This window comes from Sporothrix schenckii, assembly GCF_000961545.1.
Source record: "Sporothrix schenckii 1099-18 chromosome Unknown Cont49, whole genome shotgun sequence".
Lineage (NCBI taxonomy): Eukaryota > Fungi > Ascomycota > Sordariomycetes > Ophiostomatales > Ophiostomataceae > Sporothrix > Sporothrix schenckii.
The window spans coordinates 1-477,205 of NW_015971150.1; the positions used below are offsets into that span (position 1 = coordinate 1).

The following is a 477,205-nucleotide window of genomic DNA, read 5'->3' on the forward strand; positions in this document are numbered from 1 at the left end:
AGTATACTAAAATTAGTATTAAGTAAAAAAAATTAATTTTAGTATACTAAAATTAGTATAGTCTTATATTAAAATTAATTTTAGTATACTAAAATTAATTTTAGTATAAAGAAATCGAAATTAATTTTAGTATACTAAAATTAGTACGTACTAATACTAAAAACTACATACTAAAATTACAACCCTGCTACGTACTTAAAAAGGTTATATTTAATTCGAAAGGTTATTTTTTATTCGTTACTAAAGGTTATACGAATACGGTAGTATATTTACTTACGTCGATCTTAAATAAATAACGAACTCTTTAAAGAGTACTTAAAACTTTATTAATTAAAAGGAGTAAATACCGATTTTTAATCGTAATTTTATTTAACGATTAATAATCGACGTATAAACGAAGACTTTCGTTAGTTTTTAAAACGAATAAAATAAGTAAACTTATTAAGTTAAAGTTTAACTTAATACGTTTATTTATTAGTTTTTTTTTTAATATATTTTTAAGAAACTTTAGTTTAAACTAATAAAAGGTAATAAATCGGTCTTAAAGGAGACTAAACTCCGTTCTTTAATTTAATTAAATATTAAACTTTTAATAGAATAAAAACCTTTTTAACTACTTTTTTATTAAAAACGTCGACGAAGTTACGTAAGACTTTTAATAACTTATCGATTACCGGTATAAACTTAAACTTTAATTAATCGACCTAGTCGATAATAAGTTCTTACTCCTTTAATTAAACGTTATTAATATATATAATTTTTATAAGTTCGTCGTTAAGTAATCGACGATAAAACGTTAATAATACTTTATAAATAACTAGTAATATATATTAAAAAAGATCTTAAGTATCGAGGACGATATTAAAGTGTTTTATTCCTTTTAATTTTATAAGAAGCCCTGAATTTTCTCTATAAAACGGTACTATTTATAATATTATAACATTATTTATAGTACCGTTAAGTGTTTTTTACCCTTTTTCACTTATTAAACGCGGCGTACCTCGACCTTCGTGGTGTACCTTCGACCCCGTTTAACGTATAAACGTTGTAAGCGGGTATTATAGTTTATAACGTACGATGACTAAACCTTTCACCTACTATAGAATATAATAATCCTCTTTTCGTTCTCTCTTCGAAGAACGAAGATTGGAATCTAATCTTTGTAACATACAACCAATTCCGTATACAATTCATCAATTCATCGATTCCTTTTCGTGTTTTAATCACCAAGTTCATCGAGATTTATCCAATTAACCTCCGAAACTTACAAATTTAAAAAGTATAAACGACTCGTTTACGTTCTTATTTATTATAACGAAGACCTTTTAACTTTTCTTAATAAATCCGAATAAGTCTTAAAGTTTTACTTTAATAAAATAAAAACCGTAATTTTTAACCGGTCGTTAATCGACCGTTATAAGGTTAACTTTAAATAGTAATTTTTTAAAACGATAACACTTTATAAAATCTTTATAAATAACGTTAGTATCGGTTATCGTGTCTAGTTATATATTTATAACCGAAGATCGACGATTAATCGTCGTATAAGTAACGTTAATAATATACCGTAAAAACGTAACACTTTAACTTTATTTAAGTGAAAGAAATTTAACCGAAAGAATTAAAGTCTCGTTTTTCGGTCGGATTAGTTTTTCGTTTTATCGTCGGTAACGGATTAATTATCGGGTTTTTATAAAAAGGTAGTTATAATAACTTATACTTGTATTTTTAAATTTTTTTAATTTTTTTTCGTAAAATAATCTTTTTCGAAATATAATTCTTTTTTATAAAAAGAGTAAAGAGAAAGTAAAGAGTTAAACTTAGTTCGATTTATAATCGGTCGTTATTTTAACGATACTACGGTTAATAGTCTTTTTTTATTCTTTTTATCCTTTTTTATAAATTAAGTCTTTTTATTCTTATATTAATCGTTATTCGGTCGGTTATTATTCGGTTCGTACGATCTTTTAAGTTTCTTTTAATCGTAACGTTATTAATAAACTATTAAGATATCGTATACCGATCCGAACGAATTCTCGATTTATTACTATTAATATTAGTCTTTAATATCGTCGTTTAATCGACGTTAGTATTATTATATAAAGTAGTCTTTATACGTTTTATTATTAAGATTATGTTATAAGTAGTTGTGGGATAGGTCTTTACGATAGATTAATTGATGAAAGTGTTAGTTTCGAGGGTGAAGGTAAGTATGTATTATAATAAAGACTAATTCTTACCCCTTCTTCCTTTTAGGAAGAAAGGAGTCTTATTATTTAAGAAGAATAGTCTTTCGTAAACGTGGTGTTAACGTGTGGTTAAGGACTAGTCACACCTCGTTTTATTATATAAGCCTAGTCACCTGATTCGTAGCCTTCGGCCTCGAATCGATTATAACAGATTATAACTTATATACGAATATAAATTATTAAAATACGATTAATATTACTATAATATATTTATACTTTATTATAACGAATAAAGTTCTTCGAATAAACAATACTTTTATACTATAACGTTATAATATTCACGTTTATAAAAGGTAAAAAGGGTCTTTTATTCCGGGATAAAATCGTCCTTTTACCGTTAAAGAGTAGTAACGTGTTTTCGTTACTTTACGGTATAAACAAAGTGTAAGTAACTAATCGTTTAATATATACGTATAACTTTTAAAACGTCCTTTTTAACCGTACTCGTATAAACTTATTCGATAACCGAGATCTAGTCTTCGACTTTAATTACCGACGATTCGACTTTTAATTTAATTATATTATACGTCGAAGGTTTATTATTTTATTAACCAAGTCTTTATAAAGAGTTTTTTTTATAATCGAACACTAATCGAAGAATAGTCTTCGAATAATTAAAGTAATCCTATATAACTTAAAAAAAGACTTCGACTTTTTTTTCTTACTACTTTTATAAATTAAAAAAAGACTCTTATAAAAAAAATAGTCGTCGTAACCGTAATCTCTTTTAATTCGTTTTAAAAGGTCTATCGAAGAAACGTACGATTAATAATTAATCGGTTACTAATTACTACCGGGGTTATTTCTTTAAATCCTCCTTTTATTATCTTTTCCCGGACTAAGATTCCGTTATAAATTAAAAACGAAAGAATATAAAGGAATAAGTACTTAGGGTGAAAATAAAGTAACCGTAAGTATAACTCAGTAAAGGAAAAAAATATAAAAGATAAGAATTTAAGTATACTTAAGTTCTTAAGACTTTCACTTACACGACTATTCTACGATACGTAGTCGTGTACGAAAGGATTCTTATATATTCCTTTTAAGTGGAGAAGTTTATAGAGTTTTTACAGAGTTTTCTTAGTTCCGTCGTTCGTCGTTTTAAGGCGCGTTAACGATAATAAAACTTACTAGAATCTTCCTTTTCGTCTTATGTACGATCGGAACTTTGATTGAGCTTTTAACCTTCCTCGGTTACTTGGGTAAGTTTGATAGGCGATTACTTACTGAATCTTTTTCTCCTTACACATATTAGGCTCCTAATAAGTGTACGGGCCCGTATAAATAAGAAAAATATTATATAATTTCAACACGGTTTCTGATTAGTTAATCCACCCGTATAAATGGCTCCTAATAGGTACACCGGTCCGGTATAAATAAAATTTATTACTTAATATGAATTACGGCTTCTAATTAGCCAAAGACCGGTGTAAATAAAAAAGTTTATATAATTATAAAACATCACCGAAATCATCACTAAAAACATCGGTAAAAGTTATAAAAAGTAGTATAAATCACCGTATAAATTATATACACTTAGAATACCCTAATCCATTAACTGAAACCTTTCACGAATACTTTATAGTATTACATCTACTCGTTTTACGCTTACTATTATAACCTGTACCTCCGTTTAAACCTTTACGGCGGCCGCCCGTGAAGCTCGTTTAAAGCGAGACCTTCGAGTACGTGGTGTACGGGCCGTCGATGTACGGGAGTTCCGTGTACGGGAGGTCCGTGTACGCCGTCGATACCGTAGTGCACCGCCCTCCGCCTCCACCGCGCTCTCTTCCTCCTTATCCTACTCCTACTATACCACCTGTGTTAAATACTGCTCCGTTATTTCATCCTGGGTTTCCGTCGATATATCGGGGAAAGGCTCTACCGTTATATGTACCGTTGCCTCCGCCCTTAATGTTCGTGATGTTTTAAAAAGGCTTTAAAATAATTCAAGTGATGTTTTACGATTATATAAACTTTTTTATTTGTACCGGTCTCTGGTTAATTAAAAGCCGTAATTTATATTAAATAATAAATTTTATTTGTACCGGACCGGTACACTTATTAAAAGTCGTACAAATAAAATAATAACGTAAACATCGTTAAACTTTTTAAATAACATCACTAAAAACATCGTTAAAAGCATCGTTAAAAACATCGTCAAAAGCTATAACCTCCAACCCTCCTCCCGAGCTCCTAATCGGAGAGCGTTGTAACACGGCGCCGGCGGTGTACACGAACCTCCCGTATATCGACAGTCCGTACACGGAGGCTCCGCACCAGGCAAGGGCGGGCCGCGGAGGCCATCGCAGCTGAAGCTCGCGTAGAGTATCAGACGGTAATGGCACATATAAAGCGTGTAGATGCAGGGCTACAGAATATACAGGAGAGGTGGCAGCCGTTGTAGTAGGGTATTACGTGGGCACATACTTTATATAAAGTCTTTTTTTTTCTATCGTGATGCAAAAGTTCAACAATGCTTACGTTATTATTTTATTTGTACGTGTGGATTGGCCAATCAGAAGCCGTGCTGAAATTATGTAATATTTTTCTTATTTGTACGGGCCCGTACACCTATGGGGAGCCGTCACATTACACTTCGTTATGTAAGCCTAGCCACCTGATTCCGAGGAGACAGCGAGAGTGGGTATTTACACCGGATGAGTAATTGGTCGGGATTGACCCTAGTGGTCCGCCCCAGGCACCAAGGCGCCAACAAAACAAATTATTATTCTTCACACCCAAAGCCGAAATCAAGTGGGAATAGAAAGCGCCAAACTGCCACGATCACCACACGACCCTGACGACGTGCACCCACGACACAGGTATTATAAACTGCCTGTGAAGCGCTCTACGTTACTTACCCTGCCAGGCGCGAAATACCAGAGACGAAGTCTGTAACATGTCTACACGACAGGCGACACTGTTAGCAACACCCTTCACAGGCGAGAGGCAACACCATTCGTCATATGCCGCGATGGGCTAACGAATTTGATATAAACCAGATCACTTTATCGTCGAGCACTGAAGTTGTCACTTGACTGGGCAGTTCATAGACACCTATGGCGCGGGCAGGCTTTGTACATTCGATCGCTCTTTGAAGCAAACAAGAACATCGCAAGCCCAAGACAACAAAGGGTAAGTCATCCGCCACAGCGTGGAAAATACGGGAATGTATACAACGTGGACAATAAATCTAATGCTACTAAACAGGCGCTGCTTAAGGAAACCGAGGACTTATTGGAAAAGTGGAAGCACCCAGAACCATTCGCTTTCCCGACAGCTCCAGGCGGTCTGTTCAACCCCATATGGCAACTGCATGCCACGAAAGCATCGTTCAGTCGGCTGACCTCCCCACAGGTTCGAAATACGAAAGAAATCTGCCGGCGCCCATTATTGACCGTACGTTTAATTCAACAACACAGGCTCGTTGAGACATTTACAATGTCAACGTTTTGCTAACCGAAGTGACGAACAGCGCCTCCAACTCTAAAGTTTTAGGCGGTGCATATCGGTCTTTATTACGCATCAAGCCCTAAAACCGGAGACAGTAGGGATTTAGTTGGACATCCTCAACGACATGATACACCGCTGAGACTACAGTACCCCGCTCACACACCCTACGAGCGGTGATGATTATGGACTGTCCAACTCATACAGTATTTGACAAAGTGCAATCAGACAAGCGCCCTGACCATTTTTCTTGCATGTTGTAGAGATAGCAGCGCCGGGTAGACACGAGGCTGTATATAACGCAAAACAACCGTCATTGACATACTGTTCCTACGAGACCAAGAAGATATCTAAGTCCAAAAGAAACTACCTTTTTGACAACGACGAATATAATTCGCTTTCTTGAAGATCACTTGTAACAAAATATTCTTGTGGACGCAACACAACCACATCATAAACAACGCGCCAGAGTGCGGAAGAGACAAGAAATCAAGAATATTATCTCCTCATTCATAACCCGTGTGCCGTAAAATAATAAAATGGGGCTTTAATGTACAACCCGAACATAAAAAGACAAAACCATTGTGAATCCGTGACCCCATTGCGATGACACCCAAACGATCCCGAAGAGGATGAAGAAACCATAAAAACCACTAAACCATCTACAGCTCCTGGCTGGCGTTCTTGCCAGCTTTGCCCGTCTTCTTGGGCAAAAGGTCTAAAAGAAAATTGTCAGCCATATACAATCAACATTGGGTAAGGAGTACGACACATAACATACTCTGGTGAATGTTGGGCAGGACACCGCCTTGCGCGATAGTAACGTGGCCCAGAAGCTTGTTCAATTCCTCATCGTTCCGGATAGCAAGCTGAAGATGTCTGGGAATGATACGAGTCTTCTTGTTGTCACGAGCAGCGTTTCCTGCCAGCTCAAGAATCTCGGCAGCGAGGTACTCTAGGACAGCAGCCAGGTACACGGGAGCACCAGCACCGACGCGCTGAGCATAGTTTCCCTTCCGCAGAAGACGGTGAACACGACCAACAGGGAAAGCCAGTCCGGCCTTAGAAGAACGACTGAAGATCCGGTTAGGAATCATGTAATGACAGGTTCACAAGGGAGACGAATAGTGAACGACCAGAAAGCGTAGAAAGGATGACTTACGTCTGCGAGTTCTTGGAACCGCTGGCCTTGCCGCCGGACTTGCCGCCTCCAGTCATTTTGATGCTGAAATTGTCGGTACTGGGAGAAGTTGAGTAAAAAAGAATTGTAGAGTGCGAAGCAGAGCGATGCTGTTTGTTGAATGATGAAGCAACTGTAGCTGAATGTAAAGAAATTTCGAATATAGATGGCGGAAGTTTAATGGTGGTGGGGGGAAGGACGGTTTTTAAGTAGTTTTCGTGTAGGAAGGCGCGCGAACACGGATCAGCTTTCGAAGATTTGGCACTAGTCCAAAAAAGGATACAGACTCTAAAACGTCAACAAACACAATAAAAAGTAGCAGTAAAATAATTTGGGAGGACTCTGTACTCATCTGTGGGTGGAAATTGCAAAACAGACCTGGGCGCACCCAGCTGGTGATTATGGAAAGCAACCCTATTCCTATTATGTGCGCGAAATCTAATGGTGTATACCGGATGGGCCGTGGCAGTCGCGAAGACGTAACTTTCTTTGCTGCTTTGGTTCCCTGGCCCATGAAAGGTCCACGTCGATCGAGGACCATCCCTGGGTTCTTTTGTTGTGCCTTGGTAGGCCATGCGTGCACTATCGGCTGAGGGCCAACGTCATGTATCGTGTATTTGCGTTGCGATTTTTTTTTGTTGGCCGGCTCTATTTTGGCGCCACGGCTTGTAACACAATATTGCCTGTTTAAATTCTGTATGCGAATGATAGGGGGTCACCTCGTATTTTCAACAGTCAATCGCAGCTAACCGACACGGTAGGTACCCTGGTGTAGCGGAAGTATATAGCGGTGGTTGTCTCGAGCTGGTTTGTTTACAATCATAAGAACACACTTAGAACACTGTATTGAGATTTGTTGGAAGACCTATTCCTACGACACCTACTCGAAGTCACGGCACAATTATACTTACGTGAGTCTGCCCTTGTTCAAGACATCTAGCATGGCCACATTTTTGTACGGAAACATTGTGCTCTCTGCTCAAAGTCGTGGTACGCGACAGTCACGCGTCTTGCTACCTCGATTCTTGTCCCGTTATAGTTTCTACTCTTGAAATTGACACATCCTATTGGCTGAATCTATCTATGATGAAAACAGTTGGCCTTGTACTGGCTAGTGGCTCCTGTTTCTTTTTGTGGCCAATTAAAGTCACTGTCTTGGTGGGTCTTTCACAACATTCCTAAGGACAGCACTTTTCCCCACCTTTGCTGTCCCACAGTTCGACGCGCCCGCCAACCCCAAAACAGCCCAGCACAGACCGACCTAGTTAATGGCTGCTGCGCGAAATCAGCAGACCTCCGCGTATGGCAATCAGCAACAACAGCACCGCCGTCACATCCAGATACAAAAAGGCTGGTGCCCCCCAAATTTGTGGAAGTGTCTTTTCCCTATCAAATATTTTCCCAACATCGACTCTCTGCGACACCCAGTGTTATCAGCCATCATCACCTCATTTTCATATTTCGCACTCCCCATCATTTTCAACCACCACCGCTACGTACTTCAAAATGCCTCCCAAGGCCGCTGACAAGAAGCCCGCTTCCAAGGCACCTGCCACTGCCTCTAAGGCGCCGGAGAAGAAGGATGCTGGCAAGAAGACCGCCGCTTCTGGTGACAAGAAGAAGCGGACCAAGGCCCGCAAGGAGACCTACTCTTCCTATATCTACAGAGGTTTGTTTCATTTCAGACGGCACATTGCACTCTCGAAGCGGGCTCTTTCGACGTGTGACTTGTTTCAGACGTGCTAATAAGAACAGTCCTCAAGCAGGTGCACCCAGACACCGGTATTTCAAACCGTGCGATGTCGATTTTGAACTCTTTCGTCAACGACATTTTCGAGCGCGTCGCCACGGAGGCCTCGAAGCTGGCGGCTTACAACAAGAAGTCGACCATTTCCTCCCGAGAGATTCAGACCTCGTAAGTCTTCACCGAAGAGTACATGTGTGTGTGTTGCGATCGAGGGCTATTTATTGACATGACAGTGTTCGCCTGATCTTGCCTGGTGAGCTTGCGAAGCACGCCGTGTCGGAAGGCACGAAGGCTGTCACCAAGTACTCCACGTCTACGAAATAAGCGCTTGGTTTCTGTCTTTTTGTCTTTTGTGTTCTCGGATTTTTCTTTTGCGTCGACGATGTGGGTTTGTTTGGCACCTAGGTGTCATGACAAGACTGACCGAGGCGACCATTTTCGGAGTCCTCTAATGTGTTACGGAAGGGTTATGTGCTTTTGTTTTGTTTTATCTTAAAGGGGGCAATGCTTCCACGGGTTATGGGGTTTGCGTCTGTACATTTACCTACAATATTAGGATTTCGGAATGGGTTCGTTTGTGCGACGACAACAATGGAAATCTTTCGATTAAATCAAAGTATTGTTCCGAACATGAAGAGTGCGCACATGCTAGTATTCGTGCAGGATGTAGGTATTAAGTCCACCAAAATGGAAAGATTATATCGAATTTATCCGAGGCCAGCTTTGGAACGTTTCACGACGTGCTCAATAATTTGAGTCACGCCCTTATTGTCTACCGCCCCAAGTGCCATGCCTGTGCTCCAGCCCATTTTTTCGAGCATTGTGCGCCCTTTATTGGCGATGCTGATTTCTGGGGCAGATCCGCCTACCACTTCTCCATTTCGAACGGTTGCGGCGGCCGTATTTCCTCCTTTGCGTGCCATGGTCTTCTTTTCTAATTCGGTGGCTCTACTGACAAATCTGGTAAAAATGCGGCGCCTGTATTTTTCAAAGACACTTTGAAAAAACTCGTCGTCAAAACGTACGGTGGCCTTTGTACGAACGAGAGAAGGGCGACGCTGGTCGCCTGAGCCGGTGGATTTGGAGGTTATGTTGAAGCGATAGGCTATCTCGTGAATAATCTTGCGTGCGTGTGCATCCATAGGAGCCAATGTTATACTGGCCATCATATGTTAGTCATGAACAATTGTGAGCTGAGAATGCTACATACACGTACTTGTGCTCAGACCCGAGTAAGAAGTACCGAAATTCAGTCTTTATGTCGTCGAGGTTCATGCCATTTGGATATTTGACACGGGGGTCATTCGGGTTTGAAAATTTTCCCAGGAGCCCTTGAGCCCTCAGCTCCTCTCGAGCTATTTTTCGATCCCTTTTCCGTTGCCGGTCTTTTTGCCATGATGCTTGCATGCTATTTTTCAATTCCAAGTCAGATAATTCTAGCTCCAATCTGCCACGATTGCCAGCCCAACCAGTAACCTCGAGCTGCTCAAACGCATCCGCGACAGCTTCGGCACTAGGATAAGATCCATGAGATGCTGGAAACCTTTTCGTGAGATCGTACTTCGCCAGGGCTGACGGGTTTAAAATAGGTGATCCTTTTGGGGGTTTGGGTCGCTTGCTGACTCGTCGACATTTCGTCGAGTCAACAGCGGCTGGGGTAGCGTCTAGGAGTATCGAGTCCTCTTCACCTAGGCCCATTCCCTCTTGCTTTGCTAACAGCCTGGAAAGGTGCTCGTCGTCCGAGTCTGTTGTAAGCTGCCACGCATCATCAGAGGCACTATTATCGACGTTGTTGTTGGTGTTATCTCGTGCGCCTCCACGTTTCGGAGTTCGCCGGCTGTACTTTCCGACCGCATCTTGCGCTACTCCACTCGAAGTAATACCGCCGCCACTGTCGCTGTCAGTGCCGTTACCGCTATTGTCCCCGCCGTTGCTGTTACTCGCAATATCAACGACGATGTCGTTGTCATACCCTCCTAGTTCTCGGTGATTTGCTGTGAGTTGCCGGACCATGTCCGCCATGTCCTCGGTAGACATATTTTGAATATAGTCGTCGACAGCAGCATCGGTACCGCATTCATCACCCGAACCAGAGATAAGCAGATCCAAGTCACTGGGTGGGGAGACGCTAGGATGGGTTGTTGGCAGCGTTGCGAAAGTACTATGCTCTGAGGCTGGTAGAGATTCGGGGAACTCTTTTTGAAAGTTCGGCTGGATACCATTTCGGGAACCTCTTCCCTTGAAAAGGATTACTTCATCGCTAGAGTCTGACCTACAATCTTCTTCTGCTTGTAATGTCGTCGACGGGGCCCCGAAAGTGTCTCCTTCTCGCAACATCTGGGGTGAACACGTGGCTTGCGCTGAAATTTCGCAGACTTTACCGGAGGGTTTTATCTCGTCCGGAAGGATTGCGTTGGTTGGCGCTTTGGTCATGGTTGGGTCGCCAGGTACGTCAATTTCGGTTAATGGTTCGACGAATCCACCGCTGATGAATGTGACAGGTCGACCCCGTAGGCTCGAGTTCTCATCCCAATGTGATGTCTTGTTTCTTGTATTCAAGGCTAACTGTTGCATAGAAGTGCCTGTTGATATTTGTTATTACTTTCTGAAACTATTATACGACTATGAATGAGAGTCAACTTACCTGAAGGTGACGGGTCGCCGAACGTAGAGGCGACGTCCCATTTTCGGGCTGGCTGCTGCTCACCGCGGTCGTGGCTGGGAGGTTTTTTCAAAAAAGCGCTACCAGTGCCAGCAGTAGCACCGGCAGCGCGGAAATGAGGTTGTTTCTTTCCAAGTGCGCCCCTTTTATGTCTTGCCATCGTCGATAATTTGAACTTAACAGAGCGCCGGTTCCTTCTTTTTTTCCGTATTCAAGCATCGATGTTTGTCGTCCGTACGGGGATAATGGCATATACACACACGAAGAAATGTTACAGCGACCATATATTTGGCAGATAATCTTCTACACTAGCGAGAACTGACTACAAATTACATAAATAGCGGGGATAAACTTTCGTACCATACAGTACGTATTTTGGCCTGGCGTTTTTGCACGGTGTGGGGGATATATTTAGGCGTCAGAGCAACGAGTCACACGTCATTATTTCTAAGTCTGTGGACAGGGCTCTGATCATCTGCCTGGCTCCGTTTCAACCAAGGCTTGACTTTTAACGCGACGAAATGACAACAAGCTTTATTTTGACTATTTTTCATTTTCATCCATAGCTACGCTTGATCTTTTGACTTACGGACAACGTTCTATAGCCACTTTCCTCCATCCACTTCCTCTCCAACATCTCATCCATCACATTACTATCCGACTACCGACAGTAGTGTTTTATACTGGATAAGATCTGACGATCCCACGTCTTCCATGATATGATTTGAAGCCGGATTAGCTAACGTTAAATTGTTTCTGCTTCGGCGTCTCTTGCTTTCTTTGCTTATTTCTTTCTTTCTTGGAAAGCATGGATGTCGCCGTCACCGCAGGAGCAGACCTTGGCCGCTATGGCCGCCGCATCATGAAATTGCTGTGGGACCCGGAGCCGACGAATGATATTATAGCGAACCAGCCAGTTTGGTGCCTTGGGCGCTCCTACTCACTGGAAACAAATAGAGGCGGAGATAAAGGTCCTTTCCAGATCGATGGGCCATCTAAGCTACCGACGACTAAATCTGCAAACGCGGAACCAGTAGCATCTCAACTACTCATCTCGAACTCAGATACCTCTATCGATTGCGCCTTGGACAGGTCTGGTTCATCGCTAGCGTATGAAGAGGAGGGGCCGGAACTTGGAGGCTGGCCAGCCGCGTTCCTGGAAGACTTTGAATCGCGATTTTGGATGACATATCGCTCTGGTTTTGAGAATATTCCACGTTCAACCGATCCAAAATCTACGGCAGCCTGGTCGTTCACTATGCGGTTAAAAAGTCTCGGTGACCAAAGCGGATTCTCTTCGGACAGTGGGTGGGGTTGCATGATCCGATCGGGCCAGAGCCTACTAGCGAACTCTCTGTCCATGTGGAAGCTGGGACGGGGTGAGTTGTTCAAGTGATTCCACGAAGTTTTCCGTATGTCAGCCATTCCACCTTTCTCCTCAAACTAACATATATCATTAGACTGGCGGTCGAGTGACGGGGGCCCCGGAGAGCGCGAAATCATCTCCATGTTTGCAGATGACCCTCGAGCTCCCTTTTCTATTCACAGATTCGTGGACCACGGCGCTTCTGCGTGTGGCAAGTACCCCGGGGAATGGTTTGGTCCGTCTGCTACAGCGCGGTGCATCCAGTACGCAATCTGCGTCTTTCTCGTCCCTTTTATGCACTTGATGATCTCGTTTGTATGCTGATTTTCACGTGCCGCTCAGGGCATTAGCAAATTCGTACCCTGGATCCCTCCGGGTCTACACAACCGGCGACTTCCCAGACGTCTACGAAGATGGCTTCTTGAAGGTTGCAAGGACTGGACCTGACGGTGCCTTCCATCCGACTTTGATCCTGGTGGGCACAAGATTAGGGGTGGATAAAACGAACACGGTTTATTGGGAGGCACTTACATCTGCCCTGCAGATGCCACAGTCTGTGGGAATTGCAGGGTGAGTAGAGTCCCCCCAGCTCAAGATGTCAGATGGTTTTGATCAAGCTAACGTTTCTTATGATAGGGGCCGTCCCTCTTCTTCGCACTATTTTGTCGGTTCTCAGAGGTCGGCTGATGACCAGGGATCATATTTATTTTACCTTGACCCCCATCATACACGAGATGCCCTTGCGTACCATGCGGATCCGACGGACTACACTCAAGAAGAGCTGAGCTCCTGTCATACAAAACGACTTCGGCGACTACACATCCGCGAGATGGATCCCAGCATGCTGATTGGTTTCCTTATCAAGGATGAGGATGACTGGGACAGTTGGAAAAGCTCAATCAAGCATGTGCAAGGAAGAGCCATTGTTACCGTGTCTAACTATGATTCAGGTGGCGATCTAGCATTTGGCAGGGAAGGCGCAATCGATGAAGTTGAAACACTCAGCGACGATGATATGGATACTGCGTTGGCGTTATAGGATATATTTTGAGCGCCACTGGGATTGTTTTACTTTGGTATTTGCTTTGGCTTTGCCCATGGGATATTGGTATATTGTGGGAGTTGTGGGTTAATTTCGACAAGTTTGTATATCACTCATCCGAATTGAGGCCTATGGTATGTTCTTTGCTACTGTCTGAAGAGGTTCGACAGGATGACCGCTTGACATCAATATAATGTTTGCGCGCGAAGATTGTCTGCGAACTTCGATGGCAAAGCCTGTACTAGTTGCAGAGGTGGGTTTGGTTGGCAAATCTGGTCCCAAAACGTTACAAAATCATCGCGTACATATACTACCTAATTATGTAAGTGACATCTTACCTTAGAGCGAAGGTCATCCATCTCATTCTTCGTAAATTTTAACCTTGGCGGCATACTGTCGTATCCTACTCACAACCCGCTCCTTAATAGTGTCGCCGTGCCCGGCCGCGACTTTCAAAATCAGTTCATTGAGCATTTGTCTGCCTAAAATGTCAACGTGGTCGGCCGTGTTAGGTCCCCCTCGGGGATTAAACCTTTCTGGTTCGTGTGGCATCTCGACAACCGTGATTTTGGCACCCGCTGGGTTATATCGTTGGAGCTTCCAGCCCTGGTTGCACATATACCCCGTGCTCAAAAGGTTAACAGTACCATCACCTTCACCCATGACAACACCATGATCAATCATTTCTCCTTGCGTCAAGGTGGTATCAATGGTGATGTTTAGCTTGGTTGTAGGGAGAGGATCTGGTGAGCGATAGTAGTATGAGCGTTCAGTAGGCTTTCCAACGCCGTAAAAACAGTAAATTTTGAGGCTCGGCGCACGTGGAAGCCGCGTTTCCAATGGGTTGATCCATTTTCGCGGATCTCTTTCATTCCTTTCGACCTCTTCAGAAGTTTGGGCAACCCCATGGGAGTAACTAGACCGAATTTGCTCTCGGTACCAGTCCTGTGAGGTGTTGAAGAGGTAGTCTAAGGCGCCACTGACGGTCAAATTGTGTAGCGGAATGGTCCAGTTATCGCTCCCTCGAAAATTTAGCAGCGCTGCAAAGCTCTGTTCTTGGCCGGGCAGGTCGTCTGGAGCACCATCTTCGATGCTACCCCATATGGCATCACCGCCCATCGGAAGCATCGAAGAAATGCCAGGCATAGCACGGAAGATGTCAGCCCGCTCCTCCTTGCTAAGAAATTTTTCCAGGCCATAGACCGCAAAGGAATTTAGCTGCGCAGTGTCACGCATCTCTCCGGACAGCACTGCAGTCAGGTCCTTCACAGCACCCAACATGCAACCGCTCACGTTGATCCAAGAGTCCACATACTTTTCAACCCAGTCGTCACCACCTCGGCCCCCAAGACGCGATTCAACCCAGTGGAAAAAATAGAAGAGAACTTGGCTACCCATGCTGTGAGACACGAGAACCACCTTTCGATCTGACGTGGCGGCAGCCATTTCGATGTGCATCTTTAGTCGTGTGAAGTACTGGTCTCTCACTTCAAGATTTGCGTATGAGAGTCGCCAGTCGTAAGCTGCTGTGAACGAGTTTGTTGGGTCGTAACCCAGAGACGCAAGGTTCTCAAAAATCTTGTTCCAAATCCAGTATCCCGTAATGAAGAAGTCCGTGGCATCAAAGCCCTGTGCCGCACGCATTCTGTAGCCTGCCGGATCCAGACCAGTTTTTTTGTCGAGCATAATGTGCCTCTTCCAGTTCTCTTTGTCCAATACAAGAGCGCGCATCATGCTCCAACTGCCCCAGAGCCTTTTTCTGAAATACTGCCGAGAGGCATTGGCTGTCCCCCAGGATTCTAAGCCGGTGGAGATAACACCAGGTATCATGATGACCGAGTGGTTGACACCTAGGCCTTCTGCTTTGACCTTTAAGCCTACGGAAAATGCATCCGAACTGTCAAGAAAGTCGCGCTCGCCATTCTAGAGCGTTGCGTTCAAAAATAAAAAATTAGCGAGTTGCCATGGATATTTCCGAGAAAAGAAATTATAGGGCAAAGCGGAAACCTTGTGGCAGGGCTGTGAGGCCACTACTAATGACCTGCTAACAACTTACCACCAAGTCCCGCATGTCCGTCACCAGGCCTGCAGGAAGTACGTCAAAGAGGCTGTCCATCGTAAGCTCCCCGATTTCGGGAAAGTCGATAAGGTCGTTGCTTTTGGCAAAGAATCCAGCGGCAATAAGTCCGAATAGACTTCCAAGAAGGAATACAAGCGTATGACGTCGTTTCTTCCCAGTTCTGGACCTGTGAGACGCAGGGTGTGTGCGTGCTTTGTCCGACATATCGGGTGACCAACCATGCTCACTTATATCAGACGGGGTGCCAGCCGAAAAAGTTGTGTCGTGGTTGACTTCATCCCTGTTTGCCTGGTTCGACTGCGCAGGCTGGCGGCCCCTTCTCCGAACGGCATTGGCCATGGCTTGGGGCACAGTTATAGGGGACAATCTTCCGAATGTGTGATTTAGGAAGCGCAATAGCGTGCGTCGCCGTGTAAATGGGAAAGGCGAGGTATCAGAAGAAGTCTCGAGATGAGGAGCCGAATTGCGAATGGGCGTCGCAGCTCCGAGCAGGAAGGCCTTGCAAGAACGTCAAATGTGGTGGATTATACGCGACCTATCCCATTGGTGTATGCCAGAATAACGGCCCTTTCGAGGTGAGTGGACAAATCGGCAAGGGTTACCGGGAGGGAGGCGGGTTGTTAAAAATATTACTCCATTTCTGTTCTCATTATGTGCTTGGTGATTCGGAGGTTGGCTCGTTGGTCCAGCAGCCGCGCGGAAGCAAGCTATGACGAAGGCTGCACTGAACGAGTTATTAGTCTAGTGGGGCAGGCAACAACAACGGCCGGGGTGGGCGTGTAAACAAAAAATAATCTATCAGTGCGCGTTGGTATTACGACGTAATACCGCCTGTAATGCCCCACCATTTCCAAAGTGTTTTTCCACAAGCACGTGAATATACACCAGGCATGCCGTACATTTTATGTATGTCAAGGTGAAGGAACCAAGCAACCATTACATTATCAACACAACAACGCTCAAGGAATTGAAGTCAGATAGCGAGGTCGGCCAGTTCTGGTGAAACCCATTCGGCGTCAACCACGCAGCACCGACAACATTCTTGATGAGGTCCCTCTTGTATGTTTGAGCGCCCGCCAGCCCCATACACATGCTCTTGATCATAGATGGCAATCTTATCTATAGCTTCGAGCATGGCAGCACCCGCACTCCAATACATCCGCTACGAACACAGCCTCGAGGAGCAGTATCTCCCCTCTATCCGGGCTCTTATATCGAGAGACCTTAGTGAGCCGTACAGTATCTATGTTTACCGCTACTTTTTACGCCAATGGAGCCACCTGTGTTTTATGGTAGTTCAAAGCCCCCTTCCCGTTCCAAACTTGTTCCGAAATGTGTGCCCTGTTGTCATCGTCACTGACTGTCCGCGCCACTGATGCAGGCCCTGAACCCGGCCGATTCTTCTCTCGTCGGTGTCGTCATCTGCAAACTGGAACCGCATGACTCAAATGGCCCATCAACATGCCGGGGCTACATCGCGATGTTGGCCGTTTCTGCAGCCAGTAGAGGCTATGGCGTGGCGACATCTCTTGTTAGACGGGCCATTGACGCTATGGCGGAACATAATGCGGATGAGGTGGTGTTAGAAACCGAAGAGTCAAATGCCTCTGCCATCCGCTTATACGAGAGGCTCGGCTTTTTCCGCTCGAAAAAACTCCATCGATACTATCTCAATGGAAACAGCGCTTACCGCCTCGTGCTCCCTTTGGTTGCTGTCCATACCGATTCCGCTCTGGATCTAGCTCTGGAAAACGATGGCTGATGCAGTGCCAATTCATATCCTACCCGAGGTCCACGAAACCCGGTAACATCCACCATCAGGCATGGGCGAACTTTTCGAACGGCCTTTAGCTGTGCCGCTTTCAGTCTTGTATAGCCTCGTGTCCCGATCTGTTTGGTGTCACTTCGTGGCTGTACGGGAGCTTTCTGGGAGCAATCATGCGGCCCAACAACAATGGCTTCCATAATAGAGTCATTGAGAAGTACCTTCCAACATAGGTATCCTGCACGTGCATGGCGCTTGTCGTTGCATATGGTGTTCATTTCCTTTGGAACTCCTGTATGTCGTTATTGGACAAAGTGGAATGGGTGGGCATGGGTCTTTGCGCCGACTGCGCGCTAGGGAACTGTTTCATAGTTGCATCTATGGCAAATAATCCTCAAGGTTGGCCGAATAACAGTCGCTACTATTCAAATTTCCATGCCAACGTTGTTTGACTTCCCACAGGCAGAGAAGTTTGTCGTAGAAGCTAGTGGAGATACACAGCAGTGACTGACGTTGTTGGAAGTCGCTACCGTAATTCATGCTCTTGTGTTCCTTGAATCGGGCCCGGACCATGACTTGGCATTTGCCAGGCGCATTGCCGGATATGTCAATCACAAGTGCACCTGCGTACATGCATGACGCTAGCACACGCAATCCCCAGCATCCAGTTCCATCATCTGTTGTGTGGGAAACCAGTTTCAATCTCCAGACACCCCCACCTAGGCATTGCTCAGCAAGGCATGACACGCGACGAATTCCGCCGGTGGTTGCAGGGTCGAGGATCGAGTACACCCGTACGTGGTCGTCGTAACTTCCCGTCACCACGACGCGCCCACCGTCGGGACTCATAATGGGCGTAGGTAAAATTGCCGTCACGCCGGCGTTGTGCCCCGTTAGCTTGCATATACCGGTGGGAAAGCCGGGTGAGACCTCACTGCCGTTTACTGGTTGTGGGCTTACAACGCATGTGTATTTCAGTAGGGAATCGTCGCTCCCTGAGTAAAGGGTGCTAATAAAACCACCATGCCCATTATATGTTTCAGTATTGCTGCCATCCAGCGCTTGGAGGGGTACGAATACAGGCGGGGAGAACGCAACCGCCCAAGTTTCCAGGTCGTGTGTTATGGCGGGAATTTTGGAGACAACAGTTGATTGCTTGGTCGTGTTGATGGCTATGATGTAAACCTCCCCGGATGACGTGGAGACGGCAATAATATTGGGTGTCGAGGGGTGCCAGGCGCATGCCAGGAATAAGGTGTCCTCTCCGACGCCATCAACCCTAGCTACACTGATAAGTTCCACGGTGCGTCCGCCAGGTGCCGAGGGCGTCAGTCGAAATATTGACAGGGACGCTGTGCTGGAAACCACGGCGAACACGTCTTGTTTGCCTGTCAGTTGTTGGAAATGGAGGTCTAAGATTGCCGATGGCTGTGCAACTGTTTCTATGCGGTGGCTATTTGACGTTCGTCGTTCCGGCAGTTTCTCTTGTGGTTAGGTACATAGGAGCAAAATATGTTCTGAGGCACTCGTCCGTGGCCAGGACGCTCGTGCATAGGTGCCTGGGGGGAGGGGGGGGATCCTTACATGGTCGTGTCTTCCAATCTAAATACCACGATGCTGCCATTGCGGTTCTGGGGCCGGGATACGTCGCCCTGCGCCCGTGCCTCGTCCTGTACGAGGTTATACGTGCCAACGCAGAAGTAGTCCGGATACCCTGGGCAGAATTCTATGCAGCTCGGGGGGAGGTCCAGCGTGTGAGACTCGATAGAGATCGAGGATTCCGTCATGTTTGCTGTTCACTTTGTCTGCCCTGCTTTTGTTCAGTTCCGCCGGGTGTGGTAATTGGGTAATGTTAGTGACTCGGCTTGGCGGCTTTTATTTTTGGCGGAGGTAATTACAACATGTTGTGGGTGTGTTTTGATAACGTTCTTTAGTACGAAGAGTCTCTCTAATCGCACTGTAAATTTCCCTATCTACACCGTGTTCATTTGGTGAGTTTACGTAAGTTTTCCAACCAACGTTTAAGATGGCTCCCAATAGGCGTACACATGTGTGCAAATAAAACTTCTGACGTAATCGTTTTAGTGCCTCTTTTCATCTATTCTCAAAACCATCGCCAACAGAAAACATCGCGAACATTACTTGGGCGGAAACGGAGAACGGTGCAGCACGGCGCCGGCGGCGTGCATGGACCTCCCTTACTTCGGCGGCCTGCACACCGCGTGCTTAGACGTCTCATTTTGTACGAGCTTCGCAGGTCTCCGAAGTAACGGCTCGCGCGGAGCTGTTGGCTGTAACAGCAAGCGTAGAGCGAATAAGTGTAAGGTTATAAAGTATATAGGGGATGTGGTAGCCGTTGTAGTATGGCATTACGTGTGCATATAATTATACAGTGTGGTTTATAGAGCGATTTTGTAGTGTTTTCTTGTCCATCTGGCGATGTTGGTTATGAAAACGATTATGTTAAATGTTTTATTTGCACACATGTGCGGCGGCCAATCAGAAGCCATAGTTCATAACATGTAAGACTTTCTTCATTATACACATACGTGCACCTATTGGGAGCCCTTTGAGATATCTTTCCCAGCGAGATCGATAGTAGGTTATAAATTCACGCTGTATATATATATAATAATACTAAAATCATAAAATGGTCTCTTTGTAGTTACGAAATTCGTTACATAGGTAGGGTACGGGTTGATATCAGACTAACAAAAGTGCGGTAAGATGTAGTTCCTCAGGTATACTTATTGAACAGTTTTTTTTTTCTTCTTCTCGCGGGAGCCACGTAAAAGTTACGTTGTTACGATGTGAATAGGGTGACCTCTCTTATTTTATGTTCTACCATCACCGACTCTTACTGAATTCAATGCTTTATTCTCGTCACCTAGTCGCCTTCGTCTTAGTTGCCTGGCAGCCGGAGATGCCAACTAAACAGTGCTTACAGTTCAAGGGAAGCGGAAATTGATAAATTTTATTTCGTCGCCGTGGTAGGAGGGAGATGGAGACAAAAGATAAACGAAGTGATTAAAATTAAAGGGACATAAAAAGAAACAAAGAAAGAAAAAAAGAAAATAAAAAGAAGGTTCCATAAAAGAGTGTAATAGTTTCATAAATATTTCAAGTAAGAGAAGCGGTAAAATGTTCGCGTGGGTAATGACGTACAAACGATACCCACCAAGAAAAAATACGATGTAGGCACTATCAAAACCAACACAACACGTCCCCCCAATACTGCCCGCTAATACACTGCCGCGGTAGAGCCATACACACAGCGTGCTCATCCATCATCCAGCGTACTGCGAATAACGGATTCCACGGAGACCGATAAATACCTAGCCGTGAAACTAAAGTGTTAGCCACCAGCATGGGCGGCCCCAGGAAGTCGGACTCTGGGTCTGATTCCGACCCCAACGGCAAACCCACAGATGTATTGTCAAAGTTACCAGGGAGATACAGCTCAGTTTTCCAGGAGAGACCTTACTGACACCCAACTAAAGGGAAGCCGAAGACTGTCACGAGACCGAAGCAGCGAGCTCGGCTGCCTCGTGTAAGATAACCGCAAGACGAAAGAAGTCGCACCCACACCACCCGCCAGCTGTGATGCAAAACATACCATCCCAACAGCAACTCAACAATCCATTTACAGGCGTCCCGTACGCATGACAGATCGACGAGAGCGTAGACGAGTTTATGGGCCGCCTGCCGTCCACCCGGATTGAAGCGACTGGGCATATACCTTGTATTTGCTTACGCAACCCGCATGCCGGGAGAAAGGCAAAATTAGAGTGCGAATTCGACTCATTCCCGAATGCGGCGATGAGGGACCGGAGGCGGATACTGGCGTGCACATAGCGTTATTCGCCGTGGGGCCCAAAGAGAGACTGAGTATTCTCACTGCTTTCCTAGACGGCCCAAAGAAGATGAACCTGCCCAGGCAGCCGCGCCATGAGATGCCCAGACAGTCCACAGCCAGGGATATACTGGAATTTGCCGGAAACCTTGGTGTGACATGTGAGAAGGTGAGGGAACCCAAACAATCAACGGCCATCGGCAGCCGAGAAACTGACGCATATCCAGTGCATGCCCTTCGTCGACACAGACAAGGTGGAGGGCGCTTGGAAGGCCGTGGCCTTAGCAACATACTAGGGCAGGCTTGGTATAGCTGCCAATATTGTTACCCGGCACCCGGCAGCTGAAGGTTAGGGTCGTCCATTGTATGGCCGTCTAATATATATCTACACATCGGATTTTCGGGACCCAGTTGATACGAGCCGCGTCCTGTTCCAACTCGAAACGTTAGGACTTGTTAAACGACACGGGGGACCAACTACATACTACACGTGTGGTGAATATCAGCCCCCAACGTCGCCCAAGAGGCAATGGCTTGATAGTTTAATGGCCGATCGGCTACTGACTATGGACACAATATCTGGCCGGGAAGACGCTTATACCTATCTAGGTATTGGTGCGATCAGTCCACGGGGGCTGCGAGCATCGCTTTTTAGCTCGGGGGATATCTTTGTTCGTCTGTACCATGCAAAGAACACCTGGCCACTCGAATTGCAACAACCCGGGAAAAGTCCTTTGGGAGGTATATATTGTATAGACACGCAAGCAGGCTCATATGATTGTTAACTTTAAGATCACATTACCAACCGACTGCGGCCGAAGTTCAATGTAAAGCCATTAGAGTACCAACCAGTAACACGACGTATTTTATGCTTACAGTGACCTTCACCACTACACATGCACCTCGCTGGTCGTTCTGGCGATGCATTTACGCTGTTGCCAATCGTACATAGCTTGTTTTAGGGGGCGACACTTCTAACTTACAGCTTCACAGTGAAGCAGAATATTACAAACGAAGGCCGGCTCCCCTCCAGATTAGATATTCCAGGTCGCGCCACGGAGGACTGTGAATGACTGGCAGCTATATAAACTTCCTCCGTATAAGACGTAAATATGTCATGTAAAGTTTGGATTCTTATCCTGTCAGAGTACTGAGTCGGGGTAGGTTGACCGGACCTTCCGTCAGAAGTTCGGTCGACAGCCGCTGAGTTCTCTGCCGACTGTGAGGCCATCCTGCAAAATGGCTGAGGATATGCTCAACTGACACGCTTCGCCATCCTTCTGGGGCTTGGAGTGTCGGAGCGGAATAGAGGAACGGGGTCCGCTAGAGTAGGAGAGGCGGAGTAGAGCATTACGCTGTGGGCCCAGAGAGCATAATGCCGTAAACCAACAGATCGGGCAACCGAAGCTCGACGGTTTTAGCATATGTTTCGATCGAGGCACCCTATTTACACTAAAGGGTGATTCTATCTGTTCGACACATAGCTCCATTAAATAATGGGGTTAATCACCGCCTTCACCTGCAACAACCGGCACCCATGTTTATTTATGGACAGGATCCGTGGAGTTTGTAAACCAGCGGATGTTGTTGCTGTACTCTCTTTGAGCTTGGCGTTAACGTTGTCTGGCGTGACCTTGTAGGCGGAGTCACTTCTCGGCTTTTAAGGCGAGAGGTAAAGATTCGACTGTGTTGACTCTTGAATTTATTTAAATGTATTAGTAGTGTAAGATGCGTTGTTCTCACTGACTTCTACCGTACTGCGTTTAGTGTTGGTCTGCCCCACACCGCAGGTATTTTACAGTGTGTTGGCCCACATAACAAGGGAAAACTCGCCTTGTACGAATTATGTTTTCTCTGTTTGTGTTTGCTCCATAATCAAAGTCGTAATTCCGATTTATTTCGCGTATGAGCCCACCCCCTTTCGCCGAAAACACGAACAAAGCTCGACACTCTTCTTCTCAACCGCCCGTCAACAACACGGACTTGTGGTGAATATGACCAACATCAGTGTTCGCGCCACTACTTACACGATACCCATTGTGAAACCTTGCATTCCAACAAACGCTTCGGACAGGCCAAAGCTGGCTCATTGCTAACTGCACACGAACGACCACTCCCTCGCTCACATTTTCTGCACCGTCCTCACTCGTAGGCTGCGGCGTTTCCTTCGGTGCCTGAGTCGCCTGCTGTATCACGGCTCTTTCAAACGACACCGCAATCTCCGACAATGGCTTCCCAAAAACCACGTGGTCGTACTGGTCGCTCTGCTTGCCCCGAGAGAGAATACCCGCTCATGTCTCGCGAGGAGATTGAGAGAATGATTGCACAGGGCCGAAGCCTTATTATAGTCAACCAGCATGTTCTGAGAGTGGATGCTTGGCTGCCGTACCACCCGGGTGGATCGAAGGCCATCATGCATATGGTCGGAAGGGATGCGACAGATGAAGTGAACTGGTTTGTTTCCTGTCAAATCACTAACGTCTTTTTGTCAAATATACGTCTGCTTTTAACAGGTACCTGCTAACCAGTTTATGTCGGGACAGTCTCCACTCCGAAGAAACTCGCCAGAACATGGATAGATACAGGATTGGGAGAATAGAAGGCGTCTGGGAGAATTTTATACCACCTATACAAGGTGGCGGTTTCCAAGAACACGTCGGGATGGCAGCCACGACAGCATCGATCGCTTCGACAGCATCCACAGTATTGACGGCCAGATATTCCAGCAGTGGACCAAGCTCTCGGTCCACATCCCCACTTCCCATGTTTGACGACGAGGCCAACGGTGCTCCTTCGGACGACTGCGCGTACCCATGCAAAGAAATACGAAGACGGGCTGGGCACCTGTCATTATCGCCCTGTACTGCGACGCCATCGTCTGCCTCACAGATTGAGGACTGCAACGACACCACAGGAGAAGTGAAAAAAAGCACGTGTAGGACGGCAACTGCATTTTTGGATGCGAAGACGAGGGATGAAATCCAGCTTGATCTCGAGAAATACCCGTCCCTTGACATGCGGACACAGCAAAACGTGGTACTCAAATATCGCGAACTACACGACAAACTACGCGCAGCAGGTCTTTTTGACTGCAACTATACAGCGTATGCATGGGAAGTTCTACGTTACGTCACCCTTTTTGTATTGATGCTTGCGTTTTTGCGTTTGCGGTGGTATGCGACCAGCGCGGCCTGCCTGGGGGCTTTTTGGCACCAGCTGGTGTTCACAGCCCACGACGCTGGCCATATGGGGATCACGCACAATTTCCATGGAGACACGGTGATAGGCATTATCATTGCCGATTTCCTCGGCGGCCTCTCAATCTGCTGGTGGAAAGACAACCACAACGTGCACCACATTGTGACCAATTCGCCCGAACATGACCCCGACATTGAGCACATGCCTTTTTTGGCAGTGTCGCATCGATTGTTGCAGTCCCTGCGATCGACATATTATGACAGAGTCATGGAGTACGACGCGGCTGCTCGATTTTTCCTGTCGATCCAAGCGTATTCCTATTATTTGATACTGTGCTTTGGTCGCTTCAACCTCTATCGTCTGTCTTGGCAGTACATTATACTCGGTCTTGGGCCGCAAAAGGGCCCGGCATGGTGGCATAGGTGGCTGGAAGCTGCCGGGCAGGTCTTCTTTTGGGCTTGGTTTGGGTATGGTATTGTGTACAAGAGCATCGATTCCAATTGGGGCCGCTTCGTTTTTGTCATGGTCAGTCACATTATGACGATGCCTCTGCATCTACAGATAACCCTGTCACACTTTGCTATGAGTACAGCAGACCTTGGACCGCACGAGTCGTTTCCGCAGCGAATGCTACGAACGACGATGGACGTCGACTGTCCTCAGTGGCTCGATTTTTTTCACGGCGGGCTACAATTTCAGGCCATTCACCACCTGTACCCGCGCATGCCTCGGCACAACTTAAGGACGGCACAAAAAATGGTGTTAGACTTTTGCAACGAGGTCGGAATCCCTTACGCGCTATACGGGTTTATTGACGGCAACAAGGAGGTGATTGGGCGATTGGCGGACGTGTCAAAACAGGCTGCCATTCTAGCACAATGCCAGAAAGCTATTGCTGCTGGCACGGCCTAGGTTTAACACGGTCGAAGCATGCTGCACACGGAGGGATGAGCCAGGGTCTGGGACGGTAAAACACGAAGAGCGGTGTCGGTAAATAGAGGCTTGGTCGTCACTCGACAACGGCTGAGTTGGCCCGTGGGAATCTGCTCTTAGGAAGACATATTAGACGGATGAAGTAGGGTAGATACAAAGACTATCAAACTGTCTGTAATAATATGTTTTGCAAGTATTTATACCTTAAAAGTAATACCCTCACTTATACCTATATACGCAGTAGTTGAAAAACAAATCCATGGCCTTTCTACTGCGTAGAGACGTCCTATAATCGTACAATAAAAAAATCGGATCGCGTGATAGGAACTGACTAAAATAGGTTATGTGATCGTTTCAGGAACAATCGCGCGTCAAAAAGTAAGACAACAACAATACACCACGGAGAATATCGTTAAAATAACCACGTTTTACATCAAAGAAAAGAAAATTATTCTTTGTTTTCTAGTACTCTTTTTTATTTAAGTGTTTAATTTAAAAGTAAGGCGTTTTTTTTATACTTTATATAAGTCCTTTCTTATTTATTATTCAATAAATAGGACCTATGAAACATGGGCAGATCATATAACGATGCACAAGTGAACGATAAAAGCTGAAGAGAGTCTAGGAATAAGAAAAAAAGAAAAAAAAGAAAAAAAAATAGGCCAAATGTAAATGTACAGTTAGATTACAGGTGAGACGCCCCGGTCTCAACACTTTGCGTACACCTTCTTAGCACAACATCCAACCTACGACTGAGAAACCATGCCTCACAGCAGCATGCGTCTCGGGTCCTCAATGTACTCTTTCACCTTCACGAGGAACTGCACAGCCTCGCGTCCGTCCAGCAGACGGTGGTCGTAGGTCAAAGCCAGGTACATCATGGGGCGGATCTCGATCTTGCCGTTGACGGCCACGGGCCGCTCCTTGATGGCGTGGAGGCCCAGCACGGCGGACTGCGGCAGGTTGATGATGGGGGTGCCCATCATCGAACCGAACACACCGCCGTTGCTGATCGTGAAGGTACCACCAGCCATGTCCTCAATGGTCAACTTGCCGTCGCGAGCCTAAATGTAGAAAATTTGTTAGCGCATTCGCATTGCGTCTGTTGACAAGCTAGGAGGCAATGTAGGAAGCCACAAACCTTGTGGCCCAGGTCAGCAATTGACTTCTCAATGGTGACCAAATCCATGCCCTCGGCGTTGCGAACGACAGGAGTTACGAGACCCTTCTCCGTCGCCACGGCCACGCTGACGTCAACGTAGTCACGGTAGACAATGGTGTCGCCGCCGTTGGGGCCCTCAATGGACGCGTTGACGGCAGGCAGGTCTTTCATGGCCAGCACACAGGCGCGCGTGAAGGCGCTCATGAAGCCCAGCTTGACTCCCGTCTTCTTGAGCACCTCATCCTTGTACAGCTTGCGGAACTCGACGAGCGAGGACATGTCGACCTCGTTGAACGTGGTTAGGGAGGCGGCAGTGTTCTGCGACTGCTTGAGACGCTCGGCGATTCGAAGACGCATACGGTTCATCTTGACCTGTGGCAGAGGGCACGTGGTATTAGTAGACTGCATCATCTGAGAGAAGAAAAAAAAACAGTAAAACCTGAGCGGTTCGCAGTTGACTTACTCTGCGTTCCTCACGGTTGCCAAGCGGCGAAGGAGAGGCGGGCTCGGAGCTGGACTGTTTTGGTGGCGCGGGTGAGCTCTTCTTCTCCGGGACAGGCGCAGGTTTTGATGGTTCAGCAGGTTTGGGGGCTTCTGGTTTTGACTCGGACTCGGTGGCAGTAGAATTTGCCGCCTCCTCCTTGGGTGCTTCGGACGCCGCAGGCTTCTCAGCCGGGGCCTCGCCCTCGGCGCCGACCTCTATGCGAACGAGATCCTGGCCAACAACGACAGTGTCCTCCTCGTTGGCGAAGAACTCGCGCACCACGCCGGCTTCCGTTGCGTTGACGGCCACATCGATCTGGAGCAGGTGTTATGCATCGTTTCGTTAGTCACCAAATTCGCGCGTCAATCGCTTCGCAATGGCAAACATGCGCACCAGCTCTTCAGAAACGCACCTTGTCGGTCTCAATGGTTGCAATCTCCTCATCCTGCTCGACGCGCTCGCCAATCTGCTTGGAGAACTGCTTGAGCGTGCCCTCTGAGATGGACTCGGCCATCACGGGCACCTTGACTACCAGATCCGCGTAAGTGCGCACATGCTGGAACATCAGCGGCAGCTGCGCATGGCGCAGCGACGGCTGTGGCCGGCACAGAGCGGCCGACCGGGCGGCGAGGAGGAATCGTCTCGACAGCATGGTGAACGGGCTGAAAAGGGGGTGTGTCGGACAACAAAACGAGCGAGCAAAACGTGAAACACGAGGAACAAAAAGAGAAAAGGCCGAAATAGAATTAGCAGCTGAAGTAAGAGTAGAAGACAAGACTGTCAAAACGACTGTTGAGGGTGGTAAGGGTGAAGAATTGAGTGACTACGGCGCTTCGTTTGGTAAACAGGAAATACGTGGATGAGAAAATAAAGTCCAGTAACCGAGCAAAGCCGGGGGGCATAAAAATAAGGTTGTCGAGCATCCATGAACGTAAATCGTTCAGCAAAAAAACCGGATCATGTGACCAAAGTATCGTCCTATTAGGGACTAGCTGACCCGCTTTTCTCGTGACCACGTCGAAAACGTGGCGCGCCTCGTTTTTGTTTACTTTTTGTGAGGGGGTCTGGGGATAGTGGTCATTAATCTGAGAGGATCATAGGCAAGCCATTTCGAACATAGGTGGTAGGAGGAGTAAACTCTAATCCTTGCCCCTCTTCTGTCAGAAGTAAGGCGCGGATAGCCTTTTTATTTTTATCTGGTAAAACACCGTAGAATCCCCGTTGAATCCTTTGATGCCTCAGGCACCAGGATCTGCGAGGCATTTTCGTAATCGTAGCTCCATAGTCACGTGTGGTGTTAGTAAGCCGGGCGGTAACGGGGTATCCCGTCCGCTGACGGCGCCTGCTAGTTTGGTTTGGCGGCTCACGGGGACTGACCCCCTGAATCGACCCCGTGTAAGCCTCGTTGAATCACCGTAGACTCGCCAGCTTCAAGAGTAGGAGAGGAGGTCTATGGCACTTTTACCCGTATTTATTACTATAATCCTTTAACTTATATAATTTATGCGTTCTTATACCTTTATCGTTTTTTAGTAATCAAACTATTATAAAAGACGGTACATGAATTTTTTTAATATTATTTTTTCGACCGTCTTTTTATATAACGTGGTGTAAAGGAATAGGTGCCTAGGGCCAAAATGGGGTGACCGTAGGTATGGCTCAGTGAAGGAAAAGAATATAGAAGATAAGAATTTAGGTATGCTTAAGTTCTCAAGACTTTCGCTTAGGCGACCATTCTACGATACGTGGCCGCCTACGAAAGGATTCTTATATATTCCTTTTAAGTGAAGTTTGCAGAGTTTTTGCAGAGTTTTCTTAGTTCCGTCGCTCGTCGCTCTAAGGCGCGTTGGCGACAATGGAACTTGCCAGAATCTTCCTTTTCGCCTTATGTACGATCGGAACTCTGATTGAGCTTTTGACCTTCCTCGGCTACTTGGGTAAGTTTGATAGGCGATTACTTGCCGAATCTCTTTCTCCTTACAGATGGCGTGTCATACCCATCTTGGGTATCCGACCCTTATCGACAATCAACCTGGCTCGACTCATTAGGCCACATCCTTGAGTGCAACCCTGCGAGGTGTCACAAGAAATTACGTACTAACGTGGTCGCCGTACGAAATACTATGTTTTAAAACCTCTTCTGTCCACCCCCTCCCCCTCCCCAACCCCAAGCATACGAAACGTTGTCTACGGAAGTATGCTCTGTATAAATTTATAGTACGAAATACAAGTTACATGTCTTGAAAAACTGTTTGGTCCTTAGTAGCTTATCGGCGCATTTTTTTCCTACAACGACGTACTCCGTAATTAGTCGATGGCCGTCTTCAACCTAGCCGCTCTGTCGCTTTTTAATTCAGGGTTGTGTTGGGGTACTAGTCGGTTAGTACAACGTTAATATTTTACGGTAATCAAGTACATGCCAATGCCTTCTTCCTGAGTATCGTGCACCGTTTACGACGTATGCTTTAAATGTTAGATGTGTCGCGGGTTGTCGAAGTGTGCTACTTTACTCTGTATTGCAATTATAATCACGTGAAATACTGGTTTTAAGTGCAAGTTCGTCTACAGAAAGACAGAACGCCGGCGGATAATATGGGATTTTGTTTCAGAAGTTTGTGGTAATTTTCTCACAAGTGGTGAGCTCTACTCCCACTGGTTATGGGTGGTCGTCTGATAAGACACACGTACTCTGTCTTACACGCAAACCCTTGCTGCGGCAACCTATCAGGATGCATGCTCAACGCTTTACCATAGCCTGCACCAGAGACAGGGTTTAAGTGGGGCTAGGTCTGCGTGTCGTATCTTACATATAATTTGCATGCGGTACGACGGATAATTGGCCCACGCAGCATTCTTGCCACCCTCGGTCACCATCTTCGTGGAAACCCATCGCCCGTGTGGCCTGGCCTGTGCCTCTCTTTTGGCGTGCTCGGCTCCCTTCCCTCGGGTCCAGGCTCGTGGCTCGCTAGAAATATTCCGTAGAGTAGAAGGTATATAAGTTCTAAGACGTGCGGTATTACGTTGTATTACCATTCTGGATACCTTACCTCGGAGGGTGCCGTCTAGACCTTGCACAAGCGTGAAGGAGCGGGCCCAGCGAGGCGGTTACTGGAAAAAAGCATGAAGCAAGTGTGCCAATCGACGATTACTAAGTAATATGGCACAGTTGGTTTTACGAGGTAAAGTATTATCTGCATGTTTTGTTATTTCCAGTCGTTCAGGACCCCCTCCCCGCCCCTTCCTCTCTCTCTCTCTCTCTCACTCCTCCTGAAGAACTCAGAGGTAGCTTGCCTTTGCACGCCCCCTTGCTTCTTTGCTATTGGTATGCCTCGTCCGAAAACACACTCCGAAAGTCTCTCGAAGGACCCCATCCACGAAATGGATGCGAAAAACAGCTCTTACCTTGGGGCCTATGGCGGAGCACCTCCCCTTCCGCTCGTCACACGCATCGACAGGGACCGTGGATTATCCGGCATGCTTGAACAGGAAAGGACTGCGTCCAACCTGGTCATCTGCCTTTTCTACAACATAGTTGTTTAACAGGTTGACATCCATTCCCAATCCTTCCACCCTGTCCTTGCTCTATTTTCTTCCTCTTCGACCTCCACCCAACTCCCTGGTCTGCAGTGTGCATGTACATATACGACATAATCTGGGATGGTCCTTCTCGTCGTAGTACGTAAGACGCGTGGGACAAAATGGGACAATGCGTAAGGTGTTGGAGACACAGCCGCTGGACACCCTTAAGCCAGACCAGGAAACGGACAGCTTTATACTTTATAGAGCAGGGCCTGCTTGATCTGTAATTTGCACAAAACAAACTTCGTGGACACCATCGACATCGTGGGTAGCCCACGTACGTCGTGAGTTTGTAATCCGATGCTGTTCTCTTGCCGTAGATTGGCCACCGACCACAAGAATAAGTGAAGGCTGTGTTTATATAAAGCCACGGACGGCCCATGTAGAGTACCTCCTTCCGTGAACTGCATTAATCTGTCTTTATTCCTGCGTTTGTACAAGAATGAGGCCGCTTGACTGTCAGTCTGGTCTTATCGTTCCCCTGCTCCGCAAACACACATCTGTAGCCGGTCACTGACACCTGAGCAGTGCATAACGCGGCACATTGTTTTTGGTGGCCTGCTCCAAATAGCTGTCTCCGGATAGTCCGAGTTTGTGCACGCTCCAACATCCACAACGGTTCAAGAAGCTTGTGTGTCTCCTATCCTAGGCAGGATGGGGAGAGCCAAAATGGACGAGGAGGCGGCTGCGAGAATACGAAAGGCTAGAGGTGATAAGGTATCGTGGAACTAGGAGACCCCTTGCCCCCCTTAGATGTGTTGGAACAAAGGGTTGCCTTTATTCTTCTCGAGACTCATAGTAATTTCGCTGACGTTGGCAAGGATGAGTTTGCACGCCGAGCCCAAATCGCAGCGTTGGCAAACAAGGACGCAGGATCCAGCAAGGGAAGCCAACAGATTACCAAATACGCTGGACAAGCAAGCCAGCAAGGGTGCAGCAGCCGAAAGTGAGAATCAATGTGAATTGCAATCCTTCACCTGAGCATGGCATATTTCGAAGGAGGGCTGAAGTGTGCGAACGCCGATCTGTCGGCTGTACTTCCAAGTAGTATGTGTACTACTTGCCATAAAGGCGGAAGTGGGGGGTTATGGGTGTGTTTGTCTTGCGCGCCTTGTTGTCGGTTTATTATGTAAATTCCGTCGCGTGGTCGTTCGAGTTTTTATTTTCTGTCGATATCCCAAGGTTTGTTTCTCTACCCACCAAATACGAATATAGATACACAGGCCGGGCACCCAGATACCTGCTTTTACTTAGACTTTGAAATCGTTTGTGGGACAAAAGGCGATGCTTGTACTTTGAAGCGTGAGATAAGCGAGCTGCGGCGCAGGACAACATGTGTGCTAGGTGAGTAGCCTCAAATCAGGCACCGCGGGGGTTGGGAAGCTCATGTTTGGCATTGCACAGTGGGGTTAACTGCTCCGTTCCCGGCCCAGAAGAAATTTCACTGGAAAAAGAGAGCGCGAGAAAAGGCTTCAATCGACATACCCTCGCCAAGGCGACAGGTACAGTCACAACGGTCATATACAATGGTTAAGTAAACCACCGGGAAATTATTATCGCCAATCAGATTGCCTTTTTCTAAAGCGTCGGCATCGATATCCTATGTACCGACGTACGATATATGTGCGTTGTTGTTATCGAAGTATTAAATCATACCTGCTGGATAAATACATATAATATCGCCGCCATGCCTGTAATTCATCTTTTCAGGGCTGGTATAATGGTGTTGAAGAGCCATTCCGATCTCTATTATAGATGTTGCACCACTTGCTAAATTTATTACACGTGACATCACGTCGCAAGTGCAAATGGCTACCACTTTTCTCCACACTATCATTTCCTGCTTCTAGTCTTACTCTGTTCTGTGTCGCCCTGTGTCCGCCAGCGATTGGACCACCCGATTACGAACCGCATACACCGCGCCGGCCTTCTTGTTGACACGATCTTATCATGCGTGGCCCCTAATGCAAGCAACGTTGTTGATGCCGACAAAGGTTTTAGGCCCGTATCGACTTCCTACGCGCCCCTCCTTCTCTTGAACACGACTATCGAAGTGATCGTATCCTATGGTGTGGTTGATGTGTTGTACGTCAATACAACGAATCCACCAAGCAGACACTTTGCCATAGCCGTTTCGGTCGCCGTCAAAGTCGTCGCTGCCATGGACCCGAGCATACAGCGCGCTCTCAACGAGAAGCTGTACGAGAAACGCAAGATTGGCGCGCTCGAGTATGTACAATACATAAGCGTACCTTACAATGCCGTCGTCTTCCCCGAGAGCCACATTGCATTGCATTGCTCTGCGCCACCTGTAGCTAACCATATACCATTCTGCTAGGCTCGAACGCTCCATTCGCGAGCTTGTTGCTCACAAAGATACTGCAACTGTCGAAGCAATCCTCGACCAACTATGCAACGAATATGCGTATACTGTCCACCAGCACTCCCGTAACGGCGGCCTAATCGGACTGGCGGCTGCCGCCATAGCCCTTGGCTCAGTGCGTATTTGTCCTGACCCCTTGCCCCTTTCTCTCTTCAGCTCCCCGTAGCACGTTGCGCGTTCTCGCCCCAAACTCTGCGGCTAACCACTTTCATAGGAACTGCCACGATACTTGGAAACCATCGTCCCGCCCGTGCTGGCCTGTTTTGTCGACCAAGATGCTCGCGTGCGCTATTACGCTTGCGAAGCCATGTACAACATCGCAAAGGTTGCCAAGGGCGAGATTTTGATTTATTTTAACCACATCTTCGATGCCCTGTGCAAGGTGCGTTGCTTCATATTGTTCTCACTGGCTCTACCTCCCTACTGATAGGTCTCCCAATAAATACAGCTTGGTGCCGACTCCGAATTATCGGTTAAAAATGGTGCCGAGTTGCTTGACCGCTTGGTCAAGGATATTGTTTCCGAGTCGGCTGCCACGTATGTCTCAGTTCTTGTCACATCCGATTTCGAGAGCGGGGACAAGGGATTCGACCAGGACGATGTCGACCTTCCCACCGCTTTCTCGTTGAAACGATTCATACCGCTCCTGAGGGATCGCATCTTCGTTCTCAACCCCTTCACTCGGACATTCCTCGTCGGCTGGATCGTGCTTCTAGACTCCATCCCTGACTTGGAACTGGTGGCATACTTGCCAGATTTTCTTAGCGGCCTGCTGACTTTTTTGAGCGACGCGAATCGTGACGTGCATATTGCTACACAAACCTGCCTCGACAAATTTCTGGGCGAAATCCGAAGGATTTCTCGCGTTAAGAGAGGCATCGCTGACAGTAGGAAATCCAAGACGAGGGGTGATAATAAGCACAAGTTTGTTCAAACTGAGACTCCTGGAAGTGTCCTAGCACATGTGGAGGATCCAGCCAAAGGCTTTCATAACAGCCCCGACTCATCCACCATTGCCACAAACGCCCCAGCATCGGTTCTTTGGAACGGTAGCGTCGGCAGTAAAGGTAACGATGGCTCTGGAGCCGATGGTGACGATGCTGATGATGGAGAGGAGGCCGAAGATGACGACTACCACAACAACGATGCCGACGAACCTGATGTTGACAGCGAGGACGACTGGGTGCCTGGCCAGGATGTCCATATTCATTACGGCGCTATCTTGGAAATTTTGACGGATACGTTGGACTCACCCCAGGGTATGCTATACGGTTCTTCCATGGATTTTGTCAAGCAGCTTCCTCACCTTCCCTTAACCCTGATTGTATTAACGTTCTTCGTCTTTGAAACGTAGGAGAAGATGGCCTCTTAGAGTCACTGCGCTGGATTGTCGAGTTTTTGGACATTTGCCCCGAAGAAGTCTTACCTTTTACCCCCAAGATTCTTGCTCATTTGCTTCCAGCATTGGCAAGCGGAATCGAAACCATTCGGCAGGCTGCCGTTCGTGTCAACAACTCTCTTATAGACTACGTTGTATCTCTCCCTGCCGACCAGGAGGCCGGATTAAGTTCGACGCTGCCGCTCAGAGCTGCTAATGTTACACCCGCCCAAGCTGTTGACCGCCCGGATACGAGCAGCAACCGAGCTTCCTTGTCCATCTCCAGAGATTTCGATGGGACGAACCCAGCATCATCATCTCTTCTACCCACAAGAGCCGCGTCGGCTACAACAACGGCTGCATTTAATGCTAGAAGATCACCAACACCGGCAACTGACCAAAAAATTCTAACGGGACCGTCTCCTCAACCGGAACTGGATTATGCCGCTGCTGTGAACTCTCTAACCCTGCTATTTTTAAACGATTACGAGGCGACGCGTGTTGCGGCTCTCACGTGGTTGATCATGCTGCATCGCAAGGCGCCCAGAAAAGTCCTGGCTTTCAATGACGGGACGTTTCCGGCCTTACTCAAAACTCTTTCAGATCCTGCGGAGGCCGTTGTGACGAAAGACTTGCAGCTGCTGTCACAAATATCTCGCAATAGCGAAGATGACTACTTTTCGAACTTTATGGTGAATCTTCTACAGCTGTTTTCTACGGATCGGAAGTTGCTAGAGACGAGAGGTAACCTCATCATACGCCAGCTTTGCGTCAGTCTCAGCCCAGAACGGATCTACCGGACCCTTGCCAATTGCATAGAGAGAGAGGAGGATGTTGAGTTTGCCAGCATCATGGTCCAAAATCTCAATAACAACCTGTTAACAGCACCGGAATTGGCTGATCTCCGCAAGCGCTTGCGAAACTTGGAAACGAAAGATGGGCAGACCTTTTTTGTCGCTCTTTTCCGCTCCTGGTGCTACAATGCCGTGGCCACGTTTTCGTTGTGTTTGCTTGCTCAAGCCTACGAGCAAGCTTACAACCTTCTTCAAATCTTGTATGAACCTCCGTGACAAGCCCCCTGTGCTTCATACTGCACATGATTGATGGCATATATGTCAATGCAACAAGAAATAAACTAATATGCTGCCATAGTGCTGAATTAGAGATGACTGTGAACATTCTCATTCAGATCGACAAATTAGTGCAGCTGCTGGAGTCACCGGTTTTTACATGTAAGTACGATCTAGTAGTTGGAATGTAACAAAACAATTATATTTTGTTCCTGGTTTAGTTGTTCGTTCGCCATTTTGACCTTTTTATACAGATTTGAGGCTGCAACTACTTGAGCCGGACAGGTTTCCCCATTTGTATAAGTGCCTGTATGGTTTATTAATGCTGCTTCCCCAGTCGTCTGCGTTTGCAGCCCTTCGAAATCGACTGAACAGTGTTAGCTCTATAGGCTATTTGCACACTGCTCCGAGAGTGTAGGTATCCCTGTGTTTTTATTGACATCCCGTGAGTCGACCACAGAAGTAGACGAAAGAAACATAAACTAACATACGGTTCGCCGTGTAGAACTAGCACACCTGCAAGTGGGCCAAACTTTGATCGGCCGAATAGACTCAAAGGAAGAGAAGATGGCATCATCCGATGGGGAGAGCTATTGGAAAAGTTTCGGACCGTCCAAGAACGTGCACGCCGGTCGCAGAGAGCGTTGAGTGGCCACACGACAGAACCCGTCGACGATAGCTTGCCTTTCGGGCTGGGACCCGATTTTCGAATCAGCGATGGCGTTGGCGCTCTGGAGCACAAAAATTCTCGGGATATAGGCCCGGCGGCCAGGACTGTTGCTGGAGGGCCTCCGGTTCCGGTCAAGGATACCTCTGTGCAACCAGGGCCCCCAACCAAGGCAAAATCAACCCTTGGGAAGCAGCTCGGGAGGTTTGGCGGTGCCGTGTCTGGTAGAGTGAAACGTGGTCACTGAGTGAACCGGCAACACATAGGCGTGGTTTGCCCTGGGAGCAATAGGAATTACACAAAGTGATCAAGGAGAAAAGCAACGTGTGTCGCAGAGAGGCCACACGGTGACCGTGGCAAACAAATCCAAATCGCTGCACACAAGACATGTGAGCGGTGGTTCATCTTGAACGTTTAGGCGTGGCTTTCTCGACCAAGCCTTCAAACATATTGTCACGTATTTGCGTAGCAGCTTGCAGCTCTGACTGGAGTATCTCGAGTTGCTGCTTGGCAAGCTCCGTATCAGGAGGGAGATTTCTAAAGGCGTTGATTTGCTTGCAAAGAGCTTCGTCGTATTCCGAGAGTTTCAAAAATATCGTCTCGTCGTCTTCGAGCTGTAGAGTCGTGGGTTTTGAAAGCTGGGCTTGGACACTGGGCGCGTCTTTTATGTCTTGGAGACGCGAGGTTTCTGTTTTTATTTTGCGTTGCAGCTCTAGGTTTTGTCTCGCCAGGGGTGCCGACGGCCTGTATCCATCGCGCTCGTGGTCATCAAAACGGCTCCGTAACCTTGAGGAATGGTCACCAACGTGCGCATGAAGGACCTCCGTTCGCGAAAGAGCCTGCTCGAGCTGGAATAGGTACATGTCCAGGTGAGCAAATTCACGGCCTGTTCCTGTCGGTACTGGGATAGCAACTCCAAGCTCGACGGATGTGGCAGCTAGTGCATCAAACGCCAAGTGCCCTTCACGCGACAGTTCGCTCTCAATAGCCGCAACAATTCTACCTGCCGCATACACCGGAGACATATGTACGGCCTTTGGTTCGCTGTTGCCATATTCTTCGGCTTTGGAAAGCGTCCGCAGCGCCAACGTTTCAAGGCTCGAAACGTGGCCGAAGTCTTCATCGACGCTTTCATTCAAAGTTGAGAGTGTGACGAGGGCCCTCAGCGTCTCTGAATTGCGCTCAAAGGGTGGAGGTGAACGGTTGGGAAATATGGATGACAGCCAGCTGTCTACATAATTCCAGTCTTTGGCTGCAGAGGAGGCGAGACGGGCGACAGATGGAGAAAAAATGGCAGCGGATGTTGGTATGTGTGCCATGCTGCTCGGCCTCCAATTTGTTGGTATAGCAGTTTGTTTGGAAGGCACGAATTGTACCAGTCGGGTTCTAGAGTCTCTCGGAGTCCTATATGTCAAGGAACGCAAATCATGCTGATATATTTGGAGATATTAGCACGCCTATATGGCTTATTTTAATAGCATTCAAAAATCTCATCTCGATAAATGCATTTCCAAGGCATTGTTTAATGCTAAGTAAGTCCGCCAGTTACGCAGAGACTCCTTATTGGCCAGTTACCGAGTACGTGTATTGTACTCCCACAACTTATTAGGGGCCTCCGTGCTGACTATTCGACCTGGCCCTCGAAAAGGCCAGGTTGCCTACTGTAACATGCCAACCAGTAAGGCTACATAATTGGCTTCAACGACAGATGGAAATGTGAGGCAAGTAAGAAATTTGTGCCGCGCTCGCTTCAGTCCTGAGCCAGTCTTCTACCCTCAAAATTGTCCTGAGGGAAACTGACAAAGAAAGAAGCCATTGTCAAATGCCCGGGCAATTCCTGGATAACTACTTAGCCAACTGCTACTTCAAACCGATATCCCTCCACCACTAAATACGGTCGCCTGCCGCCTGTGCTTGACCCAGAGCAGCTGGCTATTCTCTCCCACAACCCCAGATATGCTTCACACAGCTCGCATTACCTAGCTGCCGACACGACACGTCACAATGATTATCAAGATTTCGGCAATAGCACTCGCGGTGTGTGCTGTATCAGCCCTGACAGCAGATGACATCCCGGCAGATACGCCTGTGACCTCTCTTCTTGCATCCGCTCAGAACCATCTTTCCCGGGGCGAGACGGGCGACGCACTCGTTTACTACGATGCCGCCATTGCGCGCGATCCAACAAACTACCTTACGTACTTTAAGCGAGCAACCACTTACCTTAGCCTTGGCCGCGCACCTCAGGCCACCGATGACTTCAACACCGTCTTGTCTATACGACCTGGGTTTGAGGCTGCTCATGTTCAATTGGGGAAGATCAAGCAACGTGTGGCTGACTGGAACGGGGCCCGCGACCAATTGAGGCGAGCCAAAGATGCACCAGATGCTGCGGAACTTTTGGCTGCTGTGGACGACGCCGAAAATGCTGCTTGGGCGGCGGAGGCGGCGGAAGCGAAGAGCGACTGGGAGGAGTGTGTTAACCAAGCCAGCATGGCGATCATGGTGGCGACGAGGGCTGCTTCTTTACGACGCATTCGCGCCCACTGCCGGTTTGCCCGGGGTGAGGTTGAGGAGGGCGTTGGCGATCTACAGCATGTGCTTCATTTGAAGCCGGGCGATGTCTCGCCATTCCTTGTTATCTCAGCCATTAACTTTTACGCCCTCGGTGACCTTGAGAAAGGCATGTCGCATGTGCGCAAGTGCTTGCAGTCTGACCCGGATTCCAAACCTTGCAGGGCTTTACTGCGGCAGGAGAAAGCAGTCGAAAAGACTTTAGCGAAAATTGAAAAGGCTTTCTTGAAGGATCAGCCCTCGACGGGGACCATGCAGCTTATCCCAAATGGCGACAACCCAGGCCTTCTCCAAGAAGTCAAGGATCAGATTTCCATCCTGCGCAAGCAAGACATTCTTCCTGCAGCAGGGCCTAACGATCTTATTTCTAGGCTGACGGGTATGGCTTGCGAAGGTTACTACAAGGCACGCTCTCCCTTCTCCGTCTTGAGTATCCCGGGTGCCATTTCATGTTATGACAGAGACTAATGCAAGACAGATGAAAAGCAAAAAGGCCCCCTCCTGGTGTGAGGATGCGCTTCGTTATGACGGGCACTCCCTATATGGCCTATTGCACCAATATAAGGTGCAGCTGGACGCTGAACAATATGAAGCGGCTATAGAGACACTGAAGAAGGCCAAGGAGGCTCATGTCGACGAGTCCGATTATATCAACACGCTGGTCAACGAGGCCGACGTCCTGCTGAGGCGGAGCAAGATCAAGGACTATTATAAAGTTATAGGTGTGGCACGTGATGCCGATGACAGACAGATCAAAGCAGCCTACCGCAGGCTTTCTAAGCTTCACCACCCCGATAAGGCAGCTAAGCAGGGCTTGACGAAAGAAGCCGCAGAGAAGAAAATGGCCGAAATTAACGAGGCTTACGAAGTCCTGAGTGACCCTGAGCTTCGTGCGCGTTTCGACCGAGGCGACGACCCGAATTCTAAGGGGCAGCAGAACCCGTTCCAGGGCAGTCCCTTTGGTGGACAGCAGTTTATGTTCCAACAGGGTGGTGGGCAGCAATTTAAATTCCAATTCGGATCTGGCGGCGGCGGCGGCGGGTTTCCGTTTGGGAAATAAGCCGACTGAAATTTTACACCACACATCTTGTGTTTTATTTGATGTTTTTTTTTTAACAAAAAGAAATTTGGAGGAGGGGCGGACGTGTATGAGCCTCTTTAACTGAATATTCCTTCGTATTCTACCCCGATATGTGGTCCTTTTTAGTTAATCCTTCTTTTTTAAAATTTCCTTTTAATGAAGTAAAATAAACAACTGTGGCTTTCTGCTTATTTGACAACGTTGTTTATTTCATCGCCGTTTCAAGTTGCATATTTACATGACCTCGAATCGGAGTCGAGGTGCGAAGGACGGATCTGAGGCTGTGCTCGTATGTATAATTTTATATTTATGTTTTCTGTAAAAAGCGAGATCACACAAGGTGATGGGTGCAAAGAACTATTTCAAATACTAAAGTGTGGCAGTCGCAAATCTACTACCGAGATTATATGATACAAAGATTAAATCCAGTCGTCGCTTCCACCCCTCGCCGAGGAACCAAAGCTGTGAGACTTTGATATGGCCCATATGGTTGTAGACAAACACATGCATATAAAATATAACAAGATGCTGTCACAACTCCCCACTATGTATGTAAACACACCGTGGACTTGCTTGCCGCTTTACTGCCACTCTTGAAGTTTTTTTCAGCTTCCTTCACACGAAGTATCAGTCCTGGCACAAGACGACCTACTTATTTGGACAGATTAAAAAAACCTACAAGGTAGACTGAATCCGTAAATGTATAAATGTGTAGATATCGTCCAAAGATTTCTATGCCTTTCCCCTGTGGCGACAGTAACAAATAGCCATAGGCCTGGGGCTGGATCCTGTGACCTGGATTCCTGGAGCCTTTATCGGTTTTACTGCCCCGAACTATTTCTGCGAATAAAATACGCCCTACGTATGGATTAGCAAGTCATGTATTTGAATTGCCGAGCAGGTGGCACCCTGCTCCCTGGGCTCGCACGGGAATACGAGCATATGACAAGAAGACGCAGCTAAAGGGCGAATATAGACATACTTGGAAGCTTCGTACGCAGACCAGCAGATGGCGGTGCTCGGCATTGTGGTCACAACCCTGGGTCGAACACCTTTAAAAAACCCACGGAGTCCCTCCCGCGCGTGGAGAAGTCGGCAACCGGCCATAAAGCTGTTTACGCTGCGTAGCTCGGGGTCACCGGCGCTACCGCGGGTCTGCAGCATAGTCTTGATTACGTCCATCGGTGTCGTGAGGCCGGCTGCAACCCCGCCGGCAATAGCGCCTGCAAAGCAGTGCGTCACAGGGTCGTACTTCTTGCTAGGGTTCATAGCGGTGGAGATAGACTCGTAGGCAAGAAATTGGAGCGCGGTAAACGGAACGGTCATGGAGAGTGTTGTGGGGTAAGAGACGTAAAAGGCGGCAATACCCTCGTTCCGATAGACGTATTTTGCACAGTCCAGCATTGAGCGATACATTTTGCCCGACCCCTCTATTTGCATACGCTGTTTGATGACTGCAGCAACGTACATTAGCAACTTATGAGCGCCTCTTGGAGTGCTTCCCCATAGCTGGCCAAAGAAGGCAGCGGCTTACGCCTGAAGAGTCTTACCGTCGAATGGGTTCATCAGGGCATCGCTGGCAATAGTAGCACACGCTCCGCTCGTTGCTATCCAAGTCAGCTTTTGGGCCCTTATCCAATGGTAAGAACATGGCTCAGTTCGCACAGGCAAATGACTGCTCTGGCATGTATACCGAAAAAAAGGGTGGACGTGCATTAAAGGGACAGCACTAACCGGCAGCTAGAGGGTGGTGTGTGCCGACTTTATTGCCACCCATGACATGCTTGACAGCCTCGTACGTCGCAAAGTAAACGGCATGAGCTGGGCCGGCCCCGACGACTACGCTGGACATGCCCCGCCATAGGCTCGAGATACCTTCGCCAACGGCCATGCGGTAAGTGCTCTGTATCAGGCTGGTATAGGCGGGGCCACCGCTGGGGCTTATAACCTGCATGCGTGTCTGGAGAAGGGGGACAAAACGATTAGTCTGAGAAATGCGTCGTGATGGGAAACTATGAAGGGGGGTGTGCCGCAGGGTAGCGGGCACTGTCTATTTACCTTGATCGCATCAATTGGGTACATGACTGTGTGTTCCTGTGGCTCCTGGTCAGTATCCAGAGGCTGGATTGAGTGCCAGGATGCAGTCAAGCTCGGCAATCTGGCGCAGTTGTTCTGCTCGACTTCTACTCACGGCAATACCAGCAAACGCTCCTGCCGCCATGTTCTGGACAAGGGAGAAGTTAGGTGGCAGGGATTCATAGCTGCAGAGTTTGAAGGAAGGACGTTAGCAAGCATTGCAGCAACAAGTGAGGGAGTGTGCATGACTCTCAAGCAAACGCACTCGTAATCATCGACATCCTCGACAGGCTCGGCACCTGGCTGAGTCATCTGGGCCACAGCAGCAGACGTGCCGCCCAGGGTCTTGTCTTGAAGAGCCAGTGTGGCGATCGTCCTGGGCGGGCCGGGGCGGAGGGGAGAGGCAGAGAGCAAAGAAACGACGAGCTTGGCGAGTCGTCTCTTCTAGCGTCTGCGTCCTTGCCTCAGTCCACCAGTTTTATTCTGCGAGCGCTGGGCGGCGTTTATTAGGGCCGTGTGCGGATATGCAGCGCGTCAGTATCGAAGCACGCTTGTTGGTGATGTCGGCCGACAGAGGCTGTCTGATCAGATAAGAGGGGGAGAAGGTTGCGACGGCAGAAATATAAAGGTTTTGGGGTTTTGCGGAGGTTGGTTGAAAACTGCAGGCGACGATGGTGGGTCGTGATGTTCTGCCTCGTGGTCGGCTCTTGAGGCTCTGGTAATCGTGGCCGTGGTGTCGCGCCCCGGTAATGCGTCGTGTTGGCCTAGCGGATCGGATCGTGGAAGCAATGCTCTGGGCGCTGCGAAATGTTGCCGCAAGATTGGGGAGTCGGTTGCACGGAGGAGCGGATATCGGATCAGCTCCAGGATCGGGCAGTCCTACTATTTGCAGGGTGCAGCTATTCTCACGGACGGCAGTGGAACAAAGGTAGGCTCAAGATAGTATGGAAAAATTGAAGACAGTTCAGACCGGGGGTTGGATGCGTACTCCGTTTGCGATTCAAGGAAATAAGGCGCGAGAGACGGGGGTAGGGGGATGCCAGCAATTGGTTGTAATTGCCAAAGAGAATCGAATTTTCACCAAAAATGGACTTGGGCGCTGGAAAGGACTTTTGAGGAAGGAGGGGGGGGGGTTGGTTTCTTCCTTTTTTTTNTTTTTTTTTTTTTTTTTTTTTCGTCGGAAGTTTCACAGAATGTTTTGAGCTGAAAGTTCCAGGCAGTAATTACTACTCTGAGTACTACTGCATTAGGGTCTAACAAACAGGCCGAGGGTAAGTTGTCGCCTTCTCTTGTCTTTTCGTGTCTGTTCTTCTTCCTTTCTGAATGTTGCCAGTCTTAGGCTTTTGATATCGCATCAGATCTTGCTGTTTGGTTTTGTTTTGGTTTCTTCTTTCGTCTTTTCTCGTTTTGTCCTCATACTTCTTCATAGCGGGAAGATGGGACCTACGTAATCGGCATAAGATACTCTGTACCTGGAAGACGGCTTGGGACGAACAGGAGCTAAATGCGATACAATTGAAAACTACACAAGTGCGGATGAGTTTTCTGACCACGAGAAAGATGGCTGAAAATAGAGCGCTAGCCTCAGTGGCTCGGCCCAGACAGGCACCCACCACAGTGTGTCCGATTGGCGGCGTGAGGCCATGCCACCGAGCGACAGTGGAGTGGACCTGCCCGTGAAAGAGTATTGCCCCGTTTCTTTATCGTAGGACGAGGGCAAACTACAGCTCGTCTCTGTGACCAGCAGGCCAACGTTTGTTGTTCACTAGACCCTTGGGCGGCCGATGGCGTCTCGGGCGAGATAGACCAAAAAAAGCCGCTTCTCAGTGTGCTGCCAGTGATGTCGGAGCCATTTCGGAGACACGCGAGTGCCGGATTGATTTAAAGCGCATGCACGCCGTTAATACCGTCACTACTATGAACTTGTTGACAAACGTATTTTTCGGGAAGGTGATGCACATCTGGTCGTCTCTACAACAACGCCACGGCGGCTGGTCGTATCTGCACTGTCACGATCACAGGTGCAGCGCTCGCCGTAGCCGTAACACGCCGTATATTACAGGCGCTATAGGTGAGTATGACACTTGTTAGATGCTCTCTTGCCGCCTGCATTATTACGTAAACGCCGCGTCCCCGGTTTCGCGACTGAAGTTCCCTCCTGCTCCGTGTCTCGTCAACGCCACCGCATGCTCCGGTGTCCCAATTTCTCGCCTTTTTTCACCTCTTGGCATGGGGAGTACTCCGTAGACCGCTCGGTCCACTCCAGCGCCACCCGCTGCTCCCCTGTTTGGGCAAAATCAGATGCCTCTTTTTGTGCTTTTCTACTATTTAGTTTGCATATGAACCTTTTCTTGTTCGTTGTTCAATTGCATTCCCCGCGCTTATACGCGAAACCTCCGTTCGTATATCCGACAGAGTGCCACGGCATTGCGGTGGCATGACCATTGATGTTACGCAGCAGTATCCCTGCATTCTCACTCTACGAACGAGATGTTTCGTCCATGACCAACGAATAAATGCCAATGAGTGATTAAACCGATCTCGACACAACCCCCGATTAGCCGACGGGATTTTACAACGTTCAAAAAACACAGACAAAATCATAAGTCGTAGGCTGCGACAACGTGATTGGCTAGCCTGGCAAAAGGAGAATCTGCAGATGGTTGCGAAGTCTGCGCAAAAGTTCAGCGCCGCAGTTGTCCGAGCGCTTCGATCCCGCAAGGCCCGACATTAGAGTAGGATGGTAGAGAGCTGTCGCCGAGGTCGTAACGTTGCCATAGAGAAATACAGAGTCGTCAAATCTTGGAACAAGTGGAAAGCAAGCACAAGAAGCCAGCCGGTGCCACAGACGAAAGGCGACACAAGTGGACTTGCTGCCTCAAGACAGCTTTAATAGTAAACTGACTTATAGCTACCAGGTAGTAACAAGTTCGAAGCAATTCAGCTCTATCGCGTTCCCCGATAAGTCCAGCGCAGCGTTCATAATCGCCTCAATGCGTTGGAGGTGGACCCTCAACAAATGGACCCTTGTCACCAAATATCCCGACGGAGATCCGCGAGTTGGCAGCGTTAGAAACATTGATATACGCCAAGTAGGCTGTCTGGAGCTATTGACAACGAATCAAGCAAAACTAAAACAAAACCAAAGCCAAAATATACACGAGGCTCCAATCCCACGACTGCTGCGACTATTTCCCTTTATCGCCTCACCGTTGATGTTTTTGCTATCGCAGCGCTTGGTATAGCTGAAGTTTCTCAGAGCTGCACCTTGATTGTTCGCCCCGAAACAGCCCTATTTTTCCTAGCCCCTATATAGCGCGCCATTTCTATACCAGCACGACTTGCTATAGCTTCGACTCACTTCCAGACTCGCACACAACACACGGCCCACGGCCGGTGGCCCGATGCTCCATAATCATCTAGAAGTGAATGGCGCGGTTGTAGGTCGCCATGGCCGCCTCCTTGAGCGCCTCTGCAAGCGTGGGGTGCGCATGCGTCGTACGCGCAATATCCTCACTCGACGCACCATACTCTAAAGCCAGCGTGCCCTCGGCAATCATCTCACCAGCGCCAGGGCCCACGATGTGCACACCTAGCAGCCTGTCCGTCTCCGCATCGGCAATGACCTTCACGATACCCTCGGAATCGGCGTTGGTCTTGGCGCGGGAGTTGGCAGAGAACGGGAACGTGCCGACTTTGTACGCGACGTTCTGTGCCTTCAGGTCTTGCTCCGTCTGACCCACCCAAGCCACCTCAGGGTGCGTGAACATCACTGAAGGGATACAGCCGTAGTTGACGTGGCCGTAGCCCTTCTTCAGATATTCCACGACAGCAAGGCCCTCGTCCTCAGCCTTGTGCGCAAGCATAGGACCGAAAGTCACGTCACCCACGCACCGAATGTGCGAATGTTTTGTGCGGTATTCCGAGTCAATGACAACACGTCCGCGCTCATCAACATCCAGGCCAATGTTCTCCAGCCCCAGGCCCTCGGTGTAGGGACGACGTCCGATGGCCACCAGGACAACCTCGCCTTCCAGCTAAATAAGCAAGAGTGTCAGCACATCTGATGAGAGACAGTGAAAGGAGAGAGTGGGAGACAAAACAAGTGGCTAACACAACACAACGTACCGTCTCGGGCTTGCCGCCTTTGGCAGCATCAACCTCCAGCTTGATCTTGTCGCCACTCGTATCGCCACTGACAACCTTCGTGTTGAGCTTGAAATCGATGCCCTGTTTCTTCAGGATCTTCTGTGCAGTCTTCGAAATCTCTGTGTCCATACCAGGCCCACCAATCTGACCGAGGAATTCAACCACTGTCACCTTGGCGCCCAGGCGAGACCACACCGAGGCCATCTCCAGGCCGATAATGCCACCACCAATCACGACCAGAGACTCTGGCACCTTTTCAAGCGACAACGCGCCAGTGCTAGTGACGACGCGCTTCTCATCAATATCCAGACTGGGGAACGGTGTGGCTTCACTGCCAGTGGCAATGATAATGTTCTTGCCCTTCAATGTCGTCTCCCCGCCGTCGTTAAGATCAACCTTGACTGTATGCTCGTCAACAAACGAGCCGCTTCCTTTGACGTATTCAACGCCATTTTTCTTGAAGAGAAACTCAATGCCTTTGGTGAGTCCTGACACGGACTGCTCTTTGGCCTTCATCAGCTGGGGCAAGTTCAGCTTGACGTCGCCGACCTCAATGCCGCGGCTCTTGCTGTCGTGAAGGATCTGGTGGTAGAGGTGGGAATTGTTGAGCAATGATTTCGACGGGATGCAGCCGACGTTCAAACAGGTACCGCCAAGGGATCCGCGCTTTTCGATGCAAGCCACCTTGAATCCTTCCTGGCCGGCCTTGATAGCAGCAACGTAGCCAGCCACGCCACCGCCGATGACGACAAGATCCTTCTCCTCGCCGGCCTCAGACGCGAAGCCACGGCTCCATCGGGAAATCGGCGATGTCGATGCAACAATGGTTAAGAAACTGCGAAGTAGGAGAAGTTAAAAAAATAGAGAGAGACGCCATTAGTATGAGATCAATATAATGTAGGGAGCCCAACGAGGGTGGGCACTGTGCCAGATAACTCACGGTGACTGTTTTCGGACAGCTGACCGGACAACAGTCCGCGATATTAAACAAGACGACATCATCTTCGGCTGTAGGTGTGGACAGAGTAGGATGAAGTGAATTAGTGCCAAATGAATAATAGGCGCGGATATTCGTATGATTGACACAATTTATGTCGATGGGGGATAGAGCGAGTTTGGTGGTGGTGATGAAGACGGGTTACGGGAGCTTTCGGATAACGGGCAACAAAACAAGAAGCTGCTTGCCCAAGGCTTCGGAAAACAAATTTGGGTTTTTGGTCTTCTGGTTCGCTTTTTGTTGACCCGGCGCTACTGGGAGGTGCGTCTTTAGTGACACAATTAAGTGCTAGGTGCCTGAAATGTGAGGCGTGCAGGACCCGCCTTTTCTGACACTTAAGGCGACGGTAACCGTCACGGCTTCTTTTCTGACGACGTGTTACACCGGAGGCGCCCATGTTATCTCACGCATTTAAGTTCCATTTTGCGGCTCAGGAACCTTTCTATACAATGTCTGATTGTCTACTGTGCGTGTAGCACAGCTGCAAACGAAGTCGCGTAATTATGACAGATGCTGATTTGGATTGTTCGTTATGAGCTCTTGCATATTTGCAATTACTTTTGTTCTCGTTGTCTCTGTGTATAAGGGTCTACGCCCCGGCCTGTTTTTCGGGGCAGCTTTTTGACCACGAACAAAAGGGCGACATACAAGCTCATGAGCCTCGAGGATCTCGCAACGCCTTCTGCGCCCGGTCACACAACTTGGCGATGCGATCCTCCTGGTGCTTTTCAACTAGTTTTGATCGTCGGACCACCATGTCGATAAAGTACTGTAGCCCGCGGCGAAGGTCGTCCGTGACGCTGGCGGCCTGGAACCGCTTGCGGATGACGGCACCACTGTTGCCTCCAGCCTTCCCAACCCTGCTCGTGCTGTGTGCCTCTTCAAAAAAAGTCAGCAGCATCACCTCAACAAACGCCCGTGTCTTCGCCTGCAACCGGACCAGGCTGAGGCATTTCAAGATATCTAGGCCGAGGTTTCCACTTGCTACCAGAAAACCGCACAATTTTGCCGTGTTGACGATTCGACGCATGTCTGTTGCCTCGTCATCCTCGTCCGCCTCGTCGTCTTCCGCTTCTTCGCCAAACATGGGCTCGCCCATCCGCCGAAACAGCTTCCAGACGCTTGCTTGAAATACCCATGCCATTCTCCTATCGGCGCCGCATACCTGCCGTGCCACAAGTGCGTAGTAGCGATTAAAGTGCTTTTCGGACCCGACACACCGGAGAAGCACATTGGGCACCTCTCGCTTCTCGAACTTATTCAACCCGAGTCTTAGGAGCCGGGCTTGCGCATCTTTACTGTCGGTCGCTGAGAGAAGGGTGATGAAGATGGATCGTCTTGCATCGGTATTCATACCCTGCTCTCTCGCCAGCAAATCGAGCTCTTCTACATCGGCGATATCATCACCCCAGGAGCCCAAAATGTCATCTTCGCCCGGCTCTATGGAAGCAAGTCGGCCGGTGCCTTGCCGTGTCAGCGGCTTGTCGTTAGCGTCAGGTACTTTGGTGATCCCAGAGTGTTGACCTTCTGGTTGTTCGTCACGGCCGGCCCAGCTTGCTCCAACTAACCACCACTTGCCGCGCCTGCCCACCTGCTCAATGTCGGACAAGCTGACGCGCAACGGTCCGGTCGCCTCTAGTTTTCTCGACGTGGGTAGACCACCCAACACCTTTCGTATCCTTTCTGCATGGCCAAAGCCACTGCCTTCTTTATCACGTTGCTTCTTCTTGTCGCCCTTCTTGATATCGCTTATTCTATCAATCATATGCCATGTGCGAACGGAAAGGGCGTCTTCGCCCCCAGAACGCACAACTGCAGGCTGGATGAGAGCCACAATGTCTTTGAGTGCTCTAGGGTCGTCTTGATGAAGACGGTGACCGCTTATTTCAAACACCTTTAGTAGCATCTCGGCGCTTGTTTCGTTGAGGTTCGCAAGCAACATGCGAATGTAGTCGTAGATAAGGTTTGGTCCGATCATGCGGAAATTGTAGAGCTCGGCCATAAGAGAAAATAGATTAAGGGCTGCCTTGGACGGTGGAGACCACGAATGTTGCAGGCGGCCTGCTGCGTTCCCCGAGTCATTTTTGACCAGAGCATCGTAGTGTTGCTTGAAAAGCGTCGCATTTTGCTGGATGAAGTTCGCTCCGAAATCAGGCCCCTTGACCATATAGACCGCTGATGCAAATCCAGCTATCAAGACTGTAACATTGTTTGACAGGGCGCTTTCAATATAGATTTGCTCGAGAAGCTTGTCAGTTACCGCTTCCGTTACAAATTGTCGTGGGCTCTCGAGATAGAGTTTCTCGACTTCTCCAAGAATGGCTAACAAGTTGGCATCTGACAGGCGAGCAATCAAGTGGTGCGCTTGTCGCCGCACCCGAGTAACGCGTTCGGATTCGGAGTTCGTCGCTCGTTCAGTTCTTCGGAGGGCCGGAGGGATGTATTTCTGCGACGACGGCAATGATATGGCGGGCGCGACATAAGGATTTTCTCTGACCCGTTTCGATGTTCGCGTTGTTTGATCGCCCCCACTCCCTGAATCAACAACGATAGAGCACCTTGTTTCTTCGTCCGAGACTCCAAAAATACCGTCATCGTCGTCATCGTCGTTGCTGTCGTTGTCGTCCCCGTCGCTACTATGATGAGCGTCGGCGTTTTGTCCCATCGCCTTTTGTCGTTTCGCTTGAAGCCATTCTTCTGCTTCGTTCTTCCGTTTATTTTTCAGGGTTGCCTCAACGTTCTTGTCTTCGGATTCTCCAAGAGACTTTAGCAAGTCCCCAAGGCCATCGTCTTTGAATGTCTGAGGAAGGGTTTTCCGCCCCTTCAAGCCTAGCTTGCGCTCAAGCTCTGCAATATCAGCGTCGTCCTTCTCCAGTTGCTCACGCATGCGCCTAGAGGCTCTTGCCGGGGTGGCAGTGCCCAGGTTAGGAGAACTGGCGCCGCCATCATTCCCCTCCTCGGAAGTCTCATTGTTCAGAGCATCACCCTTTTCAGCAATATCGAAACCATCAAAGTTGTTTTCGTCGATTGAATCATCATTTAATTCTTGGTTGACAAATTCCGACTGGTTTTGGCTATTCCCCGTTTCATTGGGCAGTGTCTTGTCGATACCAGTGGCCTGCTGTCGGTTGGGGGTTCGGGAATTCCGAGACGTGTGTGTTGTCTGGTTCGACTCACGCCGTTGCGGGCAATCTGTCGCAATACCCTTCCGTTGTCTTGTGCGCATGGCATTTCGCCGGCCGCGACTGAGTGGATCTTGCGTATGCACACCAAGCTGTCTGAGGAGTCCACTGGACAAAGATGGCCCGGTGTTTCTGAAAGGTGCCATATGCGAACTTTGTCTGCGTAAAGCCTTTAGAAGGCCTATTTCGAACTCGGATGTTGTCGTGTGCTTGGAAAGCAGTGTCCAGTATCACCAATGTTGGTTTATCAAGGAGTGGAAACAGGTGGGACCAGACTGCCGTTGTGTATATTCTCTTCCTTCTTCGATGGCCGGTGTTGCTTAGTGTGTTTGCAGAATGAAAATTTGTTTTTTTTTTTTTTTTTTTTTTTTTGAATTTGAATTTGAATTTGAATTTGAACGGAAGCAAGATTCTAGTTCGGTCGTAGGTCACGGGCGGACCCACAAAATGAATAGCCTTGAAATTTCAGCCTTGCCTGAATGACTAATAACGCCGTTTTCATTTTCTCGTGGCGTCTTTGAACCTCGGGCACACCAAAACCTCAAATTATCAGAATCACCTACAACAGCCAAGTTTTATTCCGTATCGCCGCCTTTTAGCCATGCATCATCTTACCAACGACGAAGTATGTCTCCCTGGAACGGTACTCCAACAGATCTTATGTTTATGCAGGCACTAAGTAAAGTGACACAGTTTTTTTCTCGGCTCGCCGAACTTTTTCACACACAAAAGGGCAAAGATCATGGCGCAATATACCTGAGCCAGAGACGACGTACGTGGACGCTCACTCTTTAAATTCTCTCCTTTTTGGCTTATGTACTATGTGCAAGGCATTTCAACTGCTAACGGCTTTCTAACCCAGTGGTGCGCGGTGAAAAGGACGCTTTGGGAACCGATGCGGATGACAACTCAGACAACTGGATTTTGGAGCCACAAGCACTTATTATTCGCGCAACCAACGGCAAGTCCAAGAAGCACCGCAAGGAAAAGATTCGGTTAACGACAACAGTAGCACCGGATGCACTGACAGGCTTCTACGCGCGCTACGCGGAGACGTGCAAGGCTGGGATGACGCTTTTAAAACCGCGCGATAAAAGCAAGAAAAAGGCCAAGGCGAAGAAGAAGAAGTCTACCACAACGACACCGGGCCCATGATCGAATACAAGCACATCTTTTGATATGTACGGAGGATACACGGTGGTACGCTTATCTGACTGACGGTTATCAACTGTGTCGCCAACTCGAACAAAAAGTTTCTCTGTCAACATTTTCATTTTAAAGGCACTGCGGACGATTTGACGGCAGTCTGGCCTTTTACTATTGCAGGCAATGAGCCATATGTCCAATGTCGCTGACACCGCCATACTTGGCCATGTAAAAGCGGATCTTAAATGAATTTTGTACAGCTTTATAAAAGTCAGAACATGAATATGAATATGAATATGAATGAGTACTATTCACGACCCTGCGCAAGGTACGCATCCCTTTTCGATCAAGACAGTCTTGCCGGAAAGGCCCTCATAACTATTCTTGGAGCCGTAGTCCGGGAAAGCGTTTGCACTTCCCAAGCTTCCCTACCTTGAAACCTGAGGCCACAATGGTACATCTAGTAATAAGACTGGACGAGACGTAGAAGGCATCCTTTTGACCTTTGATAACCATACTCCTCGATGTGCAGACCATAAATATATCCTAGTTTAGTCATGCACTTTTGGCAACAAATAGCCAATCACTTTTTGGCCAGACTCGAAAGTGTATAAAGATAGGTGTTACAAATTGAGCAATAAATAGTTGAGACAGACAACAGACGACCGGAAAGACTCGGTACGATTCAGTCCCAATATAAGCCACACGCTCGTTAATTGTTATGGCGACAAAACGAAAAACGAAAAACGAAAACGAGAGAAGAAAATATAAGGTGGGCATGTACAATGCCAGTGCGATGGAAGTGAGTAAGAAAGGTAAAAGAATAAACTGAAATAGAGAGAGATAAAAGCAAACTGGACGACTGATGTCGAACGGACGAATGGTACAAAAAAAACAATACTGCATGGCTTTGTGGCAAAGGACCACACAAACAGGATTTCATGATAAGCTAGGCAAATGGCATCAATGTGACAACGGTGAGCGTCACATAATCTGATCCTGAGTCAATCCACCATGGGCGTCCGTATCCATGTTATCGGTGGGTGCTCCAGGAGTTAGGTATTTGACAAAACCCAGGCCAAGAGGACGACCGCCGTACTGATATCCCTGGAACTTCGCAATAGCCGTCTCTGCTGTATCAGCAGTGTCAAAGCGGACAACGCCAGAGCCACGTGAACGACCACTGGGCTCGTACTGGATCTCTGCCTGCTCGACTTTACCAATCGTGGTGAATAACTCGACCAGGTCTTCGTTGCTTGTAGACCAAGGAAGCTGCAAATAACGAGTTAGACATTAGTGCTGCGATGAATAGAAAGTAGACGCCTTCAAGAAGTGAAGTTAGTGGCTTACATTTCTGACGAAAATGATCTGGCTGCGTTCAGTGCCGGAGGTGGCATAGTCGGTGAAAGGGTTAGGGGTAAGAGCAGGGCCACTGCCATGCCCACCGCCTCCGGAATTGCCAGCGCCGGAATCGAAGCCGCCCCCGGCACCACCATAACCGCCACGGCCACCGAAGCTGCTAAAGCCGCCGCGGCCACCCATGCCACCACGGCCGCCGAAGCCTCCACCGAATCCACCGCGGCCGAATCCACCGCGGCCGGGGAAGCCACCAGCGTGAGCAAACCGATCTTCGCGGACTTCCAGAATGCGGCCTTGCCAATCGAATCCGTTGAACTGCTGGATAGCATTGCGGGCATCGTCGGGGCTTTCAAAAACGACAATACCCGATCCCTTGGATCTGCCATCGGGGCCAATATTGATATCGGCTCGAGCAACTCCCGCGATTCGAGCTATGACAAGTAATGAAGTTAGTTGGAGGATAATTATCACACCCTGGCGCATATTCAGAAGGATTTTTCGCGTACCGGCCTGGCGAAAGAGATCTTTCAAGTCTTGCCATCCGACGGTGAATGGGAGCTATAAATTATGTGGTTAGAAAGGGATAGATGAAACCCAGAGAATCATATAAGAGTGTCGGTCAATGCAGATGATGCAAGGGGCTTCAACTCACGTTCGCGACGTAAATCTGTCTGCTACCGCCGCCACCAGCATTGAAATTCATCTGACTGCCGCCATATCCTACATGGCCCATTGGGCCACCATAGCCTCCTCGGGGACCGGAAGATTGGTTGAATCGTGGTTCAGCCTCGCGGTCCTACGCGTGTTAGCAGTCATGATTGCTTTTATCGCCCGGAACACGGGTCAGGTCCTATTGCTACCATACCTCGCGGACGTAAACGAGACGGCCCATCAAGTTCTGGTTGCTAAGTGTCGCAACGGCGTTCTGCGCCTGCTCCCTGGTCGCATATTCCACAATTCTAGTGCCATGGTCAGTGGGAAGATTAACAAATACAGAGGACATCAAAAATGCAACGGGTGAATTTTGTGTCGACGTACCCGCATCCCTACAATAACCCAAGGAACAACGTTCCAACCCGTCAATCCAACAAGTTCCCATCATAAACAATCGGTATAGCTCAGGGGAGAAGGGGGGGAGGGGGGGGGGAGAAGAAAAGTAGCCCAGCCAAGACTACTCGTTGTAGTCGCCCACCTTCGACATTCCGTTTGGCAGCAAGAGAACATCCGCAAAAAGGACCTCACCAGCTGTTCATGTTGACAGGCAGTTAGCAGCAGAAGACAACATACCACCTTAAAAGGAAGGGTGCAGAGGAAGGGGGGGTATAAAAAGACCAACCCTGCCGCATAAAATCCTTCAAATGGTGCCATTTGACATCATAAGAGAGGTTTCCAACGTAGACACGGCGGTCTTGTTGCGAGCTATCGCGAACATTGGATAACATTTGGTCCCTGGCTGCGGTGCGGTCATCTTGTGAACGGTGAGGAGCGCTTCCGCCACTGTAGTTTGCGGCAGGCGGTGTTCCAGAAGGCGGTGCCTGTCCGGCCATCGGAGAGCGGGACCGTCTCGATGTTCGACGATAATTTGGGCTACGAGAGCGGTTGTTACGTGGTGAGAAAGATCGACGGTGGCCACCTGTAGAACGGCCGGGGCTCCGGGATCGACCACGATGGGGTGAACGAGAGCGTTCGCGCTGCCATGCACAGTTAGCCATACTCAGGAGGCTTATGCGTCCGTGGCAAGTCTCGTAGAAGGCAAGCCTGAGCGGGAACGTAATAGTATGCCAAAATCCAACCACAGCGTGACGTCGGACACAGCCCTCGTCTATTTCCACATTCTTACCGTTCTATGTGTGTTTCCCGAGTCGGCTGTGTTTTGGGGAATGGAAGTTAGCAACCTTGTAGTTAAAATGGGTCACCAGCAGATCAGTGATCGTGGTAGGCAAGAAGCCGCAATTGATGGAAAATAAAGAACAAAGCGATGACGATGAGACAGATGGCAACTCTGCAGAAAGAGGGGGAAACACAAGTGGAAGCAGGCAGGTGCTTATATAGGAAGACTGTGCAAAGGGGAAATCTGGACGTGGGATGCGAGGTACGAAGTGAGGTGGGAAAAACGAAGTACACTGAGGGGGGTAAGAGGTGGCTGCTACGGGCGGAAGTAGTGGACACTCGCGCTTTCGTAAGAGGGAGTTAGTGGTAAGGAAAGAGGGAGAGGTTTGTCTACATGCGTGCGCATGCAGCCCAGTCTTGGGTGTTTGGGTATGTTATGTGTATGCATCGAAAGGAGCGGTTTTGAACTGGTGGGCGGCAGTTGTGTCCTATTGATGCTTTGTGCTGTGGCCCAGCGTCTTCGTTCAGGGAGCCATGTGCCTCGATCATTGTGAGCAAGACTAGCCGTCTAGGTGGTCACCTATATATGAGGGGAATGAGGTGATAATGAGGTGCGGTAGCAGGTGTCGGGAATTGACCAATGTACCAAAGCTGTTATCCGCTGTGTGAAGACGGCAGTATGCTATGCAGAGGCGGCTGGAAGGAAGGACGGGGACACAGCTGCAAGGTGTTGGTGCATGGGGGCGCAAAGGGGGAGAGATGAGCGGCTAGCACAAAGGCGCAGACTGTGGTACAGCGTGAATCACCGTATTCGTTGTTTTTTGTCCTTCTGTACCATCGAGACCAGGAACGAGGTACAGGCGCCAAGCGAACGTGTCAAGGTTTGCTCGGTGGACGGTTAGGGTGGTCAGTATGCAAGCGAGAAAGGGCTGACAGAGAAGAGGAGAGAAGAGAAGAAAAGGGAAAACGTGATACAGGCAAGCGAAGAGTCACAAAACCATTGCCGGACGTACAAGACCGAGGGAGTTGATAGGAGGATAATGGGGACGAAGATGATGCCGTGCGGTTGCCAATGAGCATGGGACATCAAGAGCATCAGACAACGACGAAGGAAGTCGACGATGGAGACGGCGCGAGCTGGGCAGGAAGCCAAAAGGACAGATCCACGGCAACGAGGATGGACCGGACTCGGAAAGGGAGGCAGTCCTGACGGACACACAGGGCAGCCAGAGGGTGAGAAGACAAGGGAGTTGAAGCAGGCACGTATGCACGAGAGGGCCTGCAACCGTTTGAAAAGGGCGACGACGGATTGAAAAGGCGGGAGACAGAAGGCACGAGAAAGACGAAGAACACGAAGAACTCAAAACTTACCCATGATGATATACTTTGTGCAGACAGGAGCCGAGTGCAGCAACGAGGAGGGGCAAACCTAGCCGTGTACGAACGTCCCACGGTCTGCTCTGGTAGGTGGATGGGGAGTTTAGGAAAGAGTGCTGCAAGTACAACCGAGCTGGCAAAGGAGACAAGGGATGGCGTTGCTGTTGTACTTGTTGCGACGGGAGGGGGAGGTGATGAGGAGCACGCAGTAGCAGCAGGGTGATGAGGAGCGTGAGGGGGCAGGGGGGACCACAGCACTTACAGGCTGGAAAAGAGTACGTCGTATGGCGGCGTGGGCGATGTGAATGGCGTAGGCAGGCGTTTCAGGGGCGTTGCGGTGGTTGGATTGGATGGGCGATGGTGTGCGGCGAGTGGTGCGGTGCGTGGTATGTGAGAGCGGGAAAGGAAGAGAGGGAGAGGGAATGTCGGAGATGCAGAAAGCTCTGCAGGAAGAGGGAGTGGAGGAAGGTCCTTTGGTTGGCTAGATGGGAAGGAGGTGGGGGGGTGTGATGGAGTACCGAGAAGGGCCTGGCCAGACAGGTATTGAAAAGCTCAACAGTCCTTTGGTCGAGACGCGACTAGCTCAAGGCACGGCTGTGGACGGAGTAATTACATAGTAATACAAAGTCGCCAGTGGTCCTCCGCACCGAGACAAACGGTTGACGTGCGAGTATGTGATATTTCGCGTTGCGAATGCGAGCAACATTTGCAAAACAGAATAACAGAATTTTGCAAGGTTTTGCTGTTGCCTTTGCTTCCCTGCGCCGCCAGAGGGAGGGCGACAAAATTGGTAGAGCGGACGTGGGCGCCCGTGTCAGAAACGGGGACTTGCTAAAGGAAAAGGAAGGGTGGCAGGAATGGTTTAATGCCGGATTTCAGTCACAAAGGGCGAGAACACACGAAAAGACGTAACATGCAAAAAAGCGTACGTCGTATTTGTACACGAAGGCTGAGAGGGTACATGTTTGTATGGTGTGTGTGGTGTGTGGTGTGTGTGGGGAGAGAAACGACAATTGCTTTTGTGAGGCGCGAGGTGAGAGACACGCGGCTGCCACATTGGGCGAGGTGGGCAGAGTGCGAGGGCTTTGTGTCCAAGCCATGCCCAAGCTGAGCCCAAGGAATGGATGCTACAGGAGGAGGGTTTGTTACGGGCTTGGGAGGCACAATTTGAGGCTCGTCGTCGATGCTTCCTGCTCGGTCTGGTGCAAGCAATGCCCTGCGCACCTGCCTCGTTCTGCAGTTAACGAAACACGTCGACAGCTAAGGAAGCAAGCCAGTCGGCTCGCAAGCATGGCAGCTACGAAGCAAGTGCTGCACTCCAGCAATCTAGCAATCTAGGAAGTCAGCAAGCCAGGTCCGGTCAAGGCACCAGAGGCGTTTTGTTGATGGGCGAATCACAGACTGCGCTGATGGACGCGGGTAAGGCATGGGCGCGTATGTGGGTCGCTGCGGAGTTGTGCAGCTCGTTGCACTTCAGCGACTACTTCAGTTCCATACCACGTTCGAAGTACAGAGTACTTTATGATGTAAGACATGAATGTGTCTTGTAGGTGCAAACGCATTTCAGATTATTGCAAAGTAATACTCTATACCTTTATCCGTATACAATCTCGGCAGCTCGTGTCTCGTAGGGCCCTTGTTCATCGCCGACTTCGGGCTGCGGCAGGGCTGCCCAGCCCAACCCTGGTAGGTCGTATTCCATGTATGCTTTGGTCGCGGTATGTCGTACTCTGTATGTTGTAACTACCATGTCCCGAAGTGTTTTGTGTAAGGTTCTAGGGGAAACAGGAGATCTTGGCGGGCGGGAGTGTTCTGTACGGCTACAAGCAACCTAGCGGGCCCTGACATGGTAAATCCCCATTTGTCGTGAAAGGTTGAGTTAATCGGGCGATAGCCTTGCACTGTTTAAAGCACTTAGGAACCCATTCCCGAGACCCTTCCACCATTTTACGCTCTCTTTTAAAATTCTTTCCAAAGCCATTCACCCAACCACCACATCCTTTGCCCCTTCACCCCCGTTCTCTACATAGCGCGCAGCCATGCCACTTTATGTAGTCTGTCTCCCGCCCAGGCTCCGTCCCAAACCTGGCGCTCACAACGATATGCCGCTGTAGGCTGTAGTCCCAAGGACCTGGCGCTGCGACTTGTATGCTTCTGGGCAAGCCCTGATTTGCCCGACAAGATAAAACGTGTGTTAGCAACGGCCTTGTCGAATTGCCCAACATGCAAACAAAAGCGACTGTGCATTGCGCCGTGCTGCGAGTGGGAGTGCCCTCTGCGAGCAGTTGTAGCCTTTTTTCTGCCAAGCCTGCTGCAGGAGAAACCAAAACGCCGACGTGCAGAGCAAAGCACCGGAAGATGATGCGGCATGACAACCTCTGCACATATGCAACTTTGTGAAGCTCTCTCCGTCCCCTCCCCATGGCATACTTTGACCCATTTCTCTCGTATGCCGTCCTTCCACCACACAGCGGCCGCTGGACGTCTACCACCTAGGTTCCGAACTGTCCCTGCGGCAAAGCATCTATTTCCATAGGTCGTATATGCATCTTTAATTAGGTGCATTACGTCGTGCGATGTATTTTGTACGTACGACTAAAATTGTAAGTGTATTTCTACGAGCCTCAAAAACGAACTCAGTAATAGAGCATCAAACCGCACTAATTTTTCTCCGACAGAGTCTCGGGCGGTTTGCCCCGCTGAATCAATGGCCTATGGGCTGGGCGACGTAATTACTACTACGTTATTACGACGTGGTAATAATTACAGGCCTAAGCGGAGTCACTGTTGTCTGGAATGGCTCAAGTCCACAGGCCTGGCTAGACTCTGGCCAGCAAGAAACCAGGCTTTTTTTTTTGGAGGTGCATCGAACTCAGCGTACGTCGTGGATCACAACAATTTACGACGAGCACAAACAACATTCCCCGACACGATCTCCTCGACTGCTTTACACCATCCACGACATAAGCCGCCGCCATTCCACTATGTTGCCATCACTTCTTAGACATACTGCGGAAGCCACCGCCGCCCGGAGTTTTGTCCGGCTTCGCTCTCCCGCTCACGGCCAGCACCGTGCATTGTCTTTCACGACGCCGGCGACTATACGTCACTGCTCCCGGCAACCCTGCTATGCGCGCCCCGACACCGCTACCTTCTCTGATGCCGGCCGTGGCTTTCACTCCTTCGACCACCCTAACGAAACGCCCTCACAGGACCGTTTCAGTGACGCCGAGAATGCCATTCTGACAGCTGCGGCCCGCCATATACCGACGCACGGGTTCACCGAGCACACCGTTGCTCTCGGTGTCTACGATGCCGGCTACCCGGCCATCAGCATAAATATCCTGCCCGATGGTGTCTTCAGCCTAGTGCGTTGGCACCTGATGAACCAGCGTACCAACCTAGCCACCCGCTGCCGCGAGATTCTGGGAGAAGCACCTCCGGATGACGTGGTGCTAGCCCCAGCAGAAGTGGCTAGCAGAGCCGAACGTATCATTTGGGGGCGGCTGCTGGGAAATAAAGACGTCGTAGGACGCTGGCAAGAGGTGAGATCAACTAGGTTGAACAATGTGTGCAATGTGTGCCTCTGAATCGGGCGACATGGCGTGTCTATCCATTTGAGTGCCTCGGTGCCAGTTCGAGCGTTTTATTTTTTTATTTTTTATTTTTTTATTCTTTTTTTGGTTGGGGGGAAAGGTCCTTGCTAACATTTCCATCTTGTCCAGGCCCTCGCTATTATGGCCCAGCCAAGCTACGTTCCTGCTTCACTGCGGGAGTTGTCCCTCCTGGCCGATGAGATCTGGGCGCTTGCTGGCGATAAGGCCGTTGATCCATCATGGTACACAAAGCGAGCTGCTGTCTCGGCCATCTATGTTTCAAGCGAACTTTTCATGACCACAGACAGTTCCGGCCCTGAATTCCCGGCTACTCGCGAATTCCTTGAGCGCCGCTTCCGCGAGTCGCAAGAGCTCGGTGGCTACGTTCGGTCTGTAGGGGAGTGGGTGAGCTTCGCTGCGAGTGCTGGCGTAAACGTGCTACGGAGCAAGAGTGTGAATGTATGAGCCCAACAGCATGACCACATGATATGGTAATGGTACGGACAATATTTTCCTGTGCCGTACCTGTTTTCTGACCTAATTGTAATATGATGCATGCTCTGTATATATATATATATATATATGTACACGACCATACGACTTATCAGCCGGTGACAATTCAAGTAGCTCGGAGCCCCTGTACGAATAGCGAATCGCCTTGTTCATTATAAGATATGTACACCCGGATGGCAAGCAATATTCATTATTATCAGTGTATTTTGTCAAACTACGTTCGTTGTTTTGCTCTTACGCCATCGAGTAGAAAGAAAAGGCCTGGAATCATTCACCACACCTCAGAGAAAGAGATATATAAACACAAATAAACAAATAAACCCTCTCCAGCGCTATCCGCCAAAGTTCAGAACATTTGACAAGAACATCGCCTGTCAGTTAGTTTACCCAAGAGGCACTCTGCTTGGAGTATAAACACCAGCATGTTTATATGCGCCTTTAAAACAAAAACAAATACAAAAACAAGACTCGCCGAGGGCACACGGTCAACGTCCAGTGCTCCATTTTTACTACATTTCGTCCAGTGTTCTCTGTCTCGGATCGGTTAACCGGATGATCCTGACATCTGGTGCATGCCGCGCATTGCCCTGGATGGCATTCGGTGTGATAAAGATATACTGCCGACCCACGGACCGACGTGCAGCATCCACCTGAAATATTAGTATGTTAGCAAGCGACCCAAATAAACAAAAGAAGAAAAGCAGAAGCAGAAGAAGTGATGGAAATGATCAACCGCCGGATTTGTAGGGCTTAACATACCAGCATGTTTGTGCTCACATCGCGGTTGACGTTGTCCATGAACACATCAAACTCATCCAGGCACCGCAGCGGAGAGCCCATCGCCTCCCATATGGCCAGTAGCAGGCAGATGGATGAGAACGACTTTTCGCCGCCCGAGAGCGTTCGCGTGTCGCGGCCTGAAACCTTCCGCCGTGTCTCGTCAGGCTCCACTTGTACGCGCAGCTTCTTACGTTTGTGGTCGAGAAGCAGCTTGCCACGGTAACCACGCTCCGACAGCAAATAAATGAAGTTGGTGCGGGAGTTGGCCGAAATGCGCCGTTGGAACAATCGCCACTTGGAAAGTCGCTCGCATAGCGCTACCTCGATGGCCTCGATGTGTTTCTTGCTGACTTCGCACACGGTCTTCATTTTCTCGAGCGCCGCTTTTGCGTCAACCAAGCGGTTATTGGCCTCCTCATCCGTCATGCCCAGATTCTTGCGGCGCTTTTCCAATTGTGCCACAAGAGACTCCATTTTCTTCTCGATACTGGCGTGCGTTTCGCCCTCTGGAATATCTACACGCCGCGGGCACACAGCCGCAGCATGGTTTGTAAACTCTTCCACAACTGAAGCCTGTTCGTCACGCTGGCGGTCGACCATTGCCTTGATTTCTTGTTGTTCGGTGAGGTTATCAAAAGCGTCATTTTTGGCCACCAAGGCCAAGCTGCGCAAGTCCTCGCGTTTCTCCTTGGTGCGGTTCGCCTTGTCAAGCCTGGCTGCAAAGTCCAGCTTCGTGGTTTTTGCCGCATCCAAGAGCCTTTTGGTCTCCTCCACCTTTGCATTTTGAAGGGTTTTTCGAATGTTCACGTCGCCGTATTGCCCACCAAACTGCTCCTTTTTCTCCTTTGCAACAGCTAGCTCTTGTTCAAATATATTCAAGCGCCCATCGGCACCGTCGAAGACGTCGAGCTCCTCTTCGATTTCGCGGATTGTCGCCCCCATGCTTCGCGCTGTCTTGCGTAGCACATCCAAGCGTCGCATGTGTGTGTTGATTTCCTTCCCGCGGTGCTGCTCTTCTCGTCTCACGCAATCGAGTTCTGTTCTTAACGCGTCCAGTTCGTGCTGATTCTGTGCCAAGATCTCCTTTTGGACATCGATTTGACTGCTGACATCTGTCTTCATCCGCGGTTTTTGCGTCAGGTTGGGAACTACTGGAGTTGTGCTCACGTTGTTGCCACCACGAGTTGCCAAGCGAAGACCTTCCCCTCGTTTTTTGTCGTGCAGTGCAAGACAGGCATTGACGTTTTGGGGTGCTGGTCCATTGAACATAATTTGCTCAGCATGTTTCCGGTTCTCGATAATGATGGTTTGCTCGATGAAGCTGTTGATGATGAGTTGGTCACGAATAAGAGGATCGTCGAATTCTAGAATGCGGAGAATCGTGTCAAACTGAGAGTCGGGCTCTTTTCCTTCGGTGTTGATAGAGCGAGTATTGGCAATCAAGACGGGGACATTGCTCATTCCCAGACGCTTGATGAGCGCACTCAAGTGCTGCTGGTCGGCGTGCGTCGTCACAATAAATCCGTTGAGCGACGCACCAAACGTTTTTTCAAGAATAGGCGCCCATACGGGTTTCGTAACTCGGATTTTGGTGCCCAGAGGGCCAATCGGCTTTCTGGAGAAACGGACATCTCTGTCGATGAGCGCCAGCAGTTGAGGCATGCGATTGTCGTAAGCGTCGTATGGCGATGAGGACCCGCGACTTTGTTGAAGGCTCCGGATTCGCGCCTCGCGAGACTTGACGTCACCCATTTTGCGTTCAACTTCTTGGCCTATTCTTTCTGTCTCCGCACGTGCCGCGGCAGCCTGTTCGTCGAGAGAGGGACGCCGTTCAATTTCACGACTGATGTCTTGGTTCACTTCCTGCAGTCTCGCTTTAGCAGCATCGAGGCGGGCTTGAGTCTCGCGGCGCGAATCGCCACTTGTATCCTCTAGTCGCTGCCTTTCGTCCCGGATCTTGCCCTCAAGCTCCCTAACCCGATCTGCGAATCCCTTCAAACGACTATGAATGTCGCGCTCGTCTGCATGCAGAGACCGCAATTCAGCGCTTGCGGCATTGTAATCTTCTGTGGCCTTATCCACAGCTTCCTTATAGCCGTCTTCTTCAGACCTGAGCGCAGCCAAATTCTCTTTTGCGCGGCGGAGGTTTTCGTCCTCAATCTCTAGCTTCTGAGTTGCAGCATCCCGCAGCTGCTCTGCATCTGCAATGTTCCTCAAGGCCTCAGACACAGATCTGTCGTAGTTTTGCAGAACGAGCTCTTGCTCTGCAACTTGCGACCATGCTAGCTGGTTCATATACTCGCGTTTTTTGGCACGCATTTCTTTGTTTCCTTCAATGACCTTTTGCACTCTGTCAGCTTCCTCGTGAATTTCCGTGAGTTGCGCAACACGTGCTTCGAGTTGTGGAATTCGTTCTGTGTGGGCGTCAAGGAATTGCTTTATCAGTTCATAGTCTTTATCGAGCTGTTCGAGTTGGACGCCCTGAACAAAGAACTTGTACTTGAGAGCAGGGGAGGAGCTGTTCAGAAACTGGCGCGCATTGTCCTGAGACAGTACGTTTAGTGGGTTATCCACCTGCAGGTAAAAGTACTCGACGATGTCGTCCACGTCAGCCCGTTTTGTCGAAATGAGTCGCTGGGTACCGGATTTGAGCTTGAAGCTGCTGGTGCCGGATTTCGAAAAGTGTCGCTCAACGATGATGGAGTCGCCGTAAACATCATGCTCGTAGGCATCGTCTCCGCAGTTCTTGATCCACACGGCCAAGAAGCCACGTTCTTCGCCCTGCTTGATAAAGTTTTTCAAGCTACCTCCACGGTTTGTCGTGCTTGCTTTGGCGCCCAGACACAAAGTGATTGCCGTCAGGATCGCGCTTTTGCCACTGCCATTCTCACCGACAATGAAGTTGAGCAATGGGCCGAGTTCACATTCAAGTCTGCTGTGGCACATGAAATTCACACAAGTGACGCGCTCGATGATGCCATTCATTGCTCTTCTATTCTCGCCACTGATGTCGTCGGCCATAGCAGCGCTGCGAAGAGCTCGCTGCTCCAACCGTTGTGTGGCAATCATGTCGTCTCCTTCCTCGTATTGCAGATGCTCGAAGCCCATGTCTCGCATCAGCTCGTATTGCGAGGGGCCTTCGCCCTCTTCATTGGCGTCGCTTTGTACGGACTGGGCATCGTCGTCATCATCCTGTTCGATGTCGTGGTTGTCGGGCGCAAGACAGTCTCCTGAGGCAGTGTCTTCCGAAGACGGTTGGTGGCGAGGTAGACGGGATTCCTTAATTTCGGAGATCCGTACACGCTTTGTTCTCTGCTTGTGTAGTAGTTGTGTTAAAATATTGTATTCTTCAGAGGGCAATGGTTAAAAGGGATTTAAACTTGCCGCTGCATGCTGCAAAGTTGAGCTTGACTTGGCCACATCAACAACCTCGAGCTCGGTTTCGGTCACCGGTCCATCATCTTCCAAAGCGAGGTGTGATCGTTTCCTCTGTGAACGTTCAGGTCCATGCTTTGAGGCGCTCATTAGACCAGGCATCCTGAGGTAGTGTGAATCATGCAGGGAAGATCGTCAATGTGTGGGACGGCGCTTGGGATGTTGGCTCGATGAGCTGCTTCCGGTGACAAGCAGCTGGTGCGATTCTTTTCGCATGGATTGTGTCGTTGGGTTTGTTGGGTTTGTTGCGCTGGTTGGCTTTACTTTTTTTGTCTCACTACTACGGTCTCAGCTCTGAAATTGTAGTGGGATAGATGAGGTGAGCCTGACGCGATGATGTTCACAAACACGCGTTTATTAATTGCGCGCTAAGGGCTCTATGTCATGGATGAAGCGCTGCCTGTCGACCCACAGGACAAGATGACTAACAGTTGGCCACATACAACAGATGAGTGGCTGGCGGAAAGCTAGCGACTCGTAATTTACGCGCGGGTTTAGTGACCAAACTCTTTTTCAGATGTAATTATGTCGTACGCCCGTAGTTGCTTCTTGATTACTCCGTACTTCCCTTCTAATTGATTGTGAGATCTAGTCCGAAGCCGTGAAGAGTGCGCCAATGACCTTTTTATCTCCCTCTACGACGGTGTTTTGGATCTTGTTATAATACTCAGTTCATAATCCCAGCTCCTTGCTCATATCTTTTTACCCAGGCAATTCCTGCCATCGAAACTGTGTCACCCGGATATCCTTACATCCGAGCCAAAATCCTGCCTGTGGCTCGATGCTCCCTCTTTTGTTAACGCTTCAACGAGGATTCTTGCTTGCCTGGATGTAGCATGGACACAGTCGAGAAATGCGGCGCCGGTGAAGCTTTGTCATCTTCATGCGAAATGACTTTAGAAAGTGACACCGCAGAATACATGCTTTTCGTGTGCGATGATGGTCAGGACGGGGTTGCGGCCGCCTCAAAGCCTTTGGAAAGACTGGATAAGCTTCGCAAAGCAGCTCTCCGGCTGTCCGAGCCCTTGACAGAGGACTACATCTGGCAACGAGACGGATTTGACCTTCGGGTAGTTAGTCGAAAGGGTACGCATATGCTTTAATTGCTCAGATTTCCTGTGGAGCTGGATGGCGCACGCTGATCTGTTCTTAATATCTCATTTACTGACTTGTTTAAAAGGCCTACTGTACCTCAATGGACGGACAAGCTTCGGCGATTGTGTCGAGGATGAGTGGTTCATCGTATATATGCTGCGCGAGCTGACTAAGTCGTTCCCTGGTGCCTGGGCCCGGATATGTGACAGCGATGGCGAGTTTTTACTCGTTGAGGGTGCCAGAGCTGTTCCATCCTGGCTCAACCCAGAGATCGATGCGAACCGGATATGGATCCATAATGGTATGCTCAAGATCATCCCCTGTGGCGCTGGCCGGACCACAGAAAAGGTCTCTGTAGCCGCTTCCGATCAAACGATCCTTTCACTGGAGAGTGCGGTTTCAATTATCAGAAACGCGCCCGATACTTTGAAACATTTACCTGCTCTTGATGACGAGGTCTTTCACCGACTGCGAAAATATCCCGACTACCTTACTACCTCAGTTCACTATGCGCGGCTTGTTCTTCCCCGCAAAATTGCTTACATCTTGCATGACCGACCGCGAGCTGTTGCTCCAGCTGTAGAGGCTTTCGTCTCTCGTGACCCGCTTACAACTAAGCGCATGCTCGACCTGGCCTGTTCAGAAACCCATTTGCAGTTTCCCCCGTCTGACCTGGTTTTTACCAGCGTCAGATTTACGAGAGTGATGTACGCTCAGTTGAGAGGTCAGCGATTTACACCACCAAATGGCTGGCCGGCATTGTTCGGCCCCGTCGCCGAAGCAGTATATTTTCCGAAATGCAACATAACCATCGGCGAAGAGGATATAGCGTTGCGAGAAAAGTCGGATGTCACCAAAGAGCTGAGCATGAAGCTCACGTTTGGGTTCGAAATAATGGTTGCAGCGTTGGAGACAAGTAACAGCCGCGTTGTGCGCGAAGTTGGGTTAGTTCTTGAGGATCTTGCCGAGGAAGGAGATTACAGACCAGTTCTGCCAAGTAACGAGGAGATTCGTGCTTGGAAGAATGTCGACCGCGAAAGTGACGAAGCCTGGCTCAATATCAAATTTGAGGACTTTGAGCGAGAGCTGGGTGGAGGTGGCCAGGAGCAACCAACATCACCTCCTACGACAAAACATATGACAGAGAGGGGCCCGGAACGTGACGGTGCCTTTGGATTTGGGGATGCTCAGTTGCAGACTGATCTCCGAAGAGTCGTCTCGCAATTTCATTCCTTTGTGAATGATGATGCTGCTGGCATTGACGGCGCAGTTGTTGATAACATGGACAGAGACGACGAGGACGATACTGTCAACGACATGAGCGGAGAGAGTAGCGATGAGGAGGACGACGGAGTCGCCTTCGACGAAATGGACTTTTCACGTCTTATGAGGCAAATGATGGGATTTCCACCATCCAACACTGCGACAAGAACGGATACAACGATACAAGAAAATGCAAAAACAGAACGCATAGATGGCACTGACGAGGTAATTCTGACACCCCGCAGGCCAGCTGCGGATATAGGGCATGGTGTCGATGGAGGTGAAGACGTCCCAAGACTCGCTGCCCAGTTTGAAGCCGAACTAAAAGGCCACGGCGCTTTAAGACTTAATCCACCTAAAAGCGGAATGGCTGCCAAAGGGCATGGGACCAAGGATCCTGCTCTTGGTGGTGCGTCCAACAGTCCCATTTTATATGTCGACTCAGAAAGCGACGACGAAGGGAATGTGGACGTGGATTTCAACCTGGCCAAGAATCTCCTAGAGAGCTTCAGAGGCCAAGAAGGCATGTCTGGACCAACCGGCAACATACTGAGTATGTTGGGATTAGCTCTCCCTCGAGACAAGGATAACGACACAGATGGCAGTTAAAACATACTACAGCTTTAACAATTATAGTTCTCAACCCCACGGCCTTATTATAATTATGATTATCCGCCTTTCTCAGCCATTCCTGGCCATTGGTGTGTAGCTAGGCAGAACCCCCTTGGGGAAAAAACCTACCGTACTAAGTAGGTAAATATTCTAAGTTGCAAATAAGCAGAGTAGGCCACTAATAGGCAACGAGTGGGTAAATACAACAGAAAAGAGAGGAGCATAAAACAAGCTACGCATAACACGTAGGCGAGGCAAAATGTAAAAAATAAGTGCTGCGTGTGCCTGCCAAGGGGACCTTTCCCTGGGGCCAAGGACCACCTCTAACTCCCCGTTAAGTCCCTACTCCGGGAGCCTGCCGCTCCGAATAACCCACTGTATGTGTGGCCGAGCACGACAGTAGCACGTGGGCGGGGGCCTCCTCCTCCTCCGCTCCGCAGCGGCAAGCCTGCGAGTCAACGGAATGCCCCTGGAAGAGGTAGGCGTTCAGGTCTACGTACCCGGTGCGGATCTGTGTGAGAAGGCTGCATTCGGCCATGATTAAATAACAGTGGTGATGTAGGACGGCTTATGCCGTCCTGTACGGCGATCGAGCTACAGGTGAGCTGACGCAGTGGCCCTTCCCGGCTTCTCACCGCCAACGTACCTTTCACTGGCCAGCAATGTCGGCCAGACAACTTCCCAGGATCTCTGCGTGCCTGGGAGGCCGTATTCGCTGGGTGCGGCATCTCGCCCCCCGAGTCGACCGCGCTTTAGCCTAATAGTCTGGGCGAGATACGAATATGGCGCCGCGGTGTTGCAGGCAAAGGGTGAGCTGTACAACACCGGCCTCGGAGTGGGAGGAGGCGGATAGGTGTGGACCGGTAAGCCCGAGTGACTCTCCGTAGGTAGCTATGGAATATCGTGTCTAGCGAGTTGTCGGTCGGCGGTTGTTGGGGTCAGGGAGGAAGACGCTCTCGCCGTATTCCGACGTGCTCCGGAGCACTGCCGCGTAGATTATACGGGCCCATGGTAGCGTACAGCTCCGACCTCATGACCTTCTTTCGGGCTCCAACCTCCTGACGACAAACCGCAGACATCTCAGCCCCGGGGGCCCTCTTCAGCGCATTCGGATTTGGACCTCTTGGAAGGCGATATCTCTCCACTTGACCGCCGGTGTCGAAACTGACGTTTTGTGTCTATATCTATAGTATCAAGCTTGGCCAAAATTTCCGTCAACCGTTTCCTGGCAGCAAGCTCTCTCGCGGTCTGATCTCTTGTGGGGCGGTAAAAACCTCTCACAATCTGTACGATGGCATGGTAGCACTGGTAGAGCAGAACCCGAATTGCACTGCTCTCACTTTCCTCTTGGCTGGTGAAAGAGTCATGAAGAGCTGAGTCGCCGCCGCTGCTTGCACCGTTGAAGCCATCAAGGAAAGGAGGGCTGGGGTGGTCGCAGAAGACCGACGCAAACAGGGGGTCGCCGAATATACAGTGGCTCCAGTCCCGCAGACCTGTTACAAATATATCCGCAGGCGGCTCAGAAGACTCGGGAGAGGACAACTGTGGAACGTCTTGCAAACACGAATTTTGCCCAATCTGGACATCGGCTCTCGAAGATGGCTCTTGATCCGTCGGTGAAGCGGGGAACGTGTTTCTCTGCTTAGGCTCCTTTAGTCCTGTCTTGTTTGGATCGCTGTCTGTTACCGGACATAAATATGAACTGGAAGAGTGTCGCCGAACGGCTGGTGAACGTTTAACGAGAAGGTTTGTATCGTCCATAGCGTCAACAATGACAAGAGAGGGTGTAGTAACGGAATCAAGGAGGTGGCCCAGTCGACAAAAGTGTTTTCTGACGGTCGAATACGCCAGAGACACGGCAACATCCTCCCCATCCCTTAAGATGCTTTCGAGTATAGAATGGAAAGCCACTGACCAGGAGCTCATACCCGTGACAAGATCGCCGACTTGCGGAATTCCAGGCTTGGAGTGTGGTGTTAAGACTGCTAGGGCAGGCCCGAAACTGCCTGATTTGGACGTGACTTGAGACAGGCGGCGGAGAAATTTACCTGCCTGGTAATCGACGGATGCGCGCTCCTCTGTTGTCAACGGTGACGAAAGGGCCGCGACGGGTGTTCCTGGAGGTGGTCGGAACACATTGAACTCCAGGAGAGATGGCGAGGACGAGGAGAACGAGGAAAGATACGAGGATAATGATGATGGCGGTGAAACAAAGCTTGATGAATCCACAGACGTAGCTGAATGTGGTTGCGGAGCCAGAGAGAGCGGACACGGGATATATTGAATTAGATCGGCTTTTACCATCTTGGGGAAGCCGGCTGGGTTGGAACGAACTGCCGTGAGACTCTTCTGGGCCGCTGGTCTGGGCTCTCTCGGTGCTCTCGACTCTGCGGCACACTGCTCTGGGTAGCATGGGCCCCTGGAAGAGATATATTCTGGAGATTGTGTCACAACCAGCTCGTCTTGGAGCCACCGGACAATGGCAGCTTCAGATCTTGCCATGTTTAGCTCGGAACGCAGCAGTCGTACTATAGGACGTGGTGGAAGGACCACGAGCAGAGTCGTCAGGTCGGACAGCTTGACTTCATATACTTGTTGCAGCCTATGGTGTGGTAGCAGATGTACCGAAGTTATAGCTGCATGTGGTGGGACAATGTTCGAGACGATGGACATTATGTCCTGAACGGACCCATCTATTGGCGGAGATACTCGCTGCATGGATGGCAGTGCCGTCCACGGTAAACCACGGGGTCCCAGTTTACAGCGTTGTCCCCCCACCCGGGGGTTCGCGTTTGCAATTGTGTGGTAGGTACGTTGTAATGAAAGAAGATCTGATGCAGCAGTTCTGCGAGATATATGTCCGAGACGCGAGAGCAGTGTAATTTGTTCGAGATGTGAAGACCATCAGGGAAGGGAAAGGGTTGCGCCTGACCGATGTGCCTGTTTTGGTGACGAGCCTGGTTGGTAACCTGGCGATGCGTCGATGTGGATGAGACTGGAAGAAGGAACCATACGTCGAGTGTAACCGGCAGTAGAAGTGCTTCCGCAAGTAATGAAATTCGTGGGGTGGCTGCATAGGGCAGTGTTGGGAAGCCGTCACGGTAGGAAGGTTGGGTTAGTCGTGGTGACCTCCGTTGGTGGTGGCCAATTCCTCCAGAAACCTCCAGTCAAGAAGGATCGCTTTCTGGTGCACGATCTATTTGTCCCTAGTAGTAGAAAATAGAAAATATATGTGAATGAAAGAAAAGGAAGAGAGAAAGAAAGAACGAGAACAAAAATAGAGACCGAGGCCCGATTGCATTAGAAAAAATATGGCGGAGCAAGGAGGCAGATAACACGTAGGGCGGGTATGTCCAGGAAGACGGCCTGAGGTGGAGAAGTCTCAAATTCACCCATTCAGGGATTAAGTCGATAATCGGTACTCCAGAACGCCTGTAGTGGCCAATATTTTGTGGTTGATGGTTTCCTTTTCACACATTTGCTCCGTTCAAATGCATAGACGTAGTGCCTCCCGCTGTCCCCTGGTTTGATTTCCGGGCCTTGCTGAGGTCTATGTTGCGGAACGCTAGAGATGCTTTCTCGCAGCAGTGTCGGATATTGGCATGTATCATCGTCCCATTAGATAGAGGGGGAACACACTGCCTTGTCGACTGTCTCTGTTGCTGCGTGGCAATGTACGGCAAGTTCGATAATGAAGACACACATTACGATATAGCCTTAGCAACACGCTGGAATAAATGGCGGGTGTAAGGGGTCTAGTAAATTCGTTGTCGAGAGAAACGCATGGGAATGAGCCATCCGTGTTCAAATCGGAAAAAGAAGGTAAAGAAAACGCGTGTGAGGTTGAGAGGCAGAGGCAGTGCCGAAATCAGCGGGGGAGTCAGAAGGATGTGCATAAATCTCCCTTGAACAAGTTTCTGCCAACTAGCCACGGGGATACCTTGGTGATAGATTGCCTTGTTTATTCCGCAGAGTCGTTGGATGTAGCAAAATAAGAAGAGACCAGCGAGAGAGTAGAAATCAACAAGGATCAAAGTCTTGATGAGGTAGAACGAGTTTATGGGACGGCGGTATCGAAAGACGCGGGTGCTTGTTTGTTGGCGAACTGGGATCAAACTCGACCTGTGGCTGATGATGACCTTGGGGACTTTGCAGATGTGTATAGATCAATTCTGTTTGACATAATCTGGCTGCAGAGTTGTGTGGTGTCCTTATGGTGGCCATGTATCTTTTGAAGTGCCTTTAAATGAGGTCTTCTGCCGGGGACACACGAAACAAGCTCGCTGGTGGTCGTGTGATCCGAGAAAGGCATGTACCAAAAGTTGAGACTGGGAATACCTAGAGTGATCTACCAGACGCTGGAAAATAGAATAGAAAAGGGGGTAAGAGAGATAAGAAAATAGACCAAGAAGGTGGTGAAGACGGTAGCAGTATATTGACAGTGCTGCCATCACGGATGCAAGACTGATGTTCAGAGGCATTAAATTGCCTAGTAATTGTGTCTCTGGCCGTTTGTGATACTCTGTACATATACTCCATTTCTCTGTCTCCTATAGCCTCTGTCTAGCCTGGAGATGGAGTGCTGTATGTGATTCGACATTGTGTCTGCGTGTCGCAATCTCATTGCCATAACGGCGTGGTTTGCGTGCCGTCTCGTGCCTGGTCACTATTGGTTTATTCGTGGACAACGTGCCTCCAGCTTGCGACTAAGCCACGTTTGAGGAGACGTTTTTTCTTGCGTAATTGAGATGTTATAGTCGAAGAAGGTGGGAGGCGGCTTGGGACGCGACCACACAAGTGAGGCACTGGTTGGCGAGCCGTCGGTGGAGCAGGGTCCAAGGAGAGAAATACGGGGCATGTGGAGGCTAGCATGAGAAGAAGCTTGACAAAGATGCCAAAGCAAAAGTATGCCCGTGCCCTGCGTCGTATTCTGCGTGATACTGTTGCTGGCTGGTGGCACCTGGCCGTCACGAAGAGAACATGTCTGGAGCATGGATGTGTGAGGCCGCGTGAGGGTTTGTGACCATGTTCAAGTGTCTGGCGTGAGGAGAGCTCGCCAATTGTGAGATTGTCGCTTGGGTGGAGACCTGGTCGGCCTTGCCCAGGCGAATAGGGTGTTGCATGTAGCGAGAAACGGGTGAGGCTTCGTCCAGGATGGTCTAGTCTTCCGCTTAGCGTAGCATGGCCGATGCCCGACCAACATCTGTTTTAAAGCGGCAACGTGGACCGGGCCTGTACAATAAAGGCAGGACGAGAGGCAGAGGTAATAGAGCAGCCATGGGAGACAAAAGCAAAGAGGCATGACAAACATAATTTTTCAAGAGGCAGGAGCAAAGCATCGGACATGCTCGGCACGTATGCCTATGATAGCATCCGTCGTCGAGAAAGGAAGTTGGGTGGAAGCAACGGTTCAAGCCGTATCGAATTCTTTGGCACCAAACCTGAAAAAGGAAATGAAAGGCAAGAACAGGTCCTTTGACAGGAGACGTGTAGCCCGAGGCATTGGTAAGGCCTGAGGCGAGCGGAAAACTGAGAGCAGAGGCCAAAGAGGACGAGCACGACGGCAGACACAAGATGTCTTATTCCACGATGGGGCTGCGCCGGCAAGAGGCGACATAATAATTAATTCGAGAGGATTTTTGGAGTCATATGCAGTGAGCAGGACAAGAATGATATGGGAGCGTTTACATGCGTTGGCGCAACAGGGGAAACAAACATCAGGAACAAAATGAATAAAAATTGGGGAACGACGACGAGACCAGTAAGCCTATTGGATTAAAATGGTGTGTTACCAAAATAGGAAATGGCACATATTAAGAGCCCATGTACATTTATTCACCAAGCAGTGAAATAGAAGACGGACAATCCGGAGAGGAAGGAGGTGAAGAAAACACAAGAGTCCCGAAGGAGCATAATAAAGTTAAACTGCAAGTCGAAATAGGTTGGGAAACGGAAGAAGCAACGAGAAGGAAGCCAGAGAAACCCCGAATGTCATAAGTGACATAGAGAGCATGAGGACCAAGTAGGCCAATAATTTTGGGCCGGTGCGGAGGGCGGGATTTGCAGGGGCAAGCGAGACGGGTTATCTGTGATTGGCTGGCCGTTAGCGAGACAATGTCAGACCAAAGACAGCTCTGACCATTGACGTGATGACGAGTGGATGTTTGGTGGGAGTCTTGAAAACTTTCGAGATATTGGAATCTCAGGTTGTCCTGCCCGAGAATACAAAGTGCTAGGGATGAGTTTAGTCATCTCAGTGTCCTCCGTTCTCGGGGAGACAGTGTCGTCCGAGACAGCGTTCCAAGCACTGGAATGTGCCCGCCAGTGAAAGAAAAAAAGATATTTGTCTGCATACAAATGTGTGCATGCATAATATAACGTCCCTTTCTATCACCGATCCGACCAGGCCACTCCTTGATCACAGCAATTCTGCATTGCGAGAAGGACGTTGTAAACAACACGCACTCGACTTAATCCTACACCGTTACGTCGTGGCACGTTGCAAGGTATTTTGCAGATTGTTTTGTAGCCCGACTCGCCCGAGTCTCCACGCCCAGGGCCTGGAGACATTTGCCAGCTGCCCTGGCCAGGTTGGGTCACAGCGACCGTGGCTCGTCAAATTTATCGCAATAGGGCCTAGCGCGAGAAGCCCCCAACAAGAAAAGCGACTCGCGTGCTTCTCTTGCGGCGACGACTTGAACATGAGTTTTGCCGGCAAAAATACTCTGTTCATCGGGGCGGTACTTCAGGCGGCGGAGACGGAGGAGCTGTATCGGTGAACGGCAAAAGGAAAGCATAGTAAGGATAGCCGGACACTTTCCTTGTTGATTTGCGACGTAAAACAAAGGTAAAATGCGTGACAGATGTAGGCGAAACAGTATGCGTTGGGCAGATTGCTGCATCGGTTGCAGCAGCCGCGTTACTTTTAATCGGACGGGGCCCCATTGATTACAAGTTTGCAGCCAGGCAATAATTGCATGCGATCAAGGTAACATGCTCCGCACATATCGCCCGAATCTGACCTCCCCACACGGGGCTGATCCGCTACCAACCTGCCCATTGACATTCGATGGCAGCAGACGCGGTGCACATTATATGAACAGTGGGAATGGGACAGGTGTACAAGAGCCAAAAACGGAACAATGTGAGTCGATTCGCCCACCCGGTTTTCATAAAATGCGTGACACAGACTGCCCTTGGAAGCGGTGCCGCAAGGAAATTTGTAAAACAAGTTCCGACCAGCCTGGTCGCAGGACGCACAAGCACGGAGTGTCAATTAACGATGCCAGCACCTTGCAATCAAGCAGCTCGCTTCCACGCTGTGCGACTCACGCTTAGCGGAATCAGCAAGACTCCTCCTTGTAACATGTGCCAAATCACAAGCGGCTTCTTCTTCTGCGTCTGAGATTCTCGAGTGCAGGTAGTGATCTCACCCCTGAATGAAGGGCCATAAGACACTCATTTCTCGCCCTCTGTCGGACCAATAGTCACTGTATCCCCGCCCTCCCTGGTCGTGGTAATCGTCCCAGTCACCTTGGCCAGGTCCTGCGGCTCTTTATTCTTGAGCTGGAGGTTGCTAAGTTCTGAGAGGTTGTATTTCCGAAGGCTATTCCAGTCCCCGTCAACAACACTCATACCGCAGGTATACTTGTCACTATTAGTACGGGAAGTGACAGTATATGGGGCCCAAAAACAAGTGGAGAAACGAGGACAAATATTACCCGAAATATTTCAATCAATATGATCTTATCCGGATTCACCAGGTCGACTTTGTGGTGGTTTTGGTCAATCAATGCTGCAACAAGATCAATCACACTGCGGCGCTCGAGTTCGTGGTGGTGTCGGAAAGACGGACGTATAGCAAACTATCAATAGAAACAGAGAGTGCAAAGTTTGTATTAGCATCACAAACCGTTCCCATAATACCGTGCTGTGGGATGACCGAGTCATAAAAGGTAGACATAATGCGTCCAGTGCAATCAAAAGCAGGCCCTCCCCCAGCAAAACCCAAAAAAAAACTAAAAAAAAAAAAAACTAAACCAGCTTACTGTGTAATCGGGCTTGTTCTCGGCCGTGCCTTGCATTTTCTTGAGGGCCGCATAGATGGGAGAAGTGCTGTCGTCATCGTCTTTCTCGCCTAGGGAATTCGCTGGTTGTAGTGACAGCTTAAACCATGGCCACAGAACCTCGAGTGCAACATGCCGGACGCCTTTCTCGGTGGCCCGTCCGCTGGCTGTGATTGGCGTTAACCGGTTCAGATAACGGAACGAGCGCGTCATTGGCACAGCTCTCCCCTTCTCAATTGCCTCGTCCGTGGCCACCGCGGCTATTTCTGCGTCACGCTTCATGTCGACGCTGATCTGGTGGGCCATGGCAACCGGGTCAATGGGTGGTACCGTTTTCGAGAATAGAAGGCATTCGACATTGAGGCGAATCTGAGTAAAGTAGTGACTTTTGTTCCTGGACGGAGTCCTCAACGAAGCGATCTCCCTCTGAACAAGGTCTTCGATTTCGTCACCGCCACCGGGTTTTGCCTCGTTGCTGCCATTGGAAACATCCTCCCCTAAAACTGTACCAGTCTCGGCACCTTCTTCACCCGGGATTGGAATACCATACATATTTTTGGCATACTGCTGTCAAAGAACCCGCAAAGGGTGAGGCGGAGAAATACCGGTCAGCTTGCGTACGAGAAGCTCTAGACAGAGGGAGGGTCTTGTCAATCCTAGACCGTCTCTGGGCCAAGGAGGCAGTTCCCGTACCTTGTCAAACAAATCCATCATTTCACGGGCTGCCCGGCTTTCCATGTTACGAGCACAGGTTACCCAGATGCCGACATCGCCAGGCTCGACAGAGCCACGCTCGACGTGGAGGCTCTTGACCTTTTGGTGCGACGTTGTCCACTTTCCATGGTTGCCCGCCTAGTAGAACTATCAGCAGAGGCTCACTCGATCGCATTTGCTGTAGTTTGTATTGACAACCAACCTTTTTTCTCTTGGCACTGGGGCCCGCGTTTGGCGGGCTTTTTCTCTTCGTTGAGTTTGACATAGGAGGTCAGGTTACAAAACCCAGATAATTATGAAGCTAATATACGAAATCAACGCAAGCGCGAACAATGGGAGGGTACGAGGTGAAGCAGCAAGGGGACGTGGGATAAGAAAGTGCCTTGAACTTTGAGTTTAAGGTGACGTGAGAAAAAGAAGAAAACAGGAGATTTTAGCTTCACGGCTTATGTTAACGACTGAAAGCATGGGTCACGTGCGGCACCACTTTCCAATTAGCTCCGCATAATATGCAAATAAATAAGAAAAACGAGGATCTTCTTTGCCCTCTTGCCATATAAATATATGTAAAAAAACCAAAAAGAGCAGAATTACATATATCCAACGAAAAGAATTACATCTAATGATATCTCGACCTTATATGCCTTATTGATCTACTCCGTCTTGGAATTTGTCTTCGCACTAGCTTCTGCCGTCAACACAAGAGACTTCGGTGCGTCCTCCTTAGGCATATATAGCTCCACGAACTGAAGACGTTTTGCGGCAATGAAATCCTCATCAGCTAGGAGGTGGTCAAGCTCGGCAACTGACTTGACCTGGAATTTAGCTGTGTTCTTCTCTGTGCCACCGAAGACGGTGACTAGGTCCTTGAACTTCCACGCCGAAATGTCGTTGTAGTCGGCATCCATGCCGTGGATATACCTCTCAATGGTGAATCCATCATTGCAAATCAGGAAACTGGAGGCAAAGGCAAACGTTAGTCCTGGTCAATGAGAAGAGAGAACAGGGAACAAAAACATCACGGAACGGGCGGGAACTCGTCTCACATGATGGGGTTGAGCTTGTTGCGAATCATTGTGCTCAATTCTTGGGCGCTTAGCTGGAAGGACCCATCTCCGACAAAAAGGATCGTACGGCGTTTGGCGCCCATATCCTTCACGGCGAGAGCTGCACCTTGGGTGGCACCGACCGACCACCCAATGCTTCCCCAAAGGACCTCTGGGAGACATGTTAGTAAATTCAGTTGTGTACTCTTGGCCTTCACCCTAGCATAATACGTACGGCTCAGGGCAGTGACGCCTTTAGGATACACGGTATCCCAAATGCCAAAATTGGCTGTGCCCGTCTCAGTGACGATGACATCGTCCTCTTGAAGAAAGCTACTGATTCTTGGCCAGAACCAAGACTGTGTAATGGTACCGGACGCCTCTGGTTTCTCCAAGACGGGTTGCTTGTGCTCAATGGACTGGACATTGAGCCTGCTGAGGTCAACGCGGTCAATCACCTTCCGGAGCACGCCGCGCATACCAACACCGGGATAGTGAGAATAACGCACGGCAGTGTAGGTGCTGTGGAAGTCAATTGTCCGAAGCTGTGATGTGCGGTACGAGAACCCCGAGGTGTTGAAGTCACTCTTGAGGGATCCGATGGAGAGAATCAGGTCGGATCCCTCGACATGCTTGATGACGTCGGCGTGGGAGCTAACGCCAGCATATACACCGCCATACGTCGAGTGTTCCTCGTTGACAGCACCCTTGCCCATGGGAGTGACGAATACCGGCAGCCTGGTCTTTTCGATGAGTCTGTGAACCTCGTCGATAACACGGTGGCGAATGGCACACGCGTCGACCAAAATAACGGGGTTTCTGGCGGCGTGCAAGTATTTGAGAACGACATCCACGACATAGTCCTCGCTCTCTGGCTCGTTCTCGTGGTCCTCGAGATGAATCGGTGTACGTAGCCGGTCGCCCTCAACCTTCTTCTGGACCATGTCGGTGGGCAGCATAATGTAGACGGGTCGGCTGTGGAGCCAACACTGGTGTAGGGTGTGGTCGATCTGGTCGGCGATTTCGCTAGGGTTCACCAGTTTGGAAAGCTCGCAGCTGACGTGCTTGCTCATGTCGGAAAACACATTGAAGTCGCCGTTGCCCAATGTGTGGTGCAGCAGCATGCCATGGCGTTGGGCAATGGTAGAGGGACAGCCGACAATGTGGACAACAGGGACCTGCTCGGCATAGGCACCGGCAACACCGTTCAGGGCCGACAGCTCGCCGACGCCGAAAGTCGTGACCAAGGCAGCCGCGCCCTTGACGCGGGCATAGCCATCGGCAGCGTAGGCGGCATTGAGCTCATTGACGCTGCCGACCCAGCTGAGGTCGCACTTGGGGATGTAGTCGAGGGCCACGAGGTTGTAGTCGCCGGGCACACCGTGAACGGAGCGGATACCAAACTGGCGCAGGCGGGTGAAAAGATATTCGGCCACATCCACCGGCGTCGAAAGCGTCTGGGTGCGGATGTCGGGGGCTTGTGCGCCAGACATACTTGTAGTGGAAGTGGAGCGTAAAGTGCCAAGAAGCGTGTAAGAGGGTCTGTAGTCAAAGAACAGCAATTGGAAAACCCAATGTGTTCTAATGGCAAAGGGGCCCGGTTGAAGATAATAGAAAGATAAAATAGGGTACCAGCGTTTGCAGTCTTCAATGGAGAAAATATGAACGATGAAATGCGCAGGGAATCAGGACAGACCAGAGCTTTTGTCGGTGGAAGGAGATGGACTAAATATTGGAGGGGAGCTACGGGAGCTCGGGGAGCTTGAGCTAGAGCTGATGACGTTGATGAGTGCTGCCACAGATCACGCCAGCCAGTCCCACTTGGAGGGGCGAGCCCGGAACCGTTGCATTCTTTGTCTCCTGTTGATTGTGGTGAGGGGCCCGCGGGCGCCATTTGTCTTGTCCAAGGGTGGGCAGCTGCGGTTACTAACGTCAGGCCACTCATGTGAGCAGCAGCTTGAGCTTTTTTTTGTAAAAAAAAATACTGCCTGCTTGTACCTCAACAAGCAGCTTTTGGCTGCTCGCTGCCCCGTTGGACGAGTTGGATTCAACGGCTCGTACCATCACGACACGATACCGGCCGATGCGAGAGATGCGATGTACAGTCGCCACGTACGTTACCATATTTGTGGGCTATGGAAGTTTGGATGGCGAGCCACGGTGCACTTTCTCATTGGCATCATTAACTGCGTGCCTTGTAAATCGCCATTTCACGCCGTTATCATAGAACAGACGCCAAAAAGGGCCATGAGAGATAAGATTTGTTATTGGCAAGTGTCTCCGTTACCAATTCGTATGGCCGTCTAACTATCGTACATGCCGCCCTTTTTTTGCTTCTTTTAGAAAAGACCGTGATCCTCGAGACCCTTGACCGTAGTCGTTTGCATATGTTTCATGTTAATGTACATCATATTCCCCCCGACTCGCCTCTCAATCGCAGCGCCCGTCTTTCCACCCTGTCCGCCACCGTTCCTCCCAGAGGTTGCAGTCGAACTGCGGCTTCCCCAGCTTGTCGTTGACTTCGTTGTGCGCCGCGCAAAGCCAGCGGCCAAAGTCATCGCGCGATGCTGTGCGCACGGGCGACTTGGATAGGAATAATTGAAAGTCCTCGGCGCACACCCAGCATGGGTACAGCCGCGATAATGTACCTATGAAGCCCTTGACGTCGGCTTGCTGGCTGGGGCTGGGCTGTGTGGGATACTGTGCTGCGATTGTGTGCAGCAGTGTCCACGTGCTACGTCCGAGTGTCTCGACATCGGCTGGGCAGTCGACCGGCGGGCCCGCCACGGCTGCCGCTGTGACCGCTGTTGATGCCGCCATGGCCGCCGCCGCGGCTGTTCCCGCTGAACCGGATGACGAAGGTGTATTTAGGGACGTCTTCGTTTGGCTGGCCCATGATGCAAACGACGTGCAAGACCGGCATGGTTTGCCATCCTTGCCGAGCACTACGCCTTTGGGAATTCGCTTGGGCACTTCTGCCCTGGATACCGGCGGCTCCGGCTGCTGCTGTGTTCCCGCAGACATTTTGCTGGTGTTGTCGGAAAGTCGTCGCGCCACATCAAATTGTCTTTGCGACAGCTCGCACGTTGAGTCTCGCCTTTCACTCCTGCCGTCACGGGTTTTGCTGTTGTAAGGTGGTGCTATTCTCACATATCCAAAGAGCATTCGATACCGTCGAATTTGTAAGCTGATAGGGACCAAGACGCAAATCTGAACCTGAGTTAAGTCTCCATAATGCCGTATTACGCTGTAATTACTGGTCAGGGAGGAAAAATGCTAATGGACGAAGGAGTCACGGAGCCTGGAAGGCCTAGTCAGCGGCCCACTTATTTTGAGTGAGCTTTCCCATAACCCTACTTCGTAGGCTCCAGCTCGCCGAAGATGGGCCCACCCGTGGTCCGCTAATCGTGACTGCCGACAGCACTATCAAGATTCGATCTTCGACAAGGGGACAAAATAAAAACGTTTTGACAATGAAAATTACCCGTTCGTCTTGCCGCCGATGGCCCCAACAACGTCACCGCCACCCATACCGGTGTTTCTGCTGAAGACTAGGTCCTCGCCCACCGACGCCTACGAAGACCTCTTCACGGCATCGACGGCGACGACAGATACTAATGAGCTTGTCGGCTTTGAGCCCACTTTTGTGCCGGTGCTTGAGCATCGCTTCGACGACGAAGGCGTCGCGCGGCTGGCAGACCTGCTGAAGCGCCGTCAAATCACAAATGTCCTTCCGCAGTCGGACGGCGCCGACACCGCAAGTCGTCATTATGGAGGTCTAATCTTTACGTCGCAACGCGCAGTAGAGGCATTCAGTAAGGTGGTTTCGGGCGGCGATGGCGCATCCGGGCATGAAAACGGCTGGCCGCATCTCCAAGATGTACCCATCTACAGTGTTGGGCCCGCAACGACACGTGCATTAGGTGCCGTGGTCCAACAGCTGCCCTTGCAAGTGTTCGGCGAGCACACGGGCAACGGCGAAGACCTAGCCTACTACATTCGGGGGCATTATGCACACTGGAAACGGTCGCAAATACATGGCATGCAGGAAGATTCGATGGCACCGCCGCCGTATTTGCCCGCCCTGCTGTTTGTGGTCGGCGAAAAACGGCGCGACATCATACCCAGGGTGTTAATGGGCGGTGACAAGGCAGACAGCGCTGTCCCCCGCATCCAGGTCGACGAGATCGTGGTTTATGGCACGGGCGTCATGCCGACCTTTGCAGCCGATTTTCAACGCGTGCTCGACACGACGCAGGACCGCTCAGTGCGCTGGGTTGTTGTCTTCTCACCCACAGGCTGTGACAGCATGTTGGCCGCCTTGGGCCTCCTTGACTCGGAAACGGGCAGAGCAAGAAAACCGGCGAACGGGACCCGCTCCGTGTTTGTGGCCACGATCGGCCCGACCACGCGTAGCTACCTTCAAGGTACGTTTGGTTTCGATGCGGATGTTTGCGCGGACGAGCCTAGCCCCCAGGGTATCCTGTATGGCATTCTGCAGTTTATGGCTGCTCGGGCCGCCAAGTGACGCAGCCTTGATTCAGTCGACATGTTGTACGACGGTCTACTTGGAGTTCATGGCACGGCTGGAAAGCCGGATGTGTTTAATACAGACATCGCATCTATGCCGTATGCATACGTGTATACCTTGTGAGAATATATATATGTATATATTTAGTCGCCCGGTCGTTTTGGTTCTTCGTCTTTTTTCTTTTGAACATTTGCAGGATCACTGGTTCTAAATCAGGCTTTGTATCAACATGGTAATCCCATTCCTGCTGTATATCATTAGTAGTAAAATTATACTAATAAATCCATCGCTGCAACCAAAGCAAGAGATCAAAATGGCAACCAGGTGGGGGGTGGCGATTCAGTCAGCCTTGCAAAACCACTACGTCGCCTGGCCCACGTTTTTTTTGCCTTGTTGCCAACAGCCTTGCCCCCCAGTCGCTACGCCTCTTGTCATCCTTCCAGCGCTTCGCCCCTAAAACTGCCCCTAGCCCCAAAACAGATTGCGCTTGTTGGAGGAGCATCGCATGCCCAGGCAGGCACCACAATATGGTTATTTATTTCCTTGTCTTACCACTCCGGGATAAGCATTGTTCCCCACCTAGACTGCTTCGTGAACCTCACCTTAGGCAACTCAACTCCTACCTCGACTTGGTCCCCTGACTCTCCCTTAGCTGTCTTGTCGCTTCTTATATCAAGACATCGGCTCCACTAATTTGTGTCGTCTCATACTCGACTTTGGCTGTTGCCACATTGTCTTCGACAGCTTTCCTGTATCCTCTTCAACCTGCGACGCATCCAGGCCTCTTTGGCCGGCCATATCCCGTCCGACCGACATCACTACGCAGGGTAGCTGCCATGAGCCACCATAGCGGTGGGCGTCCGTCCTCGGATCATGCACAGACTCTAGATTACCCCTCATCCCACTCGCCGCCGGGCTCGTCCGGAGCAGCCACGCCGACATCGACATCAGGTGGCTCTTCGTCTTTCCTCTCTAATTCCTTCTACAACGCCTTTGGCGGTATCATCCGCCGTTTGTCATCTGATCCGGCCGGCCATCTGCAAACACACGCGGCGGATGGTAGCCGGTCCATCGACCATGCGGCCACCTTCCCCGCACCCAGCCCACATCATGACCACGGCCGTGGTGGCAGCCAATTCCCGCACTCACCAACATCCATTTCCTTCGGTTCTAGCAATAATGGAATTGACGGGGTCTATACACCTCCTATCGCCCGTTCTGCGTCGCCCCTTCGGCCGCCGCCTCTTGAGCCGTTGGTCCTGAAAGGCTTCTCGTCAGATACGCCAGAGTCCGCTCGCTTGTTGACGCCCTCCATTGCCGAGGAAATTCGCATGATGGTGCCCGAGCGCCTACGCATAGAGGCAGACTGGAAACTTGTTTACAGCTTAGACCAGGATGGTGCCAGCCTCGCAACTCTATACGACAAGACCTACAGACACGATGAACATCGTATTGGCTTCGTGCTGGTCGTCAAAGACCAAGAAGGAGGTGTACGCCCCCCTCCCCTGCCCCCGTATATTTTCCGGCATTCTGATAATTGACTCTTTCTTTGCCACCTACATATAGATATTTGGAGCCTATCTCACGGAGCGCCCGCATCCTTCACCCCACTACTTCGGCACCGGCGAATGTTTCCTGTGGAGGGCGTCACTTCTGAGCCCGTTACCGCCTCCGCCGTCCGACGACACTTCGAACCTCACAACACGAAGCACGACTATTGCGGCCTCACCACCACAGTCCACGGTTGGAATTGCAGGCCAGTTATCCAGCCTAGACCTCCTCGCACCGGAAATATCGACACAGCCACCGCCATCACCGTCATCCATGCACCCACCTCCCAGCCCTTCCATCCGCTTCAGTGCATTTCCCTACAGTGGCGTCAATGAGTATTTCATCTATTGCGAGTCACATAGTTTGAGCGTTGGTGGCGGAGATGGAAAATATGGACTGTGGCTCAACGACAGTCTAGATAAGGGCATAAGTGCCACCTGTCTGACCTTTGGAAACCAGCCGCTGAGCGACGAAGGTGAAAAGTTCGGCGTCCTGGGCGTTGAAGTGTGGGTGATAGGATCTCGGAGGTGAGGGGTTAGCAAAACGGCACTGTTTTGTGGCCCTGGCCGTCTTTATTCTTTCCCCATGGTTGGATCTGAGCGGCCTGCAAATTGTATCACCTTATACGGAGTATATAGACTTTCGTCTCCTCTTTCTACCCCCCTCCTTTACCGTTTCTTGTCTGCCCGTTCATGTCCAGCGCATAAAATAGGTTGAGCATATAGTGCTGGAGCTAAGGATTGAACCGAATAAACATTCAAACCAGGGAGAGCGGAATATAAAGTCATAATGAATTTGAGACGGAAAAGATATTTGCCAATGAAATGATTCAGTAAAGGTTATTTTTGAAAAAAAAAAAGAGAGAGAAGTAGTGAATAAAACAGAATATGGAAAGTAAGGGCAAAGAAGATCATGAAATTTATCATCCGCCATCTCAAACAGCCTTGCATCCTAGAAATCGCGAGCGTCCTCCAATCTCACATTCATATATCCTGCCCTGTACCAGCCAGCTGTAGTCACCGCACCCCAAACCCACGTCAAAATCAAAATCAAAGTCAAAACTTGAAACCAAAATCAAAAAAAAAAAAAGACAAAAACAAGACTAGCCATCCTGGGCAGGAGGCTCCTATCTCACCCTCTTGACTTCAATTTGCACATGGGCTACATTCTGTACTTGGTCGATGTAGGACAAGATAATGCGACCAATAAAATCACCGCATGATCTCTTGGTAGATCAGCTGCTTCAGCTGCTCTTTGCTCAGGTTGTCTTTGTGCTTGTCAAAGTCAAAGAACTCTTCCGGAATTGGTGGTGCCGTCGGCTCATCGTCGGGGTCGTGGTAGGGCTCCAGGTATGGGTGCTTAAGGGCCTCTTCGACCGTGATGCGCTTCACCGGATTGAAGGCAAGGAGCTTTTCGAGAAGGTCCAGAGCGAGGTCTGATGTTTTAGGGAAGAGTGTCCGGAACTGCACCTTCTTCTTGAACGGAAGAGAGCGGATGTACTCTCTTGCGCGCCGTGATTTGATGCCGTAGTAGTCCTCCATCGTCGGTGTGCCAAGCACGTCCAAAATGAGCGTCAACTGGTGGTGATCTGTAATAAGTGTCAGACAAATGGCAGAAACACAACGGACGCTTTTGTTTGAAGAAGGTATTAAGGCGTAACTCACAGTCCTTTCCAGGAAAGAGGGGCTTTCCACTAAGCATCTCGGCCAAAATGCACCCCACGGACCACACGTCAATGGCCTTAGTATACTCTTTGAAAGTCAACATAATTTCGGGTGCACGGTACCAACGTGTGGCAACGTATTCCGTCATGAAGCCTGAGTTGTCTTCCTGTGACGCCGCCGATCGTGCCAAGCCGAAATCGCAGACCTTGAGATCGCAGTTGGCGTTCAAAAGCAAGTTCGACGGCTTAAGATCACGGTGGAGGACGTTTGCAGAGTGCATTGCCTTGAGGGCACGAAGAGTCTGGTAGATGAAGTATTGGCAATGGTCGTCCGAGAGGTCCTGCGTGCGAATCACGCGATGCATATCGGTCTCCATGAGTTCCTAGAGAGCGGGAGAGAAGCCACTTTTTTAGTCACTACTCCGTGGTGAGGATTGCCAAACTGGGTGTGTTCGAAAATCAGCACGAGCAGGGACATACCTGGATCAGGTACACCTCGTTAAACGTTTCGTAGCTGCGAGGCTTTTGGATGTCGAGGATGGAAATAATGTTCTCGTGGTTGAAGTACCGCAATAGCTTCATCTCACGGAGTGTCCGTAGGCAGAACATGGAGTGATCGAAAGGTGTAATCTTCTTGATAGCAACTTTCTGGCCAGAGGGTTTGTGTATGGCGGAGCTGTATGAGGCAGACAATAGCGCGATGTCAGTCCTGGTGCTCATGTAATCCTGCTTGCTTTGCTGATCGACTAGACGAACGTACCAAACAACGCCATATGCTCCTTCACCAACAACATCTTGAATGTCGTACTGCTCGCTGACATTAAAGGAAATTTTGCGCGAACCCGCCGGGTTTGGGGGATTGGCTCGCGACATGGCGGACTTCGTGGCTGGCTGGAATTGGATTCACTAAAAAGATAATCTGTTAAAAAGGTCGCCCTAGGTTGGTGGGTAACTGGGGCAGCGATAAAAAGGGCGAGGCGAGTGCGACTTCTCGGTGGTGAAAATGTGCAATGCGTGTGCGTGCGCGCATGCGTGTGTGGGCGTGGGCGGACAATATATATGAATGCTAATATATGGCAAGAAACATTATGGAGGGGGAGGGGTTCGGAGGGGAACAGGGGCGCTCGATATTGCCTTGCAGCAGTACCAGCTGACGGCACAATGCGGGGAGCAAGAACAGCAAGAAACAGTCTTTAAAAAAAAGCAACAACAGCTGTGCATAAGGAGGTGGAAGGCAAGGCAGCAAAATTGGGTGTAAAAATCAAAGTTTGTATTAAACAAGACAAACAGGAGGACGGCAAAAGGAACGGGACGATTGGTTCTCAATCGTGAAGAATCTCCAGTCGTGAAGATATGTGTGTTGAGGGAGAGAGAGGGAGAGAGGGAGACAGAAAACAGGCTTCGTGCACACAGGGGGATTTTGCATCGCTGCACCAAGAACCCTGAATACAGTAGCTGGGGGTAGGAAAGACAGGAAACGGATCCACTTGACTAACCGGTGTCTCCAGGAGGTCGCAATCCGAAATGTCCAAGCACCCACGTTGAACTGCGGCCCTGCTTCGATACGAAACGAAGGACAAAGGTGAGGGCAGCAGGCGGACTGGCGCGAACGAGTAAAAAGTTGAGAATGGAAAGACGAGTGACACGATATTGGCAATATCGGGCACTGTACCGTGCCGTGAAGATTCTCGAAAACAGATGTTGTCTTTGGACTTGCAATACGGCGCAAAAAACGGGCGCTGTTGAGCAATTAGACAAAAGGAATTAGCAACGTGGAGCCAGACACAAACAGCCTGGCTTGCCGATGGTACGAAGGAGAGAACAGGTATGGAGTGGAGGGTACGTCTTGTGCTGTGGTGAAAACAGGGTGATTTGCGGGTTGTGCGAATAGAAAAGAGATGAGATGAAAGGAACGTTGACGCGATAGGGAGATGGGACGAGCGAAGACGGCATCGACGGACAAAGAGAATCGCGCAAGGCCGGCAAGGGGTTGGGGTGACCAAGGAGAGGCGAGATGTAAACACAAAGACATAGGCCGGGGAAGACAAGGAAACGCGAGGTCCGAGGAGCTATCCCGGAATCGTTCGACGGCGGATTGGTTTTGTCAAGGCGGGAGAAGGCTTCCAGAAGACATGGGGCAGCGCAGATCAAGTCTTCTCCTGCGAACCAGCCGGTATGCGAAACCCGCTGGAACAGGATGTCAGACATCGTTCTGGAATATCGCGAGCTGACCTCCTAGAGAACAAATTCGAGTTGCGAGCTGCGAGGTCCCAGGTGAGGGCAGGGGCATCCGTTGTAATACCCAGGGGGTTGGCAGGCTGGGGGTCGTGGAGTACGTGTCGCAGGTGCCATTCAGAAACTCAAAGGTTTAAAATGTGCCAGAACACGAATTGTACCGACAAGGGAGGGCCAAACTGGAGAAAAGCAGTTCACGTATTGTCTCTGAGGCAGGACCATGTACCAGTATGATCTTCAACGGTGACTGTGGCAGTTTCGGGACCTATGGATGTGGGCAAAGGGAGAGACGGGGATGCAAAACAAAACAAGATACCACAGGGGACAAAATGAAGGCCCGCTGAAGCTGCGTCCGTTACTCACCGCACTTGGTCGAACTTGTTGCCGTATTCGTGCTGGCTGGCCTTGGTGTGTCGCTCGAGGCAAAGAGAGATGCAGATGAGAAGACGTAGAAGAGAGGAACCGAAGGAACAGGAGAGAGTAGATGGAGAATCTACTTCGTAGAGAGCGGAGAATGGCGGGTGGAACAGATGCCACGGTGGGAACAGGAGCTTCTATAGATGGTGGAGAAGTGACGAAAGGCAGAGGTGAAGGGGTAATGTGAGCGGTGCTCTTGACTTTGCGACAGGAGTTGCCCCGCGCTGCTGTTTTGAATCTTGGGCTGTGCGCCGAAGGGGGGGTGGAGGGCAGAGCGCCGCCGTTTCGTGCTTTGTGGCGGGCTGTCGGCTTGGTCTAAGTTTAGATTTAGCTAGAGCAAAAAGGTGTTGGGTGTTTGGTCAAAAACGATGCCTGCAGGCGTGCTAACAGGCGTGCCTGAACGTGCTTTTTGGGAGCCAAGCAACGAAAGGGCACGACGGGAATTAAGGGGCCGATCGGGTTGAATGCAAAGTCAGGAGACTGTGGGGGACGACGGGAAGACCTAAATAGGATGAGAAGGGACTGTCAAGATCAAGATCAAGAGCGAGAGAGTGTGTGTGAGAAAGAGAGAGAGTCAAGGAGGGAACCGTAAAATACAAGTTGCGAGCACTCAAGTGGGAAGGGACGAATGCAGAGAAAGCGCAAAATCAATACAGAAAATGATTAAAACAGGTTCGGCCAATGGCACAATGGTGACGACGGAGCAAGAGCGATACAAGGGCGCCCAAACCATTCCCGATGCTCGAACCAAGTATGGAGTATCACGTCGCACTCCGTAACAATAAATGCTTTTCAATATGTGGTGTGATTCGGCCAAGTTGTGACGAGACAACCGCATGGCCTTGCACGGCGGGCGGAACAAGCGAAAAGAAAAGCAGTCCGGACTTGTGTCCTGTGAAATCCTTGAACCATTGTTTGCTAAGATTACCTTCGCATTCAAGAACAGGCAGCTCCGTTACAAAGATGAGTGGCTCTGGGGGTAAGGTTGAAGTGCGAATGTTCCTGGCAAGGAAATGGAATGATTGAACAGTACGCAGACCATGGTTGCCAGCCTGTCAGGGCCCTTCTTTGGCAGGACTTCACGTTGATGTAGAAGGGCTCTATCAACCTCCCCCTGAAAGACGACGCACTAAGTCATACTAGCGAACAACAACCTTCGGCAGCCAACAGTTGCTAACTGGGAAAGGCCCCAAACCAGCCAATCGCAGATCATCTTGAGGCGCCCGCCGCGTGTGTTTCAATCACATCCCAAGCAACGCTCCGTTTCATGACTGGCTCCGGCGCTTGGAGCGCAGACTGAGAAAAACGGGAGGAAGGACGAATGAAGTACGGAGTACGTCGAAGCTAACAAGGACCCAGGCGAAGAGGCTGCCATCCTGTACGGGAGAACACGCATACGCATTGAACGGGATGGCAAAGCTGGGGGCTCTGTTTAGCTCGTTGCACATTTACAAGTCGATTGAATTCTAAATATGGAAATCTTTGCTTGTCCAAGGCGTCTATTTGGCAGGACGCAACCTTTCGCGGATCCAGAAAGCCCCCGCCATCCGGTAGACGACGACAAGGGCCAGGTCGACTGGCACAATCCTACAGTAATAAAATGTATCAAGTGTACTCCTATCATGTGGGCCTTGACAGAGAGTACTGAACACCCGGCCGTGATAAGGGTGACATAGATCGTGGACCTGGAGACGCCCTTTGGGGTTATCAAACGGTGATTGCTTTTGTAACTCTTTCAAGAAAATCTATGTGCTTCTACCACAACTCCCGCAACAACACGTACAGCCCTGAAATACTCTCCAATATCTGTGTTTTTTTTTTTTTTCATTTCGTTATTGCTCACGTCCGCACTGCTCGTCGCGGTTCTTTGTTATGTGTTCTGCATACAAATTCGCTCCAAATTCAACTTGTTTTCTAAAGTACACGCGCAGAGAAAGACAAGCGAGCAAGAGAGTGTGAGAGATGAAAAAAAAGAGAAAAGAAAAAGAGGCAGAAGCGCAGGAAATAAATAAAACTGCATAAACAAAATATAACAGCAACAGCAGCTACCAATATGTTCCCAACAGCCTGTTCTCCTGTCTGCCTCGTAATTACTGGACGACCTATACGAGAGATGTTAGCTGCCGTGCGAGTGAAGGGAAACGTATCAAAACAAAATACACAAGTGCAGACTCGTGCCTGCTAGGTACTCACCTTCTCCCGCAAGTTGCCCATCCACTGCTGGAAGCTCATGCTGTGGTCCGCCCGGTCCTCCACCAGCAGTGTCTGCGCCCAAAGCTTCAGGCTCGGCTCGCCGTCTTCGCGGACCACGTACAGGTGCGGCACTGTAATGCTGCCGACGCCCCGCGACTTGAGATCCCGGCTCTTTTGCACCACTGCCCGCACCCGTTCGTTAAAGTCGTTGTCCAGCTCTGGTAGAGAGGTCTTGCCCACATGCAGCTGTGTCCGGTCCGTCACGCCAAACACGTCAACAAGAAGCTGCGGCACGGTGTCGCGGCCAACCCACAGGAACTGCGTCTGCCCATCGTCGATCAAGTACAGGCCATACGGAACAAAGCGCTCCGAGGACAAGTTGAGCGGCGGCGGCAACACGATCTGGCTAGTCTCGGGGTCCGGCACCCCGGCATTGTCTGGCATATCGTGCAGCGAATACAGGCGGGGGTAGATAAACTGCAGCAGCAGCGGTACGGGGAGCGTCGAAAGCTGGCACAGCGCTGCAGATCGCAGATCCGAAGGGATCTGAGCCGACTTGCGCAGGCCGACGTTCTTGATTAGGCCCAGGAACAGTGCTGGCAGGCCCCGCAGGTTGGCCGGGAACTGCAGGCCGCCACCCATGCTGCCGCCTGCCAGTTCCTTGCGGAACGTCTGCAGCAGCTCCGTCAGCTTGTTCTGCAGGCTGTCGCGGGCCGCGTCTAGGCCGCCGTCCAGTGCACGCTCGACGGCCTTGTGGCTGAAGTATGCCGTCACGGCTGCCTGGTCGGCCGATCCATACACGTCGGCCAGGCTGAGTGTCGTAGGAAGGGCCAATGTCAGGACACGGATGCGGCGCTCGCCGTTGCAGGTCGTGTGCAAAACTGCTGTCTGGAGACACACGACATTCTTCTGGAGTGTTTCATCAATAGCGACCTCAACCACGTAGCACTGGTCACGCGGGAAGGCGGGGAAGGCGCACAAATCGGAACTGCGGTTGAAGAAATTGCCGTAAAAGGAGCTCATGCGGAGGCCCGTGGTCGCGCGAACGCGCAGCACGGCCTCAAGACCAATCTCCGACGATAAGTAGTCACTAAACTCCGTGGCAAACTTGATGGCATCCTCGGGCCGACCGGCATTCCAGCCAGGGTAGAACCATGTCTGGCCGCCAGTGTACCGCGGCAAATTGCTGAGCGACGCCACGTCCTGGTACTGTGACGAGAAGAGGAACATATCGACGGAGACCTGGTTCTTGGAGCACTCTACGGCAAAGCTCTTGTAGAAGCTATTGGCTGTTTGTAGGAGCGCGCCCTCCTTGGACGTGCCCAGCATTTTCTTGTCCTCGCGCATCTCCAGCTTGCCGGTGCCCATGTTTGGCAGCGACGAGCTGAGGACAACCATCTTGCCGCCCAGAGGGGAGATGAGCTTGTGGCCCGCACGCAGGGCGGATCCCATGCTGGACCCGTTGTTCTGGTTGTTGGCAAACATGCCCGGCAGCTTCGTGAGGAACAGTTCGATGCTCTGGCGCGAGCTGGTCAGCGGCACCAGTAGTTCTTGGGGCACGGGCATGAACGGCTCATCCAGGTCGCTGACTACGAGCATGCTTGTTTCGCCAGCACCATTGTTCTCGTCATCGTCCCCATTGGCACCGTCATCCTCCTCGCCCTCTTCCTTGGCGGCGGGCTTCGAATCGCGCGGGATGGCAAAGTAGTGCAGGGAGGAGTCGACAGCGATAAAGCCTAGGCGCGTACGACCATCGGCATTTGGTATTCTGTTGAGGCTGTCGAGAATGGTACGGGCGCTGGTGGCAAGGAGACCTGTTGATACGGCGGCGTAGCTGACATCAAAGAGAAACAGGTAGACCAGTGGCTGCGGCGGGCGTACCATGTACTCCTGCGGCGCAACAAACTCGACGACGGCATGGTTCAGCTCGTGGCGCTGCCAGCGGTCGACGCTCTTCTGCGAAGCCGCATCCCAGTCGAAGGCCTGGGGGACGTCGTTGGTCAGGTTGCACATGTTGCAGCGCCAGCGGTGGCCATGGTCAACAAAGGTCACAAAGGGATTGATGTACGAGCGGCATCTCCGGCAGCGCGAAATAACCTGGTCCTGCACAACAGGGACGTCGTCGTCGAGGTCGTGCAAGGACGCATAAGGCTGAATAATGAGGGCAAAAGGTAGTTTGGACTTTTTCAGGAGCGAATGGTTCGTGGGGACGGCATTGATTGTGGACCGGACGTATTTAGACGGGCAGTTGGCGTCCGGCGAGGGAGTGACGCTGCTCTAGCGAAAGGGGAAGACAAATTTGTTAGCATCAACCTGCAAAGCCCGCCACCATCCCGAAGGTGCTCTACAAGGTGGGATCAACGGATGGAAGGGGGGTAAACAAAAAGAGTTCTTACGTTAGGGGGCAACATGATGGGCGGCGGTGGGAGGTCCAGCTCAGACACATTGAAGGGTTGGCTCATGAGGTCGGTCGGATACAGCTGATTGAGGGGACCAGTACGCGGCGGCTGGCCCTGGTGCGCTGGTACTTGCTGATGCGGCGGCTGGTGCGGGGTGGGTGGCTGACCGGCGCCTGTGATGCCCATGTTGGCAACACCAGCCGTCACTGCATCAACACCACCAGCACCAGGCATGCCTGCGTTTGCACCTGAGTAGCCATAATCGGGATATCCGTAGCCGCCAGCCGCGGGGGCACCCGCGGCTCCGCCGGACGCACCGATGCCAACCTGCTGAGGGTGGCCATACTGCACATCCTGGACATCAGGGGTTGCCTGGGCGCCGTAGCTGCCGTATGCAGGAGCGCCAGCAGGCTGGACGGGAGCGCCGTACTGACTGGGTGGTGGCGCCTGACCGCCAGCGGAGGTATTGCCGGCGGTGCCAACACTGAAGGCATCGGCAGCATAAGCTCTCTTCTTCTTCTTGCCCGTCTCGTGAATGGGCGCACCAGCCGGTGGCGGAGCATGACCCTCGGGAAGCAGCTGCTGCTGGTCTTGAAAGCTCTGTTGGTCGCCATACGGTGATGGCTGACCGCCATACTGCTGACCGTAAGGGGCAGACATGGCTGGTGTCAGTGTGGGGATGGACGGTGTCGAGGCGTCAATTGAGGCGTGATATCGAAGGCAAGAGACAGACACGGCGAGAAACGTCTATGAGACGAAACGGATAGGCCAGCGCGGGAAAGGTAGGAGCTTGCTGAAATTCGATATTGCTGTGAGAAAAGGGAGGCGAGAGGAACGCAGAAAATGCTGCCAAACAGATGACGGCAAGAGAGATAGGAAAGGAAGCTCAGGCAGCAGCGAACGCACCTCAAAATACAAAAGGTGGCCTTTCGAGCGAACTAAGGGTCGGCACCGGAAAGCGGCGATGAGAAGATGCTGTCGCCAGGCGAAGGAGGTGACTGCTTCGTGGCGTGCGGAAAATGTGGAGGGGAATACACAGGAGAGGAGGCAAAGGTGGGAGGGCGACACCGACACCTTTCCATTGATTCGCATCATTGGCGGCTGGCAAGCGGGCCACCACCTGTCCTCTCAAGAGCTCTGCACTAAATTATATACCCACTTGTTGCTTTGTAGCTATGCTACGGACGTCCCATAATCGTACAACAAAAAACTCGGATCACGTGACTGAAACTGACTAAAATAGGTCATGTGATCATTTCAGGAATGTTGATGCCACAACAAGTGGGGCGAGACCTAGCCCTCTGTGATTGGCCAGACCCGCGAATATAAATGGGGACCCTGATAAATAATAATATGTTAGGCAACGCGTAACGAAGATTATACGAAATACAGATAGCTAAGAATAACAACAATTACCTGACGGCCAATATCATCACCACATTTTGAAACTATCCTTAGTATCGCCACGAGTGGTAGTAGTAGTTAAAGAATACAAGACTCTTACCATCCAGATCATGACCCCCTACAATTATAGGTCCACAAGCGACTGGAGCTGGCCCAAGCCGAAGCTCGATTCACCGAAATCCAATGCCCTGGCGTGCCTGACCAGCCTAATTTGGGCTGCGGGCACTCTGCGCTAACACTGCACGCCACAGGGTCTTTTCCTGTCGTCTCTAGGCCAGACCCACTTTGATTTGAGTGTTGTATAGAGGAAAATGTACTCAGGAGCTGACAACTAGAAAAGGGCCTCCGATACTGTTTCGTGACCAATGAGTTCGACAGCGATCGCCGATAGGTTATTTCTTTCGTCTTACCCTTTCGTGCTTCGTCTTGTGCCCGCTTTCCTTTCTTCTTAAGGCGCACGCCGTTTGCGCCACTGCAACCTCTTCTTCCTTTGCGCAAAGGTTTATCGACAGGGCCCATTTATTTTTCTTCCTGTGCATTTTCTGTGTTCCATCGCTTTTCGTTCTTCTTCAATCTTGTCAAGACCAAGCACGATCCCTATCTCGCCTTAACCCCCCACGGTAACCCCCTACCACGCGACAACAGACAAGAGACCATGTCTGGCCGCTCATTGATCGGGTAAGACACGTCGATTCGCTTGCACATGCAAGGTCTTGTTGCAGCCAATGCAAGCCACTGATTGCAAATGCAGCCGTTGGCTTTCCATTTTGCTTTGTTGTTGCTTTGTGATGATCGCACAATTGACCCTCTTTCTAGGCAGCTCGTGCCCCTGGTTGTCCTCTTCATGGTTATCGGCGGCCTCGCCTTTGTCGGCTACCAGATCTACCTAAGCGTGAACAAGATCCAGGCGCAAGCGACCAAGAACATTGGCAACAAGAACATCACCTTCACCAAGGATGGCATGCGTGTTAACGTCAAGGAGGTGAAGAACGAGAAGTATGTGGATGCGACTCAGAAGGTGTTCGTGGACGTGTGGAACCAACACGCGAACAACATCGGCTTGGACGAGCAGCGCAAGAGGTATGTGCTTTGGCAACTGTCGTTTTCGCAGTTTATGGGAGCACCATCTAACCGGACAGGCACAACTCAAAATCAAAATAGGTTGCGCGATGATGTCAGCAGTAGCACGGCTCGGCCATGGGGATACCACCCAGCATGCGACCTGCCGCCATTGACGCGACACATCTCGAGATGCACCGACACTTGCAAGCGAGCGACGACAGCGAGTTGCGCCATTTGAGACTTGAGATTACCTTAGTACGAGGTCCTGGGATTTCTGGCCAAGGTCAGAGGGGCGTCTGTCATGAATTTCTAGCCGGGTTCGGATCCGCCTTTGTGCGTGAATGTGTAGATGTTTTGGTTCTTGCTTTCAATTTCATTGCTATACATCTCTTTCTTGCGACAAGCTTCAGGTAATCAACAACGGCTGTGGTTTTGCATAATCTTGTGCATTTTCAACCTACCCTTTTGGGTTGATTTGCATTTAATTATATTAAAATGCTATGATACTGCATTTTGCAATCTCCCGTACTTCTGCATGCTCAAAGCGTATTTTGTACAAGTATACATCCCCACCCAGGTCCTATCTGTTCCTAAATAGGATGCTATTTTACATGATGCCCATCTCCAATGAGGCCCCTTTATAAAGCAACCTTGTCATTCGCGTTTGCTCCTACACATGTAAAATGTTATGAGCGACATACGTACCGTACGGCCCCGAACCTCCAGATGCCTTTTCGACGAGTTCTTTTCGATCCGCGTCTAGTGATTGCTTCTGAAGAGCTTCCCATTGTTGGAGTGGATTCAATGCTTGCTTGGTGGTGGAGGGTGTCGGTGTCGAAGGACCTGCATTCGAGACCACCCCTGGGATCGTTACTGAACTTGTGTCAGAGTTAGGGCTAGATAATGATCCCGGGCCTACTGTAGACGCCATCGATACACCGGGTGGCGATACGCCCGACGTCGCCGATAGGAAGGCCTGCATGTTGTGCAGTGATTCGAGATGTTGATGTTGCGACATGACCCGGTCACGGCGGATCAACATTGACGGGACACGGAATCTGAGCTTCAAACAAGGAAACATGTTAGCATCTGGTATTCATCACTACATATCATGGTTTTCCACTTGTAACGAAACACGCCTGCACAGCTTACCTCGGCTAGGAAACCTGCGTATCGCACGCCAAGCTCATTGCTAATGTGCTTCAGCCGTCCAATGACCCAGGCGCGCTGGTTGTCCGTCGTGTAGTCCTGGCTGTTAATGTTGGTCAGCGGCCAGGCCAGAAAGTAGCCAGCGAGGCCTTTGAGACTGGAATCGTCACCGCAGACAAAGCCCAGGGAGGGGGTGTACTCGTTATCAGAATCCCCTTCCGTACTGCCATCGGTCGACTGGGTAGCACTGGGGGGTCCTTTGGAGTGGTGCCTGTGATCCGGTGAAGCTGACGACGAATGAAAGTCCTGACTTTTATGCCAGCCTAGATAAAACGGCACAGATGCAATTATATCCGTGATGATGTCACTGCACATGCGTGCTGCAGTGGCGTATTGAGACGTTGTGCGATAATCTGCTGGGGCGCAGGCCCAAGCAGCACAGCGCACGCCGATCGAAGCCAGGCAAAGGCGGGTGGCACGAACCATATTCCATACACTGGCAATATAAATATCACGGTAGACGTCAATCTTCCCTGGAAACACCTCGGCCCGCCCGTAGTCGCCGCCTTCGGGGAGCTTGTCTTGCCAGGCAACGGTGTGGTACCGCCACTCGACGGGGACATTGGCTTGCCAAGCAACGCAGTCACGATCGAGGCTGTATGCTTCTTGCGCGAGGGCCATAATGCGGGCAACATTTTCGGGAGAGCGGTCGGAGGACGTAGCCATGAGATCAGCAGCCCGAGACCGCAGAGCGGCGGTTCGAATACTGAGCCGCTGGCAGGCGCCAGCGGCGGAGTCGGCGACAGCATCAGCCATCCACCAATCAACATCCATGTCAGGCGCCTTGCCGGAGGCAAGACAATGAATAATCTGCAATATGTGTTAAAATGCGGTCTTCAAGCCAGTATATGAGGCACGTGCTTGTCTTGCAGTCTCTTACCATTTGCGTACGCACAGCTATGAACAGGGATAGACCCGACCGAGTCTTACGCTGACCCAAGTTCCGGGCTTTCACAATTTCAACAGCACCTTCAATATGGGAGCCCCATGCGAACAAGCCCATGTGCTTTGCGGTGATGCTCTGAGGCACGTCAACATATAAAATCGACAATGATTAGGAGCGAATGACTGGTGGAGGGCGCCTACGTACCTCAAATAAGCTGAGCAATAAGACTGCACCAAGAGTGTTATCTGCGCGTGAGAGCGCCGGATCACGCAGTGCGAGGTGAGTGGCAGCCAACGCTCGCGTATAGGCTGACAGTGCTTTGTCGGCAAATGCGAAGCCGTTGGAGGCGACGCGTGTGCCCATGGAAGCAAGGGCACAAGCGCGAAATGCAATTGAGAGGGCGGCGCGGGCTTCTTTGCTTGAAAAAGATACAGGTGCTGCGGTCCCCGAGATTGAGGGGCTGGCCTCATCGGAGGCACCACTGAGGGCTGCCGCTTCCTTTGTGCCAATGGATGCATACAACGATGTCGGGCTCTCGGCATCCTTCATCATAGGAACGAGGAAGTCCATGTAGCCTCGACCGGTACCCTGGAATGGGACGAGCACAAAATTGGAGTAGAAGTGGCAGACGGCCAGCTGATCGGGTGGTACTGGCAGAGCCGGTACGATGGACCCATAATAATAACGGCTGCTCCCGGACGAGTAGCTGCTCGTGCTGTCTGCACTGTTACCATTCTGGCTTGCTCCGAAGCCGCTGCCGTAGCTAGCCATGTTGCCTCTGCGGCCATGTGCTGCGACGAACCGAAGTGAGACCTTGGCGAGGCTGTCATCCGGGCTGTCACTATCTGTGCTCCTGGCGCGACCGGAGCCGGTATGCGCGGGCAGGGTGACGGAGCCGCTGAAGCTGGCCGTTTCCAGAGTCTGATGCGCGACACGCCCAGCCTGGCGACTGCGTAGGGTGGCAGCTGCCTTTTTCCGGGCAGTGGTGCGTGCTCGTTTCTCGGCCGCACTAGCCTCGGTCTCGTTCCGGAAGAGCAAGTCAATCTTGCTCTTATAGCCTGGACAAGTGCGGTTGGTGCGGATGCATTGGTTACATGCAGGCTTTGCCTCGTCACACTGTAGTTGTACACAGGGTTAGAGAGTGTTCTCTTGATAGCGGACAGGTACCGCGTGGCCGCAAGATAGAATGCAGGCGGCAGCACGTAGACGAATCAAAGGGACGGCAGGCAGGACGGTAGGTAGGACAGTAGGACACAGGTGACGTGCAGCACGGTATCGAGGGACCAAGTGCCGAGCCGTACAGCATGGCACGCCAAAGTGGAAGAGGAGAAACAAGCCACGACGGGCCCGCCACCCACAGTATGCAGGTACGAGCATGAGCCTTACCTTGATCCGTCGTGTTCGGCACATCTGGCAGCCCGTCGACGGTTTCCCCGAGAAGACCATCTTGGACAGATCCGATGGAGTATCGAGATGGGGTCAATGGCAGGCTGGTGGTGGAGTGGCGGAGCAACTAAAGCCGCGCGGTGAGGATTTTGAGTTGCGATTGGATGAGTGGGCAGGCCGATAAGTTGACAGAAAAAAAGGGTTGAAAGTTTAAGTATGCGAAGAACAAAGCCGTTGACGATTTGAGGTTTTGGCTAGCTGCAGCGGAAATAGATCGCAGATCCTCCCTGCGCAATACCATGTCTAGAACGGATCTGGTAATTAGCGGGTGAGGGGGAGGACGCCAAAGTGGCTCGCTCAGATGGCTGCAATCACAGGGCAGATGCTGGCTGCGAGGCGCGTGGCCTTGTCGTCGCAGGCCTTGTCGTCGCAGGCAGGGAGGGCCACCAAGTCAAGCATTGCCGGGACGTAAGATATTGGGCCATAAAAGCGTTGCATTGGTGGTGGGAGGAGCAAACGAGACGCTGGGGTGGAGACTCTCGCGAGACGTGTAACTAGCTCGCCGTCGACCGGGCCAACAGATTGGGGCCCGGACAGTTGGTGGATTTAAGGTTTCAAGGTCTCTTGGCCTGGCTGCTGTGGGGTGGGATGTAGGATCAGTTGGCCATCAATTGCATCGAGAAGAAGATGGAGGCCATGTGCGACGGCGATCTGGGGATGGATATTGGTAGCAGAGGAAAGAGCAGGTTGAAGCGAGATGGACGGACTAAGGTACTCGAGGGAGCTTGCTCAGGAATAAAGGCGACAGGGGAAGGAGCGACGCAAGAAGCGCCCTCCTATCTCCATTCACTCAAAATTACTCGGTACATACACAGCACACCGCCACTCCCTGACTTTCGGCCGAGCACTATCAATGGAAAGGCACAAACCCGGATCACAACGAAAGAAGGTGACGATCGTCTGAAACGCGATGGACAGCACTGCCACGGCATCTACGACGCACCACGCTCGAGGTATCGACAAGGGACCGCCGCTGACTGGCTGTGAAAGTTGGCACGCCTTTGTATCTTGAAGACAAAGCACTCGGTGCGTCCACAGGCGGAGAATGCATTTAGCTTAATGCATCAAGCATCTTTACGTCTAGTAAGTTTGTTGATGTGATGTGTTAATGTGGAAGCGAGACGCAGATCGGCTGTGGTATTTGCTGGAGATTGGACATGGGCATTAGGGAGGCATGCATTGGGGAATAACGGGCAAAAGGAAAATATTGATTGGCAACAATACTCTGACCTACTCCGTACGTCGCACGAAGTACACGGAATGAACCAAACTGTAAAGTCGTGTTTCGTATCAAGCCGAGAAACACACCAAAGGAAGGGCAAAGCACCAATCTGCAACACTGGCGTTCCGGACGCTACATAAAAGAAACGACGCGCACACTTTTCCTGCTGCTGGGGGGTTGGAAATTTATTTTACCTCTCCGGCGGCGAGATTGGCCTTTAACTTGTGGCCATGGCCATGGCCAGGTTCGTTGGAGTCGAAGGCGGTTGCGTCGGACATCGCACGACCATGACGACATGAGTGCTGTTTGGCGAGCAACGTTCCTGGGAAAACGGCGCAAATCTCGTATGGATTCGGGACCGCGACCTTGCCAGGCCATGTATTGCCGACCACGGTTTGTTTGAGAAATTATCACGGGGAGTTGTTAAATGTCGGACATTTCCTTCTTTTATTGCCCTGTTTTCGTCGTATTTCAACTCGCACTCTGTAGTTTTCAATTGCCCCTTTGTGTGATTTGTTTCGGTGCGTTGCAGTTTCAAGCTCTTTTTAATACGTCGCACACCGACGACCACAGAAGCACAGTACACATCGCAGGAGAGGACATTTGCAGTCACAACGTAATATTTATCAGATCGAGAGTCGTTTTGGTGCGATCCAAGAACACATGACGCGCGAGGTGATGTAAACAACTATGAAAGTAGCCGCATAGAATTTGGTTAAAACAAGCCCGGCTCGTGGTCGTACAAATGGCACAAAAACACGACATTTTACTACCGTCTTTGGCATCTGTACGACATGTGATGTTTGTCCGACTTTGTTATCGTTGCCCAATATATGTGTGCAAACGCGCACAGTAAAATAATGTCCACCGTTGTAAAGGTGAAGAACAGCATTTGCTTTGCGCTGCCCTCCTTTTTCGAAATCGTTTTCTCGCTCCCCGCCTTTTGCCTTTTCTACTCCGTCGAACCCCCCAGAGAGTCATATATGTAGGTATATGCAGTCACATCATGAAAACAGACAAAAAAAGAAAAGAAAAGTAGGGCTACAAATCAACCAAGAATCAAATCCATCGCGAGATAGCAAGAAACGGGAATGAAAACAGAGCAAAACATAAAATAGAGAAAAATTGCAACAGCATATGGCTAAAACGGCAGTCCCTGTACAACCCGGAAAAAGTCGTGGTGACTATTTATTCCGCCACATTAAAGAGGCCTGCAACCCCTTCTAGGTCAGGACTGCCACGGCCGCCATCACCCATTCGTGAGCCGGCTTCGTTGTTGGAAGCCGTGCCACCGCCGGTTGTCGACGGAGCCGTCATGAACTCCTGCGCCATCTTGCTGCGCTGGGTTGACTTTCTTGTTGCAGGCCGGAACGAGTCGCGTTTGAGCCCGCCTGTCTTGCTGAGCTTACCCATCTCAGCGACGCTGACGCCTTTCAGGTCCTTGAGCAGATCCAAAACCAGTGCACGTTGTTGACGCGCTTGCATGCCTGCCCGGCAAATCTGTTCAATGGCAAAGTCCACATCGCCCGCCTTCATGTTCGGTAGTGATAACAGCACCTGCCGTGGTGTTGCTGTAATTGGGCAGTAGTGGCACAATATGGACGCAATCAGAGAGCCAAGTTCTCGGTGTTGGTCCACAAAGTATGGTTCATGCAGCGACAAAATGCAGCTCTTTAAAACCTCAGACGAAAGGTACTCGCGGACTGCTGCCGATGTCTCTGCTGGTACAGGGAATGGGTCCGGTGCACGCGCTCCTGTTGTCGACCCTGTCCGGTTTCGGCTGCCGTTTGCGTTGTCATCCCCAGATGTAGGTGGCACTGGGAGCGCAGGCGGAGGCAAAGATTCTGGCGACCCAGGGTCTACCACTACAAATTCGCTGATGATGGTCCGTAGGACGCGAAGCACGATGCTGCAGCAACGGCCATCGTGGATGCGAATAGCGTGATTGCAGAACACCAACAGGGGCTCAACCAGACTTGTATTCATAAGGCAAAACCGCCGCAGAGTCGGATATTTGGCCTCTGCGTTGGCGGGCTCCGGAGACGAATCTTGCTGCAACAAGACTGTACATAAAATGTTAGCGCCTCTGACTCCTGTTCATCTTGGAAGAGGTACTACCTTGCTTACCGTTCACTCTCGTAGGATCCAAGAAATCGGCCATCATGATCACCGCACAGTAGCCGAACTGCCGCAAAATACTCTCGGCTTTCATCTCCTCGGTAAGCCCGTCGCCATCTGTCTTGATCTCTTGCTGCTGGTCAATCCGGCCCCATTCTTGTACCAGCTTGGATGATGTCTGCTGGAAACACAAAGAAATCAAAGGCGGTAGAAACTGCCCGCGGAACTCCACAGGGCAGTTGTCCACTAGGAATCGAACTAGGTTCAGCAGCCCGATAATCTGATGAGGAGGCAAGAACAGTGCGTTGCCAAATAATGCTCGCGCAAGCGGTTCTGGGAGGCCGTCGAAACTGTAGAACTGGACACTGAACCGACTGAGATTGCAGAGGATAGAGTAGGCCGTTTCTCGCACGTAGCGGACAGTGGAGCGAATGGAGGATGCAAGGCCTTCCATTGTACCTTTCCTCTTCATGACTCGTGCGTAGAAGTCGTCTTTGCTTCCCTCAGAGATGCCGGATTGCCAAAATCTATCCGTAAGGAGACGACCAACTGACGATCGCATCTCCTCTGGAAGCAGCGTCCAGCTACTTTGGTTATGTGAAGCATGGCCATAGTCCAAAAACTCTAGAAGCCTCGTCAGAATTAGCGGCACCGCGTCTTGCCACAAGACAATAGACGCTTGAAATGCCTCAGAGTGACGGTCAATGCGCTCTACAGAAGCGTTCAGAAACGTCTTGGTCGACCGCAGTGGCAAAAGCGTTTGGCGCAGCTCAAGATCTGCCTGTAGTGCCAACCCCTCTCCATCTAGTTCAATTAAACCCCAATCAGCCACTTGGTCGACGCGGTTGCGTGCGATATATAGTTGCGCCTTATCGAGCCCGACCAGTTCCGCAAAATTGCTAAACGACGATAAGGCACGCTCTAGCTCTGGTGTTTGCCACTGTGCTTTCACAGGCTCTAGAAAGGGCCGGAGTCTTTGCACACGCGTGGTATGGTCAATTTGGCTGGTGCGGTGAAGGATAAGGAACAAAAAGCTTTGGTACGCAACCTGCCGTTTCTCATCAAGAGTTCCGGAGGCGATCAGCTCTTTGACCTTGCTTTCAAGTTGGTAGTACACGCTCAATAGATGGTCAGGCTGCTTCGTGGCTAGGCGTTGTAGCTCTACCATGCTTTCGGACTGGAGCTCCTTGATTGCATCGTTGAAAGCGCGGTGTTCTGGCTCCTTTGGGCTGGGCCATGTCAAGAGGATGTGCTCTAGAACTTTGAGCATAAAACTCGGGTAGCTGTCAAGAGCGGTGATAGAGAAGGCGACCAGCAGCTGCAAAATGCGTTTTCGGATGCAAGGGTCCTCGATCGTCAGGTCCGCTATGCGGTTGCACCAGGCCTCAAACTCGGCCTCGAGAACCTCACGCTGCCGTTGTTTCTGTGAGAACCAATTAGCTACAAGCCAGAAAATCGGTAGGTTTTGCCTTCAATATCATGTCTTACCTCGGCCGGGTCGTCCTTCGAATGTGTTGAAGACCTCCACTTCATATAGCCTTTTAAAGCGGCTTCGACTACAGTAAAATGTGCATCAACGCGTAGAACTGGCATCGAGTTCTTGTTATAATTGGCGACTGCAGGTGTGATTAGAAATTGGCCATGTCTGGAAGTAATGGAGTCCATTTTGCAAGCACAATGGCAGGAAACATTGCATACCTTTGAACTCCTGGCCATCTTCATACAGATGATGGAGGACATTCTCAGCCTGTGCGAATATGTGGTGGAAAGCGTCAAGTAGTTTCAGTTGCACAATAGCCTCGATGATCTGTGAGCTGTATCGCCGGTAGTTACCGAGAAAAGCATGGCGCTCAGGAATGGTGTCCGTGTCTTCGAGGAGAAAGAGGTACGAGGGATCTTGAGTGTCTTCCGGTAGACTCTCGTAGCGGATAAGTCTTGAGCTGCAGACCTCAAGAAGAGGGCCGATGAGAGACGTGTTTGCAATAAGAGGTCCAACATTCCGATGGGCAAGTAGGCGCGTCCATGTCACCAGCACGGGGATGGAGACCACGAGGCTCTGACTCTGGACAACTTCAAGAAGAAATTCGACAAATCGTTGAACATCCACGCCCGCTGGCAGGTTGTGGAAACGTCGATCCAGGTAGTTTCCGAGACACGAAAGCATCTAGAAACAGCACATTAGCATGACACACCATGGGTGCAAATGCACGCTGAAAACAAGAATTTGTTTACCTCAGAGAACTTTTTGGCAAACTGGTATTTGTCATCGTCGATATCCTCGACGTCGACCTTGGACCATTCGAATAGGCGGTGGTACAGGTCGACATATTTACTGTCGTACATTGGTACCACCAACGCGACGAATTCCTCTTCGGTGAAGTGATTCCGTGAGTAAAGCGCATGAAACACCTCAAGTGCGGCCTTCTGGACAGAGACGTGCGGTGCGGCTAAGCTCTCACACAGTGTTGGCACACACTGGCAGGCGATGACGGCCTTGGGGATTGCCCAGGGCAGGAGAGATGTAAGGACGGCAAGGGCGCGGACGGCACACGAGCGGGCATCGTCGTTGGACTGGACATCAGCAGAGTTGCAGACACTCAACAATTCTGTAACGCGCAGCAGCCAACCCTCTTCACCGGCTCGGACATTCGGCGTAGTGGCGCGGTTCGGGAAACAGTCGTTGAGAATGGCAGCAGGCGTGAAAATATCCACACAGGATTTGCTCAGCACACCCTCGCGCAGCGCTACGACGGCATCGTCGCCGTTGAATACCTCATCGGACAGCGTCTCCAAAATATAGAGGACGAGCTCCCTGTGGACATTGTCGCCTCCCTGTTTGGCTTGCCAAAGGCTCAGCATCTGGGTGTCCATATCCATCCATTCTCCTGCCCAGGACCGTTTGGCCACTTCGACCCACAGCAGACCGATTTTGTTGCGCAAGTACGACGCATCGGTTCGGGACACATTCTCTGCGAGCTGCAGCACCCATCGGCGAATCCAGGCTGCCTGGTCGGCTGAAAAGAGGGCCCACTTGTGCTTAATGGAGTGTTCAAGCATCGACAAGCCGAAATGCCGGACCACCGACGAGTTCGACGGGTTGGCGGCAAGGGTGAAGCCCACGGACGGCGCCTGTACAGCGTCCTTGACAACTTCGAGGTGCTTTTGAGCCTCCTGGCGAGCCTGGTTCGTGGACTGGGGGTTGTAGATCAGCTCGAGAGCGCTGGTGATCTTGGGCAGCAGCACCTCTTCGGGTTCGCTGAGAGTATTGGTGGCGGTGGCGGGCTCCGCGCTTCCGTTGCCAAAGTGGTCCGCCATTGCTGCTTCAGGACGTTGAGACAACAGCCGGACCACTGTTTGCGTCGCCAGGTTTTTCGTTCAGCCGGAGAAGTCACACCAGCCAGGCTAGGTAAGATCGGTCGGTCGCACGCAGTCAGCGGCACCCGTAAAGCCCAGCGGGCACAGCAGGAGAACCGGCTGGGAGGAAGGGCTGTCGATGTAGGAGGAGTAGGTCACGGAGGTCGAATGTTGAGAGTTTATGAAGGAAGGCCTTGCTAGACTTTGTCGGAGGCAAAATAGAAACGGCGTTGAATGCAAGGGGACTGGATCTGTCAGATGGCTCTTCGCGTGCTTGGGACAAACGGAATTTCGAGAGCGCGAAACAATAAACGCAAGAGGGAAAACAGTTAGCAGAAACGAATGTGGATCGGGTTACAAACAAACGCAGCCTAGAAAAACTGTGCGAGGGAGAATGTCATAGCAAAAAAAGAAAAAGAGCGTTAAGAGGAGCAATTTTCTGTGTTGGGGAGACGAGAAGGATCAGAGACATCGGTGAAAACGAGAGACATCACGCTTGCATGCAGCAAAAACCTATTACCAAAGCAGAAGGCTTGAAGAAAAGGGCGGGCTTCGTTTCAACAGGGAAAAGGCAGGCTCAGGCACGGCGGAGAAAAAGTCAAAGAGCGGCCATTGGAGGGGCAAGCTGGGGCCGTAGAACGCTCGCTGGGACTGCGCGTTGCGCAAGCTGTTCAGCGCGTTCTTAGGGGACATCACGCAGCTTACATGATTGGCTGGCAATAGGCTGTAGTTTAGGGACCTGTGTTTGCTTCAGCGCCTAGCATAAGCCGCGGGGACCACCATGCCGAGACCACCCTGACCCTGGGACAGGCAAGGTATTAATTCGCCACACTAGCACACTTAGGGGCTGTGGCTGTCCTTATTACTCTCCCGGGACAGGACGGAGCACGATGTGCATAATTACTTCATATCTTTACATCGGACAAGGCCCGGTCCGGAGACGGAGCTTCCTCTTTCGTCATGCGGTGACAGTACCGCCAGTTACACGGTTCTTTCTGTCTTGCAGCACGACCTTGGCGTATGCCTGGCCAGCAGCTTTTACTAGTTCGGCCACTTAGGGTCCTAGTCCAAGCACAAGGCTGCCCGTCCGAATCCGGCCGTCACAGCCTCGCATTACACCCCAAAACGCGAAACGCGAAACCACGAAAACACGGTGTAGTCAGTCCAAGTTGTGGTATGTCACGGGGTAAAATCGTGGTAAAAATAAATAAGCAATTAGGTGCAACTCATGTTTTAACTGAGGCAACACCAGCCAGCAAGGGCATGTACCATGCCAGAGCTGAAAATGCAATGGATAAAGCCAAAAGGACCAGGTGGCTACCAATTAATTCAATACAAGTTGAAAGGCGCAAGTCCAGCTTTGATTAATTATCGGATCCGATGGTTCTGATGTGCTTGTTGGAACTGATACATGAGACCCAAAACGCCCACGTCGGCGTCATCGTCTACCCCGCTGTTCTCCCGCGAGAGCCCGGTAGGTGGCGATGTTTGCCAAGTCGACTCATCCAGCATTCCGGGTCCGCTTTGAAGTTCTCCGCTGCTGGATTGTGCTTGTGGAGGTGGCTGGAATGGCTCATTGTCGCGGAATGCGCCGTCCCGGTGGCCCGCACCACCACCGCCACCGATCACGCTGCCTGGCGCTACGCGGCTGTCTTCCATTGCCGGCTCCTCCACAATGTAGCTCTCGCCGGTTCCACCTGCGCTGTAACGGCCAACACCACCGCCAGGTATTCTCGGCCGATGCATGCTGCGATTTGCATACGGAATCGTCGATGGCTGGTGGTGCGGATCCAACAATATGGATGCCATCGGGGACGGCTGGGCCATAGATGAGGGGCCAAAGCGAGGCGTGCGTGTGAGTGACGCATGCGTAGCGCTAGGCAAGGCACCACCGGCTCCCGTGGTTCCCGAGCCCCTGTGTCGGATACGGGAATTTTGCATATCGGCTGCAAGTGTTGGCGAGTTCAGACCAGGGAAAGCGGGGGGTGGGTAAAATTGAGTGTGATAATGGCGCCCTCCTCCAGGAGGGTGATGACCTGGGATACCCGTTTTCGGATTGATCACGTAGTTGTCCAAGAACCCGTAGTACGAAGCTGCCATCTTGCCGTGTTTAGTGGAGTAGTAATCATCTCGGACATCACCGCCTCCTGTACCCAGAGGGTCCGGCTGCAGCGATTGCTGCTCCTGGCGTTTGGGGTTGCTAGCCCCCATGCCCTTGTTAAAATCAAACACAGCAAACGAGCAGACGTAGCCTAGTCCATCGACATGAATTGTAAACTCGCGGAAAAAGTCAATGATCTGGTCGCTGGATCGAGGAAGACTGGTGAACAGAATAAGTGGTGTAAAGAAGATACTCAGGATCTCCTCAAAGAAAATCTTGATCTTGATCTGGTATAATTCGGAGAATTCGACCTTCACATCGAAACTGTGCAGCCGCCCCTTCCAGTGGTCAGGTTCATAGTGTGTATATTCGATAACGTTGCGCAGCGCATATTCAGGGTCGAACACGCTATTGTCTTCGGTAATCATACCACGGGCAGTTGCCCATACCGTGGCAAAAATACCCACATAAAAGAGGACAGTGCGATCGTGCGTGATCTCGAACCCCAGAAACAACTCCGGGTCAACCAGCGAGGCAATGGCCAGAACGGTCATAACGGCTCCTGCAATAAAGGCCACAGTCTTGGCCACTTGTTCTGTCTTTCTCTTGGGGAACTGGTCTAGATACCGTGTCGCAAAAGGATACGACATGTTTAGCCTTTCCTCGAAAAGATGTTCGAGTTCGTTGAACTCGCGGAATTTCCATTCCGCCAGCGGTGTATACGCTCGTGCACCGAGTGCCGAAGGGTTCTTTTGATATTCCTACAGAAAATTCTAGTTACTGCATGTCCAGGTTCAAGTTCAAGTTTTAAAAAAGAAAACGGCATAGAGAAGAAGAAGAAGGGGGGGGGGGGGGTTAAGGCGTACATTATAGTAAGTCAGAAAGTAAACGACAACCAGGTAGCAAGCGACGAATGGTGCTAAAAGAAGGTTCATGAAGCCGGCAAAGAGAAATCGGGACTTTAGCATGGTGCTTAGCTGGCTGCGGCGATTGGACTTGAGGAACTCTTGGTTGACCTGGCCCCGCTCGTCGAATACGAAGTCGAGAACTCCAAACCACAACGTCCACTCGAGCGTTCGTGTCAAAAATTGCTTGTTTCGCAGAAACGGGAGTGGAACGGACAGGTCGAGGATATCTTTGTTGAAGAGGGCAATTAGGTAGTTCTCTCGCCGCATCAGCCGGTTCGCGATGTCGTGAGCGTCGAGGCGCTCCTTGGACTGGCTACCGATCCATTCGCGCTGCAATCGCGTCATATTCGTCGCTGTCTTTGGGTTTTGGTCTCGCAGCGCCATGACTTTGACCACAACGTCTTGCCATGACACAGTCTGCATGTCGTGCTCGGGGATTTGAAGCAGGTGCTCAAAGAAGTCGCGTAGGTTTAACAATCGCCGGACATCAAAGATAAAAAACTGCACTGTTTTCCAAATGAAATAGAAGGCGAACAGCCACAGACCAAAATTCCAAATCCAGGACATATTTTTCGTGCAATGCGGTATCAAAATCTGGTCCATCCGTGTGCTGCCACGAATCTTTGAATAGTCCACGCACTGCGTCAAAAACGTAAGGAAAACAGCCACAAAAGCAACATTACTAGCAGCGAGTTAGCAATTGTACGTGTTGGATAAGAAAGTGTAGACAACGTAGCAGGATGTAGATGTGCTGGGACACATACACAAGATGCAGCAATCGTGCAAGGAGAATACAACGAATACCACTGTCGCGGTAATAATCGTACACATCGCGTATAAAGTTGTCAAGATTCGAAACGTTGACCCATCTCCACATGGCTCGATCGTAGGCTGTGCTTTTTTGGTGCCCGCGGCCACCTGACGAGAAGAAATACGACAACAACGCATTCCCTGGTTGACTGCCGGCAGCCTGTGCCATCCTCCCACTCACGGGACCGGGCAGCTCGCCGTACATTCCTCCCGAACTGCCACCAACACCGTTTGTGTCGTTTCCATATGGTTGCTGATGTTTCTTTGTGGCTTCCCACTGCGCGCGAATCTTCTTCGTGGCAGGCCCTGGGATGGGTCTGCCTGGCCCACGAGAACGGCGGTCGGACGGATGCAATCGTAGAGGCGTTGCTTTAAGCATTGGCGGGAACGGATCGGCGCCGGGACCTTGTGGTTCGACGAGTAGAGAATCGGGAACGTCGTCGTCGTCTGCGTCATCGTCACCCCAGCGAGAGTGCGAGGTGTTTCCGTGGCCGCGCCGCCCTCTATTCGCCGCAGACCATTTCCCTGTACCCGCCTCCGAATAAGCTGCCGCCGCCGCTGCCGCTGATGTAGCTGCGCCACCAGCAATCGTTCCGACTGCGGCACTCTCGATTGTTGCCCGGCTAGCATCGGCCCCGAGGCCGTCGGCGTGTTCTAGGTCGTAGTCCTGAAACTGCTCGTTCAAGTTCTCTTCATCAAGCGCTAGCTCCGCACGCTCTTCAACGTCATGGCCTTCTGTTTCGGCCTCGTTCTGGCCACCGTCATCGCCAGATCGGAGGCTTTCATAAAACGAGCGCCGGGCTCGGCCCGTAGTCGAGTTAAGCCGAGAGAAAATATTGGAGGCCATCGTTGTGCAATGCTTCCTGTGGGAAATAGGTGTCGTTGGAGGGCACGTGGATACCAGTTATCGCGGGCAGCTGCCACAGGGACAAGCTCATCCGATGCTCGATGGAGTCTTTGCCTGCATGCTCGAAAGGCTCTGGCTAGGGACAGAAGCAAATGGGATAGCTTTGGTAGACGTGTATTGTGGATTATATAGTTCGCCGATGAGATACCACCTCGATAATTTGGAAGATTAAACCTCGAAAATTAGCTCTCGATAAAGCTGGTCATGTGTATAGTGAGTGTGCTGCCTTGAGCAGACGACGAGGCTGGTTTGCGATGTGGCAAGTGACCCTCTACATCAGCCTAGCTACCTCCACAGCTGGGAGGTGGCACAGGACTGATAGCAGGTATGACCCAGCAATGGCAGATTATGTAACGCCGGGCTGTCGCGTTCGACAGTGAATTTAGTGAATGACCAAAAAATGGATGCATTATTGTGTAGGTATTTGGAATCTAAGCCTAAGTCCACTTGGTTTTATCCTCGTAGCTCGTAAATATCGTGTCACGTGAATTGGTCACATGTATTCCCGTGACTCCCCTTCTTTCTGACTCAGCTGAGGAAATGACGTCGGTTTGCTTGCAAGACTAGTTGCGGCAGGCGGTGAGGAGTTGGTTCCACAGGAGAGCTATCCGTCAGGTACTTACGCGCCACCTGGACTCTTTGAACCACTCCAATTGCTGGAGAAGTTGTAAAATAAACCCAACCGGCAGTGCATCAGGGGTCGTCAGCGTCGTACAAATAACGCGGCAAATTATCACGACATTCCTAAGAGCTGGCTGGAGAGCCAGCCTCGGGACGAAACCAAACGAGAAGCAGAGGAACTCACAAAGGACCTCCTTACTCTTCTTCTGATCTGCGCCATCGGAGTCGTCTGCACCTCCTGAGCATATCCATCTAGAAATGTGCCTACCATACGTTACTCTCGATTGAACATGGCATCGGGACCACCTCGTCCGCTGGAACTGGGCTTGCCAGACAGCCTGAACATTCCGACTGTGGGAGGCTCAGCCTCCACGGACCTTCTGTCACTGCGCATACCGTCAGCCTCCCTTGCGAAAGGGCTCAACAACCCTCTTACATCAAAAGTCACCAGCGTCTTGTCGGCGTCATATACAAATGCAGACTTCCGAGATTCATTAGCGCTGCTCGACGACCGGGGGGTGCACAACACTGCTGAAACGCGGCGGCGTATGCGACTTGATATCCAGAAAGAAGTCATCGACAGCAATGGCGAGGTGATTGCCGAGTTTGGCCGCGTGGCTGAGGTGAGTGCCATGAATTTATTATTTTGTATTTTTATAGCCTCTTCGGCGTCCTCTATTTACATCATGCGACGAAGCAAAGTCAGAACCAGCTAATAAGCAATAGCAACTTCGCCGGATAGGAGGCACCATTGACAAACTCAACAAGACTTACGATGCAATGAAAACAGAAATTAGTTCTGCTCACAGTGTAACGGATCCCGTCTTAGAAGAGGCGTCTGCACTGATCGGTCAGCGCCGCAATATTGAGACTCAGCGCCGGCTACTCACTGCTTTTGTCAGCCACTTCGTGCTCAGTGAAGACGAAATTGCCGTTTTGACACAGACTGTAGAGCCTGTCGATGACCCCTTTTTTGCCGTTTTGAAGAAAGCCAAAAAGATTCTCAAGGACTGTGAGGTGCTGCTTGGTTTCGAGGGCAACCAGTCTCTCGGCTCCGAGATCATGGGACAGACTTCCAAGAACATCAATAACGGCTACCAAAAGCTTTACAAGTGGGTGCAGCGCGAATTCAAAAACCTCAATCTTGAGAACCACCAGATTGGCGCAACAATGAGCCGGGCGTTGCGTGTCCTCGCCGAGCGACCGTCACTGTTCCAGAGCTGCCTTGACTTGTTTTCCGAGGCCCGTGAGAGTATCTTGTCGGATGCATTTTTTGTTGCACTTACAGGCAGCGACGAGTCCAGTAAAAAGAACAGCGACAGCAGTGGCCGTCACGGCGTGAAGCCGATTGAGATGGCCGCCCACGATCCTTTACGCTACGCTGGTGACATGCTGGCCTGGACTCATTCGGCCACGGTTAGTGAACGCGAGGCGCTTGAGTCATTGTTTGTGGCCGATGGTGAGCTCGCCCGTGGCCTCAAGGAAGGGCATGAAAACGAAGTGTGGCATCTTGCGGATGACGAGGGCGATGAGGGTACGGACGTTTTCGATCCGGTCAAAGCCCTCAACGAGCTAGTTGACCGTGACATGGCCGGTGTCGCTCGTCTCCTGCGGCAGCGTACGCAACAAGTTATCCAGACAAACGAAGATACTATCTTGGCTTTCAAACTGGCCAATCTCTTGAACTTTTACTACCTCACCTTTGCGAAGCTCCTTAGCAGAGGCGACGGGGGCGGCGCCAATGGCAGTGTCAGCGGACAAGGCAGGAGGGAAGGTGACAGTGGCGATTCAAGTCTTGTCGAAACGCTGGGCGGCCTCGAAACCGAAGCTTTGCGCCACTTCCGTTCGCTCGTCCGTGATCGCGTGGCCACGCTGCACGGCGAGTTCGCACACGCCCCGTCCGACTCGGCACAGCCCGAGTTCCTTCAAGACAGCCTTGAACAGCTTGTCGCAATTATGAAAACCTACGATACGTCCCTGGCGTCCCCCGACAGCCGCGAGTCGGGCTTCGCACCCATTTTAACTGAGGCCCTTGACCCTTTCCTCAGCGGCTGTGAAGAGATGGCTGCGAAGGCTGCGTCGCCTGTAGACAGCCTGATATTCATGATCAATTGCCTATCAGCTGCCCGCGAGACGTTGTCGACATACGATTTCACCAGCACCCGCGTTTCACAGCTGCAGTCGGCCATTGACAACAAAGCGGCAGCGCTTGCCGACAACCAGTACGGATTCTTCTGTGAACAATCAGGCGTGGAAGCTCTCTTCGGCGCCCTTGGACCACTCGCGCCCGACAGCAAGACCGATTTACAAAAAGCAGTCAAACTCGACTTGCTGCAACCACAGGCTCTTACATTGGCGAGCCAACGCCTTGACGACTTCCTGCCGTCTGCCTTGATGGACGCAGTCGAGAACCTGAAGCCACTTCAAGACCCTCGACTGGCTCGACAGCTGACCGAAGAAGCTGCCGAAAAGTTCTGCGTCAATTTTGAACACGTGGAGGCGATTCTCGACGCTGCGGATGAGATGGTGTTGGATGGGAACGCAGAAAAAAATCCTGAAACAACGCTGCGTGACCTGTTTCCACGGACGACACTCGAGATACGCGTGTTACTATCATGATGTAGACGAATTGGGGGAATCGACGTTCCAAGGGCATGCTGGCATGTCCTCTGATGGTTTGGGTAGATAAGTTAAAAAAAGAGACGTGCCCTCAATATGGCAGCATACAGAGCGCAAATCGCGGAACATAAGCAAATAAACAAAGTCCGCTGGTCAATTACCAGCGTGGCAAAATTTTGGTCGCAATCGGAATCGCCCAATCGAACCAAAACCGGCGCCAGTACACAAGTTCGCCGACTCTCGTCTGCCTAGAGGCCGGCCACCACGCGAAAATACCGCTCATGTACATTATTATGCTAGTAACCGAGTTGCTTACCGATGCTAATGTCGAAACATCAGAAACAATACGTCACTGATGCCCCGCCTTCCCTAGAGACTGAGAAGGCGCCCGCCCCACAAAACAGAATTACTACACTCAGCCAGCCTTGCCAAATGCCTTCTTCTGGGCATTAGCGCTCTTCAGCGGCCACAGTGGTGTCGTAGCAGCGGGAGTGCCCTCATTTCCAGCGGTAGGTCACATCCACACACTCCTGAACAGGGACAAATGTGACCCAACTCAGTACATTTCAGTACTCACTGACCTCACATGGAGAAGCCCATCTACATGCAATCTTTCTCCAACCTTTGCTTCTCTCCATTATCGCCTTCCTCGACTCTCAGCCGCATCCAAACGGCTCGGCCACATTCTGCTTGCCATTGCATCTGCGAATTTTCAATTGCCGTCAGTGTTGTTTCGCTGGCATTCTATCGCTCCACTTCGTCACGTTTTTTTCCCTCGAAAAATCAGCGGCCCTCACCAAAATCGAATTTTGAACCATTAACTTGTACGGCACGCGATACATCACGGCACTTGTCCGCCGTCGCCTGTGATTCCATTCTCACCTTGGCTGCATTATTTTGGCTTTCTGGCGACATCACATGCTTTTAGGAGCAGCCAGGGCAGCAAGATGCTGCAAAGCGGGACCGCGGCGTCCAGCCTGCAGAAGATCTATGAAGAGGGCTACTTGACATGCTCGACCGCGGTCTACTATGAAGGACAGGTACGTGATGGTTTCCTTCGAGCACGATATGTCGGCTTTAGTACTCCCTGCTGACTCTTCTAGGGAAACGAAGAGGAGGCTATGCGGTGCTGGAAAGCTGCCGTCCAACAGATCCAGCACCAGCAAGCCAACGGCAATATCCCTGAATATGCGGCGTTGACTGAAACAGAAAAGGCTCTGTCAGCCAGCTTGCGAGAGCTGGAATACCAGGCCCAGGAACGGATCGACTTGTTGGAAGCACTCAAGCAATCGCGACGTGCCGACCCTTTTCAGGATCCGCCCAGGTCTTACTCTAACAACTCTGTCAACGGCCAAAACGGCCACAACAGCTCCAGCAGCTACAACAATTACAACAGCGGCTACAACGGGAACAGTGGCACGAGTAACAACATTGGCTACGATAGCTACGGCGGTTACAGTTCTTACGGCGAGGGTCCAAGCCAGACATCCCCATCAACCAACAGCGGCTATATCGGCGGCGGCACGATTCCCGCTATCACCTACAGCGAGCTGTCCCGGCCAGAGCTGTCCCGTCCTGCTCCTCCGGTGCCACCCCGGATATCGCCGTCTGGTTCTCGAACAACAGCATATGATTCGGGAAGAGCAGTGACGGGAACACCTATCCCATCCTTGCAGGACGCCGGCGGCAGCAGCAGCAGCAGCAACGGCACACAGCCGCCAATTGACTCACTTACAACTACGAACGCCAATCACGACGTGGAGTCCTCTAATACTAGCAGACAACCGCTATCAAAACGCTCATCCCGGTCACCAAACAAAGACAGACAACATACCTTGCGGCCGACCCTTCGGTCTACGCCGAGTGACACGCCGGTGAAGAGCTCTCGTACGTCACGAATGGGCAGGTCAGCACCAAAACAAACGGCGGAGAGGCAGGGTGCTAGCAAGGCTGCTACCCTAGCCTGGAGTGCACTGGGACTTTCGTCGTACGGAAAATCCGAAAGCCCCCGAAAATCGTCTTCATCCACTGCCGACATTTCGACATCTAAGGCACAATCCATGCCGTCCTCATCCTTGCAAATGCCTAGCCGCAAACCCGTACGCGAATCCTCACCTAGCTTGAAGCCGGCACTACAGTGGGACAGCAATTCCAGACGCCTTGTTCCTCAACGTTCTATCCCCGAGCCCGCAGATGCGTCGCCTAACCACAGCAGCGCCGACCTTATTTCATTATCCGGCGACAACCGCCGGTCCGGAGAGTACGCCGGCTCGGCTAAACCACAGTCCCTCTCCTTGAACGCCGCGGCTAGTGCCTTGGGCCGGTCAATGCAGGTAACTGCCGACAGCGGTCGACCTGGCCGGCTGAACCGGTCTACGTCCAACCAACGTCCTTCTGTTGCAAGTGCGGCGTCCTCCAGCTTGGAGCGAGAAAACGATCTGTCTGCAAGACCCAGGTCGACAGGCCACACGCGCCTTCCAGGTTCCACTGGCACGACGAACCACTCAGCATTAGGGAACAGAATCGAAATCAGACGAAACGTACACTCGAGCTACGCTGCAAGTACGGCTGCATCTTCATCATCGCCGTCATTAGACAGAAGCGCGGCAGCAACCTCTGCACCGTCAATTTCGTCTCGAATGCCCGCAACAAGGAAGGATAAGGCGCCCGCAAGACAAGCGCAGGAAGTCTCCCACCTCCTGGCCGATGTACAGCTTGAACCATCGTCAAGCGATGATTCGGATAAGCTGGACGGGAACGACAGCAAGGGCAGTGAAGAGGACTGGGCAAAATTGCCATGGAAGAAGCGCAAACTGGCCATCCTGAAGAGTCTCCCGTCTGGTGTCGATGACGAAGCCGCCAAGCAAATTCTCAATGAAATCGTTGTGCAAGGAGACGTTGTCCATTGGAGCGACATTGCGGGACTAGAGCCAGCGAAAAAGGCACTGCGAGAAGTCGTCGTGTACCCCTTCCTGCGTCCAGATCTGTTCATGGGGCTTCGCGAACCAGCCACTGGCATGCTTCTTTTTGGACCCCCTGGTACTGGTAAAACTATGCTGGCACGTGCTGTAGCTACCGAATCGCGCTCCACGTTTTTCTCTATCTCGGCAAGCAGTCTTACGAGCAAGTACCTAGGCGAGTCGGAGAAGTTAGTTCGCGCTCTATTTTCCTTGGCCAAGATGTTAGCACCGAGTATCATCTTTGTCGACGAGATTGACAGCATTCTCTCTCAACGATCTGGCTCCGGGGAGCACGAGGCTACACGGCGCATTAAGACCGAGTTCTTAATCCAATGGAGCGACCTCCAGCGTGCCGCGGCCGGACGTGAAGACAAGGATGCATCTGACAAAGATAGCCGCAAGGGAGACGCCAGCCGCGTCCTCGTTCTGGCGGCCACCAACTTACCGTGGGCCATTGACGAAGCAGCCCGGCGGCGCTTTGTGCGGCGCCAGTACATTCCGCTCCCCGAGACCGAGACAAGAGCGGTCCAGCTTCGTACACTTCTGGGTCAACAAAAGCACAGCTTGACGGAACCGGACATCCAACGACTTGTGGAGCTGACAGACGGTAAGTTTCTCGGCATGGCAAGCCTGTGCACGCTGTCTAATGACAAGCATTGCTAACTACCTTGTTTAGGTTTCTCGGGTTCGGATATCACGGCGTTGGCCAAGGATGCCGCCATGGGTCCCCTACGCTCTCTTGGTGATGCGCTTTTGATGACAAAAATGGATGAGATTCGGGGTATGGAAATATCCGACTTTGAATCAAGCCTGGTGACCATCCGTCCAAGTGTGAGCAAGTCGGGCCTCAAGGAATACGAGGACTGGGCGCGTGAGTACGGTGAGCGTGGTGGCTGAGTCGGCGCATTTATTTACAGACACTCTGCAATTTCATACAATACGCACATGCATACCTGCGCTGGCTTGACGTATTTGCCTCTTTGCTACCGAAACTATTTCTTTGCTTCTTGTTTTTGTTATTATCTGTTTTGTTGCTTTTCACCTTGTCTATTTGGCTTTCTTCCGTTTGTTGTCATCAACCCACTGCTATGGGGTTTTGTTCGCGGGTGTTATTGCGGTTGCGCGTATTATCTCACGGCAAACCTGGTGGTGACTGTTTTTTTCTCCTGGTTTTTTCGATAAGTTGCAAGTTTGGTAACATTGAGAAGTATAGGCCTCGGCAGTAAATAGAAATGTGAAATATGTGTACATAAAAATCAAGGTCGTGGTATCGTCCCTCCTGGCCAGACGTTTAATGTTCAAGTATGGCCGGATTTCCAAGCCCTTTCAATACCCGCCCTTATGCAATGTATTGTTACAACAGTTCGCTACATCTTCCTCTATGGCTGCCGTCAACGGTATGTGCCGGTCCAAAAGCGCCCTTATAAAGATGTGTCCCCCCGCATCTCGGCTTCTGCCTGTTTAACCGTCACTGCTTGCTCGGCGGCCTCGGCCTTCGCTTTCTTCTTTGCTAGCTTGCGCAGCGTCCGCCGAGAAGTGATTTCGTCCAGCTTTCGTGCCTCTTCGGCAGCCTTGATAAGAGATCGCCGCTCGTTCTTTGCCGCGCGCTTTGCTATTGCTTCTTCCCACCGCTGCTCCTCAGACGGCACCGGTGGGCGCTCGTCAATCGGGACGTGTGCCGGCGCAATAATGCGCTTGACTACATGGCGCTTGTTCTTTGACATGCGCCAGCCGGGTGAGATGGCGACCGCATCGCCGGTGCGGAGACTGTCGTTGGGGTCGTGGACCAGGTATGTTTCGGGTCGGTTGAAGAACTACGATTAAGTCAATTAGAGTCGTGGCCAGCCAGAGGAGAGAGGGCGGGCACAGAACACAGCTGCAACGCACCTTTTGAACCCGTTTGTTCCATACTTGGCCGCCGACACGGACCTTGACCGTCTTCTGCATCAGACCGGACGACACGACTATACCGTGCAGCTCGCGAAATGTCTTTTTCGCAGCTGCGACGAAATGTGTCGCCATGTTGTGTGCAGAGTAGGGATGTCGTGGATACCGACTGCAGCTGTTCGAAAGGACCAGGGTTGCGGTCGTCGTTTTCGTCGTCCAAGATGCCGGAAGCCGATTGTCAGTTGTACGCGACAACTGACAACGTTGAGAGTTGGCGATTTTTGAGCACTAGGGAAAAAATCTCCCTATAGCAGCTTAGTAAGCCGTTAGCGATTGAGGAGCCTCCTAGAATGGCCTGTCATTGGTCAATGTTGTTTGTATTGACTTTTTCTCTCTCAAAGTGTCGGCGGCATTTTAACAGTACCCAGACTCAACGAGAGCATGACTCCCTTCTTCTCGACTATTCTCAATTTTGTCATGAATAAATCCGTTCGCTTCTTTTTTATAATCAGGACTGATTTCAGCCCCTGCCTAATCCTCTCCCAGCTCAAGCCGAAAATGTTTCTTTTGGTTTATTTCTTATTTTTTTCTGGTCTTATATTGTTATAATTTTACTTCCTTTTCTTTTTCCTTTATTTTCTTTTTACGATGGGAATAATACTGAAGAGAGTGCGTGAAAAAAGAAAACAAGAATAAAAAGGAAACTAAGGAACAAACCATGCAATATTAAGTGTACAGTACCACATGGCACCAAGACATTCAGCACACTTCCATTACCGCCACAGTGAAAAACCCAGTCATACGCTTGCACAAGATAAAAAAAGTTTTTTGCGTGCCAAAGACGGAAGCTATGCAGCGAGCTACTATTTACATAGTTGTACCGCCCAATATGTCCGTGCTATACAGGTCCTTATGCACGGTCAATTTAAGTTGGACATATGACATGGTTTGTTTCAGACGGCAAAGATTCCACCCGAACCACCACACCGACAGGTCCTTGGACACTTGCAAGCAGACGTGTTTCAGAAGACGGAAGATCAAACGTCTCATCAAAACCTGCTCGTATTTGATATGTATGCCTCGACACCACTCTGCCATTCTTTTTGGCCTCTGGTCGCATCACTCTTGTGCGTTCCATGTTTTGTTCCGTTATCTTTTCGTGTAAAGGAAAAAGGCAGAAGCGTTCATATTTATATTTTCAATATTTTTCAACGCCCACAGACTGCGTATTCACCATCCTTTCACAGCCGATTATGTTACTAAGAGGCTACCGTTCTTGGCTTCACCAATATACCGACCTCACGTCGATGGTACTAAGGTGTAGTGAACCCCAAAAAGTCAAAAAAATAAGAATCAAAATTTCGCTGCAGGTACTGACACGCTTCTTACCGACTAAAACTGTCGGGAGCAGAGCTGCCGCATTAGCATACAACGGAAAGATAAATAACAAAAAAGGTAGGCAAACGATAAGACATGCGGAAACGGCAAATCCAAAATCGAGGAAAGATTCACACACAAAAAATAGTCCTTTTTAAATACTATTTTCTCACTTGAGAGAACAGCAATAAACCGTCCTGTGCACATCTAAAACAAGAAAAAAAAAGATTGGGGCGAAACACCCAGAAACGTTTTAGACATATACAAAGTTCATATGCCCCAAAAGAGTATTGGGAGTCCATTCCTGTTATGCCACGGTTCTTGCTTTAGGCGACGAATGTCCGGCGAGAAAAACGAGCCAGGCGCTTGGCGTTCTTGCCTCCATTGTTGTTGTTGTTGTTGTTCTTGTTGCCATTGTTGCCATTGTTGGCGTTGTTGGCGTTGTTGGCGTTGTTGTTGTTACCAGCAGCGGCAGTTGCGGCACCTTTGGCAGCGTCAGCGGTGGCAGTCAGAGCACCGGCGCCAAGGTTGACAGCGGACTGGGCAAGATCAGCAGCGGCCTTGCCCTTGTCACCATTATTAGCAGCAACGTTGGTGCTGCCGCCATTGCCAGAAACTGTGAACTTGGTGCAGTCATCTTGGGATCCGCGCTGGGCAACGGGCATGATCACAGGCTGATGGTTTGCGGACGACGTAAGAGTGCAGACGCGGAAGTTACCAGCGGGAAGACCACCAGCAACGACGGCAGCAAGGCCACCCTTGCCGTTTCCGGCATCGTTGATGCCCTTGAAAAACGCAAACTGGGTCGGGTCAGGCGGCGTCGAGGGGTTCAGGCTGTTGCCGATATCCTGGACGGTAACATGCGTATGGCCGACGACAATGCCGTTCTGCAGCTGCTGAGGAGCAGAGTAGTAAGTAGCATCGGCATTGGTAAAGGCACCAGCTTGCAGGTTGTTGACCTGCAGAGTGATGTTGAAGTCCTGGCCGGCTTGGATTGTCTGGCCGTTCTGGGGGAATGTGATGACCGTTGAGATCATCTGGTTCTTTGCCGGAATCTGGCCCATAACTGTTTGCGATTGTTAGATTACTTGGCGTACCTTTCGCATTCCATGGAATATTTCACGACAGACAAACATGGAACACATACCAATGCCGTTGCAGGATCCCGTGGTGATTTGGAGACCATTGGTCAAGGTCTGGCCTGCACAGAAGTTGATGAAGTTGTTCTGCGAGGTGCCTGATGCAGCCTGACCACTTTCGGCACCCAGGCCATTCTGACCATCAAAGAACGAGCCGGACTGAATAGCATTGGGCTGTAGAGTAGTGCTGTCAGCGCCGTTGTTGTTTGTGTTGGTGGCCGCGTTGTTATTGTTGTTGTTGTTGTTGTTGTTGTTGTTGTTGTTGTTGTTGTTGTTGTTCGCATTTGCAGCAGCAGAGCTAGCACTGGCGTCTGCGGAAGCAGTAGCGGTGCTCTTCGCGGCAGCTGCCGTGTTTGCATTGGCGCTGTTGTTACCACCGTCTTTGGCGTTGGCATTGTTGTTGTTGTTGCCGGTGTTGTTGCCGGCGTTGTTGGCTTTGGCACCGTTGTTACCTCCGTTGTTACCTCCGTTGTTCGCATTGGCGTTGGCACCGCTGCCACCGTTGTTCTGTTGGCCCTGCTTGGCGTTGTTGGTTTGGGCGCCGGCGTTGGCTACAGCATTGTTTCCACCGCCGTTGTTGTCGTTCTGAGCCGCAAGGGCCAGAGTGAGCAGCGTTGCCGCGTAGACTAGCTTCGCAGAAACCATTTTGTCTGACGTTGTTGATTGTCGGCTGGAAAGAGAATAAAAAGGCAAGTAAAATATAAAAAAAGGAGCGGCAACCTGTCCTGTCCCAAGTGGAAAACGAATTAAACTGTCCTTGTTAAAAGAGTGTAAGTGAAATGAGATCCACGGTCAACGTGATCTTCTCTTGACTGGCAAGGCTGAACAAGAAGCAGATAAAAGAGAGGACAGAGACAAGAAAAGAGAAGAAAAGAAGGAGAAAACAGTGCCAACAAAATACCGCGCTCTGGGGATGGAAGGGCTTATATTATAAAGAGACGAAGAAAAGAAAGAAACGAGAGAAGGCTTGGCTTCTCAAAAAGGTGGCTACGCCGGACTACTTATGTCTCTTGGCAATGCGGCATCAGAGCCTTGATGGACGTGGGGATCTCCAACATGACGGACGCAAAGCCTCGGGGGAGAAAAGTGACTCTTAGCTATTCTCAGCAGCCGGAAGTAGCAAGTGAAGGGTGTGTTTGAGAGGGTGTAGAAACCGAGAGACGCAGAACAGGGGCAAAGACACAGGGAAAAGCGTGGGCGATGGGTGGCAGAGGACACAAACGGTTGACGGCGAGCCCAGGGCATAGGAAATGTAGATCCCGCGGCCGCATTGGGAGGTTGAAACCGCATTTGAGGAAGTGCCTGTCGCAGGACCACGACAGGACGGAATGGGGACAAGAACCTATTTTGGGGCCACATGTCTTGTCTGAACACCTTCTTAAACTCTTTTTTGCCGGTCAGCGTTTGCTCCCCTTCTCATCTACCCTGGCAAGAATTATTCGACGCACAGGCTTTGCAAGACGCCTAATGTAAGGTCAAGTGGCCAGTGTTCGGTCAGCTCGCGCAGGTAGTCTGATAAAAGGGACGGCATCTTGTATCTTCCACAGATGCGTACAACTGGACACTCCGAGGACTGGTCGATATGGGAGTTTGAGTAGCTGAAAAGCTCCCTCGCCCCCCAACTCGTCAACCTGCAGCCTGCCTCATGTCATCTCGAGAACGGTGCCACCCACGCGCCCAGCTATCAAATGATTTCAGACGGTCGATTCAGATGAGGAATGGATGATATTTCTTACACTCCCCAGCATATGGTTTTTGGAGGGTGAAATTGCGCTCACAGTGCCTCTTCTCACTGATGTTTTTTCTTTTGCTAGAGATGCGCTCAACAGTCATCAGTGGTAGACAAGACAATGCGCTGTGCCGCTGGGTATCCTCGCTAGAGCCTACTCTTGGGCGACGAGGCCGTCGTTGAAAAGGCTACGCGAATGTCGCGCTTTGAATTGGAAGATTAAGGTAACTGGGCACAGAATTGGATACAGATAAAATCATACGGAGCGAAGACAAACGTCGTTGGCCAAAGACGCCGTTAGATTTGATTTGTTTTTAGAGGCTCTGCGTTAGCGCAGGTAATTCGGGGCCGTCTTGGCGCTGGAAGGTGCGAACGAGCACGTTAACGAAACAACATCTCCACAAATGAGGACAACACGGGCCAAGGAGTGGAAATGGCCTCAAGCCCCTGCCTGACTTTCTGGGAAGGAAGGAGGTACTTGACAACATGGGGGTACCTACATACACCGCTTTGATGGCAGAAGAAACAAAGTACCCCTGGAGCCCCTGTCAACGCACGCAACGAGCTGTCAATGGACAGGCACCACGCAGCATCACGAAACAGATCCTGTAAGAGACATGCAACGAGAGCGATACCGACGTAAACCAATATTTTCCGTCGGGTGGAAAGGGCACAGGCCAGCCGCCAGCACCATCGTCTCTTCCTTCTCAGCAATGGCTAGTTGTGACGGGGGTGCCATGAACGCTGCATTTCCAGACCAGAGGGTAGGACCTTCGGCCTTTTTGCGTCACTTCGGGGCTCGAAATGACGGCAGTGAGTTCTTTTGTGTTCGCTCGTCTTGGCAGATGCGCACATTATGATGCTCAGGGAAATCTCTGGGCTTGCGCGAACATGATGGGCGCTTGGCGGATGGGTGTCTCCCTCTCAGATCGATGAGAATGGATGTTCTCGTCTCGGCCTTTGGCTTGTTCTGCCGTTTGCTCGGCACGATGCGATGCGCAATGACCGACATGACGGACGGACATTCGGAGTCTACAGCCATCGTTTACACGATGTGTTAGCCGTGATGAACATTTGGCTCCGCGCTCTTTTCTTGATGTGAAGAAGAGGCTTTCATGCCGAAACAATAGGGCACGTTTTTGCGCAATAGAGTGCCACTTGTACGGAGCAATGTGGTGCCGCAGAGGTAGGCATGGAAGAGAACTGATGGAACACTCTTTAACAATGACCTTCGTGTGCTTGCTAAAACCATGCAACAGACCGCCTGGGCAAGTTTGAAGAAACTTGGTGGCTCGGTCCCAGCGGCAATCCCCTTGGCGAAACTTTCAAGAAACAAAATGCTGGTTAAGGGAAATGCCATATCCGGCTTGCAAGAGCTATTTCGATGGTCTTCTGCTAGGGTACTTCGATATGAGACGGCTCATTGTTACCATTTTATTTACTAGAAATTGTGTCGCTATCAGAGACTTGTCTTCTTTGATGGTCCTGAGATCGGAAAACATAGAGTAGTGGACCAGTACGACGCCTCGACGTGTGCTCGTGCCGATTGTTACAATCTCTACCCTTACATTCTCTGGCCATTAACTGGCCCTCTCCGAAGCTCTGCTCCTGTTTTGCTTGAGTGCCTCTGACAACGACTTCGTGCCGTCGAGCAGTTGGGCCTGATCTGCGATGATTTTCTGTATCACTCGGATAGTTTGCGCGTTTGTGTAGTGCTGGAGATACCTAGAATAGCCTAAATATGAACACCCGCCAACGACTCAGTCCTGGTAACGACCTCAGCTTGGGAGACGGATAGATAGTCGGTCTTCAGTAGCTTGTTTATTTTTCTGCTTTTGTTATTCACGGTTTGTAAGATGCTGAACCTACACATGTTCTATCCATATCTGTATATTACATGCTTGAACGAAATTCGTATATTCTTTGCAGTGTTCCAGTCCCAGTGCCATGTGTCCAACATGTGCCCAGTTACATTTGTTGAGATGACATACGAACAGAGTAGCGCCTTTCATCCCAAACCTGCTGTGCCGTGGTTGAATCTCCTCAGACACTATCTTTTTTTAGACTGGCGTTGGCTCGACCTGATGTTGAAAAAAAAATAAAAAATCCAATGTTCAAGTACGTTTTATCCGACGCTCAACGATAAGTGTGACCGACGGGGAGGTTACGCCATGGATTATCCAGGGTAGAGTCCACGTGTAGCGCACTGATTTACTGATAGTATTGAGGCTCGGGAAGCTTTATGGAGCCCTTATGTGAACATCTAAATTCCTGTCATGACACGCCACAACTTGCACACTTAAGCTCCTGTTCGCACCCCATTCAGGGCTCGTTTTCATGTCTTGGGGCAAGGCGATATGTAGTATCAACAAGGGCACGCACTGTGTGCCCTTCGTCGAAGAGTATCCATCCCATCAGAAGCCTCTGCTCGGGCTAACCTGGAGGATTATTATTAGATGCCGCCAGACGTCGGGATGGTTACAGCCCCGATCAAAAAGTGGCCTGATTATTTTCTTCGCTTCTTGTTTCTTTTTCCGGCTTTCCTCCACTTGGACAAGTCGTGCTATGGTATGGGTATTTCATAAAGCGGCGCGTCGACAGTTTGCTACCAGCCGTGCGTTTCCATCAAGGCTGCAGCGGGAAGTACAAGGTCCGGACATCATAGCAGGACCACCAAGTTGAGCCGAATTTCTGTCGTACGTCCAGTTTGCACTTCTCCGGGTTGTCCGTGGAGTACTGTAAAATAAATAACGGCGACGTTACCTGAGGTCGGCATATTTTTTCGAGTAGCAAACGACCACAGGGAGACGGCAGCGCACGGTATGCTTCGCCGGATATTGTAATGCATTGAGTCTTTTAAACTGTGACGAAACGTCGATCAAAACAGCAATGTACGAGGCCCCTGTCCAAACATGACTGAAATACGACTTAGACACCTGGCGCTAGGTGACGGCTCCGATACTGAGAAACAAGTTTGGCACAAGGTAGAAAACTCACTGCACAACTTTTCCTAGATGAATTGCGGAGTCGAATCCCAGACTTATATTGTCCGGACGGGGTTTAGAGTTCTGCATTCGGGAACATAGAAATTGGATGTAGAAAACCTCTGCACCCAAGAAGAAGCGAAACGGACCAGGAGGTAATGTATGAGAAGTTGTCTTGTCTTGGCATCCATTCCAAGGCATTGCTACACGGAGCAACGTGCTCAAAAAGCCAGGTGCCTCCTTTCGGATTATGCGATTCATAATCTGATCTATCCGTCGGAAATGATACGCATGCTCACATCCGTATTACCCTATTGCGTCGTTGTTGTAAAATGGTTCTGTGATGACAGATGCGACAGGTCCCAGTCGCCGCATAGTGGAAATGTTTGTTTTTGCCTGTGCGGTTCCGAGTGGTCTTGACTTATCTGTCCCAACCGCGCTTGCCCGCCCATCGCAAAGAATCATGTTGGCGTGCACAATGACGGGCCAATGACGGGGCTGGCTCAAGGCTACTGAAAGTAGAAACTTACGAATTCCATAGAGCTCAGCGAGGCGTTAAAACGAGAAACCGTTCCTGGGGCGGTACCTGACTGGCCAGGGATGGCAGCTTCCGTGTACTTCGGATGGCTTGGGACCTTGGCCGGAACGTACAGCGACACAGCGAAATACAGCAACCAAGTGTGCTGTATTTATGTCCTGTAATTACTCAGTGCTTGCCGAATAGCTAACGCCACATAAATCACTCGTCTAATGAGTACTGCCACGTTCCTGGCATTCTTTTAAGGGACGCTTCCGCGCCACACCGAGCGAGAGCGTTTCAACCTTCCAAAGGCAGAGCTGAGTGACTGTGTAGTAGTAGTAGCACAAGCGAGGCAAGTCATTGGGTTATCAGGAGCTTCGCAATAGCAAACGGAGGCGAGGCTACTGGCGCGATCCGGTTCGAAGAAGACGCCTAACGTTAAAAAAAAAAAAACTACGAGATGAGAACGGTCACGTGCAACTTTTTTTTTGTTGAGAAAGTTACAGCATCTTCGCCTCACAGTCGAGCATTCCCAAATCCTCCATAAAACAACATAGATGGCTATAACAAAGTTCCATTCCTAAAGGGCTCATAGGCCGTGATAACATCACGTTTGGGCCCAAGGGACGATAAACAAAACAGGCTCATGGCCACATGTCAATAAGGCCGTCAATTGACCTAATTTTCCCGCCAAAGAAGGCACGATTCTGGACTAGTTGCTCACGTGACAGCCTTCGTACTTGTATCGTCGTAAAAGTACTCAACGAATTTTTCCAACCCGACGACCCGCCTTCCCTCGTCAACGGTTACTCTTCCCCTCTCTGTCCTCTTTTATTCTCTCTGTCTCTGTCGTCCTTACCCTTATTTTTGGAACCTCTCCGTACGCAGTTTTGTTTTTATATGACTCTCGTCTGAGCATTTATTCTTGGTTATTATTACTATTGTCGTGCTCAATTTTAACTCTTCGCACTCTTTCGTCCAAATATTCCACCACAATGTCGTCTCCGGAACACCGTGCGGGCAAGAGACAGAGTAAGTTGGACACCCCTGGAAATGGCAATCTTTGACCCGAGCATTTGATTTGTCGTCCACATGCTTCGTTCACAATTGCTTTGTCGGCCGTGGCTCTGATTGCTGGCTGGCTGCGGCTGCATCTGTCTCGTTGGCTTTCATATCCTTGACTCCTTGACGCGGAAGATACCACAGCGACGCGCATGGAGTCACGAGACCTCCCGTCCAAGGCGGCCACATACGAGGCCGAGTATTTTGGGCCCCCTCCCAAACAAAATATCTGCGAAGGCCCCCCTCTCTTGCCTTCTCAGCTAAACTGTTCTGCCAACCATTTTCTCGAAGCAATCTCCTAACCACCGCCGCCCACAATGACAGGAACCCAGTCTCTGCCGCCCCCGGCCTTGCCACAGCTCGTCGCGGAGCAGCACCACCCCGTCGCTTCGTCTGACAAAGACACGCGGAGACTGATTGTAGTGCTTGCCAATGCGAGCCTCGAAACCTACCGCGCCGCATCCCAGGGAGGCTCGGCTAATCGGATGGGCGTCGCACATCGCGACGAGAAGTACTCACTTCTCAACAGCGACGAGCACATCGGCGTCATGCGGAAGATGAACCGAGACATAAGTGACGCACGGCCCGACATCACTCACCAGGTTTGCCACTCTTCCTCTCCTGTCGCAAGGCCGCGCGCCGCCGACGTATTCCTATAACCCTTTGGTAGGCACCGTCGTGTACTGAGACCTGGACGCAGTGCCTTTTGACCCTCCTCGACTCGCCTATCAACAAAGCCGGCAAACTCCAGATCTACATCCTGACGGCGAAGGACGTCCTGATCGAGGTCTCCCCCACTGTCCGCATCCCACGTACATTTAAGCGCTTCGCCGGTCTCATGGTGCAGCTGCTCCACCGCCTTTCCATCCGGTCTACTAACTCGCAGGAAAAGCTCCTTCGTGTGATTAAGAACCCCATCACAGACCACCTCCCTCCAAACTGCCGCAAGGTGACGCTGAGCTTTGATGCCGAGGTGCAACCTGTCCGCAGCTACATCGACAGCCTGGATCCCAAGGAGAGCATTTGCGTGTTTGTCGGTGCCATGGCCAAAGGGCCTGACAACTTTGCCGATGCTTACGTTGACGACAAAATTTCTATCAGCAACTACAGCCTTTCCGCGAGTGTTGCATGCAGCAAGTTCTGCCATGCCGCCGAGGACTCGTGGGATATCATATAAGGCCACCGCACTGTCTGGTCATTTCTTACGACCCGTATCTCTTACAAACCGATATGTGAACACAGAGGGGATGGTTTTGGGATCCTGTGCTTGAAGACCAGTGATAATCTACAACAAACCCTCTGGGGAGAGAGGCTACAACACTTTAAACCATCATGGGGATAGAAGTGGCACAGGCTGGGACCGGCTGGGACCAGCTGGCTCCTTTCCGCAACGGGGCAGTTGTGCCTCCCCTATCTCTCTCTTTCTCAACTAGTGTCGCATTTTGCTTGTCGTTGTTGCTGTTGGTTTTGCGTGCGTCTGTTTGTGTTACGACAGCTTGACCGTTCTGGGCGGTGTTTTGTGATACAACATCGCAGCAACTTTGCCTGGGTTGGAGGTCTTGTCTGGTGTTTGGGTCGACATCTGTGCTTTGCGCTGTCTGCTGTTTTTGCAACCAAAACATGGGGCGTTCAACACCGGATCCAAGGAAGCCGCTCTATTTACAAGGGGTTCTTCATCTTGGGACACTTCAACTTGTTCCATATTTTCTTTTGTTTTCTTGTGGCTGTTCCTCTTTTGGGTAGCTTTCTTTCCTTATTGGGACTTGTCCGTCGTCTCGGCACCCGGCGCGGTTTCCGCTGCTGTTTGGCTACCGCCACGGTTGCCACGTTATACCATTAACCAGATAGCCGGTGGGGGGGGGGGGGGGGGGTGGACGAGACGGAGATGACAAAGAGACGAAGGGAAATTATGGTACAAAGCGAACGGGGCGGTTGAGGGGAAAGGTGCGTGTCGAGGCGAGGCGAAGGATAACCCTATTCGGGGATGTTGCAGCTGAGAGGGAGATCCAAACGGGAACGTTCCCAGACCTGGGAGAAGGCACGACAAAGTGATCACACGATGAGCCTTAGGAACGAGCGAGCATTGGACAATATCGACACACGATGCACACTACATCAACAATCATCCCTTAGAGTCAACATTGCACATTCGCTGGCTGGATAACGCCAATGAACTTGGGCAAGGCGAACTTCTCCGTTTGGCCAGAAGGTTCAGGGCTGGGCAAGAGACCGGGATTAGGAACGGCTTTGTTTGGCATGATGCACGCTTAATAGGAGCGTGAGGCAGATTTTATTGTTAGATACTAAAGAGAATGAAATGACAACGAACCAAATGCAATTATTATTTTCAACTGTCCTGTTTCTTCCGAGATTTTGTTGTGTAAGGACAAGTAAAATTGGCCACCCCAACGCCGCAACTAAGAAAGGTTGGCATGTACATAGTATTGCTGAACTACTCAGTATAGAACGGACAATGCAGCATCTCCTCTTCACAGGTTATTCTTGTTACTTGATTCCTGGGTTCTCGACTTTGGAACAGGGACTGCCATACGGAGCCTTTTTACTTGGCTGTGTGGTGCAGAAAAAAAGATTTCTATTTTTGCCTGCATCATGCCGGGCGACATGAGCCACAATGCGCCCTTTCATTCCTTCCTTCCTTCTTTTAGCGGTCCTCTGGCTCCTTCTGCGTTCCGCGTGAATAAAGCAGCTCGGAAACGTGATGGTCGGTTTCTTGAGAGCCCCGAACCGGCAACACGTTTCGTCGAGAAGCAGGCATCTTTTAGTAATTATTATCTGCAGCTTCAGAGTTGCTGAAATAGGAGGCTCGCTCTCCAATGTATTTCGTATGCTATTGACTGGCTGTCATGATCCTGTTGGCTAGCCTAGTCCTACTTGGGCTTCTTCCTCGCTTGGCGCCTCAGTCGCTCTCCTGCACTGGCTACCGCAAAAACAAAAACAGCCTATGATAGTGGATAGGGCCATGCACAGTGACAAAACGGGAAGAAGAACAAACAGTCCGCGTACTGTGTCTATATTATTTTCTCTCTCGCGCTCCCCGCTTCAAAGGTGCGCCTTTGATGTTAGTTCTGGATCTCCTTCGTTGGACTTACATCGTACATATGCTGTTGTCAAGTTCCTTCTGTCCCGCAAGTGGATGGACAGAACAGGTCAGTAATCACGTAACTTTTACTAAATACGAGCCCTTGCAAAAAGGGAGATTGCTGGACAAAAGAATCTTTCCGTTATCGCGACCAGCTAGCCCCCACTAGGTACGGAATCCTTTATGTGAGATCCCGAAGCTTCGTCTGGAGAGCAGTGTCAATATCTGTGGGAGCTGTGGACCGCTGCTGGGGCCATTTGTTGATGCAGTTTAGATATTGGTCTTCTGTGATGTATTAAGACGTAAATGTGGAGGAGGTTGGTTGAACTGCGGCCATCTTGCCACGTCGACCACTGTTGCCGGTAACTAATTTGGAGAGACGCACTTTACACCACAGCTTGCTATCACTGGTGTACAGCAAGGATGGCCCGTGCCGCCTGCCCAAGAATCTCCTCGCCTCGTGTTGTATTAGTTCTGGAGAGGAATGGTAAGCGTGGCGATTGATGGCCCTCCTTCTGTGGCTGTTGCTGCCGTTGCTCCTGGTTGGATTGTGCACGATGGCATGGCAATTATAGAGGACTAGTAAAAAGATCAGACCCGTTTCTTGTTGCACATGCCACGTCTTACCTTTCGGCGTCTTGTAGCCCAGTTGCGGAACTGTGGTATTTCGGGCGAACATGCAAAATATCGATGTCAGAACGAGCGAACTGGAAGGTATCGAAGAGTATCCCGTTTCTGAGCAAGGCATCCAGAGCTGACGTTTGTGCTTGAGTGTTAATATTCACGTGTGTGGCGGCAGTTGCTCGTCACCATTGACGCCGCTGGTTTCATGCTGTGATGCGTACCGCCGTGGTCATGTACGGAGTGCAGAAAGGTCAAACCGGGCACACAATGTGTAAGGCGGAGACAAATGACAAGTCACAAAATGCGTTTGTTCATGTCCTCGACCTGGCATTCGCTGACGTCCCTCTTTTAGGATCAGCAAACCATGTCGAGCTGTTGTTCATCGTTCGCGTTGGCTACTACTGCTCTCATCCACTCCAGCTGTCATTGTCCACTAGTGACACCCGCGGCGGCCTCTTCACGTCCACTCCTCGACCTAGTGTGAAAGTGCACGTCAAGCATCTCGCATTACCGGCCACATTTTGTGGAGTTGCCTGCCAAGCTCTCAGCAGGGCAAAAATGCACGTAAAGCAATCAAGGTTAACAAATAAGAGTTCCCAATCGTACAGTGACCAACAAGAAAACAAAAGCCACAGTGGCAAGCTAGATGAGGGCTTGTTCTGATAGGTCAGAGCAGCGCTTCCCAGCTCCATCAGCTCAGTGTCACTGTTTGACTTCCGCTCTGCTCTGTCTGGTACTTCTTCTGCACGTCGTATATCGTATGTCGTATGTCGTATGTAGTTTTGTTTCGCCGTTTGTTGGCGAATCTTGTGGTTGAAAATGTGGCTTTGTGACCGTTGGGCAGAGAGGACTGAGGAGGGGCAGACAACTGGGGGCAGACTGCACCTTTGAAATTTAATTGGTCGACGGGTGTTTTATGTGATCCAGAAGATGTTCCCTCCGCTCTGGTACTATCTCATGGGCTACTGGGACTGAGAGGCCAGGCCTGGCTGGCCTGACCCAGCATGGCTGGGTCAGAGAGCTCAAGCTGCACTGTGAGAAATAAACGTATCCTTATTCCAACCACGTGTATATATTTTGGCCCCTGCTTCCGCCGGGCTGACGGCAATTGGCGTGCGACTGGATGTAAGAGGAGATGGTTCGGTCCTTCTCTTTGCCTCTGGGCTTCACTGGTTCCCACTAGCACCCACTGGCCGGACCTGTCGAGCCAGTTTGGGTCCGGGTCAGGGCCTGGCCTGGGGCCTGGCCTGGGGCCATGTTGTGATGAATGTCCTTCTTTTGCTCTCGTTTGCCCCCTGTCGCGCCCACACAATCGTGCTGTCTCTTAGTTGCTCCGTATCTTACGTCGTAATCCACTGTTTGTTCTTATCCGCCAGGGTCACCGAAGGTTCGTCTAGGGCGGAAAGGATGCGTGCGGGGATGACGACGCAAATCTATCTGACTTTCGAAAGTTGGAACCGAGAAGCGCTCGTGGTTGAAGCTAATGGCGGGCGGCCCGCGGTGTTAGCAGCCAAGTAGTTCCCCTCCCGGCCTTTGTCCCTTTTGTTCGCTTTCGTTGTTGGCGCCCGTCTGGATCGGCAGTGGCGGGAAAGGTGGTGCTAACAGCAGCATTCCAAAAACAAAAGCAAAAACACAAAACAGAGACTTCTAGTTTGGGGAACGGTTGTTGACCTTTTCATTTCGTCCTGTGGCTCGGAAGGAGACTGGAAGGAGACTCGAAAGTACGTTTACAGGAAGGAGCGACCAGGCATCGCTGTTGTAACGTGCCTGCCTGGTCTGGCTTGGTTGTGCACGTGCTGGATGTTGTCAACTTTCCCAAACTCTCGTGGCTTCTTGTGTCTTATCATGAAATCAAATCGGCAGCGGACGACATCGAAGCACGGGGCCCTCTCGCATTCCTGACTCAGTGAATTTGTGCTCGTGTGTTTTGCCCTTGTGCCTGGCGTTTTACGGTGCCAGGGTGCCAAACGGGGAAAAGGGGAGGATCAGGTGGCTGTTGGGCATGTCCTGTGAGACAGCCACGGGCAGAGCGATGCGTGCCCATGCAGGTTCTGGACTGAGATGCGGCATGCGCGAGTTACGAAATGTGCTCGATGCAGGGTGTTTGTAGACTTTTCATTACTCCCGGCCACCGGCGGTTACGTGGTACGTTTGTCACTGGCTGCCCGAATGGCTGCATTTGTGCGGGTTTGTGCATGGCTCCTGCCCTGCTGTGAGATGCCAGATATTGCTGTTACGGCGGGACACAAGAGCGTGGAGGGCTGCATTTTTAACGCTCGCGGTCGCGAAAAGACGGAAGGAGCGTGGAAGGCCTTGGAACATCGAAACGTATCAGACCAGTATAGCCAAAAAGAGAAAGAGCTTCCTCGATGGTTGACTCTCCAGTATTCCATCGCTTCTTTCTCGCCTTCGTTATTTCACGTCTCTCGAAGACGCTGCACGCACTTTCGAAAACCGGTTACACCCACACACCCTCCGTTTCTTGTGCACCAATGTGCATCCAATTATGTCGTTTCTATCCCGTCGACTCCCACGCCTTCACTACTGCACCCCTGCAGAATCTGCCAAAGTTGACCCAGGTTCGTCAGGGCAACAAAAGGAAGCTTCTTGGAACGCCGATGGATGTCACTGGTACTTCGTACATGAGCGATCGAAACAACAGTAAACTGTGGTCGCATTGGCTGCCCGCCCGGAAACCACGCGGCCGTTTGTCTCGTGCATAGCAGATAGTTGTGCAGGCTGGTGGATTGGTGGAGAGGCACAGCGTAGAGCGACCGGATGCTCTCGGTCGATGATAGTTTCTTTCCTTTTTGATCCATGCGCTTTATCGTCATCCAGCAGATCCTCAGGGCAGGCTGCATTGACTGTGCTGAGGCGACCCAGCAAGAAAGGGCCAGAGACAGTCACGCCACATCATCCTGTCGCCTCCCTGCAATACTGAACAGCATAATGTCGACCCGACGTGACGCCCAAAGGAAAGTGACTGAGCCAGTCATGACCTGGCTATCGAGACAAGATAGCTGGGCATGCGTGAATGCCCGGGAGCCACAGTGACAACGCAATGCGCTGGCAATCGACCCGCTGCAAGTTACGGTCTGGAGAGAGTATATTGGGTACGTCGGACAGAAGCAGATAAAGAGACGGGCATCTGCTGGTGAGAGAGACGCATCAGAAAGACGAGACTGGCAATGCGTGAGGCAAAGGTACAAACACAGTTGAGAACGACAGGAAAGCCGACAAGAGACGACACTCCTTGCTGGAACACATTCAGACTCTTGCAATTGACCCGGGCCAGACACTCACAAAACCGCCCTGTGACTTCACGGTCGTCTCATCACATCGCATACGCAATTTTGTCGCTTTCGCCCCTGCCGTGCCATCGCCGCCCGTCACACTCTCGCACTCTCTTCCGAAAAACAACACGGTCATAACCGAAAGTGGCATTGACATCGTAATGGACTCAGCAGCAAAGACCGCGAGGGCCACCATCCAGTAGCCACAGGCCGCCCCAGCAATCGACCTGCACAGCCCTCTCGCCTCAGCTCACCCACAACAGCCCCGTTTCTTTTTGCGCACCATTTACGCACCAGTTGTTTTGTTTCCTGCCCTTACTATCGTTTTTCCTGGGGATCCTGCTGTCGACCGCTGAAAGACCGCTCTTTTGGCCTGTTGCCCAGCTCATCGCTTTTGCTCCTTGAACCTGGCCGAGCCAAGAGGCCGATCCACACCTCCTTCAACCACACTATCATTTTTACTCAACTGATGATACGCGCGGTTTTATCGCCTTGCCGCTGGGAACTCTGCCTGTGCCCTGTGCTCTTCCGCTACCACACTCTTCCAATCGAAACCCACACCCCCTGGTCGATCCCCAGCAAGCGCTTGGTCAGAAGACAGGCGGGAGCAGCGGTTTCCTTTCGGTCACTCAAACCCCTAATACGCACTTACATATCTTGGGACGTCCCTCGTCATTCTCATGCAGCCTGTTGTCGAGGTTAGCAGTCTGCCTTCGGCGTCGTCCTTTTACTCCGCAATCACTCAGCCTTTGGATATTCGCTATATCCCATCGCCGCCTGCTGTTCCTCAAACCTCGTCAACACATTCGCTATTGTTACCGTCGTTTTCCTCAAAACCACAACCAACAAGTCCTACCATTCTCTCGGTAACTCAGCCAGCGTTGTCATATGGTGCTGTTGGGTCCAAAGAGGCAGTTTTCCAGATTCGCCAAGTTGTCCCGACAAAAGACAAGCCACTACGCACTTCGCACCTTGTTCTCGCCGCCACGTCTCTCAACGCCGTCAACGATTTCCATGCAGCTGCTTTGAAGGCCTTTCCCCGGTCTTCTGCCGTTATTGGAACCCGGGCTAGTTTCGAGAGCGATTCTGCCACCGCAATCGGAACCGCTAACGCCGGCGCCGCTTCTCTTGAACAGAGCGACATCTGCGCTCGCGTCACCGATTTCGACGGCAATACCATGGAGGTAGCCTATTTTCCAGCATCGTACAGCTATCCATCTTATTACGGTGGATCGCCTTCTAGGCACCACCCAGCACACGACTACGACTACGACCCCAATCGCGTCTTATATTATTCTTACGACACACCCTCAGCCGAGCTCTTCAGTCCCCGCTCTGGCAGCGGCTCACGGTTTCGCGAGATGCCTAACTCCTACGAATACAGCTACCACGATGTTGTCCCGGCCTCGTCTTCAAGCCGTTACCAAGGAAGCCGCGGCCGTACGGCCACGTTACGCCGGAGCGCCACGTCCACATCCGGAGCTTCTTATGAGGGTCCGTCTTCGTCCCGCTACTCATCGCGGGAGTCATTTAAGAACATGAGCACTGCGGGCATGCTCGGCATGGCCGCCGTCGGCGCCGCCGCTGGCGCTGCTATTACCTATTCTGTCATGCACAGCAGCTCTCGTTCGCGCAGCGCTTCTTCGCATGGACACGAGTTCGACAATGCCACAGCCATTCCTTCGTTTCAACGGCGGTCCACCTTCCCGGATTCGTACCAGGAGTACTCAGGAAGCCGCTATGGTGGCCATGACGGAGGCATGCGAGGACGTTCTCAGAAGGCGACGCGCGAAGTTGAAGATGTGCACAACTACGATAGCGGCCGCGGTCGACTCACTTCGTCGCGGGAGTACCGGCCGAGTGGTGGGTCAGTTGGCGGCTCAGGGTCACGAGCCCGCAGTGAGGCGGCGTTCGATCGCTCGCCGCTCATGATCTCAGACGGCGAGATTCGTGGCAGCGGAAGCTACATCTCCTCATCCTCTCGGCACGGGCCGGCAGGGGCCCCCCCGCTTGCACTCTCTTCGTCTCGCCGTGGCTCCACCTATGACTACCATGGTATTGAACCCGCAGATCGTGCGGAACCAGACAACTACGTGTCCGGTGCCCGCAGCCACCGCTCCATCCGTGGAAGTGGCGGTGGGGGTAGTCGGCTACCATCGACACCGCCTAACGCAAGCCGCAGTGCTCCAGTGCGGCAGGGTATGAGCCGCTCTGGCAGTTATATGTCCGCGCGTAACATACCCCTGCCTCCTAGCGGCGCTGGTGGTAGCTATCCCCAATGGGACGATGACAGCCAGTTTGGTGACGATAACCGGTTCTTGTACGATGACGATAACGACAGCGTTGCGCCGAGTGACAGTATCAGCTGTGTGGGAAGCCGCAGCCACAGTCGGCGGCACCGCCGCTAAGTTGCTCTCCGGCGTGGTTTCATTGTTTTGCATGTCGGAGTGTGCCTTACAGGCAAACCGCCCGGCTTTGTTCTTGTTTCTATAAGTGCTACTTCTTTTTGACTACATGTTACGGTTTCTGGAACGTCTTATTGTTCATTTAGCCCTGGCTTGGGTTATATCTGGTGCCTAGTTTTTGGATACTTTCGTTCATGATCACGACTTGGATTTTTATTTTCCCGCCTACTCTTTGTTTCACACACGAGCATTCTGCGCCTACATACTTTCTAACGACCAAGTAAGGACCGAGGGTTTCTTTGAGTGTATTATTTATATTTCAAACAGAGCAAACTGCCTTAACAACACTTTCGGGTGGCTGAACATCGGACGAACTGCGGCAACCATTTTTATTGGATCGAGACCGCTTATGATCATTGTTTTCCAATGACACACAATCGTTTACACTGCATCCTTTGTCTGACCTTTTTCCAGTGTTCCAAGATGTGCTTTGGGCACTCACAATTGACAGAGCCTTGGCCCCCACACAGGGCATTCTTGCACTCCCCGCATTCATGTCATCACATTTTGTTTCTCCTTCCATTCGCACCCTGCATGGTGCATCCAAGCAGGCTTTGGCGGGGTCTTTTCAAGCAATTTACACTGTTAGGGGAGTTGGAGTATGTCAAACGGAGTACGACGTAACATAATTAGCTCGGCTTGACGACAGCTTTGGGAGGATGCTCGTGCATTAATATACAGGCACGTCAGACTGTGAGATTCTTCAGTGTGGCGGATGGCGCTGACTGGGTAAGCGGGAGGACAATATACGTATCAAGAAATCAAAGCCCTTTCGTCATCCGTGGGATACTGTTTATGAACACCGCAGAGCAACACAAAATTACGACACCAGGCGGATGACAACTGGAACAATATATGTGTCGTATGCAGGCCTCGCTTTTCCGTTCCTATCTGATCGACTACAGCGATATTCAGTAAACCGGGAGTGGTTGTGGAGTGGAAGTGGCCTCCGATCGCCGGTAGCGGAGCTTATTTTCTTTTTAGCTTCATTCAGTCCTGTCGCCGTGTCTAGGAAAGGGCAGCCACCGGTAGACCATGCCGCTATGGGAGGAAAGGTTTTTTGCGATTGTCCATGGCTGGCCCGGTGCAACATAGTATGAATGTCATCATCTGTGACAACGTTAAAAAAGCTGTTGTCGAGAAAGTATGCACCCGACGAATACCCGCATTGGAAAGCGTTGACTCATATGAGTCGCTTCTCCCCCATTCGACCCGCGCTTGTTCCTAGCAAAATAAGTTTCGTCTTCTTTTTGGGCCCAATACTGCCTCGTACTTTTTTTTTGGCCTTTATCGACACTGTCCCCTTTTGTGGATAACGGTTTCTGGCCTAATCTCACCTTCGCTCACGCGCTGGCGCCATTTCACTGCTGTAGTGACCCAACATCCTTCAAAGTGTCTCAGGCAAACTCACATACCGTCATTGACACAACACAATTCGTCCTACCGGAGAATTAGACGACACTGGATCCTCTCCGAGACGCTCGCCGCCTGGAATCATTTTGTCCCAGATTTACTGTATACGCGCACCATCTTCTCGCTTTTGCATCTGACTCAACAATGACTTTTATTGGGCTGGGCGAGTCCATTCCGGCCGACACGGCTCATGTACGTCTGTTGATTTTAATCCCCGATACGAATTTTGTGATGAACCAGTACAGGCTCTGGGGGCACTTTGTTGACTTGCATGCATCAGGCCGTGAGCGTGTCTTTGCCGACTTGGAAAGCAAATGTTGGCTACGAGGAGGGTGAGGCATGGGTTCTTTCAAAGATGGTCACCGGCTACCCGAGGTACGTTGAAACGCATAGCAGTGTACTGTAGGACGGGTTTATTTGTGGGCGTGGTCTGGGCAGCTGGTTGACGCCGTTCAGATTCTTCATCCACAACCTCATCAAGGCATTTGCCGCGAGTATCGTTGCACGTTTTGGTCAGCCTGGTCAGACGGCCATTCTTTTCCCCAGCCGCGCGGCCGCCGCCCGGTGCAAGGCTTTCATCGAGAAGCATGCCACGGAGCCTTCGTCCTTGGACGGCCTCCATGTCGTCCACCTGGCCCTTGATTCGTCCAAGCCGGAAAGCGCATCGTTCCAGACACTGGCGCCAACTATCTCGGCCGTTACCATGCAACCGAGTGCATTCCCCTTTGCCAAGCAATATTGGCAACACTCCGGCGATGGTGTGTCAAGTCGCCGTGCTGAATACTGCCACAAGCTGTTCAGCGAGGGCCTGTTGGTACGAGTGGAAGACGACGGCCCTGTATTTGGTGCGGTCACATTGCCTCCGTCGGCCACTGCGTCTGCCCCGAGCCCTGCGCCCCAAGTGGTGCCCGACGTGAAGCCATTCCGTGGTCCTAAACGGTACCGCCGACCTGTGTCGCAGAGCGAGACTCTAGCCACTCCCATTGCACCCACCGCGTCACAGAACACCACCAACCCAGCTGCCACGGCTATTAATGGAAACAGCAACGGCCACGGCAACAGCCGCCCTGCTTCGCCAAACAGTGGCGCCGGCGAAGAAGACGAGGAAGAGACAGCAAGATTCCTTGAGGAGCGTTTTGGGCGGAATCTTGACCTGTCGTTCGTCCACCGTGCCAAATCTGCCATAATACGGCGCATCACTGGTGCTATGACAGCCGACAACGATGTTGACCTCGAACAAAGCCGCGCACCGCCGACGCCCGCCTCGGCCACTGTGGATGTCAAATTCCGCGGTGTTGCGGACGTCCGGGAGGACGATGTCTACCTGTTTCCCTGCGGCATGAATGCCATCTTCAGCGCTCACCGGTTCCTGTTGCGTGCACGCCCGGACCATGCCCACCTGAAAAGCATCAACTTTGGGTTCCCATATGTGGACACACTCAAAATTTTGGAAAAGTTTGGCGCCGGCTGCCTATTTTACGGCCACGCATCCGAGGCCGACCTCGACGATCTCGAGAAGCGTCTGAAGGAGGGCGAGCGCTTCCTTGGCCTCTTCTGCGAGTTCCCTGGCAACCCACTGCTGACGTGCCCGAACCTGGTTCGCATCCGCAAGCTCGCCGACGAGTATGATTTTTGCGTTGTGGTCGACGAGACCATAGGCACTTTTGCCAATGTCAACGTGCTGCCCTTTGCGGACATTGTGGTCAGCAGCCTGACCAAGATTTTCTCGGGCGATTGCAACGTCATGGGTGGAAGTCTTGTCCTGAACCGTCATCAAAAGGCCATCTATGCCAAACTAAAGGAGGCTGCCACCGCCGAGTATGACCCCGACTCCTACTGGCCCGAAGATGCCATCTTCATGGAGCGCAACAGCCGCGACTTTGCCACGCGCGTTGACCGAATCAACGCCAACGCCGAGGCCATCTGTGATGTTTTGCGCGCGAGCCCTCTGGTCAAACAGCTCAACTACCCCAAGTACGGCCCCACCCGCGCCAACTATGAGGCCTGTCGCATCGGTGCCGCGTTGGAAGGCCCCGCGTCCACCGGTGCTGCTCACCGCATCGGTGGCTACGGTGGTTTGCTGTCGTTCAGCCTCCAGACCAAGGCCCAGGCCATTGCCTTTTACGATGCCGTCGAAACGGCCAAGGGTCCTTCCCTAGGTACAAATTTCACACTGACGTCTCCCTATGTCGTTCTGGCACACTATCAGGAGCTGGACTGGTGTGCCAGCTTGGGCGTCGACCCGGACTTGATCCGTGTCAGTGTTGGCTTGGAGGAGGAGACTGCGCTGCGCAAGTGCTTTGAGAGAGCTCTGGCGGCGGCGGCGGCGGCGGCACCGGCGGCACCAGCGAACACCCGCTGAGATTGTGGCGACGGTAGCGAGTCCCAGTTATTTGTTTGAGCATAACTGTGTACTAGAATATGGCTATTTGGATAAAATTCAAATATTCTTGCTGCAGGACGCGTGGTTAAGCCTGTACAGAATATGTCGCAGTAATTACTCCGTAGAAGGTTTTGGGCTGAAATTAGTGGACCCGTTTAGAGAGTCACAGCGACAGACGCGGCACTTTGCAGTGTCCAATAGTAATTATTTGTGGCTGGTTCTTCCGGTAGCAGTCCTCAGGCCGCGTCTCCCCCTCTTTTTTAGCCCCCTCGTGATTTCCTTCTCGGTAAAATGACAAGATAAAAACTTGACCATCGCGACTTGTCCTTTGTCGCGCTGCCATCTTTCTTCACGAGAACCGTCACCGTCTCCGCCACCTCGCATATTCCGTCCTTCTCTGGACTTTCTTAAGTCACGTTATTATCTTCCAACTCTTTCCGCATAGTCCGTAATTAGCGCAAGTCGTTCTTTGCATCTCTCCTTCCATTTCGCGCATCGAAGCGTCCGCTTCATCGCGCCTTCCTTGCTCGCAAACGAACCCGCCATCGCGCCTGCCTTCCTGGGTATCCATCTGCTTGAACCCGCTCTTTCCTTACTCTTTGCGTAACACAGAGACCGCGTCGTCTTGCCCGCTTGTGGCTCACGCCCATTGCCCTTTCCGCTGTGAATCACCTGTCCTGTGATTTCGCAAGCACCAAACGCCCTTTCGTCGTAAGAACAGTTTTGGGTGAAGCCAGTGCCCACATTGCCCAATACAATCGCACCTTCTCACTTGTTCATCACGTTTTGTCTTGCCCGCGCAGCACCAGCTCTGTTTTGCGCTCTCTCGCAAGCGGCTCCCCTGCCGCACTTGTCCTGCCCTCTGGGCCCTTTGCGAAGTCATTCGACAATCGTTCCGTTCACCTCTCCCACCAGATCGTCGCACTGTCGTCACACCGTCGTCGCATTCAGAATGTCCTCGACTTCCGAAGCCACTCCTGACGGGGCAGCTCCAGCTTCCGACGTCATCCTCAACGACGCGCTTGCCGAAGTCGATGCTGTCGTTGATACCGAGGACGTGCCCGAAGACGACAGTGGCGATCTTTACAGCGACGGTGACGCCTCTTCCGAGGCCGAATTTGCTGTCGCCGTTGCCGAGGACAACCAAACTATTCAGGTGAACGATACAACACATGACACCGAAGCCGACGGTGTTGATGAACCTCATGAGGCTCCTAACTGTAGCATCCGTGATGCTAGCAGTGGCGGCAATGCTGAAGACGCTGGCGCTGCCGGCGGCCTCAGTGAGGGTGAGGCCGAGGTCAATGAAAGCTCTGCAGTGGCGCCGCCATCGTCATCGGATGAAACAGCACTCGGCACAGGCGACACTGAGTCTGCTGCACATGGTACTTCTGAGAGACCGCAGCCTGATGCTGACCAAAGAGGTACTGCTGACGCCGTACATGCGTCTTATGCCTCCGCTGGTCCTCTTGATGCATCGCCTCCTTCCGCCTCGCCTCTGGCTGAGACAAAGAATGCTGAATCGCTTCTTCCAGACAATGTCAATGAAATTAATGACGCCGAGGATGTCAGAGAGGCAGACGATGCCCCTAATGTTGACTTGACTGCCGCTGATGTTGATGTTGTTGCCGAGGATTCTCCTTCCGCAGTCCCTGCCGTGGCCAGGTCCCCGTCTCCTCTTCCCTACATTGACGATATCGCTATGCTCGACACGGGAGAGCCAGGCGAAATTCTCCCAGGCTGTCCTACTGAGTCGTCGTTTACGTCCTCTCTCCAGCCTCAAGCCACATCGGCCACTTCGGTGGACGCTGACGAAAAGGCTCATTTCTCGGAGAATGGCAGTGGCCCGGGATTAGATTTTGACAAGATGATAGATGCTATTTCAGCCGATGCTGCTAAACCGCCTGCAGGTGCATCACAGGCTCCCATTGGAGCACCCAAAGGTCCTTCCAAGCCCTTCCCACGACCTCCTACTGGTCCTGCTAGTATGACTGGGAGACACCAAAACAACCCTAACCTCCCGAAGCCACCCGGTGTAGCCGTGCCTGGAAGTACTGGCGGTGCAGCTCTCCTGGGTGCCCCTCCACAGCTCCCAGCCGGCGGTGGTGGCAGACGCGGTCAAGCTGCTCGTGCTGCCCAGGGCCAGACCCCGGCTGCTCCTCGACAGGCGAATAATGCGCGTGAAAAGGCCGCTGTAGACCGGGCCTATCAAGCGTTTCTGAATGAAGAGAAGATACATGTTGCAGAGGGCAAATGGGAGGCATTTCCTGAAGGCTCGCGCATGTTTGTTGGTATGTGGTCCTGACTGTCGGGGTTGTCCTGGATGTCCTGAATGTCTCGATCTTGGGGCCCTCGTTGTCATTAAGATGAAAAATGCCTAACAACGGTACAGGAAATCTGTCGCAAGAGCGAGTCAGCAAGCGTGACGTTTTCGAGAAGTTTCACCGATATGGCCGTCTAGCACAGATTGCGATTAAATCGGCGTATGGGTTTGTCCAATACCACTCTGTGACGGAGGCGTCAGCGGCCATGAGAGAACTTGAAGGCGCTGAGATCCGTGGGCGGAAGATTCGTACGTTGCAGCATCTGCCCTATTTGCAATTTTCAATGCGGTTTGTTAACATAGCCATAGACTTGGAAATCTCGAAACTGCAAACAAAAGACAAGGGTCGCGATCGGGATGCTGGACAAGGTCGTGAACGTGACCGCGTGCGGGGCGGCAAAGATCGTTCACCTGAGCGGACAAGAAACAGAGGCGGCCGAAATCGAGAGGCAGATCGTTATGACGGCCGCAGCCAGGATAATAACCGACACCCGACAGGCGATCGCTACTCTGACTCGCACGGCGGACATGACACGTCTACTCGCCAAGGGTATGGTTGGAACGGCCCATATGGCTCAGAACGAGGGGGCCATGACGACAATAGCCACCGATCCCGCGACCGGTCGAGGTCGCCTTATCGACACAGTGGCGATGATGACGGCCGTAGAGGATACCGCGCTCGCCGCTCTCCAAGCCCATATAGCCGAAGCAGGAACAGCAATGGCCGTGGCAGTTCGGATCTGTTGAAGACGCGGTACGGTGCTAATGTGCCCGACGTACAGTTCCTAGTTGCACAAGGGCTGGACCGCGAGTTCATCAAGTGGGCACAAGCGCCGTTCAAGGACCGCGGACTGACGACGGACGTGACCTTCTTGACTTCACACACGCCGCCACGCGACTCTATTATTCAAGTACACATTTTGGAAGGTGTCATCGCCGTCGTTGATCTAAACAGCCGGGAACAGGCCAATGGCAAGATCCCTTTGCAGGTCTTCAATCGCCAGGCCGGGGCTAGCAACGTGCGATTTGATGGCTACCAAGACCTTGCACCATCCGTTGCCGCCGATGTTGTCCTTAGAGCGAAATCCGCTGCGGTGATCCAGCAACCTCCACAATATCATGCACACCAAGCGCCTTACTCTCAAGGCTACCAAGGCGCACCTGGCCATGGCCAGCCATATGCACCCTCGCAAGCAGCTGGGTACCCATCTGTCAGCCCGGCTACCACCACCGCACCCACAAATGGTATCGACTTGGCCTCACTGGTCGGCCAGCTTGACAATACCGCCCTGGCGCAGCTCCTTGGTGCAATGCAGGCAACGCAAGCCACTCCTACCGTGGCCCCTTCTCCTGCGACGACTTATGGACAGCCTCCAGCAGCGGCTCAGTATGCGCCGCATAACAATGTTACACAACAATCCCAGCTCGCCGCGTTGCTGAGTTCACTTGGAGCATCAACTGCGTCCTCTACCACTGCACCATCTGCGTACGCATCAACAACTGCTCCATATGCCCGCGGTCTCACTGCATCACAACCTGTACCAACCGGGTACCAAACTGCCGCCCCCCAAGGGCTCGATGAACAGGCTCTCCAAGCTCTCATGGCTCATTTTGCCCCGCCACGGCAGTGAAGCGACCTTGCATTCGTCCAGTCGCAGAGAAGATGGATGAAGATACGTTGCACAAGGAACCAGATGATGTAATGCAGAGGATGAAATTGTGAAGATATTCTCAAAGGGATAATGAATACATAAATGAGTGATGAAAAGTCCGTTCCGTGCATGCACCATCCATGGAGTTGTTTTTATCCCATCACATTCCGGTGTGATGATATATATAACAAGGAGCCCCAGACCCGCATTATGCCCCCCTGTCCTTTGTCCATCCAAATATGTGCCTCCCAAGTGTCGCTCATATTTCTATGCCTTTTGATGTACGCATGGAGATGAAAAACGAGTAAAACAAGCGTGACAAAATCTATAATACAAGGAACATAACATATGTCTATGCGACAAGAATCTACAGCTGATTACACCTTCTTCGGCGGCCACGCCTCTGGCCGCTTCGTCAGCAGAGTGAGCATCTGTTCGTGTACAACGTTGCCGTCGACGTCATTGTTCTGCGGCTGTGTAAGTTGTAGCCACCGCACCAGCCTCTCTCGCAGCCGGCCCTCGTCCTGACCTACTACGTCGAGGCCGCGGTCAGCGCTGGCCAAGAGCACCTCCTCTGGTTCCAATGCCAGCACACCGCCAGCCTGGCGAAGGAGTGCGTCGTCTTCGGCCAGGAAGGCGAGATGACGCTCAACGGCACGATGGGCCAGTCCCGGCACGCCGCTGACAAGGCCAATGCGGTCCCAGAAGGGTGCAATCAGGCCCAAGCTGCGGCTAATGAGCACGTCTCTCGCAGCCGTGGCATGACGGCCTCGTATCGTTGACTCTGCAGTCGGCGCCGATGCCACTGTCTCTTCTCCATATGCCACGAATGCATGTTGCCGCCTGGACTCCGCCTTGCGCTGCAGTTGCTCGACCTGCTTAGGGATCCGGCAAGGGTAGGGCACCACATGCGGGAACACTAGCACAACAAACGGCGTAAACTCCCCACAGATCAGCAGCAGCAGGCCAAAGAGCGGCAGGCGACGCATATCGTGGCCCCAGCGGCGACGCAGCAAGAGATCCGACCGGGTCGCGTGGCCTGCCTTGACGGCGTCAGCGGTGTCGTTGTTGGCGTCCATGCCGCGCACGAGTTTCGTGTTGGCAAATAGGTACCGCAGCCCCGTCTTGTAAAAGGCGAGGTAGGCTTTGCCCGTGGCCAACAGATGGCTAAAAGTCGATGACTCGGGCTTCCGTTCCGGCAACATGAGCGGCGGCGGGCGCGTGGTATGTGGAGGGTTGGCCGCAGAAGGCGTGAGGGTCGGGGCCGTGACGGCGGCGGCGCTGGGGTTGGACTGGGAGGTCGAAGAGCTGGACACCGGGCGGGCGAGGGGGGTCGCGAACGCAGCTGTTGGCCGCGTGAGGGTGTATGGAGTGGCTGAGCGAGTCGTCGCAGTTGGGCGTAACGGGAGGCCACTGCTGTGGTAGGTGCTATGGTACTTGCTATGGCATCTGTTGCTGTAGGCGGCTACCACAGAGTGCATGATGCCCGACGGCTTGCTGGGGCCAGCGGTGGCGAGTGCGCGGCCATTGAAGATTGGAAGAAGCATGGAGGCGCGGACAGCGCACAATTGCGTTGTGGGTGTCATCGCATCGCCTGTTGGGGGGATGTGGTCGTTGGTGGTCGCGTGGCTCGCTCTGGTGAGAGATATGTTGGTGATACTTCGTAACGCTGGCCAGGAAGCTAGCTGCTGTATTACTTTTAGGTGCCTTAGAATAAATAGATTGGGGGCGGTCTGGGGTAGGAAAAGTGGATTAGCTTGCTAGGTATCCACCGGCCAGTAATTACTCCGTAAACTCCAGTATGTCGTAAGTTACACATTGCAGCACAACTGACTTGCAAGAGCATACTCGCGCACAATCGGCATTTCAATACTACGGGTAGGTAATGGAAACAAGCCGCAAAGCTCACTTCATTTAATTGAATATTTTCCAGAGCATTATAGGTACGGCCGCGACCTGTGTTTTGTGTCTGTCGGCGGTTATAGTGCATTTAGCTATTTATGCTGCGTTGTGGTTAATTTTGTTATATATTCACAAGCAAAGTACCGCTTTACAGCTGTGACCGGCTGTCGTGGACTATTTATTTGTGTTTTTTTATTCATGATAGTGACGATACACCTGGCCTGCAGACTGACCCCTTGTGGTTGTCATCTCTCAAACACAGCCCTGATTAGCAGAGTTATTGCTGGTCATTGAAGTTATCTCCTACAAGGCTGCAGTGCATTCGATCTCAACATCCGTTCCAAGGGGAAGTTGGTGAACGGCAACACACGTGCGGCACTGGGTATAGAGCAGTTAGAGATCTGTTTTCATAAAATTGAGCGACGATGGCCTAACGAGTGGAACGCACCGGTTTAGGATCGGAGCTGAAGAACTCAGCGTAGATCTCGTTAACTGCGGCAAAATCGGCCATGGACGTAAGGAAGATGTTGACCTTGACAACATTGTCCAGATTCGTGCCGGCAGCTTCCAGGACGGCGCTGAGATTTTTTAAAACTTGTCTCTAAGGCATGTCAGCTTCTGCTCGCCCACAATGTTTGCCATGTCTATCTTATCTCTATCCTGTCGGAGTGTCCACCGGCCCTACTTACTGTCCGGTCCTGGACGCTGCCCTCGGTCATCTGGCCGGTCTTGGGATCAGTGCCGACCTGGCCAGAACAGTAGACCATGCCATTCAGCTTGATAGCCTGAGAGAAGACAGGCAACGGGGCCGGAGCGTTGGCCGTGAGGACAGCTTCCTTGGACGGCATTTTGGCTGGCGGTGGCGAAGGTGGCAGTTTGGTGTAAGTCGAGCAATGAAGCTTGAAAACGGATCGATGTGAGAGTGAACAAAGTAGAAGGCATGTGCCGAAGAAAACGGCCTGATAAAAAAAAGCCTTTGAGCTTCTTTTAAGAAAGTGTTATTTTTGGCGAGCACCTACCTAGCGCAGCTTATCCGCAGCCGATAGCGGACCGCCCGGGTGTGCCACGACAAGTTCTACTGCATATGCGTGCATTTTCATTGTTGTCAAGGCAGGCTGATTGTTGGATCTGTGCTTCAAGACACAGCATTTAGAGAATGTCAAGTTGTTATTTTGTGATAGCAATTCCGATTTGGGGAGACGTTTGGCGACAGCACTTCCACAGTTCCTTCCCAGCATTGGCCCGAGTCGGACACCGAAGTCCACGTTATAAATCAGGGAAGGCACGACGTATTTTTCTAATGGCAGGCGCGAGCCTGTATTAATTAACTGAACAGGCCTTGCGCAACAGGGCGAAGGAGCCTAGCGCAGCCAATCATCATCCGTTTCAGCCGTAGCTCCCTGGGAGATACCCGATTTGGCACAAGCAATTCGGACGTTTTGTTCGGTGGCAGGAACAACCCAGGAACAAAAGGAGCTCCATCCGAGCTAGGACAGCCACTGCCACCAGCCGCTCGGATCTTGTTGCAAGATGGCTTCTTTTCCGAGGCGACGACTTCTTGGTAATACCCTTACACTTGAAGGCTCCCGCCTATTGAGCACGAGACAAGAACAATAAGGTTTATAAAGTCTTTTCTGCCCAAAAGGTTCGTCCACCGGAATATGCGAAAGTGTGTGGACAGTTCGCAGCAAGCAGACAAAAACACAACAACAAATTACCTTTCCACCAGCTTCACCTTTTTTTCATCTTCTCACGGTGTGGGTGTGAGCAGCTGATACACTATTAAGCTGTCTTGTTTTCCTCCCTTGTAAGGCCTAGCTCGTTTCGCATCGCCTTCCCCTTCCGTGGGGACAGCAAACATGGCTTGGCCTTGGGAGTTCCTTGAGCTGAGCCCCGAGGAGCGCCAGGCGCGACGCCTTGTCCTTGATCGTTATGGACACTACGGCGCGTTATTTTCCGTGTCACCGATAGTCGTGATGCTACTTGTTCGCATCACGTTGTGGACTGTGGCCTTTGTGCGGATGCGCTATGGCCAGAGCCTACGTGGCTCCTCTCGAGGCTCACCGGGATCATCGTCGTCCAACGCCCGCTACGACGCCGTCCCCGACTCCCCCTCGCTCAAGTCGCGCCGACTGACGACCCGTGGCAGCTGGGAATCATGGTACCGTCGGGCCAAGTGGTGGCTATCAGACGATGTCGTGATTTTTCGCCAGCACCTTGGCCAGCGTGACTTATGGGTGGGCGGCGGTTCGTGGATGGCCATCCTTCTGGTGCTGTGTGTTGTCGAGACCGGACGAGGTGTGTTTTGCCGATCGTGATGATTTTAAACCCAAGGGACATACTGACAGCCCTAGACTACATGCACCTCACAAAGCGTTTCGGCATCGTTGCTGTTTCCCAACTGCCGTTGCAGTACGTGTTGGCTTTGCGCTATGTCAGCCCCGTGCTGGCCATTTTCGGCACGTCGCATGAGCAGGTCAACCGATGGCACCGTGTACTGGGCACCATCATCTATACAATGCTGCTGTTGCACGCTACCTTTTACCTCAACTTCTTTGCCTTCTTGGACAACTTCTGGCCGCGCCTCTTGCGGCCAGTTGTCGCCCTAGGCCTAGCTGCTATTTTCAGCATGACACTGCTCACCACGACCGCATTGTCCATTGTGCGCCGCTGGTCGTACCGCGTCTTCTTCATAACGCACGTTTCCGTCGCGTTTGCGCTTCCCGTCCTGGTGATATTCCACGCTAGATATGCCAGCAACTACGTTGCCGCTGCCTTGTTGTTGCTCATCGCCGACCTGACTTTCCGCAAGATCCAAACGGTAACAACGGAAGCCCGGATTGAGACGATTCCGGGCACCGAGCTCATCCGACTGACGGCGCCCATTCCATTTTCTAAGATGGACAAGTACCGAAAGCACCCTGGCAGCCATGTGTATATGAGCCTGCCCGGCTCGGCGCGGCCGTCGACCAACCCCCTGTCTCCGACAAGTATTTTATTCGAGTTCCTCTTCAATCCCTTTACTATTGCCACCGTCAACGACCAGTCGAGCGATTTAACACTGGTGGTCCGCGCTCGCAAGGGGCCTATGTCAGCAGCGCTCTCGCGACATGCCTGCCCCGTCCAACTTACAAAGAACGCGGACGGCCGAGCCGAAGATGACGATGACGACGAAACGACTCCGGCCATTCCGACAATCCATGGCCTGGGTACGGCTTCGAACATGGGTACCGGGACGATGTCCGTCAACCTCGAGGGCCCGTACGGGTCAAGCGCCTATTTCCCGGAACTAACTCCCCATAATTTTGATCGTGTTCTGCTGGTCGCTGGCGGTGTCGGCGCCACATTTGTTGTTCCTCTTTACCGGTCCATCATCGATGAAACCGCCGCGATTCGGAATGGCGGAAGCCTCAAAGTCGACCTGGTTTGGTCTGTCCGTGGTGCTGGCGATGCTACTTGGGCAGTTGTATCGGGCCAAGATGGAAGTGGCCACAGTTTGTTGCAGGATCGGAATGTGCATATTTTCTTGACAGGCGGTGGCACAGGTTCAGCAGCTGTGGCGGAAAACAGTGCCGCTGAAGCCGCTATCGAGTTGACCACACTTCGCCGGGACCAGCAGGCAACTTCGCCCCGTGGCCGTCGTCCGCAGTCCTCCCCGCAAAGTCGATTCGTGCCTCCAGGGGCGTCAAACCGTCAGAGGCCCGATTTTTCCCAGATCGTTGACGACGTGTTCCGTCACGGCAGTGAAGAACGTGTCGCCGTGTTAGTGTGCGGGCCGGAAGCCATGGTACAGGATCTGCGGGCTTCGGTTTCCATGTGGGTACACCGCGGCAGATCTGTGTGGTGGCATAACGAATCGTTCGGTTGGTAGAGAAGCATGAGTATGTTATGTCACAGTGACCCTCGTGCACAAAGTACTGTTAGTACATAATTTCAATCCACACCAGGTGAATTTCATAAACAGATTCCAGTTTGTTTAGCGGCATCGTCATTCTTGATCTCGTCAATAGTATAACATAAATGTGATCAAAGCAACGCCGTCTTATCCAATCGCATAAAACAGCAGGCCATCCGATTGAGTGGCAAGAGCCAATATTTGATGACGCTGCGAAATATGACGCCATTAATCAAACCCCAACATGAAAAATGAAATAATAAAGAAGACAACACAGCTAGGAAAAGTATGCCTCTTTTAATCGGTCCGCTTTTTCGCCGTTCCGCTGCCCTCACCAATGTCGCCGGTATCGTCCGCGTCCCAGGTATCTTCGGCGTTTTCGTCCCAGTTGTCAAGCTCTTCCTCCAAAGTCGTGCCCCGGGCCGCAGTCGAAGAGGTAGCAGCCCCGGCAGCCGTAGATTGTGTCGGCACATCGGCAGGTGACGTCAAAGGCTTGGCGGATGGAAATGTGCCCACTACCTTGCCGTTGGCCCCATCGTGCAAAACCGTCGACTGGCCTCCAACACCCTCGCCGAGCTCAATGTCAACGACCGACGTGTCAGCCAATACCTCATCGCCGTGATCCTCCTCGCCCGGCACGGCGGCGTATTTGCGGTTCCGCTTGCGATCCAGCATCCGCTTGTGGTACCATGAGCACAGGCCCAACGCAGCCAAGCTGCCGAGGATGTTGGCCACAATGTCCAAGGCGTCAAATACGCGGCCGTTGTCGGGCAGCAGCGCCTGCAGCACCTCAGACCCGACACCCAGGCCACCTGTACACACTGCGAGTGCCATGTTCATTGTGCGCCTGCGGCTGGTGTCGACGATCCAGTAGAAGGCGACAGTCAAAAGGAAGAACGTTACAAAATGTAGAATCTTGTCGTTGACAATGTCGCCGAGCTGCAGTGAGCTAAGGCCGGCATAGCCGGCAAGCAGCAGCAGCAGGAAGAAGATGCCTGCGACATACATGTATTAGTGGGGTGCTGATGGTATCCGCCTGTATCCTCCATATCTACAACAGGAGGAGAATCCCCGTTTCTTTTGCACACCTGCAAAGGGCAGCCGTATTCTCATGATTTCTGGTTGTGATGAGTTGTCTTCAATTTGGGTTCGTCTGTTTTCGAGGAGCTTCTGTAGAGCTTCAGGTGCTTCAGGTGCTTCAGGTGCTTCAGGCGCAGCTGCCGAGACGGTAAAGTGACGCTAGTGAGAGGTAGAGTCGGCTGGTCGCTAAGGCGTAGGATTGCTTTTGGTGAGGTCGCAAAGGTGTCGGCTGGAAGAAGAAGAATAGTTTGTCGCCGTCGGACGTTGCAGTCTGTTGTCGGATGCCTGAAGGTACATTGGGATAGGTGGGAGCATCTGGAAGAGGTTGGGGAGGGGAGCTGCTTTGGTTTGGATGCGATACGACGGCGATTATTAGTGCCAAAGTCAGAACGCCGTGTTACATCATCCGCACTGTATGGCGAGACCGTAAGTGTTCTGTAAGCTAGTCGACAAAACGATATGTATGTAAACGAGTTTTGTGTCAGAACAATCCGTTTACTAGTACGGAGTACACACTGTGCAGCGTATATCCGAGCAATGGTACAACAGAGTCCGCAGTTTGACTTACGATGAACTCGGTATTGGTCTCAAATGGGCAGAGACCTGACCAGCACCACCAATGCAACTTACAATCGAGTTTTGCTCCAATTTGACGAGCACGTATAACGATATTTCATTTCTGGGAGTACATTCATCCGATGTCATAATAGAGACAATAGGCGTCGACTGTAGCAACGGACAATAATAAAGAAACGTTCTTTTTATATATAAAAAAAAACACAAGAGAGGCTTTGACTCACAGGTGTGTCTTGCATTGTAACATTCAGGAATCGTATGCAGATTCACCACCAAGACGAACGTGAACTGGCGTCATAATACGGCGCGTCTGTTTCTTCACAGCGCTTTAGACAGCACATTTCGGGGCAGTGGTCCCATATTGACATCGCAAAGCCCCCTATTTCACACGTGACCTTGGCCTTCGGCTGTTTGCCGTAAGTAGCAGTACTTTATCGTGATCGTAGATTGTGCTTCTTCACTTCAATAAAAGCTGTAAATCGAGGATTAAAATTGAAAACACATATAATAAGCCATGATACTTGTAGCACATTAATTTTATTTCACCAAGTGAGCAGTTTTCTGCTGCGTTGCCGACTTCTTTTCTGGCGTAAAAGTACTACTACTCGACTTCAATACACTAGCTAGCGGTACTGCCGCAAAGCAGGAAAACTGGCGCCTTCGCGCAGCACCAAAAGTCTCCATTAACCTCAACCGCAGAAACAACGACAAAATCGGCCTATTGCGATCCATCAAGGCGCGTCGACATCGACTCCGAACGGCCTCAAATTCCGTCCTCCATCTCTGCAAATGAGCCGCTTTCTCCTAGTGGTCTTGTAGAGGCTCCGTCCGACTTGGGCGTCCCTGTGGACGCGAGCCCATTTCACGCGGATTTACGCTCCTTATTTTTTTGGCCGCCGCATTTTGGCGATGCTGCGTTACCACTGCGCGCATCCACTCCCCCAGCAACCGCCATTGACAACCACCCTTTTATCGTGACAATTTTTTTTGCGTGTGCACCCGCATCGACCACATCATGGTGTCCGTTGTCGATGATGCGCCAACGCGCACACATACGCCCGTTGCCGGCGCCGACAACAACCCAGGACCCGTCTCGATGCCTGAGGCATCAACTTTCACAACGTCAACCGATGCCGAAGAGGACTCGCGACGCGCCGTGTTTGCCGAGCTCTATCGCAAAACCGAAGCTCGTGTGGCTCTACTGTTTTCCGATGATGGCGGCTACGACTTTGATTCCATCCGCGCACTGATGCAACCGCCACGTCCGTCCGCTACCCGCCTCGACCATCCCCATCTTCCTCCGCCCACAACCGACCATGCCCCAATACACGAGCCACCACTGAAGAAGGCGAAGCGAGTCATTGACGAAGACGACTACGGCGATGATGACGATGAAGACGAGGCCGGCAACGACGGTGCCGACTCGAATAATGCTACCAGAAATGGATCTGGGCCGACATCTGGCACCGGGTCCGGGCCTCCACAACAGCTTCTTTCGCCATCAAAGACCGGCAGCTCGCCCGTCCATTCGGTTGGCTCTCCCGACAAGCAATTTGGCGTGAAGCACGCATTATTACGAGACGAAGCCTTGGCATTGAACGCCACATCCTCATCCCTCTCCCGCACACAATCGCAATCACAACTACAGTCACACCAGAAACAATCCCAAGTAAAATCCTCGGAAGACGTCCGCAAGGAGCTCGAAGAAGCGCGCAATGCCACCGAGGAGGCTGCCCGGCGCAGTTTCTTCACCATCTTCCATACCCTTGAGAACGACCGCACGGCGATGTTGGAGCAGCAGCAGCTAGAGGAGTCCGAGAAGCAAATCCAAGCTGAGATGGAGAAGAACGGCTCCAACGGTCCCAACGGTGCAGCTGGCCCCAACCAAGGCACTCTCAGCAGTGCCAACCTTGGCGCATCCAGCTTGACGCTCAAGCACCTGATTGCCCGCATCGACTCGAAGCGCGACCAGGTCAAGGCCACTGACGCAGAACTGCGCTCGCTGATCAACGAAGTGCGTAAGAACCGCAGCAAGTGGGCGAGTGAGGAAAATGTTGGCCAAGAAGAACTATACGAGGCCCTGGACAAGGTGCTCAGCGAGCTGAAGGCGCACACCGAGTACTCCACTCCCTTTTTACAACGCGTCAACAAACGTGAAGCGCCCGACTACCACCTCTATGTCAAGCAGCCAATGGACCTCGGCACGATGACAAAGAAACTCAAAGGCCTTCAGTTTAAGTCCAAAGCCGAGTTTGTTGCGGATCTTAACTTGGTGTGGGACAATTGCCTGAAGTACAACCGTGACGCTGGCCATCCGCTGCGCCGCATGGCGACAGGCATGCGCAGGGAGGCCGAAAAGCTGATTCCCCTAATCCCGGACCTGGTAATTCGCTCGCGCGCCGAGGTTGAGGCCGAAGAACGGCGCAAGCAGAATGGTGGCGACGACGATGGCGGCGACGACAGCGACGACGAGCCGATAATGTCTTCACGTGGTCGCAAGACAGGAGCCAAGGGTGTCGCAAATAAGTCGCGTGCTGGTGGTACAACAACTATGATGTCAACGTCAACGGGTGCTGGTGGTGACCAAAAGGAGGGTACGCCAAGTGTTGACCAGAAGCCGGTCCTACAACTCAACGGTCTTCTTACCAAAACAGGCCGCGAAGGCTCTGACTTTGGGGGTGCCGATACTGGCAGCAACGGCTTCTCTACACCCGTGGGCGCAGCTGCCGGTGGGACAGGATCGCTGACACCGAGCGGGCTCAACGGACACCTGGGCAATGTCGACGCGATGGACATCGATGCCTCGTCATCTGTTCACGGCAATAATGGTATGGCGGCGCTCAATCGCGCTCTCAACGAGGCGGCTGAGCAGACATATGAGGACGAAGCGTATAAGATCTGGAAGCAGGTCACTAAAAAGGACCGCGCCCTGATCGCCAAACAGCGCTACGAACTCTTCCTTGGCAACAAACTCAATGTCGATGAGCCGGCGCTGTTGCGCAACAAGGCGGGCATGCGCTGGTATCTCAAGGGCGCCAAGCAAGCAGAGGCCCTCGGCATCCTTGGCCCTGCATCTCATCACCAGACTGAAGACACTGGCAAGGAAGCGCATGTTGCGTCCTCTTCCAAAGCAGCAGAAACTACTCTCGCCGAGATGGAAGATGATGTTGAGAAAGTTGTCCCCGACTACTACGAACCCGAGAGCATCGTGCCCGATATCCCATTGCGTTTGCAGTGGGTTGTCGACGACGAGGGCCAGGTCGTGAACCAAAATGAAGAGTTCTTGCGCCTTGTTCCTGCAGGCCACTTCGTGTCGCCGACGAGCAAATTGACTAAGCGCATGGAGTCCAACATGCGCCAGATTCAAGAAACACGGAAGATCTGCTCGAAGATCGGTGTCGTGAAGCAAATGCAAATTCAGACACAGGTATGTATATGAACAGCAGTTTATTTGGCGACATTTGAAGGCTTTCTACCGGTTTAGCTCCCATACTAACAGATTTGCAGATCTACCAAAATCAATTTCAGCGCTATGACCCTGAGCCATTTCACGAGGCTGATATCGAGCCGCAATTCATCAGCGGCGATGGGCCGTTTATCGCCGGCGAGGCGTCCCGCGCAGCAATGCAGCGGGCCGTTTCCAAGATTTTCTTTCACGCAGGCTTCGAGGAGCTGCAGCCATCCGCAATGGACGCCATGACGGACATTGCAGCCGATTACTTTACGAAGCTCTGCCACACGTTCAACGTCTACAACGAAGCGGAGAAGAAAGAGGCGGTGGGTGTGTGGGCGGAGCGGGGCAACCGTTTCCAGCCACGGTATAGCCCAGAAGAGGTCGTCTTGCATACGCTATACGAGAACGGCCACGACATCGACTCCCTCGATTCGTACGCACGAGAGGAGGTTGAGCGCCTCGGCACCAAGCTCAGCGGCATCCATGACCGTATGAAGATGCACCTCAGTGACCTGCTGCGCCCTGCCTTACAGGACGGTGGTACCGAAGCATTCCAGGACGGCAGCGACCAGTTTGTTGGCGGCGACTTTGCCGAAGAGCTTGGCGAGGACTTCTTCGGGTTCAAGGCCTTAGGTCTGGACCGCGAATTTGGCCTTGATATCATGAGTGTTCCCCTTCATCTACTGCAGAGCCGTGTGCGCAACCAGCACACCGTGGACGCGCCGACAGGAGTCTCCTCGGAGCTTCTATTCGAGGACCTGAAGCCCCTCGACGCCGTCACAACGACCGGCATAACTGAGGAAATCGGACTTGTAAAGAATTTCTTCCTCGCAAAGCTTCACGCCAATAATGATCAGGCTCTTGTCGAGGACGAGGATCTTCCTGTCAAGCAACGTCGCCCACGGCCACGTCTCGGCGCAACAGGCAAGATTGTATCTCCGCAAAAGCGGCCGCCCAAGGAGCAAATTGCCATGGCGAAGCGAAAGAAGCGGGAGCAGGCGGCGGCGGCGGCTGCAAAGGCAGCCGCTGAGGAAGCCCCAGGTGGTGCTGGAGGTCAGAGCCAAGCGGCGGCCGGTGCCACGGCGGCCTCCGAAAAAGGCACGCCAGTCAAGAAGCTCAAGACGGGCCAAACGACGAGCGTTCCTGTGCCGAACCTCAACTACGGTGCAAGCAAAACAGGAAGTGGTGCGCTAGGATCCAACCTTACGAATGGTGTTGTTGGCGATGGAGAGAATGCCGGCAGCCAAGGCAGCCCTGGCGCCGACGAAAAAGACGACGCAGGGGGTCTCATGAGCCCGGAAAGCATCCACTAAACCGTCCACCCGCTGCATTGGTTTTCTGCTGACGTTTTGCTTTATTTCATTGGTCTTCTTTTGTCCTTAGGAGGGTGGCAGTGGTTCTGGGCATGTGAATGGTTTACCGGGGTTTCCTGTCTTGTTATTCATTATCGTGGCAATTCTGGTGTAACTTTTTTATCTTGGTGTTCATTGGGTTTCCATTCTATCTCTATTCGGCTACACATACTCGCATTCTTCATTTTATTTATCCCTTCATTCCCTAATCCTTATTCACCGCTGCCTTCATAACTGTGTCGCCTATCTCGCGTTCAGATGTCGCTTTGTTTTTCTCCTCCTTCGCAACACTACTTATCAACACAGTGCAACACTGCCGATCACCCGGCCTCTGTCCTCTCCGGTTGAAAAAGCGAGTCCTAGCATACGAATATCCTAAATGCCAGCAGGTGGCTGTATTGCCAATAGACTTTCTTCTTTCTCGCGGCATCATGTCTTCGTGAAACAACAAACTTCTTCGAGCTTCCTTTTTTTACTTCACAAGCGCCCGTTCTCACCATGTCTAATGATATGCTTCCTGGCGCCTGTCAAAACGAGAATTTTGGGAAGATATTTCACCATCCCCTTTTGCCTGACAAATTGATCTTCATGTCTATCCGCTCGTCTCTTTCTATCTCATTCACACACAGTTCCTTTTTGTATGAAGAGAAATGTATTGGCGGGACGCCCGAACATGAAGGTTTGTAAACAAAAGCCGCGTTTTCCGTCGGCTGTTTTTTGCCATACTTTCGACAGGCCAAGCAGACGGGATTAACAAACCTAAAAACACTGCACATACACGCTAAGCTTATTTGTTTGCCATCGATATCCTCCCGTAACCGGAATTATGCCCCTAAGTGGTGCTTGTGGCTTCGTCTCCGTGGTTTGTCTGTCATATCCCCCATGAGTTTGCCCGCAACAGACCCCAGATAACGACGCTGAGACACAATGATATTTCCACTCGGGGAATTTGGTGACTTTCGCTCTGTATTGCTTCGTTGGACGTTGTTTGCCACTGACTTGTACTGACTTGTACGGAGTAGTTACACTGCGAGACTGCCTCCCCCTGGACAAAAAAAAGCGCACTCACAAGGCTATTTAGTGGAGTTCCCTACACTGTTAAGAGTGTTACAGTGAGGATTCCTTGCTCTGTTAAAGTGCTAAAACGGTTTGTGAGTGCGCTTTATTTTGTCATGCTGGAGACTGCGCAAGATTTATCTGTCTGCCTGGAATGCCAAGTAGTGTGACTCCGAATGTGCCCCTAGTTGTGTCGTCATCCGCATGCGGTGGAGTTTCCACTCAGCACAGCGGCGTCATTGCGCCCAACACTTGGAATATCCTGCCTTATGTAATGTAGCAATGCAAGTCATGTGACATCAACAAAAGCAGCGTCCACTTTATCTCACTAAGTTGCCAGCCACGCAAATTTCCCCTTTTTGGGTTGGGGCGACGCCCGCCGCCCAGTGCGTCATCAGGCAGTCTCCGTACTACGTATTCTGGTATTGTCGCCAAAAACACCACTGCAAGAAATTCGATTACGCCAGGCGGCCTAGCCAACTAATGAGACTGCGCGCGTACCTGCTTTCAGAGGTTCCTTGGTCCCAGTCACTGCGCCTTCCCCATAATCGGCCACTAGGAGGTCACGCTGCCAACCACACCATCTAGAGTCTCCCCGTTCTTCCGTCCCGTTCTTACCATGTTTTGGGAGTGAGTGTTGTTGTCCTGTATCATTGTTTTGTCACCGTTGTCTTGCGCTGAAATGTGTTCTGATGTAGTAAAACGGGAAAACGTCGTACGTCAGGCTGCTTTTGGCATTGTGGGGGCGATAAGACGGGGACAGCGTCACTGGGCGTGGTCGCCCAAGCGGTCGCTCCTTCCCTGTCGCATGTCTCGGGCTTAGCGACAAACGGAGCAGTCGCCCCAGCGAGCCAGGCTCCATTATTAGCCATTCCCCTCATGGGATGGCCTGGCCCAGGACCTCATTCGTCTGTGCCGCCGCTTTCCTGTACGAAGTACGTACCCAGGTACCCATACACCCCGTCCTCCCTCCACTTCCTTCGTTCCGCTGTTCCTCTCTTGCTCTTCCTTTTCGTCCTCCTCTTTCCTCCTTCAAAACATCAACACAGCGACTCTATCCAAATCATCGCCATTTTCCTCGGATTCTACGGATGCGCAACATCTCGTGTTCGGCCTTGCAATCACATTTTCTCTCTTTTGTGTCCTTGTTGCTGTCGTTTTCCTGTTCCCGGTCATTCCGTCCTCTCTACATTCGTTTCTCTCGATACCCGTCACAATGAAGGGTGCTTTGTTGTTGACCGCAGCTGGGCTGCTCGGCTCCGCCCAGGCTGGCGGTGTCCACTCGTTGAAGCTGAAGAAGGTCCCTCTTGCGAAGCAGCTGGTATGTTGACTCCGTCGATGCTTATCGTGCCTCCCAATATGACATGCCATTGGCCAAATCAACCATCCGTTTGTTTTGATTGGCATCGCCATCGGCGTCTCATCGCTGTTCCTACCGCCGGTCGCACACTTTGCTAACTGTCGGTTGTGACAATTAGGAGTCGATCCCCATCGATGCCCAGGTTCGCGGACTCAGCCAGAAGTACATGGGCGGCCGCCCTGAGACTCATGCCGATGCCATGTTTAAGAACACGGCTGCAAGCATCGAGGCTAACCATCCGGTGCCTGTCAGCAACTTTATGAACGCACAGTGTACGTCGAAGCGAATTATTCTCGTTGTCTTGCGAACAACGAACGGCGGCTAACTAGTAATAGACTTTGCTGAGATCTCCATTGGCACTCCGCCCCAGAGCTTCAAGGTTGTCCTTGACACCGGCAGCTCGAACTTGTGGGTTCCCTCGCGCGAGTGCGGTTCCATCGCCTGTTATCTTCACTCCAAGTATGATTCGAGCGCCTCGTCGAGCTACAAGGCCAACGGCTCGTCGTTCGCCATCCAGTACGGTTCTGGCAGCCTGAGCGGCTTCGTGTCGCAGGACACTGTCTCCATTGGCAACCTCAAGATCGCTAAGCAGGACTTCGCCGAGGCTACCGAGGAGCCTGGTCTGGCCTTCGCCTTTGGCCGCTTCGACGGCATTCTGGGCCTCGGCTACGACACCATCTCGGTGAACAAGGTCGTGCCCCCCTTTTACAACATGATTAACCAGGAGTTGATTGATTCGGGTGTCTTTGCCTTCTACCTGGGTTACTCTGACGACGGCAACGACTCCGAGGCTGTGTTTGGTGGTGTCAACAAGGACCACTACACCGGCAAGATTACTACCATTCCCCTGCGCCGCAAGGCCTACTGGGAGGTCGACCTTGACTCCATCGCTCTTGGCGAGGATGTTGCTGAGCTCGACAACACCGGTGTGATCCTGGACACCGGCACCTCGCTGATTGCCCTCCCCTCCAACCTGGCCGAGATGCTCAACACCCAGATTGGCGCCAAGAAGGGCTACAACGGCCAGTACACCATTGACTGCAGCAAGAAGTCCAGTCTCCCGGACGTCACCTTCACCTTGAGCGGCCACAACTTCAGCCTGCCTGCGTCGGACTACATTTTGGAGGTGTCGGGCAGCTGCATTTCGACCTTCATGGGCATGGACTTCCCTGAGCCGACCGGCCCGCTGGCCATCCTCGGTGACGCCTTCCTGCGCCGCTACTACTCTATCTATGATCTTGACAACAACACTGTTGGCTTGGCCCTGGCTAAGAAGTAAGCGGGCAATCGTCGCCGTAATTTTGACAAAGCAACAGTCATTTATTTGAGAGGTCGAAGAGAGGGCCGGACTGTGATAGTGTTGCGAGTGTTTACCTCTTACTGCGGGCGCTTTCAGCCCTCTTTTGGCCTCTTCATTTTGTTTCTGTGTCTCTTTATCTGTTTGCTATTTGTCCTACGCACGGTTTTGTTCGAATTCGGTATTTTCTTTCATTCGTCCCGCGAACGCGCGGCTGCAGTCCGCTGTAATCGCGTGACGAAGAGTCGTCTGTCAAAGTCAAGACTAACATTGTTGATTGCGGTTGTTGCTCTTGCTGGGGTGTGTTTGTATTTTGTTAGCATTATTATTTAACCCCCTCACGTCTTTGGTCTTTACCCTACTGTACCGCTACCTCGCTATACGCTCATCACGTCACCACAAACATGTTTTTTTATTTATCGTTATATTTTAGCCAGTGTTTCTATTAGTGCGTCCAATTGTGAACATAGTAATTAAGGAACACGTTCAAAATGCTATCTCAGCACGCGGCGCAAACAGCCGCGTCTGCTCATCAAAGTTTCAGGTTTTTGGTTGTCAAACCGGCCAGCTTCATGGGCCACAGGCCCACGTTCACCAGCGACTCAGGAGCCCAAGTAATATCACAGATTTCTTAGAGAGTACTTACTGGGAAGATTTCTCAGCGCCGTCGCAAAGTACCTAGCTACATTTTCGACTGCTTAAGCCTTTTTATTAGATTTATAACGTGTACGAAAATCTCTGCGTCATATGCGCCAGCTATATAAAGCATCAACATGTTTTCGGGGTTTATTTTGCTTTATTTTATTTTACATTTTTACATAACAACAATGGGTTGTGATTTTTTGGGTTAGACGTTTTTTTTTTTTTTTTTTGGTTTCAGCTGCGAAATAATTAACGGGCATGGGATACTATTTCGCATGTAGGTGTAGCTTAGCGCAACAAATACGCCTGACGTATATCCTACCAAAAATTTATCGAAATTTAATTATTCAAGCTCTAGAATTGGTGATATTGGTGAATGTGTCTGCCTGGGATTACACGTCGTATTGAAAGAAGATGTTATTCTCATGCCTTTCGAAGGACAAAAATTTAAATTGGTATGCTACTAACCGAGTTATGGCTCCCCATATTCACGTGACGCAAGTTACAGCCAATCAACCCGCGATTTGGCCCGCAGCAAGGGACACTGTATTCCACTCTATCTTTCCCATTCTTTTCGTCTGTTGGCGCCAAATTGCGTTCTGTCTCAAACTTCCCTTGCGTTTTGGTTACTGTTTGGCTCCTGCCCGTTCTCGCGCGTTTTGCAGTTCCCCTCCTGCCACGAAAACGTAAAGCCGCGAGTGACACCAGCAAACCCAAGCCCAGGGAGTTTTGACTACACGCTTTCTTCTTGCTCGTTTTTACAGCCACGTCCATCCTTCGTTTTGCGGCCCCATTTCTCCAATCCCACCCATTCGATGATCCATCGCCATTGTGCACTGCATCGTCGCCAATTTTTTCTCGCTGACTATCATTTCGCGAACGAACGCGAAGAAGCGCGAAACAGGGAGCGCAACAACGGCCTCACTTACCCCAACCCTAACGGCTGCCAACGCTGCATTCGACGATCGCCATAATTTACCAATACATATTTGCATCACGCTGCACGACGCGATTTTCTTGCGAGATTTGTCCTTTTTGACGTTTACATCCCCTTTTCCCACCGGCTTCTGCCCCAGGCTCGACGCTCGACTGATTTCTCGCGCGTTGTTGCCCGCCCTTGGCCCTCGACATAGTATTTCGCCCATCGCGACACACCTGTTGGACACTACAAGCCCATTCTGATCGACGTTGGCATTCATTGACAATGGCTGCCGCCAACGCGGTCAGTGCGAACGGCTTGTCCAGCAACGCTGCTGTTGCGTCTTCTGCAGCCGCCGCGCCGGCAAGTCCCAGTGGTAGTAGCAATGGGAGTGAAAACAACGGCAACGGTACGGCAGCGACGAAGCGGAAACGCGATGATAGCAGCAATAGCGACGAAGTGATGGCCGAAGCAGGTGCATCGCCATCTGCAGCTGCGGCAGGATCGCACGCCACGGCCATCAACCAAATTAAGGAGGCCTCGTCTGGCTCCGCATCGCCCGCCCTCTCATCGAAGCCGAACAACGGAAATACAGGAACAGCTAGCAACGGCAGCCATGCAGCGCCGGGTCCTATTGTGTCGACGACCGCGGGCAACCGGGACGAGAAGGGCCTGATCCGTGACTATTTTGGCGTTCTCCAATCGTATGCCCAGATATCACCCTCCCCTGGCCCTTATCATCTGTACATGTACCGTCTTACTAACAACGTGGCCCAGCTTCGACAATTCCACCCCTCCTATTCTCTCACGACGACTGCTGCCTGACTCCCCTGTATCAGACGAGCCGGAAGCCAAACGGCAAAAGGCTGATGGCTCTGCCAGCCAACCCAACTCGCAGACAGCGAAGTCTATTTCCGACAAGGTCAAGAACGACGCTTACATGTTGTTGGACGACCTCGTGTTGGACATTGCTGCCGTTGTTCGCAGCGAACTGGCCGCTCTCGATGCACCCACACCAGCCGAATCCGAAGGCAAGACAGAAGGCGAAGCCGCAAACGACGCCAAGGAGGACGTTGACGCGAACGACGCAACTGAACCGAAGCAAAATGCATACAATACGGCAGACAAGGACGTTAGAGCGAAGCGAGCAGCCATTGCGCATATTGCTAAATTTCGCGAGGCCGCATACGACCTCTATCGCCGAGAAACTGCGTACCCTAAATCTGGACCACTGCATGGCAAAACAGGAGGCAAGATTGGCAATAATGTGTCTGTGTCTATATCGTCTTCGAACCGGGGCGAGCCTGTTTTGACCGTCTTTGGTAATGCGCCTGGTCCCCGGCAGCTATTTTCAAGTCTGCCCTCGCGCGGGTCGGCTGTCAAGGCGCAAACCCCCTGTGGAGCTGATGATGGTGACGACCAGATCGGCGACCTTGTCCGGGAAGACATCGATGTCAGCTTTGGTGGTAACATGACCCTCACCCGCGTTTTCGCGCCGCCTCCTCCTGACAAGAATAACCGCGCCCCGACTTTTGGCGAACTGTTTCCGTCTCCCCGTAACTTGCCTCCGTTGCAGCCACCAAAGGCACCAAAGAGCACGACCAAGTCCACAACACTGGGGTTCTACCATCCAGAGCTGGCCGAGAGATCCAAATATCGAACGGGTTCTTATTCTACCCAACAAATTACGATGGGCCACTGGCTTGACTACAGCAATGCCACACCGTCATCGCAGATTAAGACCCGCCAGCGTGAACGGGCCCAAAGCTTGGCCGGCCGCAAGCCATCCGCAACGGAACTCGAGCTGTCCGAGATGGAGTCTCTTTTCCGTGGCGCTTTTTCCAGCTTTGCGCCGTCAAAGGATGACTCTGCCGCAATTGTGCCTGCTACCCAGGTCGGTCGTATGTGGTGGCAGCGCGTTGGCCACCGTGTTTTTCAACGTATGGTTGAGAAGGAGCTTAATACCGACGAGCACTATGTTGAGGACGCCTCGACACCTGACGACTTGGCTTCAGCTAATGTGCTTGATGAGGAGGCTCTACAGAAAACAATCGCCGAGTGGGACGATAGTCTGGTCGACCCATCACTGGAAGAGGTCATGGGAGCGAAGTCGGATGCGGACAACGATGCCGACGAGATGCTCCAGGAAGTCTCGGACTTGGTTATTACGCTCGCGTCGTACCAGCGCAACCGCAATCTCACACTGCCGACCAGCCAAGACCGCTTCTCGGCCGATCCTGTCAACGCGGACATGCTACGGAATGGCACACTCGCTCAACAACCCAGCGAAGAAGAAATGCTCACGTACCAAACGCTCAAGGCGCAGCTGTCCCTTATCATCCAGGCCCTTCCCCCCTACGCTGTGGCACGTCTCAATTCGGACAAGCTTGAGGAGCTGAACATCAGCACTAAGATTGAGGTCCGCGGAGAAGAGTACCACGGTATTTTGGACGAGGACGAATCTATCGTCCGTGCCCGCCAAGCTGCCCAGGCGGCTCAAGCTGCGACCAGTTCACCGCAGCGCACGCCAGCTCATAGGTCAGCGAGCGTCTCGGTGAACCATAACTACGGCCCGCAGTTCAACACTCCAAGCAGGACCCCAATGGTTTCTGGTGGTGCCTTCTACTCTGGCCAACATCAGACGCCGGCCCGTGCAGGCCCACCGCATAGAGCGTCCGTGGCCGGTGCTGGCGGTACTCCTGCGGCTGCACTCCCCCCGCATGTCCGACCGGGTGCACAGGCCCAACCTCCGTTCCGGCCATCGCCTAATGGTTACAACTACGGTCCTATGGCTAAGGCCCAGCCACATATGCAGGCTCGGCAAGGGATGCAACACCAGCCACCAGGCCCTGGTTTTGCACCAGGCCAGCAAGTGTCTCCGCATATGTCACCACAGCGCGTTGCCTCGCAGCCTCTACCGGGCTCTTATGGATCGCCAGCTATGCAACCAGGCACCCCGCAACAATTCCGCTATCCACCGGGCACACCGGGCTTTCCGCAGCAAGTTCCACTTCCGCCGGCACCGACACCTGGGGCGCCACAGCAGCAGCAGCATCTTCAACAACAGCAGTTGCAGCAACAACAACAGCAGCGCCGTGCCTCCCATAGCATGCCGTATCCTTTATCACCAGCGAATGGCGTGGCGCACGTCGCTACTCCGCAACACTCGATCCACCTGCCTCCGCAGCATGTTGGAAGCCCACAGCAGCGATTCCAGCAGGCTCCGATGACACCGGGAACGCCCCAGCAGCAGCAGCAGCAGCTTATCCGGCAGCAGCAGCAACTCATGGCACGGCCACCGTTCACTGGTCAAACTGGTGTTCCATCGCACCAACAACAGCAGCGCCACTTTAGCAGCGCGCCTGGCGGACCTTCCATCGGTGCCGGCCCCTTTGGCTACCATACGGTGATGGACCAGCCGCAGCAGCAGCGCCTGATGGAGCAAGCACGGGCACGAGCGTCGGCACATGAGCGGACAATGGGGTTTACGGACAAGATGACGCAGGGAGGCATGGGCCAAGTCGCTGGTCTAGCTGGGATCGGGCTTGGTGGTGGTGGAGGTGGTGGCGGCGGCGGTGGCATAGGAAATGGTGGCGTTGACATGTCTAAGTTGGCTGCGGCGCGCGCGAACATGCCTGCTGGCGGTGCCAATATGCCGCGGCCTGGGCAGTACCAAACGCAGCCATCACCCCAACCCCAGTTCCAGTCACCAGTGCCACCACAGGCCTACCTGCAGCAGCAACAGCAGCAACAGCCGGCCCGTCCCCAGGGCCAACCATCACCAGCAATGAACGGCACACCACAGCCACATCACATCCCGTCTCCGTCGCCAGTGCCCATGAGCGCGTCGCCTGTGCCCGGTGCCGGATTCCAGCGACCACCATAAGGAGATTGTTGTTTGCATGTAAAGGCTGTTGTACGGTACAACCAGGTGGTGCTGTATTTTTGGGGCTTACGGCTACGATGGGAATAAGGACCAGGTTTGCAGTATTGCGCCACCTTTATTTTGGTTTTCTTTTCGTTTCCTTTCTTTTCGTTTCGTTTTTGGTCGGGTCTCTCGAATCTCTTTTGGTGCACCTTTCGTTTGTTTGCACTGGAATCGTGGTTGATTTTACTGGCTCTACTGCTGTATTGTTTTTTTTATCCCGCTGACTGGGAAGGGTCTTGAAAGTGTAAAACTAGGTACCTTGTTGGTTCTCAGACCATTGTTTTTCTTAATCTTTTCTTTTCTTTTCAGTTATACATTAGTTTTCATTGCCTATCTCACACTTTTTTTCTTTTCATGCGTGTGGTCCTTTTTCGTATTCACCGTCATTGCATTTGGCCTAGCTCAAATTAATATTGCTCGCAACACCTTGTCACTTTTGCGCTAGCTGATGCTGTGCGACGTCGCTTATTGGCGTTGCATATTTGACCGGGTACTGTGGCTGTCGTGTTGGGTCCCACATCAAAGATACTTTCTCATTGTACAGAAAACCAAACGAGTACTTGTATGGGGTTGCAGTTTGGTGTGTGGCCGGAGCCGTCACTTGTGTTTCTGGTTCGTGCCTTATTTGGGTGGTCCGAGTGCCCGGCCCCATAATTGTCGGGCGGCGGAAGTCTGGTGCCAGCCATGCCGGCACAGTCCTGGGTGGCCAAGGGGCAGCTCGTCATATCATGGGAGTTGACCCTTGTGGGTGTTGCCTCTACGAATGTACTTACGAGTTAACGGGAGTGACCTGTCATGTGCAACGGTGTCGGCCTGATTTCCGATTTTGTTTCGGCGACTGAGCTTGTCGTTCCTGGCATGCCTAGGTAGGCTATTTGGGACTTTCTTATTCAGCAATGCAACCCGCCTAACGTTCTCGATATATGCACCATCTCGAGGAAGAGGAAGCAGTTAAAGACGATTCAAATTTCATTTATGTGAAATACGATTCTCACTGCCCGGACTTACAGCAGGCGAACAGAGCCCTTACCGTCCGTCTGCGACCGAGGAAAGACGGGCATCTTAAACGGACAGATTTTAATTCTTTGCTATCTTATGACTGAGAGATTGGAACATGGAGCTCGATTTACGGCACTGTTTAATGTAGATTGCTGATAGCTCACCAAATTGTGATGCCTGAGTTGGCTGGAAGGAACTACACGGAATGCTTGGCCGCTTTCTTCATATTTTTTTTTTTGACGTTCTTTCTTATTTACCCCCTTGCGACCCGTGGGGACGTGAAGTGTACAATATACAGATGTACGGACCTGTCGACAGTGCATGGGGCATGCATAGCTCAAAGCTCGCATCGTTCTGTGCAATGCCCAACGCTGAAACAACAATACTAATGGCGCACCTTGGTCGTAAAAATGTTGAAAGAATATTGGCTCACCTCTGACTCACTGATAAGGTTGCATTTTAAACTGGGAGCAAAACGAGCTGAGGTGAATGCCCCATAGAAAGGCCTGGAACGATTTGGAAAACAGATACTGACAAGATCGCCAGACGGGGGTAGGGGATTAAATTAACCGACACCTTTGTTGTTGTGTCCATATGACTTTTTTATGGGGCGTGCGAAACTTACATGTACATTGCGCGTGATGTTGTTGGTCTGAGCATTTATTGACATCGAGAAGTCGCTGAGACTTTGGCTGGCAAAGCTGAAACGGGGGTGACTTCCAAGTTTGTGTTGTAAGGCCTCTGGAAGGATCAGTGGATCAAAACCAGGTATTAGAGCCAATCACAGCGTGTGGCGGAAAAAAGTCAAGTCATATGTCGGCCATTAAAGAGATACACAGACAGACATTTCAGAACTTTTCCAGTTTTGAAAGCTATCACATGTGCCTACGTTCACTGCTACTTCTCTTCGTCTTCAGGGTCAAATCTGACCAGATGTTGTGGGACTCCACCTGTTAAGCTAAATTCACAGTAGTAAAGATAGTAATTATGGTACGGGCCGAAGCTGGAGAGTGGGTAAATACGGCATCTGTTTAGCCTTTCACTCCAAAGCCTCCAAGGAGAACAGAAATAGATAGAAAATATCTAAATAGTCGTGACTTTTGCTGTTGAAGGTAGATGACACGACAGAATGGAACTCAAAACAGAGTGGCAAACACTCTTAAGTTGAGAAAGACCTTTCAAGCTGGAGATAACAGATGACGCTGGCCAGGTATGCTGGATAATAATTGCCGGTGTACCATCAAGCTCTTTGGCTGATTTCAGGAGCTGGTGGGTGTCTGTTCTTTGGCCTTCCGTTCTTTGTTCTTTTTGTCCTCGGCGTCACCTCTGTGCCAACATCGCATCGTGATATCCGTGAAGGTCTCGCCGAGCTGCATGCGGTCATTTTGAAACATCTTGTTGCCCGCGACACCGGGGTGATATGTGATTGGACTATTTTGTAGACAGACCGGTGGCATTAGTTCGAGTACGAGACCCATCCGAAGGAACAATAATAGTAAGTTGCTCACGAATCACCGGTTTCTCCATCCACGGCCTCAATTGACGTGGTTGACGCCATTGGCGAGGGACTAGCGAATGCTTTCTGCCGTTTAAGTACCTCCTTCTGGTTGGCTGCTGTCGTTGCGTCCATGGTCTTGTCGAATTTTCTGCTGGACGGAGTCTGTTTTGACTGGTGATGGGAACTGGACTTGTTGGAGAGTAAAGACAAAAAGAGAAGCCCATACCATCGGCATAACAAGAAGCAGTCACTCGACTCCTTTTATATTTGGAAAGAGAGATCACAGTAGATCTTATCTCTTCTGCTGTCAGGCATGAAGTAAAGTCCTATGTTCTTTTTTTTTTTTTTTTTTTTTTTTTTGTTGTGTGTGTGTGTCTAAATTCTCAATGACGAGATGACTTTGCGTCAATGACTAGAAGGAGGACGAGACTGATTTACAAACCAGTGTCGTACACTGACGGGGGCCGCACCAACCCGCTGGCAAACTCTGGGGATTTAAGGCTTCTCCCCTCTTCCGTCTGTTTCTTTTTCTCTCCCGTTCAATTTTTTTTAGTTAAGAAATAAAGGGAGCCTTGAGGACCGGTAATGAAATGGTTGGGGACTGTGTTAGCCCCTTAAGGGATTTCCATACGTACTCTTCCCCTCAGGGTAATTTGTTTTTCCCTACTGTCTTCTTTTTGACTGGATTTGAGCTTCAATTTGATTTCTTTTACTATGGCATGTAATTTCGTTTCGCTATAAAGGTTTATGGACGTCGGAATTTCAGTAACCTGGTCTACGCTTCTCAATGACCTTGAGCAGAAGAAAATATTTCGAACGGTTGTCTTGTTCGTTACCTTAGGTCAAATCATACGATAAAAAAGAGAGAGATGATTAGAGATGCGGGACTGTAGGCGAGGCAAAGATTTGAAGCCACTGGGCCGAGAGTATAATGCTCTCATGGTGAATCTTGTACATTTCTGCCCACAGTTGCACTCGCGCCTTCATGTGCTCAAGACGTGTTATGTGGGGGGAAAATCCTCATTAACGGAAAGGGAATGTCTCCAAAGATCTTGTTTAGTGAGCACTTAGTAAAGAATTAAAACGGTAATCATGTAGCTGAATTATGGAGTACACCAAATATTGGGAAAGTATCCGAACTGCCGTTCTGCACAGAGTTTGAAATACGCCCCGTAAAATACAATTCAGACATGGACACAATATCCGATGTGCCCTAACCCGCTCTTTATGCCAGATATACCGGTAGCCTTACGTGAAGTACTGCTACAAAGCAGTACTTCAAAAGTTCCAGTTGTGGTGGCCTCATTTTAGTTTTAATCTGCATGATGTTGGGCTTTCCGCGCCTGAAGATTCTGCTTTTGCATGATTTTATTGATCATGTATTGCATTTTTAAAGAAATATAACCATATTCTGTATGTCTTCTTAACGAATCAGCTACCATAGGGCGACGAGGCTCATACAGCGCACGTTAGCATATGGCTCTGATAAACAGTCCACATCGCGATATTTACAGCCTGTATTACGCGTTCTTAGGCTCCGAAAAGAATCGTGCCCGAGAACTTCGCACTACCATTGCGGACACAATGAACATAATAAAAGAAAGAACAGAATATTCGCTAGTTTACGGTGGCTTTCAAGGCAATACACGCGTCTTAACACAGTTTGGGACTTGTGGATCCTGCCCATAATCAAGGGCGTCGTCGATTGTTTGCATCCGAACTTTGCTAGTATATGAAACTTGTCAATTTCGGGCCATACACAAAGAAAAGAAACCCTCCGGGCAGTAAATCCAGGTGCTGTGGCTATACGTCCAAAGATGATTTAACTCTTATACTCGTTCCACTGCCGTCATCGACGTTCGACGTTGTGTATCAGTTAGATCCACGTATGCCAAAATGCTATTTCAGTGCAGGAGCAGAATAAGAACAAAAAGGCAATTTGTTGTGCCGTAGCTCTTCACACCCACACACTGAAAAAACACCCAAAGAATGATTTGAGTACACACCGTGGAGAGAAACTGGACGTCAGATCAACATCACGTGATAAGACACGTGTAATGCGACCGGAATCTTTGTTTCCTTTCAGGCCACGGCCCGTACTGTGGCCCCACCTCGTTTGCCAAGTTCACCACGTTATCGTGGAAAACAAGCTCGCATTCGACGGTTTCGCCGGAGCTGCGTTATTCTAGCGAGCCCGACGCTTCGTCCTTTCTCTTGCATCAATCGCGCTCTCAACCGCGGTAGGTGTGTGACATCCCGACCGTGTGGCCGCGACTGGCTCTACTGCTACTTTTTGCGTGTCCGCCCCTCCACTACTTCTCCATTGTCACCACTATTACCTCATCCCCAACCATGGCTAGCTTCATTCGGGGAAAGCAGGCAGGCATGCAGAACGACCTGTCTGCGGGAATTGTGCCGGGCCTACTCGCCCCCGAAGAACAGATACGATATGGCGTCGATTCACAGATCAGGTATGTCTCCGTCCTCACACGCATTTCTGCCAGACGTTTGCTCCGGACTCCCTGCTGAGGCTTTGCGTACAGCTGCATAGCTTATGATCCGGTCCAGTCGCTCATGGCCGTGGGCACGACCCAGTCGCGCTTCGGACCTGGCACGATCTACGTTTACGGCCGCGGACGTGTCAACAAGGTGATCCGGCCCAAGGGCGGTGCGTCGCTGCGGCAGATCCAGTTCAGCGCAAACAGGCTGGTGAGCCTGGACGCGAAGAGTGAAATCGCGATGTGGAATCTCGACACGGGCAACCGCATTGGCGGCTCCGTCTCAGCGGGTGCGGCGGTGTGCATGGTCACAGACCCCATGCTGGACTGGGCGTTCCTGGGATTGACCAACGGCGACATTATCGCATATGACCTCGACCGCGAGCGGCTCTCGCCTTTCCGTGTCCAGAATCTCTGGCGCAACCGCCCAGGAGGCGTTGACCCCCGGGTCCGGGGCGGTGGGCCAGGCACGGATGCGTCGGCGGCCATGAACCTTGTGACCATGCAGCTGCACCCGCGCGATGCCGGCCAGCTGCTGATTGGCTACTCCACGGGCGCCGTACTCTACTCGTTCAAGCAGAATGAGGCAATCAAATACTTTGAATATGTCGTGCCGCCCGGCGCTCCTGGTGGCAACGGCGAGACGCCCCAGGTCCAGCGCAAACCACGTCTGACACAGGCCGTTTGGCATCCCACAGGCACCTTTGTGCTGACGGCACACGACGACGGAAGCCTTGTGTTCTGGGATCCCCGAGACGGCCGCGTGGTTATGGCACGTAGCCTCTACGATGTTAGCGTCGACCAACCCGTTACCCGCCCGCCAGGCGCTCGTGCCATCGACCCGTTTGTGCAGATTGCTTGGTGCTGCAAGAAGAACCCCGACGACACGGCCCTCTTGATTGCCGGTGGCCTGGCCATCGACGAGCCTGAAAAGGGCCTCACGTTCCTTGAACTTGGACCTACTCCTGTGTACGCGACGTCGTCGTGGCAGATCTTGTCGGACCACTTCAAGGGCAAACGCCAACAGCTGCTGCAGATTCCACAAGGCACAGAAGTGACCGGATTCTGCCTGGCCCCGCGCCAGTCGCCGCATTTTGGCGGCGCAAGCGACCCCATTGCCGTCTTTGCCCTTTTAAACTCGGGCGAGATGCTGACGTTGAGCTTTCCCTCGGGCTACCCCATCAGCCCGACCAACCAGCTGCACCCGTCGCTCTCCTTCGTCAGCCCATTTGTAGGCACGTTTACAGTGTCAACCATGGCGCGTGAGCGGTGGCTGGGTCTGACGGAGAGTCGCAATTTAGGCGAGCGGCTACTCCGTGGTGGTGCTGAAGCACCGAAGCCACGTCGGCGCTACGAACGCCGCGATATTATCCAGACAGCCCACGCAGACGGCACCGTGCGGCTGTGGGACGCTGGCCATGCCGACGAGATTGAGAACCAAGCGCAGCTGCAGGTTGACGTGGCGCGGGCCGTCGACCGTGACCATGATGTCGACGTTTCTGCCTTGTCTCTGGCGGCTGGCACAGGCGAGTTTGCCATCGGCACGCGGCAGGGCGAGGTGGTTCTGTTCCGGTGGGGAGCCAACAAGTTCTACGGCCGAGGCGGAGGTGATGGCTCGCAACCATTGAACTCCAACCCTGGTGGCTTCACCGACATCAGCAGCCGCACCGAGGAGAACTTACAGGACGGGTTGCAGCCGTGGGTGCGCTACGAGATGATGCAAGGGCCGATCACGGCACTCAAGGTCGCAGACGTGGGCTTTGTGGCGGCGGGATCCGAGAACGGGTTCCTGAGCATTGTTGATCTTCGGGGACCTGCTGTTATTTTCCATGGCTCGATGGCCGACTTCGCCAAGTCTGAGAAACGGTCGTCGTTTCTCAGCAAGCACAGTAGCACCAGCAGCTCGTTGTCCGGCAAGGATTTCCCAACTGTCTTTGAGTTTGCCGTGCTGTCACTGGAGGGGAAGTCGTACTCGAGCCTCGTGTGCCTGGTGGGCACGAACCAAGGAAAAGTAATCACGTTCGAGCTGCTCCCTTCGGGCGCTAGCTACACCGCTAAGATCGCGGGCATTGCTGAGCACAAGGACCGCGTCGTGGCCATCTGCCCGATTGTATCAGAGACGGGCGCACCGGCATCGGCCACAGGGGCATCTGTTGCTGGGCTCCGGAGTGGCCAGCACGTCAACGGCACACTCGTGGTGGCGACGCAGAAGGAGGCCCGTATATTCAAGCCAGTGGCTGCCAAGGGAGCGTCCAAGTCCTTCGACGACGCCTTCTGTTACTCGGCTTCGGTTGCCCATTACGAACAACACGGCTACGCACTTGTGGGCGTCTTTGGTGACGGGACTCTGCGGACATTCTCGTTGCCCGGCCTCAAGGAGATCAGCAAGGCTCCTCTCCGCGGATTTGAGCCATCCCGCCACGCCGACGCTGTGGTCACGCCGTCCGGCGATGTGTACGGCTGGTCCGGCCCGTCGGAGCTGGTGATTGTTTCGGCCTTTGGCCGCAGCGCAGGCCCCGTAAACCCACAGGAGGGTACCATGGGCGACACACTCGTCAATCCCGAGCTGGCAGTGCCGCCGCGGCCGACAATCAGTAACCTGCAGTGGATCTCGGGCACGCAGTATGTGTCTCCTACGGACCTCGACTTACTGATTGGCGGCCCCGGCCGGCCACCGAGCAAACGCATGCTGGCGGCGGCGGCGGAGGAAGAGCGCCTGGCGCGGTATGGCGGAGCAGGTGCGGGTGGAGCGTATGGCTCGACAGCTGGATTGCAACGCGGTGTGGCCAGCCAGGAAGGCTGGGGCCAGTACCTGACACGACAACTCAACCAGCGGACAGAGAAGTTAAATTTCATGAGCGACAGCCTCGACAACCTACAGGAACAGAGCCAGGGTTGGGCGGATGACGTTAACAAGTTTGTATCGCGGCAGAAGCGCGGACTCGTTCTGGGAGTGGTGAAGAGCAAATTTATGTAGGCCCCAGGATGGGGAACTCCAGGTGCCATCACATGAAAACATTTCCATTTCAATACGTTCTTTACACTGGCATTTGTTTCACGTTGCTTTGGATTTAGTGAAGGCTTGTTTGATTATCGACCAAGAACAACGATCTGCTTCGCAGACCGACCAGTCATTCCTTGGTCTCGGAAGCAAGGAGAAGATTTCTGGGCCGCGATATTATTTAAGAAGGAAAAGAAGAAAGCAACCACGGCCGGCCCACGCCCGCTCTAGCCCTGTACACCAACTGCAAACATCACCACGATCTAGTCATGTCGATCTAGTGCGTGTCCATGCCGGGAAGGGATGTGACCCCTAGATATGTTAGTGAATTGACCAAATAGCTCAGAACGTACAGGAGAGGAGCAGGATACTGCATTGATCACTTGATCACAAAATCACAAAATCGCAAAAATCATAAAAGACACTTACATCCGTCAATGTTCTCGTTGACCATCTCGCGGACCTTGCACTTGTTGGCCTCGGTCATGCTCTGCTTCTTGATGGCACCGCAGCCGTCATAGAAGCACTCGGACTTGGCCATGGCGCGCTCGAGAGCATCACCCTTCCAGCCGAACATGTAGTCAGCGTGTGTGCCGTAGCCACTGTTGCCCTCGAAACTCCAGACAAACGGCTGCTGCTGGCCCTCCTTCCACAAGCCGTTGAACTTGGTCGTGTCCCAGACTGTCTCGTACACGACCTGCGGCACGCGCACGGGGTGCGACGAAGGGCAGGGGCCGGCGTTCATGAAGCCGTCCATCTTGATGGTGTTGTACATGTGCGACTGGTGGTCGGGGCTGTCGAGGTTCTTGCCATCCCAGCAGGCGGGGAAGTGGTGCGTCACGAAGATGCCGGCCGGGCAGGGCTTCGTGGGGAAGTCGCGCATCTCCGGGCCACGGTTCAGCAGCGTGGTCAGGCAGTTGTACGACAGGCCAATGTGCGTCTTGCCCTCGGCCGCTGTCGAGCTAGGCTTGCCGACTGTCATACGGAAGCCCGGCTTGAAGGTCGTAATCGGCTGCTGCTTCAGGTTGTCACGCGACAGGTCGTACTGTGTGTAGTACACAGTAATACCGCCGGTGGTGCCGGACGCGAGCGCGGCGTTGTTAACAACAGGCACGCGGTGGTACGAGCCGTTGGTGGGGCTCTTGAAGTACATGACGGCCGTCCAGTAGTTGGAAAAGTCCTCTGACATCTGGCAGGTCGTGCAGGTGCCGCGGGCACCGACGTCGCCGGTCATGGTGGCGTTGAACTGGTTGCCACCGACAATGTGGTGCAGGTGGGAAGACGGCGTCGAGTCGGGCTGCACGACGGGGTCGAGGCGCTGGATGGTCAGCGTTGAGCAGCCGAAGCGCAGACCGGCCTCGGCCGTGGCAGCGAGGGCAGCCACAACAGTTGCGGCGAGAGACTTCATGGTGACCTAAGGGCGCACAAGCAACTGATAGGTTTATAATGTCAACAAGCAGAGTTATAAAGGGCGCCGGAGATGTTGCAACTGGGGTTGGGCAGAAGGAGGAAGGCGAAAAGGAAGACGACGAAAAAGAAGAAGAAGAAGAAAAAGAGAATCAAGAATCAAAAGATGCCAAGGCCACCTTGAAGGCTCTTGGTCTCGTCTATATATACGCAGGAATGGCACGAGTAGCCATCACAAGAGGGTGTGCCCGAGGCAATGTCCTTCTCGCCTCGACTCAAGTCTTGTGTCTGGGGATGCCGATGCTTGGCAAAAACAAAACAAATCCTGCACGCTCTACGATTTAATTTGCGCTCTGCCATGCGTCGCTCTGGTTCGTGGTTGTGGTGCTTTTATCCTGGGTACAGACAGGTCTGGATCTATAAATGGCATCGCCACATCGACAAAGAAGTGAGCCGAGGAAGTGCGACGAAGGCAAAGAGAAAGGTGGAGGAAGGAGGGATGCGAAATTAAAGTCCCGGCCAATATAAAGCTGCCTTCTCATAGGCTGTCCCCGACCTCGACAGCGTGGTCTACAATTGCCGACAGCAACCCAATATATGGTTGATGTGCGCCGTGTTTATTGTGTGTCTTCTACTGTCACCATATCTTGTTTCTGCCTGAGCCAGTATCACGCGTGCAAGGTGCGCCGTCCAAAATTATTTAAAAATCATATCGGCGGGCAATTTACGGCTGCTCGGGGTGTCAACCTTTTTTGCACACTCGGTCCGGCTCAGGATAAAGGGCAAATTCTCGGTACTTGTGGAGTGCCAGACAAAGGAAGGACGAGTTGGGAAGGGTGAAGACAGGAAAAAGGGCGAGACAAGTGGATAGTATCAAAGCTGCAATGCCCAACGTCGACTTCGGACGCCCCACGAAGACTGGCAGCCCCCCCACATCCCCAGATTGATGTGCCGTCTTGGACAGTCTACTAAATGGCGTCGGGAATCAAAAAGAAGACGCAGATACAAGCCACAGAACCCGGACGCAGAACCCGGCTGCTTCTAGCGAAGCTTTCAACTGCGTCATTTTGAGACGAGATGTAAATATCGACTGCTATCTGAGACGCAAACAATATACACTCGATCTTCTACCTCGTTTCCTTAGATTTATCATGTTCTTTTTTCGTCCTTCTTGCGCGTGATTTGCTGCGAAAATCTCCGGCACACCAAATTCCGCGCATATTTATTGGTTTGTTCCCGGCACTTATTTACGGCTATGCCGTGTTGGCTGTGTCTTGCGTTGTGTGATTTGCTATGTGAATGGAGGTAAACTTCCGACGTAGCGTTTTAAGCGTAAATAAAACACCATTTTCAAAGGATGGTCCATCACGATGGCAACCGTGACTGGACGAACAGACGTTTTTGGAGGAGAAATAACCTATAAGCAACAGACACCGACGTAGACCGTGGTTCGACTATAATCGTCGACTGCGACAAAATAAGTTTCGTAAACGGTCGATAGGTTACATAGCTGTATTGTGTTTCTATTGCCAGGGCAGTGTTGATTTGGTGGTGATGCTTTTGTTTGTGATATTCGTACCCGAAAGTCTAATTTAACCAGGTTCCAAATACACTGTGAATGAGCAGACGTGCACAGTCATGAGTCTCTGTCTGAAGGCGTAACAACCAAACAAGAGTCACTGTTGCTTGCATTCAAAGCCGCCACACTAGAAACTGACGACCGTTTGTCGCACACAGGCCGAATCGGATACGGTAAATCTATGTTTCCGTGATCTCCAATGACTCTCCTGGCTACTGGTCGCGTCGCGCACTTCACTTTGTTTGTACCAATTGGCACAACGGATAAAGTGTTGGATCAGCCATTTATCCGATTTGTTTATCCATCTTTCTCCTCGATACTATTGTCCCTGCTATCCTGTTTTAGCCCCTATGTTTGGCTCTATATATATTGCACGTCCCTTGTAAATACGGCTGCCAGAGGAAACTCGGAGCACAACAGGTACGCGATTTACGGGCTGCTGATTACGCGGATTCGTTGATTGCGACTGCGGAGTTGTGGTAGAGACTTTCGAGACAGACAAAAGGACGTCCGTAAAAAACGCATATTTGAATTTGTAGACATAACTTTGTTGACTGTGTTCGCTGTCCCAAAGCAATAGTGTGAAACTAACGCCTTTTCACCGTCACACCAATCGTCAATATGCCTTGCACGTCGGCCTTTTTGGCCACTCTGGGCGTTCTTTGCACAGCTGGCTACACAAACGCCCAAGCACCCGCCGGTGCACCGTCCCTGTCACTGTTCCCATCGCCATGGGGCCAAGGAAGTGGTGATGGTTGGGACGCGGCATACGCGCAGGCGCGTGCCTTTGTGAGCAACCTGACACTCGTCGAGAAGGTCAACCTGACGACCGGCACGGGCTGGGAGTTTGACCGTTGCATCGGCAACACGGGGTCGGTTCCACGACTGGGCTTCCGATCGCTGTGCCTACAAGACGGGACAGTTGCCGTAAGATACAGTATGTCAGCCGCTGACCAACTGGACAAAGGACAAAAAAAACATAAATACAGGATATTAATCATCTCCCAGCGGACAAAAACTCTGTCTTTCCGGCCGGAATCAACATGGCTGCCACTTTCAGCCGCAGTCTCATGCACCGGCGTGGCGTGGCCATGGGCGCCGAGTTCCGTGGCAAGGGCGTCGACATTGCGCTGGGCCCTGTGGCTGGTCCCCTGGGCCGTGTGCCGGCAGGTGGCCGCAATTGGGAGGGCTTCTCTCCCGATCCGTACCTGACGGGCGTGGGCATGTTCGAGACTGTGCGCGGCATGCAGTCTCAGGGCGTGATGGCAACAGCCAAGCACTACATCTTGAATGAACAGGAGCACTACCGCAACAATGTGGACGTAACGATTGATGACCGCACAATGCACGAGCTGTATTTGTGGCCATTTTCTGACGCCGTGCGTGCTGGAGTCGGGTCTGTCATGTGCTCGTACAACAAGATCAATGGCAACTACAGTTGCGAGAACAGCTGGACACTCAACTATTTGTTGAAGAACGAGCTGAACTTCCAGGGATTTGGTATGTTTGTCTAATGAACTGGGACTATAAATAACAGTCCTTTGAGACCGACGCTAACAACCCCTCCCCCAATAGTCATGTCCGATTGGGGCGCACAGCACTCGACAGTTGAGTCGGCTCTTGGTGGTCTTGATATGGTCATGGCTGGCGAAGGCGGTCCACGGGGCAGCATTTACGGCTCATTCTGGGGCGGTGCGCTCACCGAGTCGGTGCTTAATGGCTCAATTCCTGCGTGGCGTGTCGATGACATGGCTGTACGCATCATGGCTGCTTACTACAAGGTAGCGGCCGTGAGCGGCAACAAGCCGCGCCCAGACATTAACTTTTCGGCCTGGGTGCCGCCCAACGTCACAGTTGGTCCAGTGTACTACCGCGCCAACGCCAGCATCGAAAAAGTCAACTTGCACGTCGACGTGCAGGGAAACCATGGCGCTTTGATCCGCGAAATTGCCGCCAAATCCACGGTCCTGCTCAAGAACAAGGGTGACAAGGCGCTTCCACTGCAGAAGCCGGCGCGCATTGCCGTCGTTGGTGAGGACGCGCAGGACGCGCCCGGCGGTCCCAATGCCTGCGTGGACAACAAGTGCTACCGGGGCACGCTAGCGACCGGGTACGGGAGCGGGCCGGGCAACTTCCCGTATTTAGTGGCTCCGGCCCCGGCGCTAAAGAAACGTGCAGCTTCCGACAACACGACAATCGTTGAGGCACCAAACAACTGGGACCTTGATGCCGCCCGTGCGGCTGCAGCAGGTGCCGATGTTGCGCTTGTCTTTGCCAGCGCCGACGCAGGCGAGGGCTACATTACGATCGACGGCAACACGGGTGACCGCAAGAATCTGACGCTGTGGGGCAACGGCGACGCGTTGATCAAGGCTGTTGCCTCAGTCAACAACAACACCGTCGTTGTGCTGCACACGGTTGGCCCTGTGATTCTCGACTACGCGGCAAGCCACGAGAACATCACCGCTATCTTGTGGGCGGGTTTGCCTGGCCAGGAGTCGGGCAACGCGATTGTGGATGTGTTGTACGGCGATGTCGCGCCGCAGGGCCGGTCGCCATTCATGTGGGGCAGCACCATCTCGGACTACGGCGCAGAAATCATGTATTCGTCGCCAACACCACGGGTACCCGCGCAGAATTTTTCCGAAGGCGTGTTCATCGACTACCGCTATTTCCAACACGCGCATACAAAGGCGGTCTATCCGTTTGGTCACGGCTTGACGTACACGCGATTTGACTTTGAGAACCTGACCATCCGGGCTCTCGACGCGGAAGGTGCAGCATCAGCCCCAGCACCCAGTAAGACGACAACCGGCCCGGCTCAGACATTCGGTGCGATCAATAGCAGCGTTGTCGCAAACGAGGTGCCGGCTGGGTTCCAGCGCATTAAGCCGTACATTTACCCCTGGATCCTCCGGACCAACGATTCCTCGCCGAACTGGCCCAAGTCGCCGACGACGAGCAATGGCACGGATCCTCGCACAAACAGCTCTGCACAGGCTGTTCTACCCGCTAGCGGGGCACCCGGAGGAAACCCGGGCCTCTACGACACGGTGTACACCATTGGCTTTGATGTTCATAATCGTGGGTCCGTGAATGGCACCGCTGTGCCTCAGCTCTACGTGCAGCTTGGCGGCCACGACAACCCATGGGGTGTGTTGCGTGGCTTCGACGATGTGGCTGTGGCAGCCGGCGGGCGCGTGCATGTGGTTATGAACCTTACACGACGTGATGTTAGCAACTGGGATACGACGGCACAGAACTGGGTAGTTAATGACCTGCAAAAATACGTGTTTATTGGTCGGTCCGTAGTGGACATTGCGCTGAATTCGTCGCTTCCGGCGCTGAAGCTGTGAACATATTCACACGGAGGACATATACTTAAGAAACATCACGTTGATAGTGGGTCGAGCAAAAGAAGTTGGTGTTAGAATTTTATACAGAAATGAACGAACAGCAAATAGAAAACCTTCGGCGAAGAGGAAAACTTCGAGCTCGGATCAGGAACGTTGGTTACGAACCGACATTGCAGAAATGGCCAGGCTAGGAAAAGAAATAAACCAAACTGTTACCAGAACAAATTGTTTGTCCATAGCTTCCTTATCGCAGTCTACACATCCTTCGCATAGCCACTTGAGCGTTACACTTGATGAGAGTGCTCATTGAGGCTCTGCTCACGGCGCTGGAGCACGTCGGGTGTGCAGAAGGCTGACTTTTTGATAGGTTTCTTCTTTGCCGACTTTACTGGCACCTTCGTTTGTGCCGAGACCGTCACCAGATACTGCTCGTCAAGAATGTACTGCGAGGTGCTAGCAGGAACGCTGACGTTTGTGCCAACATTGGACTGGATGGATGAACCAATTCTAGCGCGATTATTGGCCTCCACATAATTGCCGAGCATTGTGGGATGCACGGCACTGTTCGTGTCAGTGACCACTTCTGCAGGTGGTCCCTGGTGACACTGCTTGTGGGCATATCTGCGCATACAGCACAAGTATATCCAGCAGCTTCCTACAGCCAAGGAGGAGAAGGCTACAAGTGCCAGCGCAACTAACCCGAGAACGGTGATGGATGTGATCCCATCGTTTGGTGCACCAGTAGATGTTGCCCCGGGCGTGACGGGTGTAACGGCGGCGGCGGCTACTTTGAGGCGGTCGTAATGAGGGTGAGTGCCGTTTATGACGTGAAGGCTCGCGGAGGAGATGATAGGGGCCATTGTGCTTATCTGCGTAAGTCAGCAGTCCCTCTTTAAACGTTTGAGTAAAGTGTAAGCGCTATGAAGTCATATGTAATATGTTGTACACTTATGATACCATCAAAAACAGACCAACAGAGCGATACGACCACAACGAACATCAGCATGGCCAAACTAGATCTCTACCTTTCACGTTGGCTGCTTTCCGCTATGTCAACAAACCTATAGATTACTTCTCTGATGTTAATTTGTCAAAGTTGGCGAACAAGACGGTCGTCATAGCAGAAGGTATGATTCTAGATCTGGTGCCTTTCGTCTTCTTGTGTTACCCTACGTTTCCGCTCGAAGAAGGCTAGAGACATCGATGTATTGAACCAAACAAAATCCTACATGTAGAAGTGGTGATAACTAGCCAGCACGGGCAGTATGTTACCCGATCGTACAACAAATTTGGAGCGTCGAGTGGGAAAGGGGCTCCAAGGTAGAAATATATTGTAGGTTCAATAAAATCCAAACAAATAAATATGTCTGACAAACGAATGGTACTCTCATCCTGGTTACTCCCACGACTTGATCACGTCCTCCCACGGAAGGATGTGGGCACCTTTTGCCTGAAGCTCAGCCTCCACGCCACGCTCAATCTCCACAGCCGTCTTGCCACTATCGTTGTATGTCGAGTGCGCCCCGCTCAGCAGTGTGACATCAAAGCCTGCCGCCAGCGCGCCGCGGCTTGTGGACAGCACGCAGCACTCGCTTTGGATACCGCACGTCACGATGCGGCCAATATTTAAGTCACGCAGCCGCTGCGCCAGGTCGGGATTCGATTCAAAAGTGTCCTGCGTCGTTTTGGCAACGAGAATCTCCGTTTCGACGCCGAGCCGGGGCGGCAGGACAAGCTGCCAGGCATCACTGCCACGAAGCAGTGTCCCGTTTGGTTCTTCGTGCTGGACAATAACAATAAGAGAGGGAGTCGTATCCTTGCTGGAACTGGAGCTGGCACTGGTACTGGCACTGCCATTGGTGATTGCGCGCCTGGCAGCCTGCAGAATTGTCTCGCCAGCTTTGACGACTCGGTCAGCGTGAGGAATTTGCGTCGCTGGGTCGCGCGCCATTTCGGCCTGGACGTCGATGACAAACAGGGCTGTGCGAGTATTTGTGTCGGCCATGATGGCGAGTGTGTGCTTGTGTTAATGTTCGGTTGTGTTAAGGACAGCGTGCTGTTATGCCTTGGACGAATTTACGACAGAGAATGTTGGGTGAAGTTCGACGTTCAATTAGGGTTGTGCATTTTGGCGACTTAACAGCACCCATTTGTTCACGGCCCCACATCACCTGCCAGAAACGGAAGGAGATATTCTGGGTGTTCCGCTCTTGCCGTTTTGACATCCGTGACACTGTAATCTCGTTTAATGTTAAGAGTAACCCATTTCTGTGGTTTGCTTTTCCCCCAGCAGCATTTTCCAACGTGTGCAAATGTTTACCGGGCTACTTCAATCACACATATGCCGAATTTGAATTGTTGAGATTTAGTGACTGGATGAAAGAACAGTGGAGACAAAGACCCGTCCGCATCCTCCTCTACTGCCCATAGTTTAGAATCAAATCGAAGATGCTAAAGTTACGCCATTGGCGAAAGCGAGTGCTGTCGTCCTCGACAATCGGGACTGACATCAACAGAGGGACCTGCTGTTCAGAGAAGCCGCCGTGTGAGCGCAGTCGGTGGCCGCCCAGAGTCGACAAGTCGTGCTCAGCCGCGCGGCCGCCGACGACGTAGTTTTTGCTGGACACGACCACGAAGTCACCTTCGCGATCGAGCGGCATCTCGAGCTGGCGTGCTGCATCCTCCTTGAGAAGCGCCGCCTCAACAGCTGGAAGGCCACGCAGGTACTCGACCATGGCGGGCGCCTGACTGCGGAAGGATTCATCAAGAATGTGCACGCGCACAAACCCACCGAGGGCGCCGTGATGCTTGACAAATGGGTCGGTGATAGGGCAGATGACACGGATGCTTCCTGATGGCAAGCCAAACTGCGCCTCCAGCGCGTCTTGCACGAACAACACGTTGGGCTTGCCATCGTCGCACGACTTGTCGCTCATGCCATGATCGCCCGTGACCGCGACGACAGCGCCGAGTTCAATAAGCCGTCCAATGCGGGAGTCAACACCCTGCATAAACTCGCTGGCGGCGGGCGTACAGGGCGCGTGCTTGTGCTGGATAAAGTCGGATAATGTGAGATAGAACAGGTCGGCGCGGTCTGCTTCCAGGATACGAATGCCGGCGTCGAGCACACACAGCGACAGATCGCCTGAATATTGGTCGGGCCGCTGCGGACGACCGATCCACTGCTGCAGCTCGGCGTCACTGGCTTTCTCGGTGGAAAAGCATATGTTTTGAGAGTTGCTTCCCCTTGTGCTCGTCACACCCAGACCCAGACCGTGGTCAATGATACGCCGCAGCTTGTCCTTGGCGGTGATGGCGGCGACACGCACACCCTGGGCAGCCATTTCGGCTAGAATTGTCGACCCGCGCAGTAGCGAGTCATCCAGCACCATATGTTCTGTGTTTGTGGCGCTGTCCAAAAAGTAATTGCCGGCAATACCGTGCACAGCGGTTGGAACGCCCGTGATGATGGACACGTTGTTGGGGTTGGTGAATGAGGGCATGGCCACATTGGCCGTCCTGTGGAAGCCGCTCTTCACAAAGCCGGCCAGGGTCGGCAGCGTGCCATCGGCGATGCCCTGTTCAAGGTAGGTCGGATCGAATCCGTCGACACAAACCACCACAGTTGGGCGGGTTGGCCGTTTATACGTTTTTCCATGGAGGACGATCGTATCTGGCGAAGTGCTTAGTGAATGCCTCACAACCAATAAGAAAACATAGACAATGTAAACTACTCTTGGTTGATGCGGTGATAGCCATCTTGACAATCTGCTGATGTGTTTGGAAGTCGAACAACGTTACTGTGTTCTTGGCGACGTGCGAAAGTTGTGCAGAATTTGTATATTTCGGAGTAATTCAAGTTGTAGATGAAGTAAACAAAACCGATAGATCTCATCGGGCAAAGCTGTCTTTAGTAGTCAATGGACATCTTGCCATCGTCGGGCATCTATATATTTGAAGGTAAAACAATATTCCACAGTCGACATGATCTTGCTGCCTGTGGTAAATACACACGTGCTTGACGGTTTGATTGTCTGTTGAAGAAAGGTCCAACTGGTGAGGGACGAAGTCCGATTATGGTGGATACCGGTGCGAACTCCGCCCGGCACGAAGACCGCACTTTTGGTAAGATGGACCCACTAATATTGAATGGGCCGGCGTCACGACAATGGTGGGACAGAAGACGAGAGCTAATTTGTCATTGATTCACATTCATTCCTGCTGTTTTCAATTTTCAGGATCCACCGGAAACAGCATGTCGAAGCCCATGTCCTGATTCATCAAAAAGTCGTATTCGCTCATAAAATACACGTCCGCCTGTGCGTGGCCCGCCCAAGCTTGATCGGCAGCAAATAAGCCGGGCATCGGATGGCCTCCCGTGATTTGGGCTGTTGCCTGATGCGCCTCGTGTACTGCCTGGTGGACGCCTTCAGAATCTGATGCGTGTATCGGCTGCACGACTATGGAGTCAGAGTCGTTTTCGGCGGAGGTCGACGGCGTCAGCGAGTCCTGTGTCGGCTCTGGCCGCTGATGCTCGGGCAATGTACCACCGCCTTTGTCGCAACTAATGAGACCCGATTTTTGTAGTAGGTTATCGATGCCTTTTGTGATACTCACCAGTAAGTGGCGTGGGTGCATGGTGCCGGTTATGCGATTGAGTGTGGCCACGAGTGTGACAACGAGGCTTGTGATTTCCTGCACGTTGATCAGGACAGACGCCGAGTACTTGGATGCTACCTTGAGAAGGAACACTGCTGCAAAAGCTATCATCACATCAAAGTAGATTGGCAAGCCGTTGAGGTACGACTGAATTTCTGCGTCGGCGACAACGGCACGTAGGATCGACAAGGCTGCGAGGACGCCCGCGTTGAAAGCCTCGTCAAGGTCCATGGCAGCATCTGTAAGAGATGGCGACGAACCTGTAGAGGCGGCTGCCGCCGGGGTAGTTGTGGGAGGCACCGCAGGAGTGTATGTCTCTGTAGGCCCACGGATTCTCTGTCCACGGTCAGGATGGCCGCGGAAAGCGTGCGAGTACAGGTACAGCTTTGCAAAGTTGTACTGTAGCTGGACGCCCTTTCGGGGATAGTTGCCGACATGCGGGTTGGGACGGAATCGGTCTACCCACTCAGCTCGGAGGCCGTCCAGAGCGAGACCAAAGCGGCGCAGATGTGGTACCTCAATGTCATCCAGGGCGCGCGTTGCGTCCACACCGAATGTGTCAAAGATGTTGGAGCACAGGCTCCAGCGGAGCACCTGGCTAACGAGGCGTGCGTCGTCTTCGGTCGCGTGTGGGCCGTTGATAAACCGGCGCGCGTCGCGAACCGACTCGTCCTCCCGTGTAAGCGGTGGTCGTCCGTAGACGACGGAAAAGTGGTGATCGCAGACGTAGACGAGGTACCACAACCGTGTGCGTAGGTAATGCACCCGAGCGTCGTTTCCGGTGGCTCCATCACCCAGTCCTCGGCGGAAAGAGCGGTGCAGTTGGAGCTGAGTGGCCATTCGAACGGCGGTGCCCACCAACGACCACGATAAGTCAGCACCGAGCCAGAAGGCACCGATACACAGTGCTCGTACGTCGTCCATGGTGCACGTCTTGGACATGGCTTTGCGCGCACATTGCGCTACAAATTCAGCGTGCAGCTGGTCGAAGTCAGCCAGGTCCCCGGCACGGTCGTCTGTGTATGTGTGTAGTGCGCCCACTGAGCAGACAGCAGCAACCAGAAGCGGAGACGTGACGCGCAGGCTGGCTAGGCTGACTGGGCCGTGGTCACAGAGAATGCGGTAGGGAAAGTGGTCCATGCGGTTGTGGTAGTTGTCAAAGTACGCTTGGGCACGTTCGAGAGGCACGATGCCACGCGCGATAAAATCTCGATTGGTGATTGTGTTGTGGATTCTTCGAGGCACCATGTTGTCAGTTCCGCCTACAGGTTGTCTGTCAAGCGTGGTGCGTCCACCAGCAGGCCCTGGTTCACCAGTCTCGGCCTGTGACGGCGGTGTGCCGGATATGTAAAACCCCGGCACAACACCCGGACCCGAGTCCAGGTCCATGACAATGTCCCAGTGATTGGCACCGTGGTCACCATCACGATGTCCATCTGCGTCAGTCTCGGTGCGGCCGACATTGTCCTCTGGCTGGTCATTGCTGCGGCCGCCACTGGGGTTTCCGGGGCCGTCCGCTTGGTCATCTTCGATGCATTCTAGACCCTCGGCTGGCGTCGCATTTCTGGCAACTCTAGATACAATGGCCTCGAGTCGGCGCATCTTCTCTTCCATGGCATGCTTCCACGACGTGTCGCTCTCCAGGAGCATCTGAAGGCTGCGGTTCACTGTGCACGAAAGGCCCCTCGCCTTACAGCGTGTGCACGGCGCCTGGCCGTCGTTCATGTGGCATTTAATCTGGGGGGAGAGGGAGTTAGAGAAGGAAACAAAGGCACACAGTAAGCACTTGCAATCAGAGTGCAAACGGAGCGACTGCTCACCTTTTGCTTGCGACAGGCAACGCACGCTGTGATCTTGCGGCTGATGTTGGGCGGCTTTCGGTCGCCAAAGGCTGCTCGCAGCGCAAGGACAGGCGACGTCGGGCTGTCGTCGCCGGCCATTGATGATGTGTGATGTCGAATTCGGTGGTTCGCGAGTTAAGTTAAGCTCCCAGTGTCAAATTTCAGATCTTTTAATTTTTACTGTAAAATCACAAAACACAAAAAAAGGGAAAGTATGTCGCAGAAGGAAGTTGCGAACGGCCAACATTGCTTACGACACCGACAGGCGCTGATTTTTGCTGTGTTGTGTCGACGGCTGCTTCTAGTGCACTTTTGTGAGAGGGGCATGCTGGGGGTCTCTGGGCAGCCGCACGCTGTAGCCCACGTGCTGGCTGTTGATAATCGTTGACCCCTGAGCCCTGTACTTCCCCTGCTGGATGCAACAGTGTGGCATTCCTCTTTCGTCTGGTCTGCATGTCACAAATACCGTATAATTTTTACTCAAAATCCACGAGACCAGTTGAACTTCAGCTCTTACTCTGCTAGAATACGGAAATAAGTAACGTCACTCGGGTCCCCGCTGCGACAACAGAAACTAGACCTTGCCAGCGACAGCCGAGTCACTCATATAACTAGGCGCCGCCGAAATGTTGCCTCTTTCAACAACTGGTGAAGCAACTTTGACACGCTCGTCTTTTTTCTTCTTGTACATGCCGTCGGCCTCAATTTCCGCAAGAGACAGGCCCTTGGTCTCAGGCACATAGTATGTCAACAAAGTGCAGAGGAACATGATACCCGAGAGCAGGCCAAGGACGCCGTCGAGGCCGATGGTGTTGGTGGCCGAGTTGAAAGCAAACGATGTCACGACGGCGCCGACCTTGCCACTGGCGGCGGCGATACCGTGGCTGGTCGCGCGTACCTTTGTCGGGAAAACCTCGACGGGGACTATGCTACGTTAGACGCCAGGATCCATTCCACGGGAGAGTGTAAACGTACCCAAGAAAGTGGTGGACGCCAGGCCGGCGTTGAGACTCAGTTGCGAAATTGTAAAGAGCGCGACGAGGTCACCAGTGGTCGCGTGGTTTGTCACGCCGGCCCATGCTGCATAGAGGATCGTGACGGCCGCGCTGCCGAGAAACTGTTGCCGGCGGTGACCGAGCCAGTCGGGCAAGAAGATGCCCAGCCAATAGCCTGGAACATAACCTGCCGAAACTTGGATGATGTTGCCAACGGCCGTGTTGTGAAGCACCTGCCAGGGCGTACTGCCGCCGGAAACGCCAATGCGCGCCAAGATGACGCTTTGATTGAGGTTAACGCCGTAAAAGGCAATATCAAACAGAAACCAGATGAGCGAGACAGCCAGCAGTGTGCGCACATGCTGCCACTCCGCAAAGTATGCGCGGAAGTCGGCAAATTGCTCTTGCAGACCACGCTGGTGCTTTGATGGGAGGTCGGCCTGTTGGGTGCGGGCCTCGACATACTCCCGATAGGGCTGGGTCTCGCGAATCCGCAGGCGCGCATATAGAGTCAGCGCACACGGAATAAGGCCGATGCCCAGCAGTAGGCGCCACACCCACTGCAGATGGTATATATTTGCCTCCACTGACGATTTGAAGGCCGCCAGCAGCACCACAAAGACGATCGCAGCTGCCAGGGCACCGACGCCGCTCAACGAGAAGGCTGCAAGCACATTCTTGCGGCGCGACCAGCCAAGGTTTTCTTCGCCAGCCAGGGATGCTGTCATTGGATAGTCCCCGCCGATGCCGAGCCCGGTGACTATACGAAAGACAGTCACCCAACCGACAACGCCGTTGTGGCTCATGTGCGGCGGCATGGTGATCACCAGCAGAGTCCCGACCATCGTCAAGAGCAGCTCCCGGCCGTAGACGCTGTGTCGGCCAAAGGCGTCGCCGAATATGCCAAAGAGGACCTGCCCAATGATCATGCCAATGGGCAGGGCGCTTTTCATAGTGTCTTGCTGGATGACCGGGACGATATTCTTGTTGTCCTGCCAGTAAAGGTAGCCGAGCATGGGAACGACGAGGCCGATAGTTGTGTTGACTGATCGTTAGTAGAACTGCGTTACAAGTGGACAAAAACTGTTGGATATAATATAAACAAACGTACGATAGCCGTCAGCGAACTGCCCAACACCAGTTATGGTCAGGAACCGGACCTTTGACATCAGTGTCGTCCTCCTCACTGGAACTGCCTTGTCTTCGTTTGTGGTGACCATAATATCGGATTGGATTCCCGGTGAGACTGTTAAACGTCACGTAATGCTATATTTTCAGACGAACTTTGTGTCCTTGCCGTAGAAAAACCCAATTGAAAAAGGGAAGAAACTACCATGGGAGTGTCCTCCTTTTATGCCACTTATTCACATAGGCACAGCATTTTATGTCCCAGAGACGAAAAGTAAAATGAAAGCCGAATAATACGCTGTCCACGCCCTCGCAGTGTGGTTTTCAGTCAAATGAGTGGAGGCTGGGGGATTCGAGGTCGCAGACATCATCGAAGCCATGTTTTCGTCTCGCTAGTTGACTAGGCGGGTGAGAAGAGCAAAGTATGTTTTGTGTCGTAGTCTGGGATGGAATCGTAGTCTGGGATGGAATCGTAGTCTGGAATCCCGCCTCACCATCAACACGTGGTCAGAAGCGTTCAACCTCATTTGCTCAGACGTATGGATATGGCGCTCACCTTGGGTTTAATAGATCCCAGTGTGGAGGCATTAGTGACAATGTGCCCAGCGCAACCCCGGAGCGAAGTCCGCATGTGGAGCTGGAACTTGGGCTCGTCCTAATTACGGGTGCCCCAAGGTCCACGTTACGCCCCGGTCCCCAGAATGCTCGGCAATCGGGGCACGATGCGGACCGCGTCCGGACCATGTGTACAGCATGACTCTGTGCGCTGTTCGATTTTACTAACACGGAGAACCATTGTGCCTGGGCAGGGGATTTCTCACGCGTTTGCTGCTTGAGGTATTGATAGCGCGCCCAGGTCTGGGCATCGCTCAGCTCGTCAAACAGCGCACTTATCGTCTTGAAAATCAAGGGCGGTGCCATGAAGCAATTGTCGGGAAGTCACGATAAATTTGTTTGTCTCACGTGGCTCTGCCATTGATGCTCGCGCCTTCCTCGATCGCCCGCATTGTTGAGTGGTGGCTCCTTCCCCCGAACGTAGCGCCACTCAATGCTCAACAGCTATTGGATATCGTTAATTTATTATTTCTGATCTATCAATGACGTTCTGACCTGATACAGAATGCTACATGAACTCCCGCAGAAACTCGACAAGGGCCATGATTGCCATTGCCTGGCCGTACGGCATACTCGTGACAGGAATGTCCTTGTAGTGCTGCAGGTCGTGACCCATGCCAGTGCCAAAGGAGGTGTTTAGCAGCTCGCCGCGCTCGTCGACATTATCGAGAACGGCCTTGACGGCAGAGATGGCAGACTCGGTGTTGCCGGTCCAATACCGCTTCCTCCGCGCCTTTAGCATGCCGTAGGCAAACCCGGCCGTCGCGCTGGCCTCGAGATAGGAGCCCTCCTCGACTGACACGTCAAGCAGCGTGCGCCATAGGCCCGAGGGGTCCTGCAGCTTTGTCAGGGCATTGCACTGGGCGTCAAGGACGTCACGCAAGAAGAGACCAATGGCATCAGCATTGGCGCTGTTGGCGTCGGGCTCGAGCAGCTCCAGGAACTCGGGGATCACCATGGTGACCCAACTGTTCCCGCGCGCCCAGCGCGCATTGGCGAAATTGTGGCCGGTAGTTGAACTGGAACTACCTTTTTGATCTTGCGTGAACTCCCAGCCATGGAAGAAGAGCCCGGTCGGCCGATCACACAGATACTGCACGTGAAGCAAAAACTGCCGCTGTGCCTCGGCGACATAGTGCGGCCGGCCCAGCACACGGCCGATCTTGGCCAGCGGCAACACGGTCATCATCAGCGTGTCGTCCCACAGCTGGTCCTTGTTGACTTCGAGGTAAGTAATGTGCTGGAAGCCGCGGTAACGTGTGCGCGGCAAGTCGTGGTACGCCCATTCGGCCCACGAATCGAGCCACGGCCGGTAGGTCTCGTTCTGTGTGCGCTCATAGACGTATGCGAGTGTCAGGAACACGGCCATGGTGTTGATGTTCTTAGTGGTGCCGCCGGCGGCAAAGCGGTCGCGAAACCAGTTCTCGATGATGGCAAGGTATTCCGCTTCGCCAGTGAGCTCATAGTACTGCCACAGGCCGAGCAGGCCGATACCATGTGTCCATTCCTGAGACGCGTCAGTTTGGGAAATTGTTGTTTGAAGATTTACCAGGTCGACGGCACGGTGCTCTTGCTCACCCAATCATTCCAGCCCTTTGTGTCGATAACACGGCCATCCTCGAGGGTCATCAAAAACTCGCCGGTTGTGTCGGTGATATTGACCAGGCCGTCGATGAGCAGCTTGATTTTGGCGTGCACATCGACAGCTTTGACCCCGTACAGTTCGGCAGGCATGGTAATGGTTCTCGAATGGTTCTCGATGCTGCGAAGATTTGCTGATAGATGTGCGCCGCGTGGTTCAGCTGGCACTCTTTGGCTACGCCAGGTCACTCTCCAGCTACCCTTTGGGAACTGGTTGTCCGACACAAGGTGGGCCAATGATGTTGCCGTGTCGGGGAGCTATATGCCAAGGTAGGAAATGGCGGGCGTGCCCTATTCAGTTACATCGGCCGATGCGAATTGGGTCAATGTCCGCCGTGGCTGGTAGTTGTCCCCGAGAATTCGGGCAATGTTCGCCCGAACGTCCACTGGGGTTCCCTCATTCCCTATGGTAAGTCACACCAAGACAAGTCAGTCGCATCGTGTGCCATTCCCGTCGTCTCGCTGACCCTTGCTCCGCTGCAGTTGTCTTGGCACAGAACCTGTATTGCCCTGCTCAGCAATCCGACGATGATCCTTGTCTGTTACTCGACGACTGTCTACGGCAGTCATGCGACCATGCGCAATAGTTTACACCGAGAAAACCCCACGAATCAGGAAGCGTCCTAGCCTGAGTGGACCGTCGTCGAGACAAGCTTACTTGGCGATCGCTTCGGGACATCGACTGTGAACGACACAATTGTCGAGTGCAGGAGCGAGAGAAACAAAGGGTTTTTTGCTGAAATAATGACTGTTCGAAGTTTAGGCTTCTCTGCAAACACAAACATTCGCGCCTTGTCCCGTTTCCTTGTTCGAATGAACAGCTCACGGGCGTGGCTCACTGTCGTCCTTGTCCTTCCTGGGCATATTAGCGCCGGCAGTTCGTTCGGTGTTCAAGGGCGTTGATGTTTGGCACAGGAATACGACCTGGAATTTGCACCCTCCGTCTCGCGTCCACCTACGACCAGCTATTTTTCCATGCCTTCATTTTGCCGTCTCCTCCCTTTGTGCTCCATATTTTTGGCTTGTCGTATTCTTTTTCTCTTCTATGTATTATCCCCAGAGATGCCCCGGAAAACATGTGGCTTGCCTGTCCTGCTATTCCCCGCGCGGGGAAAGAGTAAACGGAAATGAGAAAGCTAAGTGGACAGAGGCTGCAAAACAGCATTCAAGGGGACATCCACCCCTGCTCGGTTTTTATTTTTTTTAGCTCTATTGCAACACCCGCACACGGCAATACGGTGGACTGCCACGGCAGCAGGTTCTTGTCGTCTTGATGGGATGATGTCCATTGACTGATTTTCATGTCTATCTTTCTCTATTATAAATTTTCTTTTTGTTTGTGAGAGGCTACCCCAGCTATACAATATCCATAACCATATTTACGTCCGGCACCGTGGCGGAACATATTTATAAATCCCCTCTTCCTGTCTTATCTTATATTCGGCACCGGTAAATGGTCTATTGATCACAGTTTCCCCCCCGAATTTCGATTGACTGTCATTGTCTGTTTTCCCGGCCCAAAGCATACTACGTCAAACCAACATATACCTCCAAATGACGACCATCCGGGCCGCAGAGCCAGAGCAGTCTCTGGGCGTCGAACCTGTCGTCTCGCGCGACGTTCACGATGTCAAGATGCTCGACATGAACGTCGATGCCATCGACAAGGAGCTGTCGCAGTACGTTTCCGACGTGCGTGTGCACATCTCGCCGGAGAAGAACCGCGAGCTGCGCCGCAAGATCGACCGCCGCGTACTTGTCATCATGATCTGCACCTATTTCCTGCAGACCATCGACAAAGGCACCCTCTCTTTTGCCTCTATCATGGGCATCCGCACCGACACCAAGCTCGTCGGCCAGGACTATAGCTGGCTGACAACTTGTATCTACATCACCATCCTCATCGTCGAATACCCACAGAACTGGATCATTGCGCGCGTGCCCATTGCCAAGTACCTGAGCTTTAGCATCATCGCTTGGGGCATTGTGCTCGCCGCTACCGCCGCCTGCCACAACTTCGCCGGTCTCGTGGTCGTCCGCACGATGCTCGGCCTCTTTGAGTCGGCATGCCAGCCGGCCTTTATCATCCTGTCCAGCATCTGGTACCGCCGCGAGGAGCAGGCGTCCCGCGTCACCTACTGGTACATGATGAACGGCGCGCAGCAGGTTGTGGGCGGTCTTTTGGCCTACTGCTTCAGCTTGATCACCACCGGTCCGCTCAAGTCGTGGCAATGGATCTTCCTTGCGTACGGCATCATCTCTGTCGTCTTTGGCGCCTTTGTCGGCTGGTGGATGCCCGACAGTCCCATGCGCGCCAAGTGTTTCTCCGAGGAGGACAAGGTCCTGATGATTGAGCGTGTGCGTGAGAACCAGACCGGCATCCAGAACCGCACGTTCAAGCGTGCCCAGGCTGTGGAGGCACTGCTCGACCCGCAGTGCTGGGGCTATGCGCTGATTGCGCTTTGCACCACGCTGCCCACGAGCGGCCTCGGCGCCTTCCAGGGCATCATCATCACCGGCTTCGGCTTCAACGTTCTTCAGACGCAGCTCCTCGCCATGGTGCTCGGCTTCTACATCATTATTGTGCTGCTCGCCTCCGTGTGGCTGGTCAAGAAGACGAACCAGACGCTGCTCGTCATGCTCGGCTTTGTGATTCCGTCGTTTGTCGGCACCATCTGCCTTATGACCGTGCCGCTCGACAGCCGTGCCCAGCAGATTGGTCTGCTGATCTGCTACTACATCACGCTGTCTTTTTGGTCCGCCCAGACGCTGGCCCTGTCCATGATCTCGCGCAATGTCGCCGGCCAGACCAAAAAGTCGGTCGCCGTCGCCATGAACTTTATCATCTGGTCGGCCGGCAATGCCATCGGGCCCCAGGTCTTCCTGAGCTGGAACGGCCCGCGGTACTTTATTGCATTCGCCACGCATCTGGGATGCTACTCGCTTCTCGTCATTGTCATTGTTGGCCTGCGTTTCTATCTCGTGCGCCAGAACAAGCTACGCGACGCACTCGCCGCCGCTGGCAACCTGGATGCCGCAGACAACCGCTACACCCATGCTTTTGAGGATTTGACAGACAAGGAGAATCCGTCGTTCCGTTATGTGTTCTAGAAGAAAATGTGGGGAGGTAAAACGGGTCGTGAGAAAAAGAGATAGATCATGGTCTGACGAGACAAGTTGCTGAGCATAGTATAAGCGTGTTAGTTAGAATTTAGTCAGCCAAAAGGCGACTTTCCCCAATTTTGAAGGCAAACTAGGCATTCGAATTGTGTACGGCAAGCAAAAACTATATCCCAACTATTTTGATTACAATAGTGTATACAGTGTCCCTTGCCGACAAATATGGTCATTCCTACACATCAAAGACGATCCGCCCTGCCACTCCGCAACCGCAGACGCGTGCTTCAGACAATGGGATCCAATTCCTCTCAGTATGTGTAGCGGAACCCAGGCTGGTAGTCCTCCTATCAAAATGTTAGCAAGCTGTAAACAAGTAACACGAAGACACGTCACATTCTCCGATTTCTTTTGAAAATAATAATTAAACTTACCTCATGGGCCTCCAGCTCAATCTCACCTCGGTCGGCCTTTTTGTTCTTGCGGTAGGAGCTGATGCTCACTATGGCCACCAAAATCAAAGTCAACAGCGACACCGCAATGCAAGCGTAAATGCCGGGCAGGTATTTGGGGCTGTCCTGGGAGCGGAAGACCAGACTACCGCAGATGCCGCCGACACCGCCGAAGCCGACAAACAGCGCACTCGCAAACGCCCGCTTCCACTGGCCGCGAATGTTGTTGGCCTGGTACGACATGACCGTCGGCACGTTGGCATTGGCGCCGGCCGTCAGCAAAAACACGCCAAAGTAGCGCACACCGGCATTGTGATGGAATCCGACGATGGGCAGGCCAATCAGGCACAGCAGGGCATTGAAGGCGACAAGCGGGCCACGGATGCGGTAGCGGTCGCCGATCCAGCTCGAGGCGATCATTACGATGCCGGCAAAGACATAGGGCGGCGCAACCAGGCACTGGGCTTCGACAACGGAGAAGCCCATGCTGCCGACCAAGATGATGGGCAAGAAGTACGCAAGCGCGTAGGACACTGTGGTGGTGTTGAAGAACATCATGCCGTAGGCCCAGAGCTTCCAGTCGAGGCCGCACTTGAGGTACTCTTTAAGATGAAACGGCGGCAGGGTGACATCGCCACGGTCGGCATGGACACGGGCCATCACCCAGGAGCGCTCGCGCTCGCCCAGGAAAGACCACGTTTTGCGCTTCGAATCGGGGAAGTCCACCAGAAGCCAGAAACCAACAATGGCAATGGCGACCGTGATCAGTCCCTGGATGATAAAGATCCACTGCCAGCCGTTCAGGTTCGAGATGCCGGCCATCTGCATGATGCCAGCGGCGAGGGCGCCTGCAAACGCAGACGCGACGCAGCCGAGGAGATAAAACAGCGCGTTTCGCTTGCCGACCTCGTAGCGGGTGTACCACGTACTGAGCAGATACACGCAGCTGGGGAAGAAGCCCGCCTCGAGGATGCCAAGTATGACGCGCAGGCCTGCCATGACACCCCACGACTTTACAAAGCCCATACCGATCATGACACAGCCCCACAGGAACGTGATGAGGGAAAGGTGGATCCGGGGCCCGATGCGGCGGACAATGACCGTCGAGGGCGGCTGTAGCAGGATGTAGGGAATAAAGAAGACGAGCGTGATGATCGAGTACCGAGTGCCAATTTTGAGGCCCAAGTCGGTTTCCATGCCTGCAATGTTGGCGGCGCCGAGGTTCGTGCGGTCCATGAGCGACACGCAGTACATGAAGCCAATCACCACAACGAGACGGCGGTCGATGTGCCGCATGATGCGCTGCTGCTCCTTCGGAGAGTACTCGTTCAGGATCTCGGCGTTCAGGGCGTCACGGTCACCCTTGCTAATCCCGTCACCGCCAGACATGGCCTTTTCGTCCATGGCGTTGGTGCTGAGCTCTGTCTGGACACGATAGGCTTCATCAGTGCCCGCAGGCATCTTGTCACTGTCACTGCCTGCCATGCTGAGCGGGTTAAAAGGAAAAACGTGAGCCTGGGAACCGGGGCAAGAGGATGTGCGAACAAGTAAAACGCGTAACGTCCAGAGACTTGTAAAGCACAAGAGTAGGCCTGACGTCAGCTTGATCAGTGTGAAAGAAGGGAGGGGGGGGGAAGAGGCGCTGAAGACGATATAGTGGGAGGTCTGTTCTGTAGGACAACAGCGAGGGCAGCTTTTATAAATGTGCAATGGGAATGGAATAAACCGGAACAGTAGGTGGTCGAAAAGTGTACGAGGACACCGAGGCAGAAACGGCGTTACACTCCTAAAAGAAACAGAAAAGGAGGGGTGTGCAGGATGGGGACAGTAAAGAGGAAATGACGAGGGGATATGCTGGGAAGGATGAGAACAACGGGAAGAACGAAGACTGGTGACATGCAATGAAAGAGGGAAAGAGGGTGACAGAAGAGGGTGCAAGTTGTGAGATGTCACATAGGGGCGAAGGAGCAACCGTGGTGTATGGTGTATGATAGTGTCAAAAAAAGGAAAGATACCGAATCAAAATCAGACACAGAAGATCAAATGTGTCTTTGTTTAACGGCGTCACATACTGCAGCATCGAAGAACAGTTGACGGTAGAACAGGTACGATACATCGATCAAAAAACAGGATGTCCAGCGAATCCCGTCATCATACGGAACGAGGGGCACAAGCAGTCATGTCAAGGGGATATGCACGCCAATTCGTGGGGACTGGTGCTGGGGTAGTCTAGCAATATCATGGTAGCTGTCTCGTCTATCTGGAGACGCGGCATCATTTGAGGATGCTGGGACAATCCGGGATATCTTGGCAAGTGGTCACTGCTGGTCACTGCAGGTCTTGGCAGCACTTAGTATGACTTGGGCTAGCTGCCGATCTTCAGAGATGGTTGGAGAGTAGATAGTTAACCAAAACGGGAAATAAAGCCACGACAAAGGTAAAAAGTACAAGCACGACGAACGATGGGCCTGGGCACACTCGTGTGCCAAGATATGAATGTGAGGGGAATGCGAGTGGCGAGGTACAAGTGGTCTGTGGCATGTGGGAAAGTAGGACAGATACGTTGCTCTTCATGCATGCAATCGCCCTTCTTTGTCTAATTCTCCAAACACGGGGGAACGAAGTAGGCCGTCGCTATTTTTATTTCCATTGCTTTTAATATAGTCTTTTTTGGCCAACTCGTCTACTGCACGTACGATGTCATCTGGTGCAACGGGCATTATAGTGGAGGTCATGGCGGCACATTAGATAGGATGGAAAGTGAGGGTTATACAATGACGGCAAGACAACTTTCATGCTGCGTTCTGATTTCTAGAAGCGCGGCAGGTCATCATGGTTTATGTGGAAGAGGCAAAAACGATCAACCAGCAATGTGAAAAGTAGACAAATTACATTGGGGGGACACATGCTTCAACACATGTTAGGTCTTTGCCAAGAAAACATAATGTGGGGATGCTATGTTTGAATGAAGACGACTAACAAGCGGTGTACCAAGAGAGAGAGGCAAAGAAACAAAAATGAACAAAGACACACGTGGGGGGCAGTAATGCTTCGCGGTGACGTGTTATCGGTGTTATCAAGAGTAAAAGGAAACACCCAAACGTTGAAAAATGGGGACGATACGATGGAGGGAAAGTCCTATGGCAAAAGTCTATACGATACAACAGACAACAGTCGTTTATTGTTCATGCCAGGAGAGGGAGCGTCCGCCTAACACCAAGGAGGGCAAACTGTGAAGGGGCAACAAACTGCTTCGTGCATAATTTCGACAGTCCTTGATTCTCGAGCCAACGGAAAGACAAAAGGTGGTGGCTGCACGGCCCCGACTCTACTACCGTCACTCAACTACTTTCCGCTCTTTCGTCGTCTCCTATGAGGAATAATGCATCGTACGTTGTACGAAGTACGTCGTGAGTTTGATCTTGTTCTCGTTCCTCCCCCAACATTTCTCCTGTACGTGACCTTTCCACTTCGGGCAACTCCCGGGGAAGCAACTTTTCCCCTCTCCTTCCCCTCTTAAGTGCTCGAGGCGATCCCCGATCAAGTGGCCAAGGCCGGTGACTAGGTCGCTGCCAGTTAAGTACCAAAATTGCAATTGTGTCTGTGTCTGTAGTGTTACGGCGTGCATATCTGGCGCGTGGTTGTTTCCAAGTCTCTGCCCTTCATTTGCAAGTCGCGCCTTTCTTTGTTTCGTGTTCGTGACCTGACTGTGCTTTGCGAATGCTTGTGCGAATCTCTTTTATCGTATCTTATTAAAGTTAAAATACAAGTACTGGGAAAATTAGTAAAAAAAAAAAAAAAAAAAAGTAACGGTTAGCATCGAGAGGTCTCATAAAGGCACCCGAAACGAATTTTGAAAAGAACTTGGGAAGATATCAAAGAGCGGAAGAAGGAGAGGGATGAGACTGCGAATGAATGACACGCGCTCATGCCGAGGAGGATTACAGGGTTGAGTCTAGATCCTTGTGGGACTACCGCTGCATCTTCATTGCCCATCCTGCGCATCTCTCCACATTCCCCGCACTCTTTTCATTCCGCAGCAGTCGTTGTCTTAGCGTTGATGCCCTTGCCTCCTCTCTACTCCGTGGTTGCGGGGGAAAGGCTTGGCGCAAATCGGCAAGAACAATTGTAAGTCGCAGGAAAGTCGTAGACAACTGCTAGCATCGATGACGGACATTCCAATACAAATTGGCCGGACTTCGTCATGCATATCGTAAGCCAATGGCATCCGCGTGTTCGCTCCCTTTCAGTCTGGGCGTTTGTTTATCTTGGCATCCTTCCCAATTGCCCATGTCCGTTTTGGCTCGCCGGAAATTTTCTTGGCCCCTGTGCTCTTGAACCAAGCCGAGGCTCGTCTGTGACCCGCATCCTAAAAGCGACTAGCAAACCAGGAGCTTGATACGTGGAGTGGGAGAATTCGAGAGAGAAAAAAAGGCCCAGGTGGGGATGCATTTTGACCTCAGCCCCAGACTGCAACAAGGAGGTTCGGATGTAAAGCTCCAGTGTGACCCTCATGAAGAACTCTGTTTGGCGGCAGGGACTTGGGATTATGATTTTGCAAACAAAAACAAAGAAAAAAAGAAAAAAAGAAAAGCACGTTAAATAAGGCGTCGTCGGTTAGTTTGGTTCTAAAAGTATATTTAAATGCAAGTGCATCCCGCAGTAGGGATATCGATATATCGGGAGTAGGTCTGAGCTTCATTCAGGGCCGTACAATATTTTATAGATTAAGGATAACCAAGAGAGCTACCAAACAACTTGGTGGAACAGTGTACCCGCAACATAAAAGGAGTTACGTGAGCTGAAAAGGTGACTTCGATACGAAGCTTGACATACACGGTCTGTTACTCTTTGAGTGGAGGTCCAATTTCAAGACCGAGCCCCAGTTCTCCTGTCTATTTTGATGAGACTGAGATGCGACTGGCTCGTCAAAATTCTCAGAGAGTTGTCTCTCGCTGCCATGTCTCATTCACCCATGCGAACGGAATGCGGGCTGCCCTATTTGAGAGCCTATGATGTTTTTCTCTTTTTATCCTTAGCTCTAGCAACAAAAAGTATGGGAGTGGCATGCTTACTTGAGGATGGGAATATATCACGGAGGCGTGATGCGACTGGTGCGTCCCCGCATGTAAATATTTTGATATTGCAGCAATGGTCTCCGACGCGTTAACTGCTTTCATCCAACTCTACCTCTCCGCGTCCCTCGTTTGGTCAAATGACTTGTACTGTTCAGCAAGATTGCCAATTTTGAAGCCGTTCATTCTCTCAACTATGTCTACCTCTAGACAGAGGGTAAATCCCAAAATAGACGTAAATACAGGTCCGCGTAATATAGGCAGTTGCACAAATCTGGTCTAGCAGACCCCTACCTATTCTAGGCAGAAAGTTGAGATCGCATCTTCTGCGGTAATCTAGATGACAATCTCCCTCAAGTGCTTGGGGAATATGATGAGATGATCAAGGATACAATTTACAACCTCAAAGTCCGTTTTACAACGCCTCGAAGACAAACCGTCGCATCCTTCAATCTCTTACCGGGTAAGATCGCGGTACATCCTTCTTGTTAAAACCCCTTAAAATAATACATAACAAGGTCTTAAAAGGACGGGTTACGACTAATAAATAATGACCAGGTGAAGTCCGTGAAAAGGGGCGCCTATTTTTATTGGCGTTAAATTGGACTTGTGAAAGCCTTGTATTATGTACATTGTACCATATGTGACTCTCGCCGCTGCTGAATCGGCAAAAGCCGGCGGCCGTTCCGCCAGATTCGATGGCCAGAACAGCACATATTCGCTTTAATCTGTAAAACAAGGCTATTCCTTCTATTTTTCCCAGTCGACGGCCTTCTTTGATAATAACTAACGTCTCTAGTACGGATACGAGTACACAAGGAGAACACATGTTTGCTTATATTCGTACAAACGTGAGAGCCATGAATGCAAATGCAAACAAACCGGCAACAAGGACAAAGGGGATGCCCGTCCAGTCGTGACCGAGATGGTTGACGCTCCATTCGAATGAGAACGCAAGAAGCGGCCCAGCCGTAAGCCCACCGATTGTCTGTGCCAGGGCCAACGCCGTGTACAGTAGACCAGCCTCGTCTTGTCGAACAAAGGAGGTGGCCAGACTCCGTGCTGCGGGAGGAAAACCTGAGCCAAGCGCAAATATAATAATACCGAGGGCCACCAGAGGCACGATTGGTGCGAGCGCAATGGCTAGCGAGCCAACGGAAAAGAAGGCAGCAGACATACGGCTGATCAAAAGGTCCTTGGCATATACGTTCTGCGTATAACGCTGGACGAGAATTCGATTGAAAAGCGGAAGGCCAACGGACAGCAGTGCGAGGTCCACTGCTGCGCGAAGCGTGACCAGGATGCTTGCCTAATGGCTGTTAGCAAAAACGGCACCACGTGTGTATTTCATTGTTTTGCACGGCTGACTTGCTTGTCTACCTTTTCGTATGTCCAGTTGAATCGCTGATGGATGTATTGCAGCAAGAAGCTGGTTGCCTGTCGCCCGAGTGCCGACACAAAGAAGGCCAATATGACAGCAACAATATTGGTCTTCAACAGAGGCCGGAACTTGCGCACAATCGCACGGGGTACCGATTCCGTACGTGCTGACGCGTCGTGGGTCGCTTCCTCCGCTTCCTCGTCTGCATCCGAGGCCTCCACTGATTGTACAGTTTTGGTCTTCTGCAGTGTTTCTGGGAGGTAGAGCAGCAAAACTGCAAATGCGAGCAGTGTAAGTGCTGTGGACAGGAAATATGGCGTCCAGGGGCTGAACGTGTACATCAAAAGTGAGCTCAGCGGCGTGCCGGCAATCTCTCCAATCTTCTGGCAGGCCGTCAAGGCAAAGAACACCTGCGCACGCTCCTGTGGCGAGACCACATCTGCCACCACGAGATAGACCACGGAGGACGCCACCGCATCGCTGCCACCAACAAAGCCGGCCAAGGAGGACAGCCATATGAGGCGCGGCGCAAACAGGTCTGGACGCCACAGCACGACCTTGGCCATGGCGTCCTGAAGCAGCGCACCGACAAGGACTAGAATAATGATGGGACGTCGACCATAGCGATCGGCTGCCATGCCCAGAGGGATGGCCACAAAGAGACCTGGCAGACGGTTGAATGTGTTGAGCATCTGGGTGATGGTCGCAAGCTCCGTCTGGACAGGTCCGGCTGTGCAGTCCGGCAGTACACTAATTGTGCCGTCGTCAGCACCGCTCTTTGCGCCGTCAGTGTTGTAGTACCGGTCGCAGATAATGCGTTCGAGGATGCTTGTCTGGGGCACGTCCAGGAAGAAGGCGGCGAAGTCGATCATAATGACCTGTGCAAAGATCACAATCATCACTCGACGGCGGTGGGCTGCTGTAACAGAACCTGCGACGGCATTTTCATCATCGTCTGTGCCCGCGCCCGGTCTCGCAAGGCCAGCATCAACATCGCTGTCGATGCGGTCATCGGCCAGCAAGGGCGTTTCTTCGTGGGTGGTGCTTGCCATGTCGCGTCGTCGTACGTTCTTGCCCTAAAATGTAAGGGCGTAGGGGCGTTCCGGGTCGCTCTTTCCTGGCAAAGGCCACACGAGACCACACGTTGATTGAACGTACGGTGTCCAGTCTCTTATTGATCGGACCTTCCCGCCCTACAACAACTATGCAGTCATCGCAATAAGTGATCGCCGGCGAAAACAAAAAAAAAAAAAGTTGTTGACGCGTACTTTTCTAAATCTTGAGCATTGCACCTTCGCGAGACGCTATCAACGGTGCGGCATACTCCTTGTCGGCAATAAATTCCCAGGCAGCAGGTTCGGGAACACGGAGCATGGGCTTTAGACCCGCTGCTTACGACTGTCCAACCTGACACAACACCATCACGCAATGGCAGCTAATCGAACCCCTGAATGGCCATGCTAATATCGAAATGCAAAAGGCTTCGTTCGTTGTCCCAGCCTGGTTAAGAAATCAACAATGTTGCTCATAGCAAAGGCTATCAGCATGCAGCACGCCATGATTGCGGGCCAGTCTCCTTCCTCTTCAGGCTTGGCCCGGAACCGTACTTTTGGACGCATCTCTGCCACCGTTGTCGCTTTGGCTGACCCAAGCCGCATCCGTCGGGTAATCACTGCATTGATCGACTGTGTGTAGCATGTCGTTTCGGAGAGAAATACCCAGTGTCGCGCTCATTCTTTTCACTTTCTACTCGGTTTAAGCTTACTCTGGTCCAGGCACTAAGACACACGAGCGACACAATCAACAGACATCGACATACCTCTGTTATGGACCCATCTCTGTGCGGCTTCGCGGCCGATACGCTTTTCGGCCCAGCTGTCGCGTCTTGCCGTCGAGAGTTCGATTTTACAGTTCTCTTCGAAGAGGCCGTGCTCACAATCATCCCTGCTGGCACGTTTGCTCTGTTGGCCAGCGCCATTGTCGTCATTGCATATCGACACAAGTCGCCTGCCTTGGTGCGCAGTGGACGTCTCTACCCGCTGAAGCTTTGTTCCATTGCGGCATTGACAGCAGCCCAAGTCGCTGTCCTTGTTTTCCAGGCGCGGGCACCCAACAAGACAACTACATCGATTCCCAGTGCTGTTGTCTCGCTCGTTGTGACAAGCATCTTTCTGCCACTGGTCTCGCATATCGAGCACTTTACATCGCGCCGGCCTTCAGCGCTCTTGTCGATTTTCCTCGTCTTGACATCCCTCTTTGATTCCACAAGGACGCGCACGTCCTGGCTCGTCGCCAGAGCAAGCGGCTCTACCAACGGCGCAGAGATTGGGCTGGCCATCGCACTGACCGTCACCGTTGCAATTCGAGTTGTGCTTCTCTACCTGGAGACAAAAGGCAAGAAAGAGCTTCTTATTTTGCTCCGCGAAAATGAACAGGTCCCCGCCGAAATCCTGGCCGGGCCTATCAGCCGCACTGTTTTCCACTGGCTGAACAGCCTGCTGTTGGTCGGTTACCGTAACGCCCTCCAGGCGACTGATTTTGGTCCTATTGACGATCGCTTGCTCTCCGTGCGCCTCCGTCCCAAATTCCAGCGCGTTCGCGACCAGTATGTAAACAAGGAGAACAAGAGCGCGGCCAGCGTATCAACAAATCGTCTTATTGTTCTCACATTTTCGTCGCTCGGCAATCTCCTGGCCGGCCCTATCATCGCCAGACTCGCTGTTACAGCCTTTTCTTTTACACAGCCATTCCTCGCAAAGGCGGCTTTGACCTACCTGCAGTCAGAGACAGACCCAAACCAGCCCGCCTCGCGCAATTATGGATATGGACTCATCGGCGCTACCGCTCTTACATACGTTGGTATTGCGGCGGCCACCAGCTGGTACTGGCACCAGGCCTACCGGTGTTCCATAATGATTCGTGGCGGACTCACAGGTGTTGTTTTCGACAAGTTGATGAAGCTGCCCGAGGGTGATGACATAGAGTCCAAGGCTACGACGCTTGTGGTCAACGACGTGGAACGGATCATGCGCGCCTGTGCCCGCGGCCACGAGGTGTGGGCTGGCACAATCGAAACTGGCCTAGCGACGTGGCTGCTCTATCGGCAGCTTGGACCGTCGTGCCTCGTCATGCTTGGAGTTGCTGCAAGTGAGTTAGAAAAAAAAACAAAAAAAAAGAAAAGAATCGAAATGAAAGAACACGTCTGTGCCGATAGTGAACCTTTGTACTGACAGCGACAGTCGCCGGTTTGGCTTCTACACAGAGTGTGAAGCAGATGGGTGCGCGGCAGCAGCAGTGGCTTGCCGCCACACAGAATCGCCTGAAGAGCACAAAGCACATGCTGGACAGCCTCAAGGGTATTAAAATGACCTCTCAAGACGATGTGGCATATGACATGCTGAACAAGTTACGGGCGGCGGAAATAAAGGACTCGGCTCCTTTTCGCTGGATCATTATTATATCCTGCTTCTTGTGTAAGTTCAAATTTTGTAATTCTATGAAGCTTACCTTTGTCCGGACGCAAAACCGTAACTGATTTGAATTGGTTCACAGCATACTGCACTATGATCCTGTCCCCGCCTCTTATTCTGGGCGTTTACGTCGGTGTTGGGACGTCTGGCGGCGGGCACCAAGACTTTAGCATATCCACCATTTTCACATCCTTGGTCATTATTGCCCTTTTGTCTTCGCCCTTGGTCCAACTTTTCCAGGTACTGCCCAGTCTCGGTGCTGCCCATGGCTGCTTTGGCCGGCTGAATACCTTCCTTCAGCTGAAAGAAAAAACCGATTTCAGAGATTTCAGAAATGGACACAACGGCCCCTTTGCTGAAAAGACAGCTATCAGCAGCGCCGACGCACCGATTGTCTCACTACAGGATGTGTCACTCGCATGGAATGAGTCCGACACTCCTGTTCTCACAAACATTAATCTTGAAGTCCAGAAAGGATCAAAGACTGCGATTGTTGGGCCCGTTGGCAGTGGGAAGACGCTTCTTTTGAAGGGCATAATTGGCGAGGTGTACAAAACCCACGGAGTACTTTCGCTGTCTCCGACTACATCCCTTGCCTACTGCAGTCAAAAGCCATGGCTCGAAAACATGTCTGCCAAGCGAAACCTGACGCAGTACGGCAGTGAGACGTTCAACTCTGATTTCTACCGTGAGATTGCTTCGAACTGCATGCTCGACGACATCATCCAGCTGCCCACCTTTACGTCGGGAGCCATTGGCACCGGCGGGGTTATGCTAAGTGGTGGCCAGCGTCAGAGACTCGCTCTCGCCCGCGCTCTGTCAACAAAAAGTAGTCTGTTAATCATCGACGATGGCTTTAGCGCCTTGGACAGAAAGACGCGACGACATGTTTCCGAGATGCTTCTTAGCCATGCGAACTCTGACAGAACCATAATCTACAGCACGCATGATGGTATGTTTCTTAGGGAGAGAATATACTATCACAATACTTCCTTTCGCTAATATATCTGCAGAAAACATTGCTCGCTTGGCCGACGAAGCGTATCGAATCGACGAATCCGGGCACCTGTCCAAGATCTCCTTGGATATTGTCGCTGATGAAGGCCATGGCAGCGAGGATGAGCCGTCTGCATCACTGGATATTGTGGAAACTGGACAGCCCGAGCTCGCCAGCAACGCTACCAACGCGGCGCCAAAACCACGATTCTCAGAAAACGAGGAAGACACATCCGAGGAAGAAGAGCCGCCGCGAGTGGCCATGGCACACAAGCTCCTTGGAGACTTGGCCGTGTTCAAAGTTTACTTCAAGTCCGTGGGGTGGGTACACTCGACGGTTTTCTTGTTTGGTGCTATCTCCTGGGCCATCAGCTTCAAGTTCTCCGACGTATGGATCCAGTGGTGGACCGACGCTGTGGACTCAGGTGACAGCAGCAAACCTCTTGGATACTGGCTGGGCGTCTACGCTGGACTCGGTGTTTTGGCTCTCTTTGTTCTCACCGCTTGGCTTTATCACCAGCAGTTCAATATTGTCTCCCGTTCTGGCGAAAACCTCCACGGACAACTTGCTACGACCGTTTTTAAAGCGCAGTTCCCAGTCATCAGCCAGATCGACACAGGCACCACTCTCAACCGGTTTAGTCAGGATCTGATGCTGGTTGATATGCAGCTACCCTTGGATCTCTTCAATACGGCGTCCGAGTTTTTCACGGCTCTCATTCAGGTGGCACTGATTGCTTCTGCATCTTCGTGGCCTGCCCTCGGTGTCGTGCCTGCCATGCTGATCCTTCTCTATGCTGTACAGCACTTTTATCTGCGCACGTCGAAACAGCTTCGTCTTCATGAGTTGGAAGCCAAGGCTGCCCTCGTTACCAAGATATCTGAGACAGGCGCAGGTGATGGGCTCTCAACCATCCGCGCACATGGCCCAGTCTGGGTGGACAAGACAAGAAACAGGTTTGACGACAAGATGGACCGCTCCCAAGAACCACTGTATTTATTGTATGCAGTGCAGCGGTGGCTGCAACTGGTGCTGAACTTGAGCGTTGCTGGGCTCGTGGTGGTTGTCTTGGGCACGTCAGTCGCTTTGAAGAGTTCCTCGAAATCCAGGATCAGCCCTGGCGCCGTTGGTGTTGCCTTCCTCAACGCCGTCACCTTTGGCGAGACAATCACACAGTTTGTGACGGCCTGGACAGGCCTCGAAACGTCGCTTGGTGCTATTGCACGCATCAGTCTTTTCCAACGCCAAACTGCCATTGAAGAAGACGTCGCCGCAGGGGGTAGTCAGCAGCCCCCAGCAATCCAGGATCCCGGTGTTGGCACCATTCGATTTGAGAATGTGTGGGCAACATACGATGACATTATTACCGACGACGTGGACCCAGTTACTGCCCAGGACGAAAACGGTCGCCCCCGGCAGGGCCAGCACTGGAGCCTTCGGGGCGTCACGCTTGATATCCGCGCCGGCGAACGCGTCGCAATCTGCGGCAAGACTGGCTCAGGCAAGTCAACGATGCATCTCGCGTTGCTACGCATGGTCAACATCCCGGTTGGGTCTGTCTTTATCAACGGTTTTAGACACACCAACATGTCCTTAGAGAAGCTCCGCAAAAGCTTTTACATTATTTCCCAGGACACTCCACACCTTGGCTTTGATACGCTGCGTCAGTGGATCGATCCCCATGCGGCCTTCTCTGACGAACATATTGTCCAGGTCCTCCGCGAATGCGGCGTTCTGGATATGGTGATGAACACACCTGGCGGGCTGACAGCCAGCAAGGGAAACTTCAAGTTCTCGGTAGGCGAAGAGCAACTGCTAAGCGTTGCCCGAGTCATTCTCGATGTTGAGAGACGCGAGGGCGCCCAAGGCGGGAACAGGGGTGGCATCGTGCTGCTGGACGAGGCGACAAGCAGTGTGGACAAGGATACAGAGGAAAAGATGGAGAACCTCATCAAGACACGGCTTGTTGGCAAGACTTTGATTGCTATCAACCATCGACTCGAGGCTGTGATGGATTATGACCGCGCCTTGGTGCTAGACAACGGAATGGTGGTTGATTTTGGCACACCAGCGGAACTCGTGCAACGCTGTGAACTGTTTGCCGGGCTAAAAGCTCGGAGTGGTTGAGATGGTTTCGTTTTGGAATTGGTGGGCATAACTAGAGCGAGCTGCCCCCTTGGTACACCGCAATGATGAGTGAATTAGAATGTGGGGTCGAGTAGGAGTCATTTGTAGCATGAAGGCGAGACTTCCTGCCAGTCTATTTTTCTCATTGTATGAAGATCATGACAACCGCTTACATTGATAAATAACAGTGGCGTGTTCTGGACATGCTTGTCACTTACACTACACTGCCCACCCCGCCACCTGAAATATCTATAGAAAATAACAAAACAAACCAGTCTTTACAATTTGGTGTTTGTAAACTGTACATATATCGTGATATCAATCAGTGGTTCCGAGCAGCACTCCAGCGGTGGTTCCCAATTGGCGGATGACGCCTAAAATGGAAAGGTTTAATTTCCAGAATTAAAAATAAATGGTACGGAAGCCCGGCGACTGTACTATTTTAAATGAAAGGGCATCCTATATCTGGAAACGTCTATTGATGGATTGTATGCATGGATTTGCCATTTGCGCATTGTCGCGGTCGCAGAAAGACTAAGTTTACTTTTCAGACCTCCCTTGATAACATGAAATAGTCTGCGTATGCGATTACAATACGACCCGATTGGCGCAATTGGCTAGCGCGCAAGACTTTTAATCTTGAGGTTACGGGTTCGACCCCCGTATCGGGTAAATATCCAGTGTTATCGATTACTATTTTAACTGTCGATTTTCACTTCTTTTGCTTTTTGTTTTCCGTTTAGTACCAACAACTTGTTCTTATTTTTTATTTTTTTTCTTTCTTTTATCCTGCTTTTATTTCCAATTTTAGAAAAATTGTATTCCAATGTACGTGTGAAATTGGCGTTTTTAACTTAAAACGCCGCCATTTCAACGTTCAGAAATTCAAGTTGCAATAAAATAAGTTAAGTCCAAATTTAAGTTCAGTCATCAACGTGAGATTGCGTAGCTGAAATAGAAAAACATGCTTAAAGAAAAGGCACATGAATGGTGTCGGAAGGATATAGAGATCTTAGGAGGTCAAATGAGCAGACTACCTGAGAAGAGGCATACATACGAAAAAGTAGCCACGAGCAATCAAAGCGACAAACGTAGGGGCTTGGTAGAAAGTTGGCGATCGCCGTTACAAGTAAACATCGATACGTCTTAGCTAAGAAGCCGTGAAATCGCACCTGCAGCGCGCGGATCACCAACGACTTGCAACTTGAGTCGATGTGGCGGCATGCTACGGTTTTTGTCACCTGCTGGCTTCTTTGTCCTTTCTTTGGAGTAGAACTCAAGTTTTTCATATAACTATCTGTAATGGCATCTCGTCTCGACAGCACGGAGATCCTCTAAATAAGATATAAAAGCAAACGCAAGCGCAACGACCACCAACTGCAGCACACTGCTTGCACATCTCTCGTGAGATCCATCACGTCCTGTGCTCTGGCTTCTTGCAGGTGCTTGCAGACAACAGCATCTCAGCTCCTTCTTCGTGCGACTAACTTGAACAAAGAAAACAAGGCATATAACAGTACAGAAACAATGCTGTCGTTGAAAAATCATCGAATCTCAAGAACCACGGCCTTTAAAAGCGCTGCCTTTGCAAACCCGCATTCCTAGTCAACGGCGTAGAGAACTGAGCACCCACAAATAGTGTCTTAGATGAACCACATCGTCCACGGCGTGAAGTTGCGATTCTTCTCATGGGACTCCTTGGCACCGAATGGCAGAAGTGGAAGAGACTCCGTCGGATGCGTGATGCTTCCCGAGGACTTCTTCGCCGTCCAGTTCTCCACCGATTTCTTGATGAGCTCCGGGTCCTTGCGATCCGATTCAACGTTTTCATGAGCCCGAGCACGGTCACCAGCTATATGAGCATAGTAAACCGCCGGGTGTAGAGACACCGGGGTTGTCGAGCGCGCATACTGGTAGCACTGCTGGTAGATCATTTTTTGCAAAAGATGGGGTGGCATCTTGACCTCGTCGTGGATAACGTGGTAATGAACTGGGCGTGCAGTGCCTTGGATGGCAGTGTGCGAGCATAGGTAGAAGTCGTAGTGGAAAGGGTGGGTCACTTCCTTTTCCACCAGGGTACCAGGCAGTGGGTTGCCATTGCGGTCGGCAGAGCTGGGCTCTGGGAAGAAGCGGATGTGGTGACGCTTCGTGGCCACAATAACGGTGAACTTCGGCACGCGACCACAACGCTTCTGGAAGATTTCCTTTAATTGGGCAACTTCAAAGTCCATCACTTGTATAAACTGCCCCTCGCTGACACCGTCACGGAAGTAGAACACATGTGCAGGCATCTTGCAGTTGAGCGTTTCGGTCCACTTCCGAAGTGCCTTTTCAAACATGCTGGTCATCCGAACTGGATTCACAATCTCTTGGCGGTAGCCATTGGTCTGACAAAATGCCGAGTACTTGGCGGCGTCCTTGTCCCACGACACGGCCATGGCGGCCATGGAGGGCTCCAGCTCGCCTTTCATGTTGGTTGAGCCGTGCGACACATCAAGACCAATGATCATGGTAGGCTGGTTGAAAAATGCCGGCGCAGAAGGAGATCCGCCCTCTGCCGGAACGCGGCAGGTGGTACCACCGAGCTTGGCGTTGACCTTCATCGAAACATTGGAACAGTACTGGGGCTGGGCTTTGGCAACATGCGCTGCATTCAGCATCTGAGAAACCATGCCGTAGCGACACTCGCCGTTTTTCTTCAAGCGGTAATACGGAAAGGAGTTTTTGGAAGGCAGAATCCAAAACATGATGACCGGATCCTCTCCGCCGTTGGCATTTGTCGTGGCATCGTACGCCTCTTGGTACGCGTCACCCAGATCTTTGCCGCGGGGAAATTTCATCAAGTGTGGGTTCTTCTCGACAAGGCCACCGTGATCCTTGAAGGTCTTGGTAAAGACGCGGATGAAGTTCTGAACGGCTGGAAAGTCCATACAATTGTCCACCACAGCAACTCCCCACGAACGCAACTCCCGGCCTTTGTTGTTGATGTAGAACAGTTTCGAACGGAGATCCCACCGTCCGCTTGTGCCAGGGGTGGCGTTGCCGTTCTTGTAGCTCACAACAGGCGGCTTGAGGAGGCGGGCCTGCACCTTGGACATGTCGGGGTTGACACGGATGCCAAACTCGCGCAGATACTCGTCAGAGTCCCAACCAAGTCGCTTCACGTTTTCCATGATGCTTTTGGCACGCTCAGCGGGCCGCGTAACAGCGAACTTGATCATGTCGGACGTCTGCTGCCCATTCAGCTTGAAGTTGTAGCGCTGCCAGGGCAGGATATGGCAGACTTCGAGAGGAAACGCCCCGTCACGTGTTGTTTCAATGACTGGGTACTTCGGGTACTGAAGTGGGACGTCGTATTGTTTGAGATAGTGGTCGTAGACTGTCCGAGTCTCTCCAGTTTTACGAAGCGTGAACGTGTAGGTCTCAGACGTCGCACCCTCAAACATGAATCTCTGGTGCCAGGCAAATCGGGCGATTGTGTAAATCTTAGAGTCGTTAGTCTTGCCCCGGTGAAAGACCTTGAAGCGCAGCTTGTGGAGGCGACGCATGACCTTGAAGGCGTCGGACATGGTCGGCTCTTTGAGCTTGGTGTTCAGGTGCCACTGGATGGGCCGCAAAAGCTGCGCGGCCTCTGTGGCAGTGCGAACGTTCCACTTGTCGCTGGAAATGTTGATCAGGTTCATGACAAGCTTGTCAAGAGTTTGATCCTTCCAAAACGTGGTGTTGGCAACGTCCACGTTAATACCGAGACCGCTGCCACCCGTGCGAACCGACTCAGAGAGCCGGAACGCTGCGTAAATGCCCTTTGCGGCATAGATGGTGCCATCGAGATCGCGCTTCGGCGACTGCGGGTGATAAAAATTACGACGGATAGCAGTCATAGACTGCGACGGCTTCTGACGGAGGGCGTGATCGAAAAAGTTCATGCACTCCAAGATGTGAGTATCCCACCCGCTCTTCCCACGCAAGTACGACATCAGACTGTCCAGGTAGATGGCACTTGTCTGCCTAATCAGCATGATATACTGATTAGGATGCCCCGGGCGGGTTGTCTTGCCGGCCTCGGCATCCAGGTCAATCGCAATCTTGACGGGGCCAGGCTGGTTGCAGATAGACCTGTGAAATGTAATGTTAGGAGGACTGGTCTCCAAGTAGGAATGAAATATAAAGAAAGTGGAAGAATATGGACGTACCAGGCCAAGCTTCGCCCGTCGTAGAGCCAGACCTGGGGCTGTCGCTCGAGTTGCTTTTGGACAGCATGAGACGCCCAGCACTTCTTGTAGACGATGGCCTTGGGTGGCTCAGGAACCAGCGACACCTATTCGGGGTGCGTTAGAGATATGAATTTTGTTTTCGATGTCAGCCTCGGCAATTGGAAAGTTCTATCTTACAGCGTATTGGTACACAGTGACACTGTTGGTCTGTTCCACTCGGTATTGGTTCACCCGAATGTTGAGAGGCTTGTCCTTCTCGTTGTAGCCCGGGCGGGCAGCAAAGAGTGGCTTCTTGCCATCCTATAAAGAGAATATGTTGGTTAGTATGTATATGAACTGAGGCAGGAGAAAAAAGAAGGGAAACAGGAAATAAACGTGCCATGCTGTACGCCTCAGGCGGCAGGTCCATCCGGTTGGGAACTACCTTTTCCCGGCGCTTCGCTTCTTCTATCTTGTTGCGGGCGGGATCAAAACCCAAACCGGGTCCAAACGGGTTCGGCGCCCCTCGGGGGCTAGACGGACCAGGCGAGCCCGACGGGATTTGCTGGGAAACATCTAGGTTGGGGGGGCGCCCCTGTTGGGAAGACTGCGACGTGCCACGTTGGTGAGCCATCCCGCGAGGAGGTCCACCGCTCTGGGAACCCTGCGAGAGGCGGCGTTGGCCACCGGGTGGCGGTCCGCCCTGTTGCGGAGGACGACCTGTCATTGTCAAAGGAAAAAGCAGGCTGCCAACATAAAACAAGGGTTGGTTAGCTCTCGTATCTCATGATGTTGCTTTACTTCGAGTTGCCAATGCGATGTCAACCTGAAATAGGACAGCGACACGGGTTTGCAGTAAACATACTTTGCATCAATTCAAGCGACGCACAATGCCCTCTGCTTAACTGTGTTAGAGGGATAAAATTGTACGAAGGGGGAGTAACAGTACTGGGCTGCAGGTTCTGAGGAGAGGTATCGAGAGGTGCGTATAGAGGCCGAGGACGCGGTGCAAGTAAGATCTGGAAAACTCAGTGGCTTTTTCAAGTGCGTAGAAGAGAGAGAAGGGATGCGTTTGGTCGGATTCAAGAGGCTGTTGAAGAAAAAGGAGAGAGAGAGAGAGAGAGAGATGGAGGGAGTGAGGGAGGGAGAGAGGGAGTGAGATGGAAAGTAGGTAGGGACTGGGCTGAGGGAAGATATTTATAGTCGTGGGAGGAGAAGTCGTGGGTAAGGTGACGAACACTGATCGGCGTGACAAACAGAGAGACTGGCAAACAAATGCTGTCACATGTAGAGAAAGATATGAGATGATAGAAGTGAGGCGGGAGACGACGCAGAGGTGGTGTTCAAAGGGATGACAAGGTGAGGGCCATATAGTCGCTGAGTGGTGATGTGGTGATCGGGTGTATGTGATGTCGTTATGAACATCAAATGATAAACGTACCAGCGCAAATCTGAAGTAGATTTGAATGTGATTGATATTTGGAGATTTAGACGCGAGTATTGGCATTATTCAATACCAATGTGACAAGAGCTTGCTGTGGCAGACGCCGGTACGGTGAGTGGGAAGCAAACAAATAAGTCAGCACCGGGGCGTAAGACAACACCACCGAAGCGCGCAGAAGGTGATGATGTATTTGAGAGGCAACAGAGAAAACAAAGAGAGGAACAACAACAAAGACAGTCAATGCGGACAACAACGCAAAGGCAAGCTGGTCCTGGTCAAGCTGATTCGATCCTGGTGACCAGGATTTGACAGTAGAGCAGGGGAGATGCAGTGGTGATAACAAACGACCAACACTGTCTCTGGTGAGTAGAGAGACAGGAGGAGGAGAGAGTGGAGAAAAAGAAAGAAGAGAAGAAAGAAGAAAAAAAACTCTCGAAAAGAAGACGCGGTAGGCAGTTGCCACGCCAAAACAGAGGACGTCAATGCAGGGCACAGCCAGGGAAGGAGCGATTGTCTGGACTAAGAGCATGTATTTGAAAATGGAAGGAGCACACGAGCGTCGGCTACCAAGCTGTCTATATTTACAATGCCAGCCTGACATAGCCTTCGGATCAGTCCTTTCTGCGTTATTGTGTCCTGTCTGGACTGCTTTTTGCAGTCACACAGCTGTTGTTTGCAAGACAGACTTCACTCCACCTTCATTCCAGGTACTGGCTACGATTATTCGGCTGGTACGTCTGTCTACAATGACTGTTCTGTCAGAGCCGTTCTTTCCTTGTCTTCAAAATCGAATCTTCATTCAGTGGAAAGCCCGTTACTGCTCTATCCACCAAAAGGGAAGGAAGTTGTACCATGGTGCTTCCTATTCAGGAGCGTTCTTTCATATTGTCGGACCGTGGTGACAACCTGTCCGGCTGGGATGTGACCCGATAAGCTAGCTTGAGGATAGCCATATAATGTTAGCAATTGACGAAGAAGGAAGGAACGACGAGGTCCGATAATTGGTAGACAATGGTGGCGCACATCAAGGAGGAAGCCATTTTTATGGGGCGACAAGCTCTCAATCTCTGCCTCAACAAAACAGCAGAATGGCTACGAATAGGGCTACGAATAGCAGTGCCAGCAAACACTTGGTGGGCAAACCAAAGCAATGCAATGGATACAAATAAAATCAGATACGTTGGTTAATTTTTGAATAAAAAGTGTGCGAAGAAATCAGTCGCATCCCACGTCGTTCTGAAAGCAACACATGTCAGGTAGTACCAAGGTGGGTCTCTTGATTTTCTTGAAATGTACTTTACATGCACGCAATATGGCTGCATCTCCCTGATGCAAAATGCGTTGCTCAGTAAATCAAACCCGCCTCCCCTCTATCTCATCTCAGTTAGACCTAGCAGCTAAATCAGTACCGGTACCCGCCAAATTGGCCTTGTGGCGGCTGCTGCTGCTGCTGCTGCTGCTGCCAGTCGTACTGCTGTGCGCTGCCTTGCGCTGGCGATGGCTCGTATGCATCTTGTGAATCTGGGCGCAGCGATGACTGCTGGTAGCCACCCGATGCAACACGTCCTCCACTACCAATTCCGGGTGAGTTCCTGCTCCCATGATAGTCCGATGCCGATACCTGCCGGACGTGCTGCCCACGGCCGCCCGCACCATAGCTACGGATACCAGCACCGCCTCGCCGTGACGCCTCGTACGCAGCGTTGGGGTCGATCTCCGTCTCTCGTAGCAGATGCACAAGGCCTGGGGCCGTGTAGCGGAGACCGTTGTATTGCGGAGCAGGCGGAATCTGGCCAAGCAAAAAGGTTACCATGGTCGGCAGCGGTGCTGGCGGACCACCACCAGGACCACCCCCGTAGCCGCCATATTCACCACCGCTGGCGCCGCCAAGTCGCCGTTGCTGATCCAGACGACGGCCGGCTGCACCCTTGAGGGGTGATTCGCCGCGCTGGAACTCGCGCTGTTCGACCGCACGGAGAATCTTGCGTGGTGGGTTGTTTAGGTTGCCGCTGGCGTCGTCGTAGTCATCGGCGACGTAAGGCCTCTTGGGCGAGTTGGTGCCGCCGCCACTGCCTCCTGGCGCGTTCAAGAACTGCATCCGCGGGCTGTTACCCCGCAATCCGTGGCCAGGCATCGGGCTGTTGCGCAGGGAGGCCGGCTGCTTCTCGACCGACGGCAGGATCAGGCGAGGTCGAAGCTGCGTCGCCGGCGAGATGATGAGACGAGCACTGACCGGGTCGAACTTCTCCGTTGCAAACCGCTTGCTGAACAGGGCCAGTTTCGGGTCGTTGGGGTACAGCTCCGCCATGCGCTTTTCCAGCTCATTCACACGAGCCAGCTCGCCGTACTCGGCCTCGCGCTTGTGCATGTACGCCAGGAGAGGCTTCGCCTTATGAACAGTGTCCGGCTTCTGTGCAAGCTTGTTGACGCATGTCTCAAAAACAACCCGGGAGTCTACATTTGCGTTAGTAAGGATGCCTAGGCCATGTGAAGGTTGGTTGTACTATGACGGTTGAACTTACTCGTGTTGTCTCCGTGGGCTGTCAGGTACTTGATGTACTCGATCATAAAGTACGGGTCCTCGGGGAACAGCTTGGCGCCGCGCTCAAAAATCTTGCCACCCGCCTTGTCGTTGTAGCACTTCCACTCCATTTTCGCAACGGCAACGTAGATGTCACTCTTAAGACGACCTCCTTTGCGCGCCTCGGCAAACACATGCCGCAGGCCTCCCAAGGGACCTTGCGGGCTGCCTTTGCCCTGGATGCGACGCATCGCACGAGCTAGGGCAATCCATACGTGCGTCAGGCACTTGGAGACCGTGTCCATCTGCACCACGTAGCCCTGCTTAATGAAAGCAGTCTGTCTTTCCCTCTCTTCGTCCGTCGCTGTCTTGCGGGTTTCGCCGTTGAACCCGCGGCGGTCGTCGTCGTCGTCGTCGTCGTCGTCGTCGTCATCGTGCTTGTTGGGCTGCTGATTTGAGGCCGCCAATCTCTCCTCGAGGCGCTCCAAGTCGTTTTTCTCGCGATCTTGCACGGCTTTGTATTGATCGCGCAGCGCCTGGATGACCTTGTCGTACGGCTTCCGGACAGCGGCTCCACGGGCCACTTTGGCATCGTCACCCTCTTCGACAGGGTAAGTCGATTCGATCCGGTCAGCATGCTTAAGCGCGAGCAAGACACTCTCTGGGTTGGCTTCGATGCCGTCAACGAGAAAGTCTAGGCCTTTCTCCCGGTTGTTCTCCTTGATGTCATTCTCAAAACACCACTCGGCCGCCTCCACCCAGAGCTCGGGCCAGAACCGAAGCGGTATCAGAGCTTGCTTGTAGCAGTACAAGATGCGTGCCTTGAGGACCTCTGGTTCGTCGATTTGTAAGTCGAGCGGGTCCGACTTCTCCCAGGCAATCCGCTTCTGCCAAAGGTCGACCTGTGCCATGTATTCCTGGTAGCCCTCGAAACCAGCGACGGGCGGCAGGTGCGAGAGCGTCGTTGGGCTCAGTCCACGAGTCAGGTTGTCCAACGCGGTATTGGCGCTCTTCGCGGACATGTAAGCCGGAGAGCGCTCGGCGAGGAACTTGCGGCCGGTGATCTTGTTCAGTCCCATCTCAAACTGGTCGTACTCTTTCCACAGCTGATTAACATTGGAGATTGGTACACTGGTGGCGCGTCGGAACGCCTTGCGCAGTTGGTCCATCTTCTGCTGATCCTGCCAGCCGCTGCCACCGATAGTGCCAGGGCCCGAGCGGATAAACTGCACATAGTCCTGCCAAATTCGGCCAGAGTCTCTGTCGATGCCAACGTTGTCGAGGACAAACTCGTACGCGCGAGCAACTACCGTCCGGGCCTCGGAACCGGCATCAGTGAGATTGTTCCGCCGCCGCACATAGTCGAGATAAACAAGCCAGAGCGGCACGTTGACAACCTTTGTGAGTGACTTGTTGAAGATGGCTTCTGCCGCGGTAAAGTTTTCGAGTTCGAGCTCCATATTGAGGTAGGCAACCCACATCTCAGCCTAGAAATGAAGCAGTTGTTAGTCGCAGTCAGAAAACACGGACGAAACGCTGCTATATACATAGGTACAGGAACAGGACATGGTAACGCATAGCAAGCAAACTTACCGCCTGAGGAAACACTTCAAAGAACCGGTCATAGGTCGACCGAGCCTCGTCAAATCGGTAGTTCCTACGGTGGTCATCGATTAATGCAAGCCACGAGTCGAGTGCGCCGCGCGGGTCATCCTTGACCCGTGTCTCAAGAGCGGCCACAGAGGTCGCACCAGGAAGGCCAAGCGGTGCGAGAAGCTCGGAGGCCTGCTGCGGTACCGGCACAACTGGGCCACCCTGAGGTGGTGCCTGTACTGGAGGCGGTGCAGACTGGGCGTGCGGTGTATTATTGTGAGAGGATCCGTAGGGGCCATCGTTCGGGGCTGGTGTCGGCGGGGCCCCATTGTGTGTCGACACTGGGGGTTCATAGGTGCTTGTCAGCTGTTCCGGGTCGTACTCTTCGCCGTCACCGTCATCTGTTGCCGGTGCGGTTTTGTCTTCGTCGTCCGAGTCGGAGTCTTCAGCGAGGAAGCCACCCACGGCTTTCGGTTTTTTAATCGACGCTGGTGCAGCCGTTGGTGTTGGATTTGTCAACTCTGCCGATTCTATGACACCCGTAATACCGTCGTGCGGTTCGTCTGTGGGAGCGTCTTCTTCGTTATCCTCACCTTCTTCCTCCTCGTCTTCGTCTTCCTCTCCACCTTCGTCTTCTTCGTCAGAAGCCTCATCACCAGTGGGAACAATAGCTGCTCCAGGGTCATATTCGGTAGCAGAAACAGTGGGGGGATACACAGCATCACCAACAGCATCAGGGACATCAAGATCTGTAGCTTGTTTTTCGCTCTCGCTAATTTGCATCATATCAGAGGGAGCCTCCTGTTCATCCATAGCCGCTCCATTCTCAGCCCAGTCGGTACCGTGCAGGGCCGCGGCTTCGTCGGCAGTCGACGCCATGATCGCAAGTAGTGACCGCGGTGGCTAGTTTCGAGGTGTGGACGACCCAATCACGTCGTGAAGGTGAGCCTAAATTTGAAGTTAGCGACTGTCAACAACACGCGGACGCTGCACTAGGCTCCATATCTGGATTCCAGCTCAAAGTCTATATCATCCGCCGGGTGTGTCTTGACATACCGTCGATGCCCCGAGATCAATGCTCAAGGGCGAGAGAGCGAGTCGACCGACTCTTGAGCAGTCGCGTGAGCTGCTATCTAAGCGTCTGCTGCTCGTGCCGCGCGCGCACGTCGACCCTGCCCTCACAGCTTCTCTGGCGAACTGAAGACCGCCGTCGCTATCCAAAAACGCAAGTTGGATTAATGGGCGTAGATGGTCCTCTACGCCGTCTTTGTCGAGTTGTTGATGGATGATGTCGATGATGGGAAGCTATAGCAGGCTCATCGCTATGCTGACCAAAGACAATAAAGGGCAGCGAGGGCGAAATGGGAGTTCTGTGCAATACAGAGAAATGATAGTCGGTCAGTCAACTGTCTCAGGGCCGTGGTTGTTGCCGTTCGTCGCCACGACTGGTTGTCGATGCTGTATATTTGTCCACGTCGATGCGCCCTTGGGAGATGGAAAGGCAAAGATTTGAACTGAAAGCAAGCAGCAAAGCTGCTCCCTTGTCGGCCTGCGCTAAATGGAAAAGCTGCATGCAGAACGTAAATGCGCTATTCCTAGATAGGTCTAGCGTATTTACGTGACGTACTGATCCAACCAGCCAGCCTTCTATATTTCCCAGCCACAAAAAGGGGAAATAGCGGATTACATAACAATACGTACCCTGACTCCCTGACCAACGACAGGCAAGAGCGCGTCCCAGGCGGCGAAGCGCAACCACTCAACGCGTCCTTGCCTTCGTTTGGGTGGGAGGCAGGTGCGATACACACTAGGCCCTCGGCGCGACCGCGTTTTCACAGCTTTGCGTCTTCCTTACAAGCCAGAGACGACGCCCGCCATTCGCACCACCGACAGTAACAGCTGACCGCAACAACATAAATACAGACACGCCACTTCTTCCATCGTGTCTTTTTCTAATAATCTCCTTCCTTTACATCCATCACAGGCTATTCGTCCAATCCACCCAGACTCACTCCTCACCGCTGCGCATATCCTCGTTCCCCGCTATCGAAGTCGCCTCCTCTTGCGACGACCCAACTTTCCACGCTTCAAAAGCGCTTTGCATTCCCGACCTTTGTGCACCCACAAATAACCTCAAATAACCTCAAACCGGCCGTCCAGTCGGCTTCACAACCGCCCAACATGTCAATTGTATCGCTCCTTGACGTCAAGGTCACCAACAACCCCGCCAAGTTCACGGACTCTTATGAGTTCGAAATCACCTTTGAGTGTCTCGAGCAGCTGGAAAAGGGTAGGCCAGGTGTCCTGTGTTGAACTCCGAGCTGCATGGAGACAGGGCGGCGGCAGAATGGACTAGGCAGCAGCGCAGAAACTAACATGACACCAACCGTTGACAGACCTCGAGTGGAAGCTGACGTACGTCGGCTCGGCCACCAGCGATCAGCACGACCAAGAGCTCGACTCGCTGCTCGTCGGACCGATTCCCGTCGGCGTGAACAAGTTCATCTTCGAGGCCGATCCACCAGACGTGAAGCGCATCCCCGATGCCGAGATCCTGGGCGTGACTGTCATTTTGCTGACGTGCGCATACGACGGCCGCGAGTTTGTGCGCGTTGGCTACTATGTGAACAACGAATACGACTCGGACGAGCTCAACGCAGACCCGCCGGCCAAGCCACAGGTCGACCACATCCGCCGGAATGTGCTGGCGGAGAAGCCGCGTGTGACACGGTTCGCCATCAAGTGGTACGTCCCATTTGCGTGTCATAAATACACAGTACCGTAAACATGTTATTTCTGTTCCCCACTAACTATCCAGGGATTCCGACGCATCAGCACCGGCCGAATTCCCCCCCGAACAGCCCGAGGCCGACCTGGCCGCAGACGAGGAAGAGTACGGTGCCGACGAGGCCGAAGACGCTGAGGAGGATGAGACGGCCGCGCCTGCTCCGAACCCCGAGGGCGAGGACGCCGCCATGAACGGCGCCGACGAAGCTGGTCCCGCGCAGGCTGGTGGCGAGGGCGAGGTTGAAGGTGAGGCCGATGGTGAGGAGGACGAGATGTCAGACGATGGCAGTGTCGATATTGAAGGCGAGAGTGACGACGAGATTGAGGAGGACGAAGAGGGCGAGGGCGCCGAGGCTGCCGAAGGTGCCGAGGATGATGCGATGGACGTTGATTCGGACAAGCCTGCACCCGATGGTCCTCACCCGGTCGAGGTGATGTCGCATTAGGACTGTGCCTCGTTCTAATGCGCGCAAGTTGTCCATGTCCGCTTCTGTGCGCTTCATTTGCGATTTGTCTCAGGTTTCATTGCTGCTCTATTGCTCTACTTGTTTCTGCATTTGTCGATCCGCATGCTTTTTTTTTTTTTTCAGTTTTTATTTTTGGATTCGATTTTAGAAGAGCACCCGACTATGTGAGGAGGGGGGGTCACCAAAAAGGGCTCGCTTACGGTGAAATACATTACGGAGCCATATCGCTCTTTCACAAACATACCAGCAATATAAGCAGTACAAGCAATACGGATGTATCCCTGCTGTTTATCGCTCGATCATGTAAGTAAGGACTTGTATGATCTTTAGGTTTGTAGACGCACTCAAGCCATCCCAACCGTGCTGTCCGCCGAAGACAGTTTTGTTCGAAGCGAGGCGCGTTCAGTTGTGTGGAATCGCCAAGATTCGTGACATGCGGTAAACAATCACTCTACGGAGCCAGCATCTACTCGGCAGGTATGACGTGTACGCGCAATATATACCACGCATAGTATCCTTTGCGAACTGTGCTTCCAGAATGAAATTCGTAAACTAAGGTAATCATGAGGTTAACGAGCCAGAAACCTGCGCTCTTTGTCTCTTCCCACCCGCCACGCCGTCCTGGCTTCTTATGCCGACACCGCCGTCGTATCTACGGACTTGTCGCTCTCCTTCGCCCACTCTTCTGGCGTGTGGCACTTTGCGCTCCACGCATGGATGTTCTTGATTTCTTCACGCAGGGCGGCATTGACGAGGCGGTGGCGCTTCAGCGAGTTGAGGCCCGAAAATTGTGGCGACACGATGATAGCGGTGAACGCCTGGCCGCAGCCGCCTGTGATTGTCAGCGAGGCGGGTACCGGGAGGAAACAAAGCACGCATGCTCCGCAGGCAACGTACCGGAAACGTCCGTGACCTCGACGGTCTCGGCCTGGAGCTTGTCGCGTAGGGCGGCCACCAGATACTGCTCGGTTATTTGCTCGGCCATTGTGGGGGATCTGTGGATGGGCGTCGAGTACTTCGGGATAAGGGGGACCGCAAAGAGAAGGTGGGAGGATGTGAAAACACGGAGCCCCGGTGTCGCGAGAATGCTTTGGATGTCGCTATTGCGTGTGGATTATCAGATTGATAAGACGGTCCGACAATAGGAAGCAAACTGAAATTTTCGCGGGACGTGCCTGCCTATGTGAGTCTTGCTCTGAGTGTAAAGGCCGGGCTGTCTTTCTTTGGCAGCAAATCCGACTTAATGTCGTCAGTAGATTTGCGCACTGTATGTCGTACGTACGTTTTGAGTCAGGATTCTCTACCAGCCAACAGTAAAGCCAATAGTTTTCTCTTGAACGAGACGCGAGATCGGTTTGAACAAGAAACGTACTCTGCTTTTACTAAAGGCCAACTTGCGCGGGCCTTCGTACTGTTGCAATTCCGTCGGTATTTCTAATAGCTGTTCCAGGGGATGCCTCTCTATTTGTCAACGCTGTCGCATGCGCTATTACGCCATAAAGGCCGGAACAGCTTGGCGGCCGTATACTGTGCGCCCCAAGCTCAATGTGGGGTGACAACACTGTGCAAGCTCTATTAGCAGCAAGCTTGACTCGGTGGTCCATCAAGCTTGCTTCGTCCATAAGAGAAAAAAAAGCCGACATTGAGATCCTACCGAGACGGCTATACCACAGGCAAAGCAGCGCTGCTACTTTTGTCTTATACTGGCACGAATGTTTTCATCAGTCAGCGCCAGTGTTTCGATTCAGTCCCGCGTGCTCGCTCTGCAACTCCGCGTCCTCGCTTGCCCTCGTGGTCGACTGTTCTCAACCGCATCGTCTTCGTCCTTACGGCTCGTTACCACCCAACGGCAATCAGGGCCGCATCTTGCCACTCGTATCCCCTCTGCTCCGTACTGCACTCTCACTCCGCCTCCGTCTGGGACTTCCCTATCGGTCATCCAGAACTACAACAGCACCATGGCGTCTCATCCATTCACCCATGTTGTTGTGCATGAGATGCGGCGCCTGTGAGTGTTTACCTTTGGCTTGGTCTTTGTGCAGGATTATATATTAATCATGCCCACTCAAAACAGCTTCCCCGAAGAGCTTGCCGACCGGGCGTGGGACAATGTTGGCCTGCTCCTGGAAAATTCCCGGCAGCCAACAAGCGCGACCGAAAACCAGCGCGTGCTATTGACCAACGACCTAACGCCAGACGTTGTGGAGGAGGCCATTGCCTACAATGTGACGGTGATTGTGGCATACCGTACGTTTGTTTCTTTCCTTCGTTCACATTGGTTGTCAAGTTCCTAACTGCGTCTAGACCCCATCATCTTCCGTGGCCTCAAGTCCATCACTCTCCAGGACCCACAGCAGGCGTCGCTGCTCAAGCTCATGCAAAACAACATTGCCGTCTACAGCCCACATACGGCGCTGGATGCGGGCCATTCCGGCATAAACGACTGGCTGGCCGACACGGTGAGCACGGTGGCCAAGTCACTCGGCGCAACCACGCCGTCGACGACGGTGATCAAGAGCGTGCGCGATCGGATGCCGCCGTCGTACTTGGCCTTGGACCACGAGGGCAAACCGCTTGACGTGGGTTACGGCCGGCGCATTCAGTTCAACCATACGCTGCCTGCGGCTGAGGTCATCAGGCGGACGGTTCGTGAGCTGGGGCTGTCAATGAGCCATGTGCTGGTTGCACCGCCGCGGACACAACAGACCAAGTCGGCGTCGCTGACTGGCCTGGACGACATCCACAGTGTGGGCGTGTGCGCGGGGTCTGGGTTCGACATTTTCCGTGACCAGATTAGCAAGTTCAGCATGCTGATCACGGGCGAGGTGAGCCACCACGACGCGCTGTACGCGACAACTCGCGGTGTGTGGGTGGTATGTTTGTTGCATAGTAACTCGGAGCGGAAGTTCCTGTCAGCGCGGCTGCAAGGTGAGCTGATGAAGCAGATCACGCAGTACACAGACTTCAAGGATGCGGTAGTACTAGTGAGCGAGCGTGACCGGGATCCGTTTGAGATCTGGGACCTGGACAACCCACCGACTCAGCGTACCAGCGACCGACCGGAGGCATTCACCATATGAGGGGGTAGTGTGGAAATATACGACAAATTAAACAAGACACGACGAGAGAGAAACATGAAGACAAAAAACGACACAATGTGTATTGATTAAAAATCAGACCATCCTTTGGTTTCGCTAGTAACGCCTGGGACACAGAGAACATCACAATGCAACCACACACTATTATAATACGTCCGGCGCCATACTGACCTGTCTACATCTCACTCGCTGGCTGCGCACTCCATCCAGCAGGACTCGGCTCGCCACGTAATGCGGCGGCGCCATCTGCCAAACACGCATCAACATCGTCACCGCCCACGCCCTGTTCGCGCCACGCCTCGAGCAGCTGCCGTGGCCGTTCCCAGGCCTTCTCGGCTTCTTCTGAACGGCCGGCCTGCACGAGGTGCCGCAACCGCTCGGGTGTCTGAAGGACGGTCGCCGCCAGCTTCTGATTTCGTGCACGGACCGCGGTCGTCGCCTGTGTCGCCTCACTGTCGGGGGCGGGTACAGCCGCGCGCATGGCATCGCGCAGGGTCTTGGCCTGATTGTAGATGTGGGCAATGGCAGGATCGAGCGTCGACGCCATGGGGTTCAAGGGGTCCATCGTAGCGCGCATCTATTTAAGTCATCAGTGTTGTCAGCGTTGCCTGTTGTCAGTGCGCGAGGCGTATCATTTGCGTTCCTCTCATGAACCTGCGCATGTGGCACCCACCTTTCGAATCGTCTCGGTCGCTGTGATCAACCGGCTGTAGTTGTCATATACCAAACTCTTCTTTTCGGCATCGAGGGCCCGCGTCTCGGTAAGTACGCGCGTGTAGACGCGCAGCAGGTCCTCGAGGCCGCTCCCTTGAAGCGTCTTTTGCACGAATGCCTCGGGATCAAAGCTGGGTGCGTCCATCTCCGATGGTGGTACTTCCGAGTTTGAGAGGATGCCAGCATGCAGTGCGTCGGTGCTGCCGTTCCCGTCAAACGCTTCTGTCACTTCGAGGACAGGAGTGCTGCCTCCAGCGCCGGCCGTTTTTTTCAGGTTGTAGTACTCACGCAAGGCCGCGCGGTTCCGTCGTGATGCACCTCCCTGGGCGGTGCCACCGGCTACTGGCCCCCCTGCTCCTCCATATGCTGCACCAGCTGGGTTCCTACTTGGTGAGCTTGACAAAGACCGGCTCGTCTCGAGACTTGGGCGGCTGCTAGACGTCGGCGTCTGCGAGGAGGAAGGCATGCGCCGCATCGGCGGCTCGCGCGGTGAGGCTATGGTCGACATTGCGGATGTGTGATAAGTAGGGTGGCGGAATAGGAGAAGTATGAACGAGAGACCAGCTCGTCGTGTGTGGGTGTCGTGTCGGCGTGTTAAGCCCGTGGGTGTTGTTGAGTGCGTGGGATTCGGTTGATGTTGCTGGTATGTGCAAAGCTTAGTCGTGAATACCAACGCTGTCCTGAGAAGGAGCTATGGACAACCCTGGCCCTGCCGCTCTTTCCTAGCCAAAGTTCTTGGGGCTGGGGCAAGTGCGCTACAACAGCCCCCTGTTCCGTCCGCCGTAGCGTGCCATGCTCCTGGTTCCAGGGGGTCTCAGATGACTTTGTGTCATTTTGGCGGTCTTTCCTCATCGGGCGCCGTCTATTTTCAATACGCCAGTCTCATTTGTATTTTGCTTCATTCCCAAGCCACAAACTAAACAAGAAAATAACAATGCACAATGAATCAGGCTCTGCAAATACGCTCTGCCCTCGCCGCAGAGCAGCTGCCGGCACCCTCTCAAGCATGGCTGCAGTCAATCATAACCCAACAACCGGCTCAACAGCGGTCGCTGCCCACTCTCGTTGCGGCCGCCAAAACGCGCCTTCTGGCAACCGACTTGACGGCGTCTGGGTTGTTTGACAATGAATCAAGGCCTTCCGTCTTCCCTCGTGACCTCTTGGCGGCATCGGCGGCATCGGTGCAAGAAACGCGTCTCTCAAACGACATTGTCGTGCAGGTAGTCGATCTCGAGAATCTCTCACAAAGCCGCTGGCAGCAAGTCCAAGCACTTGAAGCCATTGAACGCGGCGAGCAGAAACGAGGGCGTGAAATTATCCGCTTGCCCACCGACGGTGGGGATGGCGAGGGCGGCGACGACACGGGGGCCGAAAGTAGTCGATCAGGTCCAGGACGGCCTGCAACTGCTGCATCCAGCGGACCCAGTGACGCCTCGTCGACGCATCGGCTGGTCCTCCAAGACGCCGCCGGCAACACGCTCTATGCTCTCGAGCTGACACGCATCTACCGCATCAGCATTAGCCGACTACGCATGGGCGAGAAGCTGCTCATTAAAGCGGGCACAGCGGTAGCACGCGGCACATTGCTTCTCGAGCCAACCAGTGTCAAGTTTCTCGGCGGCCAGGTCGAGTCGATGCACAAGACGTGGTTGGAGGGTCGCCTGGCACGGCTGCGAAAAGCAGCTCAAGCAGAATGAAGCAATAGGAGAACTTGGACGACAGACGACGGACGACGGACGACGGACGAGTATATGAATCTTATGATACCTGATTATGGACCATGCACTATTTACTTTGTTTCCAAACGCGCCAACCGATATGACTATATCCTATTTTACAAGTTTATGGTGATTATCTGTTCCTGCTTTCCTTTTCCACTGTTTATTGCCGCCCTTCCCTCATGAGATGGCCTCTGCCAGGGCCTGCCAGCCATCTTGCAGCCAGGGCGCCGCAAAGATGGCCACCTGTGCATCTGCTGGCCGCCGCGTGCCCAAACAGGCTTTGGCCAGATCTTCCGCACCCAGTGTGCCCCGCGGTGGCAACAGGTTCAGCGTTAGCCGCAGGGCCATGTCGCTCGCAAAGTCTTCGTCCGCGTCGTCCGCGGCCGTCTCGTCGACTTCTGCCTCTTCGGCTTCTTCAGCCAAGTTTATCCAGCCGCGTGGCAGATGTGGGTGCAGCATAATGTCACGCTGCGCCTGGCAGCACGTGGCTCGTCGGCTTGCCGCATCAGTCTCGCGCCCCGGGTTGGCCAGCGCGTGCATCACCTGGCTAATGCGCCCCTGGTCGGCAACGGTGACGATTGCTTGTGACTTGCCCTCCTCCAGACCTGCCAACTCAGCCACGACAGCATCGGCGCTCTCGACGTCGCCGTTCAGCAAGGCCACAACGCCCAGCAACAAAATCGCATGGACGTGGTCCGGGTGTGTCTCGATGACTGCAAACAGCTCGTCTTGCGCGCGCTGGCGAGCGTCTTCACGGCCCGAGGCCCACAGCACCTGTGCCAACAGACAGACAACGTCTGGGTTGCGGGCCGGTCCGTCTCCGCCGCTGGCGGCGTCCTCGGCGAAAATGGCTTCAAAGTCGGCCAGAGCGCCTTCAAAGTCTTGCCTGAAAAAGCGTGCAAGGCCCGCCGCCAAGTTTGCCGATAGCCGCACCTTTTTGCGCGCGGCGGCCGGCAACTCGCCGTCGACACTGTTGCCATCGCTGTCGTCCACGAGCTGCACGGCCATCTCGCTGCACTCAATGGCGGCCTCGTAGTTTCCCATGGCAACAAATGCGCGCGCCAGATCGGCCTTGGCCACGGCCACGCGGTTGAGCGACTCGACCGACTGCGTCGCCTCAAAGTCGGCCTCGAGCGCCGCGCAAATCTCCTCGAGGAGCGTCGACGTGTTTGCCTTGTCGTGGATGCGTTCGCGGTACAGTGCAAAGAGGTGTGCATACGGCAGCTGCTGGGGCTGCAGCCGGCGCACCTGCTCGAGACCAATCAGCGGCCGTGCGAGGTCAGTCGTCGACGTCTTAGCCGCCTTCTCCTTGTCGTTCAGCGTCTCCTCGTCCACCAGGTGGTCAAACAGCGAGATGGCATACTGCTCCCGCGCAGCCAGCGACGATGCGTCCGACAAATCCATGGCGTGCAAAAACAGGCTCCGCGCCTCGGCTCCCTCGCCAAACTGCAACGCCACATAGCCCTGTCCCAGCCAGCTGAGCCCGTGGTCAGGATCCGTCGACTGGCCCTCGGCAAAGGCATGGTTGGCCAGCTCAGCATCGTCGTGCAGCAGCGCCAGCGTGCCCAGATTAGCCCAGACCGACGCACGACCGCGGCCAAGGTATAGACTCCGTGCAAAAGCATGCTGCGCCACCGGTGCGTGCACGGCGCTCGTCGCCACGCCCAGCGCATTCCAGAACTTGCGGTTGCCCGCTTCGAGCTCAATTGCCCGCTTGAAACACCGGATCGCCGCGCGCAGGTAGCCGTTGAGACTGCTGCGGAGGTCCTCGGGCAGGCAGGTGTGTGCCCGGTACTCGGCCCAGCCCAAGTTGTAATGCGCCACTGCGCGCATTCTGTTGTCATTGGCCGGTGTGACATCCAACGCACGTTTGTATGCCAAAATGGTCGTATGCAGGCAGCGTGTGAGGTCCACGCCAATCCGTTCACTGTCCGAGAACGTCTCGTACGCCAATATCACCGCCGTGCCGACACGGTCGGTCTCCTGCAGCAACTTGTAAGCCGCGTGCTCCGCATCCCTACCAGATCCAAGCATCACTAGAGACGCCGCTTGGGCAGCAGGGAACGCCGTCGCTTTGCCTTGGACCGTTGAAAAGACGCTGCACGCGCTCGCCACCGCCGTCCAGAAGCCGTACGTCGTCTCCGCTGTCTCGACGGGCACCTTTCCGGCAAACGACAGCGTTTCTGTCGCCTTGCTGACGGCCTCGCCAAACAGTCCCGCCTTGATACAGCTCTCAGCACTCTCCACCATGGCGTGCATCAGCGCGATCAGGACGCCTTCTTCGTTGGGCCGCGCCTCCAGAATCGACTCGTATAGCGCAATTGCCTTGTCGTGCTCGCCAACACCGCGGTAAATGTTGGCCAGCAGGTAGTCCGTGAACCACCGCTCGTACGACTCGTCGAGGCCACCTTCGGCCGCGATTCGCCGCGCCTGGTCGATCGCCCGGATGGCCGAGTAGTGCATGCGGGCCCGCAAATACGTCTCGGCCAGCGCAATAAACGAATGGTAGTCTGTTTGCGACACGCGCGTAGCAATGCGGAACGACATCATGGCCTTATTGTATTCTTTTTGGTGCAGCTGCGCTGTGCCGAGTGCCGCGTACGGCCAGCTATGCGATGGCTTCTTTGAGCCCCACGGCGGTGTCGCCAAGCCAGAATCCACGACACGTTGAGCCACGAGCTCAATGCTCTCCCAGTCGCGCTTATCCGCAAATGACTGCACCAGCCGCCGGCCCGCTTCGAGCTCGCCGTCGGACAGCTCGATAGCCTTCATGAAGCACTTGAATGCGCGTTTGCGGTCCTTCCCGTAGTCGGCGTAGAAGACGCCCAGACTCGTATATGCCGGCGCCAGGGTCAGATCGTTCTTGAGCGCACTGAGGAACAGCTTGTACGCGCCATTGCGGTCCTTGCGTGCCGGGCGCGACGGGTCCAGGTTCCACACACAGACTCCCAAGCGGTACTGTGTCAGTGCAAGCAGCTTCTGTGCAGGCTGCGCAATGCGCACGACCTTGCTCTGCACTTGCTGCGTCAGAAGCGGGATGCAGGCCTCCAGCTCGCCCCTGGCGTGGCCGTAGTTTCCCTTGAGCGTATGCACCCAGGCCGCTTCACTGCGCACGCGCAGGTCGTTCTTGTCGAGGGCGAGAGCGCGCTCCAAATAGGTGGCAGCCGCGTTGTAGTCCATCTCCTCCTCGCAGATGAAGCCCATTCCGATCAGAGCCAGCTGTGCCTTGTCGTTGTGCGCAAGAACGTTTTCAAATAGCCGCTTTGCCTCGGGGTGGTTGTGCGGCACCTGGTGATAGATAAGCGACGTAGCCAGCGACACGTCCAGGGCGTCCTTGGTGTGCTGGAAGGTCATGCCTGTGCTGTTCTTGCGGACCTCCAGGCGCTTCAGGGTCTTGCGCACCAGCTCGATGTTGTTTTCGTGCTCCTCGGCGTTCTGGTACCACGCGCTGAGCATCCGGGACGCCAAGAACGCCTTGGATTCGGTCACGCCCTCTTGTAACAATGCAAGGCGCTCCTCGTCGGCCGTCGGCAGAGGCACAATCTTTCTCCTGGGCATGCGTTTTGTCTTCTCTCCCTCCTTTCCGTCCTTTCCATTTTGGTCGGCCTCGTCGCTCACTTCATCCTCGGGCACATCTTGTTCTTCTTCTTCGCCTGCTACGCGTTCTTTTGTTGTTTTCTTCCTCTCTGCTGCTTCCTGCTTCGGATCGACCGGTGGCTCGCCGAAAGGAGACAGGTCGCTCGTCAGAAATCCTGAGAGCGCCTTCCCCAGCCCCGATTCTGGGAACAACGTCCGGTACTCCCACAGTAATGCCGCGTCCCAGTCGCGAATCTCTGCTGGGTCCTCCCAATCGACTGCAATGTCCCAGGCCAGCTGGAACGGCTGTTTGATAATCACCATTCCTTTGGCAAACTTGATGACCTCATCCCTCTCGGCGACCTTGGCATCGCCCGAGAACGCAGACAGCCGGTCCACGCGGTACGCCAGCAGCTTCTCTTCGTACTCGTGCCGCAAGTCGTCGTCGCGCGTCCAGTTGATCAGCTCACTGTAGATGTGCGTGAGCGGGCTCGTGGAAAACACCTCACTCTTTACTTCGGCTGTGACATCCACCAGCCTCGCGCCTATGCGTGTACGCCGCTCGCCAATCAGTGTGTTGATCCGCCTTGTCTCGTCGGTCTCGACAAGCTTGGCAATGGTTTCGTAGGTGGCCGCAGGGCCGGGCACACGGCCCACAAGCGTCGGGTAGATGGGCGAGTCGGGCAGGATAATGCCCAGTGCAGAGACGATCTGCATGCTGTCGCCCTTGCTGCGCGCAAATCCGACAAACTTGTCGACAACGCCTTGGCACTTGTATAAGTCCTCCACATCGCGGAAGATGAGCGACAGCTGGAGGGCCGCCTCTTTGTATTTTGGGATGGCCGCAGCGCCTTGCTTCTCGTACACCTGGATCAAGCCCTGCCAGCCCTGTGGATCAGCCGGCTTCACACGTGTGGCTTCTTCGTACACGGGCACGGCCTCATCGAGCTTGCCGGCCTTGTCCAGGGCGAAGCCCAGGAAGATGAGCCTGGGGAGGTGTTAGTGCGCGGCCCTAGATGATATTTGACGTGCCCCGCGTACACTTACGCCTGGTAGCTCTTTGGGTCGCTCTCGAGCACATCGCGGGCCTGTTGTGCTGCGTCGTCAAACTTTTGCTGCTTCAAGAGCTCGCTGATAGCCTTGAGCTGTGTCTTGGCGCCCGACGCCGCGATGACTGGTTTTTTCGGCCCGGCCATGTCTCTCCCACGAGCATTCCAGACGGGGTGGTGACTGCTTTGAAGAAAGCCGCTTGAGACGGGAAAAGGGGGCAAATAAACAAACAAGGTGTGTCCCAAGCTGGAGCTCGGCTCGATGCAGGTCAGGTTGTTGCTGGCCGATGGCGCTGCGCCTGTTTGGCGTTGATTTAGCGAGATGCAGCTCCCTAAATGCGCTGAAGCTTCAGGCGTCCAAGTCGGCCTCCCCCGCCGGAGTGTGATAACAATCATCCGTTCTTATCGTTCTTATCGCGATAAGCTTATTTCTTATCGCCGCCTGTTTTTGCAGTTTTTTTTTTTTTAGGGTAGTCGCTATGGGCAGCTCCGGCGCTACTAAGAAATCATCACCAACAGGTCAACATCCTGCCAACCGTCAATCGGCAACCATCACGACCCTCACCCGACAGTGGCTAGCCCTACCCACAACCCAAGATATGGACGCCAATCCGGCCAAGCGGCGCAAGACCGACCACTCGGGTGCCGGCGAGCCCTACGGGGCGCTGCCCTTTGATGCGGCCGCCGCGTCGGCTGGCCTCTTCCGGCCAAGCACCTTTATCCTCGAAACGGCCGAGCTGTTGCAGCAGAGCCGTGTCGACTACGGAAAGATGCTGCCCAATGCGGAGGAGCTGTTGCGCAATGTCAAGACGGCCGTCGAGTCGGTCGACACTCACGGGCCGATGCTGGTGGGTTCTACAGCGTCCTTTCCTCCCAACGCTTGAAACAATTAAATTCTGATTTTGTCCCCAAACAGATCTCGAAAGCCTCCGCGTCCTTTGAGAAAAAGAACGCAATCAAGATCCCCTACCCGACACCCCACCCTGCCGAAGACTCGCTGCTCAAGCTCGCCATGGAGCCGCCAGCACACTGCAACGTCGTCGGCAGCTACGTACTCAAGACGATGGTCCGCTCGCAGCGCGATGCTACCGTCGACATGATTGTCGAGATGCCCAAGACGCTCTTCCAAGACAAGGACTACCTCAACCTGCGGTACTTCTACAAGCGCGCTTACTATCTGGCACACGTCACCAAGGCCATCGCCAAGTCGGCCGCCCTCTCCGACGCGATAGCCGATGCGTCCTTTGCCTACCTCGGCGACAATCCGCTGCTGCCGATTTTGGTTCTCACGCCCAAGGCGACGACTCCGAGCGCGGGAAAGACGAGCCGGAATTCGACTCTTGAGTGCAAGATCCGCATTGTGCCTTGCTGCCCTGGTGGCTTGTTCCCGTCCACGAAGCTCTTGGCCGGCAGGAACTGCCTCCGGCCTGACGCCGGCACATCCGAGACGACGACGACCTCCACTACCGAATCGAGCGAATCAAAGACCTTGCCGCCGACGCCGTTCTACAACACTACCCTCAAGGCCGAGTCTGCCTACCTGCCGTACCTCAAACTGCTGCATCAGGCTCAGAAGTCCTGCTCGGCCTTTGTCGATGCGTGTCTCCTTGGCCGCGTGTGGCTGCAGCAGCGCGGCTTCGGCAGTTCCATGTCCCGCGGCGGTTTTGGTGCCTTTGAGTTTGCAACAGTTGTCGCGCTGCTGTTGCAGACCAGCAGCCAGAAGCGCACCTCGTCCGGCTCGGGAGCATCCGGCAAGAAGGCCGCATCGATCCTCTCGCCCTCGCTCAGCAGCACGCAGATCTTCAAGGCTGTTGTCCAGTTCCTGGCCTCCACTGACTTCCGCACAAAGCCTCGTGTGCTCGGCGGCCAAGTGGCCGATGTTGATTCGATTAAGGAGGGTACACCCGTCCTGTTCGATGCCGGCAGTCGCCAGCTGAACATCGCCTACAAGATGAGCGCGTGGTCGGCGGGTCTGCTGCGCCAGCAAGCCAAGCGCACGCACGATCTGCTCAAAGACGACTCTGTCATTGATCAGTTCACGCCGACGTTCATCGCCCGTGCCGACATTCCCCTCGAGGCTTTCGACATGGTGGTGCGCCTCCGCCTTCCGACCTCGGCATCCTCTGCCGCACACAGCGAGGCGGCCGCCCACCTCAGCCGCCACGGTGCCGTCTGGGACTTTGGCGACAGCGTCTTCCAGACGATGAAGCGCGCCCTGGGCGACCGTGCACAACTGATCCACATCCAGCTTCCGACGTCTTCGGCCTGGTCGGTCGATGCAACGCTCCCCGAACCCTCGTCCAAGGGTGCGCCACCCACCTACGTCCTTCTCTGCATCTCGTTCGATGCTGCCAACATGGCCCGCCACATCGATCACGGCCCGCCCGCCGAGGACAAGAAAGAGGCCAAGAAGTTCCGCGAGTTCTGGGGCGAGCGCGCCGAGCTGCGTCGCTTCAAGGACGGCAGCATTCTCGAGACGCTTGTGTGGACGGCCGGCCAATCGCCGGCCGGTCTGTGCGAGGAGATTACGCGTTACATCCTTGGTCAACGCCTGGGCCTCATTGTGGAAGGAGATATTCAGGTTGTGGCCGGCAGCGATACCGCGAGCAGCTTCTCGGCGCTTGTGCCCATTACACCCGTCGTCGACGCTGCCGCGTTCACGCTTGCGCGCGAGGCTTTTACCACTCTCGAGGCCGACATCCGTGCTCTCGAGGACCTGCCACTGCATGTTCGCCAGGTCTCGGCCATCGACCCGGCGCTGCGCTCCGCTACCATTTCACCACCTGCTGTGCAGTCGCCCAAGGCCGTCCTGCACCCGATGGAGGTCGCCCTATTCTTCGAGGCGTCCGGCAAGTGGCCCGACAACCTGGCTGCCATCCAGCGCGCCAAGATGGCATTCCTGCTGCGCATTGGCGAGTCGCTCGAGGCCGCCATGGCCGCAAGGGGCGACAGCAGCTCCCTGGAGACCTTTGTCGGCCTCGAGAACGACGAGCAGGCCGGCACCCGCAAGACGAGCTTCGCCAACCTGGCCTACCTTGACATTGTCTACCGAGACAGTGCTGCGTTCCGCCTGCGCATCCACAGCGACCTCGAAGAGGCCATTCTGTCGCGCCAGACCCACGACAAGACACTCGACCAGCACACGCGCACCACCAGCGCCAGCCTGCTGGCCGCCGTGCGCCGCACATTCAGTACGCTGCCGCTGCACACGCAGACCATTGCAACATACTGCACGCGCTTCCCGGCGCTGTCGCCCACGATCCGCCTCGTGAAGCGCTGGTTCAGCGCCCACAAACTGACGTCGCACGTGTCCGAGGAGTTTGTCGAGCTCGTCGTGCTGCACGTGTTCTTGCGGCCGTATCCCTGGCAGACGCCCGCGAGTGTGGCTCCAGGCCTACTGCGTGTACTGCAATTCCTCGCGCGCTGGGACTGGCGCACCGAGCCGCTCATGGTCGACACGTCGGGCATGGCACCGATGCTGCCCGAGGAGGAAGCCGCTGCCGCTGCCGCCAAGGCCGTCGACCCACGCACACGTCTCGAAGCCTGGCGCAAGATCGACCCGAACATGAACCACACCGTTCTCTTTGTCTCGACCACGCACGACAGCAGCGGCACAGCCTTCACCACCGACAGCAGCGGCGGCCAGAGCCGACCGCAGCCGTCCAAGGTGGTAGCCTCACGCATGACCAGTCTAGCGCGTGCCGCCTGTCGTCTGGTCAAAGAGACGGACGTGTCGTCGTCGCCCACCGTCTCTGGGAGTCGCGCCCACCTCGATCCTGCTCTGCTCTTCCAGCCGTCGCTCGGTGACTTTGACATCCTCATCCACTTGTCGCCGCGCATCGTCAAGCGCCTCGTCAAGGGCGACATTGCTGAGGACGGCAGCAACAGTGGCAGCGCGTCTTCTAAGCCGCGCCGATCCATTTACAAGAACCTGGACGCCCGCACCGGACGCGATCTTCATGTCTTGCCTGCTCACCCGGTCCGGCTCTTGCTGGACCAGCTGGACCACGTCTACGGTGGAGGTGCGAGCGCAGGCGGCGGTGGTGTCGGTCCTATTGTCTTCTTCTATGGCGCTCCTCGGGACGAGGACAATGACGGCGACCACATTGTCGCCGCTCTATGGAATCCGCAGTTGCACCCGCGGTCCTTCCGCATCAACGTGCCATGCTCGTTCCGTCCCGTGGTTGCCGCAAACAAGAGGAACAAAGCCAAGAACGACGATGCCGCTGCCGCCGAGCCCCTCATCGAAGTCAACCGTGAAGGCATCCTAGCTGAAATTGCACGCATTGGCGGCTCGCTGATTGACCGTATTGAGGTCGTGGAGAAATAGGTGTAGACTGTACATTTTACTGGCATATAATAGGTTTAGAACAAAATTGTTAGCATAGCGAATGTCGTATGATTTGATTCATAGTTGAAGTTGAACTACTGTATATTTCTGGAGAACGGGTTTCCATTATTTACAACAAGCCGCTTTGTCCCTTAATTTTTTTTCTTTTTTCTTTTTTTTGTGACTATCGTTTCCCATTTTATGCATCAACACTACAAAACGTAATAAATAACTGTTTTGTTATAAAACATTTGTTTCCTTCAATATTAGATTCATTGAAGATGTCTAACTTCACTCAGTTACACTGCATACGCGGACTCATATCACATATCTACAATCTCATTCACTGTTATGGCTGCATCGTGACAGTAACAAACAAAAGTATGTGAATTATGTTATAGATGTAAAATAAATCACAAGAGACACTTGAAAACCAGCGCCGTCGTACTTGGAAGGGAATGTTAATGGCAATCCTGAGAAAACAACCAAGCCCAGGATATATAATGAAGGGCAAAAATTGACAAATACATAGATTTTTGTCGTTTTGCTGCCGGGCCAGCCGATATGCGCAAGTGGTCCTATATAAGCACGCCGTTCTGCTGTTCTATTATTGCAATCAACATAGAATTACATCGCAAAGCACACAAAAAGAAGACGCTACATGTCCTTCCGAAAGACAAAAAAGGAAGAAATTAAAATGGGCTTTTACATGAAACCGGAATTGTCAGAGTATGAGATGAGTGAACAAAGAAAAAAATATGTTAATAAGATCAGCTGAACAGAAAAGTGAAAGACGTAAACGAGGCTGGAGAGCTCTGAAAATGGTGATTAGAACGAATGAAGGAATAGTGACAAGGAAACAACGTAAATAAATAGACGGGGGGTCGACCAATAAATGGCCGAAAGATAGGCCAAACAGAAACCGTCCTCCACTTGCAAACACTTCACACGCGCTAGAAAATAATAAGTACGTATAATAGGGTTCAGTCCCCCCTTTTGAAATCCTCCCCCACTCCCCTGAGGACATGGTTGTCTCCAGTCGTCACGTAGCACGACAAGCAAGAAGCTGAGCGGTACATGTAAAACAGCAAAGAGTGTGAAATAAAACCAACAGGTAGCTAAAGCAGCAGGGTAATCAAAAGAGCAGCCAAAGGAGAGGCATAAATTACAAAGAAGGCATTGCAGTCGGACAAAAGAAATCAGAAACACAAAAATGGTACGTGCATGGGTAGTACAGAGTGAGAAAGCAAGAGCTGAGAGGCCAGTAACGAATCGCCCGGTTGACAAACATAGAAAGTGAAGGACACGTGCTTTCGGAAAGTGGTATCATAATGTCAAAAGGAAATGGAATAAAGGAGAACACTGGGAGGGAGTCATATAGTTGCGGCCGTCGACGATCGTGTATCGGATATAGAGAGAAGAGAGGAAGTAATGAGAAGTGTTGTTGCTGCAAAGAGAGACCATGCTCGCATCTTTTACCAGCCCTTCTTTCTCGCGAAACGCTTGTTGAGGAGAGCCAGGACCTTTGGCACGTTGAACTGGACATACTCCAAGTCCAGCTCATCCAGGTTATCCTTTTGCATCTCCAACAGATCGTCAAGCTTCAGATCAAGCTCCAAGAGACCACGTGTGCGTCCTATAAACTGTTAGTGTTGAAAATCGGAGGCACGAAGTGTAAAGGATTCGAATAAAATGGGAGGAAACAAACCCTTGTAGTGCAGAGAAATCACAAATGTACCGGGGAGCGGGCTCGTAAAGTTGAAATAAATGTTCGCTCTCCGGTTGTCGGGAACGTTGCTCTTCTGAATGACACCCTCCTTCTCAAGCTGCTGGTGTGTGAATTTGTAGGGACCCAGCACCTGTTGCTTCTGCGGCTTACGACGCGTGCCTTCGCTCTGGCTGCGCACGTTGTGAAGGTAGCTCTTGTATGTCTCTAGCTGGCCGTTGAGATAGGTGTTATGGCCAGTAATGGTGGAGAAGACCTCGGAAAGCTTCTGGGTCTCGGCAAGAACACCCTCCTTGAGCGAACCAAGATGCTGCAACTCCTGCTCGACTTCGTCGCGCAGCACAGCAAAGCCATCGGACTTGTCCGTGACCTTCATCTCCTGCAGCTGGCTCAGGAGCTCCATGGCGCGGATGCCTTTTCGGACCATGACAACGTCGTTCTTGGAGGTGGCGGCAGCGTCCGCAATTCTCTCCAAGCGCAACGGGCGACGAGCGACGGACGAGGTGCCGGGGATGGACCGCATGATTTGTACGAAAATGGACTTGGCCTCCATGAAGAAGACTTCTTCCTGTGTAATGTCCAGTGCGGAGGTAAGGTCGTCGAGCGCAGCCTCCCAGCGACTAAAGAGCGGAAGGTTGATGACACGGTTCTCCTTGCGGGGCAGCTGGGCGGGTGCGTCGCCGAGCTCGTTCATCATGATGGCAAGATGAGAGTTGTTGTCCTTGTAGAGCTCATTCTGGTGCTTCTCAAGAAGCGCATGCATGGCGTAGATTTCGTTAAGGGTAATGGAAAGCTCGAGGTCCTTCTTCGACAGAGCCACGTAGTTGTCCATCTCGAGGCTCTCATAAAAGTCCTGCACCTCGCATAGATCGAGCATAAACTTGTTGACGCGGTCCTTGTTTTGCTGGATGAATGGTTGTAGCTTGGCCATGTAGGGCTCCTTGGCGTATGAGGGCTTGTTGGCCAGGTTCTGCAGCATCTTGGCGATCAACGTCAGGGTGCGGCGTGGGCGGTCGGCCGGGGTGCCTTCGATAAGCATGTACGACTTGGGCGTCACAATGGCCGGGTTGATAAAGCGCAAGAAGAAAAAGCCGCCGATCAGCGTACAGATGACCTGGTCGTTGGCGTCCGGGTACTTGCGCTTGGTCAGGCTGCGAATCTGCTTGCAGATCCAGCGGATACCATATGGCGCGTCTTCAAGACCGTCGATAATCGTGGTCAGGAAGCCGTTGGCAATCTCGCTGAGCATCGTCAGACGCGGCTCAATGATAGCCTGAACCTGTGGGTTCTCGGCCGCCTGCTCAGCCGTGATGCCCTTCGGAAGCGAGGCAGGCAGGCTACCGGTGTCCTCCTCAATCTGCTCGACCATGCGCTCATAGACCTTGAGGGGGTTGATCTCAAGATCGAGGTCGTGCAGCTCGATCAGGCTGTTAATGCGGTCGGCGAGGACGGCCTTGAGGAAACTTTGGCCAGGACCACGTCTCGTGTAGGTCGTCATCATGCGCGAGACGGGAGTGTTGGCGCGTAGCAGCGACGAGTATTCCGGCGTGTTGTCGAATTGGTAGGTAAGCACAGACTGGAACATGGTCAAGAGCAAATGCTCTTCACGGCTTTCGTACTGGTTACCGTAGATTGTGAACATGACGGTCTGCAGGAGGGAGTCGATTTCGGACATGGATACGAGACGGCAAAGGTGGGCAATGTGACGCGGCTCGGACTGCAGCATAAACATCAAGTTGCCGTACTTTTGGGTCTTGTCGTCGTTGGGGAACGCGCCGACTTGCAGCTCGTTGGCATCTTCGAGGCGGCTCGCAACTTCGTTTTGCTAGGGAGATGAAAATTAGTAAACGTAGTTGGAATAGCAGATTGTAACGAGCGCAGTCCAGCACCAGGTGCCGATTTAGCATGCCACCAGACTGCTTAGTTTCACGCCTTTTACACGTACCTCTTCCAGGGCCATGCGGTTCTGAATCAAGAGGGCGATTCTCGAATCGAGATACCGCACATCTTTTTCCAAGACGAAGTTCTGTTTCGACTGCGACGAGATCTTGGCTTTGAGCTCGCGAAGCACTTTCTGGGCTGCAAAGGAGAAAAGAGACAAAAATGCGTTAGCTATTGTGCAGGGGATGTATACAACGAAGGAACGGGCATGTAACGGAAAGCAGAGCATGCGCCTCGATACTGAGGGGATACACACCTTTGGCCAGCTCATCCTCGATTTCCAAGTCGGTTTCTTGCGCGGACATGGACATGTACAGCGCCGACATGGAAATCCGCTTGGATTGGCGGGCAGACCGCGTGCCATCGTAGGACGACATGGTGTTTTGTCGGGATATGTGTTGCAACGAAGACGATGAGGCAGTCGAGGCTCGCGAAGGTGTATGCAACATGACCGACATTGTTCCCCGTGCAGGCAGCAGATCGTAACGACACGGGCCGGGCGCACGATTGGGAGACTTAATCGGGGAAGTGACGAGAAACCAACAGATCAAGAGGCCGGTCGAGATCAAGATACTGTACGAGTGCAAGCGGGCGGCCAGTCAGGCTTGCCCCCTTTTTCGGAGTTGGATAAGAGCGCGCGCTCTAGATTCAAACTGGTCGCGTCGTGGGGATAAGACGATGGTATATGTCAACGTTGCATGAAATTGCTGAACGGTAACCAATGTGCGAAAGTCGAAACCGTCGTCAAGTCAAAATTGAGAGGGAAAGGTTTTTGGTCGGCAAGCGAAATGAGCATGCGACGAGAATATGGGCGGCAATGTTTGCAAGGGATTTGAAACCGGGCGAGTGTAGATTTTGAAGAATGAAAAGGCGCAAAATTTGTGTCGAGAGCCCTCAACGCGAAGATGGGAGCAAAGAGAGGAATCTGGAAAAAAAAAAGCAAACGACAGCAACGGTCGACGTTGTGAACGAGGGCTCGAAGAGGAGAAACTTGCGAAGGCAAAGTGAAGCCGGGGGACGGTAGACAGATAAGGAGGAGGGAGGGAGGAAAAAGAATATGCGCGCGTGAGTGGAGTCCCAGAGAGAAACGGGACAGGAGAGAAACCACTGGAGCAAGGACAGGACAAGAGGGGGTGGGTAAGAGTGGGTGTGTACGAGAGACTGTGCATGCGGGAGGTGCAGCCCACGGGTCTGTGGTGTATCTTTTGGATGCAACAGAGGCAGAGAGGGGATTTTGGCCGGGATTCAGGAACGGTTTCAGTGCGATATCGTGTTTGGCCAGTGAGGGCGAATGACGGCACAGGGCGAGACTGCCAGGAGTGAAACGAAAACGGAAGACGGGTGTGTGTGGGTTGACCGTAGTGGGTCGGATTGGGGAAGAGGTTGATTTGCGCCGAGGAGGAGGTTGCGCGGAGACACAGAAATGGAAATGGGTGGGCGAGCGTGAGAGGCAATGGGGCTGTCGGCACGCGCAGAGAGTGAGTGGGCAAAGGCAGGCTGCCGCTTTAGGGGTTGCATCGACGCAAGGGCGGGCAACAGACGTCTGTTCCTGACTGACCAGGGCCGGCGCGACAATTTGGAAGATATCGCGGAGTCCGTCCGGTTGCTTCAGCGTCTTTGCGTTTCTATATTTGCGTTTCGATGTTCAATTGTCGATCCCGGATTCTCGTCTGCTTTCGCAATTGCAGCTCTCTGGGAATTTCCAACAGTTTTCCTTCTCTTTTAACTGGCGCCGCTACCCCTATTTTCGACAACCCGGCTTGCCTCGTGTTGTTTTGTCTGTATTCTGTAATTCCCTGCTTTTTCGGCGCCGTTTGCTAGTTCGCGTGTTGCTAGTCGTTTGTTGGTCGGGTTCCTGGTCTGGTTTTACGAGAACCTTGGAGCCCAGCTAAGATGGGAACAGCGAGCGCACCAAAGAAGGCGGTCGAGAATGTCCCGTGCACAAAAAACAAATGAAAAAGACTGGAGATCAACGAAGTTGAAGTTGAGCCAGTTGATTCCGGAGCCGCTGGCCACTTTTCGTAATGGCAAAACATCGCCGTGTAAATAAGGGTAATTACATAAGGACTAGTTCGTAGTGTTCTCTATTCTGCGCAGTTACTGCGTAGCCAAGACGCCAGTGAAGTCCACAAACGGATGGAGTGGGCCACGGCGTTGCGCTGCGAGGCGTGGTAGACAAAACTTTTGGTTATTGCTTCTCCGTAGTACTCCGTATTGTTACTCCGTACAACGATGATTCGGTGACGATTCGATGATGTCGTTTGGTGCTGTGGCTGGGCACAGATGGAAAAGAGAAACGTGGAACCTAGAACGAACAAAATCGGTTCGTCAACGGGAGATTCGTCGACCGTCGTGTTTTCTTGTATTGTCCTTCTTTGCCACTTGTTCCGTGTTCTTTGTCTTATGTCTTGCCCCTCCTTGCCTGGTTGGGTTGAATTTGTGTTGGTTCGTCTCAAGCTGTTGCTGATGTTTAGTTCATATTGGCGCTCCTGGTTAACTTTAATCGTACCATCCATGCGTCCGGACTTTTGACATGAGCTTGCAGCGAAAATAGGGACATAATGACGACTGCAAAAGTCAAAAGCAAGCCGGCCATCAGCAGAGATACGACGGGGCGATTCGTGTGTTCTTGTCTGCGTGTGGACGAGAGGGAGTGGATACTTCCCTTCATGTCTCAGAACCAGGGGCACAAGGGGGAGGCGAAAATGAGAGACGATGATGGCCAACTGACTCTGTCCATTCTTTTATGTGGTGGTACAGTGCTGCTGATCGCCGCTGGTTTTGCTGGATTCTGAACGCAAAACTTCCGGTTGGTAGGCCTGTCTGCCGATGATGCCAGGGCGTATCCTGGGACCAACAGGGCAGGGAAGGGAGGGACGGGCTCAGATGAACACGAGTTGGAGGGTGGCCCGACCTGATGGATGCGTGCGTGCGTTCGGCGTTGACTCGTTAAGATATCTTACGTCGCCCGGGCTGTGTCCACGGGCAGTCAGATGAGCACAGAGGGGATGCAAGAAAGGACAGTGCGCTAGCGTCGGCCGTTGGTGCGCGCTATTTGTTTGGGTTGCGGACGACTGAAATTTTGGGATTGAGATGCTGAATTATGCTTCTGAGCCAATGTGCATGTTGGCTCGGGTTGATTGCGGCTGCTGCGGGAATGACATGACGCGAGAGGGTGTGGACAACAATACTCCGTACATGAACCTGAAAAAAAAGAGGACACAAATACTTGCACAATGGCTAACAAGCCTTGGCCAGGTTGAGGCCAAAGTTGGGCCGATGACGATGTTTTGTTGGGGGCAGAGATGAAGTAAACGACGGGGGAGGAAGGACAGACCGGCACGGACTGCATGGCTCAGAGGAGTTTAAAAAATAAAAACTGGAAAAGTAAGCGTCTGCTTTGCATTCTACTTCGTACGGATACCGGGCAGGAGCGATGTGCAGACATCACAAGAGTTTTTGCATATTGAGAAGGCACGATTGTGCGCGTGAGTGCGAAATGGCAAAGAGCCCGCAGTTGCTAGGGTCATCATTACGCAGTGACGCCGCACGGCGAATGGTAAGGGTAAGAACAAGGGAGGACTAGTCCCCAGTAGCCAGGGGAAGTGCCCCCCCCCCCCCCCCGATCAGGTCAGTCCAGGTACTTTGTACACAAGTCCCAGGGGTAGACTAGCGCAGGTCTTTCAATTGGGGAAGTCGCCACAGGGCATGAAAACAAAAAGGATAATGCAATATTACGAAATCCAATGCAGAAACAAAATTAGGATCTCTGACAAAATACCCGAATTAGACGAATTGGGGAGACCCCGTTTGAGCGACTGAATGATTCGTAAGAAAGGCGACGATAGTAGGATACGACATTCTGAAAGAGAGATGACAAAAAGGAAAAAGAAAGCAGAAAGGGCAAAGCCAAAAAGATCAGAGCATGGAAGACGAGATTAAAGCCGGGATGCAAAAAGGGGCCCGGGCGCTACCTGCATACATGTGGAGAACTTGCAGGTGCACGAGGTACCCTGGAGGGGAAGGAAGGAGGGGAAAGGGAAAAAGAAAAGACGGGAGGGTAAGATACACAGAGGGCTCAGAATGATTTTAGAACTGGGATTAGTGGCCGGCTGGGAACAACAATGAGCAGTAGGTTGCCTTTTTGACCTTTCAGCGCTTGTGACGGGTCGCTATGGACTGGATCGTTTTAGCGCATGCGTCGCAGCGCCAGAGCTGGCGATGCAAATGCCTGAACCTGAGATGTCATTGTTTATGTCTGATATGAGCAGCGAAGGCCCACCACTTTGATTCATTCTTTGGTATTCTTCATGCTGAACCTTTTCAGATCGCCGCCATTGGTAAACTCGACGAGTCTGCACTCCACTGGATCTCGGGTTTCTGGGCAAATACGATATGTCGTTGCCTGGTATGCGAGACAATGTGATTTCGCTTCTTACAGCCGCGAAGCAAAAGGACGCAGGACGAGTGAGGACGACATGTCCGTATGGTGGGTGAGCCATGTCGTCGGCACACAGGATGAATATATACTGTACACCGACGGCAAAGGGCAAGCAACGGCTATCTGTCAAGAACACGGACTGGGCCGTGTTGGTGTCTCTACTCGAGACGGTCAATTTTGTATTTTGCACGGCTTACTTAGGCAATAAGAAAAGGCAGGCGATCACGATATAAGCTAAGGCGAAGCAGGACTGTTGTATGGGAGTCGTGGGCACGTGGGGTACAGTGGGAAAGAGTAGGTACAGAGAATATGGAGTATATCATGCAGTGTTGCTGTACTCTCGTGCGACGTAATAAATGAAGTTTGTCGTACTCCGTAGGTGGCAGTCAAATGTACAGAGTAAAGTGACCTTGGCTGGCAGGGAAGGGTGGGGCGGTAGAGTGAAAAGTGGGAAGGCGGACCAGAATACTGGGGGAAGGGACGATCGGAGCGCTCGAAGGGGTTCTGGGGGGCAATGAGAAGGGTCATCCTTGGTTCGTAAAACGGAGAAGTAAGATACGGGGCGAAGCCCGTTTGTCAAAGTACTTGCAGGAGGGAAATGGGGCTAGAGTCTATCGAGGATGCAAAAGGGAAGGAGCGTGGTGAGGATAGAGCAACGCCGAAGGGGCAGGCAGGAGCGAGAGAAGCAGGATCGGGGAAGGAGAAACACAGGTCTGAGGTCAGCTTGGTGCAGCACAACAATGGGCGAGAGCGCGGCACTGGTCTCACATCAAGCGAGACGTCGGCAGACGATGGAAGACGAGACTCGGCCCTCGCTTTGGGTCTGCCGCGACATATTGAGGGTATGTATCTCGAAGGTAAGCTTCGCCCCTCTGCTGTGTCGTGATGTGTGGTGCCGTGTTTGGGTAGACAAAGCAGGATTACAGGCACGACTGACATGGTATGGGCAATGTTTCTTTCTATGGGCACTGGTGGTGGTCTAGTTTCTGCATACAAGATCATCCGAGACAAAAGGATCAACAAGGCGAGAAGCGGCTCAAAAGGCGAAGCGGGCGAACGTGTATACTGTGAAAGAGAAGGGGGCGCAGAGGCAGGCTGAAAACTACAACATACACATTTACACATTGCAGATTGAGGTACCACCAAAGTCGACGACCAGACCATTTTGGGACACTCTTCACGATGATGTTCCTCAATCCACTTTTGGTGTAAAATGTCTTGCAGATTACCGGCTAGAGAAGGACATTGCAGGACTTGTATCGACGGGCTGAAGATGCTAAGCAAGCGTGCATGTTTCCAAGAAAGTGCTTGCGGGCATCGACCGGAGCACAGACTTATATGCAAAGTGGCGTATTATTATATTGTATCAACAATTTTGGTGCTGGGTGATGATCGCACATCACGCACCGCATGCCGTCAAATTGCGATGCCTGGCGCAAAACGAAACATGAGGAATACGGTTTTCTCGCATCCTGTCTATTATTAGCACCCGTGTTTGGAGACAAGAGCACACTGCAAAAACATGGCGAGGAGACTCGTGAGGGTGGCATCATTAGAAGTTGCGTCTGACGTCGCAGTAAACGGGATGACAGAACAGAGTAAAGCAAGGATACGAACCGGTTGTGGGTAAAACGACGAGGAGCAAACGAGAGGAAAACAAGACTCCATCTTCGCTGCATCACAAGACGGAACAAATCATATCTGTGAGTGCCAGGCGAGGCATTGGACGATAAAAGATTGGGAGAGACGAGGGGGCACAACTGACATATGCAATAAGAAAAGGGGACCTTATAACGTAAGGGAAGAATGTGAAAAGGAACGCGCCAAAAGAAAGGGCAGAATGATGAACCGGGCATCTCGGGAGCGGATGAAAAGGCACTGCCGCGCCCAGAACACAGAACAAAGGGAGGACGACCCTGTCGCCGTTGCAACAGCGACGACGATGTATGCGTGAGAGTCCCAGCCGATGGCAAGGTGGCAAGTTTGAAACTGCTCGTTTCGATCATCACTTCCCTGCCCTCCGTCGTGACTCTCGTCTTTTCGATCTCAGTGTTGCCTTCGTCACCGTTGCACTACGCCCCTCTTTGCCTAGGAACAGCGTTGCACTGCCGCTAGCTTTACGGGACTGCAGGACTGCAGGCATATGCCCATGAAACACAATCGGCCCAGGGGTCCACGCAAGGAGGGGAAGACGTTTGATACAGGCACGAGACGACGTGTAAAGACGTTGTAAAAGAGGAAATTGTTAGTACGTCGAACGTCCTGTGGCGTAGGTTGCACTCTGAGAATAAATAAAAGGGGTCGGCTGATGTTTGGTGATGTCGGCGCCTTGCATCAACGTTGGTTTGCTCGCACGCTCGTCAGTGCCTCGGGCGGCTGGCGAGGCCAAACAGCTTGGATGTAAGTTTGTATGGGTTCACATGCATGTGCAATGCAGCCTGTGGGATATCACTTGCCGCAAGAACAACAACGGTACGGTTGGCAGTTGATGGGAATATTGTTACAGTCACTTCTCGGAGTCCGTCTGCCGATAGCGAAAAAAAAAAAGTGGATGAAAAGTCAGCAGGAACAACATCATCGGTTATCGTGGGGGTCAGAAGGAAACGACACTGAATATGAAAAATGAACGAAAATGAAAATATGAGACAAAGTCTGCCGAACCATGGGTATCGAAGGTAGAAATTTGATCCCACCTCATCCCTCGGATGAACGGCCTACAGTGCATGTGCCACCCTACTGCATCTGAAAAGGTTGCACGACACCATATTATGATAACAAGACTCTTTTGCATTCGGGTAGAAAGATTGGATAGAAAAAATATGGGAAGACTAAGGGGCTGAAGTACTGCGCAAGGGACGAGGAACGTAAACTGGACAGCTATCGACGTATTTTGTTCAACAGTAGAGCATACGACATACGTGATACATGATTCAGAATAACCGGCTCTATCGCATACTGTCAACCTTGCAAAAGGCCTATAATCCCATCTGAATTTGAGACAGTCGTCCCCATCCGCCCCATCATATCTTATGCTGAGGGAACCTCGACAATGTCAATGTCAGGGCCCCACGCATCGCCGACGCCGGCAAATTCGACCGTGTTACTGCCAGACTTGAGCGCCGTCGTCAACACGCTCTCGCCGATGTTGCCACTCTGAGCTCCGGGTAAAAAGTCCATCCGGATCGGCGACCCGCCATTGATTCGTACGTCGGCCTGCCGGCCCTTGGCCTCGGATACGCCATACCGGACAATGAGCGTGGTCGTTCCACTACTTGGCGCCGACAGCCCCGACAGCGTGATCGTTCCGTGGCTTGGTCCGCCTACGTAGCCCGCTGCTTTACCGCCCGAGCAGGGCTTGCAGTCCACGGCCTTGGCTCCACCTCCGTACGCACCCTGGTTGCCAGCGTACGACTTTTCGTCCGGGTGACTGGCCCACGGCTGGATCGACTCGACATTGGGCAGCCATGCGGCGTGGTTTTTCATGGTCACGGACGTGCCCGAGATGGTCAAGGGCAACCAGACGTATGTGCTGGCCCGCAAATTCTTCGACACCCAACGGTCGCCCATGTACATGACGTTGCCACTGGAGCCGTACGGAAGTACATAGTGCGTCTGTGACGAGTACGTCTTGGAATTCTTGTCGGCGAACGTGGCCCAGGAAGACCAGCCGGATGTCAGCGAGGTCGACGTGCTGACAACGTTGTCGTTGGGGTCCCAGCCTGACAGGTGGCTGCCGAACATGTAGTAGCGGCCCTTGATCTTGATGAGTGCCGGCGCCTCAATATGGTCCTTCCAAAGATATGTGGATGCGGCGACAGAGAGGTAATCGTCGGAGAGCCGCATGATTCGGAGGCCATTGGCACGCTGTTGGTTAGCCGAGGGCCAGGCTATATTTTTACTCGGTTACGTGACGTTGTCAACTCACGTCTTCTGACAACAAGTACGCCTTGCCATCGTCGTCTTTGAACAGGCCCATGTCGCGGCTCTGAAATCCGAGCGGCTGGAAACTGTTATGATAGGCTGGGGCGCATCAGCGTCCTATTCCATTTCGTTTCCACGACGGTCTACCATGTCCTCCATCCCAGCATTCGCACGCACTGTATTTCCCGCACACCGTGTCACCTGTGGCCACGCCCGTCTTTGCTTCGCCGTAGTTGCTGCTGTCGACATGCATCCAGAGCACGTACTTTTGCGTCTTGTCGTTGTAGACTACCTTGGGCCGCTCGATCACCCGGTTCGGGCCCAGGTCGCCACTTCCCGTTCGCGATAGCAGCGCGCCTTCGTAGTGCCACTGCACCAGGTCACGGGACGAGTAGCAGTTGACATTCTGGAATGCCGAGCCGTCAGTTTTGTCCTCGCCGATGAGGTAGTAGGTGCCGTTGACCTCGATAACGCCACCTCCGTGCGCCTGCATATGCGCTCCGTTGGACTTGTAATGCTTGTTAGGATGGAGACTGTTTGAAGAGGAAGCCAAACGGACACATGTACTTACTGCCGTCAATGATGCGCCTGGCACAATCTGTAAGGCCGCCCGGGCTGGTACCAGAAGATAACTTGCACAGGCGGCCGCCAGAAGAACACACGTCGATCGAAGACCCATGATGGTGATGCGTGCAACGTCAAACGGTTGACCTGCCAAATTTGCGCATTTGAGCGACAGGCATACTTTTATATCATGGACGGTTCCGGGTTCCTAGGTCCCGGTGAGCAGTGCAACCAACGACCCTTTCATCTCAACTCGACGTGTCTGTATTATGCCGCGCTTCCTCATATTGGCTGCGCCATAACACTAAAAATCATTGCAAGGCCGCCCACCGCAATCCGCAATATCGTCACCGCCCTGGTACAGATGCTTTATCCTGCCGCGAACATTAATTTGGGACACTTGCCTGCCGCTTCATGTGGGGTTTGAGGCACCCAATGTCGATTTCGGCGACTTGTGATCGGTTCGTCGGCCTCTCGCCACGCATTAAACCATCTTGGCCATCCACCTGGAAGTCATATTTGCGGGTAAGGGATCCGGGGAGAGGACAACATGGAAGGAAAGAAGAAGTCAACGTGGTCCAACTGCACCCGCACTCGCACTCGCAGGGCCGGCGTCCTTTGACATGATGATACTCATCAATACAGTGAAACGCAAACGAGGGCGAGCACCAGGTGAAGCTGCAAGACAAGGCGGGCCTATTAATATCCCAAAGAGCTGCACCAGACAAAAAGCACAAAATTAAGCAAAGGTACGTTGAGCGTCCCGCACTGTATCTGCGTTGACCAACGTCAAAGCCATCGATTTTGTCGACTCCAAGAATAGGAATGTCGAGACCAACAAGCCGTTACTTTCTTTCAGAATGATGAAACGGCTGCGCGAGCGATCGACAAGATGCAGCATCCAACACGGCGGCTGTTGTCGGCTGGGGGTTTGTTTAACCAATCGAGCTTGTGATGTCTGTCAGTTGCTTTTCTTTTCCTTTTCTCTCCCCGTCACTTCTCATCACCGCGATTCTGATCGACGCCCGGCCAGCCACCTCGTTTCGCCTCAAGATGTCCCGATCGGCCTCCAATCGCAATGCTGGCACTACATCGACATGAGTCGAAATATCAACTCAGAGTTGGTTGTGTGTCATAGGCATTTGTGGGTCAACAAGAGTTGGTAGACTCCCTCCTCCGTCATCTCAAGCCAAGGCATACACAGGTGAGGTAGGATCGCCTTTCTTTAGGAAGTTCTTCGGGAAGTGGCGGTACCTCGCATTCTTAGTCACCCACTAAATCCCTCCAAAAGTCCCTTGTATCAACAGTAAAAAGGGTCGAGAGGGTCTTGTCACAGGTACCTCTACCTGGCCTGCCCTTGGCGCCACAGCGCGGGGTGGCACTGCACCGAAACGTGCTTGGCGTGCCCCAGGGCTGTCCAATGTTCCTTCTCGTCTTCGACTCTCTTCTGCTACCATCGCCCGGAATTCTTGTCGCCAACTTCCATCCCAGCACACGACAGGCTACCACTGCTACAGAAACCTGCCCGCGATACGCCACAGCTGCTCCAACACAAAGGTGCACCTTCCGCCTTTCCGACCACATGCTGCATTGGACTTTCCGCACCAGGCTACTGACCTCCTTCTCAATTTGGCTGTCACCGTCGTTCTCTCCGGCCTTCTTTCCGACGTTCGCCCGTCGTTGCTTCCTCATTTGATGATTGAGATACGAGATTCCTGCTTCGCGCCTTCCATACCGCCGACAGCGGCAATCTCGACAGGCTTCAAAGACTACGTGAAAGGCCTCGTCCCCCGTTGCCTCGAACTATCCTTTTGCAGCCACCGCTTCTCGTGATGCGTCTTGCAACACTCACATAACGACCCGCGCGACACTCTCCCACAATGGGGCCACCTGACAAGGTGGGCGAGGCAACCTCGGGCGGGCCCGAGAGGTTCTGGGATGGTACGTGCTGATTGATGGGTGGGGGGTCTGATAGAAGGACAGAATCGAATGGGTCGAATGGGAAAGCAGCGGACTCTTTGGTCTCGCGCGACATTTGCGTCTAGTGCTAACGATGGTCATTTTCACAGATCTTGCGTCCGCCGTCCAGGCGTCCTGCGCCAGTCACGAGGAGATAGACGATGCGCTACGAGCGTGGCTTGATCTCGTAGCATCGGGCCGTGACGAATTCCTACAAGACGAAGACGACCTGGCGCGCTGCTCACGCTGCTTGCTGGATAGCCCGTTGTGTTCTGGCAGCGACGTACGCGAGTATGTTCGGACGCAGATCGTCTACAGTCTGCTGCAGGAGGACGAGTCCCGCCCACTGCACGCCATTGCCAACTACCTGCTTCTAGCCGGCCGCGTAGACGACGTGGTATTTGCCCAGATGATCGAGGCGGGCTGCTTTGCCCGCCTCGTCGAGCTGATCAAAGCCAGCTACAACGACGACCGCCGCTTGCACCGCCTACTGCTGGAACTCATGTACGAGATGGCACGTGTAGAACGGGTGCGCGTGGCCGATCTCCTGTCTGTCGACGATGGATTTGTCGGCTACCTGTTCCAAGTTATCGAGGACATGTCGGACGACAGCGACGATCCGTATCATTTCCCCGTGATTCGTGTGTTGGTAAGCGAGAATGGCAGACCTCAAGTGTAAACGGCCGATGCAAAGAAGAATGCTAACAGGCCACCGCACAGCTCATCCTCAATGAGCAGTACATGGTTGCGGCCACCACCGCGGCGGTCGATCCTATGTCGCCTGCGGCGCCCTTGACCAACCGCGTTGTCAAGGTTCTTAGTCTCAATGGACCGCTCTATCGCACATTTGGCGAGAACATCATCCTCCTGCTCAACCGTGCCACGGAAACCTCACTGCAGCTGCTCATCCTCAAGCTTCTCTACCTCCTCTTTACAACGCACGCTACGTACGAGTATTTCTACACAAACGATTTACGCGTGCTGCTCGACGTCATCATCCGCAATCTGCTCGATCTGCCCAATGAGTCCGCTTCCCTCCGCCACACTTACCTTCGCGTGCTGTACCCACTACTCGCCCACACCCAACTCAACCAGCCGCCACAATACAAACGTGATGAGATTTTGCGGGTGCTTGCCATCCTCTCCGGCTCGGGCAACGTCCACTTTGCGCCTGCTGACGAGACCACTCTCCGCCTCGTGGACCGGGTGGCCAAGGTCGAGTGGCTCAGCGCCGCGTCGCCGCCCACATCGACACCAACGTCGCCCACGAGCCCGGCAGGAACACTAGGCACCGTGACTACATTTGACACGACGACAACGGCGCGCACAAGCACCTCTTCAAGTGCCGGAAGCGTCGCAACTGTTGGCAGCCTCATCACTGATGACAGTAATAACACCGAAGAGAACGCTGGCGAGGCAGACCGCGATCAGGTTGTTAATAAATTCCTTGGTATCAGCCTGTCACTTGACGGCCACCTTAGCCGTGCCAGCGTCGAAGATGTAGCTGCTGTCAAGGAAAAGCCTGGTATTAAAACGCCAAGCCGCAAGGCCGAGTTCACGGAGGCCGAGCTACGAAACTCGGCATACGACGACTATGATGCATGGTCCTCTGAGGATAACAAGGCCGGCCCTGCCACTGCGGGAGATGATAGCCACCCTATACCGGCTGTGACTGTCGAGTTTGTCCCGAAGGAGGAAGACCTCTTCAACCAAGGACATCCACCCCCGTGTCCCACACCATCCAGCCCGAAAGCCAAGGCAAAACAATCTGCACCACCCGCCGTTCCGCCAGAGCGCAGACGAGGGGCAAAACGCGCTGTACCAGCTGTTCCCAAGCATCGCCATGGTGTGGTTCTCGTGAAGCCTCATCAACAACCTCCACCACCCCCTCCCCCGCTTCCTTCGGCGGCGTCAGCCGCTGCCGGAAAGGCTCTGGCGGGCTCTGGGTCCGCACCAACATCCAACGAAAACGGCACTGCATCCGGCGAAACCAACCCAACAGCCGCAGCTGCAGCAGCTGCGGCACACACGGCCCATGAACACACGCACCACACGCACCACACACACCGCACCTCTCCACACCCTGCCGGCGCGGGCATTAAAAAGCTGCCGCCCAAGCTACCACCACCGCGGCGTGCAGGTCGTCTCAGGCCGGCTGCGTCCAACGCCAACCTGCAGCAGCAACACACCTCCGCCGAAGTAGGCATCGGCAAGCCTTCAAATAATTAATCTGAAGCGACGATGATAATGAGACACAAGCGATCTCGTCATTCACTTTTTTGGCATTTACTATTCTCGGTGGACTTGTCGGTCTGCTTTGCTTGTGCACATTCTTAACCGCTACATACTATCCGTGTACGAGTTTGTCTTTTTGGGCGGAGCTCGGGCAGCGTTTGCCTTCATTGCTCGTTTTAGCACGGCGTTGGGTTGGGAGTTTGAAGAGTGACAGGTCGTCTCCTTCTTACACGATAATACAATTGCTCGTTTTCTTGGAATGTTATTTGTTTTTGGGTTGCCGTTTTGTCGTTTTGAGTTTCGCGAAAAGCTTCTTTGTGTCTCCTGCATACATCAAACGGAGAATTTAAATTGGATATAAACGAATACAAAGATACAACATAACATGATGTTAGGTCTGCATGGGTTAGAAAACACAGGTCATAATGTGTCGGTCACCCGTTCTTCACGACAACACTCGGACTTGACACCAATATTCTAGGGATCACGAGTTCATCCTCTCGACCGCGACCGATCACGTCGACCGCCTGCCCATCGCCGGAATCCACGCCCGGTAGGTGTCGTCTGGCACACAATGCTCGGCTCGATCGACACTGTCTGGCCGTAATCCTCGCCACGCGAGTTTCCCGCTTTAAACAGAGCTGGGCGCACAACAAGAGTGATGTCGTCAGACGCGTGGTGGCCATTGCTGGTGCTCACACTGTTGACATTGTTACTGCTGCTGTTCATGACAGACATGGAGAGTCTAGGGTAAGTTTCACTTCCATCCCCATTGTTTGCCGGAGTCGTTTCGCTTGTCACATTGACCGACTCCATTTCCCGTGGGTCGAATGGCATGCCGTAGTGCTGGCCGCTTGTCGACGTTGGGTAATGGACATAGAACCATGCACGTTGTTGGCACAGATCCGCGTCCAGGCCAATTGCTTCGGAGACCACATCATAGAGCTGATGCCGGAGAGCGGACGACGACGAAGAAGACGAAGTCGGTGACAAAGGAGGAGGAGGCGTTTCCCTGTGGCCTGTGGCACCACCGGCTCCTCCATCTTCAACGCCACCCGGACCTCCTGTCCCGAGAGCCAGCAAAACACCCACTTCAACCTCGAGCTGGCGCACGACCGCCTCGACATATGGCGCAATCACAACCGACTGTTGCTGCTGTTGTTGTTGTTGTTGTTGTTGCTGCTGCTGCTGCTGCTGCTGCTGCTGATGCTGTTGTTGGTCGCCTTCGGCCGGTGCATCCAGGCTACTCACAAAAACAGCCGTCTGCACACGCCACTGGTGGAATGTCGGATCCGTCGAGCGACTGTACATCATATTGTCGTCTGCATCTGTCAGTATGCGTTTAACGATGATCACGATTGACACCAGGAGGTGAAAGGGATGTGTACATACTCATTTTTGCGAGAGACGTCGACCAGCGTGCCGCCCAACACATGCGGCTCGACCGGCGGGCGCCACCAAACACGCTATCCGCCAAAACAGCCCAGATGGCTGCCTCCACGAGATAGACGGAACCCTTGCGCGAGTTTAAGAACTTGTCAAAGTCGGGCGTTAGGCGCCGCAAAAAGGGTGCTCGCTCGGACGATACGGGCACCGACGCCGCAGACGAGGGCGGCAGAGCGGCCAAGCGGGACTCCACACACTGCCGGATCTGCCAGCGCAGGCCCTTCCATCGAGAACGGATCTGGCCATCGGGCAGCTGGCCGACACCGCCGGCTGCGTAGCCATTGAGACCCGACATGGTATTGAGTCCTGGTAGACCAGCGGGCAGTTGCTCGAGCTGTTTCACCTGCTCTTGAATACGGGTGCGCAGGCGGCCGACGAGGGCGTTCAGCTCGGCAATCTCGGCGTCTCGTTCGTGCAAAAGGGCAACCTGGCCTGCGCTCTGCTGGTGGGCAGCAGCCAGCTGTGACGATAGAGCATACATGTTCATCTCGGACTGCGCCCACGCAGCTTCATAGTAGGCTTTGCAGCTGTGGCATGGAGTCTGCTGCTGGTGTTGGTGGGGTTGTTGCTGCAGTTGCTGCTGCTGCTGCTGCTGCTGTTTCTGTTGCTGTACAATTTCCGTCTGTTGAGGTGGCTGCTCGTATCCAGGTCGGTGGCTCTGCGGCTGTTGCTGCTGGAGCTGGTGTTGATGTTGGCGGTGCTGTTGTACAGGTTGACCACCTCCCGGACGCAAACTATCCGGTACATGGTCGATGTCGATTCCTCGACCTTCACTGTGCGGCAAGTGAATCGGGGGTGGAGGGGGAGGCACGGCTGTGGCCTGGGCCGGAGGTGGCTGCTGAGACGGATGTGCCTGCGGCGTTGTCTGATGTAAGACCGACGCGTGTGCCAACGCCACAGTCTCGTTCACGGTCAAGGTTGCGACTGCCGTCGGCATGTTGATTGTTGCATCAGTGCTCGTATTTGCAGGCGGCTGTTGCGGTCGTGCGGTATCCAAGCTGCTGCCACGCTTAGTATCAGAGCGCCGAAGTTTCTTGAAGCCGCCGAGAATGCCACCGGACTTTTCCTTTGCATCTTTCATCGTCACCGGCGCTGAGACACGGCCACCTGGATTCTGCTGTTGCCGTTCTTGGTTTGCCCTCTGAATTGCTTGGAGGCTCGGTACAGACTTTGACGGCGGCGCGCTGCTCGCGCTGTCGGTCTGCGCAGGGGGCCCTCGTGTTGTGGGGCCTCCGGCCGCCGCTGGAGGTGCCGGGATCTTGGGCTGTATGGTTGGCGGTGATAGGATACTAGCCGGTTTCGGTTCCTTCGGAGGCACTGGGGGAGGAGGACCGGGCACGACAAAGGTTGTCGAGGTCTGCTGTGCTGGCTCCGGATGGTGAGCCAGCTCAGGATGCGGCAGCTGGTCGGCAGGTTCGTTGTCCGATCTCCCACTCGCCGGGATGGACGGTGTTATCGTCCGGTTGTCCGTCTTTGGAACGCTTGGTGCCCTCGCCCTCGCCGTCTGTGTCGAAACGAGTGGCATTCCAACAGTCGTCGTTGGATCCAGACTCCCGAGGTTGTCTTCTGCGCTTCGAGAGGCCTCGATGATGCTTTCACTGCCAGTTTCGTTCTCGGCGCTGTCGTAAGGCTCAATGACACTCTCGCTCTCACTGCCACCACTGTCGCTACCACCACCACTCGCAATGTCACTTGCGACCCCGGTCCCGATGGTGGGCGACGTCTCACTCCCGGCGCTGATCGTCGGCGCATTGGCAGTTCCGCCTCTATCCCTAGTGGGAGCGACGCCACTCTCCGGTGCGACGAGAGGCTGCTTCTTTGACCGTCGAAAATGTTTGCGGAACGACATGAGCCCACCCGACGGTGCCGGCGTCGATTCGACTGGCTGTTGACGTTGATGTTTGTTGCTGCTCTGAACAGGCAGAACGCTGCCGGGCCCTGCATTGTCGGGTTGTCGTGCCGCTGGCGCTGGTGCGGACGTCGAAACGTCGTCCGATGCGTTTAGCACATTGTTGGCAGACATACTGAGACGGCGCAAAATGGACGACCGCGACGACGACCGTCTCCGCTCCTTGGTAAGGAGCTTGCCGGAGGCGGAAAGGCGGTGCTGCTTGCCGACAGAAGGCGGTCGACCTCTGGACGCATCCATTCCGATGCACCTCGCAAGCAATCCGAACAAACGACGGAAAATGTGGCGTTCTCTTTCTTCTTTCGGAGACAAAACAGGCCAGTTGCTGACCATATATGAGAGTCAGCGACGAAGGACGAAGCGGAGCCGCAAAGTATGCTGCCTATGGCGTGTGCACGGTGCACAATGTGCGGATGGGAAATGATGGATGGGACATACAAGAACACCAGAACATGCGACTGTTCGGCTCGAGTCCACAGTTCAAAGAGCTGCGGCTGGCTGCACGCCGCAAGAGAGCAGCAAGCACAAGACCGCACAGCAAAAGGCAGTACAAGGGCCAAATAAAATAGAATAAAAACGACGACTGAAAGACAGAGATAAAAATAGCACCGGAGCTCGAGGCAACCAGCCGACCACGACGTGCCCTGGCCCTGGAGAAGAAGCTAGCGAGGGCAAAAACACCACGGCAAAGGGACGGTGACGACGTCAAAAGAACGACCAAGGTATAGAACGACCTGGTCGACATGTCCGGTCCTGCCAGCTGGGACGAGAAAGGACTGTGGGAAAGAAAACAGAAAACCTGTCGGGCGAAACAAGGCGCAGACCAGGCCAGTTACCAGATGTGCAAACGACACACAACACGGGCAGGGTTGAGTCTGGGCTCGACGGGCTCGGGCAGGGCTCTCCAATTACAGCTCAGTTTGGCGCCGAAAATTGTTCAAAATGGCTTCTGGGGACGTTCTGCTTGATAGCTGCCTATCAACAAACACGTCATACACGCTGTCGGGCAACAGCAGTACACGAGGCAAATCAATTGCTGCTGGCTCGCCAGTGCTGCCTGTCCATGGGGCTGTGCAGCGTCACAGCAGCCTCTCGACGCCGTCTTCCGAGACGCTGACGAAAAGACATAAGACAGGCGACAGCCCACTACGGGGAACCAGATTCGACCTGGCTTGGAGACGAACTGTGAGACGAACTGGGTTTACACCGCCAACAACAAGAGGGCTACAGAGAGTGCTGGTGCTGTCAAAGCAGTGCCGGCTTTTTCCACTTCCAATTCAAGCTAAGATCCGGCCAATATTGGGGCTCTGCATGGCAAATGGGCTCGGGCCACACCTAGGCTCCTAGGAAACCCCCAACGGCACCAGTCTGCCTGGCGGCGGGGTCCAATGATCGTCGCCTTGCCGTTCAAGGTTCGACGGGTCGCCTGCGACGGTCGCCTTCGACGAAACGCTGGACAATAAACAGGCAGCGTGCAGTGGGGCTTAGACGAGGCTCAAAATGTATTGGCTACAATTTCCCGATATGGCAAGCTGCCAACGCACGGGGTCGTCGAAGAAGAAGAGGGGACGGAGAGAGGGGAGAAGAAAAGGGAGACGAAGAAGAAGAGGAAGAGAAAGAGAGGAACAGAGGAGACAAATGGCAGGGGAGACATCTGGCAGAGCAGAGCGTCAAGCGAGAGGGACACAGGGGGTTGAGGCCCAGCCCAGGAATCTTGGATGACACTCTCGAAATGCTGCTTACCATGCTCTCATCGCCTTTCCAGTTTCCCGGGTCTGGACCTGTCCTGGCGTCCTGTGCCAGGTTCGCTTGTTTCCATTATTTCAGCTTTCCAGGCGTCCCACCTCTTCAGCCTCGTGGAGGCGCCTGGCAAACAAGTCTCTCGGCACGCAAAGAGCCTCCAATTCCCCAGCATATTGCAGCGCCGGCCGTCAATATTGACATCAGAGCGGGGGACCGGACAAGGGATCTGCCATCACATTAACACAACGAAATGTGCGGCTAGAGTGCAATTTTACTGCCACCTTTTCTCGAGAAGGCTGAGGCATCTTTCTCTTCGCAGGATTTCGCTTCTCCTGCTTCCACCTTGGTTCCTGGTGCGTCGCATTCGTCTGTCTGTCTACCGCTCGAGCACATGTACGACCAACCGGTTCAAAACTCGAACCAACGTTGCTCCTCGTATTACTCTTCCGCATTACGGGTCGTCACGATAACGGCCGCATACTCCCCATCATCTCGAGCTCGGTCACGGACTGCTTCTGAATTTCGTCTCCTCCTGTCAACCCATTGAGCTGTCTGTTTCATTTGAGCTTTCGACCGTTTTTATTGTTTGTTCCTTTGCTGTTTTTTTCTCAGCACCTTCTCCCTACAACTCGCAATGGAGTCAACCTATTCCAGCAGCGACCGCTGGAACTATTTCCGCGATATGACCCAACGCGACGAACCGCAAGCTCAAACCCAAAACCTCCACGACCAGATGCCGCCATACGGCGATGCGCCCGATGTGGGCACTGGTCCACCGCGACACAACCTCCCGCACGACGAGCAGATCCCAGAGGACGAGGCGGCACCGCGCAGCATCGGCAACAACAACACGGGCAGCATTAACATCAGCGGCAGCACCACACGGACCGAATCGCCGGTATCGTCTCCGCCCGCCACGACATCCGGGCAGCCCATCGCCAACCCGTCGCCCTTCAACTTCAACCTCCAGTATTCGTTCCCGGGCCACCCCAACCGCAGGTCGCTGCGCAGCTGGATCCACGAGCTGCCGGACGACGCCCGCATCGCCGTCAGTGCCAACATCAACAGTGGCAGCGGCAGCGGCAGCGGCACCTCCAGCAGCAGCGGGCGTGGCCATGGCAGCGCCGTCGGCGGCAGCATCAACATTGCACCCGCCACTGGCCTCGACCCGGCCCGGCGACCCTCGGTCACGTCCACCATGGCCGACACCGAGTCGCTCATGTCACCGTCGTCGTCGAGAGCCTCACCGCGGCCCATGGGGCCCAACATCCCCGTCGAGATGCGCTACCGCTTCCCGTCCCTCGCCGGGCTCGACCCCATATCCTTGCCGCCGACACCGGGGCCCGTGCCATCACATCTGCACTACCAGCCCAGCCTCTCCACACCGCCCACCACGACAACAGCAGTAAGCAACGTCACCGTCCCCAGCCATTCATTGCCCACGGTGCCGACCATGTCAACTCTCGGCGCGGGTCTGGCCAATATGTCCTTGGGAGGGGGCAGTGCCGTGGAGGGGAACGGTGCACCACACATACCACACATACCACACATACCACACACGCCGCACATACCACCCGCCCACCCGCCGTACCACCCGCGCCCAGCTCCGCCACCGCCACCGCCCATGCCCACGTACGTGCCCGTCGAGCTGCCGCGGCCAATATCCAACGTGGGCGGGCCCGGTGGCGCGGCCAAGATCGAGCCTCTGCCGCCGTCGGCCGCGCGGTTTGTGGCCATTGGCATCGACTTTGGCACAACGTACTCGGGCGTGTCGTGGGCCTTCTCGGGCGACCCGACCGACATCAAAGACGTGCAGCAGTACCCTTGCGTCGGCACGGCCTACAACAGCCGCGACGAGGTGCAGGTACCGACGCAGTACGACCAGCGGTCCGGTGCGTGGGGCTATCTCGTGGCGCAAGGCCACTCGCCCATCAAGTGGTTCAAGCTGCTGCTGCTGCGCGACGCCGACATCCGCGACGACATCCGCAACTCGCCGTACTTGCAGGCCGCGCGGCAGCAAGCCAGCCTGCTCGGCGAGGACGGCGTCGTGGACCTCATTGCCGACTACCTGCGCAACCTGTGGCAGCACTGCCTGCGGGAGATTGAGCTGCAGATCGACGCGCAGGCGCTCCAGGACCTGCCGTTCAAGGTCGCCATCACCATCCCCGCCATCTGGCCGCAGTACGCGCGCAACATGATGAAGAACGCCGCGCGGCGCGCCGGCATCCTGCAGCCGCGCGACATTGACGACACGACGCTGATCCTGGTCGAAGAGCCCGAAGCGGCCGCGCTCGCCACGCTGCTGGACCGCCGCGCCTACCCGGAGATGGCTGTCGGCGAGACGTTTATGGTCGTGGACTGTGGCGGCGGCACCATCGACATCATCAGCTACAAGGTGATGCAGAAGACGCCGTTTGTGATCCACGAGGCCGTCAAGGGCGACGGCAAGCTGTGCGGCGCCTTCATGGTCGACGACAAGTTTGAAAACCACATGAAGCACATGTCCGGCCTCAAGTTTGACAACTGCGACCCAGCCGACTTCCGCAAGTTTGTCTACGAGGAGTGGGAGTACGCCATCAAGCGCTCCTTTACCGGCAGCGAGACGCAACAAGAATTCTACCTGCACCCGCCCATCAAGGCCTTTTCAGCCTTTTCGCGCTTCAAGGGCAACAACAAGTTTGTGCTCAAGCGCAGCACCATTGTCGACTTTTTCGACGACACCTACCAGGGCATCCGGCAGCTGATCAACGACCAGAACAAAAAGATTGTGGCCCAAGAGGGGAAACCGCCCAAGGTAAGCTCTCTGTCTCTCTCTCGTCTCTCTCGCGTCTCTCTCCCCCTCTCTCTCTGCCTTCCTCCTCCCGTCTCATCACTAACGTGGCAGAAAATCATCTTGGTCGGCGGCCTCGGCAGCTCGCGCTATCTGCTGCGAAAGCTCCAGACCGAGTACAGCAACGTCATGCAGCCGCAACGCACCTGGTCCGCCGTCGCCCGCGGCGCCGTCATCAAGCTGCTCAAAAACACCTTCTCGCAAAGCGACGTCGTGCCCGTCACCGACGAGCGCCAGCGCCAACTCCTCCTCGCCCTGCCCGAGATGGACGTCCGCATCGCCCGCTACAGCTACGGCGTCGAGACGGGTGTGCCCCTCCAGCACGCGCTGCCGCCGGTGGAGCCGGGTGTCGACCGCATCAGCACCGAGCCCGACGGCCAGCAGCGGGTCTGGCGCATGCAGTGGTACCTGAAGCAGGGCGAGTTCATGGACAACCGCGAGCCCGTGTCGCACAAGTTTTACGAGTACGTCACCAGCGCCGCCAGCAAGCAGACCAAGTTTATGATTTACACGAGCGGCCAGATGCCGCCGCCCTGCCGCCGCGAAGACGGCTGCTCGCTGCTGTGCACCATCTTCTGCGACTACGACACACCGTACCACGAACTGCCCGTCGTCGATGACACACGAGGACTGCGCATTGTCGACGACATGCACCTGACGATGCGCTTCAACGGGGAGCCTGAGTGGCGGCTCCAGGTCGGTAAAAAGTCTACAGAGCAAAAAGTAAACGTAAGGTTTGAGTAGTTTGGGCCGGGTTGGCTGGGGCTTTGCACTTCTTGGTTTGTATAGAGAGAGACACACGCGCTCATTGTTTTGAATTTTGTTTACTTTTGTCCCTTTGGTGCATTTGTGTCACGGCTGGCTAGGAACTACAAATATGGCGGATACGACAACTAGAAAACCTTAGAATCTTTCGCATTTCATGAAAATAATTGAACTGGCCAGACAACGTATTATTTAATTATATGCCACGGATCCTACCCCTAATTTTTTACGTTTTTATTTGTTTTTGTCTTTTATGTAATTTTTATATCGTATCTATAAAATCATTGCAGTCGTGCCATGTATTTTGAGAACCAAGGAAAAGAGAACACACAACAAAAGAAAGGAAAGGAAAAATCGAACCAACGCAAGAGCAAAGTCCGGAAAGACTGTATACAGGCAATAATAAACACAAGAAGAGAATCTCCAAACAGCACTCACCCCAACTTATCGCCCCCCCCCCCCACGCCTACCGCTACTCCATATACTTCTCACTGATTAACAGAACATTGGCAATGCTGGCATCGTCAATCTCCACATCCAACTCCCACTTGTCACCCCACGCAGCTACGCGGCGCTCCATCGCCAGGCGACGATCTAGGATGTCCGTGTACTGCGCGCGACGCTTGCCCTCCGCGCTGTTATGGCCCTCGATAAGCATCAACAGCAAGAAACCCTCGACAATCATGGTGGGCGTGTTGCAGAGCAGCTGGCCGGTCTCGGTCCATTGCATGGCCGATGCGACGATAAGCAGCGCGACAACGGCGATCACGCTGGCTGTTGTAGCCGCGGGGACCTCGCATACGTGGCCGATCCAGTGCGAGATGCGCGCCGCGACGCGTTTGCCTGCCTTCGTGTCGCGGGTTTGTTGGTCCTCGTCGGGGAACGGGATGTCCAGCAGCGAGTACAGGCGGTAGTCCTGCTGCGTCAGCATGGCGAAGTGCCGGTCGGCCATGCCGGTCTCGCGGTGGTGGACATTGCGCAGCACGAAGCCGTCAATAAAGCCCATAAGGCCAGTGTATGTGCCGATGATCAGCCACCAGTTGTCGTCAAACTCCATGAAGTCGCCAACGGCTATCCAGGCAACGAACACGGAGATCGACAGAAAGACACCAACTGAACCACCGACCACGAACGCCCAGAAGTCAATCGCCGTCTCAGTGCGGTTGAGATGCAGCGGTTGCGATTCGACGACGGGGTTGGGCTGCATGTCACCGGTCATGCGGCGCAGATCCATCTCGAGGCCGCGATCCAGAATGTCAATGGACGCGAGGCATCGCTCCAAGTACTCCTCGTGCTGGCGGCGGACGTTTTGTAGAAACATGGTCGTGAACGTCAACTCGAGTGCGGTCGCCGTGTTCACATAGAGCTGCCAGGTGTCGGAAAACATCAGCGGGATGCCGAAGAAAATCCAGACGATAATGCCGATCCAGTAAATAACGAGTGCCGACAAGGAGCCCAGGAATCGCGACACTGCATTGGCGATCCGATCAAACATGCCCTCTTTGGCGTCGAGCGCATTGATGAGGTCCGTTCGCATCGCCCGCTGTGAGCGCTTGAGTGCGGTCAGCTGCTTCTCGGAAAGCTTGCGAATCAGCCGCTCGTTCCCCTGTGAACGAGACAACATACTGCAGATAGTGTCGAGAAGCGAGCGTGTCGAGTTCTGCTGCTGCCGCATGAGCAGCGTGGCCGACATGTAGCACTGGATGGACGATATGTCCTGGAAGATGACCTGCCAGGTATCGTTTGGCCCGTAGACGGCGCCAAGTGCAGCCCATACGCCCAAGAGGAGCAATGTGACGAGAAATGTCCACCGGGATCCCGCCGCCTTGACAACAAAATCAAAGGCACCACTCTTCTTCTTTGGAGCTCGTTTGTCGGAGGGGAGAGGGCCTGTCGTGAGGGCGGCGGCTGCCTTCAGTCTTTCTTTTTCGATTTCGACCTCGTCGAGGCTGCCGGCACTGACGGGGCGAGACTCTGCCGGGCGGTATGCTGGCGGCGGCATTGTCGTCAGGTCGGGTATAACCGACTCAGCGACCGAACGAGTGACATACTGAGCCGCCGGGGCATTCTTGAGATTCCGGGCATATGTCTTAACCGCCCGACCAGCGGCAGTGAAAGGGTTTCCCATGTTGGCGAGAGCGGAGTGACGTGACGCGAGGAACTTATTAAAGATCAAGAGAGCGTGAATAAAGCCTCCAGGGCTATTAAAAAAAAGCGACGACCGAACCCCAGACTTGTTGACGACCAGCGTTGCAAACTAAATCAAGGAGCAGAACAGATGGCCCATTCTAGACGAGTGAGCGACTCTGATCTCCAGCGGCGTCGGAGAAGAAAACAAACGATAGACGGAAAACACCAAAAATATGGCGTTAACGATGGAAGAGGTTGTCGAACAAGGACTTCCACATTCGAAGGGAAAAAGAAAAAGGGGAGAGAAAGGGGGATTGAAAAGAGAGGAGAGAATAAGGTGGCTAATGTATATGAGAAGACGGCATATGGCTGTGAAAGGACAGTCTGAACTAGAAACATCAGTCGAAGGGAAAGAGAGCAGTGGTAGCCGACATGATGGGACGGCAACGCGTGGCGAGAGTCACAGATCATACACATCCCATGCCTCAAAGGAGAAACAAAGTAGCACAGTCCATCAGATAACCCACGTATTGGCGTATCAAGTCTTGCAGTGTGGATCTCGAGACGTCGTTTCGCGTACATCGCCCGTCTACCGTGTCGAGCCCCTCATGGTCGACAGTCCTCGATGAACTACTTTTCCCTTTCACGAGTAACTTGGACCAAGACGGGTGAAAGTAGAGGATGTTTCTTCTAGTAGACTCGGATGCAGTGTCCTCTGTTGTGGGTAAAGAATATGAGGACGAGATGAAGCAGATTCGATGTTCGTACACAATGCCAGCAATGGCAGGTATTGCCAAGAAACAGTGGAAACACGAAGAAACGAGGGAAGGAGTTGCCTCGGCCGGAGGACGTCAGTTCCTCACCCGTGGTTGACAATTCTTCCTTGCACTGGTTGTCTTGCGTGGGTCCACTCGACCACGTATCGATTCTTTTCCTGTTCCATGCTGTGGCTCTTGAGTGTGGTCGGCAATGTTAAGCTGCCCGCGAGCAAGAACGAAAAGCGTGATGGGTGAGGATGGAATCGTTATTGCACAGCTATTCAAGGTTGAAAGGAAGCAAAATTGGAGAATCATGAAAAGGGGCTTGACGGGTTTCCCAAAAGGGGAATTGCAACAAGAGCTTGGAAGAAACAAACGAAACACGCAAATGGAAGGTACAAGCCGGACATCCACGATCGCTACTTCCAAACTGTAAGTCGGCCACTTCTTGACAAGAATAGAAGCCGCGCGACCTTGATCTCTTTGCTCTTTCCATTTCGGTTCATACAGACTCATGCACTCATGCAGGTGCTCAAATGGACGTCCGTTGCATCTTTTACTGCCCAGTTTTATGTAATTAAAGGAACACCGAACTCGAACTGCGCTTTTACGTTCCTCTTTCTGCGCTTCTCAATCCCTAGGCTGACAAGACGTAGAACCATGTCGGAGAATAAATCTACGAGTCGGCTGACAGCCGGGGGTTTATGGGACTCAGTTCACAAATAGCTTGCCTGGCTCGTTGTCCTTTCTTATTTTAATTTGTCATATTGAATTTCTGGCTCACTTTCCATCGTTTCTTTCTGCATCTTTGACTTCTCATCTGGCTTTGTCGGCCTATTCAGAGCCTTTCTGACACCGTTTTAATCAGGAATATGCGACTGCCGGCTTGGCGTTGAACTTGGCACCTTACATCGTAGTGGAGAATTTGATGTAAACAGAGCTGGATTAGACGATTACAAACGTCGTATATTTACTGGGGACATGGAGTATAGGTAAAGAGACGAGAATTTGCAAATTGGAAGAACATAAGCTTTCTGACAGTGCTTGTTTCAACTGCCACCTGCCTTGCCCGTCCAACACTTTACGGCTCACGAACTTGGCTGAAACACCAGGTTCTATGCGGCGAAGAAAACCAACATGAGCATTATCACGGGGAAAACCCACATTCATTCTGATTTTCCAAATATTTCCTGATCGCCTTCCACGCAGCTTCTTTATTCTCCGACAGAGTGCCTTTTGCCAGCCCACCGCACAGGCTTCCAGCACATACCCAACCCGCGTGCCAAGGCCGGCATGACGGGCATTCATCTTGATGTGCGGTCGGCTCATACACTGACCCCCGCGTGTATCGGGCAAATAATTAGACACAGTTTTAGTAGAGCGTCTGGCAAGGATTGAAATTGTCAGCACAACTTGCATCACAGACACAGATGCCGGGCGATCGATCGGACAGATGCATCCTCTGGTCGTATGCCGTCTTAAGATTTTGGCAGCACTTCGCAGAAAGACGAGCGGCTTCGCTGTAAGGAGAAGAGAAGAGCGCCGGTCTCTCTCAGAATCCGTTTGTTGTATTGTGTCCATCGTATGTAAGCCAGGGGCCTATGTATATAAACCACTTGGTCACCTGACAAGACACACGGCCTACGACAATGCATGACAACATCATCAGAGTCCCCAGGTCGACAATTGCTCTTTCTTTGCCGTCTTTCGGGCCGTAACTAAGCTAGGCATGAAGGGCGGCAATCGGGATATAAAATAGAGACAAGTTTCTTTTCCTTGGCAGGCAGAGTTTGGCTGTCTGTCCAACCGTTGTTTTGTTTCTTTCCCGGAAGGAGATCAAGCCGGAAGTGCATTCTTCCACCGCGAGTGAACCGCCCGCAAACCTTCTCTGTCAAGAATCTCCCCGACGTTTGATTTACACAGATTCGAAAGGGGTGCAACAAGCAACGCTGGGCATAACAAGGGAAACAAAACGAGCGCATATTGACCTCGATGTCTTGATACAACTGAATATTCGGTCCGAAGAAGATGCCAGCGACTTTTTTTTGAGAACAAATTAAAGACAAATTACGTCAAGAGGGAAACGCAGAGGCATCAGCAGTTCTGTCTTCATATTGTCTTCATACTATCTTCCTCTAATGCATTTTGCCCACAAAATGCTCGCGACGCCCACCGAACATGGACATGTCTCGACTCCACTGTATCTTTTCTACTTAGAGAGAGATCGAGAGAAAGTTATTGCAACACTGCTTCCCATTTTGGTTGTGGCTGCATGGGCTCCACTTGGAATGGATAGGCGTTTTGCTGGTTGAAAAGTCGAGGAATGAGGCCCAGATTGCGGAGAAGACAACAGGCGACAAGAAGAGAGATAATCGTTTAGCGTTCGTTCCTGTCCACTTTGCCTTGGGGCAGATCGGCGGGGTGCGGCAGCGACTCCGCATGCGACTCCGTCCACGGAGGAGGCACTGTTGAGTCTCGTCCGAAAAACGGCGGCCCGGTTGGGTATCTGTGGGTAATACTCCGTACGCCGGGGCAGAGGCTGCCTCCTGTCATGCTTTTCTTCTTCGGCGCTGGGCCGTTTTTGCTTTCCTCTGCACGTTGCCCAATCGTATTCAATTTCAAGTTATGTTGTATGATCCCACAACATGGTGCGGCGAGGGCGGGTCAACATAGTCAGGTCCAGGCCAAGCACGTGTCGTTTCTTTCTTTCACTTGCGCTTCTGCACGCTGAGCCGCAGGTTCTCCGCTTTTCCCCTGGACTTTGAATATACCATCGACCATCATGGGATTCGGGAATGTGGGCTGCATTAACAAAAGCAACATTGTCTGCGCCGGGCGCCAAAGTATGTTATTTTGTCCGTGGCAGCCACCATCTGAATTTTTCAAAAGTGCACACATCGAATTTGGCCAAGCTTCGAAACGGGCCGCGGTATATGGTGAGCTCGACATCCCGCACTTGTGGCGGGTGGTGTAACCGACGCACGCGACGGACAGCCTGACATGGCTGCGGGGAAAGGAATGCGCATATCTTTCCTCGCATATGAACTTTTTGGAAGAGTGACGAGAGTCGTGAGTAGATGAGAGGAAGCAAAACAACTGTCGTTAAAAGCCCGTCCTTCGACATGTCATAACGTCGTGCATCGCACCCTGTCAATATGTATAGTCCCAACCAAACGATACCATCCGCATTTCCTGTGGCCAAGGCCGGCACGAAATAAAGTGAGTTGTCGTGAACTCGAATCAGAGACGAGACCTCGCGTAATTATGTCGTTCATAGGGCAGCGACAATGCAAATGCGCCGTGGGATAATTTACTTGCGTCTGGTCCGGACCCGCAGGTGCGAGTCGACATTACGAATGACCCACCGGTCATCGGTGCCGGGGGGGTTGAAATAGAGCAAGGAGCAAGAGGATGTGGTAATACGAATTACCACCTCTCAGTCCCCTGCATGTTTTATCGTCCAGTTCCGTCCATGAGCCCCCATCCGCAATTCGTGCAGCTTCCCGCTGCTTTCCCCTCTTTTCTTGTAAGGTCCGAATTCACAAAGCCGGTTGCGTTATCTTCGGTCTTGGTAGCGCGTGCTGTGTGTGCCGAATGCCGTGCTGTCGCTCTTTTTTCGTGTGGTTTCGTAATAAAAATTCACCAGCACCGCAAACCATTCACATACCATCCTCAGCCATCGCCTGGCTGTCGATCGAAGCTCCCGAGTCGAGAGAGAGAGTGTGGCATGTTCCGAGAAGACAATAGGTTTGAGAACGGTAAAGCTACTCACGTCTTTCCCATTCAGGCCCGCCCATGAACAATTAAAGACAACGGCCTCTGGGCCACGGCCGGCGAGGCAAGAAGTACAGCACCTGTTTTCGGGCCAATGAAGCCCGCAAGCTGCCGACAAACGGAGTTGTGGTGGTGGGTGGCTTGGCATTATCGACCAGTCTGTAGATGTTAGTGTTAGTGGCCAGGTTGGGTATTACCAGACAACAAAAGCCAAAAACAACATCGTTTGCTTCTTTGGAGTGACGGGCTGCGGAGGGAACGAACATCTTTTCTGGATGGACAACGGGTGTTTTTGTTGTTAGTTGCTGGGGTGCCTTATGTCCAGCTATTTCCGCAACTCTGCGCCGCCCCATCATTCTTCGAGTTTCTTTTCTTTCCTTCATTCTTCTGCATAACCCCTTCCATTTCCTCATTCCCGCGCTCTTTTTCCGCTTCTTCATACGACGTAGAAGGGTCACCAAAAAAAACAACACAAAATAGGATGGAGAAAGAACACAGAAGAAATCGAGAAACTGGACGATCTTGCATGCTGTCATTAAGTCGACCCACCTGCATGTACACACAGTAAAAACAAGACCTGCGGGTCTTCCTTCTCGAATGTTTCTTCATTGTTGCTCTCGCCCAAGTTGCTTCCTTCACCTTGCCCGAAATGGTCGGGCCCGGGCTTGTGAAGGAACTCGCACCCAGGGCTCCACTGCGGCCAACTTCGCGCACTCGTTTGTCGCCAGTTTGCCATTCTCATAATGTAAGTAAGTCTTACCCATCCCCAAACTGTGCGGTGGATGCTCGGGATTAGCGTGGCAAGTAGCGTGCTGGCATGCATCCGTACGGCGGCGCGCAACGATACCGGCTCCATCAAGGCACCTTGGCCCGAAGTGAAGGGCCCCGGGCGCTGGCCAAAAAAAAAAAAAGCAGAAAAGCTGTTTCTAGTAGCCTATTTCAGTTAGCATATGCAATCGTTGTCTTCACTTCTCATGACTCCCACTCGAGCCCTGTCGATAGCGGAAGTTGCTCATCCACTTTTCTCTGCTTATTTCTTCAAGTTCCGTTGCTTTGCGTGACCATTGTTCCTTTTCCCTATGCCTAATTCAGCAGCTGCTGTTTTAGTCTTTGGGGAGTTTTCTTCTTTTTTTTTTTCTTCGAAGATGTCTTCCTGTCCCCCCTCCCTTGTTGCAGTGACCTTTAGTTTGTTTTGTTTATAATATTGACGTGCTCCCATTAAATTTACCCTGTTTGTTTTCTATTAGCAACCAGCATCTCCAATTTCAAGGTCTTGTACTCCTTTACTTGTTCTTTTCAAACGTACCATTGTTTCTGTTTTGCTTGAGTCAGCTTGTTGTATTTATTTATTTTTTATTCGGCCGAGTATTTACGCCCTGTGACATTGGGCTGGAGAAATCGCATACCCGCGAAATCGACAACAGGAGGAAGACGAAAAACTTTTTTTTGCCAGCGAGTGGCAATAAGTTAGACCGACGACGACTTAAGCCGAACAGAAGCTCACTTTGGCAGACCCATTAAAGGACATCACCCACGTTGTTCTCTCTGTTTGTTCAGTTTGTTTGTTTTTTCGAATCTGGGGACGGCCGCTCCAAGAAAAAAAGAAAAAAGAAAATATCAACACATCTGTAGCAATGTCAGAACGACAAGCACCCGAACCTCTCGGTGTGGCAGAGGGTGTGGCCTCCATCGACCATGCTGTCGAGCAGACTTCAGCGAGCGCCACGGCAGACGACAGCGATGTCTCCTCCCACGAACCGACACCGTTAGAAAAACAGCCGAGCCATGTGAGCCACACGAGCCACCGCAGTCGCTTGAGCCGCTTAAGTCGAAGTTTGCGGCGACGGGACAGCGTCTCAACTGACGACTCCGACCCGTTAGAACCGCTAGAGCTTGCCATGACACCAAATGTCGGGACCGAAGTCGAACAGGCCGCCCGCGAGCCTATTTCCCACGCCATGACGACGACAAGCCTGGGCAGCGTTGCCTCTCGACTGCCCGATTTCGAAGTGACGTTCTCCGAAGACGACCCGAGCAACCCACGCAACTGGGCCCTGTGGTACCGTCTGTGGATTGTGTTTTCGATCTCGTATTCTACATGGGTCGTCGTCGTATACAGCACAAGCTATACGGCTGCCATTCCGGGTGTAATGGAGTCGTTCAACATCTCCAGCGAGGCTGTGGCCACACTTGGCGTGACGACATATCTGATCGGTCTTGCGATGGGTGCCATGCTGCTGGCACCATTGAGTGAACTGTTTGGCCGGCGCATGGTGTACATTGTGTGTATCATCTGCTTTACGCTACTGGTGATTCCCAGTGCGCTTGCGACGTCGCTGGCTGAGATTCTCGTTGTGCGCTTCTTCGGTGCTGTGTTCGGTGCAGCTCTTGTGTCCAACGGCCCAGCCACCATCGTGGATATCTCGACAGAAGACAACCGGGCTCTGTACATCTCGATCATGGCAATTGCGCCCATGAATGGCCCCGTCACGTAAGTTGCTTCTGTCCGATCGAATTGAGCTGTTCGTAAATGTTCCTTCCTGCTAACCGCATCTCGCTTTAGTGGCCCTCTCATCGGTGGTTTCGTCTTTGAGTATCTGGGTTGGCGCTGGGATAGTTGGATTGTCATCATCATCTCAGGCGCGGCCATTGTTTTCATGGCGTCTCTCAAGGAGACGTACGCCCCGGCAATCCTCAAGGCCAAGGCGGCCAAGATGCGCAAGGAGAAGGACGACGACCGCTATTGGTGCCGCTACGACGAGCGCATCTCCATCCTCGACCTCCTCAAGGTGAACTTGAGCCGTCCTTTCATTCTCGCCGCGACGGAGCCGATCCTGTGGTTCTTCAACATCTGGTGAGTCTGCTTCCTTTCAAGGTCCCCATTTCTTCGCTTCTGTGAACTAATCTTTCGTGTATGTAGGATCTCCATCGTCTATGGCATCCTGTACCTGTGTTTCGTCGCCTATCCGATCGTTTTTATCGAGGGCCGTGGTTGGAGCTCGGGTATCTCCGGTCTTGCATTTGTCGGCATTGGTATCGGCACCATGTGTGCCATCGGCAGTGAGCCGCTCTGTCGCCGCCTCATCAACAACTATCCCAAGGACCCCGAGACCGGTCGTGCGCCGCCTGAGGCTTCTGCCCGCATCATGGTTATCGGCGCCATCCTGACACCCATCGGCCAGCTCGTCTTCTCGTGGACGTGCCTTCCCAAGACCATCCACTGGGCGATCCCAATCGCGTTTGGCATTCCGTTCGGTGCCGGCAACACGCTGACATTCATCTATGGCTCCAACTACCTGGCCGGCTCGTACGGCCTGTATGCAGCTTCGGCGCTGGCCGGCAACATGGTCATCCGGTCGCTGTTTGGCGGTACGTTGCCGTTGGCGGGCTCTGCCATGTACAAGGCAATGACGCCACAATGGGCGGGCACATTCCTGGGTCTGCTGGAGGTGATGCTGATCCCGATCCCGATTGTGTTCTTGCGGTACGGCAAGAAGATCCGCGCGCGCAGCCGAGTGATCCGGCAGATGCGGGCGGACATGGAGCGCAACGAGGCCAAGCGGGCTAAGCAGGCGCGAATTATTGCGCGGCAAAAGGCCAAGAAGGAGGAGCGCGAGGCGGCGGCGGCTGCCCGTGCGAACGGCAGTGGAGTCGTCGAGAGCATCGACATTGACGATGTTGAGAGTGTCGACATTGAGCGGACGGCTGACATTGACCACGCCCACGAGAAGGAGAAGCGCTCGTCCAATGAGCCGACCGCAGCAGCCGTGCCCTCCAAGGAGGAGTAGAGGGGCACTGTTGTAGGTTAGCCACTGTCCCCAAGCAGCCTCGTCAAAATATCTTTGCCTACCACTAGCAGCGAAAATTGCAAAAGGGGGAAGCCAAGAGGAGAAGATTGATATAAAAATTTGGTAGATGTGGTATTATTTGTCGGATTTTATCTGCGTTCGGCGTTTGGTATGGGCGGGCTGCATATTAGAAACACTTCCAGCACTTTGCTTTGTTATTTCCTTTTGTTTTCGTTGGTTTTGACGTGTCGAAAAGAGAGTTGGAGATGGTATCGATACATACTAATAGTAGTAGTGGAAGCCAAACCATATGAAAATGTTCAGGGGCTAGGATAGTGAGCGGAGACGTGTGGTGATACATGCCTTCTTCAACCCAACGGGGAAGGAGCAACCCTGGCTCTAAGATCCGTCTGCTCCAGACGACAACATGTTCAATATATATAAGCAGGAGGCGTTATATACGTCACAGGAAGGTGCATTTGACCACAGCTTGAGTGCACCCATGTCAAAAGTCTTTTTCATAATGCTCGTGTCTCATTCCTACAAAACACGGCTGTCTAAATGCTGGCTGGATATACATATATGCACATGTGGGTATTGGTAGGTGTCGTCCCTTTCTTTTCATTCGTTCTTTCACCGTCTCGTCACCTCTTCTTTTTACCCTTACTGCCTTTCCCCTTCGGTTCTGGTGCTGGATGCTCAGTCCGCAGATGTTTGTGAAGCTTCGTGTTGGAATCGAACGTCTCGTCGCAGATCTGGCAGATTACCTATCATGATCAGTCAGTACAAATTGGCTTTTGCCAAACGAAGAATCACCATGGGTTCAACTCACAGCTCCCTCTTCTTGTTGAGCTGCCCAACGGGCGGCCTTCTTCTCCCGCTTCGCTTTGGCCTTGCCGATCTTGGGCTTTGCTGGAGCTGGCGCCTCGGCCAGTTTGTCCTTGATGCCGAGGCCATCCACCTTGGCCGCAACGTCGTCGTCACTTTTATCACCGACATGGCCGCCGGCAGCCTTGCCCTGGAATCGTTTTTCGACAACCTCTCTAGGCGCATATTCGTCATTCTCTTCAGACGACTCGTCTTCTTCTTCTTCTTCATCCACGGAAACGTCGGCGCTCGTCGCCATCGAGGTCGGCTCCGGCTGGGCCTTTTCTCTCACATCATCATCGCTGGTGTCCTCGTCGTCATCGGTGACCGGCTCATCCTCCACCGGTGCTTGCTCAGGCTTCGGTGTCTCCTCCACGACAAGATTCAAGTCACGATTGTCCTTCTTCATTTGCCGGCGCAGCTGGTGCACAGCCTTGGCATGCTTCTTGCTCTTCTCGTGTGCCTCAAACTGCTTCTCGCTCTTGAACGTCTTGTCGCACACTACACATTCGATCTCGTGCTGCACCTCGTCGGACTCGGCGTCGCTCGAGAACTCGCCGCTCAGGCCATTCGTCCCGTTGGCTGCATCGTCTAGCAGCGGCTCGCCGTCGTCTCCTAGGCCCCGCGCCCAAAGCGGTTTCGCATCGTCCTGGTTGGCCGCGGCGGCAGCGCGGCGCTCGAGGTTGGCAGCACGCTGGCGGGCCGCCTGTGCGTTCGCCGAGTCACGCAAGATCTTTTGGCGCTCGGCCTCGGATTGTGTGTTGGCCACATAGCGGGGATCGCGCTTGCGCACAAAGGCAACGAGCGAGCGTACAGCGTCGTTGAACTCGCGGGCAGCAAGGTCGCGGGCCTTCTTGTTCTCCTTCTCCATGAGGCGGCGGATGGTACGATCGGGCGCATCAGAGAGCCGGTACTTGTCTTTCCAGCTAAACGACTTGATCGTAGCGAAGTTGGACCAGTCACGGTAAAAGCGCTTGCCGACGGCGTCGTAGTCGTCGTTGGCTGAGCCAAAGGGGGCATACTGTGGCGGCTGGCCGGCGCCGTTGCCGTCCCAGGTAAAGGCAGCCTCTTCCTCAAGGCCCAACTGTGCAAAGGTCGCCTCGAGAATGCCAAAGAAGCCCGACGGCGAGTCGTTGAAAGGGACGCTCGAGTTGAAGCGCCCCATAAGCGTGTACAAGTCTTCGGTCGGGGTCAGGCGCACGTTGTTGTAGAAGCGCGGGCCGGCGTCCGCAGCATCGTCCGCATCGTCTGTCCCACTGTCGCCCCGTAGGATGGCATCGCGATGTGAGTCGAACCAGGCGCGTTCCTGGGGATCAGAAAGGACCTCATAGGCGGTCTGGACTTCGGCGAACCTGCGAGTTGCGTTGGCGGTGTCGTCAATGTTGCGGTCGGGGTGCAGCTCGAGGGCCTTGCGACGGTATGCTTTCTTGATTCTATATCATGTCAGCACGAGATCTCGGACACCGCCCGAAACACTCCCAAAGAACGGGGCTTGTTCCACGTCCAATATCACCACTTACTCGTCGTCAGTGGCTGTCCGCTCGACGCTTAGCAGTTCATAATAACAGGTCTTTTGCGTCACCGAGGCCGACGGTGCTCCGGCGCCGCGACTGGACGACTGCTCCGCTCCCATGGCTTCTGTATACGGAAGCACCCTGTATGATGCTGGCCGTGAGTAGGTGTGGGTTGGAGCGCAGGGCTGCGAGGTCGCGTGTCGTTCAGAGGGGTCGTTTTCAGGCACGCTAGACTTTTTTCACTAGTGCATCTTGCAGTGCCAGAGTGCTTAGATAACCCTCAAAGCCTTATCCCGCGTTACCATTTAGATGCACCATCAGTAGTGCGGGCACCAGGGATGGCCTTCAAGAGCACGATCTACAAGTGTTTAATTTACGAGTTACAGTTCTTCTCAAATTAAGTATATAGTCTTCACAAAATCATTTTAGAAAATAAAGGTCTAATTATACTTCATGCCCCGTAACAATTGTTTATTTTCCGATCCAGCAATCTTTCTAGTGGTGTTGTGCGTCCAGCAGAAAGGAACCAAGAGGCACACCAAGGTCCCCAACATGGCACTATTTCCAGCGCTACAAGACGCTATAAGACGCTATAATATAGTCGTACAATGAACGCTATTATTCCAGCCAGTGGCCTGCCGGACATACGCCATGTGGCAGCGGAAAATGTATGTTAGTTTATGGATGACAAGAAAATTGTTAAATTTGTCGATGGTTCTGTAAGCCCCGTGTCTTTGTAGCATTGTTTTTACCGCTTTAGCACGAGCAAAGCACGTATTCTTCTTATAAACGTGCTCAATGTGGCCCCCAAGATTTGCGCAACTGCGTTCTTTGTGCTCCGCTAGAGTCCACCACTAACACTCACTGGAATGACGTTGTTGGCACAGCGGGACGCTCCCAACGAGGACTAGGCTTAGCAGAGTTTTTTGTCCCATTCAGGGTCTTCCGTCGTCCCCCAGCGGCCCTCCTATTTGGGCCTAGAGCCTTTACTGGGCCTGGCCGCTCTCGGCAACCACCAGCCCAGGCCTGGCCCAGGCTTCATTTTACCTGGTGACCGACACCTTTTTTAGGGCAAGTTAGAAAGGAAGTGGTCGCCTGACCAGCCCTCAGGGTGCGCCTTCTAGAAGGTGCATGACGCGCTTGCCTCATTAACGACTTTTGGACTTTTTGCTACACACCGCCGCCACTACAAAAATACGAAAATATATTCTCGCCACCTCCTCCACATATTATTTTCTTTTTCTGCTCTTTTGCCCCATGATCGCATCGCCAGGAACCAGGCACCACGACCAGGATATATATCACCTACTGCTACGCCGGCACTACTCTGTGTCTTGGCTTCGCTTTCACTCGTCCATCTACTCCATCCTTCCGCGTTTAGCTTTTTATTTTATTCCTTCCCCACTTTGCCATCCATATATTATCACGAACCACAGCTCACCAACGACAGTCGCGAATTCAGTGCCCTCAGCCTACCGATGTCAACCGGGTTCACGGTACACAGACTACTGTCTGACGACTGATACCCGCCCACCAAGACTACGACTTACGTACAACCACGACAGGTACCGCCATGGTCGTACAGCGCCTACGAGACAACAGCAACCCGCAAACCTCGACATAACTATTGACCTGCACGACCTGTTCATCGCTCTGTACTCCCCCAACCAGGGACGGCATGAAGTTTGCGCGCGAGTTCAAGGCAGCACTCCAGAGCGGGGATTACCCCGAGGAGTGGTGCAAGGCCGCCATTCCCTATCCAACCCTCAAGAAATGCCTGAACAAGATCCGCGCCGAGTTCCAGGCCATGGGCCTCGACGCCGACACGCTGCGCCAGCTGCTAGCTGCTCAGGCTGTGTCCACACGTGGTGACCAGATTCCACTTGCTAAGTACAAGTTTGATGGTAAGCCACTTCTGCCCTGGAGGTTTTGCAGCCCAGTACTAACATCCCCAGTGAGCGACTCTGCTGTTCAAACACACTTCACCATCTTCGTCGACCTCGAAGACGGCGTCGTTGTGGACGCCTCACTTTCGCCCGCGTCCAAGGCTTTTCTTGAAAAACAGGCCGATATTCGGCGCAGCTCGGTGGCTGATGACCAACTTACCGGCGAATCCAGCCTAGATGGTGGCTCGCCCATGCCTGACGCCATTGTCGACGAATCGGACGACGAGAGCGGCCCGTCGTCAAGCCTCTCATCCCCGCCCGGTGAGCGCGTTGGCTCTAGTGGCACAGGTGGTGCCCGCCAAAAGAGCTTCCAACGCGTCGAAGTGTCCCTGACAGCCGACAGCGAGTTCTTTGGTCTCATCTACCGCGACATGGCTCAGCTCGAGCGCATTGGGCAAGCTGAGCAGGCTGCCATCACGGCCGAAGTCGTGGCGCTGGGTCAGGAAGTGTCGGCCGTGGCAAGACCGGAAAGGAAGAAGCGGACGTGGTTTGGGAGCTCATCGGCAAAGGCCAGTGCAAACCAGACGACCACCGCCGTCGCTCATCACAAATACGCCAGCGACCTGACTCTCTGGCGCGAGCTGTTGGAGCTGTACCTCGACGCCCAGGTCTTCTTTTCCACACGCGAACGCGACCACGGCAAGGCCCGCACATCTGCTCAGGCGTCGCGGCAGCTCGACTGGTTCCAGGAGCAGGTGAAGAGCCGCGGGCTGCTGCAGCACTTCCAGCTGGCCGCGAGTCTCGCCACCTACCAGCACTTCTTGATGCTAAACAAACGGCTCTACCTCAACCTGCGGTTCCGCGAGCTCAACCAGACTGCCCAGTCCAAAATATTGAAAAGTAGGTACCTATGTTTTTGTCCCGTTCATGCCATTCAAGATCACCATTCTAACACGCACAGAATTCGACAAGTGGACAGCCCTGGACGTATCGCGGACGTTCCCCGACGCCACTCGCCACCACCATGATATGCTCGTCGATAGCTTAGCCCGCGACGTCTGCGCCCGCATTGCCGAAGACGTCGTCGCCGTCGTGCCCCGCCTCGAAGATTACACCTGTCCGGTCTGTCTCAGCATTGCCTGGATGCCTGTGCGCCTACTTTGTCGCCATGTGTTTTGTGTCCGCTGCGTCATCAAGATGCAGCGTGAAGAACAAAAGTTTTGTCCCTTGTGCCGCGGTGAGGTCGTCATGCAGGCCGATCTCGACAACCTGGATGCCGATCTCCATAGGTTCTTGAAGCTCTACTTTCGGCAGGAGGTCAAGGAGAAGCAACAGGCCAACGAGATTGAGCGTGGACAAGAACTGTTCGGCGAAGGGTACAAACCAACGTCCTGCATCTTGATGTAAAACGGCATGACTGGTTCCTTATGCGTACACGCATTATTGTCTCTATTTTTATATCTTTCCCCCTCTTTTTACTTTTTTTTTTTTCTGTTTCTAAGGATACCAGTTTTATACCCCATCTTTTGGCAGCATGTATTCATCCATACTCAATTTTAATTTCTTTACTATTTCAAAGTCTTTGGCCTGGATATGTAACCTTTGATATGTAACAAGAATAGATGATGTGCATACATAAATAAACACAGTAATTAACTAACCAAACATGGTATTAGTTTCAATTCGTAATTTACAATTTTTTAAAATTAAATAATTGAAAAGGAATGAAGGAAAAAAAAGTCCCATGAATATGTATGTAGATAAATTGTAACAGTAGTCGTTGAAACAAAGAATGCTATGAAATCTACGACTCGATTACAACACACGTAGAGCCGACTTATGTTGTGTTGTAACTGTGGGGCAGCGGGATCTCAAATTGCTCGGCGATCGCTGGCGCGAGCTTCTTGGGCGCCAATATCAAATGGACCGGTTTTAAGACTTGATTCGCTATTTTTGTTCCAGCAAAACCACGCCATTTCGGCATTCAAATGGCTCGCTCTCCATTCTTACGACTAACATACCCTTGGAATTCGACTCTTGCAATGTTCGCGAGCAGTGTCCTCCGCCAGGCGAGGTCGACGCCTCGAACACCGTCGTTACTCGGCTTCGGTGTAGGCCTGCCAGGCGCTCCAAGGAACTTTGCGACTACGATAGCCCGGCGCGCATCGGATCGGTATGCAGCTTTCGACAGCGGCTTCAACCCGGACGACTTGCAGGCTGCGCGCCAGTGGCGGCAGGCGCTCACCCAAGATGCTCTGCCCCAAGGCAACACAACCTTCTCACGGTCCAGTGGGCCCGGTGGACAGCACGTCAACAAGACCGAGACCAAGGCCACGACCGTCTGGCCCATATATGAGCTGCAGAGCTTTCTGCCGACACTGTTGCGTGATCGGCTGCGCACGTCGCGGTATTACACCAAGGCCACCGACAGCCTGACAATTCAGGCCCAGACACAGCGTTCGCGCACGGCCAATGCCGGGGCCAACCGCGAGAAGCTGTTTGACGAGCTGGTGGCACTGTACGAGGCGACAGTGCCAGGCGAGACGCAACCAGAGACGGCGACCAAGTACAAGGCAGTGTGAGTTGATAATCCGTTGACGATTTAAGCCATATGTTGGACTGGTCGGCTAACACACACGCGGCAATGCAGAGAGAAAGCATTCCACGCAGCAAGGATCAAAGAGAAGAAGAAGCAGAGCAGCAAGAAGCAGTTTCGACGTGGCGGCAGCTTCGAGTGAGTGGTCAGACCGTGCAAGGCGTGAGTCTGAATCGGAGTCAATTGCGAGCGACGCGACTGAGGCCTGTCGTTGCTGTCTCCCACCAATGCTGTGACTGGCCATGAAACTGGCCGGCAAGAGCATGCCGGTGATTGGCTCTGGTTTCGTCAGCTCTGCAGCATGTATGGTTTGAACTGCATTCAGATAAAGGTGCCAAAGGTCCAGGGCTCGACCCCATCTTCTGTGGGTTTATCATCCTAGGCGCCGTGGCAGCTGCTTGTCCTGACTTCGTTAGTTCGGCTCGGCAGCCCAAGTCGGGGACCTGCTGATAAATGATTCCAGAGGAAGTCATACAAATGGCCGCAAAATGCCGTTGCATGTTACATGGGGCGATATCACAGAGCGCTGGGTGCATACGAGACTGAAGAGGGGGAAAGAGCAGCGGAATGCTTACAGTGGCTGTCAAAGTCTGGCCCGTTGCGCCGTCCGGCGCCCGTGAGGAAAAGTGGTGCCCCGCACTCAGCTTGCGCTGTAAGAAGGAAAGAGACCTGGACCGTTGGCGCTCCGAGCCCCCTGGGTCGCGCCCAACCGGTCTTTCTTCTCCTGTAAATTGGGGAGGCAACTGCCACAACAAAAAAAACTGGGGCCCCACTAGTCCCATCCCCTCCTTCCGCCATTCTGATATGCTGACATTCTCACTCGATTATGAACGACCCTTCTTTTGTTTCCTCCACGGCGGCATATCATCTAGCGACGACCCCCTTCTCAACACTTCCAGAGAACGTCTCCCCAGCATTGTTTCCTCAGCACAAGATACCTGCAAACCGTCTTTGTTGACGCCCGAGCAGGTTCCTGCACACTCCGTGCCTGCGACAGCAAACCCCACAAGCGGCCCAAGACACTCAGCAAGTCGATCTTGACCTTTTTTGACCTTTTTCGACCTCCTTCGACGTTTTTTTTGTCCTGACAATCCCGACCGGCATCGGCCGCTCTACGGCTCTTCTTGCCGGCGATACGGTTCATACCGACCTCCCGCGGCCTTCTGTTGCCCTGTATTCGTCACCTCTCTCTCGTTATCTCTACTACATCCATCCTTACCGCCTCTCTTCATACATAATATGGCTGCCAAGCCCCCTCCGCCGCAGGTGCAGCCGTGCCGCTACAAAGTCGGCAAGACGCTCGGCGCCGGCTCGTACTCGGTCGTGAAAGAGTGTGTGCACATCGACACGGGGCGGTGTTATGCCGCCAAGGTGATCAACAAACGACTGATGGCTGGACGAGAACATATGGTAAGTCAGCATGGGCGTGAAGATGATGCCGTCCATTCTTGGAATGCTTGACCTGGTTGTGAAGTCCCGTTTTCTATGCACCACGATTGCTAATATGCACTTTTCACTTCCCCCTCTTGTAGATCCGCAATGAAATTGCCGTCCTGAAAAAGGTGTCTATGGGACACAAAAACATTCTGACACTGGTTGACTACTTCGAGACCATGAACAATCTGTATCTCGTCACCGACCTTGCACTTGGTGGTGAGCTCTTCGACCGTATCTGCCGCAAGGGCTCATACTACGAGTCAGACGCTGCCGACCTCATCCGGGCCACACTTTCCGCCGTCGCCTACCTCCACGACCACGGCATCGTCCACCGCGATCTTAAGCCAGAGAACCTGCTGTTCCGCACCCCGGAAGACAACGCCGACCTGCTGATCGCCGACTTTGGCCTCTCCCGTATCATGGACGAGGAGCAGTTCCACGTCCTCACCACGACGTGCGGCACTCCGGGCTACATGGCACCCGAGATCTTCAAGAAGATTGGCCACGGCAAGCCTGTCGACATCTGGGCGCTGGGCGTCATCACTTACTTCTTGCTCTGCGGTTACACGCCGTTTGACCGCGACAGCGATTTTGAGGAGATGCAGGCCATATTGCAAGCCGACTACTCCTTCACACCCGTTGACTACTGGCGTGGCGTCTCAGACGCTGCTAAAGACTTTATCCGCCGTTGTCTCACTATCGACGCCTCACAACGCATGACCGCCCACGAGGCTCTGCAGCATCCGTTCCTGGCGGGCTACGACCGCCGCAACGCCGGAGCCCCAGGTGTCGCCGGCCCGACCGACGAGACCAACTTGCTGCCGACCGTCAAGAAGAACTTCAACGCGCGGCGCACGCTGCACGCGGCCATCGACACGGTGCGCGCAATCAACAAGCTGCGGGAGGGTGGGCTTCAAGGGCGCATGGATGGTGCGCGGTCGCGAGAACCGGCCCGGAACAACAATGGCGGCAACGGATCCAGCGTGAAAACAAACCGCGCACCTGCACCGCAGGGCGCACCACCAACGAATGGGGGCGCTTCCCCAGGTGCCGTCCCAGCAATGTACAAGGACGACTCTGGGTATGGCACGCAAGTTGAAAAAGACGGTGTGGACCGGCTTAACCACGGCGGCAACGACGTTAGTATGAGCGATGCGCCGGCACTCAGCTCCGTGCCCGTGGCGCTGCGGCCGGGCATGGATGTGAACAAGGTCGTCGAGACAACGAAAGGCCTATGGACGGGCGTCGGCAGCCGAGGGTAGGCTCCAGGACAAGTCTTGTCTGGATACGCATCGCTCATGGTCCTTTTTTTTTCTTTTTCTTTTTTCTTATTTATTTACTATGATGTTGTCAGCAACCGGCGAGTTTTTCTTTTCTGGCTTCTTGTTTACAATATGGACTGGCTCTATAGCTTTTGATGTATTGGCTTTGTATCAAGCTCTATTCCCCGCGTCATTGTGGCTTCGTTCTCGTCTTCCTTCTTCTCGTCTTGTCATGCTCAATGCCACTTGGCATAGCCTTGCCCGAATCATCTTCATTTATCTCAGACGGCAACGATTTCCAGATACACGCAGCAGTGAATGCTTTTATTCCGCATCAAACCTTCTTCACTTATCGGTGACGTAGGACCGCTCGGCATTCGATGCACCTCCCAAAGGCTGTGCCTCGCATTCAAGGGATGCAGACAAGCATCGACTCTCCACATGCACGTTATTACTCTCACCACTGCAGGCGACGAGTGCGGGAGTGTCCGCCCATCTTTCTTGTTAGCTTTTGCCCTCGGCTTCTGATTCAACCTGCATGACCCTTTGCATGGTGGCACGGGAATATGTTAGCGCTGTCCGTCCGAGGTTTGGCTTTGCCCTGGCATAAACCTTAATTCGGCTTCCTCTCTTCCCATTATTTTTCGTGTTCTTTCGGCGTCCGAGTGACACGATAGCGTACGACGTTTTCTGTCCTCTCATCTCTTTTGACTATCGATGATTGGCTTGTGGAGGTCGTGTGCACACGCGTATATTTGTCTTCTCTTGTACCCCTTTTTCCCTTTTTCACGATAACCCTTATTCGCGAAATTGAATGCGGCAAATTATCCTTGAAAGGCCTCAAGACAAGGACCCCTGTTCGACACGCGTGATAGATTCCCACGAAAGGCATTCCTTGTCGACTCTGACTCGTGGTCGACATAACTAGTTTTTCTTTCAGTTTTTGTTTCTTTTACTTCCCCTGATTATTCTGTACGGAGTATTACTGTACCAATTTCCCCCTTGTCAGTTGGTTCATTGAGCTTCAACACGGACCCCTGGATTGGGTCTAGCCTTGTCTCTCTTGCGTGGCCACCCGTCTCAAGGCGACCCACGATACTCCAACTGCCCCGGAATTTAAGATTGCTGCCCCTCTCTTGGAACGAGACACTTCGAAATTTGACAGTCAGAGACGTGAGAGACGGGAGGCCTGTCGAGGGGAGAGGCGTGAACTTTTTCGTATTCCGTATTGATTCCGCAAACTCGGATGTTAGGGAACAGCTACGAGGTACATTGAGATCCTCCGTTTGCAAATGGTAACGGTGTGAGATCCAGTGGGATGAGCTGCAATGGCCTGTTTCCCTAATGGACTTAACATCAACCAGACGCTCGTCTTCGGTCGACAACTCCATCTCTGCGGTGATAAGCCAAACCGATGGTAAAGGAACTTTAAACGCCAAACGACCGGTGATACGGAGATATATTTTACTTTCCGTTTTTGTAATTATTTAATTGCGGGTTTGACGACAGCTGTCAATCCACACGACGTTATGGTGACTGGCGATGTTCGGCTGTAATCTCCGTACTCAGCACGGAAGTACGGAGTAGAGAGTCGAGAAACAGTGCTGTTTTTATTTTTTTATTTTATTTTATTTTTATTATTTTATTTTTATTTTTATTTTTATTTTTATTTTTATTTTTATTTTTATTTTTATTTTTATTTTTATTTTTATTTTTATTTTTATTTTTATTTTATTTTTATTTTTATTTTTATTTTATTTTATTTTATATATATTTTCCTACGACATATGTTGCAGGAACCAAGGGACACCCACGATCCCGCTGTCTTTCCGTATATCCAGTCCATACTGTCCACGAGGGGCACGCGGTCGGCTTTCTAGTTGAATGAACTGCACCTGTCTCAGGTGCTTCGCGTTTCCTCTGGAATGGGCAACGCCACGAACAAAGAAAACGCTGATCGAGAAAAGTAAGGGCAAAAGAACAAAACTGGCGCAATCCTCAGTCGCGTCACGCGCGAGGTTGAATCTCAATCAAAAGAACCAGTAGCTTGCTTGGGCCCGTCGTCGCTATTTGGTACGAAAAGTAAGGCTTACTCAAAGCATGCAGATGAGATGACTGACAACCGTTCATCTTTCTCGGCTCTCGTACGATCTCACGATCAATTTTGCGACGTTTTTCTCATTCAACACAACAATCTTATTCCTATGCAAGGGAAATGCTGTGTCCGAGACTGTCCTCCCGGAACACTCGGCCACCTCGGCAGACGTGGGGGGCTATTTTCTTGCTTGCCAAAACGCCGTCATTTGCTGCCACAAAAACTTTGAGCAGGACCTGTGACCTGGCCCTACGTGGATGCCGGACGCCGATTCGCAGTGAGCATCGAACCGTGGCCCAAAATATGCATGCTTTGTTCTGCAGTAGGGTCATGCAGATGCACATGTGATGGCCAACCGTGTTGCTTTTTGGTCGTGGCTTCTTCTGTTTCTTACCGTCTTCGTATCCGTCAATGCCCATTAAATCATCCATTACTATGATCATCTTTGCAACGGGAGCGCTTAGAACTTCATAATCCGGGGTGGTTCTTGCCATGCGCGTTTGGTTCGTTTTTGCAGCCCGTCGAAACAAAAATTGGGCTTCGTTTCTTCTTCCTCTGGAAAGAAAAACAAAGAGCGAATATTTGGCTGGCCTCGGAAGACTCGGATTTGGGAAACTAGACGGCTGACCGTTCCAAGGCCAACTGCAAGCAATAAAAAGTAAAGCAAGTGGCCTGCAGGTCTGGTAAGCACGGAGATCCCTGCAAGACGCAAAAAAAGGGAAAGGATCCAAAAAATCCACAAAGAAATCAAAACGGTGGCCCAAATAGGATAAACGCTTCGCCAATGGTGTGTAGACACGCGACAGCACTTCTCACCCTGTAATAAAGGACCTGTGGAACAAGATGCAACTCTGCACAGGGGTGTCGGTTCCCAAATCAAATTAGAAAATGGCCAGTATCTTTCCATGTAGTAAACGGAGCAAATTGGCCGTGTAATGGCGATTTGCCGTTGACGACTGCTGAGTATCGCTTCGCGACCGTGTTGCGTTCTTTTCCGAGGCTGGTAGCAGAGAGAGATGAAAGTTGGAACGGCGTCAACGACGTATGTGGCTTGCTTTGAGACGTTCGAAAGCGCTGCGCTACCGTGGCAGCCCTTACAGTAGCAAGGAGCGCTAAGCGCCGTTCAGCTCGACCTCTTCCTGTCTAAGACTGGAAGATGTGATGGTCAGTCCTCCTGCGATGGTCGAGAGAGCGAGTTGGTGAACCCGAGCGGTAGGCATGGCGGGCCATCACAGTCCTGACATTTCCCAAGGATCCAAAGGACGCCAGCAAAACAATCAAAACTAAAAATAATAAAACTGGAAAGCCAAAATCCTTCGAGATATTAATATCTGGCTGCCAGTCCAGTCCAGCCGCCAAATCTGCCATCACAAGAACCTGGATCACACGCCGGCAGTTAGCACTTAGTAGCGTCAAAAAGGTTGATGCTCCAAAAAAGCGCAAAACAAAAGTGTGCAGGACGCCGGAAGATGACATCGTTGATTTCATCCGTCGCTCCAGAAGGCTGGCTGCTTGTCTGGCAAGTGGTCCTCGTCGTCGTGGAGGAGACCAGCAGAGGCTAATGCAGCCGTCGATGCTTATCCCAAACCGTTCATCATCCTGTATCTTTTCTTAGAACTTGGCGCCCCTTGTTGAGCCTATTCTTTGAGGTGCCGTAGAGCGATGGATAGGCAACCATTATAAAGGGCTTCCTTGCATGAGCAGGGGCTAACCTCAAGGGCTCGTGGGCTGACCGGATTGGCTGGTAAAGCGACGATGGAACAAAGACAAACTTTGTCGATGAAGAAGACAAGCGACAGATGCAGACCGACTTTTCTGGGCCCGCATGCCATCTGAATGACTATTTTTGGCCCATTTCGGAGGCAGGACCCAGCCGAACAGTCCGGGTGCCGAGTTTGAAGCTCTGTGTCGATATCAATGATGAAAAGTAAGAATGCAGTTGACGCTGGTCGACAGTAGGAGCGGTAAAGAAAAATGTCTCAAACAATGTTCCAGTCCGCTGGTCCCTTGCTCCTTCCTTTCCAACGCCGTACGACTCTGGCGTAGTTGCCGTGTTGGTACGCCGTAATTACGTACCGCGCTGTACGGTCGTTCTCTCCTTCGGTTGCACACTCCCGCTGTCAATTGACAATAGTTCTCTACTGTCCGTTTCTAGGATGTCCAAGAGCTAGAATTAAACCCCAATTCCATAAATAAAGAGGGGCAAAAATTGTGGCTTGCAAGGCCCTTGCAATAAAACGGTCGCTTACGATTTCAGTGCTTTGTAGACCCCGGTTCCCCCAGGCGCTACTAAAAAAAACCCTGCCCACGAACAAACGTGAGAGATTGCCCATTTGGGGGGGGAGGGGGAGACGGGAGGTTCTGTGCAAAGGACTCAATGTGGCGGCCCTCTTTCTTGCTTCCCTTGGAGATTTGGGCTTGGCAGAAGAGGGCACACCCTGGTCATACCAGCCACAGCTTAAAGAGTTTAAAATTGCAGTCGCAGGCAGCCCCCTCCAGCTCGGGGCAGGCACGGATCATCGCTGTCGCAGGCGAGAAAACAACAGCGAACGAGAGACGTTGGACGGAAGTAATTCCGGACAACTTTCGCAAGAAAGGAGCAATGTCAGAAAGGTAACACGCCGTTTCCAGCTTCCCGTTCCCACTAACGTCGGCAAACTTTTGTAGTGGCGAGGCGACAAAACGCAAGGCCGCACCCATGCGGCCGTCTCATTTCGCTCTTCTTTTCGAGTCTACCGAGAAAATGATTGGATCAAATGATGGCTTTTCGCTTCGAGGACCTACTACCTTTATGTGAGACGACAACGAGCCGGCCATGGCCACTCCTTCTGTAACCCTAGTTGTGAGTCCTTTGTAGGAATACTGTAAGGAAAAGAACTGTGTCTGCGACAATGGTACGCTACAAATTTGTTGGCACGGGACAATTGGGAGAACTCATCGCAGTATTTGCCTCTCGCTAATTTTTTTTTCTCCTCTATTTTTCAACGCCACTCGGCTTCCCGGTAGGGCCCGTTGGACAAAGCGCCAGGCTATTGGCCAGAACCACACACTACATAAAATACGGCAAACCAGTTGTATGTTTCCTTGCCTCTCAGCCACTCTAGCAGGGCAAGATCGTCCTGTCATTTTTGGGGCAATTTGCAGCGCTCGATGGTCGATCGCGAAAACGACAATCATTGCTCTGTTTTGCCAAGACCCACAAAGTACGACGTACGGAGTATTTCGTACGCACGACAATCACTTTGTGCTCGCACGACGAATTGCCTCTTTTTGACTTTTTTCGACTTTGTCAACTGTTGGTCGTTCCCGCAATTTCAGTATTGCTTTTGCTTCCAGCGAACCCCGGCCTGTCAAGTACATGGGCAAAAGTGGACGAGGCCGAGGGCTATTTTAGCAGTACATAACGACTGTTAAAAAAAAGTTTCCGCCTCGGCTTTGACGAGAAAAAAAGCCGAAAAGAAAAGAAAAGAAAGGAAACAGGCGCTTGGAAAGTTTTCGTGTGGAGTAGCAAAGCTACTTGCCGTCCTTCGTGCGGGTCTGATAATCGGCCAGGAAACGGTGGGGCGTCCTTAATTGGGAGCCTTGTTGGAAACGGCCAATGCCTAATCTTCGCGTTATGCAAGGGTGCCGTAGGGCAGTTCGAAACGGTACGAAGCAAGATACCTTTCTGATGTGCAAAATACTTGTCCGCCGTTTTGCTCTTTCCTGTTGCTAACCCACTTAGTAATTAACTCGCAAGTGTCGACACTGGCGACCAGCCACCACCAATGTGCCCGATATATTGGCTCTGAATGTATGTTGTACTCGAGTTTCCTCTCGCTACTGAGCTCTGCATTATTGCATGCAACAGCGAGGGCGCCATCTCCATGTGGTGGTTGCGATCGATGCAGATTATTAGCTGATGGCGCCAATAGCGTGCACCCTTGAAGCAACCACTGCACGATTCAAAATCATTTGAGTCAGTTGGTGGCGGTGCTCTAGCATCGCCCTATCCTAACTAACTTAACCTAACTAACTGAAGAAGCTTTGGCCAAACGGTTTTTCTACTCTGTGCTTCGCCTTGCTGTGCCACCTGCGAGTCACCATGATAGGATGCCCTCGATCGGACGGTGTACTATTCGCCCATGTACATATCAGTTTCGTTGTGCCGTGAGAGTGGCGCAAGGCTGCAGAGCTACTGCAGCGTTTCGTCATCTGCCCGCCCCGCCAAGTTCGCCATTACTTCGTAGGGCCCAGTCGACTGTCAGAACAAGATGAAGAGAAAAGAAGAGGGTGCGGTCGGACCTAATCATATCAGATCATGTCAAGGTGGGTGGAGCGGAGCGAATAAGCAAGATGTCAGGACATGTACAACATTCCGAGGAAAATGTGTTAGGAGAATTGAATGAACAGCAGAATGCGAGAAGCACTTTTGTTCAGACGTGCGGGTAAAATGATAAAACAGAGCCAGACAAAGAAAACGCACGATGCAGTAAAGGGCATATGCCGCAGCTCACGCATCGTCTGATCGCTGCGATCGAGAAGCGAGAAGCAACAAAGACAGGTGCAGAAACCAACGACGAGATGGGTCCGTCTGGCATACAATGTTTGATGCGTGGCACATCCTCTTGTCGCATACGTCGTAATACTCATAAAACGCTCGTGCCATCTGCCTGGTGTCTTGCATACTGTACAACGCGTCCTGCGTATGTGTTTCGTCTATTTGTTTCTGAGTAGCATCGTCTTCCGCCATTGATTCGCACAGAGAAGTTTTGTTCGTATGTCGTATTACCTGACATTGCGCTCTGGAAAGAAGAAGAGGAAGAACAGAGACAGCCGTTTTGCGTTTCCTCCATATCCCGCACGTTTGACGGGAATTGATTTGCACACACGCACGGTACATCAACCCCGGTTTCACTTTCTCGCGACGCCCATCCAGCCCAACATGATTGCCCCTGTCGAGTCCCCTGCCTTTCTGCCTGTTTCTCGTCCAGTACGACATCGTACTCAAAATATCGAGGCCGTTGTGTGTGGCTTGCTTGGTTGGTCCATTAATTGTTTCCAGTCAGCATCACCCGAGCCCCCGGTTGGACCAATCTTACGTTTTGCACTGTTTCCCGTAAGCTGACGGCGCCGTTTCGTTGTCCCCTTGTCGCCCGTTTCTCGCATTCTATTCCCTCTATCGGATTCTTGAGGCGGAGCCACAAGGCACCAGCCAAGACAAACTTTCATTTAAGCAGCACAGCCCGATTTCAGAGGGCTTTTTGGGCACCGGCAATGGACAATGGGCATCGGGCAACGGGGCAACCGTTGAAAGATGTGCCCATCACCGCCCAGACGTTTAAGCATGCCACGGAGCGATGCTCCGACGACCCAACCATCATTGGTCTTATTTCTGGATGCCAGACCAACCAGGAGAGCCCACGCCACGCTTGGAGAATACGTGACAAACGGTGGTGTGTGGCCGTGAACAGATGCGACGGAGGCGCGACAGATGAAACGCCGGTTCTTCTCATCTTGAGCCCTTCTCGTCTCCGTCACACTGCAGCGCAGCCAAAGCACCTGCAGCAGCTGCAGCAAGCCTGTAACGGCAAAAGAACGCGAACCAGAAAAGAGAGTCTCTTGGCGGATCCAGTGGCATGGAGGGATTGAGTACGTTGAGCGAAATGAGTGAAAAGACAAACTCCGGGCAGAGACAATGCCTGGCTGAGACGGAAAGGCCCCAGCGCCCGCACAGTTCGGCGGAGGAAGAGCACATATTAAGACGACACAGGAAGGCGCAACATCGTGACCAAACACGCCTTGGAATCAGTGCTTTTCGTTTTGTGCCTTGTCCAGCATTTTGTTTCTATTGTGGAAATGGTGCCCACCCATTCCTCCCCCCTGGTTGGTCCCTGCCTGATACGCGGGCCATGTCGACTTTCCCTGATCGCACTACTAGTGTCCATTTCGGTGCAGGCGTCGTTCTGGCTCTTTCCCTCTGAAATCAGAGCTGGTCTCACGCCAGTACAGGCCGTTTGGAGTAAAGCCAGATTCCCAATGACAACTATCGATAGGGGCGGTCCTCCACTAAAAGGAAATTTCAGGCCCGCCTGACCTTGTTTCCCAGATGTTCTCTAGCTTGGCTGCCGTCATACGCCCGCTCTTTGCGTCTCGCGCCCGCGCTGGCGCTAGCCATACAAAATACTCCTTAATACTATGCGCGTTCTTCGGGAATGTCGAATTCCCCGAAATCCCTGATGCTGCGCTCGTGGACTATTTTCTGTTCTTTTACGCCTTGTCGACAGTAATTAATTACTATGCAATTGCAACGTTTGCTACCAGCATTGGCATCGTTTTGCGCTCGATATTTAGCGGTCTGCAGTGGCCTATCTCCCTGATTGTGAGGTCGTGTGTCGCTCGCGTGGGCTCTTGTGTGCTCGCGTGGCCGTACCTTCCTCCACGGATGCAGAATAAAGAAGGCAGGAAGTCGTTCCCACCTCCCTCAATCGAGACGCCGCTGTCTCTCCAGCCAACAATTGCAATATACTCCGTCCTTCCTCACGTTGTGCTTCCGTCCACGGTCGCTGCCACTGTTTTTGTTCTTTCTTTCCACTGTCGCGGTTTCCTCAATTTTCACTAAACGTGCGATTGACGTAAGCGCCAATGCGTCCCGAGCACCCAGTCAAATCCCAGACCTTCCATCCCGCACCTACTAGCGTCCCTGCATTCTGAGTACTAGCGTCGTTTTTGTCGGTCTCGCTCCTTGGCGGCTCCGTTTTCTCACTCCGTTTCGCTCATCCCGTTGTCCATGCCCTCTCTCTACCCAAAGGATTTCGTCCGAGGCCTCGGTGCGCCATATGACCACTACAGCCTCTTCCAAGCTTCCAAAGAGCCCCGCTGCCACCGTCCCGCTCGCGCCGTTGGGTGTTTTACTTCGAGGTGATAGGGGCTAGCAAACCTCTGCAATTAGGTTTTTTTGTCTTTCCCAGTCGCTCCTGCCTACGGTTCGTCCGTCGCTTTCGCTCTTTCCTCGCTGCGCCGTCCCACCGTTTTCTTTCGTCTCGGACGCCGCCCACTCCCTTGACCCCAAAATCCTCATATTCCCTTGTCCTCGCTCTTCGCCCAGAAATACACCATTCCTGGTCCCCTTTTTCTTTCTTTTCCCTTTCTTATCCCCCTCTGCCTCCCATCCTTCAGTTTGTTTCCTTTCTTTTTGCTTCTTGTCGCTTTCCATCCGCTCCCTACTCCGACGACGACTCCGAATAATATTCTGTCGACTAAGGACCATGGGCGTGCGCTGCTGTTGACTATCGACTTTCCTTTGATCGCGAGACCTCCCTCCCTCGCCATCATCTCCGACTCTCTTGCGACCGCCTCCTCACGACAACCCATTTCGAGTTGCTCGCTTTCTTGCCTCACCAACCGACACTTGTCTCGATTCTCCGCGGCAATATATTTGTGACCGTGTTAAGGCGAACCCATTAGGTCCGCCGAACTTTGTATTTGTCACCGTACGAGCCATCACGACCCCCGGAATATTTAACAGTCTTATTGCCGATATACTTCGACTCGACGAGCCAAACAGCGCTACGTTCCTATCTACACCGCGCCAACTCTCTCACAGCCACCGCAACCATGCAAGATTTCGGTACCGGTTTCTCGCAATCAGCGCCGAAAATGTCCTTTTTCTGGCCTGCCGCCGCGGCGCTGGCCCAATGGAACCCGATCCCCCGCAAATACCGGCCTGGTCGCAGCCGGAGAAAGCAGAAACCTCGCTTGTCTGTCTCCGCGCCGCCTTCGCGCTTTGCGTCAACAACACAGGCTGGTAGCGGCAAGGCGTCTGTCGGCAATGTTGCGTCGCTCCAGCGCTCTTTCAACCCGGCTGATGGCCTGCGTACTCTCCGCCGCCATCGGTGGAACATCTACGATATACAGCATCTGATTACGGCTGCTTTCGTCCTTTTCTCCTTCATTATTGCACCTATTCCTCTCATTGTCGACATCGGTATCGTCGCCGGCTACAGTCTGCTTGTCCTGATGCCTGCGACACGTCAGTTCTTCCTGCCCAGCTTGCCGATATGGACGTATCTGTTTTATTTCTTCTCCAGCCGGTAAGTTTTCCATTTCTATGCGGTGTGGTTTGTGGCTTGTGCCATGAGAAACGTTTTTCCTGTTGTCGTTACGCAATCTGCCGAGCAACCCGCTCAACGCCTGCAGCTTCACCTGCATTTGTGCGCGCGGGTGAAGAGTACTGGGAAAAGTGGGAGGGCAGGTTGCGGACAATTTTGATTAATTTTGGTGGCGTTTTGATCCACCTGGCACAACCCACGATGTTTCTGTATTTGTGTGAACCTTGTTTCTGACTTTTTGTTTCTTCCGTTACAGATTCATCCCTGTCGAGTATCGTCCTCACATTTGGGTGAAGGTTCTGCCGGCGCTTGAGAACGTTCTGTACGGCGCCAATTTGTCTAACATCCTGTCGGCGCACACACACCCCGTGCTCGACCTCCTGGCATGGTTCCCTTACGGCCTGGGCCACTTCGGCGCACCTGCGGTGTGCAGTGTGCTCATGTTCTTCTTCGCCGCCCCTGGCACGACGCCTATCTTTGCTCGCAACTTTGGCTACTTGGCGCTTGTTGGCGTCACCACCCAGCTCGTCTTCCCCTGCACGCCCCCTTGGTACGAGCGCCTGCACGGCCTCGAACCCGCCCACTACGGCATGCCCGGTTCTCCTGCCGGTCTGGCGCGCGTGGACCAGCTGTTGGGCGTTGACATGTATACGACGAGTTTCACCACTGCTCCTCTTCCCTTCGGTGCTTTCCCGAGCCTGCACGCTGCTGACGCCACGCTCGAGGCCCTGTTCATGAGCTACTGCTTCCCCCGCTTCCGCATTGTTTTCATTGCGTATGTTGGCTGGATTTGGTGGGCCACCATGTACCTGAATCACCACTACGCTGTTGACCTCGTTGCCGGCAGCTTGCTGGCCGCCCTTTTCTACTACATCTCGCGCGCGAGCTTCATGCCCCGCCGCCAGCCGGACAAGCGCACCCGTTGGCAGTATGAGTACGTCGAGATCGGTGAGAAGAACCGCTCTATCGTTGACGAGTATGCGTACAATTACTACGACGGCTTCGGTCTCGACTTGCTGCCGCGCCATCGTGTCGCCGGTGCCTTCGGCGACAGCGACGAGTGGACCATTGGCAGCACCTCAAGCTTCGCTTCGTCTTCTGGCGGCAGTGTCAGTGGCAGCGTGAGCGGCGGTGGCAGTCGTGATAACAGCAGCCCAGGGACCATGAGCCCGACGACACCCGAAGTCGAGTTTCACCCTGTGAGTGTGTGGGACACCACCAACGCGTCAAATACCCGCTACGCCGAGCTGAGCGAGGTCGTACCAGTTCGGTGATCCTGTCACCACAAAATCTTAATGTATAATCGAAATCCTCACATCACCACACCACTACCGCCGTTAATATAACTCTACCACCATCCCCGACTCCGATTACATTTGTCGAGCATTTCGTTTTCTTCAACTTCTTTCTTCGGCGATCTTTCTCTTTCCTCTTCCACAGCATCATGTTGCAAACACGATCACGTCGAGTTGACAGTTTTTTGCCCGAATGTTTTATTATGACGACACTCGCTTTTTTACACCATATTGGCGTTCAAACCCCCTCTGCTTTTTATTCATGGCGTTCAGACGGTGTTTCTATTCTGGCAATGGGCGGAAACAATTGGAGAGGGGTTGGGTTTGGCTTTAGACGAGAGTCATACACCAAAACAACATACCACGCAGCACACACGTGTCTGCATTGCATTCGTTTAACGGGGTTTCAGCGGCCGGCATTCGTTACATATTTTGTTCTTGTTTTCGCTTTTTGTGGGCAATTGCTTTAGCTTTCTTTGCAACATGACATCAAGGAGAAAGTACTTGTGCCTTCTCCATCGGTATCTAGTTGTCGCTGGGGTACGTTCACCGGTGACGACACTTGTCTACCGCCAGTGGATCTCAGCATGTTTCTTTTGTGATTTTACCTTTTCTTCTTCTTTTTTTCTTCTTTTTTTTTGCGTTGCATGCCATCAGCCAGTCATCGCTTTTGATATTTTATGACCAAATGGGCGCAAACGGGACAGGAGGGAAGAGGAAGAGGACTGGAGTTCCCGAGGCAACAAACACCGGAGTCAACTAATTTTTTCAGTTGTGGATGTTTGGCTTGCCACTTTTGATATTGTTCTGGAGGGAGGTGTCACTAATATTGGGTTCTGTGTCGGATGAACATGAACATCGGGGTGACGACACCATAGAGACGAAGAACAAAACAAGAGTCTTGGAATTCGAGACGTTGACGGCGGTCTATTTGTCGGTTGCTTTCGGTTTTCTCACCAACAGCTATGTCTAGAAGGAATATGGAGGCTTCAAAGGGGAGAAAGGGCTGGACTTTGCAAGAAGAACGTTGTCATTCACAGCGGTGTCAGTCGTAATGGGTGCGAGGATGGTATTTTCTTCTACGGCAGACATAGATGGCAGAAGCAACAAGCACAAACAATGAATTCCATTGATAATCTACAATACAGTTTCTCCGCGGCAGTGAATATTGTGAGGAAAACAAACATAAGCGAAGAAAAACGTAGCCAAACTTATTTAAATTAATTAAATTTGTCTTTTTCTCATACACCACTTTTTATAAAACAAATGATGACAAAAAAAAATGAAAAAAAGAAAACGATTGCGGAGGGAAAACTTGGTGGTCTCAAACAGTCCCTTGCAAAAGCTGTTGAAATGACAGACAAATAAAAAAAGCAGTAAATTTCGCGCCTTCCAGTCCCTATCCTCATCAAACAAGTGCAAGAAATGAAAGACAATCAAGTGACAGAAAATTGAAAAAAAAAAAGCCACAAAAAATTGCAAATAAAATGAGGAACCATGAACCTTAAAATCAAGTACGCCGTCGCCGCTACACCTGATTACTCCGCTAGTTTATCCGAGGAAGCGGCACCGGCGTCACCTTCTTGGGCTGCGGAGCAGAGGTGGTCAGGCCGGCAGCTGGAGTGGATACGCTGTCATCCCCAGCCTTGCTGGCCTTGCGCTCCTTTTTGTCCTTTTTGTCCTTTTCTTTCTGTTCCTTTTTCCCCTTCCTTTCCTTCTTTTCGCTCTTCTCGCTCTTGTCCTTCTTGTCCTTCTTCTTCTTCTTCTCAGGACTGCTTTCAGCAGGAGCGGCATCCTCATCGTCGTCAATGTCCATGGCATCGGCGTCAACGTCAGCCACGGCACGTTTCTTGTCCTTGTTCTTCTTGCTCACAATCTTGTTGTCGACAGTAATCTTGGACGGAGTGTCGATATGCGAGTAGGATGGCTGCGACGACGACGGCAGAACAGGCGGTGCCACCGGGGTCACCTTGTGCACAGGGACCGCCGCGAGGCCAGGGATTGGCGGCAGCGGCACAGCACTCGCTGACTTCTTGTCCTTCTTGGACAACGTTTCGGTCTCCTTTTCTGCAGACTTGTCCTTCCGCGCCTTCTTCGGACTGGGCTCGGCTGCTCCCTCGGCGTCCTTGCCCCTGTTCTTGCTGATCTTGACCGCAGCGCCGCCATCGCTATCGTCGCCGCTGTCGACTGTAGCAGCCGCAGGGGCCGCCACGGCCGTCATGCCCTCGTGCTTTCGCTTCTTAGACGAGTTCACAGTGTCGTTGACACCAATCGGCAAGTACCGCGCACGCAGGCCCTCGGGCTGCTTCCGAGGTTGCTTCTTGGACGCCACGGGCGCCTGCAGTTCCATAGCGGCGTTGGCAGCCACCTCCTCATCTCCCTGCGAAAACCGGGTTACACGCTTCAGATGCATAGTCTTGTCGATGGTCCGGTCCACTACGGAGGTTAGTCTGGGGGTCTTTTGTGGATAGAGCAGGACGAGGTTCCAGGTTGGTACGCACGGATAGAGTACTTATCGCCAGCCTTGTTGGGGATCAACAGCTTGATCGTCTTTGAAGTAAGAGCATCGTCGAAGCTCATACCGTAGTCCTCGCCGTTGTGGTTCAAAATCGCCTTGCCCTGCTGGGCCTTTTCAACAGGAATCGCCATCTTCTCGACAACAGTAATAGGCACCGAGGACGGGGCCGTGAAGTACCAGAGCTGCTTTCCCTCGAGCTTCGCCTGGCGGAACACACGAGCGACATCGGAAGCGTCGTTCGACTCATCGGCGCGCCGCAGTTCGAAGCCTTGGGTTACAAATTGGCGAGGGTTGCTTCCCCTGTAGTTGAACATAATGTCAGTCTCCTCTGCTTGGTTTTCATTCAACTTGGTGGCAAGTACACTTGGACATACACTTGGTTGTCGCTGTTCTTCCGGGTATCAATGGCAAAAGACTGATCAGCCATCTCCTCGTCCGAAACGGCACCATCGGCTACAGGGGCCTCGTTCTCCGACTCGTCCTCCTCTTCTCCACCCTTGGACTCGGAGTTTTCAACGCTGGCTGACCGCGAACTCGACGAGCTGGTCGCAGCCGAAGAGGATGTTGATGTAGACGGTGCAGTTGTTACAGGCTTGCTAGTTGTCTTTGTGTTTGCTGTCTTGCCAGCCTTCGTCTTTGGCGCCTCGCCCTCGTCCTCCTCATCGCTTTCCGAGTCGGATTCGCTCCCGTCGCTGCTGCTTTCGCTGTCGTCATCGCTGTCGTCGCTGCTGCTTTCTTCGCTGTCTTCATCGCTGCCGCTGCTCTCGTCTTTCACAGCAGTCTTCTTCATGGCTGTGCCGTTCGTCTTCGCGGCCGGCTTTGATGCGAGCGTAGGTGTGCGGACGGAGGTGCCATTGGGCTTGGTCGGAGACTTGGTCGGCACGGGAGAGGCCGCTGCTGCGTTCGTATGCGAGATCTTGCGCAAAAAGGACGATTTGTTGTCATCGTCCGAGTCGCTGCCAGACGAGCCGCTGTCGCTGTCGCTTGACTCGTCATCGCTGTCATCGAAAGCTGCGCTCTTGCTTCCGTTCTTCAGGTCGCTCAAGGACATCTTCGGTGCCGTGGTCTCTGTAGGCTGGCTACTGAGTATGCCCTTGAGATGGTCGGCCAGTTTGCCCAGAGGCGCCCTGGGACCAACCATTGTGTCGGTTTGCTGTTTGCTGAATTGTTTTGGAGATCGCTAGGTTGGGGAGGAGTGGGAGGGGGTGGGTTTTTTCGGTGAGTCGAATTTGAGGGCAAGTGTTGTTGATTGGTGGCTGTTGTTGATTGAGACATGCGATCGTGGATTATCTTCGACTTGAGAAGACAGACCGAAAAATGTTTCTTACTTAGCCAAAGCTGGTTCCCTTTGAGCATAACAGTCTGAAAAAAAGACTTCACTTAAACAAATCGCGCGTCCCCATTGGCTGGCACCGTCCTGCCTTGTTTGGAAAGAACGGCAGAATCATTTCACCGCCAAAATGTTTTTGTTGGAAGGTGCGATACAGCACTGTGCGATGTATACCGTTGTCGCAAACAGAAGAGAAAGGCTGGGATCGCATCAGGATATATGACGAATAACGAGACCCAATTTCTGTCTACAATATTGCGTCCCAGTGATGCGAAGTTTTTACAGAGATATGTGAATTACTGCCATGAGAAGTGTTCCTTTGAGCTTATTCACCGTGGTGGTTAAGACCAGCCCCACAATTTGGTCGTGCCTGCCCTGCCAAACACAGTGCATGTTGGTTCCTTCTCTCACTCCATTTCAGATTGACCTCAGCTTGTCTTCACTTGCTCCTCACAACACCCTCGCCCCGACTCACTTTCAACGAGCCACGAGGCCGGCTTGCTCTACTAGGCACAATATGGAGCCGAGAAAAAAGAGGAAAGTCGAGCTTGTCCCGCCGCCAGCACCACGTGAGTACCCTGTGGAGGACCGGGATGAAAACAAACAGCAATGAGAATGCAACGTTCGTTTCTATGACGTCGAACTATTTCTAACGTGATTATTTCCAGTCAAGAGCGCAAGGCAGCGGATGCTCGAGCAAAAAGAGGCGGCTGCACGTGAGGCGCAGGCAGCACTTGAGAAATCGGCTGTCGAGGCGGTTGCCAAGCCTTCCCAGATGAATGAGGTCCAAGATGCTCAGCCATCCGAAGCTGAAGCAGCGAGCTTTCCCTTAGGACTGGTTGACAAAGAAACGAAATTCGCCGGGGCCGCTTTTACAGGTGTGGAAGCTATAGCAGCATCTGAACAGACACCCGTCGGCCCACCTGTGGAACAGATTACGAGGTCAGAACTCTCTCTTATGTTGGTTGATACATCATCCCCCATCTGACCATATAAATAGCAATACCACAGTACTTCTGGCGTCGAGCCGATCTGCGGCACCCGTTTTACGATCCTCTTTCCAGCCGAGTAAGCAAAACTTCCAACAGAAGGCAAATGGGACCGTGCTCCTAAAGCTGGTTGATGAGGAGGTACGTGAACTTCCCCAACATTATGTCATATGACGAGATACACGTCTAACATCACAGCGGCTTGTTATTCTCGGAAGCTATGGTCTTTCGATCCGGAGTGGTTCTGTCACCTTGGCTGGCGCAACATTGCGTGCATCCGAGAAGACGCACTGGGTTCATGCACCACGATGTCACGCATTACCAGTTCTTCGGTGCACGGATGACGCAACTATCATGCTTCAATCACACCCGGCTTCTGCGTCGCTCCGCCAGCTAGGAGTGCTATCGCCCCTATTTTCGAGACTCTGGAACGAGCCGCCGGTCGGCTCATCTAAGAAGGAGGCCGACGCAACGTTCCAAATTGTAAGCTCCCCAAAAACGCAATTCTTTCGAGTAGAGCTGCCTGCACGTATTCTAACGCTTTCTATAGCTTTACACATCCGACGATGATGTATTGCAATCGCGCGACATCACGGCACCTCCTGAGTGGTACAAGCTGATCGCTGGGTTAACGACGTCCCAAAAACGCAGTCCTAAGATCGGGCAGCAGGTTTTGTTTGTCTGTGGACCAAAGTCATCCGGCAAATCTACGTTTTCACGGTTACTCGCCAATAGATTCGTCACCAAAGATGTCGCGACTGTAGGCAAGCAGCCTAAGAAGTGGACGACACCCAGTGTTGCTGTGCTGGATATTGACCCCGGCCAGCCCGAGTTTGGTACGCCGGGTTCGTTGTCCCTGGTGCACGTCCAAGAGCCAAATTTCACGCCTACATTCTGCCATCCATATGTCGCCGGCAGGGATAGCCATAGCAACAGACTACTTCGTGCTCACGAGCTGGCGTCTGTGTCGCCTGCAACAGACCCAGAGCACTACATTGAGTGTGTGCTGGATCTCTATTCTTTCTACCACAGAGACTTGCGGAATCGCTGCCCACTTGTCGTGAACACGCCAGGATGGATCCAGGGCACAGGGTTGGAAATTCTTACGGGATTGATCGAGAGGATGCGGCCATCAGATGTCATCTACATGTCGCAAGAGGGCCCCGAAGAGACGGTCGCGGGCTTAAGATCTGCATACCAGGGCGTACCTCTCGTGGAGTTGCCGTCGCAGCCGGGCGACCTGAAAGCTCGAACTGCTGCGCATCTCAGGACGATGCAAACCATGTCCTACATCCACCTCGACTCCTCCTCTCATCCTACCTCGGCAACGCTGCGATCGCTAAAAACCCAGAGCAACTCATACGCTTCGTGGCTGGCCAGACCTGTAAGCGCGATACGTCCGTGGATAGTGCCTTATGCTGGACCGGAGAGTGGTATCCTTGGAGTCGTCTGTTACGACTCACAGCCGCCGGCCGATCTCATTGCAGATGCAATCAATGGTACGGTTGTTTCCATTGTGGCTATCGAGAATATGGCCGCGTTCCGGACAGTCACGGAGGCCAGTGACCAAGGCTTGGAGATGGAGGTCGACACGGACGAAAGAGGGGAGATGGACCATTATGCTCCAGGCTCCGTCACGCGTCGCCTTCCGCCACTTGTGCGCTCACCGGAAGGCATCCCTTACATTCTGAATCCGGACGACCGAAAGCTGGATCCATGCCATTCCTACAAACTGGGCATCGCTCTTGTGAGAGGGATCAGTGCTCAAAATAAAGAGCTTCATTTGTTGACGCCGCTGCCTGCTAGCGAGATAATCGACGAGGTTATGCAGCAGGATGGCGTCGGCATTGTCCTTGTCTCGGGAAAGTTCGACTCGCCAACATGGGCTTATACGGAGGATCTTGTCTTGCAAAATGCCAACAAAGAATTTACGGGCATAGGCGACGGAAGTGACGACGTGGCTGAGGATGATTTAGACGGAGACGATTCGGAGGCTGTAGCTGATGGTGCGGCCATGGAGAGCGAGGCCACTTCCCGTGGACTATGGCCACCGTCCGAGATACCCTGGGTCGAGGCCCTACAAGGTGGACAAAAACGAGACATCGGTTCCCGTGTATGGCGCGTGAGGCGTGACCTTGGCCGAAACGCAGGCACTGCAAACGGCGGCGCCGAATAAGCCTGGCAAGAAAAGCCAAACTGTCTGAGGCATGCTTTTCAAGGGCAAGCCTTTTGTCGGCAATACTGCGCCGTCAACTTTGTGCCTCTCCTGATCGGTCATGCTCTGTCATTTTCCTCTCATAACGAGCTACCCCGCCCCTTCTGGTTCCGCAGCTCATCCTACGTGAATAGTTGTAATGAATGCTCACACGAGCGCCCGTTCCCCAAATTTTCCGCACGGCGAAGGAGCACGGCACTGCAGCGACAGAGTGAAAGGTGGGGCGCCGGCATCGATTTTGGATTATGCTGTGTCTCTCCTCGAACATACTTCCGAAGGAAAGCGTTTTGTGTACACCAATTTGACCTTTTCATTTGCAGCAGTGTAATTTAAGTGTGTGGCTGCCCATTACATGCAATTTTGTTTTCTTGAGCCATCTTGGATATTGTTTTCCCTTGCTACGTTCCACAACACATTGCCAAGTGTTTCTTTTCTGTTCTTTTCTTTTTTTGTTCCTCCTTGTTTCGCCTAGCCGCATCTCTCTGAACGAACATCTTCTTGTGCAACGCTCGACAGCAATCCATTTCCTAGCCCCCACGCGACGGACCATGACGGACACGAAAACAACTTCCAAGACGGATGTCTTAATTATTGGTGCCGGGCCAGCAGGCTTAATGTTGGCGTTGTGGTTGGCTCGCCTCGGAGTGGATGCCCGTATCGTGGACAAGCGCACCGGCAAGGTCTATTCCGGGCAGGCAGATGGGTAAGGCAGCAACTCCTGTGTGACACGTTGATAAAGAGAGGCAGAAGTCCGAACAGTCAGGTATACTAACCGCGCCGATTTTAGATTCCAAGTTCGCTCACTGGAGATTCTAGACAGCTTCGGTATCGCAGAAAAGATTTGGAAGGAGTCGAACCATATGATTGGTACGCCTATGGATCGCATTCTTCTGTAGTCGTATTGATCGATTATGCTAACATGTAAGCAGAGGTCTGTTTTTGGAATCCGGACGAAACAGGTCGTATTCGCCGCAACAACCGCGTGGTCAACGGGAGGGCTGGCCTGTCTCGGTTCCACGAGGTTGTACTACACCAGGGCCGAGCCGAGACATTCTTTCTGGACGCCATCCGCGACTCCTACGGGCCGGCGAACGATGACGTGCGTGTGGGCTCTGACAGCGGTGTCGAATCGGGCCTGCCGAGACGGCGCCGAATTGCTGTGGAGCGCAAGGTGATGCCAACGTCCCTTGTGATTGACGAACAGCAAGCCGATGACGCAGAAGCCTATCCAGTCACCGTCACGCTGCGACACTTGAGCGAGTCCGAGGCCACACCGACGCAGATGCTCAGCAACGTGCAGGATGGGCTCTTCCGGAGCAACCTTGGCCTGCCAGACGACGACTCCTTGCTGAAAGGCGGCAGCACAGTAGACGATGAGCGGGAAGAAGTTGTAGCGTGCAAGTATGTGGTCGGCTGCGATGGAGCACACAGCTGGACACGGAAAACGCTTGGACCGGAGTTTGACATGGTGGGCGAAATGACGGACTACATCTGGGGCGTGTTGGACATTGTTCCGATTACCGATTTTCGTGCGTATTCTCCCCCGAGCGTATGACGTACAAGTACTGACAGCAATAGCCGACATCCGCAACCGCACGATGATTCACAGCGCCTCCAACGGCAGTCTCATGGTCATCCCGCGCGAGAACCGGCTCGTGCGTTTGTACATCCAGCTGACGGAGGTGTCTGTTGGCGGCGGACGCGTTGATCGCTCGCAAATTCAGCCTGACATGATCATCAAGGCGGCTAAGAAAATCATGAGCCCGTACCAGATCGACTACCACTACTGTGACTGGTACGTGCAAGTCTGCGGATGGCCGGCAGGGAGGGTCACACGGCAGTGCCAGCGAATAGCATAAAAAAAATAACATAAAAACTACGGGGCAAAAGCTAACATGTGGTGCAGGTGGACTGCTTACCAGGTTGGGCAGCGCGTTGGCAACCACTTTAGCAAGCTGAACCGAGTGTTCCTCGCAGGAGGTAATCTTGCCGTCTTCTCATTTGATGGCGTTTTGGTTTCTAAGCTGACACGATAGACGCCGTTCACACACACTCACCAAAGGCCGGCCAGGGTATGAACGTGTCAATGCAGGACACGTACAATTTAGGCTGGAAGCTGGGTCTTGTGTGCAAGGGAATCCTCCAGCCAGCGGTCTTGTCGACCTACGAACTTGAACGGAAGGCCATTGCGAAGCAGCTCATAGCATTTGACCACCGCTTCTCGCGCCTGTTCTCGGGCCGCCCGGCCAAAGACATCCTGGACGAGACGGGCGTCTCTATGGACGAGTTTGCCGCAGCCTTCCGCCAAAGCCATATGGTAAGCGACGACAGCCATCAGAAACAAATTTCCACAGGAAAGGCGTCAACCACTGACTTTTTTTTTTCAGTTTACAACTGCCGTAGGCATCAAATATCAGTCGAGCGTGCTGGTCACTACTGCCACCGACATCCCCCCAGAGGATGTAACGGGCGACGAGAGCAAGATACATGCCGATGTGCTGCAAAGCACAGCCCACAGCACCAGTGCACTGTCGGCGGCGTGCACTCTGGGCACGCGATTTCCCTCGCACCAAGTCCTGCGGCATGCAGATGCGCGCCCCTGGCAGCTGCATCACAAGATGCCGTCCGACGGCCGACTCCGCCTAGTGGTGTTTGGTGGAGAATTGTCAGCGTCGTCTCAGCAGATGGAAAAGGTCAACAAACTCGGTGCCTGGCTGTCTGATACGCTGCTGCCCCAGCTGCCTACGATGGCGATTATGCCGGGCACGACCAATCTCCACGGCGGTGGCCGTCCAGGCTATGGACTTGCACCAGAGCAACCCCCGAGCATTGTCGACGTTCTGCTCGTGTATGCGGCTGCTCCTGATCCTGGGAATCCCGGCCTTTCTGGGTCTGCCGGAGATGCAATCGACTTCTTTGATTTCCACAAAGCGTATCGCCCATTCGACCCCAAGCTCGGGCACGACTACGACAAGGTGTTTGTGGACCGGCCCAGCCACCACGACGGCGATGGACACGCATACGAAAACTATGGCATCGACCGCACGCGCGGGGCGATTGTCGGTGTGCGGCCAGACGGATACGTTGGGCTGGTGACGAGTCTAGACGCCGAGTCCGGTTGGCCAGAAGTGGCGCGGTGGCTCCTAGGAATTCTGCAACCGCGAACAGGGCGGGAACAGGCCAAGTGAATGCAACGGGTAAGATACTTGGTTGATTTTGAGCTGGTTTTGCTGTTGGGTTTCTGTCTTGGACGTGCCTTGTGAAAATTTTGCTTCCTTTTCTGCAGCATGTTTCTGGTTGCTTTGTTACACAAATAATCAAGGTCCAGTCCGCTTATCAACGTCTCGTTCATGCTTGTTTGGCCCTTGGCATGGCAGCACTGACATGCATTTTTCCCGTGACACAAAATGCATGCTTGTCACCCAACATTTCGCCTCGCCAACAAACAGTCGACTAATTGGTTTGACCCCCAATGGCAAACTGCCAGCCAACGTCGCTGCCAACGACTCCCTCTGCCGCCTTGAACCGTCTAACGGGCCCATTCCGGGGTGGTCAGGAGCTTGGGACATCGTTAGGCCGGCTTTGAGGTCGCTCAGTTCCTCTCCCTCTATTGGCTTTTTTGTAACCGTTTTCCCCATTGAGACGGTCCTCAGCCGCGCGTCCGCCACCGGGCAAAAGAACAAACCTTCTGCAGGGCTTTGCGCGTCTGGAAATGGACCTATGCGGTGCCTTATTTGCCGGAAGGTCATCCGCCAAGTTCATGTGGTTGCATCAAAGGAAGAGCTTGGACATCCAGGGGAAACGGTCGACGGTGAAGCTGTTGCAACGGACTAAGAAAGAGTCCTGGTCAATCCAACGAGCAACAGCACGAGGGCAAAGCCACATAAATACAAGAAATATAAATCCGGCACAGACGATAAATTACGTCGTACGAGGCACGAGACCTGGGCGATTCTTGATGGCCTTCGCGGCCTTCGCTTTCATCGTGAGCACCGGTGTCACTTGCGATCCTTTGATGCCTTCGTGCAAAAGTAATATTTATTTTGCCCCTTGTCTACCTAGTATCTATTTATTAACATCCGTCTTTGTCACGGTTGTTCGAGGCGTCTTGTGTAACCTTTCTAGACCCCCACCGAGACCGACGTCCTTGCTTTCTCTCGCTGCCCTGTTTAAAGTAGCAAAGAACGTGCATTCCGTGATCATGTAGGACATCTACAAAAGACATAAGGGGACACACATTCTCCCTCGTCTTGCTGGCAGCACTTTCATCCTTTGTAGACAAAATAGAACACCTTTATTATGGCTACCGCTCCATCTATTTCTGTCCACATTTATTTTCATCCTGCTCAAGTCAACTCTTTGTGGCGTCACTCTTCTCCTTTCACACTCCAACGCCAGCGGCAGCAACCTGCTCAATTTGCCTCGACGAAAGGGCAGTCACTATTTCGAAAACACCTCACTTGATCGAGGATTCACCTGTTTTCTCATCCTCAATATGCTTCCAAGAAAGTGTATAAAGCTGCGCATGTTACGATGCAGTTCCTGGCTCGCCTCGTCCTGATGGGTGTCCTCAAGAGACAGCCGGTCGATGACCCACGACCAAAGATCGATACACTCGTCCGCGCCTCACTCTACACGAGATCCAAACTACACGTAAAGAAGTACCGTCGCCATCTCAGAAAAATGGCTGACACGGAATACAAATCTCCGACCGATAAGGCGCTTCAAGAGGCCAAGCGACTCGTGCATCCTGCCAGGCTGATATCCAGCATCCTGGACCACGACAAAATTTTTTTTTACAACCAGCTCGAGTACAAGGTGCCTCTCAAGCATCACGGGAACGGCGACCAAATTACCGTCACGGTTCGTGTGGTACTCGGCACATATGATGCGGACGCTGCCATCAGGATCAAGCAGCCAGCTGAGCGTAAAGTCCACTTGGACTCGCAGAAGCCCATCGCCGTCTACCTTGTCGGGGGCCCCGGCTCCGACAACCCACACACGAACAACCCCAAGATGACCAAGTTCTACCTCGACAAGGGCTTCCAGGTTCTTTTTATGGACTACCGTGGCACCGGCAGCAGCACCCCTCAGCGGGCCGACCATCTCAACGACAGCCTTCTTCCGAGCGGCAATGCTTACGTCGTGGGCAAAGAGCCGTCGCTCGAAAACTTGACTTCGGACGAGCAAGCTGAGCAGTTGTCGTGGTACCGCCAGGACAATATCGTACGGGACCTCGAAGCCGTGCGCAAGAGTCTGTTCACGGAGTCCGGCATCAAGTCTGCCAGAAAGTGGACTCTTGTCGGCCAGTCGTACGGTGGCTGGGTGTCGTTTACGTACCTGTCGTTCTATCCCGAGGCCCTTCATATGGTCCTGCTGACGGGCGGCATCCCCCCGGTGGGCCAGAGCCCCAAGAAGGTATATGAGCACACGTACGACTCGGTCGTCAAAGCTTGCGACGTCTTTTATGAGACGTATCCCGACCACGTAAAGAACGTGAGAGTTATTCTCAAGGTCATCCATGACGGCAACGGGAAAGACAAGGATGGAACCAAACTTCGGATCGCGATGCCAGGCGGCGGCGACCTGACGCCAGAGCGGTTCCTGTGCCTGGGCCGCACACTCGGCACAACGGATGGCAATGACAAGGTGAACAACGCTCTTAACAAGTTCATGGAGGACATTGATGCCCGCCGACCGATCAGGAATGACACGCTTCTCCAGGTCGAGTCCTGGCTGCGCTTTGAAGAGCGGCCTCTGTACGCAATCCTGCAGGAGCCCATTTACACCGAGTCCCCGAACACGCCGTCAGCCTGGGCTGCCCAGGCGGCTGGGGAACAACGGCTTAAAAATGAATACTGGTGGCTTCAGGAACGCGCCTTCGACTGCGTGTTCTCGCCAGAGACGGACAAGGACAAGAAGTTCGCCGAGGAACACTTTGATGGCAAGAAGATTTACATGTCGGCTGAGCACGTCTACCCATTCCACTACGACCAATTCAAAAGCCTGCGGCCTCTCAAGAAGGCAGCCGAGATCCTGGCCGAGAAGATAGACTGGCCGCCGCTGTATGACATCCTTCAGCTGCGCATGAACAAGGTCCCCATCTCGTCGCTTTCGTACGAAACAGACATGTTTGTCGACTGGCAGCTTTCCCAACTTACGGTGGAAATGATGGACGCGAAATATATCGGCAACGCCCACAACGCGGAACTGAAGCACACAGCTGTGAAAGACAAGCCGGATATCGTCCTGGATTGCGTGTGGGAAAACCTCGGCAAGCTTGCAAAGAGACTTGTCAACCGGGAGGTGGGTGATGAGGAGCTCAAAAGCGCCTCGTCTGTGATCTCTGTTCTCAAGGACGTAGCGGCAAACTAGACTTGCGGACGGGCAGGTTTTGGCAGACAGGTATTCTCGTGGGTAGTCGACGAATGGGTTGGGCTGGGTTTAACAGATATTGCGATGATTTCCTGTCTTTCTTTCTTTTTTTACGGAGTACTGACATTTTACGCTTTGCCACATTCTCATAAGATAGATTCCATAGATACAGAATCCACCTGACTTTCGATGCTCGCAGCATCGACGTGGACATGCTCTCTTCCTTCTCTAGATGAAGTTGTCGCGAGATTACGTCATATAAACAACTAACACTAGTACGGGGCCCCTCTGAATATACACCCGCCCGATCCACCGCCCGATCCACCGAATCTGACATACCGATGGAATCATATCCGCCCACCGAATCGATCGTCCAGGCCGTGCATAAAGATGCAGACATCCTACGAGCACTGATTCACCATTGATTTTCGCAGTTTTCTCCTCACGCAACACAGAGACAGAATCCACGTCCCGCTATCCCGCTTCGTCACAATGGCATTCGGCCTCCTCCTCCTTCGCAGCACGCCAATGGTGCTGTCAGCTGCTGCCGTGCAGTTCGACTACAGCCAGTACCTCTTCCTGCGTTCGTTCCTTGACCTGCCAGCTGACCTCGAACAAAAGAACGGGGCTGCTCCCCCGGAAAGCCGCTCCCAGGTCAACACCGTGCTCGGCCACTTCATCCACCGTCAGTTCCCGGCCGGCTTAAGCGCCATTCTTACGCTCTACCCGTTGACTTGGGTCGTCGCTGGTGCGAATCTGGCCCTCGGCCACCCGGCAAGTCGCCTCGCGGCGCTTCTCGGACTGGATGGCGACGGCGGCCTCGGCATCGCCCCGGCCGCCCGCCGCCTCTACATTGCCGGCCTCGTCTGCAGTGTCGGACACATGCTGTTTGGCCCGCGGGCACTGGATCTGATGCAGACAATTGGGGCACTGGGCGGCAAGGCAGGAAAGGACACGGAGACCCCCGAAAAGAAGCACGACAACTTGCATCTTCTTCAGACATGGCTGCAGCTGCATTTGACCCGCACATTCTTGGCCGACGTGCCCGGCTGGCTGTGCTTTACGGGGGCGTTTCTACTCAGCGTGGCGCGGTCGGGGTGAGTGGATGACTGAGAACAGCTTGCCTCTGGCACGTTGTTGAACCAGTAGAGACCAGTTTCCTATCCTCTGTTCGCTTTTGTATATATTCTGTCGTTGTTTGTCAAAATAGTACTATGAACTATAAACACGAAACACAACTATAAACAAATATTATATACAGATATATGTATACCCCATCAGCCATGTGTAATATTCATGCCCACGTTTGTTGTGACACATTTGCTGCCGGTTTCGAAACTACCGCGTTCCTCGCCGAGGCCGGTTAAATGAACCGTCGTGACCAACGCGCTTTCAGACTCGAGGATTATTTTACCGGGTAAACCAGGATGTCCTGTGGACGAAGCAAGGGACAGAAGTCCACATGCGTGGAACTACAAAGTGCTGTTCCCAGGTACAGCGCGTCAGTCAAGAGCACTCCAAGCTACGAAGGGACGGACTGAGCGGCAACAATTGTATATAACTACTGTCATGATTTATGCGCATTATGAGAGCGTCGTTTCCGCGCCTTCACGCTCTCTGTTCCAACGCCGGACGACCGTGCAGCCCAGGACGGCCGTCACGATAATTGACGCCACATGAAGCCCACTTTCGTTGCATTGATGTCAGCATGCTGTCCTTAAAGACCGTCTCGGCGAGAAGAGTGCTCCTCTTACACAACTGTCAGTGCCAGATACATTGTCATGGTCGCAAAGGCGTCTGATTTTGTTGAACTTTTGGGCGGACGCCGCGAGTCTCTACCGCCGTGGAAGCTCCTGAGCAAGGGAATCAACGTGCCGACGCTGCAGAATGCACCAGCAAACATGTCGGACACAATGATGCTGGGCGCCAGCATGGATGACTTGGCCAAGTAAAGGAGGATGGCCCCCGCATTGCCAACGATGGAGAGGAGCGTCTGTTGTGGCATTAGTCACAGTCCTGTATGAACACGAAAACACTATGCGCCCAGCAGAAGTGTATCCAAAAAGCCTCACCCCTACCATGAGAATGCCATAGTCGGCTTCGTGTGCTAGGATGGCCGTATAGACCGTCATCGCCAGTAGGGAAATGGCGGCTGCGATGAGCCCCAAACGAGTCGTTGTGTGCAGCCACTCACCAATGCTGGCTGGATGTGACGGGGCCATGGCTGATGTCGGTTGTTCGAAGCCGGACAAGATGCAGGCGTCGCCAGGAACTGGAAAATGCGGGAGAGAAAGAGAAACAAAAATTCAACGCAATATATCCTACAGGTCCAAGGGTCTTGGATGACGGCCAATGCCGCTCACTTCAGCCTGTTCGTCCACCATCCCCTACCATATGCGCCCACGCAGCTGTGCCGTAGTGGACGAAAGACACCATAATTTCTCATCGTTCTCATCATTGCTGTTGATTGCCCCAGCTAAGTTTCTGGTTTGTAGAACAGTCGAGGGACGTCAAGGAAGAGCCGTTTCACAGAGAACTTCGCTGTGCACGATGCCCTTCATCACGCGGGCTTAACTTTTATTTGACTCTCGCCTCCATGATGAAAATGGCGTCAGAAGCACAGGAGGTAATGAAGACATTCGTGAAAGACATCCTTGAATGTCCATCCAATCCATCGCTATATCCACTATATGATATTAGCTATAATATGCCACCAAAACTGTGAGTTTAGTCAACACTGTCACGAGACCGCATTCAAACGTCGCCAATAGGTAGTGTCGACATCATTTGAGAGTGTCATATAGTATTCAAATAGAGATGATATGGGCACCTACATGATACGGAATCTATCCAGGTCATAGGTGTAATATACAATACGTAAGAGTTGGGTATCAAATTTTGTCTCGTTGGTTCTTTCCTCCGTCAACCTCCTCTCCCTCCCCCTTCGTCCTCTCGCTCTTTCCCTTTACCGCACACCAGTCCTCATTACCCCTATTGGTCCCCTCTTGACCTTTCTGGGCCACTTCTCCTACTCCTTCACAACGGCCTCCTATCATTTCATTGCCTCCTTTTTCTCCTCACCTCCCTCCTTCAGGTCGAGATACACGCGCCGCAGCTCGAAGACGACCTCGACAGCGATCAGCACAATGATGATCCACTCCAGGCGTGTGCCGTGGCGCTCGCTCGAGATCTCCCGCAGCACCGTGGCAATCTCCTGCGCATAGTCCATCTTCTGGTTCAGCGTCTTGATGCGCACACCGACATCCAGTGCCCGGCCCACTTGCTCGTAGTAGCCCTCCAGACCCAGCTCGGCGCGTGCATCCCAGAAGATGTCTGGCAGCGCGTCCGTCAGCTCGCGGTAGTGGTTAAGCTGGGCACGCAGGCTCAGCAGCTCGCCCGTCTTTTGCAAGATGAACTTTTGCGAGATATGGCCCAGACCGCCGCCATCGCGTCCGCCGCTCTTGCGGCCGGCCAGGATCTCCGGGATGCGCCGCGTCGACTCAAAGTACTCGGTAAACGACCGCTCCAGCACCGCCAGCTTCGTGCTACGTGCCAGCCCCGACGAAAAGGCAATCTGCGCACGCGTCGTCGCCAGCCGGTCACCCTCGGTCGCTTCATGACGGGTGCCCAGCACGACAACGTCGCCGCGCATGGCGCTATTGTCACGCGCAGCATCGCGCCGGAAATCGAGCGTCTCCGTCTCGCGCAGTGCCACAAAGGGGTCGGCTGCAGCCGCCACCAGATGCGCCGTGGCCAGAGCGTCCACCGCGTCGGCCGCCAGGCCCCAGCCAACAAGAGTACCGGACTCAAACACGAACAAGTCGACCTGCCGCCACTCCTCTTCGTGGCCGTCTTCCGCGGTCGGCCACCACTGGCGTGCGTGCACCACCTCGTGCGACTCAAAGCCACTGCCGTCCGGGTCAATCTGGTAGCCCTGGTGTTCGAGAATGGACATGACCTTTCCCATATCAAACGACTCCGCCAGACAGACCGCACTGATGGTGTTGCTGCCATCCTCCGGTTCTTCCGGTGGTTTCGACACACGAGAAGCGACAGCCTCGTCCGCCTTTGTATCTCTGTCCACGACCGCCCGTGTCTCGTCAGAGCGGATGCCCTTGGGAGCCGCCGACGCGCCGCTGGGCTGCTGTTGAGCAATCACGGCGACGCGGCGCAGCGAGTTCTTGGCGCCGGCCGACCGCGGCTTTCTCTTAGCTGCTTGCAAGGCTACCGCCGAAGGCGTCGTCGCTTTGACACTTTGTGCGCTTCGTGCGGTCTTGTCTTCTTTGCTTTCTCTCCTGTCGTTGCCAACTGCCGCCGATTTCCTGCCCCCGCCCTCGCTGTCGCCCTCGTCGGAGTGAAGCCGAAGATTCGACGTGAAAAAGTCACGGCGACGGGGCATACCCACTGGGACCGTGCGGTGAAAGGTACAGCGGCGGCCCAGAGGCGCCATGGCGTTGGACGTGCGGCTGATTCCGCGCATTGTCGCAGACGACCGCAGCCGTGGATGATGCCCGCTATGTAAGACGCATGTCCGTCTTGTTGTGCTCAAGGCACGAGATTGCTGGTACCTGGCTGCTGACACTGTCAACGGCCAGGCTCGTCCCACGGACGCACTCACGGCCTGGCCGAACCGGCTGCCGGACGACGACACGGTTGCTGGTGAGAGCATAACGGCGTCTGTATAATGGCCGCCATGTAATGGTCCAGAAGAGATTGAGAGGGAAAACGACGTAAAGGCAGGCAATGGCACGAAGACAACCACAGCTGTCACGTCAGTTGAATGTCTCAAACAGTTCGTGATTTTGTTTACGAGATTTCGGCGCACCGCCGGGCTAACTGTGAGCTACCAACGAATAACAGGGCTCCATTTGCAGGCGGCGTCCGGCTTGGCCTTGAAGTCTCACCTGAGCTGCTGAGTTCGGATATATGCATATGTGAGCCATTCAAACCTCGACAACCGCATATCCAGGCAGACGAATTGAGAACTGGATCGTCGGCTCTACGTTGTGACCAGTGAAAAGGTAAATAATCACCGCAATTATATGTCGTCCTCTTTCGCTTCACAATTCCGAATTGCCACCTTTTACCTCGTTCGACTTGTCTCAGAAGCCTGTCTTGAGTGCACCAACCATCCGATCCTCCGCCCAACACAAACTAACTACGTCACAGCGCCCTTTTTGGTAGAAACGAGTGTGGGGCCACATTCCGTCCAGGGTCTGACTGGCGGAGGCAGTTTGGCCAATTCGTCTTGTCCTCTCTCCTCTCCTCTCCATTTGCTGCAGCCAAGTCTGTCTCTTGTGTATTATCTCGGGAACCAACGCATTGAACACCAACAGATGGTCTAAACTATCTCGGAGCGAGCCTTCGAAACTACTATTTCACTATTGCGAAACGACTGTATAATAGGGATCACTTGTTTAGAGGCCTCTGTCGTCAACTTCAGTCACCACCTCTCCTCGGTAGTTTAACTTGTTCACATCACCTCACTTTCGTCATAACCGGTCTGCTTTGACATCTTCTTTACCTCTCCCAAAGCCCCATTTTATTTGCATCCCACCCTTTAAAGTTACCCCGGCCCTCCACATTCTGCAGATCATTGCCTCCTCAACACAGTCAACCTGCCGAACAAGACAGGCGGTGGTCGTCAACTCTTCGTGCCAACTTTTCGCCTTCCATCATCTCTGTGTACGAGTTTCGATCACACCACAATCGTCAACCAGTTACATCTTCCCTTCCTTTCTCAGAAAAGGATCGACATAGGCTTTGCTTGTGGGTGTGCGAGACGGGAAGAAAAGAAAATAGAAAGGACAAGAAACAGATTGTAAGTGAGGAGGCATCGACCGCCGCCCATTTTGATTTTATGTCTTTGGAGAAAGGTATCCCTTATATATCAAGAGGCTCTCCCCAATCCTTTGTCCGGGTGTCTTTGAATTCTGTTTCATCTCCCTTTTCACAGAAGTCTCTACATAGTTGCATCGAAAGCATTTGTGAACACAGCATCTCGCATATTCTCACAAACGTTTACTATCACACTTACTTCGTGCATTCGCTCTCATCCACAATGTCTCAAGTATTGAATCCCGTCACTCACAACTACCCGTTTGCCTTTGCAGGAAAACGACCCATCATGGATCCCAAGGAGCGGTTCTACCGCCAGTTCCAATTCGAGGTTCAGGGTGAGCATTCAACCCAGGCATATCTCTTCGTCTTAACCCCGTCTAACTGTGCAGATATCCAAACTCTTATCAGCAAACTCGGCTCCATTTCCATTGTTGGCGGCGAGCGCAAGGATGCCACAGACAGCATTCTGATGCGCATTTCCAAGCTGTCGCTCGACGTGGCTGATGCCTCCGACTTTATTCCCGCCTACGACCAGCGCACACAATCTGCTGTAAGTGAATGTTTGAAAAGGGCTGTCGTGCTGCAGTGTTGTAATGTTGTATTTTCTTAAGTTGAGTTCTGTCTAACCCTCGTAGGCTATCAAGTCTCTTACAGACCAGCTAAACGAGGAGGTGGCCCGGTTGGCGCCGGCCAAACCTCGGTTCCAGTTCAAACGGGCACCCAGGACGGTCGCAGCACCTCCAGCTGGCAGCACGCCGGCCGCACCAGACAACCGCTTGCTCCGTGGTGTGCCTGATAAACCTGTGGCAAAACCAGAGGAGACAGCAGACGCCGCCGCTACAGAAGCTGAGGCGTCTGATGCTGTTGGTACCCTGCCCGTGATTGGAGCCGGAACGGCCGTTGGCACTAAAAATTACAACGCCGAAATCGGCAGCACCGGCGGCAAAAGCGGCAGCATCCGAAAGCCAAGTTTCTCGTCTGCCCGTGAGATTGCCATCTCCGGCCACACAGGCCTGCACATCATCCTCCCACTCTCAGCATCACGTGCCACCGCATACGGCAGTCTGACCGACCTTCACAACTGCGTTGTCGACATGTCCGTGCCCACATCTAGCACCGCACGCGGTGGCGGTGGCGCCGCCTTCCAGAGCCTGATGCTGCGTGATATTGAGCACAGTCTTGTGGTGGCAGGACATGTCAGTGGTGCCGTGCACATCACGGGCCTCAAGAATTGCGTGCTTGTCGTCGCGGCACGCCAGGTGCGCATCCACGAGTGCGACGGCGTCGACGTCTACTTGCAGTGCGGCAGCCGGCCGATTATCGAAGACTGCCGGCACATGAGGTTTGCGCCGCTGCCCCAGCCTTATGCCAACGACGGCAGCAGCGAGGCCACCAACCAGTGGGACCAGGTGGACGACTTCAAGTGGCTGCGGTCTGACGCGTCACCCAACTGGAGCGTGCTGCCCGAGGCGGAGCGGCTGCCGGACACGGTCTGGACAGGCGCTGTAACAGGAGGGCCGGGACTGAGCACAGCGGACGTGTTGCGCGCTGTCGGGATTGCGAAGAAGTGATTGTCGAATGAGCTGTCTCGAGCAACGATGGCGTTGTAGTTTGAATTGAGGATACCACAGTTTTGAGTGTCTGTTTCTTTCTTTTTGTTTGTGACGCAGATTTTCCATCGGGAATGGTAAAATAGCATGTCGTAACTGTCTCGTCTTCGTTATTTCAACCCCCCATGCCGCTCTCACAGCGCCATCTTGTCGGTGTCGCGCTGCTCCTGCTCTCCAGCAGCTGCGAACCGCACGCCGTCCGCCCGCAGCCGTGCCAGCATCGCCTTTTGGGCCTCGATGCGCGCCTCCAGCTGCCGCACTTCAGCCTCTTGGGCGGCCACTGTACGGTTGACGTCAGGCAGTGCCTTGATTTGCACACGCGCGTGCTGCAGTTTGTGCTTGAGGCTGTCCGTGGCGGTCGGCAGGTCGCGTAGGCTGATGGGCGGACCAGCAGCAGCCGCCGCCGCCGCCGCGCCGCCCATGGACGCGCCCAGAGTCTCCCCGTCGCTGGCCCCGCCACTGTCCCCTGCTGCTCCGCCCGCTGGTCCGCCTGTAGGTGCTCCAGATGCGGCACCGCCATGGGCGCCCGCTGCAGCTCCGTTTTGGGCACCACTGCCAGCTGGTTGCGGCGGCCGAAGACGCGCGAGAATGGCTGCAAGCTCGGCTGTCGTGTCGAGCGCATCGGGCGAGAAAGTCGTGGGCAGGGCGAGTGGGTGAGCCATTTTGAGACGTGACAAGGACGGGAAAGGGTCGTGAAAGAGAGTTGGAGATGTGGGTTTCGTGATACAATGGTCGAAGTGGTGTTTGTTCAGTTCTTGTGTTTTGATATTGACTAGACATTTTGTATGGACATTCTCCATGACAAAGTGCCAATTATATTATTAGCACTGTATCTGACCCCTGACACTGAGGTACGATACCACCTAAATTCCCTTTTCAGCGACCTTGTCCGCAGAAATACGCCGTAGGTTAGTGTACAATGTGCTGTAGGCCAAACACCCAACACCGGTTTATTAATAGAATGTCCATAAAACGCGGTAGACCAGTGCCTCTTATCGCTCGTTATCGCCCCGTTGCTACCCCGCCAGCGCTGAATCAAAGCCAGGAAAAGGTCGATGATACTACATATGGTAGGTAGTCAATAATAGCGAGTATTTTAGAATCGGGAAAGAGCTCTCCTTTTTTTTGTCTCAGTTCCTTGAAAATCACGCAGAACGTGTTTTTACCTCGACCTCCGTCTTCTCGCCCACCACATACGCTCATACCCTTCTCAATTGCGTTGATCGAGCTGATTCAACAGCGATTTGTTCCAGTTGTCAAGTTTTTCGGCGACGTTCTCAGCCTTTTTCGGAACTAACGCCGCCCTCTTTCCCCCCCAACAAACATCAACAAACCTCAAAATGGCCAAAGTCGAGCAGAATGCCTGCCTCAGTACGTCCCCTGTCCGCCTTTTCTGTTCCCTTCCCACCCGTCGGCGAGTCTGAGCGTGCACTCGGTTGTCGAGAAGAGAATATGCGAGACGAAGATAAGAAACAGCAGCGAGAGGAGGTGAGACGACGAGAAGATGAAGGGGGTCAAGGGGATGCCGGTGATGAACAGGACGGAGAGAGTGACGTGGGTGAAGAGGGCGAAGAGGGCGAAGAGGGCGAAGGGAGTGCAGGCAGTGAGAAGCGCAAAGAGAAACCGAGACGAGGAGGTGGAGAGGCACAGAAGAAGCAGAGCACAGAAGCAAACCCGATGGCCGAGAGAAATCCCCGCGCCGCAGACCCCTTGTTGATTATAGCCTACATGCTCGTCTATTTGGAGATCGCCTGGCTAATCATTGTGCTCGTGCGCTCTGCGCTGGCTCTCTGAGCCTTTCGCTTTCTTTTGCTCCCGTTTTACAGTCGTCATTGATGGTTGGGGCATCCCTTCGGCCGAATCGCCCAAAGACGGCGATGCTATTGCAGCTGCCGAGACGCCCGTCATGGACGCGTTCTCCAAGAGCAAGACGGGTTTCACGGAACTCGAGGCTTCCTCGCTTGCCGTCGGTCTGCCCGAGGGCCTGATGGGCAACTCCGAGGTTGGCCATCTCAACATTGGTGCTGGTCGCGTCGTCTGGCAGGACGTCGTGCGCATCGACCAGGCCATCAAGAACAACACGTTCTCGTCGAACGACGTGATCAGCGAGACGCTGAACCAGGCCAAGAACGGCAATGGCCGTCTGCACCTGTGCGGCCTCGTGTCGCACGGCGGTGTTGTGAGTTACGAGGGGAAGTCCGCAACACAGCATACAATCATTTGGCTTACTAACAATTTGGTTGCTTCCCGCATAGCACTCCAAGCAGGAGCACCTCTACTCGCTGCTGCGCGCCGCCAAGGCCGCAGGTGTGCCCGAGGTGTACATCCACTTCTTCGGCGACGGCCGCGATACGGACCCCAAGTCGGGCCTGGGCTACCTCAAGGAGCTCCTGGCCACGGCCAAGGAGATTGGCGCTGGTGAGATCGCCACGATTGTCGGCCGGTACTACGCCATGGACCGCGATAAGCGGTGGGAGCGCACCGAGCTGGCCCTCAAGGGCCTGGTGCTCGGCGAGGGCGAAGCGAGCGAGGACCCCGTCAAGACGATCGAGGCGCGCTACGCCGCCGGCGAGAACGACGAGTTCCTCAAGCCCATTGTTGTCGGTGGCGAGAAGCGCCGCATCAAGGACAAGGACGTTGTCTTCTTCTTCAACTACCGCTCGGACCGCGTCCGCCAGATCGTGCAGCTGCTCGGCGACGTCGACCGGTCCCCGCGCCCCGACTTCCCGTACCCCAAGGACATCACGCTGGTCACCATGACCCAGTACAAGCTGGACTTTCCGTTTAGCATTGCCTTCAAGCCGCAGCACATGGGCAACGTGCTCGCGGAGTGGCTCGGCAAGCAGGGCGTGCCCCAGGTGCACGTCGCCGAGACGGAGAAGTACGCACACGTGACATTCTTCTTCAACGGCGGTGTTGAGAAGGCGTTCCCGCTCGAGGACCGCGACGAGTCGCAGGATCTTGTGCCCTCCAACAAGAGCGTGGCCACGTACGACAAGGCCCCCGAGATGTCGGCAGCGGGCGTGGGCGAGCAGGTGGCCAAGCGCCTGGGCGAGCACAAGTACCCGTTCGTCATGAACAACTTTGCGCCGCCGGACATGGTCGGCCACACGGGCGTGTACGAGGCGGCGATTGTCGGCTGCGCTGCGACGGACAAGGCCATTGGCACCATCTACGAGGCGTGCAAGAAGGAGGGCTACGTCTTGTTCATCACGGCCGACCACGGCAACGCCGAGGAGATGAAGTTTTCCGACGGCAAGCCCAAGACCTCGCACACCACCAACAAGGTGCCGCTGATCATGGCCAACGCGCCCGAGGGCTGGAGCCTGCGCACCGACGTGGAGGGTGTGCTGGGCGACGTTGCACCGACGGTCCTGGCTGCCATGGGCCTGCCGCAGCCCGAGGAGATGACTGGCCAGAGCTTGCTTGTCAAGGCATAAGTGAGGCCCTCGGCCGTTGCCCTCCTCCTTGAGCTGGCCAGCTCGCTTCTGGAGCTGACATGGGGCTTTTGTGGGTGCTCCCGGATGTCAGCTGCAGGGTCCTTGTTTTTTTTTTTTCTTCTGCGACCAGGTGATGCCATGGAAGCCGAGCAAGTGCGACGTCACGCACAGTGGCTGAATCGGTGGGGGTAAGGTGTCAATAGAAGATGGAGAGCCACAGACGCCTAGAACGAAGGGTTCTCGGCTTATGTGCATCTGAACGGGCCAAGTTTAGATGACGGTTTATGTTTGTCGGTTTTGTTTGTCCGTCTGTGGGGTTGGCACGTCGCGCCCTAGAGTCGTTTTCATATTACTTCGTACATTGCGCAAAGACACGATAGATTCACGAAAGCAGAAATATACACAGCACACGACCAAGTTGGGAGTTGCACTCAACATGCGGACTACGAAGCTGAACATGCTAGCCGAGATACCGCACATATTCTTGTACACCGAATGGAGCACACTACTCGCACAAAGAGGGGTCAGTGGGCGGTACAGGACTGCGGGTCTGCGATGCAGGTTTGTGATGCAGCAAAACGTGCATCGAGCAAGCTTGAACATGCCTTGGAAATGGGGCCTCGTAGACCGTGTCCACAGCTGGACCCTGGATTCACTGATTCACTGTTCAAGCCACCCTTGTCTGCCTGTCTACTGCTGTTTGCATCGACTCGGGCGCGGCATAAACGGCCGACCTATTTTCTTACCTTGCAGCAGCTAGGCCGATGCAGGGCGTTTTGCATCACGGCCAGACTTCGGACCGCACGGAGACGGAAGACCATTCTCCCAGACGTCAGAGACGACGATGCCGCCCCGCAAAGTAAACTTGGCCTGAGGTGACGGAGCAGTGGAGCGACGCGATAATCAACACACGCACTATGACGTCACAGGGCGTAGAAAACCCGCACAAATCCACAATCTACCCCTGTTTTTTTAGTGTCTCGTCGCCTGTCCCGCCAGACCCATCAGCCCCTCTCGCGGAAGCGAACGATGAGCAGGGGATTGTCGTGATTCTCGTGACATACGAGTCGATGGTAGACATTCTGTTAGTTCGGTTTTTGAGATGAAGGAGAAGAGGAATCCTATTTGCAATTTCCCATTGTTTGTAAACAGAGACAGTGAAACAGTGAAACAGAAAGAAGTGGACCTCAAAATGATGGTCGCTGAAAACGTGTGTTTTGTGGCATATTCAGAGCTCTTTAGATATCGAGGGTTTATCTTATGTTTTACTGTTCTTTTGCTTCAATTTTGTTTGTTTTTTCTCTTTTCCTCTTTGTTATCGTTTTTTTTTTTTTTTTTTTTTTTTTTTTGGTCTATGTAATGAAGGTCGTACACATACCATGACTTGGAAATTTTGACAAAAATCAGTAATATCGACAAAAATAAAAGGGAGATGCGAATCGACAGGCGGTGTCACAGCAGCGGATCTGAATTGTTGTCGATTCCGGTCCAGAGTCAGAGGTTTGGTCGATTTGCTGACTGTTACGTCATATTCTTGAATGCTGTACGGTGATTGGCTAATGGAAGCCCAGCGCTCATTTTTCCCAATGTTGACATTCAGATCTGACGTATGCATCCCCGATGAACGCAACCGCAAAACAGTCAGCATCGCAATTCTCGAGTAGGGTTGCTCTGCACTGCTTTGTCCGATATGCAGGGGAAGTTTTATTTTTTTGACGGCATAGCAAACTCAATTGACCAATCATCCGGTGTTATACAAGGACCGCCTCCTAGTACAGTTAAGTATGCTGGAGAATAGGGAAGGAGCTCGGCTCGAACAGATCCTCCGCCCGTTACGTCGACGAGAAAGTCTCCCAGCTTGCCGGTTTCTTGAGACAGCGATATCAGACTATGGAGTATGTCGTACTTTTCCAGAGACAGAGTGCTTCTTTCAAAAAAGCCAGGTCCTCGAGCCCGCAACCGCTACGATGTCGGAGTGTGCCGGGTGTCTGGGCCCTTCAGAAGTACCGTTTGTCACGTGTCACAACGGCGACATCAATGTACGATGCGATCGCGTGGCGCGGCACGTTGAGCGGACGCTCGCCCCGAGAATGTGTCTAGAACTTTGACGACAACCGTACTTGCAAATCTCAACATTTTGCGTCTTTGTCTCATTTGGCGGCGGCGACAGTGCGTGGCGCGGCGCTCGTCGCCGAAGCTTGTCCACTGTCGTGGAAACGCCACATAGTGGAGACAGCAAACATAACACAACACGACAACAGAAAAAGCGCCTGTAATGGTACCGTTCGCATACGTCGTGGTCAACCGTCCAGGACACAATTATTTGCCAACCTGGCCCCGCCTCCCTGCCTCCAGCAGGAACCAAAGAAGCAGGAAAGGCAAGGAAATCGTACGACAGACAATAAAAAGTAATGGAAAACTTATTAAAAACTCAAGCCAGGATAAAGCGGAGGCAAGTCCGTCACGAAATGGTCGGATCGTAAGACTTCACTGGCCTAGACCAAAGACCAAGGGCCCTTGCTCAAAATCAGTCCACCCTTTTGCCTCCTCTGTCCTTTGTGGGCCAGTATTCAGCTGTCTTGCGCTGCCCACTCACCCACTCTGTCCACGCGCGGGCCAAGTTGCCTGTCGCCGCTTCTCTCAGGCGTTGTAAACGAGAAACAGTCTCAACACGCCCTGAGAGACTCTTCTGGATCTCATCCGCAGCGTTCATCGCGATGCAGAGACCATTGCACGCCCTGACACTGTTCGATCGATCGCCATCCACAGACCTCCCCCAGACCGTCCCCTTGTGGGAAATACTTCTGGGTCGCCTTCAGCGCCTAATGAGGTAGTGACGGGAACGTCTAATAGAGGCCCACTTTTCCTATTTTCCTCCCGTCTCTGACTGGCCACTAGATCCCACACACAAAACATGCGACGTAGAAAACGGAACTGATTGACACCCAATTGGGCTAGCTTCAATCTTTCGCCTTTTCCTCGATGTCCAGCCAAATTGGCGATCTAGAGGCCCCTCTCCGTTCACGGTTCCTACTGTGAACGCAAAAATAGACAACCGACAAAAGAAAACAGAACTGCGACGCTGGCGACATCGAAACACTGTCTCTGTACAGACCAGGAGGCGACGAAACAGAGTTCAGGACAGGGAGCAGAGACAAGCAGATGGAAATCGCGAGCCAAAATGGGTTTTGTTCACTTCGTTTCTTTCTTTTTTTAGCAGGCACGTGTGAAGTGTGAATTTATTATGACTATCATGACTATTTTTGTTACCCTTTTTCGGTATGGCCGGCCGTCTTTTTGCTCGTCGAGCCCAGCCCGTTAGGTTTTTTTGGCCCGTGTCTTTGTCCTGGGCGCAACATGCAGTAAAATCCGATACGCTGGACGGTGTCTGCCTGTGTCTCGTCCCGTCACATACATACCACATACTCAGTACAACAGCGGATCTCGATGACGACCGCCCCAAAAGCCCAAAGAGTCGAGACCCCTAAATTTTCATCGGCGAGGTTGCCTCTCGCCCATCGCCGTCCAGTACTCATCGCCCGCACAGCCTTCTTCTCCCAGAAACTGCTACTCGTAGTTGCATCGTACTTTCCCAAATCCCGAATTGCATCCGTTGCTCCTTCCCCCCGGCAGTCGCCCACTCCTTCCCTTCATAATTGTCTTGTTCGAGACCACTTTCCCATCTTTCTCCCTTTCATTTCCTTTGCCTTCTGCCTCTTTCCTGCCCTTCTACAATTTGTCGAATCCTTGCTTTTCATCGTTTACCTGGACTTTTTGGCATCACCTGTCAGTTCACCATCCGCTGGTTGGCCTTGGACTCTTTACGCCAGCCCCCGTGCCACCCCGAATTCCATCTTTTCCACAGCATTCTTGAGTGTCTAACGGTGTTGAGAGACACTCCCCTGCCCTAGCGCCCCGCCGCCCCAAACCCACCAAGTGACCAGCTTCGACAACGTATGTCGTAGGGCCGATCTTTTCCCTTTTCTTCGACGCAGCCCGCTCCCGGGTGCTCTTAACGTTGCCATTCTGCTGTTTCCCACCTGTTCTCGGCCATTCTCGCATTTATTCACAACTACACCAAAATTCAACACCAATATACCGGCCCTCACGACCGTCAACACCACCGTCGAAATCAACACAGCATCATCGTAGATACCCCCAATACGATTTTTTTGTGTGATCTCGACGACACCCAGCCTTCAACGTCCCCCTTGAGTCTGCTTGCATCACACTGCAAACGCGCCGTTGTCTTACATTGTCATCGAAACCGAGAGCCAACTACTTGCTTGCCGACGGCTAGAACAGCTTGTTACGAAACGAACCTCGTTACTGCGCCGGTGCTCAACCCCAGATACCGACGACAGACATATCTGTATTCGACAGGCGATAATCCCTGTGAGCTATGAATTAGCAGGTGCCTCTCCTTCACCCGTCTCCGCCACTCGCGTGGCAAGGCGTTTCGTCGTACACGACATCGACACGACACTATGGACAACGGAAAGAAAACTCGAAGACGGCGCATGGAAGCGCCCGGTTTCGACATGACTGGTCACGGGAGACAAAACCCAAGCGATCCACCTATTCCTCACCCTCTCCGTCAATCGTCCTCCGCATCACAGAACAATAACAGTACACCACACACACAACAACAGCCAGAGCGTGGAAACTCACGACGTGGCCCATCTCGCAATGATGGAACGGCCGTGGCGAGTGCCGACAACTCGCACGATGGATCCCCAGCAGGACAGCAACGGCCCAAGAATCCAAATCGGAAAAGCGACGCTTCCGGCAACAGTGGTACATCCATAATGACCGACGCAAAGAAGTGGTTTGACAACTCCAACAACAACCCAACCGCCACGTTTGAGGCCAGCCCTCCTGATGGTAAGAGTGACATACATATATTCCCACGGCCCTCTTGCCGTGTCTTTCGCGACTGACGAGGTTTTTTTTGCTTTTTCGGTAGGATCCTATTTTGGAAAGCGAGAATCATCAAGCGACGACGCGAACCCCGACCTTCCACTCATGTCACCACAACTTGCACCCCCATTCGTTTCGCCCGAGGCCTCATTTCTCCCGGCCACCCTCATCCATGCGACCACGCGGAGCAGCAGCTCGGAAGACTACCGGAGCGTTATCGACGACCTGACCATTGAAAACAAGCGTCTCAAGGAACAGCTCAAACGGTACCAGCAAAATGCGAACCGGGATGTGCTCGAAAACGAAAAGCTCTTCGAAATTAAAATGCACGGCTTGCCGCGCCGTAAGAAGCAGGAGCTGGAGGCCACGCTTCGCGATTTTGCTGCCGGTCTTGCCGACAGCACATCCAACGACTCCTCATCAAGGCTCCATCGGGACAAGTCTTCCTCCTCCAAAGACCACTCCCAGCAGGCGCACAAGCACCACCACCATCACCACCACAACGGCTCCGCACTCTATTCATTGAGTGGCTCGCGGTCCAAGAATGCTTCGAACTCGTCATCGCGCTCGCGGCCTGTCGACTCGGCCTATGCCTCCATGTCAATGGGCGGCCATTCCGCCGGCACGTCCTTGACCCGGCCTCCGTATGGAGACACCAAGGCTCGCACGTCGTCTGAGCAGAAGGTTGAGCGCTACCTCAAGGATATCCCGGAGGGCCTCTATCCACAGTACAGCTTCAACGGCCTCGGTGACAATGAGAAGAAGAAGCTGATTGTGCGACGTCTGGAGCAGCTCTTCACCGGTAAGATTGGTGGCCGGTATTCTCGCCAGGCACGTTTCGCCGTGCCTGAATCGGCCAACGTTCGAGGCACAACCTCCGTTACGGCTGCTGCAGACGAGAGGTCCACAAAAAGTGCCGACGCCCGGAAGAGCAGCAGTCGCAGTGGTACCAGTGGCGATAGCGGCAGTACCCCAGCTGCGAACATGGTCTCAGATGCCTCTATGCCTGCTGTTTCTGGTACTGTTGCCGTAAATGTACCGGTTTTGACGTCGCAGGACAGCTTGGAGCCTGTACGTGAAGCACGCATCCAGTCTCGGAGCTCCGGCCACAAACAATCCAAGTCCCATGACAATGGATCGGCTTCCAACTCCCACTCCAACGGTGATGAATCAGGCAACGGAAATGGCAACGGCAGCGGCAGCGGCCACGGCAATGTCCCTTCTCACAGTGCGACGTCCAGCGGCAATGGCAACGGAAAGCACGTCGCATCGTCCGTACCCGACCAGCGCCCAACACGACCCCTTGACTTGGACCCTGACAGAGTCCAAGTTCCCGCGGACAACATGGAGTACATCCGTCACCTTGGCCTAGTTCCGCCCGAAATTGGCCCCCAGAGTGTGTCCAACAAGATTGACGTGTCTCCTGACGCCGACGGCTGGGTCTACCTGAATCTGTTGGCCAACCTGGCGCAGCTGCATATTCTCAACGTGGCGCCCGATTTCATTCGGCAGGCTGTTGTTGAGAAGAGCACAAAATTTCAGCTCTCGCCCGACGGACAAAAAATTCGTTGGCGTGGTGGCATGGACGGAACCAAGTTTAGCAGTGACAGCGGCAGCTCGGGTGACCGGTCGCAACATAGCCAGTCTACTGACGCGGACGATGGCTCTGACGAGACTGGCCAGCGGAAACGGGCCAAGACATCCGAGAATAACTCGGCATCAGCACAGTCAAGCAGCAAAAAGCAGTCCAAGGCGGGTCTGCAAGACTCGAATGCCTCGTCCAGCTTCCACTATAAGCCCCTGTTCGTTCATCAGAACTCCAGTCCGCTGGTGACCTCTGGGGAAGAAATGTCGTCGCAAGATTCCGACCTGCCCGAGGCCATACGCAAGCACGGCAGCCGTGTAGCGCAGAGCAACACGAAGAGCCGCAATCGGCACGATGCTAAGAGCAAAACAAAGAGCAGCAGCATTTCCAACAGCAATGGCAATAGCAATACCAACATGGACGCCTCCCGACATGACAGCAGCCGCTCGGGGTCTTCCAAACCCGGCACAAAGCGGAAGACGGACGGCGTCATTGTGTACTACAGCGGTATGCCGTTCTGCACTGATCTTGCTGGAGATAGTACCGGCGAGGCGAGTCCCACGACCAACGAGACATCGACTCTGCAAACGCAGGATTCGATGGACGCTGCCTTGCAAGGCCGGCCAACCGTGCACCGTTCCTCGTCAGGTTCCTACATCCCTTTCCGCCCTCTCACGGACTACATGAGCCTTTCGATGGAGGAGTGGGCCGGTCTGGGCCTTTTGGGCATTGGCACGGTGGGACGGAATGAGCCTGCGGCGAGCGTCAACGACAACATGAGCAGTTCGGACAGCTTCATCAGCAACACAAGCAACCAGGACGGACGTAACGACGACCTCATGGTGCTAGACTACAGTTCCGAAACCGACGCAACATCGGTTGATACAGAGGAGCCGCTCCTTGAAGCGTCCGGTATCAACCGGGTGTTTCCTGAAGACCACTTTGCACTACGGGTTACGACAGAGCGGCCGTTTGACCCAAAAGGCTATATCAATGCTTGCGAGGACGATGATGTCGACGTTGACGACAGCGTCCAGAACAGCGCTTCCAACCCCAGAGACAGAGACTCGTTCTCAATGGCCTCACTAGCGAACCGGGTTGCCTCCTTAAAGCAGCAGACTCCGCCAGTGTCGGCTGCAGTGACAATGAAGAATAAGGCGCCATCTGTGGTCATCAATTACGTATCGGCGATTTACCAAAAACGAAAGCCGGCCGAGCTGCCACGTCCTGCCATGTTCTATCCTCCATTCAGCTCGACATCTGAGTCTGAAGAGGATGAGGACCTGCTGGACTCAGAAGGTGGCGAAGACGAGGACGAGAGCTTGCTGGCGTCATCGTCTGTCATTTCACGACGTGCCAACCCGCACTACTCAGTCAACAACGCTTCGCTCGCTTCCCACGCCGTGATGTCGTCGGGCGAAGATGGCGATGTGGAGGCTGACGGGTCTCGAGAGACCATGGAGCTAGAAGACAGCATCTGAATACAGCAGAAAACAGAAACCAAGACAAGCGACACTTCGAAACTGAGTTATGGCCCGCAACGATGACATGATTGCCCTCCCTTTTTCATTCATTTTGTTCTCCATTTCTATTTCTTTCTACCTTTCTTCTTATCATTTCTTCATCTGTTTGGGTTTGGATGTACCTGTCGAATATTATGGAAAGTGATACCTCTCTGTTTTTTTTGTTGCATGACCTGGATAAAATGGACAAAAGGAATTTTGAATTTTATGATATTTTATGATACTTTTGCTAAGGACCAAAGGATGTTCAATGCACTGCATAGGTTTCATTGTAAATTTCCCATAAAAAGAAGTTTTTCAATTTGAGATACGGAAACAAAAGCTAGTACGTGTGAACCTGTAGTGAATTACAACTTTGCATAGTCATGTTTTTGTAAAAAGGTTGATAAATGAACAGTGACACTGGCGGCCAGCTGGATGACATAGTGCAAAAATACTGCCTTTCGTCACCGCCAAGCATTGGTGCTTCTTGTATTGGCCCAGCGGGCAGGAGTGCAAAGTGGTGGGAGGGGTTGTGAGCTTTGGAGCTTTGGAGCTTTTGCAACAGGCACGAACCTCTAGGCGCATGCGAGCAGGACAGCGGCGTGCGTTCCTGAATTACCGACATCTTCCTTGCTGCCCACACCGCCGACAACAATAGCGAGACGGGAGAGACTCGTACCTCTTTCAATTGCCTTTTCTTCTCCCCTCCTCTCTGGGCCACCATGGCGACACCTAGCAGCAGCAAGGCCGTGGCAACGTAAGGGCAGCGAACGATGATTTGTTCACCCGGCACTCCCTTACTCTGTCGGCACGTTGGATACGAATGTTGACCTATTGACCTGTATTTATCTCCAGGCCCGACCCCAAAGATGTCCATACGAACCCGCGCGGCATTCCCCAGGCACCGTTTGTCGACAAAGTCGAGGACTATGTGACGTCGCGTGAGGACGTCGAACCAACGCTGCGGCGGTTCCAGGAGATGATCTCGAAATACCAGTTCATGGAATCCAACCTGCAGCGTCGGGTGAGCGGCCTCGACGAGAAGTTGCCCGACATCCAAAAGACGCTCGACACGGTGCGGTTCCTGCAGACACGGAGGCCAGGCGCAAAGAAGAGCGCAGGCGACAATGACGACGATGAGCTGGCGAGCGACGACGACGACGACGACGACGAAAACGACGAGGGCGCGGCCATCGAGACGACGTTTGAGCTCAACGACACGCTCTACGCCAAGGCCACGATCCCGCCGACGGACGAGGTGCATCTTTGGCTCGGAGTGAGTGAACCACGGCGGCCATGCAAAGCAGAGGCAACAAGGGCCACAAACAAATCCGGACCATCTTTCTAACTGGGGCACAGGCCAACGTGATGTTGTCGTATCCAATCGACGAGGCCCAGGCGCTGCTGGAGCAGAAGCTTACGTCGGCGCAGACGACCCGACGCAACTGCGAGGAGGACCTTGAGTTTCTGCGGGAACAGATCACGGTGCGTTGCTCCCTCCCGCAGCGGTATTCAGCCCCTGCTAACTATATCCTACAGACAATGGAGGTCGCTATTGCGCGGGTGTACAACTGGGACGTGGTGCAGAAGCGCAAGGAGAAGACGGAGGCCGAGTCGGCCAAAGGCAGCAGTAGCAAGGGCGGCGCCGACGAGCCGGATGGCTAGACGACGGCAGAGAGGCGAGGACGTACATTGGTATGTAAAGTTAAAACGGAGAAAATATACCAGCATTGTGTGTTGATCAAGAGAGAGTAACTCATCAAAATGATGCCAGAGTAACATAAAATGCAGTCACAATGAAGCCCACGAAATAACAGCATCCCTCTGAATTTGCAGCTGTCAAAAAGGTCAAAGAGAACTTGAAAGCCCGGTTCTACCATGGCACCCCCAAACAATACGCCGCATGTCTTTGTTGATTCACAGTTTTTTAATCCGTTCTCATGAAGCCCCTTTCTGAAAAGCCAACTGAGTAATAATTTTACGAGTGGTGTTGAAATTACAGGCCGCGCACAACTGTACGGCAAGGTCGAACGCGCCACTTGATGGAGCTGTCCTGGGTGCTTTCAGGCCGATCTGCCCTGTCGCCCTCGCTGCGCCCCCTTTTCTAGCGCCCTATTCCAAACTAGCAAGTGCCCTGTCAAAGGCGGGCTGGGCGTTGCCTAGAACCGGCTTTTTGCTCCTTCCCCTCACGGGATTGGAGGCGCTGTACGACGTAGTCTTTTTGCACTGCATTGCGAGAACTGCCCAATGGTTTTGCAACTTCAGGGCGTGTGGAGCAGGAAGGAGCTGTCAACCGTCTCGCTTCAGAGGGGTTCTTCGTCATCACCCAGCTGTTTACTCATTCTGCATTGAGACTTGACAAGTGAATTGCTGTTCTGTGCTGTTTCCAGTAGACCGCACCAGGCTGCTTTAGTCAATTAACACGGCGCAGTTGGCAATCCAGTTTTATCAGGACTTTGTAGCAGCCCTTTCGCCGCCAATTGCCAACCCTTGCTCCTTCCTCTGACGCAGTGATCTCTTTCTCTCCGCCCCCCGCCGCCACTTGTACCTACCATCTAAATAAACTGGGCCCCAACAGAAAAAGGGAAAACGCAGAACTTGAGATTTAATAGAGTTCGCCAATGGTGACGACCGCCTTTTCCGTTCTTCCCCTTCTTTTCAAAGGCTCCAGGTTCTTGCCGCATATCTACCTCCTTCCTCCTGCACCCCCCTCCACGTTGCTTCCTTTCCTCTTTCTCGACGAAAGAACGTGCGATCCTCCTCTCCTTCTCTGCACCTCCAACCCTATCCCACCAAACCAGACACCGCACCACAGCCACTACAATGGCGGACGCAGCAGCAAACGGCGGCATGGAGCTCGATCCCAAGTACGACAACTATGACTTCCCCATTGTGTCGCCGTCCGACATCAGCGGCCACCCGGGCCACCTGACGGCCGAGCAGCAGGCCCAGGTGCACCAGCTGCGCCTGATGCTGGAGGCCAAGGGCTTCACGAAGCGGCTAGACACGCTGACACTGGTGCGTTCGTTGTTTTGCAGCACAAACCCGGCCACGGCGAATGCAGCGTCCTTGGCATTTGTCGATGTGGGATGGAATACTGATGATTTGTGCTTCTTTATAGCTCCGCTTCCTGCGTGCGCGCAAGTTCGATGTCAACCTGTCTCTGCAGATGTATGTGGCTACTGGAGAACCAGAGCAGGTTTTGCGTCAAGACACGCTCTGGGAGCACAGCTAACAGATATAAAATTGCAGGTTTGTCGACTGTGAGGAGTGGCGGCAAAAGACAGGTCTCGATGACCTCGTGGCCACCTGGGAGTACCCCGAGAAGGAGAAGATCTTTGAGTACTACCCGCAGTACTACCACAAGACGGACCGGGTAGGTTTCTGTGTTGTCCCGTTGTCGTTCACCATCCATGCACCCCCAAACTACTAACACTGCTTCTTCCGCCCCTCCAGGATGGCCGCCCTGTCTACATCGAGGCCCTCGGCAACATTGATCTCACTGCTATGTACAAGATTACCACCTCCGAGCGCATGCTGACCAACCTTGCCGTCGAGTACGAGCGCCTCGCCGACCCTCGCCTCCCTGCCTGCTCGCGCAAGGCCGGCCATCTGCTCGAAACCTGCTGCACCATCATGGACATGAAGGGCGTCGGTATCTCTCGCGCGCCCCAGGTCTACTCTTACATCAAGCAGGCCTCCGCCATGTCCCAGAACTACTACCCCGAGCGCCTTGGCCGTTTCTACCTGCTGAACGCTCCCTGGGGCTTCTCGACCGTCTGGGGCATCATCAAGGGCTGGCTCGACCCGGTCACCGTCGCCAAGATCCACATTCTCGGCAGCTCCTACCAGAAGGAGCTGTTCCAGCAGGTCGCCCCCGAGAACCTCCCCAAGCAGTTCGGCGGCTCTTGCGAGTGCGAGGGCGGCTGTGGTTTCTCCGACATGGGCCCCTGGCGTGAGGCTGAGTGGTACAGGCCCGCTTCGTGGGAGAAGAAGGAGAGCGACGCCCCTGCTGCTGCTTCTGCTGGCGCCGCCGCTGCACCAGCGGCCCCCGAGGCAACAGCGACCGAAGACATCAAGCTGGAGGCCCCCGGTGCCAGCGCGGAGCAGGCCGCTGGCGCCAAGGAGCCGGCTGCCGCTTAGGTGCGGCCGCCGACGGACTCTCTATTGAATAGGGCGAGGATGAAGGCGAAGTCGAGCTGGGGACGAGCTAAGGGACGGCGAGTGGCGTGATGATTATCTTTTATCTTTTTAACATTTGCGAGATTTGTTTTTGTGTTGTTGGTGATTAAAGTCCTTTTGTACAGTCTCATTTTCTCGCTTTCTTCCTCCACACCCCGGCCGTATTGTCAGTCTATATTCGAGAAAAGGCCTTTCTGGCCTCATTTCAAGATTCTGGTTAGACACATAAAAAAAGAATACACGTTTATATTTTGATTTCGGAAGAATTTTGTCCAAATAAAATTATATGCCCATTGGTTGTGGTATCGTAACATTCGTAATAAAAGCAAACCCCCAAAGAAACACCCATGCAGCCGTCCAACCCATCGATATATATATATATACACATGTAGATACTCTTCCCTCCCTTCCCCTCGGCGGATCACCGTTCTGCTACAGCATAATCACTGGCGATGCGTGCACGCTCCATACGCGCCACTGTCGCCGGCATTGCCTGCTTTAACCGGCCCAAACCAGCCACAGCTTGTGAAAAGGACTCTGCGTTCGATGCCGTCGTGTTGTTCGCCGCCTCGGCTTCTGCTTCTTCCCGAGCGGCAGCAGCAGCCTCGTCTTGTTGCTGCTGCAGAACTTCTTGCAGCGCCGCCGCGGCCGCGTCGTCGGCCGCCAGCTGCCGTGCCAGCGCTTGCTCGCGAGCACGCACCGCCGCGGCGGGCACGCGCCGTTTCAGCAGCGCAATGTCCCGCAACAGGTCTTCCTCGTCGCGCGACAGGTCTTCGACGCGCTGCCGTTTGCGGGTGTCGAATGGCTCGGTCTCCTCGACAGGTGCCTGGTTCTTCTTGCCCTTCTTGCCCTTCTTGGACTTGGAACCGGCTGCCGATTCGTCGTCGTCATCGTCGTCATCGTCGTCATCGTCCCAAAAGGGCGCCGGGTCGACGGGCAGGCCGTTGATTGTGAGGTTGGGCGCCGCGAGTGCAAACGCTCGACGGATGTACTGGTTCAACGTTAGCGGGTGCCAACAAAAAAACGTGTAGTATCGATAAAATGATCCGCCACAACAAAGCTACACACCTCATTCACCAAAACCTCGACGCGCGCGTGTAGGTCGTCGCCTTCGTCGACACGCTTCTTCTTTTTTCCGTTCTTGCCGTTCTTCTTGTCATTGTCGTCATCGTTGGCAACAGGCGGAAACGCGGCTGCGACACTATCGGCGGCAGCGCGGCGGACATTGTCGACGAGATAGGCAAAGTCTTCGGGTGCTTGCAGCTCAATTTTGCGGTGATGTGAAGCCTCCATTATGTGAGCATGTACGTCGGCATGTGCGTGTGCATCGGAGGAAGTGGTGAGCACTTTTGTTGGAAGGCGAATGGTCGATGCTCGCAATGGTCGCCAAATCCGCTGCGTACTACTAAACAACTGGGACTTGAACGCGCTGGCGCGTGTTTACAACTGACATTCTAATTGGCATTATCTTGTTTGTTGCTTATCGACCCACTTTCCTGATATGTACTTATCCAAATGCGGGGTGAATCGTTTTGGCTTGGCGTATGAGTGTTACAACAGTGGTCTGCCGAGGGGACCTGGTTCTGGGCCGCTAATTGGCTGTCTCATTCTCTTGCACCTCAAAAGTCAATATTGACATTGCGTCAAATCCGTATGCTAATTATCTTTGCCAAAATATAACATGAAAATTCACTGTGATTGGGTCCTTTTCTGCCTGTGCCGTGGATTGGCGCACAGCATACCCCATTCTCTTTTGTCTCCAGTTCTGAAGGCGACCGGGCCTCGACCACCTTTGCCAGCCTCCATGACCAACACTACATCGCTTTCCATGATCATACGTAGGCGGTGTTAACCAGTGACCACTGTGTGATCTATTAACTCCTGCTGAAGTCTACATCAGCCTGTCTGTCTCTCCGTAAACATTGCAGCTTCTTCTAGACTTATGTGAAAGATTAAAGTTTTATCGTAGAATGAAAGTTGCTGCTGGTGATTCTTTGCAGATTGTGGGGATTGCATCCCCTCTTGTGGACGTTGCTGCTACTGCCGCTGCTGCTGCTAGCCTGGACGGTATCTTTACGTTCTCGGGTACACACCTTAAAATACTATGGAAAAGAAGCCAGGCGTGTTGTCAGGACCGAGGGGTGCCATATGTCTTGCGTAGGAGGCCCAGGTTTGTCTGGCTATCTAACAAAAGAAAAGCGCATTGGGTCACAAACATGGCGAAAGAGAGAACCCTTCGGGCTTGCAAAGATTCCAAGCTACATGCAACAGTCCGGCCTGTACAGTGTTTCAGAAAACGCAGGCAGCCAGGTGGACTGTCAAGGTATCGGACGGCTGAACATTACGACCGTGCTCGAGGAACGAGAGCACCATCTCGAGCGGATTGTTTCTTGGCGACTTAGACTATGTTCTCAACCTGGGGGCGAAGAGCGCCAATATTGTTATCTAAACAAAAACCTATTAAAAAACTCCCGTTCTGCGAGTAAATATACCACCTTGAAATACCCACGGTGGTTAGGCAAGATATCCAGGCCAGTTTTGAGCAGCGGTAGAAACCAAAAGACGTGCATATGAGAAGCAATACCACAGGCCCGAAACACATAACTACCTTGAGGATGGCATAGACACCCGGTGAACTTATAAGTGCCAAGTGGAGCCACCAAATGGTGGTGTTTTCTCTGCAAAGACACAGTCTCGCCGGGTCCTAAGTACGCAACACTCCCTACTGGCCGCCATGTATACAAACGTAGAAAGGGAAACAGAGGAGGTGATTTATGTGTGATCCTTCAGTCCTGTATTTCGGGGTCAAGGAAATCACGATCGAGGTCCTTGGAGCATATTAACGTCAGTGGTCTTGAGCAATCAACAAAGGGAACGGACGATATTCCCTTTTATAATCGCGGTTTTGTGCGTTATGGTCTGCTTAGAAGGTGCTTTCACGAGACGTGCTGCAACTTCTGTATCTCACCAACAACTTGTTCGTCCTACGGATTAGGTTGGCACGCAATCCGCTTATGACGATATAGGCAGCACGCTTACAAGGACTATGGCCATATGTAGTGCACTCCACACATTGATATCACACATATTTGAGGCGGCCTTTACACATAATGTCTAGAGGATTGCCAAGTGAGGCAGATAGTATGTTCACTTGTAAAAAGCCAACGCAGAAACCAGTGTGAGTGGGCAGATATAAATAAGATAGTTACGGCCTGCAGTGATAAAATTATAGGAGTGAGTTGAATAAGAACCGCATAAATACAACCTGCATAAATGAGAAAACACCATGTATACTCCGTGTCTGTGAAGTTCGCCTGCCATCATCCCGAGCTACTCTCCAGAATCATCCAGACCATGTATTTGCCGTAGCCCCGTCACATCCATTAATATTGCGCGCCCGAAAATGATTCCCGAAGCATCAAAGACGAAAGAAGAAATGCCACAACAATACAACAAGGTAGTAATAGACTTGAAAATCAGAAAAAGGCAAAAAGTGGAGTGTCAGACAGTAAACTGAAAAGGACGAGGGCAAGGAATGGACGCAAGTATAAAATACAGGGAAAATGCGCCGGGGAATGGTCAAACAGGGAGTTGCTCTCTCAATGCCGTACCAGATAGCACAAAAAGTGACCAAACCCCCCGTTCCGTCCAACTCGAACAGGATCCCTGGATAATTTGTTTCGCCCACACAGAATGCCTTCCAGTAGGGTGCAGATGAGGCCGCTGCCGCAATAAATATCCGAACTAAGCGCCAGTCGCCAGGCTATGTGATATAAGGGAGTTGAGAGTTGGTGAGATGGAGGCCTACCAGCCAGAAAATAAGAGCTCGAAGGTGGTGCTAAATGTCAGGGAGGTAACAACAAATGCAAGAGATGATAGTCAATAAAAAGGAAGGAGGAAAAAACAAAGGCTCGCCATGTGGTATTGGTACAGTCGTTGATAGCGTACTAGCATAAAAAGGGGTCAAAGGTATTCGTCGTGTAAGTAGACTAAGCGGGGATTACTTCGGGAACATCTGCTCGATTTCCTCGTCACTGAGGAAGATCTCGTGGATTGGCTCTCGCGGCCGGTGGTCCAGAGGAGTGTAGTCGCAGTCGATGTAAGATGGAATGAAGATTTCTAGATGCCCCAAAATCAGTAAATGAACAAGACGGAGAGCCATAAATTTCTACATCCCCCCAACAGCCAAGGACTTACCAGGGTTCCACTCGAAGCCTTGACTGGAGGTCAGGTAGGAGATCTATCAACACCAGTCAGCATGCCATCCGGACCTAGTAGTGGTCTTCTCGACCTCGCCGTGCAACTTACCAATCTCTGGGGGCCGTCCGGATCGCCAATGTTGATGACACGTGCTTCCTCTTGTGCAATGGCAGGCCCTAGTTTTAAGTCAGTCATTCTATCCAACGCAAATAAGATAACGGTTGCATAGACATCCTCATGGAGGGGAAATGAGAGAGAGAGCGAGAGAGAGTCAGAAACGTACCGAGAAGGCTTGGTCGGCGTACGTGGCTCATCCGCTGGTTTACCTTCTCCTCAATTCGGGTTGGCGGGACCGGTGGAGCGGGAGGCATGACACCCTTGCCCTTCTTGGACTTGTGGATGCGGGTCGGTGTTGCGGAATACACAGATGATGCTGTTGACGAGGAAGGTGACGAGGAAGAGGCAGAAGACGAGGGCGTCATGGGCAACGACGAAACAGGAGAGCCAAGTGTGGCATCCATCGATCGTAGATGGTGCTGGTGGCGGGGTTGGTTGTCGCTGCGGAGTTTACGGCGGCTGCTTGTCGCAGAGGACGCGGTGGGGATGTTGATTGAGGACGACATGGTCGTAACGAACAACCGCTTGTATCTCGTAGGTTTGTGTTCAACTTGGTTATAGTTCTGGTCGACTCGGAGAAGTTTGTCGAGAAAATGTGTAGAGTTCGCTGTGCGACCGTCCAAGTAGGTCGAATTAGGAGTTTGGGCAACTTGGGAGTGTGCTCGAATCAAGCTAAGTCGGGACTGGTCGGGATGACTGGTTTCGTGTTGCGAATGACTGTTCGCTCGATTTGGTGCAATAGGTGTCGGAAACAAAGACCAACGGGGTCATGGAGTGGAGAGGAAGGGTTTCGAGGGGAGGTGGCGACAGAGGGTTCTGAAAAGGCGAGATAGGAAGCCAGCGGTAGATCAGGCGTGTAGGTCCCTTAGATAAGGCGCGGAGAAAGCTAAACCGAGTCGAGTAAGAAGAAGAACAGCGACAGAGAGCGAAAGGCCAGAGGCAATGACCGAACGAGTTAAAGTTGTCCGCACGGTTTTTAAAAGAAAAAAAGCGACGAAGACTATCGGGGGGGAAGAGAACGAGAACGAGGATACCAAGGGCGACGAAAAGAGGAGACGTGAGAAACAGAATCAAGCAGGGTTGACAAAGCACGAGGCAGAGGGCCGCAAGTGAGGAGTACCGGCGAGCCAAAGGGAGCGGCGAAACGAGAGCAACGAATCCGGTAAAACAGCACGACTGTTTCGACGAGGCTTATCCCAGGGAAGGGGGCCACGAGGCGGCTGCAGACGGAAACAGGGAGCTAGCTTGTGACAGAGTGTGCACGAGGAACGATGAACAGACGGAGAGAGGGATGAAGGGAAAAGACGAAGTGGCGAGAGAGACGAAAATAAGTAAGAAGAGAAAAGAGCAGATGGACACCCGTTGGAACCGTGGGAACATGTAAGGGAATGAGGCCACCCTCATTCATCGCTCTTTCTATGGTGTCCTGCCTCTGCCTCCTGCCTCCTGCCTTGCTCCTGCCTATCCGCACGGCGTCCAAATGCAGTATCTGCTTCTCTCCTTCCCTGCCTGTCAGATACAACTCCCGCACAGTGTACAAGGACGGTCTCCGTAATCCGCCCTGGAAATGCGGTCATGGCTGAGCCTGGCCCCTCTGCCAACTGCGTACCCCACACCCCATCCGTACAGTAAAAGTGGGCACATAAACTACTTAATGAGGCTGCCCACACACGACCCAAACATGATAAAGCCAAGGAGTCGTGCAAGGCGGCCCAGGGCGTGTGGTTGTTGTCGAGCTGGGCAGCATTAAGCAACAGTGACTGTACCGTTTCGCGGTTCCCTTGCATCCTGCCTTTCGCTTTTTGACAAGTAGAGCTCTACATTGCACTTGACCACTGTAGTGTGCATACAGCTATATCACGGCTTGTCGATTTCGTTGTTGCCGAGGAGCGACCCAGGCGGAGCTGCACCGCTTCGTCCTACGTCCATACGTCTAGACGTTCACCGTTCAACTCTGCAGGTTGTTGTTTCCTTTTCTTGCCCATGCTCATTCGTCCCAACAAATGAGGAAAGAGCGATGCGTCTGGCGAGCATCTGACCCTAGTTGGCGTGAATCACACCGGCAAATCAAATACGCCCCACTCTTCCATCTCCACCCTCCTGGACCGCTTTTACATTCTTGCCAGAAGAGGAAAAGACAAGTGAAAGCTCATGAGATGATGGCTAGTTGGCCAATGTTTACGTCGTACCGTTCAAAAATGACCTCTTTGAGAAAATATTAATAAAAAAAAGTAAAAACAGAAAATGGTTGATGTTCGTGTCGCATTATCTCGTACGGGTGCAAGGCCGGCAACGGGAAACTGCGTCCCACGTCATCGTGCCCCTGCATTCTTGTCCAATCGTTCCTTCCCACGGCAGCCTATTGGAGGCTACCAGCACAGCTCAAGCGCCATTCGCAGCTCTGTTCCGTTTATCACCCAAAGGTGGCAGGCGCTCATCTTCGTTTCTGTTTTTGGTTGTGAGTAGTGGACCCTGGTCGGCGTCTGTCTCCGCCGTTTAGCGAAATCTACACAGTGCATCTGCGGAAACGATGCAGGCGGTATGTGTTTCTCCTCGTCTGCCAGTTGTCCGGCGACATCGCTTTAGTCGTAAGTCACATAGTTAAGAACTTTTTGAGAAGAAAGGGTACAGAGCGTCACTGCCTTTTTTGTACATCTTGTGCCCCATGATGATAACTAGATGATAACTAGAGGATAAAATTGGTATGGAATGAAAACCAGCAAATGCAAACAACACCACATGCAATGTCCTGGTGGATTTGTTACTTTGTTGAAAGTAGAAAAGGAGGAAAGAGGAAATCAACTTTCGTCGCTGTTGAAAGTCATAACAAATACGTCGGAAAAAAAATGCATAGATGGGGAAAGGCCTCCAATTCCCATGGTCCCTGTCCCAATATCTTTTTTGAAAATTCCATTTTGTTGAAATTCACCCAAAGTATGAAAACGAAAACCCGCGCTATTGTTGAAGAGATCGAAAAGTACCAGCAATGGCCTTCTCGTCCCGGATATATCCTTCTCCCTCCACCAACTCGCCCCCCTTATGTGACCGCTGACAAAAACGCTTAGATGCCAGCATCGACGCGCCAGCCCTCAACGGGCAGGGGGAAGCCGCTCGACCAAGCAGCAATCTCCTTCTTGAGAGCGTTGATCTTCTCGACCTCGCCGCTGGCGACCTTGACCTTGAAGTCCTTGAGCTTGTTGGCCTCCTTGGGGAGGGCAGCCTGGACCTCCTTGCAGATCTTGACGGCCTGGTCAATGTAGTTGGCGACGCGCTCGAAATCAGCCGTGCCGAAGCCACGGCTGGTCATGGCCGGAGTGCCGATGCGGATACCGCAGGGGGTCAGGGCGCTCTTGTCGCCGGGAATGCTGTTTTTGTTGCAGGCAATGTTGATCTGCTCAAGGACGGCCTCAACACGGGCGCCGTCTAGAGAGAACTGGCGCAGGTCCAGCAGGACCATGTGCGAGTCAGTGCCGTCCGACACCAGCTTATGGCCAAGCTTCTTGAAGGTGACCTCCAGAGCCTTGGCGTTGTCCACAACCTGCTGTTGGTAGGCCTTGAAGTCGGGTGACGCAGCCTGCTTCAGGGCAACGGTCAGAGCTGTGATGGTGTGGTTGTGCGGGCCACCCTGGTGGCCGGGGAACACAGAGAAGTTGATGGGGTTCTCCAGGTCGTAGAGCGTCTGCTTGCCCTTGGCATCGACCGAGCGGACGCCCTTGCGGAAGAAGATCATGGCACCGCGGGGACCACGAAGCGACTTGTGGGTGGTGGTGGTGACGACGTCGGCGTACTCAAAGGGCGAGGGGATAACGCCAGCAGCGATCAGACCCGAGATGTGGGCCATGTCGACAACCAGGTAGGCACCAACGGAGTCGGCAATCTTGCGCATGCGAGCGTAGTCAATCAGGCGGCAGTAGGCAGAGGTGCCGGCAACAAGGATCTTGGGCCGGAACAGCTGGGCATTCTTCTCCAGGGTGTCGTAGTCGATGATGCCGGTCTCAATGTCGACGCGGTACGGCATGGTCTCGAAGTAGGTGGAGACAGCCGAGATCTTCTTTTGGGGGGTCTGGTAGCCGTGGCTCAGATGGCCGCCGTGGGGCAGGTCGAGGCCCATGAGGCGGCCGTGGACGGGCATGAGGGCCTGGTACACCTGCAGGTTGGCAGGGCTGCCACTGAGGCACTGGACGTTGACGCCCCACTTCTCGCTATCAAGGTGGAAGGCCTCAAGAGCGCGCTTCTGGCACAACAGCTCCACCTCGTCGATATGTTGGTTGCCACCGTAGTAGCGGGCACCGGGGAGACCCTCGGAGTACTTGTTGGACATGGGCGAGCCAAGGGCATCGAAGACGGCGCGCGAGGTGACGTTCTCCGAGGCGATCAGAATGATGGACTCGCGCTGGCGCTGGATCTCACGCTTCTGCAAGGGAGGGTCAGCAAGTTGGCCGAGACCAACGAACATGCGTGCCAGGCGCCACGGGGGAGAGCAAAACGTACCATGATCTCAGCGACCTCAGGGTCGGTCTCGAGAAGAGACTTCTCGAGCATCTGTAACCATTGTTAGCATACCAGCGTCAACGCTCATATAGCAAGTGGAAGAGTGCCTGGAGCTCTCGTCACTGAGCAATGGCCGACTCACCTCCTTGTGAGACTGCGGGAGGGCGTAGGTAGACATGGCGATAGGTGACGTGTGTAGAATTGCGAGGGGATATAGAGAGAAAATGAAGCTGGTGATGCAATGATGCAAATTGGCAGATGGAGGAGGACAATGATCTTCGGAGGGCAAAATCTGGGGGCGAAAACGAAGAGAAGACAAAGAGAACGGGGGAGAGCGAGAGAAAGAAACTATGTATGAGCGAAAACCCGGACGGCCAGGAAAAAATTGCGTTGAACTAATAAGAGTCAATGGCTCGCTCGTAGGCGCAAGACCAAAAAACGAATGACTGAAAAAAGTTATGGTGGGGGAGCTCAGATTTCGGAGTCGGCCCAATCAGCTTGTCGCTCCTGCCACCTCCACCACCCACCGTGACGGTTCCAGGCGCATTAGAAGGTGGGATGATGGTTGTGGCCAGTGGTCGATGACACGCTAAGAGCGCTATCGCTGATCAGGCCTAGACCCTGACATTGTCCATTTGCAGCCTGTGGTGCGAATTTTGCACGTGATTATTGTCACGTGCACTGTGGGTCCGACTGGCCGGGGGGAAGCTCAGGCTGACAACCTGCCGCGTCGGTTTGCGAAGCGTAAACTTGCGCCAGCCATTTCCACCGGCTTCTCCCCTTCCACGCATTCTCGCCATCAGCACAACACACACTCCGACCACGATATCATCCGCGACGAACGCAATCTCAATCTATCACGAACCGCATTACTTTGTTTGGGCATCTAGCGACTATTCGTCTCCGACTTTCCTGAGATTCAGGACACTCGGCCCTCGCCACTTGCTCACAAAGCAGTGACGCTCGACTTGTTGTTTTCGTCTACCCTCACCACACCCGCAATCCTCCCGTCCTTTCATCACCATCCACTTCGTTGACCACCATGGGCGACACCCTAATTGAGGCGCCTCTGGGCAGCCACGCGGCACCGCACAAGAAGACGGCCCCGTCAGCATTACCGGGCTTGGGCAACTTCGAAGGCGCCGCCGTCGAGGGCGGCGACGAGTATGGGACGCTGAAGAAGCTGCAGGGACAGCTTGAGTACATCCAGCTGCAGGAGGAATACATCAAGGATGAGCAGAGGTAGGTGCACCGTAACGGAGAAAGCCCGTCCCAGGTCCGATGGACGCGACTACGCCATTGCTAACACACGATTCACCCCCCTCGCTGCAGAAGCCTCAAGCGCGAACTTGTCCGCGCACAAGAGGAGATCAAGCGCATCCAGAGCGTGCCGCTTGTCATCGGCCAGTTCATGGAGGCTATCGACCAAAACACTGGCATCGTGCAATCGTCGACCGGCTCCAACTATGTCGTCCGCATCCTGTCCACCCTCGACCGCGAACTGCTTAAGCCCTCCTCGTCCGTCGCGCTACACCGGCACTCGAATGCCCTTGTTGACATCCTGCCACCCGAGGCCGACTCCTCCATCGCCATGCTGGGCTCAGACGAGAAACCCGATGTGACGTACGCCGACGTTGGCGGTCTAGACATGCAGAAGCAGGAGATCCGCGAAGCCGTCGAGCTGCCCCTCACCCACTTCGACCTTTACAAACAGATCGGTATCGACCCGCCGCGCGGTGTGCTTCTGTACGGTCCTCCTGGTACGGGCAAGACTATGCTGGTCAAGGCCGTGGCCAACTCGACCACGGCCAACTTCATCCGTGTCGTCGGCTCCGAGTTTGTCCAGAAGTATCTGGGTGAAGGGCCCCGCATGGTGCGCGATGTCTTCCGCATGGCGCGTGAGAATGCCCCTGCCATCATTTTCATTGACGAAATCGATGCTATTGCCACGAAGCGTTTCGATGCGCAGACCGGTGCCGATCGTGAGGTGCAGCGTATCCTGCTGGAGCTGCTGAACCAGATGGACGGCTTCGACCAGACGGCCAACGTCAAGGTCATCATGGCGACGAACCGTGCCGACACACTGGATCCTGCCCTGCTGCGGCCCGGTCGTCTCGATCGCAAAATCGAGTTCCCCTCGCTGCGCGACCGTCGGGAGCGCCGTCTCATTTTCTCCACAATTGCATCCAAGATGAGCCTGGCACCGGAGGTCGACCTGGATAGCCTGATTGTGCGCAACGATCCCCTGTCGGGTGCTGTCATTGCGGCGATCATGCAGGAGGCGGGCCTGCGGGCAGTACGCAAGAACCGATACAACATTATCCAAGTGGATCTGGAGGACGCCTACTCTAGCCAGGTGAAGACCACGAGCGATGAGAACAAGTTTGATTTCTACAAATAGACGCACTTTTTTTTCCATGTGGGTGGTTGTGGAACGGGAGAAGCGGCATTCATCGATAATGGGATTCGGGGCGGAGCTTGTCTATCAGGTTTGGAGTATATGGACATATTTTCGCAAGGGCATTGATGTAAAAATCCAAACGAAGCACCCCCTCTTGTACACTATTTTGACTTCCCTATGTCTCTTTTCACAATGCGAAGCATTTAGCAATACCGCGCTCAAATAATCGTAACATATGGCCTGAATTATTTCACGGCCGACACCTGAATACATCTTCTATGAGACCCGTTTTCTAGCGTTGTTATTTTCCATATGATTTGTTCTTTAGTGAAGACGCAATACTTGTAGTGGGAGATAAATATTAAATGTCTTTTTCCTTTTACCAGTTTATTTTTATTTCCCTTTTTTTTTAAAAAAAAATGGAAATAACCAGTATATAAAACTGTTTTTCTACCAGGCACGCTATTAAAATAACCAGTTGTAGTTGTCGTAGCCGCGTTTCTTTATACGAAGTTTATGTATTACGGCGAATTGAAACGACAGAACAAGACGCGAGGCAGAAATGACGGGACCACCTTTCCATAGTTCAGTACGTCGAGAAGCATTTGTTATTTATCGACGTAAAGTTACAAAACGTGAAACCAAACACAGGGTATATCCATCTCCTAAGTATCCCTTTCTCTATCTGTCCCGTGTAACAGAACAAAAAACCAATCTATATAACACAAAAATGTGGCCCCTTGGTTTCCATTGCTGTTTCCATGTCGCATAAATGCAGACGCTGTAGTGTTTCTAAAAAATGCTCCACAAAAGGCATCAAAAAATCTAAATAGTCATCATCGTAGAGAAGTTCGCGGCAAACATCCCCATCCAATGTATCCCGTCTTTCCAAGTCCAGTGTTATCGCCAACACATTAAAATATAGTCCTAATATGAACGGCCATATGAAGGCAAGGTGCTGTTGGGTGGCAGAGATGAGGATTTGGGGGATGAAGACATGTCGAAAACAAAAGGTGCGTGAATTGTATAGGGCCAACGTGGCCCCCGTCGTGTGATACCGGGCCTGCCGATTCAGGGACCGTTGTTGATATGAGAAGTAAAGTTGAATAAAATATTAAAAAGAAGTAGTAAATCGATTGCAGTGAGGGGTAGAGGCTCCTGGCTCTCTCACTGGTTCAGAGCCACGCCCAACTCCAGAAGGAGACGCACAAAGCGTGCGTGCAGCTCGATAAAGAAGTCAGGCATACCTAAAATCTCAGGAAGTCCACGAGCACGCACCGACGCCGCAGTCGAGCTGCCGAGGCCGCCATAGCCTGCAAAGCCAGGGCCCATACGGCGCGATAGGCCATTGCCAGCAGCGACAAGGAAGCTACTGCCGCTGTCGTTAGCGACCGACGATGGCTGCGTGGGTGGCGGGGACACGTGCGGCGAGCGATCGAAACCGAAAGCTGGATTTGTGTTTGCCAACGGACTGCTGTCGCCCGAGGGCGAAGACGTGGCCGGCGACTCATTGTGCGGCGCAACACGCTCTGCCTCCGCATCGGCCAGGAGCTGGATCCAGGTGGCCAAGTCGTTGAAGGCAGCCGAGACGAAGCCAAAAGCCTTCATAGCCGTGCGCTCGCGGTGTGTGTTGAGCGCGATGAGCGCATACATACGCTTATGGCCGCGAGCGTGCACGTCGGCTACACGGAACACATGTGCAGTCGTGTAGCCGGTCTCCGAGTCGCCGAAGAACAAGGGGCCACCATTAGCAGCTGCTGCAGCTGTAGCCGACGCGCTGGCGGCGCTGTGGGGATTAGAGGTAAAGTAGGATGTGGCCCCTAGCGGCAGAGGGGTTGTAGGTTGCGACGTGGTCGCAAACATATTACCGCTAGCTGGCATGGCTGATGACGCTGGGCTGCGTGGGAGCGTCTCCAAGGTGAGTGTGCGCAGGCACGAAGCGCGGATGTTGCCAAAGGCTTTGGCCGACACAGGCTCATGCGTCGACGTGTAGTTCATGTAGTGGGTATGGCTGCTCATTAGGTGAGATGCCGACGATGACGTGCTGGAGCGTGATGTCCCTACGGACGTCATGGTACCCGTACGGCGGTGGTGGTTGCGACGGAGTTGTGATGATTGCCGTTCATCGCCCTCGGCGTCGGACGACGTCGACGATGACGCAGAGGATGAGGAAGGATGAAGGAGGCGGGGCGAAGCATCATCTGGTGCACCGTCATACACGCGCGCGCAAGGGACACGCGTCCGCAGCGTAGGATTACGAGCATCCGTGTTACTGCCGCCAGGCGCATTGGTGCTACCGCCGCCATTGGGGTTTCTTGTTCCCGTGTTGCTACCTGAGTTGATGCCGCCGGGAAGTGTCATGGCGCAGTTGTCACAAGGGATCGCGCGCTTTGTGACCGACTCATCGTAGGTTTTGCGAAAGTTGCTCGTCGCGGGATCTACTCGTGCTTTTGGAGACGATACTGGCTGGGCCTGCGCCGGTTTCTGCAGGTCTTTTGGTGATGCCGAGGAGCGAGGAGAGCGGTGCGAAGCACTTGCTGTATCGGGATGCGAGCGTGGTGTCGAGATATCCGCAGGTGACGGTGGCCGGTCTTCGCTGTCAGGTAGACTGCGCAGTGACGGCTGGACAAGGCTCATCTTACGGAGTGCGCCAGCAACTGCGACGGTCGCTGCTGTGGCGGCGGCGTGAGGTGTAGATGAGGAGGAAGGCGAGGATGTGATGGAGGATACCGCTGAGGCGACAGCGGACTTGATATCGGGTGCGTCATGGTTGTCGCAAGAGCTGCACTTTACGGGCAGGCCCTCTGTCACCATTAGCGGCGTAGGGCCGTGCACCTCGCAAAAATGCGCGAGACATAGCTGGAAATTTGATATTAGCATCGTGGCGACGGTTTTGCGTTTGGTCTCGGAACTGAATGCCCAATGTTGGTGAAGGAAGTGCAAGTCGTGCGCATTTTTGTCATCTTCAGAAGCTGAGCTCAGACGAGACGATGGGCGGAATGGGAGACGAGGAGCAAAGGGGAGTAAGTGTGGCAAATATACAAGACGACGACCAAAGGTCAAACAATAAGAAGGGGTGTGTTGTGAAAAGGAAAGGGGTGAGCGGGAAGGTCTAGAAGGAGGGAAGGAGGTAATAAAACGGGAGGCGAAAGCATGGAGGGAAGAACGCCGCCGGGACGAACGGGAAAAGTATTACGGTGCCAATAGGAGCAAATAAGCTTTTCTGGTCTCTGGTATTGTTCTTGCCACAACTTTTCGAGGCGGAATCAGATGACCGCATCGAGCAACAAGAGCCACGGAACCGAGGAAACGAAGCCAACCGCAAGACAGAAGAGAGATGCACATGCAGGCCCAGAAATAAGCATGAGGGGTACGAAGGATGAGAAACGAAGGACGGGTACGATAAGAGAGGCAAACGAAAGGGGTGTTCAAGTGTTTCTGGTGCAACAACGCCACAAAATTGGGAGTTTCAACTATGAAGAAAGGGCGGAAAAGTATGATCAACGGATCCGTCCGCTTTCAACAACACAAACGAAGCCCTGATAAGATTGGATACAAGACATATGATGACCAACCCATAAAGGCAAACGACAAACTAGCTGAGAGGAAAGAAGGCGTGCGCAACGCTAGCTCTGGTGGTCGACCCTGTCAAAACCAAAGCCTGGGCAGGACCATGTGGGACAACGTGGTGTATTGCGAGGATGTGTCTCGGCGTCATGAATCGTGGGACGTGGGGGGATACAAAGTAGGATGCAAAAAGGGGAACCTGGGTGAGGGGAGAGGGGCGATTGTGAGATGTCTGCTGGAGATTCTCGAAATGAACCTGAGGGTGGGGGTCAAGCCAAATCGCCAAGCAGGAAGGACGAATGTGTTTGTTGTGCATCGTTGGCTGTGCGCAGAGAGCCAAACAAGAGCAAACGACATCACAAAAGAAAACTAGGCAAACAAAGCGAAGAGTCGGCGACGGGAACAGATGTGACGAATGACGGAGTCACAGTGTTGGTCTCAGTTGCGTATCACCCTGCTTGCAATTTATGGTTGTATCACCGGGGGACAGGTGTGAACGACGAGAGATGCGAGCTCTGCTGGCTGCTCGCCCGTGCTGTTGTGGCTTGCACTCTGCCGTTTGTATTGTCGCTGCTTATTTGGTGGCGCTGTTGGGCAGGTCGGCTCTCGCTCGCTCGGTGTGCCTATTTCGCGTGTCGCTCAGTGGCGCGATGTGTGTCATGGGGCACCGTGCGTGCTTGCTCCAATTGCTGTGTGTTGCCGTTGGACGAACGAGACGTGCAGAGAGTGCATGAGGCGCAGATGCAAGGTGCATGTTGGTGTGCTGTGTATATGCGAGTTGGTTGGCAGTTTGGGCATTTGCGTGTGAGTGATTGTGGGTTGGTGGATGCATGTGCGAGTGTCATGGGTGACTTTTTCGGACGAGGCGGTGAGCCAGGCGAGAGAACAGCAAACGAGAGCCCCAGACGGCGAGCGGATGAGATATGGCGGAGGCCGTAGCAAACGATGATTCCGTGTCGCGATGGCCGGCTGTCGTGGGGGTAGACTCAGAGGCCAGGTTGGTCTTTGTGTGCACGCAGGCAAGACATGACAAAGGGACGAACCAGCACGTGTCTGGACAGAGGCGCCAACCAGGAGCCGTCAAAGGTACGGAGTACAGCGAAACGCAAGAAGATAGAAAAGAGAGTGCAGGGTGTGCGAGTGTGCGACTCAAAAGAAAAAAAGGAGAGAAAACGTGGGCAAAGGATACAGAGAACCAAGGGTGATATAGCAGAGCAAAGCGACAACGAAACAGCAAAACGAGAACAAAGCACCAAAGATAGACGAGGAAGGGCAACACGAGGGCATCTTGGTCCAAAAGCGAGCGGAAGGTGAAGATGCGCGTGGGATGCATGCTGCAAGTCAACTTACAATCGACGTCATGGCTGGCCGAGACGCCACTGGTGGCTATCTTATCGGCTGCAGCCCACGATGATCGTGCAGGTCGGTCAGGCCGGGGGGCGTTTTGTCGTTGAATCTGGTGCTGTGGTGGCGGCCGTTGAAGAAAACGTGGAAAACAAAGGAGAGATGAGGGCGTCGAGATCGTGGGGGTTTCGAGCAATGGTCCGAATTGGGGGGGGGGACGATAGAGGGCAACGCTGTTACGAAAACGAGCGATTGGCGAGGAAGGAGCAACAGGCAGGGAGGCGTGCGACGTAGAAGTAGTTCAATTCATGTCCACAGAGGAAGGAACGCGTTGCTTGAGATATTTGATCAGACGAGGAAAGAACGAATGTCCGTCCTTGGAGCTGGTTTCGGCCTCGGGTCTCGTCGGCGAATGCCACCCCAGGCCGTTTTCCTTTCGGTCCGGGATGCTTCTTTGTCGTCGCAAATATGGCCAGTCTACTCCGTACTACGTACGCACTCGCTCGTATCGTATTAGTGCGCGGTGGTTGTGCTGCAGGCTGGTTGGGGTCGTGGTGTGGTGGTGGTGGGCAGCAGCGTGTGATTACTTTCTGATTTGGCTCAGAGGGCTCCGGCCAACGGGGAAGCGACGGGCGAGAATCGAAATGGCGCCAGGGGTGCTGCTGCGACGAAATGAAGTGGGCGAGGAGGAAAGCGAAAGCGAGACAGCATGTCCGACATCGAAGGGAGGCGTGGGAGGCGTTATGTATGTCGAAGGAAGGAGGTAAAGGGACGAACAGGACAAAGAAGAGCGTTCAGGTCAAAGTGGAAGGAGCGGTCGGGAGGTGAACGCTGGACGGTGTCTCGTATATCTTGCGGTCGCACGGAGGGGCAAAAACGGCAGGAGGACGAAAAACAGAAGTAGAAGAAGGTGGTTGCAGCCAGTCGGGACAGAAAAGAAGAATACGAAAGAAGGAAAGAACGACCCGGGGAAGAGACAGTGGCTCCTTCCGTGGCGCGAGCGACGCAAGGAAACCAAGGTCAAGAGCAGCAACGAACCAAGGCCGCGGATGGAAGCAGGAGCGTCCCGGCGTAAGGAGGTGTGCGCATGTGCTGGGGTGTGGCAGCTCTAGTGCCTCGGTGGAGAGCGTGTGGGATGGATGGGAATATCCAAAACACGGAAAGAAGGCAAGGGAGGGGACGAGCTGGCGAGACACGAGATGAAAATGCCAGACGGTGTGAACAAGAACTCATGTGCTCCAGGCCATTCTGTCCATCTTTATTCTCTCCTTTTGTCCCGTCCTCAATTCAACAGGATCGGCTTCCTTTTCGCCTCACCCTTTGGTCTCCAAAAATCGGGCAGGGCGGGGTCGTTCTTCTGCATTCGCGACAAGCCAAAACGCACTGTGATGGCCAGGCCCCAGAGACGAGACGGAGGCGGCCAGGCCAGACCAGGACGAGCTAGGCCCGGTGTCTTAGCGATTTATTAACAAAGAACCAGTTATGATAGGGCGACGACCTCTGGGATCCTAAGTCGCATCTGATGGTCAGACCATGATGAGCAGCCGTCTTAGTGTGCGCCTTTGCCTCTTGTGCCCTCAATTCTCTTTTTGGCCCTCCAAGTGTGGTCCACTTCTTTGGCCGCCTTGCTCATTCATGTGCCGCGATATTCCCGCACTGACGTTCTCTCCTGATAACCGCCAGACGCCCCTCTACAAAAGACTCTGACAGACACAGACACCGTGCTCCTGAGAGGTTCCAGGTCAGTGGCGTAGGCCCCGATCGGCTGGTAACGAGTAATACTCCGTACCGATGACGAACGGGGGTATGGGGGTAGTAGACAAATGGGGCAAACCTATCTTGGGCAATGTCGTCAAGGAAAAGGAGCAGAAAACTGGGTTCTCAAAACGACAAGTCGACAGACATAATGCGTGGGGCTATTGCACCTTGTTATGCCCAAGCTGCAGCAACGCTGGAGGCAATCAAACCGCACAGGGCCGAAAGTGGATATGTCCCATATTTCCCACGGCCATATCATGTTAGCGTACGCCGTTGTGAAGCGACGGAGAACGGAGAGCCAATCCCTCGTCTGTCACAATGGGAACAGTTCGCAAGGGAGTCCTTAGAGGCGCCGGAAGAAACTGTCAAGAAGGACGATAGCAGCTGAGGAAACAACTACGTTGCACTCTAGAGTTTGAAGGCATTTGGACTTTTGGAAGTGGTATCATTTGACAAGACAAGAACCGCCAATGCGCAGCCAAAGCTTACAAAGCCTCGAAAGGAGCGCCAACCAAAAGGAACCAACCAGCCGGGCAAAGCCAGCCAGGGCCAGGAACCGAGCCAAGCCAACAGAGCGTTAGCGTACGGCAGCCCGGTTGTTGGTGGCGGGCTTTTTCTGGGTTTGTCATGATTCTTGCAGTGTCACGACTTACGACGTTGTATGTTGTTGTTGCCATTTGGAAAGGCGCTAGAAGCAGAAAGGAAAGCAGAACGTGGATTGGGAATGTACAACCAAACGCTATTACATACAAGTATGGACCCGTTTTGGGATGCAGCTCCTGCGCGAGAATGAAAATGCGGCACAACGAACCAAAATAAAATAAAATAAAATAAAATAAAATAAAATAAAAATAAAATAAAATCGCGTGGTGGTCGAAGGAAAGGAGCTGGAAGAGCTTGAAGACACATGGCAAAATACCGAGTGGTTACTCCGTAAATCGAGGATTGGACCCTGCATGCTGACGTATTGGTCGGGTAGTGTAAACACCCGGCAAATGGTGCTCCGACTGAGGACGTCTTCCGGTGTCGGTGCAGTCGACCAGCAACGAACAGAAAGCAACAATACAAGAGAAGCAGTTGGGAAGATCCGTATACAATACTCCGTACGACATACCAAAGAAGATCTTTGAAATGACTCGGTGTTTCGAGAAAACGCATGCGTGACACAGTAGCGAGTCTAGACGGTAGATACCAGGGTCTCGAATCTCCAGTGGAAATGGCCGGGCTTGGTGGGCGTGAAGTACTTTCGTACACATTTGGATGGGGCCAGCTGAACGGACCCTGAAAAACAGGGTGGGTCGGGACGAAATAACGAGGCCGTGGAAATCACGAAACATCGGAGAACCCCCGGAAGCCAAGGACCGACAGGCCAAGGGACGAATCGAGGTGACGCGTAACAGATGATATAATGAAATCCATACCTCGCAGAGACCATAACGTTTCGTGGCGCGCGACAATTTGCCAATTGATATGGGACGAGAAGGAACAATTCGGCAGGCAAGAGAAATAAAAACGGAATCGAATACGTGACACATGGTTCCTTGCAGAGACGTGCAGAAAAGGTCAGCTCTATTTCCTAGTAGCTCCGCTCCGTCATACTCTATCGGGAAGGCTTCCAGAAGTTGACTGTTGCACCCTTGGATTGGGCAGGAATAGTTTAGCAGGAGGGGGGGGAGACCAAGAACGGGGGCTGTTGACCAGGCCAGGCCCCTGTCGTTGAAAGGGCCTGTCAGAAGTGGAAAATGCTCGGCGGCACAATTTCGCCGTGCCTCTTAAACAACGTCGTAATATAACGTCGCATTGCCATGTCTTTCCTCGTGGCTTTTTGCTTCTTGGACTTTTCTCACGCACTGAACGGTGCCAGTGTTTTGAAGCCCTGCTCTTTCCGCATGGCCGTGTCACTTCTCATAAAATCAGGGGTGACAGGGGCAAGGAATAGGAACGAATCTGTGTAGTTTCGTATTTGGTGTTGTTGGAGATTTGACTGCTTTCCTTTTTGAGGCGAGGTCGGCGAAAGAAAGGATGAACTCGACTTTTCGGAGACTACGGAGTACGTAAGGTAACAAGCAGGAGCGATGCTGTGTTCGGGAAGGAGCGGGTATATGCGCACGCTTAAAAATAATTGGGTGCGGTGAAGAAGGGAAGGTCCGGCTGACTGCATGTGGTGGCTCTTTCCGCATGCGAGAATTTGTCACCATTGACCTTTCTTCACCGCGTCTGTCGGATCGTTCCTTCTTTCCGAAAGGGAAAGTCAGCGGGAAGAACATCGTGCCTGCCTTCCGACGCCGTGCTAGCATAGGACTTGCCCATAGATGCCGAATATGAATAGTATCTGAGGGAGTACAGATCCTTGAGCACTTTGTCTCGACACACTTTAGGTACACGTTCGACCTTGAGGATATGCACCGTAATTACGTGGCACATAGTAGCACTTGCGTGCGACATGTGTCCTACCCAAGACTATGTTTAGAAATATGGTTCTACACTACGAGGGATGGAAACGAGAACGACAAGCGACAGCACCTCTGACACGCATCGATCGGTGAAATCAGCCTCTTCGGTCGACACTCTGCCACATGCAAGTCACCTCTCGTGGTCCTGGCTTTTGGGGGCCATGGCAAATGCACGGCAAATGTGACGACTTGTGATAGAGTGACCTCGGCGGGTGACAACGGAGCGAACAGGAGGTGACGCCAGCAGCGAGAACACTTCATATTCTGCGCCGTAACGACTTCACAGAGTATTTCCACTTCCCCGTGCAGAGTCAACGTCCTGCGTTGTCCTTGCGCAGTCCCTGTGCCTGTGTCCCACACTGTCGAATGCAACCCTAATCCCGTGTCTTTTTTGGCCTGTGATCGACACACGACACAGATTCGCTCTTCCATGTGACGGGCTACCGTTGCGCAATCAATTATGCAAAGCACACTTGCACCAAGTTTCGTTCTCGCAAGTGAGTCTTTTCTTCTCGACGAATACAGTAGAAGAACTACGGCACTGGCTTGCTGCTTTAATACAGCCTCGTACCAGGGCTTGTATAGTATGCAGAGTGCTCACTGGAGATGCATTCACTCCAAAATTCCCGAGGCTGTTCGCTTTTTGCGTTTCACCAATTCTGCCCAACATTGCTCATTTGCACAGTATTCTGGTTTCGGTTCATCTGACATCACCCACCGGCGCCAAAGAAGACGCCGGTGGGATACTGCTACCAACATTCGCCTGTGTAGGCCCCGGATGGCAGACCGTGTTACCTTTTCTGGGTGGTGATCGGCGTATCGTGCAGGAGTCTCCCTGTATCAAAGTAGGCTCCCCTGCAACATCTAGGCCTCTGAGGCATCATGGCTTGGGAATGACCCTCTGACCTATTACCTGGTCTGTTGCGCCTCCTTTGTCGTTTGTCCACCTGTTCGTCGCATGTCTTCGTTTTGTCTTTCGTCTGCTCCTCTCAAGCTCGCATAATTCATCGCCCTCCTCTTAGGAGGGTGTAACAAGTCCATGCACGGCGAAACGAATAACCGGCATGATTGCGACGAACCTGCATGCCCTTCGCAGACAACATTTCAGAGAGAAATCCACGAGACAAGATGAAAGATGAAATGATTGAAAAATGGCGCTGATCCATTTTAAGCAAGATGATGTCGTTCTGCGTGCTATGTGCCGCAACTATTTCGCGTCGTCCCTCTCCCTGTCCGTGCGCAACGAGGCCACACGCAGCACACGGCATGTGTGTGCATCGTGTGTATTCTATATGTATTTCCTATTTTCGCGATAAGTTGCATATACCTCCTTAGGGTAATCAAAAGGAGAGGAGTGCATTAGACAATACAGCCACGAGACGAAGGCAAAACTGAGTGGACTGATTCGCAAGTTGTGGCCTTGTCCCGCCCTTTCTAGAAAGATGTTTTTTTTGCTTCCAGTCAATTTCTCATAAGACATCTACAACTTCCTGTTCTCAGCTCCGCTTCCTGAACAATGCCATAATAGGGACGGTGAGTATTCAGAGTGGAATATTGTTCCGTACTGTCAGGGTTATTGGGCAATTTGCCGTTTATTTCACTTGTCATATCCTTTGCGTTTCTAATTTCGATAACAAAACGTCTGTATTCCATTTGCATCGTATACTCTCACGGCAGATGATCGAAAAAGTCAAAACGGCTGCATGTAACATTTGTCCCTTTCTGTTCTCTCGAATTACTCCACCCGTCACAAAGGTAAAGCCCAGACTGATACGGCACGGCAATCCACCTTTTGAACTGCGTGCAACTCTACACCGGTGACAATATATTCTCGGAAGTCACTCGGGGCAATACTGGAAGTAGAACGAACCTCGCTGCCCTCTTCGTGTAAGAAAGTAACTTCCCCACACCGGTCTTTTCGGCAGGACTTCCTAAATAGGAACGAATATGTTCCTATTTAGGGACCTTCCTCGGCCATCAAACGCGGGCCGTTCATCTGCCGTACCTTCATGCACAAGGAAAGAACGAACGGGGTAGAGTACAAGTGGGGAAAGAGACTTTAAAGATACTGTGCAGAGACAAGAGCCATAGAACAAACAGTAACCATAACTCGTCCTCACCTTCTCTCGTCCAGATAAAGTTCAGCTTTCTTTGGCTGAACCATGTATTCCAAGCACTTGACACCATGTTCGTCCCATCATTCATGATCTTCTCCCAATTATACTCGCGTTACGTTCATGTCTTTGCGTTCATCCCTTTGCTGTTATCCGCTTCGAGGCTTGTCATCTCATGTTCGCTACCTCTTTATAATCTCTTTTTGTATAGGGTCAGAAGGAGACTACTCGGTGAAAAATGACAAATTTTCATATGCGTGACATTCTGCTAGCATCTAAACTCGGTTCGCTGTGTGAGAATGTATCCGCGAGAGGAGGTGGGGTGAAGGGAGGATTGAATGCAGCGTTGCATTCTCTCGTCACTCTTTGTCCGGATACATATGGTGTACGTTCTCCCATGCGCTCCCGCTCGTGACGGGCCGCCGACCCATAATGGAGGCCACCAATCCTGCTCATCCTTCTAGTTTCTCTTTATTTTCTCGCTCCCGAATACCCCCTCCTCTGACAAGTCCCATTTTAGCATCGCTACTGTCCCGTTTGGAGGCCAATTAAGATGCAAGTAACTACGTCACGGCGCAGGGGGGTTTTGGGGTTTCGAGGGACCGAGAGACTGTAGTGCGAAAGTGAAGTCGAACACGAAAGCAAATCACGGCACGGCTCGGGTCTGGTACTCGAATGCTCCAGGAACACGGCAGACATATACAGGATGCCATGACTCACTGTGTGTACGCATGGGCTTATTGAGAGCTGGGGAAAATTCTCCGCTGGTTAAAAAGGACGACGACGAGACGACCTTACCGACTACTCTGAAACCCTCCTGGCATCTGGACGGGCCTGTTCGTCCGGACTTGAGACGATAAATAAATAAAACATACGAAATAACAAGACCTCAGTTAGAAGACACTAAAGACGTGCTCGTCCGTCTAGGTTCATCGGTCAGTTTCTTCCGACACCGCAAACCTATAAAGCAACCCTGTGAGGCATTGAGTAATATTGAAACCACAATATGGCTCGCTATTGACAGAAACATTATATTTGTATATGGTGTAAATAGTTGCACATTCCCCACCGTCGCTATGGTATGCCGATAAAACAGAAAGCAAGAAAAAGAAATAGAAATAGAAACCAGAAAACGCAGCTAGGTTCGCCGTATTCCATGATAAACAAGAGTATAACCAGCTGTGCATATAGTCATGTGTCGCTGTTTCATACGTGTGAAAGTTCTAAGAAATAACAAATGCAATGAAACGGCTTGCCTCCATTTTCTATGATGTTGTGTTTTTGTATGGCCGGGAACAATCTGCTCATTTCATTACGGTCGCCGGGTCGACCTCGAGCCGCTTCGCTGCCGGCTCCAATTCATTTGAGCATTCAGATGCCTTATCGTCGTCCATGCCATTGCTGTCCTGGCTTTGGTTTTGACCCTGGCCGTGGCCTTGGCTGTTGTCACTGTCGACAACTCGGTACTTCTCTAGCCATAGCTTGCGAAGCACATGGTAGATAAAGCGATATTGACTCTCGCCCTGCACCATCATGCGCCGCTGCTCGCGGAGCTGGTTGACTGTCGTGTAGATCAGGTCGTTGGCGTCGAATGGCGACTGTGACTTGCTCCCTAGATTGGATCCGATCGATGTCCGGTCCACCGTACCGGTACCACTAGACGCTGGTGATGCCGAGCCAATTTGGTGGAGTGCTGAGTTCGCTATTCGCCCTCGACCGCTGTGGTCGTCGGCGCCGTCCATGTCCACATCTTCTACTTCGCTTGGCGGAAAATTGACGTCGTAGTTTTCGAGCACGCCCATATCAAGCTCGCGGAGGAGGTGCTCCAGAGCGATAAATGTGCCTGAGCGCCCGACACCTGCGCTGCAGTGCACAATACGTGGGTTCTGGGCATCGGCGTTTTTCTCGGCCGACAAGCGCATGAGGCCGAGGAAACTCTCCACATCGTCTATTGCAGGCACACCAAAATCCGGCCACCGCTTGAAGAGAAAGTGATATACGACGCGCTCGTCTTCGTATTCACTAATATCGATCGCTCTACTTGTGCCGGCTTCGTCTGTCTCTGTGATTGAAGGTACAGGTGCAGAGTCGATGGCTGTCGCTGGTGACGATGCTGATCCGGCCGACACTTCGCTCATCACAGAATCACCGTCTTCGTCCTTGGCTGGCACGCGAAGACCATTCGCCTTGTCTGCTGGGGACGGATCCGTGGTCTTCTTGGCGCCACCATTGGCCCCATTGGTATTGTCATTGTCCTTGGTAGAATTGCCAGCTGAGTGACTACTAGTACTTGAGGCCCGCTTTGCAGGGAGTGCGGAGGCTGTAGATGCTTTCTTGTGCACACGAAGAACAAGGCGCCGAAGCTCAATCGCATCACCAAATGGTGTCTCCTCGATTTCCGCACAGTGAACGCTCGCATGAAAACCGTCCCCGAATTCGTCGTGGTCGTTAATCATCATGGGGGAGTCATCGGGGCTCTGAGGAAAGTAGGGATAGCATTTCTCTTGTATGCCATCGTGTGTCTCGGTCAACATGACAATGACGGCAGGAGACCGCATTTGTTCGTAGACCATGCGCCACACGTGGTCAACCGAGCTGACTTTTGGACCCTGCATAGCGATGTATCTATCTGGAGGGTGTTGCGCGTGCGAAGGAGCTGTGGTTGTAAGAACAATCGGTGACGCATTGATGTAGTCGATCTGCCCAGGTGGCACGTTGAGCTTCACGCGGTTCTTCTCCCAAGGCTGGACGTTCATATAGCGATCGAGCAATCGCAAGTGGGGTCCGGACACACGTGTCCAGCGCCCAGTTGGTGCTGTTGTAGAGCTTTGTAACCGGTCGCGCTCCATCCAGACCAAGTCTTGGTACTTGTGCTCAATTTCTGAGTTCATAGTTAGCACAACACGACGGGCAATTTGTGCCAACGTGCGGAACGGGTTAGGACATACCTTGCGGGGAGAGATTGAGGAAAGCAGGCATTTTGGGCATGTCGGTCGAGGTGGCCGATTGTGCTGAGTGGCGCTTGTATTTCGGTGCCATTCGCATCGGCGAGACAGGCGTGTCCCCATCGGATGGCAGAGAGATGTTCAGCATCTGGCTGCTGAGACCAGCCGTAGGAGATCTAGATAGATCCTGTGGTGGCGGTGGTGATGCCGTGACTGGGGACGGCGACCCTCGTGACCGTTTTGTCGAGGAGCGCAAGAGGTTTCGAAACGGCGACCGGGAAGAGCGTAACGGGCCGCGCATCTTTTGCTGCTGCTGCGCCTTGGGCTCAACATGTGGGAGAGGCGCGCCGTCGGTGACATTCATGAAAGAGGAAGAGGTGGATGGCACGTGTGAGGAGCTAGTCATATGTCTGCCGTTCTCGCCCGTTTCTGCAGAGAGCGTCGTCGCCGGCGAAACTGTCGTCGGCGCAGACAGCCCCGCAGAGGTCCTGGGGCGAGACAGCGGTGCGGGTGGGCTTTGCTCAGCTGTCTGTGTTTCTGCCGCCAAGTCCGTGGATGCGTGGGTTCGGCCTCCTGGTTTTTCTTCTGTTGCTGCTGCCGCCGCAGCGGTCTTCTTTTGCCGTCTGAAGCGGGAAAAGCGGTCCATCGTACCGTGCCAACGGGGCGTTCGGTCCTGGATAGAAGCGAGAGCGCAAAAGCTCACGAAGAACCGAGGCAGAGGTTCGCAAGCGAAAAGCAGCCCGTCTCCACCCCCCAAAGGTGAAAGAATCGGTATCGTAATCCGTGTAAGTCGAGTGTTGCGCAAAAGTCGTAGAAAAGGGGCAAAGAGCAAGAGCGACGCGAATACAAGTAAATGGAGCGACGAGAGATTCGAAATAAAAGGATGCACCCACCCACAAACCTAAATGGGGAAGCCAGAAAACGGGAACAGACAATAGCGATGCAGTCCTTGTGGAGTTTATGCGGCGTGTTACAGGGGTGAGGAGAGAACGCTTAGTTTTTATTCGGGACCAGCTTACAATTTACCTCTGGCCCCAATGCGTCGAGCCGATTTCACAAGTTTCGCGTTCTTTTTGGTAGTTTCTGCCTATCTCAACGGCTGTTCGTATTCAGCGACAGGCGGCCATTCCAAGGTCGCCACCCCACATCCTAAAGCGAAAGCGCCGTTAGTTCGACATTGTCTCACGTCTGCTGTCAGTCACTCCACGCGAGGCTGACTTACAACTGCGTTGTATGGAGAACACGGGCGCGTTGTCTTAGGGGCGTGCTGCCTTCTGAGGATGGAAGCCGTTGAGGAAACACGACGCCAAGACGTGGCGGGCATACTCCGGGAGGGACATTCGAATTTCTAAAAAGGTGGCCCTTGCCTGGCAGCGCGAGAAACGTGAGTGCGCACGAGGCAAACCACAGTGCCACGCCTCAGAAACCTTACAAGTTGTCTGGGTGTAGGGGCACAGTCGGCCGAAATGGGACGGTCAAAAAGGGAGAGTCGGATGGGAGCAAAACGATGAAGGAGAATATCGACAGACAAGACGCGGGACGAAACAAGGAATTGAACGCAGGTCCGTAGCACAATGCAGAATCGATCGAGATTTCGTTTTAGCCGTGCACTGCCCAGGCGTTGTCGAAATGGTCGTGAACCACATGGACGATTCAGGCTGCTAGGGTTTGGGACTCAGACGAATGAGAGGATGGAGGTCGAACAGGGGCTGACAAGAGTCGAAAGTCACGACGACGACGACTGAAGAAAAACGAAAAGGAGGCGGGGGACGGACGAAAAGGGGGGGGAGGTATAGAGTCAGAATTCGCAAATCCAGTAAAGATGAGAAGTCTACGCAATTGGGAAAGAGCGAATGCTACCTGGACAGAAGCGCCGAGTACTATCCTGTCGAAAGAGAGGCACCCACGAAGGCGCAAGAGCGATGCGATGTGCAAGAACAACACTGCGTCAAGGGGGAATCATGTCGAATGAAAGGAAGGAGCGGCTCAGATTCGCCGTGCATATATATCTCGCATGCACCAGTAGGAGACAGCCCATTGCGCATCTATCCGCCGTGGTCAAATCGTCGATGGCAGGCGGAAGGAACGCTGTTGGTCCATCACAATGCAAGAGCGGCACCCGAGTTTCTGAGTGGCTACTGTTGTTCTCCTATCTCACGCCCTCACAGGTTGTCGCATCATGCCGCCTAGCGAATAGAATCATCAGCATGGCAATCCCGGCAATCCTGCACGTGACGGCTTCATGCGCATATCGCCTGGGAACTGCTGACAGCGTACGGGAAATGATAGGCAGAGTTGTGGCGTACTTGTTTCGAACAGATGGAGGGATAAAGCACAGCGAAAAACGAAATAAAAATACCGAGATGGGCGTTTTATTTTTATTTTATTTTGTTGAGACATGCACCGTGTGCTATCATGTATAGTGTGTGACCGTCGTTGAAAATAGCAACAATAAACAAACGTATCACAATCTGTGGGAATGATGTCGGAAACGACAAAACAGACAAAGCAGAATATATGTACAATCCAATTGTGAGCGAGAGGATCCAATTACGCCAAACCCGTTCCGTTCTGTTCCTTTAGCAAATCCTGAACGACCATTCCAACCCACCTGCCGTGGCTTACACGCCCGAGTACACGCCCGACACGTACCGGCCGCAGACTACGCGCTGCTCGATGCTCACTTTGCGGCCGTTGCCAGCCAGTTTCACGGTGGTCCGCGGCGTCAAAGCAAGGCGCTCGCGTGCCAAGTCCAGTCTGGCCTGTGCCTGTGCGGCTGTCTGTGCGGCTGTGCTGTCGGGCGGCGATGTCACGGTGGAGCGCTGCCGAGCACTATCGAGTGGTGCGATATGAACAGGCTCGCTCTGGTTGTTGCGCTTGCCGGTGCCGAGCTGGTAGTACTCGTTGCCACCCCACCAGAGCGTGTCGGCGCCCCAATTTGTATCGACATTCTGGCGCGAGGACGACGAGGCGCCGACTCGCGTGGCGTTGTCGAGAACAGCGCTGGCATGCGTAGCTCCGACTTCAATGTGTGCCGGACGGATGGGCACCAAGGCGCCAAGAGCCTCGCTGTACTCCGACAGGCCCGAGAGCGCACGGATCTTGCCCGGTCCCGTCGTCGAAATGTGCACCCACTTGCCTGTGCCCAGGCTGCCGTAGATGCCCGAGCCGGACGACCAAGTGTCTGAGGACGTCGAAATGCCATCCTTCCGCCAGCCACCGGCAGCCTTCTCCGTCACGTCAACAGTGAAAAACGAAGTCGCGCCGCCGGCCGCAATCGATGTGACTCTCACAACTGCGCGGCCGTCCTTGGCATCGCGGCCCGCTAGTTCGACCGCCTTGCTGTCTCCCGGAAGCTCATAGAGCTTCTCTACGGGCACCTTAACCGGGGCATCCGACGACGGGAACGAGGGCGACGCGGGGATACCCAGCTGGCCAGTTGAGTTGTCACCGAAGCTGTAGAGCGAGCCGTCCCGTGCGAGCACCAGAGAGTGGTAGTCGCCAGTAGCAATCTGTGTCGCAGTGATGCCCTTGAGGCCGGAAATTTCGTATGGGGCATCCAGCGGGCGCTCGCGGGGACGCGTTTCCCAATTCAGGCCAGGCACACCCAGCTGGCCCTTGGCGGGAAATGAGGACATGCTCGACACGGCCGAGAAAACTCGGCCCTTGGACGTCAGCAGCAGGCAGTGCTCTTGTCCACCACGAATGTCAACGACACGCTCACCCCAGCCCAGGCCGGTAGGAGTCATTTTGCGGACACTGGAGCCCACAAAGGTCGCTGCGTTGGCCGATTCTGTAGGTCTGGTCCAGAACCAAGAGGACGCAGCCGGCGCAGGCGACGGTTCGGAAGGCCCCGACGTAGGCGCAATCACTGCCCTACTGGGCGGCTGTGAGTCCTCCTTGGATATCGGAAGCGAGTAGACGTCACCGTTGGCCGAGAGCGCAATGACCCGGTCGTTTGACAATGCCACCTTAAGAATATCCTTGCCCTTGAGCGTGGTCACAGGCGCCAGAGGCACCTTGGATGCCGTAGCTGTCTTTCCCCAGTACCCGACGCCCCACTGCAGCACGTCACCACCCTCGGTTACCGCAATACCAACCTCGCTGTCGAGCCTAAGGTCGCGTAGGATCTGGCCGTCAAAGAAACCAATGCGCCGGGGCTCCTTGATAAATGAGTCCGTCGAGTCAGGCGCCACCACGCGGCCGGAATTGGAACCCCATGCGTAGACACCGGGGTTCTCAAGGCTGTTCTTAACCTGGCGATGTTGCGGGCTGAGGGCCTCGCGAATATCGGCGTTGCTTGTCAACGGTGCCGTCTCAAACTCGATCTCGGCTTTTGGGACGATGACCTTGGACGGCGGCTGCTGCTGGTCCTTGCCCTTGGCTTTGTCGCTTGAGATCGAAGAATAGGTGTACACGCCGGCACCGACCACAAAGGCAACTGCCAGTAGCCCTGTATAACGGCCTCCGCCTCCACGGCGACGGCTTCCGCGTCCACCACCGTCACCAGGTCGAGGACCAGGGCCACCGCGGCCATAACTGCCCAGACCACCACCAAAACAACGGATGGATACCACATGAGGTGCCTGTTTTGGCCTCAGTGCTGCCAAAGTGCAGGTAGCTCTGTGTAGCAAAGACATTTTTGAGGTTCCCCAATGGTGAAAACCGGCCAGGGATGGGCTGCCCGTGTATGGAAAAGCGCCTTCGTTATGGGACTGAGTGCACCGGACACTAAATCGCCCCAATGAACTGGATGCTTTTGTAATATGATAGCTCCCTCAATAGGTCATCATATGCTCGTATAAGACTGCGATGCCGTGTGAGGCGAAAACCATGCACAAAGCATTGCTTGTCGTAATACGGAGCAACTCAAAGCACGGCAGCCATGTCATGAAAATAGAGGGGAAACTTGGGCGATAAAGTCCAATAAGGCGCTCCTGATTCGGCAGGACCCCATTTGTAGTTGTGGCTAGCTAGGGTTCCACTTTTCACGTGCACAGCCGTGTTAGTAAAACTCAGCCTTGTTGTTTTCCATTTCAAAAACGACGTCACCAGCCAACTACGAACTACATCACAACACACTACTTGATGGGATCTGAACATATATGCTTTTTGCGCCTTCATTCGGTCTACGGGCAGTTATCATGCGCCTTATAGCGTGGGAAAGAGTCAAAGCCAAGCCAGATATAATACTTTCTTCAGTAGAAATATCTGCCCAACCCCTCTTCACCGCAATTTTATCTTTTTCCCCCATCCGGTCGAAACCCTCGCATCTTGGAATTTCCTCTTCTTGGCTTGCGAACTCTACAACTGCCTATGCTCTTGGTCAAATAGCCTTGCCCAACTCTCCCCAGGATTCCGGCAACATCAACCACTCAGCATATACTTGCAGTACCCAGCCACGATGCGGTTTATCCAGAAAACAGCAACTGGCTGGGCTGCTACGCTCGCCGCCGCGTCATCCATGATGAAGTCCAAAGGCATCGTCAGTCTTGCTCTGGACACCACCGATGACATGTGGTGTCTCAAAGAAATTGTCGCAGAGGGCGACAAACTCATCTTTGGCGACCCTGCGGCTTCGTCGCCAAGCGAAGAAGGCGCGACTGGCAAAATTCTGCTTGCCAAGGAAACAGAGTTCGACGTCACCACCTCGACATTGCACGTGATGGGCACTTTGCAAGACTCCGCCAACCACAAGTCTGGCCGCTCAAAAAAGGACTTATTGGACAACGCGCCACAACCGATGCGTCGAGTTAGCATCTCCCCAGAGTCTGTCATTACATTACGCAGAGACACAGGGTTCTCGGAAAACGTAATTCAGCGCATATTGGACGCTTCTCGGCCTGATCGTCGCAATAAAGATCTCGCTGTTTTCCTTGTTGACAAGAACTTTAGCAGCGTCAACGTGCGTGTACTGGCGGGCGAGGCCGAGCGCTTCAACGAGTCAGTCAAGGCCGATGCCAGCTTACTCGCCAATGGCGATCAAATCGGCAACGGCGATGCTGCGTCGCCGGCTGCAGCCAAAAGAACCGGCAAGACTGAGCGCAGGACATTGGGCGGTGACAACCGCAAAGAGACCAAGCAAGCCCGCAGCACCAAGGGCACGCTTGCACCTCTGCAAGAATCTCTGTTTGAGTCCGCCGTGGACGCTCTGCTGAGCCACCTGGACATGGAGCATGGCGATCCGTGTCCATTGCTAATTGCGTCGCTCGGCGAGGCTGCGCACAACTTCCAGGCCTTTGTCCGTACCTACGCTGCTGCCAGGCACAACATCGCTCTGCAGCATATGGCCAACAGTGCAATTGTCGTTGATACGCTTGGCGCCATTGGGCAGGGTGCAAAGGCCGACGCCGATCAGGATGCTAAGCCGGTAGGCAAAAAGGGCAAAAAGCCGGCCATCAAGAAGGCCAAAGACAGCACTGATACCGCCGATGGCTCCCCAAACATCTCAAACTCTACAAACACCCAAAACAAGGACAACCTCTGGCTCCCTACGTACCGTCAGAATATCAACAAGAAGAATATGGGACCTTTTGACGAGATGATGATGCGCCCAGATGTCCTCGCCAAGATTCACGACGTCCGGTTCGACCGCGACCTCTCTCTTGTCAAGGAGGTGCAGGAACGGGTGCGGGACGGTGATTCGGACGGGCGTGTGGCGTATGGCGCTAGATCGGTCGAAAAGGCCATCCAGGAAGGTGCAGTAGGCACTGGCGGTGTTCTCCTTGCAAATGAGTCCTTGTTCCACAAGGGAAAGTTCCAAGAAGCAGTCGCGTCTCTATCCAACACGGTCCGTGCAGAGGGAGGCGAGGTACGTATCCTCAGTGACGCTCACGACTGCGGGAAAAATTTGTCAAGACTGGGCAGCATTGCAGCAATCCTGACATTCCCCGTTTTTGGTCTGGATGACCTGGACGATGAAGAGGCAAAGAAGTAAAACAAATGAGACCATGTCGAGTAAAACAAAACTTTCACTTCAGGAGCATCCTGTTCAAGATATACTTCAAATCTACCACAATATCCTTTGGTATAGATACCGTTTTTTATTCACCAAATGTACTCATGTTTCACTGATATGAAAGTATGGCTTTGTGGAATCATTTATGAACTGTATCCGACGCGCTTTAAAGCTCACCGTGCGTCGAAGGGGGAATAATCAACAGTATGCTTAGCTATGATAATTTTCTTGTTATGCTTCTTTCCATTCTAAGAAATACTGTTATGGTCGGCAGCAAGTACGTTCGTCGTCAGTATTACTTGAGTCGTGTTTTGTTGGTTGTCCGCCCGAATAGGAAAGAGTGGTCACTTGCATGTTGAAGTTGAAGAGGAAACGGCTGCGGGTCCACTTTTCCACTCACAACTGCGTCCCCACAATTTCAGAGCCCACAGTGTGCCTCCGTGGCCAGGGCGCTAGAGCACGTACCTCTTTCTCATTTGTCGGAGCTACGTGGTGGGAATACGTCGTAATACGCAGAACGTTCAAAGTACAGAACACGCTGACTTCGGTCCGGAAAGCTGCACGCCAAAACGCATTGCCCACCAGTCGACAACACACGGCACCGACGACCGCTTTGTACGGGGACGCTTCTCGCTCTACGACGGGGACGCTACAACGCCGACGCCACCACGCCGCCCAATCGCTCTCCAACAACTCCCCTTTGCGACCGCTGCCTCTGCCCCTTGTCCGACGACATCCTCTCGTGGATGAATCTGTCGCCCCATACAGGCGGCAGGCCCTTGCGACAATGTACGAGGACACATGGTACAGCTTCCCAACAGAGCGACGCAGCAATACTCAGGGCCAAGGCCATCGACGGCGGGCGTCACTCCTGCAACAGCCAAACGTGAGTACGATTGTGCTGGAGGAATTCGTGGTGGGGAGCAGGGGATGGGGGAAGTGAGAAAGAGGAGGATACAAGACGGGAGGAGGTGGTTACGGATGGGGTTGGCAAGGCACCGTTTGCTGACAGAGAGTCGACCCCGGAACAGGGCGCAAATCCACAAACCGACACAGTAGAGACACTTGATTCCCTCTTCGAGGAGGATGCCCAAGAACACGAAGACGAAATCTTTCTGCAGGCACGTGCAGATGGACTGGTACGGCGCGCACGATCGTACCCTGACATAAAGACGGCCAGCACACGTCCAAAGTGGGCGGCAGCGGCAGCGGAAGCAGCAGCATTATCTAAAGAAACAGCGACAGCGACAGCAACAGCAGCAACGGGACCGGCGAAAAAGAACAACAGACGGGACAAGCCACCTAGCATCAGCCGGAGGCGGACGCAGCGGCGGAAGAATGAGGTCTCATTGGAAGCACTCGCCATCGCAGACTCGCTTCTCGGAGTGGACGATGGGTTGGAGTGGCGAAAGCTACAGGAACTGCCTGTGCTGCTTGACGCGCATGACGCAGAGCTCCTCGAGGCCAGCCAGCAGGAATTTTTGTAAGCAAGGGCCCCAAACTGAGTTTGAATTTGTAAAGATTTGGTGCTGATACATGGCCAGAACATACCGGGACCAGCTCGACATGACAGAACGTCACCTCGGCCAGCTTGTCGACGACACGAATGGGGCATTACGGTTGCTGTCGTCGCTGGCAGACTCCTTCCGGTCCGTCGAAGAACAGACGACGTCTTTCCAGGCGCAGTGTGACGACCTCGTCTCCGAACAGCGCCGCCTCAAGACGCTCGCTGACGAGGTCGGCACGGACCTGCACTACTACGGCTACCTCGACAACGCCACGCGGCGGCTCAACGCGCCTGGAGCAGGTCAGTTGGCCGACACCGAGGAGCTGTCGGAGATTCTCGCCAGCTTGGACTCGTGCATCCATTTCATGGCGCATCATGTAAGGCACTACCCGAACCGTACAACGTGTGATTCGTAAGACACCCAGCTGACATAATATCCCTTGCACAGAAGGAGTATCGCGACGCAGAATCCTATCTCGCCCGTTACCAGTCCCTCCTCACAAAGTCTCTGCACTTGCTCGAGGTAGGCTTTACCGCACGCCTCGACAAGGTGTCGACTGAGCTGTCGAAGCAGATCGCGGCCACCAAGTCGGACGCCGCGCAGCATGCGCTCGCGTATGGTCGCTTTGAGGAGCTGCTCGTCGAGTCTTCCTATTCGCTCGTGCCCAATGTGCAGCAGGTCATTGCAAGTGCCAACACGCAACTTGGCGTTGCGCGTACAGAGCACCAAAGCTACTCCATCTACTCAAACACGGCCAACAACATCTTTCGCACATATCTACAGTGGCGCGACCAAATTCTGCGGCCGATTGTGCAGCAGGAGCTGCGCGCTTTCCAAGCAGACACCAAGGACGCCAAGTCGGCCAATGGATCTACGTCTGTGGAGACGGCCTCGCGCGGTTTCATAAAGCAGAGCTTCGAACGCTCGTACCACGAGGTTCTGCTTTTTGCCAGGGTGTTTGCCGTCGACCCGCAGTATAGCGCGAACACGAACTCGGTCTTCGCTACACTACGCGCCTACCGCAGCGACTTGGTCAATGCCGTCAACGTTGTGCCGCTGGCGACGCTGTTGCAGGCTGCGCTGTCTGCGGCCAACGATTTGGCCGTTGTCTGCAACGTGCTCGGCTGGGTCACGCACGAATACCTTCTCCTCGACTACGACGACGACGACAACAACGGCGGTAGCAGCGACGTCGACAACGGTGGTAACGACACGTCGTACCTCGCGTCGCACAGCCGGCAAATGGCAGCACGGCTGCTCGCCGAGCACTTGTGGGTCTTCGCCGACGCACTGTTCGAGGCCGAGGTCGCCAAGACAATCACCAAGGTCCCCGTGGTGCCCGAGGCGCTCAAGATTGCGCCTGTCGCCAACGGCCAGGCTGCATCCAATGCGTACCCACCCGTGCGCCGTGCGATCGAGCTGCTCGTCATGTTTGACCAAGCCATGCCGAAAGAGCGATGCGTACGTTCCATCCCCCCCCCCTTTTTTTTTTTATAAACGGTGCCTTTACTAGTAGTAGCTGACATGACATTCCTTCCCTGCAGCAACGCAACAGCCCTGTCGTATTCAAGATTGTCAAAGAGACCATACTGGCATTGCAACGAGCAGAGGCGCGCATTAAGTCAGCGCGCATCAGCACAGATCCGGACCTGTTTATGATTAAGAACCTGCTGATCCTAAAGAACGAGCTGCTGTCGCTCGAGATTGGCGACATCCGCAACGACGGCAGTGGCGTCGGCGCCATGCAGCACTTTGGCCAGATCTGGGACGCCCTGAGCCTGGCCACGAACCTTGTCGGCTACTTTAGCACGTTCATCCCCGGCACATCGCTCTGGTCGCGTGCGACGGGCGCTGTCGCCGGGTCGGCGGCGGCGGCTGCGACGGTGGCCGGCAACGGATATGCCAGTGTCTCGGGCAAGGCCGCATCGGTTGTTGGTAGCATGGCAGGCTCGACGCAGGGCGGGGTTCTCGGTATGCTTCCCAACGGTCCCGTCGCGCCCAGCGCTGCTGACCAGGACGTAAGTGAGCAGCTGGATGAGGCACTGCGGCGGTCGATCAATGCGTTTACGCAGCGGTGGGGCAAGCAGATTTACGACGGCACGTCGCGCAAGCTTGGCGGTAAGAATGTGGCCAAGATTGAGCGCGAGCTGGACGAGCTGCTGCAGACGGCCTTTAGTAACCAGCCCGAGGTGGTGGCCAAGCTCAAGGAGGCCATCCAAAACGTGGCACAGGCGGCCAACGAGCAGCAAAGCGGCAACAAAATCAGCCGGGTGTAAGGGCTCTCAAAAAAAAGGGAATACCATTGTAGCTTGAATTCACAATGGAGCGACATGATTATGAAAGTCATTTACGGCCATACAAAATGATCATAGAGGGGACTGAAAAAAAGTACACGACGGGCACAGCTGTCTGCCGCGTGAATAGAATTGAGCCCCGGGCATTTCCCACGGCATCTATTGTACAGGGAACGATATGTAATGATGATGGAGCAGTGTTATGAACCGCAGAACACAGGGCTTTCGGCGCTTACATCATCAGATTGCGTTGCCCGTCGCACGTTCCCGGCCGCGCAGCGGCTACTAGCGCATCGCGGCTACCCGTTGCACAATAGCTTTCAGCCGATGACGGATTTTGCTTAGGCCGGAGCACGCAATTTTTGCCGCATGGAGCACAGATTGCCTAGAACGGCGACTTTCAAAAAAAAAAGTTTTTAGGCAGTTGCAGGCGACCCTCTTCTTTAAAGCGACACTAGGCCGTGCAATACGTCGTACCTGACGGGCGATAGCTCCTGCCCCTCTTGTCTCTGGCTTCCATCGCCGTCTCCTTCCCCTTTCGCCATTGACGATTGCCGGCAAGAGCTAGATTAAGGAACCTAATTAGCGGGAAAGAACGAACTGCGCGGCGTGGGCAAAAGTAAAAAAAAAAAAATGTAACAAAAACAGATCTTGGGGGAGGGAACAAAAAACGGGCCTACTCCGCTATCGCGATACTGACGGAAGCCGCAATCACAGGCTTGACATCCACTTCCTGCCCCGTCTGACCGCAGTCTTTCTCTCCATCAACAACTCTCTTCTTACTCGCTTTTCTTTCCGGTCTTGCTGCGAGTTTATACCCTTCGACATATCTCGTCACGACGACTAATTGCACCCGTCTGCGATCAGAACTGCAATTGCGACTGCTCGAAAGCCTTCCCCTCTTCACGACTTCGTTCGAAGGTCGCCGTAATCGCATCTCCGACCAGCCAGCTCCTGGCATACTTCTGCACCCCAGCCTGTCTTGCCTCTCTTTCTCTCCTCACAGCCATGTCCGTCGACGCTCAAGAAGGCAGCAGCCTGCAGACGGTCAAGGATCTCGTTGCCGGTGCTGCTGGCGGCGTGGCCCAGGTCCTCATCGGTAAGTGTTTTTTTTTTTTTTTTTGGTTGGAAGTTCTCCCGAGACCCTCCTTTGCTTCAAGCTCCATGGCCGCATTGCTAACCGTCTCTTGCCAGGCCAACCGTTTGATATTGTAAAGGTCCGTCTGCAGACCACCAGCGCCTACCCCAACGCCCTCAGTGCCGCCACAGCCATCTGGAAGACCGAGGGCCCTCTCGCCTTCTACAAGGGTACCCTGACCCCCCTCCTCGGTATCGGTGCCTGCGTGTCCGTTCAGTTTGGTGCCTTCCACCAGGCGCGCCGGTGGTTCGAGGCCCGCAACCTCGCTGGCCCCGCCAAGAAGGGCGACCTCTCCTACGGTCAATACTACGCCTCCGGCGCGTTCGCCGGTATCGCCAACTCGGTGCTCTCGGGCCCTATCGAGCACGTCCGTATCCGCCTGCAGACACAACCCCACAGCGCTACCGAGCGGCTGTACCATGGCCCCGTGGACTGCGTGAAGAAGCTCGTTTCGCAGGGCGGCGGCGTGGCGCGTGGCCTGTACCGCGGCCAGGTGGTGACGGTGTACCGTGAGGCGCAGGCGTACGGCGTGTGGTTCACGACGTTTGAGTACCTGATGAACACGGACGCGGCGCGCAACAAGATTGAGCGCAAGGATGTGCCGGCATACAAGGTGGCCTTTTACGGCGGTCTCGCGGGCGAGGCGCTGTGGCTGTCGTCGTATCCCTTTGACGTGATCAAGAGCAAGATGCAGACAGACGCGCTGCGGCCGGCCGACCAGCGCTACAAGAGCCTGCGCGACTGCGTGGCGCAGACGTTCCGGACTGAAGGCGCACGCGGCTTCTGGCGCGGCTTGGCACCGACGCTGCTGCGTGCCATGCCCGTGAGTGCGGGAACCTTTGCCGTTGTCGAAGCCACGATGCGGGCAATCAACTAGGGTCCCATCTGGAGTGTGTGGGAGGGTGCTAGTGGATATTTAGAGAATGACGATACGGTGTGGATAAAGGAGAACTACCGCATATACGTCGCAACGACGAAATTTCAACACTCGCGGTGTACGGATGCGACAAAGGGTCCCCGGTATACAGTGCTAGACGGCACCGGGTTTCGATTCTGGAAAATATTGGGCATTTTATTTTATTTCGTTTTGTCGACGTTGGGGATATCTATGCTGGTTTCGACATATTCTCTCGTGTTTGGGCATACCAAAAATCATTTAACCCGTTCTATAATTACCGCTTCAGCGCAGGCTGGAAATTTGAACAGGAAAGAAGAAATACAAACTGATAAAACAACACACTTCAAAATGCTCATCCACTACTCTCGATCCTCCGCTGTATAATATTTCGTCCTGTCGGAGGCGTCAGTGTCGTCAACTGGAGTTCTTGCAGCAGCTTTTTCGCTTCTGTGTTGTCAACAAACATGCGGTCATTAGCCTGCTGCAGAGTGACGGAAGCTCTGCCGTCACTGCTAGCGTCGGCCGGTACCGATACAGGCAAGTTCAACAGCGCCACGCCTTCACGCAGGCCCTCGAGTGCCGTGGATCCCAAAGGCACCTGTCGCTCCACCGTCGAGACCACGGCCGAGATGTCACGCGCAAACTGTGCGGCGCCCAGTGTCGTGAACTTGTTGGCCATGAGCACATCGCCCCAGAGATGGTCTTGCAGCTTCTCAAAGGCACCGCGTACAACGCGCCGCAGCGGCACCGTGCCGAGTGCACGGGCCAGGAACTCGAGGTTGCGCCGGATGATGCGCAGAGGCTCGTCAAGTTCCGGTGTGATGGCAAGATCACCCGGGGAGATGACTGTGCCAGCACTAGATACAGTCGCAGAAGCGTCGCTGCTGTCGTCGATACTTCCGCGGCCATTCCCGGCGACCGTCGTCCACTGCGTCCGCAGAACGTATGGGCGGAACGCCTTACGGTGCGAGTCGGCCAGTGTCGACACGAGAAAGTCCTGTGCAGCCTTGCGCCGCTGCTTAAACGCCTGAATGGTTCCGTCAAAAAGGTTGTCCTCGTCCATGTTGCCGTCGCCGTGGTTCTTGTGGGCGCCGCCATCGACAGCAGCCGACGATACGGTACGATCGCGCACATTGCTCACGCTGAGGCCACCACCCAGCTGGCCCGTCCCTCCGGCCCGCTCGGCCTGCTCGGCCTTTTTGGACCGCGTCTCCAGCTCGTTGTAGAGTGTGACAAAGAACTCCTCGTTGGCCCACTCACGCAGCGTGTTTATCAAGTGGTCCGCACTGCCAAACACGCGGCAGAGCGCCTCGAGCCCGCCCGTGCCCTCGAGAGTCGCCAGCTGCTCCTTGGTTACGCCGTGCAGCGTGCGCCCGACGGCCGACGTCATGGACGCGTACGTCTCGAGCGAACCGCGCAGACGCTCATCGTAGGCGTCGAGCAACGTGATTTGAATGTCGATCAAAAATCGCAGGCGGTGGTGGAACTTGCGCAAGTAGCGGTACTGGCCCGACACTGCCCGCAGCAAGTCGACAACGTGCACGGCAGCCAGGGTCGGCTTTGTCCGCCCGGCGCCACTGTAATCGTAGTCAATCGTGGCGCGAGCATCCAGCGCGGCCTGCGATGTGCCATCTACAATCTCGCGGTACCGCGAGAGCGCATATTCCTTCTCGGCCTGCAGCCACAGAGAGAAGTGCAGGTCGAGCACGCCGCCGGGTTCGCCTGCCAGGCCGGGCCAGTAGCGAGCTGACGACGCTGATGAGCTGCCCAACCCACCGTCGTAGCCAAATCGCGTCCGCAGTTCCTCATCAAAGGCAAGCAGTTGCACGATCAGGTTACCCAGGAATGTGGGTGTCGTGAGAACGGGCGCAGATCCCGCGATGTCGGCACCTTGCTGCTGCTCCAATTGCTGTCTCTGCTGGTGGAGCTGTGCCACGGCATAGACAACCGTCTGCTGCACCTTTTCGCGCATCACTGGCAGCAGGGAAGCCACCAGGGCGCACACAGGGTCGACGTAGGCCATCTTATCTCCCGCGCCGGTGCCTTCAAAGCGGTCCGCCAACAGGTCCGCAAAACTCGCCCGCAAAAAGTCGGACCACGTCTCGACCCGCTCGAGAAACCAGGGGCAGCACACGTCGCCAAACTGCCGAGGTTCGCTTGTCCGGCGGCCGTCTGTCAAGAAATGGTATCGGAACTCCTTGATAAAGATCTGTGCCATGACATCGATGGGTAAAAGTGGGAGAGGTTCGCTTTGGGTAGAGGAGGAAGAGGAAGAGGAAGAGGAAGCAGAAGACGACAAAACAGCGGACCGTTCGAGGATCTCAGGCACCTGAAGATCGACAAGCTTCCCAAATCCATCCCGCCACGTCTCGTCTGCAGGAATCGCCGCGTCCACGCCGCTGGGCCAGCCGCGCTTCTCGAGCAATGCCGCAAAATCGCTACGCATCGTCGCATTCATTTCCGCCCACAACCCATTCGCCACGGAACCCACATGGGCCACCAGATGCGCAGCCGGTGCCCCCGTATCGGCCGCAGCGCCTTGCAACTCCACCAAACGCGTGGCCAGCCGTCTCAGCCGTGTGTATGGTTCCAGCGCGTCCTTGGGCCGGTCGGGCAATGCAGCGCGAGCGGCGTCGGCCAGTTGACCGACGTCTTGTAGCAGCACCAAGTAGTCGTGTGCCAGGGTGACGCGCTGGAGGTGCTCCATGGGCCCCGTCAGTCGCTGCACAACGGCCTCGGGCGCCGCGTTTTCCGCGTTAGCCACAGCGAGGCGCCGCATAATATCGTCTTCGAGGCCGTCAAACTCGGCCAGAGCGTCTTGGAAGGCATTTCGTTGCGAAGCAGCCGCGCCACGGGCGTCCTCCAAAGCACGCGCAGCATCGTCAAGTTGGGTCTGCAGCTGATCATGCTGCAGGTTCACCCCCTGGAGCAGCGCATCGAGCGTGTCGAGGTCGGCCGTGGACTGCAGCTTGTCGTCGAGGTAGTCCTCAAGGCGGGGGTCCGGCTCGCCAAAAGGGAAGACCACCAGCGGTGCGTCCGAGGAGGTCGTCATCTTGCGCGCACGTGGAGTCGTACCATTCTTATTCGACAGTGTGGTTGAAAAGAAGGTCAAGAATCGTACTTGTATCCGAGAATGGCGAGTTTGTGGTCAAGAATGCGGCGATGTGTCGTCGTCGTCGCTGTTGGTATCAATGGGCATAAGGAAGGAGCTCCCAGGGAGCTGTCAGTTGGCCACTTCAGTGGAAGGTGCATTTTAGTGGGTCTTGGTCCGCGGCGTATATCAATATCGCTGTATCCGAGTATCTACGTCATGTTGACAATCGGCGAACATCACAGTCCCAATTATCGTCAATCTACGTTCTTTTGGTTTACGAAATAGAAAGCAGGATACAAACAGACAAAATGCCGACGTGGGTTCCGGCTGAGATTGAGCCCAGGTCGCGCGTCAAGTGCATTGTCTAAGAAAGAAAAAGGTATACCTATTCACATAGCCAAAGCCACGAAACAGAAACGAAACGAAAAGTACAAGAAAAGTACACAGGGCACCCGTGGAACAGTAGAAAACAAGCAAAGAAAACCCCAGTGAAACGCCAAAAGAATGCCAAATCGGAAACGCAAGAACGCACAACGTAACGCCGAGAAAGGACCTTCTCCAACCTCCCATTTTGAAATCACACGGCCACCTTCCCCTTCCTCACTTCTTGAAGGTACCCGTCTTGCCCATCTTCTCAAAGTGCATCCGCCGCGCCGCCTTGGGCCCGTCGTCGCCCTTGCTACCGTACGGGTTAAAGACCTTCTTTGCATTGGCTGGCGACTTTTTGTCGGCAGCCGTCTTCTTCGGGTGTAGCACCGACCCGGCCGTGTCGTAGTTGAACGGCACAAAGTCGCTGTTATTCTCAACGCCATCGGCTATGGCCTCGTCATCGTTATCGGTGGCGTCAATGCGAGCACCGCCGCCGTCGCTATCTGATGTCTGTGTCGTCGCACCCTCTTCGCCGCCCATGCCAATCTCGAGACCTGACCCAGCCGACTCGGACTTGCTCCGTTTCGCTGCTCGCCGGGCCTCTTTCTTCTCCTTTTTTCTCAGCTGCTTCTGCTGTTGGGCTTCGGACAAGAACTTTTTGTTATCTGTGGCCAAAGCAGCCGCCTTGCCGTCCTTCTTGCCCCACTTTAGTGTGAAAGCGCCTTCGTCCTCTTCTTCCTCTGCCTCGTCCTCATTCATCTCGTCGACCTTCTCTGCGGGTGCTAGCGTTGCAGGCGTCGCATCCGCTGCCTCTGGCCGTGCTGGTTGAGCCTTCTGAGCCGGCGACAGGAACTCAATGTAGTCCTCTGACGGTATCGGCTTAGTGACTGGGACAGGGTTGGGAGCAGGAGCGGCTGTCGGCGGCGCTGCACCGTCTGCAGTGATAGAGATGGCAGCCTGGACGAACCACGGTGCTTCAATCGGCACGCCACCCGCGTCCTCACCCCCAGTGCTTCCAACCCTCTTCCCGCCAATTGGTTTCTTGCCCCAGAGCTGCGAGAACGTACTTCGCAGTTCTGTGACGTTCGGTAGAGGCTCGACATTTTTCGGCTTTTCAAGTGCAGCACCCGTACTAGTGCCGGCCGCGTGTGACGCAGAAAGGTTGAAATGCCGGTTCGCCTTGACCAAGGCACCGACGGCGTCGGACCGCAGGAACTCAATCGATGTAGGCCCCGTAGCGCCGCGGGCCTGGGCATCCTGGATAAGCGTGAAGAGCTCGTTCATGGACGACTTGGTGACGCGGGCCGTGTTGTGCAGCAAGCTCAGCAGAGCTTTCCGATCCGGTGGAAGAATGCGCGCAATGTCGGAGAGTACACGCACGGGCATGAGGAATCCGGGGCTCTCGTCCAAACGCCGTGCGAGATCATCGCGCCATTGGTAAAGTGCACGATAAACGGCAAACTGTTCGCCGCTCAGCAGAGTATAGGTTTTGAGAAGGTTGTTGAGCCAGCCGCGGGTGCCCATGCCGGTCTCGGGGTCGCAGAGCAGGGCCTCGTGGCGGGAGAGTGAAACCTCCTTGGATTTTTTCAGGACGTATGAAATCAGGTCCTTTTCGGGGTTGGTGGGGTCGGACTTGGAAGCCAACTCGTTGCGCACCATGTCGTAGATGTACAGAAGATAGTGAGTATCGGAGCGGGCGTAATAAAGCATTTCCTCGGGGAGCGGGCGGATGCGCCAGTCGGCCATCTGGTACTTTTTGTCGGCGTCAAAGTTGACAAAGCGCTCGAGAAGGAAGGCCAGACTGCGCTTGCTGTACTCGAGGCAGTCACAAGCAAAGTAGGTGTCAAAGAGACCAACAACGTAGAGGCCAAGGTCGCGCTGCAGCCACACAATGTCACTGCTGGCACCGTGGAAGACCTTGAGTTTGGTAGGGTCGGCAAAGACTTCGTTGAGAATCTCGAGACGGTGGCGCCAGGGCTGCAAGGTGTCGACAATCCAGTCCTTGGTGCGGGTGCTGACCTGCATGAGTGACAGCAGGCCACTGTAGGTGCGGAAGTCGTGGTGTTCAAGATCGACCGCGATCACGTCGGCTTCGCGCAGCTCTGCGAGCATGGCCTCAACACCCTCAAAGGTGTCAACCCAAACAGCGGACGTAGACTCGACGGGCTGATAGAGGATAGGTTCGTGAGACTTATGGACGGCTTCAGGGTAGTGTAGTTGCTTGATCTCGGCTTCGTATGGGTGCTTGAACTGCGTCAGATTGTATTCGTCGACAAACGTCGTCAGGCTGTCCTCGAGTGGCACAATCGCATGTGGCTTTGTCGTCAGAATCGGCTTCCAGGGGCCCTTGTCGAAGTTGTCGGGCTTGCGCTCGAACAGCTCTTGCGGCTTCGGAATGTTGGCGCGGCGAATGTTCCAGTCGAGACGGTCTGTGCCGGCGCCCGAGGCGCCCGTTGCTCCGGGGCCTTGCTGCTTGGATTTCTTGGAGTCAGAGCCACCTTCAGTAGTAGGTGCATCCTTGCGCTTGAGGAGGCCGGTGTATTCGTCAAGGGTGGTGTCAGCTTTCTCGAGCAGGCCGTCAATCACGTCGACAACGCCGCGCCAGTTAAGGTCGACGTCGTCGGCGTCATCGAGCTGGGGCGGAGCGCGTTTTCCGGTGGCCCCTGCAGCCGACTTGAGAAGGCCATTGGAGAGGCGCAAAAGGCGTGCCGCCTGTTCATCGAGCTCGCCGGCAACAGACGGATTGACGGTGCGCAGGAAGGTGAGATCTTCGGAGGCAATGCCGTTGACGGAACGATTTACGGCAACGAGCGCAGCATGGATCTTTTGCTGTTGGGCCTTGAAGTCCTCAGAATCCATCGTGGCGGTAGTTGGGACGGTATGGAACGTCAGAGACGTTTCAGATACCGAGGGAGAGGTGCCAATGTGCAAAGGTGCAGCAAAGGATGCAGAGGAGAGCTGCTCAAACACTAGATCTTCGGAATCGCAACGCTGGATTTTTTTTCTGCCGGCCTCCAGAATGGCTAAAACGCTGCCCAAATTGAGCCACCGCCTTTGGACGGTCGGTTTTTGCGACGGCGGTCTAGTGCTAAGGTGCCCCACTTATATCATGACGGAGACAGAATCGTACAGATAATCGGTAAGGAATAGCTCTGATGATGGGCCGTGGTGGAAGCACACAAATAACTGATGATGTTGTGATGAGAAGATGTGCAAAATACAGTAATTCGGGAAAAGAGAAGGCCGAGCTTTGTGCAATGCTACTGTTTAACAAAAAGGGAAGTAAGCTATATCACGTGCTCGATTTCAGAGTTGGAGGGGACGAGATGTTTTAAACGGAAGGCTTGCAGAGGATTTGATGTGCAGAAGGCGCGACTTACACTGATGGCAGACCGTCTCAGGCAGGTGCACCGAAACACACCATAGCATTCATTGGTTGGTGATAAAAGGAAGACTAGGAGGCATTTTACTATTATTTACCGTTCATTCTCAAAACGTGCTATTTTCATTTTCCTTTTTTTTTTTTTTTATCTTATTTGGTTAAAAGATTATCGCAAAAATTTGGTATTATTTTTTTAGAGAAATAAGAAAACAAATTCAAAACAGTAGATAATCCAAGAAATAAGGATCCACCGATATCAAAACCCCGCGAGCCTACGGGCAGCAACAAACAAACTCCAAAACAAGTACAAAGAAGGGAAAAAGCTACCTTGTCCTGGTTTTTGAGAGAATAAAGATAGTCTAAAAGAGTTAACCAGAAAAGTTTGATCAAAACAACAAGAGACAAAGGAGAAAAAGTGAACGTTTGTTCCAATATAGCTCAAGTGCGCCACACCACTCTAACCAATAACATTCACACGCTGGGTAAATGTAGTAGCTGCCTCAGTCTCGGTGGTGGTCGCTGTGACTGTAGCCGTGGTCGTAACATCCTTGGTCACTGTGTCGTGGATGCTGACCGTCTGAATAATTGTGACGGTCGCTTGTGTGTTTGTGTTGACGTTTGTGGTCACCGTGGGAGGTGCTGCTGCTGCTGGAGCATCTGTGTGAAACACTGCTGGCGACGATGAAGCCGAGGCTGGCGACGCCGTTGTTCCACCTGCAATCGCAGTATAGGGATGCGGTGTGTACGAAAGCGATGTCGTTGTCACGGGGACGACCACCACTGGCCCTCCGGAAGATGCGTGGGCACTCGGTTCAGCGGTGGTCACGAATCCAGAGGGTGTGGCTTGAGGTACAGTAGACTTGGACGTAAACTTTGCAGTCGACTTGGTCGTCGATGTAGATGCTGTGGACAGGGTTACAGCAGTGGGCGTGTTGGAGATCGATTTGGTTATAAAAGTAGTTAGAGTCAATCGAAGCCTAGATGTCGTCGTGCCGGTGTAAGAAATGGATAGTGAGTATGCTGTTGATTGTGACGGTGATGAAGACGAGGCAGCCGGTGAGTCAACTGTGATGCCGAGAACCGCCTCAGCCGTCTGCACGTTGACGCAACCAATATCGACACCGGACTCGTATGGGTCCGGCATGGCGAAGCAGCTTGTCCCTGAGGCTGGATCACAGGTTGCAATCAGGGTAAAGATACTTGAGGTGGCATCGCACCTCATGACATTACCACCGATACACGCAACCTGATTCTCTATGCAGCGTGATTCGAGGGTCAGATTGGCGTAGGCGGCATTATCATTCTTAGCAAATCCCACGTTCGCTGCATAGACATCGGGTGCAGCAGTGCTAGTAGGCATATCCGTCCTTGAGCGAAACGTTGGAACCTGGGAATTCGCTCCACCGGTTGGTTTCCGAGGTAGAGAGGTAGTTGTAGCCGGCGACGATAGCGCTGATGTGGGAGACAGTGTTGGTAAGGAAGATGAAAACACTGAAGTCGTGAAAACCGACGGGATGGACAACGTTGAAGATGGAAAAGATGGCAAGGATGGCGAGGACAAAATTGTCGAAGATGTGGAGAATGACGTCCTGTTAGGCACTACGGGAGTCGTTGAAAACTCTTCTGGCGTTAAAGATGACAACGGAGAGGACGACGAAGACAACTTTGAAGCAGTTGGCGTAGTCTTAGTCGATGTATCATTGTTAGCAGAACCGCCCGACGGAACAACTGACACTGTGCTGTTGGATACCGCAGTCGTGTTTGTGCCAGGGCTGGATGACGGTGACAGTGATGATGCGACAGTCGTGTGGTTGGAGACAGGCACTGACGGTGTCGGGGTTGAGGAAACATCAACGGCAGGAACAGTGGCATTGGATGTAGCATTGGACGCTGGATGCGGCGTTACCGTTGGGGAGAGTGATGACTGGGAGGGAGTCTTGGCGGGCGCCGTTGCGTTCGTGGATGTTGAGTTTGACACCGGGGTCGTCTGTGGCAGCGACGAATGAGATGTGGCGTCAATTGGTACCGTCTTGTTTGTTGTCGCATTCGACGCCGGTGTCGCATGTGGCAGTGAGGATTGAGGGGAGGTGGTACCCGCAGGAGTCGTTGCGTTTGTGGCAGTCCCGTTCGAGGCAGAAGTTGTCTTTGGCAGTGAAGAATGCGCGGGTACACCGAACGGCTCCGTCGCGTTTGTGGAAGGAGTAACCACAGCAGGTCGGGATGTATGGGAAGAGATGGCAGTTGTCAAGACAGACTCTGAGCTGTTTGCAGAAAGTGCGGGTGTGGTTGGCGATGTCGCTGGCGGCGTGAATGTTTCAGATGTCTGGTTGCCAGCTGGTATGACCTCAAGAGAAGTCGGCGACGGTAAGGAGTGCGGCGTCTCGGGCAATGTGGGCGAAGTCGATGTCGAAGGAAATATGGGCGGGACGCTCGGTGAGAAACTCGGCAAGGTGCTGTACGAGCTGTCACTCTTGAGCGAGCCCAGGCTGACTGTCGATGAAAGCGAAGCCGAAGCTACGAAAGATGATAAATTGGGGGATTCACTAGTCGTGGTTGGGATATTCTGAACAGTAGACGCGCTGGAGGTGCTAGTCGTGTCGTTGAAAAATACATCACGGCGTGCAACGATGGGCCGATGAGGCTGGCGGAGGCCAAAGGGGCCGAGCGGACTAGCCTCGACGGCAGCGGTAGCTGCGAGGAGGAGCAGAAGCATGGATGCGAGCATCCTGCGGCTTGGTCGGATCTTATTCGGATTTGTTGATATTTGGTCGATAATGCGTGAGAAGGCAAAGGGCCAGCTATTGATGTTTGTTTGAATGAGTGTCTAGAAAAAGACGGTGGAAAGACGAAATTAGGGAAGGAAATCAAGAACTAGTGTCGATGGGAAGGGTTGAGGACAGAAATCCAGCTGTCTTAATAGATTTTGTGTAAATGGAGATTGGGTCAAGCCAAGCAAAAGTTTCCGAAGTGAGAGAAAGAGAGTATGGAAATTAAGTAAAAAGAGAGGCGCAGTGACGTATTTTTGACTTGCCGTGCTTGTTCAACATCTAGCGGAGAAAGAATGTGAACAAGGTGCTTTGACGTTGAAAGACTGAGTAAACAAACAAGATCAAATTTGTGGTTCGAGTATCAGCAACAATCAAAGGAAGATCAAGTAATGAGTGAAAGAAGAAGTAGCAGCGGCAAACGAGAAAGAGGAAATAAAGCACGTCTTCCTTGCAAAGAACGAGCAATATAATGAACGAGGTGGTCAAGGGAGATAAGGTAAAAAAAGGATGGCCGTGTGAAAACCGCAGGTTCACGAACGAGCAACTAGGGAAAATTGTGACAGGAACAAATGCAACAACGAATGAGTCTAGAACCTGAGTGTGTGAATAAATGACAAGTAAAGGAGGAGGTGGTCGTGAAATAGCTGAAACAGGGCAAGGGCGCGAAATGAGTGAAAGAGAGTTCGTTCTATGAACAGTGAAAGGTGAAAGGAAATGGAAGAAAGAGGGAACCAAAAAAGAACAATGTACTGGAGTGTCTAAATGATCTGGCACCTAAAACGAATGTGTATGCCGTGATATCCGGCAGAGAGAAAATAAAACGAGAGTGCGAGGGGAACGAACGACAGAGACCAGGCCAGGAAACAGATTAAGAACAGGTACGCGTGACAATGACAGTAGACGAGGAGGTGGAAGTGAGAGGATGGGGAAGTGGTGCTCGAGTCTTTTTCTATATTTCAGTCGATTCGAGCCAGTCGTTCGATGCAAAGAGAAGCGTCGATGGACGTCTAAGAACCAAACGTGCAAATACTCTGTAGACGCCAAACAAGGCCCAGACTGCTTTGTTGACAAGGATGCGACAAGGATAGGGCTGAAGCTGGGTGAAACTGACGACCAGTCGCCAGTATGTGGAATAGTTCTCGCGCTTTTTTAGCTAGCAGTTTGAAAATAGAACAGCAATATGAAAGGTGAAATCGAGAAGAAACTCACCAGAGAGGGAAGCCATCTGCCATAGGAATTGGGCAGCCATGGTCTCTTGATCTGGCCTCATTTCGCCAACTGGCCGGTGGAGTGGCGTCGTCTTTGTGTCTTCTACCTTGTCATGCTTTCTTTCTTCGTCTCAAAGGGTCACCCCGGTAAGTACTATCCGGATACCCTTCTGCCCTTCCCCGGCCCACGCCTCAGCGCGTCTAGAAACACAGCGTCGACATTTCAAGACGCAATGTCGAACCTGGCCTCGTTCATCGTCAATTGCCCTGGATGGTGGCTCCGTGTAAGTGGTTTTCTCCACCTGTATGCCAAAAATAACCGTGTCAATAGCTGTCGGCCAATCGTCAGCTAAAAGTGGAGGTCGTATTCCGACAGTCTCTGCGAGCGGCGCTCTCGCCCAGTCGCGGCCGGCATTTGAATGACCCCTGACTGTTTCCGTCCAGCGCTGAAACAAACACAAGCCGAGCCATGATTGGCTACTTCAACGTCCAACCTCGACACTCCCAACTCACCAAAGCCAACAAGCGCTGGGCACTCTGTCGTGCGACCGGCTCTCTCTACCGTGTTTATTGGGGGGGCGAAACGACGAGAAGTTAAGTTGGGCCTCTCAGTAAATTGACGACACGATTTGGCTGTGAGAAACAGCAGCCAGTAAAAGGCCTGCATAATCAAGCCATGAAACAGCGCACGGCGGAAAAGATTGTTCTAGGCCCAGCGCGACAATGGGCCGGTAACGAAGGTGAGCGGGTGTGAGAAGGAGAAGCCATCTAGATTATGTCAAAAAAAGTTGATGGGAGATGTTACGGAAAGGAGAGAGGCCCCCTTGGAGCTCGACGGCAGCTCCGTCAAATCGATGAGGTTCCTGCCCTTTTTGGTAAAAGAAATTGCTCTTTCCGTTTGTCACAAACAAGAGGACAGTAGCAGTACGCTCCTTCCTATTATTTTCTGCACTCATGTAAATGTAATACTAGCTCCGTATTTTGAACGGTTGGATCGAATCGTACGTAGTATTAACTAGTTGTATTTTATGCCTGTGGTCATATATGCCATATGATCATGATGAGATCAGGTTCCGTTAGGATACCATCGTGCCTTTAGCGTTGTTTATTTGTAGAGAACAGAGCAGGTGCAAACCGTCCTAAACGGCAGGAACACCTGCACCCCCGGATTCGTCGCCCTTTCCTCTCGGCATATTTTGACGCCCTCTCTTATCTCGGCATTTTCCTATCGCGGCACCCCTGTTTGGCCCTTCCAGTTTTCAATCAATCACAACCACACAACGCTCATCCACGTCGTTTATGCAGACAACTGGATCTATGTTGACTTGGCGCTTAAACTTTTCCATGTTGTTTCCATCCACGCTATTCGACTTCGACAGCCACAGAGGCTACGGCGGCGACCAAGTCCGCGACCGTTTTACCGCGCCAAAATCGCCCGAAAATTCATCGAGACCGCTATCTTGCGACGGAGCAGGCCGCTTCTTCGACGAAGGAGGCTCCGCGGGAAACGATGATTGCTTGCTACAGACGCCGGTCTGGAAGATGCGTTTTTGCTTGTAACGCTCTGTCCTTGTGGTAGTTGTCGTGAGTGTCAGGGTTGTCACCAGTGTTGTACTCGTTGTCGTCGTTGTCGTCGTCGTCAGGGCCAGTGGCACGACGTTTGCAAAAGGCACGCCGTCATGGCCAAGGTCTTCTTCAGAAGCGACGGTCGACAGTTCTAACACAGACTCAGGGCCGGGAACAGGTGCCCGTACAGGCTGCGTGGGCCTCCGATCCTCGCACAGCGTGCCAAGCCACGCCTCCCGCAAAGAGAGGCCCAGAGACAGGGCGATCTGCCGCGCCACCGCATTTCCCACCAGCTTCCACTGGTCGGCCTTCTTTTGCTGAAGCAGCAGGTCATCATCCGGCATGCCTTGTGCGCGCCGAATCTCGAGGATGCTCAAGGACCGCGCATCTCGCCAATGTAATTCTTCGGCGGATCGTGAGTCAGCAACAGTACACATAGTGCGCACCGTCTTGAACAGCTGCGTCGGATTTGTCCGCTTGTACGCTCTGGTGTCATTTGCCGCAAGCTCACGTTCACTGAACAATGCACTCTGACCGAACAGTGTAAAGTGCGGCGTGCGTCGAGCCTGTGCAAGCCCCATACCATAGGGCTGTGTAGGGATCGCAGCAATTTTGTGCTGCATCGCGTCCGATTCGGCGGTAACGATTCGGTGATCTGGGTGCCGCACACAGATATCGACGATCCCGTCGTTGATTTGAGCAGCCGGGTCGTCTGTCAAGTCAGCTGTCGCCTGTCTAACTGACACGATAGGAAACGCGGTGATATTGCTTTTCGCTGCTGCGATGTACTCGCCGTTTGCTAATCGGCCAATGGTGCGCTGGCTCTTTAGCCAGCCCTTGCTAGCCTCCGAACCATGTGAAGGGGAAGGAATATCGGGCAGCTGGAAGCCTGGCGCTGCGAATATAAGAAAAACACGCTGCCGTTGTTGGGGCGCCCCATACAACCATGCATTGCCCAGCATGATGCGCAGCTGGTAGCCGAGGCCTAGGAGTGAACAGACCAGCTGCCCAAAGATGTCTTGCCGTCTCTGCTGGTGGCCTGACTTTCCATTGTTGATAATGGCTAGGACGTTTTCGAGAAGGCCAAATTTGGGCCTATACACGTCCACAAACGACGCAAACGACGCCACCATCGACCTGTTTTTGTACTGGCCGTGTGCCTCCTTGTCCCTCGTCAGTCTCGAGAAGCCTTGGCAAGGGCTGCCACCGGAGATGAAGTCAATGTCACCGGGCTGGGGGATGGCCGACGTTGGCGGTGCGCTGCGGCGGCCAATGGCCCGCTCAAGGAGCGTGTCGGCGGAGCCGATGAACGGTGTCACTGTGTCAGGCGACGCAACGTTGGCCATGAAAGTGTGCATTGCCACTGGCCAGATGTCGTTGGCACATCGCGTCTCGGTGGCGCCCGCGTCATCGATGCCGCGGCCTAGGTTACCGCACCCACAAAAGAGCTCAAGCGCCCGGAGCCGAGATACTGGTGTAGTAGGGTCAAAACCTTGACGGAGGTTAGGCGCGTCTTTGGCCCTATCAAGTGGTACAATACGGAACTCGCCATTGTCAATCTTGGATTTTGCCGTCGTTTCGAGTCGATATATCATAAAGAAAACGTTCCCAGCACCACCGCGGTTGTATGGAGTAGGGATTTCCTTGATGTGGTCTGGGAAAATGCGAACAACACAGCGACAGATAATAAAGGACGGCTTCGTGATTACAACGGTCTCGTCGGTGTACAATAGCTCGTTGGGCGGTGCATCTGGTGTATCCGGGTCGGCCTCGCTCCGTCGTCGCAGCCGCCGAAGCCGGTATCGTATTAGTTGCGAGGGTTGGTTTTGGCAGCAGCTGCTTGGCTGCCTGGTTCTGAGAATGTCTTGGACTTCATACGGCTCTGAGCGCTTGTTCGTCTTAGAAAGAATTGCTAGCACCGTATCGCCCACGACGTAGTTGGGCTCCTTCTCGAAGACACCAATGCTCTCGACGGGATCGAGGGTCGTGCCAAGGTAGGGGGCAAGTGCGCTCTGGTGCGCTTCAGCCACGCTATCCTTACAGAAAACATGGCCTAGTCGCAGCTGCACCCAGCTGCGTTCGCCATGCAGGTATGTCTGCCGGATGAAGAAGTCGGCTGTCGTGTCTGGGCCGCCAAACCATTCAACGGAATTGAGAGCAACGACCTCGTCTTCTTCGATCGAATGCACCCTCCCATATCTGCTGTTTTTGTGGTTGTTTTCGCTGCACGTACAGTGGTCGCACATAAACAGCTCTTTGGCCCACGGGTACTTCATGTCGCCGCAAGGTGTGTGCTCAGGCCTGTACAGCCAGACAATGTCAAAAGAGCGTGGGCCGTTGAGGCGTTGGGGCTCGATCACACGGTGCACGAGCGCGTACCATAAATCGGACTTTTCAGCACTGGCGGACCACTTGCTGCCGCTTCCAGCCTCGTCGTGCCACGTTGATATCACGTCTCCCGGTCGGATGCTTCGTCCGTTGACGGTCGACGATGACTGGCCGGTGATGAAAGGTGTACGCTTTTGCGGGAGGATGAGTTTTCCGTCGATGCTTCGAGGGGCATGCTGGCCAGGTGTGCTCTCTAGGTACGGACCAATGGCCATGTCCTTGAACAAGTGGTACATGTATGGGGTGACAACCGTCCGGAGCGGCATGGAAGGCGGATGGTCGAAAGGAACGCGTGGCTGGTGCGTCTTGTAGAAGGAAAACTCTGTGGTCTCGCGAAAGAAGCCTAGGCCGCTTACAAACGTTTTGCCGAACAAGGCCGTCGCCTCTTTGTATAAATAGTCATTATACGCGACAACGGCAGGACCAAAGTCGTCTCGGCCAGCGCCGTACTTGTCCCGCCATGCAGCCACAGCCGGCGATCGGCCATACGTCTTGCGTAACCACTTGGAAAAGTGTAGTCGAAAGTGCGAAACACGAACGTCACGGCCACGATCCGTCATGTAGTCCACGAAGTCGATGAAGTGCTTCCCCAGATCGGCGACCCAGAGGTAGGGCCCGTAGAAGCGGGCGTACACAACCGACGGCTGGCCAAGACGGTAGTAGATGGAGCGGCCGTGACGTTTGTTGAGCACGGATCGGATGCTGACGTGGCCCCGGATCGTGTCGCATCTAGTGCGGTACATGTCGACTGGAGCGTCATCGAAGGGTACTCTTTGCACGTAGAACCGAGCCGCCCCGACGCGGAGGACGCCGTCAAAGTACATGCGGTTGTTGTTTCTTTTGCCGGCGCCCAGGAAGTGGAGCGAACGTAGGCGAATTTTTGCTTCGCGCCTATGGATATAAATCTCAAAGTCGTCTAAATCAATGTAGACGAAATCGAGACCCGGGCCGTTGCCTGTGCTTTGTCGCTCGGCTAGATGTGTAAGACTGTCAAGGGCGTGTTGCTCTGTCGAAATCGGAAGAGGGGGAGCGTAGTTGACGGCAATGGAGCGTGGGTTAATGAGAGTTGAGCATGGCAGATCGATGGTGAGGCCGCCTTTGGCCGAATCATACGTGGCATCCGACACTCTGGAAGCGGGCAGCTCGTTATCAAATATCGTATGGGCAATAGCAGCCACTGGCTCTTCGGACGAGTCGCCGGTGTCGACGTCTAGAGGCTGCTCGTTCACAGCGAAGGGAAAGTTCTCCCCGTTGTCGTCGTCCTCCAGGCTCTCGCCGAGCCCATCGTCCGCAAACAAAGCATCCTCTAGTGAAGACGCTGCGACTGTCAGCGGGCTAACAGGTTGTTGGTAGTACTGGAAGGTCTCGTCGTCGGAGTCATCGTCAAGGATAATTGGGTCCTCAATCGCAAGACGAGGCATACCGATGGCGACAGGGGCGGGGACGGCGGCGGGACAACAAAAGTCGAGCCTTTATCACTCTTTCTTGCCAAAGTTGCCTCGGTGATAGCGTCGACAGTCGTGACCGTGACTGATCGAAGTCCTCGACGAACAATAGATGGTGATGGCGTGAAGGGGGAGGATGGTAAGTTGACCTGAATTACAAAAATGGAAATGGGAGTGTGTGCAGGCGCATTTTGAAAGAAAACATTCGAGGTGCCAAAACTTACACCAATGATTTATTTTCGAGGCGGTGAGAGAGATAGAAATAATCACGAGGCTCCGGCGTGAATTTCGTATTGACTCTCTCGACGACATAATGTATGGAGGGGGATCATCAGAAACCAATTCACGATAACCTCACTTCCCCCTCAACCCGCCGGGTACGCAACAAAGGAAAAAATGTACATCGACTTGGATTTTTACGTATCATGGTCACTCGTCTATGTGCTGCTATATAAAGGTAGCTTTGAGAGCCTGAGAGCCTTGTGTAAGGCCCTTGTTTTTGGAGAGTGGTGGTGTATCATCACGAGGCTGTTGCTGTCGGTGCATTTAACTTTTATTCACCGTACGAGATTGGCTTACCATGCAACCTCGAAAGTGGTTGAGCCAACCCCAAATACCAGAGCAGCGGCTCGGCGTCTGACGCAGAATGCTGGACTCGACTCCCAGACCACTATACTTCGTACTTCACTGGATGCATCCCAAAAATAGGCCAATATGCAAACGACATAACGGCTTGCAACTTTTGTGTTGTTGGAAGGTGTTAAATCTTTATTGTTTTATTGTTTTTATCAAACTTTCTTCCTTATTTTATCTATCCTGAATGCTTTCATCATGTCTATGGTGTCGTGTAGTATCTTCATATGTACGCTCCTATGCGCTTGCATATTCACACAAATCTATCGTACATGGCCAACGTATCTACACATGTGGCCGCACCTGCGCCCAGAAGGCTTCGTTGTGCGCCTGTCGGTGCCACCGCACGTATTCGTCGGCGTCGGCGCTGGATGGCGACCGCCAGGTGCAGCCGCGCCTGTGGAGATGCTTCAACTGGTTTTCGAGCCAGGCCATCTGCCAGGATGCCTCGCCGGCGCCCTCGACAAATGCCCGGAACAGCACAAACACGCGCCCCATCGTGGCATGCTGGCCATCGTCTGGGTCTTTTGCGTCTTCGAGGACGCTGAGGTCGTCCCATGTGCGGAGCACCCAGCGCATCGCGCGCATCATGGCGTCTGTGTCGCCCAGGTAGCCCAGTGTCTGCAAATAGCCCTGAATGGCGCCGGCCGTGATATTGTGCGGTGTCGACGGGTGGTGGGCGGCCGTAAATGACGGCGAATGTGATGACGGCGGATCGTCGTTCGCTGCTGCATCTGCATCTGCGTCTGTGCCTAAATCGTACGCAGGCAGCCCAATCATCTCCTCGAACGCGGCTACCAATGCAGCTTGGGCCCTTCGCAGCAGGTCTGCCTCCATTTGCTCCGCTGTGGAGGGTGAGGGTGCGGCTGCAAGATCTTGCGTCGGTGGGGTATCCGTGTACGCGTCCTCGTTTGCAGCAACACCTGGGACGTCCATGGTGACGGCCGGTGTCAGGTTGGCCCACCGCAAGGACTTTTGTACGACCTTGCAAAAGCTGTCGAATAAGACGACATCGACACCACCGACGCGCGAGACCTGTTCAAATACCCGCAGCGCCAGCGCCAGCGTTTCGGTGTCTTGGAATCGCCGGTCACCCGTGTTTTCTGTGCTGACCATGAGCTTGGGCTGTGCCAGAGTGTGCATAATAGTGTGCCAGGGCGCCTTGTAAGTGCGGCCCTCTTCGATGGAGGGTGGCAAGCGGTGCGCACACAGTCGGATGGCGTGGTGGACGAGGCCCGTCCGCCGCTGCTTGCCAAGACGAGCGGGTTCGGCCGTTAGCCGGGGCTGGAAGCGGCACATAAGGTAGATGTAGGCGTTGAAATTTGGCAAAGGAATGCCGCGGAGAATGTCAATCGTAACTGGTGGCGGCTGTTGTTGTTGCCTTTGATGGTGTCTGTGATGGTGGTGATGAGATGATCGTCGTGAGAAGGAAACGGGCGAGGAATGTGACAGAGGGAGAGGAGGTAGTTCCAGGGCGGACATGGTCTGTTTATCGATAGGGCTGTCGTGCAAGTACTTCATCGCCGCCTCGAGTGTTGGTGCATTTTGCACAAGGACCGAGAGGCAATCACCGACGGGTCGTATGCCCTCGTGCAGCATCTGCTCATAGAGCATGGCGGCAGACGGCGGTCGAAGGCGCTGCTTCTCGAACGCTGTCAAAGTCGCGTCGTTGACGGGGAACACTTCCTTGACGTCGCCCGGCAGCAATTCCTTGCCATCGAGCCGCGCAGAGTGAGAGGATGTATACGATGAGCGGTGGTGCTGGATGGGTGCGGCCAGCAGCTTCTTGAACATCTCGGCGTACACCTGGATGTTTGGGCGCAAGTGGCTGCCGTCAACGGCGGCGGGCGCCTGCTTGAACTCGTGCCATGCCTCGTTGACGTCACGTGTTGCCTTGACGCGGGACGCCCAGGTCGAGAACACGTTGAGGCTGGATTGGGCACCCGTCCACGTGCGCGGGCTCAGGGACCGCGTCTGAACCGTAGGCGACTCGCCTGGAAGAACGCCGCCCAAGACGCCAAGGGCTCGGTCGTGCTCTGCGTCGGCATACCCGGCCTCCCGCATCAAGACGCCTGCCTGCGCGCTACGGCTGAAATCGTCCTGCGGCTGCCGCTGCTCGTCACGGCCGTCCCAGTCACGCCGGTACGGCGGCCATGTGCGCGCCATGCGCAGCGCCACCTTGCGCTCGGCGGGCGACTTGCCAAGCGCCAGCATGACACGGCGTATGGCGCGGAAGCCAGCGCGGTTGATGATCAGTGGCCGCGGCAGTGTCGTCGACATGGCCAGTAGCACTTTTTGGGCGCGCCAGTTGTAGCGCATCTGGAACACGGGGCTGACGGGAGACTTGCGCTGGAAGAGCACCAGCGCGTAGTTGAAGATGTGGCAGGCATCACCAAAGGCCTGCTTCTCGCCCCGCTTGGCCATGCGAGGCAGCGTCTCGACGTACTCGGCGGCAAGGCGCGCGACAGCCGGCAACGCCGACGGCCATAGGCGCAAGTAATGGTGAACGAGCAGCCGCAGCAGTGTGGCAAACGTCTGCGGCGCCGTGTTCAGACCCGGATCGAGCGTGCGGCGCACAGCGCCAAAAGGCAGCACGGCCTCGGGTGGTGTCGTTCGAGAGCGTACGTGGTGCCGCGCAACGTAGTTGTAGATGCTCATCAGTGAGCTGCCCTTGTGGAACGTCTCGTCGCGCCGCAGTAGCTGGAAGAGCAGGAACAGCGGTTTCGGCCGCTCGCTGTTCGATACAAATCGGGCTATCCGCTCATCCGGGTCCGGCGCCGCCAAAATCCACACCCAGTGCTGCATATCCGCCTCCGTGATGCCCTTAAACGCCAAGCTGTTGAGCCGCACCCGCCAGTCTGCGGTACTGCTGAGGCTCTCCGACAGGCTTGTTGGCCTACTTGCCTCCTCGTTGCGGATCATCATCTGCAGTGCCAGCACGGGCAACCGCAGGCTTTTGCTGCGCGCCACATCGTCGAACCGTTTCCATGCCTCAAAAGTCAGTGCCGTTGTGCGGCTCTTGAGGCGCATCGCCAGTGTCGCGTTCGGCGAGTCGCGCAGGTATTTTGGGAATCGTCGGTAGCGTCGTTGGCGGTGAGGTGTGGACGTCCGTGGACGGCCGGTAGTCTCGTCAATGTCGGCGCGGATCACGCTGATCGTGGCCATCGAGGCGCAACGTGAGGCACTGCATGTTGTCGTCGTCCAAAGCGAGCTGTGGCTGGGGCAGGACCTTCGTTCAGGGCCATGTCGAGCCACACCTTTGACCATGCCAATTCGTGGGGCCATCATAATGGCGGACGCTGTGTCGCTCTCATCTCGGGGAGCAAAAAAGGCCCAATCGCTGGAAAACCTGGCCAAATGCTGCTGTTGACGTTTCGTATGGGGTTGTGACGTTAAAACGACAATGTGAAGTTTCAAAAAAATGGCAACTGCTGAAAGTGTACTAAGTGTTTGGAAGAATGACGCGTGCACGTGTTTGGTAACGTGACACCGCTTGCGGGGAGAACGCGCATATTTTGGGAAGGAAAGTGACGCGACAACATGGCAGGAACGACGAGCTGCAACCCCTTCAAAGGGGCCAACTCCTCATTCTTGTTACGTTTTTGGCTCCGAAAGAATCTTTACAAAGTCTCACGGATAAAACACAGCAGAATCAGCCATCCATCGCGCGTTAGAGCCATCTACAGCAAAGACATCACCAACTGTCGTTTCGCGCTCTACATTTAAACGGCTGTCCCCAAGAGCTCCTTATCGCTCCGACATGATCCTGCGGCGCCACTTACGGCATTCGAAGCAATACAGACCTTGAGAATGGCATTATCGAAGCGGAAGCAGCTGCACGACGACGATGAGTCCAGGTCTGCGGCCTCGGCCGTGCAGTCTGCAAAGACGCGCCGTGTGACGCGCCACTCGATCGTTCCTCCCCCACTCCCTGTACCACCGAAAGACATGCCCCAAAGGCGTGCTTTACGTGGAAACACAGGTGCAGGGCCCACTGCCGACAACATTACGGATGCAAAGACACACCAGGGGACAAGACGGACGCGACGCACACCGACCACAGCGAAAGAACAACCAGAGGAGCACTTCGACGAGCAAGAAGCAGAGGATGAGGAGAGTAACGGGGAGATCAGCGACGTGAATGACCACCCGGGCACGATATTGAAGCGACATACAAGGGGAAGGGCTGGCAGGATGACCGGGCAGTCAGAGTCGGCCGAAAGGCCACGGCAGCTGCGCGGAGGCAAGACACTACCACCGCAGCCAGGTTCTACTGGACGGCCATCAGTGCGCCCACAAATCAACGGCCGCGCGAGCACTGCAGCTCGTCCAGCAGCTACAAAGCGGAATACAAGACAAGCTGTCAAGGGAAGCGAAATTGCTGACTCTGACGGCGATACCAACGCCGACGAAGGAGAGCCTGAGGACGACGAGGCTGAAGCAAAAGAGGACAATAATGAGGAACTGGAGGACGACGACGATGACGAGGAAATCGACGATACAGAGGACGAGCTTGCAGGACCGGCCACCATCATACCACCTCGGACCAAGACGTCAGCACCACCAGTGCCACAGCCAGCTGCGAGTGGACTGAAACGAACCAACGTCGTCCCACCAGCAGTCACGCCCGTGTCCCCTCCAAAGATACCATCTGCCAGGCCAATGGTGGCCGAGGTTGTGCCTCCATCGCCACCACCGTTGGCCACGGCAGCGGTGGCCATGTCTCCTGTTCCAGCTCCAACAATCCCGAAGAAAGAAACAACCATTAAGCCTCCTGTGCCGTTGGCTCTGGCGTCTGCAACTACTCTCGCCCCGCCGAAGACAATCACTGAGATCAAGCCGCCCGCCTCACCACCAGCACCACGGTATCTGAAGGCGACACCCATCCAGCCTCCACACATACCCCCGTCTCCAACGCAGGTTGTGCCACAACCACAAAAACCGAAAGCGGTCCAGCAACTCCGCGAAGAAGGCTTCGCGCGGCAGCAACAACAGCACCAGCATTTGAGCAGATCTCCAAAACAAACTATCGTTACGACTGCCACCAGCAACAATGCCACGACGGCGCCGCGTTCCGCAACTACCCCAACATCGGCGACATCACAAGCGGCTACGTCCACTGTTCCACCGTCGAGTCCTAGTCAACCCGATCGTAACATCGACAAGGTTGTCTTGGGAGAGATCTGCTTCAAGGCTTGGTATCCGTCCTACTACGGTAAAGAAGTACTGGGCGATACGGCCGGAAACACCCACAACGGCCGTGGCAACCACCAGACCAAGGGGACGGGCAAGGAGAACCACGTGACCAGCCATCACTACCAGCACTCGCACCATTCACACGGCCACGGTCATGGCCACGGCGGCAAGGACGCTCCCCCGATGCTTGACCGGCTTTATGTGTGCCCGTTTTGCTTCAAGTACTCCAAGGAGATCGTGCCGTGGCACGGCCACGTGCAAGTATGTGACTCCCAGTTCCAGATCCCAGGTGAAAAGGTCTACGTGCACCCCAAGGGCGTGCGCACGATCCACGTGCCCGTGTCGTCGACGACGCCGAAGGGAAAACGCAAGCGAGTGAGCAGCGGGGTTGACGTCCAGTACGTCGAGCAAGTCGTCAAGGATGAGGGCGAATGGAGCATCTGGGAGGTTGACGGCGAAAAGGACGTGTTATTTTGCCAGAACCTGTCGCTCTTTGCCAAGCTCTTCCTTGACAACAAGTCCGTCTTCTTTGACGTTACGGGCTTCTACTACTTTTTGCTGGTCTACACGCCACCACCATCCCTGCCGTCGTCATTGCGCGCAGCCGCCACAGCCACCGCGTCCCCCATGAGCGGCGCCAATGCAAACGGTCAGGCCAGCATCCTGGGCGCTGCACCACGGCCGCGCGTTGTCGGCTTCTTTTCCAAAGAAAAAATGTCCTGGGACAACAACAACCTGGCCTGTATCCTTGTGTTTCCGCCGTGGCAGCGCAAGGGTCTTGGAGCATTGCTCATGGGCATCTCCTACGAGATCTCGCGCCGCGAGGGCATCCTCGGCGGACCCGAGAAACCCATCTCCGATCTGGGCAAAAAGGGCTATAAGCGGTTCTGGGGCAGCGAAATTGCGCGATGGCTGTTGAGCGTCGATATCACGACGGCAACATCGTCACTTTCGCACCCCAATGTGTCATCACCGTCCAGCTCGCTGGATCGCCAACCGACAGCTACTGCTATCCCACCACCCACAATACCGCCGCCATATGGGCCGCCCGCCGGCGCCGTGACCGCCGCCACCAGTGCGAAGGACGGAGCCAATAGCACAGACAATGAGTCTCTGATCATCGATATTGCCGACTGCAGCCGGGCCACGTGGATCGTGCGCGACGACTGCCTGTATGTGCTCCGCGACATGGGCATCGTCGAGGACGCCGGTATGGGGCTGCCGAAGGAGTATTGCGAGAATGTGCTGGCCAATCCCGATGAGCCCTCCCAAGCTGTAGCGGATGATACCGACGGACTCGACTCGGCATCGTCGGCAGGTGTCACAAACGGGCTATCGTCCGCGTCGGCAGGGGCGACGGCTGCACGTGTGTCGAACTTGGTATCGTCGGGGACTCAGGCGAGCAATGGGGCCGTGTCCGGATCGGCAGCAGGCGGTGCTGCAGCAGGTGGCACGCTGGCAGGGGAGAAACAAGTCGACGCGCCGAAGGATGTGCAGCGTGTTCGCATATCCAAGGCGGCAGTGCGGCAATGGGTGAAGGACCATCGCATCAACCTCGACAAAGCGTGTGATCCAGCGGGGTTCATCAAAATATATACCAACAAGGACGAGTCTCAGCAGGCCCCCGAGGAAGTATGAGACGGCATAACGAAACAATAACGAAACGGGATAGAGGATGGACAATGGAAAGAAGAGGTTCAGGCCTGTCGGATCTGGGACTGTTATTTGCATACCTACACTGATCACTTCTGTGTGGTATGAGTTGCGGTTCAGCCTCACACATCCTCAGCCTTGAATCATCCCTCTTGTCTTTTAACCAAAAAAAAAAAAAATGAAAGACGGCCGACGGGCATATTAGCTGGGGGGCACGGCCGTCATTCATACATCATCCCACTTTGTCATGTGCGCGAGTCACATCAACGTCTACCAAAATTTACGGAGAAGCACACAGCCCGTCAGCGCCCATCCCTCTACCATTCAGGCACCATCAAGGCACCATCAAGGCACCATCGAGATACCGTCCGATGGTCAATGAGAAACATAATTCTGACGGAGGACGACTAGCGACGAATACACAGAGTACACGCCCCCTTCGTTCGCCTCTATTGATTTTCTTTCCTTTGGTTTCATGAAGGCAGTTACGGACACTCCGTTTTGTCATGCCCTTGCCGAATTTCGCGCCCTTCTATCACCGTGGCTCCTTTGTTGAGAGTGGCTCCGTATTGTTGGGCCCCTATTTTCAATGTTAATACCATCTCAAGTGTATTTCGATCAAAAACAGATAGCCAACTACCACACATGTCAACGAAAAGGAGCGGATTGATAAGGTCCAATCCGAGGGGGGGGGTGAGAAATAGAAACGGGCAACGACGGTTTGTTATGGCCCACCTTTACCAAGAGAAATGGCCACTCTTCGCGCGTTGTGCGTGGACCGACTTCGCCAGCAACGCCAATGCAAATGAAAAATCCTATGACAACCAGCCCCCCGTGGATTGGCCGACATGAATTTGATGCCGGCCGGTTTGAAGGACCGTCTACGCTACGCTCTCGCTCTCTCTGTCCGCGCATTGTTACCGTACGTCAGCGTCTTCTGTGCGGAAACCTGTCGCGAAGAAGCAGAAGAAAGGATGCAAAGAAGCCAAACCTTTTTGTCAAGATTGAGAGGTGGAATGAGTGGTTGTCCTTCTGGATAAACCTTGGCGGGGCCAGGCGGACTCCGTCTCGGCGAGCAACTTTCGTGATGGATTTAGCTCGGGTTAGGGGAGCCACTTTTGAGATCATTTCCTACCTGGCTTCCAAGTCCTCTTCCCGCCGAACACGCTGTAACTTGGAATTGAGAAAACGGTGGGATCGAGCAGTGTTGTGTTTCGCATATGCTGTAGTTGCCCTGACGGGCAGAAAGACCAAAACGAAGCACTGAGACACCTTTGCATGTCTATGCGCATAGCTTTGGAGCACATCGATTGTAAAGATTGGTTTAGTGTGTCTCCGACCGTTTTGAGTCCCTGGAATATTCTGCAAACGTCTGGGAGCAACCAGGGCACCATTGAGCTCGATCAAAAGTTGTCTGCTTTGTCACATCTTTTAAACACTTTTTTTTTCCTCTATTCTTTGACACATGATAGCTGAAAGTCGATGTGTGTGATGTCACAGGATGATTTGGAGTAAGGGAAGGCAATTGGGGATTTTTGGAGAAAAATCCTAAAGGAAAACAAAGGTGCGACGAGGCATGCGTTCCATACCACAGATGGCCCATGTAAAAAGTTTGTTTTCTCAGTGTGACCGTACTTTTCCATTTGACACATGTCCCTTTGCTCCGTATTATTTTTGTGTATTTTTTTTAATCGTTTTGTCCTCTTTCTTTCGTTGGTGAATCCACTCTCTCGCTCCTTCCCTGGCCCCGAAAGTTTCCGATAGGCAAATAAGACCTGTGGATTGCTCTACGATGTTGGTGGAGGAAGTGGATACCGAGAGAAAAAAATAATAAAGGGAGACGGAAAAAAACCTCATTCGCAATACCAGATGAAAAACAAACAGAAAAAGAAGAAAAAGATTATTGGAAGCCACAGTTCTGTCCGTTTTGCTTCGTCTTTGTACTTCATGGCTACATGTCTCTTCGTTCCTTCCCTTCCACAGGCGCTCTTTCCACATGCATCGCTCCAATTCCTCTTGCTTGCCAACAGCAGCAAACAGGAAAGAAGCGCCCGGAAGACCTGAATAGGAAACCTCAGGGCAAAAGGGAAAGACACAACGTGGTACCGCGGCTGTTTCTATTTGAGTAGGGAAATTTCTGCCAGCCGCCGCCAATAAATTTAAAGCAATTGCCGTGCACTATCCCGAAGGGGAATGAGCTGGCGAAGAAATCATACCCAAGCAGAGACATCACTCTCTTTTTCAGTACCGTTTTAGCTAGGCAGTGGTCTAAAAGGTATGGATTTTATTCTGCACAGCGTACTCCGTATCTACTACGACTGTTGTCGAGTACGGCGAATGCTGTCGAGAAAAGTCGTAATGGAGGACGAAGGAGCAGCCAGGAAAAGACTTTATGAAGTAGAAGCCAGTCAGAAACCCAGGTCTAGTAAACGCGAAGAAACGAACACGCACGTAGAGATCAGACGGACCGACTGCAAGGGCAACTGTTGAGTTGTGGTAAAAGGGGCGTGCGGTCAGCGCAAAGGGCATCCCACACGCCTCTCCCTAATTCATTGTGATCTTGAACGAGCCATCTCATCTTTCCCGTTTCATCTACTTGCCCTGACAGGATCCTTTAGTAAATCATCTGGCCGAGGTCTGCAGTACTTGCGGGCTCACTGCAAAGGAGCGCAACAAGCAGGTATTCTGTACTTTTGGGGGGCACTGCAGGGGTAGCTTTCGGGAAACAACCAACAGCAATTCAGGGCAAAGGAAGCTCTGGTAAGTAATTACAAAGTAGCTGAAAAGATGGCTGGCAACAACCATCCATAACGGGGCCTGTCTCGGACAACCTATCCCGGCTGCTACCGAGGTTGCTTGGGCTTGACGCCGTTTGACGCTCTAGACGTTTGTCGAGAGAGAAAGGGACAGAGACGGTGAAAGGACCCCTGTTACGTTGGTCCCCAAATTAGGTGGAACAAGGCTGCGGAGCTCATAAGATGTGGTCACTTTGCGGAATTTTGTACGCTTGTGCGTCGGCAGGAAGAGTTTTTCTGCCGGTCGTGGCGCCTGGACGAACGGCGATTGGGCGAGCGATCGTGCACTGCTCGCAATATCTCATGCGTGTACTCTTCTGTTCTGTGCAACCGCTCAGCATCCACCTCTAGAAAGGCCCCTTGGCCCGATTTCCGTATGTTTAAGCTGTTTAGAGATTTTGTAGCTCGTACAACCTCCCTGTTTTTTTCTGTTGTTTATTTCCGTTCAGTGTGCCCCCACGGAGAAGGTTTTCATTTCTGCCACGAGAATCGACAATCTGTCGTAGAACATATTGACGAAATGATGTTATGCTTCAACGATAGCTGGCAGCTCCGAACTGTCTTCTGTCGGCGAACAGCTCGTGGGCTTTGCGCTCATTTCTCCGAGCACCCGAAAAGAGAGCTCCCAAATATCCTGTCAAAAAATTTCAGAAGACTTAACAACTCTCCTTCAAAAATTCGTATTGTGTCCGGTTTGTTTACGCAGAAGTGGGCTTTCGTTGACGGTGACAGGGGCTTCCTTCGCGGCCCATGAGCTTTTCGGGCCCTGTAACCGGTCTCATACATAAGGTAATGACTATGCGAGATACGTCGTCATGGCCAGGCAAAACGAATCAGGGTAACGCTTTGCCCTCTCCCAAGGCCTTGGGTCTCCACTAGCTGAAGGCCAGCAGCGGCCTTGGCCGGCACATGAACATGAGTATGCATGCATGGGCATGGACGTTGCAGTTTGGTGTTGTCGCAATTTACCGCCGCCGCCCGCGGCGAGATCGAAATGGCACGGCTCGACGGTTTGTGCGTAGCACACCTCGCAGATCTTCGTTGCCCGTTCTGGCCAGGGGCAGCCGTGGCCAGGGCCAGAATGGTTTGCAGACTCTCAGGTATCTGTGATATGCGCGTCACAGACAAAATGTACCTTTCTCTTTGCAGGCTAGCTTCTTTGTCAGTGGCACACTCCTGTGGCAGTCTCTCAATGTCTCGTCATTAGACACTGACCAGAGCCGCTGAAAGGCGCGACAGGGTAGCGCATCTGGCAGTAGCGAGATGCTATGGGTGAGGGCATCAGATATCAGATGCAGGACTTACCAGGTGACACCAGGCCAGCTTGGATGTTTCCAAGGACCTCTCCATAATGTAAGATGACTTCCGTTTCGTTCTACGAAGTAGATGAACTTTTCGCCAGGCCAGCATTTAGTACAAGAGCAAGCGGAGCCAAAACGGAGAAGCGAAATGCGCAGCTGGTTGCAGGCACGCCATCAGTGTGTTATGAGGAGACCTGGCGATCTCTAGATGCTGTAGCCGAGACAGGGAGGAAACGGAGTCCTTCCAGCTGAAAATATACCAAACGCTGCTTCCCTTCCATTCCCAACCGCAATAGTAGCTCTGCACTTGCTTTCGCACCTGCGAATCTAGGCGATGTTTCGTCGCTCGTTCCTTCGCCCCTTCCCAGTCAACTACAATGCCCATCTGTCGCTTTAGTGGGTGACTAAGTGGGGTGGGGGTCACCGCCGACTGCACTGCGAAATGTCGCGTTTACAGCGAAAACAAAACAAAACATATGCAAATTCAGCGGTCGGCCAGGCGGCTAACTGCATATCCCGGCCTAGGCTTGTGGAAGCTGGGCAATGTCCAATAGGCGAAAATTCCAGAAGGAAACGGACCCGTCATAATATCGCAGAGGAACGCCCTGAAGGAGGGGGCGTGTGCCTATCACGCAGACGGTCTCCCACAGCCTGGTCCTACCGAGTCGGAATCGTCACAGCATGCCGTAAAGGGCAAGAAAAATTTTAATCCGAAAAATCTTATCTCAACGTCGATGCCTCAGACAACAAAACCGAGCCACCCCCCCCCCCTTTGAGAGCAAAATTCAGGTATCAAGAAAATTCTTTTGCGCTGAAATTCACTGAAATTCAGAATGCCAGAAGATGACAAAATCAAAACTGCCGCATGATGGGAGTCAAAGAAAAGGCTACAGCTGCCGGCATACAGCACTTTGGTTTCCGTTTGATGATAATCTCAAGCCCGTCCGTTTTGTAGTCTCCTGTCGCGAAAGAACGAGTCCACGAAGTGGACATGCCTCATCAAAAGGGCTAAAACACCGCCAGGCCACAACCGTCCCCTGTGCGATTTTACTTGCTCGTCTCCCTGTTTCCCGACAATGTCCGATAATAAGGTGGGAAAGTCAAAAAGGACCAGAAGGAACAAACTGCGTCCCATACTGATCTTATTTCCAACATGACATTGCTTCAGCTTCACTGCCCATGCCCTCGCCACTGGATTCCAGTGTCCCTTCCCCAGTTGTGTCGTGCTCGTCTTCCCTGGATGCCATAATCCTCAAAACCATTGGGCCCTCGTCGTTCCTGGCCTTGTTCCTGTATATCTGTAGCCTCAGATGCATGCATATCCCAGCCGCAGCTCAATGAAGCTGCAGGCCAACATGCCGAGCAGGACGGAAATGCAGCTGTATGAGCTTTTCTGTGAGCAAGAAGTCGCAGTTGTAGTCGAAACGAGGCCTTGCGAAATGAGGTGGTTGAAGAGGAGCAATAACAGACAGTCGAGATATCAAACTCGCTTCTCACTTTCACTTCAACTCGCTTCAACTTCAGCTCGCGTCTCGGCTTGCTCGTTCAGGCCTCGAAATCTCTGTAACACGTCCATAACCTCGTTCCATGGGTTGCTCTGTAGACCGTTTGTCGTCCGTTTGTGTGTCTTGCTGAGCTTGCCCCGAGTACCCACCAATTCGTTTTCTTGTCCCAAAAGCTGGACCCGATAGTTCCCACTTCTTTTTTTTTCCCGGCTTTCTCTCTCTCAATTCACTCATTCCCCTTCGTCCATTCTCGGCTTCTCCTTTCTCCTTTTCCTTTCTTTCCTCTCTTTTCCCTCCTTCCCTCTCTCTCTTTTCTTCCTCTCCCTTTTCTTTCTCCCTCTTTCCTCTCGCCTCCTCTCTCTCTCTTATCCACTTCCATCATCCAAAGTTCTTTTTTTTTTTGCTTTGCATCGCTGTTCTCTTTGTTTGCATATCCCTCTTCTTTTTTTCTTCCTCTCATACACACATCAGTCGCAATGGCTTCCCGCGTCCTCGCTTCCAGACTCGCCACCTCGATGGCTGCCGCTCGCCCTGCCATGCGCACGGCTGCTGCTAAGCGCACTTTCGCTGGTAAGGACACATCTTCGTGAAACTGGAGCATCGTGGAAGGGGAGATATCAAGGCAGGAACAGCAACTGTTGTGTCGTGCCCAATGCCATACCGGAATCGATTCGATTCGATCGACCTCCTCCCCGCCGCCTCACCTCAACCGCGCTTTCTAAGAGCTTCCCGGCGCTGGGAGATGACATTCGGGGGTTGCGGTAATTTTTGGCAGACGCGGCTGCGCGAAAAATCTTCCCTTAAGCTTCCAATTGGTGATGGGCCCAGCACAACACAGCACGACTATGCCTGTCTCGACACACCCTCGATGCTTCAGTGGTTTCATGCTTCCATGGCATTGGCCAATGCCAACCCACCAAACTTGCCCGCTGACTTTTGTTCTTTTTTTCAGCCGCTGCCCGCCCCAGCCCTTTCCAGGCTGTCAAGCGCCAGCAGACCCCCAGCCTGTTGACCCAGGCTGCCACCAAGAAGGCTGCCTTCAACGGCCGCCGCATGTACAGCTCCGAGATTGCCCAGGCCATGGTTGAGGTCTCCAAGAACATTGGTATGGGCTCTGCTGCCATCGGTCTGACTGGTGCCGGTATTGGTATCGGCCTGGTCTTCGCTGCCCTGATCCAGGGTGTTGCCCGCAACCCTGCCCTCCGTGGCCAGCTGTTCTCGTACGCCATTCTGGGTTTCGCCTTCGTCGAGGCCATTGGTCTGTTCGACCTGATGGTTGCCCTCATGGCCAAGTTCGTAAGTGGTTCTCCAAATCTGCATCGACGTCGTGCCCTTTTGTCATCGTCGCTGTCGCTACTCTTGATGTTGTCTCGGAACTTGGATACTAACAATGTTTTCTTCTTCAGACGTAAACATCGTCTCGCAAACCTCGCATCCTCTGAAATTGGCATTATGATCGGCCGACCTCGACTTGCAGCCTGCTATCTGTCCGTATATGGACGGGACAGGCCAAAAAGGAACGGGACTTGGCTGGTTTCGAAAATGCCTCAATGTGATTCCGAACAATCGAAGGACCAAGCGACAATATTAACCTACCAAATCAACCATCAACCACACCGAAAAAAAAGAATAGAGCATTCGCCGAGTGTACGACGACAAAGCAGAAACACAATACAGGGGACGGTTAGAAAAAATCTTAGACATCCCGGTTTGTAAATAATGGAGGGTCAAAGGACAAACCATTTCTGTAAAAAAGAATTTTCCAATAAAATCATGAACAAATTGATATTTTCTGGTGAACATGTACAGTTTGGGTGGGGTGTATGAGTTATGTCACATCGAGGAATACGTGATGATGTGAATACAAGAACACAAAGGATGGCACTGGCATCTTGCGTTCTCTCATCTGTTCGTCTTGCTTCAATATCTGTTGAACACGGCTCCTCAAGCGGAGACCGTATTGCGATGCTGGAGCTCCAAGTCTTGGGGGAAGGCTTCAGCACTTGCAGTAGGCAAATCCGGGGACGCACGAGGCGTTGAGAAGCTCAAACATTGTAAAGGCCATGCAGCTAACAGGCCAAAGAAAGCAGTCCTCTCTCGCGCGGGGCATGGGTACAATGACAATTGTATGGTACGTTATAATTGTACGCATGCACGGCAAAGGCTCCACGAGACATGCTCCGTGACGCTAAGAGGCGAAAATGTCCGGCAGCAAATAATGTCCATCGCCAGGTGCGAATGCGTCTCCGGAGAACGGACGCCCGACAACACCGATCCCCCCAGAGCAAGCAACCTCTAACTCTGTGGTAATCCGTTATCATGGGCGAGTAAACTTCGTCGACGAATGGTACGCGTCGCCATCTCGACAACGGTAAGAGTGTCCTCACCATTGCGTCGTTTCGCCATCAGTCGCCTGCCAGAGGGACATACCAAGGGGCTAAGCAAAGGCCTCTGAGAGGTACGATGGGATGCGGTCCACTTGAAATCGCTCCTATTTTGCTCTCTCTTGGTCGACGCGCTCGCGCGAAATTAATAAAAAATGTCGTGTGCTATTGCTAGTCGCCGCCCGCAGTGGATATCGTTAATCTGCAGTTGTCGTGCATTTTCGTCGCAATTTTTCGGCGTCGTCAGTTCGTTGCGATTGCTGTTTGCACTTTTTGAAGGCTTTCGTCAATTTTGAAAGGTGACAGAATAGAAATGAGAGGAGAAGAGTGACAGAAAGAGGAGAAGGGGGGATTCTCAAATGAGGAGGTGCTGCCTGCTTTCCGGCTGTTCCTGCCTCCGCTTTCTTTTCATTCCAAGTCCGCTTCCATAACCTATTTCGGCATCTCACTAACTTTGTGCGTGCGGGGAAAGCTTCCCCTGGCCGGCTCAGGGACACACTACAACCGTCCAGTTGAGCTCACGTGACTCGGGTGAAACGTCCAACACCAACATCGAGCAGTGAAAACAAACCTTGCTCTGATGTGCAAGACAAAGATATGGTGCTTTGATGGCTATTGGCGTCATGTGTCATTGTCCGGGTTCCTAAACTTACCAATGTTTTTTACTACTCACTATTATTATTATTATTATCCGCCTTTTTCAGCCACTCCTGACTATTGGCGACTAGCTAGACAGAACCCTCTGGGGAAAAAACTGTCACAGATCTAAGTGTGTAATCTGTCTAGTTACGGTTGCGTGCGGTTGGCTCGAATAGCCACCGAGGAGGTATAAATAAACAAAATAAACAAAACAGAATAAATAGAACAGGACAAAACAGCAAAGAAAGCAGATGGCTTAAAGAGTGTAAGGAGAGTCGGTGCATTGTCTGGTGTATCGTCGCTCTAGGCCGGCGACGGCGACCGTTCAAGCTCCCTCGCTAGGCTGTACTCCGGGAGCCTGCCGCTCCGGATAAGCCAACGGAGGAGTGGTCGGGCCGTGAGGCCCGTTTGAAGTCGGTGGTTTAGGTCCGTTTGTGTTTGCGGCCAGTCTGTCGGCCGTGGCGGTGCCGCCGTGCAGGATAGAAGGACATGGGCTACTACTCACTATTTTTGAGGAAAGATTGTAAGTAAATAAGTAAATAAATAAATAAAAATACATACAGAGACAGTAAGTCATTAAATACTTTTTTCCTAGCAATTAATATCCCGTGAAAAAGGGGTTATGCATCCTTGCTCGTATTTATTCAGTCATACCCGAAGTGTCATAATACCAAAAAATACCAAGATTGATTGAACGAAGCCTAACATTTCAGAATATAAAAGAATCATTCATTAAGGTATCAACAACGAGGCCGGGGCGAGGCGGCAGAAACGCAAGCTAACCGTATCATAAATAGGAAAACGAAGAATCAAACACACGTGTACTATGAAGCGGTATAATTAAAACAAAAAAACAGCAAAGAAAAGCTTCCCTAGGACATTAACCCTCCCCTTTTAAGCACACGCCTTTTCACCTCCGAGCTCTCCGGTTGTTCAGCTCACTGCTGAAACTGCTTAAGCCGCCTGCAATGCCTCCGCTAACAGACTGGCCTCGCATGCGCCGACCACCGCCGATGTCAGGATACGCCATACGCTTCGTCTTGAGGGGTGGTAACGACTTGAGGGCCTCCCACATCTCCCATATGCCGGCCCGGCGGCCGGGCAGCATGACATACTGTAGACTATACAGGTTCTTGCGGTTGATGGGCGGTACAAACTTGCCAGTCAGCAGGCACAACAGCACCCGCGGCGCCAGATAGTGCTTGCGAATGCGCGAGCCCATCTGGAAGTACTGGTGGAACATGGCCTTGAAGGAGAGGGGGATGGGCGTGAGAAAGATGACCGAGGTGGACGGGTGGCTCGGCGAGGACGAGTCTGTCGCTTCTGCAGCTGCCGACATGGTCGTATTGTAGCTTTGGCTGTCGCGCAGTTCGAACCGGATGCCGCCTGGTAGACGCCGCGGATCCTTGACCCGAAGCATCAGCGCAAATAGAGGGAAATGGTTGAGACACGACAGCAGAGTATCAAAGACGGCCTTGAGCGAGATGATGACCATTCGCGCAACGGCAAAATTAAGATAAAAGACAACAACGGTGGGTAAAAGGAAGAACAAAAACGTGAACAGAATGGTGCCCACTAGCAGCTGGTCGAGGTCGTAATCGCACGAGTCAATACGGTTGCGCAGCACGTTGTGCTTCTTGCCGCGAAATAGGTGGAAAAGTGAGATCAGGATGGTCAACTGCCAGTGGTAGATACGCGCCGAGGCCAGGTAGAAAGAGTAGATGTGGATTGTTAGGATGGAGAGCAGGTCCGAAAAGAGGGCGAGCGGCATGCTGGCACCTGCGAAGCTCGAGAAGCCAATGAACCAGATGATGTGCGGCAGGGCCGGGCGCAGCGCTCCGATGCAGCTCGACCAGTATTCGATGACCGAGAGAAACAGGTCACCTAGGAATGCGGCAAGCTCCGTATTGAGCTTCAGACCGGCTGGCCAGCCCATCAGCCACGAAATACTGCTCTGCAGCGCATCCACGGTGTATGTACTCAACAGCATACTGATCTGGTCGGCGACCCAGCCGGCGTTGTCGATAATATAGGAGCCGAGGGCGATGCCAATGATGACGTCGTTGGCCACGAGCCAAAGGCTGTTGTAGAAGCGAATGTAATCTGGGTGGCTTGTCGTGACGCTCTCCCAGTCGTTGCTGCGCTGTCGTAGTTTTACATACTGCATGGGCCAGTAGCAAAACTGCAGCAACCGGATCTCGACCTGCTGGGCCGTGGCCGATATATCCTTCAGTGCAGCATAGCGAGGATTTGCACGCCACTCGAGCACACAAAGCAGCATCTCGGCGGCAATGCGGTGGCCGACGAGCCCCAGCACAAAAATGCGCGTGATGACTGGCACGACATACAGCATGATAAGCTCCCAGATCCAGCGCAGAATGGTGTCCTTCATGGTTGTGGCGGACTCGACCACGCGCTCTGACATACTAAGGCTTCGTTTTGAGCGAGTGCCGATGCGCGACACATTCTTTTGCAGCAGCAGCTCGAGTTCCCAGGCCCAGTTGATTTGGTTAACGATGCGAGGCAGGGCACGCTCCTTAGGCGACGACGTGTGCTTAACCACCGAGTGCAGTCGAAGCTTGTTGAGCAAGTTTTGTTTTTTCTCCTTGCGGAGGCGCTCCTGGCGCTCGTCTTCAGCTTCAATATCGTCGGCCAACAAAAGTGCAGCCGCTGCCTCAGCCGGTCCCCCGCGGCCAACGCTGCTGCCGTTTCCTGTACCGCTACCATTGGCCTTGGTGGCGCCATTTATATTGCCATTGCCATGGTCATGGCTATGGCCATTACCGTTGCTGTTGCCTTTCCCGCTGTCATTCCCGCTGCCATTCCCAATACCGTTGCTGCCTCGATGGCTCTTGGTGACATCCTTACTGCCGTTTAAACGATCCGTGAGAGCCAGCGAGACAGGGTGGATGGAAATATATTGCATGCGGTGTGGTTGTGGCCGTTGGTAGAGGATCAACTGGATATTGGAAGCGCGGGCGCATGTGACCTTGGGAATGCGACCACGGACACTGGGACCAATGGTGGTGACACGGACCCAGGACGAGTCTGTGTGCTGTTCCTCTGGCGCATTGGAGAGGCCAAGGACATGCATGTTCGGCTGGCCGCAGAGCTCGTAGATGCGCGCAATGTCGTGGGCACTGTTGCGAAACAGAGTGCCCGCCTTGAGCGCAAAGTCGACATTGCGGACGTCGGCATCTTCGAGGATGGCCACGACCGTAACATCGAGATCCGAATTCTTCCATCCAACGACGACACCGGGGAGCTCTGACCGCGCAATGTCGACCGGCCAGAAAACGCGCATTAACCCATCATGCTCTGGCATGACAGGTAATTGGAACGTGGGTGTGAAGGCGGACGAGCGGATAAGGGGAAATGAGCACAAGAGGTAAAAGGGGCTAGAAGGAACCGCGCCGTCGAAGTTGCTCTCGTGCCGAGATGCCGGACGCAGACGACCGGGGATGCTAGAAGCGAGCAACAGTCAGCTGAATGGTCTGCCTTGTGAAGGACTAGAGTAGATGCAGTGACATAGTGACAACATACCAAGCTGGCTTCTCTTGTCGCGAGCCGCTCTACCGGAAGAAAGACCAAGAGGAAGAGGAGAGAAAGCACGGCGAAGCCCTTTGCGGCACGAGTCTATCGAAATATCAACAAAGCTGGACCAAACCAGAATTTAAGGACCAGAAGTAGCACGGAGGCAATGGGCATACTCACAACAACTCCGTAGTCCCAGGCAAAGATGGCCAGCTCATAGAGCCGAGTCACCAAGTCCCAGCGGGCGGTGATGTAGCCGGCGACAAAGATCCCGAGAGTCAGGACGGAGAAGGGGTGCATAGAATCCACCGTCCCTATGAGGAGCGCATGCCGGGTGGGAAGTAGTTATTGGAGGAAGGCGGGATGGACGGGCAAGTCTGCAGAAATACAAGCAAACGAGGAGGGAGAACCCAAGGGTCAATGCCGACGAGTAAAAGGAGCTGAACGATTCCGAGGTCGATTGAAGTGGCCGACAGATCACCAGAGGGAGAGACGCGCCAGGATTGCAAGATGCTCTGAACTGGTCGGTAAATGTTTCGGGCGTGTGCTTCGTGCGGAAAATCGACCGTGCAAGAGGTTTCGAATATGAGAGAGGAAGTTCGCTTGGCTGGTGGCGATGCAATGTCACGAGAATGGGTGGTCGATGCAGTCGGATTCTTGAACAAACAGGGGTAGATACAAACGAGAGGTGGATTGATTACCAGCCGACACGATCTACCATTGTCTGAACGCTCTGGCCTTCGTCCTTTTGTTGTTTCGCTAGTTGTCGTGGGGTGGTGGGAAAGTGGAGGGAGGTGATCACAAATGAGCGCGGAAAAGCTTCATATCCCACGTCCCCGAATGAGTAGCGGGCGACTTGGTGTCGTGGCAGGTGCGTTTGTTGCTGTTGGTCGAGTACGGAACGATTGCTGGGAAGGTGCGAGGCGCTGTGGTGTCACTCTGTTACAGATGGGCAAGAGACCCACTCTCCAATCTCCATTGTTATGGCTCGGGTCGAATGCACTCAACGAAGACGGGAAAAATCCAATCACGTGCAAGTTAGAGGCACGAAGCACCAGGCAAGGGCATGATTGATGCAAACTTAAAACCTACGAGTTTAAAGACATGAGAATTTATGAGCAGCATGCATCTCTATAGTATATTCACACAACTTGTTTATGATCCAGGAATGGCATTGTGATGTATAAATAGTAAAATAAAGAAGGGAGAATTGAGACAATGCAAAAACCTAAAATGGGATGACATCCACCGAGCCTGTATTTTAATGTCCGTTGTGCCCTTTGAACGCCGAGTAAGAATGCAGGTAAGTTAAGAATCCATTTCGTTCACGTCATGGCTTCTTGTTGTTCATGTACAACAGGTCGCTCTCCTTGTGGTCCTCACGCGCCTCCTCGACGAGCTTGTCTATGCCCTTTGCCTTGAGGGCGCCCTGCACCGTGTCAGCGTTCCGAGGGGACAAGAAGATGATTTAACTAAAGGCTCAACATACCTTGAGGCATACTTGGTATTCCTTGAACAGGGCATCGCACTTGTCCTTGGTTTGGGATGTTGTTGTGCTGCGCTTCAGAAACTCTGAAAACGAAATGGTCAGCATTGTAAAGGCTTCTTCTCGTGGACGCGCGGCCACATGCACAGCTGCACTCACCCTCGCTATACCACTTAAGGAAGCAAGTGTCATATTTTCTAGAGTACCATTGTCAGTATTTGGCGGCCGAGGCGGAAATCCTTGTCGTCTGTTTGACTTTGGGGAGATGCATGGCGTACTCCTTCACCTCGTTGCACTCAGGTGCCAAAGAGGCAGACATTGTGCTATAGCGTCCAAAACGGTACAATGACAAGGAAAGGTCGCTAGCAAGACGACAGGACGTAACGTTATGCTGAGCGGCGCGGCGGCGGATTTGATGTGAGAAGCGTGTAATGAGAATCGAGACTGATATAAATGATCGTTTTGGCAGATGGCCGAATTAAGTACACTGCGACAGGGCGGACTGAAGGCAACTAGCGGGGCTCTGGGGGCCAGATGGCCTCGTGGTTCTGGAAGGTGCGCCGAGTGGCGGCTTTTGCCAGCCTGTGTGCCAGCGCCAAAGCTTTGCACCCGCAGCATCCGCTAAGCTTCGCGGTTGAATTGCCAGCTTTTGACCTCAGCCTTGCGAAGCATTAAGTAATGTACGTCGTACGACCTCGTAGGAAGAAATATCCCATATTCCGATATTGAGGGATCAATTGGGTTCTTGTATCTGTCGTTCTTTTCCTATTATCAGATAGCGAACTGACTCCGCCTTTAGTCGCCCCGTCCTCCCTCTACCACGGCCCGTTTCTTTATCGTTTTTCTGTACTGCCAGCTGCACATCAAATCGAAGGTCAAGGATGCCTATTGACTCTCTTAGAGTCTCCTCTCCTAGCTGTCCTTGCACTTCATTGTACCGCACCGGCCCTTCCAGTCTCGTTTTTCTAAACCCAGCTGCTAAAATATCAAACACTCCAAGCAGGCGCCTAGAAGGATTCTCAAAACGATCCCAGTAAAAGGGATCTCAAAGACACGTCGTACAAGAAACGCTACCGAAGATGACAGCAGAAGATGTAAGAGCAAAGGTACGCAAAACAAGAGCGGCGGGTTCGTGTTTGGTGTTGTAAAGGAGAAACACACATTGATACCATCACAGTGAAATCAGCCCAGCTACTGTACGTGCAAACGAGAAGCATGAGTGCACTGGGCATGAAGTAAACTGTATCTTTAATAATAAGTGGGATACACGTTTATGATAAATATGGACGAAAACACATGATAGTAGAAAGTACAGGATGCAAGAAGTGAGGACGAAAGAAAAACGAAAAGCACATTAGACAACGGAGAGAAAAGCAGTAAAACCAGCAGAAAGACAACCTGTCTCCCCGGCGCCTCCCGGAAAACAAGACATAAAAAGTTGCGACTGAGACAAAGGGCACACGATTGGTAAGACTTAGGCATACGTATCGATTACATGCCGTCAAACTCGCCACCCAGGTCATCCTCATCCAGGTCGCCGTCTTGTATCTCCTTCGCCATCTCACGCTCGCGCTCTCGTGCCTCCTGAGCATTCTTCAGCTCTAACCGGTGCTGATTCATGGGGAAGCGCATCGCCTAAGGAAGACAACGTCGTTAGTCACTTTGTCTTGACAATGTGAAATAAATTAGGGGGTGACACCTTACCTTGACGCTCTCGTCGTGCAGAGCGAGACATGCCCGGATACGGTCATGGAAGGCCTCGCCCGGCTCGCGTGTGGCGTACACGTCACCAACGTCCTTGCTCTTCATGAAGCCGTGTTCGCGGTCGAGTGTGGCCTCGATCACGCCATCTCGGATGGCCTTGGCAACAATGTACTCTGCAGACTCCTCGCTACCTAGGTGCAGCCGGATGCATATGTCGCGCAAAGAAATGCGGCTGTACGACAGCGACATCATGCGGATGCCCGTCTTGATGACGTTCTGGCGTAGGCGGAGGATCAGCGAGTAGGTGCCGTCCTTGCGGAACGTGTCGGCGTGGTCGGCAATGGTCGTCTCAAAGTCCTCCAAGTTGCCGACGCGCACAGCCTGCACCAGCAGGAAGTACGGGTGCAGCGCCTGCTCCAGAGTGGCCTGCCGGAAAATGGCGCGGTCGGGAATGTCACCCATGAGGAGCTCCACGACAAGCAGCAGCTTGGTCGCCGTCTGAGAGAACCCAACAGCCGAGGGGCTTGAAGGCGCCTTCCGCGTAGCAGCGGTCAGGTGCTCGTGGGCTTCGGTGTAGTTCAGCTGGATGGCACGGATGCGTCCCAGGTAGTACAGGAACCGGGCAACCTGGTTGTTAGCCGCGTTCTCCGGGAACTGAGTGTGGGACACCAATAGGTCGGCCTGAGCAATGTTTGACGTCGATAGGTAATTCCGCAGAAGAAGCACAATGACAGCGGCTTGCGTATCGACATCCTTGCGCAGAACAGCGGTACGGAGCGCGGCCAGCAGAGCAGGGCGGATAGCGATGACGGGCGACTGCGGCGAGGGTGGCAGAGGGGCAAGCTGCTCGCTGAACAGGGAGTAGTAGAAATACACTTTGGCAGCGAGCGAGTCGAGCGTGCGCCGGTTCAGAGTGTGGATGCGCTCAGTCAGGACGCGTGCAAAATTGTAGCCACGTTGCTGCTGCTTAGCGTCGTACAGGTGAACGAGGATCAGGATGCCGAGGAAGATATCGATCTCGGGGATGATGTCCTTCTTGGGTGTGGTAGTAGCGGATGGCGGCGGCGTGCCAGACGCACCATTCTTAGTCGGGGTTGCTGCCGAAGCAGGTGTGTCGACCTCCATCTCTGTACCGTTTGGCCGCCGGCCGAGCGGAAGGTTCTCCCGGCCGAGGGCGGCCAGCAGCTGCTTTGCGGGTGCGGAGTTCGCCGGGAAGGTCTCCGAAATGACGCGTGCCAAAATATCGGGGGTCAGGCGCTTGCGGAGGGATGAGATGGAGCGCATCGCGCGAAGGGAGAAGCGAGCATCGAAAAGGGCGACGGCGCGATCGAGCAGAGCGAAGTTGCTCTTGATATCTAATGAACCAGAGTGGTTAGTCACAGCAAACAATGTGCGAGGTGCGAGGTCCTTGGGTGTTGCTCAAGAGCGCAACGCAGCCACGAGAACCAAGGTCCAGGCAATGGCTTCGGAACGTACCTGCAGATGTTTGAACAGCAGGGTCAACCTTGACGACATCCTTCTCTTCGGCAGAGGCGTCGCCGTCTGCCATTGCCACATCGCCATCCTCGCCCTGCTGCTTGCCGGCTCCTTTTGATGGTGCTACGACGACGGTGGCCTCGCCATCGCCGCCCTTTCCGGGCTTCTTCTTGCCCTTGAGCGTGGCGTCGTCCTTCATCTCAACATCCTTGTTGTTACGGATGCCACCATTCTCAACAGGCTCCTTGCCGTTGCCACGAGGTGTTTTGCCCGGCATGGCGAGGAAGTGTGTATGTGTTGGGGCTGGAACGGCGGGTTCGTAGCAGCTCGGCTTATCTTGTCGGAAAAGCGCGTCAAGATGCGGCTTGGGAATAGCAGAAAGCGTAAAAGACGCAGGAGAGGAGGGGGAGATTAGCTTCTCCGTTTGTAGTTGCAAAAGTGGCGTCGGTGCGCTGTGGGCTTGTTCGCTCGATGCGGCTGTTTGCGTCTATGTCCTTGAGAATCCCGTCTAATGGGGGTCTGCTTCTGTTATGCTAATGATGATGACGAAGGGTTCGGTGAAGCACAGGTGCGACGGATGAGCTAAATGGTGATCAAAGCAAAATCGCTGGCCGTTGTGAGGGGTGGTGATGAGGAGGGAGACCGATGGGCAAGGGGAGTGTGATGATGGAAGACAGCAATGAGGATACGCGGCTGAGGCAGCGAGAGAGGCGAAAGAAAGCTTTGTCCGTGGTTAGCCTGAAAAAGACTGTGACGGAACCTTTTGGGTACTGTCGAACCCAGCAACGTAGAAATAGCTGTAGGCTGTGATACGCAGTCGCAGTTTGGGGTTGTTGTGCTGCTGCAGCAAGGCAAAATGCAGGAAAAATGAAGCTGTAAAGTGTAGCTTTCAAAATAATCGTGATCCAAACAGGTCACATATGGTCACTGGGAAAGAAGCAGGACGAAAAGTGGAAGGTGCATTGGGTGTTGGAACAGCGGAGCTTGGGAAGTCTCGAGGAATCGCAGAAGGTGGTGGAAAGGTCGCATGGACGTATCTTAAGATAGCCAAACACAGGGCAAGACCATGCCTGGACAGCAAACAAAGCCCTGGGAGGGTTCCATCGCGCTACAAAATACAGGGGAAACAATGCGCACGCTGTCACGCTCTAGCGCTATGCACCTGCCGGAGCAACGCACACTCGCTATTTTTTGGGGCGAAGGGATCTGTGGGCACGTATTGGCTACCACTGTCGTTGCAGGCATGTTACAGCTACCCACTTCCTGCCGGAACGCCTTCTGGCCCAATTCACTCGCGTGACGTTAGTCCATGGCTGCCTTCTGGCTGAAGGCGTCGCGGACTTCTACACAATAGTTAGCTGATTTGGCAGGATTATTCATCCATGTCATTGTCGCTTCAATCACGCCCACCAAACAAACGCACTTCCAATAGTGATTGGCATGACGCGATTAACCTCTGCCGCTGTGCCGGAGTCAATTTTGTCGTTTAAAGATCTGGTAAATAGTGAAAATATTCACCGCGATGCGATATGCTTTGCGATGGTTTCTTTCCTGCCCAACAATTTCCTTTACGTGTCACAATATCATGCCTTGCGAAAATCGAAGCTAGGAATGCACAAATTGCCCTGTGCCGGCATATGAAGCGGTTGGCATACTGGAACTGCTGGATGTGAGTGGGCCGACATATCAGTGTTTCAATGGAACACACGTGACCTACATTGACTTCGTCGACATTGGATTTACTTCAAGCTCTGGGTCAGGTTTGTAGCGTCTTCCATTGTTTTCTTAAAGAGGTACCGATGTCCACGTTAGAAATGCACAGAAAATAATTAAGCAATACAGATAAAAGAAAGGCAATGGCAATACTGCGTGCGCCGTGGCTTCGACCACATTCTTTGTTAACAATTGGCGTTTCCCATCCCTGATAAACATACTCCGTAGATTTTTTTTTTTAAAAAAAAAGAGAACGGAAATAAAACGCCCCCTGCCCTTCTGAAAAATCGCAAAAGAACAAATTCACAAAGGCCCTCTTCACGGGTCGTTCTTTGTGGCCGACGTGACCTTGGCGGCCTGGATGACGCTCATTTTGGTGATCCAAGCCATCGAAGGCTGCACCTTGCGGACAGTGCGCAGCTCGTCCGACGAGTAGCCGGGGATGCGGATGTTGTACGTGCGCTCCAGCACCAGCTGCAAATCGCGGATCTCGAGTACCTTAGACCCGCGTTCCTTGGCGTTCCGGCACGCGGAGTGCAGCACATTGTCCACAAACGAGTCGGCCAGGTTCAGAACCGACTTCTTCATGTTAGTATGAATGGAATGTGACGTAAAAATCAATGGACAGTGAAATGTGAGGAAAAGAGAAGACATACCTCTTCAACCTCCGGCTGCAGCAGATTGCCTTCGTGGCCCTCAGCCGTACCACCGCACACCTGGCGGACTAGCTCATCGAGACGCTTCTTGTTTAGCACGCGCTCGCCCTCACCGTCGATTTGGATGGCGGGCACCTTGGCGATCGCGGCCTGTCCGAGGACACCGCCGACCACACCGCCACCGCCGGTCAGCGTCGGACGGCCGGGCACAAGGCCACCGCCGAGAGAAACGGGTTGAGGCATCTGCGCGGCCTTCTCAGACAACTGCTTGGTGATATTCTGGCGTGACTCGCCTAGCTTTGAGTTAATGCGGGCTGCTTCTTGCGTAGCGCTCGTTGGAATGTTCTGACCTCCAGCACCACTGTTCGCTGCTGCTGCTGCGGCGGCGGCGGCGGCGGCGGCTTGCTGTTGCTGTTGGTTCATAGCAGCCTGTTGCTGCTGCATCGACTGATTTTGTGCTTGGTTGTTTTGCTGCTGAGGTGTGGCCGCGCTGTTGTTGCCGCCGCCAGGAGTGGCAGCGCCCGAACCAGGGGTAGCTCCATTCGCGGATGCAACCGGCGGGGTGGATACTGCTCCGTTGTTGATCGAAGCAGCGCGCCTTTTATTCGCTTCCTCGATGGCTTTCTGGTGCGACAGCGCCCTGGGGGGGGCATTCACTGGTGTGGCAACGTGCGGGGTCTGCGGCACACGGCTAGCAGCTGCCGCGGCCGATGCAGGTGTCGGCGTGCCAGCCGTCGGCGGACCGCCTGCTTTGTTGGCAGCCGCTGCAGCGGTGTTGATGGGTGTAGGAGGGGGATGCACGGGAGTTTGAACGGGCGGCTTGGGCGGCTGCTTCGGCGCGCCCTGCATGGCGGCGGCAGGAATGACTGGCGGGGGAATCGGTGTTTGTTGGACGCTCCCCGGTGCCGGCTTGTTCGCCCCTCCTGCGACATTGTTGTTATTGCTGTTGATAGCCATATTGGTGTTGCCCGTGCCCTGTCGCGCTCCAGCTGCAATCGATTCCTTTTTGGCGGCTTCAATAGCGCCGTTGATGTTGGCTTGTGAGCTCTGCATGTTCGTGGCCTCTGTCTTGGCGTTTTTCTGTTGTCCTGCTGGTTGCTGCGCTGCCGCTCCTGCCTGTTGTGTCGATAGTGGCTGCTGTTGACCGCCTGCGGCACCGCCCGCCGCTTGTTGTTGCATCATTTTTTGCTGCATGTACACTTTCGTCTGCTCTTGCTGTTTACGATACGCGGCCACAAAGCGCGTCGAGTCGTCCAGTAGCTTTTGAAGCATATCGCGGCGATCCTTGTAAGCCTTTGCATCCTCGGGCGTGATCTGGTTGTTGGCGGAGCGCATTTTGAAACTGGCGTCGAGCTTATTGACGTTGCTGCGCGCCATTTCGATCTGTGTCAGTGACATACCAAGCTTCTTACGCACATCTTCCTGCCACTTCGCTGCAACCTCTGGAGGTTTGTCGGCAAGCGCCGGTGGGGGGAGGTAAGTAAGCAAACTGAGATTTTGCAGCACATTGTCCGAAAATTTCGTGGGCTGCTGCGGCCGTTGCTGCTGTTGTGGTCCTGCAGCACCAGCCTGTGCTTGCTGTTGAGGTCCGGCAGGCGGCGACCCTGCTGCGCCGGGTCTTGCCGCAGCACCGGCATTGCCAGCCGCCGCACTTGCTGCTCTGGCCTGGCCTTGCTGCTGCTGGAGCTGCTGCTGTTGCGCCTGAGCCTGAGCCTGAGCCTGAGCCTGAGCCTGAGCCTGAGCCTGAGCCTGAGCCTGAGCCTGAGCCTGAGCCTGAGCCTGAGCCTGAGCCTGAGCCTGAGCCTGAGCCTGCGCCTGCGCTTGATTTGATGCTTGGCCTTGAGCAGACTGTGCCTGCTGCATTTGTTGCGCAGCTGCCTGTCCGTCGCCTTGCGGTGATTGTTGGCCTTGCTGCTGCTGCTGCTGCTGCTGCTGCTGCTTAAGCAACATCTGCTGTCTCTGTAATGCCGCCATGCGACGCTCGCGAATCTTGCGCGCCAAAACCGGCGTGAACTCCTGGATCTTCCTCCGAGCAGTCTCTCGCTCGCTGGAGCCCTCGGGGTTGCTCTCCAGGGTTGCCCATAGCACGCGAAGACCATTCTCGTATTTGCCACGTTCCTGGGGCGTCAATTCTTTAATAGTGCGCATCTGCTCGGGCCGATACATGATGGGCTGCTGCTGCTGTTGCTGGGACGATGATTGCTGCATCGGTACACTGGAGGCACCGGGGGTGCCGGCGCCGGTCTGTTGCGGAGTGCCTTGGTTCATCGTAGGTGCAATGGATGGTATATTCGAAGAATGGAAGGAGGAACTGATAAACAAAACTTGTACTCTGTGGTCGTATAGCTAATGTCACTGATGACAAAGTTCTGGGTCGCAAGGGTAGTGTTGCAATTCGTGCGCAGGTTTGCAACCGGTATGAGCAAAAACGAAGCTCGAACCGTTTCGCAGCTTGGATATCCGGAAGTGTTCAGTTAGACCAGACAATGAGAAAAGCAAGAATCTATTATTGACTGAACTGGTCATCGGTAAATTAGAAACGGATGGCGATGGATGTCGAGGTTGGAAACGCGGTCGCCGTTCGTTGTCTCGCAGCCTTTCCATTTCGAGCGCTAGAAAATACATGCGCCACACACCAGCCACATCATATTATGTCGGGTACATGCATATATGCACATATCGTCCTTTGATGTTGACACCACTCTTTGAATTTGTATTCCTTTTTTGATACGTCAATATGTCAGATATTTCTTTCGCCAAGAAAAATTTGTAAATATCAACATCTTCGGTTATTTACAGTTTTTTTAGAGTCTCGTACGTTTCTGGGTTGATTTTGTGCTGTGCGGGCATTTAATTCAATCAGTTCGACATACAACTACCACCAGAGGACAGTTTGTTTGAATGAAGAAGCAAACACGTTTTGGGTAATTTAAAAACAGGCTATCTAAAAGTCCGTAACGTCCAGTGGCCAAGTAACAACGCAGTGTCCGAGGACGCCGTATCCCAATTCTATGAGGTATCTTTGCATCATGAACATGAATTAGAAGAGAAAGTGAGATAGAGAGGCGAAAGAAATGAACAAATGGGTAAGGACGAGAAAAAGAGCCCTGAGAAATGGAACAAGTTGAGAAAGGGGAAACGAAGGACCCATTTGTCGAAGAAGGACAAAACCCAATAATGCTACAAACTCAAATGCAAGGGACAACTCCGTCACATCAAAAATGACATAGAATGGCGGCCACCCAGCACGCAGCATGTATCAAAGCCGAAAATTAGCCCAAGTCAAAAGAAGTGTTGGAGGAAAAGCGAGGAGAGGAAAGATAAAGATAGAACACATGTCAGTGGTAGTATTTATGCTTCCAGCACAAAACTGTCTGCTCGAGATAAAGGTAGCAAGGAAGAAATAGGAAAAATGGAAATAGACAGTTGATAAACGATAAGGGAGGTAGGAGAAGATGGTCACGAGATTAAACATGATTGCTATTGCTGTTCAAACGGGCATATTGCGACGCGGAGCTCAGATGAAGGCCAATTTGGGGACGTGAAATAGCAATGCGCCCGTTCTCTCTCTTTGGAGTCAGTCGGATATTTTTCGCCGACAGCAGTTGACCAGAGTGTGGAATAATCATGGGGAATCGACCTCCATGCTGATGTATTCCAGAGTGTAGTATGGGAGCTCCCGCGCTAGTGTTTCACCATCTCGAGTCAACTCCTTGACGTCGTCTTCGTTATCGCTCGTATCTGGCTCTTCGAGCTCATCAATTCGAGGCGGAGGAGGATCTTGAAACTGTAGGCTGTGGCGGTCGCCGATGCGGCGTCGAAGGCGACGGGCACTCGAGCCGACCTCACTTTCATCGAGCATTGCCATGAGGTCTTCATTGTCCGTGTCGCTGCCAATGCTCTCACTTATTGTTCGTTTGCTTATGCTTCCAGAGGTCATACGACGCCGACGCCTCTCAGCACGTTGCTTGAGGCGGAAGAGATTGTGAGCATTCTCGTCAAAATCAGATCCATCCTCTTCGTCCTCGTCAATCAGTGCTTCTTCGTCTGAATCGTTTCGAAATGAGAATCCTCGGAGACCACTCATGACGCTTCGATCAATTTCGGGAAGGCGGGACAGGCGAGCAGAGGACCGCCGACGCTGTGCCCTGCCCGCGTTAAGCTTTCCGCTTCGGTTATGATTTGGGTCTGGTGTTCTTTCACGCTCCGACTCCGCCTCCTCGATTTCGTATGGCAAAATGACCTGGATACGGCCGTTATCGCTGTCGAAGTCGCTGATTTCCTCGATGACCAAGGCTGCCTCAACAACAAGCAGGCGTGTCGAAAATTGCGTTGCATTACCGCCAAAAGAGGGGCGTCTTGTTTCGCTAGATTTTACTCTGCCTTCTCCAGGCGTGTATGCTGGAGAAGCTGAGCCGCTCGTTCGGCCCGCCCGCCTTCGGAGAGGTGCTGGTCGTGACGTTATTGGTGGACTTGACAATTCTGCCGAGCTCGACGATTTCGAGATGCTGCCGCTGGTTACCGAATCGGAGTCGGAGTCCGACTGATCCTCGTCGTCATCGCCGTCCGCATCATCGGCATCCTCAACTTTAGTAGTCAGATTGTGACCAATGGTGCCGTTAATGGAAGAGCCGGCCAAGTGTGGTAATTGCTTGTCCGGCCGGGCCGAGGACGCCCGGAATGAGAGTTCGTTTGTTTTGTTTGTGCTAACAGCTTTTGGAGTTATGGAAGCGCGAGGACCCAGGCCATTGGGCCCAGGGTATCGCGGTGACGATGAGATCGCGTGGTGTATGCTGTGAGGTTGATTGTGAGGCCCGGTAGCAGGTTGCCGGCCACTAGGAGAAGCCACACTTGGTGTTTCCGGCGGTGAGACTAGATCCATTGTGCGAGACATTATAAGACCGGATTGGGCGGATAAGATATGATCACCAATATCGGCGACGACTTCAAAGACGGGAGACGATGGGCTGACTTGGCCGGCCGGGCACTGTGAAGGATCCGAATGCCGTCTCGTGGGCAAGAACTAAAACAGGCCCTTCGGAGGTCAGGAACCCTTTGCTCTTTCCAATGTCCTCCTGCTCGAGTTCCGAGAAGTCGAGTAGCTGTATGCGATAAAGTAAGAATCAAAAATGCCTTTGTGTGCTGAGATTCTTTCCGGTATCGCCTTTTGGTCCTGTGTAGAGATATTTTGACACCACTTTCTGGACTGGGAGCCAACCATAAATTATCTCAAGGTATGGGATCACCGCTTATCACGACTGATGTGGGGGGATTTTGTGAATTTTTGTGTGTGCTCGTGTGCAAATATGCATATAACCTGCCGTTGGCTTTATGCAGTGGCAGAGACGACAATGCTGGAGGTGAGGGTGTTGTAGAGGCCGGCGTTGCTCGACAAGGCAAGACTTGGGGAGAGCGAGAAAAGAGGGCAAGAAGTGAGATAGTTTCGTCCAAAGAACAAAAAAAAAAGATAAACGAAAATGAAATGCGAAGAAATCAGGGATCCAGCACCCGAAGTTTGAGCCTCCAACAAGCCGAAAGTATTGAGCTCTGGTTGGTTGTCATGATATATTTAGTGCCAAGTATGAATGCAGGATTTCGCGCAGCAAGAACATACCGGGGCAGGATGAATAAGAAAGGGAAGTTGTAGGAACGGACAAAAACGACCTCAGTACCTAAGCAGACTCAAAGGAGACTCACTCTCGGAGACAAGGCGAGCAGCAGAGAATGAGGCGCATTGCACTAGGGAAGACAATGGAAGGAAACATAAGTATTTAAAAGCAAAGGGAGTGCAAGGGTCGAGTTTGAACGAAAGCCGTCAGGTTGCGTTATGGGTGGGCAAGGAAGGCAAGATGCGTTTTTGGAAGATGGGCGGCGACGGGGGTGGACGTAGATGTGGGTGCGGACTTGGGAACAAAAGCGAACAGGCTTGCAGATGTCAGATCTGAGCCGTGCATTGTTGAGTGGTCAGTTCTTGTTTGCGAAATTTTGGGCATTGGGGTGGCTCGTGTTGACGAGTACACCGGTTGATGTTGTGCGCGCTGCAATCCACAGGTATTCTGCAACTACTGCAACTGACGCAACCGGTGTTGTTGATCCTGGGACAAGGACATTGAAGACAGCCAGCTATCACGGCGGGTGAGTGGACACAAACACAGGAGAAGGGCAAGTTGACTGGCTCGTGCCGGCCGCTTCTGATGGAGGGGGAAGCTGCAGACCAGCCCGAAGGAATGGTGGAGGGGTGAGAGGGGGGGAAGCAGAAGGCGAGTTGATGCAAGTTGTAAGCACGTTAGACACGGCGCCACGGAACGTGAGCGAGGGCGATTGAGTGTGCTACGCTGGGGGCAAAAATAAAATAAAAATAAAAATAGACGCAGCAAGTACAGGACTAGTTGCTGAATCAATAAATGATTATGGAGGAATTGTATTTTTTCTTACCTGGCGAGTTGTGAGAAAATACGGAGGCTGAGCGGCAGTTGACAATCTGAGAGTGCCACGCAGAGTAGAGTAAGCTGGTTAACGGGATGTTGCAAATGAGACTAAACGGATTGGGATGCCAATGGGATTGTGACGCCTTTCGCGTTGCCGTGTGCTCTGACGGTCCGGGACAAGTGCGAGGGAGACAGTAACAGAGTGACAATAAACATGAAATACAGCTGGGATAGGCTGCAAGTATCGATATGGGGAGTTTGTAATGATTTGCAACAGGCAAGGCAGGAAAGACAAGATAGCGAGGGAACTAAGGATGGGCAATGGGCTATGCCACATGGGAAGGGGAAAAGCATCTGCGACTTACATTTTTCAACTGCAACGAAGTGCAGCAAGAAAAGCCCCAATCTTTCGTCTACTAGGACGTCTGAGATCCAATGCAGATTGGGACCTCATCGAGAGTCAAGATGAATTTTGCAACTGTTCTTTTGTTGTGCCCGACTCGGCACGGACGATAAGGACATAAATGCAATGACAATGCTGGTAGACATGGAGGATGAGTTGAGGGCCTCAACTTGAGGTGGAACCTTATCCACCGTTCAACGATAGAGTCCACTGTATGCCGTATTAGAGCGGCTGCATCATGAACCACGCGCGGGCCCGTAGCTGGCACAGAAAAATGGGCCAAGGAAGGACTGGAAGGCGATTTGGGCAGCAATGCCCATGAAATAGACCCGCTGGCGTGTCGGAACGGATAGGTTGCCCTCGTTTTTCGCCTCCCGGCCACGTTTCGGCGATGCTTTAATTTGATGCCTGAACAGACACAAGGGACTGGAAGAGATGGATAGATTGGTCGCGGACGATTGAAACAGGAAGAACAGGGAAGCTGAAAGAAGGACGATTTAGAAGCGATTGGCAGGAGAGGGGCGAGGCGAAGGCAAGAAGCCACGAGCGGGTGCGGCTGTAGTTGACGACGTGGACGCCGTGCTGGACGTGTTCTGGCCTAACGGCAAGGCTGCGAGTTGTGGAGATGGAGAGAAACAAGTAGATAGGTACAAAGGAGAAAGGGAGATGATGAGAACAAAAATTCGGGGAGGGTGTCTACGTCGGCATTTGTGACAGTCGTCGCTTCCAATTTAAGAAACATGTATTACCGTACGACGTACTCTCATAGCGTCAACGAGGCCAACGGTGCCTTCTTCTTCGGGAAGTGCCTTGTTAAAGATAAGTGGAAAGAACGAGTTAGGGCGTTGCTTGGTCTTCCATAAGAGACAAGGCAAGCGAGGCAAGGAAGGAACGAGATCTCCAAAGCTAGTATTGCAATATTGAATACTGCGCAAGATAATGAAACCAGCTTTTTGGATCGCCAAGTCTTCGTGGGCGGGCAATGTGCTGTAGCAGTCACTTTCTGTCTTTTTTTATCCTTTATTTTATTATTTTTGGCGGCGGCTTCTGCGGTAAGAAAAGCGAAAACTAAGGAAGGAGTGACTGGCGGAAGTCGACGCTAGTTCGGGATTGGGCAAGAAAGTGCAAGCGACCAACCGTCTTTCTCGAGAAACAACGAAAAGAGAAAGAGCGACGCCGAGAACACTGTGTTGTGAGGGTTGATAGACCCCGCTTGCGTGCATGCCTCGAATCGCTCGGGCAGTTGGGAAGTGAAGTTCGCAGAAGAAGGCGGTCAGCCATGGACTGGTTCTCGAAAAGTGGAGAAGTCAATACACCTCTGAGGACGAGGGATGTGCGCATCATTGGACAATGCGGGGCAGCCAGTGGCTTTTTGGCTGGCATTATGCCGTATTTACTTCGCAGCCAGCCCGGAGTGCAAATTGGCAGCGCGTCAAACCGCGTCACACATCGTCAACATCTAGCATATCAAAGAACATGACAAAACTATAGCCTCAATTGAGCAACAAGACACGCAAAGAACAAAATTTTAAAAATGTCGCATCTTATGGTCCATCTGGACCAGATCTCGGTGTCCTGCCAAGGCATACGCAGCCTGCCGTAAGTGAAAAAGGCGTTTTTTTATTTGTTCTCTCGATATTTGTTGACTAGATTGTTTGCTCCCGTGCTATTGTGCACTACTTTTGTAATAATTTTGCTGACGCTCAGACGGCTTTGCTTGCAAAGATTTCCGCCGCCGAAGGTGTTTACGAACGCGCTTCTCTACAACGACGACATCACCAGCCTCATCCGCGACACAGAGGCGCATGAGCGGGCACTCTTTTCGGTACCGGCACCACTTCCGGCAGCCAAGACGACGCCGGCGGAGGCACCCTCTACGGCCGTGTCTGGGGCTGGCGATTCTGGGGCAGGAGTCGCGGCATCGTCCTCCAAGCGGCGCCAGACTGTCTTCAATGTAGCAGCCGGCGAAGTTACAACGGGCCCGCCGTCGGCACGGCCAAGTGCTGCACCGCGGCGGCAGACAGCTGTAGCGGCCGTACTGGGCGGAGACCTCCATGCACAGATCGGGCGGAGAACTGGTGGCGGTGGCGGTGGCGGCGGTGACGTCGACGTCAACATTCTTCTCAAGGGTGCCGAGAAGCTGTGCACAGTGTACGCGCTGCCTGGTGCGCTGGAACGGATCCCTGTTCTGCGTCAGAAGCACGCACAGCAGACGAGCACGCTCACCTACTACGAGGCCAAAGTGGCGGAGCAAGCACAGCGGCTTGAGGGTATGAACCACGACCGACGGGGCGGCGAAGGGGAATTCGACGGCGACAACGACATGTCCATGGCAGCCGCTGCACCAGCGGCTGCCGACGGACTGACGGACGACGATCTCCGGCACGAAGAATATGAGATTCGGGAACTTGAACGCAAAAAAAAAGAGCTTCAGGAGCGGCTACGTGCTATGGACAAAGACCTAGGCGGCCTGCTCAACATGTGAGGCGGGGAAAGCGGGAATATGAAATATGAATATGAAATGCGGAATACCGAGAGATACATGACGAAGAGAAGGAACAAACACCTGCCGCTCGGCACAACGGGCATCCCCGCCTTTACGCGTTCTTCTTGGCGCGCAGGAACTCGCCCACAAAAGTCTGGACGTCCTGGGCACCGCCGACTTCGACGCTGTCGTTGATGATAAAGTGCGGGACGCCGTGCACGCCGTGCTGAAAGGCCTCGCTGACCTCAGCGTCGACCTCAGTGCCGCCCTTGTCGCTGCTGAGCCAGTCGCGAACCGTCGCAGCGTCAAGGCCGCCACGCTCAGCCGCAGCTGCCAGGTCGTCATGCGACGTGATGTCGCCGCCCTCCTCGAAGTAGGAGCGGAACAGGCTGGACACGACCGAGTCTTCCTTGTCGGCACCCTGGGCTTTGGCGAGTTGGATGATGCGGTGGGCGTCACGGGTGTTGCCAACCTTGCCCTCATGCGTGAAGTTGATGCCCTCGGCGGCGCCCATGGCCCGCATACGGGCATTGAGGTCCTCGGCGCGGTCGGCACCGAACTTTTGGGCCAAGCGCTGTTTGGTCGGGACGCTAGTCTTTGGGGCGTTGGGGTCGAGGTAGAAGGGCTGCCAGGACACGTCAAAGCGGTCGTCAGCGCCGCCGGGGACAGTCTTTTTGTAGACGTCGATGGCCTTTTCGAGGCGCTTCTTGCCGAGATAGCACTAACTTGTTAGCAGTCCGTTCGGTCTCGTGTTATGCCCTATGGGTGGCTTGTGCAGCAACTTGGGGTATCGAAAAATAAAGGCAGAACGACTCTTACGAAGGGACAGACAACGTCCGAGATGATCTTGACGTTGATGGTCGACATGGTTGCGATGAAGTGATGAAGTGATGATGTGGTGATGCTTTGATAGGTGCTGGGCTGCTTGGTAATGCGTGTATATGCAGAGAGGACAAAACAAAAAGCAACAATCGACACTGTTAAGTATCAATATATTTTAAGGTCCCTCCCCAAAAGCTCTGGTCCCTTGGTGTGGTCGTCCTGCCCTCGTCGGCAACTAAATATGACGCCACTGGTGGTGCACCGCTGAAACAGGCAAACTAACTCCACCGCTACCTCTAGCAAAAGCTCGGAGAGAGTCCAAAGAAATACATCGGGAAGTCATTGCCGCTCGTGGTTGGCCGGTGCCCTTTAGGCGACAGTGTCACTAAATAAAGCGACTTTTACAGCCAAAACCCCTGCGACCAAATGCTCTTCCGGAGCCCTTTTTGTCTAATTTTGCGCGATTCTCTTAACACACTTACCAATCAATTTCGGCCGAAGCGTCAAAACACCTGCAGACGGGAAAACCATGGAATCACTGACGGGAGTATGGAGTAGTATTTTAGTGCATTCGGGTACCCTTCAATTTTGAATTTATAACAACTATATACACTGTCTTGATGTGCATCGTCTTCTAGTCTAGTAGTATTGTAGGATGTCTGTCTATGGTAATACGGCTCATCCCGCAGCGTAAGATTCTGGACCTTCTGCAACCATGTCTGGCGAATGCGAGTGAGATTAGGGAAAGAGGCCGGCAGCTTGGTCATAGTCGAACCTTGAACAAGCTTGTTGAAAAAAAAATGGTCCGATGTTAGTCTTCTTCATTTCTTTACCGAGTCTGATCGACCTTGAGATCGAGCCGAATTCGAGCGAGGCCTGCAGGATTGTCAGTGCCTGCCGCAGCCGCAGCAGTCACCTGCCACGAGGCGTTTTTTTGGCCTTGTCGTTAGGCATTGCAAGGACTGCTTTGTACTGTGGGCTCTGTGTTACGCCCAATTTCGGAGGAGGACATTGTTCCGGCACGTCGTTCGTCGTACGTAGCGTCGGGTTCTGGCTTCTTGTTTCGGGACTTCTTGGTAAATGCGCTTAACTCGGATCGTAGCGACGGCAGGCTTCTTCAAGACGCTGCCGCGATGCTCTGGACGTGACACCGGCAGCCCTGCTATTACTGCTTCGGCGTCGTCGCGACGGCGGCCGCCAATAGTCACCCCGCAGCGTGGGCCGTGAAGCATGCTTGTTGTCTTCCGTAGCTGTTGCTTCGTCGACCTCCTCCTCGTTGCCGTCTCCTGTTCCTAGTACAGGGAGCCGTGCACTGTATTGTACGTGCCGGTCCCAGTTTGCGAGCGTCAGGTAGGGGCTCCGCAAGAAGCTGCGCAGCTCGTGCAAGAAGTGGCGCGTATGATCGCGGCGGCTGCGGAAGAAGCCTTGCAGCAGCTCCTCGGCCTGGCCGGCGCTGTTCTGCAGATCGATGCTCTGCAGGATGGCCACAATATACTCGAGGAGGAACTCGACGTTGTTTGTGCGGCGGGAGGATCGGGAGGATCGGGAGGATCGGGAGGATGGAGTGTGGGGTCGCTCGTCGCGTTGGCCTTGCGCCCCCCGGTCCACCCAAAACACCTGTAGCTCGCGGCGCAAAAAGGCGCGCGCACGCGACACGAGGTCCGGGTCCTGCGCAAACAGCTGCGGAGTGAGCTCGCGGTAGTACCGCGAGTGGCGATTGGCGCCGACGTGTCGGGCGAAGAGACCGAGACGGTAGACATGACGACGGCGCTCGAGGGCGGCTTCCGGGGACGGAGAAGAGGTATAGGACGAGGAGGATGACGTAGCGGGTGGAGGACGGCGACGAGGTCGAGTTCGCGGTGGTCGGGCGTCCGCCGACAAGGACAAGGGTGTTTGGGTCGAGACCGATTCCGAGGCTGCCGCCTCTGCCCCCGAACTGCTCTCGGCCTGCTTTGGCACAGAGAAAGTCTTGGTGAGGTCATCTCCATACTGCACAGCGTCCACAGCAGCCTTACATAGAGGGCAAGACGGGTTGTGCTGTAACAGCCAACTGATGAGGCAGAGAAAGTCATAGTCGCGGTGGCCGCAGGGCTGCGCGACACAGGGTTCGGCGATGGTATCGAGGCAGATTACACAGCGGTCGATCGACGAGGACGGCGAGGAAGGGGTGCTGGTCGTGGTGGCAGACGCTGTTGCCGGCCTTGCTTCGAGCGTCACCTTGGATCTCTCCTCACCAGATTCTATCATGGACAGCCCGCTCTCCGCTTCAGCGTCCATGGCGTCATAAAGTCAGCAGCCATGTGTGTGTTGTCGGCGGGAGAGTGGACATTCCGAAAAGGTGGTGACGGCGGAGTGTGAAGGCGTTGTCGAGAAGAAGTGTTGGCAAGAGGTTAACAAGGCTGTGAACAACAGAGGCAAAATCGACCAATATTAGCGAGGTTCGCCACCTATAAGCGCACGTGATAGGTGTTGGTAGACAGCGACTGGCTAGGCCATTTACACTAGGGCAAGTACCATAACCCCACAGCGGTGACTTCCAGGACCGCGACAATCATAGAAAGGAGGATATTGAACTGGGACAGGACGATCTGATCTGCAAAACAAATAAGCAGAGGGCACAATTGAATCTGAGAAAATCCACAAAAATCGCAAGACAAGACGGAATATTGTTTTATGAGTGAGCGGCAATAACAACGCATCCTTTTATTGTTTTATTTTCATAACAGCCATACCCTACAGAGCGGCTAATCATACAAATGCACTTGCGTCCTGACTCTGGTGCCAGTCCGCACACCTGTCCTACATTCGTCCCCTAAATCTTGTCACAGCTAAAACCAGCGTCGATCCGCTCCGTCTTATTTCAAACACCACCGTGTTGCTTATGAGCACTTCGTGACAGTGACGACAACAGAGGAGGCAGTCGCAGAAGCGGCGTTGCCGGCGGCGGCAGTAACACCGCTGCCCAGGCCCAGGGCGTTGTTGAAGGCATCGGCAGCAGCCTGGTTCTGTGTCGTGGCCACCGCGGCAGCCGAAGCAGCCGTGCACGAGGCCTGAACGTCGGCAGCGGCGTTGCAGGAGGAGCCGAGGCGCTGGCAGATGAAGCCGGCAATGACGGCAATGTTCAGGGCCGAGCCGTGGTTGAAGTCGGTCTGGTCCTCAGCAATGAAAGCCTCGGTGTTGCGGCCGTCGAGACCAGACTCGAAGAGAATCGTCGGGGCACCGCACGAGCCAAAGTCAAGGGCGGCGCGGCGCTGAGGACGGGAGCGGCGCAGGGGCGACTGGCGCTTACCGACAAGGGCGCTGGCCTCGGCGGCGGCCACGGTCGAGACCACGGTGCTACACGAGGAGCCGGCAGCTGTGGCAGCAGCGGCAGTCACAGTGGCAATAACGGTGCGGGTGGTGCCGGCGCAGGCGGCCTCAGATGAGGTAGCAGCGGTACCGGCGGCGGCAGTCGCACCAGCCGCACCAGCCGTACCAGTCGCAACAGCCAGCTTAGCCAGGTCGATGTCAGTGGCACTGATAACACCAGTGCCGGTGATGGTGGGCGTGATGCCGGCGACAGCGGCACTGATCTCGGCCTCGCTGGCGTCGAGCACCAGCAGGTTCTCCGAGAAAATACAGCCGGGCTCATCGTTCTCGGTATCGCACGTGTTGCCAGCGGCCGTCGGGTCGCCCACCTTGCCGGGGGCAAAGGTACCACTCTCCAGAGCCAGCAGCGGGTCGGCACCAATGGCGGCAAGCTGCTTGGCCAGGGCGAGTGTGATGCCCTTGTTGACAGTCGCAGCGTTGGCACTGGCGGGGTCCTGGTGTTGCGAGACAGCCTGGATCTCGGGGTTGGCGGCCGTCTCATTGCAGATCACGCTGGCCAGGCCGACAGAGCCCGTGTTGCGCTCAATGGCACGGTACAGCAGAGCACCAGCCATGCCGGGGATGTCGCCCGCGGCCTTGGCGTTGGTGAATGCCTGGTCGGCCGTGGCCTGCTGCAGACAGTCGAGGTTGGTAACGGAGCCGGCACCGGCAGCGGCAGCAGCGTTGCCCAGAAGCCCGAAGACGGGATCCTGGATCTTCTGGGGATTGTTGGTGCTGAGCGATGCGCGCACAAGGTCGAGGAAACGGTTGTGCGAGTGCTCTTGAGGCACCTCACGAAGGCGAAGAACGTCGCCCTCGGCAGAGGCCAGGCCGAGGCTGGCAACCAGGACAGCAGCGGAGTACTTCATTTTGAAAAGAGAGGTGGATCGATGTACAAGAAACAAAAGATGTATAAACCAGGATGGGTACAGATTTAGAAATACGTGTTCGAAAACGAACTCGTGATGTCAAGGAACGAAGTGAAGAGGTTGAAAAACAAGAGGACCGGCCGGTAGTTGGTTGCAAGAGTTTGGGTTTCAAAGGAGTGAAAATGAAAGTAAACGGTTCGCAGAACCTGTTGTAGAAAAGAAAGAACAGAGACAGACTGAAGTTGGACACGATGGAAAAGATTGTGAGCGTGATAAGAAAGGGCAAAAAAAGAAAAGACGAGACGAAAACACGAGGGAGATCATGACTTAAGTAGATCGCCGCAAGCGCCCATCACCAAACAGGCTTGGCGGAACAAGAACAGGAGACAGACAGACGACATTGTCTGAACAATCCGGCAGGCCGGGGAGCAGGGACGCAGGGCAGGCAGTGCGTGCCTGTCAACCAGGGTTTCGTCCTGTGTCTCTGCTGTCTCCTGGGCCATCCTGGCCGTCGCCCTGGGTCGCGAGAGACGGATCAGGAGGGATCCGTCTTGGGTGCCAGAGACTCAGATCGTCCTCACATCGTCGTCCATCAAAGGTCTGGCCTGTCAAACTCTGTCGCCGTCAATGCGGGCCCTGTCCCAGGACGCTCGCTTCATCGGAGGGTGTGGTGTGGTCGCTGCACCGGACGGGGTTGGTCTGTTGTCGGTCAATTATGTGGGAATGTGAGGATTGACGTTGGGGTGAGGAGTGACTCGCGCCCGACAAAGCAAGAACGAACGGAAGCGCCTGCCTGATGTGTGAAACGTCGACGTCGGTCTCTTCTTTCCGCTTGCAGTCCTGACGCACCTCCTTGACATGCTGTGCTCCAGACTGTCGGACCCTCTCATGAGCTTATCTGCATTGGGCGACGAGATGTAACGCTGTCAACCGTCTGTGCCAGAAGACTCGTGGGAGAACTAATGTGGCCAAGAAACTTCACAAAGAATAGAGCACAAACACAACACGAAAAAAAAAAAATGGTAAAACGGGGTTGCGACAATCGAGACGTTCCAAGAGAGCCCCCGGTTTGCGAAGAAAGAGCGACCAGGGTTGGAAACCCGTGCCCAGTCGAGCCTTCCTTGCGTTGCTGAACTGTCGACGCACTAATTGAGTCGTAAGAGGCGACGACATCTTCGTGTTTGTAGACGCTCTTATTCCAAAACGATGTTTTCTGCTCCCACACGCTCGTCTTTCTATTTCTTTTCCTCCTTCTCTTCGCTTTCCGTCTTACGTTTTCATGTCGTCCAATACCAATTGCACTTCGCAATGACGTCTACATCGTGGCTGATCGTTTATTAGTGGTCTTTGTCTCTCGTTTGTGTTATAAGGCATTTTTGTTTCTATTATTTCCAGGCCACCATACGTCGTGACACGCCGTACTGTTTACAGTTTACCCAGCGATTTCATCATCCCCCGTTCTTAGTTGCTGGATTGGGCTGTGTTTTGACGAGGGTGCCGCCTGGCTCGTGTCAGATTCCAATGCCACTCGGGTCCATAGACGCAGAGACAGATGCGATTCACTGCAAAATCACGACGTCCTCTTCTCCTTTAAACCCACATCGAGCGCATCGGCGCATAACCAACCCCTGACGGTCGTCATTGGGTTTGAGACGCGCAGACGGATCTTCGGATCGCCAAGCTACTCAGGAGGCGGCCTGTTCCAACCAGGTTGTAGTTATCAACGGCAAGAGACTACTCCATACAATGGCCTCCTTACAAACACCGTCGTCTCGAGTCATAGTTCATGTTGCACCCTTGAACGCTTACGTCGACAAGAGTCCAGCCCCAAAGATCGCCCCGCGCATACCAGACAACAGCCGTCTCTGGATGACGTGTGTGGCTATACCGACGACGCATCGTGCAAACCTAAGGTTGATGCGCTGCTAGGTACTCATGGTCTCTCTGTCAACTTGGTCAATGCTCGGCTCCGCCTCGAGATCGCTGCCGGCCAAAGCTTGTCAACTGAAGGCTAGGCAGCGCCTGAATTCGGCTGGCATGCCGACCCTGTGATTTCCGTGAACCGAACATCATCCCTTGGCTGAATGTCTTTCGACGTGCTTGCATGAGCCTACTTGTCTCGTGTGTACCCCGATCTTTTCATCTCGACCTTGTGATCTGTCAACCGGACTACCGAGTACGTCTTCAGAGATCTCAAGTGCGGAGGCCAAAATGATAGTCATGATGCCAACAATCAGCAGTGTGTGCGACCAGTCAACTAATATTACGTCTAATAGAGTCTACTGCTGTCAAAGCCGTGTTTATTATTCTTTTCTTTTGCATACGCTTCTAAATTCTCTGAGTTTCCGACGGCCCACACATTGGGTCGTTTACTAAGCATCATCACTGACGCGTGATGTTATCCTTCCATCAAACAGTCAGACAGTACTTGACCTTCGGTTTCTTATGAGAAGCCCTGCGGTCCAAAGTATGTGTCTTGGTGAATAGTATGACAAAATCTTTATTGCAAACCCCTCCACAACCATCGAAATGCCATGGTCACCGTCCGTCACGGACCACTGTGGAGCGTCATATTCCTATCTTGCGTTTCTTTTGTTCTGTCACTACTTTCAGGATTCTCAACATTTTACAGAGACACCCCCAGAAGATACCAGTGTCAAACCTGATTACTCAAAAATATCATAACGATATGTTAGACAGCCAGGACGGCCAGGATCACGATGTAAAATGATGAACATGTCCAACGCCGATCTTCAGGGCGTAAATCGGTGACAGCCGCCCTTTGTTGGCGCTACGTAGCACGTTTTAGTGGCCGAGAACAATGTCAGGCTTTGGCAGTGGCGTTAGCGTATCGCGCAAGGCACAGGCCGCTAAAACCGCCTCTCCCAGGTTTGTCAAGACGCGCACCAAAGCAATACGCGTGCCCCGCCCGAAGAGCGCGTCATTGCAGTGGTTAGACATACAGCGTCCTTACGCGTAAATTGCCGTTCATTCTTCCTCAGCGACGACAATTGGAAGTGAACTGCCCATTCTGCAATTCGGTCCCAGTTTGAGATACTGCAGAGAACGTTCTTTCCTTACCTTTTTCCTCCCACACTCACCCACCCTCGCCAAACGACAACTTCCGATAACACGACGTACACAAACACATACTCCTTTCTACTCTCGCGCCAATATGCTCGACGAGGCCGTACGAGCAACATACGAGGCCGAGTCGCAACAGCTGCGCCTGGCTCTCAAAACATGGGAAACGACTTGGGCACGCGAGCACGGCGGTGCAAAGCCGGCCCGCGAAGACATCTCTCGCAATCCCGAGATTGGTGAGTTTGTGTCCGAGAAATGGCATGGCGCTTCTGTTGTTTTTCTCGCTGGTGTTGACCTGATAGCCAAAAAATACAGGGCGTACAACCACACCCGTGCCGTTCTCTCCGGCAAAGCCTCGGCGACATCCAATTCGAAGAAAGACGAGGCGCGGCGGAAACGAAAACACACTGCTCCATCGTCAACCGCAGCTCCTGCTGACGAAACCGATGCTGCACAACGCATACAGACCCCCTCAAAGCGGTTGCGCGCGTCCGTCACGCGAGCAACACCCTCTCGCGCCGCGCCGGCCGCCACGCCGACGCAGGGCGGTGCTAGCTACCTCGACACACACCTCACCATGACGCCCTCTATCTCGCGCAAACTCTTTAGCCCTGTCGTTCCTACCTCCATTGGCCCAACCCCACAGCGGGACGGCCGCGTCCTCGGTTTGTTCGATGTGCTGAACGAGGAGGAAGAGAAGCGCCAGAAACGACATGCCGTCGAGGCCACACCCTCAAAACGGACAACAACAGAAATGCAGGCGACTACAGGAGCACCGGGAGCTGGACAGCTGGTGGTACCAGCCACTACCGCCTTGCTCGGCGCGACACCTCGCAAACAAACGCTCAATATCGACCATGGCAAGAGCGACGACGAAGACGAAGACGGCACCGTGAATACCCGCCGGCTTGGCCGCACACCAATGTCTTCTGGTCGGAGAAATCTGCTCAATCACTTCACCGCTGGCGGCGGAGTCCCCGCAGCCTTGGCGACGAGCATAGGGACAGGGGCGCGCGACGGGAGTGATGTGCTGGGCACAACACCACTCAAGCCACGCAACAACGACAACCAGAACTACATGACACAACAGCTTCTGGCGACGCCCTCCAAGGGCAGTGGTGACAACAGCGCGCAACAGTCCTTTGCAACGCCCGCGTTCCTTCGCCGCACATCCTCGGCTCTGCCACCCGTCGACGAGAACGGCGAGTTCATGTCGCCGCCAAACAAGCTGCGCTTGCCGCGGAAACCGCTCGTGCGTGGCCTCAGCAGCGTCCTGGCAAGCCTGCGCAAGGCTGAGGACGAACAGCTCGACGAGCAGCTCGACGTGCTGCGGGATCTAGAGAGTAGCATGGATATGAACGCACCGCCACCAACGTCGAAGCCGAAGGCGACGACGGCAGTTCCGCCTCCTCAAGCAAAGATGCCCACCGGCCCTGCGAATGGCGGAAACGGCGTCCAGGTCGAGGCCGGCCAGCTACAACAACTACACGAACAACAGCTACAGGAGCTTGAGCAGTACGAACAGACGCTGAGGCCCGACGGCGACCACAACATACAACCCCCGCGCCTCCTTGGCGGCTTCGACGACGAGGGACTCTACGACAGCGCACCCGAAGACCAAGTCGGCCGCGACGGCCAGCCCCTGCGTGTCTACAAGAAAAAGGGTCAAAAGCGGACCACCCGTCGCGTCAATATTCGCCCCACGCGCACAAAACGTCCTGCGCCTGGCCCATTGGCCGACGATGCGAGCGATAGCGAGGATGACGTCAATAACAACAGCAACAACGACAACGGGGCAGAAGGCAAGAGAGACGGAAAGGGAGAAGGCGACAGTCTGGCGCCGCTCTCTGGTTCCGAGTTTGGCTCTGACGCTGAGGACGGCCCAGACAAGGTGAAGACGACCAAGAAGGCGGCCGACAAGAGGACGGGCGGCAAGCCGGATGGGCCCGTGAAAAAGGCGGTGCGCAAGGTGAACGAGTTGGCCCATGCCAACTTCAAGCGCCTCAAGCTGCGCAACAACGGCTCCAAGGGAGGGTCTGGGTTCAATAGCCGTTTCCGTCGGAGGCGGTGAAAACAGTTTGGCAAAGTGAGAGGATACATGCATAGGACGCTTCTGGAAAGGGAGCGATCAGGTTAGCATTCGAGACGAAGGATATGACTACATAGCATCTAATTTACGACTTTGTCACTTTCTCTCACGACAAACACGGTTGCCTTGTATGCTGTATGAAAGGACAAATCGATCATCTCATAAACGAGATAGCAGATCTTAGACGGCGATCTTGCATCGTGAGTGTTGATATCATAAAAATAGCACAATTAATGGGGCCAAAACAATGGGGAGATCGAGCACGATGTCGTACTTGTATTTGGAGATTGTCAAGAAAGTTGCCATACGGAAACGTAGCCAAGCTGCCAAGCTATCCATGCAGGGGAATATTCATGCAACAGTCAAATATCCGAAATCTCCATCTTTGTTTCGTACAGAGAGGGGGCTGCGTGGTGGTTGCTGGGTGCAACTGGAAAATGGCAAGCTCGAAGGGATGCACCAGCCATTTGCACTGGTTTGATGCCCAGCAGTGCAGAACAGGGGTATTTTGGTGCTAAAATGGCAAGCGCCGTGGCGCTAACATAGGCCCCATCCAAAGCTATTAAGGAAGGTGGGGCTAGAACCCGGCGCTGGCCACGCCCCACGCCATGCCTTTTCCAGTATTACACGCAAAAGTCGAACTGCTTCGACCGCGTTTCCCAGCCAACACACCAACCTCTAGCAATTGTTGACATCACGGCAACCGCCACCATGTGCTCCTTTGTATCGTACCTGCCCCCTTTTCGTATGGCTGACAGCGCACCAAGACAAAATCGACCATTGACTCCTTCCTGGCAAGTTGCCCAGCGAGCGACGACCAAGCGACCAAACCCGGTACCTCGTCCATAAGTACACTTTGCACGGCAACGCACTGTTCAGTGACAAGGCAATCAATTCCCTCGTTCCAAGAAAGTGAGAACACATGCGTACCTTCCAGTTCCTGTCATTGTCCATCTGCCTGGCTCCTCTTTTGTCTCCTTTACATTCCATTTTCCTTTTCTCTTCACTCTTCCCATTTCTCGCCATTTTTTCTCTCTTTCACACCATCTTCAAACATACTTCGAACATTCCAGCCATCGCCAACTGTCAAGTTGCACCTTTCTGCATTCCCAAGTCTCGACTAATCGAAAACAGGTCACCCATTGAATCCATTTTCTCTGTTTCGTCTCCGACTTTTACCTTTCCTTCTCTTCTTGCCTACTCTCTCGCGCGCGCGTTTTCGTCTCCGCTTCGGACCTCGTCTTTCGATCTATGCTTTCTTCTGCTCTTCTCAAACAAAGATCTCCAAGGACAAGCAGACCCGATCATTTGTTTTGAAGAAAAAGAGTGTATTTAAATCGTGATTTCTAAGTCTCAAGCGTTGCCGGTTACTTCCTCCCATCTCTTCCGTTCTTTTTCCTCTCTCTTGTCCCTTTCTATCTCGCTGATTGCTCTTGGTTTGTCTGCCGACATTCAATTCTCCAGTTTTGCTTGTCCGATCGCCCAAGTCCGTTGGCACACATTCCTGTCGAACGAGCCGAGCCGAAACACAAGTCAACCTGCCATAACAGGAACCGTTCCATAGGAATCCCAAGTCGATCGGTCGCATTCTTCTCGTGCGCACAAGCGCCTCGATTCCACAAGAATTCACTGTACAGCCTTCCCCAAGACGCCTACTGTCATTGAGTGCGGCGTGGCTTTCTGGGTGGACCGTCACCCCTAATATCCACATTCCAAGGCGGCGCGCGCACGTCGGCACAGCATCCGTGTCGCCATGCCGCAAGGCGGCGTTGTCCAAGTCGGGTGGTACCGTAAGTCATTTCCGTTTGCTTACATCTCTCCCACCTTTTTGATTCATATCCAACCGGTCTCAAAGCACGAAATGCTAACAAATTATAGGATACATACCTTTTCTCGGCTACCATCATGTGTTGATGATATTGATTGCCGTAGCAATCATTCTACTATGTACGCATGTTCTCCAGCAGAGCAGCGCTTCCTTCATTTGCACATTTTCTTTACTATTGTTTCATACTGACAAGTGGTATTTAGCCCTCCTCCTCGCGGGCTGTTCATCGTCCAGTCCCTTAATTCCCGGCATCTTCTTGCTGTCGCTTTACTACGAACATTATACAGCTGTACCCAGCACCGCCCAGGTTGACTACAGTGTTAATAATGCCATCAGTGGCATCGTTGGGTCCGCCCATTTGCAGGCCCGGGTCGGTTACTTTGGCATTTGTGTGAACCCTGACGGCGGCGCATGGCTTTGCTCGAACAACGCAACGGCTTTGGCCAACGAGGTAAGCGTGGACCAGGACCCGCTTAATCTCATCTGGCTGGCCAGCCAGTTTAAGGACATGATTGTCTTCCCGTACTTGATGTAAGGCTTTTCTTTGTTCATTCCACCCGTGATCGACCTCGACCCCACCATTTGCAAGATCGAAATACTAACCCACTATTCAGAATCATTGCTATTATCTTTGCTTTTATCTGCCTCTTGCTTCTAGCCACTTTCCCTGGCTGGCACGAGGAGGAAGACAGCGAGGGTTCCGAGCGTGAGGTAAAGCCTTTCCCGTCTCGATTCGTTTCGCAGATTTCACTTGCCATTATCTTTGTGGCATCAATTTTCATTCTTGTGTCTGTGCTGTGGCAACATACTGCATCAGTAGCAGCCAGTATCATTGCCCAGGATCTCGGCAATGGCAGCGTGAAGTCGGGTGTCGGTACCAGCGCGATAGCAATGGGCTGGTTCTCGTTTGCCCTGCTTATCGTGGTGACCATTGGCTTGTTGGTGATGATCTTGAGTATCAGAGTACTGAATCAGCTGGCGGACTGAGGTAGTCCAATAGCTGAATGAGAGAGTACGGGATACAAGCACGAGCTTTAATACTTTGAGGCAAAAACGAGCGACACCACAGGCGAAATCAATACAAGCCGATTAACGGTTCCACAACACCGCATCGCAAAACTTCAAGCCAAAACAGCGCATGCTGAAAAGCTTGATAACGAATACGACGACTATGACACAACCCACCGGCGCCACTCCGCAAACGATGTGGGATAGGCCGTTTGATGACCCGCACGAAGGCTTCGATGGGAAACGACTCTGAGGTGAGAAGACCTCACAAGTCTTCGTCCATGTTGACGTTTCTTATAATCGACGATGCCGCAGGCTGTCAATGCTGCACGACCTACCACAGGACCCCAAATTTGATATCACTCGACGGCAACATGTACGTATATAGACAACGGGATTTTGGGGTTTCAATATGTTCTGTTTTGATTTTGTGCTTGTCTATTTTTGCGACGGTTATATGTTTTTGTTTACTTTGGCGTTTGCACGAACGAGAGCGATTTTTTTTAGCCCCCTGTTTCCTACTACCAGTCATAAGACTGGCTGAAAATGAATGGTTCGCCAAGTGAATAATAATAAAACACGACGGCATTTTGGGTCTAGCATGTAAATCATCCGAAGCACGGGAGACCCGAGGGAGAAGTGACAGGAATAATAGTGAAATGGAATATTTAGATAGGAATGCAACTCGACACCGATTATCACCATTGTTTGCTTATAATCATTAATAATGACATGTTATACTGCATCTTTTCGATCGTAGTGACTTGATATACTGCCAAGTGAATGTAAGCAAACGTCTGCTTGCTTTAAAGGGACAGATTACGATCCTGGGTGGTCACGTACCTGATATTATCGCTACTTATTTAAACGGTTATGCGTTGTGGCCAAGTCGCCAGGGTAATGTAAACAACTTTGTATAATCAACCGATCGCAGCCATTTTCAAGCCACAAACGCTTTCGGATTGTGTTTTCTCCTTCCTTTCGTCGTTTTTTTTAAAATATATACATATATATATATATATATATAACATGGCTGTTTTCCATATCCGTTTTTCTGCTTCTTCTTCTTGCTTTTAATTTAATTCTTACGTTTTCTCAACAAATAAAAATGAGAAATGGAGAAAATAAATCATGTTTTACAGTTACTGAAAAGCGGAGACGTTCAACCTTTGTTTTTGTTCCGGGATTAAAGATAATATTTATAACATAACCTGGCTGTCATTTCTATACCAAAATAATTCTCCTTACGCCTATTGATAATGGTTCGGTGGTGTAATAACCCAAGCAAAAACCCGCCCTAACCAATAAGAAATACACAGGCAAAGGCCCAACCAACAAACAATGCAGAAACGTATCGGTGGTCGCTACTCCAAGCGAGCTTTCCCTTCGCCTTTTTCCCTTTCATCGATCCTCCTCTCAACTGGGTATTGTGTAAACCACCACATGCTTACTCGTCTCTTCCGCCCACGTATGACACACCCCCGGTAGACCATCCACCAGTGCAATGGTCGTCAACTACTGGTGGCTGTTTATGTCGGTCGCTTGAAAGGGTGCGCCTCGGTGTTCAGGACGTAATCGTCCAGGCTGATGACATCGGGCGTGGTGAACAACAGATAAAAGTACTTGAGCGTCTCGGCGAACCAGAAACTCTCCATATTGTCGACCTGAACCGGTTCGTCCTTGGGATCTCTTAAGACGTCGGCGATGGCGCTGTGACCGTACTCCGTCCGCGTGGCGTGAATCACAGCTTGGAACATGCGCCAGCCCTTCTCCTGCCACGACGAGTCGCCCGTAATGCGGTACATGTACCACACCGACTCGATTGCCTCGGGCCGAAGAATGTATCGCCTGTCGTTCATGCTGATAAAGCCAGGGACGAGATTGTCACGCTCAATGCGATTCTGAACGAACTCCTCGTGTGTTTCAGGGCGTACAGGCATGGGCGGGATGACTAGTTCGGGAAGCGGTTTTTTGGCAGGGGCTGCCGCCTTTGGCACGGCGGCAGCATCAGCGTTAAGGTCTAGATCACCCTGAAGTACCTTTTCCTTTTCGTTGATGGCCACTGCATCTGCCGCCGTAACCGGTGTCTTGTCGGCCCCGCCAACTGCGCGCTTGCCAATGTTGGCGGTGCCAACAGGTGTTTCGGGGCCGGGCGCAAGTCCTACTGCATCCGCCGGCGATGACGGTTCGTTGGCCAACGCTTCTTCCAGAGTAGCCTGTCGCTCACGCTCAAGCTCCTCGGCGCGCGCTCGTTGCAACTCCTTGATCTCGTCGCTCTCTTTGGCCCACGTTTTCATACGCTCTTCGTAATCGAGCATCTGCTTGGTTCGCCAGGCAATGTTGGGGTCAAGCTTTTCGTACCAGGTACTTTGGTTCCACGAGCAGTTCGTCATGTTTGCGCACGGAGTTATGATCGAGCCTTCGGGCATGATTCCCATAGGCATCGCTTCATATGCCCAGGCGCAGCCGTCGGCCAGCTTGCCGCCAATCTTGACATCCTCCGGCCGGTTGAAGATACGGCCGCCCATGGCAAACATGCCTCCGAGGAAGCAGGTCAAATGTGTGATTTCGTAGTTGTAGGTCATGTCTTTGTCTGTGCCGTCCCGACTAGACACCTTTGCCGAGAACAGGATGTCCCGGTCGTCCTTTATTAACGGACGGTAAAGCAGATATTTCTTGACTGCATCGACCACCTTTTCGTGCATGGCCTGGTATTTGGGAACGAGGCCACCGAGTAAAATGTATTGCTCATTGTGTTAGCAGGATTGTTCGTGACGGCATCCCACCTCCCGAACAAAAAAAAAAGAAAAAATAAACAATTCAACAATTCTCGCCTCATTATAAAACTTACCTTTGGAAAGTACTCGTAGGTGGAATCTTGGCTTCCACCCATGCTGTATGTTTGCATGCCATAACCTCCAGCCGTCAGGTTTTGTGGGATGCAATCGAATTTGGCGACCTTGCCATTTGCAGCGATAGGGGCCGACACCGGTTTATTGGCATGCTGCACGTCGGAACCAGCCATTATTTTGGAACCGGGTGGCGTTTTGCCCTCGTCAGGCGCGACAGCGACTCGTGCCGTAGCGTCGTTGGGGGCGGCCCCCTTGGACACCGCGTCGCCCACGTCACGTTTACCAACTGATGCGGAGGCGACGTCGTCGACCTTGCGAAACTCGCCGGTCGCCGGCTCACCTGGCTTCGTGGCTGAGTTGACGCGGAATTCAAGATCCGGAGGCATCGTCTTTGCAATCGCCACCTTGTCCTGGGCCACCATAGGATCAGAATTCGGTTGGCTTGGTTTGTAGCCTACCGGTTCGGTCTCAATATCGTTGGCAGCAGCCACCTGGGCCTTTGCTAGTTTGCTTGCATTCTCTGCCTCCTGTATAGCGGCAGCTGTCCTGTTGCAACCGGATGCATCAACATGCTCAGGGAAGATACCGGCTATGGCGGTTCCGTTGACGCGGTTTTGCCAATCTTCAAAGGCGTCGGTGATGCGGGCAATGGCGTCATAGTACTTGCTGTGGCCAGTCAGTTGGGCCAGGCGTGTGAACTCCATGCTCATGGAACCGAGCTCGGCCACACTGACACTGCTGGACGCAGTCTTGGGCTGGGAGTAGAAGGCAGGCTTCCAATGGTAGTAAAGAATTGGCATTCGGTTGGGGGTGTCGAAGACACCCATGAGGATTTCGGCCAGTTCCACCGCCTTGGACAGGAGAGCAGGGTATTTGCCCTTTTCACCTCCCGAAACGTCGTACGCGGCAATGAGACCGCCTAGGTAGCGGATGATGGTCTCGAAGACGGGGATCTCGCTGCGGAACGGAGTGGTGGTGAAATCAATATCCTTGACGGCCTCGTATGCCTCGTCAAACTCATCGTGCATTCCCATGATCCACAGTGTGTCCAGAGCATCGACGAGAGACGCAGCCCAACCGCAAAATGGATCGCGGAAACCCTTGCTGACGGGAGCAAGCTCGTCGTGGGTCCAAGCATAGGTGCGGTAGCCGGACCACGCATGCTGCATCTCGCCGCGCACCGAAGCGAGGCGTGATTCACGGATCTCACGGGTGGCGTCGGGTTCAGCTGCAAACTTGTGCTGGATCTTGGGGATAGGCATTGGTGAGCCAGTGGGAAGCAGAATGAGAGATTCTTCGGGGATGGGGAAGTGCTCGGCCATCTTCATCCAGTGAATGACGCTTGTTGAGAGAATAGGCCTTGCCTTGGCAGTGGCGTCTGCGACGACCGGGACAGCGGTTTCCTGATGGGTAGCTGGGGGATCCACTTGGTGAACACGGTTGGAGTCGAAAGCACCATCCTCCTTCGGTGCGGAAGCTGCCGCGTCCGTTTGTTGTGGGGCGGTCGGTTTTTGCGACCGAGGACCCGTAGGCAGGCCGTAAGAGCCCTTGATCTCGAGGCTCGTGTGCAATTGAGGAATGTGCATTGACTGCGGTGCGGACGCAGCCACCTTCTCGGGTTCCTTTTCAGCGGGCACTTTCGGAGCACTCACGTCTGGTGACCCCAGGGAAGGAGGAGCATCTTGAGCAGGGGTGCCCGCGCCGAAATTGCCGCTTGCACTGTCATGACTGCTGCTGCTGCTGCTGCCGCGTCCCGCACTTGACTCGCCATCGGGCGGAGCTGAGTAGCCCTTGTAGATCGTGGTATGATGGGCGTTTAACTGAGAGTTGCTCGATAGGCGAAATACGAGAAAGAGGAAGAAGACGGCGGCAAAGATATACACGCGGTACCTTCTGAATCGCAGGAATGCCATGGCTGCTGTGAACTGGGGGCGGCCTCAAAGCGAGGGCGCTAGACGTTGACCGGGCACAATACAAAACGTACTCTGTTGAGAAAGTTGGCGAGGCCCAAAAGAGAAGACTCCAAGATTTGGGATTATCCAAGCCCAATGCACAACTATCGGCAGGCCCTTTAAGAAGTCACAACGTCATTCGCGTATCCAATCGAATGGGCACGTACCGTTGTCTCCAGTGCAGACTGCTTGGCAGTTGATGCGCGGCTGGGACGGGTGAACTTCGAAACTCGATTCTTGCGCTTGAGGGTGGTCGCGTGCGCGGTGGTCGATGTTGGCGACAGTTCCTTCGGCGGGAGGGGTGGTAATGGAACAGACCCCTGAGCGGGTGCTGTGGAGCTGTGTTGTGAATAACTGGTGCCCGTTCGGAATACGGCTCTCAGACGTAATTCACAGAATACTGCGTACTTCGTAACCTCGATGTGCAGTAAGAGAGGTTCACTTGAGTGAGTCGGATGAGTCGATGAGAGCGAACCCGACTGTCATTGAGCCAGAAAAGATGCCGTACGGTACGGCTGTGGAAACGAGAAAGTAATGAAAGTCAACCGTGTCGTACAAGCAGGTACTTGTCTGGGAGAGTTGTCTGCTATTCGGCTTGTATTTCTCTTATTTGAGGTTACCGGCGGTTGTGGTGCGGCATATTGGACGTATATTTGACGGGAGGTGGAGAACCTGGGGTGAGGGCAAGGGGAAATGGCTCGAATAGAGAGGGTGTACTCCGTACTGGGTATCCGAACAGGTAGAATAAGAATAAGAGGAACAAAGTTCGGGAGGGCGTTGGTGTGAAGCCGTTTTACCGTTTGTGTGTTGTATGTATGCCGTACACGGGGACTGAATGCAGATCAGACTGTAGCCGGTAGGGGGTATTGAAACGTCGTGATATGTCGTGATATGTCGTGAAAAGGATATGGCAGCGACGGTAGCAGAGAAAGACGTGAAGCGTGAAGAAGAAAGGAAAGGAAAGCAAAGGAGGAAAGACGAAGAAAAGGACAAGCGTTAGACGGCGATTACTGCAAGATGTGGCTGGCTGTCGGGGAAGGCGCGAGCTTCACTGAGATCGGGTGGGAAGGACCAAGTTGGCGCGAAGAGAAAAGGAAGAGGCTGTTGAAGGACCAGTAATGGAAGGAACGGAACGGTGGTCGTCGTGTGTGCAGTCGCGAGCGGAGTATAAAGATGAGAAGAAAGACGAGGAAGGAGAGACTCGGGGCCGACACAGGGACAGGGAAATGCCAAAGAAGAAGGACCAAGCCGGGCTGGAGGCTTGTGTTAGGATTGGGGGGAAGGAAGTGTCGAGGATGGCAGTTGCGATCGTGTCTTCTTGGTCTCTCTTTCTCTTCCTGGGCTGGCTGGACTGGGCTTGTCTGCCAAGACAATACTGTTTTATTCCTTCCTCATTTTCTTACGGGTGGCCCCTTCCTTACGATCTATCCAGTTGCGGGGCGAGCAGAGGAGGCGAATGCCAAGACTTCTGTCTTTTCCCACGCCGTCGCGTTAAACGGCGCGCCTTCCCCTGCAAGATACGGCTCGCCGCTGTTTACAAGTATGTTGTACGATACTCCGGTATTTTCTAATCACTAGAAAGAACAGCAAGCCTCATAACACGCTGGCATCACCTGGCTTTTGTTACGTTTGGAGCCATTCTTTTGTTTTATTATTCTGGGGGTTCTTTTTTTGTGGCGGAATGTGGTCAAACAAGTGACGGCCCAAACGGGAAATACGATAATACTAAAGACGTCAATTTCCAATGCTCTCCAAGACCGCACGAAGCGACACGACTACGGAGTACGCTGACATATACAACATATGTTCGACACACTTGGCATTCCGCGGCGACTGAAGAGGCTGATGCTTTGAAAATCGACAGAGACCACTTTGTCCGATCCGTGTCGCTCTTGGCACACAACATCCGGAGCCCATCGACTGGTTTAGACTCCCAATGTATGTTGTACATGAGCCCGCGACGTGCTAATACATGAGGGCCAAGAAACAGAAAAAAGGTTATTTCGCCCTTTGTTATTTTTAGAGAGGAGAGGTGAGAAGGACCCAGCTTGGTAGGAAACTAAAAGGGATGCAATTGGCGGCTAGACCAGACCAGGACTGGTCAGCCCTGGAAACAAGAAAACATGGCCAGGGGTAGGAGTGCGCTGGAACGCTGACCATGACCAGGGGAAAGAAAGTGAAGAAAGCCTCTGCGGAGAAAAGGGTTCGAACGGCGAACGGTTGTTGAGACAAAGGTTGAGGGATTGCAACAAAATAGAGCTTTGCGCGTAGCTGCGCGATGCCACCTCTTGGCCTCTGTGACGATTGGACATGGCATCGACAACCGAGAGGAAACGGGCCGCTTTGGCTATGTAGAGGAGACGAGAAGCACGCATGAAAACCGCTGTGGGTAAACAAAAATAAGTGGCTCTTGACTCGACTCAATTGTAGGGGCCCTCTATGTTTGTATTTGCGACTGTTTCTTCGAATTGTCCCCATGCGCGACCGAAACCAGATAAAATTGCTTGAATTTGTGTCTTTGACAGTGCAGCCGCTTTTTGGGAAGCGGAACGGCAGGGATAGGTAGCTACGGGGTGAGAAACAATATGCCAAGACAATGTGTTTTTTATTCTCCTTTGATTAGCCAGACAAGAAATGGAGTCTTGGCTGGAGCAATGTTGACCACGATTTTGCCGCGAGAAGGATGGCCACCTAAAAAAGAGAACAACGAGCGTGGCCAACACGACAGAACATTCCACTTTGCGGCAGTTGAGAGGGCGATTGACAGAGCACAAAATATATCTCGTATGCAAATAGGAGCATGGAGGACAGCGCTTGATGCCAACACGAGCAACTGGGTGCCTGAAGTCCACCAGAAATGCAGCAGTGTGTTTGTCGTACAATGTCAAATGCTGAGTGAGAATTCGAGTCTGGTGAGAAAAGTGCCAGTTTTCGTGGACCGCATGACAAGGCCTGGCCAGAAACTAGATCTTGGAAAACGACATTGACTATCGAATAGGTCTGCCGGTAAAAGACAGCGATTATCCTGGCAAAACTACAAGGTTGATCAAGTGAGACACGATCTCTGAGGGATGAAAGACAGGCAGGGTTGCTCTCAAGATGGGGGCGCATTCGCTTAGGGTTTAAAGAATCTGCGCCTTTCGGCACTGCTGAGGATATGGACTAAATGCCAATTAGACGCGACACATTTTCAACGAAAGGATCACATTACATTCCCAAGCGCCATCTACACGCTTTGCCCAATACTATATAAATACATCCAAGGAAAGGCCATGCGTGTCTCAGCCAGGAAACTTAGATAACACGACTAGAAGCACGGCGACAGAGAAACACATTGCGAACCCAAACAAAGTAAATACGCCGTACAAGACACTACGCGGCCAGCCATCACCGTCATGCGACTACGTTGTCTTGAACGTGTCCCGGATCTTGGCGTACAACGCCGTCTCTGCAAAGTCATAGTCAGGGTCAAGGTTGCAGAACGGGTGCTGTGACAGCAGGCGGCTTGCCGTCGGGCGCTCCATCGGGTTGACCGTGAAGCAGTCCAGCATGAACGCAATCGCATACGGGCTGATCGTCTCCCGCACGTCCTGCGGGATCGGCGGCGTCTCGCCTTGCGCAATCTTGTAGATCGCGCCCACTGTCTCCTCCTGCGACCAAGGCCGCCGCCCCGCAAACATCTCGAGCACGACGCAGCCCACGGCCCAAATGTCCACCTTGGCCGAGTAGCCCTCATCCTGTGGCCGGATCACCTCCGGCGCCATCCAGAACACGCTGCCCTGCATCGAGTTGGTCCGGTCGTTGCCGTAAATGTTGTCGGTCTTCTTGCTGATTCCAAAGTCGCTGATCTTGGCCGTCCCGTCCACGTCAAGCAGGATGTTGTCGGCCTTCAGGTCGCGGTGTAGAATGCCCTCCCGGTGCAAGTACGCTAGGCCGGACAGAGTCTGGCGAGTCAGGCTTGCCACCACGGGCTCCTCGAACTTGCCGTGCCGCCGTAAACAGGAGCCGATACTGCCACCAGAAATGTACTCGAGGAAGATGCTGATGCTGGTCTCCTTGCGTTCGCAGCCCAAGTACTGCACAATGTTCACGTGGTCCAAGTGCTGCATGGTCTCAATCTCCTGGTTCAGCGACGCCACTAACTCGCGCACCCGGTTCTTGTCGTTTTGAGCCACCAGCTTCGGTGGTACCTCTACCTCTTTCACTGCCAAGAACTCGCCCGTCGTCGCGTTCATGCCCAGGTACACACGGCCAAACGTGCCCTTGCCGATCAGCTGACCCTTGAACCAGCGGAACGTCGTCTGTCGCTTGGGAATACCGTTGTTGTCTGTGTTGCCACCGCTGCCACTGCCGCTGGCATCGCCCTGGCCGTGCAGGGGTGGCAGTTGTGGGACTACAATCGATCCTTGCTCACGGTCAGGCCGCACCTGCACAATGCTGGCACCAAACATCTTGGTTGACTTGCGCCGCACAATCGCGGCTTGGCTGACTGGAACACGCCGTGGGATACCGGGCGCGCCAGGTTGAGGAGGTGGCTGCTGTTGGACTTGCTGGTGTTGCTGCTGGTGCTGTGCCAGCTGCGTCTGAGTGTACCGCTTGTTGGCCTCATGTGCGCCCCGTGCCACTTCACGGATGGACTTCATACGGCCCAGTCCACCAGACCGCCGAAGACTGCGCTGTGCGACGGATGAGATGGAAGACGGCCGATCAAGGGCCTTGAGTGTCGACTCGTCGGATCCAAGTGTGTCGTTTTCATTGTATATAGACGACGAAGTGGTGCCTGTACCACCGGAAGATGCCTTGGCGGCCTTGGCTGCAGCTACAGCGGCCACGACGGCTTCGGCAGGCGACCGTGCGTCTGAACCAGGGCTGCGACCAGGACCGAATGCAGAACTGGGGCCGGCGCCTGCACTCATGCTGCCACCCAGACCATTGTTCATATTGACGGCCATGCCAGAGCTACCAGCACGGTTTCTTCCACCGGCAGACAAGGACTCATCCGATTCGGGCACTTCAGCAATCGGCGACGTTGAGAACTCGGGCTCTGGCCCTTCCTCTAGCACTGGCTGATCGACATCGAGATTAGGGAAGAAGTCCTCCAGATTGTTGATCAGCGCATCAGTTGGGGGACGGTTCGCCCAGACATCTCGCTCCACAAATGACTTGCGCCGGCTCAGCTTGCCATCGTCCGTCGCCGAAGATGTGGACTTCCAATCGTTGCTAGAGTCGGGAGTACCTGGAGTCCGTCGGCTTGAGCTGCCGTCATCGCTTGTGTGATCGGACATCCGCGAACTGCTACCAGCGCTCCGGTTGTTCATGCTGCCGTTGTTATCGCCAGGAGGGTTGCCGCCGGTCGATGCAGAAACAGGAGATGTAAATGCTACAGACAGCGTCTTACGGGGCCGCTTCGTCTCCACAGTCAGGTTCGGCCGTCTGCCGTTGCCACTGCTAGAGTCTGGTTCGCCTCCGTTTGCCGCAGCAGCGGCGGCAGCAGCCTTGGACGACGTTGTCGCCGCTGCCGCCGCTACAGCTGCCTCGACATCGCTCTTAGTCATGCTGGTGCTGTTGCTGCTGCTACTGGTAGTTGGCGCACGGGAAGCAAGGGGCACAGCAAATAGGCCGTCATCGGAATCGTCGTCGGAGTCGTCGTTAGATACAGACAGTCGCGTCGGGTTTGTCAGAGCTGCAGGCATACCAATACGAGGTGGGCCGCCTCCGCGAGGAAAGTTGGGATCGTTGTTGCGGAAATCTAGATCTGGTCGTGGTTTTTGCTGGAAATGTGAGGAGCCTGATGGCAGGCGTGCAAAGTTCGCACTGGGTCGGGAGCTTGGGCTTAAACCGCCCGGAGAAGGTGCGCGTGCTGGCATCCTGAAACCTAGAAGGGAGTTAAAATCTGACTTTTGCACTCTTTCGTTGGGGGATGGGTGAGAGTGTATACCTCGGAGCGGCTCAGTGTGGGTATAGTTGCTGCTCATATTTGTATTCAACGGCGCGGACGCTACGCGGTTAGGTGAAACACCACGAGACGGATGTCCTAATCCGCCGAGGCCTCGACCCATACCAATAATGGCACTTGCTACTGCGCCCATCGGCTGAAGGCCGCCATTGCCAGAGTCGCCGTTGTTGCTAGCACCATTGCCGCCAACAGTGCCAGGCGAGGACCGGTTCCGGCCGGCCTTGTCAGACATTTCTTGTGGCGATTCGTTTGTTGTCGGCAGGGCAGGCCGCTTGTTGCTGGGGTAGCCATCGATGCTGCCTTGCGACAGACGCATACGGTCGCCGGACCGTTTGCTAAGCGAGTTTGCCTTGATGAGCGTTGCAGATGGGTCGCCAGGTGGTGCTGGTGCACGGCGCTGAGGCAAAAGCTTGTCGGGGTTCTTATCCTCAAAAGGCGACACGCGTGGCTGATCAAAATCCACGTTCCTACCAACAATTCCGCCGTAAGGTGCGTTCTCCTGAACGGGCGTGGCTGAAACGTTGCCGTTCGCCTGTCGGCGTTTGGCAAGATATGCTTGTCCTTTTCGCTCAATTTCCGCACGGTACTGGTTGGCAGCGGCATCGGTTCTAGTTTGTGCCTTGCTTGGGTCCCCGCCCGCACCGCCGTTGATAGGCAGCGCTTGGTCAATCGACACAGACGTGCTGTTCTGTCTTGACGTCGGCGGAGATGAACTAGATCTCGGCCTTGAAACGCCGTTTAGAGCGTCATATGCATCCATATCGATGGAGGCACCATGGGCAGCATAGGCAGGTGAGAGCTGGGGTTGCGACAGTGCAATGTTTCGTGGCCGTACGAAAATTTTTGTTGCACCAGCACCGTCAGCCTTGAACATCTTGATCGCTGCCAGCTTCGCATCATCCAGCGGCGCATCGTGATTGAACTGGCCCAGATCGGTCAAAAACAAAGTGGCCCCATCACCTTCTGGTAGACCTAGGTTCATGCAGATCAACTGCCGAAGCTCGGCCGGGTTGGCGACATCTGTCACATCCACCATGCGGTAGTTCCAATAATCAGCCGTAGCAAGGATGTACACACGTGATGAAGCGGCAGACGAAAAGGAAGATGATGGCTTGCTGTACTGGGACGAGGAGCCGGTGTTAGATCCGCTGAAGTCATGGCTGGTCGCAAAGCTCGAGCTGGGGCGATCGAGAGACAGGTCACTAGCATTGCCAGCACGACTGCCGAGAGTGGACGAGGACTTGTTTGTGACGACCGGGCTCGTCGGCGATTCGAGGCCATCGGGAGAGGGGAACGAGTTGTCGTCCTTGGGTTTCTTCTTTCGGTTCCAAAACGAACGCAGCGATTTGGCATCTTTGGCACTGTTCGGTGGGTCAGTACCAGCAGACCGGTCGCCGGAGTCGTGCGACGACGGCCGAGCATTAGCACCGGCTCCTGTGTTAGTGTTGCTTGCACCGATCATCTCGCCAATGTTCATGCCCTGTCGCAGCATTTGATTAGCTTCGACAGGTAGACCAGATCCATAGATGGCTGCATTGGATGACATGGAATCGGTGCTGTTTCGTGAGCGGTGGCCAAAGCGGGACTGGTGTGGTGAAGCGGAAAGGCTGGGTGTGTTGACCGCATAAAGGTTGCTTGATCCTGGGACCGGGCTACCGGCAGGGCTATCCCTTCCGAGCCCGACGTCGCTTGTATTTGGGCTATGGCGGCGGCCGTTGTCGACATCAAGGTTTTTGAATACGGCGCGGTGGTTGGCGTCTGCCGAAGTGCCTCCTGCACTGCTTCCCGCACCGGGAGACGGCCCACTGCCGGCGCTGTTCAGCATCGGTGGCAAATTTTGAGCACCATGCAAATTCTGAGAAGATATGCGCCGGGACGAGAATCCAGGGCCAGGGGCCTTGATTGGAGTCTGGTAACGAGGTCGTTGTTAGTCTATTTCTACAAATATGTCTCACAAAATAAAAGAAAGGACAGTAGAGCTCACGTTTGGCGAATCACTTTCGGCACCTGCGCTTGGCAGGTTGTGGCTGGCGTTTGTCGGGTTGGACTCCTTCCGAGCGTGTGTTGGGAATTTGGAAGCGTCGGTAGGACGCCCACTGACGATGCTCCGAATGAGGTGGCGCATGCGGCGACCTTCCTCACGGTCCTTGGATGGGTCCCATTTGTCGCCAGGCATCCCGGTTCTCTCGATCCAGAGCTGCTTGAGAGCCGGGTACACTTGCTGATGCATCAAACTGAAGTTGCCGCGGCCACCATGAGCGCTACCTAGTTCGAGAAAGGGTGTGCCGCTCAGCTCCAGGTTTTTGAAAGCCTCCTGCCAATCCTTGGGGAACTGGTGGGACTGCAGCCAGGACAGAACACGCTCCAAAGGCCACTGCGCTGCCATCTCCGGCGGTATGCCGCGGGAGCTTGATGCGTTGCTCGTCATAGACACACCCTGATTGTTTGCACCAATGCCAGCACCAGGATTCAGGCGGCCGGGCTGTTCGTCCATAGGGGTGCCCACTTGGCTGCCACCCGGCACATTAGAGCCACCAGGGCCATTATTGCTGCCGCCGCCACCGCTGCCGGTGTTGTTCATATGGCTGTTGCCGTTGTTGTTGGGATCATTTCCTGGAAAGGTGCCAGGTGGTGCCTGGTTCCACTGCATAAACGGTGCATTGGCCGAATATGGAGTCATGCTGTCGACCGCGCCGCCAAAGCCGGGAATGCCCACGCCTTCACCGTACGTGTCAATGCCGGGAATGTATGTAGCTGACATCTGCTCATTTTGTGGCGGTGGCGGCGGGAGGTTGACAGTCTGGCCTGGTGCGGCGCCAACGGCAGCGTGCATCTTCGGGTTATATGCCTGGTGTTGTTGACTCGCGGCAGCGTTCGGGTTTACTCCGGGTATCAGGGGTGGCGGCGGTGGCGGGAAGGCGCCGCGCGCGTCGTACACACGGCCACCCCACGTTCCGTGCCAAGGCGCCTGCTGGCCAAGAGCACTGCCCGGCGGAGGACCAGACGGTGGTGGTGGTAGGTTTCCAGGACCCAGGACACCGCCGGATGTGCTAGGATATCGTAACGGAGGAGGAGGAGGCGGAGGGAGGCTCATGCCGTTGCCGAGCTGAACCATCGGCGGCGACATGGGTGGGGGAGGTGGCGGCACCTGGTAGGGCCGCGAAGGGTCCCGCTGTCCGCCGCCTTGATACATGGCGGGCAGAGGAATTCCTCACGAGAGGCAAAGTGATGGGAGCAGGAGGGGAGAGGTCGAGGTCGAAGACGAGGGCGACAGGAGGGGCGCGAGAGATGAGAGATGGGGCACCGGCAAGCTTCGAGGCGAAGCAGCGGGCCGCTTGCGGGATACCGATGTCGTTGCGATCAAAATGCCGTCGTCGCTAATGTTGCTTCAACTGTCTGTCGGATATGAACTCTCATCACAGCAGTAGGGGGACGGGTCCTTTTCTTGTTGGCGATGTCGCAGATGGCCTTGGCGGCGAAAGAGGTGTCAAGCATGCGCCGTGGAAACCGGCTAGGTTGGTTTTGTAGGAGAGAGATGGAGTATGCTAGACGGGGTAGGGTCGTTTGTCGTGTGTACCCTGTGGATTGTTGCCCTTCAGCCTCTTCGCCTGTTGCCTCTCAGCTTTTGTCGTCTGGAGCGTCTTTTTTCCTCCTGAAGAGAGGCTGAAGAGAGAGAAGTCGCAGCAAGTCGCAAAAGGCGCACGTTTCAAAACTCGGCAGTCGGTCAGCGCTTGTTCCCCGTAGTAGTGCGACGGGGTGCACTGGATCACGAGGGGATCAACGGACGGGGTAGCATGGTTTTGGGGGTTGGGGGACGGGGGTAATTAAACGTCAAGAGAGGGAGCTTGACAAAGAAACCGTTGTGGTCGTTTCGAGATCAAAGAAAATACGTCGAAAAGGGGCCGAGAAATCAGTGAAAGGGGTTGATTTGGCGAGCAACTCAACGTGGCGGCTAGGATGAGCAGGAGCGACCAACAGTATTGAATGAAGAGCAGGTACGAGGGAGTGAGAAAAGCACGACGCATTCCTGGATGGGAACGGGAAGCAACAAAGGACCTACTGGGTGCACACGGGAAGCGAGAGAGTTGCGCAGGGCACGCCTGTGAAGAAAGAACAATGGCGCATGTACGCACAGCTCTGCCCGACCAGGAAAGTCGAAACAAGAAAACAACAGGGGGTGTGGCGGAAGGCGGGCGACAAAGGTGGAGTAGAGCAAGGAGCGGCTGGCGAGCGATCGGTGGCTGCCGGTGGTTGGAGTGGATTTCTAGAGCGTATGGAGGCGCCGATTGGACCGTTGTGGCCTGGTCTGGGCGCCCTGGCTCGCCCTACAGCGTGCGCTATTCCTCCGCAGTAGATCCCTTGTAGTGCCCTGAACGTTTTGCTAGACTCGCATGTAAATAAGTAATTACCTGGCGGTTCGTATTATAGTATGGAAAGAGCGGTCGACAAATGCGACAAACAAACAACAGCAAGCAGTGCCGCGTGGCAGGAGCGGTGGTGAGACATCAGTAGAACTGGCCCTAGTGCACAAAAGGGAACTTGAAAGAGAAGGAGCGACGCCATTTCCGCACCGGAACCAATCAGCGATGAGAAGAGCACTGTCCCAATTGTCTCGCACATAGTACGATATAGAGCCAGCGAGCCAGCGAGGTTTCACGCACTGAACACATATGATACCAAAATATCTTACGACTACAAGTGGCCTTACAACGTGCGGAGTATGGTGCCGTGTTGGACAGCCCCCACGGACGCAGCGTGCTGGCTACCAAGTCTGCCCTGAGTCCGGGTACAAAGAGAAACACGATGTGCAACGTCAGCTTCTGGTTACGGTGCTGCTGGGGTGTCTCGAGGACGGTGCGACATGCATGCGCCGCCTTTCGGTATTTACAGAGAACGTCTCGCAGGTTGCGCCTTCTCCGTGGTTGCGCCTTCTCCGTGGTTGCGCCTTCTCCGTGCAAGACGGCCGCTTTCTGCTACATTCAAGATGCTGCACGAATCCCAAACGGAGTGCTATACGACATCAAAGGCACTAGAAATAGATTTGCTTGCAGGAACAATTGCGACGAATGTGTGCGCATTTGAGGACGCTTCAGAGCGACACGGCTCCTCTCCTCTGCAGTGCTGCGCTGGCTGCGCTAGCGTCCTGCAGGCCACTGCAGGAATCACGACCACAAAGGCTGTCGAGCTAGAGGAGCCCACCACTGAGAGCCTAGTCTGGAAGACTCTGAAATGTGACTGGCCGACGAAGCGCCCGGCAAAACAGAGACGTGAAAGATGGGGGAGATGGTAGACGAAGAACAGACGTGAGGGGTGGGAGGCACGCAAGGCGTTGACCGACCAGGAAATCGAAGCGGATACGGAGTATATCTTGGGGAGGGTTAAAGGGCGGAAATACAAAGAAGAATTGGGTTGTATTACACCGGGAGAGTATGAACGACTCTATAGTGTTCCGATATGACGAGACAACCAGCGTGGGCAGCCATGCTCTGCTCGTTAAAGTGACGTCTACTTGCGCGTGTGAGAACTGTTGGCGGCTGTTTAAGGGATAAATGGGGCATGGGGCAGCTGGTCGACGTTCGGACAGGCATTAAAGCCGAAGAGGTGTCGAAGCGTCGTCGAATTATGGTGTTGTTTGGTGAAGTGTGTTCTCTGGTGCGCGAAGGTACGTTTGTATTTTATCCAGAAAGGTACGGTATGATAAAATTCGGTGGTCATGTTGTTAAGGCTGCAATTACGACGTACATGGCTGGGAAGGAATAGCACAAGCAAAATAAGGTCATAACATATACAACTCGTTACGGGTTCTTGACCGCCAAGTATACAAGACAGCAAAATGCGGTGATGGAATCGAACATAAACGGGGGACACACAAAACATCGCACACCGGACAAGCGACGGAAAGCACTTGGCTGCTCCCTTACATAACACTACAGCCCCCCTCCAGCCAGTTGCTGAGCTGGTCGTAGTATCCGTCCTCTCTACCGGTCGCCCCTTCGACATCGTTGTACTTGCGCACGCGCCCCTTGATCTTGAGTGTTTGCGTGCCGGGTGGGTGCCACCAGCGCAGCCGCTGCAGCGTCGCCGTCTCCTCCGCGTCCCACGAGATCTCCCAGCGGCCGGCGCTGACCTCGACGTCAATGCTGTCCTCTGGGAAGTGGTACTCGGGCAACCACACAACAGTCGGCAGAGGCAAGAGTCCGCCGTTGCCGTCGTCACCTCCAGCTGCCTCGCCGTCAGGCGCTAAATTAAGGCTGATGAGGTCGGCGCCGACAAGAGAGCGTTCGCGACGGGCCTCTTCCCCCTCGGGGGTGTCTGCAGCCAAAGTTGCCGCTTCCTTCTTGGCCGCTGCCAGCCGCTTCTCGTCTGACAATCCATACACCTTCAGATTAAACTCGGCTTGCCGCAAGTTGAACCCGTACTCGGCAATCTCACCGCTTGTCGCAATCGGTGCAGGGCGCACGTATGCCTCCGCAGCACGAAATCCTGGCGCATTGCTAAGCTCGGGACTCGAGTTCGACGAGCCCGCGGTGTTGGTGTTTCCATCATTGGCGGTGGTACCGTTGTTGCCGTTGTTGCTGGCGTTGCCATTGGTGCTGGGCGGCCGCGATGAGATGGACGGCTGTGTCAGCACCCGCTTGATGTTGCCCGGGTTGACCATGTCGTCCTGGTCGACATCACTTCGTCTCGGCTGGCCCTGGTTTGGCACGTCCGTCGACGCTGTTGACAAGTTCGCCGACGACGTCGGCGCCTCGCCGGCCCCGATGGAGGATGACGTCACCAAGCGCCGCAGAGCCGGCGCTGTTGCGCGATCGGGAATCGTCTTGGGCCGGTGCGATACGGGCAGCAGAGAGTCATCTTGTGACACAATCGAGAGATCTTCGCCGTTCCACTGGTCACCCCGCAGGTGGTCGTTTTCCGTCATGTACACCCACAGCGTGTAGCCCTCCATGAGCGCCCCCTCCACGCCATAGTGATTGGCATCCATGGCGGCCGACTGACTGGAGTAGTCACCTGTTTTGTAGGCGTGCTTGTCGTCCATATCATAGGGAATACCAAATTCGGTCAGGATGCACGGATGGTCGCCAACGCGATCCAGGCCTTCTTGGCGCATGGCCGCCAGCTGGTCGCGGAAGCAGTTGCGGATGGCTGACTCGCCGACACGGATGGCAAAAGCCGGGTGCCAGTACCGACCGCGCAGCACGCCAAGCACGTCCACATTCCATGTGCGATTCCACTTCTTCGTCATGAGGGTGATGCCGTCGTAAAAGTGCGGCGCGTAGACCATGCGTTCGTCGTCGTCTTTTGTGCCCTTGATATTCGGCGGCAGCTCCATTGTGGGGCCCTGGAGCAGCATGACGGCATCTGGGTGGTATTTGCGTACGATGTCGCGGTTGGCGCGGAAGTAGTCCATAAAGTACGAGTCGGAGAAGCATGGGTAGTCGATCGTTTCGCCTGTGCGTGGATTCTTCGCAAAATAGTTCTTGCGCAGCAGAACGTCGTTCTCCGAAGACGCGTCCCACACCCCGTGCTGTGCCCAGATACATTCGCCAAGCTTCCAACCAGGGTCACGTTTCCAGCCGTAGCGGCTGTCGTCGTAGTCGGCCGGCAGCCAGGCCTTCTCGCCACCTGGGTCGACCAGCTTGCGGCCAGATTTGACGGGGCCAAGACCGCCCATTTCCCACACGTCGACCTCCACCGACCGACCCATTCCAGTAAGCATGGCTTGGAAGATGGTCGGCGACGTGCCCTTTTTCAAGGCCTGTTCCTTGGGGATGACGCTGATGTCCTGGTAGCCAATCATGCCCTTGCTGGGTTCGTTGAGGCTCTCCCAGCCAAAGACAACATCATTCTCCAGGTCGCCGGCCTCTTTAATGCGCTTGGCGAGATGGCCAATTGCCGCTAAGAAGTGGCCCTGCAAGTAGTCCTGGATGTTTTGGCCGTCGATGATGCACTTGGGCGCAAAGTCGCGGCCAGCAAAGAAGAGCGTGAACATGGTTGCGGCGGCTAGACGGAAGTAATTTGTCGACCATATCATCTTGGGGAAGTTGTCGACATCTTCGTACGTGTTCTGCACAATGGCGGCCTCGGTGACGCCAAATTTTTCTGGGTTGAGGCCACAGGCGTACAACGTCCACATCGGCGCCCCAGAACCGCCTGTGAAACGGGACCACTGATTTCGTTAGATATGGAAGCAACAAGCAAACAGCAACAGACCAGACTTCCCAGCAAGGCACAACATACCACGTCCTGGTGAGGGTCCATGAAGACGTAAAACCCGTACTCCTTTGCGATGCGCAAGATGTCGACTGTGTGCTGAATCCACTCCTCGTCGTACTTGCCTGGGCCAGCTGCCTCGATCGCCTCCCAGGTGAACACATAGCGTATCGTGTTGTATCCCATCTTTTTTAACCGCGAAAAGTGCAGATGTGCGTCTTCCTTGGGGAAGGGCCGCTTGTGAAAGGTGACCTTGTCGCCTTCGAAGAAGTCCTTGGCGATATGTGACGGCATCGCAGGGGCGCTCGGCAGCTTGGCGTCGCCAGCGACGTTGATCCCCCGCAACACAAGCTGCCGTCCGACGGAGTCTTTGAAGACGCCATCCTCGATGATGAGGCGGATTGGCGCCATGGTTGGACACGAACGGAGAGTAAAAGAGTCGGCGTAAAGCGAAGAGCAGCGGTGGCCGGATAAAGATGCCGGGCTTTCAACAATTTGGGAGCTATGGAACGAGTCTCTGGTGTAAGGTTTTGGGGGATCAGTAAAAAACGTCGAGGCGTATGGCTGTTCATCGGCGACAACAGTGGTAATCGAAACGAAAGAGGACGTCGAGATGCTTGAGGCAGTGGACAGTCGAGGAGGTTGGGGGACGTATATAATGACGCTGCGACGGACAATTTGTATTCATGTGTTGCTATTCCTGGCAGTAGCCAAAACTGTATTCCAATATGTTGTGACCAGGAAGAGAAATGCGATGATACCGATTGGCACAAAGACGGCGGATAAACGTCGGGGCACCCGAGGATGATGATGGTCCAAAGTACGGAAGAGTAGATGTAATTACGTAGAGACGTACCTCCCCATGCTAATGACACTTTTATCGCACTAGTACGGAAGGGTGTGGCAACGGCTCGCCAAGATCGCTGCTTCCATTTTGGGAACAGCTGCCGAGGATTTTCCGGTGGTTGCAGTCGTTGACGAGGAAAGCCCTACCGATGAGAGCAGGGCAGTAGTTGACAGTGTGGGAACCCCAACTTTGGGAAGGAGCGCAGCGCGATTCGTTCAAATTGGCTGGCGGGGCGAAACGGCTTAACGCGTCGACGCGTCTTTCCCTAAATTTAGTAAATACATGGCCACCAAGCAGCAGGAAGGAACAATGTGCGTCTTCTGCGCTGGTTTATTCCCAAGCCTTGCCATTCTAAAATCCAGACTGAACTCCGATTTGACTATCAGCTACGACGTACTGCACACCACTCAGTCTTTCACAAGAAGAGCCTTGTAACACGTTCGCAATGCCGCACGCAGTATCAGATCCACCCTCTCCTACTCAGGACGACGCTGCCATGGCCGAGAACGCCTCCCCCAACACAATCGAGGCCGAGTCGCCACCAACAGCCAATGCCAATGTAGGCGATGAGGCCGTGCCCGTTAAGGTCGAGCAGGCCTCAAGTCCGCCCTGGGTTGCTGGCGATGACGACGACGACGACGACATCGACGTGGAGATGACCGAGGAGAGTGCCGTGCCAGCTGCTGCCGTGGCGATCAAGACGGAGGATGGCCCGGCAGAGGGCGTTCTTGCGGCGACCACTGCGATCAAGACAGAAGACGCACCAGCAGCAGCCGTGGTAAAGACAGAGGAGTCAGAGAAGGCAGCTCTCATCACAGACATGGTGCCTGTCAACCTGGAAGATATGTTTGACGACATGGACGACGACGAGTTCTCTGGCAAATCCGCCGAAGATGCGCTCGCGACGACATCGGACCTATTGTCTCTCCGTGCGTCTGACCCAGAGGTTATGCGTAGCTTCTACCAGCGCCTGTTCCCCTGGCGATACCTCTTCCAGTGGCTCAACCACAGCCCGACGCCGACCAACGATTTTGCCCACCGCGAGTTTGCGTTTACGCTTCAGAACGACGCGTATCTCCGTTACCAGGCGTTCCCGACGTCTGACCTGTACGTGAAATCCGCTACAAGATGGACCAAAGAAAGGCAAGAATCTGAACTGAACGCTGGCTAACTGCGACTTTGCAGTCTTCGCAAGGACGTCCTCCGCCTCTTGCCCTCGCGTTTCGAAATTGGACCTGTTTACACTACCAACCCAGTGGACCGCAAGGCGCTTAGCAACGCATCGGCGTTCAAGCCTCTTGCCAAGGAGCTGTGCTTTGATATCGATTTGACAGACTACGACGACATCCGGACATGCTGCGACAAGACCACAATATGCATCCGCTGCTGGCAGTTCATTACCATGGCGGTGCGTGTCATTGACGTGGCGCTGCGCGACGACTTCGGATTCCAGCACATTGTGTGGATCTATTCCGGTCGTCGTGGTGCGCACGCTTGGGTCTGCGACAAGCGGGCACGCACACTCGACGACCAGAGGCGCCGCGCCATTGTTGGCTACCTGGAAGTGCTGCGCGGCGGCAGCCAGGGTGGCAAGCGTGTCAATGTACGCCGGCCACTGCACCCGCACCTGTCGCGAAGTCTTAATGTGCTGCGCACGCACTTCCAGGAAGACGTGCTGCGCGACCAGGACCCTTGGGCTACGGCGGAGAACGCGGAGAAGCTGCTAGGTCTGCTGTCAGACCGCAACTTGGCGGACGCGTTGCGGCGGAAGTGGGATTCGTCACCGGGTCGGTCGTCAACGGCTAAATGGGCCGACATTGACGCTGTAGCCAAGACGGGCAGCGTCAAGGGGCTGGACATGAAACAGCTGCTGGAGAACAAGCAGGACATTGTGCTCGAGTACACGTATCCCCGGCTGGATGTCAACGTCAGTAAGAAGCTCAACCATTTGCTCAAGAGTCCGTTCGTTGTGCACCCCGGCACAGGACGGGTGTGCGTGCCGATCGACGTGGACCGGTTGGAGGAGTTTGACCCGCTTGGGGTTCCGACAGTGCAGCAACTGCTGCAGGAGATCGATTCGTACCAGCAGAACGGTACCGGTGCCAGCGGAAGCGACGAGGAGCCGTCACAAGGTAACAATGGTGACGAGAAGAAGCTGCAAGACTGGGAGAAGACCAGTTTGCGGCCGTACATTGAGCAGTTCCGCTCATTTGTGCTGGCACTGATGCGGGACGAGAAGGACGTCGTTAGGGTCAAGCGGGAGCGGGATGGGGCGACGAGCATGGAATTTTGATTGATTGAATCCCCCCCTCCGTCTTGAGGGCTTTGTTTATGAAAGGCATTGTTTCGTTGGTTTATTTCTCATGTTTCGCACTACGAGTGTCATGTAATGATTTTGGGCTTTCTTCTGTGGAAACAAGGCACGGCGACCATACATTGTTCAGTTGAAAAGAATGCTTTTTGTTTCCTCCTTCAGCTTTTATTTCTTGTGTCATACCCCAACTTGGTATTTATTTCCGGCCTAACACTCTTCCTAGGTCCACGATACTCAAGCCCACGACATTTGTCGAGCTCGGAGGTAGCTTCCCGGCACCCATGATCAGAACCTTTGCCGAATCGTTCTGCAGCACCCGCAGCGTGCGTGTGTATGCCGCGGGCTGTGCGACATTGTGCATCTCCCACTTGGTCTTGTCGCCGAGTGCACTATTGCTGAAGACCTGAGAATGGCTGTAGGCGCTGACAAGGATGGTGCCGTTGATGCCGCCGTACGGAGTCCAAGTCGCATACGGCGAGCTGGTCGGCCGCGTGCTGCCCACAACAAGAGGGTGCTCTTTGGCCGCAGAAAACGCTCGAGGATCGGCTGCTATACGATAGTACACCGGAAAGCCGCCCGGAGCGCCGCCGTATTCGTACGTCAGCAAGTACTGATTGTTTGGCAGCAACACAACGGTCGACATGCCCGGGCGCAATTTGTAGTCGGCGTACGCGACATCGTCGACAGTGGTGTCCCACGTGAGCAGGTCCGTCGACGTCTGGTGCACGAGCTTTTGGCCGTGCTTGGGGTCACGCTGGTCGGAGTAGTAGAGGATAATCTGGGACCGGTAGTATCTGTGAAGATGTCAGTTGATCGAACAAATGCGACTGTGGTACTTTATATTCACGCTTCTTTACATGAGGAACGGCTCCCAAACTGGCGTCTGCCCATTGTCCGGATGTGCCTTGCCCCCGGCGGCAACGTGGCTCACAAACGTCCACGTATGGCCGTGGTCAGTGCTTGCATAGACATCAATCTGCGTGCGGCTCAAGTCCGTTGGGATGCTGTTCCCGACGCACAAAACCGTGCCGGCCTTGAAATGGCCAACGTCGGCCGGCAGCTCGTACAGAAACGGCTGGTATCGCAGTCCCCAGCCATTCGTCTGGTCGGTGACATGCGAGATCTCGGACCAACTGCTACCGTTGTCGACGGACTGGTAGATGGGGAAGTGGACGGCCGGCGGCTCCGGCGAGTAGTTCTCCCAAGTAGCCAGCAGGGTGCCGTCACGCAATTCGACTGTACGTGGATAAAGCACACGAGGGTCGGTATACGTGCTCGGTGGCGTGAAGATGACCTTGTTGGCAAATGTGGTAACGGGCGACGAAGCGGCTGCTGCCAGGACAGCGACGCCAGCCGCTGATAACAGAAGAGATGCTATTGGAGTCATCCTGACAGTTTGGTATCGTCAACAGTGTTTGCCAGCGGATTGGCATCCAGCTTGGATGTGAAAATGCAAACGCAGGTGGTGTCTTTCATCATCAATATAAATGCCCATAGAAGGGCCTCTTTAGCCGTGATGACGAACGACCAACCAAGAGGGCTTCTGTGGCGGATATATAGCAGTGATATCCCGTCTCCGCATTTTGTCCCAAATGCCTCTTGAATTGTTGTCACGTGGCGACGTAAACTCGTCTTATATGTGCTGTGCTGTATAATGTACGTTAGATATCCAGGTACTCCGTTCTATGCGACGCTCTCTGTGGCCTCCGTAGCTTGTGGCTCTGCAGCCGCGCTGTTGTCCTGCATGCCCATTTCACTGTCATCGGCCTCCTTCGCCTCGCCTTCCTCGGCCTCCTCATCGTTGCCATCTTCTCCTTGCTCCTCTTCGGCCCCTGCATCGCCCTCTTCCGCGCTCTTCTCGCTGGTGTCTCCTTTTTCACCCTTCAAATGACCGCCCTTGCGCTTCGGAATCACGTTGGAGAATGCTGTTGCCCAGTCGCCTGTCTCCAGCCAACTGAGCATGATCTCCACAACGTGGTTCGTTGTCAGCACCTTTCGGCTGGCCATGACCATGTAGTCGCCGATGGGCAACTTGGCCGTACGGACGCCATGTTCCCTGGCGCGTTTGTAGCAGAGGCCCTTTTCGCGGTTTTTGTCGACGATGCCGCCGATAACGTAGCTCGTGTTTGGCTCAAGCCGGGTCAGCGTGTAGGGAGAGTCAGATGTGAGGTAGACGACAGAGGGGCCGTCCGACGGAGTGATCTCCTCGTCCGCTTCCTTTTCCTCGGCCGTCTTGCCTGCCTCTTTCTCGCCTCTCTCATCATCGCGCTTCAGCGCTTCGTCTCCTTCCTTGGCTTCGAGAACGTCCACGACCGTCCCTCCGTTCTCCCCACGCATGTCCATGTCAGCCTGCTTTGCAGCCGCGACAAAGTCGTCAGCGAGAAAGTGCACATGGTTCCATCGCTTGTGCTGGTTTGCCAGCAGCGTCTCGTAGCGCGTCTGTAGCTTGCCGCCCCAGGAGCTCACGTAAATTCGCGCACACCGCGCCGCCGTGCGATTTGCCGCGTACGAGCGTGTGATCTGGCTCGACAGCGAGATCTGTTCCGTCTCGCGCATGTAGGACTCAAAGGCACAGTCAAAGATGAGACTGACAGGTACCAGTGTGTGCTCTTTGGGCGCGGCTGTCGCAGGTGCAGCAGCACATCCGTCTGCGCCCTCACCGCCCGCTGCCTTGGCCGCCTTCTTCTTTTCCGCCTTGATTACCCGCTTTTCCTTCCGCCGCCGCTTACGGTCGTCTCGCATATCCTCCCACTTTTGTTGCCGCTTGAGTTTCTTTTGTGCGTTCTTCGATAGTAATGTGCCCGGGGTCTCTGTGCCTGGTGCTCCGGAGGCTGCCAATGCTGTTCGAGCACCCTCAGCCGCAGGTCCAGTGCCGTCCTCGCCTCCATTCTCGGTGTCACCTGCGCTCGCGAGCTCGGTTAGTCTCGATGCATCGACCATGTTATTTTGACCAGGAAGCTGTGCGTCGCCGTTTTCCGAGGCCAATTGCAACGCCGTGGCCTGAACTGGGCCACCTTCGCTTGGGAAAAGCCCCGGTGCTGGTGGCTCTTTGATGTCCATGTCGTCTGTACAATCTATTGTGGTTTGGTGATGTGAAGTAACTTTTGCTAAGTCAATTGGAGTCGTCTGCCTTTCTTTCTTTTTTTTTCGAGATGCAAAGTGGGGCTATCCAACTGCTTGAAGCCTTGCCAACTTGGTCGCACGACGCACCTGCCTGCCGGATCCTAGCACACTGGTCCCTTCCCGGTTGGTGCTAGCGCCCCTCCACGTTCAGCGTGGCCAACGCGTTAATGGGATTTCTTGACGCGTCTCCTGGCAAATCCAATCTACCTGTATCGTCACCTCCACTACGCTGCACTGCATCTCCAGCCCAGCATCGTGCTAGCAGAACCGATTACCTTTCATAGTCCCAGCGGTGTCGTGGGCCGTTTCGTTTCTGCACGCAGGCACATTCCATCCGCCACAATGTCTTCCCGGCCGGAGCTCAAGGTACTACTCGTCATTCATCAGCTTCTCTACTGCTTTTCCTTCTTTTCTTCGCCACCTCTTCGCTGCCCGTGCTAATCACCACCACCAGGTTGATGACGAGCATGGCTTTATTCGCTACTTCAAGTCCCTCCCGGTTATCGACGACGACACCATCCGCATCTTCGACCGTGGTGACTGGTACACTGCCCATGGCGACAATGCCAACTTCATTGCCCGCACAGTCTACAAGACGACCTCCGTCGTGCGTCAGCTCGGCCGCAACGACCACACCGGCCTGCCCTCTGTAACTATGACCGTTACCGTCTTTCGGCAGTTCCTGCGTGAGGCGCTGTTTAAGCTTGGCAAGCGCGTCGAGATCTACGCCAGTTCCGGCGGCCGCATGAACTGGAAAATCGTCAAGCAAGCTTCGCCGGGCAACCTGCAGGACGTCGAGGACGACTTGGGCCAGTTCGACAACGCGCCTATGATCCTGGCCGTCAAGCTGTCTGCCCGCGCTAACGAGGCCCGCACTGTCGGTGTCTGCTTTGCTGACGCCACCGTGCGCGAGCTGGGCGTCAGCGAGTTCCTCGACAACGACCTGTACTCCAATTTTGAGGCCCTGCTAATCCAGCTCGGTGTCCGCGAGTGTATCGTGCAGGCTGATCGCCCCGACAAAGATGGCAGCAAAGCCGGCCGTGACCCAGAGCTGGCCAAGTTGAGGCAGGTCATCGATAACTGTGGCATCGCCATTGCCGAGCGGTCGCTGGCTGAGTTCGCCACCAAGGACATTGAGCAGGACCTGGCCCGTCTGCTCAAGGACGAGCGGGCGTCTATGGTGCTCCCGCAGTCCGAGCTCAAGCTGGCCCTAGGCTCTGCTGCGGCGTTGGTCCGGTATCTGGGCGTGCTGCACGACCCGTCCAATTTCGGACAGTACCAACTGTACCAGCACGACCTGTCGCAGTTCATGAAGCTCGACGCCTCGGCCGTCAAAGCCCTCAACCTGATGCCGGGCCCACGCGACGGCTCCAAGACCATGAGCCTGTTTGGCCTGCTCAACCACTGCAAAACACCATTAGGTGGCCGTTTATTGGCACAGTGGCTCAAACAGCCGCTGATGAACAAGGAGGAGATTGAGACGCGCCAGCAGCTGGTCGAGGCCTTTGTCACCGACACCGAGCTGCGCCAGACCATGCAGGAGGAACACCTGCGCGCTGTGCCCGACCTCTACCGCCTCGCAAAACGTTTCCAGCGAGGCAAAGCGACGCTGGAGGATGTCGTCCGTGCTTACCAAGTCGTCATCCGCCTGCCCGGCTTCCTCGGCACCCTCGAGGGCGTCATGGACGAAGCCTACCGTGTACCACTCGACGCTTCCTACACGACGAAGCTCCGTACGCTCTGCGATAGCCTCTCAAAGCTGCAGGAGATGGTCGAGACAACGGTGGACCTGGACGCACTCGACAACCACGAGTTCATCATCAAGCCCGAGTTCGACGACAGCCTGCGTATCATCCGCAAGAAGCTCGATCGTCTGCGCCTGGATATGGACCGCGCTTTCGCCGAGGCTGCCCGCGACCTCAGCCAGGAACGCGACAAGAAGATATTTTTGGAGAACCACAAGGTACACGGTTGGTGCATGCGTTTGACACGCACCGAGGCCGGCTGCATCCGCAACAACTCGCACTACCAGGAGTGCTCGACGCAGAAGAACGGCGTCTACTTTACCACGAAGCAGCTGCAGACTCTGCGCCGCGAGTTTGACCAGCTGTCACACAACTACAACCGTACACAAAGCAGCCTCGTGAACGAGGTCGTCGGCGTTGCCGCCTCGTACAGCCCTGTGCTCGAGCGTCTGGCTGCTGTGTTGGGCCACCTCGACGTGATCGTGTCGTTGGCCCACTGCGCCGTGCACGCCCCCATTGCCTATGTGCGCCCAACGATCCACCCGCGCGGCGAGGGTCGTACTGTACTGCGCGAAGCGCGTCATCCCTGTCTCGAGATGCAAGACGACGTGCAATTTATCACCAACGATGTGACACTCGACCGCGGCGACTCGTCGTTCTTGATCATTACTGGACCCAACATGGGCGGCAAATCGACATACATTCGCCAGATCGGCGTTATTGCTCTCATGGCCCAGATCGGCTGCTTCGTGCCCTGTGCCGAGGCCGAGCTGACTCTATTTGACTCGGTGCTTGCACGTGTCGGCGCCAGCGATTCGCAACTCAAGGGTGTGTCGACGTTCATGGCTGAGATGCTTGAGACGGCCAATATTCTCAAGTCGGCCACCGCCGAATCGCTCATCATCATCGACGAGCTAGGCCGCGGTACGTCGACGTACGACGGTTTCGGCTTGGCCTGGGCCATTTCGGAACACATCGTGCGCGAGATTGGCTGCTTTGCCCTGTTTGCCACGCACTTCCACGAGCTTACTGCGCTCGCCGACAAGTACCCGCAAGTAACAAACCTGCACGTCACTGCCCATATTAGCGGGACACAGGGCGAAGGAAAGCATAAGGAAAACGAGAAGCGCGAGGTCACACTGCTCTACAAAGTTGAGCCCGGCGTCTGTGACCAAAGCTTCGGCATCCACGTGGCCGAGCTGGTACGCTTCCCCGACAAAGTTGTGCGCATGGCCAAGCGTAAGGCCGACGAGCTTGAGGACTTTACGACCAAGCACGACGAGGCTTCGCTGCTGGGTACGCACTACAGTAAAGAGGACGTCGAGCAAGGCAGCGCGCTGCTGAAGGACCTGCTGGTTCAGTGGAAGGAGCAGGTCCGGGCGAGTGGCGGCGACGGCAGCAGCGCCCCAAGCAAGGAAGAGATGGTGGCCAAACTTCGAGAGCTCGTCGCAGCCGACGAGAAGCTGCTGGCAAACCCCTTTTTCCAGTCGATCAAGGCTTTGTAAAAGGGCTTCGTGAACCGTACGACGGTGTTTATTTCCTTTTCTGTTCCAAAGAGCGACATATAATGATGGGATGGTATCAAATTTCTTCCGTTTTTCTGGCTTTCAGATTGTACAAACATAATTACACTGTTTTCTCTACGTGGGACAAAAATAGGACATAATTCAAAAAAAAAAAAATAGGTTCTTATTTTACTGTTTATTTCATGGATGACACTGCCAACGCCACAACAGAGTCAGCAAAAGAACGGAAAAGTATGGTCAAGAAACAGTGTGCCAGAAAGGAAGAGTGGGCAGGTGTACATCAGGGAAGAACAATGTAATTTAGGAATAGTATAATCACAATTGTCCAGGGACAAGTTCATAAACAGCCTCTGAAGCTAAGATATCATCATAGTAACCTGGCTCGGGGGTGGTGTTCGACGGTTGTCAAGACGAACGATGGAAAGAAACAGGGTGAACATACCAACACAAAAGGCACGGCACACCGTCGTGCTGCTCTCTGCCGATCAGTCGTATGCATTGCACTGGACTGCATATGTACAAATAAAACCACAGAAAGATTGTATCAATTGTGTGGTGCATGATTGTTGGGGAATCGCCATGGTCGTTAGCCGGCGTGTAGCCGTAAACACGCCGGTTTACGGCTATACACCGGCCCATCTTCATTCGGGTCTCGTTCGTCCGCTTCACCTTCGTTTATGCAGCGTTCGGGTCAGCTGAGACCGTTTTGATCTCGTAGCCATATTTCTCCTTCAGGCGCTCGGCACGCAGCTCGTCGTAGTTGGGCGAGTGGATCACTGTCAATCAGGTCAGCATGTAATTCCACGCTGATCGGCCGTTCCTTTCTTTATCTGTACCGCGGAACTTACTGCCACCGCGACCGTCACCGAGCTGTGCGATCGTCTCCTCGCCGGGCCGCCTCCGGTTCTTGCGCAGGTACTCTTTCCGCTCGAAGCGGTCCTCATCCGTTTCCTTGGCCCAGCCAGTCAGCTTGCCACCCGTAAAGTCAAATACACCGAGGACAACGGCCGTGAGCGCGCCCATGCCAATTATCCGTGGCATCCTGCCAGCTACAAAAGTCAGTTAGAAAATGAGAGACGACAAATCGAGGCCGTGGCAGAGATGTCGAAAGGGGGCTTACTAGACAAGCCGAACACGGAACCGGCCAGGAAACCGCTCACGGCTGTGTTGTAAGCATCATTCTTTTGGCGCAAGTTGGCCATAGCGGTCCGCGAAAACTCGAAAACACCACCGACCGCAGCTGCGGAGAGAATTTGTTAGCTAAAAAGGTGTCCCCCTAAGAAACGCTCATTGAGCCGGAAACAACGCCCTGACATACCAAACGACGCTACAACACCACCCGTGCGTGTGAAAACACCCCAAGCACCGACATTGCGCTTCTGCAGCGAGTTCTGGATCGCAGACAGGAACAGCCCGGCACCACCCACCACCGCAGTGCCCTTGACGCCAGCGTACAGGGCGTCCTGCGGGCGGTAAACGTCACGGTCGCCGTCGCCGTGGCCGGACGTCATTCTTTCGGTGTGTCTGAGCCTGCTCCACTGCAGCTCGGATCTAGATGCGTGTTTTGTAGGGGTGGCGGATGTGGGAAGGCGGATTGGATGGAGAGAAAGAAGCTCGCTTTAGAAACGGAGGGGGAGAGAAATATCACCAGTGGGAAACTTCGGTTGTCTGGTTTTGGGCCCAGATGATTTGTGGGGCTGCTGATTGGTCAGAAGGTGACAGGCAATATATCTACACGTGATATGATTACTCATAACTTTATTGCACCCCTGTAACGGGAATTTAGCTTGACCCGGGCGACCTCAGTAGTCCCCATAGGCAAGCGCGACAGCCTACAGGCGGTAAAGCGAGCTGTGAGAGCAAGGCTGCGTCAGCTCTTGCCCAATTTCGGCATTGCAGTTTCACGGAAGGTGCATCCAGCCAACAACGACGATTGAACTAAACAGGCAGCTACTCAACATCCCTTCGTTTGCTTCAGTCCTGCATCTCTTTTCCAACATACGGCAGTGTATCACGATATATCCCAGTTCATGCGGCATCTATATTCATCCATACGCGACTCTGGCGTCCGAACTCCCCTTGTCGTAAGCTGCTGCAGCTGGCCGCCCTCGCTTGATCGCCACCTTTGGCGCGTGGCAATAGCATCGTTTTCGTACGTCGTTTTCGTACATCAGCCGTCATCTTCCCGATTGCAGCATAAGCGCAGCCCAAACCGTCGGCTCGCTGGCTCAAGACCTCTCGTGCACGTCCGGCAACACCCCGCTTGTGACAAAAGTGAGCTCAGTGTCCGTCACCTGGGGCGGTTGTATCTGCTCGCCGGCAGTATCCGACCCTCGCCAGGCAGCCGAATAAAAAATTGCCCGCACGCCGAAGGGGCGACGGGCGCTCTCTACCATCGCTGCGGAACAAAACGTTGTTTTTTGCGATTTACGGCTGCCTGCAGCAGTGCCCGCTAGCCTTTTGGCCCGTCCCATGTGTACAGCACCCTTTGTGCCTGTCCTCCAGAAGGTAAGATATGTTCTCTGAATATCCCAGCCGTGGGATTTCCACGTCATCGGCACACATACTTGTCGTGTCTTTTGTTTGTTTGCTACCTGCTTGGTCTTTGATATGCCCACTACATGGCGTTCTGTTCCCTTCCGTTGTCACATTTTTGTCCTTTATCTTGCTCACTGGTGTTGTTCGCGTCCTCGTCTGTGTCGTTGCCTTCCTGATGTATCAACATAAACAATGCACTCTGCTTCTCCTCTACCATGTACCACCGCGGCTCCTTGCGTGATCCCCATACGCACTTCTCTACCACGCCAAGCACCATCTCCCTCCATTCCCACAATGGTCTTTCCAGAGACTGCAAAGCTGGTTTTCTTCGCGAGGAAGGCCCACGGCGGTAAGAAGAAACGGACACTAATACGCGCAGTCATGAATCCTCCTGCCTATCCGGGGACTCGGTCTCGTGGCCCCGTGCCGCTTCCCCTTGTTGAGGAGACATCCCATATAGACTTGGGTCAACCAGGTGCGTGACACGCCGTGCAGAGCGAAATTTATTTTGTTTGGTTATACGTCTCATGAACTGATACCGCGTAGGTCGCCTGGCACCACGATGGCTTCAGGATTTTGTTTCTGGCGAGCTCGAAGCTGGCCTCAACGCCGGCGCTACCTTTCAAGATGTAGGCTGTGCGAGTGACGCTTTTCGCCGAGAGGAAGCCAGGAAGCAAGGCGGTATCTACTATGACGATGCCACACCTCCTATCATGCGTCACGAGCTTCTTCTAAAAGGACACCAAAGCTTTCAGGGAGAGCCGCCATCGAGCCAGCCTCTACTCCGCGCCGACGGGAACGTGTGCTACGAAGTTCTTGCATGTGTCTGCCAGAATTGCCGGTATCACTTTACATTTTATATTGACAGGACGCAAAATCAGTCGTGCGGTACCACTCGTGGCAATAACAGCAACAACACCGACCCGTTTCACCATCTCGTTCATGTGCTCACTGAGAAGAGCGCGCCGAGGCCGATCGACATCAAGTTATACCCGTTCCATGGCAGGGGCACGTACACCTGCTCCTCGAAAAAGTGCTCGTTCAAACTCATAGTAGAAATTTCGAGCCCTCGCCTCAGCGACCATCTCCTGGACTATTTGACCGACCACGACGGCATACGCAATCGCCTCAAACGAGCCGTGGAGGATGAGCCCGAACGGTTCGCAGACGTCGCCAACGTCACGCCTAATGCGCTTGCGTATCTCAGAGCCTACTTGCGGGACATCGTTGAAGGCAGGAGCGAGAAGAACCCAGACGGCTCAGAGATCGAACGGAAAATTGATCAAAGAAACAAGAAGTTTTTTATTCAGTTCGGCAACGGGCCCGAAGCCGCTGAACTGCTCACATATCTTGGGTTTGAGGAGATCATCAACGAAGACAGCCGGGCGTGGAAGGTGCCTTGCCCAGCAATCACACGGCCTACCCGCCCCGGATCGCAGCTTGCATTTTACCAGGACGTTAAAAGTGAGGTCGAGACCATCATTGGCAAGGACAGTCAAAACATGAAGCCAAATGCCGCGATCAGCTTCATCACCAATGCGCTCGATATTGGCGACTTTGCGACGTCAGATTATGGCTACAATGAGTATCGCATTTCGGATTACGCAGATCTTGGCTTGTTTCCTCGCATGCACGAAAGGTACTTCTGGTATGCCTTTACGTGTCAGAGCCAGACAAATCCACGGATGAAAGACGACTACTTTCTCTGTTTGAAGCGTCTCGCTCAAGGTCGGAATAACGAGGACCTTGAGCTTCGCATACAGTCCTTAGACTCGATACGCACAGCCCAACCTAAGGATTCTTTGCCGGCAGGATCAGAGGAGGACGATATCCGCCTTGCGACCGAGCGGTCTCTTCAAGACACCCAAACGACAGTAGTTTCGCACCAACTATCAAACACCGACAAAGTAATCCAGGCATACAACTACTTTGGCCTGGAAGAAGGCCAGAGGAGCGACGATGAAGTTCTGGCCAAATTTTTGTCAAACTCAGATGCCTACCCATCACAGAAATCCAACTTTCGAGAAAAGCTCCTGCTCATTGCCCGTCATACAAAAAGTCCGAATCTTCAAAAAATGGCGGTGGAGGATATGTCATACGAGGAAGCTCTTAACTATCTCGGCGCGCAAAACGACACAGACGCGAGTTATATGGTCAGCATAGCTCAGTATAATATTGCTGTAAGTTTTTTTGTGTTTTTTCCCCTCTGTCTCTCTCTTTGATTTATTCGCCCATTTTATTTGTACCTGTTCGTCATATTTTGTTACTAAACTGCTTTGCACCTCTAGTCCAACGAAAAAGACCGCGATCTCGTCGCTGCAGCACTGAGACAGATCAGCAAAGAACGTGGCGACGACCCGCTTCTCGCATCAGCCGCGCAGGACTTTCTTAATGGAGACAAAGGCCGTTCTTCTGTCGACCTCTCCAGTCGTACAGTTACCGCCATGTCTGATACGGACCTGATCTTTGATCCATCACTGCCCACAGGCTTGGAAAACATTAGGAACACGTGCTACTTGAACAGCATTTTGCAATATTTTAATACGGTGAAACCAGTGCACGAGATCCTTGACAACTTTGACGAGTTGGGCCTACCAGGCACGGAGGATAGCCTTCAAAATCGCCGAATTGACCCAGGATCTGCTCACCTAGAAAGGGGCGAGGCGTATGCCGGTCGACAATGTTTGTTACCCTTCTTCAGGTCACCTTTTAACCCTTGTTAAGTTGAGGTGTACTAACATCAACACCACACAGTCGTCGAACAGTTGTCCTCATTGTTCGACAAAATGCAACAGTCGGACAAAGTGTACGAGGTTCCAACACAGCGCCTCGCAATTGCGGCACTGAAGAACTCGGCCAGACTTGTATCAGACGGAAAGCAGTTACTCACAAAAAATGTCGATGCCGAAAATCACTCGTTGTCGTTTGACCTCGCGAATACAGAAAGGACGAACTCGCCTGCCCCACCACTCCCCCGTCGCCATGCGGCAGCGGTTTCCGGATCCCCCCAAAATAATTCCGTGCATGCCAACTCCCCTGCATCCCCGAAAGCCGCTGCCGCCGTTCTTGCATCTGACGCCGACTCGACCAGTATCAGGAGCTCACAGACACTCGTTGATCAGAGTGAGACCATGATCGAGAACAAGGCCGAGACCCAGGGCCAAAGCCGGCGTGAAAGTCGGCGTGTATCTACGGCAGACGATGGTTGGCAAAGCATCCCGCCTGTGAGCGATAGTATGGAAGAATTTCAGGAGGATACTGCCACCAGCGATATGCCCATAGTGGTGCACGCCGAGCAGGTGGAAGATGAGAACGCATCAGCCTCACGCGAGGTGACGATGAGTGATACCGGGGTCGAAACAGCGATGATCAGTGACGGGTCTGCACCGTTCACAACCTCTGACAGCCACCTTCAGCAGACCGTTCCTGGGGCTATCCAGACTGTGTTCGATCCACCGCCGGTAGCCGAACCCTCCGTGGAATCGATCATCGAGTACGCGCTGGAGGATACCACCGTTAAAGGAACTGACCAGCAGGACGTCGAAGAAGTCATGGGCAACATCATCAGCCATTTGCGTGCATCCGTGAAGGCGACAGGTGAAGATGTCGCCACGGGCGTGCAACGTGATCCGATCACCGACACCTTTTTCTGGACAAGTGCGACGTATAGCCGGTCCGACCGCAACGGATCCTACAACCGTCAGGTTGCGCCAAACCGCTGGGTGACAGCGTTTCCTGCGGAAGACAAGAAGATCGGTTTGCTGCAGGCACTTAGCAACAGCTTCCAGCGCGAATTCATCACTCAGGGCACTTGGTACGAGCGGTTCACATCGATCGTGGACTTGCCGCCAATCTTACACATTCACATTCAGCGTTCTAAAGGAGATGGTACGAAAAACAAGAGTTTAGTCGACATCCCTCAGGCCCTGCATCTGGACCAGTTCATGGACTGTGACGAGGGATCCGATCTGTTTAACAGACGTCGCCACGCGTGGAATATCCAAGAACGGATTCGGTCGTTGAAGGGCCCCAACGGCGAAAGTCCTTATATTAGTTTCCTACCGGATGCCGTGGGTAAGGCTGCTGCGTATACTGACATGATTGTCAACGAGCACCTGCACCAACACGCGGAGAAGAAGAACACCCACGATGACCTCGAAAGGGCAGGCGCGTCTTCCGATAACGAATTCGACAGTGATGACGGGGATTATGATATGATCGATGACGATGTCAAAGAGCTGTTGCGCGAGAACGACGTCGTTTTCGAGCTCTCAGCAGTCCTTTCAGGCCAAGGCCAGGAAGTAGAGACACAAGTGGACACAACCCTTGACCAGAGATGGAGCAACGACGCAACTAAACAGCTCCTAGATGGAGCGCGCCACCTAACCAGAGAAGATGTTCAGAACAGCTGGGCGCAGCAGGACAGTGTGCTTCATTGCAACGACATCATGCGCAATGTGCAACAAATACGGGCAGAGTATGAGCAGGAATTGGAAGGACTTTTTGCCGACCTGAAGGCGCCGCAAAACAAGTATCTACTGCATGCGGTCATCTGCCACTCTGGAAACACTGGAAAAGCCGGCCACTACTGGGTGTGGATTTACGACTTTGAGCGGGGCCTGTGGCGCAAGTATAACGACAAGGCTGTCAAGGAATTTGCAAACACGGATGCCGTCATGGCCGAACTGTCCAACGGAGGCGAACCCTACTACCTGGCATACGTGCGAGCATCGGATGTCGAAAAGTATGTGGGAGTTTCTCTCCGGAAAGAGCGCTCACCGTCACCGGCCGTACCTCCGGCTCCACCACGACCGCAGCCCCGGTTGCTGCCGACGATTCCCGAGACGACACCAGCCCCGCCAGGAAACAATTCCGAGTCACACCGTCTCATAACGCCCCTGCAGGAAGAAGGCGAGCCTGAAGACCCATCAATCGGCGGCCTCGATGGCCAAAGCGATGGCAAAACGCTTCAACAGCAGGCTCTTGTACAGGTTCGCGCATCGACGCCAATTAGCGATGGGCAGACGAAGTAGTATAGCCTGCCTGCCAAGAAAACTGCGTAGAACGCAGCCAATCCTCAGTATAATGTGAAAGGCGTCAAGCCACAGCGTACGGCCGGAGAATGTATATTTTACCATGTCCCTATCATCAAAATGCGAAGCAGGATCTTGCTAACCAGAAATCTGCAGCTCCTCCTCGAAAGCAGAAAATAAGTTCCCTACAAAAGGCCAAGGTGCAGCTCAAAAAGTTCCTGCCCCGTCGGAAAACCAGCAGCGACAAAAAGCAAGACTAGACTAGACCAATACCAGAGGAGCGAAACACGAACGAGACATACCCAGTACATTATCCATAGATACTATTGTCCAAAACCGCAGCCTGCATCGATAGCGAAATAGATTGCGTCACAAGAAGCTCCTTTGGTGACTGTCGGCGAAATGAAGGCGCGAGCGCCGATACTATTAACAGACGCGACAGTGATACTCTCCACATGGTGAGCCGCCCAGTATCTGGGTCCCTGAGCTTGGCAGATGCGAGTTACGAATGTTCTTTCGTGTCATTGCGAACATAGAAGCACGGCGTACGTTGGAGCAGGAACAGTACGGCGCACGGAACATCGGAGCGAGGGTGGCCGTTGGTAGACATGGTGGCCAAACCCACTCTCACTAGTGGCTGCCCCGCCGTCGAACAATTTCACAAATTTGTGGTATTGGCCTGGCTCCGACGTACGTCGGACAGCAAGTTCCATTCTTTCCCAGGCGCATCATTGTGCTGACATCTTTGTGTGTTCTATGCTTTGCTTTTTGTGCCGTCTTACAGCTTATCGTTCAGAGCCTTGGAAGCGGGAGATGGCGCGCCCATTCGAGACGGAGGCTTACTCAGGGGCACGGGCAGCCACTTTGTTTCTCCGTTGCTTTGTTGTTTTGTTCTTCCTCACGTCGAGCTGCCACGATCGAGGCCAACTGATTGGCCATTGACGCAAAGTGAGGGCGCTGGACCAGCACAAGACGTGCCTGGCCTGCCAGCCTCCTGCATGTCGCCTTGCATAACCCCCACTCTGATGCGTCCCAAACTTACCACATCTCAATCGGCCCATCAGACAGGCCACTTGTAAAACCACACCACACCAGCCGCGCATCTGGGCCGTGGCCTATTAATTTGTCGTCCCTTATCCTGGCAGTGGCAGACTCTCCTACATACGACACCACACTTCGTATCGCTTTAATCGGACCATTCTGCTCTGCATCTCATCGTCTCCTTTCTCGGCCTTTCCTATTGCCAGGCCTGCCATGCGTCTAGACCGGCCAGTTGGCTCCAAAAGGACCATTTCTCGGTCGCAGCCGAGAGCGTTCTTTCGGCCAGGTCCTTCCCGAATTACAACTGGACGGGACAACTGCCGTCTGGAAATGTGACCACATGATACGATGCATTGCCTGAGCTTCGCTATTAATTTGAGCGTGGGACACCTGTGCATTGAGTATGAGAGATGCAAAGAGAAGAGAGACAAAGTCGAAGACGAAATTTCACGGGCCTGGAAGATCACGGAATACGTAAACGACGTGGTCTCCGGGGTCCTCCGTCGGAAAGAAATGATGTGCACGATGCGTGTCTGCTCCCGAGACGAGCAACAGGGCTGCGGCGGCGAGTGTCTCTGTGTCCGCGACTGCAATTCCGGTCGTCCAGAAAGGCCCTTAACCTGATCGATTGCTTTCTGCAACGTGTGGAGGAGACGGACTCTGATAAGATCGAGCGACGTCTGAACAGTATGTTGTACGGTCGGAAAGACCGGCCACCCGCTTGTTGCCCCTCCTCTTCCCACCATCTCGCTCCTTTTCGTAAACGCCTGATGCCAACACACGCGAGCCATGCAAGTTTCTTGAATCTATGATGCCCCTTACCCCTGTAAGAAACCCCACTTTTCGACCTTCTCCAACGTCTTTGCAATATATTCCACGCAGTATGTGTGCGACAGAGCTCTGTGGAGAAAGTTCAGCTTTACATTCACTTTGTACCGTCTCAAATCCTTTGCTTCTAGATAATGTGTGTGCTCGAAACGGTTTTATGGCGCCTGCCCAGAAATACGTTAGAATGCGCCGAAAGAAACGGGTGCCTGGCTTGCGCCTTCCTCTTTCTGTCCCAGTTACTCAGCGGCCCGCGCCAAAATCCTCATACCTGAGCTCTCCTCTTGCATTGTCCCTGGTGGGAAGGAACGAGCAGCTCTCCTAACGGCCATGAATTAAGGCTCTCTTGCGAGCATATGTCTCTGTCAGTCGCCAATGCCTGGCCCACTCCGCAATCTCGACGGTGCCTGGCGAGTGCGACTGGAACGTGCTGTCTCATATGGGTAGAGCACTACCAGGCGATAGTGTCTTTTGCCCGCCGGTTTTACGAACAAAGGCGCTGTACTCCAAGAAGTAGGACCGCAGGTGCAAGGCCATGGCGATCATGGGAGACACACAGGAGCAAAGTTATAAAGAAAAAGAAACTACGCAGCACAGGTAACAGGGCGCGACAGTATTGAGGATGGCATGTATCTCCAAGTAGTTTGATACATGCCTACGAAGTAGCTAGTGCTCCCGATTAGGTCTACTCTTCCTCTTACTGGATGCGGTGCAAAAGCTGGTACGGTCTGGCAGGGAAGCAGCTTCCTCAGATGCCCTTGTAGCCCGGTCTCTCTTTCCGTCACTTACACACACCACGTGTTGCTAGTGCGCCAGCTACAAGGCATCGAGCTGTCGCGGCTTCCGTAGCTTCCCCAAAGTGGGTAGCAACTGCTGTCTCTGACATCAGCTATTTGTTTGTGTCCTTTCTCGTAATAATGGCAAGAGCTCTTCCCCTCCCTCGCCTCCTCCTCGCCGTCCGTGTCAGCGTATATTAAGACAAGTTCCTCGCCCTTCCGTCTACTTTCGGTCTCTTTTTCTTTTTGTTGATTTCTTCTTCCAGGCTTCTCTTCCTCTTTCAATTGAGCCCAGACACGCAATCGACTCTTCATCCGCTCTCCTCGACCTCCTCACGAGTGTCGTCAGGAGACCAATAGACATTACGTCACTCTACACCTCACAACGTCCGTTTCGTCCAATCCGTATGTTCACACAATGCATCTGAAAAATTGACTCTTTTGCTGGGTTTGAAAGCTTCCTTTCGAATGAAATCTTCAGATGACGTCACTAACACTGATTGCGCCAGACCGATCATGGTTTCGACAGATCTGACGATCAAGGTCGACACGGAGGCCATCCGCCCCTTTGGTCCTGCCCGGTCGACCGTCTCTGGCAAGCCCCTCAGCCCCGAGCAGATCAAGCAGTATGATGACTTCTTCTCCGCGAGCCTCTATCTGTCGCTCGGCATGATCTACCTGCGCAGCAATCCCTTGCTGCGCGAGCCTCTCAAGATCGACCAGGTCAAGGCCCGTCTTTTGGGCCACTTTGGCTCCGCCCCGGGCCAGATTTTCACATACATGCACTTCAACCGCCTGATCAAGAAGTACGACTTGGATGCCTTCTTTGTGTCCGGCCCCGGCCACGGCGCCCCTGCCGTGCTGTCCCAGGCCTACCTCGAGGGTACCTACTCCGAAGTCTACCCCGAAAAGTCTGAGGACCCCGAGGGCATGCAGAAGTTTTTCAAGTACTTCTCCTTCCCCGGCGGCGTTGGCTCGCACGCCACGCCCGAGACTCCGGGCAGCATCCACGAGGGTGGTGAGTTGGGCTATTCCATTTCGCATGCCTACGGCACCGTCTTCGACCACCCGAACCTCATCGCCCTCACCATGGTCGGTGACGGCGAGGCTGAGACCGGTCCTTTGGCCACGTCGTGGCACAGCAACAAGTTCCTCAACCCCATCACGGACGGCGCCGTGCTACCCGTGCTGCACCTGAACGGCTACAAGATCAACAATCCTACCGTGCTGGCCCGTATCAGCCACGAGGAGCTCGAGTCGCTCTTCATCGGCTACGGCTACAAGCCGTACTTTGTCGAGGGCGACGAGGTGGAGTCCATGCACCAGGCCATGGCTGCCACACTCGAACAGTGCGTCCTCGACATCCGCGCCATCCAAGAGGAGGCCCGCAGCACGGGCGTCGCCAAGCGTGCCCGGTGGCCCATGGTCATCCTGCGCACACCCAAGGGCTGGACTGGCCCGCGCAAGATCGACGAGCACTACCTCGCCGGTTTCTGGCGCGCCCACCAGGTCCCCATCACGGACGTGCACGAGAACCCCAAGCACCTCGAGATTCTCGAGAAGTGGATGCGCAGCTACGAGCCAGAGCGCCTGTTCGGCAAGGAGGGCCACATCAGCGGCGAGCTCCGCGACGCCATTTGCCCCAAGGGCAACCGCCGCATGAGTGCCAACCCGGTGGCCAACGGCGGCATCCTCAAGAAGCCGCTCAATTTGCCCGCGTTCCGCGACTACGCTGCCAAGGTCGACAAGCCCGGTGCCACGCGCGACGGTAGTATGGCCCGGCTGTCCACGTTCCTGCGCGATGTGATCGCTGCCAACCAGACCAACTTCCGCTTGTTCGGCCCTGACGAGACCGAGTCCAACAAATTGGCCGGTGTCTATGCGAGTGGCAAGAAGGTCTGGCTGGGCGACTACTTCGAGGAGGACAAGGACGGTGGTAACCTGGCCCCCGCTGGACGCGTCATGGAGATCCTGTCGGAGCACACGGTCGAGGGCTGGCTCGAGGGCTACGTTCTCAGTGGCCGCCACGGCCTGCTCAACAGCTACGAGCCCTTCATCCACGTCATCGACTCCATGGTCAACCAGCACTGCAAGTGGATCGAGAAGTGTCTTGAGGTCGAGTGGCGCGTCAAGGTGGCGTCGCTCAACATCCTGCTGACTGCCGTCGTCTGGCGCCAGGATCACAACGGCTTCACGCACCAGGATCCCGGCTTCCTCGACGTCGTGGCCAACAAGAGCCCCGAGGTCGTGCGCATCTACCTCCCACCGGACGGCAACTGTCTTTTGTCGGTCATGGACCACTGCCTGCGCTCTTCCAACTATGTCAACGTTGTTGTGTCCGACAAGCAGGAGCACCTGCAGTTCCTTTCCATGGAGGCGGCTGTCGAGCACTGCAGCAAGGGCATCGGTATCTGGCCCGACTTCAGCACCGACGCCGGCGAGGAACCGGACCTCGTCATGGCATCGTGCGGTGACATCAGCACGCATGAAGCGCTGGCCGCCGTCGATCTGCTGCTCAACCACTTCCCTGAGCTCAAGATTCGCTTCGTCAATGTCGTGGATCTTTTCAAGCTTATTAGTCATGTTGACCACCCGCACGGTCTGACGGACCGGGAATTCAAGGCTCTGTTCACGGATGACAAGCCCATCATCTTCAACTTCCACTCGTACCCATGGCTGGTGCACCGCCTTACCTACAAGCGCCCTGGCTCCCACAACATACACGTGCGTGGCTACAAGGAAAAGGGCAACATCGACACGCCGCTGGAGCTGGCCATCCGCAACCAGACGGACCGCTTTAGCCTAGCCATCGATGCCATTGACCGCATGCCGCATCTGCACAACCGCGGGGCGGCGGCGCGCCAGGACCTTCTCAACAATCAGATTTCCGCTCGCAATGAGGCTTTTGAGACCGGCGCCGACCCTGCCATCTGGACCAACTGGACTTGGCCGCGCAACACGTCTCTGTGGAACAAGACCGTGACCAAGCTGTCCAACTAAGACCGGGTGGGGGGGTAACGAACGAAAGAGAAATAGACTTTGTAGAAAACTACAAAGGGTAGCGGGAATGGCGTCCATCTTGATTGCTCGTTGCTTGTATCTTGTTTTGTCCTATCCTGTCTTTTTTACACATTACATTCTAGTCCTACACGGACGGATCAAACTGATGGATTTGAGTTGCAAACGCCTCATATAATGAGGTAAATAATTTATCGTCTCTAAAGTGTCAAATTGAAACGACGTGTTTACAGCATATAAATAATAGTAATAATAATAGTAAAAAAACGTAAGCTCTCCCCCTGTTAAATAATTTTGGAAGCGCCATTTGCTACCTAAAAACTTTAATATTCCATTTCCAGGCCTGTATTTTATTCCATCCTCCTCCACGCTCATCTTTCGTCAGTCAGATCTCGTAGACTGTCACCTGTTCGTCACAAAAACTCAGATTGAATATGGCGGCGGTGGGTCGGCTTCATCACTGTTGCCGCCAGCGTGGGAGCGCTGCTGGACACTCGGCCGGTCGGGGTCGATGTTCCAGACCTGGGCGCCCGAAGCCACCACGGGCTGCTGTTCCGGCTGTGGCGGTTGAGCCGGGTTAAATGGGCCGCTACTGATGTGACTACTACTACTACCACCACCACCACCAATGGGCCGGTCTGGGTCGGCCGAGTAGGCCGCAGCACCTGTCGCTCCGGCACGGCGCTGCTGCTGAAGCGCATCCAGATTGTCGAGCGCCAGCTCGAGGAATGCCTTCTTATTGTGCCACGTCTGCTGACTGTCGGCAAAGGACGCCACCATCGCACCGGCGGCTTTGGATGAAGGCGCTGCAACGGCATCCTGGCCCGGTGGCGGGTCGGTGATTTTGGTGACTAGGTAGGCCGTGGAGGCTTCGGCGACGCCGTAGATGAGCACGCCGACGAGGGGCACGCGCAGCAGTACGTAGAAACCGGCGCCAAAACCAAATAAAATACCCTCGCGGCTGCGGAACCAGTTGCGCTTCTGGTTTGCCGAGAAGTGGACACGCGAAAAGTAGGGGCCCAGCAGCTCACGCATGAGGCTGCGCTGGCCGTAGTAGGTCTGGAGAAAGACGACCAAGTAGCGGCGGGGCAGGAAAAGGCCAGAGCCGAAAATGAGTGCAGCAGGACCCAGGCCAACGGCACGGCGGAAGGTGTAGAAGCTGGTGGCGGGCAGCACGAAGCGGCCTACAATCGGCACGTAGGACAGCGCAAAGATGGCGAGGGAGATGGCAGCCTTGCGCCCGAAACGCCACAAGAAGCGAGCCACGCCCCTTTTCCCAGGGCTCAGCATGCCCAGCTTCGATTCAATGGCAGCCGACGACGACGAAGCGGTGTTTGTCGGGCGGTGATGTCTGCTGACCGGTTCATATGCGCGGAGGTTTTCGTTGTAGCGGTGACGGGGATCGACGAGGGTGACGGCGGCTTCGTCGCGGGCGTGCTTCTGGGCGTAGGTGTAGTCGACCCAGTGCAGCGACTGCATAAAGAGTTCGTCCATGGCAGGTGTAATGTGGCGCATGAGGGTCATGAGGAAGAGTGGGACCTGCAAGACATATTCCTGGAGGAAGCGCAGGCCGTCGTAGAGCGCATCGTCCCAGGTGGCAACGTCGAGGCGGACGACGAAGGAGAGGAACCAGAGCGAGATCTTGAGGAGGACAATCTGGAGAGAGAATTGGAGTCAGCGCACAAAAGGTCGGTAGGTACGCGTGTGCCGCCAAAACATAGACGAAACGAACCGGTATCTCAATTAGAATGCGAATGGCGATGCCGCAGGCAACAGCAATGGCCGCTTGGCGGTAGTGTTGGGTTGTCCAGAGATTCGGATTCTGCAGAGCACGCTGGGCTATGGAGCAGTCAGTAGGATTTTTTCCTCGCGCTTCTTCTTTCTCATCCGAAGATTTTCTTTTGTTTTTCTCCGTCTTTTTTTAATCGCCAAGTTTCGTACCTCCGACAAACGTCAGTTGGGCGCCTCGCAGGATGGCATTCGCATCGAATCGCGAAAAGTCCAGGAGCTCCTCCTTGGTGGGCGGTGGCATGGTGGCGGAGACGGTGGATGCGTTTCGGAGAGCAGTGCTGCGCTGTAGATCGCAGAGAAAAAGGTATGTCGGCGGGCGTCTGCCGCGAGAGGAGGTTGCGATAATAAATGGAGGATTGCAGGAGAAGAAAGAGAGGCAGATGGTAATTACATGGCAAGAGCTCCTGCCATACAGAAGAAAGGCACAGCCTGTTAGTTTGCCCGCCACAGTAGCAGCTTGCGTCATAGCTGAGGCACAATTGGCAGGCGCGGGTGCTAGAGTGGGGCAGCAGCACAAAGAGCTCTGTCTGAAATAAACCAAAGGAAGGAGCGAGTAGGCCCCAACCAGTCACAGAACTATTGGATAGTAGCAATTTATAAATTGGCTTACATCTTGATAAGTATTTCAAAATATGGTCATATGTAGGAGACATACGGACATATAGAGCAGGTCTCGCAAATTCATGCATGCGGGCGTCCAATGCCACGTGCCAACAGTTCAGGAGCCAGGAACCGGCGTGTAAAGCAAACGCAAGTCGCCAGGGGGGGGAAACCAAGGTTCTCTCGAGTATGGCTGTATGTGTAGGGTCCATGTTACTTTTTCCGTGCAGTTTTATAATGCCTACAGTAAAGCTCAACTTACGGACTATCGAATCCTCCACCTCAAAATTCGGCGTCTTACCTGGTGGACCCACTTTGTACGGACGGCTGAAATACTCGCTACGCATCCCAATTAGGAAAGTACAGACCCGATATACAACTCCCCGTAATATCAGACGAGCACTTACACGGAGGCTCTGCACGCCGAGACCTGTTGGGGCCTCAAACAATGTCGTATCTCGACGATACTGGGGTGTGCTGTACTTGTTTTTATTTCGCGGTGTTGCGTCGTTTTGGCGCCTCTTCATAGTCATCCTCCCGGGTTTTGTGGGCAAAGCTGAGTTTGTGTTTATGGCCTCTTTTTCCATCATTAAATCGCGTGCTATCACCAGAGCTGCTTCTATCAAACCAGTCTTATTCCCTATATAGCTTTATTTCCTTCTTTTGACAATCTGCTCTGGACCCTCACACAGGAACTCTTCAACCATTATATTTTATGTTAATATCTCGTCCCACCTGCTGACACCTTCTCCTCTTGTCTTATCCCTTAAACATGTCTCCCAAAGGCTGTATTCGCCTTCAAGACGAAAGATGAACCGAGTTCCGTTTCTTGAAACTACGAGCGAGATAACCATGGCCTGCCAAGTCAGCTCAGCCGCCGACATGCAAAGCCAGGAACCAAAGCCAGAGCAAGACCAAAGCAAGCCCGCTGGTCCACCTAACCGCCATGACGACTACTCGGCAACTCGATTGTATATTGTCTAGGATCGTCTCATTGTCTCGACCACCATCCCAAAAGATTACCAACGACGTCAACTCCGCTGGTGATATTGGCTGGTACGGACAGCCTATATGCTGGCCTACTGTACGTGACAGCTCTTCTTCGTTAAGCTGTGTGGGTTTGGCTTTGGCTTCTGGGCCAAGGCACCAAATTTGGCCGCCCAGATGTGTTGCCGCGTCCTGATGTCGCCGTCGGCGCGTCGCTCAAGTTCTTTGGCCAGCAACTCTTGGGTACCATCTTCACGTCGGTCGGCCAGAATGAAGCTTGACAACCAGCTTGACGCATCGCCTCGACGCCATTTCCGGCCTGTTGTTGACGCCGCAGCAGAACCAAAACACGGGTGCTACCGAAGCGTGCAAGCATGTGCCCGCCGCCAATCCGACGTGCGGCCCTCGCCGCTTACAACGATTCGCTGTGTGTGGTCTTCCGCGTTGGCCTGATACTGGCCAGTATTTCCATCCTGGGTGCTCGCGCCATGGCATGGTGAACTGTTAAAACGGACGTCCCGTGATACAGAGGAAGAGAGTAAAGCATGGAACGACACAGCGTGATGAAAGCACTGGTCTGTATTTATGATAAGCAGTACTTCCTCTCAAATCTTATTTTTGTTTCTGTTCAATTTGTTCTC

General features: G+C 53.1%; 150 protein-coding genes and 1 non-coding gene across 151 annotated transcripts; 75 read left to right on the plus strand and 76 right to left on the minus strand.

Moving 5' to 3' along the window:
• Positions 1–6,364: 6,364 nt before the first annotated feature.
• SPSK_00609 (histone H2A) lies at positions 6,365–6,920 on the minus strand (the record flags this gene model as incomplete). Its single annotated transcript, XM_016727573.1, has 3 exons — positions 6,365–6,420; positions 6,484–6,776; positions 6,865–6,920. The coding sequence occupies 3 exons, from the start codon at positions 6,918–6,920 to the stop codon at positions 6,365–6,367; spliced, it is 405 nt and encodes a 134-aa protein (XP_016582554.1).
• Positions 6,921–8,388: 1,468 nt separating this feature from the next.
• SPSK_00606 (histone H2B) lies at positions 8,389–8,953 on the plus strand (the record flags this gene model as incomplete). Its single annotated transcript, XM_016727571.1, has 3 exons — positions 8,389–8,551; positions 8,638–8,797; positions 8,863–8,953. The coding sequence occupies 3 exons, from the start codon at positions 8,389–8,391 to the stop codon at positions 8,951–8,953; spliced, it is 414 nt and encodes a 137-aa protein (XP_016582555.1).
• A 383-nt stretch (positions 8,954–9,336) lies between these two features.
• On the minus strand, positions 9,337–11,451 carry SPSK_00455 (uncharacterized protein; the record flags this gene model as incomplete). Its single annotated transcript, XM_016727424.1, has 3 exons — positions 9,337–9,787; positions 9,840–11,211; positions 11,274–11,451. 3 exons carry the CDS (start codon positions 11,449–11,451, stop codon positions 9,337–9,339), a joined length of 2,001 nt encoding a protein of 666 aa, XP_016582556.1.
• Positions 11,452–12,099: 648 nt separating this feature from the next.
• SPSK_00505 (cysteine protease ATG4) lies at positions 12,100–13,696 on the plus strand (the record flags this gene model as incomplete). The annotated part of the gene is made up of 4 exons (XM_016727473.1): positions 12,100–12,670; positions 12,752–12,920; positions 13,000–13,227; positions 13,294–13,696. The coding sequence occupies 4 exons, from the start codon at positions 12,100–12,102 to the stop codon at positions 13,694–13,696; spliced, it is 1,371 nt and encodes a 456-aa protein (XP_016582557.1).
• A 363-nt stretch (positions 13,697–14,059) lies between these two features.
• SPSK_00461 (phospholipid:diacylglycerol acyltransferase) lies at positions 14,060–16,118 on the minus strand (the record flags this gene model as incomplete). Its single annotated transcript, XM_016727430.1, has 2 exons — positions 14,060–15,622; positions 15,756–16,118. The coding sequence occupies 2 exons, from the start codon at positions 16,116–16,118 to the stop codon at positions 14,060–14,062; spliced, it is 1,926 nt and encodes a 641-aa protein (XP_016582558.1).
• A 794-nt stretch (positions 16,119–16,912) lies between these two features.
• Positions 16,913–17,541, plus strand: SPSK_00598 (peptide alpha-N-acetyltransferase; the record flags this gene model as incomplete). The annotated part of the gene is made up of 2 exons (XM_016727563.1): positions 16,913–17,113; positions 17,161–17,541. The coding sequence occupies 2 exons, from the start codon at positions 16,913–16,915 to the stop codon at positions 17,539–17,541; spliced, it is 582 nt and encodes a 193-aa protein (XP_016582559.1).
• A 381-nt stretch (positions 17,542–17,922) lies between these two features.
• On the minus strand, positions 17,923–19,331 carry SPSK_10320 (uncharacterized protein; the record flags this gene model as incomplete). Its single annotated transcript, XM_016736785.1, has 2 exons — positions 17,923–18,972; positions 19,155–19,331. The coding sequence occupies 2 exons, from the start codon at positions 19,329–19,331 to the stop codon at positions 17,923–17,925; spliced, it is 1,227 nt and encodes a 408-aa protein (XP_016582560.1).
• A 4,293-nt stretch (positions 19,332–23,624) lies between these two features.
• SPSK_00478 (delta8-fatty-acid desaturase) lies at positions 23,625–25,507 on the plus strand (the record flags this gene model as incomplete). The annotated part of the gene is made up of 2 exons (XM_016727446.1): positions 23,625–23,851; positions 23,983–25,507. The coding sequence occupies 2 exons, from the start codon at positions 23,625–23,627 to the stop codon at positions 25,505–25,507; spliced, it is 1,752 nt and encodes a 583-aa protein (XP_016582561.1).
• A 788-nt stretch (positions 25,508–26,295) lies between these two features.
• On the minus strand, positions 26,296–27,826 carry SPSK_00516 (2-oxoglutarate dehydrogenase E2 component (dihydrolipoamide succinyltransferase); the record flags this gene model as incomplete). The annotated part of the gene is made up of 4 exons (XM_016727483.1): positions 26,296–26,592; positions 26,670–27,101; positions 27,154–27,489; positions 27,587–27,826. The coding sequence occupies 4 exons, from the start codon at positions 27,824–27,826 to the stop codon at positions 26,296–26,298; spliced, it is 1,305 nt and encodes a 434-aa protein (XP_016582562.1).
• Positions 27,827–31,422: 3,596 nt separating this feature from the next.
• On the plus strand, positions 31,423–31,703 carry SPSK_00634 (uncharacterized protein; the record flags this gene model as incomplete). Its single annotated transcript, XM_016727595.1, has 2 exons — positions 31,423–31,462; positions 31,507–31,703. The coding sequence occupies 2 exons, from the start codon at positions 31,423–31,425 to the stop codon at positions 31,701–31,703; spliced, it is 237 nt and encodes a 78-aa protein (XP_016582563.1).
• A 1,211-nt stretch (positions 31,704–32,914) lies between these two features.
• Positions 32,915–35,584, plus strand: SPSK_00422 (vacuole morphology and inheritance protein 14; the record flags this gene model as incomplete). The annotated part of the gene is made up of 5 exons (XM_016727391.1): positions 32,915–32,982; positions 33,092–33,251; positions 33,351–33,518; positions 33,585–34,395; positions 34,491–35,584. 5 exons carry the CDS (start codon positions 32,915–32,917, stop codon positions 35,582–35,584), a joined length of 2,301 nt encoding a protein of 766 aa, XP_016582564.1.
• Positions 35,585–35,679: 95 nt separating this feature from the next.
• SPSK_00585 (uncharacterized protein) lies at positions 35,680–36,498 on the plus strand (the record flags this gene model as incomplete). Its single annotated transcript, XM_016727551.1, has 3 exons — positions 35,680–35,746; positions 35,974–35,998; positions 36,090–36,498. The coding sequence occupies 3 exons, from the start codon at positions 35,680–35,682 to the stop codon at positions 36,496–36,498; spliced, it is 501 nt and encodes a 166-aa protein (XP_016582565.1).
• Positions 36,499–36,652: 154 nt separating this feature from the next.
• On the minus strand, positions 36,653–37,570 carry SPSK_00572 (uncharacterized protein; the record flags this gene model as incomplete). The annotated part of the gene is made up of 1 exon (XM_016727538.1): positions 36,653–37,570. One exon carries the CDS (start codon positions 37,568–37,570, stop codon positions 36,653–36,655), a length of 918 nt encoding a protein of 305 aa, XP_016582566.1.
• A 685-nt stretch (positions 37,571–38,255) lies between these two features.
• Positions 38,256–39,293, plus strand: SPSK_00563 (uncharacterized protein; the record flags this gene model as incomplete). Its single annotated transcript, XM_016727529.1, has 1 exon — positions 38,256–39,293. One exon carries the CDS (start codon positions 38,256–38,258, stop codon positions 39,291–39,293), a length of 1,038 nt encoding a protein of 345 aa, XP_016582567.1.
• Positions 39,294–39,303: 10 nt separating this feature from the next.
• Positions 39,304–39,885, plus strand: SPSK_00604 (uncharacterized protein; the record flags this gene model as incomplete). The annotated part of the gene is made up of 1 exon (XM_016727569.1): positions 39,304–39,885. One exon carries the CDS (start codon positions 39,304–39,306, stop codon positions 39,883–39,885), a length of 582 nt encoding a protein of 193 aa, XP_016582568.1.
• Positions 39,886–40,727: 842 nt separating this feature from the next.
• Positions 40,728–42,294, minus strand: SPSK_00511 (solute carrier family 25 (mitochondrial iron transporter), member 28/37; the record flags this gene model as incomplete). The annotated part of the gene is made up of 7 exons (XM_016727478.1): positions 40,728–40,740; positions 40,889–41,360; positions 41,457–41,513; positions 41,641–41,893; positions 41,965–42,027; positions 42,098–42,167; positions 42,248–42,294. The coding sequence occupies 7 exons, from the start codon at positions 42,292–42,294 to the stop codon at positions 40,728–40,730; spliced, it is 975 nt and encodes a 324-aa protein (XP_016582569.1).
• Positions 42,295–45,401: 3,107 nt separating this feature from the next.
• On the minus strand, positions 45,402–47,133 carry SPSK_00489 (dihydrolipoamide dehydrogenase; the record flags this gene model as incomplete). The annotated part of the gene is made up of 3 exons (XM_016727457.1): positions 45,402–46,019; positions 46,111–46,966; positions 47,072–47,133. The coding sequence occupies 3 exons, from the start codon at positions 47,131–47,133 to the stop codon at positions 45,402–45,404; spliced, it is 1,536 nt and encodes a 511-aa protein (XP_016582570.1).
• A 647-nt stretch (positions 47,134–47,780) lies between these two features.
• On the minus strand, positions 47,781–50,456 carry SPSK_00421 (nuclear protein (Sgd1); the record flags this gene model as incomplete). Its single annotated transcript, XM_016727390.1, has 1 exon — positions 47,781–50,456. The coding sequence occupies one exon, from the start codon at positions 50,454–50,456 to the stop codon at positions 47,781–47,783; it is 2,676 nt and encodes an 891-aa protein (XP_016582571.1).
• A 455-nt stretch (positions 50,457–50,911) lies between these two features.
• On the plus strand, positions 50,912–51,465 carry SPSK_00610 (signal recognition particle subunit SRP14; the record flags this gene model as incomplete). Its single annotated transcript, XM_016727574.1, has 3 exons — positions 50,912–50,935; positions 51,004–51,082; positions 51,173–51,465. 3 exons carry the CDS (start codon positions 50,912–50,914, stop codon positions 51,463–51,465), a joined length of 396 nt encoding a protein of 131 aa, XP_016582572.1.
• Positions 51,466–52,440: 975 nt separating this feature from the next.
• Positions 52,441–53,818, minus strand: SPSK_00528 (RNP domain protein; the record flags this gene model as incomplete). Its single annotated transcript, XM_016727495.1, has 5 exons — positions 52,441–52,728; positions 52,807–53,246; positions 53,322–53,373; positions 53,468–53,611; positions 53,681–53,818. The coding sequence occupies 5 exons, from the start codon at positions 53,816–53,818 to the stop codon at positions 52,441–52,443; spliced, it is 1,062 nt and encodes a 353-aa protein (XP_016582573.1).
• A 168-nt stretch (positions 53,819–53,986) lies between these two features.
• SPSK_00612 (RNA recognition motif (rrm) domain containing protein) lies at positions 53,987–54,527 on the minus strand (the record flags this gene model as incomplete). The annotated part of the gene is made up of 2 exons (XM_016727576.1): positions 53,987–54,060; positions 54,152–54,527. The coding sequence occupies 2 exons, from the start codon at positions 54,525–54,527 to the stop codon at positions 53,987–53,989; spliced, it is 450 nt and encodes a 149-aa protein (XP_016582574.1).
• A 4,479-nt stretch (positions 54,528–59,006) lies between these two features.
• SPSK_00556 (ubiquinone biosynthesis protein mitochondrial precursor) lies at positions 59,007–60,083 on the plus strand (the record flags this gene model as incomplete). Its single annotated transcript, XM_016727522.1, has 2 exons — positions 59,007–59,567; positions 59,748–60,083. The coding sequence occupies 2 exons, from the start codon at positions 59,007–59,009 to the stop codon at positions 60,081–60,083; spliced, it is 897 nt and encodes a 298-aa protein (XP_016582575.1).
• Positions 60,084–60,640: 557 nt separating this feature from the next.
• Positions 60,641–64,448, minus strand: SPSK_00385 (SMC6 protein; the record flags this gene model as incomplete). The annotated part of the gene is made up of 3 exons (XM_016727354.1): positions 60,641–60,781; positions 60,891–64,223; positions 64,341–64,448. 3 exons carry the CDS (start codon positions 64,446–64,448, stop codon positions 60,641–60,643), a joined length of 3,582 nt encoding a protein of 1,193 aa, XP_016582576.1.
• Positions 64,449–65,236: 788 nt separating this feature from the next.
• On the plus strand, positions 65,237–67,313 carry SPSK_00459 (regulatory factor Sgt1; the record flags this gene model as incomplete). The annotated part of the gene is made up of 2 exons (XM_016727428.1): positions 65,237–65,432; positions 65,527–67,313. 2 exons carry the CDS (start codon positions 65,237–65,239, stop codon positions 67,311–67,313), a joined length of 1,983 nt encoding a protein of 660 aa, XP_016582577.1.
• Positions 67,314–68,396: 1,083 nt separating this feature from the next.
• Positions 68,397–69,989, minus strand: SPSK_00508 (uncharacterized protein; the record flags this gene model as incomplete). The annotated part of the gene is made up of 1 exon (XM_016727476.1): positions 68,397–69,989. One exon carries the CDS (start codon positions 69,987–69,989, stop codon positions 68,397–68,399), a length of 1,593 nt encoding a protein of 530 aa, XP_016582578.1.
• Positions 69,990–74,774: 4,785 nt separating this feature from the next.
• SPSK_00550 (tRNA acetyltransferase TAN1) lies at positions 74,775–75,934 on the minus strand (the record flags this gene model as incomplete). Its single annotated transcript, XM_016727516.1, has 3 exons — positions 74,775–74,963; positions 75,038–75,181; positions 75,365–75,934. The coding sequence occupies 3 exons, from the start codon at positions 75,932–75,934 to the stop codon at positions 74,775–74,777; spliced, it is 903 nt and encodes a 300-aa protein (XP_016582579.1).
• An 815-nt stretch (positions 75,935–76,749) lies between these two features.
• SPSK_00477 (pyruvate decarboxylase) lies at positions 76,750–78,635 on the minus strand (the record flags this gene model as incomplete). The annotated part of the gene is made up of 3 exons (XM_016727445.1): positions 76,750–77,053; positions 77,143–77,314; positions 77,378–78,635. 3 exons carry the CDS (start codon positions 78,633–78,635, stop codon positions 76,750–76,752), a joined length of 1,734 nt encoding a protein of 577 aa, XP_016582580.1.
• Positions 78,636–79,572: 937 nt separating this feature from the next.
• SPSK_00603 (augmenter of liver regeneration) lies at positions 79,573–80,166 on the minus strand (the record flags this gene model as incomplete). The annotated part of the gene is made up of 1 exon (XM_016727568.1): positions 79,573–80,166. The coding sequence occupies one exon, from the start codon at positions 80,164–80,166 to the stop codon at positions 79,573–79,575; it is 594 nt and encodes a 197-aa protein (XP_016582581.1).
• A 478-nt stretch (positions 80,167–80,644) lies between these two features.
• SPSK_00565 (uroporphyrinogen-III synthase) lies at positions 80,645–81,670 on the plus strand (the record flags this gene model as incomplete). Its single annotated transcript, XM_016727531.1, has 1 exon — positions 80,645–81,670. The coding sequence occupies one exon, from the start codon at positions 80,645–80,647 to the stop codon at positions 81,668–81,670; it is 1,026 nt and encodes a 341-aa protein (XP_016582582.1).
• An 839-nt stretch (positions 81,671–82,509) lies between these two features.
• On the plus strand, positions 82,510–83,755 carry SPSK_00542 (oxidation resistance protein 1; the record flags this gene model as incomplete). The annotated part of the gene is made up of 2 exons (XM_016727508.1): positions 82,510–83,163; positions 83,240–83,755. 2 exons carry the CDS (start codon positions 82,510–82,512, stop codon positions 83,753–83,755), a joined length of 1,170 nt encoding a protein of 389 aa, XP_016582583.1.
• A 680-nt stretch (positions 83,756–84,435) lies between these two features.
• Positions 84,436–85,760, minus strand: SPSK_00536 (extracellular signal-regulated kinase 1/2; the record flags this gene model as incomplete). Its single annotated transcript, XM_016727502.1, has 3 exons — positions 84,436–84,812; positions 84,889–85,270; positions 85,368–85,760. 3 exons carry the CDS (start codon positions 85,758–85,760, stop codon positions 84,436–84,438), a joined length of 1,152 nt encoding a protein of 383 aa, XP_016582584.1.
• Positions 85,761–89,720: 3,960 nt separating this feature from the next.
• Positions 89,721–92,791, minus strand: SPSK_00404 (protein transport protein SEC24; the record flags this gene model as incomplete). The annotated part of the gene is made up of 2 exons (XM_016727373.1): positions 89,721–92,009; positions 92,129–92,791. The coding sequence occupies 2 exons, from the start codon at positions 92,789–92,791 to the stop codon at positions 89,721–89,723; spliced, it is 2,952 nt and encodes a 983-aa protein (XP_016582585.1).
• Positions 92,792–94,190: 1,399 nt separating this feature from the next.
• On the plus strand, positions 94,191–94,835 carry SPSK_00597 (uncharacterized protein; the record flags this gene model as incomplete). Its single annotated transcript, XM_016727562.1, has 3 exons — positions 94,191–94,213; positions 94,352–94,615; positions 94,697–94,835. 3 exons carry the CDS (start codon positions 94,191–94,193, stop codon positions 94,833–94,835), a joined length of 426 nt encoding a protein of 141 aa, XP_016582586.1.
• A 400-nt stretch (positions 94,836–95,235) lies between these two features.
• On the minus strand, positions 95,236–98,138 carry SPSK_00412 (uncharacterized protein; the record flags this gene model as incomplete). The annotated part of the gene is made up of 6 exons (XM_016727381.1): positions 95,236–95,267; positions 95,303–95,660; positions 95,750–96,616; positions 96,687–96,827; positions 96,897–97,808; positions 97,860–98,138. The coding sequence occupies 6 exons, from the start codon at positions 98,136–98,138 to the stop codon at positions 95,236–95,238; spliced, it is 2,589 nt and encodes an 862-aa protein (XP_016582587.1).
• Positions 98,139–100,548: 2,410 nt separating this feature from the next.
• Positions 100,549–104,793, minus strand: SPSK_00379 (exportin-5; the record flags this gene model as incomplete). Its single annotated transcript, XM_016727348.1, has 5 exons — positions 100,549–101,423; positions 101,488–102,901; positions 102,967–103,094; positions 103,177–103,642; positions 103,711–104,793. 5 exons carry the CDS (start codon positions 104,791–104,793, stop codon positions 100,549–100,551), a joined length of 3,966 nt encoding a protein of 1,321 aa, XP_016582588.1.
• A 1,407-nt stretch (positions 104,794–106,200) lies between these two features.
• On the minus strand, positions 106,201–109,498 carry SPSK_00395 (autophagy protein Apg9; the record flags this gene model as incomplete). The annotated part of the gene is made up of 3 exons (XM_016727364.1): positions 106,201–107,694; positions 107,800–108,523; positions 108,606–109,498. The coding sequence occupies 3 exons, from the start codon at positions 109,496–109,498 to the stop codon at positions 106,201–106,203; spliced, it is 3,111 nt and encodes a 1,036-aa protein (XP_016582589.1).
• Positions 109,499–110,469: 971 nt separating this feature from the next.
• On the plus strand, positions 110,470–112,798 carry SPSK_00442 (Golgi transport complex subunit COG6; the record flags this gene model as incomplete). Its single annotated transcript, XM_016727411.1, has 2 exons — positions 110,470–110,802; positions 110,906–112,798. 2 exons carry the CDS (start codon positions 110,470–110,472, stop codon positions 112,796–112,798), a joined length of 2,226 nt encoding a protein of 741 aa, XP_016582590.1.
• A 947-nt stretch (positions 112,799–113,745) lies between these two features.
• Positions 113,746–116,655, plus strand: SPSK_00410 (uncharacterized protein; the record flags this gene model as incomplete). The annotated part of the gene is made up of 3 exons (XM_016727379.1): positions 113,746–113,838; positions 113,902–116,365; positions 116,435–116,655. The coding sequence occupies 3 exons, from the start codon at positions 113,746–113,748 to the stop codon at positions 116,653–116,655; spliced, it is 2,778 nt and encodes a 925-aa protein (XP_016582591.1).
• A 524-nt stretch (positions 116,656–117,179) lies between these two features.
• SPSK_00602 (mitochondrial 37S ribosomal protein MRPS17) lies at positions 117,180–117,780 on the minus strand (the record flags this gene model as incomplete). Its single annotated transcript, XM_016727567.1, has 2 exons — positions 117,180–117,572; positions 117,646–117,780. The coding sequence occupies 2 exons, from the start codon at positions 117,778–117,780 to the stop codon at positions 117,180–117,182; spliced, it is 528 nt and encodes a 175-aa protein (XP_016582592.1).
• A 1,568-nt stretch (positions 117,781–119,348) lies between these two features.
• Positions 119,349–120,806, minus strand: SPSK_00521 (ribosomal protein s17; the record flags this gene model as incomplete). Its single annotated transcript, XM_016727488.1, has 2 exons — positions 119,349–120,088; positions 120,170–120,806. 2 exons carry the CDS (start codon positions 120,804–120,806, stop codon positions 119,349–119,351), a joined length of 1,377 nt encoding a protein of 458 aa, XP_016582593.1.
• Positions 120,807–122,677: 1,871 nt separating this feature from the next.
• On the minus strand, positions 122,678–122,932 carry SPSK_00636 (uncharacterized protein; the record flags this gene model as incomplete). Its single annotated transcript, XM_016727596.1, has 1 exon — positions 122,678–122,932. The coding sequence occupies one exon, from the start codon at positions 122,930–122,932 to the stop codon at positions 122,678–122,680; it is 255 nt and encodes an 84-aa protein (XP_016582594.1).
• Positions 122,933–126,773: 3,841 nt separating this feature from the next.
• On the plus strand, positions 126,774–127,633 carry SPSK_00578 (essential for mitotic growth 1; the record flags this gene model as incomplete). Its single annotated transcript, XM_016727544.1, has 2 exons — positions 126,774–127,103; positions 127,127–127,633. The coding sequence occupies 2 exons, from the start codon at positions 126,774–126,776 to the stop codon at positions 127,631–127,633; spliced, it is 837 nt and encodes a 278-aa protein (XP_016582595.1).
• Positions 127,634–134,153: 6,520 nt separating this feature from the next.
• Positions 134,154–135,881, plus strand: SPSK_00490 (uncharacterized protein; the record flags this gene model as incomplete). Its single annotated transcript, XM_016727458.1, has 1 exon — positions 134,154–135,881. One exon carries the CDS (start codon positions 134,154–134,156, stop codon positions 135,879–135,881), a length of 1,728 nt encoding a protein of 575 aa, XP_016582596.1.
• Positions 135,882–137,495: 1,614 nt separating this feature from the next.
• On the plus strand, positions 137,496–139,713 carry SPSK_00448 (cystathionine gamma-synthase; the record flags this gene model as incomplete). The annotated part of the gene is made up of 3 exons (XM_016727417.1): positions 137,496–137,543; positions 137,632–137,726; positions 137,808–139,713. The coding sequence occupies 3 exons, from the start codon at positions 137,496–137,498 to the stop codon at positions 139,711–139,713; spliced, it is 2,049 nt and encodes a 682-aa protein (XP_016582597.1).
• A 973-nt stretch (positions 139,714–140,686) lies between these two features.
• On the plus strand, positions 140,687–143,688 carry SPSK_10311 (RNA-binding protein; the record flags this gene model as incomplete). Its single annotated transcript, XM_016736781.1, has 2 exons — positions 140,687–142,025; positions 142,127–143,688. 2 exons carry the CDS (start codon positions 140,687–140,689, stop codon positions 143,686–143,688), a joined length of 2,901 nt encoding a protein of 966 aa, XP_016582598.1.
• Positions 143,689–144,086: 398 nt separating this feature from the next.
• Positions 144,087–145,295, minus strand: SPSK_00544 (letm1-like protein; the record flags this gene model as incomplete). Its single annotated transcript, XM_016727510.1, has 1 exon — positions 144,087–145,295. One exon carries the CDS (start codon positions 145,293–145,295, stop codon positions 144,087–144,089), a length of 1,209 nt encoding a protein of 402 aa, XP_016582599.1.
• A 619-nt stretch (positions 145,296–145,914) lies between these two features.
• On the minus strand, positions 145,915–146,459 carry SPSK_00611 (Brt1; the record flags this gene model as incomplete). Its single annotated transcript, XM_016727575.1, has 3 exons — positions 145,915–145,989; positions 146,060–146,212; positions 146,301–146,459. 3 exons carry the CDS (start codon positions 146,457–146,459, stop codon positions 145,915–145,917), a joined length of 387 nt encoding a protein of 128 aa, XP_016582600.1.
• Positions 146,460–147,470: 1,011 nt separating this feature from the next.
• On the plus strand, positions 147,471–149,482 carry SPSK_00465 (uncharacterized protein; the record flags this gene model as incomplete). The annotated part of the gene is made up of 2 exons (XM_016727434.1): positions 147,471–147,909; positions 147,960–149,482. 2 exons carry the CDS (start codon positions 147,471–147,473, stop codon positions 149,480–149,482), a joined length of 1,962 nt encoding a protein of 653 aa, XP_016582601.1.
• A 321-nt stretch (positions 149,483–149,803) lies between these two features.
• On the minus strand, positions 149,804–150,514 carry SPSK_00592 (vanz-like protein; the record flags this gene model as incomplete). Its single annotated transcript, XM_016727558.1, has 1 exon — positions 149,804–150,514. One exon carries the CDS (start codon positions 150,512–150,514, stop codon positions 149,804–149,806), a length of 711 nt encoding a protein of 236 aa, XP_016582602.1.
• A 1,663-nt stretch (positions 150,515–152,177) lies between these two features.
• On the plus strand, positions 152,178–155,929 carry SPSK_00386 (transcriptional activator SPT7; the record flags this gene model as incomplete). Its single annotated transcript, XM_016727355.1, has 2 exons — positions 152,178–154,589; positions 154,670–155,929. 2 exons carry the CDS (start codon positions 152,178–152,180, stop codon positions 155,927–155,929), a joined length of 3,672 nt encoding a protein of 1,223 aa, XP_016582603.1.
• Positions 155,930–158,240: 2,311 nt separating this feature from the next.
• SPSK_00526 (saccharopepsin) lies at positions 158,241–159,663 on the plus strand (the record flags this gene model as incomplete). Its single annotated transcript, XM_016727493.1, has 3 exons — positions 158,241–158,345; positions 158,503–158,656; positions 158,720–159,663. The coding sequence occupies 3 exons, from the start codon at positions 158,241–158,243 to the stop codon at positions 159,661–159,663; spliced, it is 1,203 nt and encodes a 400-aa protein (XP_016582604.1).
• A 1,864-nt stretch (positions 159,664–161,527) lies between these two features.
• On the plus strand, positions 161,528–165,128 carry SPSK_00390 (uncharacterized protein; the record flags this gene model as incomplete). The annotated part of the gene is made up of 2 exons (XM_016727359.1): positions 161,528–161,946; positions 162,020–165,128. The coding sequence occupies 2 exons, from the start codon at positions 161,528–161,530 to the stop codon at positions 165,126–165,128; spliced, it is 3,528 nt and encodes a 1,175-aa protein (XP_016582605.1).
• Positions 165,129–167,428: 2,300 nt separating this feature from the next.
• On the minus strand, positions 167,429–167,799 carry SPSK_00626 (uncharacterized protein; the record flags this gene model as incomplete). Its single annotated transcript, XM_016727590.1, has 2 exons — positions 167,429–167,600; positions 167,678–167,799. The coding sequence occupies 2 exons, from the start codon at positions 167,797–167,799 to the stop codon at positions 167,429–167,431; spliced, it is 294 nt and encodes a 97-aa protein (XP_016582606.1).
• A 2,220-nt stretch (positions 167,800–170,019) lies between these two features.
• On the plus strand, positions 170,020–173,142 carry SPSK_00402 (SNARE-dependent exocytosis protein (Sro7); the record flags this gene model as incomplete). Its single annotated transcript, XM_016727371.1, has 2 exons — positions 170,020–170,138; positions 170,211–173,142. 2 exons carry the CDS (start codon positions 170,020–170,022, stop codon positions 173,140–173,142), a joined length of 3,051 nt encoding a protein of 1,016 aa, XP_016582607.1.
• Positions 173,143–173,443: 301 nt separating this feature from the next.
• On the minus strand, positions 173,444–174,574 carry SPSK_00553 (uncharacterized protein; the record flags this gene model as incomplete). Its single annotated transcript, XM_016727519.1, has 2 exons — positions 173,444–173,478; positions 173,596–174,574. The coding sequence occupies 2 exons, from the start codon at positions 174,572–174,574 to the stop codon at positions 173,444–173,446; spliced, it is 1,014 nt and encodes a 337-aa protein (XP_016582608.1).
• Positions 174,575–174,612: 38 nt separating this feature from the next.
• On the plus strand, positions 174,613–174,918 carry SPSK_00630 (uncharacterized protein; the record flags this gene model as incomplete). The annotated part of the gene is made up of 1 exon (XM_016727593.1): positions 174,613–174,918. The coding sequence occupies one exon, from the start codon at positions 174,613–174,615 to the stop codon at positions 174,916–174,918; it is 306 nt and encodes a 101-aa protein (XP_016582609.1).
• Positions 174,919–176,773: 1,855 nt separating this feature from the next.
• On the plus strand, positions 176,774–179,508 carry SPSK_00418 (beta-glucosidase; the record flags this gene model as incomplete). Its single annotated transcript, XM_016727387.1, has 3 exons — positions 176,774–177,079; positions 177,142–177,652; positions 177,728–179,508. The coding sequence occupies 3 exons, from the start codon at positions 176,774–176,776 to the stop codon at positions 179,506–179,508; spliced, it is 2,598 nt and encodes an 865-aa protein (XP_016582610.1).
• A 284-nt stretch (positions 179,509–179,792) lies between these two features.
• SPSK_00605 (uncharacterized protein) lies at positions 179,793–180,368 on the minus strand (the record flags this gene model as incomplete). Its single annotated transcript, XM_016727570.1, has 2 exons — positions 179,793–180,129; positions 180,208–180,368. 2 exons carry the CDS (start codon positions 180,366–180,368, stop codon positions 179,793–179,795), a joined length of 498 nt encoding a protein of 165 aa, XP_016582611.1.
• A 536-nt stretch (positions 180,369–180,904) lies between these two features.
• On the minus strand, positions 180,905–181,513 carry SPSK_00600 (isochorismatase; the record flags this gene model as incomplete). The annotated part of the gene is made up of 1 exon (XM_016727565.1): positions 180,905–181,513. One exon carries the CDS (start codon positions 181,511–181,513, stop codon positions 180,905–180,907), a length of 609 nt encoding a protein of 202 aa, XP_016582612.1.
• A 412-nt stretch (positions 181,514–181,925) lies between these two features.
• Positions 181,926–183,267, minus strand: SPSK_00534 (phosphonoacetate hydrolase; the record flags this gene model as incomplete). Its single annotated transcript, XM_016727500.1, has 2 exons — positions 181,926–183,181; positions 183,243–183,267. 2 exons carry the CDS (start codon positions 183,265–183,267, stop codon positions 181,926–181,928), a joined length of 1,281 nt encoding a protein of 426 aa, XP_016582613.1.
• A 468-nt stretch (positions 183,268–183,735) lies between these two features.
• SPSK_00441 (uncharacterized protein) lies at positions 183,736–186,107 on the minus strand (the record flags this gene model as incomplete). The annotated part of the gene is made up of 2 exons (XM_016727410.1): positions 183,736–185,904; positions 185,988–186,107. The coding sequence occupies 2 exons, from the start codon at positions 186,105–186,107 to the stop codon at positions 183,736–183,738; spliced, it is 2,289 nt and encodes a 762-aa protein (XP_016582614.1).
• Positions 186,108–186,582: 475 nt separating this feature from the next.
• SPSK_00497 (MFS transporter, PHS family, inorganic phosphate transporter) lies at positions 186,583–188,223 on the minus strand (the record flags this gene model as incomplete). The annotated part of the gene is made up of 3 exons (XM_016727465.1): positions 186,583–186,932; positions 186,984–188,048; positions 188,115–188,223. The coding sequence occupies 3 exons, from the start codon at positions 188,221–188,223 to the stop codon at positions 186,583–186,585; spliced, it is 1,524 nt and encodes a 507-aa protein (XP_016582615.1).
• Positions 188,224–189,254: 1,031 nt separating this feature from the next.
• On the minus strand, positions 189,255–190,480 carry SPSK_00543 (unsaturated rhamnogalacturonyl hydrolase; the record flags this gene model as incomplete). Its single annotated transcript, XM_016727509.1, has 2 exons — positions 189,255–190,253; positions 190,325–190,480. The coding sequence occupies 2 exons, from the start codon at positions 190,478–190,480 to the stop codon at positions 189,255–189,257; spliced, it is 1,155 nt and encodes a 384-aa protein (XP_016582616.1).
• A 1,461-nt stretch (positions 190,481–191,941) lies between these two features.
• SPSK_00512 (uncharacterized protein) lies at positions 191,942–193,498 on the plus strand (the record flags this gene model as incomplete). Its single annotated transcript, XM_016727479.1, has 1 exon — positions 191,942–193,498. The coding sequence occupies one exon, from the start codon at positions 191,942–191,944 to the stop codon at positions 193,496–193,498; it is 1,557 nt and encodes a 518-aa protein (XP_016582617.1).
• Positions 193,499–193,815: 317 nt separating this feature from the next.
• Positions 193,816–195,441, minus strand: SPSK_00499 (uncharacterized protein; the record flags this gene model as incomplete). Its single annotated transcript, XM_016727467.1, has 2 exons — positions 193,816–193,851; positions 193,939–195,441. 2 exons carry the CDS (start codon positions 195,439–195,441, stop codon positions 193,816–193,818), a joined length of 1,539 nt encoding a protein of 512 aa, XP_016582618.1.
• Positions 195,442–199,866: 4,425 nt separating this feature from the next.
• On the minus strand, positions 199,867–201,464 carry SPSK_00504 (MFS transporter; the record flags this gene model as incomplete). Its single annotated transcript, XM_016727472.1, has 2 exons — positions 199,867–200,340; positions 200,400–201,464. 2 exons carry the CDS (start codon positions 201,462–201,464, stop codon positions 199,867–199,869), a joined length of 1,539 nt encoding a protein of 512 aa, XP_016582619.1.
• Positions 201,465–201,930: 466 nt separating this feature from the next.
• Positions 201,931–207,006, plus strand: SPSK_00370 (ABC multidrug transporter; the record flags this gene model as incomplete). Its single annotated transcript, XM_016727339.1, has 5 exons — positions 201,931–202,077; positions 202,188–203,559; positions 203,652–203,885; positions 203,965–204,834; positions 204,896–207,006. 5 exons carry the CDS (start codon positions 201,931–201,933, stop codon positions 207,004–207,006), a joined length of 4,734 nt encoding a protein of 1,577 aa, XP_016582620.1.
• A 598-nt stretch (positions 207,007–207,604) lies between these two features.
• SPSK_11298 lies at positions 207,605–207,678 on the plus strand. The gene has a single exon. It is a non-coding gene; the product is annotated as a tRNA-Lys (tRNA).
• Positions 207,679–208,649: 971 nt separating this feature from the next.
• Positions 208,650–211,926, minus strand: SPSK_00396 (argonaute; the record flags this gene model as incomplete). The annotated part of the gene is made up of 4 exons (XM_016727365.1): positions 208,650–211,122; positions 211,200–211,324; positions 211,398–211,520; positions 211,558–211,926. The coding sequence occupies 4 exons, from the start codon at positions 211,924–211,926 to the stop codon at positions 208,650–208,652; spliced, it is 3,090 nt and encodes a 1,029-aa protein (XP_016582621.1).
• Positions 211,927–214,045: 2,119 nt separating this feature from the next.
• On the minus strand, positions 214,046–217,636 carry SPSK_00391 (cleavage stimulation factor subunit 3; the record flags this gene model as incomplete). Its single annotated transcript, XM_016727360.1, has 3 exons — positions 214,046–215,097; positions 215,166–216,651; positions 216,758–217,636. 3 exons carry the CDS (start codon positions 217,634–217,636, stop codon positions 214,046–214,048), a joined length of 3,417 nt encoding a protein of 1,138 aa, XP_016582622.1.
• A 1,302-nt stretch (positions 217,637–218,938) lies between these two features.
• SPSK_00559 (histone chaperone ASF1) lies at positions 218,939–219,990 on the plus strand (the record flags this gene model as incomplete). Its single annotated transcript, XM_016727525.1, has 3 exons — positions 218,939–219,047; positions 219,154–219,502; positions 219,576–219,990. The coding sequence occupies 3 exons, from the start codon at positions 218,939–218,941 to the stop codon at positions 219,988–219,990; spliced, it is 873 nt and encodes a 290-aa protein (XP_016582623.1).
• A 650-nt stretch (positions 219,991–220,640) lies between these two features.
• SPSK_00627 (BolA domain protein) lies at positions 220,641–220,996 on the minus strand (the record flags this gene model as incomplete). The annotated part of the gene is made up of 2 exons (XM_016727591.1): positions 220,641–220,843; positions 220,909–220,996. 2 exons carry the CDS (start codon positions 220,994–220,996, stop codon positions 220,641–220,643), a joined length of 291 nt encoding a protein of 96 aa, XP_016582624.1.
• A 727-nt stretch (positions 220,997–221,723) lies between these two features.
• SPSK_00530 (NGG1 interacting factor Nif3) lies at positions 221,724–223,091 on the plus strand (the record flags this gene model as incomplete). The annotated part of the gene is made up of 3 exons (XM_016727497.1): positions 221,724–222,019; positions 222,086–222,258; positions 222,316–223,091. 3 exons carry the CDS (start codon positions 221,724–221,726, stop codon positions 223,089–223,091), a joined length of 1,245 nt encoding a protein of 414 aa, XP_016582625.1.
• A 193-nt stretch (positions 223,092–223,284) lies between these two features.
• Positions 223,285–224,331, minus strand: SPSK_00560 (uncharacterized protein; the record flags this gene model as incomplete). The annotated part of the gene is made up of 2 exons (XM_016727526.1): positions 223,285–223,686; positions 223,783–224,331. 2 exons carry the CDS (start codon positions 224,329–224,331, stop codon positions 223,285–223,287), a joined length of 951 nt encoding a protein of 316 aa, XP_016582626.1.
• A 433-nt stretch (positions 224,332–224,764) lies between these two features.
• Positions 224,765–225,520, plus strand: SPSK_00587 (RecQ-mediated genome instability protein 1; the record flags this gene model as incomplete). The annotated part of the gene is made up of 1 exon (XM_016727553.1): positions 224,765–225,520. The coding sequence occupies one exon, from the start codon at positions 224,765–224,767 to the stop codon at positions 225,518–225,520; it is 756 nt and encodes a 251-aa protein (XP_016582627.1).
• Positions 225,521–225,721: 201 nt separating this feature from the next.
• On the minus strand, positions 225,722–230,316 carry SPSK_00375 (superkiller protein 3; the record flags this gene model as incomplete). The annotated part of the gene is made up of 2 exons (XM_016727344.1): positions 225,722–230,108; positions 230,168–230,316. The coding sequence occupies 2 exons, from the start codon at positions 230,314–230,316 to the stop codon at positions 225,722–225,724; spliced, it is 4,536 nt and encodes a 1,511-aa protein (XP_016582628.1).
• A 332-nt stretch (positions 230,317–230,648) lies between these two features.
• Positions 230,649–234,499, plus strand: SPSK_00384 (U3 small nucleolar RNA-associated protein 22; the record flags this gene model as incomplete). The annotated part of the gene is made up of 2 exons (XM_016727353.1): positions 230,649–231,017; positions 231,086–234,499. The coding sequence occupies 2 exons, from the start codon at positions 230,649–230,651 to the stop codon at positions 234,497–234,499; spliced, it is 3,783 nt and encodes a 1,260-aa protein (XP_016582629.1).
• Positions 234,500–235,974: 1,475 nt separating this feature from the next.
• On the minus strand, positions 235,975–238,624 carry SPSK_00423 (IQ motif containing GTPase activating protein; the record flags this gene model as incomplete). The annotated part of the gene is made up of 4 exons (XM_016727392.1): positions 235,975–236,135; positions 236,208–238,050; positions 238,171–238,304; positions 238,423–238,624. The coding sequence occupies 4 exons, from the start codon at positions 238,622–238,624 to the stop codon at positions 235,975–235,977; spliced, it is 2,340 nt and encodes a 779-aa protein (XP_016582630.1).
• A 4,581-nt stretch (positions 238,625–243,205) lies between these two features.
• SPSK_00594 (uncharacterized protein) lies at positions 243,206–243,878 on the plus strand (the record flags this gene model as incomplete). Its single annotated transcript, XM_016727560.1, has 2 exons — positions 243,206–243,449; positions 243,622–243,878. 2 exons carry the CDS (start codon positions 243,206–243,208, stop codon positions 243,876–243,878), a joined length of 501 nt encoding a protein of 166 aa, XP_016582631.1.
• A 1,756-nt stretch (positions 243,879–245,634) lies between these two features.
• Positions 245,635–247,207, minus strand: SPSK_00510 (glucosyll hydrolase family 43 protein; the record flags this gene model as incomplete). The annotated part of the gene is made up of 4 exons (XM_016727477.1): positions 245,635–246,471; positions 246,533–246,627; positions 246,706–247,036; positions 247,100–247,207. The coding sequence occupies 4 exons, from the start codon at positions 247,205–247,207 to the stop codon at positions 245,635–245,637; spliced, it is 1,371 nt and encodes a 456-aa protein (XP_016582632.1).
• Positions 247,208–248,972: 1,765 nt separating this feature from the next.
• On the plus strand, positions 248,973–251,280 carry SPSK_00444 (uncharacterized protein; the record flags this gene model as incomplete). The annotated part of the gene is made up of 3 exons (XM_016727413.1): positions 248,973–249,033; positions 249,162–249,700; positions 249,760–251,280. 3 exons carry the CDS (start codon positions 248,973–248,975, stop codon positions 251,278–251,280), a joined length of 2,121 nt encoding a protein of 706 aa, XP_016582633.1.
• A 498-nt stretch (positions 251,281–251,778) lies between these two features.
• On the minus strand, positions 251,779–254,881 carry SPSK_00403 (uncharacterized protein; the record flags this gene model as incomplete). The annotated part of the gene is made up of 2 exons (XM_016727372.1): positions 251,779–252,614; positions 252,679–254,881. 2 exons carry the CDS (start codon positions 254,879–254,881, stop codon positions 251,779–251,781), a joined length of 3,039 nt encoding a protein of 1,012 aa, XP_016582634.1.
• Positions 254,882–255,384: 503 nt separating this feature from the next.
• On the plus strand, positions 255,385–255,609 carry SPSK_00641 (uncharacterized protein; the record flags this gene model as incomplete). The annotated part of the gene is made up of 1 exon (XM_016727600.1): positions 255,385–255,609. The coding sequence occupies one exon, from the start codon at positions 255,385–255,387 to the stop codon at positions 255,607–255,609; it is 225 nt and encodes a 74-aa protein (XP_016582635.1).
• A 1,409-nt stretch (positions 255,610–257,018) lies between these two features.
• Positions 257,019–259,958, plus strand: SPSK_00409 (uncharacterized protein; the record flags this gene model as incomplete). Its single annotated transcript, XM_016727378.1, has 1 exon — positions 257,019–259,958. The coding sequence occupies one exon, from the start codon at positions 257,019–257,021 to the stop codon at positions 259,956–259,958; it is 2,940 nt and encodes a 979-aa protein (XP_016582636.1).
• Positions 259,959–260,451: 493 nt separating this feature from the next.
• On the minus strand, positions 260,452–262,107 carry SPSK_00496 (putative iron/zinc ion transporter (putative); the record flags this gene model as incomplete). Its single annotated transcript, XM_016727464.1, has 1 exon — positions 260,452–262,107. The coding sequence occupies one exon, from the start codon at positions 262,105–262,107 to the stop codon at positions 260,452–260,454; it is 1,656 nt and encodes a 551-aa protein (XP_016582637.1).
• A 6,168-nt stretch (positions 262,108–268,275) lies between these two features.
• Positions 268,276–270,429, plus strand: SPSK_00454 (MFS transporter; the record flags this gene model as incomplete). Its single annotated transcript, XM_016727423.1, has 3 exons — positions 268,276–269,132; positions 269,205–269,495; positions 269,562–270,429. 3 exons carry the CDS (start codon positions 268,276–268,278, stop codon positions 270,427–270,429), a joined length of 2,016 nt encoding a protein of 671 aa, XP_016582638.1.
• A 644-nt stretch (positions 270,430–271,073) lies between these two features.
• Positions 271,074–272,929, minus strand: SPSK_00480 (uncharacterized protein; the record flags this gene model as incomplete). Its single annotated transcript, XM_016727448.1, has 3 exons — positions 271,074–271,196; positions 271,262–272,729; positions 272,817–272,929. 3 exons carry the CDS (start codon positions 272,927–272,929, stop codon positions 271,074–271,076), a joined length of 1,704 nt encoding a protein of 567 aa, XP_016582639.1.
• A 1,559-nt stretch (positions 272,930–274,488) lies between these two features.
• On the plus strand, positions 274,489–276,103 carry SPSK_00501 (ring-14 protein; the record flags this gene model as incomplete). Its single annotated transcript, XM_016727469.1, has 3 exons — positions 274,489–274,714; positions 274,766–275,596; positions 275,658–276,103. The coding sequence occupies 3 exons, from the start codon at positions 274,489–274,491 to the stop codon at positions 276,101–276,103; spliced, it is 1,503 nt and encodes a 500-aa protein (XP_016582640.1).
• Positions 276,104–276,738: 635 nt separating this feature from the next.
• On the plus strand, positions 276,739–277,434 carry SPSK_00593 (peptidyl-tRNA hydrolase ICT1; the record flags this gene model as incomplete). Its single annotated transcript, XM_016727559.1, has 2 exons — positions 276,739–277,274; positions 277,347–277,434. 2 exons carry the CDS (start codon positions 276,739–276,741, stop codon positions 277,432–277,434), a joined length of 624 nt encoding a protein of 207 aa, XP_016582641.1.
• A 1,097-nt stretch (positions 277,435–278,531) lies between these two features.
• On the plus strand, positions 278,532–279,991 carry SPSK_00520 (uncharacterized protein; the record flags this gene model as incomplete). The annotated part of the gene is made up of 2 exons (XM_016727487.1): positions 278,532–278,702; positions 278,825–279,991. 2 exons carry the CDS (start codon positions 278,532–278,534, stop codon positions 279,989–279,991), a joined length of 1,338 nt encoding a protein of 445 aa, XP_016582642.1.
• A 7,351-nt stretch (positions 279,992–287,342) lies between these two features.
• SPSK_00625 (uncharacterized protein) lies at positions 287,343–287,717 on the plus strand (the record flags this gene model as incomplete). Its single annotated transcript, XM_016727589.1, has 1 exon — positions 287,343–287,717. The coding sequence occupies one exon, from the start codon at positions 287,343–287,345 to the stop codon at positions 287,715–287,717; it is 375 nt and encodes a 124-aa protein (XP_016582643.1).
• Positions 287,718–289,682: 1,965 nt separating this feature from the next.
• On the plus strand, positions 289,683–291,450 carry SPSK_00486 (uncharacterized protein; the record flags this gene model as incomplete). The annotated part of the gene is made up of 2 exons (XM_016727454.1): positions 289,683–290,158; positions 290,433–291,450. The coding sequence occupies 2 exons, from the start codon at positions 289,683–289,685 to the stop codon at positions 291,448–291,450; spliced, it is 1,494 nt and encodes a 497-aa protein (XP_016582644.1).
• A 1,567-nt stretch (positions 291,451–293,017) lies between these two features.
• Positions 293,018–295,130, minus strand: SPSK_00456 (uncharacterized protein; the record flags this gene model as incomplete). Its single annotated transcript, XM_016727425.1, has 3 exons — positions 293,018–293,907; positions 293,973–294,289; positions 294,364–295,130. 3 exons carry the CDS (start codon positions 295,128–295,130, stop codon positions 293,018–293,020), a joined length of 1,974 nt encoding a protein of 657 aa, XP_016582645.1.
• Positions 295,131–295,836: 706 nt separating this feature from the next.
• SPSK_00424 (RNA processing protein) lies at positions 295,837–298,484 on the plus strand (the record flags this gene model as incomplete). Its single annotated transcript, XM_016727393.1, has 5 exons — positions 295,837–295,888; positions 295,988–296,261; positions 296,320–296,449; positions 296,507–296,791; positions 296,859–298,484. 5 exons carry the CDS (start codon positions 295,837–295,839, stop codon positions 298,482–298,484), a joined length of 2,367 nt encoding a protein of 788 aa, XP_016582646.1.
• A 587-nt stretch (positions 298,485–299,071) lies between these two features.
• On the plus strand, positions 299,072–301,711 carry SPSK_00425 (phenol 2-monooxygenase; the record flags this gene model as incomplete). The annotated part of the gene is made up of 7 exons (XM_016727394.1): positions 299,072–299,226; positions 299,311–299,390; positions 299,453–300,052; positions 300,102–300,318; positions 300,430–300,503; positions 300,560–300,840; positions 300,911–301,711. 7 exons carry the CDS (start codon positions 299,072–299,074, stop codon positions 301,709–301,711), a joined length of 2,208 nt encoding a protein of 735 aa, XP_016582647.1.
• Positions 301,712–301,907: 196 nt separating this feature from the next.
• SPSK_00620 (uncharacterized protein) lies at positions 301,908–302,357 on the plus strand (the record flags this gene model as incomplete). Its single annotated transcript, XM_016727584.1, has 1 exon — positions 301,908–302,357. The coding sequence occupies one exon, from the start codon at positions 301,908–301,910 to the stop codon at positions 302,355–302,357; it is 450 nt and encodes a 149-aa protein (XP_016582648.1).
• A 699-nt stretch (positions 302,358–303,056) lies between these two features.
• SPSK_00482 (uncharacterized protein) lies at positions 303,057–304,898 on the plus strand (the record flags this gene model as incomplete). The annotated part of the gene is made up of 1 exon (XM_016727450.1): positions 303,057–304,898. The coding sequence occupies one exon, from the start codon at positions 303,057–303,059 to the stop codon at positions 304,896–304,898; it is 1,842 nt and encodes a 613-aa protein (XP_016582649.1).
• A 492-nt stretch (positions 304,899–305,390) lies between these two features.
• SPSK_00601 (uncharacterized protein) lies at positions 305,391–305,999 on the plus strand (the record flags this gene model as incomplete). The annotated part of the gene is made up of 1 exon (XM_016727566.1): positions 305,391–305,999. The coding sequence occupies one exon, from the start codon at positions 305,391–305,393 to the stop codon at positions 305,997–305,999; it is 609 nt and encodes a 202-aa protein (XP_016582650.1).
• A 649-nt stretch (positions 306,000–306,648) lies between these two features.
• Positions 306,649–307,120, minus strand: SPSK_00618 (uncharacterized protein; the record flags this gene model as incomplete). The annotated part of the gene is made up of 2 exons (XM_016727582.1): positions 306,649–306,891; positions 306,977–307,120. The coding sequence occupies 2 exons, from the start codon at positions 307,118–307,120 to the stop codon at positions 306,649–306,651; spliced, it is 387 nt and encodes a 128-aa protein (XP_016582651.1).
• Positions 307,121–307,950: 830 nt separating this feature from the next.
• On the minus strand, positions 307,951–309,378 carry SPSK_00524 (uncharacterized protein; the record flags this gene model as incomplete). Its single annotated transcript, XM_016727491.1, has 1 exon — positions 307,951–309,378. One exon carries the CDS (start codon positions 309,376–309,378, stop codon positions 307,951–307,953), a length of 1,428 nt encoding a protein of 475 aa, XP_016582652.1.
• A 1,581-nt stretch (positions 309,379–310,959) lies between these two features.
• SPSK_00533 (tubulin-specific chaperone c) lies at positions 310,960–312,310 on the plus strand (the record flags this gene model as incomplete). The annotated part of the gene is made up of 2 exons (XM_016727499.1): positions 310,960–311,289; positions 311,375–312,310. 2 exons carry the CDS (start codon positions 310,960–310,962, stop codon positions 312,308–312,310), a joined length of 1,266 nt encoding a protein of 421 aa, XP_016582653.1.
• Positions 312,311–312,483: 173 nt separating this feature from the next.
• Positions 312,484–313,011, minus strand: SPSK_00613 (uncharacterized protein; the record flags this gene model as incomplete). Its single annotated transcript, XM_016727577.1, has 1 exon — positions 312,484–313,011. One exon carries the CDS (start codon positions 313,009–313,011, stop codon positions 312,484–312,486), a length of 528 nt encoding a protein of 175 aa, XP_016582654.1.
• Positions 313,012–313,708: 697 nt separating this feature from the next.
• SPSK_00457 (phosphoglycerate mutase) lies at positions 313,709–315,789 on the plus strand (the record flags this gene model as incomplete). The annotated part of the gene is made up of 3 exons (XM_016727426.1): positions 313,709–314,083; positions 314,145–314,528; positions 314,605–315,789. The coding sequence occupies 3 exons, from the start codon at positions 313,709–313,711 to the stop codon at positions 315,787–315,789; spliced, it is 1,944 nt and encodes a 647-aa protein (XP_016582655.1).
• Positions 315,790–320,276: 4,487 nt separating this feature from the next.
• On the plus strand, positions 320,277–323,775 carry SPSK_00392 (uncharacterized protein; the record flags this gene model as incomplete). Its single annotated transcript, XM_016727361.1, has 2 exons — positions 320,277–320,673; positions 320,756–323,775. 2 exons carry the CDS (start codon positions 320,277–320,279, stop codon positions 323,773–323,775), a joined length of 3,417 nt encoding a protein of 1,138 aa, XP_016582656.1.
• A 746-nt stretch (positions 323,776–324,521) lies between these two features.
• Positions 324,522–325,464, plus strand: SPSK_00569 (tubulin-binding prefolding complex subunit PAC10; the record flags this gene model as incomplete). Its single annotated transcript, XM_016727535.1, has 4 exons — positions 324,522–324,556; positions 324,655–325,075; positions 325,159–325,284; positions 325,339–325,464. 4 exons carry the CDS (start codon positions 324,522–324,524, stop codon positions 325,462–325,464), a joined length of 708 nt encoding a protein of 235 aa, XP_016582657.1.
• Positions 325,465–326,622: 1,158 nt separating this feature from the next.
• SPSK_00537 (Sec14 cytosolic factor) lies at positions 326,623–327,942 on the plus strand (the record flags this gene model as incomplete). Its single annotated transcript, XM_016727503.1, has 4 exons — positions 326,623–326,817; positions 326,921–326,970; positions 327,052–327,175; positions 327,256–327,942. 4 exons carry the CDS (start codon positions 326,623–326,625, stop codon positions 327,940–327,942), a joined length of 1,056 nt encoding a protein of 351 aa, XP_016582658.1.
• Positions 327,943–328,402: 460 nt separating this feature from the next.
• On the minus strand, positions 328,403–329,274 carry SPSK_00577 (kinetochor protein Mis14/NSL1; the record flags this gene model as incomplete). The annotated part of the gene is made up of 2 exons (XM_016727543.1): positions 328,403–328,972; positions 329,050–329,274. The coding sequence occupies 2 exons, from the start codon at positions 329,272–329,274 to the stop codon at positions 328,403–328,405; spliced, it is 795 nt and encodes a 264-aa protein (XP_016582659.1).
• A 2,707-nt stretch (positions 329,275–331,981) lies between these two features.
• Positions 331,982–332,804, minus strand: SPSK_00584 (uncharacterized protein; the record flags this gene model as incomplete). The annotated part of the gene is made up of 4 exons (XM_016727550.1): positions 331,982–332,100; positions 332,179–332,221; positions 332,290–332,357; positions 332,465–332,804. 4 exons carry the CDS (start codon positions 332,802–332,804, stop codon positions 331,982–331,984), a joined length of 570 nt encoding a protein of 189 aa, XP_016582660.1.
• Positions 332,805–333,240: 436 nt separating this feature from the next.
• Positions 333,241–333,682, plus strand: SPSK_00621 (uncharacterized protein; the record flags this gene model as incomplete). The annotated part of the gene is made up of 2 exons (XM_016727585.1): positions 333,241–333,377; positions 333,409–333,682. 2 exons carry the CDS (start codon positions 333,241–333,243, stop codon positions 333,680–333,682), a joined length of 411 nt encoding a protein of 136 aa, XP_016582661.1.
• Positions 333,683–335,359: 1,677 nt separating this feature from the next.
• SPSK_00503 (glycine hydroxymethyltransferase) lies at positions 335,360–336,967 on the minus strand (the record flags this gene model as incomplete). The annotated part of the gene is made up of 3 exons (XM_016727471.1): positions 335,360–336,712; positions 336,790–336,840; positions 336,932–336,967. 3 exons carry the CDS (start codon positions 336,965–336,967, stop codon positions 335,360–335,362), a joined length of 1,440 nt encoding a protein of 479 aa, XP_016582662.1.
• An 864-nt stretch (positions 336,968–337,831) lies between these two features.
• On the plus strand, positions 337,832–339,190 carry SPSK_00531 (26S proteasome regulatory subunit T3; the record flags this gene model as incomplete). The annotated part of the gene is made up of 2 exons (XM_016727498.1): positions 337,832–338,031; positions 338,122–339,190. The coding sequence occupies 2 exons, from the start codon at positions 337,832–337,834 to the stop codon at positions 339,188–339,190; spliced, it is 1,269 nt and encodes a 422-aa protein (XP_016582663.1).
• A 1,167-nt stretch (positions 339,191–340,357) lies between these two features.
• Positions 340,358–342,070, minus strand: SPSK_00492 (uncharacterized protein; the record flags this gene model as incomplete). The annotated part of the gene is made up of 1 exon (XM_016727460.1): positions 340,358–342,070. One exon carries the CDS (start codon positions 342,068–342,070, stop codon positions 340,358–340,360), a length of 1,713 nt encoding a protein of 570 aa, XP_016582664.1.
• Positions 342,071–342,665: 595 nt separating this feature from the next.
• SPSK_00619 (uncharacterized protein) lies at positions 342,666–343,130 on the plus strand (the record flags this gene model as incomplete). Its single annotated transcript, XM_016727583.1, has 1 exon — positions 342,666–343,130. The coding sequence occupies one exon, from the start codon at positions 342,666–342,668 to the stop codon at positions 343,128–343,130; it is 465 nt and encodes a 154-aa protein (XP_016582665.1).
• Positions 343,131–344,167: 1,037 nt separating this feature from the next.
• Positions 344,168–344,395, plus strand: SPSK_00640 (uncharacterized protein; the record flags this gene model as incomplete). The annotated part of the gene is made up of 1 exon (XM_016727599.1): positions 344,168–344,395. The coding sequence occupies one exon, from the start codon at positions 344,168–344,170 to the stop codon at positions 344,393–344,395; it is 228 nt and encodes a 75-aa protein (XP_016582666.1).
• A 350-nt stretch (positions 344,396–344,745) lies between these two features.
• SPSK_00583 (uncharacterized protein) lies at positions 344,746–345,570 on the plus strand (the record flags this gene model as incomplete). Its single annotated transcript, XM_016727549.1, has 3 exons — positions 344,746–344,846; positions 344,871–345,180; positions 345,214–345,570. 3 exons carry the CDS (start codon positions 344,746–344,748, stop codon positions 345,568–345,570), a joined length of 768 nt encoding a protein of 255 aa, XP_016582667.1.
• Positions 345,571–346,007: 437 nt separating this feature from the next.
• On the plus strand, positions 346,008–346,247 carry SPSK_00638 (uncharacterized protein; the record flags this gene model as incomplete). The annotated part of the gene is made up of 1 exon (XM_016727598.1): positions 346,008–346,247. One exon carries the CDS (start codon positions 346,008–346,010, stop codon positions 346,245–346,247), a length of 240 nt encoding a protein of 79 aa, XP_016582668.1.
• A 5,483-nt stretch (positions 346,248–351,730) lies between these two features.
• On the minus strand, positions 351,731–354,017 carry SPSK_00445 (protein-tyrosine phosphatase; the record flags this gene model as incomplete). Its single annotated transcript, XM_016727414.1, has 2 exons — positions 351,731–353,307; positions 353,375–354,017. The coding sequence occupies 2 exons, from the start codon at positions 354,015–354,017 to the stop codon at positions 351,731–351,733; spliced, it is 2,220 nt and encodes a 739-aa protein (XP_016582669.1).
• Positions 354,018–355,992: 1,975 nt separating this feature from the next.
• SPSK_00463 (mitochondrial protein Fmp25) lies at positions 355,993–358,011 on the minus strand (the record flags this gene model as incomplete). The annotated part of the gene is made up of 1 exon (XM_016727432.1): positions 355,993–358,011. One exon carries the CDS (start codon positions 358,009–358,011, stop codon positions 355,993–355,995), a length of 2,019 nt encoding a protein of 672 aa, XP_016582670.1.
• Positions 358,012–358,775: 764 nt separating this feature from the next.
• On the plus strand, positions 358,776–360,308 carry SPSK_00515 (uncharacterized protein; the record flags this gene model as incomplete). The annotated part of the gene is made up of 1 exon (XM_016727482.1): positions 358,776–360,308. The coding sequence occupies one exon, from the start codon at positions 358,776–358,778 to the stop codon at positions 360,306–360,308; it is 1,533 nt and encodes a 510-aa protein (XP_016582671.1).
• A 373-nt stretch (positions 360,309–360,681) lies between these two features.
• SPSK_00393 (golgi family complex component) lies at positions 360,682–364,113 on the plus strand (the record flags this gene model as incomplete). The annotated part of the gene is made up of 5 exons (XM_016727362.1): positions 360,682–361,219; positions 361,257–361,812; positions 361,874–362,213; positions 362,285–363,298; positions 363,382–364,113. The coding sequence occupies 5 exons, from the start codon at positions 360,682–360,684 to the stop codon at positions 364,111–364,113; spliced, it is 3,180 nt and encodes a 1,059-aa protein (XP_016582672.1).
• A 1,026-nt stretch (positions 364,114–365,139) lies between these two features.
• On the plus strand, positions 365,140–366,146 carry SPSK_00566 (solute carrier family 25 (mitochondrial carnitine/acylcarnitine transporter), member 20/29; the record flags this gene model as incomplete). Its single annotated transcript, XM_016727532.1, has 2 exons — positions 365,140–365,230; positions 365,326–366,146. 2 exons carry the CDS (start codon positions 365,140–365,142, stop codon positions 366,144–366,146), a joined length of 912 nt encoding a protein of 303 aa, XP_016582673.1.
• Positions 366,147–366,519: 373 nt separating this feature from the next.
• SPSK_00420 (RINT-1 family protein) lies at positions 366,520–369,219 on the minus strand (the record flags this gene model as incomplete). The annotated part of the gene is made up of 1 exon (XM_016727389.1): positions 366,520–369,219. The coding sequence occupies one exon, from the start codon at positions 369,217–369,219 to the stop codon at positions 366,520–366,522; it is 2,700 nt and encodes an 899-aa protein (XP_016582674.1).
• A 642-nt stretch (positions 369,220–369,861) lies between these two features.
• SPSK_00427 (exosome complex exonuclease RRP6) lies at positions 369,862–372,489 on the minus strand (the record flags this gene model as incomplete). The annotated part of the gene is made up of 1 exon (XM_016727396.1): positions 369,862–372,489. The coding sequence occupies one exon, from the start codon at positions 372,487–372,489 to the stop codon at positions 369,862–369,864; it is 2,628 nt and encodes an 875-aa protein (XP_016582675.1).
• Positions 372,490–373,469: 980 nt separating this feature from the next.
• Positions 373,470–375,737, minus strand: SPSK_00446 (Muc1p; the record flags this gene model as incomplete). Its single annotated transcript, XM_016727415.1, has 1 exon — positions 373,470–375,737. One exon carries the CDS (start codon positions 375,735–375,737, stop codon positions 373,470–373,472), a length of 2,268 nt encoding a protein of 755 aa, XP_016582676.1.
• A 2,639-nt stretch (positions 375,738–378,376) lies between these two features.
• Positions 378,377–382,363, minus strand: SPSK_00381 (DNA (cytosine-5-)-methyltransferase; the record flags this gene model as incomplete). Its single annotated transcript, XM_016727350.1, has 1 exon — positions 378,377–382,363. The coding sequence occupies one exon, from the start codon at positions 382,361–382,363 to the stop codon at positions 378,377–378,379; it is 3,987 nt and encodes a 1,328-aa protein (XP_016582677.1).
• A 942-nt stretch (positions 382,364–383,305) lies between these two features.
• On the minus strand, positions 383,306–386,308 carry SPSK_00407 (uncharacterized protein; the record flags this gene model as incomplete). The annotated part of the gene is made up of 1 exon (XM_016727376.1): positions 383,306–386,308. The coding sequence occupies one exon, from the start codon at positions 386,306–386,308 to the stop codon at positions 383,306–383,308; it is 3,003 nt and encodes a 1,000-aa protein (XP_016582678.1).
• A 522-nt stretch (positions 386,309–386,830) lies between these two features.
• Positions 386,831–389,854, plus strand: SPSK_00406 (histone acetyltransferase; the record flags this gene model as incomplete). Its single annotated transcript, XM_016727375.1, has 1 exon — positions 386,831–389,854. The coding sequence occupies one exon, from the start codon at positions 386,831–386,833 to the stop codon at positions 389,852–389,854; it is 3,024 nt and encodes a 1,007-aa protein (XP_016582679.1).
• A 6,092-nt stretch (positions 389,855–395,946) lies between these two features.
• On the plus strand, positions 395,947–396,882 carry SPSK_00570 (F-type H+-transporting ATPase subunit c; the record flags this gene model as incomplete). The annotated part of the gene is made up of 3 exons (XM_016727536.1): positions 395,947–396,040; positions 396,423–396,766; positions 396,877–396,882. 3 exons carry the CDS (start codon positions 395,947–395,949, stop codon positions 396,880–396,882), a joined length of 444 nt encoding a protein of 147 aa, XP_016582680.1.
• A 2,521-nt stretch (positions 396,883–399,403) lies between these two features.
• Positions 399,404–401,818, minus strand: SPSK_00438 (phosphatidylinositol glycan, class Q; the record flags this gene model as incomplete). The annotated part of the gene is made up of 1 exon (XM_016727407.1): positions 399,404–401,818. One exon carries the CDS (start codon positions 401,816–401,818, stop codon positions 399,404–399,406), a length of 2,415 nt encoding a protein of 804 aa, XP_016582681.1.
• A 73-nt stretch (positions 401,819–401,891) lies between these two features.
• On the minus strand, positions 401,892–402,327 carry SPSK_00622 (uncharacterized protein; the record flags this gene model as incomplete). Its single annotated transcript, XM_016727586.1, has 3 exons — positions 401,892–401,957; positions 402,037–402,129; positions 402,208–402,327. 3 exons carry the CDS (start codon positions 402,325–402,327, stop codon positions 401,892–401,894), a joined length of 279 nt encoding a protein of 92 aa, XP_016582682.1.
• A 2,677-nt stretch (positions 402,328–405,004) lies between these two features.
• Positions 405,005–406,970, minus strand: SPSK_00471 (26S proteasome regulatory subunit N3; the record flags this gene model as incomplete). Its single annotated transcript, XM_016727440.1, has 3 exons — positions 405,005–405,148; positions 405,218–406,572; positions 406,694–406,970. 3 exons carry the CDS (start codon positions 406,968–406,970, stop codon positions 405,005–405,007), a joined length of 1,776 nt encoding a protein of 591 aa, XP_016582683.1.
• Positions 406,971–408,724: 1,754 nt separating this feature from the next.
• Positions 408,725–411,330, minus strand: SPSK_00428 (uncharacterized protein; the record flags this gene model as incomplete). Its single annotated transcript, XM_016727397.1, has 2 exons — positions 408,725–408,988; positions 409,063–411,330. 2 exons carry the CDS (start codon positions 411,328–411,330, stop codon positions 408,725–408,727), a joined length of 2,532 nt encoding a protein of 843 aa, XP_016582684.1.
• Positions 411,331–412,687: 1,357 nt separating this feature from the next.
• Positions 412,688–413,944, minus strand: SPSK_00541 (uncharacterized protein; the record flags this gene model as incomplete). Its single annotated transcript, XM_016727507.1, has 1 exon — positions 412,688–413,944. One exon carries the CDS (start codon positions 413,942–413,944, stop codon positions 412,688–412,690), a length of 1,257 nt encoding a protein of 418 aa, XP_016582685.1.
• Positions 413,945–417,427: 3,483 nt separating this feature from the next.
• Positions 417,428–419,111, plus strand: SPSK_00494 (uncharacterized protein; the record flags this gene model as incomplete). Its single annotated transcript, XM_016727462.1, has 3 exons — positions 417,428–417,492; positions 417,619–418,374; positions 418,445–419,111. 3 exons carry the CDS (start codon positions 417,428–417,430, stop codon positions 419,109–419,111), a joined length of 1,488 nt encoding a protein of 495 aa, XP_016582686.1.
• A 1,175-nt stretch (positions 419,112–420,286) lies between these two features.
• SPSK_00547 (uncharacterized protein) lies at positions 420,287–421,477 on the minus strand (the record flags this gene model as incomplete). The annotated part of the gene is made up of 1 exon (XM_016727513.1): positions 420,287–421,477. The coding sequence occupies one exon, from the start codon at positions 421,475–421,477 to the stop codon at positions 420,287–420,289; it is 1,191 nt and encodes a 396-aa protein (XP_016582687.1).
• Positions 421,478–422,079: 602 nt separating this feature from the next.
• Positions 422,080–423,417, minus strand: SPSK_00535 (uncharacterized protein; the record flags this gene model as incomplete). The annotated part of the gene is made up of 1 exon (XM_016727501.1): positions 422,080–423,417. The coding sequence occupies one exon, from the start codon at positions 423,415–423,417 to the stop codon at positions 422,080–422,082; it is 1,338 nt and encodes a 445-aa protein (XP_016582688.1).
• A 3,175-nt stretch (positions 423,418–426,592) lies between these two features.
• Positions 426,593–428,572, plus strand: SPSK_00469 (DNA replication regulator sld2; the record flags this gene model as incomplete). The annotated part of the gene is made up of 1 exon (XM_016727438.1): positions 426,593–428,572. One exon carries the CDS (start codon positions 426,593–426,595, stop codon positions 428,570–428,572), a length of 1,980 nt encoding a protein of 659 aa, XP_016582689.1.
• A 283-nt stretch (positions 428,573–428,855) lies between these two features.
• SPSK_00642 (uncharacterized protein) lies at positions 428,856–429,071 on the plus strand (the record flags this gene model as incomplete). The annotated part of the gene is made up of 1 exon (XM_016727601.1): positions 428,856–429,071. One exon carries the CDS (start codon positions 428,856–428,858, stop codon positions 429,069–429,071), a length of 216 nt encoding a protein of 71 aa, XP_016582690.1.
• A 1,272-nt stretch (positions 429,072–430,343) lies between these two features.
• On the plus strand, positions 430,344–431,405 carry SPSK_00558 (uncharacterized protein; the record flags this gene model as incomplete). The annotated part of the gene is made up of 4 exons (XM_016727524.1): positions 430,344–430,380; positions 430,469–430,537; positions 430,622–430,949; positions 431,033–431,405. The coding sequence occupies 4 exons, from the start codon at positions 430,344–430,346 to the stop codon at positions 431,403–431,405; spliced, it is 807 nt and encodes a 268-aa protein (XP_016582691.1).
• A 1,550-nt stretch (positions 431,406–432,955) lies between these two features.
• Positions 432,956–436,191, minus strand: SPSK_00397 (mannosyl-oligosaccharide alpha-1,2-mannosidase; the record flags this gene model as incomplete). Its single annotated transcript, XM_016727366.1, has 2 exons — positions 432,956–434,173; positions 434,278–436,191. 2 exons carry the CDS (start codon positions 436,189–436,191, stop codon positions 432,956–432,958), a joined length of 3,132 nt encoding a protein of 1,043 aa, XP_016582692.1.
• A 3,440-nt stretch (positions 436,192–439,631) lies between these two features.
• SPSK_00369 (mitogen-activated protein kinase kinase kinase) lies at positions 439,632–445,379 on the minus strand (the record flags this gene model as incomplete). Its single annotated transcript, XM_016727338.1, has 2 exons — positions 439,632–444,095; positions 444,171–445,379. 2 exons carry the CDS (start codon positions 445,377–445,379, stop codon positions 439,632–439,634), a joined length of 5,673 nt encoding a protein of 1,890 aa, XP_016582693.1.
• Positions 445,380–447,047: 1,668 nt separating this feature from the next.
• SPSK_00624 (uncharacterized protein) lies at positions 447,048–447,476 on the plus strand (the record flags this gene model as incomplete). The annotated part of the gene is made up of 1 exon (XM_016727588.1): positions 447,048–447,476. The coding sequence occupies one exon, from the start codon at positions 447,048–447,050 to the stop codon at positions 447,474–447,476; it is 429 nt and encodes a 142-aa protein (XP_016582694.1).
• Positions 447,477–448,103: 627 nt separating this feature from the next.
• On the minus strand, positions 448,104–450,811 carry SPSK_00419 (glycoside hydrolase family 5; the record flags this gene model as incomplete). Its single annotated transcript, XM_016727388.1, has 2 exons — positions 448,104–450,356; positions 450,428–450,811. The coding sequence occupies 2 exons, from the start codon at positions 450,809–450,811 to the stop codon at positions 448,104–448,106; spliced, it is 2,637 nt and encodes an 878-aa protein (XP_016582695.1).
• An 881-nt stretch (positions 450,812–451,692) lies between these two features.
• Positions 451,693–453,540, plus strand: SPSK_00481 (DNA primase small subunit; the record flags this gene model as incomplete). Its single annotated transcript, XM_016727449.1, has 2 exons — positions 451,693–452,354; positions 452,433–453,540. The coding sequence occupies 2 exons, from the start codon at positions 451,693–451,695 to the stop codon at positions 453,538–453,540; spliced, it is 1,770 nt and encodes a 589-aa protein (XP_016582696.1).
• Positions 453,541–453,757: 217 nt separating this feature from the next.
• SPSK_00548 (glycoside hydrolase family 93) lies at positions 453,758–454,948 on the minus strand (the record flags this gene model as incomplete). The annotated part of the gene is made up of 2 exons (XM_016727514.1): positions 453,758–454,355; positions 454,419–454,948. The coding sequence occupies 2 exons, from the start codon at positions 454,946–454,948 to the stop codon at positions 453,758–453,760; spliced, it is 1,128 nt and encodes a 375-aa protein (XP_016582697.1).
• A 296-nt stretch (positions 454,949–455,244) lies between these two features.
• Positions 455,245–456,621, minus strand: SPSK_00529 (tRNA (guanine-N(1)-)-methyltransferase TRM10; the record flags this gene model as incomplete). The annotated part of the gene is made up of 1 exon (XM_016727496.1): positions 455,245–456,621. The coding sequence occupies one exon, from the start codon at positions 456,619–456,621 to the stop codon at positions 455,245–455,247; it is 1,377 nt and encodes a 458-aa protein (XP_016582698.1).
• Positions 456,622–457,026: 405 nt separating this feature from the next.
• SPSK_00411 (DNA mismatch repair protein MSH2) lies at positions 457,027–459,934 on the plus strand (the record flags this gene model as incomplete). The annotated part of the gene is made up of 2 exons (XM_016727380.1): positions 457,027–457,050; positions 457,139–459,934. 2 exons carry the CDS (start codon positions 457,027–457,029, stop codon positions 459,932–459,934), a joined length of 2,820 nt encoding a protein of 939 aa, XP_016582699.1.
• Positions 459,935–460,630: 696 nt separating this feature from the next.
• On the minus strand, positions 460,631–461,466 carry SPSK_00581 (NADH:ubiquinone oxidoreductase 21.3kD subunit 21.3b; the record flags this gene model as incomplete). The annotated part of the gene is made up of 4 exons (XM_016727547.1): positions 460,631–460,731; positions 460,804–461,004; positions 461,076–461,195; positions 461,274–461,466. 4 exons carry the CDS (start codon positions 461,464–461,466, stop codon positions 460,631–460,633), a joined length of 615 nt encoding a protein of 204 aa, XP_016582700.1.
• A 1,321-nt stretch (positions 461,467–462,787) lies between these two features.
• On the plus strand, positions 462,788–467,526 carry SPSK_00372 (ubiquitin-specific protease UBP2; the record flags this gene model as incomplete). The annotated part of the gene is made up of 4 exons (XM_016727341.1): positions 462,788–462,968; positions 463,040–464,673; positions 464,782–465,175; positions 465,248–467,526. The coding sequence occupies 4 exons, from the start codon at positions 462,788–462,790 to the stop codon at positions 467,524–467,526; spliced, it is 4,488 nt and encodes a 1,495-aa protein (XP_016582701.1).
• Positions 467,527–470,684: 3,158 nt separating this feature from the next.
• On the plus strand, positions 470,685–473,168 carry SPSK_00433 (phosphoketolase; the record flags this gene model as incomplete). The annotated part of the gene is made up of 1 exon (XM_016727402.1): positions 470,685–473,168. One exon carries the CDS (start codon positions 470,685–470,687, stop codon positions 473,166–473,168), a length of 2,484 nt encoding a protein of 827 aa, XP_016582702.1.
• A 441-nt stretch (positions 473,169–473,609) lies between these two features.
• SPSK_00502 (uncharacterized protein) lies at positions 473,610–475,218 on the minus strand (the record flags this gene model as incomplete). Its single annotated transcript, XM_016727470.1, has 3 exons — positions 473,610–474,842; positions 474,919–475,025; positions 475,128–475,218. The coding sequence occupies 3 exons, from the start codon at positions 475,216–475,218 to the stop codon at positions 473,610–473,612; spliced, it is 1,431 nt and encodes a 476-aa protein (XP_016582703.1).
• Between the last annotated feature and the right edge of the window lie 1,987 nt (positions 475,219–477,205).